Here is a 576,716-nt window from a genome sequence, read left to right on the forward strand (position 1 = left end):
ACTTGAGCAGATCATTTGCCATGTCGGTCCATCAAAAGAATTACTATCGGACCGTGGAACTCACTTTCTAAAAAAGGTGATAAAAGCTTGACTGAAGCATGGAAAATTAAGCATAACAAGACAATTGCCTATAATCCGCAAGCAAATGGACAAGTTGAAAGTACCAATAAGCAACTTGTGGGTATCCTGTCCAAGGTAGTCTCTAAAAAGAAATGAGACTGGGAAAAGAAATTGTATGTGACAGTGTGGACGTATAACACGACATTTAAACAAGCCACTGGCCACAACCCACTCAAATTAGTTTATGGGAAGGAGTGTGTCTTGCCCTTAGAAATTGAGTTTTCGACCATAAGATTTGCAATCAATCATTCTTTGGGTGATGAGGATGCCCTATTTGAGCGTTTTACGACTCTAGCCCACTTGGGTGAGCTCAAATTGTAGAGTTTGCTACACCAAGAGGTAGCTAAGTGTCAGATGAAGTGGCTCGATGATTTAAAAGCGAAGAAATATACCTTTAAAAAAGGGCAATTAGTTCTGTATTATGATGCGTGTGGGGAGATCTTTCTAGGGAAGCTGGAATCGAGATGGGATGGCCCTTACAAGGTAGTTAGGATAGGTAAAAATAAGTCCATGACTTTATTAGATGATCTATGGGGAGTGGAATTTAAAAATAAGGTTAATCCTAATAAGATTAGACCTTATTATTTTTTAATATGCTAATGCAATAAATGCATTGCAGGTCCATGCTGGGGTTGATCTGAGACCTGTAAAAGAGCTTAAACTGGTTGTTGATGGGGTAGTTAATTCCCTATTTGGAACACCCATACTTAGAGGAAAGATATCATTAGGGGAAGCTTATCTAGTGGAGCAAAGGATTCAAAGTGATTGAGCAAGAAGACGGAACATTTGTGTGGAAAATCAAAGTTTTCTACCATCACTGTTTACAAATTCTGACAAGCATCCATGTTGAGTTTAATGAAGAAGGTGGGATGGAGCTGTCAGTTCATCCTCTAAGCATATTGAATTTTGACTATTATAATTACAAATAGAGGAGTTCTTGATGGTTGGCTGTGTAAACCCATTGTGGACATATACATTATACTTTGATGGAGCGTCCATGGGCCCTAATAAAAAAGGAAGTATTGGAGTAGTTATCTGAGATCCCCGACATAGAATTACAATGAAATTAGCTGTTTACCTTAGGGTAGGATTCACTAACAGCATGGCGGAGTATAAAGCCTTGATTATGGGACTGAATAGTGCCAAGAAAGGTGGTATTCGGTGGTTGTTAGTAAAAGGGGATTCCCAACTGATCTTAAATCAACTAAATGAGACATACACAGTCCGGAATCCTATCCTTTGCATGTATCATCAAACTACTATGACCCTACTTGATGAATTTGAGAGCATCTCTCTTTAGCTAATCCCATGGTCTTGAATTAGTTTGTGGATTCATTAGCCAATTTTGCTTATGAAGAGGATTTCTTCTTCAACTGTGGTCCTAGTCCGGATGTTGCTATTGATAATGAGAAAAGACTTGGTCGTTTGTGGGAAATTTTATCAAACCATGCGTTATATGGTAGGCGATGGTTGATATGGGTAATGTGAAGAGTGGTCGAGACACATCTACCACTATTATCTTGGACCCATAGGTTGGTTCGAAGTCATGTTATGCGTATGCCTCTTGCTATATATGTAAGAGGGATGGGTCACAATTTGATGCATTTAGTTTAGGGCAGGAGCCCTATTTCCTCCTTGGGCTGTTGGAGCATCTGGTTGCCTATTTATAACATATTCCAAGGAGGGCTATATATAAGCTAGTTTTCTTGATTTATTTAGGCCAAAAGGATCAGTTGCTTTAAGAGTTTTAGTGCTTGATTTCTTTAGGCCAAGAGGGCCAGTTAGGTTTGTAGTTACATGATCTATTTCATTAGGCCAAGAGGGCCAGTTAGTTTGCAATAAAATGTGCTATTCCTTTAGGCCAAGAGGGCCATATGCATGTTTGGTGGAGATAAGTTTAATAGTTTTCCATTTTAGTGATTGCATCATACAGGCTGACGAAGTCATTGGAGGGAGCCTTTGTTGCGGAGGAGCTTCTTGTGGCCATTCCAGGTGGTTTCATTCCCCTTTCCGAGTATTTTTCCCCTAAGTAAAAAAATGATCTATGTGTATGTAAGGGTAACTCTCTTTTCATTTGTTGGGGACCAGCAATCAAGGCATGAAGTCCCAAGTTTAGGTTAGATATGTCTGGGGGAGGTTTGGTTAGCCATTACCTCTTGCAAAGGTATTGTCAAGCCCTAAAAGACCTATTTTAGAAGGTAGTCCTAGTGACCTTATTCTACTGACCTGCTAGGCGGAGTCCTCACCTAGAAGGAGCTCCTAGCTGAGTTGTCCTTAGTTAGGATGGTAGTTCAAACCGCCACTTAGGGCGACCTCTTTGATAGTTCTTTTTGGCTTGGCCCTGTTGGAACAGTCGGTTAATGACTAGCTTTGGGCTTTCTGTCAGATTATGCTAGGCCTACTTCTCATGGATTTCATGCCTTGGTTTTGACAGGGGGTGGGTGAGAGTTGTGATGTGTTTTGTTGAGTATTTTTTGTATCAGCTTGATGCTCTATGCGGTTGTGTTGATGTGCATATTTGTTCATGGGATTCGACGAGCTGAGTCACCCTATCCCCTCATCACTAATGAGAGCTAAGTTTTGAGGCCTCAGATGTGTCAAAAAATTGCCCAAAAACCCAAATTTTGGGGGAAATTTGGACCCTACTGAAGGCGACAGCTATAGTTAGTTCGATTTTAAGCAGCAAGTCAGAGATAGGTTTTGGAAGCGCTTCAAGATACACCAACTGATGGTTGCAGATTTTTCATAATTTTTTCAACTACCGGATTGGATCTTGGGAGGTGCTAGGCAGTGCAGGACCCCAAGATGGACTGCCAGAAATTTACGGACTTTGAATTGGACACCGGATGTGGGAGATAGGCCGAAAAAAAGGGCCTATAGGGAGAACTAAAAGGGTGTGACCCTTGGGGGGACCTCTTTGGCCCCAAAATTTGACGAATGGGGGGGAGGGGGGTGTTTTTTCAATTGCATGGAAGAAAAACGAATGCCATTGTTGCAGGCGACGGATTTTGGAGAGGGGGGCTATGCCACCTCAATGTACCCATATCATCTGAACTTGGCAATAAGATACTAAAGATTTTCACTCTCCATTGCCGCCCTTTGCTCCTCCAATGGCTGCCCAAATCAGAAGATAAAAAATTAGTCTTTCTCTCTCCTCCCTCTCTCTCCCCTAAGAGGCAGTTCATGTGGAAGAAGCCCAATTGATGAATGCTCATCCAGTGGTGCATTGGATTGCTTCCAAATCCAGTGGGGCTGAAGATGGATTAGTGGAGAAGGATTGATCATCAATGTTGGACTATTTTTCTATCCTGAGTCAAATTTTAAAAACCTGCAACATGCGTATAAGCGGTATGACTCATTTTTACAAAGGAAATTTACTTTTTTTTAATGTTTGATGGTTTAAATGAAATTTATATGGAACAAAAATTTGTTTGGATTTTTTTTGCATCATGATTGAGGGATGTGCATAAAAGAAATGCAGAACTGTAATAATAAATAGTCACAATAATTAAATTACAACCCGAAAAGTGCATTTTTAGAGTAAAAACGAAGATTTTGTTGGTTTCGGGTGGGGAGAAGAGATGCGCATGGGATAAAACTATGATTAAAATCATTTATCAGCTGTCATAATCATTCACTAATCACAAATTGAAAAAACCTATTTTTATGCACAAATAAATAGAGAAAAATAGCTAAAAATGGGAGAAAATAAGATTTTCGTGTTACAAAAGTCTAGAAAACTATGATTCATGGTTGTGGCTATATAACAAAGCTGAGGCATGAAGTTTGGCTTCAATTTGGATTTGTTTATGTATCATAGTTCATGGGTTTTTCTTCTTTATGAGAAAAATACATATGAAATCAGGCATTATACCTATGCAACACAGCACAACCTAAACGTTACAAGGAAAGGGTGAGGTTAAGAGATGTAATGTGTCCACCTGTCCACTTGTAGGACACGTCTTAGCAGCTCATCGGGAAGAGAGTCCAAAAAGCGCCACCCGGCACTCCCACGGAATGTCACGGGGTTTGCAATCTAGGTCTTTCCGAGTTTGCCACAAAGCGGAAGCATTCCGGCCATTCCCACTTAGGACCGACCTAAATCAGGGTTTTCCTAGTGGTCAAATTCCTAGAATGGTAGCTAGCGTCGAGCCCCAGGTGAACTACTTTACCCAAAAATGTCAGGGTTGAAGCGGATTTATACTGCACTTGGTTCAAGGAGAATGGAAAACAAGAGGGATGCGAACCTCGACCTCTCTGCCCGCAAGGCATAGTCACATTCCGTTCCCCTAAAACATCATAAATCAGGACTCTAGCTTCCTAGATTCTAGTCATCGTTACCTTGCTGTCAATTCCGTTGAGAAAAGTTCCCGGCCAACTGGGACCACCCTTCCATAGGACGGACCCATGGTCACATCCACCGCACTTTCCTCGGGTTGCTTTAGTTATCTAATTACCTACCACATTTAGTTTGATAAGAAAAAATAACTTCCTTAATTAGCCAATAAATCACCTATTCCTCCACGTAACTTAAGCACTGACATAGAAAAAACCATGTCAAGCAAGTTCCTTTTCAATAATTGATCTTATTTATCAGACTTTGGAATACATCATATAATCCAGCCCGAAGGCTATTCCATAATCAGCCCAAAGGCAATTCCATCAATCCTCAGGGATCGCTATTCCAAGTTTCCACCCGTAGACTAGTATGCGGGCCTCGACATCCCATCTCGAGTCACGTCTTCCTCTTGTGTAGGACCCGGAGGCAAGGGATTTACGGCCAGAGCCCCCTTGGCACCCAAGCGTCCTCCTGTTCCAAGTAGCACCCACGGAGAGACCTCTCGTGGTGGGTTCGGTCCATGTACCCGGCGCGGCTAATAACCCCCTTGGATACGGTTAGGCAGACAGTCAAGGGTAACTGATGTTGCCTCTCCCTCCAGGCTTTCAACCTAAAGCATTAGTTATTTTTCAGCATTAGTTCCTTAAGCAAAGAAGAACAAACAGTGCTCCTAAGTGTATAAACACAAGCACTCCAATGGTCGTTTATACGGCCAACTGCTAAGGTGTGAATCCTTCTCTTCGAATACATCTAGCATTCGATCCAGGATCAATTGCGACTTGGCAAGATCCCAAGGGTCTCGTAAGCTAAGTTGCTTATTTACCCTTTATCCTTGGGTTAGGGTTTATACCTGTTAATCCAAATTGTCAATACCTTAGGTTTCCTTATATTAAGGTCAACACATCCTGGAAAACCCCATTGTCCTCACTTGATTGGTCAATTGCTTGCTAGGCAATTTATAATTTCCCTAACTTGGCAAATCAGCCCCAAGGAAGGGTGATGTAGCAGGATGACTACTCATCCTCTAGAAATTTAGACTTATACTAGAACTTGCCAACCTTGTTCTAAGGAGTGGCAATACTACTTTGTGATTTAGACACAAATCATGCGACATTGCAACTTGTTGCACGAGATAGGTGTCGCATCTAACTTGTGGGATTAATTCTCCCATCACACGGTATTCCTTGGCCAAGAATACCTTTGACCAAGATATAGGGTTTGGGAGTCCTCTTGATCCAATCCAACCCTAACCTTACTAGGTCGATAATGTTTTGGCTCTAGGGTTCCTAATTTCCTTGCGGAAATCTAGCATTTGGTCATCCGATCATTAGGGTAAGAACCCTAGATCAATCTTGCACGTGCGTTTAGCCAACCCTAACATTCCGTGAATGTGGGTAGGGTCTTTGGAATAGGAAATATTAGGTCGGCAAACCAAGTGCGATACTAGGCAGAATTTTAGCGTAGCTTAACCCTACCTAGCACTTAGAGGTGATCGTCATACGCTAACTAATCATACCTTTATGATTGTCATGTAAGTATTCAACTATACACGAATTACTTAGTAGATCCAACCAACCACAATTTAAGATGATTTTTACTTTTAAAGATGCAAATACTTCATTCCAAACTTGCAAGTACTTTCCCCTAAAAGATGTAGGTAAACTAGGTGAGATGCATCATTCCATGTGAGTATGCAACTTCAACCCATAGACCTTCGGCTTTTATGCAACTTAGAGATCATTCTTTTCCTTGCCCTATACTATGTTGATGCAACGAAATCAAAGCTTTAATATTCTTAATGAAGATGCATTCAAACTTTGATAAAAAGAACTCCATGCATGGATGAAGATCATGAGTTCATCATTAAATTAATCCTTCCTTTAGCACTTAACCCGACTCAAAATGAACTACCATCGCATGCAATTTGCAAGGTACATAAATCCTTTCCATGCATTGCAACTATTCAGACATCACTTAATGTCCGTCTAGGATTACCTTAATCATGAGACACAACTAAGAATGTATTGCCTAAATACGTTATGTGTTATATTCCCTATCCTTCAAGATGCCACAAGGACACCTTCGCAGAATTTCTTCGTATAACTTATGCATCATTGATTGAAATTTGCAGCTACTCTTGACCACGGAGGTGCATGCAAATACAAGTGCTTAGCATGCCACTAAGCTTTGTAAATCGACTGAGTAAATGCATTTAATTTTCCCTAAAAACCAACATGCTTAGTGCATCCCTTTCAGGCGAGAATACAATCGGAACTTGGACATTAAGATTCGGGGTGTTGTCCACTCGCGTACTCAGGGTGGAAGCTCCCGCGTGTGCGCCTTGCGACTTTTGCCATCGATGACGTAGTGGACTTGGACTCCGCGAATTCTCCTTGCCCTTTTTCCTGACCTCCGAAACTGCCTATTAGACCGATATTTCTTTCCCCTCGCAAAAACTAGGGCTTACGAGACCGGTTTTAGAAATTGAGGAAGGCACGTGCAAACAAGGCTTATGGAAGCCTTTAGTGGAAGTTTCCAAAGAAGCTTCTAAGCTTTTGTAACAGGTTGAATGTCGTGGAGGAGGGGAGATGATTGGGAGATAATGACGATGAGGACGAAGATGATGATTGATGGTGGTAATGATGATGTAGAGGATGGCAAGGGGCGCGGCAGCCTGGCGGCAGCAGCCCATGATGTGGCGGTCCTGGCGATAATGGCAACAATAGCCTACATGATCCTTCCTCCCTAAGCTGGGGAGAGGGGGGGTTCATATAGGTAGAGGGCGGAGGGAATATCCACACTTGTGGCTAGTTGCATGCCTCCTCCTCCCCCCGTGCTCTCCTACTCCACACCCACTCCTCTCACACTCCCTCTCCCCCGCAATGCAACGGCTGAAGGGGAGGGGGTTATTATAAAAAAATTTACCAAAAATTTATCCATTATCTATTTTCTTTTCCCGTGAAGGGTGTTCCCATGTGGAACTACGGCTTTTGAGCCATGGAATTTTATGCACAATGCGGGCTGGAATTTGATGATGCACGTGGAGGGAGCACTTAGCCCATAATTTTATGGTTGTGGGAGATTACTTTAAGTTTCTCTTGCGCGGGATTTTGGGTCCAAGATCATTTATATTTTGTGTAGAAATATTACAAGAGATTAAGAGGGCTGAGAAGGTGTGAATATTTGAAATATTTGACTACGCATTTCATTTAGAATTGGGATATTTTAGTTTAAGGGGCTAATAGCACGAGAAATCGGTACTAGTCTCCATACATCAAAGCATACGTTTAGTGAAGATCATGAAAGGGCTATTTTTGCACATCACAAAATGTTGATTTGATAAATATTGTTTGTGTACTAGGATCATATGCACTATGCATGATACATGACATGGTATCAGTCCTGGACTGCATAGCAATTGTCTTCCTAGGACATGACTTATACGTGGAGTGAAAAGGAGACTAAGTTGTAGGTTAGTTGTATGGTTTCCTTGGGACTGTTTGGTGAGGATCTATATACTCCTGGATCGTACAAAACAAGAAAGAGTGGAGTTTGTGCATTATGTTTTATATGTTAGGCAACATATCTTGGGGCGAATCCCCTTGATGTAGAAGAGCTGTAGTGGAGCCGTGGCAATGTGCTGAGAGGAGCTTCCCTATGTTTGTGCTACGAGGTATTATGCATATATGCTATAGGATCTCCCTCTAAGGAGAAGGGAAGGTAAACGTTGGATTGTGTCCTGTTACAAATGAAAAATCAATATTAGAAGTTAGTGTAGTATGAGCCTTGGACGCTCCTCGCCACGAGGTAGTGTGAGGTGTCTTGTGTGTCTTAGATATCTAGCTAGTGCTAGAGAGCCAGTGTTGGGCCCATTTTAGGTCATGACAGGACCAAGACCCCAAAATCAATGTCAAGTATCAAGATTTTTTTATCAATGAGGGACTTGTCTATTTTAGGAAAATATTGTGCATACCCTCAAGTAGGAAACTCAAATAGAGAATACTTTGGAAAGCACATGATTCCCCCTTTTCAGGCCATTCTGAATATGTCAAAACCCTCAACATGGTCTAGAGGAGCTACTATTGGGAAAGGCTTAAGGGAGATGTGCGCAAATATGTCATGGAATGTTTGTCTTGTCAGCACATTAAGGCAGAACATGTCAAGATGCCTGGGAAGCTACAACCTCTTCACATTCCCCAAATGAAGTGGAAATTTATCAGCATGGACTTTGTTGTTGGGTTACCTTCAGTTCAAGGAGAGTATAAATCAAAAATGGCTATATTAGACATGCTCACTAAGGTTGCACACCTCATTCTAGTCAAGACAAACTATAAAGCTTCAGATATTGCGAGATTGTTCATCAAGGAGATATTCTGACTCCATGGACTACCTAGAAGAATCATTAGTGACTGTGATTCTCTCTTCACATCTCATTTCTAGAGAGGAATACTTGAGGCCATTGGGACTCAATTCTATTTCAGTACAACATCCTATCACCCTCAAACTGATGGCCGAACGGAGAGAGTCAACCAAGTCATTGAAGAAATTCTTAAGGCATATTGCTGTTGCAAACCCAAAAAATGGATCCAATATCTACCATTGGTAGAGTTTTCCTATAATGCTTCCTACCAGCAAAGCATTCAAATGACACATTTTCAAGCATTGTATGGGCATGGTTGCCATATTCCACTAAACTTTTCAGATCCTACCTTGAGGGTAGAATCTTCCAAGAAAATGCTTGAGGAGACGGAGGAGCAAGTCAAAGCTATCAGACAAGACATTAGAGCCACCAAGGATAGGTAGAAAGCCTATGTGGATCTAAATAGACAAGAGTGACTCTTCAAAGAAGTAGATATGGTTTTTATTCATGTATGACCCAAGAAGAGTTCCTTATCATTGCGAGAATTTAAGAAACTGAGTCCAAGGTATTGTGGACCCTACAAGATCCTCAAATGCCTAGGGCCCAGTTCCTATAAACTACAACTCCCTGAGAACGTAAAGGTTCACAATATATTTCATGTTAGCTTATTAAAGAAATATATATCCAATCCTAGCCATGTACTCAATAATCAACAAGTTGTAATGCCAAGTCAAGGAGTCCTTGAGCTTTGGCCAGATAAAATCCTAGAGAAAAGAGATTGAGGAGTAGAACCCTCAAAGAGTATCTCATCAGTGGAAGGACTATCTAGACGAGGATGCCACATGGATTGACGAGAGTAATCTCAACCAATAGTACCCCCAATTCCTTTCGAGATGAGGAAATCTCAATTACTTAAGGGGGGAAGGATATAATAATCCGTCGGCATCGGATTCCCCCCCCTCCCCCCCACCCAATTTCATTCTATCTTCATCGTAAATTCCCCCCCTTTTTAGTTCTGAAATAAAAACAAATTTTTAAAATTACATTTTCTCCCCTTATCAATGTTGTCAGTTTGATGGAGGGAGGGGAAGTTGAACCACAAGATGGAGGGGGAGTTGAACCGCAAAATGGAGGCAGAGTTGAACTACGAGATGGAGGGGGGAGTTGAACTCAGTATTGATGTGGCAAAGAAGACAATGATGGAAGGGGGGGGGGGTGGAAGCCAAAAGATGGCTGTGATGATGGGCCGCTTGAATGGAGGAGAGGGAAGGGGGCCGCGTGTCACACCCTCTCCTGATAATACCCTTCTCCCCTTCCCTATAAACCCCCCTCCCCCTTAGCAAGGGGTGATAATCCTCTTTCTTTCTTCGCCCTTAATCATCACCATCTTTCCTTATAAATCATTTTCCTCCTCTTTCCTTCAAGAGACCCATTATTTTTCTCTCCCCCCCCCTTTGCTACCAAAATTGTGAGAAAGGGAAGGAGAGGGAGAGGTAGTGAAGGAGAGAAAGAGAGAGAGAGGGGAGGGAAGGGAAATCTAAAATGAGAGAGAGAGAGAGAGAGAGAGAGAGAGAGAGAGAGAGAGAGAGAGAGAGAGAGAGAGAGAGAGAGAGAGAGAGAGAGAGAGAGAGAGAGGCCCAAGGGCAATTCCTTCCTTGGGTGAAGGCTCAAGTACCCTCTCTCCCCATTGACACTTCCCAAGACCTCTCCATCGACTACCCCAAATTAACAAGGAGACCACGAAAGTCGAGACAAGGTGTAGGGAACCCGGCACCAAGGAGTCCTTCGAGAGAAGTGAATGTCACTTTTCCAGTTGCGAAATGGCCCCAAAGCATAAAATCTCCCAAGTAATTGGAAAATCCGCGACTACGAGAGAAGGATTCAGACAAAGATGCCACTATCAACACGAATGAGTTATTAGGCATAAACACTAACTCGACACTCCAAAACCAAGTACCGCTACCGTGTCTAGAAATTGAAATCGAATATTTTAAGCATGGGCATTATTAGGAAGAAGTCATACCTCACATCAAGTAACTTGCATATTTTGAAAGGTAGTTGAAAAGACTTAATAACCATGAGTTGTTGTGGATAGATTAAGCATCTATGGGTTATTGCAAAAATTTAGTCAAGTATTAGGTTCAAACTTTTGCAAATGCATCATAGATTGCTGGTGTACATAAATGTTCAGTGCATAGATCAATGGCATCATGTAGACTATTGTAATGAATTAACTCGCTTTTACAATAAACTCATGCACACTCGCATCTAAATATTTAGGTCACGTCTCATGAGTTGCATGAATGCATTAGAATGAATTTTCATGAATGAAAATCCTGCATTGAATCGTCAACTCAGAAAAGACATCCATCTAGAATTGCATGGCATCATGAATAGCCTCAGTTGCATCCTATAATAGGGGATGCATCTAAAAAGCCAGATTTAAGTTGGGCATGTGAAATGTCAAGCTTAATTGAAAGGGATGGCTTGGAAATGAAATCGTGCATGATAAGTGAAGCTAATCGACTCAACTAGGACTCTAGTCACAAATAGGTCAAGTTGTCTTTATGACCATATTTTGACTTAGAGTCAACATACTCTTTTGATCTCTATCCCAATAACCAGTTGTGAAGGGTCCAAAATACTCTTGGAAATGTCAATTTCAAAATATGGTATATCTCTAAGCTAACACAAGAAAACTTGAATGTCTTATCCACAAGAAGAATGACTATTCGCCAAGTTACTTATGATGCTCGCAACTATTTCAAAATGGTAAATAGGCTTAGTTTACGCTTGACTTGCAAGAGAAGTGAGTACTAGTTCCTACTCTCTTGAGGAAAGGAAGACCTAGGGAAAACTTAGAAACCCGATTAAATTCTAAAGATGGGAAAAATGGTTACCAAAAACTGACCAAAATAGATCATATACTGAGATCTTAAGATAAGATCCAAAGGATAGTAACTAAGGGGAGCTATCATCCAAAACTATAGCATAATTTCTCACCCCTATTACATAGAAGAGAGGTCGGAAGGAGGGCATTCTCTATCCTTCGAAAGATGATGGAAAATGACGCCAAGGTAAGAAAGACCCAAGAAGGGCAACACTAAGCATTGAAGACGAGGACTCCACCTTAGCAGATGTTTGAGCACCCGCCTTCATTATTGTTTGTGCTTGTAAGACAAGATTCAATGTCTATGGAAATAATTTATGATCCAAACTCACAAAACAAATTTGAATAATGAATCAGGTTGAATTCATGGAGGTCCCGCCTAGCTACCCCCAATTGGCCACCAACCTTAGCTAAGGGGGTCCCAAATAACCGTGACGAGAACATGGACCAAACCCGCCACAAGAGGTCTCTCTGTGGGTTAGTTTGAATGTAGGAGGATGCTTGGATTCACTTCTTGAGGCTTAGACGGACTCCGTTAGTGAAAGGTTTGTTGGTAGGGATAGTCTCGGGTAGTAGGAAATGTGGGTGCCAGGGGGGGCTCTGGCTGTAAATCCTACATTGTTTCTAGAATCTCACGAGCTCCTTTATGACCCAGGATGGGATCCTGGAACCCTAAATACTAGTTACATGGGTGGAATCTTGGTGGGCAAAATACCCTCATGGAATTCTGTGTATCTTTCACAGGGCCAGAGCACACATTGGTATAGAATACAACGTAAGCTTAAGAAATAATTTGAGTATCAAACTCTAATATTAACGCTATATAGATTTCATAAAATTTAGCTTGGGAATTGTTGAAAATTTTCTAGAATTTTGCACCCATAATAATTCCCAACAAAGCCCAAGAGAAAAGGAATCTTTTGAAGAAAATCAAACCTCCAGAATTTTACAAGAAGGACGAGAATGCTGAAGTCGATGCAAAAATTTGGATCGAATCCATGGAAGATTATTTTACTGCTGTTGGAACTATCCCAACCACAACCAAGACATGATAGCTAAGCTAAAATTAATTGGTGAAGCTCGACTCTTTGGTGGAAGCAGTGGTGCCGAGATCAAGGTATCTCTGAAAATATCATTACTTGGGATTTTCTAAAAGAAGCTTTAAGAGGAAGATATTTACCTCTAGCTTATCGCACCCAGAAGATGAATGAGTTCTTTAATTTGAAGAAAATGGGACTGACCTTGGAAGCATATTACTCTAAGTTTGTTTCACTTCTTAAGTATGCACCCTCCATGGATACTGTTCAACAAGTGTCTAAGTTCTACAATGGGCTAAATTATCCTCTGAACACTCGTTTGGAATCAATGCACACAATAGACCTCCAAGATGCTTTGATTTGAGCTGCTCCTATTGTGTAAGAAATGGATACTTAGGAGCTTATGAATGTTTTGGCTGATTTCCAATGATGCTCATATCCAGATCAAGTCACATTTCAGGATTTGAACGGTGAAATAGCAACTATGCAAGGTGAAACAGGGAAACCTAAAGTTCAAAAAGAAAAATATTCTTAAATTGTGAAAGGCTTGAAGAAAGGATTAGATGTTTACTTGATCAAGCTTGACAAGGTAAATCAAGATGGTCAGATAGAAGAAGAACCATCCTGGTTAAAAGAGTAGATCAACATATTTCCTGAAGAGCTAACTAAGTTACCTCCACAAAGAGATGTTGATCATGAGATCAAACTTGTTCCAAGATCTGCTCTAGTAGCAAAGAGACCTTACAAAATGTCTATTCCTGAAGCCATCAAACTAAAATAGCAACTCAAACAACTACTAGAACAAGGGTATATTCGGCCAACTAGTTCACCATGGGGAGCCCCAGTATTATTCCAAATGGAACTCTCTTCCTTTGTATCAACTACCGAGGGCTAAACCACGTAACAATAAAGAATAAGTACCCTATCCCAAGGATATATGAGCTTCTTGATCATTTACAAGGAGCAAGGATCTTTTCTAAGATCAATCTTCGGTTAGGATATTACCAAATTAGAGTCAATAATGAAGATATTCCTAAAACGGCCTTCAACACAAGATACATTCATTTCAAATTCATTGTGATGTCATTTGGGTTGACAAATGCCCCAACTACCTTCAACAAGTTAATGCAGGACATTTTCAGACCTCATCTCGATGATTTTGTTCTTGTATTCTTTGATGACGTCCTAGCTTATTCTAAGGAGGAAGAAGATCATGAACCACATCTTCGCATTGTCCTGGAGACGATGAGAGCACACAAACTATATGACAAGAAGAACAAGTGTGCCTTCTTCAAAAGGAAGATTGAGTACTTGGGATTCATAGTGTCTGTTGAAGGTATATCAGTAGATCCTACCAAGGTCAAAGATGCTCAAGATTGGTCACCCCCAATCACTATCAAGGAAGTGAGAATTTTTCTAGGTCTGACAGGATGGTATAGGATATTAATTAGAAACTATGCCCAAATTGTGGCACCTCTTACAAATCTAGTCAAAAAGCAAGCTGCCATTAATTGGACGCCAATTTAACAGTCTAACTTTGAGCAACTAAAGCATAGTTTGGTAATTGCTCCTATCTTAAGACTACCTGACTTAAGAAGGGAATTTGAAGTTATTACAGATGGTAGCTCTCTTGCATTGGGATGCATGCTAATGCAAGAAGGTCATCGTGTAGCTTACTCTTTGAGAAAGTTGAAAGCCCATGAAAAGAGATATGCTACTCACGACCTGGAGTTGTTAGTTGTGATTCATGCTCTCAAATTATGAAGACATTACTTACTTGGAAATAAGTTTTCCTTAGATACGGATCATAAAAGTCTTAAGTGGATTTTTACTTAGCCCGATCTTAATATGAAGCAATGATGGTGGATCAAAATTCTACAGGAGTATAACTTTGAAATTAAGTTCAGACTTGGTAAATAAAATATAGTAGAAAATTCCCTTAGTCGTAAAGCCTTCCTTAATGCTCTTATCACCAAAGAACCATCTAGGGTAGAAAATCTAGCTACAATGGTATCAATGCCAACTAATCCTATCATCGAATTGACTAAGGATGAAGCAAATAAGGACCCAAACTATCAACAATTATTTTGGGAAGTTCAAAATAAGGAATCCCAAACTCAAGACTGAGTATCAAAAATTCTCTACAGATAAAGACAAAGGACTTGTTTATTTCAGAATGAGACTATGCATTCCTTCAAGTTAGTCTCTCAAGAGAAGGATACTTTGAGAAGCACATGACTCTCCTTTTTCATGACATCTCGGATATGGCAAAACTTTTAATACTGTCAGGAAAAGCTATTATTGGCAAAGACTCAAGGGCGATGTACCTATGTCTCTGGAATATCTAAATTGCCAAAAGGTAAAATCTAAACGTGTCAAGTTACCAGGAAAAATCCAACCACTTGGCATTCCCTAGATGAAATGGAAGTTTATTAGCATGGACTTTGTAGTTGGATTACCTTCTATGCAAGGAGGATATAACTCAATAATGGTAATAGTAGATGCAAGGAGGATATAACTCAATAATGGTAGTAGTAGACATGCTAACAAATGTTGCTCATCTTATTCCAACAAAAAACAATTACAAAGCTTCAGATATTGCAAGAATTTTTGTAAAAGAGATTTTTAGGTTACATGGGTTACCTAAAAGGATCATCAGTGATTGTGATTCTCTTTTCACATCGCATTTCTGGAAGAGTTTATTTGAAGTCATTGGAACCCAACTTTATTTCGGTACTACTTATCATCCACAAACTAATGGGCAGACGGAACGAGTTAATCAAGTAATTGAGGATATTCTGCATGCATATTGCAGCAAGGAACCTAAAAGGTGGATTCAATATCTATCCTTAGTGGAATTTTCTTATAATGCCTCCTATCATCGAAGTATTTAGATGACTCCATTTTAGGCACTATATGGTCAAAATTGCCATATGCCAATTAATTTTTCTGATCCTGCTCTAAGGGTAGAAGCTTCAAGAAAAATGTTAGAAGAAATGGATGATCAAATCAAGATTATCAGATAGGATATTCAAGCTGCCAAGGATCGACAAAAGGTGTATGCTAATCTAAAAAGGCAAGAACGAATCTTCAAAGAAGGAGACATAGTCTTCATCCATGTCCATCCAAAGAAGATTTTTGTATCTTTAGGAGAATTTAAGAAGCTATGTCCAATATATTGTGGACCCTATAAGGTTCCCAAGTGCTTAGGACCAAGCGCTTACAAGGTACAACTGCTTGAGAATATAAAAATCCACAATGTATTTCATGTTAGCTTACTGAAAGCATATGTAGCTAACACTAACCATATCATTGATGATCAACAAGTTGTAATACCTAACCAAGGAGTCCTTGAGCTACAACCTCATAGAGTAATCAATGTAAGAGAAAGAAAATTGAGAAGTAGAACCCTTAGAGAATACCTTGTTCAATGGAAGGATTATCCTAAAGAAGATGCTACATGGATAGATGAGAATGCTCTTCATCAACAATACCCATAGATTCTCTCGAGATGAGGACATCTCAATTTCTCTAAGGGAAGCAGAATGTAATATTGTCATGCAGTTAAAAGTCAGTTGGTTAATTCAAAAGTTAGTTAGTCAATTAAAAAGTTAGTAAGGTTACTAACTAAAGACTAACTAAAGTAAAAAATTTAACTAACATTAATAACTAGCTAATATTTAAAAATTTAAATAAATAAATAAATAAAACCAAGGATCGCAATCTGATATTTTTTTCCAAATTAAGGACTTTAGCCACCTATCACGGAAGTTACTATGTGAATAAGAGTTATGAGTCATATTAGTCACTAGTGTTAATGTATATGGATGGTCCAAAAATATTAGATTTTTGGACAAGGCTAGTATTATTTTAGATATTTTAGATATTATTTATTTTGAATATCCTAAAAAGATATGGAAGATTTCTAGAACACGATGTCATGTTTTTAAAAAAAACCAAGTAGTTTTTTCAGCTAGTTTTGAAGATTTAATGAAAAAAAAGAATGATTGGCAAAATCACGTGCATCGCGATCACAATTTATAGGCAGTAAACAATACTTCAAATATGGAGAAGGAGTGATTTGAAAGTTTACTAATCAAATGTCTTGGGGTTTTACTCCCCTTTCAGAGCCAACGAAACAATCAGATTTGTGATTTGAGCATCAGATTGCTGATTTTTCCAAGATCCCCTTGTTGGAGAATCAGAATTGTAGCATTGGAATGTGTGCACAAGAGGAAGGAGAGAGCTCAAAGTACAAGAACAATATCTTGTTTACTAAGTTGCTTACAAGTACAACTTGGGTACACTCTCCCACACTTGATAATGACCCATAGGCTGTTTATATAGCCTCAACCCCCTGCCCCTAAGGCTATTCACACCCATCTACCCTTATATGCACCCTTTCATACAGTGGGTTCCTATGCCTATCTTGTAACACCCCCCCTCAATGCTAGGGTGGCATTGGATTACAAGGCATGTAAGATGTCCCCCCCTTTAAACAACTAGGATGCCTTTATAAATCAGGCTACAAGAGTGTTTTTAGGTAGATGGTTTAAAGACTCAAAAAAGTCGATCTTCAAATTGGAGGCATAATTGGCCACCATTTCTTTGGGTACATCAGGAGTGTTTGGGACATTTACTAGTGATATGCCCTGTCTTCTTGCATTCGCTACATTTCATTTTCTCGGGATACTTCTTCCAACAATTGTTTACAAGATGTCATTTTTTCTTATAGAAAGAACATCTAGTGAGAGCTGTATGTACCAATACTTGATCACGAGAAGTTGAAGATGCCTAACTGTTGCTGCCTTCTTTGTGGTTCCTCTTTTCTTCATCCAAATAGGATTGGATGATACTTGCCAATGTAGGATCTGGAATGTTGGTAAGAGTGGTTACAAGAGTAGGAAACACTTGTTTTACAACTTTTAGGAGAATAGCTATAGCATCTTCTTCATGTATTGGAGCTTGTACTGAGGCAAGCTATGCCATAAGTCCCTTCATGTGAGAGATGAATTTTCCCAAGTCTTCTTCTGATCGATATTCCAAGCTAAAGAATTCAATTTTAAGGAAGATTTTAGTATTTTTACCAGTGGCTCCATAGAGCTTTTCAAGCTCATCCCATTTTTCTTTAGCAGTATTCAGTTGATCAACATGATGAATCAATGACTCATCTAAGTGTAACATAATGATTGCCTGGACATGTTGGTCATCCTCTATATCAACTAGATTTACAGAGTTAACAGCTCTAGTGCCTTGAATGAGAGGCCAATACCCTCTCTCCATCATTTTATACTTGATAAGTACTTGCCATGGGTGGAAATCTTTGCCATCAAATTTTTGAATTTGAGGATGGACGTCAGCATATGTTGTGGCCATTGGGAAGGTCTTACCACTTGCTAGAACAAGGGCAGTGTCTAGTCCCTTACAAGTTTGCCACTAAATGTGGAAGCAAATCAAACACTTGATATCAAAGTTGTAATGAGGAGAAAGGCTAAAAATCATACATATGTAATATTTCAAAATATGACTTTAGTGGTCCTTTCTTATGTGCAATCTTCTTCCGAGGTTTAATGGTCTTTTTAGGCTTCAATGACTTGAACCTAGACTGGACTTTGGGCTCCTCCTTCTGGTATGGCTCAGTGGATGACCCTTGTGTTGTGGACAAGGACCGTCTATGATTTCCATGCTTGTTGTTAATGATTCCGAGGAGAGTACAATGACACTCATTTCTCTAATTTCATTGATCAATGTACTTAAGAAAAAATCACTCAAGATATGCAATACAGTTCTAATGTATAATGGTCTATGTGTTTATAATTGTACACATGTAAAGTGGAGTTCACATATCTCAATATATGCCTAACTGCATCCAAATGAGACTTTCTAGGCATATGCATAAACTGACTCACAAGGCCAACAACATAGCTCAAGTCTGGCCTTGTGATAGTCATGTAAATCAAACTCCCTACTATCCTCTTGAACATAGTAGGGTCTTCTATCTCATCCCCAACGTTAGCACTCAACTTCACATTTTTCTCCAATGGTACTGAAAGAGGCTTACATGTTGTCATACCATACTTGGATAACATATCCAAGCCATATTGCCTTTGGGATAGCCATATACCATCATCATATCTGATCACCTCAATACCAAGAAAGTATATCAGCTCACCCAAATCTTTCATCTCAAACTTATTCTTCAGGAAGTCCTTAACTTTAGCAATCCCATTGTCATTGTCACTTGTAATAATCAAGTCATCCATATAGATGACTATGATGACCAAACCTGCATCTCCCCTTCTCACATAAAGTGAGTAATCAGCATTAGAAATACAAAATCCAATATTGACAAGATTCTCTCCAATCTTGTTAAACCATGCTCTAGGTACTTGCTTTAGCCCATAGAGCGCCTTCCTTAACTTGCACACATATGTGGGATGCTCTAAATCCTCATAACTTGCTGCCTGCTCCATATACACTTCTTCTTGCAATTCACCATGCAAGAAGGCATTCATAATATCCATTTGCTGCAAAATCCAACGTTTGTGTGCTGCCAAGGCAATCACACATCTAACAATTGCCATCCTAGCAAGTGGACTAAATGTCTCTTCATAATCTATGCCATATGTTTGAGCATAGTCTTTTGCAACTAGCCTAGCCTTATACCTGCTAACAGAACCATCTGCATTATGCTTGACTTTGTAAACCCACTTACATCCAATAGCTTTCTTACCCTTAGGTAAGGGTACCAAATCCCAAGTCTTATTGGCTTCTAATGTAGCCATCTTCTCATCCATTGCTATATCCCAATGAGCATGACCAACAACATCCTCAAACCAAGTGAGCTCAACATCCTCAACTAGTTTCACCATATAAGCATAATGGTGAGCTGCATAACCTTCAAAGCCAAATCTTTTAATAGCGTATCTGACCCTGCTAGATCTGCGTACCACTGGATCACTCAATGGATCCTTTACATTACTATGAGATCTTTGTACACCTGATGTCCTGATGATCGAAGGAATACCAAGCTCATCATCCAAACTCTCTGAACCACTGGAATCTCCGTCAAATCCCAAATGATTGGTAGATGCATCATTACCATCCAGCACTTTCTTCTTTCCTTTGTCCTTCCCTGCAACACTTATAGATCCACCTAAAGATGTGGGGCGACTCCTTAGTCTCCTAGACCAAGGGCTCACTGTAGGTATAGTACTAGATGATGTTTTTGGTCCACTAAGACTCCCTGATTCTTGTTTTTCTTTCTGCACATAACTGTCATGATCATTATCATCATCTAATACATCACCAGGAGGTGCATACCAACTGCCCATCTCATCAAAGATAACATCCCTGCTCACTCTGAACTCACCTATGACAGGGTTTTAACATCAATACCCTTTCTGCTCTAAATAGTACCCAATAAAAATACATTTTTTAGCCTTTGGATCAAGCTTCTTCCGTAGCTTATCTAACACATGAACATATGCAACACATCCAAATACCTTCAAGTGAGACACATTGGCCTTCTTGCCAGTAAAGCACTCTTCAAGAGTCATCCCATGAACTACAGTTGTGGGAGTTCTGTTCATAATGTAGACAGCAGTATGGACAGCCTCAGACCAAAAATGTTTGGGCATATTCTTTTCAGCCATTAATGCCCGTGCGACTTCTGCAATATGCCTATTTTTTCTTTCTGTAATCCCATTTTGCTGTGGGGTATACCTGCAAACAAGTAAATTGCCTCTTTATCCCATGATTCCTCAAGAAGCCAGTAAACTCATTAAAGAGGTACTCTCCCCCTCCATCTTATCTCAAGCACTTCACTTTTAAGCCTGTTTCTATTTCAACAGCTGCCTTAAACGATTTGAAGTGCTCAAACACATCACTCTTTTCATTCATGAAGTATACCCATAACTTCCTTGAACAGTCATCAATAAATGTGACAAAGTATTTGCTGCCACTAAGAGATACATTCTGTGTAGGCTCCCAAACATCTGTATGCACTACATCAAGTATTTTTCTACTCACTTCTCTATCATGCGAGAAGGGTTGTCTTGTCTGCTTATCAAACTGGCATGCTTCACAGACTTTATACAATTTTGCAGTTCTGAATGAAGGCAACCCTATAACCAATCCTCTGGACTGCATTAATTTCAGCCTTTGCACATTTGCATGTCCAATACGTGTATGCCATTTTTCAATGTCTGCAACTACTCCTTTTCCTTTAGCATACATAGCAGCATCCATTGCAGGAATTCCAACATCTAAAGTGAACATGTGGCCGACTCTACTTCCTTTTGCGACCAACCTGCACTTATAATTAAAGTCTTCTACAAAACAACCTTTTGCATTGAATCGGACCTGCAACCCCTGCTCTACCATTTGGCCAACAAACACTAGATTCTTTGTGATTGATGGCACATGTAATACATCTGTCAGACTCTTTGTCTGGCCATCATACAAGGACAAGGGAAGCTTTCCAATGTGTGAAATTGGGTAGCATGCCGTTTGCACATAACCTAGATTTTGTAAGTCCTGCATCTCTTCAATCTCTCCAAACCATTCAACATGACTGGTCATATGATTAGATGCACCTGAATCGACATACCATACATCATCATGTGTCCCCTTTCCTGTAACTGCATTCATCATATGCTGCATAACAAACAGACGCTCATTTTTGTCTCCATTCTGTCGTGAAGACGATGCATAGTTTCCTTGTTGCACTTTACCACTATGAATATCATCATTCTTAGCATAACAATTGGCTGCAATATAGCCTGTTTTGCCACAATAATGGCAAACAATAGCAGAATTTCTAGAACCTATATTTTTCCATCCACCTCTTTCTCTAGATCTCTCCCTGCCTCTAAAGTTTCCTCGGCCTCCTGAAACCTGCATTTCACCAAATTGCTGATTTAACCTATTTTGTTGGTTATCGCCAACATGTCCCATACCACGGCCTCTCGAAGAGGATCTACCACGTCCCCTTCCTGAACTTGAGTAAAATGCTTGAAACTATTCACCATTTTTTCAGATGAGTCACCTTGCATATTGATCTCTTCGGTAATCATGAGAGAGACAACTCATCAAAATCCGAAAATGGCTTCCGTACATATACTGAAGTAACAAATGATTTCCATGTCTTCTCATTGTTGAGGCCACTCAAAGTGGATGAAACCAAATCATCATCATCAGGCATTGCATCAATCGTTGCTAAAGCATTTGCAATGCTCCTCACCCTCAACACATACTCATTGACAGACATTTTTCCTTTCTTCAAGGTATTCAACTCTTGCTTGAGTTGAATCTTTCGTGCCTTTGTATTTACTAAAAACATGTTCTTAAAAATTGTCCAAGCTGCATGTGAAGTTTTTGCATTCTTGATATGTCCCATCATCGTATTATCAATGACTACAGATAACTAGTACATCACTTTTTTGTCTTTTGCATTCCATTATTTCCATGCTTTTAATTCATCTGCAGTCGGAGGGATACCCAGCTATGGCTCCTTTTCTTCACCTGAAACAAACTCATAAAGGCCCTTTCCAATGAGGAAGTTTGACACACGAAACTTCCATGAAGGGTAGTTGTTCTTGTCAAGCTTCTCAATAATGGGATTTCCACTATTCTCTACCATTATCATAAACAAGGATACAACACATCAAGCTAGTCTTCTGCAGTCTTTCACAACACGTGCACACCACTACATCAAGTAACCTTTTTCACTGATTGCTCAATAGTACATGTAATTTGCAACCTGTTTGTAGATAAACCTTATGTTTGCTTCCTGTAAACATCTCAAAAATTATAGATTCACAATCTGTAACCTGTGCATCCACTTTTGATCAATACAGCCGAAATCACAATGTACCCTAAAACTACTATCCGCTACCTTGGGGCTCTAAAACGGGGCCTGAAACGGCCTTAGATGCCCAAAATTACTGCGGGCATGGCCTAAAGGGCTTATCTGCAGAATATACAATGATTTGTTTGCACACCAAATCTCACAGCAATCTAAGATTTTTGCTCGATCCTGCTTCCAGTGCCTCTAGAGGCACTATCTAAGAAAGAGAGTGGAAGAATGGGAGAGCTTCTTACCCGTTGCTTGCTTGCTCAAACCTTTCTTCTTCTCCTTCACTTCAACCTTCAAAATCAGCCTCTCTCAGTGGCGCGGCTTTGATACCATGTCAAGAATCGTGTGATGGGGGGATATGCTTGAGCTGCTGGCACCAAACACGCACTGTATACACAAGAGGAAGCTCACTCAAGAACACAAGAAGAGAGATGGCGGCCAAAACGTTTTCTTGCTGATTTTTCTTCTTCTTTCACACACTATACAATATACACAAAGTATAGATAAGATACAATATAAAGGAAAGTGGCCTTCTAAGTCAAACAGTGCATAACCGACTATACTAATCGGCTGGTGCTATATCTTTGCCACCTACTGTAGGTAGGTGTAACAACCTAAATATAATAAGCGATAAGTCAATGGCCATGTGAGTGTCATAATGACCACCAATGTGCCAAGTGTAGATGTGCAAACCCATCTAGCCAGGCGGTCCATCATCAATGTCTGCATGTGTTGAGTTTGCCATCTCAACACTATAGCTCATGTTGCTAGAGATGGTAAATGTTGGTCTTGATAAGCTTGATGATGACTTCTCAAGTGCATTAACCTCTGAGATTAGGTTCATAAAATAGTTACATAAAATATTAGCTTCTATATTTTACACTTACACAAATTGATATTTTCATCTAGAAAGCATACTATTACATGCATAAACAATTAATCGCTATGATTTGTAGTTAGATTAAGTGAGATTCTAAATCATGGAATCATGATGGAAAGAGTTACAAGAGGTTATTGCACATATGACTTTATCGCACTCGAGTTTAGTAAAATAACTCGATATGATTATTATCAAACACAACAAGGTTAAGTGTCACTTAAAATGCTTCTTGAGGCTTAGACCGACTCCCTTAGCGAAAGGTTGGTCAGTAGGGATAGTCTCGGGTAGTAGGAAATGTGGGTGCCAGGGGGGCTCTGACTGTAAATCTTACATTATTCCTAGAATCTAACGAGACCCTTCATGACCTAGGATGGGATCCTGGAACCCTAAATACTAGTTATATGGGTGGAATCTTGGTGGGTAGAATTCCCTCGTGGAATTCTGTGTATCTTTTGCAGGGTCAGAAGGATGGAAATTGTAACAAGCTTCCAATATAGTAAAGAAGTTTGTTTTACTCAAGAATTGTTTGAGGTTATATATGTTCCAATAAATGTGCTGTAGGTAATTAAAAAACTAAAGATGATTCTGTCATCAAATGAAAGTGGGTGGGCATGACCCTCTACCGTCCGGTAGGGTGGTCTTGGTTAGCTGGGAGCTTTTCTAAATCAAAAATAGAAATACAAAGATGATAAATTGACCAACTAGTCGTTTGGTAGAATCGACTTGCATTGTTTTAGGGGGCCGAAATGGAATTTTTCCTAATGGGTAGGAGGGTTGATGTAGCGCACTCCCCTCCATCTCCCATTCTCTTTGAACCAAGTGTAATGGCAAGTCCGCTTCAGATCGAGTAATCCTGTAGAACTGGAAACTCCAAATTACTGACACTAGCTGGCTATTAAGGGACTTGTCTGATTTTAGGAACCTAAAAATTTAGGTCGATCAGAACTCTCCCGTTGCGAAGTAGACTCAATAGGGCCTAAGTGAAAAACCCCATGACATTCCAAGGGAGCACTATGTAGCATCATTTTTGGAAAACCTACTGATGGACTACTAAAAGGTGTGCCATGGATTGATACTGGCGGGCACCTCACAGCACATGAGGTTCAACACCAAGCAAAGTGCGGCCCTTTGTCCTACGAAGGGTCCTCCTTCGATTGGTGATGACCCTCATGGGGTTCATTGCACATGATAAACACTTCAATCAGCTCCACTATAATCAAAATGAACTAGTATTTCCACAATTATAGACACAAGCATTTTCCTCAAAAGAAAGGCAAATGTTTCATGGGGCTTTTGTACTCAAGAAAGACCACACCATCAAATAAATGTCAAAAAGTATAGCAATACATATGAGAACCTTTTCTTTTTTTTTCTTGTTGCATTTCCATTTTTATATACTAAGTGGTGAACAAGCACCAAAAAATTACAATGTAGAGGCCTTTGAAGGCTAGGTTCATGGGTCTCCTTAAGGGTAGGGGCCGAATCTTTGAGATTGGTCTTGAGATCAAGAGTGTGACCAGGTTTTCTGCAAGGGCAGCAAGGTTGTTCTCAGGATTGGCATTGGGATGGGGGGAAGGTTGTGGCTGGGGTTGGGAGGGTTGACATGCTTCCTCCATATTACACCAAAGGTCTTCCAATCTCTGCAGTCCCCTCTCCACCATTTGCGACCCGTTCTCTATAGCTTGTCTCAATTCAACCCATGAACTTCTTCCATGTCCTCCTCATGAGCTCATATTCATCTGGTGCCTCTTCTAGAGCCGTTGTGGCTGGGGTTGGGAGGGTTGACATGCTTCCTCCATATTACACCAAAGGTCTTCCAATCTCTGCAGTCCCCTCTCCACCATTTGCGACCCGTTCTCTATAGCTTGTCTCAATTCAACCCATGAACTTCTTCCATGTCCTCCTCATGAGCTCATATTCATCTGGTGCCTCTTCTAGAGCCCTTATCTGCTCTTATTCCTACTCGTGTCTCCTTTGCAATCTCTGTCTCACACTTCTTGAATTCAAACTTCGATTAGTTCCATATATCAGCATCATGTGCCAAATAAGAAATTACAAACTGCAAGCTTTGACCGGCAAAACAAGCTTGCATCATAAAAACCACTCACATTTGGAAGATCATATATAACCTTCAAAAGTAGAAATGGGTTTAGGCACGTCCTCCATCCACAACTGATGTCTCCCAGGCCCTACTGTGGGTTCCGCATAATCCTTCTATTTAGATTACATAAAAGGGTTGTTACAAAAAGAATGCCCTCCATGCAACCCATAGTTTTACACCCAACCTATATACATATGTGAAGTTAGTTTAGGGTCGACACCTAGAAAGAGTAGGAGCTAAATCTCAAAGGAAATATGTAGATACTTATGGTTGAGACTTCCATGGTAGCCCCTGCCAGTAGTATTTATAAAATAACAAATGTTGCACATCATACAATATCAAACTCTAATGAGGGATATTCAATCATCAAAGAAGATAAATCACCAAAACAAAGATAAAAGAACTAGGTCTACATAAACAAGCAATGCTATTGAATTAAGCAGTTACTTCTAGAGGAGGTTAACATGATGCGAATTGGGGTGGTGGGACAAGGCATGGAGGTGCTCGATGAGCCGATCGAGTATGTCTAGGTTCTAGCCACTTACTGGGCCACTGCTCTTACTCTCTATAAGTGCATGTCCCTCTCATGTAGGATGGGGGATCTCGGCCTATGGATCATCAATAGATGACAATAATTTCTTGCATGCACTGATGGCCTAAGATATCAAAGGATTTAGTAGTTTATCAAACTATAGACACAAGTGGCACAAGTTACTGAAATCTCTAGACATGATAGTAACCTTGTGAGCATGGGCTACAAGAAAATGTGCATCCTCACAAAACTTCATGAGGAATTCCTTTGTAATCTGCTAAAGAGATAGAATTGTAGATACGCTCCATCTCATGTCAATGCCCCATTCCACGTAGATTTTGCGAGCCAACCTTTGGAACTACATGTGTGGTATTGCATGCTAAATGCAATTTTCTATACTACATAGCTCTCCAAGCACTACCTTTGGTAAGCCTGGTATCTTATGCACATTGAGATCGAGATGGAGGCATCATGGAACCAAAGACCAAAGAGAGTCACTATCAAGTGAGAGAGGCTATTAACTTACAAACTACACACTTCTTGGTGTTGACTCTTGAAGACAATAAAATGGGATGAGGGCCACCACCAACAAGCAATATAGGCTTTCCCTTGCAATGGATAGCCATGCACAGCTTGATGGTTACCCTTAAAGACAATAACACTAGACAAGGGTCACCATTGAGAGATGGAGGCTTTCTTTGGCAGTGGATAGCCTCACACCGCCTGGTGGTGATGCTCGGGGATAATTACAAGAGACAAGGGCCACCAACATACCACAGAGACTTCCCCTCATGGATTGTGGCCATTGTTGAGATGGCAATCTCAATATGTGCAGACATTGAGGATGGACCACCTAGCTAGATGGGTGTGCATATCTACACTTAGCACATCGCTCGGGTAAGTTACTCATAAAAATATGTGTGCATCAATTGGGTTCAAAATAAGGTATTTTTAAAATACTATTTTTATACATTTTTTACATGTAGAAGGGTGTAATATAAATAATCCTATAAATAGATTATTTACAGATTGAATAGACAAGGGTTATGGTTTATTTAGGAAAACTTCACAGATAATGATATTTATAAATAGACCTTGAACAAAGGTGATGTAGAGGATATACATATAGTAACTTTCCCAAGGCACATCACTAGTCATTGTAATCCTCACATGGCCACTGACTTATCACTCATTATATTTAGTTTATTGCACCTATCTATAACTAGTATAGTTATAATACTAGTCGATTAGTATAGTCAATTATGGACGCTTTGACTTAATAGGCCACTTTTCTCTACGTCGCATCTTATCTATACTTCGTGTACATTGTATTGTTAGGAAAAGAAGAAGAAAAAACCGGTAAGTCTGTGTTTGGCATAGCAACTCAATCAAGTCCCCTCACCACACGATTCTTAACATGGTATCAAAGTGGTATGTCTAAGAGGGGTTGGTTTTAGAGGTTGAAGTGAGGGAGAAGAAGCAAGGATTCAAGCAAGCAATTGATAGGTAAGAAGCTCTCCTATTCTTCTACTCTTTCTCTTGGATAATGCTTGTGGAGGCATTGAAAGCAGGGCGGCAAAGTGAAAAACCTACTCTTGTGATATTTGCTATGCAAGCAGAGCACTATGTATTTTACAAGCAAGCCTTAAGGGCTTGTTCCTAGCTTTTTTGGGCTATTTGAGGCCGTTTTGGGCCCCATTTTAGAGTCATAAGGTTACGAACAACAGTTTCAAGGTATATGACAATTTTGATTGTGTTGACCAAAAGTGGATGCACAAGTTGCAGATTTGAAATTTGTAAGCTTTGAGGTATTACCAAGAAGAAAACATAAGTTTTATCTACAAATAGGTTGCATATTACATATACTATTGAGCAATCATTAAAACAAGTTGCTATATGTACTATTGCACTTGTTGTGAAAGGTTGCAGAATACTTGCTTACTATTTTGCATTATTTTTGTGATATTAGTAGAGAACACTAGAAACCCCATCATTGAAAAGCTAGACAAGAACAATTATCTATCATGAAAGTTTCATGTGACAAACTTTCGTATTGGAAAAGGCCTTTATGAGTTCATTTCAGGTGAAGAAAATGAGCTAGAGTTGAGTAACCTTTTGACTTTGTAGATGATTTAAAGGCATGGAAAGATTGGAATACAAAGGAAAAAAATTTTATGTATTGGCTATCTGTAGTCATTGTGATGGGACCTAAAACGGGCCGGCACTAGCTCATGCACTAGCCGAACCTCTATCATGCGCTCAACAACCCCACAGCCTCGCGGCCAGGAGCGTGGATGACACATACATCATCTTCCTAAACATCTTGTGTTTGTATCACGTCTCGTAGTCCAACTCTAATCCAATTAACACTCCTCAGAGGGAGTCCCAACACATTGCCAAATAGCACGAAGTACAAACGTAGGAGGTCCTCCCACGGCTGCTGCTACCTCACTGCGACTCTCCTACACCTTGGGGATTGGCCCCTCGATGCGTCGCTAAACATATATAACACTTCTCACATAGTTCTCTCAAGGTACCAATTATTTCGTTCCAGGATGTACCATACCTCACTTTCTTTCCCCTAGGACCCACGTTTACCTACAGCTTGGGATATCATGTATCTCACTCAACACGGGTCATGTTCCTCTAGAAAGCAATTGCCATGCATCCAGGAGGTATTGTCTCATACCTTTAAGTTTCTTTATGATTTATGCAAGTAATGAATGCCTATGTACTCAAACAATTAAGAAAACCAGCATTTGTGCACATGTGGAAAACATTTCCTTCAATGATTTTGACTATCGCTTGTATGCGGCATTGCATGAACCTAGCACTGAGAAACCCTCGTGCTACTAGGTCCTTATTCTTTTAATTATCGACCAACCTAAATGGTATGCATAAAAACCAGCAAGCTTTTCATCATTTCATTCAGCATTTAAACACATTTTATACACTCTACCCCCTCATCCGTTTAGGTTGTGCATTATTGATCGGTTCAGGGTTCATTTCCATGTTTTTTTGTTGTATAAAAACAATAAATACTCACTAAAACATAAAGGTAGGGCTGAACTGAGGCTAAACCTCATACTTCAGACCCCCCATACATACACGAACATGGTTCTTATTTTTCCTTAATTTTCGGCACTCAAAATCCATTTTTCCCTTATTTTTTTCCATTTTCCCTATTTTCCTTGTGTTTTTTGCAATATTAAATAACTAAAAATACAAAATGAGTTGTGGGCTGTGGCCCTTAGGTTCATTTGCAGCAAAAACACAAATTTAGTTGGTGTGTCTTACTATATTTTCCCTTTATATATCAAAAACACCCAATTTTTCCATATTTCGTGTGTTTTACGGGTTTTACACCATTAATTTCAGTCACAACACTTATGATTTTCTGATTTTTTGAGCATAAACTGATCAAACTCATAGCAAGCAACATGATAATGCATAATCATCCCATGGGAATAAATATTCATGAAGCAAATTGCATAAAACATCAATTTCCTTTGTAAAAATGAAATTACCATTCTTTGCAGGTTGCGGGTTTTTATTTGCCATGTCTTGAGATTGATTTCCAACAGCCATTAATGTCCATGACAGTCCACAATCAGCAATCTTCATTCCTCTTGAACCACGGAGCAATCCGGTCTTCATTGGTGGACAAGCATTCGTCATCAATTCTTCTTCTTCTTCTTCACCACATGAATTTGCCCTTAGAGGAGAGAGAGGGAGGAGAGAGAAAGACTGATTTTCTCTCTTTCTCTACAGTCCACCATTCTTTGTGCGAGAGGAGGCGATGCGGAGCGGAGAAGGAGTGGACCTTGCCTTGCCATTGATATGGCTTACTTGTAGCAGAAAATTCCATCCATAGGGGGGGGGGGCGGGGAGGGGGGGGGGGGGGGGGAACCGTTTTTTTCGGCGTGCACTGATCAGCACGCCGCCCTCCTCCTTTCACGTTTTTTTTGGGGGTGGGGGGTACCAAGAGGCACCCCCTTTGGCCTCCTACTTGACCACCCCTTCATTCTTGGCCCTTTTTTGGGCACCCTCCCGGGTTTTCCCATATCTCCTGTGTCCGGCATCTGATTCGAGCCCCGAAAAATCCAACACGACCGTCTTGAGACCACAAACTGACTGGAAACTTCTGTCACTTGCACAGGCACACGGAAAAATTACTAAAAATCCGCAAGTGTTGCACGGGCGTCCTTAGAGCACTTTGACGCTTAAAATCGTCCTAGATCGAGCCACCGCCTTCAACGTTGAATATTTTTCCCTTGATATTCATAATTTTTAGCTATTTTTAAGCACTTCTCGGCATCAAAATTCCACTCTCACATTGATAATACTATGCTTGAACTTATCAGAAATGCAAAAACTTCACATGTAGCTTGGACAATTTTTGAGAATATGTTTTTAGTAAATACAAAAGTATGAAAGATTCAACTCAAGAAACAATTGAATACTTTGAAGAAAGAAAAAATATCTATCAATGAGTATGTTTTGAAGGTGAGGAGCAGTGTAGATGCTTTGGCAGCAATTGATGTAATGCTTGATGATGATGATATTGCTTTATCTACTTTGGGTGGTCTTAATAGTGAGAAGGCTTGGAAATAATTTGTCACTTTGGAGCCCCGAGAGGAACACCAAGGAAAAGGGGATTCTATTGCAAGAAAATCTATCTTGTAACATCAACAAGCTTTTATTTCATTCTTTTGATGACCAAAACAAAGAAAACAGCAAATCTTCACACAGCATCATAGTAGATATCTCCTACGGATTTGATAGAATCAACCATAATCTTCAACATCTTCATAGAATCCATCAATATAACAATGAACATAAAAGAATACACCATCTTCATAACATCTTCATAGAATCCATCAATATAACAATGAATATAAAAGAATACACCATCTTTGAATGGAAATCAATCACATAGTATTCATCTTTAATGTCTTCATGGTTCTCTTTCAATCTCTCATATACAGTTACACTGTTTTGATAGAATTTTCTATCTGTAGCTCTCTCTCTCTCTCTCTCTCTCTCTCTCTCTCTCTCTCAATAGTACATCATATCCTCACTACAATACTCTTAACCATAATCTTCAACATCTTCATAGAATCCATCAATATAACAATGAACATAAAAGAATATACCATCTTCATAACATCTTTATAGAATCCATCAATATAACAATGAACATAAAAGAATACACCATCTTTGAATGGAAATCAATCACATAGTATTCATCTTCAATGTCTTCATGGTTCTCTTTCAATCTCTCGTATACAGTTACACTGTTTTGATAGAATTTTCTATCTCTAGCTCTCTCTCTCTATATCTCTCTCAATAGTACATCATATCCTCACTACAATACTCTCATAATAACTCTCAACAATTATGGATGCACCTCCCAAGAGGTATGTCAGATATGAAGAGTCACCAGAGCCACTACAGTGTCTCTTCACAGCTCATTACTGTCACTGTCACTCAGTCTTCTCTTCAGTCTTCAGCAGCTGCTTCTTCCACTTGTTTTAGCTCTTTTGAACTTAGATTCATCCTTTCCAAAAGTTAGAAAACTTTCCCAAAGTCACACATACATTCTACAGAACACTTATAGAAGATCTACAGAACAGTTACAGTACAGCACCAGAGCAACTACAGTACAATTACAGTATAGAGAAAGAGCAGAGAGAGAGGCTCTACAGAAGGTCTACAGAGAGTTACAGAAGGTCATCAGAACCTTATAACTCATACTCAAACCATTCCAAACTATCAAAAACTATTCAATAAGATTCCAAAAGATCTCAATATTCATCAATTATCAATCCATGCTTCATACAGAAGAAAATCAGAACAAAATAGAAGCTATACAGAAGGTATACAGAACCAATCAGAACCTCAATAGAACCTCATAGAGCTTCATATCTTTACTAAGAATCATCACAAACTTCCAAAACATAATCAATATAATCCAAAGCACTCTCAAATACTTCCTTTATCAACCATACATCACTCTAAATCCATCAAAAATCAATCACTCAGTCCTAAAAAACAACAAAAATCAGTAAAAAATTCAGTCTTTTTCCACTCTCAACATATCCCCACACTTAGAAAGGAAGTGTCCTCGCGACCTAAGGAAAAGAAGAATATAAGTTCACTAAAGAGCTCAATTTTATCTTCCGTCAGATCTTCAATAGTCTTTCCAAACCACGACCCCAACTTATCACCTGTATCTGATAGAAAAATACTACTAACAGAAAACTTCGTTATTCATTAACTCATCTGATTAATCATTTAAAAGTCATAAAAAATTTGTAAAGGATATGAGAGGTTCTCTTCAACTTTTCACCATAGGCGTCCATCCCACATCAATAGTTTGAAAAGAGCTCTCGAATAAATTATTCTCAATAATCACGATCTCATCACATACAATTATTACAACACACACAAACACTAACACACCCATCTGAATGACACCTCCAAAAAGAGAGATATATATAATTAAGAATCATCCAAAATACATTGCAAAGGCATCAATGAAGGTGATCCCTTTTGAAGGCTTGGTGGTTTCGAAAACGATCCATAGAGAAGGATTCATCCACAAATGTCTTTGGAGGATTTTAAAAGAACTGCAGGCAGCACATCCTTTCTAGCAAAACATGGTATCTGCTAGGTAGATATAGGGAATGAAATACAGGACATCCAGCTGTTGGGAGTCAATGTTCACATTGACATTTATACAAAGTTTTGGAATGGCCTTTTGATCATTATGGGAATGCCTATGCATGTATGCTAGATACCAAGCAAAATGAGCTATCAATCTCACTCAAGGATCTAGAGATTGTGAATATTGATGAGCAAAATGAAGGTAGTTCTGGTATGCTTGACTAGTAGTTGTCCAATCCCCTGGAATTAATGGCCAATTTATCTAGGGTCCCGTAAGAGAATCAGTCGAGCTCCATCCTCTTCTTCTAGGAATTTGTTGATCAAATCCTTCGTATTCACTAACCAACTGAGGGGGTTGAGAAATAGAAGTGGTAGGAGATGGAAGTGGAATAAGTAAAAGAGGATGAGGAGATGGGTAGGCAAAATCATAAAAGGAGGAATAAGTTAAAGGAGTGGCTGAAAACTTAAGGGAATCAATTAAGAAAGGTGTTAATTAATAAACATGAAAAGTAGAAGGTATATGGATAGATGGAGAAGGGCAAGGTGAAGAAGGAGAAAAAACTCTATCTTTGATGAAAGAACAATAGGTAAATATAGGAATTTGAGGAAAAGATTGAGATTGGAAAAGAAGAGGTAAGATAGCTACTGAATTGGTTTGATAAAGGGAAAGATAGGTATCATAGCGATGAGCCATTTGTTGGTAGTATAGTAGGCTAGGAACAGAGGTACCTAAGACAGATCTTCTCTGATAGGCATAAAAAAAGGTTGAATCAAATAGATGGTTTTTTTAAAGATGAGCTAAGAGATCCACCCTCAGTTGGTTAGTGCTGTGTACATAGGGAGAAGCTGTGTTCTAACGTTGATTCAGGACCACAGAATCAATCATTGAGTACCAAGAATTGTCAGGGCAAGTAGCAACTTTTGAAGCATAACACTGAAACATGTCATCTATCCGCAACTCCAAATAGTTGACATACAAGACAGCTTGCAAAACCACGTCTCCCACATACCAGGCCATATCTACTTCATCTGGAATCAACAGATCACCTCGTAGATACATGTAAGACAGCAACATGGTATCTGTCATCACAGAATCTTCAAACACCATATTGACCACTTCTATCAGCAACTCAGAAGACCAAGCCCCACTCCAACCATCCTCTGGAAGAGGAAGATCCATCGTTGAAAGCTTCATGTAGAAAGCCAACTTTTGCAAGTGATAGTGGACAAAGAAAGAATGGTCCGGAGGAACATACTGTTGAAATTGCTCAAATGTTGACCATAACAAATCCATTCGGGACTGCAATCTTTCCACTTTATCTTGAAACAATGGACAGAATGTGGCCTATCTCTGGAGAACTGTCAAGTCCTGCTTAGAGATAGAAGGAATAATAGGAGCACTGGGGCTTGGAGGAACGGACCGTGACTATGTCTGTTGGTCTTGCAACTGCTTGATTTCGAAAGCTTGTGATTCCACTGTGTCATGAGCAGTCTGTAAGGCTGAGAGTTTTGCATCTAAAAAAGTCTGAAACTCTTGAGCTTCTTTGGACATTCTCTCCTTTTCCTCTGAGACTTTAGTGACCTCTGACTAAGCTTCTCTTAATTGAATCTTCAAAGAAGATATTTCTTCTCTTTGAGTCTCAATCATTTGGGTTTGTTGCTCCATCTGCTTAAATAGATCTGCAAGTGTGTCTTTAGTAGAGGCTAACTCTGATGTTGCCTTATACAACTGGTCTTTGGACTGCATCAATTCTTCATAGAAAGAAGCATACAGCTGTTGAATACAAGCTGTCACTGAGAATTCAATCGAACTCTCGATGTCATTACAAAGGAATGGAATAGTATCTCCTAACACTAAACTATTCAGTGAAGGGATTGATATTTCCAAAGAACCCTCTCTATGCGCCCTGAATAAATTGTTACATGTGAGGTAAGCAGGGAGGTCACTGCCAGATGTAGCAGGAACTGTGACTGAAGCAAGGACTAAGGGAGTTTTATCTGCCACACGCTTCAAGCGCTTCCGCTGAATGACCAATGGAGGAGAGGAATCAAGATCCTCTATGTCAATAGGTTTTGACTCTTCTGAAGGTGGTGGAAGAGGAACTGGATCAGATGGAGGAGGTGGTAGCACACCCTGCTTAAGGCCTGAGTATGTTAAGAAAGCATACAAGTAGGAACCATAGGTAACATTTGTGACATTTCCTCTGGTTACTTTGACAAAATGTTGATCCATCTTTGTAAGCAAGTACTCTAATCAATAGCCACCCCTTTTAACACCATCCTGGAAGCTGTGAATGTCAAGATTGTGGGAGAGAAGGAAGGAGTCTCACTTATAGCTTTCTTGCTTGCACAATGGGTGAATACACATAAAGGTGGAGGCTGAAAACTGTTTTCTTCTTCTTAGTTGTGTAAGCCAAAAAGAACTCTAGTACAAAGAAATAGAAGAACCCTATATATGGGTCTCAAACCAAACTCAACTAACTAAGGTGGAATACTAACTGAGCCACGAACTAGAGTAGATAAGGATAGCTGTCGTGTAGCTATTATTCATGGGCGGTGTACCAACCGCATCTGCAACTAACACGTCGGTGACATAAATGCACAACGGTCACCCTGGCATATCACGAGTGGAGCTCGATATCTCAACACTCCCCCTCGAGCTCAATCCCAATTCCTGCACACCAAGCAAGTCTCTGAACTTGTGCAGCTTCTCTGCACCCAATGCCTTCGTGAATATGTCAGCTACCTGATCCTCTGTGCTGACATAAACTAGATCAATAAGACCTAATAAAACCCTCTCGCGCACATAGTGATAATGCACCTCAATGTGCTTTGTTCTAGCATGATAGACTGGGTTATTTGCCAAGTGTATACTACTCATGTTGTCACAATAAATGAAAACTGGCCCATCTGTAGGATGCTGATGCATATCATAAAGTAGCTTATGCAACCAAGCTACCTCACATGCAGCCATTGCTGCGCCCCTATACTCAGCCTCTGTGCTGGATAAGGCAACTGTAGGCTGTTTCTTGCTGCTCCAAGTGACTGCAACACTCCTAAAAGAGAACACATATCCACTGGTAGATCGTCTATTAGAAATGCTACCAGCCCAATCAGCATCAGTGTATCCATGCAACTGTATCTGAACCCCAGTCTCATAAAATAGTCCATACTACAATGTGGACTTCACATACCTGAGTATGCGTCTAGCCGCATCCAAATGCAGTTTCCTTGGAGCCTGCATAAACTGACTTACCAATACAACAGCATAGCTCAAATCTGGCCTGGTAATAGTCATATAAATCAAGCATCCTACTATGCGTCTATACATAGTAGGGTCTTCCAGAAGCTCACCTGCATCTGCGCTCAACTTCACATTCTGCTCCAAAGGAACTGAAATAGGTTTACAGCCTGTCATCCCATATTTGGATAGCATGTCCAATCCATACTGCCTCTGCAAGAGCTGTATCCCACTTGGTGATCTAATCACATCAATGCCCAAGAAATAATGCAGCTCTCCCAAATCCTTCATCTCAAACTTCTGCTTCAATAGCATTTTCACATGAAGGATATCTTCATCACTGTCACCTATTATAATCAAATCATCAACATAAATGACAAGTAGCATAATACCTTTCTCTGTTTTTCTCACATAAAGTGAGAAGTCTGCCTTGGAAATCTGAAAGCCAATAGTGACAAGATATTGTCCTATCTTGTCAGACCATGCTCTAGGTGCTTGCTTCAAGCCATACAATGCTTTCTTCAACCTGCAAACAAACTCAGTATGAACAGCATGCACATAACCTGGTGGCTGCTCCATATAGACCTCTTCTTGCAAATCACCATGCAAGAAGGCATTCTTTACATCCATCTGATGTAAAGACCATTCCTTTGATGCAGCCATAGCAATGAGTGCTCTTACGGTTGCCATCCTTGCAACCGGACTGAATGTTTCTTCATAGTCAATGCTATATGTTTGTGCATACCCCTTGACTACTAATCTTGCCTTGTATCTGTTCACAAAACCATCTGCATTGTGCTTCACCTTATAAACCCACTTACAGCCAATTGCATTCTTACCTTTAGGCAAAGGTACCAATTCCCATGTAGCATTTGCTTCCAAGGCATCCATTTCTTCATCCATGGCTTTCTCCCATTTTTCTTTTCCCATGGCTTGCTCAAAAGAAGTGGGTTCTGGTTCCTATATCACTTTGATCATATATGTATAGTGAATGGCTGTAAATCCATCATATTTCAGCCTATCCACAGGATACCTAGCTCTCGTAGACCTACGCAAAATAGGTTCACTCCCAGGTGCTCTCAAAGCATCCTTGGTCTTCCTTACTCCAGGTGTAACAATAGAAGGAATACCCAACTCATCATCAATGCTCTATTCTGAGCCACTGGATTTACCATCCACATAAGAGTGACCTGCATTCACATCAAACATGGGCTGATTAACCTTCTCTTTTCCTTTTTGTGATACCTGCATACCACTATCTGCATTGCTTTGAGAAGATTCTCCTAATCTCAATCTGCCTGTCCTCCATGGCGAAGAATGTGAACCACTGCTAGAAGACGCTCCAGGTCCACTAATATCTTGTGATTGCTGTTGAGAATTCTGTGCAACATTACCGTTTTGTGCATCTACATCATCAATCACATTTACTGGTTTATACCAGCTACTCATCTCATAAAAAACAACATCTCTGCTCACTGTAAACTTGCGAGTAGAAGGGTTATAGCATCTATACCCTTTTTACTGTAGAGAGTAACCAATAAAGATGCACTTCTCAGCTTTTGGATCCAACTTGGATCTCAACTCATCTGGCACATGTACATAGGCAATGCAACCAAAAATTTTCAAATGAGAAATATCTGGTTTCCTACCAGTATACCTCTCCTCTGGAGTCATCCCATGTATTGCTGCAATGGGAGTCCTGTTCATTATGTAGACTGCTGTAGCAACTGCCTCAGCCCAATAAAAATCTGGCAGGTCTTTTTCATTGAGCATGGCACGAGATACCTCTCCAATATGCATGTTTTCCTTTCTGCAATTCCATTTTGTTGTGGGGTATGACTGCATGAATATTGTTGCTTTATGCCATGCTCCTGCAAGAACCTTGCAAACTCATTTGAGAGGTACTCTCCCCCTCCATCTGACCTTAGGCATTTTATTTGCAGGCCTATTTCTTTTTCAACCATAGCTTTAAGAGTTTTGAAATGCCCAAAAACTTCACTTTTCTTTTTCATAAAATACACCCAAACTTTTCTGCTATAGTCATCAATAAAAGTAACAAAATAATGATAGCCTCCAAGAGATGCAGCTTTAGTAGTCCACACATCAGAGTGGATTAATTCCAATGGCTTCTTACTCTCTTGAACATGTCTAGGAAATGGTTTCCTTGCCTGTTTTCCAAACTGACAGGATTCACATACCTTATGTATTTCTGCAACCTTGAATTTAGGCAATCCTGCAACAATGTTTTGGGCCTGCATTGATTTAAGTCGTTGTACTTTAACATGACCAATGTGTTTATGCCAGATATCAATATCTGCAACTAGACCGGTCCCATGTGCAAACATTGATGCACTCAATTCAGGCATGTCTGCATCCAATGTAAACATTCTGTCATTCTTCTTTCCTTTTGCTATCAAGCGACCTTTATTTTTCATATCCTCAACAAAGCATCCATGAGGATTAAATCTGACCTGCAAGCCCTGCTCAACCATTTGACCAACAGAAACCAGATTCTTGGTGATATTCGGGACATGAAATACATCGGATAGGTATTTCTTTTTCCCATCGTGCATAGACAAAGGAATTTTTCCAATCTACACAATAGGATGTGCAGTATCATCACCAGTCTCCATAAATCCTGGTTTTTCCATTTTCCTTGCATCCTCCATCCATTCTGCATGACCTGTCATGTGGTTTGATGCACCTGAGTCAACATACCATACATCGTTGCTTTCTTCTGCACTTATCACAGAATTGTTCAAGTGCTGCACCATAAACAAATGCTCATTTCTGTCATCACCCTGTCTACTAGAAGATGCATAATTCCCTTGTTGCAATTTTCCATTCATGATGTCATTCTGCTTTTTATAGCAGTCTTTAGCCATATGACCCATTTTACCACAGTAGTAGCATTCAACATTGTTGTTTGCATTTTGGCCTCTTTGCCATCCACCACGACCTCTTTGGCTCCCCCTACCTCTAGAGTTACCACGTCCTCCTCCATAGGACTGGTTTTCTTGAGTTTGCTGCATATTCTGATTTCTACCACGGCCTCCAAATCGGTCTCCTCTACCTCTGCCTCTACCTCTTCCAGCATTTGAGTAGAAGACAGCTTCTTTTGAAGTTCCTCCTGAAGAAGATGCACCACCATTTCTCTGCTCCTCAGAAATTAGAAGAGCAATCAACTCTTCAAAATCAGGAAATCTTTCACGGACAGAAATGGATGTTCGAAACAATGGATAATCCTTTCCTAAACCATTCAAGGTCACAGAAACTAAATCATCATCTTCCACTGGCGACCCAATGGAAGCAAGTGCATCTGCAATCTTCTTCACCTTCATGTGGTAGTCATTGATGCTCATATTTTCTCTTTGCACATTATGCAACTCAGCTTGAGCTGCATTTTCCTGGCTTGCGTATTTGTGCTATACATTTTTGACAAAGTATCCCATGCCTCCTTTGGCGTACTTGCATCCTGAATATGCACAATCATAGAGTCTGAAATACTGATAGACAGCCAGTACATAACTTTCCTGTCTCTCTCATGCCATGCTTTGAATGCCTGCATTTGCTGTTGATTGGGAACATCAGGAAGAACTAGTTCTTCTTCATTTCCTGCAACAAATTCCCAATATCCTTTTCCCATAAGGAAATTCATCATTCTAAACTTCCATGCTTGGAAGTTGTTCTTGTCAAGCTTTTCAGTGACAATATGTGAAAGAGAATCAGACGCCATTACAAAACACTGCAAAAAATTCTGTCACTGCAAAGAATACAACTTCAGCCTCACAAGGGCTAATCTGCAAAATTGACGAAAATGGTATTTGACCACACAATCACTTCCTAGTGACGATTTTGCATCAACAGGCAAGGGGGATGATTCTGTAACTCCCAATGTCTCTGCGCACAGGTATACGATGCAATTTCTACAGTAACTTTTCACCGACCTGTAGAACAGTGGCTGCACAGCATAAAACTGGGCCTTTTCCTAAGTGCGTGCAGAAAACTTCCGCCTCCAAAACAGGCCCCGAAATGGCCTCAAATCAAAAAAGCAGGGTTGCCAAGGGCTAAAGCCCTTGCCCGCAGCATATACTGCCCTCTTGCTTCACCGTGAAGGGCGTCTCAACCTGAGACAGTGCACTCTTGCAATTTCCAGCTGTGCTACCTGCAGAGATCTGCTCCCAAAACAAAAAAATGAAAGCAACACTGCTCCTCTTACCAGAACACCGTGAGCTTGGCTTGCTTTCTTGAGCTCCTTACCACGAACAAGGCTTTGATACCATGTCAAGATTGTGGGAGAGAAGGAAGGAGTCTCACTTGTAGCTTTCTTGCTTGCACAATGGGGGAATACACACAAAGGTGGAGGCTGAAAACTGTTTTCCTCTTCTTAGTTGTGTAAGCCAAAAAGAACTCTAGTACAAAGAAATAGAAGAATCCTATATATGGGTCTCAAACCAAACTCAACTAACTAAGGTGGCATACTAACTGAGCCACGAACTAGAGTAGATAAGGATAGCTGTCGTGTAGCTATTATTCATGGGCAGTGTACCAACCGCATCTTCAACTAACACGTCGGTGACATAAATGCACAACGGTCACCCTGGCATATCACGAGTAGAGCTCGATATCTCAACAGTGAAGAGCTCTTTGGACAAGTAATGGAATGGTGTCTTGGAAAAATTGGCAAACTAACTTCCAAAGAGGATCAGTGTGATCATGGAAAAAGATACGCCTGAAGTGTTTATCACTTTTTTGACATCCAGAATCTCTTTGGTCTGCTTCTGTAACAGCTTGAAAATCTCATCGTTGGAGAATAATTGTCTAGCTGTAACAAAGGGCTCTCCTTTGTAGGGATGAGATAAAGCCTTCCCTAACCCTCGGCAGGGTGTCAATATCATGGAAGCACCATGAACCAGGCCTGACTTCTTGCTGTATGATGCAAGGAACTCATCACACAAGGATATCTGGAATTAGTGAGAATGAAGCAGCCACGAAAGTCGTAAGTCCTACTTTTGCTATAGGCTCAAAAGCCAGTAAGGAAGAATAATCCCTACTGACCAGCGGGATATACTGGATAGGAGGAGAAGCGTGAGGCGCCATTCAGATGGAAAACACACACACCACAACACAGACAATCACAAAGAATGCCTGCAAAACAACCAAAGGGCTATCAAAAAGGAATCAATCAAAATAAGGACACACATACATAGACGTAACTAACCAATTTACCACCCCAAACAATACACATCCTAAAAAAAATTCGGCATGACCTCTACACATATGCGACCGAAAACTTCATGTGATGCAACAAACAGGCACCCAAAACCCCGTATCAGGCAAGAAAGAAAGAAAAAACTACAAACCGTACCTGTAATCGTAACACATAGACAAACCATAATACCATAAAAATGTACATCATGACCTAACCATAACCTTAACTATCAATTTCAACTAAGAGGACTTTATGCGCCCATCCCACGAAGCACGTTTATTAAAAAGGGAAAAAAGTGCAGTGAGGGGGAATTGTTTTAATGAAGGGTTCATTTTAAGAAATTATTAACAATGGGTGACATTTTATTAGGTTATAAACCTTAATAAGAAAACGATGGTTCCTTCTTAAAATTTTAATTACAATTTATTAGGGTGAAACAATGCTTTATCGAAACCCGAACTACGATTTCCAGACTGGGTCTCTAAATCCAAATTCATTAATTAAAAATTAATAGTGATGTGGAGCACTTTTTTGCTAGTGCGTGTTTTTTTGTGACGGTTGGTTCATTTTTATTAAAAATTAAGGTGCTTCTTAAGTGCACATAGTGCGTACAAAGTGAACGGCTGGTTGATTTTAAATTAAAAAATTGTGTGTTTAGCGCGAATGCACGTGAAAAAGGTGGGTGAAACTTTTTTTTATTTTAGCAATTAATTGTGGTTAACTGGTAATGAAAATAAATAAAGCTCACAAAATAAATACCTGGTAGGGGTGTGTATACAATGGACTAAAGGCATACGGAGTAGTCCCCCAAATGCAATGAATCCAGTCAAACAAAAACAAACACCATTGACTAAAAAAAATAAAGCACCTTAATGTTTTTGTTTTATTTAGATTTGATTTTTATTTTTTTATTTAAATTTTATTGATTGAATGTTTTTTTAAATTTGTATTTTAGGTTTGTTTTTATTTTGTATATTATTTGGTTTGGTTTATTTGTTTTGTTATTTTTATTTTTTTCTGTTGTTTTTTTTATAAATATAATTAAGTCAGAATATATAGCACATGAATATGTTATGAAGTGTAAGAGTGGGATTTCAGCCATCTAGCAAGTGTCAAGAATGTATGATAATTCATCCATGATTTTCAACTGATTTGTAGAATTTAAAATGAATTTTTATAAAGTGAAGTATTAAAATTAGGGGTTTTTTGCATCAAATAAATTTTTGCCTTTTATGAAAGCATTTTTACTTGAGAATTTAGTGGCAAAAGAGACAGGGGGATTTGTGGAGTTTTTTGGATTTTTTCTGAAATTTTACTAATTTTTTATGAGTTTTACTCATTTTACATGTAATTTTGAATGATTTTTCAAATTTTAAATTTTTTGCAATTTATTTTCTTAAATTTTCACCTTAAAAAGATTCCAAATTTTTTTAGCAATGTTGGTAAATTTTCAAAAAAAAAGTAATTTTTTCTAAATTTTAAATGAATTTTTGAAATTTTTAATGTGTTTTCTGTTTATTTTTATGTCTTTTTATGTATTTTGCGGGTTAGAAAATAAAAGGTGGTACCCAGGCTGCATGTGAACAGCGAAGGATGACTGCATGTGAATGGCTAACTGCAATACTCCACCACACGGACAAGTCGGAAGCGCGTCCTCGCACATGAACGCTCGCTAGCACACCCGTACACAGTAGGAAAATAATGGAAGAGAAAGGATAGGAATGGGGGCTAACTGAGTAGATTAAGTGAATTAGGTTAGCTTAGTCGGAAAAAGTTTATCAATTTAATTTAGTTGAGTAAATCAAGTAGGTTAATTAGGTTAGTCTGGTTAGTCAGGTGAAGTTTTGTAAATTAGGTTAGTAGGGTTAGTCAGGTTAAGTCTGGGAAGTTAGGTTAGTCTAGTTGGGTAGGTTAAGTCTGGTTAAGTTTGGTAAAGTCTGGTTAGGTTTAGTAAGTCTAACTAGGGTTAGGGGTCTAACTAAAGGTAAGTTAATCTAACTAGGGTTAGGGGGGCTAACTGTGGTTAAGTTAGACAAACTAGGGGTTAGTTAATCCAATTAGGGTTAGAGTCATCTAACTAGGGTTAGTGGGGGAATTAACTAGGCTTAGTTAGGAAACTAACTAGGGTTAGTTAACTAGGGTTAGTGGGGGAATTAACTAGGGTTAGTTAGGAAACTAACTAGGGTTAATGGGGGAATTAACTAGGGTTAGTTAGGACACTAACTAGGGTTAGTTAACTAGGGTTAGTGGGGGAATTAACTAGGGTTAGTTTAACCTAACTAATGTTGGTTTAACTATTAACTAAGGTTAGGTTAGTTGTTACTAGGGTTAGGTTAGGTGGTTACCAGTGGGTGGGAGGAGGAGGAGGAGGAGGAGGAGGAGGAGGAGGAAGAGGAGGAGGGAGAAGGAGGAGGAGGGAGAGGACGAGGGGAATGCCGGCGGCGTTCGCTCGGCGCTAGGGCGGTGGCAATAGGCGGCGTGGCGTCATGGCCGAAGGGCGGCGTTCCAGGCGAGGCGGCGGCAGCGGCGGCGATCCTCGGGAGACGATGACGGCGATCGGGAGGCTACGGCAGGAGCAAGGCGCTATCACGGCCGAGGGGGGGGAGAGAAGAAGGAGGAGAAGGAGAAGAAGAAGAAGGGAAAGGAGAGTAGAAGAAGGGCAAGAAAGAAGGAGGGGAGGAGGAAGAGGAAGGAGAAAGGGAGGAGGAAGAAGGAGGGAGGAAGGGGGGACGCGGGCATGACAACGGGCAAACATGTATGTGTTTTTTTTTTTCGTTTTGTCTTTCTTTTTTTTCTTTTTTTTTCTTTCTTCTTCTTTTTTTCTTTCTTTGCTTGCTTTTTGTGTTGCCTTTTTTTTTCTCTTTTGGTGTTGCTTTGTTGTTTCTTCTTTTAATTAACTAATTATTTATTTATTTATTATTATGATTATGTATCCGATTGTTTTTTTTTCCTTCTCCGTTTGGTGTCCTTGTTGTTTTTTTTGTTTTTTCATGTCGTTTTTTTTTCTTTTTTTGGGTGTTGTTGTTTTTTCTTTTTTTGCTATGTTTATTTTTTTAATGGAAAAAGAAAAAGAAAATTAAAAAATGAAAAATAGAGGGGCAAAAAACACACCCCCGTCCCATGCGCATGCGCGGGTAGGGGTAAAAAAATTTGCAGTGACAGGGTCAAACGAGGCAGGGACGGCGACGCACAAGCCACGGACTCCACGAGGGCGTCCCGAGGTGCGTAAAACCAAAAACAGGTGCGTTCATGCGCGACACAAGAAACACGGTCACACGGCAAAAAGGAATAAAAATTAATAAAATCCAAACCGTTCGTCGGATCAAAAAACCATAAGAAGGAAAAATGTGCCAAGAGACGAGGAGAAAATGATGGAAACATGCAACACCGGGTCCGAGGCAAAATCAGGGTGTTCACATAGGAAAAACTCAAAAAACAAACCCGAAGACACATATGGGTATTAAGATCGAAAAATCCGCGCATCAAAACGAAGTGCGGAAAGAAGGAAAATTGTGCAGAATAAGATGTCCAACAATTGTGTCATGATAAAACACAGTTTCGATCGAGATAGGACGCGTTCACGTGGGAAAAACCCAAAAAATGGGCCTGAAAATGGACTCGGAAATTAATACGGCAAGAACCATGCACTGGAATAGAGGAGAAGAAAAACAAAATGTCCGAAAGAAAGAAATTCCCAAGGTTGGCTCATCAAAACTCAGTTTGGGGGAAATTAGGAGGGGTTCACGTGGAAAAAACAAAAAAAATGTATTTGAAAACACTCGGAAAAATTAATAACTTAAAATCCGGCAGTCAAAAGAGGGGGAGAAAAAAGAAAAAAGTGGGGGAAAGACTGGCAGGACACGGCTGTTAAATTAAACTGGAATTTCGGTGAAAATAGGGCAGGTTCACATGGAAAAATGTGAAAAATAAGCACAAAAAAGGCCCGATAACCCGTAAAAATTAATAACGGATGAACCGTGCATCGAAAGGACATGGAGTAAAAATGAGAAATGTCAAGGGGAATGGGTAGGACAGGCTCTGAAGCAATAAAAATGCGTTCACATGGAAAACTGTCCAATTTATAGGAATTGCTTTAAAAATTAATAACTTGAGAACCGTCTGTCAGAACAGGGGTTGGTAAAAAGAAAAAATAGGTAGTTCAAAGGGACAAACATGGCTATAAGGTTGGATTGGGATTTCGGTGAATGTAGGGTGCATTCGCATGGACAAATCACAAAACAAAGAATAAAGAAAAACAAGCAAGAAACAACCCCGGGGACAAGGTAAAATAGAACGAAAGGGTGGGGAAGGGACCCCATCAGGGTAAAATGAAGTCATGGAATAGATGCATGATCATAGCAGGATATATGCCTGGAAGTATACATCATAGACGCACAGGGAAGCGTCTCCACACTTAAAACCTTAGTAGGAAGGGTAAACCAAACATCAAGGACCTGGTACCTCACCTCAGACCAACCACGAACATCCCCACACTTAAGACATAACCGTCATTGAGAAATAGAAGGTGTAGGGTTATAAAAACTTGGCCCATATTGCCAAGGAGGAATGTCGACTATTGAGGTTGCCTCTGGTGTCGTTGTGTCGGTTGGAGGAGGTAACAACCTTCGTGATTCGTGGCAGGGACCTCGCGGCAGCACCCAGGGAGGTAGCTGGTTGAAGGAATCGCTGCAAAATTCGGCGATGGCGAGGGATATTGCACTCAACTCATAATCACTCAAATGGATTGAAAGAGTAGTTACTCGCCCCATTACTAACGTCACTCAAAGAAAATAATGATGAAAACCCAAAGCTCACACTTGGTTTAGGAATCGACAAGGGGATGGTGCAGAGAGAGTATGCTAGGGTGCACAATTAATGGTGCAACTGTGCATCCCACCCCTCTGGCATAGGTGCAAGGAGAAAGGCCAGGGAGCCTTACAGTGCAGTGTACAGAACAGAATGACGTGTCCTGTGTTGATTGCAGTGACCCATCCCGTGGGTGCATAGGGAAATAGAAATGTATCTGACTTCAATGGTCGCAATGCCCCTCAATCCTCACCTCTCGATAATTGATTGAAGAACACCAGTCACACTCAGCCCACCCTCTATCTCACGCTCTGTTGAAAGATACAAAGGGTAGCCCATTCATGAAACCCATTGATGTAAGTCTCGTTGTCACTTGTGCAAAGGGCATATGCCTTGTGCGCAATTGATGGTGCAACTATGCATCCCGCCCTGTGCCAGCATACAATGCAAGAAGGAAGGCCATGGAGCCTTATGGTGCAGTGCACAGGAACAAATCATGCTTTGTGCATTGAGAGGCCCATCCCGTGCGTGCAACACTCCATTCACACATCTCACCTCTCTTTTGATTTGAAGGGAAAGACTGGTCACTTACCCCACCCTCAGTCTCACTCTCTGTTGAAAGATACAGAGGGTAGCCCATACTCACGTCCCCATCCTGTTGGGATGAAAGCTCACATCACTCAAGGGGTTGATGATGAAGATCATGTCGGCTGTTATTGTCATGAGGATCTTGAAGACGAGGCGTACCCAGGGAGGTAGCTTGCAAATCTGGTACTTCAATGATTTGTAAGAAGAGTCGTCTATTAAGAAGGGCAGATGGACTGATATTGTAGAGACAGCACACCAAGGGGGGTGGCTTCGAATTACTTGCTGAAGAGGCTCTGCTAGTGAGTCAGCTATCCTGAACTATAGGGTGTTACCACCTTTTCCATAGTCAGCTTCCCGCCCAAGGGTGTTTCCACCTTTTCTTGGAACGAGGCCTGTTATGACAGGGAATTTCTTCCTTTTCTCCCATATCAGTTTTGTTTGTTTTTTTCTCTCTCTTTTTCTTTTTTTTCTTCTTTTGTTTCTTTTTTTTTTCATTAAGAAAGAGAATGGTAGAAATACCATGTGTCAGGACCAACCTCGCCAGTGTTGTTGGATCAAACGAGAAGAGAACAAGGTCGGGTTGAGATGTTTCTGCGAGGGGTTAGTAGAACGAGACCGCCTCATGAGGAGAATCATAAGGGCTATCAGAAGCACAACAAGAAGGACAGTGCGCCACCCAAAAGGGAAAGGGTAGATCGACTGTGATTGTCAAGATCCCTAGGGAGGGAAGTACATCTTCACACGATAGCCATTGATCACAAAGGGAACATCAGAGGCATCAATGTTCTGCACCTGAACAGAGCCGTTAGGATTGACAGCAAGTACCTTGTATGGGCCCATCCACTGTTGTTGAAGCTTGCCAGGAAACTTGCCAAATCTCGAATCATAGGCCAGGACAACATCACCTTCTTTGAACTCCTTGTGCTTGATGAAACTGTCATGATAGGCCTTGCGTCGCGCTTGATTGGTTTCCATGCACTGTAGGGCCATCCGCCATATCTCATGCAAGCATTCCAAGTGTAGGAGACGGCGTTGTAGTGTCTCATCATCTCCCAAGCGTTCTTTAACTGCCACTCGCAAAGAGGGCAATCCCAGCTCAACAGGGAATATGGCTTCTGTACCATACACTAGCTGGAAAGGGGTCTGTCCTGTAATTGCCTTATGGGAGGTTCTGCATGCCCAGAGGGCCTCTGTAAGTCGATCATCCCAGTCACGACGATGTGGGGCAATCGTTCTGTTAGAGAGAGAACTAGGGAGAGAGAAAGAGGAGAGAGAATACTGCAGAAGAGAGAGAAAGACTGCAGGAAGAGAGAAGAAGAGTGACGAGGAGAGAGAAAGACTAGATTTAGAGAGAGAAAGACAGGAAAGAAGGGGATGCCACAGAAGCTGTGAACAAGAAGGGAGAGAAAGTCTGTAATTGTATTATTGTGTCAAAAAGATGTGAAAAATTACATCTCCTCTCCTTTTATACCAATGTTAGTGTGACATGGCATAATATCAATGTTATTACACTAATTTGTTCTTCCCAACTTCTTACAATCCATCCCTTCCTAAAAGTTTTTGTCCTAAAAAACAAACCTGATAACGTCTAGAAAAAGATGGATAGAACAAAGTACTACTCTTTTTTTACAGCTTTACAAATGGGAAATGAATGAAGTATTATCACTACATGAGCTAAAATTGAAGAACGGAAGTAAGCCCTAGCTATATACATGATTTGGAATACGTCAAAAGCAAATGGAGCCATAAAGTCTTCAACAAATAATCCCGAAACAAAGTAGACAACTTGCTGAGTAAACAAACCCTGCTAGACCAAATCTGCCATAACTTTTGATAGGAGTGTCCAATTGGGACGTACCATATATCAAAACGAAGCTCTTGAAGAGTACTTTAAGCCCATATAGATAGCTTAACTCTGAAAATTAGGCACAATAAAAACTGTTCTAAAACAGCCTGCTGTCCTGAACCAGTGTGCATCATTACTAGCTCCATAAGCAATAGGTTTCAGCCACCACCAATGTCTCCCTCAAGTATGGATACTCATCCAATATAGAATCAGGTCTCCAAGAAGCCTCTTCAGGTGGTAAACCTCTCCATTTGATCAAATATTTCACAATAGAACGTGATTAAAACTTCTTTTCATGCTGACCTATAACAGCCTCTGGGATGTACTGAATAAGACCATCTTCATCAATGGGTGGCAGCTCATCAACTATATCCACTAGGTCACCATAATAGGACTTGAGCTGACTAACGTGGAAGACGTTATGAATCTTTGTAGAAGAGGGAAGCTCTAGTTTGTATGCCAAATCTCCAATTCGCTTGAGGATCCGGTAAGGGCCATAAAACCTGTGGGCAAGCTTATTACTAGATCCATCTTTTAACGTAGAGTACTTGGATTTGGGCACCTTCAACAAAACCAGCTCTCCTTCTTGGAACTCTAAAGGCCTCCTCTTCTCATCAGCATACATCTTCATTTGATCTTGAGCCTTCCTTAGATTCACCTTGCATTACTGAAGAAGGGTTTGCATTCTTTCCAACTCCTCCTTCCCATGAGGATTGATCTTTTCATTAAAGATGATTGTGGGTAAGGGCACCTTGTAACCATACAAAGCCTCAAAGGGTGAAACTCCTATGCTCGCATGAGTGGAATTGTTATAAGCAAACTCAGCCAAGTGTAACCAAGAATCCCATGAGGTTTGGACATCATAGCAAAAATGGCGAAGATAAGTCTCCAACCATTTATTAACTCTCTTTGTCTATCCACCAGTTTGAGGATGATAAGCCGTAGATGGAGCCAATTTAGTGCCCATAGATGTAAATACCGCCTGCCAAAAGTTACTCATAAACTTTGAGTCTCTATCATGGACAATCACTTGCGGTAATCCATGTAGTCTAAAAATATGCTCCATAAACTGGTTGGCCACTTGAGAAGCAATAAATTGAATCTTGGTTGGAATAAAATGAGCTGCCTTGGTGAGTCTGTCTACCACCACATAAATACTATTCCATCCCTTCTTGGTAGTAGGTAAGCCAGTAATAAAATTCGTAGTAATATGAGTCCATTTACCCATAGGAATAGGCAATGGCTGTAACAAATCTCCTGGCTTATGGGTGCTATCCTTATTTTGCTGACAAGGCATACACTTCATAACAAAGTCCTTAACATCTTTCCACTGTCCTTTCCAATAAAAGCTTTTACTGATCCTGTCATAGGTCTTGAAAACTCCTAAGTGTCCAGCTAGAGGCGAAAAATGTAACTCCTCCATAATTTTCCGCTTAAAAGAAGAAGTATAGGGAATAACAATCTTGCCTTTCCACCAAATAAGACCATTTTCAAGCTGGTAATGCGAGTTTTCTTCCATAAGACCTTGCTGTAATTTCTGAAACATTTGGCTGAATTCCTCATCTAAAAGATAGGCCTCCTGTAGTTCTTCAATCCAGTCATTATGTAATTCTGTCATAGCCAAAACTTTGCAGGCCCACATACGAGAAAGAGAATCAGTCACTATGTTATCTTTGCTCCTTGTATGAGTGATGTCAAAATCATAATTCTGTAATGTAGCTACCCAACGACGTTGCTTTGGAGTGAGATTTGACTGAGTAAGGAAATACTTGAGTACCCTGTGATCACTATGTACTCTGAATCGGCTGCCATATAAGTAATAGTGCCACTTCCTGATCGCATGCAAGATAGCCAATATCTCCTGGTCATAAACATTACTGGCCATTTCCTTATCTGTAAGCTTACGGCTCTCAAATGCAATTACTTCATGCTCCTGAAGCAAAACAACCCCAATGCCATGGCCACTAGCATCACACTGTATAGTAAACTCTTTGGAGAAATCCGGGCATACTAAGGTAGGAGCAGAGGTAAGGAGTTCCTTTAACTGGTTGAAGCTGCTATCTGCAAGATCATCCCAAAAGAAAGCCTCCGTCTTCAACCTGTCAGTCAAAGGAGCTACAATTGCCGCATAATGCTTAATAAATCGGCGATAGAATGAAGATAAACCAAGGAATCCTCTAAGAGAGGTAGTAGTAGTAGGCGTTGGCCGCATTGCACCTTCTTGGGATCAGCCTGTATTCCTTTTTCACTTACAATATGTCCCAAGTATTCCACTTCAGCCTGCATGAAAGAGCACTTCTTCTCCTTAGAAAAAAGCCTATGATGTCTCAATACATCAAAAACCTTCCTCATATGTGCCAAGTGATCCTGTAAAGTCTTGCTATAGATCAAGATGTCATCAAAGAACACCAAGACAAACTGAAAGAGGAAAGGTTGTAAAATCTTATTCATCAGGATTTGGAAGGTAGCTAGAGCGCTTGTAAGCCCAAATGGCATCACTAAGAAATGATAAATCCCATTATCAGTCCTGAAAGCAGTCTTGACTTCATCACCCTCTCGGATGCGAATCTGATGATACCCTGACCTCAAATCAATCTTTGTAAAAAATCGAGCCCCCTTAAGCTCATCAAGATAATCATCAATCCTGGCTATAGGATACCTGTTCTTCACTGTGATCTTATTGAGATCCCTGTAGTCAATGCACATTCTGAAAGATCCACCTTTCTTTTTGACTAACAGGACTAGAGATGCGTAAGGTGAAGAACTTGGTTCAATGAATCCCATTTCAAGAAGTTCTTTGATTTGCTTGGCTACATCCTCTCGTTCACACTTTGATAATCTGTAAGATGGCTTATTGATTGTCTTTGAGTTGGGCTCCAAATCAATGGGGTGGTCCATTGCTCTCTTAGGAGACAATGAAGTAGGTACTTCAAACAAATCTCTATACTCCTCAAGAAGAGCTATCAAGACTGGATGGTTTACTGAATTATTGGGTTGATCCTGTGTTTCTTTATTCAAATGCAAAAAAAATATTTGTGAGCGCTTCTTGTACTCTCTTTTGAGTTGTTTGATGGTGATAAGCTGAAAATCTGATCTACTAGGAATCCCCTGTAAATGGATAAGCTGTCCATTGGAGATAAACTCCATATATAACTGTGAGAAATCCATAGTGATCCTACCTAATGTCATCAACCAATCACAACCGAGTACAATATCTATAGGTCCCATTTCTAGAGTGATGAGGTTTACCTTGGCTTCAAAATTTTCAGCCAATTGTAAAGAAACCTGTGGGCAAATCTGTGTGCTAATTGCTTCTTCACCATTAGCCACTTGAACTCTAATGGGCTGCTGTAAGTCTGTGGGAACACAATTTAGCTTGCCCATGATGGACTTATTCACAAAACTATGAGTACTGCCACTGTCTATCAGGATGAACACTAGCTTTCCACATATGCTTCCCTTCATACGAAGTGTATTAGGGCTCTTAGATCCCGTCCAAGCATCCATAGAGATAGAATAATTAGTGGTAGCAAGCGACCATCACAAGATCCACCAGGGTCAAACAGAATACTTCCACCTGGATCAAAAGGAAAAGAGTCGGCTGGATCATAAAAATACCCTGTCCAACTTCCTCCTCAAGATCTTCATTTTCAACATTAAATGCCACTGCATTAGCTTCATCTATGTCATCTTCAAAATCCTCAAAAACCAACATACTCTGAAGCTTAGGTTTGGCATTTTTGTATACACACTTTGAAGCATGATCAGGTGTATACTTTTCCCCGCACTTGAAACATAAGTCTTTGTCCTTCCTTTCTTTGATAAGATCCACAGGAATAGATTTGGGATTTGTATTAGTTGAAATGGACTTAGGCTTGTTGTCCCCTTGTTTGAAATCAACTTTTGGACTGTTTGCTGTCCTGAAATTACTTTGAGGCCTAGAAGCATTGAATGGGGGATAAGTTGGTACCCTTAAGCTCCCATTGGGCACATGATTACTGCCATAAGTGTTACCAACTTGTCCCTGCTTTAAAACAGTCCTTGGCTATCCAAAACCAGGCTGAAATGAAGATTCTTTTTGGGCACATGATTACTGCCATAAGTGTTACCAACTTGTCCCTGCTTTAAAACAGTCCTTGGCTGTCCAAAACCAGGATGAAATGAAGATTCTTTTCTATACTTCCTTCCATAGCGCTCCACAAGCTCAATAGCCTTAAAAAGTGAAGTAGGATTTTGTGCCATAAGATCAGCTGATAAAGATGGCTCCAGACCATACATAAACTTGTGAAGCTTAACCTCATCACTGATGCTTTCCACATACATGGTCAGGTTGAGGAGTTGGTTTGTATATTCTCTTACACTCAAGCCCCTTTGTTCCAAACCATACCATCTCCGTGTAACTTCTCTTTCTCAAGAGGTGAAACAAAGACTTCAGCCATAAGTGCCTTGAAAGCTTTCCAATTCTCTACAAGTATATTTTCTTTCTTGATATACCTCCACCAAGTATGGGCAAATCCCTCCAAATGCAAGGAAGCAAAGTGAATCTTCATGTCATCAGTTTTAGGGTATATATCAAAGTAGGACTCCATCTTAGAGGTCCATTTCTCTAAATCAGATGGTGAAGATGACTGACCATTAAATTTGGCTAAAATAATTTTGTCCTTAAACTCCCATTCATGAAAGGGTTGTTGTCCCAAAATTAGCTAATCAGGATTACCAAGTACGGAGCCTCCAAATTGAGACGAAAATCTTCCAATATGTGGCTGAGAATTACTCTGTAATCTTCCTGTTGGTAGAGCACCCCTGCAATTTTGAGTATGCAGTCCAAAAGCTTGAGTATTGGCCCCATTCAAACTACCCAAATAATCATCATGCTTCTGTGAAGCCTCTCCTACTTCATACTGACTATTTGGAATGCCTCTTCTTCCAATAATCCCATTTCCATGACCATTTTGGTTAGATGGTTGAAGTGGGGCTGAAGGGCCACTATTTGAATAAGCCTTCTCATTGGCTTCTCTTTATGCCATTTGCAACTGCATGAGCTGAGAAAATTGTGCCATAAGTTGAGCATTAGATTCCACCAATTTGTCAATAGAAGCCTGGGTTTGAGTAGTTGAATTCAGCAACTTATCAACGGAAGACTTCGTTTGATCAGTAGATAAAACCATCTGCTCCATTATTGACAAAAGGGCCTCATGTCATTCCCTATGTCTTTGTTCATGGGCACACAAAGTATTATTGAGTATACTAACTTCTCCTTGTTGTTGAAGCTCTTCAGGGCTCTCTTGAAGTGTACTATCCATCATGGAATCCCTAATTTTCTGAGCATAATCTTCCTTGACCTTATTTTTGCCTTTATGTCCTGCCATATTAGTGCAGTCCTGTAGTACCCCCTATCAGAAAAATGGCTATAACTTTTGCTAGGGAGCTTCGATTTCAGAAATTTTTAGTACAAATTGAAGCTAAGAATGCCCTCTTTGAGATTAGCTATAGAATGCTATAATAGGTTTAGGACAGAAAATTCTGTAGCTGGATTTTTGAGTCTGAACTGTCCAGTCCTGCACCCTGTCTAGACTTGTGAGTGCCCTGTTTTGACCCTGTAGTGCAAGAATAGTAACCCCAAATGGCTACCAAACCCTGCAAAAGGGTATATAGGAACTGTGGGTATCCTGTAGTACCTACATCTATGCTTCAATAATGAAGGGTGTACCTGTAACCACCTATAAGTACCCTGTAAATGCCCTGTAAATTCCTTGTTTTACCCTGTTTTGGTCCTGTAGGTACTTGAGCCCTTGAAAAGTCTTCAATCTTCAATTCTCCACTCGCTATACCTGTGTGAAGGATAAACGGCATGACAGGCTCCCTACACAGGCTCCGAATCACCGAGAGGTGGGCAAAGTTCCCCCCGGATCGGTTGGTTGCACCCCTTCGGGATCTTCGATAGTGAGGGAGGGTCACCTCTCTTTTGTCCCACTATCTCCCCCGGCATCCACCTTTTTTCCTCGGTGGGAATATCAACATGGTAGAGGCTAGTGTTCTAATCAATCAGCATGATATGCATTTCTGAAATATTCATTCAGCCTTTCATGAGATGCAATTGAATGCGATTTTGAAAATTTGGGATAGGAGAAGGGTCTTACCAATGCAATTCAGTGACTCACTGATTGCTAGTACTTACCCTTTTACAATATTTCAACTTGGGCAAAAGAAATTGAGCCAATCAATTGGATTAGAGTAAACAAGTTCATCAATCAATGAATTCAGCCAATGGGATTTAAGTGTTATGCTGGAATTTCAAATTGAAGCCTCTAATTCACTGATTGGAACTAGTATGCATAAAGCAAGCATTGCATTCATGAATAGATGGATTCAAGCAAAGGTTGGCTGAAAATTTAATGAATATTGTTCAATTCTTTAATCTCTCAATCAAATGGATTAAGCTCAACAATTGGATTAATGAGAGAGATTAAGAATTGAAGAAAAGTACCTTTGACATGGCTGATGATGACTTGATCAATCTCATATGCTTGATAGAACCTCTGGTTGTCCAATGTTGGTAAAATAATCCCCAATACTTGTTTATCCAGAACTTAGGAACAATATTGGAGCCTCAAATGCTTGAAATTGAAGCATTAGACCCATTTCCCCCAAATTTCTGCTCCATAGAAGCTCTTGATCTTCAACCTTTAACCATTTCGTGCTTAATCCTTGCAATTTGTTGAACAATCCTTGCTGAGATGATCCCACAAGCTAAAAAGATGAAGAATCTTCAAGAAATTGTTAAGAAATGAAAGCTTGGGCTGAAGCTTTCATGGCTGCCCATGGACTGTTCATGTAGGGTTTCAAGAGAGTGAAAAGATGAAGAATATAGCCCTATTTTGGAGTAAACACACCAGGAAGTTGAAGAAATCACTGCCAGGGATCATTTAGAAGCACCATAGCTAAAGATTGACTGAGAAATGATGAAGAGCAGGGCTGGAAAAATCAGCACAATTTTCAGGCTGCTGTCCAGTCCATGTGGCTGTTCATCCAGGCCATAAAATGGTACTCCACCTGTTGCATTTGATGTCTAGAGTGCCATTATGCAAGGATTGTTGATGGAGAGCAAGGATCAGTGAGTAAGGAAGAGATCTCAGCCAGAAAACTCCATGGAAGCTTGGGCAGATCTTGGAGAAAGAGGAAAGGAAGACCTCTTTTGAAAAGTAACTGTAGTTTAGTCTCTAATTAAGCCCGATTAATCATCCTTTACCCTAGTTACCTCCATTTTTGCATGAAGTTTGATGACGTCCTGACATTTAAGCCATTATCCGCCATATCTGACCTTGGATATCTCCAGATGTAGTCTCTTACTAACTGTAGATGATCTGCAGCACTCCACTAGTCACTGTCTTATACCATTTTTGTCTAAAATTGATTTTGAAATAGGAAAATGGGACTGAAAATGGAAGAAAAGAATGGATCAAAGACTCAATGTCTGATACCACTTGTCAGAGAGAGAACTAGGGAGAGAGAAAGAGGAGAGAGAATACTGTAGAAGAGAGAGAAAGACTGCAGAAAGAGAGAGAAGAAGAGTGATGAGGAGAGAGAAAGACTAGATTTAGAAAGAGAAAGACAGGAAAGAAGGGGAAGCCATAGAAGCTGTGAACAAGAAGGGAGAGAAAGATTATAATTGTATTATTGTGTCAAAAAGATGTGAAAAATTACATCTTCTCTCCTTTTATACCAATGTCAGTGTGACATGGCATAATATCAATGTTATTACACTAATTTGTTATTCCCGACTTTTTACACGTTCTTGTTAGGATTGAGCAAAGGATGCGATTGGTGAATTCAACTTGGCCGTTGGCTCTGGGGTAATAGGGAGTGGACTTACGATGGCAGATCTTATACAGCTCTGTCAACTCCTCCATGATTTTATAAAGGAAATGAGTACCTCTGTTACTTATCAGCTTGAGGGGACCGCCAAAATGGGTGATAATATTCTCGTACATGAATAGGGCTATGCTGTTACCATCATCCCACTTCAGGGCTTTAGCTTCACACCACTTTGTGACATAATCCATACATACTAAGATGTATCTGTTTTTCTTTCGTCTAGTAGGTGGATCAATGGGACCCAGAAATCAATCCCCCACTTCTCAAACAGCTTTAGGGGAAGAATGGGTTGCAGAGGCATGGCACTTGTTTTGGTGGGTTTCCCCATTAGCTGATAAGCATCACATCTCTTGCAGTAATCATGTGCATCCTTGTGGAGGGTCGGCCACCAATATCCTACTAACACAGCCTTCCTGGCTGTTGCTTCTCCTGCAAAGTGTCCACCACATGGTTTGTCATGGCATGCTTTCAATACTATGCCGATTTCATCCCCTGCAACACATCTCCGCAGCACTTTGTCTTTGCCTTTCTTATACAATGCACCGCCTAGCAAAGTGTAGGGGGCTGATTCTAACTGAAGCTTCTTCTTCTCACGCCTTGAGATGCCAAGATGATACTGTTGAGTTGCCAAGAGATTAGATATGTTTGCATACCAGGGAGTAACTATTTTAACTAGAAACAAAGAAGCATCAAGAAGGTTTGGATCATCCTGTTCCTCTTCTTCTATTTGAGGGATCCGTGATAGATGATCGACTAGGACATGGGAACGGCCAGGCTTAGTGACCACTCCAAAGTCAAACTTCTGGAATAGGAGCAACCATCTCATCAGTCATCCTTTAACATCTGCTTTGTTCATCAGGAACAACAAGGCTTCATGATCCACGTAGAACTTGAAATGTATTGACAATAGATAGTGTCAAATCTTCTCCAGTGCAAATACCATTGCTAAGCATTCAAGATTTGTCACTGTGTAGTTTTGTTCCCTATCAGTGACCTTCCGGCTTGTATAATATATTGATTGATCTAATTTAGAAGGACCCTTTTGACATAGGACAGCACCTAGCCCTTCAACTGATGCATCTGTGTGCACATGGAACTTCTTCGTCTAGTCAGCAGGCTGTAAGATAGGTGCTTGGATAAGGCATTGTTTGAGGGTATTAAAGGATCTTCACAGTCATCAATCCAAAGGAAATCCACATCTTTCCTTAGGAGCTTGTGCAGAGGGGCTACCTTGGTTGCAAAATGTGCAATAAATCTTCTGTAGTAGCCCACATGTCCAAGAAATCCTCTTAATTGCTTGAGGTTTGTTGGTGCTATTAAAGCGGCAATCTTCTCAATCTTCGCCGGGTCTCGGGTCTGTTGCAATCCCTTGTGCAGAGACAATATGGCCCAGAAGAACTCCTAATGAGATGCCAAAGACACATTTTTCGGGGTTGAGAGAAATCCCATACTCTTGGCATTTGTCAAAACATTGCTCTAGATGTCCCCAGTGCTCACGGATCAAACTATAGACACAAAAGTCATCAAGATACACCTCAATGAAATCATGCAGATGATTCTGGAAGGCAGCCATCATTACTCGTTGGAAGGTGGCAAGAGCATTACAGAGCCCAAATGGCATCACTCTATAGGCATAGGTCCCCCATTTTGTGGTGAAGGTTGTTTTAGATTGGTCCTCTTCTGCAATTTAGACTTGGTTATATTCGCTGAATCCATCCAAGAGGGAATACAGCTCATGGATCCATTGCCTTTTTGCGATCCATACACCTTTAACACTGCTTTGTTGGGTCCTCTACCTAGGGTTAGGGTTTCTTTAAACCAGTCCGTCCTGGCTCTTGCTTCAAAAAGCCAAGGTCTTCCCAATAGCAGAGGGTATGAGGTCCCATAAGAATTTGGTTTGACCACCAGATATGTCAGCCAATAGTCTCTTCCTGCAAGGGTTGTTTTTACATATGGAAGAATGCCCAACGGTTTAATTCTGCTTTGGTCTGCCAATCTGATAAGCCACTGTGTAGGTTGAATTCCTTGCAACCCTAAGTCCTTCATTGTCACATCGATCATTATGTTTACTGATGAGCCTCCATCAATCAATGCATTTGAAATTAATCATCCTTCGATCCACACACTAATCTCTAGAGTTCCAGGATCTAGGAAGGCATTAGCCACATCTACATCCTTTACAGGCTTTGGGGCCTTATTGGTCTTGGTCGCTATTGAAGGGGCGATCCTTAGTCCATGTCTTCTTGTCAAGATGCTTTTAAATTTCTTTCGGCAGCTGGAAGACAGCATCAGTAACTATTGGAATGTTAAGTTTGGTTTAAAAGTGTCTAGGTCTTTGACCAAGTCATAATCTTTGATAGGATCCACAGGCTTCTCTAGCTGGCTGGGGAATGGGGCTACACCCATTTTCATCTTTCCTTTTTCTTCTAATAATTGCAGCATCGGCACTTCTTCTATTTCCAGAGGTGCTTCTATCTCATTTATCTTCTGGACCTCTGGTCCTATCTCTGGGACAGTCTTTGTAACTCTCTGTGGCACTGCAATGCTCTGTACTGCACTGTTCTATTCTGCACTACTCTGTCCCTCTGTGGGTAGGTTGAACTTCACAGTCTTGACAGAAGAGTTATTTTCATTCTGAACAACTGGTTCCTTCTTCTTAGTGCTCGTGATAGCAACAACTTCCAACTCTGCCGAATTGGAGGCAGGCTCTTGTACCTTCTGTTGGCTATCAATGCCATCGGCCTTTACAGAGGGGCTGGGCTTGGACAGTCCTTTGCAGTGTGGCCTTCTCCTTTGCATCAATTGCATAAGGGCTTGTAATCCACAGATCATCTAGGGTTTGGACAATTCGGGGGGATATGACCCTTTTCTCCACACCTGTAACATTCCACCTCTGATCTTTGACCACCCCCTGTCGTCCTCTGTAACTTTGAGAGGGAAACCTCCTTGGACCGAAATTAGGACCAAATTCCCTAGGCTTTGGTCCAATATCCTGTGTTGTCATTTTGGATTCCAGCAAGTTGAATCTCGCATTTTCATCCTTCTTTCTTCGTTCATGCATCTCTTTCAGAGAGCAAATATCCTTCGTATGGTTCTTCTGCAAACAGTAAGAACAGAAGGCTCCAGGAATGGTGGATTTTCGGGTACATTCAGTGGCTAAATGTCCGCTTGATGACACTTTCTGCACCATGTATTAGAGCGCATCACATCTCTTCCAGCTCCCACAGGAGTGGATATATTGGTAGTATTCACCTTCACCATCTGTAGCTGCTCACATCCAAAAGCTCTTTATTCATACTTGCAACTGAGTTAGATAAGTAGTCCTTCAGATTTTCATCTCCTGAAGTGCTTGTAGTAGGGTATTGGGAAGCTTTTGTAATCACTGCATACACTGGTTGGATTCATCTAGAAGGTCCTCTATTCTGGCTCTGATTCAGAGCTCCTACTGAGACTTGGGGTTGTTGATTCCACTTGGTAGGGTTCCACTGTTGTTGAGTCGCCATTGGAGGAGCTGTTTGAGGCCACTGTTGTTGTGGTTGAACCATCATTTGAGGCACTATCGTCTGTGGTGACCACAGTGGGTTAGGTGCATTATACTGCAACATTGTTTGCATCTGGGGATAGGGGTAGGGAATTGTCCCTAGGACTGCATTTGGTGGGTATACCATTCCTAGCATGGAAGGAGGAAAGACTCCTCTTCCTGGAGTCATTGATAGCCTTGCTTCAACTTCATCATACAATCTTGCACCTTCCACACTGCAGCTTGCAGATTGACTAGTCTTCTCAATTCCACAAACTTGTGAACTTCTGGTTGTAGGCCTCTGAGAAACACTCCTTTCTGGATACCTTCGTCCAAGTTAGTCCATCTCTTCAGGATGGATTCCATTCGTGAGACATAAGCTTCTACTCTTTCTCCAGAGGACTGAATTAGGTTCATGAACTCCTCTCGCATCCGCTCTTTAAAACCTTCACGCCTGAATTTAGTGAGGAAGGCTAATTTCAGGTCGTCCCATGTGCCAAAAGTTCCTGCTACTTGTCTCTCATACCACTGAAACGCCGCGCCCTTGAAAGTGGCGGGGAATATTGCTAATCAATGCTCAGGGGTTCTGGCATTGTTAGCCACACATGCTACTATAAATTCTGCTACATGAAGATTAGGGTCTTCATTGTACTCTCCCTTAAAAACTGGAAATGGGACTATATTTGCTGGCTTGTCATCAATATTTACAGGACGAATTTGACTAGGAAGGGGACCTAGAGTTGCCATGGGGACTTCTGTAAAGAGTGCTTTTAGGGCGTCAAAGGAGGCTTCTGCTGCAAGCTCGTTCTCAGCTTTGATTTTTGCCTTCTCTCTTCTCACGTACCTCTGGACTCGTTCTAACACTTGCCTCTTTATTGCATCATTCATCAGGCGGTTGGCTCCAACCAGTTGGTCTGTACTCAACATGATAGTATCAGAGAGGACTTCAGTCTCCTGATGGATTCTCTGGACAACATCTCCTCTACTTCCTTCTTTTCAACATCTCTGAATTCAGCTTTCAAACCACTACAGAGGGGAAGATATTCTGTTCTGAAAGTATCAAAACTCATTCTTCTTAGAATCGTTGTTGTGTCATTATAATAATGCCAACTTCTGAGGGTTTTAACAGTGTATGTTGTGAAAAACACTCTGTCTACCAACTTCCAGTGGGTTGCTAATTAGACAAACAGAAGATTATCAGTGCACAAGCATCCCACGTATCTTGCTATTGAGCATCCATGAACAAATTCCAACTCTTTTCCTTCTTGATTTCGTGAACCTCCACAGACCACGACTCCTGAAGCTTCTTCACAATCTCCCACTTGATGATGTCGGAAAACTTCTCAATGAATGCCAAATCTTCCATGGATGGTCATTCTCTATGTTTCTGCTCTTCAGTTTGTTCCCAAACAGTTTGCCACCAAGATGTAAGTTTCTGCTGCTTCAACAAGAAGAGGAAACAGTCCGCCTCATGGAGCAAGCATCATGATGGTGATATGTTTCCGCCATTGTGGGATGAACTTCTTGTGGAAAGTAGCTTTGATAATAAGAATCTCCAACTCTTCAGTGGAAGAAGGAACTTTGCAAGCATCCATTGAATTTTCCTCTTCTTGACAATGCCATTGCCTTCATTTTTAGCCTCTTCTGATGCTTGTTGATGGCAAGTTTCCCCGGTTACATACCAAAAACATGGAGTGCCAAGAAGAACACCAAGGAAAAGGGGATTCTACTGCAAGAAAATCTAACTTGTAATATCAACAAGCTTTTATTTCATTCTTTTGATGACCAAAACAAAGAAAACAACAAATTTTCATGCAGCACCATAGTAGATATCTCCCACGGATTTGATAGAATCAACCATAATCTTCAACATCTTCATAGAATCCATCAATATAACAATGAACATAAAAGAATACACCATCTTTGAATGGAAATCAATCACATAGTATTCATCTTCAATGTCTTCATGGTTCTCTTTCAATCTCTCATATACAATTACACTGTTTTGATAGAATTTTCTATCTCTGGCTCTCTCTCTCTCTCTCTCTCTCTCAATAGTACATCATATCCTCACTACAATACTCTCTTAATAACTCTCAATAATTCTTCTTAGGTCGTGGATGCACCTCCCAAGAGGTATGTCTGATATGAAGAGTCACCAGAGCCACTACAGTGTCTCTTCACAGCTCACTACTGTCACTGTCACTCAGTCTTCTCTTCAGTCCTCAGCATCTACTTCTTCCACTTGTTTTAGCTCTTTTGAACTTAGATTCATCCTTTCCAAAAGTTAGAAAACTTTCCCAAAGTCACACATACATTCTACAGAACACTTATAGAAGATCTACAGAACATTTACAGTACAGTACCATAGCAGCTACAGTACAGTTACAGTATAGAGAAAGAGTAGAGAGAGAGGCTCTACTGAAGGTCTACAGAGGGTTACAGAAGGTCATCAGAACCTTATAACTTATACTCAAACCATTCCAAACTATCAAAAACTATTCAATAAGCTTCCAAAAGATCTCAATCTTCATCAATTATCAATCCATGCTTCATACAGAAGAAAATCAGAACAAAACAGAAGCTATACAAAAGGTATACAAAACCAATCAGAACCTCATAGAGCTTCATATCTTCACTAAGAATCATCATGAACTTCCAAAACATAATCAATATCATCCAAAACATTGTCTTATACTTCCTTTATCAACCATACATCACTCTAAATCCATCAAAAATCAATCACTCAGTCCTCAAAAACAATAAAAATCAGTCAAAAATTCAGTCTTTTTCCACTCTCAACACACTTCTCTATATATATGAAGCCATTTCTAGATTTTGATGGTACAAAGCAACATGTGGCAAATCTAGCAAATCAAACATCTCAACTATTAAATACAAACAACATTATAATACATAAGAGGATTTGAATAACTTAATAGAATGAGAAAGACAATATAAATATGCAGAGAAATATGCACGTTGGGCCCAACCTCCCCCATGGAAAAAGCCATGGCATGCCATTCTTAATTATATATTATAGTTTTACATGGATATTTGCATTTATATCTTACATATAATTACAAAGAAAGTACAAATATAAATTGAAATGCAGAGTTTTAAGAGTCAAGAGGTATCCTGTAACATGTTGCAATTGCTGTAGAAAATTCTGTGCTCTGAATCTTTATGTTTTGACATCACCATCACGTGCGGAGCGTGCCAAAACTCCCAAAATGACTCTTGAAGCTTTGAATTTTGATTCCGAATGAGGAATAAACAAAAAAAACTCAGTTTTTACCATATTCTCCTATTTTGCGTGCGATCCTGTTACTTTTATAAAGAAAGCTAAAAAAGCCTTTTAAACTTAACCACATTAAGAAAATAACAAGGTATTCCATAAACAAAGCTTATTTCAATAAAAGCATAGCTTAAGTCTTATATTTTAGGTTGACTACATGCACGATGCCTGAAGAGGATAATATTTTCAAGCTAGGATCTTCTAAACTAGATTATATTTTCATTTTGCAGAGCATTGCTGGAGGGTTCTAATAAGCTGCACATAGAAGTTGAGAAGGTTACATGAGTTGAGGGCATCTCTCTAATGAAAGAAGGAGAGCTTATTGAGGGTTGAGAGTTCCAATGCTATGGCTAAGAGAATTAAGGACAACATTACCATGTTTGAACAATGCCTAGAGGAGCTACACTGGCAAGGATTGCCTAATGCCAAAGAGCTAAATGAAGTGGATATTTATTTTAATGAGTCAAAGTTCATGCTCCATTGACTTGGATTGACTGAGGATTCATAGCTTCTTGCCCAAGAGGTGGAAGCTCAACACATACTTTTGCCTTACCTTTTGGAATCATTCTTTTCTTTTGGTAGCTACTATTCTTAGTTGGCCTAGTGTTGTATTTGTTTTGATGTCTTAAACCCGATGGTAGATCTTGGAATATTAGGCTTGGTGTCAACCCCCCTTTGTGCACTTAATGCCTTATGGGCCACCACCAAGTGAGGGGGACCCCTCATTATGGTGAAGGGCACCCACATCGCTTGGTGATGACCCTCACATGTGCATCAAACTCCCTACATGTCACAACTAAGCAAGGGAGGCCCCTCACTAGGGCAAGGGGGCCCCGTATTGCTTGATGGTGACCCTGATGTGCACCAATCATCATATGGGCCACCATCAAGCGAGGGGGGCCCTCACTACAGTGAAGGGCCCACCTATTGCTTGTTGTGGTGGTTACTTTCATGTGAATTTTTTTGAATGATCCCCCATTGCTTGGAGGACCCCTCCCCATTTCTTCTTAGCTTCAAGGTATTATTGGTGCTATTTGGTAGTTTTTATTTTTGAATATAAAATATTATTTGTGGTAGAACCCCATCGCTTGGTAGAGGGCCCCCCATCACTTGGTATGGTGACCCTCATGAGAACTTTTTCAGAGGATCCCCCGTCACTTGGAGGAGAGCCCCCCCATCACTTGGTACCTTAATAATATTTTTAATGCTATTTGGTACTTTTTATTTTTTAATATAAAATATTTTTTTATACTCTCCATCCCATACGTAGATTGTTGGGCTAATATGGCATACGTAGGTTGTTGTAGACAAGGACCCGAAGGGTCTTGGATTAACTTATTTTGTAGCCCTAAGAGCCTAATGGGCTCAAAGAGGATTCTACCATGAAAAGTAAGCTTCCAAGTGATGTTCCTGCAACCAAGGGCAAATTGATAATCATTGATCTCAATGCGGTGCTCTTGAAGGAATCAAAAGAACCTTTTAAATAGGACTGGTTGTTGGAGGGGTCCAAACTAGTTTGAATTGCTGAGGATTATTACTATATGGTGAGGCTTAGAGCCAAACAATTCCTATTGTCATCAGGGTACAAAGAAAGTGTATTGGTTTGGAGTTGTTGTAGCAAGCCAAAGATGATGTGGATTTTGTTTGCATGCTTCTTCTACACACTGGTAAATGATAAAATTCTTTCATGTAAAGCTACTTGAAGGCTATTGGTTATTTTGTGTCATTCTATATTCTTCCAATTTATTAAGTCTTACATTTTTGTTTTTTTTATGAGCAAATGTATTCTCTCAGGAAGATTGTGAAGTGTGGCAAAAGAGTTTCCGCCAAATCCCTCATGTTGATGGGCAACATTGGAAGAAGCTTGTGTTATTAAAAAGCTTATGAAAAGTATGGAAAAAACACCATCGCTTCGACACCAAAAACACCATTCCCTTGGAGGACTATACCTACAAGTCTCTAAAGAATAAATATGAAAATTTTTAAGTTGTCCGTTCCTATGTGTTAGAGGTTGAGCCCTATAGCAATATGTCATATGAGTACTATTGAGCCCTAGCTTCAAGGGTAGATCAAAGATATCTGTTCCACTAGCCTAGATTAGGAAATGTCCCATGTATTACATCGAAGATAACTTGTCTCTAGTGGTGACAAATTACCCCGGGGAGATCAATCATCATAAATATATGTATGTATCACGTGGATTCAACAAAATGGATTTTTAAAATACCATTTTTACACTTTGTTTACATACAGAAGGGTTCCATATAAAGGAGTCACTTATAGATTGAATAGAAAATGTATTTTTTATTAAGGAAAATTTTATAAATAAGAATATTTATAAATAGGCCTTGAACACATGTGATATAGAGGGTATACGTATAGTGAACTACCCAAGAAAATTACTTCATTTAGAAGGAGGGCTATTTGTATCGTCTCCTGAAACTTGGCCAAATGTATGAGTTGTTCTAGTTGGTTCTGAGGTCATTACTGTGAGATCTCTTCCTTAGTCAAAATTGGCAAAGGTGCTAATTGCCAATTGCAAACAGGTCTTTAGTTCATGTATATCCTCTACATTTCTAGAAGATACGCTATAGATAGCATATTAATAGAACTCTTGTTGTAGTAAAAGTGCTTGGTTGTATGCTGTTGCATGGGTTTAAGCCGACTTTCCTTGTGAAGTCAATCATTATAATATTTCCTCATATTCTTTTGGCTCCCTCCTCCATTCGATGGATTTTATTATTCAAACTTATCCCAATTGTATGGTAGTCCTGTGAAGGTTATCTTCATCTATGCTTAAGTCTTATGATTTGATATCCTTATCTTTTCCTTAACTAGCTAAACCATAAGATCTATTATCTGGGCACAGCTAATTTCATTCCTTTTTCTCATAACCTCAACTTCTTGCAACTTATGTGGGGATGTTAATGTGGTGATACTATGTTGTGCGTGGCGATACGAGGTGATATCTAAGATTTTATAAATGTCAATGTTGATTATGATACTGTAATATACACTATAAGAACTATCAAACATCATGAGATAATCAAAGAAATGCACAACGGTCACCTTGGCATATGCCTAGGGTGATATCAAACATAAATGCACAACGGTCACCCTGGCATATCGCGAGTGGAGCTCGATCTCTCAACACTCCCCCTCGAGCTCAATCCCAATTCCTGCACACCAAGCAGGTCTCTGAACTTGCGCAGCTTCTCTGCGCCCAATGCCTTCGTAAATATGTCAGCTACCTGATCCTCTGTGCTGACATAAACTAGATCAATAAGACCTAGTAAAACCCTCTCTCGCACATAGTGATAATGCACCTCAATGTGCTTTGTTCTAGCATGATAGACTGGGTTATTTGCCAAGTGTATACTACTCATGTTGTCACAATAAATGACAACTGGCCCATCTGTAGGCTGATGCATATCATAAAGTAGCTTATGCAACCAAGCTACCTCACATGCAGCCATTGCTGCACCCCTGTACTCGGCCTCTGTGCTCGACAAGGCAACTGTAGGCTGTTTCTTGCTGCTCCAAGTGACTGCAACACTCCCAAAAGAGAACACATATCCACTGGTAGATCGTCTATCAGAAATGCTACCAGCCCAATCAGCATCAGTGTATCCATGCAACTGTATCTGAACCCCAGTCTCATAAAATAGTCCATACTGCAATGTGGACTTCACATACCTGAGTATGCGTCTAGCTGCATCCAAATGCGGTTTCCTTGGAGCCTGCATAAAGTGACTTACCAACTCAACAGCATAGCTCAAATCTGGCCTGGTAATAGTCATATAAATCAAGCTTCCTACTATGCGTCTGTACATAGTGGGGTCTTCCAGAAGCTCACCTGCATCTGTGTTCAGCTTCACATTCTGCTCCAAAGGAACTGAAATAGGCTTACAGCCTGTCATCCCATATTTGGATAGCATGTCCAATCCATACTACCTCTGCAAGAGCTGTATCCCACTTGGTGATCTAATCACCTCAATGCCCAAGAAATAACGTAGCTCTCCCAAATCCTTCATCTCAAACTTCTGCTTCAATAGCATTTTCACATGAAGGATATCTTCATCACTATCACCTGTCATAATCAAATCATCAACATAAATGACAAGTAGCATAATACCTTTCTCTGTTTTTCTCACATAAAGTGAGAAATCTGCCTTGGAAATCTGAAAGCCAATAGTGACAAGATACTGTCCTATCTTGTCAGACCATACTCTAGGTGCTTGCTTCAAGCCATACAAAGCTTTCTTCAACCTGCAAACAAACTCAGGATGAACAGCATGCACATAACCTGGTGGCTGCTCCATATAGACCTCTTCTTGCAAGTCACCATGCAAGAAGGCATTCTTTACATCCATCTGATGTAAAGACCATCCCTTTGATGCAGCCATAGCAATGACTACTCTTACAGTTGCCATCCTTGCAACCGGACTGAATGTTTCTTCATAGTCAATGCCATATGTTTGTGCATACCCCTTGCCTACTAATCTTGCCTTGTATCTGTTCACAGAACCATCTGCCGAGCCACTGGATTCACCATCCACATAAGAGTGACCTGCATTCACATCAAACATGGGCTGATCTACCTTCTCTTTTCCTTTTCTTGATACCTGCATACCACTATTTGCACTGCCTTGAGAAGATTCTCCTGATCTCAATCTGCCTGTCCATGGCGAAGAATGTGAACCACTGCTAGAAGACGCTCCAGGTCCACTAATATCTTGTGATTGCTGTTGAGAATTCTGTGCAACATTACCGTTTTGTGCATCTACATCATCAATCACATTTACTGGTTTATACCAGCTACTCATCTCATCAAAAAAAACATCTCTGCTCACTGTAAACTTATGAGTAGAAGGCTTATAGCATCTATACCCTTTTTACTGCAGAGAGTAACCAATAAAGATGCACTTCTCAGCTTTTGGATCCAACTTGGATCTCAACTCATCTGGCACATGTACATAGGCAATGCAACCAAAAATTTTCAAATGAGAAATATATGGTTTCCTACCAGTATACCTCTCCTCTGGAGTCATCCATGTATTGCTGCAGTGGGAGTCCTGTTCATTATGTAGACTGTTGTAGCAACTGCTTTAGCCCAGTAAAAATCTGGCAAGTCTTTTTCATTAAGCATGGCACGAGATACCTCTCCAATATGCCTGTTTTTCCTTTTTGCAATTCCATTTTGCTGTGGGGTATGACTACATGAATATTGCTGCTTTATGCCATGCTCCTGCAGGAACCTTGCAAACTCATTTGAGAGGTACTCTCCCCCTCCATCTAACCTTAGGCATTTTATTTGCAGACCTGTTTCTTTTTCAACCATAGCTTTAAGAGTTTTGAAATGCCCAAAAACTTCACTTTTCTTTTTCATAAAATACACCCAAACTTTTCTGCTATAGTCATTAATAAAAGTGACAAAATAATGACAGCCTCCAAGAGATGCAGCTTTAGTAGTCCACACATCAGAGTAGATTAATTCCAATGGCTTCTCACTCTCTTGAACATGTCTAGGAAATGGTTTCCTTGCCTGTTTTCCAAATTGGCAGGCTTCACATACCTTATGCATTTCTGCAACCTTGAATTTAGGTAATCCTGCAACAATATTTTGGGCCTGCATTGATTTAAGTCGCTGTACATTAACATGACCAATGTGTTTATGCCAGATATCAATATCTGCAACTACACTGGTCCCATGTGCAAACATTGCTGCACTCAATTCAGACATGTCTGCATCCAACGTAAACATTCTGCCCTTCTTCTTTCCTTTTGCTATCAAGCGACCTTTATTTTTCATATCCTCAACAAAGCATCCATGAGGATTAAATCTGACCTGCAAGCCCTGTTCAACCATTTGACCAACAGAAACTAGATTCTTGGTGATATTCGGGACATGAAATACATCGGACAGGTATTTCTTTTTCCCATCCTGCATAGACAAAGGAATTTTTCCAATCTGCACAATAGGATGTGCAGTATCATCACCAGTCTCCACAAATCCTGGTTTTTCCATTTTCCTTGCATCCTCCATCCATTCTGCATGACCTGTCATATGGTTTGATGCACTTGAGTCAACATACCATACATCATTGCTTTCTTCTGCACTTGTCACAGAATTGTTCATGTGCTGCACCATAAACAAATGCTCATTTCTGTCATCACTCTGTCTACTAGAATATGCATAATTCCCTTGTTGCAATTTTCCATTCATGATGTCATTCTGCTTTTTATAGCAGTCTTTAGCCATATGACCCATTTTACCACAGTAGTAGCATTCAACATTGCTGTTTGCATTTTGGCCTCTTTGCCATCCACCACGACCTCTTTGGCTCCCCCTGCCTCTAGAGTTACCACGTCCTCCAGCAAGCTAGTCTTCTACAACCTTTCAGAGCAAATGCACAACAATATACCAAGCAACCTTTTTCACTGATTTCTCAATAGTACATGTAATCTGCAACTTGTTTGCAGATGAACCTTATGTTTGCTTCCTGGAAAACACCTTAAAAATTACAAATTTGAAATTCATAACATGTGCACCCACTTTCGGTCAATACAGCCAAAATCAAAGTGTACCCTAAAACTGTTGTCCACAACCTTGTGGCTCTAAAACGGGGCCTGAAATGGCCTCAAATGCCAAAAGGAACTATGGGAAAGCCTTGAAGGGATTACTTGTAAAATATATAGTGCTTTGCTTGCACACCAAATATCACAGCAATCTGAGATTTTCACTCTACCCTGCTTCCGGTGCCTCCACAGGCACTATCCAAGAGAGAGAGTGGAAGAATGGGAGAGCTTCTTCCCTGTTGCTTGCTTACTCAAACCTTGGCTTCTTCTCCTTCACTTCAGTCTTTAAAATCAGTCTCTCTCAGTGGCATGGCTTTGATACCATGTCAATAATTGCACAATGGGGGGACTTGCTTGAGCTGCTACGCCAAACACACACTATATACACAAGAGGAAGCTCACTCAAGAACACAAGAAGAGAGATGGAGGCCAAAACATTTTCTTGCTGATTTCTTCTTCTTCTTTCACACACTATACAATGTACACCAAGTATAGATAAGATACCACATAAAGGAAAGTGGCCCACTAAGTCAAACAATGCATAACAGACTACACTAATCGACTTGCACTATATCTTTGCCAGTGTAGGTAGGTGTAACAAACTAAATATAATAAGTGATAAGTCAATGTCCATGTGAGTATCATAATGACTACCAACGTGCTAAGTGTAGACGTGCGGACCCATCTAGCCAAGCAGTCCATCATCAATGTCTGCATGTGTTGAGCTTTCCATCTCAACAAAAAAAACCTCATGTGCATTATATCATTGCTAGCATTGTTGCACTAGTTATAGTTTGCAAGTATAGGGCTTATTACAATGACCACGAGAGCACTTCCTCCCTACCTCAAAAAATAACTCTGACAAGGTGCAATCACTTGGAGATTTTGCCACCGCACCAGCCATCTTTGGATTAGCATCTGCTTCCTTGACAACTCATCTAGTATCACCATCTAGGCTATCAATTGCACCCTAGGTTGTCCCTATGTTAGTACTTGCTCCCTCGGTAATAGTTTCACAAACCTTTGACTCCACAACCTCATCCATCAGCTTTTTGTGACTCTTAGGAACCATGCCCTCCATGGCATCTTTTTCCTTCTTATTACCCCCTTGTTCCCACCCTTTGGCCCATTAGTAGTCCCCCTCCCCACTTTTGGTATCAATAGCATATGAATCCCCCTCAACCCCAATGGCATGTGGCGCCATCTCATCAATAGAAGAGTCTTTTTGAGTCCTACCGCGCTTCACATCTAGCACCTCATCCTCAATGTTCTTAAGTTCACTAGTACCAACTCCTGGGTCTAGATCTCGTGGGACATCTCTCATCTTCTTTGTATTGTACGACTCCTCAAACATGAGACTGGAACAATAGATTTTTCTAGTCATGGCCCTATTGTCATATTTCATGTTATCTACATTCTTTCCATCTTCAACAACCTCAGCCACATGTTCCTCATGTGTGCAATAACCATAGGCAATCCCAAACACATAAGCACACTGAATCAGCATTGTAATCTGCAAGTAAAATAACCATCATGGATAATTATGCCAACTTACTCTTCACACTGTAGTCTGCAGTGATCCATGCCTTTACCATTGTAGGTACTTCAACATTGCACCCTTCTTTCACACAAAACCCACCGTTGTGCAGAACTATGCTGAAGCAAAGGCGATGGTATTGATGTTGTCATTTGAGCATGAAGTTGTCCATGACATGTGCCCCTTTTAGTGACTCTCCACAGTAACACAAATGACAAACACATGGATGATTGTCTACAATATGTGCCCTGGGGAAGAGGGTGAACATCTTCCCCTTCTTCACATTAGTGATCATCTGATTGACAAAGTCCATGTGGACTTTCCATTCCTTGCAAAAGACCTATAGCTTGTCACACCGTGACTTTCAAGTGAAATAAATAAAGAGGATTAAATTACCAAAAATATAAAATGCTACAAAAAGAATTAAGAGGAACTACCAAAAGGCACCAATTATACCAACGATCTGAATACCAGCAAAAAGCACCAATTACACCAAAGATTCAAAAAGAATGTACCAAGTTCTACCAAATGCTTCAAGTACCAAAGAGATTAAAATATACCAAAGAGTATAAGAACCACAAAATATTCCAAAAAGAGTATGAAGTAGTACAAATAAGCCTTTTAGTGATGAGAACAACCAAAGAGAGTACCAAGAAGCACCAAATGGTACTAAAAGGGTTTCAAGAGTACCGAATGTATCCAAAACAACCAAGTGCTCCAAAATGATTAAGAAGCAATAAAGTACTAATTCCACCAAAGCTTCAATAATCCTAGAGTATAAAAACCCACCAAATGCAACCTATATTTTCATGTGTACCAAGTGCAACCCCTAAACCTAATGTATCAGAGAGAACCAAATGTAGTAAACAAGACCAAATGTACCAAAGAGTACAAGAAATACCAAAATATACCAAAAAGAGCCAAAGTTTGTATCAATAATCTTTTTTAGTACAAGGAGCAGTAGATGGTACTGAAAGGGTTTCAAGAGTACTAAGTGCTCCCACAAGATTAAGAGGCAGTTCTAGGGGCAAATCAAGACAAAGTACATTGAGTATATTTGCTCAAGTTCAACCTCTTGTCCCAAACTTTTTATGTTTTCACTAATCCTTAGGCATTGTAACATTGATTAGCTCAATCCTAGCCTGTCTCCGCCTCCTTTATCTCTGCATCATTACATGCAATTTGTTATTAGAGCTCTTTGAGACATGCTTCATACACTTTAAGGTCGTCCTTTATACACTAGCCTGCTACATTCAACCCCTCATACCTGAGCAATGCCTCCTTCTTTTGCTAGATTGAAGCCTTCAGCTTTGATAGTCTATTTAGTGTACTCTTGGTCTTGCAAGGTATCCTCTCCAATAATGACTCCAAGTCAACAATGTAATTATAGACTGGCCCTTCATACCCAAGTCCAAAGTCTCACTTGCAAAATTTGCAAAGAAAGGCTTCTTTCCAAGAGAGACACTAGCCTCCTAAGAGGCACAATTCACCCTTCTCCATGTCTCAATCTTCTTTCCAACCCCCTAGCCTCCTCTTGCATATTTGAATCACACTTTTCCCAAATCTCACCCATGCCACTTTGTGGCTTGCGGGGTCTTCCATCGTCCCATCATGGCATCGCTCAAATGCATAGCACCTTGCAAAACTGGCTATGATCTCACTATCAAATGGAGGTGCTTGATAGACCTTGTGGAAAATCAACTTGCAATCTTCTACCAACAAGTGCACATGGTTTAGGTAGATCTTTGCACCTTTTTGGTGCTTGTGCTTGAAGATAGTCAACCACTAGTCTCCATGAAGGGGGACTTTTCCTAAGTCCTTTGGAAGCACCCCTTCCAGACTTGTATTCCTAGTGTAGCTCCTCTGCCATATAACAAAATTTTCTCAATTGTGGATACTCTTTTATTTTATTTTTCCTTGAGAGCTGTCCTCAAAGTTAGACATACCATGACCCTCTTTTGAAAGTAAAACAACACTTAATGTACATAAAATTTAGGACGATTCTAGACACACCTCCCTGGAATTATTATCACCTATTGCTCATCAATGAGGCTGATGGTAGTGGCAATTAGCTCATTTTCTTTATCAAAATTTGGTAAAGATGACCACTAGTCTAGTCAACTCTAGTTTCCACTATCTACAATCAAGTGTGCAAAGAACCTTAGACTCTTAAAACTTATCTAGAACTTGTGAACAAATGATTATAACACATTGTTTGTAGTGTTAGTTATAACACTACCCACTCTCTACAAGATAATTTGGAGTAGCAAAATGGCTAAAATACAAAACAAAAATAAAGAGTCAATTACAAACAAATATTTAGAAAATAAAGATGGATCTTTTATTTGATCAATACAACTTTGGGCAAATCTAAGGTGCAAATTAGCAAACTCAACATTAGTCCATTTGCACAAGAAGTTTTGCAAGCAGTCACACCACATTCTTATCTTCTTAATTAAAAGACTTTCTAGTGATTGATTGATCTAGTTTGAATCTCAAGGAACAAATTTTAATGTGCACTATATCAACCTTACTATAATTCCCTACTCCTCTGAAGGTGAACCTTGCAGTACTTGGTTCTTATAGAAACATTTTCCATGTTCAAAGATATGAACACAGTTAGCATCTTTGAACTTAATTTTTTGCTTCTCTATCAGATATACAAATGTTGTAACTCTATGCCAATGATTACAAACCAGGATATTTAGCATTGGTTTGTTGATCAAGGCATAGGCAATTTCAAACCAGAGAGTTGCAAATTGCTTTGGAAAGTCTACTAGCTTCTCATTGTGCCCACATAGCACATCCTTCTTCATGTCTTCAAATATATTTTGTGAAACTAGACCCAAGCTTAAAGAATAACCTTGCCATGACATATTTCCTATAAGATCTTGTAGCTTCTCATAAATCTATTTACTTTTTGGGTGCTTTTTGTTGGAGACTAAAAATAATTGAGTGTTTCCTTTGGCATCAATCCACCAACAACATCGTGGCTTCTTCCAAGCCTTATTTGCAACTTGTATGACTTCAATCTCTCGTGCATCATCTTGCATTCATGTTGCTACATAAATATTAGTGATGAAGATGTAGGCTAAAGAAACAATTTTATCTAGCTCAAGGATACAATCAAAACCCAGTCTCCTAAGCCTCCTGGCCAACTTGGCATGCATTGGGAAGAGCTGCAATTTGATTGCCATGCATATGCAAGGATGCAGACAAAGGAAGAGCAGCAGAGTGGAAAATTTCAACATTGGTTGAATCTCTAATCTATAGGCTTTTCTCATCTCCTGAATATAATTCCCACCCTCACCAGATATAGGGGTCATGACTATGCAATACGAGGGCCCTCCACCATTGAGATGGAGATCTCTCACTTGGTGCTGACCCATACGGGGTTCGCCATATAAAAGGGTCATCACCAAGCAATATGGTACTTTTTGCCCTTGGGAGGGGTCTTTCTTGCTTCGTAGTGACCCATTGTGGGTTTAAACCACGTGAGGGTTGTGACCAAGCAACAAGCTCTTAGGAATCGAAACAATGAGATTGACCATATGCGCCAGTATAGCAAATTACATGAAGTCCTAGCTAAATATGGAAAATTATAGAACAAACAAAGTGAATCCCAAATAAAGAAATACCATGGAAGCTCACCTCTAGGTTTCATCGAGGATTTATCTTCATCATTAAATTGGATTGATATTTTCTCAAACTACTTCATGGAGAGATTACCCTTACTTGTACCAGTGGTGGTTGGGGTCCCTATCTTCTTCAACACGAACTGCAATATCTTGTTGATGTTGCGAGGAGATTTTGTCCCCTCATTGCACTTTGTCAATGCGGTGGTTTTAATGGCCACATTTCTTGATGGAGTCTTCATGGCAATAGGAAAATAGGCAAATTGGGTGCAAAGCACCAAGAAGAGAGTTTGAGCAGCATAACAAAGAGCCTTTAGGGTGGCGTTGAGAGCATAATGGCTGGAGGGGGCTCGTGGTGTATTAGGGCATGGAACTTTAGCACACCTTCATGTGCCTTGTCAATTGGATGATGGTGATATTCATTTGTGGGATATGACATTTCTCATTATTTCAAACTCAATTTTACTTAACTGAAGTCCATCCATACATGATCATAATGACACCATACACATACATCATGTCTTGACATCATTTGGTGGGCTAGCGATGTGCTTGAAATTATCTACAACTCTAACTTTTCGTATCTAAGGATTTCCTTCTAAAATCCAAATTAAGAATTAATGGAAGCACCAACTAGGCACAAAAAAAATTGGTCCTTTTATTGTACCACCAAACCATACTCCTACCTAGTAAGGTCTAATTTTCCCTTGGATTGTGATTTTTTCTCCAATTGTGTGTTTTATAAATTGCATAACACTTTTTTTCTCCTCAATTTCTTACAGGACCAAAAATTGACCTCAAATATCCCCTAATGAAGATAAACAAGAAGAGGATAATGAAGAGGAAAATCAACATGAGAATAATAGGTGAAGAACCACATGGGTCACTTGTGGATGTAGATGGTTATGCTGAACGTGAAGATCTTAAAGCCTTTGAGAAATCTCATGATGGAGTGATTGAGGATATGTGTCAATTTACACTCAAACAAGGTCCATATCAACCAAGAGAAGAGTGGTATATTCCTTTGGATGTATGTGATTATGAGGACTTTGATAGTGGGTACTATGATTGGAATGCATATGATGTGGATGTACATGAAGATGATGCTGGCATTCTTCTTCCTTATGACCCTAGGGATTATGTATGTGATTATGGGGATACTCCTTTCTACTTTTCAACTTTTGATAATCATTATGTTGGAATATATCTCGATCTAGTAGGTTTAGGGATGGATTTTGGATCTTGTTAAGACAAGCATCCATTTTGGAGGGAAATTTTTTATCTTTCAAACACCCTACTAGTTAAAAAGTAGTCTATTATAGGTAGTTTCTAGAGAGCTTGCTATTTTAAAGTATTTTTAAATCTAATTTGCTTACAAAGAAGCATGATCTACATGGGATGAAATTATGTTAAATGTGATTTCTTTTGAACTATGGCATACTTGACTTGGATAATCCCATCAATAGATATTTGAGTTTTACTACAATAGGGTTTGTTGTAGATATCATGTAGTCTATTGTTTGCAAGTGCCTTTTCATGGAGTTATGGTGGCCAAGTTCTAAGATTTATCATCTTAAATGTATATATATATGATCTACTTGGTTTTCCACTAGAGATTCCATGGTTACATGATAAATCTTCAAAATTTTTCTACTTTTATAGCCATTGTAATAGAGTAGTACTTTGACCTTATTTACACTTTAGCCATTGTAGTAAGTCCTAAATTGGTTATTGAGGAAAAAAACTTCTTTTGAGTGGGGATGGAATGTAAGGGATGGAAAATAGGATAGGAAATAGTGATGAAGAATAAGGGGATGATACTCGTCACATGGGCAAGTATAAAATGGGTTAGGGATTTTCCATTTTAAAATATTTAACAATATTATGTCATGTTTCTCCTTTATCTTTCTCCTCTAGCTTTCATGGCTACCTTCTCCTTCCTTTTCCTGTGTTTTTCTCTATTCTCGTAGTGATTCTCTCACATTTTTCCTCTTTCTCTCTTCTTATATAGTATTCTCTCCTCTCAAGTCCCTTCATTACAAGGGATTGGATAATGCCAAAGTGCAATGATTATAGGTTGAGTGCGCAATGCAAAAGGTTAATGCATTGATTTTCCAATGCATTTCCTTCACCTATGATCCCCCTAGGTTACAATTTTCCCTCTCTTCAATGGAGATGCATTAAATGAGATACTCATGTGGGGCCCTTTTCATCAGTGCAAATATAGAAGTGTAAGATATTTAGAACATCTTATATGAAACCTCAAAAGGGAGATCAAGAGAGTACTCCTACTACTATCTACAAACTCTTTGAAACTTGCATTTAAACACTTTGATGTACAAAAATTGAATGAGAATCATTGAATGACAAGAAATACAACTTTTTGATTTTGTGTAAAGAGATGGCTTTCAAAATAAGTCAATCATGGGAAGTTGAAACAATAAATCATTCTTTCATAGTACAAGTTAAATGTGGCATTGCCAATTATTTCTATAAAAAACTTTAAATGTCTACAAATCAATCATTTATAGCATCTAAATCTTTTACATCAAGAAAAAAGGAGAGATGAAGCTTCTAGGCTAATCCATTATTGTGATGATGTTTGATCTTCATGAAATGTTCTTGGAATTGAGTCATTTGATGGGTAAGATGAACACCAATAGTAATTTTACTTGTAAAATGTGCTTGGGATCGAGTCATCCCATAGGCAAGATGAGCATCAATAGTGATTTTTCCTATTAGATGTGCTTGGAGTCAAGTGATTTGACAAGCAAGATGAGAATAATTACATCGCATTATATAGATGATTTCTTATAGTGCACCTCCTAATATTTGATAGTAAAGTATCCATACAAAAAAGAGAAATGCATACATACAAAATTATAACTACAGCAAAAGTATTGTCACAATAAAAATGTTTAAAATGTAGTGAAAGGCCTCAAGTCACATATCTAAAAATAGCAACATGACTCCTAAAATAAGATCTATCCCTACAAAGAAGAGGTCCACATGCGATCTTCGAAAGGCACTCCTAGCATAACTAGAGCCCCAAGAGGAACACCAAGGATAAGGGGATTCCACTGCAAGAAAATCTATCTTGTAACATCAACAAGCTTGTATTTCATTCTTTTGATCATCAAAACAAAGAAAACAACAAATCGTCACGCAGCATCATAGTAGATATCTCCCACGGATTTGATAGAATCAAACATAATATTTAACTTCTTCATAAAATCCTTCAATAGAACAATAAATACAAAAGAATATACCATTTTTTAATGGAAATCAATCACATATTATTCATCTTCAATGTCTTCATAGTTCTTTCTCTCAATCTCTCATATATATTTACACTGTTTTAATAGAAATTGACTATCTCTGACTCTCTCTCTCTCGCATATACATCATCTCCTCACTACAATACTCTCATAATGACTCTCAATAATCCTTATTAGGTCATGGATGCACCTCCCAAGAGGTATGTCTGATGTGAAGAAGTACCAGAGTCACTACAGTGTCTCTTCATAGCTCACTCTTATCACTGTCACTGAGTCTTCTCTTCAGTCTTCAACAGCTGCTTCTTCCATTTGTTTTAGCTCTTTTAAACTTAGATTCATCCTTTCCAAAAGTTAGAAAACTTTCCCAAAGTCACACTTAATTTCTACAGAACACTTGTAGAAGATCTACAGAACAGTACAGTACAATACAAGAGTAGATACAGAACAGTTACAGAGCAGAGACAGAGGGTCTACAGAAGGTCATCATAGAACATCAAATCCTCATAACTCATACTAAAACCATTCCAAACTATCAAAAACTATTCAATAAGCTCCCAAAATATTTCAATCTTCATCAATCATCAATCCATGCTTCATATAGAAGAAAATCAGAACAAAACAGAAGCTATACAGAAGATATATAGAACCAATCAGAACCTCAATAGAACCTATCAAAACATCATAGAGCTTCATATCTCCACTAAGAATCATCATGAACTTCCAAAACATAATCAATATCATCCAAAAAACTCTCAAACACTTCCATTAACAACCATACATCACTCTAAATCCATCAAAAATCAATCATTTAGTCCTTAAAAACAACAAAAATCAGTCAAAAATTCAGTCTTTTTCCACTCTCAACATATCCCCACACTTAGAAAGGAAGCGTCCTCGCGACCTAAGGAAAAGAAGAATATAAGTTCACTAAAGATCTCAATTTTATCATATGTAAGATCTTCAATAATCTCTCTTAACCACAACCCCAACTTATCACCTGTATCCGATAGAAAAATACTACTAAAGGAAAACTTCGTTATTCATTAACACATCTGATAAACAATTGAAAGCCATAACAAATTTGTAAAGGATATAAGAGGTTCTTCTTTAGCTTTCCACCATAGGCTTTCCATCCATCATCACCATCAATAGTTTGAAAAGAGCTCTCGAACAAATTATTCTCAATCAACACGAACTCATCACATACAATTATTACAACACACACAAACAATAAACTCAACCATCTAAATGACACCTCCAAAAAAAGATATATATCATTAAAAATCATCCAAAATACATTGCAAAGGCATCAATGAAGGTGATCCCTTTTGAAGGCTTGGTGGTTTCAAAAACGATCCATGGAGAAGGACTCATCTACAAATGTCTTTGGAGGATTTTGGAAGAACTGCAGGCAACATATCCTTTCTAGCAAAACAAGGTATCTGCTAGGTAGACATAGGGCATAATAATATTGGACATCCAACTATTGGGAATCAATGTTCACATTGACATTCATACAAAGCTTTTGAATGGCCTTTTGATCATTATGGGAATGCCTATGCATGTATACTAGATACCAAGCAAAATGAGCTATCAATCTCACTGAAGGATCTAGAGATTGTGAATATTGGTGAGCAAAATGAAGGTAATTCTAGTATGCTTGACTAGCAGTTGTCCAGTCCCCTGGAATTAATGGCCACTTAATCTATAGTCCTGTGAGAGAATCAGTCGAGCTCCATCCTCTTCTTCTGGGAATATGCTGATCAAATCCTTCGTACTCACTAACCAACTGAGGAGATTGAGAAATAGAAGTGGCAGGAGATAGAAGTGAAATAAGTAAAAGAGGATGAAGAGATGGGTAGGCAAAATCATAAAAGGAGGAATAAGCTAAAGAAGGAGTGGTTGAAAATTTAAGTGAATCAGTTAGCAAAGGTGTCAATTGATAAACAAGAAAAGTAGAAGGTATATGGATAGATGGAGAAGGGCATGGTGGAGAAGGGGAAAAAACTCGATCTTCGATGAAAGAACAATATGTAAATATAGGAATTTGAGGAAAACCCTGAGGTTGGAAAAGAAGAGGTAAGATAGCTGCTGAGTTGGTTTAATAAAGAGAAAGATAAGTATCATAGCAATGAGCCATTTGTTGATAGTATAATAGGCTAGGAACAGAGTGACCTAAAACAGATCGTCTCTGGTAGGCATCAAAGAAGGATGAATCAAATGGATGGTTTTTGGAAAGATAAGCTAGAAGATCCACCCTCAGTTGGTTAGTGCTCTGCACATAAGTAGAAGCTGTATTTTGACATTGATTTAGGACCACATAATCAATCATTGAATGCCTTGAATTTTTAGGGCAAGGAGCCACTTTTGAGGAATAACACTGGAACATGTCATCTCTCCGTAACTCCAAATAGTTGACATATAAAACAGCTTGCAAAACCACATAGCCTACATACCAAACCAAATCTACATCATCTGAAATCAACAGATCACCTCATAGATACATGTAAGACAACAACATGGTATCCGTTGTCACAGAATCTTCAAAAACCATACGGACCACTTCTGTTAGCAAATTAGAAGACCAAGCCCCACTCCAACCATCCTCTGGAAGAGGGAGATCCATCGTTGAAAGCTTCATATAGAAGGCCAACTTCTGCACTGATAGTGGACAAAGAAAAGGTCCGGAGGAATATACTCCTAAAAGTGCTCAAATGTAGACCATAACAAATCCATCCTGGACTGCAATCTTACCACTTTATCTTGAAATAATGGACACAATGTGGCCTGTTTCTGGAGAACTGCCAAGTCCTGCTGAGAGATAGAAGGGATAATAGGAACATTGGGGCTTGGAGGAATGGACCGTGACTGTGCCAGTTGGTCTTGCAACTGCTTAATCTGGGAAGCTTATAATTCCATTGTATTATGAGCAGTCTGTAAAGCTGACAGTTTTGCATCTAAAAGAGTCTTAAACTCTTGACTTCTTTGGACATTCTCTCTTTCTCCTTTGAGACTCTAGTGGCCTGTGGGAGCTTTCACTCAACCGCCAAGACCCACGGACTACTTATTGTTTCAAGCATTCCAAGTGAGCTCTAATGGCTATCTCTCACCTAGCCGACGTGCCATCGATCCTACAAGTGTAGTGAGCTTACCTTGATGCTTGATCAAGTACCCTCCTCTCCCTTGCACTCCGATAGCTCCACGATTCTTGATGCTAGCTCAAGCATCCTCAAGCCTCCTCCATCTCCAAGCTCCATCCTCCATAGCCGTGCACACAAGAGAAGAGAAGAGAAGAAGAGAAGAAGAGAGGAGGAGATGGTGAAGAGCTTCACCCTCTTGATCCCTAACTCTCACACACACTCACTCCCTCACACTCTCACACTCCCTCTCTCAAGAGCACACACAAGCAAGAAGGAGAGAAGAAGAGAGGAAGAAGGAGACTCTTTTTGCCACACACCAAAGAATGAGCTTCTCATTCACTTTTCAACTTTATATACAAATCCCTAAATCCTTTTTGGGCGGTCATCCCCTTTTCCCTCTTTTACATGGCCGGCCCTTTTTCCCATTTTCCACTATTTGATGTAGTCCACCACATCATTTCCGGTGTCCTCCGCAGGGTTAGTGGCTAGTGCTAGAAATGACTTCCGTTCATAGGAGGGCGTAAGGCCGACAGGCGGTTGAGGTTTGCTAGAACTAGAGGCTTTGACATTGCATAGTTGCGGTTGGGAGTCAGATAGGTTTGCGCAACTCTCTTGGGCCGAAGCGTAGATGAGTCAAATGGCTAGGGCTCTAGAGAGCACTGCAGCCTATGGTCTTGAGGTGTTGGGGGGCATGGGCTGATCAAGCTTGAGGGTGGCGTATGACTAGTGCCTTTGGCCGCGGGGGCCTTAGGGATCCACAGTGAGGCATTTCCCTCATAGTAGCCTTGCACACGCAAGAGGGTTTTAGGGACCCATATTTGCTTAATCACGCAGCACTTCCGGTGATTGCGTCTTGGCCTCCTAGGTTTAGAGTTCTGGGTCTTATGCGGATAGGTGCATCGACTTCTAGGCGGTTGTTGCGGCTATTTAGGCACCCATTGAAAGCGAGGCTGTGTTGAGATATCGAGCTCCACTCGTGATATGCGAGGGTGACCGTTGTGCATTTATGTCACCAACTTGTCAGTTGTAGATGCGGTTGGTACACCGCCCATGAATAATAGCTAGATGACAGCTATCCTTATCTACTCTAGTTCGTGGCTCAGTTAGTATGCCATCTTAGTTAGTTGAGTTTGGTTTGAGACCCATATATAGGGTTCTTCTATTTCTTTGTATGTGAGTTTTTTTTGGCTTACACAACTAAGAAGAGGAAAACTGTTTTCAGCCTCCATCTCTGTGTGTATTCCCCCATTGTGTAAGTAAGAAAGCTACAAGTGAGGCTCCTTCCTTCTCTCCCACAATCTTGACATGGTATCAGAGCCTTGTTCGTGGTAAGGAGCTCAAGAAAGCAAGCCAAGCTCACGGTGTTCTGGTAAGAGGAGCAGTGTTGCTTTCATTTTCTGTTTTGGGAGCAGATCTCTGCAGGTAGCACAGCCGGAAATTGCAAGAGTGCATTGTCTCAGGTTGAGATGCCCTTTGCGGTGAAGCAAGAGGGCAGTATATGCTGTGGGCAAGGGCTTTAGCCCTTGGTGACCCTGTTTTTTTTATTTGAGGCCATTTCGGGGCCTGTTTTGGAGGCGGAAGTTTTCTGCATGCACTCAAGAAAAGGCCCAGTTTTATGCTGTGCGACCACTGTTCTACAGGTCAGTGAAAAGTTACTATAGAAATTGCATCGTATGCTTGTGTGCAGAGACATTGGAAGTTACAGAATCATCCTTGTTGCCTGTTGATGCAAAATCGTCACTAGGAAGTGACTATGTGGTCAAATACCACTTTCATCACTTTTGCAGATTAGCCCTTGTGAGGCTGAAGCTGTGTTCTTTGCAGTGACAAAACTTTTTGCAGTGTTCTGTAATGGCGTCTGATTCTCTCTCACAGATTGTCACTAAAAAGCTTGACAAGAACAACTTCCAAGCATGGAAGTTTAGAATGACGAATTTCCTTATGGGAGAAGGATATTGGGAATTTGTTGCAGGAAATGAAGAAGAACCAGTTCTTCCTAATGTTTCCAATCAACAGCAAATGCAGGCATTCAAAGCATGCCATGAGAGAGCCAGGAAAGTTATGTACTGGCTGTCTATCAGTATTTCAAACTCTATGATTGTGCATATTCAGAATGCAAGTACACCAAAGGAGGGATGGGATACTTTGTCAAAAATGTATAGCACAAATACTCAAGCCAGGAAAATGCAGCTCAAGCAAGAGTTGCATAATGTGCAACGAGAAAATATGAGCATCAATGACTACCACATGAAGGTGAAGAAGATTGCAGATGCACTTGCTTCCATTGGGTCGCCAGTGGAAGATGATGATTTAGTTTCTGTGACCTTGAATGGTCTAGGAAAGGATTATGCACAGTTTTGGACATCCATTTCAGTTCGTGAAAGATTTCCTGATTTTGAGGAGTTGATTGCTCTTCTAATTTCTGAGGAGCAGAGAAATGGTGGTGCATCTTCTTCAGGAGGAACTTCAAAAGAAGTTGTCTTCTACTCAAATGCTGGAAGAGGTAGAGGCAGAGGTAGAGGAGGCCGATTTGGAGGCTGTGGTAGAAATCAGAATATGCAGCAAACTCAAGAAAACCAGTCCTATGGAGGAGGACGTGGTAACTCTAGAGGCAGGGGGAGCCAAAGAGGTCGTGGTGGATGGCAAAGAGGCCAAAATGCAAACAGCAATGTTGAATGCTACTACTGTGGTAAAATGGGTCATATGGCTAAAGACTGCTATAAAAAGCAGAATGACATCATGAATGGAAAACGGCAACAAGGGAATTATGCATCTTCTAGTAGATAGGGTGATGACAGAAATGAGTATTTGTTCATGGTGCAGCACATGAACAATTCTGTGACAAGTGCAGAAGAAAGCAATGATGTATGGTATGTTGACTCAGGTGCATCAAACCACATGACAGGTCATGCAGAATGGATGGAGGATGCAAGGAAAATGGAAAAACCAGGATTTGTGGAGACTGGTGATGATATTGCACATCCTATTGTGCAGATTGGAAAAATTCCTTTGTCTATACAGGATGGGAAAAAGAAATACATGTCCGATGTATTTCATGTCCCGAATATCACCAAGAATCTGGTTTCTGTTGGTCAAATGGTTGAGCAGGGCTTGCAGGTCAGATTTAATCCTCATGGATGCTTTGTTGAGGATATGAAAAATAAAGGTCGCTTGATAGCAAAAGGAAAGAAGAAGGGCAGAATGTTTACGTTGGATGCAGACATGTTTGAATTGAGTGCAACAATGTTTGCACATGGGACCGGTGTAGTTGCAGATATTGATATCTGGCATAAACGCATTGGTCATGTTAATGTACAGCGACTTAAATCAATGCAAGCCCAAAATATTGTTGCAGGATTGCCAAAATTCAAGGTTGCAGAAATGCATAAGGTATGTGAAGCCTGTCAGTTTGGAAAACAGGCAAGGAAACCATTTCCTAGACATGTTCAAGAAAGTAAAAATCCATTGGAATTAATCCACTCTGATGTGTGGACTACTAAAGCTACATCTCTTGGAGGCTGTCTGAAAGGTGAGAAGGATCGAAGCTTTCACGCGAGCTATGGCGGGAGAGCAAGAGCAAGAAAGAGAGAGACAAGAAATGGGAACTCCAACAGTCACAATGTGTGACCGGGCCTTCCTTTATTCAAACTGTCACTAAAAGAATAAAGAATAAAGTGACGTGACGGGCGCCCGCCACCTGCAGTGTGCAGTGGCGGGTACTGTCAGTGTAGTAATACACGGGGCGGCACGGCGGAGGCGCCTTTACCCCCAACAACCTCCCACTTAAAGGCGAATCTGCCCTAGTGAGAGAGAAAAGAAAAAGAAAAGACAGTACAAATGTACATAGGTACAAGGGATGAGGAAAGGTGACATCTCATCCAACGCCCATCAACCTCCTGAGGAAGGCAAAGCGCTCAGTAGTGAGGCTCTTCGTGAGCAAATCTGCAGGATTCTCGTCAGTGGAGATCTTGACAAGGTCAATAGACCTGTCCTCCACGACACCACGTATGAAGTGATACCTCACCTCAATGTGTTTCGTCTTCGCATGGAAGACCGGATTCTTAGCCAACTGAATGGCACTCATAGAATCCGAATGCAGTGTAGGTGTAGCATCAATCCCAAGGTCAGCAACTAGACGGCCTAACCATATGGCCTCCTTGCAAGCCTCAGTGGCTACAACATACTCGGCCTCAGTGGTAGACAAAGCCGTACACTTCTGAACCCTGGACATCCAAGAGATAGCCCCTCCAGCATAGGTGAATACATAGCCAGAAGTGGACTTCCTACTATCTGCATGTCCTGCATAATTGGAGTCAGTGTACCCCATGACCCCTGTATCCTGGCTGCCATAGCAAATACACATATCTGTTGTGCCCTTCAGGTACCTCATGATACCCTTCACGGCATCCCAATGTCTGCTGCCAGGTGTAGCCATATAGCGTGCCACAACACCAACTGCATGTGCAATATCTGGACGAGTGGCTATCATGGCATACATCAAACTGCCCACGGCTGATGCATAAGGGATCTTGGCCATCTCGGCCCTCTGCTCATCTGTCTGCGGACAATCGGCCTGTGATACCTTCACATAAGAAGGTAATGGACAGCCAATAGGCTTTACGTCCTGCATGCGGAAGCGCTCAAGGACTTTATGAATGTACTCCCGCTGTGAGACATACAAAAGTCCCTGATGCCTATCGCGCTTAATGCGCATCCCAAGTATATGTGAGGCCTGTCCCAAATCCTTCATCTCAAAGCTCTTCTTCAGCTGAGATTTAAGAGCATCTAGCTCATCATGAGCTTTCCCTACTATCAGCATATCATCAACATAGAGTACCAAGATAAGCAAACTGCCATCACGGGCTTTCTTCGTGTAAAGACACGGATCCATAGCACTCCTGCTGTAGCCCTGTGACTGCATAAAGGCATCAAACTTATGATACCATTCCCTAGGTGCCTGCTTCAAGCCATACAAGCTCTTCTTCAACTTGCACACTAGGTGCTCCCTGCCAGGTTCTGCAAAGCCCTTAGGCTGATCCATATAGATCTCATCATGCAAGTCCCCATGTAGAAAAGCCGTCTTGACATCCATCTGATATAGATCTAAGTCAAGCTGTGCAACCAAAGCCAAGACTAAGCGCAGGGTGGTCATCTTAACCACAGGAGAGAAGACCTCATCAAAGTCCACACCATGTTCCTGCTTAAAACCCTTTGCTACCAATCTAGCCTTGTATGCCGGCTTGGGGTGTCCAGGGGTACTTTTCAGCTTGTACACCCACTTGCATGGCAAAGCCTTCTTGCCCTTAGGCAAGGCAACCAAATCCCAAGTCTCATTCTTATCCAAGGAGTCTATCTCAGACTGCATAGCCCTCTCCCAGGAGTGACTGTCACCCCTGCGCATAGCCTCATCATAAGTGAAAGGCTCTCCTGCATCTGTAACCAAAACATAATGCATAGAGGGCTGAAATCTGTCAGGTGGACGTCTATCTCTAGCAGACCGTCTCACCGCAGGCTCTGCTGCCTGTCTAACTACCTGTCCAACATCCTGGCCCTGTGGAGGAACTGCTGCAGGCTGTACTACTGGCTGTGATGGAGCTTTAGGCTCCTCCTGAAAGATCACTCTGCGGATCTCAACCACCTTCTCAGGCTGCCTGTGCATCTTGTCTTCATGGAAGACGACATCATGGCTGCGTACTATTTTCCGCGCCTGCGGATCCCATAGGCGATAGCCCATCTCTCCTGACTCACCATAGCCAAGGAATATGCATTTAATGCTCTTTGGATCCAATTTACTCCTCTTGTCCTTGGGCACATGGCAGAATGCCTCACATCCAAAGACACGGAGATGCGCATAAGAGGGTGGCTTACCAGCCCAAACTTCCTCTGCAACCTGGAAATCCAATCCACTGGAAGGCGATCGGTTTATGACATGCACTGACGTACTAACTGCCTCAGCCCAAAAACTCGGGGGTAGGCTTGCATGGCTAAGCATAGAGCGCACACGCTCCTGAATAGTCCTGTTCATGCGCTCAGCCAAACCATTCTGGGGTGGGGTGTAAGGGGCGGTCAACTGACGCTTAATACCCCTGTCATCACAAAACTGCTCAAAAGCATGCGAGACATATTCTCCCCCATTATCTGTCCTAAGGCATTTCAGCCTATACCCAGTCTGGTTCTCAACAAGAGCAAGCCATCTCTGAAAAACTGCCAAGACATCGGACTTCTGCTTTATGGGATAAGCCCACACTTTCCTAGAAAAATCATCAATGAAGGTAACGAAGTACTTCGCGCCACCCATAGACATGCAAGGCATAGGCCCACAAACATCGGAATGCACCAATGCCAAGGGCTCACTCAAGCGTGGCCTACCCGATTTCTTATGCGTAGACCTATTCTGCTTACCATAAAGACAATGATCACACGAGTCAAAACATGCATAATCCAAAGGCGGAAGATACTGCAAACCAGATAACATTTTCATTCCTTTCAAAGACATATGCCCCAAACGGGCATGCCAAAGTGATACATGTGGGATAGAGCCCACTGCCAAAACATGGTCTACAGAAGACCCAGATACAACAAGAGGATAAAGGCTGCCAGCCTTGGCGCCTCTAGCAAGCACAAGTCTGCCTTTGGTAATCTTCCAGGCAGAATCCCCAAAACAGACATGAAATCCTGCATCATCCAACTGTCCTGCAGACATAAGACTACGCGTAAGCGCAGGTACATGACGTACATCCCTGAGCAAAAAGGAACTGCCAGTGGAAAACTGCAACTGAATATCTCCACAGCCCACAATATCAAGAGACCTGTCATCTCCAAGTCTGACTGATCCAGATACAGTACGGTAAGAGTGAAACCACTCACGGTAAGGCGTCACATGGAAGGACGCACCTGAATCCAATAACCAGCACTGTGCATACATACTAGGTGTCTCAGTCAAGTGTGAAGCATCAGAAGAACTAGCTGCAAGTATAAACTCATCACCACCATCGGACTCTTCAGTCTGCGTGACATTAATTTCCTCAATCTTGACGTTGGACTTCGTAGGTACTATGCTGCGATCAGAGGACTTCTCCTGCACTTTATCTTTCCCCTTATCCTTGCGCTTCTCATTGCGCAACTCATGACACTGTGGTCTAATATGGCCCTTTTTCCCACAATGATGACAAGTGACATTTGCATTGCGTCCACGCGACTTACTACGCGACTTGCCACCACGAGATTTAGACCGACCCTTCTGCGAGTCACGGCCTCGGCCATTACCACGGTCATACCTGTCATTCCTGCCTCTAACTGTCAAAGCATGACTACCACGAGAGGCATCCAAGTTTTTGCGATTCACCTCTTCCTGAAGAAGAGCACTCTCAACATCTGCCAATTTTAGAGTAGCACTAGAGGCACAAAGAGCAGTGCGGAATACATCCCATGACTCATTCAGAGTTCCAAGCAAGAAAAGAGGAGTTACTTCCTCTCCAAAGGTGATATCCTGCGAAGTCAGGTTCTTCAGTATAGCATGGAACTGGCTCAAGTGAGCAGACATAGTCGCATTATCCTTCATGCGCAGATCCATAAGCTGCTTCAACCAGTACATCTGACTCGCCGGACTTTTCTTATCATAAAGATTCTTGATCTTATTCCATAGATCCCATGCACTCTGTGCTTCCTCAAATACATTATAATGTACCTGTTCAGTGAGAGACAATACAATCGTGGACTTGCATAGCTCATCAAGTTCAAGCCAATCGTCAATGTCCATAGTTTCAGGCTGCTCCCCACTCAACCGAAGTGGCTTAATCTGAGATTTCTGCACCAAAACCTGCCATATTTGACTCTTCCAGTAAGAGTAGTTGGTACCATCCAACTTTGTAATGTTAAAGATGGCACTATCATGCGAAGATGACGCCATTATGCAGGCTGGAAATGCCCAAACAGTCCAAAACTGCTTGCTGTTTTACTGCAGAAACTGCCCAAAAATGACCAAAACGGGGTCCAAAGGGTGAGCAAAGTGTGCCAAAAGTTGCTGCCCACTTAGTACTAGGTGTGGTACACCAAATCAGGATATTTCAGCATGAAAAGTACACCTCAGTCCACCAATAACTGCTTGCTGTAATAAATTGCAGGTATGCAGTCTAGAGAGCAAACTGTCCCAAAATAGGATCCAATGTCAAGCAAACAATGCTAGGTCCAAAGCCGGCATGAAACGGACATAAGCAAGGCCAATGACAGTGAAAAGAACATGAGCTCAACACCAAGCATGTCAAAATAACATCTGCCAGTGAAAGGCACACCCCCAGACACTCTAGGCAAAGTGTTCCTGTAACTGCCAAAACCTGACACAAATAGGTATCTGCTCAAAGAGAAAGATCCAAATATGAGACTCAGCTCATAAGCATCCTGTGAACCAAGAGTACATCAATGCATATCCATAAAGATCGGAGTATGATCCCAAAGTCTCAATGTGTATGTAGCTGCTCAAGACATAAACTGCTCCAAATACATGTAAGTGCTCCAATAGCATGCAACTGTCAAAGGTCAAGAAAGCATGTAAAATGCTCCCACTGGCACAAAAGGCGTATAAAGCGAGCTCAGAAGCTCAAACAACCCAAGAGAAAGCACCAGTGATAAGTGACCCTGTCAATGCATCAAGCGCATCCGAGAGAGCATGACATACATGAAGCACCGGTCGTATTAACCATGAAGCAATACATAAGCCCAAATAAGCTCTCGGTCAACTCAATGACATCCAAATAGCAACCAAGATCAGTGATCAAGTAAGCCGGGAATGCTCAAATACATCCAAATCCAAGCTCCAAATGTCGGTATGGCATACACGAACCAAATAGCATATGTCACGAACCAAAGCATGTAATGCAAAAGCCTAACTGTCAAGCAGAGACATGAGGCATAGGCGGTCCACGAGCATGCCGAGTCGGTCCAAATGCCAGTGAAGACGGAGCTAATGCGAAGCTCAAAAGCATCCCATAATCTCATACATATGCTCCAAGTCGTCCCCAAATGTCAGAGATATCATGCCAAAGCTCAAAGCATACATCCGGTATCGGTAGGTAAGTGCCAAAGCATGTAAAGTACCTTCAGCCCACTGTTATTCCAGCATGTATTTACTGTTCTAAACAGTAGATTTCAGCCCCAAATTCAAGCCAAAATCATGGTCAAACCAAATGCATACATCCCCAATACATCCGGGTAGGAAGTAGACCGCATACGGGCATCAAACAAGGTAACCGGAGTAGAGTATAAGCATTAAATGCCAATGCCAAGTGTGGCTGCCCTGTTTCCAGCACTGTATAACAGTAAATAACAGTCCCAAATCAGCCAATATTTCAAGCCAAAATCATGGCATAATCATGTGCATACATTCCCAAGGCACTAGGCATCATGTAGACCGCATACGGGCATCAAATAGCACAACCGGAATGGAGTATAAGCAACAAATGCTAATGCCAATGGTGCTGCCCTGTTTTCAGCCTGTTATGACAGTTTATGACAGTCCCAAATCTGAAGAAATCAGCCCCGAAAGATCAAGACCAATACCCAAAGCTTGAATGACATCAAACATGAAGTCTATAGCCCTCTTGATCAAGGTAGAGAGCAAGAAGCAATGGCCAAGTGTGGAGCTGAAGTAGATGAGTGCTCACAGCCTGGAAAAAAATGATGCAATCTGCCCTGTTGGTGCTGAACTTGCTGTTGCTCCACATGGGCTGAAAAGGGGGTAATGGGGGGCTCAATGATGGCCCAAGGTAGGCACATACCAAGCCATGAAGGCCCAATGCAAAGGGGAGGGAAGATATGAGCTATGGAGCTCAAGAAGAGTGGCTGCCCTTTGTTCCTGCCCTGTTTCAATCTGAGAATACACTCAAATGCCTGCAAATGCTGAAGCAATACCTCAAGGGCAAGGCCCTGATGAAGCTCAAGAAGGCCAGGATGGAGCTCGGGAAGCCGGGGAGAGTCGGGAGCTCAAGAGGTCGGCTATGGCTGCCGGGATGGAGACCCAATGCGTGAAGCGAGTCGATGCGAAGGTCGGGAAGCACCGAGTCGAGCTCGAGCAAGAGAATGCCAAGCTCTGATACCAGTTGAAAGGTGAGAAGGATCGAAGCTTTCACGCGAGCTATGGCGGGAGAGCAAGAGCAAGAAAGAGAGAGACAAGAAATGGGAACTCCAACAGTCACAATGTGTGACCGGGCCTTCCTTTATTCAAACTGTCACTAAAAGAATAAAGAATAAAGTGACGTGACGGGCGCCCGCCACCTGCAGTGTGCAGTGGCGGGTACAGTCAGTGTAGTAATACACGGGGCGGCACGGCAGAGGCGCCTTTACCCCCAACACTGTCATTATTTTGTCACTTTTATTGATGAATATAGCAGAAAAGTTTGGGTGTATTTTATGAAAAAGAAAAGTGAAGTTTTTGGGCATTTCAAAACTCTTAAAGCTATGGTTGAAAAAGAAACAGGTTTGCAAATAAAATGCCTAAGGTCAGATGGAGGGGGAGAGTACCTCTCAAATGCGTTTGCAAGGTTCCTACAGGAGCATGGCATAAAGCAGCAATATTCATGCAGTCATACCCCACAACAAAATGGAATTGCAGAAAGGGAAAACAAGCATATTGGAGAGGTATCTCGTGCCATGCTCAATGAAAAAGACTTGCCAGATTTTTACTGGGCTGAAGCAATTGCTACAGCAGTCTACATAATGAACAGGACTCCCACTGCAGCAATACATGGGATGACTCCAGAGGAGAGGTATACTGGTAGGAAACCAGATATTTCTCATTTGAAAATTTTTGGTTGCATTGCCTATGTACATGTGCCAGATGAGTTGAGATCCAAGTTGGATCCAAAAGCTGAGAAGTGCATCTTTATTGGTTACTCTCTGCAGCAAAAAGGGTATAGATGCTATAACCCTTCTACTCGTAAGTTTACAGTGAGCAGAGATGTTGTTTTTTATGAGATGAGTAGCTGGTATAAACCAGTAAATGTGATTGATGATGTAGATGCACAAAACAGTAATGCTGCACAGAATTCACAACAGCAGTCACAAAATATTAGTGGACCTGGAGCGTCCTCTAGCAGTGGTTCACATTCTTCGCCATGGACAGGCAAATTGAGATCAGGAGAATCTTCTCAAGGCAGTGCAAATAGTGGTATGCAGGTGTCACGAAAAGGAAAAGAGAAGGTAGATCAGCCCATGTTTGATGTGAATGCAGATCACTCTTATGTGGATGGTGAATCCAGTGGCTCAGAACAGAGCATTGATGATGAGTTGGGTATTCCTTCTATTGTTACACCTGGAGTAAGGAAGACCAGGGATGTTTTGAGAGCACCTGGAAGTGAACCTACTTTGCGCAGGTCAACCAGAGTTAGGTATCCTATGGATAGGCTGAATATGATGGATTTACAGCCATTCACTATGCATATATGGTCAAAGTGATACAGGAACCAGAACCCACTTCTTTTGAGCAAGCCATGGGAAAAGATAAATGGGAGAAAGCCATGGATGAAGAAATGGATGCCTTGGAAGCAAATGCTACATGGGAATTGGTACCTTTGCCTAAAGGTAAGAATGCAATTGGCTGTAAGTGGGTTTATCAGGTGAAGCACAATGCAGATGGTTCTGTGAACAGATACAAGGCAAGATTAGTAGTCAAGGGGTATGCACAAACATATGGCATTGACTATGAAGAAACATTCAGTCCGGTTGCAAGGATGGAAATCGTAAGAGCAGTCATTGCTATGGCTGCATCAAAGGGATGGTCTTTACATCAGATGGATGTAAAGAATGCCTTCTTGCATGGTGATTTGCAAGAAGAGGTCTATATGGAGCAGCCACCAGGTTATGTGCATGCTGTTCATCCTGAGTTTGTTTGCAGGTTGAAGAAAGCCTTGTATGGCTTGAAGCAAGCACCTAGAGCATGGTCTGACAAGATAGGACAATATCTTGTCACTATTGGCTTTCAAATTTCCAAGGCAGATTTCTCACTTTATGTGAGAAAAACAGAGAAATGTATTATGCTACTTGTCATTTATGTTGATGATTTGATTATGACAGGTGACAGTGATGAAGATATCCTTCATGTGAAAATGCTATTGAAGCAGAAGTTTGAGATGAAGGATTTGGGAGAGCTGCGTTATTTCTTGGGCATTGAGGTGATTAGATCACCAAGTGGGATACAGCTCTTGCAGAGGCAGTATGGATTGGACATGCTGTCTAAATATGGGATGACAGGCTGTAAGCCTATTTCAGTTCCTTTGGAGCAGAATGTGAAGCTGAGCATAGATGTAGGTGAGCTTCTGGAAGACCCTACTATGTACAGACGCATAGTAGGAAGCTTGATTTATATGACTATTACCAGGCCAGATTTGAGCTATGTTGTTGGATTGGTGAGTCAGTTTATGCAGGCTCCAAGGAAACCGCATTTGGATACGGCTAGACGCATACTCATGTATGTGAAGTCCACATTGCAGTATGGACTATTTTATGAGACTGGGGTTCAGATACAGTTGCATGGATACACTGATGCTGATTGGGCTGGTAGTATTTCTGATAGACGATCTACCAGTGGATATGTGTTCTCTTTTGGGAGTGCTGCAGTCACTTGGAGCAGCAAGAAACAGCCTAAAGTTGCCTTGTCGAGCACAGAGGCTGAGTACAGGGGCGCAGCAATGGCTGCATGTGAGGTAGCTTGGTTGCATAAGCTACTTTATGATATGCATCAGCCTACAGATGGGCCAGTTGTCATTTATTGTGACAACATGAGCAGTATACACTTGGCAAATAACCCAGTCTATCATGCTAGAACAAAGCACATTGAGGTGCATTATCACTATGTGCGAGAGAGGGTTTTACTAGGTCTTATTGATCTAGTTTATGTCAGCACAGAGGATCAGGTAGCTGACATATTCACGAAGGCATTGGGCGTAGAGAAGCTGCACATGTTCAGAGACCTGCTTGGTGTGCAGGAATTGGGATTGAGCTCGAGGGGGAGTGTTGAGATATCGAGCTCCACTCGTGATATGCCAGGGTGACCGTTGTGCATTTATGTCACCGACTTGTCAGTTGTAGATGCGGTTGGTACACCGCCCATGAATAATAGCTAGATGAAAACTATCCTTATCTACTCTAGTTCGTGGCTTAATTAGTATGCCACCTTAGTTAGTTGAGTTTGGTTTGAGACCCATATATAGGGTTCTTCTATTTCTTTGTATGTGAGTTCTTTTTGTCTTACACAACTAAGAAGAGGAAAATAGTTTTCAGCCTCCACCTCTGTGTGTATTCCCCCATTGTGCAAGCAAGAAAGCTACAAGTGAGACTCCTTCCTTCTCTCCCACAATCTTGACAGGCTGTTGGGACCTTGCTTTGGTTGTTGTGGGCTACGGTTTATGGAAGTCAGGGAGCGGCGGACGTGCACTACCCCCTCCTTAATCTTTCCTACTAATGTTTCTATCGGTGGCCCTGCGCCAGACAGTGATGGTGTCATGCAGCCCTTGCTGAAAGCTGTGACAATGCGCACGTTGCTGATTGCTAGGTGGATGCGCTGTGACTCATAATCAACATTGCAGTGAGTATGCTTTTTGAAGGTTTACCCGAGCAGGGACTCCATGCTTGCATCTTTAGCACTGGGCAACACGTAAAACAGCATTGGAACAGTCTCAGACTCGATAGAAATAGTGACTCTGCACTTGCCGAGAAGTGCGTAAGATTGAGCCCCATATGGGCTTAATTTGGCAGTTGTGGGTTGAAGTAGTAGTTTGCCAAGTTGGATCCAATGCTTGTGTGTTAAGACATTGAAGTCTTCTCCCTCATCAATCAAGGCATTGAAAGCGCATGTTTGCTTGGCAATGACCGTGACACAGAGGTAGGCGGGTTCTATAGCTTCCTCATCATCTTTGTTGATTTCAGTGATTGTGGCTGCTCATATTTTGACCAGCGGTTCTAACATTGGTGGCTCATGCAAAGGATGAGTGGGAGGGAAGTACTTCTTGACACGACTGTCATTGAAGAAGCCTATTCCTTCACCGTCCAGGGTCTCAAGCTCGACATTACCAGTTCGGCTGATTGCCCGAACCTTGAAGGGTCCGAGACCTCTGAATTTCATCTTTTGGTTATGTCCTTTAACTGAGTAGAGGAGCACTAAGTCACTCTATTCAAACTCGCGTTGCTTGACATGCTTGTCAAACCAGCTCTTTTGTCAGGCTTTCTCACAGATAAGCGCATGGGTAGCTAGAAGACGAGTCTCTGATAGGCATTCCAACTCAACTAGGCATTGCATCCATGCTTCCTTCCCTTCCCATCATTCTTGGAGTGCTATTCTCAGGCTAGGGATGAAGAATTCTAATGGTAGAATTGCCTCAATTCCATAGATCAGCCTAAAGGGGGTTTGGCCGACGGCCGTTTTATAAGCTATGCGGTAGGCCCACAAGGCTGCCATCAACTTGTTGTCCCAGTTGCTTCGTGAGGCTGAGACTACTTTAGTCAGGACGTTGATAATAATGTTGTTAGTTGATTCTGCCTGGCCATTAGCCTAAGGGTAGTATGGTGAGGATTTGCGATGGATGATAAGAAAGGTGGATATGAGATGTGCTATCACTTCGTTGATAAAGTGTGTGCCTTGGTCACTAACCAGTTCGATGGGGAAACCGAAGCATGAGATCACTTGTTCCCATAAGAACTTGGCAGTCATCCTAGCATCGTTTTTTCGTGTGGCTCTTGCCTCTGCCCATTTCGTGAGATAATCCGTGGCTACCACAATGTACTTGGCTTGTGAGTACTGCGCCGCGGGGCTGATGGGTCCTATGAAGTTAATTCCCCATTTTTTGAAGGATTGGCGAGCAATAATTGGGGTTAACTCCATTTGATCCTTACGAATCGGGACTTTTGTCCGTTGGAACTCATAGAACCATTATCCTATCCCCTTTTTTGAATTTAGTGAAGCGTTTAGGGAGGTCCTGCGGCTTCTGCTGTTCTTCTGATCGTGTATCCCTGGGGTGCTTTGCCTTATCCTGCTTTAACCGTCTTCGCCTCAGGTGGACGGGTAAGTCCCCCTTGGTGCGTCGGCCTAGGGAACTCTGGGTCACTATCCGAAGTAACTTCCGCTTCAGAGTCAAACCCTCCATCTTCGCTAGAAGAGGTGGTCTCCCCTGGTGGCCGCAGTTCAGATGGCGATTCGGTTCTAAGTATTGATGTCATTCCTGGTTGGGCTAGGCCCACTTGCTCGAGGTCTATGGCTCCTATGCATTCCAACCAAGCACGATCACATTTTATGCGCATGACTCCTTGCTCCATTCTAAGGACCTGCCTTTTCAGCAATTTCTCGTCCTTCAGTGTCATATTCTATGGTATCCACTTCACCCTCGCTCTCATCACATTGAAGGATTGGCAGTCTTTGTATTCATCGCATGAATCTTTGTCATTAGACTGCTCGTCGTCTCCTAGGGCTTGGTATGCCTCATGTCGTTGGTCAAGAACCAGGGCCCAGTTATACATGAGGTTCAACTCATGCACCTTGGTCCATTGCCACTTGGAATCCTCTAAGAGATCCTGGAGTGGTTTGAAGTTGGCAGCTGGGTTGCCAGCTAGCTGGTCCGTTAGGTATTCCAGTACCCCCTGGAGTTCCCTTTTGTTGGATGGCACTTGGAAGGTAACAGGCTTAGGCTTTCCATGGAGGCTTGCTACCATCATGTAGACTGGTGTAGAGAGTGCTTCGTTGGTCTTTCCGATGATGGCCTGCTCATACGCCTCATGGTCTGAGAATGGCAGGTCAATTGTAGCAAGGACATGCATCCAATCCCGCTCATCCTCTGGGCATGGGATATACTTGGTCAAGGACCCATAGAGCTTCTTGACTTGAGTGTTTCCCTTGAGCATAGCAGAGATGGCGTCTAGGTCGACTGGTGAGGTCTTTCAAGTGTCCATCTCTATTCTTACGGTGTCAGTCTATTGCCAAGGAAGATCAAGCTGTTACCCTAATCTTCGATGACTCTAGCATTGCCCTCCAGGGTCGGCCTAATAGGACATCGTAGTCCACTCCCTTCATGACTATAAAGTCGACAGAGAACTGGACACCTGCAATCTTCACTGGCCAATTCTTCAGTACTCCGAATGGCTTCACTCTCATAGCATTTGCTAGCGTGACATTAAACCTAGTAGCTTTGACAGGCGGGTTTCCCCAAGTCTGAAGCACTGCATGGCTAAGCACACTAACCCCGGCTCCCATGTCTATGATTCCCTTCCTCGTTGTGTCACCCAGGGCTAGGACCAGCAGGACCGCGTGCATCTCAGAGCCTTCCCAAAAGGTGTTGATGTGCAAAGATTTAGGCACGGAGTGCAGCGTCAAACTTGGCAATTGTGTTTCTACATCGTGGTCTCGAGGGTCTGCCGTGACCTGCTCTTGTGATCCTTCGACCCACTGCTTAAGGTCTTGACATAGGGCAGGGTGCTGCTTAAGCAGATCTCCCAGGCTAAGTGTTACAGGGATGGTCACTAGCATGGTCAGGAGATCGTTAGATACTCGTTCTTCCTTTAGCCTAGACTGTCCGGGCCAATGGCTGATCTGCGGCTCTGTTGCAACTAGGCTTGGTCTCAGCAGCACCGCTTGTGGCATAGTTGCTTCGGCCGACTGAGGCGGTGATATTGGCGTGCTTATGCTGGAGAGATCATCGATCTCGTCCTCTATGATGCATTCAGCGTCTTTGAGATGTTGTTGAGCCTCCCTCACCCATTCCTTCACCTTTTCTATGGCCTCTAATTGTCGCTTCGGATGCGGGTATTCCCCTACCTTAGCGCTTCCCTTTTCAGCTGTCTTAGGGGCTGAAGTCTCTACCTCCGCGTCTGAGACTTTCTTCCCCATGGGTAGAGCCGTAGCACTCTCGGTCTTTAGTGCAACCTTAGCTTCCGATCTCTTCTTTTTCCGCCTGCGGCTTTTCTTTCCTATCGAGGTTGCGTCAAGATTGCTATGTCCTGAGCAGAGAGATGCCGGCCTGCTTCTTTTGGGCTCGGGTCATAACTCGCAAGGGAATAGGTGTGGCCTCCCCATCAGGGTTTTTGACACCAAACAACCCCAATGGGATGGATGGAAAATTGGTTGAGCTAGAGGACGACTTCCGCTTTGGGCAGTCTATGAAAAGATGGGTGATTCCGCACTCTGCGCACCTTTGGTCAGCCTTATCCTTGTTTTGCTACTCTCTTTTAGGGCAGCGTGATGAGACATGACCAAGGTGTCCGCAAGTCCAACAAGTGACTGGATCTTGTGGCTGCCCTCCTAGGCCTCTACCCCGTCCTCATCCTAACGCCATCACCGGCACGGGTCGATAATCCATGAGGATCGTGTTGCCCTTGTCGTCATGCGAGACATAAGGGTATATGTAGGTCTCTTCATCATTCGTCTCCTCCACGTAGTGTACTGGAGCATCGCTCGGTGGGTGGGTCACATAAGGACCAGGCGGTCTAGGAATGCCTGTAGGATTTATGTCCATTCTAGGGACAGCTGGTTTCATATCGTTAAGTGCGGGTAGAGCCAATGGGGCTCCCCTTATTAAGAATGGCTGCGGCCTGTTAGCTAGATAAGGCTGGCCGTAGGGTTGCAAGTATGGAAGTCTTCTTGGTAGTCTGCAATGTGCGATGTCGTGGCCGAACCTACCGCAGTTAGCACAAGGTCTTGACCTAGGGTCTTGACACTCGGCCGGCAAGTGGTTTCCGCCACAGTACATGCATTGGATGTGCGGTCACGTTGGTTGTCTCAACATGTCTTGTATCTTGGCTAATTCCATCTTGACCTCAGCCAAGCCTTGGTCTGTCTCGGTGGCCTTCCCCTTATCTTGGGATGATGGGATTGACTGCTCACTAGAGGCTGACGTTCTCTCTAAGCTTCCTGGGTTGGTCTCTTCTAAATTTGAGCTCCTAGAGCTCTGCTCTTTCAGCTGGTCATCGACTCTGATGGCTTCCTCAAAAACTCTAGCTACCACGTCCCGCTGCAAGCTTGAGTTGCCTGCCAATGCCTTATATAACTCCTCGTCTCGAATTCCGCTAATGAATACAGTTGAAACTGCTCTGTCAGTTGGTCGCTCGCCTAGAGGGATTCTCTTAAAGAGACTTCTCACATGGATCACGTAGTCGTGGATGTCCTCCTTCTCTTTCTGCTTGACATTCATCAAGCGTACTAGCAGGTTATCGGAGTATCTGGGCTCGGCGAACCTCTTGACGAAGAGATCCTTGAGATTATTGAAGTTGGCTCGTTCCACGGCATCCAGGCTTGTATACCACGTCCTACCCTTGTCGCCTAAGCAAAGCCCGAATGCTTGCAAACGTTGAGTCTGGTCGTTGAGGCTGTTGGCTTTGCAGACTTGCTCAAACTGCTCAACAAAGCTGTATGGATCGTCATGCGGTTGGTACTTATCGAGTTGCTTGGCAACAATCGGTATTTTGGCATGGCTCTTTGAGCCCTGGTTTGCCCCTAATCCTACAAGCAGAGACGTCGCTAGTGCGGTGGCACTTTGCTCTACGGGTGTGTTATCGAGCAGCCATTTCATAAGGAGCTCGCTCAACGTCAGGTCTCCTTCTAGCGCTCTCTCATGGTCTGTCCGGTTTCGGCCAGCCAAGTTCAGCACTCGCTGCACCTCATGCAGCTCCATGCTTTGCCTTTGGCTCCTAGCCTATTGATCCCTATTATAATCAGCTATGCCCTGCAATGCCTTGCAGGCTAGCCTTCTCTTCTCCTCTAGGTCTATAATGATTGCGTCTGCTGTTCTGCCGCAGTGCTCGTACCGGGCGTGCGCGTCGTAACTGCTCACCATCTGCTATATAGCATCTAGGAATACACTCAGATCGAGCTCCTCATTAGACCAATGGTCTGAGCTTTCTTCCGTCATGGTCAAATTCTTGCGCCCCGCTGCGCTGTCGATCAGGTTGAACAGTCTTGACAGATCCTCGTTGTTGGCGCTCCTTGCTTGGTCCTACACTACACTTCAATTGTTTGTCTATGTCTTGGGTCCTCTCCTATTGGTGGGTTCGTTGAGTGATTTATCTGAGTGAGTTCCTTTGATTATTGAATACAAACCTCAATTTATGGTCACTCGGTGTGTGTGTCATATCTCGTGCACTTGTGCCCAATCAGGCTTTCAGCTTTCTTAAGTGTACTTCAAGTGCGGAAATTCAATGTGAGTATCGCAAGCAATTCCTTGGCGTCTTACTCACTCTCGCTCGTTTCGGGCCTGATAGGCTTTGTTACTCAAGTCCTGGCCATTCTAGTGGGTTCTAGGGTCTGCGCCGCTTCTTACCGTTCTCTGGGGGGTCGATCACAGGTCCTCCAATTGGATTTCTGTTCCCAACGCGTTAGGTCGCTGGGGAGTGCTCCAGCACTATCCCTCTATCCCTTGGTCTTGACTCCTATGTCAAGAACTGCCTACAAGGCGTTCGCCATGTTGTCCTGGAGCAAGTTGCGCTTCCAATCGCTCGTGGGGGTCAAGTTTTTTTTTTTTTGCCTAAGGTGTGTCCAACTCTGGGAATCGGACGTCCAATTTACCAGTGGTCCGATTCTAGGAATCGGACCAGGTGGGTCCGAGTTTGAGCCATCTGAGTCTCAGAATCGGACGGGGGTTAGGTATCTGATTTTCAAAAATCGGACAAGTGGTCCAATCGGACCAGGCATGTGGTCCGATTGCAAACGCATCCTAATTTGTCAGATTGGACAGGGTTAGTCCGAGTGTCTGAGTGTCCGAGTCCGAGTGTTCGAGTCAAACGGGTTGGTCCGATCGAACAGTAGTCCGAGCGTCCGAGTCCGAGCGTCCGAGTTGAACGGGTTGGTCCGATTGGACGGTTGTCCGAGCCTTCGATTTTGAAAATCAAACACTGAATCGGGTGTCCAATTCCGTCGGCCCGATGCACTTTCGAGCACAAATTCGTCCAAAATCTCAAGACATCAATGATTATAGACTATCAAATTCACCAGGAGTGATGTTGGAGTGATGGGGGAGAGATCTATATACATGGGGATCGCCAATAGCAACGTCACTCTGTGCCCTGATCGATCAAACGGTCACCCACCGAACGGTCGCCCAAGCTCTCTCTCTCTCTCTCTCTCTCTCTCCCGGTTGCAAATGAGGATTCCCTTGCCCTTCCAGAACTTATAATCCTGCTAGTCATTCCTCGGATGCTACAGATCACTCTTCTAGAGATTCCTACACATTCAAATGCGCATTTCCTCCATTTTTCCCCTGTTTTCCTTGATTTTCTCCCTATTTTACAACAGCAAACCCTATGCCTCTCGGGTGTGATTTTCTACTGTTAACCTACTCTAAACACAACACAAATCAAAAGCAAAGTACTGAACTAATTTCTCCATGTTTTCCAATCATTAAACAACTAGAATATCCCAAAATACTTACCTATTTTGAAGATAAAAAACACCCAACTTCCTACCTATCTCAAGCTCTGTTTCGGGGATGAATACCCTACTTCAATGCTCGATATGAGGCACGCAAGTGCTCAAGCTTAAATCCGTTGGTCCTAGCAACGGAATCAAAATGTGGGAGCTTTCACTCAACCGCCAAGACCCACGGACCGCTTATTGTTTCAAGCGTTCCAAGCGAGCTCTAATGGCTATCTCTCACCTAGCCGATGTGCCGTCGATCCTACGAGTGTAGTGAGCTTATCTTGATGCTTGATCGAGTACCCTCCTCTCCCTTGCACACCGATAGCTCCACGATTCTTGATGCTAGCTCAAGCCTCCTCCATCTCCAAGCTCCATCCTCCATAGCCACGCGCGCAAGAGAAGAGAAGAGAAGAAGAGAAGAGGAGATGGTGAAGAGCTTCACCCTCTTGATCCCTCACTCTCACACACACTCACTCCCTCACACTCTCACACTCCCTTTCTCAAGAGCACACACAAGCAAGAAGGAGAGAAGAAGAGAGGAAGAATGAGACTCTTTTTGCCACACACCAAAGAATGAGCTTCTCATTTACTTTTCAACTTTATATACAAAGCCCTAAATCCTTTTTGGGCAGTCATCCCCTTTTCCCTCTTTTACATGGCCGGCTATAGCCTAGGCCTTTTTTCCCATTTCCCACCATTCTAATTTATCCTATTCCCAACTAATGCATACACTTTGCACAGGAGCGAGCCTGGCACTCTTTTACAAAGATTCGGGGGCAGTCCCACATTTTAATGGTACGCCCTTTTTCTCTTTTGTTGTCTCGGGCCGACATCGAGGCTTTCTGAGGGTCGTGCCCGAACATTTAAATTTTTTAGGGACTGGTTATCGATCAAGGCACATTTTTCTGCTTTTATCCTGCGCCTTTTTTGCTATTTCCATTTTTTTTCCATTTTCCGCTCCTCTATGCTGCGGGAAACACGGTAACATGACCTCTAACTGAGCTTCCATTAACTGAATCTTCAAAGAAGATGTTTCTTCTCTCTGGGTCTCAATCATTTGGGTCTGCTACTCCATCTGCTTAAACAGATCTGCACAAGTGTGTATTTAGCAGAGGCTAACTCTGTTGTTGCCTTATGCAACTGGTCTTTGGACTGCATGAGTTCTTCATAGAAAGAAGCATATAGCTGTTGAACACAAGCTGTGTCACTGAGATTTCAATCGAACTCTGGATGTCATTACAAAGGAATGGAATAGCATCTCCTGACACTAAACTATTCAGTGAAGGGATTGATATTTCCAAAGAACCCTCTCTATGCACCCTAAATAAATTGTTACATGTGAGGTAAGTAGGGAGGTCATTGCCAGATGTAGCAGGAACTGTGACTGAAGGAAGGACTAAGGGAGTTTTATCTATCACACGCTTCAAGCGCTTCCGCTGAATGACCAATGGAGAAGGGGAATCAAGATCCTCTATGTCAATAGGTTCTGACTCTTCTGAAGGTGATGGGAGAGGAACTGGATCAGATGGAGGAGGTGGTAGCACACCCTTCTTAAGGCCTGAGTATGTTAAGAAAGTATATAAGTAGGAACCATAGGTGACATTTGTGGCATTTCCTCTGGTTACTTTGACAAAATGTTGGTCCATCTTTGTAAGCAGATAAGTACTCCAATCAATGGCCACCCCTTTTAACACCATCCTGGAAGTTGTGAAGAGTTCTTTGGACAAATAATGGGATGGTGTTTTGGCAAGCATAAACATGTCTTGGAGGAACCGGCAGACTAACTTCCAAAGAGGATCAGTGATCATGGAAAAAGATACTCCTGAAGTGTTTATCACTTTCTTAACATCCAAAATCTATTTGGTCTGCTTTTGTAACAGCTTGAAAATCTCATCATTGGAGAATAATTGTCTGGCTGTAACAAAGGGCTCTCCTTTGTAGGGAAGAGACAAAGCCTTCCCTAACCCTCGAGGTGTCAACACCCTAGAAGCACCATGAACCATGCCCGACTTCTTACTGTATGATGCAAGAAACTCATCACACAAGGATGGATCATCTGGAATCAATGGGAATGAAGCAGCCACGAAAGTTGCAAGTCTTGCTTTCGCTATAGGCTCAAAAGCCAGTAGGGAAGAATAATCCCTACTGATCAACAAGACATACTAGATAGGAGGAGGAGTGTGAGATACCATTCAGATGGAAAACACACACACCACAAACACATACAATCACAAAGAATGCCTGCAAAACAACCAAAATAGCTATAAAAAAGAAATCAATCAAAAGAAGGACACACACATAGACGTAGCTAATCAATTTACCACCACAAACAACCCACATCCTAGAAAAAAATCGACATGACCTCTAAACATATGTGACCGAAAACTTCATGCGATGCAACAAGCAGGCACCCAAGACCCCGTAATCATAGCATATAAGCAAACCATAATACCAAAAAAATCTAATCATGACCTGACCATAGCTTTGACCAACAATTTCAGTTAAGAGGACTTTACGTGCCCATCCCATGAATCCTGTTTATTAAAAAGGGGAAAAAAGTGCAGTGAGGAAAAATGGTTTTAATGAAGGGTTCATTTTAAGAAATTATTAACAATGGGTGATATTTTATTAGGTGATAAACCTTAATAAGAAAATGGCGGTTCTTTCTTAAAATTTTAATTACAATTTATTAGGGTAAAACGGTGCTTTAACAAAACCCAGACTGCGATTCCCAGACTGGGGTCTCTAAATGCAAATTCATTAATTAGAAATTAATGGTGATATGGAGCGTTTTTTTGTCAGAGCGTGCTTTTTTGTGACGACTGGTTCATTTTTATTAAAAAACAAAGTGCCTCTGAAGCATACGTAGCACGTGCAAAGTGAACTGCAGGTTGATTTTTACGTTATTAGAAAATTGTGTGTTGAGTGCGAGTACGCGTGAAAAAGTGGGTGAATATAGTTCATTTAAGCAATTAATTGTGGTTAAGGGATGATGAAAATAAATAAAACTCAAAAAATAAATACCTGGTAGGGGTGTATATGCAAAAGACTAAAGGCACACTAAGTATTCCCAAATGCAAGGAATCCAATCAAAAAAGCAAAAACCACTAACTAGAAAAAAATAAAGCACCTTAGTGTTTTTGTGTTATTTTTATTTTTTATTTTATTTGTTTTTTTTTAATTGTATTTTAGGTGTGTTTGTATTGTGTATAGTGTTTGTTTGTTTTTTTAAATTTCTTTTTTTGTTTATTTTTTTTAATTCTTTACTATTTAAAACAGGATATAGGACACATAAATATGTTGTGAAGTGTAAGGGTGAAATTTCAATAATCCAATAAGTGTCAACAATATGCTTGAATTTATCCATGATTTTTCAACTGATTTTTGGAATTTTAAAATAAATATTCATGAGGTGAAGTCTTAAAATTTAGGATTTTGACTTCAAATAATATGTTGGCCATTTATGGAAGCATTTTCAATTGAGAAATTATTGGCAAAAGGGGCAAGGGGGTTTGTTGAATTTTCTAGATTTTTTTTGGAAATATTTCTGATTTTTTACCAATTTTTAATGGATTTTGCTCATTTTGCATGTATTTTTGAAAGAATTTTGAATTTTTGAAATTTTTGCAATCTATTTTCTTGAATTCCCACGAGGAAGGAGGGAACGGACAGGTACATCTGTTTGTTTTTTCTATTTTTTAAAAGCTTTTTCGTTTTGTTTTTCGTTGTGGGTTGTTTTTTTTTTTTAAATTGAATTTCCATTTTTTGGTTTTTGGTAATGATTAGGGTTTTTTTTTTTTGCTTTTTAAAGTTCCCTTTGTTTTTCTTTTTTCTTTTTTGTTTTTTTTAACTTTTTTTTTTCGTTGTGCTTGTGTTTTAGTTTTTGTGTTTGGGTGGTTGTGTGGGTGTTTTTATTTGTTGGTTTTTTCTTTTCTGTTTTTGTTTTTGCTTTTTTTTAAAAAAAATTGGTTATGGGTGTAAAAAATGAGCGCACCCCCGTCCTGCACGCATGCGCAGGGCGGGAGTAAAAAAATTTGCATCGGCGGGATCAAACGGGGCAGGGACGGTGATGCGTAAGGCACTGAGGCCACGGGGCATCCCAAGGCGCGTAAAACCAAAACAGGCGCGTTCACGCGAGACACGAGAAACACGGCTACACGGCACAAAGGAAAAAAATTTAATAAAACCCAAACTGTACATCGGATTGAAAAATCGTAAAAAGGAAAAATGTGCCAGGAGACGAGGGGAAGATGATAGAAAAATGTGCCAATGGCCCAAGGCAAAATCAAGGTGTTCACATGGAAAAAACGCAAGAAAGAAGCTCGAAAACACTTACATGTATTAATATCAAAAAATTCGCGCGTCGGAACGAAGTATGGAAAGAAGTAAAAATATGCAGAACAATGTATCCCACAACCTTATTATAGAAAAACACAATTTTGATCGAGACAGGATACGTTCACGTGGGAAAAACCCCAAAACGGACTCAAAAATTAATACAGGAAGAACCGTGCACCAGAATAGAGGATAGTAAAAAGGAAAAATGTCCGAAAGAAAGGGATTCATAGGGTTGGTGCATCAAAACTCAATTTGGGGGAAAGTAGGAGGGGTTCACATGGAAAAAACACAAAAAACACACCCGAAAAAAGTAATACCTAAAAATCCAGCAGTCGAAAGAGGGGGGAGGAAAAAGGAAAAAGTGGGGGAAAGGCTGGCAGGACACATTTGTCAAATTAAGCTAGAATTCTGATGAAAAGAGGGCATGTTCACATGGAAAAATGTGAAAAATAAGCACGAAAAGGGCCCGAAAACCCGCAAATTTTATTAACAGACCAACCGTGCATTGGAATGACATGGATTAGGAAGGAAAAATATCAGGGAAATGGGCAGGATAGGGCTAGCACATTAGATCAGGGTTTCAAAGCAATAAAGGTGCGTTCACATGGAAAACCGTCTAATTTACGGGAATTGCTTCAAAAATTAATAACTTTAGAACCGTTTGCTAGAGCAGGGGTTGGTGAAAAGGAAAAATGGGCAGTTCAAAGGGACAAACACGGCTATAAGGTTGGATGTGCGTCTTAGTGAAGGTAGGATACATTCACATTAAAAATCACAAAACAAAGGATAAAGGCAATCGGTCAAGGAACAGCTCCGGGGACAGGGTGAAATAGAAGGAAGAAGGGGGGAAGGGACCCTAGCAGGGTAAAATAAAGTCATGGTGTAGATGCATGATCATAGCAAGGTATATGCATAGGGGTATGCAACATAGACGCGTAGGGACGCATCCCCACACTTAAAACCTAGCAGGAAGAGTAAACCAAACATCAAGGACCGAGTACCATGCATCAGACCAACCACAAACATCCCCACACTTAAGACATGACCGTCACTGAGAAACAGAAGGTGTAGGGTTAGAAAACCTTGGCCCATATTGCCAAGGAGTAATGTCGACTATCGAGGTTGCGTCTTGTATCATTATAGGGACCATGTGGCAGCACCCAGGGAGGTAGCTGGTTGAAGGAATCGCAGGAAATTCATCGATGACAAGGGATATTGCACTCAACTCACGAGCGCTCAAATGGAATGTAAGAGCAGTCACTCGCCCCATTACTAACATCACTTCGAGGAAATAATGATGAAACCCATAGCTCACACCCAGTTTAGGAATCGACAAGGGGGTGGCGCTGCAAAGAGAGTATGCCAGGGTGCGTGCAGGGGTGACAATAAATCTTGGGAGAGGGCTATGCAGTCTGAGATGGACTCCCTACATAAGAATATGACTTGGGATTTGGTTGCATTGTCTAATGGCACGAAGGCTTTGCCATGCAAATGGGTGTACAAGTTGAATAGTACCCTTGGGCACCCCAAGCTCACATATAAGGCAAGACTTGTTGCTAAGGGTTTTAACTAGAAGCATGAATTTGACTTTGATTAAGTGTTTTCTCTTATGGTCAAGATGACCACCCTATGCTTGGTTTTGGCCTTAGTCACGCAGCTTGACTTGGACATATATCAGATGGATGTCAAGACTGCATTCTTGCATGGGGATTTGCATGATGAGATTTACATGGAATAGCCTAAGGGCTTTGCAGAACCTGGCAAGGAGCACCTAGTGTGCAAGTTGAAGAAAAGTCTTTATGGCTTGAAGCAGGCACCTAGGGAGTGGTATCATAAGTTTAATGCCTTTATGCAGTCACAAGGCTACAACAAGAGTGCTATGGATCCGTGTCTTTACAAAAGAAAGCCCATGATGGCTCATTACTTATTTTGGCACTTTATGTGGATGATATAATGATAGGAGGGAAAGAACATGACGAGTTGGATGCTCCTAAATCTTAGCTCCTGAAGAAGAACTTTGAGATGAAGCATTTGGGGCAGGCCTCTCACATTCTTGGTATACGTATTAAGCGCGACATGCATAAGAGACTACTCTACCTATCAAGGAACTACATTCATAAAGTCCTTGAGCGTTTTTGCATGTAGGACGTGAAGCCTATTGGCTGTCCATTACCTTTTTATGTGAAGGTTTCACAAGCCAATTGTCCACAGATAGATGAGCAGAGGACTGAGATGGCCAAGATCCCTTATGCATCAACTGTGGGCAGTTTGATGTATGCCATGATAACCACTCGACCAAATATTGCCTTTGCAGTTGGTGTTGTGGCACGCTATATGGCTACATCTGGTAAGAAAAATTGGGATGCCGTGAAGGGTATCATGAGATACTTGAAAAGCACAGTAGATATGTGTATTTGCTATGGTAGCTAGGATATAGGAGTTGTGGGATACACAGACTCCGATTATGCAGGACATGAAGATAGTAGGAAGTCCACTTATGGCTATGTATTTACCTATACTGGAGGTGCTATCACTTGGATGTCCATGGTTCAAAAGTGTACGGCTCTCTCTACCACTGAGGCCGAGTATGTTGCAACCTCTAAGGTTTGCAAGGAGGCCATATGGTTGGGCCGTTTGGTTCATGACCTTGGGATTGATTCTATACCTACGCTGCATTCGGATTCTATGAGTGCTATTCAGCTAGCCAAGAATCTAGTCTTCCATGTAAATATGAAAGACATTGAGGTAAGGTATCACTTCATACATGGGGTTTTGGAGGAAAAGTCTGTTGACCTTGTCAAGATCTCCATTAACGAAAATCCTGCCAATCTGTTTATGAATAGCCTCACTACTGAGCGCTTTGCCTTCCTCAGGAGATTGATGGGCATTGGATAAGATGACATTTTTCCTCATCCTATTGTACATGTGCAAATTGTACTATCTTTTCTTTTTCTTTTTCACTCCTCACTGGGGTAGATTTGCCTTTAAGTGGAAGGTTGTTGGGGTTAAAGGCACCTACAGTGTTAGTACTTGCCACTGCACATTGCAGGTGGCAGGTGCCTATTACTGTCACTTTATTCTTTATTATTTTAGTGGCAGTTTGAATAAAGGAAGGCCTGGTCACACGTTGTGACTATTGGAGTTTCCATTTGGTCTCTCTCTCTTTCTTACTCTTGCTCTCCCTCCATAGCCCTTCCAAGCAAGATTTGATCCTTCTCACCTTTCAAAAAGACCCAAGAATCATAACCTGACGATTGACAAGGACTATAGACACCCATCACGGAAGTTACCACGTGAATAAGAGTTATGGGCCATATTAGTCATTAGTGTGAATGTGTATAATATGGATGGTCTGGACAAGACTAGCATATTTTAGATATTATAGATATTAGTTATTGTAAATATCCTAAAAAGATATGGAAATTTTTAGAACAGGATATCATGTATTTTAAAAAAAGGTAAGTGGTTTTTTTCAGCCAGTTTTGGAGATTCAATACAAAAAAAGGGATTGGCAAAATCGTGCGCATCACGGTTGCAGTTTAGAGGTAGCAAATAACACTTCGAACAAGGAGAAGAAGAAGAAGTGATCTAGAAGATATCTAACCAAGTATCTTGTATCTTGGGGTTTTACCCTCCTTTCAAAGCCAACAAAACCATCAGATTTGTGATTTGAGCATCGGATTGCTGATTTTGCTAAGATCCCCTCCATAAAGAATTCTTCTTAGCCACAACCCTTTCTCTCTAATTTAGCCATAAATAAGAAACATGGGGAGCCATTGAGATTTCTATCTTTCTAGTATTTCTCTCTTCTCCTCACTCTTTCTCTCTCCTATTTTCTCTCTCTTTTGCTCTTATGATACTTACATGGCCACTGACTCATCAGTTATTATATTTAGTTTGTTACACCTACCTACAGCTAGCAAAAGATATAGCACCAATTGATTAGTGTAGTTTGTTATGCACTGTTTGACTTAGTAGGCCACTTTTCTTTATGTTGTATCTTATCTACACTTTGTGTACACTGTATAGTGTGTGGAAGAAGAAGAAGAAACTAGAAAGAAAATGTTTTGGCCTCCATCTCTCTTCTTGTGTTCTTGAGTGAGCTTCCTCTTGTGTATATAGTGTGTGTTTGGTGTAGCAGCTCAAGCAAGTCCCCCCACCACACGATTCTTGACATGGTATCAGAGCCGCACCACTGAGAGAGGCTGATTTTGAAGGTTGAAGTAAAGGAGAAGAATCAAGGTTTGAGCAAGCAAGCAACGGGTAAGAAACTCTCCCATTCTTCTACTCCTCTCTTGGATAGTGCTTGTGGAGGCATCGGAAGCAGGATGGAGTGAAAATCTTAGATTGCTGTGAGATTTGGTGTGCGAGTAGAGCACTGTATATTTTGCAGATCGGTCCTTTAGGAATCTCCCGTAGTTTGTTTTGGCATCTAAGGCCGTTTCAGGCCCCGTTTTAGAGCTGCAAGGTTGTGGACAGCGGGTTCAGGGTACACTGTGATTTTGGCTGTATTGACCGAAAGTGGGTGCACAGGTTACAGATCTTGAATCTGTAATTTTTGAGATGTTTGCTAGGAAGAAAATGTAAGGTTCATTTGCAAATAGGTTGCAGATTACATGTACTATTGAGAAACCAGTGAAAAAGGTTGCTTGGTGTATTGCTGTGCACTAGTTGTGAAAGGCTGCAGAAGACTAACTTGCTGTGTTGTATCCTTTTTTTATAATAATGGCAAAGAATAGTGGAAATCCCATTATTGAGAAGCTCAACAAGAACAACTATCCTTCATGGAAGTTTCATGTGACGAACTTCCTCATTGGAAAGGGCCTTTATGAGTTTGTCTCAGGTGAAGAAAAGGAGCTAGAGCTGGGTATCCCTCCCCCGACTGCAGATGAATTAAAAGCATGGAATGAATGGAATGCAAAAGACAAGAAGGTGATGTACTGGCTATCTACAGTCATTGATTTGATTGTACGATATTGGGACATATCAGGAATGCAAAAACTTCACATGCAGCTTGGACAATTTTTGAGAACATGTTTTCAATAAATACAAAGGCATGGAAGATTCAACTCAAGCAAGAGTTGAATACCTTGAAGAAAGGGAAAATGTATGTCAATGAGTATGTTTTGAAGGTGAGAAGAATTGCAGATGCTTTAGTAGCGATTGATGCAATGCCTGATGATGATGATTTGGTTTCTTCCACTTTGAGTGGCCTTAATAATGAGAAGGTATAGAAATCATTTGTTACTTCAGTATACGTATGGAAGCCATTTCCATATTTTGATGAGATGGTCTCTCTCAAGATTATCAAAGAGATCAATATGCAAGGTGACTCGTCTGAAAGAAATGGTGAACATGCCCAAGAATTTTACTCAAGTTCATGAACGAGACATGGTAGATCCTCTTCGAGAGACCCTTGGTGAGAGGATCTCATGCATCTGTAACTTAGACATAATGCATCGAAGGCTTAAATTGATCGGGTGGATGTCTAGCTCTAATAGATCATCTCACTACATGCTCTATTGCATGTCTAGCATCCTGTCCAACACCCTGGCCAGGTGTACCAACTGCTGCTGCAGACTGTCCAACTGGCTGTGCAAGAGCATGTGGCTCCTCCTGGAATATAACCATGTGGATCTCTATCATTTCTTAAGCTGCCTATGCATCTTGTCTTCATGGAAGACTGCATCATGGTTATGGATGACTTTTCACACCTGCGGATCCCAGAGGTGGTAACCCATTTCACCTACATCTCCATAGCCAAGGAAAATGCATATGACACTCTTAGGATCCAGCTTACTACACGTCCTTGGGCACATGGCAGAATGTCTCACAACCAAAGACACATAGATACGCATAAGACAGAGGTTTCCCAATCCATACCTCCTCTACAATTTGAAAATCCAAACCACTAGAAGGTGATCTATTGATGACATGCACAGCTGTACTGACTGCCTCATCCCAAAAGCTCTGTGATAGGCCTGTATGGCTAAGCATATTGCATATAGGCTCCTGGATGGTTCTATTCATCCACTTTGCCAAACCATTCTAGGGTGGGGTATAGGGGGCGGACAACTGATGCTTAATACCCTTTTCGTCACATAGCTTCTCAAAGGCACGTGACACATATTCTTCCCCATTGTCAGTCTTAAGGCATTTCAACGTATGCCTAGTATGGTTTTCAACCAATGCAAGCCATCTCTGAAACACAGTCAAGACATTTGACTTAAGCTTAATGGGGTAAGCCCAGACTTTATGTGAAAAATCATCAATAAACATCACAAAATACTTTGCACCACCCATAGACGCCCACAGACATTTGAATGTACCAATGCTAGGGGCTTACTCATGCATGTCCTACCAAACTTCTTATGTGTATTCCTAGTCTGTCTGCCATAAAGACAATGCTTACATGAATCAAAACATGCATAGCCAAGGAGCAATAAGTATTGCAAACCAGAAAGAATTTTCATTCCCTTCAAGGATGTATGGCTCAAATGGGCATGCCAAAGAGATACATGTGGGATGGAACTGACTGATAAAACATGTTCAACAGAAGACCCATCAACTAGAAGAGGATAGAGGCTACCAGCCTTGGCACCTCTAGCAAGAACGGGTCTACTATGGGTGATCTTTCAGGTAGAATCCCCAAATGAAGCATGAAATCTAGTATCATCAAGCTACCTTGTAGACATAAGACTGCGTGTAAGCACAGGTACATGACGTACATCCTGTAATAGAAAAGTACTGCCAGTAGAGAACTGTAGCCATACATCCCCAATGCCAATAATAGCAAGTGACCTGTCATCACCCAAGCGAACTGAACCTAGAGTCAAGGTGGTAGGAATGGAATAACTCATGGCATTGTGTAACATGAAAGGAAGCACCAAAATCCAAAAGCCAGCACTACGCATACATACTGCGCATACATAGAGTGAACCTTGATCAATGGCGTAGCATCACAAGAACTAACTGTAAGTATGTACTCCCCAAGCGGGCATAAATCAGCATGTGACAGTCACCCAAGCATGTCAAATGAATCCATTAATAAGCTGACACACCCCCTGTGTAATATAGCAAAGTGTACACAACACTAACAAGACCTTACACAAAGAGGTGTATGCTCAAGGAGTGCAAAGCCCAAATCAGCCCAAGTACATTTGTGAGGACCACCGCATATCAATCATGCAACATCTAAGTGAAGATCCCAGTCTCAAGTATCCAAATTCTCAAGTAGCATAAACTGACTGCTCAATGTCTGTCAAGTGTATCAAGACACTCCCAGTGGCACAAAATCCATAAATATCAAGCAAAGAATCTCAACAATGACAGATGATAGCACCAGTGCCAAAAGATCCAAGATCAAGCATCAATAAGACCTCATGAGCATATAGGCTGTGTAGCATCCGTACATAGCATCCATAGACATCAACTACATCCAAACTGTAACTCTGGCAAGCCAAGAAATAGCCGAAGTAAGCTCTGGGCAATCAAATTTCAAGCCAAAGCAAGGCTCACTAGCATCCAACTCCAAACAATGTAACAGGCATGTAGTAGTGGCATAGGCCAAGCATGTCAAGACTAGTCAGACATAAGCAAAGTACCATAAGTACATCAAAGATGAAGGTCCCAATGCTATGCAAAGAAAGCTCAAGCTCAACCAATGATTCAAGAGAAAATCCAAGCTCTATGTCGATCCCTGAGAGTCATTACATCAATGTATACATCCAAGACATAGCCCGAATCCAACAGGCATATCCAAACATAAGAAAATAAGCTTTAGCCCTAAATATTCAAGTAGCAAATAAAGTCCAAAACTAAGCAAACAATGGCTCAATCCAAGCTCAAAACCATAGACAAACCATAGGCATACTTTCCCATATGTATAGGCACCAACTGAGCATAATCGGCATCAAATGACTATGTAGCATGAGCATAAAGTGTAATGACAGGGGGCTGCCTTGTTTTGGGCTATGTGTGGACTATGTAAAACAATCAATGACTGAGAAAATTCAGCCCCAAAAGCATCTCATATCATAGGCATACATTCCCCTAGCATTCAAGGAGCATTTGGGACCCAACCGAGCAACCAATGTTAATGCCAACCAAGCATAAACTTAAAATGTTGATGTAACACTGTTTGTGGCTGCCTATGGACTGTGGAAAATAGCCCTAGATTGAGGTAAATCAGTCTACAAATCAATGCCATTGATAACCACTAATGTTGAGCATCAAGGGGGTGTTCCCAAGTGCCATATGACGTGTTTTCAAGCTACCAATGAGTGCCAAGGGAGGGCTGAAGTAAAAAACAAATTTTTTGTAGGTCTTCAAGCTGGCCAAAACTAATCTGGGGTCTAGGAAGGGTTGGGCAAGGTCAAGGCAAGGTTGGGGGAGTAGTCAAGGACCCCTAAGAGCTCCCTCTTGAAGGGCAAAGTCACCGGTAGAGAGTAGGCATCACAAGAAGCAAGAGGACATGGCTGCCCTACTTCACAAAACCTATGGATTGAAGTAAAATAATAAAAGAGAGATCCAATACCTCTGAAGGAATGCCCTGAGGGTGCCCAAATGGGCTAGATAGGTGCTCAGGAAGCGAGGAGTGAAGGGAGCTCGGGAGAGTTGGCTATGGCTATCGGGAAGGAGACCCAATGAGTGTAGGTAATCGATAGGAAGCTGAAGGAGTCATGAAACAAGTCGGCATGCTCGAGCAACCATGCTCTGATACCAGTTGAAAGGTGAGAAGGATCGAAGCTTGCTTGGAAGAGCTATGGCGGGAGAGCAAGAGCAAGAAAGAGAGAGAGACCAAATGGGAACTCCAATAGTCACAATGTGTGACCGGGCCTTCCTTTATTCAAAATGTCACTAAAAGAATAAAGAATAAAGTGACAGTGATGGGCGCCCACCACCTGCAGTGTGTAGTGGTGGGTACTATCAATGTAGTAATACACGAGCGCCTAGACAGAGGCACCTTTACCCCCAACACTTTTTGCTCGAGATCTTCTTTATTTAATGATTTTAAAGTTCATTTTGCAAGAATTTGGAAATTTTTTAAATTAAAGTCGGGATATCATAGGATGAGTGGTTAAAAGTGATAGGCTATAAATCTGTTGGAAACCCTTCTTTGCATATTGTCTCTCTTAATAATGTATTTGAATCTTCACTTTATCATTAAATGGATTTCTTCATTTAATAGGTGTTGGGTTGAGCCAATCAATAGATAAATTTTGGATGCTTAAATAACATTTTTTCAAAGGATTTTAAGCAAGCACATTGGGAACCATTTATTTTCAATCAAGGGTTCCTTTCCTCTATTTGAAGAGAAAAACAATAGTCAAAATGCAAACAAATAGCATCATGTACCAAAATCCATATAACCTATTCTTTTTACAAAATCTTCCAAGGAAATAAAAAATTTACTTCTAAATAATAAATGATAAATAGGAGGAGAAAATAAAATAATATATTAATTCAACTTCTATCACTAAAAAGATAAATGAAACCATCATAAAAGAAAGTAGCAAATTAGAGATGAAACAAATTGTAATAAGTGCAATTTCCTCATCGTTAAATAATTAAACAAAAAGAATAAAAATCCACAATAGTTAGCTCTAAAGAACTACAAATTCTAGGTTATATATCAAAAAGCTATTGTATGAAAGTATTAGGGGTCCATTGACTTGGTGTCAAAAGCACCATAGGATTGCATTTTCTTAAAGGATTGGTATTTTTCATAGATGTGTTTGCAAACCCTCATTGGTGGCACAAATTAAGTATTTTATATTCAGATCATCATGATTTGAATGATAGAGCTCATCAACTTGCATAAGGATTACACATCTTATGTTCTTGTTGAAGTGACAAATTAAGTATTTTATAATCAGATCATCATAATTTGAATGATAGGTTTCATCAACTTGCATAAGGATTACACATCTTATGTTCTTGTTGAAGTGACGTATTGAAGCATTCTAGAGTTCCCATGGGTATGCCTAGACCTAAAGACATGCTTATCCTTAATACACTTATGCTAGCTTCAAATAACCATCCAAGGGTATTCCTATTGAGAGATGTGATACATGTTTTTTAAAGCTTCATCAAAAACCTGGAAGAAATGCAACAAACTTAGATACTACTCTAGAGGAAAGCAAGAGAGGAGTCACTATGGTCTATTCCAATTATTTGAGACATGCAACTTCATCCTCTCATAAAGACATTTTCACTATTATCTTAAATGAACCACCCTAAAACATTAAACACAATATTAGTGAGTTTGGGAATCTCCAAAATCCCATTTTTTGAATACTAAAAAGGTGGCACCCGGATAACATACCCATAAGTTTCTCAAAACCATATGATATGACCTATCATTGGAAAGTGCTTGAAAAATGGAATCTATTGAGCTATAGAGCACTCGATTTGGAGATATAGTGTTCAAGTTATGCCAAATCCAAAGATTTGACCATGTGTCCCAAACTTATGGGAAATTCCCATATTCCCCAATATAGTGTTATTAGCAACAATGGAAAATAGAATTGAAGCCAAAGGACAATCTTGTCTTGTGGACCTTCACAAGGAAGTGTTAGCAATCACAGCATTCATTGCAACCCTAACACAATCAACAAAAAAAAAAACTCTTGTAAATGTAAACATATCTATTGGCTGGAGGTTGGTATGAAGTTTGGCCATTTTGCTCAATGAAGAGGTTAGAAGATTGATTTCACTCAAGTTTTGCAATTCGTCCTAGTGAAAGTAAAATTTAAAGAAGATGAAACCATGTTTACAATTTTCAGCATGGTCTATGTTGTCTCTTCCAAATAGAGATAATGCAATCTAAAATGTATCTACCCTTCAAGACAAGTGATGGGTCTCTAGTTGTTTTTCATCTCTTTTGTGAACAAGCTGCCCATTACAATCCTCTATTAATACTAATTCACTAGGCTCATGGACTCTTTCTACATAAGAAGGAGAAGTTGAACCATAAAATCTTGAAATTTTTAGATTAGCATATGTTCTTAGGCACTTGCATCTCTTCAAGAAGTCTACAGTGTATATTCCAAGCTAAAAAACATTGCAATCATTGTTTAGAAGAGCACCGGTGGGCTAAGGCCCTACCTTTTCCTTCGTCTAGCTACCATTGGCTTCAATATCAATTTTTCCTTGGGGCTTTGGGTAGGGAAAGTTTTAACGCTATTGGAGAAGTATGAAGCATTAGGGAATTGTTGGAGGGATTATACGTAGTGCAAGTGAATGTATGACATGGCTTCTCATAGGTAGACTATTGAGTTGGAAACTTATGGGCTTAGGATCAGTGTTTAGTCAAATCCGAATAATGCTTAGGTTGAAGATGTAATGTCCCGTCGCTCCCTCATACGACCCCCCCATTTTTATTTTAAAAAGGATAATTGAAAATAGTTTTCCTCTCCACCCTCCATGTTGTCATAACAATGGCACAGGGAGAGAAGAGAGAGACAACAAGGAGTCGATGCGGGCTGCGAGGGAGGGAGGACACGTGTCTTCCACTCCCCCTTCCCACCAACCAAGAACACCAGATGGTGGCTAGAAAACGGCCAAAGCAGGGTGACCGGATCAAATGGGAGGAGAAGAGCAGCTGATCAACACGAGGAGAGGGAGATGGAGTGACGGCCATGCAAGCTACCAAGCCACAACAAGTGTGTGGTGGGGGAAAGGAGGGTACCCCTCACCCTTCCCACTATAAAATTTAGCCTATTAGGTTAAGTATAAAAGGTTAAGTTGTAACTAGCCTTCAATATTTTTGCCATTTTACAACATTTTATATTTGAGGTCTCTACCTCCCACCATCTAAGAGGGTGCAAACTCTTGGCCACCATAGCTTGGGGTGCATACCATGTTGCAGCCTTTCATCACTTGATTCTCAGCCATTCATAGTAATATCGTTTCATGCCTAGCCACCTTGGCTATGGTTACTTTCTTTATATTTTTAGTTTAATGGTTACTTGTGGAAATTAGCTTCTTTACACATCCAAATATTATTAAGAATTGACTCCATGGCTTCCTCCTTCTTTCTCACCTCTTTTCTATACTTATCTCTCCTCTTCTAGTTTTTTCCTTCTTCTTCTTTCTCTCTTTCTCTCTCTTTAGCTCATTCTCCTCTCTCCTCTCAAGTTCATTCATTATAGTACCTTAGCATCTTGGAGGTTTCCTAAAAAAATCACCTTATGGGGTGAGAGTCTTATGCTCTTACAAAAGCTAGGTGCGTGTCATGTGCTTAAAGGTTGTGTTAATGAACCCTATGTTAGGGATCAATAAAATAAAATTATTTTTATATGTTCAAACAATGTAATAGCATCCCTTGCTTAATTAGATTACTAAAACAAACCCATGAAGGAAAGTGAGACATCTCAATCTCATCGATTAAGCATCGCACTCTCTTTGAACTAAGGGTGGTGCCAACCCACTCTCACCTTTGTTTGGCATAAAGTGACCCTTCTTAGGTAGGTATTAGACTAATGTTAGGAGTGACTATACCATGATTCCCCTTTGATGACTCTTATGGGTTTTAGAGAAGACACCTCATACCAAGCCTCAATATGAGACAAATGATATGGATAGAGAGTTCAAGAGTATGACTTCCAAACGAAGTACTACTTGAGATAAGATAATGTGGTGGATAATGTGCATAGTCATGAATGCGATCTCCATGCCTAACAATCCTATAATGCAACTAGTATATCAAGCTACCCCTCATGATAAAGTACATTAAGAGATACCATTTGTTTTACATTCATTGGATCCCTCCCAAAGTTTACATACTATCCTCTTCATGAGTATTGATTGCTATATTTCAATCCATCAACTACTAATTTCCAAGGATCTAGATCTAATAAATCTTAGTTTGTAAGAGGCCCACAATATCCTAGTAGCAATTCACCAAGCTATGCAAAGACCTTGAATGGGACAAGGAAGAGGACAGGGCTAAAGTAGTATGTACTCTACTATGTTAAAGAGTGCTTGTCATCTCAATATATTACATAACATAGATTAAGTGGGAGTATATTACCATGGAATGTGTTACTATCTTTCCCACTGTGCAAGGGGAGTATGATTCTATTCTAGTGGCAATAGATCTGCTTCAAAATATTAGCCATCTTATTTTACTAAGGAAAACCTGTAAGTCATTAGATATTTTCCATCTCTCTAATTAAAAAATTTGTAGATTACATGGCCTACCTTGGAGGATAGCTAATGATCATGATTACATATCCACCTCCAACTTTTAGAAGGGCCTATTTTAAGCTATAGGAGCACACTTATGTTTCAATATGTGCTACCACCCTCAAATTGATGGACAAAGAGAGCATGTAACTAAGTGATTAAAGATGTACTCAGAAGCTAATACAAAAGAAAACTACAAGGGTCGATTCAGTACTTACTCTTGGTCAAGTTTTCCTATAACAACTCTAGTCACTAAAGCATAAACATATGGTCACGACTGTTTATCCCCTCTAAACTTTTGTAAGTGTACCATTATGGTGGAGGCTTCTAAGGCAATGGTAAAATAACTAGAGAAATTTATCAAAGCCATTGCACAATATACTAGGACCAGCCACCCAAAGATCACTAACAGCACTATACTAATACACAGAAATCTGAAAGGGTTTTCAAGAAGGGGGATATGGTTTTCCTTTGAAATGGAAAATGGGAAGGAAATGTATAAATCCCAAAGCTTTATGTTATCACTGATGCTTTGGAACATATAGAAGAAAAACCAAAATGGAAAATAAGGAACATATAAAGCCTAAAGGCTTTAGTCAAGAAAGGTTCCCAGCTTGGGAAGTGCTGATAGAAATGTGTTTTGGTCTAGATCCAAACCACAAAGGAGAGTGGATGAGTGGTTAAAAGTGATAGACTATAAATCTGTTGGAAACCATTCTTTGCATCCCGCCTCTCTTAATAATGTATTTGAATCTTTGCTTTATCGTTGAATAGCTTTCTTCATTTAATAGGTGTTGGGATAGACCCAAGGACTAGATAAAATTTGGATGCTTAAATAAAAATTTTCCAAAGGATTTTAAGCAAGCTCATCAGGAACCATTTATTTTCAATCAAGAGTTCCTTTCCTCTATTTGAAGAGAAAAACAATAGTCAAAATGCAAACAAATAGCATCATGTACCAAAATCCATATAACCTATCATTTTTAAAATTTTCCAAGGAAATAAAAAATTTACTTCTAAATTATAAATGATAAATAGGAGGAGCAAATAAAATAATATATTAATTCAACTTCTATCAATAAAAAGATAAATGAAACCATCATTAAGATAAAAGAAAGTAGCAAACTAGAGATGAAACAAATTGTAATAAGTGCAATTTCCTCATCGTTAAATAATTAAATGAAAATGACAAAGTTCCACAATAGTTAGCTCTAAAGAACTACAAATGTCAAGTTATATATATAAAAGCTAGTGTATGCAAGTATTAGGGGTTTCTCTTAATTAATAAAGGAAATAATAGTTTGGCTTGTTGGGTTTCTCTTAATAAAGGCAATACCTTTTTTAGATGGGATCTACACCTCAACTCCATGAAGTATTGATTCTATTGAAATATTCCCATAAAGAGAGGAAACTAAAACCTAAAGTAGTGGGCCAAAATTTAGTACAATGAAAGTTTAGCATAAGGAATGAATCATGGTGTGCTAGATTTAATACATTCACACATTATACATATCATAATTCACAATGCCATCAAACATAATTCATGTGCATTACTAGTTTCAACATTTAAAAATCACATTAATGCAGCCATATGAGCGCGAATGTATTCGGGATAATTCTCCATAATATTAGTATACTTAGCACATATTGCAAAGCCAAGCACACATCTACATTTGACAATTGCTATTTTGCATTCTTTATACATCTGACTATGCAGTGAAGTGATTTAACTATGTAGGTTGAGATGCACCCAAGTCAAGGTCCTTTGATGCATTTGTGGCTACTTCCTTTATGAAAACATCAAAGCTTGTCAGAGTTGCTACATGTCTTTGCCCAAATCTTTCTTATCAAAACAATTGTGTAGAACCCATACTTTAACCATGACGTTATGGAGCCATGGACATCCTATCATCACCTCAGACCCAAAACGAATTAGTGAACTTGATAGATTGTATTCTAGGGTTAGTTATTACATTATGTAAAACAAGGCTACTCCCATGGTTGTAAGCTTACATCTTTGGGCAAATTAAGGCCCATTGACTTGGTGTCACAAGTACCATAGGATTGCATTTTCTGAAAGGATTGATATTTTTCATAGATATGTTTGCAAACCCTCGTTGGTGGCACAAATTAAGTATTTTATATTCAGATCATCATGATTTGAATGATAGGTCTCATCAACTTGCATAAGGATTACACATCTTATGTTCTTGTTGAAGTGACAAATTAAGTATTTTATATTCAGATCATCATGATTTGAATGATAAATCTCATCAACTTGCATAAGGATTACACATCTTATGTTCTTGTTGAAGTGACATATTAGAGTGCCCATGGGTATGCCTATACCTAAAGACATGCTTATCCTTAATACACTTATGGCTAGCTTCAAACACCCATCCAAGGGTATTCCTAATGAGAGATGTGATACATGTTTTTTAAAGCTTCATCACAAAGTTGGAAGAAATGCAATAAACTTAGATACTACTCTAGAGGGAAGCAAGAGAGGAGTCAATATGGTTGATTCCAATTATTTGAGACATGCAACTTCATCCTCTCATAGAGACATTTTCACTATTATCTTAAATGAACCACCATAAAGCATCAGCAAACGATGGAAAATAGGATTGAAGCCAAAGGACGATCTTGTCTTGTGGACCTTCTCAAGGAAGCGTTAGCAATCACAACATTTATTGCAACCCTAACGCAATCAATACAAAAAAAAAAAAAAAAAAACTCACTCTTGTAAATGTAAACATATCTATTGGCTGGAGGTTGGTATGAAGGCTGGCCATTTTGCTCAATGGAGAGGCTAGAAGATTGATTTCACTCAAGTTTTGCAATTAGGCCTAGTGAAAGTAAATTTTAAAGAAGATGAAATCATGTTTACAATTTTCAACATGGTCTATGTTGTCTCTCCCAAAGAGAGATAATGCAATCTAAAATGTATCTACCCTTGAAGACAAGTGATGGGTCTCTAGTTGTTTTTCATCTCTTTTGTGAACAAGCGGCATTACAATTCTCTATTAATACTAGTTCACTAGGCTCATGAACTCTTTCTACACAAGAAGGAGAAGTTGAACCATAAAATCTTGAAATTTTTAGATAAGCATATGTTCCTAGGCGCTTGCCTCTCTTCAAGAAGTCTATGGTGTATATTGCAAGCTCAAAAACATTGCAATCCTTGTTTAGAAGAGCACCGGTGGACTAAGGCCCTACCTTTTCCTTCGTGTAGCTACCGTTCGCTGCAGCATCAAATTTTCATTGGGGCTTTGGGTAGGGGAAGTTTTAACGCTATTGGAGAAGTATGAAGCATTAAGGAATTGTTGGAGGGATTATAGGTAGTGCAAGTGAATGTATGACATGGCTTCTCATAGGTAGACTATTGAGTTGGAAACTTATGGGCTTAGGATCAGTGTTTAGTCAAATCCGCATAATGCTTAGGCTGAAGATATGGAGCATAAGTGAATTGTTGGACGGTCACACATGCAGTGCTAGTGAGTGTACGACGTGGTTTCTCGTAGGTATGACATGGCTTCTTGCATGTAGTTCTGTCTTTTGCAACTAGCTATTGAGGGTTTGCCAATCCAAGTGGAAACATCAATAGTGGCAGCGTTCATCCACACTTCAGTGAGCTTATGCAACTAGGTCTGCAAAGGAATGCTGTAAGCTTGACTTGGAAACAGACTCCTAGGTATTGGATGACTTGCTTGCAAGGCCATGTTTACAGACTTGGGAAATTGACATGGTGACCACTCCTCATCGTAATGGTGGCTACAATGGGGAACTAGCTTGAAGCCTTGTGTAGCTCCTGCCCTCAACCTTGGTGGGGGCACATATTGGTTTGCAAAGGAATTATAGTGCTAATCTTGCAATCTTACAATTCCTATAACAGAACACTGACTTGTTCTTCAAATTGAGCAATGCAATGACCTGCAATATTATCTTGTATGTTGGAAACATCAATATCCTGAGTGAATACATCCAAAGATGGTGTATTCCTATAGACAAAGATAGAAGGCTTTCAAAGAGAGCATCTAGGCGTAACGTGCAATGGGAGCATGAGGGGATCGTTGGGGTCGGTCTAGTAGAGTGGGTCGATGCATGATATGGCTTCTCACATGGACAACATGGCCTCTTGCATGTATCTCTAGTATTGGCATTGGTGTGCTAGCCACACGTGATCGAGTTGTTGTGAGAGCAAGCCTACGGCCTCTTGCATGTATCTCTAGTATTGGCATTGGTGTGCTAGCCACACATGTGATCGAGTTGTTGTGAGAGCAAGCCTACGATGTAGTCCACTACTTTGCATTGCATAGATGCCATGAGAACACACTCCTAGCCCATGGATGGCTTGTTTGCAAGGCCATGTTAACAGACTTGGACGATCGGGCCTACTAACCACTCCAAATCAATCGTAGAGCATATGAAGCCTCCCTCACAACCTCATCGAAAGTCTTAAACAACATAAAAGGGGGCTATGAGTAGGTGTACCATATATAACTTACAATACACAGGAGTCGAGCGTAACGCCGACAAAGGACCCTACCTTGCTCTGCAGAGGTACAGAGTCGTATCAGAGCCAGGTTTCGATCCTGGGACCTGTGGGTTATGGGCCCACCACGCTTCCGCTGCGCCACTCTGATCTTGTTGTCAGAGATTCAGCAGCTTCAGTTATTGAATATTATATTAGGCAAGTCAAAAGGCATCAACGGCCCGAGACATGCGCAAAAGGAAGGCAGGTTGGATGTCGTCAACCGCACACGATGCCATTTTTACCACCACACATTCAGAAAAGGCAGGTTCGGGAATCCTTGAGGCTTGAGGCTTGAACCGATCAGTCGTACCTTTCCGTGAGGGCTAGTGGCACACCGTCTCTGCCACGCACCCATCTTGAGTCTTGGACCCATTGAAGTGGTGGACGTATAGATTTAAAAAACCTTTGATTCAAATCCTATAAACTTGAAGAATACATTCATTCCGTTTAGTGGTAGGAGTCATTACATAAGATTGTGGACTTGTATGTGCTATCTCTTGGCTCTCTCATGTGTGCACGAAAGGGAATGGATCGAGAGGACTCGTGAAGAGTGTGCCACGGATGAGAGGCTATCTGAGCATCCTTCCACCCAATTCTTCTGCATGCATAGAAGATCTCATGTGTCTCTATCTCCTCATTGCATCCAAGCGAGACCTCTCACTTCTACATAAGTTGATTGACCAATTTGACTAAGGAGCTAAGATTTTTCCTAATAATAATCGAGTACATAATACAACATGCCACGTCGTAATATGTAAAAAATGTCACGCATGTTAGTGTCAACATTAGCCATAACCTTCAAGCTCTAAAGTTCTAATCAAGAGCTCTATCAACAGTCTTATAAATATAAGCTATGATCCTACACCGAACAACTTGTCCAAACCACAATATCTTTGCATCACCCTAGATCCTTGTGGTACCGCTAATACCCCCGGTGCTGCCTAAGGAAAGATTTTTACACTCAATTGCTTCATTTCACAATCTTCCTGCATGACCATCAAGCAACTCATCCACCACGTGGCCCTTAACTCGTATGATATTTTCCTTTTCTATTACCAACCGATCAACTCATCCATCTGACTCTTTATGATGGCATTGATACTGCATCCCTATGTGTAGTTTTCTTAGAAGAGACAATCTATTTTCTTACCACATATAGATGGGACACATGCACCATAATTTATGACTTCTCCTCCATCCATTTTCTCACCCCAAATTAGCCAATAGTTTTGCAACCATCGCCACCTCACATACGGCCAAAGTAGCACCTTTGTACATTGCCTTTGCACCTGATCGACATCATGTCCTTCCAATGCAAGCATGAAACCACTAGCATGTATTCTATCTATATACCATTACCATCTCATTTAACATACAGATAGCCGTCAACTTTATCTCATAGCCTTGTAGAAAACCCGTGATGTGTGATTGAATTAGCATACCGAAAATTGCATGGCCGCATCCAAGCATGGATTCCTTTGAGCTTGCATAAAATTGCCACATAGCACCACAAGGTATCTCAGGTCTACCCTACTAATTGCCATGCAAATCAAGCTCCCCACTATTTACTATTTGGCAATACATAAATTGTTTTGTACTAGTTCCCTTACACAAGCGTTCCACGTCACATTTTGCTCCAATGGGAGATCAATGGTATATAGACTCACCTTAAAATATGCCAGCCCATTGTCAGAAAATATTTTTGAGCCATGAGATCCATTTCCAAACCATATGTTCCTTGCATGAGCTATATCCCCTCACGACATCATGCGATTTCAATGCTCGAACCCCCCACCACGTACAAGCTCTTTGTTTTTACTACTTCAGCAACACTTTGATGTCATCAACATCATGATGCTAAAAAATAGTCATCATTCAATATCATGAACTGGACAATGGACTCATAGTCATACATAATTGTAAATAACAAGCATGTCATCATCAATGTATGCAATGTATGACTATAACCTATGCCCCCACTATCTCTTTTCCTGCACTATGAGTGGTCAACTTGTGAATAATGAAACTTAAATATGTTGGTGTACTCACCAATCTTTTTTGAACGTGCTCAAGATGCTAGGTGGCTTCAAGCAATATAATGATTTGTGTACTTTGCATAGATAAGTTATTCATGTAGAATGATCATGTAGAAATGCTTCTTGATACCCATATGGTGTAAGGATGATCCCTTTGTTGAATCTATATCAATCCTTGTTGATAGGGAGAGTGGAAATATCAGTAGAGTTGGTTAGACATATGCATGCTACTCTACAAAATGCTTAAATTGAGGTTCCTCTAGTACTACAATGCTTATAGTGAGTCCTCTTAGCTCTCGTCAACATGACTCACTAGACTCATCACTCTTGTATGCTATATAGAGATACCCTATCGACACACAACACCTCAGATGGTACATGTATTTTTCACTCCCTCTTGGTTGGTGCTTCACTTTAAGCTCAAGTTTGTTACAAGTCTTCTTGGCGGCTCATTTTATATCATCTTATGTGATTCCCATCATCATTGAGTTTGCTCTTATTTTGTCTCATTGCTCTTGTTCATGGTTTTTGTGTTACAAAAATGATGTTATAAATGTACACTCTCTCTTTCTCTTCCAACCTGTCTTGAGATAACCACAATCTCAACATGCTATCAAAGCATCAAGCTCTTGATTCCTAGCCTAGGTGAATTGGAGCAAATAGGTAGTGTGTTCTGCTTATCATCATCGCAAGTTTTTATGAGGTATTGTGTTTTGGTTCATCACATCTCTTGGTTCTTATGATTGTTCCCATATTTTTAGTTTTTGTGAGTGTTCATCATCTACTTGATTGTCAACCTTCATGTTTTGATATTGAAAACTTGCATCTTTTAGATCAATATTACACATATTATGTTGATCAACACTAGGTGCACTACTAGAGAAATGTGTGTTCATCATCTATTGACTGCCAACCTTCATGTTTTGATATTGAAAACTTGCATCTTTTGGATCAATATTACACATATTACGTTGATCAACACTAGGTGCACTACTAGAGAAATGTGTGTTTGAGAAAAGTTGTGGGCACTTCTATATTTTGTGGTGAACCAATGACTTTGCATGGGTGGGGGGCTCTTCTCTATCAACTAAAGCATTAGTTCAAGGGATTGAGAGTCAAAAGCATCTACACTAGGGTAAAGGGGCCATTATTGTGGTAGCTAACTTGCCTATTCTAATCTCAAAAAAAAAAAACAACCGTGTGGTACCTTACTTGACATCTTATGGTTTCATCACAATTAGTCAAATCTAATTCTCTTTCCTTGTGCAATGGTTGCTAACTTGATTTTTAGTGTTGTAAATAAATCTCATTGAAGAGATTCACACAGGAGCCTTTGTTAAAAAGTCATGTAAGGGGGAGTAGGTGAGAAGGTTTCGAGCTCAGGACATCCAATCTGAAGCCTTACTTATTCCCCCATAAACCATTTGGATAGCTACAAGTGTTTTGTTACTAGAGCCCGAATAACCGGAAAATGCACTATCATAGTGAGATGCAACTTTATCCACCACTCCCTTCCCCTAGTGTTCCTATCTCTAAGGCACATCCAACTTTTTCAAGATTGGGGCATCTATGGATCTAGCATTTTGTTGACTTTCTTGTATCATTATATCCTCTTGGTACTTGACATTATTGAGCATCAAGAGAGAGTGTTAGACATGTATATGCTAGTCTATTGAGTGCTTTTGGGGCTCCTTTATCGAGGTTTTCACTGTGAGTCCTCTTGGCTTTCATCCATGATGTCACTCTCTCCAATATCATCCCACTTGTAGCCTATGTAAAGGCTACCCTATTTGGCACCCCCCACATGTGATGATCCATACGTTGTTCACATTCTCTTGGTTGGCGCTTCACTCTTGAATTCATCTTATTATGGGTGTACTTGGTAGCTCATTTTAATTTAATTCTTGTGTGATCTTCATCATTATTGAGTTGCATTCCAATTGTCCTTTTTGTTTGCTTTCGATTTCTTTGCATTGTCTTATCACTAACCAAGCAAATTATCACATATTCTCTCTTTCTCTCTTGAGCTCTCTAGAGTTCACCGCACTTCCAATAGAGGCATGTTCAAAGACAATAGTGGCACAAGCCTAAAGTAAGGAAAGGAAAAACCATGAGGCACAAGCTTGAAATTGCTGGAGTAGTTGCTACTACATTTCAACCTAGGGGCCTTATGCATTGCATGTCGTGTAACTCTTAAAATAGGAAGCATGAGTAAAAACATGTGATACACCAATAGCCAACATTGAGGATATTTGAATAGTAGAACTATTAGCAAAATGGTCACCACATGTGGAGGTATGGCATTCCTCTAAGGTGAAGCAACCTCCTTGGGGTCGATACATGAATGATAAACCACTCCCCTTCCATATAAGATCCCAGCTATATCAAGGAAATCATCAAAACTTGCTTCTTAATCTTGCAATATCCAATCTTTGAAATATTAGAGCAAACTTTTCTCATCGATGAATAATTGGTGATTTCATACCATGATAAAATAAAAGACACACCAATCTTACATGATTCATCACAACCACTAGGATCAATGACAACCTCTTTAGAATCCCCAAAATCAACCAATCACTCCACAATACCTTGCAAATTTGATAGCTTACTAGAGCTTCGTTAATGGAGATCGATGGAGAGACCCCATTGTACTCCAAAATGATCAAATGTAAGGCCTCAATCCCACACAAGACCATTAGAGCTAAATTAGCATCATCCATACAAATTGTACCCATCCATCATGTTAAGTTAACAAGCTCAACATGAGTAGACATTGATGATGGATTGCTTGGTTTGATAGGTCTACATGTCTACTTTTAGCACATCAATAGTCATTATGATCCTCACATGGTCACTGACTTATCAATTGTCATATTTGGTTCATTACACCTACCTACGACGATTAATATAGTTATAGTGCATATCGATTAGTATAGTTAGTTATGCATTGTTTTGACTTAGTAGGCCACTTTCCTTTAGGTTGCATCTTATCTATGCTTTGTGTAAATTACATTGTGTGAGGAAGAAGGAAGAAAAACTAGCAAGAAAACGTTTTGTCTTCCATCCCTCTTCTTATATTCTTAAGTGAGCTTCCTCTTGTGTATAGTTTGTGTATTCGATACACTAGCTCAAGCAAGTCTCCCCACCATGCAATTCACGATATGGTATTAGAGGGAGGCACTAAGAGAGGCTAGTTTTGAAGACTAAAGTGAAGGAGAAGAAGTAATGACTCAAGCAAGCAAGCAAGAAATTGGTAAGAAGCTCTCCCATTCTCTCTCTCTTTGCCTTGGATAGTGCCTGTGGAGGCACTGAAAGCAAGGTGGAGCAAAAATCTTAGATTTTTGTGACATTTACTGAACAAATAGAATTGTGTGTATTCTACAAGTTATTCCTTTAGGACTTTCTCACTCTATGTTTGGCTAGCTGAGATCGTTTTGAGCCTCATTTTAGCTTTGTAGGATTGGACAACAATTTTAGGGTAGCACATTGTAATTTTGGCCATATCAACCATTCGTTTTTTTATTTATAAATTTTTATATATTTTTCAAGAAGAAAACACAAGGTCTATCTATAAACAGATTGAAATTTGTACGTGTATTATTAAGTAATCAATGTAAAAGGCTCCCCAATTTATTACTTCCTTATTGGAAAAGGCCTCTACGAGTTCATTTCATGTGAAGAAAAGGAACTGTAACTAAGTAATCATGCATAGAAGATAAATTAAACGCATGAAAAGAATGAAATGCAAATACAAAAATGTAATATATTGGTTATTTGCAGTCATTGTTGATAATGCTATAATGGGGCATATAAGAAATACATAAACTTCACATGCAACTTGGACAATCTTTGAGAATATATTTTCAATAAATACAAAGGCATAGAAGATTCAACTCAAACAAGAGTTGAATATCTTAAAGAAAGGAAATATATTTATGAACGTGCATGTTTTAAAGATGAGAAGCATCATAGATACCTTAACAGCTATTGATGATGATTTGGTCTCATCTACTTCAGGTGGCCTTAATAATAAGAAGGCTTGAAAATGTTTTATTACTTTTGTGTATGTACAAAAGCCATTTCTAAATTTTAATGAGTTGGTCTCTCTCATAATCACTGAAAAGCTTAACATGTAGGGTGAATCATCTGAAAGAAGTTGTAAACATATCCAAGCATTTTACTCAAGTTTAAGAAGGGGACATGGAAAATCCTCTTCAAGAGGTTGTGGTATGGGTTATGCTAATAGTAAGCAATAAAATAGATTAAGTCAACCATTTGGTGACATGCAAATTTCGAGAGGTTGTGGTAGTTCTAGAGGTAGGGAAGCACTAGAGGAAGTGGTGGGATGGTGAGGGGATGGCAAAACATAAGTTCTAGCAATTCTAGGATTTTTTGATCTCATAGATTATTCACATTGACACCTGTAATATCTATGTTAATATTGAAAATGATTTTAGAAAATTATTTGATCTAAAATGTAATGAACCATGAAACAAAATGTCTTTACTTACAGACGACTCAACTTGCACTTTAAGTTGCTTTTCTTTTACGAAAAGTGATGAAATACACCATCTAAGTTTTAGTGATTCAAGAGTAAGGAGTGTATCCTACTACTATGGAAGAACATGCCATATTGTAGCCCATTGTCTTCAAGATAGAATGATGACCAAAACGAGCATTTATTTGGCATGCAACATATGATGAACGTTATTATTAGAAATAAAGCATGTGATTATGTATAGTATGTTGATTCTGATACATCTAATCATATAACTAGCCACACTGAATGGTTTGGAGAGACTTGCATGATGGCCATTTAACAAAGGGTTTATCAAATGTTTTACATGTGCAACCCTTCACAAAGAAGTTGTATCTGTTAGTTAAATGATAAAGCAAGGGTTGGAGAGGTTAGATTTAATGTGAAAGGTTGTTTCATTGAAAACTTCTATAATAAGTGCAAGTTGATTACAAAAGAAAGTAGATTTGGCTACATGTTTATCTTGGATACTATAATTTTTGCTATAAATATTGTTATGTATGCTAGAGGTCAAGGTGTGGTGGTAGACATTGAAATATGGCACAAATTCATTAGACATGACAATCTCCAAAGGATGAAATTAATGCAATTGAAAGGGTTGGCTACAAGTTTTCATACATTCAAAGTTGTAGAACTACATGAAGTTTGTGAAGCATGTCAATTTGGAAAGCAAGCAAGGCAACTGTTTTTACATGACAGAGATGTCAGCAAGAATGTACTTGATCATTAAGGGATATTTGAGGTCTCAAAAATGCCTTGTAACAAATCCTAGAGAGAGAGAATATTGTAAAAAATAAAAAATATTTTAGAGTTTTTTTTAAAGTTTATATTTTGATAAATAAACATATCTAAAATTGTTAAAAGGTCATTCTCATAATATTCTTGTGGCTTGCATCAGACCTAGAAATATAGGCCATTGTAAAGATGATGATGATTGATTGATCCTACCTTGTCTTGATTGATGTAAAAGCAAATATTCAATTTGAATTTTTGTGACATTTCATTACCTCCCCCCATCCTCATTTTCTCTTTTCCTTCTTCTTCTCCTTGTTGGTTACTTATTCATTCTTTGACTTTTTTGACTTCACAAGGTATTCATATTTAGAGTTGTAAATCACATCTTTAGCTATGGATCAATCATCCAATAATTTGTTTAACATTGGTAAAAGAGCTCTCTATCACCTTCATGTTGAGCTAGAATGTAAGCATAAACTAATCAGAAAAGAACAAAACAACATAGCGTTTCTGATTCCATGAAACATGTGTTTCCATTTGAAGGGAAAAAAAAATCTTGATCTTAGGTTGGATGGAAGTTTATATCCCAACGATCTTATAAAAAACAATACTTCTCCTTTTTATTATAGTTCTTCACTAATGTGGTTTATTGATGATGGTTCTAATGGATTTTTGGGCTATACATTTAATATTATTATAGAGAATGATGTTCTTAAATTGGAGAATCACTTATGAATAAAACATATAGATGAGTTGTTGCAGAAACTACAGGATTGTTAATAGAATAATCATTCATTGGAGAAACACATCAAAGCATCGAAAAGAAAACAAAGTATTTTAGGCCTTGGAAATTAATAAAGATCTCTCAAGAATATTAAGCATCTCAAATGAGAAGGAGGTGGTTATAATAAAAGAATTCAAGTAACAAGGTTTACCTTTTTACTTAAGAAATGTTGAATATAACTTTTCTTTTAATAGTATTTGAGTTATGATATTGATCTTGTTTAGGTCTCTTCTTCAACCAAATGTAAGTGAGAGAGACGCTTCAAAGGCATCTCAATTTTATTATCATCTATTGCTCTCAACAATACTAAAGGATATGCTTGAGAATAAATTCAAAAAAGTAAAGAGACAATGCTTGGATTCTTTTATTAGGCATCATTCTTTGGTATTAGTCAAGATGCATATATGAAAATTTTCTAACTAATGCAATCAAATATGAAACATGTTCAAATACGAAATTATTTACTTCCAAGGCCATCTGCGGTGAATACTCTTAGACAAAGAGTTAATGACAAGGTGATGGAAGTTTTGAGTGAGCCTTTCCATATTAAGACCAACTTCAAGAGCAAGAAAAAAGAGATTGTATATAATGAATTTAATAACATTTTCCTTGATTTTCCTACCTTGTAATGTTTAATAATCAGATTCTATGATTTGTCTTTAGAAGAGGTACAAGGAGTAGCCATGTTTATGATTAAACTTGATGAAAGTGAGATTTTAAAGTGTACAAAATTAGAAAGAGTATGCATTACTTTGATGAATAGAGCACTTTAATCAAGTCATTGTTACACTTGTAACAAGCGGGATACACACCGACTAGGGGTTAGACACCCAGTTACATTGACCGGGGTATATAAGGGGTAAGAGTCCTAGATTAGGGCAACCGATTATTATCAAGAACATACTCTTCACCTTCATCTCAACTTCCATGGCTTCCTCCTTCCTTCTCTCCTCTTTTCTTTCTCTCTCCTCTTCTAATCTTCTTTTCTCTTCTTCTTGCTCTCTTTCTCTCTCTTCAACTCTTCTTCTCTCTCCTCTCAGTTCCATTCATTACAAGTGGTATCAAAGCTTTAGGATTTGGTCCTTTTCTCCTTTCCTCTCTTTGTTCCTTTTCAAATCCCAAAAACCCTAGTTAACTTCAGCTTTTTGGAGCAAGCATGAGTTGTGGCTGGAGACGCATACATATTTGGAGATAAAACGATTAAAATAGCAGCTCGTCACTTCTTTTCATGCAAATTTTTAGGGCTCAAGGCCAATTTTGGAGTCTCAGGGGTTAGAGAATGACAAAAACTTAGCTACTTTTTGCTTCAACCCCTTTCTCTCTCCTCCCAAGCAAGCTGCCATAGCCACACAATAGAGAAGAACTCTTCTTTTCCCCTGAAGGAGCCATGGGAGTGCCCATTTGAAGTCCTTGGAGCCTTCTCCACTTGCCCCTAACTTGCCATGAACATGCATTGAAGCTCCATCCCAACCCTTAGTTCATCCCACAACATTTGGAAGCTCGGCCTTCATGCAACCCTTTAATCCCTTTTACTTTCTCCTATCCAGTTTGAAGACATGGAGCTCAGCATGTAGAGATTTCTTATGGGCAGCCATGAGAGATTCACTTGAAGATTTCATTCTTTGAAGCTCAAGCTCGGGAATAAGCACGAGAATAAGGACGGGAGCCATCATCATCATTGGGAGCATTCGAATGTGCTGAAGTCTTCTTCCATGGAAATGCCCCAACCAAGTAGGCTTGATTGATAGAGCAAACGAGCATCATAATGAGCTATGATTCAATGGTCTCCCCAAGCATTGAAGACGTATGTCAATTTAATCTTAATCTCTCAAATTCGGCCACTTGTCGAGCTTAATCCCTTGTTGGAGAGATTAAAGATTGGATAGGCTTAGTAGCTCAATCCCCTTTGCATGCATGCATCATATCTAATCCTACAAATTCATTGTATTGGTTGAGGGAAGGTGATGCAGTGGACAATTTATTTTTAGCATACTTATTCTCAACATTAGAGCCAAATGCTGTCCCAAAAGTGCCCCAAAATGGAAGGAGGAATAGAAGTGCCTCAAAAACCACCTTTGTATGGGGCTGATCATGAAGGGATGCGAGGCTGTCCAGAACCTTGCTGAAAATGTTCATTCTTACATTACTTTCTTGCATATCTCTCAGCTAGCTCAATTGCATCAAACAGTGTGGTAGGTTTTCGGGCCATGATATCTACTGATAGACTTGGTTCCAACCTATAGATATACTTGGGTAATTTAGCATCATCGCTAATGCTCTCCACGTACATTGTCAAGTTCATGAATTGATTTGTGTCCTCACATACAGTGAGGTTACGTTGGTCAAGAGTGTACCATCATCTTGTCAATCGCTCTGTTTCCATAGGAGACACAAAAAATTGGACCATATGTATTTTAAAATCTTCCCAATCAATGAACTGATGATTCTCTCAATTGATATAGTGCCACCATGTGTGGGAAAATCCTTCCAAGTGGAGAGAAGAAAAAAGTATTTTCTAATCATCAGTTCGAGGGTAGATATTAAAGTAGGACTCCAACTTGGACGTCCATTTCTCTAAGTTAGATGGTGAGGGGGATTTCCCATTGTACTTTGTGAGGATGATCTTTTCACGCAATTCATTAGGGCCATGCTGCCTATGAAACCCTTGCTACCTATACATCTCGTGGTGGCCATACATGCCTTGATGTCCATACATCCCATGTGGTGCATTTATCCCATGTTGTCCATTACAGCTAGGCCTTCCATGATTGCCATGTTGACCATTGGTACATATTTTCCATGATGGGGCTGATTCATATGAGGTGCATGGGGGCTTCTAAGGAGAGCGGGGGAATTTCAACCAAGGGTGGGGGAGGGCCTCAGTAAGATGCTGGCTACATGGTGGACGGGGGAATTCAACAAAGGCTCATCCTATGCATGAGAGGGTTCACCAATGTCGTAGGTAGAAGGGAGGATTCCCTTAGCACCAAGTATACCCTGTGGACCATGCAATGGCTCTTGATATGGAGGACGTCTAGACTCATGCCTAGAGTCATTGACCTTCTCTTAGGGGTAAAGCAGTAGCTAATTGAGCAACAAGAGTAGTGAGCTACTCTAAGGTTTGTTGACTCCTTGAGTTTGAGAGGGCCATGTGCTCGATGGCTTCATCAAACTTGGACATCATTTTCGGTGGTTGGTAACCATGTCATTATGTCATTCCATGTGACAAAGCTCATACTGACATAGGGTGTGATTGAGCGTGGTGTATAGGTCCATTTCGGGCATTTCCTCATGTACATCACCATCGTAATCTTGTGTCGATCTTGATTCCTCATTCATGGAGGTCCGGGAGTCTCTAATCTCCCTTTGGAGGTCCTCTTGGGCCTTGCTTTTGCCTTTCTGGCCAGCCATCTAGATGCAGTCCACAATACCTACTGTCAATAAATGGGGTGTAACTTTTTGTAAACACCTTTGATTGATGAGATTTTTTATTCAGGTTGGAGGGGAAAAAGTTTCTTTCATATGAGCTATTAACCTTTGTAACAGAAAACGATCAGAATTTTTTGCAATGGAATTATTGTGTATGCACCCTGTCCACAGTGACCCTAGAGCACAAAAATGGGCATAACTTCCAAACCATAGCTCTGATTGGGGATATTTTTTATTCAAACTGGAGGGGAAAAATCCATCTTCGAGGTGAGATATAGGGTTCACTCCCAAATTCAAGATAGAAATTTTTGCAATAGGATCTTCTTGACTATCCTGCAGGACTATGACCAAAAACACTGCTTGCCTCTTATTTGCAAAAGCCTTATATGGATAGAGCATAGTTAGAGAGGCCTGATCATAAACATAAATAGCATCTTGAGCATACTAAGCATTATGCCAAGAATCATTTCATACCCATCTTCTATGCCATCAATGCATAAGTAAATTCACTGCCATACATCTCTTCTGATTGCATGCACTTTAAGTGTCATATATTGGTGCCATTAGCATTGAGGAGGTGTCCAAGGGGGATCATTGCATCAGGGAAAGTGGAGATCATGGGGAACTACCTGCACCTCCATATACAAGTATCGGGCTCGAGATCATTGGGAGGTGGGCAAAGTCCCCCCCAAGCCGGATTGTGCACCCCTTTAGGGTCTTAAGTGGTAAGGGAGGGCCATCTCTCCTTTATCTTACCACCTCACCTAGCATCGGCCTTTTTCCTCAGTCGATTTATACATGGCAGGAATTTTAATTAAGCAATCAACATGAGATGTATTGGAAAGGAGACATTGGGCCTTTTCATGAGATGCAAGGAATGAACAAGGGTTTGGATAGGGGTTACCTTGGCAATCCAATGCCTCATTGGCTACTACTTACCCAATTTACACTGGCTATTATTCACTTTGAGGCTTATCCAAGGTCACAAGACAAAATGGGGGTTGGTATCCAATAGCCAATGCTTCATTTCTCTGGATGTTGTGAAGAAATGGAAGGAAAAGGGGCTATGCTTTAAATGCAAAGATAAGTACACTATTGATTATGCGTCCAAATGCCCGTGTACAAGACAACTAAGGTCAAGGTTCATAGCATGTATGTCATGGAAGATTGGCACAATGATGAGGATGACATACCCACCGACCAGGCTGAGCCTATGGAGGATGTTGCTCATGAGCAGTTCTATGACCCAGAGGATGGGTTTCCCTTCGACCCGTGTGGTGATCCATCATGGATACTTGATTTGTACATCCCATCCACCTACCACTTCCCTTTGCTCTATCTCCTTGGATGCTTGGATGGGTTCTTGAAGCCCTGGCACCCTTCGCATTCAATGAAGTATCCATGGAAAGCATGTCTTCATCCTTGTGGACAATGGTAGCACTCACATTTTTTTCAATACATCAGCCCCATTGATTGGTTGAAATGCACCCCTATGGCATTACACCACCCCTTGAAGGTCCAAGTAGCAAACGGAGAAGAAGAAATCAGCACACATGTATGTCTCGCAATTCCCTTATGCTTGGCTAAAAATTATGTGCCACTAGTTGATCTAATTGCCCTAGATATGGGCCCCATTGATATTGTCTTGGGCTGTGATTGACTGAAACAATTGGGGAAAATTTCTATGGAATTATCTTAGCTCTACATGGAGTTTATGATGCATGGACATCCCATCCACCTAGAGGGAGTTCAAGATCATGCTGATTTCCAGCTCATTACAGCAAAGCAACTTAAAAGGGAATTTAAGAAATGCTCACAAACCTTTGTTTTGCAATTGAATAAGGACAATACAGGTCAGCCCTCTAAAGTATCTAATGATTCAGCCTTGCATGCCTGACTTGAGGAATATAGTATCCTATTTTAGATGCCTACAACCCTTCCTCCTAAGAGGCAAGTGGACCACCCACTTGATTTAGAGCCCCATTCCAAGCCAATAAAAAAGCCCCCTTATAGACTCTGCAAGTGTGAGAGTGAAGAGGTTGCAAAGAAAGTGGAGATGGGTTTCATTGAACCAAGTTCTTCCCCCTATGCATCCCCTATCCTGTTAGTCAAGAAGAAAGATGGCTCCTTTCTCATGTGCATTGACTACACAGACTTGAACAAAATCACAGTGAAGAACCGCTACCCCATCCCATGGATTAATGATTTGTTGGATGAGGTTAAAGGGGCATGCTTTTTCACTAATATCGATTTACACTCTAGCTACCATCAGATTCATATGAGGGAGGGAGATGAGGTCAATATGTCCTTCATGATAGATCATGGAATTTATCATTTTCTAGTGATGCCTTTTGGGTTGACTAACACCCCTGCCACATTTCAAAGCCTTATAAACAAAATACTACAACCCTTTTTGTTCAAGTTTGTGCTTGTTTTCATTGATGACATCCTCATTTATAGCAAGTCATCCAAGGAGCACTTGACACATGTCAGAAAGGTGTTTGACATATTGAGAGAGCATTGACTCTTTGCTAAGGAGAGCAAATGAACCTTCATGCAAACATATATGGAGTACTTGGGACACATTGTGAGCAAAAGTGGCATACAAGCTGACTCGAAGAAGGTGCAATGTGTTAGAGACTGGCCCACCCCTTCCACCGCCACTTCTTTGCTTGGCTTCCTTGGTCTCTCTTCATTCTATAGACGCTTCATTAAAAGCACTGTGCCACCATTGTAGCACCTTTGACTGATCACTTAAAAAAGGAGTCATTCTTTTGGGATGCCACTGCTGATCATAGCTTCAAATAGTTAAAGGACGTGCTTACTTTCGCCTCCATCCTTGTCTACCTGACTTCTCTAAGTTGTTTACCATTCATTGTGATGCTAATGGTAGGGGTATTGGTGCAGTATTGTTGCAAGAGCATGGTGTGATTTAATTTGAGAGCCGAAATCTTGATGAGAAGGATATGCAAATGAATGTATATGACCAAATGATACGATCAACCCTCAGAGTCAGACCGAGTTGGATTGCATACAAGCCTTACTTCAGCAATGTAAAGTGAACCTTCAAAAAGCCCAAACGCACATGAAACTCTATGTGATGAGAAAAGAAGGAATTTGGAATTCCAGGAAGGGGAATTGGTCCTTTTGAAAGTGCTTAAGTCCCACTACCCAACGCTCAAAGAGGGCAGCAGTAACAAGCTAGCCCACTGCTTCTATGGCCCATACCAGATTTTGAAGAGAGTTAGTGACTTGGCCTATCACTTAGAACTTCTCCCTGCCACCGAAATCCACAATGTGTTTCATGTCAGCCAGTTGAAACTGTTGCTAGGTGGCACCTACGCAAAGGGATGAGTGCCTTAAATGGTTCTCCTTTGTGTGTACGTTGGCAGGATGAGAGCCTTAAATGGTTCTCCGTCAATGCGAGGCACGTTCCTAAGAATTGTCTTAGGCGGAAGGTCGATGGGGATGCTTATCCTTTCCGGGCATCGATGCAAGTGTGAACGTGGGTGGTACCATTTTATCCACATGAGTATTAACCTTTTCGTGAATTAATTATTATATGGAATTCCAAATTAATTGATTTATGTGGCTAGCTACAATTATTCAGTTGATTATTATTCTAACATGATTTTTTGAATTTTTGGCAGCTGATGTGTAGAGCAAGGAGAATTGGAAAGGCATGCCACGCGCAAGCATTCTAAAGATTATTTCCTCAAGAATTTATTAGGCAATTATTAGATTATTGTATTAGACGCACCGCTATTTCTTATAAAGCATGCGCATAGCCTCTATGTAAATATTTATTAGCAAAATAGATTTTTAGAAGATATGTCCAATAAAATATTAATGGTTCTAGAGAGTTGTGGGATGCAAAACTGCTAGTATCCATTAATTCAGATTACTCTATCTCTTTTCCAGTTCACTCAAACTCTTTATGCAAAGAGTGATTGCAAGGGCCTAAATCTTGGGCAAAGAAGATTTCATAATATTATTATAAATACGGCATGAAGGGAGCTACCCACTTCATGTTAGGGGGAGATTGAACCCAATCTTGAGTCGCTTCATCTTACTTTACCTTCTCTTTTAGTCTATTTTCAATTTCTCATGAGTTGTATGCAATTTTATGAGTAAAAGAGAGAAAGAGGGAGCTTCTTCCATTTGCTACGCACAAACCACACATTCGTTGCTCGCAATAGTGGTATCAGAGCCTAGCCTACCTCTTGGGCTTCCAATCGCCTACCCTTTGGCATGAAGGTGAGGCCTCTGCTGCAAAGGGGCTCTACAGTCCGTCTCATTGCGAACTGACTACACGGTTGGATTCCCAAGCCTTCAAAACCCCAAACCCCTCTATCACAGTCAAGAAATTCTGTGATTTTTCCAGACATTGAAGAATATCCACTCCTACATCATGGCACCATATTTCGTGAGGAATTGAAGCTCTCAAGAGGTCAGTAAGCTTAATTAAAGCTTAAGTAAAAGCCCAATATAAGCTTAAGCAAGAGCTTAAGCTCTATTTTGAATTTGGGGGGGGGGGTGTGGTTGGATGCCACGGCAGCATCCATGACATATTCTTGTCCAAAAACGTCAAGTTTTTTTTTTTGGCTTAAAAGCCTTATCAAGCAAGTTACATTACTAACTTACTTGATCAACTTCAACCTCTCTTACTCTGTGTCATACATAGACTCTGCAAATCTTCACAAGTCACAATTGACTATCTCTCCCATAGAGGCAGTTCTTGTGCAGTTCTTTCCAGCTTCATAAATTTCACAAAATTTTCATAAAAATTTCCCACCTTTCTTGCCTACTTCCATCCATAATTTCTTGTCCAAAGATCATTTAAACTTTTGGTCTTACACGCCAAAATTCTTCAACGACAAGCAAGGCGTCTTTTCATTTGCAAGGCATCCTAAATCTCCGGATTTCTCCATCAAGCAATCATGGCCAATTTCGACTCTGCATCACCACTTCCTGAGCCAACCTTGGAGCAGCATATGGATTTAATATCCATGCAACTTGAAGAAGAGTGTCAACACCGCGTACAATTGGATCAAGAACTGAAGTCCCTCAAGCATCCTGCCACCCACTGAAATTTCTACCAACGACGACAACCTAGTTTGCGCCATCAACGCTACTCTAGATGTTCACGCTAGTCGAAAGGAGTCCAAGTTAATCAAGCGTACATTCAAATTTAATTCTTTTGATGGTCTTAAAGATGGTTGCAAAATTCTGTCATGGTTAAGTCAGTTCGAAGCTTATTTTGACAATGAGAAATACTCAAAAAGTGATAAAATCAAATGTGCATCTCATTATTTTATTGAGAAAACTGCATTATGGGGTGGGATGTCACACGTAAAGCATTGATCGTCCTCTCACATGGAATGACTTTCACAAGAAGGTTCTTGCAAATTTTCTCCCTGCACAATTCGAGCTCCACATGCAACAACAATGGGACCTATTCATGCAATAGGAACGTGAGTCTATCCCTCAATACACAGAAAGATTTTGGAGCACTCTTTTGCAGCTCCAAATGGTGGAGCCAGTGGCCGAATCTACCTTCAAGAGAAAGTATATATCCGGCTTAATTCCATCCATCCAAGCCGAAGTCAACATGTTCAAGCCTAATAACCTGGACGAAGCCATATCCCTACCTCACGACACTGAAAAGAAGCAGTCTAAAGACCGACGGCAATGTTCAGCATCCAATGGTAACAACATGGGTAACTTTCGTTTTAATTCTTTTTGTAACTTCAATTCTCAATATGGAAAGAATCATTTTAACTAACGGCCATGGATGCGAAATGTTCTTAATAATCATGGTCAATTAGTTTCCAATTTTAAACTTCCCAATCCACCTTCAAATTTGCCTAAATCTGGTGAACCTAAAAATATTAACCCAAGTGTCTCCAATGCCATTTCCAAAAATGTAAGTTGTTATAATTGTAAGCGTCCTGGTCATATTGCGAGTCGTTGTCCCATGGGCAACACCCATGATGGGAAGAAACCCACGGCGGATCTAAATTTTCTTGGAGATGAAGAATCCAATGAAGACCTTGAAGACTTCGATGAGGCTACACTTAATGGAGAAAATTCTAACGAACTTGAAGACCTTGCTGATAAAATTTCTATGCATGCCTTATTAAAGATGCGATATAAAATCAATAATAATGATATGATTGTTTTGCATGACGATGGTAGTACTCATGATTTTGTTTCAGAAAAAGTAGCTAGAAACTTACAACTTAAAACTATTCCATCTGCCTATAAAATTAAAGCTGCATTTCTAGGACAACGATATAATGGTACTAAAGAAGTTCATAATTTAGAAATTTGTATTGGATCTTATAAGGAAAAGAAAAATTTTTTAGTAGCACCTTTGCAATCTGCTAACGTAATTCTAGGAATGCCATGGCGTCACCAATTCAATCCCAATATAGATTACAACACACACTCAATACACATTGAGCACAAAGGTAAACAAATTTTACTCGAAGGTTTAACAAAAACCGAATTATTACCGATTATTAGTTATACAGAGGCGAAGCGAGCTTTGCGTAAACAATCAAAAGCTTTCTTAGTCTCGATTCATGAAGTTGATGTTACAAAAACTGAACTAACTCCAAAGCAGTAGCATTTTATTGCTAAATTTTCTGATTGCTTTTCTAATGATTTACCTTTACAACTTCCTCCATCACGACCTGAAGACCACCAAATTGATTTACTTCCTGGTAGTCAACCACCTTGCAAAGCTCCCTATCGCCATAACCAATTAGAATAGAAAGAGATTCAGAAGCAAATTGAAGAACTTCTAAGTAGAAAATTAATTCGTCCAAGTAGTTCGCCTTTTGGAGCTCCTGTATTATTAGTTAAAAAGAAAAATCAAACTTACTGCATGTGTATAGATTATAGAGCACTTAATAAAATAACAGTTAAAAATAGGTATCCAATACCTATAATAGACGACCTTCTAGATAAATTACAAGGAGCAACAGTGTTTAGTAAAAATGATTTAAAATCAGGATATCACCAAGTTCGTATGTCTACTTCTGACATTTTTAAGACAGATTTTCGTACACAATTTGGACATTATGAATTCTTGGTAATGCCCTTTGGAATTACCAATGCACCAGCTACATTTAGTAGAATGATGAATAGAATATTTTTGCATTTTTAGCATTGTGTAATAGTCTTTTTCGATGACATTCTTGTTTTCGGCAAAACTGAAAAAGAACACGAAGAACATTTATCTTTAGTGTTTAGTTTATTAAAACAAAACCATCTATATGCTAACCCTAACAAAAGTTCTTTCTTTCAATCTGAAATAGAATATTTAGGTAATATCATGTCTGCCAAAGGCATACACGTAGATCCACATAAAATTGAAGCAATTAAGTCTTGGCCAACACCTAAAAATATCCATGAAGTTTGTTCATTTCTAGGACTAGCTAGCTTTTATCGAAAATTTGTTAGAAACTTTTCATTGCTTGCTTTACCGTTAACTCTTTTGTTAAAGAAAGGTCTTGTTTATTGTTGGGGCGATAGCCAACAATGATTGTTTGAAATACTTAAGCATGCACTCACACACGCACCAGTTTTACAGTTACCTGATTTCAATAGACCATTCTTTCTTGTGGTTACTAATGCAAGTGGTTCTGGCATCGATGCAGTATTGATGCAAGACAATCACCCTATATCATACTCTAGTTGTAAACTGAAACTGTTTGAAGTTAAATATAGTACATATGACAAAGAATTATTAGCTGTAGTTCATGCATTGCGCATATGGAAGCATTATTTAATGGGTTCGTATTTAATGATTAAAACCGATCAGCAGAGTATTAAACATTTATTGTCACAACCACAAATATCTAATAGACACATACAGTGGGCATCATTTATTCAATCCTTTCATCCACTCATTCAATATTAACCAGGTAAGGAAAATGTAGTAGCCGATGCACTTAGCCGTAGGCCATCGTTAAACAATATTTCTATCATTTCTACTTCTTCATTAGACACAATGAAAAATACTTATCTTCAAGATTCCGATTTTCATGATGTTTGGGTAAATGTATCTAAGAATCAATGGATCTCTACTAATAACTTTTCTATTTCCGATGGTTTTTTGTTTTATGAAAAACGGTTATGTATTACTAAACCTTTTTGTCATTTCATTATGCAAGAAGTACACGAACCTCCTTACATGGGACATCATGGTATTATCTCCACACTTAGAAATTTACATGAAGATTTTTTCTGGCCAAATATGCAACATGATGTTTCTAATTTTGTTTCTGACTGCATTGTATGTCAACGCATAAAAAGACATCATGGTAAGTCATATGGTTTATTACTTCCATTACCTATCCCTAATTCACCTTGGGAGCAGATTTCTATGGAATTCACTACAGGTTTACCACAAGCTTCTTCACATAATAATATGATATGGACCATAGTTGATAGATTTAGTAAACAGGCTTACTTCATTGCTTGTAAAAATACCTCAAGTGTTGCACAAGCCACTGACTGATTTCTCAAGCATATTTTTGTGTACCATGGGTTGCCGAAAATTATTGCGTCTGACTAAGATCCTCGATTCTATAATAATTTTTGGATTACCTTGTTTACTAACTTAGGAACTAAGATTGATTTTAGCTCTGCATTTCATCCAGAGACTAACGGTGTAACATAGGCCACAAATAGCACAATTTTGGATCTAATCCGTGCTTACACAATTTCTTCTCCAACCACATGGGATAATCATTTGCACCTTCTACAGTTTGCTTACAACAATACCACTCACACTGCTACACAAAAGACACCTTTCACCAACTCCCACATTTCATCTAACTCAGAAAATACCTTCTGTTGACGATTGAATTCAAAATCATTCAAGTACTTATGAGCAAGTTAAACAAATACTATCAAAGGCCCAACAATCATATGTGAAACAAGCAAATAAAAAGAGGCAAGCTATGATTTATAAGGAAGGAGATTATGTTTGGTTACATGTTGAAAAACGTAGACTCCATAGTGTAGAAAAGAACCCAAATGTAAAATTAGCTCCTCGTTTCTATGGATCTTTTAAAATTCTCCATTGTATTAATCCCAATGCTTAAAAATTAGAGTTACCTCATCATTGGAAAATCCACAACACTTTTCACATTAGTCTTTTATGTCCCTTCAAAGGTTCTCTTCCTATTCACCCTGTTCATGAATCACCACCCTTGATTGCAGATGACTATGAAATCCTAATCCCTGAAACAATTATTGATGTTGACTATATGACCACTAGAATTGAAAATACTTATCCTTGTTATCTTGTCAAATTCCGCAATCATTTTGTTGAGGAAGCTCAATGGATGCATGCTCGTGATTTGTGACCTTTTTCCAATTTATTGTCTCCACATCTAGCCAATAGCAATTGAGGACGATTGCTATCCCACCCGGGGGGTATGTTGCCAGGTGGCACCTACGCAAAGGGATGAGCACCTTAAATGGTTCTCCTTTGTGTGTATGTTGGCCGGATGAGTGCCTCAAATGGTTCTGCGTCAATGTGGGGCACGTTCTTAAGAATTGTCTTAGGCAGAAGGTCGATGGGGATGCCTATCCTTTCTGGGCGTCGATGCAAGTGTGAACGTGGGTGGTAATTTTTATCCACATGAGCATTGATGTCTTCGTAAATTAATTATTATATGGAATTCCAAATTAATTGATTTATGTGGCTAGCTACAATTATTCAGTTGATTATTATTCTAACATGATTTTCTAAATTTTTGGCAGCTCATGTGTAGAGCAAGGAGAGTTGGAAAGGTGCGCCATGCGCAAGCATTCTAAAGATTATTTCCTCAAGAATTTATTAGGCAATTATTGGATTATTGTATTAGATGCACTGCTATTTCTTATAAAGCGCATAGCCTCTATGTAAATATTTATTAGCAAAATAGATTTTTAGAAGATATGTCCAATAAAATTTTCATGGTTCTAGAGAGTTGTGGGATGCACAACTGCTAGCATCCATTAATTCAGATTACTATATCTCTTTTCCAGTTCACTCAAACTCTTTATGCAAAGAGTGATTGTAAGGGCCTAAATCTTGGGCAAAGAAGATTTCATAATATTATTATAAATACGGCATGAAGGGAGCTGTCCACTTCATGTCAGGGGGATATTGAACCCAATCTTGAGTCGCTTCATCTTACTTTACCTTCTCTTTTAGTCTATTTTCAATTTCTCATGAGTCCTATGTAATTTTATGAGTAAAAGAGAGAAAGAGGGAGCTTCTTCCATTCACTACGCGCAAACCACGCATCCGTTGCTTGAAACAGAAACCCTTCATGGGCTCCTTAGTGGACTATGTTGAAGAACTTCCCCCCATAGATGAAGAGGCATCACTCAGTATATCCCTGAGGCAATAATTAGGCAACGAGATAAGCACTTAAGATCTCGATCCATTAAAGAATACCTCATCAAATGGCAAGGCCTACCCTTGGAAGAAGCCTATTGGCACCCGTAAACCATTGTCAATGAATTCCCCTACCTCCAAGAGGCCCCATGGCCTAAAGACTAGTTGGTCATGCCCCATTTGACCATCCCCTTTGCTTGCATACTGCACATTGTTTTAGAATAGTTTTGTACTTATCCAAATATTAGGCATGTGCATCCTATATAGGCTGAAAGTACTCATCATTAGCTCCATTTCCACATGTGGTATGCCCTATTTGGAGCAGCCTATCAAAAGTTATGACCTATGTACTTCACCAGGCTGGCGGTCCTGGACAACATGTTGTCCCTAGTCTTTACCCACCCAATTTTCATTGTAAAAGGGCTCATAGTAGTACTCTACAACCCTCCCTTAGCCCACCCATCACTCCCCTCTACTTCTCCTTGTTTTTGAGGGAAAAAGCCTTCAGGATGGGGATGGATTGTAACAAGCGGGATACACATCGACTAGGGGTTAGACACCCAGTCACATTGACTGGGGTATATAAGGTGTAAGAGTCCCAGATTAAGGCAACCAGTTCTTATCAAGAACATACTCTTCACCTTCATCTCAACTTCCATGGCTTCCTCCTTCCTTCTCTCCTCTTTTCTATCTTTCTCTCTCCTCTTCTAGTCTTCTTTTCTCTTATTCTTGCTCTCTTTCTCTCTCTTGAGCTCTTCTTCTCTCTCCTCTTAGCTCCATTCATTACAACAATGATTCAATGTCATTTATTATTTAATATAAACACAATATTTGGTGGTTGAGAGCTTTTGAAGTAGACAGAGGATTTAATATATTACATTGGATTTTCCATCAAACTTCAAGATTTGATGTGATTAAGAGCTAACAAGGGAGAGAAGAGCTAATTGTTGAGGGATTTGGAAACTACAAAGTTGAATTATATATAGTTGATGACTTAAAGACACTCAAATGCATGTACAATGTGTCTAAAGAAGCAAACTCTAGATATCCCTGCCTACATTGCATGTCCCCAACCACATAGTGATGAGCTTAAGCAACATGAATAGAGTCCCTTCCAAGCATATCAAAGACCCACAATTCAAGCCAATTTTCTATATTCCTTTGGCCAGTGCTCCTATATGTACACTTCATGCACTTCATAGAATAATTGAAAAGCTCGTTCATCTTTCCATAGGGTTTGCTTAGAAGCTAAAACCCTTATCAGCTAGACAATATGCTATAGTAAAGATCGAGCAAGTTTTATCTACAATGGTTTGCATGGAGGTAATGTTATTATTGAACCACATCTTTAAAAGTCCAAGGATCCCCAAAAAGCTATCTATTGTTAGAGTGAAGGCTAGAAGGTTCCTAGGCTTTCATGGAAACCTTGGCAAGCTTAACACTAGAAATGAGGATTCAACCATTAAATATAATCAATCAAAATGCCTACATAATGCAGTTATGGATCATGTTGTAATGGACAAGCTCGAAATAGAAAATCTAAAGTTTAGGAAACACTACATAAAATATTATTTTATTGTGATAAAATTGATTGGAATGATGATGATCTCAAAGACATCGATGACCAATTGAATCTTTTTAGAAAGGCAATGACAAAAGCTTGGGGTAATCACCACTTCACTCACTATATGGTAATAAGTTCTTATGTGTCTAGGGTAAGAATTTACTATGTTTCTTCATTGTCTAACTCATATAAGATTTTTGACTAACTCTCTTTTAAAAAAAATTTGTGGTATATATTTTATACAACCACGATCCATATTTTATTAAATAATATGGAAGTCTATCTATATGGTCAATCTGAGGCATGGAAAAATCACATTATTAAGAAAAAACAAAATACTTTAGGCACACAAGACATGGAGGAGGTGTCAATATTGTGGGAGAGAAGGAAGGAGTCTCACTTGTAGCCTTCTTGCTTGCATAATGGGGGAATACACACACAGGTGGAGGCTGAAAACAGTTTTCCTCTTCTTAGTTGTGTAAGCCAAAAGAACTCTAGTACAAAGAAATAGAAGAACCCTATATATGGGTCTCAAACCAAACTCAACTAACTAAGGTGGCATAGTAACTGAGCCACGAACTAGAGTAGATAAGGATAGCTGTCATCTAGCTATTATTCATGGGCGGTGTACTAACCGCATCTGCAGCTAACAAGTCGGTGACATAAATGCACAACGGTCACCCTGGCATATCACGAGTGGAGCTCGATATCTCAACAGGAGGAAAAGTCAAAGAAAACAATTTATTAGAAGTCTTTCAATGGTTTTACGGACAAATATGGTATAAATTCAAGCTTAAAGATATAGTCATATCATGTTATACATCATCTTTGGCAAAAACTATACAAATGGTTACACTGAAAAGGAAAGAGGGATATTGAAACTCTTGCACAAAGAAGAGGTGTTTAGAATGGTTACAAACTAAACCAAGAGAAGGCAAAATATGGGTTTCAAGAAACCCTTGATCCTTGGATTTATCCCACTCAATAAGACCTCTAGGAGCTAAGGACTCCAAAGTATCCATCTTTAGACCCACTGTAACCATGCATATATCCAAAAACCCTTATGACTTCTTCCTTCTCTACCAATTTTTTTTTCTCAACTCCTCTATTGAAGAATTCAGATCCAATGACTTTGCAAATAGCTTTTAAAGCCATCATTGGAAAACTTGGAGAGCTTGAGAATCTATTGTGATAAATTACAATATTTTAATAATTTAAGCTTCCAATATAGTGGATGAGTCCTTGAGCTTTAGTGCCCTAGAGCCCTTGGCTCTTTCAAGAAAGTTATAAAGATCTTCACTTTTAATCCACATAAGAAACAAAAAAGCTTTCCTTTTCAATTGATGAAAATGTTAGAGTTACTTATCTTTAATACCTACTATTAAGCCTAAAAAGATCTTGGAAATATATTTAGTGCCTTTTGGTTTTCATAATCTTCAAGAAGGTTCTCATCATAGAAATTTATTGAGTTATTTGGCTTCTCCTCTGATGGGTGCTTTAGTGTGTCTTCATATCCCATGCCCTCAATGTGCCAAGCCTCTTTTGCACTTTTAAGAACTCTTCTTCTGTTACTTCAAAGCAAAATCTTCAACAATCAGGTATATTTGCATATATAAGTCTATATTTTGGATTATTTTATAAAAAAATATAAAATTAAATTCTTCTTGATTGTTTACTTTTAGTGTTATGCTAAAATGTGACATTTAATTCCATATTAGACATAACATTAGTTACATTTCTTTTGATTCCATTGACCTAGAGTCACATTTCATTAGTTTTCTTCTTGGTCCCTATCCTTGGTTACTTGAAGCTTTATTGTATGAAACACAAACTTAGTTGTGGGGGTCATTATTTCATTTTTTTGTTTTTGAGTTTCATACGTTTTGTATTTAGTTTCTATTATTTATTGAATAAAATGTGACATATATGATCTCATGTTATTGGAGTGCATTTTATATATTTTTATTCAATTTTCTAGTTAGTAACTACTTATCTTATCATGTTGTTGCAATTCATTTTATTGAGATTGAGATATAGCTAGAACTACAACTACTACAAGAAAGGAGAATGTTGATCCTAGGAACATTGTTAAGAAGATCCATCAGTCCTCTAAGCCATCCAAGCCACGAGAGAAGCATAAAATAATATGTTCACAAGATGTAAGATGTCTTAGGGAAATTAGGAAGGCAATGAAAGCTCTTGATAATGTATTTTCAAAGCTGCCATTCTAGGGAGGAGATATGTGATAAACATAGTCTCATCGACAGCTTTAGGTGGACAAGGAGTGCCCTTATTTGCATCTAGGAGGCTACAAAGGATTTCTTGATTGAATTTTTCCATGATGCATACATTTGTGCTGTCCATGCACATGGGGTGACACTTATAGATAAGGATATTATTATCATATGAAGATTGAGATATAGATTCTCCAAGGTTTTGGAGCCAATTCCTCTTACAGATGAGAAGACATATAATATTCTTAATGTGGCACCATATAGGAAGAAGAAAGAGGACATAGGTCCTAAAGTGGAGGATGTCACACATGAGAAAGATACAAGATGGAATGAGGAGGAAAAGGCTACAGAGGAACAAGTAGAGAAATTGAGGGAGAATAAGAGGAAGAAAGTAGAAGAAAAAGAAGCAGAGCAATTATGATCTCCAGAGGATGAGCTTTTTGACATACTTGAGAGTGTCAACCCTATAGATTTTAGTATATATTGCTTCTTGCTTGGTGGGATAGGTAAGAGAAATATTTTTTTTTTGGACTTAGAATGTATGCAGATCCTGAAGGATAAGAGGAGAGAAGTAAATGAATTCATCCTTCTTGCTAGCTTAAGGTATAACATATCTACATTCGTTTGCTATTAAGAATGATGTTTTTCTATCAATAATATCTTTTTCTATATACTCACTATTTTATTAATTTTATTAGGTATATGATGCATCAACTCCCTTTTGATATACAACAAAACGTGAGGCTAAGTGAGCTTGAGGCAAATGCATTTAAACCATTGGCTCAAGAAAACTGATTTTGATACCTTGGAGCTTGTTATGATTCTGTATCATGAAAAGTAAGTTGTTTGGTCTTTTTTCTACTTTCAAAAGAGTCTACTGTATTCAATTATCGCCTTGGCGTCTAATGGCTATAGACTGTGTAGATAAGTAGTGTTTTTTAATCAATTCTTTGAAAGGAATACATGAAAATGCTAAGATGTAAGTTGAATTTTTCAAAGGCTTACTAATCATTTGAACCTTTATTTATTGTAAGTACTCTAAATTTTATTTATTTTTTATATAAAGCTACAAAAATGTTAATTGAAGTTCCACATGTTAATTGAAGATCTACAAGAAAAGCCTCCTATATCTTCTAATCTACTTGCACAAATGGAGTATAGACAAGTTATGGTAATATTTTATCAAGTACATCAAGATACTTGATTCCATAAACTACCACAAATAAGTTATATAGTTTTTCTTTGTATCGTTATTTGTAGAGTCATAATCAAGATGATAGTCATTCTTGTGACTAGAGGGTAATTGTAAATGCTAGAAGATTTGTCAAGTTTATTTGTCTTAATGATGTCAAATTTATTAAGGTAATGTAGAAGATGTTCAATTTTAAGATATTATTTCACTCAAAAGAAAGTGCATTGAAAAATTGCACTGAACCAACATTTTTTTCTTTCAAATGTGTAATAGTTTTCCAACGATTGTTACAATAGTGAGCACATTTGATATGTACAAGCAAAGATTTTAAAGTACATACTTGTTAATTGCATACAAGAAGAATAAGGAGACAAGGAGGTCATAGATAAGGAGGGGGTAGAGGAGGAGTTAGAGAGTGTGGAAATAGAGGAGAGACCTTTAACACCTAAGGTAACCAAAGCATTAAAAAAAGGAAAAAGAACTCCTAAAAATGATATTTTTCACAAAAGAAAATAGCCTTTGTGAATTGTCTTGTATAGCCTCATTTATGTAGATCACGAAGAAAGCAAATGCAAATTTGTTGCAATATTTGAACTTGTATTTATATTGAAAGTAAAGAGATATTTTTTTCAATGTCCTTTCATTGTATCTTTCTCTCTCTTCTCTTTGATATTTGTAAAAAAAATTAGCATAGATGTTACTATTCAAGAAGTGGAATCAAATATGTATATACTATATATGATTTGATGTATAAACTTACTTGTTTGTTGTTACGTTGGAATGTAAATAAACATGGCAATTTGATATCTTCATTCTGTAAATCCAACCTCACTTGATGTATTGTACATGATGATAATCTAATCTTATTGTAATAATATTATCATTGAGCCAAACATCAAGATCCACTATAGGATCTTTGCTAAAATCCTCAAGCTTTTGATCCAAAGAAACTAGACTACTACCAACATAATGCCATCTACTATACTTGAAATGGTTCATACAGATGTTTGGGGGCCCACTCAAAATGTATCCCTTGGCTAGTCTTGTGATAATCGGAATCTTTCTATTCAATAGCTCTAGTAAGTGCTTCACAAGATTGGGAATTGAGGTGATGCTATATTGCACCACTCCTTGCTCAATGTGAACAAATATGTAACAAAGCTAATGATCTATCTTGTCCTGCCTCTAACTATCATAGCACGCGACACACAAGAGGCATCCAAATTCTTACGGTTAACCTCTTCCTGCAGAAGAGCACTCTCAACATCAGATAATTTCAAGGTAACAGTAGAGGCACATAATGCAGTGCGAAATACATCCCATGACTCATTAAGAGTACCAAGCAAGAAAAGATGAGTGACATCCTCTGCAAATGTGATGTCCTTCGAAGTCAAGTTCTTGAGTATAGCATGGAACTGGCTCAAGTGAGTAGACATGGTCACATTCTCCTTCATGCGCAGATCCATAAGCTGCTTCAGCCAATACATCTGACTCGCTTGACTTTTCTTGTCATAGAGATTCTTGATTTTATCCCACAACTGCCACGCACTTTGTTTTTTCTCAAATACATTGTAATGAACATGTTTTGTGAGAGATAATACAATAGTGGACTTGCATAACTCATGAAGCTCAAACCATTCCTCATCTGGTATAGTTGCAGGTGGCTGTCCCGCTGAACCTCAATGGTTTGATCTGCGATTTCTACACCGATACCTGCCAAATTTGGCTCTTTCAATAAGAGTAATTCGTACCATCAAGCTTAGTGAAGTTGAAAATAGCATGATCAGTGGACGAACTCGCCATAATGCAGGCTGGAAGACTGTAGATAGTTCAAAATTGCTTTGTTGTTTAATGCAAAAAATGACAAAAAAAATCACCAAAATCCAGAGAAAATGGCAAGAAAAGTGTAACCAAAGCTGATACCCACCAAGTACTAGTGAAAGTACATCATTTCAAAATATTTCTGTGCACTCTATTCAATAGCTCTAGTATGTGCTTCACAAGATTGGGAATTAGGGTGATGCTACGTTGCACCACTCCTTGCTCAATGTGAACAAATATGTACCAAAGCTAATGATCTATCTTGTAGCTCGCCTTGTGAACGCATGGCAAGTGATTGATTGGGCCCCTTAACACATTTGTGTCAAGAGTGAGGCCACACCAATAACCATGCCAAATAAGATTTGTGGAGAACCTCAAAATTTCCAATTACAATAACAAGGAAATGAAGAAATGGGATGTTAGATGCTCACGTTGTTAGGAGAACCCTCTCTATATCCAGCATACTATCCATTTGAGCATAATCCACTTGAACCATTGAGGATGTATCTACACTGCCATCTATTTTTTATGATTCATGGGAATCTCATTCTTACCCTAGGAGGACCAGAATGAGGAGCTCATTAGTGTGTAAGGAGAGTTGGAGGCATCCACATATACCCAAAAGAAATATGACAAGATGATCAAGATTACACTTTTACCGGGTAGTGTGTGAACATACAAAAATTGAATAGGTTAACTTCTGATGGGACCTAAAATGGGCTGGCAATGGCTAATGCACTAGCTGGACCTCATGCCCTCAACAGACAACCCCACTACCACACGGCCTCGCGGCCCAGGAGCATCTGTCGAGGGATACACTATCCTAAACACTAATCACTGCGCATTTATAGTCTGTAATCCAACGAATGTTCCCTTCCCCCGTCTCCTTAGAGGGAGATTATACATATATCGGCAATAACTGCCACATATCACAGACATAAGGGTGCCCTACTTGGCTGATTGCCGTGGCCCTATTGCAGCTCTCCTACATCTTGGGGATTGGCCCCTCGATGCGGTGCTTCCACACATAGACACATTCGAAACAAACTCCCCTCTTAGTGCCAATATATTTAACGTTCCAAGAATGCACTTATCCTCACTTATCCATCCCCTTTGACCCACCGTCTAGACCTACAACTAGGTTGCTCACTCTCTCTACGTGGGTCAAGTCTTAAAGAAACCAAGTGTTATGCATCCCCTTTGACCCACCGTCTAGACCTACAACTAGGTTGCTCACTCTCTCTACATGGGTCAAGTCCTAAAGAAACCAAGTGTTATGCATCCAGGAGCTTGTAATTGATACCATTTAACGATGCTTGCTGCAAATGTGTATATGATTAAGTGCTCAAACAATTGAAAAATAGCCTCGTGCATTGTGCAAATCCATTCTTTTCATGTTTCCATACACTAACGCGTAATTGCTGCGATGAGAGAGGACATCGAGCCTTACACTCGTGCTGTACTTCCCTTTATTTAACTTAACGTCATCCTATATGAATAATGCAGCAAATACATCAGATTTTATATTATATTTCAACACTCAAACTTCCCTCCTCCCCTACCGTTTAAGGTTTTGCCTCGTTGCATAGGTAAAGGGGTAATTTCATGTGCATTTCGCACAAAATAAGCAGTAAATACTCACAAAAATACATAAATGGGGCTAACCTGAGGCAAACCCTCATGTTTTATCCTCATTATACACTCATAGACACATCCATAATTTTCCTCGTCTGTTCTCTATTTTTTTTCCTTTTAAAAAGTATTTTTCCTATTTTTCCTTATTTATTATCAATAAAAATGGAAGAAAATTAGCATTATTATAGAGTTGTGGCTCTTGAGTTCTTAAACAACAACCATGTAGATTTTATTGGTGTTTTGTTTCATGCTTTTCCCATTTTAAGCCCAAAAACCCTATTTTTACTCTAAAAACCATGCTTTTCAGGTTTTTTTCATTTATTTCCCACACTTTAAGTATATATTTTCTGAGTTTTTTATTATGAAAGACTAAAATCAGTAGCAAACAACATGTCCATCAATTTTCAGTCCATATGAACATTGCTAACCTCATCAAATGTGAAAAAAGAGCCATTTTATTTGTTAAAATGTCATTATCGTGTATCTTTTATTATTTCGGGTTTTGAAACTTGTTGTGGGTTTGCAAACCAGGGCCCGTTTGATGCTCAACCTACCTCCACATTGCCATCTTCATCCCACCTTCTGTTTGGAAGCAATCTGGTACCATGCCGGACGGCTTCATTCTTCTTCACACACAGGAACTGCCCCTTGAAGGAAAGAGAGGGAGGAGAGAGAAAAACTGAAATTTGATCTCCACAACCGGGCAGCCATTTGACGCGCGGTCTGGAGCGATGGGGAGCAAAGGTTGAATGTAGATCAAGCACATCTCCATTGAGGGTGTAAACAACCTCCGAATCAGGCTCTGACTGGATGGATGACTTCATAGCATCGAAATCTATCAATCTGGCCTTTGTTGCACTCTTTTTGTCTCTTAGATCCTATAGTTGCTTTATAATATGAAACCTTATAGGGATTAAATGGGGGATTAAATAAATTCTAATTGACAAACGGAGACTTGTATTGGGTTCCTGGCATTGAAATCTATCTAGGAAAACAATAGCTCATTAATCTATAGTTGTTTTATTTTTCACAAAAAATTGCTCTTTTATGTCTTCTTTTTGCACATTAAATTGGGCTCTAGAAATCTGCTCTCATTGGCGACCATGGGATAGGGTGAATCAACCCATCGAATCCACAAACTAATCTACACAAACAACAACCATAAAGAGTATCAAGTTGCCATAAAGCAAAATACTCAATAAAGCACAAGAACAGCTCTCATCCTACCCCTTGATCAAATTAAGACATGAAGATCCATAAGGGATAGGCCCAGCATAATTTGACAAAAATCTAAAGTGAGTTGCTAACCAACTGCTCCAACACAGACTGGCTAAAAAGAACCATAAAAAATGACATCCTAGGTGGTGGCGTGAACACTATCCAACTTAGGACAACTAGACTAGGAACTCCTACTAAGCGAGGACTCCTATAGCTTGGTCAGTATATATTTTCCTTTTATGATATTTTTCCTTCAAGCTTAGGACAACTAGACTAGGAACTCCTACTAAGCAAGGACTCCTATAGCCTGGTCAATATATATTTTCCTTTTATGATATTTTTCCTTCAAGTTTCCATACTCCAATGTGTAAAAAGAAGGGAACTGAGAGTAGTGATCCAAGGAGAACATGGCATCGGCCTCAGGTCCTGACTCGATACCTAAGAACCTACCAAGCCCTCACAAGGTGACACTTAAATCTTTTCTTTGTGCTCATTTTTACTTTCACTCCAACCTTCCTTAATATTTTTCTAGCCAGATGCCACCCCTAAAAAAACAAGGTATTAGCCCTAGGTTGACTCATCCCCACGAACCTATTAGGCCTTCGCAAGGTGATGATCAACTGCTCTTAAGATTTTTTTCTTTTCCTTTTCTATTTGAAGGGGTTGGAACCCCTTTTTACACTTTGTATTTTTATATTTCAAAGATATTCAAAATTTTCTTTTCTTTTTATTTTTATAGGCTTCTCTAATTGCCTCATACTAACAAAAGCTCCTAGAAACAGCTGCCTAGCAGGCTAACAGAACAGGGTCACTAGGACTACCTTGTAAAATAGTTCTTAGAATGCCTGACAATGTCTTTGAACAACTGTTCATACCTCCTTCAGACACACCTAACCTAATCCTGGGATTTCATGCCTTGATTGCCGATCCCCAACAAAAAGAAAATCCCCCACAAGTATATAAACACATATAACACAAAGAGAAAGTACTTGTAAAGGAAAATATCACCTGGACTTGGCCACAAGAAGCTTCTTGCAACCTGAGGCTCCCTCATGTTTCACTAAATCTGTATAGCACATCACTAAAACAAACCATTAATTGCACCCGCACTACCTAATGAGATGACTTACAAATCCTTTATTAAATAGAGTTAAGTTGATCCCATATGTTTGAGAAGTCAGAGTCAGTTGCATACATTTTGGGTAAATCCATGAACTCGTTATGGTAAACAGTTGTGATTACATTCACTTGAGATCGCCGTGATAGAGGATCTACAAGCACATTCTTAGTTTCAGATGTTATGAAGGATTTGAAAATGAAACATAGATAAGAAATTTTCTGAGCGCATCTGTTTCTCTCAAAGCTTCTTCTGAGTGAGGAAGTATCTTGGACTTTGGTGATCTATTTTAATAACCAAACTTGCACCAATTAAATAGTTGAGGCATTAGCTCTCAAATGCTACTACATGATCCTCTTGGTTAAGCGCAGCTCCAATGCAATCCCCAGGAGCATCACAATGAGCTTCAAAAAGTTTTTGAAGATCTAGAACTATGAGAACTGGTTCTCGAGTCACAACAAACTTAATTCTTTCAAAGGCTTGTAGTTGCCTTGATCCCCAACAAAAAGGCATTTGCTTCTTAGTAAGGTCACGTAGAGGAGATGCAACATATGCAAAACCTTGTATGAACCTCCTGTAGTATGAATATAGGCCCAAGAAACATCTAACTTCGTGTATAGAAGTAGGTGTAGGCCAATCAACAATGTCTCGAATCTTCTCAAGATCCATTCTCACCAGATTGTGAGAAACAATATGGCCAAAGTAATGAATTTTCAAAAGGAAGAATTCACTATTCTTAGCATTGACCTGTAGTCTATGCTTGCAAAGCTCTTGAAAAACAATGGATAGATGTTTTCTATGCTCTTCCTCAGACCGTGAAAATATTAGAATGTCATCAAAGAAGACAATTGTGAACTTTGAGTGAGGTCTAAAAATTCTATCCATCATTCGGTTGAATGTGGCGGGTGCATTAGTCAAACCAAATGGCATGACTAAAAACTCATATAGTCCAAATGTTGTACAAAAAGCTATCTTATGAACATCTTCAGGTGCTAGCCATATCTGTGATAGCCGCTCTTAAGAACAATGTGACTAAATATACTAGTCCCTTGCAACTTATCCAAGATATCATCTATCCTTGGGATAGGAAGATGATTCTTGATTGTGATCTTGTTCAAAGATTTGTAGTCTATGCACATACAGAAATAACCATCTTTCTTTTGAACAAGTAAGACTAGAGAGAAGTATGGAGAAGAGCTAGGTTGAACTAACCCTTTTTCCAACAGTTTGTTTACATGTTTTAGGATCTCCTCTTGCTGACTTGCACTTACTTGGTAAGGTGGTTGGTTAGGTGGTGAACTTCCTAGGATAAGATCAATTGTGTGATCTTTCGAGCGCTTAGGAGGTAACTCTCCTGGGAGTGAATCACTAAAACAATCTTCATATTATTTAACAAAATCATGTCTGGCTTGATCAATTGAAGAGAGGGGTCCTTTTAAAGTCTGAGACTTAGAAGTATTAGTTGGTATTGTGTGGTTCATTAGAGACATCAAGTGCCATTGAGTCATTAACTTCTTTTGACTCTCTCACAAAAATCATGTACGCAAAAATAGCTTTCTTAATTTCTTTAGAAATGCTAACATGACTAACCATTGATACATGCCAATCTCCAGCATAAGCAACGCATAGTATGTTTCGACCCTTGAATTGAAATGCAAGGGTCTTCTTAACAAAATCAGGAAGAGTTCTAATCTTGTAATGCCAAGGAATGCCTAAGATAACATTAGAGTTACCAATGGGTGCAAGTAGAAATGATTATTGGTCACGGTAATTCCCAATTCTAAGATTCAACTTCCCGTAGATAGGAGTAGAATGGGTTGTAAGTCCTTCAAATGCCAAACCTGATCCAATTTGTATTCCCAATCGATCCGGTGGAATTTGTAGTCTGTCAGCAGTATCTGGTGATACAAAATTATCTGTGGACCTTGAATCAAAGAGTATCAAAACTGGTTGATTATTGAGTGTCCTCCAACCCTTTAAGAGTTGTGTTTTCTTCTCATTTGAATGAGTGTTAGCTTACACATCTAGAATAGAATTTGAGGATGACGGAGGAGGATCTTTAACCACATTTACTTCCTTTCTTTTGTGAAGACAATCAGGCTTCATATACCCTAACTCGCCACCACAAAGAAAGCACTTTCCTTCCTCTTTATACTTTTGTATCTCAGAGGGTGAGAGATATTTGCGCTTCTTATTATCCTCTAGCTTTGAATATTGGTCATGGGTAAAGATAGGTCTTCTTTGATTAGTCCTGTCTCTTGGTTGATCATAGAGTTGCTCTTGTCTAGCTCTATAAGAACTCATCTCCAACTTTTGAGATGTACTAGGTGTATGAAAACTTTTAGCTATGATGGTAGACTCCATCATGTGAGATAAGGTTTCATGTGGATACACCTTCATGGTTCTGTGTAAATGAGGAAGTAGACTAGCTCCAAACTTCCTTTTCTTATCTTCATAGTTGATCTCCATGAAAGGAGTAACCTTGAGAAGAGTAGACAAAAACTTCACATAACTAGTGACCTTCTCATGCTCTTTCTGGCCTAGCGAATCCACTCCTTCTTGACATCATTCTCAAAAGCAGGAGGCAAGAACTGAGCATAAAACTTCTTCTTGAACTTTTCCCAAGTCGTAGGTTTCCTTCCCTCCAAAATGACAGTCAACCACCAATTTCTAGTGGTGTCTTTCAAGTACATGCCTACATGCCGGAGCTTGGATTTTTCTGAGAAATTACCATAAAAAAGGTAACTTCAAATTGCTTGACAAAGGCTAACGCCTTAGTAGGATCTCTCTTACTGGAGTAAGAGTTAAACTTTATGTCCTTATCCCCAGACTTGAAAGTCTTAGTCTTCTTAAGCTTGCTCCTCTTATGGTCCCTCTTTGTCCGTTCGTGTATTGCACGAGACATAGAACCAAGAGAGTAGAAACTAGAAGACAATGAGGAGGAGGAGGAACTTGAGTAATCAGGGGAGTAGCTAGTTGTTGAGGGAGACGACTCCCTCTTTATCTGCCTCACTCAAGGTGAGGTCTTTTTACTCTTCTTGACCTGGGAGTCCTTCTTCCTTCTAGGAAGCTTCTTTGCAATTAGATGCTTTGCACCTTCACCATCAATTGGTGCAATGGTGTTTCCTCCTGTATCACCATCTTTTGAAGGATTCGTTCCTTCATAAGTAGCTTCTTCCCTTGCCCTTAAGTTATCAATCAATTGACGTAGTTCAAAAATTTCCAACAAGCTACGATACTCTATAAATTTGAGCATGTAATTGCTCACTTGTAGGTGCTTCATCAGTTGCCATCTTTACCTTCTTCTTGCAAGGATCACCTTTACTTTGAGAAAAGAAAAGATACTGCTCTGATACCACTATTATAATATTTGAGATACACGCTCGACTTTCTTATATACTTAAAATATATATGGTGAATATTATGCTAGCACAGAGAGAGAACAGATGAGAGAAAAGAAAGATGCAGAGAGAGAGAGATATATATATATAGAGAAATTGACAACACACTAGGGATTGAAAGATGGGCCAGTCCCCCCCTTGTGGAGTTATATTATTGACTGGCAAGGAGCAAGCTCTTCCGTTACACATAAATGAGTTCTTGCTTGTAGATCTTGGAAACAAGATCATGGTTCCTTGCATTGTATACAATCGGCTAAGACTTGCACAACTTGGAAGTTGGCACCTTTCGATCCTTCTTGAGTCTCCTTCTCTCCTACACAATATGTGTAGGGCTCTCCCCTTGGAGCTTGATTTCAGCAGAGCTTTTGCAGCTCTTGCACCTTCTCTTATCCTCTTGGAACTTGATTTCTGTAGAGCTTTCACATCATTGATTTCAACAGGGCTTCCACAGCACTTTCACCTTCTCTCCTCCTCTTGGATGCATGCAAAGTGATGCTTCCTTCACCTCTCTCACACCCGAGGAGAGCCTCCTCTTTTATATGCTTTCAAGAGCTTCTCTTCTTGGAGAGAGACTTGAGGTGAACTTCATGCAAGATGTGGCTACTCCAAGAGCTTCTCTGCAGCACTAATTTTGCGATTTCTCTCTATGTATTGCTCGGATGAAAAAACGTCCAACACAAAAGTTGTAGATCTCGTTCTTTCCAATAACCCTAGCGAGCTATTTTTAGAGATCATCTTTCTATAGCGAGATATTTTAAAAATGGATTCACCATTACTTTTTTTAAAAAAATTCTCAAATTGTACTCTTAACTTGTGGTCCATGCAACCACCTTAAGGAGAGTTCATTAAATTGCCTTGGGCCTCAACCTTAAGATTGAGTTCCACACAAAAGCTTGTGTCATTTTAGTCCTTCGAAAGAGAAACTTACGTCTCTCCTCATCTCCAAAGGATCATGTCTTTTGTCTTTCTTAGTGAGAGAATTACCTCTCTCATCTTTCCTAATGAAACAAAAGACCTTAAACCTTGACTTGTAAGGGAGAGGATGACCCCAAATGAATGCAATGCTCATTACACACAAGTAAAAGTTCCCAGGCATCCCCGGATACACACATAAATAAGTATACACAATGCTAATGCACCTTCCTCTTCTTAGAACTTAATCCATCTTCATTTATGTGTGACTCTTTGGTTCTTGTGTACACTCTTACACTTGGCAGACACTTCTTTTCCCCTTTATAACTTGTACTGCCTGTACCAGATATCTCCGTCATAGTACTCTCTAATCACTCCATTAAGTGATGCACTATAAATACTAGTCTCTAAATGGTCTCATGGCCATGCTAGATCATCATCAACACTTAAAGAAAAGATATTAATTAATTTATTGGCATAAATTTTTTAAATAGAGAATGCATAATAAGCAATCAATTTAGTGACGTCCCTTTGGCTTCTAAATAGTTGACCTTAACTGTAGAGGGGGGACTTAGTACTTAAGAAGATCTGGAAAGTCTTGTAGTTCTCTCTCAGTCATAAACTCATCGTCTAATGGGGGATAAATCTTAAACTTAACCGGATACTTCTGTAATACATTATCTAACCTTAGAGTATTGTCCTAATGGTGTAAAATTCTGTCGGGCGCACAAGGAACTCTTCTGTTTCTTCTATGTCAAGTAAATCTTCCTTGATTGGTTCCATTGAAGGTTCTCAAATATAAGGATGTAGCAAACTTATATGGAAAGCATTATGAGTGTTCTAGTGACTTGGTAGATCCAAAAAAAAAGTCACATTGTTTATCTTATCTGTGATCTTGAAAGGGCCATAATAGCGATTAGAAAGCTTAACCACTTTACCCTTTTGACCTTTTTTCTTCTTCAAGAAAGCCTTTTCAAACTTTAAGAAGAACATACTATCCCAACTTGAGATCTAACTTACGACGATGCTTATCAGCTTCGTGTTTATGCTTCTCTTGTGTCCTTCGGATAGCAGCTTTTACTTCAGTGAAAGTTGTATCAATGTCTCTAAAAACTCATATCTTGCAAAGATCTTATCCTTCGTATGAAGAATGGGTGGTAAATGAGACTTACCATAGATGATCTCAAAGGGTGCCTTACTAGTACTAGAGTGCACCGTATTATTGTATGCAAACTCTACTAAAGGCAAATACTTTTCCCATTCTCTTTGATTATGAGAGACATAGAATTTCAAAAGGTCAAGAATAGTAGAATTAGCACTTTCACTCTACCCATCCATTTGAGGATGATAAGAGGATGAAAATTTTAACTTTGTCTCGAGGTTCTCAAAGAGAGCTTGCAAAAGAGGCTGGTCATGTGGGGATCTTAATCACTTATAATAGACTTAGGCATGACATGATGCTTGAAAATATGAGCAATGAATAACTTAGCCATATGATTGACTTTGATTGTCTTTTTCATAGGTATAAAGTGAGATTGCTTACTAAATCTATCAATGATAGTCTAGATTGCATTGTTGCCTGCTTTGGTGCGAGAAAGCTCCATGATAAAGTCCATGGCAATACTTTCCCAAGGCTCATTTGGAATAGGTAATGGATTTAGTAGACAAGGTGGTTTATGCCTATCATACTTTACTTTTTTGGCATATCTTGCACTTGCAGACATATCTTTCAATGTCAGCTCTAAGAGTGGGCCAAAAGAAATATCTTTCCAATGCTTGAGTAGTGGGTAGAATACCCTGATATCCAGCATATGGGGATGCATGTGCTTCATCCATCACCTTGTGTGACAATGGTAATGCTACAGAAATTGCTTGATGATGATACAAATAACCATCTCGAATTGAGTAAGGTGTAATCGACTGACCTGAGTTAAGCTGATCCCATATGGTTGAGAAATTAGAATCAGTTGCATACATTTTGGGTAAATCCATGAACTCATTATGGTAAATAGTTGTGATTACATTCACTCGAGGTCACCGTGATAGAGCATCTGCTACCACATTCTTAGTTCTAGATGTATGAAGGATTTGAAAATGAAACATGGATAAGAAATTATCCCAGCGCATCTGTTTCTCTCAGAGCTTCTTTTTGTGTGAGAAAGTATCTTAGACTTTGGTGATCTATTTTAATTACAAAATCTGCACCAATTAAATAGTGTTTTCATACTTGAAGAGCATGTACCATTGCCATAAGCTCATTCTCATATACTGGATCATGTAGCTCATGATCCTTGAGGCATCAGCTCTCAAATGCTACTGCATGATGCTCTTGGTTAAGCGCAGCTCCAGTGCCATCCCCAAGAGCATCACAATGAGCTTCAAAAGGTTTTTGAAGATCTAGAACTATGAGAACTAGTTCTTGAGTCACAACAAACTTAATTCTTTCAAAGGCTTGTAGTTTCCTTGATCCCCAACAAAAAGGAATTTGCTTCTTAGTAAGGTCACGTAGAGGAGATGCAACATATGCAAAACCTTGTATGAACCTCCTGTAGTATGAATATAGGCCCAAGAAACATCTAACTTTGTGTATAGAAGTAGGTATAGGCCAATCAACAATGTCTCAAATCTTCTCAGGATCCATTCTCACCAGATTGTGAGAAACAATATGGCCAAAGTAATGAATTTTCGAAAGGAAGAATTCACTATTCTTAGCATTGACCTATAGTTTATGCTTGCAAAGCTCTTGAAAAACAATGGATAGATGTTTTCTATGCTCTTCCTCAGACCGTGAAAATATTAGAATGTCATCAAAGAAGATACTTGTGAACTTTGAGTGAGGTCTAAAAATCCTCTCCATCATTCGTTTGAATGTGGTGGGTGCATTAGTCAAACCAAATGGCATGACTAAAATTTCATATAGTCCAAATGTTGTACGAAAAGCTATCTTATGAACATCTTAAGGTGCTAGTTGTATCTAGTGATAGCCGCTCTTGAGATCAATGTGACTAAAGATACTAGTGTCAAGATTGTGGGAGAGAAGGAAGGAGTCTCACTTGTAGCTTTCTTGCTTGCACAATGGGGGAATACACACAAAGGTGGAGGCTGAAAACAGTTTTCCTCTTCTTAGTTGTGTAAGCCAAAAAGAACTCAAGTACATAGAAATAGAAGAACCCTATATATGGGTCTCAAACCAAACTCAACTAACTAAGGTGGCATACTAAATGAGCCACGAACTAGAGTAGATAAGGATAGCTGTCATCTAGCTATTATTCATGGGCGGTATACCAACCGCATCTGCAACAACTGACAAGTCAGTGACATAAATGCACAACGGTCACCCTGGCATATCACGAGTGGAGCTCGATATCTCAACACTCCCCCTCGAGCTCAATCCCAATTCCTGCACACCAAGCAGGTCTCTGAACTTGCGCAACTTCTCTGCGCCCAATGCCTTCCTAAGTATGTCAACTACCTGATCCTCTGTGCTGACATAAACTAGATCAATAAGACCTAGTAAAACCCTCTTCTGCACATAGTGATAATGCACCTCAATGTGCTTTGTTCTAGCATGATAGACTGGGTTATTTGCCAAGTGTATACTACTCATGTTGTCACAATAAATGACAACTGGCCCATCTCTAGGCTGATGCATATCATAAAGTAGCTTATGCAACCAAGCTACCTCACATGCAGCCATTGCTGTGCCCCTGTACTCAGCCTCTGTGCTCGACAAGGCAACTGCAGGCTGTTTCTTGCTGCTCCAAGTGACTGCAGCACTCCCAAAAGAGAACACATATCCACTGGTAGATCGTCTATCAGAAATACTACCAGCCCAATCAGTATCAGTGTATCCATGCAACTGTATCTGAACCCTAGTCTCATAAAGTAGTCCATACTGCAATGTGGACTTCACATACCTGAGTATGCATCTAGCCACATCCAAATGCGGTTTCCTTGGAGCCTGCATAAATTTACTTACCAATCCAACATCATAGCTCAAATCTGGCCTGGTAATAGTCATATAAATCAAACTTCCTACTATGCGTCTGTATATGGTAGGGTCTTCCAGAAGCTCACCTGCATCTACGCTTAGCTTCACATTCTGCTCCAAAGGAACTAAAATAGGCTTACAGCCTGTCATCCCATATTTGGACAGCATGTCCAATCCATACTGCCTATGCAAGAGCTGTATCCCACTATCACCTCAATGCCCAAGAAATAACGCAGCTCTCCCAAATCCTTCATCTCAAACTTCTACTTCAATAGCATTTTCACATGAAGGATATCTTCACCACTATCACCTGTGATAATCAAATCATCAACATAAATGACAAGCAGCATAATACCTTTCTCTGTTTTTCTCACATAAAGTGAGAAATTTGCCTTGGAAATTTGAAAGCCAATAGTGACAAGATACTGTCCTATCTTGTCAAACCATGCTCTAGGTGCTTGCTTCAAGCCATACAAGGCTTTCTTCAACCTGTAAACAAACTCAGGATGAACATCATGCACATAACCTAGTGACTGCTCCATATAGACCTCTTCTTGCAAATCACCATGCAAGAAGGCATTCTTTACATCCATTTGATGTAAAGACCATCCCTTTGATGCAGCCATAGCAATGACTTACAGTTGCCATCCTTGCAATTGAACTGAATGTTTCTTCATAATCAATGCCATATGTTTGTGCATACCCCTTGACTACTAATCTTGCCTTGTATCTACTCACAGAACCATCTGTATTGTGTTTCACCTTATAAACCCACTTACAACCAATTGCATTCTTATCTTTAGGCAAAGATACCAATCCCCATGTAACATTTGCTTCCAAGGCATCCATTTTTTCATCCATGGCTTTCTCCCATTTTTCTTTTCCCATGGCTTGCTCAAAAGAAGTGGGTTCTGGTTCCTGTATCACCTTGACCATATATGCATAGTGAATGGCTGTAAATCCATCATATTTCAGCCTATCCATAGGATACCTAGCTCTGGTAGACCTGTGCAAAGTAGGTTCACTCCCAGGTGCTCTCAAAACATCCCTGGTCTTCCTTAATCAAGGTGTAACAATAGAAGGAATACCCAACTCATCATCAATGCTCTGTTCTGAGCCACTCGATTCACCATCCACATAAGAGTGACCTGCATTCACATCAAACATGGGCTGATCTACCTTCTCTTTTCCTTTTCGTGATACCTACATACCACTATCTGCATTGCTTTGAGAAGATTCTCCTGATCTCAATCTGCCTGTCCATGGCGAAGAATGTAAACCACTGCTAGAGGATGCTCCAGGTCCACTAATATCTTGTGACTGCTGCTGTGAATTCTGTGCAGCATTACGATTTTGTGCATCTACATTATCTATCACATTTACTGGTTTATACCAGCTACTCATCTCATCAAAAACAACATCTCTGCTCACTGTAAACTTACGAGTAGAAGGGTTATAACATCTATACCCTTTTTGCCTGCAGAAAATAACCAATAAAGATGCACTTCTCAGCTTTTGGATCCAACTTGGATCTCAACTCATCTAGCACATGAACATAGGCAATGCAACCAAAAATTTTCAAATGAGAAATATCTGGTTTCCTACCAGTATACCTCTCCTCTGGGGTCATGCCATGTATTGCTGCAGTGGGAATCCTATTCATTATGTAGACTGCTGTAGCAACTGCCTCAGTGGCAGGTCTTTTTCATTGAGAATGGCACGAGATACCTCTCCAATATGCCTATTTTTTCTTTCTGCAATTCCATTTTGTTGTGGGGTATGACTACATGAATATTGATGCTTTATGCCATGCTCCAGCAAGAACCTTGCAAACTCATTTGAGAGGTACTCTCCCCCTCCATCTAACCTTAGGCATTTTATTTGCAGGCCTGTTTCTTTTTCAACCATAGCTTTAAGAGTTTTGAAATGCTCAAAAACTTCACTTTTCTTTTTCATAAACTACACCCAAACGTTTTTGCTATAGTCATCAATAAAAGTGACAAAATAATGACAGCCTCCAAGAGATGCAGCTTTAGTAGTCCACACATTAGAGTGGATTAATTCCAATGGCTTCTTACTCTCTTGAATATGTCTAGGAAATGGTTTCCTTGCCTGTTTTCCAAATTGGCAGGCTTCACATACCTTATGCATTTCTGCAACCTTGAATTTAGGCAATCATGCAACAATATTTTGGGCTTGCATTGATTTAAGTCGCTATACATTAATATGACCAATGCGTTTATGCCAGATATCAATATCTGGAACAACTACACCGGTCCCATGTGCAAACATTGCTGCACTCAATTCAGGCATGTCTGCATCCAACGTAAACATTTTTCCCTTCTTCTTTCCTTTTGCTATCAAGCGACCTTTATTTTTCATATCCTCAACAAAGCATCCATGAGAATTAAATCTGACCTGCAAGCCCTGCTCAACCATTTGATCAACAGAAACTAGGTTCTTGGTGATATTCGGGACATGAAATACATCCGACAGGTATTTCTTTTTCCCATCCTACATAGACAAAGGAATTTTTCCAATCTGCACAATAGGATGTGCAATATCATCACCAGTCTCCACAAATCCTGGTTTTTCCATTTTCCTTGTATCCTGCATCCATTCTACATGACCTGTCATGTGGTTTGATGCACCTGAGTCAACATACCACACATCGTTGCTTTCTTCTGCACTTGTCACATAATTGGTCATGTGCTGCACCATAAACAAATGCTCATTTCTATCATCACCCTGTCTACTAGAAGATACATAATTTCCTTGTTGTAATTTTCCACTCATGATGTCATTCTGCTTTTTATAATAGCCTTTAGCCATATGACCCATTTTACCACAGTAGTAGCATTCAACATTGTTGTTTGCATTTTGGCCTCTTTGCCATCCACCACGACCTCTTTGGCTCCCCCTACCTCTAGAGTTACCACGTCCTCCTCCATAGGACTAGTTTTCTTGAGTTTGCTGCATATTCTGATTTCTACCACGGCCTCCAGATCGGTCTCCTCTACATCTGCCTCTACCTCTTCCAGCATTTGAGTAGAAGACAGCTTCTTTTGAAGTTCCTCCTGAAGAAGATGCACCACTATTTCTCTGCTCCTCAGAAATTAGAAGAGCAATCAACTCCTCAAAATCAGGAAATCTTTCACGGACGGAAATGGATGTTCAAAACTATGCATAATCCTTTCCTAGACCATTCAAGGTCACAAAAACTAAATCATCATCTTCCACTGGTGACCCAATGGAAGCAAGTGCATCTGCAATCTTCTTCACCTTCATGTGGTAGTCATTGATGCTCATACTTTCTCTTTGCACATTGTGCAACTCTTGCTTGAGCTGCATTTTCCTAGCTTGCGTATTTGTGCTATACATTTTTGACAAAGTATCCCATGCCTCCTTTGGCGTACTTGCATCCTGAATATGCACAATCATAGAGTTTGAAATGTTGATAGACAGCCAATACATAACTTTCCTGGCTCTCTCATGCCATGCTTTAAATGCCTGCATTTGCTGTTGATTGGAAACATCAGGAAGAACTGGTTCTTCTTCATTTCCTACAACGAATTCCCAATATCCTTTTCCCATAAGGAAATTCGTCATTCTGAACTTCCATGCTTGGAAGTTGTTCTTATCAAGCTTTTCAGTGACAATCTGTGAAAGAGAATCGGACGCCATTACAGAACACTGCAAAAAATTCTCTCACTACAAAGAACACAGCTTCAGCCTCACAAGGGCAAATCTGCAAAATTGACGAAAGTGGTATTTGACCACACAGTCACTTCCTAGTGACTATTTTGTATCAACAGGCAACAAGGATGATTCTGTAACTCCCAATGTCTCTGTGCACAGGCATACGATGCAATTTCTATAGTAACTTTTCACCGACCTATAGAACAGTGGTCGCACAGTATAAAACTGGGCGTTTTCCTGAGTGCGTGCAGAAAACTTTCGCCTCCAAAACAGGCCCCAAAATGGCCTCAAATAAATAAAACAGAGCAACCGTGGGCTAAAGCCCTTTCCCGCAGCATATACTGCCCTCTTGCTACACCGCAAGGGCGTCTCAATGTGAGACAATGCACTCTTGCACTTTTCGGCTGTGCTACCTGCAAAGACTTGCTCCCAAAACAGAAAAATGAAAGCAACACTGGTCCTCTTACCAGAACACTGCGAACTTGGTTTGCTTTCTTGAGCTCCTTACCACGAACAAGGCTCTGATACCATGTCAAGATTGTGGGAGAGAAGGAAGGAGTCTCACTTGTAGCTTTCTTGCTTGCACAATGGGGGAATACACACAAAGGTGGAGGCTGAAAACAGTTTTCCTCTTCTTAGTTGTGTAAGCCAAAAAGAACTCAAGTACATAGAAATAGAAGAACCCTATATATGGGTCTCAAACCAAACTCAACTAACTAAGGTGGCATACTAATTGAGCCACGAACTAGAGTAGATAAGGATAGCTGTCATCTAGCTATTATTCATGGGTGGTATACCAACCGCATCTGCAACAACTGACAAGTCGGTGACATAAATGCACAACGGTCACCCTAGCATATCACGAGTGGAGTTCGATATCTCAACAACTAGCCCCTTGCAACTTATCCAAGATATCATCTATCCTTGGGATAGGAAGACGATTCTTGATTGTGATCTTGTTCAAAGATATGTAGTCTATGCACATACGGAAAGAACCATCTTTCTTTTGAACAAGACTGGAGAGCAGTATGGAGAAGAGCTAGGTTTAACTAACCCTTTTTCCAAAAGTTTGTTTACTTGTTTTAGGATCTCCTCTTGTCGACTTGCACTTACTTGGTAAGGTGGTTGGTTAGGTGGTGAACTACCTGGGATAAGATCAATTGTGTGATCTTTCAAGCACTTAGGATGTAACTCTCCTGGAAGTGAATAACTAAATCAATCTTCATATTGTTTAACAAAATCATGTATGGCTTGATCAATTGAAGAGAGAGGTTTTGTTAAAGTTTGAGACTTAGAAGTATTAGTTGGTATTGTGTGTTCATTAGAGATATCAAGTGCACTTGAGTCATTAGCTTCTTTTGACTCTCTCACAAAAATCATGTACGCAAAAATAGCTTTATTCATTTCTTTAGAAACGCTAACATTCCCGGCACTCTTAGCAACCTTCTTGATCATTGTTGGACTCCCTGGCATTAGTTCTTGGCTCCTGGATTGATTCAAGGACTAACCATTGGCACATGCCAATCTCCAGCATTAGCAATGCATACTATGTTTCGACCCTTGAATTGAAATGCAAGGGTCTTCTTAACAAAATCGGGAACATGTCTAATCTTGTAATGCCAAGGCATGCCTAAGATAACATCACAGTTACCAATGGGTGCAAGTAGAAAAGATTCTTGGTCACGGTAATCCCCAATTCTAAGATTCAACTTTCCCTAGATAGGAGTAGAATGGGTTGTAAGTCCTTCAAATGTTGAACCTAATCCAATTGGTGTTCGCAATTGATCCAGTGGAATTTGTAGTCTTTCAACAGTATCTGGTGATACAAAATTATCTATGGACCTTGGATGAAAGAGTATCAAAACTGGTTGATTATTGAGTGTCCCCCAACCCTTTAAGAGTTGTCTTTTCTTCTCATTTGAATGAGTGTTAGCTTACATATCTAGAATAGAATTTGAGGATGGTGGAGGAGGATCTTTAACCACATTTGCTTCCTTTCTTTTGTGAGGACAATCAAGCTTCATATGCCCTAACTCACCACAAAGAAAGCATCTTCCTTCCTCTTTGTACTTTTTTATCTCAGAGGGTGAGAGATACTTGCGCTTCTTCTTGTTATCCTTCGGCTTTGAATATTAGTCATGGGTAAAGATAGGTCTTCTTTGATTAGTCATGTCTCTTGGTTGATCATAGAGTTGCTCTTGTCTAGCTCTATGAGAACTCATCTCCAACTTTTGAGATGTACCAGGTGTATGCAAACTTTTAGCTATGATGGTAGACTCCATCATGCAAGATAAGGTTTCATGTGGATACACCTTCATGGTTCTGTGTAAATGAGGGAGTAGGCCAGCATCAAACTTCCTTTTCTTCTCTTCATCATTGATCTCCATGAAATGAGTAACCTTTTGAAGAGTAGACCAAAACTTCACATAACTAGTGACCTTTTCATGCTCTTTCTAGCCTAGCCAATCCCACTCCTTGACATCATTCTCAAAAGCAGGAGGCAAGAACTGAGCATAAAACTTCTTCTTGAACTTTTCCCAAGTTATAGGTTTCCTTCCCTAAAAAATGACAGTCAACCACCAATTTCTAGCGGTATCTTTCAAGTACACACCTACATGCCCGGAGCTTGGATTTTTCTGAGAAATTACCATAAAAAAGGTAACTTCAAATTGCTTGACAAAGGCTAATGCCTTAGTAGGATCTCTCTTATTGGAGTAAGAGTTAAACTTTATGTCCTTATCCCCAGACTTGAAAGTCTTAGTCTTCTTAAGCTTGCTCCTCTTATGTTCCCTCTTTGTCCATTTCTGTATTGCACGAGACATAGAACCAAGAGAGTAGAAACTAGAAGACAATGAGGAGGAGGAACTTGAGTAATCAAGGAGTAGCTGGTTTTTGAGGGAGATGAATCCCTCTTTATGCACCTCACTCGAGGTGAGTTCTTTTTACTCTTCTTGATCGGAGAGTCCTTTTTCATTCTAGGAAGTTTCTTTGCAATTAGATGCTTTGCATATTCACCATCAATTGATGCAATGGTGTTTCCTTCAGTATCATCATCTTTTGGAGAATTCGGTCCTTCATAAGTAGCTTCCTCCCTTACCCTTAAGTTGTCAATCAATTGACCTACTTTGGAAATTTCCAACAAGCTATGTTACTCTATCAATTGAGCCTGTAATTGATCACTTGTAGGTGCTTCATTAGTTGCCATCTTTACCTTCTTCTTGCAAGGATCACCTTTACTTTGAGAAAAGAAAAGACGGTGCTCTGATACCACTATTATAATATCCTAGATAGACGCTCGACCTTCTTATATACTTTAAATATATATGGTGAATATACTAATGGAGAGAGAGAACAGAAATATGTAAGAGAGAGAGAGAGAGAGAGAGAGAGAGAGAGAGAGAGAGAGAGAGAGAGAGAGAGAGAGAGAGAGAGAGAGAGAGAGAGAGAGATTGACAACACACTAGGGACTAGAAGATGGGCCAGTCCCCCCCTTGTGGAGTTATATTATTGACAAGGAGCAAGCTCTTGCGTTACACATAAATGAGTTCTTACTTGTAGATTTTGGAAATAAGATCACGGTTCCTTACACTTTATACAACCGGCTAAGACTTGCACAACTTGGAAGTTGGCACCTTTCGATCCTTCTTGAGTATCCTTCTCTCCTATCAAATATGTGTAGGGATCTCCCCTTGGAGCTTGATTTCAGTAGAGCTTCTGCAGCTCTTGTACCTTCTCTTCTCCTATTGGAACTTGATTTCTGTAGAGCTTTCATAGCACTTGATTTCAATAGGGCTTCCGTAGCACTTGCACCTTCTCTCCTCTTCTTGGATGCATGCAAAGTGATGCTTCCTTCACCTCTCTCACACCCAAGGAGAGCCTCCTCTTTTATAGGCTTTCAAGAGCTTCTCTTCTTGGAGAGAGAGAGGTGATCTTCATGCAAGATCTGGCTGTTCTAGGAGCTACTCTGCAGCACCAATTTCGAAATTTCTCTCTGTGTGTTGCTCGAATGAAAAAACGTCTAACACAAAAGTTGTAGATCTTGTTCTTTTCGATAACCCTCGTGGGCCATTTTTAGAGATTGTCTTTCTATCATGAGATATGTTAAAAATGGATTCACCATGTCTTTAAAAAAAAAACTTCTCAAACTGTACTCTTAACTTGTGGTCCATGCAACTACCTTAAGGAGAGTTCATTAAATTTCCTTGGGCCTCAACCTTAAGATTGACTTCCACACAAAAGCTTGTGTCATTTTAAACCTTAGAAAGAGAAAATCACTTCTCTCCTCACTTCTAGAGGATCATGTCTCTCGTCTTTTTTATTGAGAGAATTACCTCTCTCATCTTTCTTAATGAAATAGAAGACCTTAAACCTTAACTTGTAAGGGAGAGGATGATCCCAAATGAATGCAATGCTCATTATACACAAGTAGAAGTTCCCAGACATCCCTGGATGCACACATAAATACATATACACAATGCTAATGCACCTTCTTCTTCTTAGAACTTAATCCATCTTCATTTATGTGTAACACCTTCGTTCTTGTGTACACTCGTATACTTGGAAGACACTTTTTTTCCCCTTCATAACTTGTACTGCCTGTACCAGATATCCCCGTCATAGTGCTCTCTGATCACCTCATTAAGTGATGCACTAGAAATACTAGTCTCTAAATGGTCTCATGGCCATGCTAGATCATCATCAACACTAAAAGAAAAGTGTTTCATTAATTTATTGGCATAAATTTATTAAATAGAGAATGTGTAATAAGCAATCAATTTAGTGACATCCCTCTGGCTTCTAAACAGTTGACCTCAACTATAGAGGGGATACATAGTCCTTAAGAAGATCTAGAAAGTCTTGTAGTTTGCTCCCTATCATCATAAACTCAACATGCAATGGGGGATAATTCTTAAACTTAACTAGATACTTCCGTAATACCTTATTTGAGCTTAGAGTATAGTCCTAATGGTGTAATATTATTTCAGGCACAAGGAACTCTTATGTTTCTTCTATGTTAGGTAAATCTTCCTTGATTGGTTCCATTGGAGGTTCTCCAATATAGGGACATAGCAAACTTATATGGAAAACATTATGAAAGTTCCAATGACTTTGTAGATCCAAACAAAAAGTCGCATTGTTTATCTTATCTGTGATCTTGAAAGGGCCATAATAGCAATTTAGAAAGCTTAACCACTTTATCCTTTTTACCTTTTTGCTTCTTCAAGCAAGCCTTCTGAAACTTTAAGAAGAACATACTATCCCAACTTGAGATCTAACTTACGACGATGCTTATTAGCTTCATGTTTATGCTTCTCTTGTGTCCTTTGGATAGCGGCTTTTATTTGAGTGAAAGTTGTATCAATGTGTTTAACAAACTCATTTGTTGCAAATATATTATCCTTCGTAAGAAGAATGGGTGGTACATGAGACTTACCATAGATGATCTCAAAGGGTGCCTTACTAGTACTATAGTGCATCGTATTATTGTATGAAAACTCTACTAAAGGCAAATACATTTCCCATTCTCTTTGATTATAAAGAGACATAGGATTTCAAAAGGTCAAGAATAGTATAATTAGCACTTCACTCTACCTATCGATTTGAGGATGATAAGAGGATGAAAATTTTAACTTTGTCTTGAGGTTCTCAAAGAGAGCTTACCAAAAGAGGCTAGTCATGCAGGGATCTCGATCACTTATAATGGACTTAGGCATGCCATGATGCTTGAAAATATGAGCAATGAAAAGCTTATGATCGACTTTGATTGTCTTTTGCATAGGTATAAAGTGAGCTTGCTTACTAAATCTATCAATGATAGTCTAGATTGCTTTGCTGCCTGCTTGTGTGTGAGGAAGATCCATGATAAAGTCCATGGTAATACTTTCCCAAGGCTCATTGGGAATAGGTAATGGATTCAATAGACAAGGTGGTTTATGCCTGTCATACTTTACTTTTTGGGAAATCTTGCACTCGCAGACATATCTTTCAATGTTAGCTCTAAGAGTGGGCCAAAAGAAATATCTTTCCAATGCTTGAGTAGTGGGTAGAACACCCCTATATCTAGCATATGGGGATGCAGTTGCTTCATCCATTACCTTGTGTCGCAATGGTAATGGTACGTGAATTGCTTGATGATGATACAAATAACCATCTCGAATTGAGTAAGGTGTAATCGACTGACTTGAGTTAAGCTGATCCCATATGGTTGAGAAGTCAGAATCAATTGCATACATTTTGGGTAAATCCATGAACTCGTTATGGTAAACAGTTGTGATTACATTCACTCGAGGTCGCCGTGATAGAGCATCTACTACCACATTCTTACTTCCAGATGTATGAAGGATTTGAAAATGAAACATAGATAAGAAATTTTCCTAGCGCATTTGTTTCTATGAGAGCTTATCTTGAGTGAGGAAATATCTTTGACTTTGGTGATCTATTTTAATAACAAAATTTGCACCAAGTAAATAATGTTTCCATACTTGAAGAGCATGTACCACTTCCATAAGCTCTTTCTGATATTCTAGAGCATGTAGCTCATGATCCTTGAGGCGTTAGCTCTCAAATGCTACTGCATGATGCTCTTGGTTAAGCACAGCTCCAATGCAAACCCCACGAGAATCGCAATGAGCTTCAAAATGTTTTTGAAGATCTAGAACTATGAGAACTGGTTCTTAAGTCACAACAAACTGAATTCTTTCAAAGGCTTGTAGTTGCCTTGATCGCCAAGAAAAATGCATTCACTTCTTAGTAAGGTCATATAGAGGAGATGCAACATATGCAAAACCTCGTATGAACCTTTTGTAGTATAAACCAACAAACTTCTAACTTCTTGTATAGAAGTACGTGTAGGCCAATCAACAATGTCTCGAATCTTCTCAAGATCCATTCCCACCAAATTGTGAGAAACAATATGGCAAAAGTAATGAATTTTTGAAAGGAAGAATTCACTATTCTTAGCATTGACCTGTAGTCTATGCTTGCAAAGCTCTTGAAAAACAATGGATAGATGTTTTCTATGCTCTTCCTCAGACCGTGAAAATATTAGAATGTCATCAAAGAAGACACTTGTGAACTTTGAGTGAGGTCCAAAAATTCTCTCCATCATTCGGTTGAATGTGGTGGGTGCATTAGTCAAACCAAATGGCATGACTAAAAACTCATATAAATCAAATGTTGTACGAAAAGCTATCTTATGACCATCTTCATGTGCTAGCCATATCTGGTGATAGCTACTCATGAGATTAATGTGACTAAAGATACTAGCCCCTTGCAACTTATCTAAGATATCATCTATCATTGGGATATGAAGATGATTCTTGATTGTGATCTTGTTCAAAGATATGTAATCTATGCACATACGGAAAGAACTATCTTTCTTTTGAACAAGTAAGACTAGAGAGGAGTATGGAGAAGATCTAGGTTGAACTAACCCTTTTTTCAATAGTTTGTTTACTTGTTTTAGGAGGCAATTGGTTAGGTGGTGAACTTCCTGGGATAAGATCAATTGTGTGATCTTTCGAGCGCTTAGGAGGTAACTCTCCTAGGAGTGAATCACTAAAACAATCTTGATATTGTTTAACAAAATCATGTATGGCTTGATCAATTGAAGAGAGGGGTTCTTTCAAAGTCTGAGACTTAGAAGTATTAGTTGGTGTTGTGTGTTCATTAGAGACATCAAGTGCCCTTGGGTCATTAGCTTCTCAATCAATTGACGTACTTCAGGAATTTCCAACAAGCTACGGTACTCTATCAATTGAGCCTGTAATTGCGCATTTGTAGGTGCTTCATCAATTGTCATCTTTACCTTATTCTTGCAAGGATCACCTTTACTTTGAGAAAAGAAAAGAGACGTGCTATGATACCACTATTATAATATCTGAGATACACAGTCGACTTTCTTATATACTTATAATATATATGGTGAATATTATACTAGCACAAAGAGAGAACAGATGAGAGAAAAGAAAGATGTAGAGAGAGAGAGAGAGAGAGAGAGAGAGAGAGAGAGAGAGAGAGAGAGAGAGAGAGAGAGAGATTGACAACACACTAGGGACTGGAAGATGGGACTAGTCCTCCCCTTGTGGAGTTGTTTGTTATAGATCTTGGAGACAAGATCATCATTCCTTGCATGGTATACAACTGTCTAAGACTTGCACAACTTGGAAGTTGGCACCTTTCAATCCTTCTTGAGTCTCCTCTCCTACACAATATGTGTAGGGCTCTCCTCTTGGAGCTTGATTTTAGCAGAGCTTCCATAGCTCTTGCACCTTCTCTTCTCCTCTTGGAACTTGATTTCAGTAGATCTTTCACAGCATTTGATTTCAAAAAAAGGCTTCCGCAGCACTTGCACCTTCTCTCCTCCTCTTGGACACATGCAAAGTGATGCTTCCTTCACCTCTCTTACACCCAAGGAGAGCCTCCTCTTTTATAGGCTTTCAAGAGCTTCTCTTCTTGGAGAGAGAATTGAGGTGATTTTCATGAAAGATCTGGCTGTTCCAGGAGCTACTCTGCAGCACCAATTTTGCAATTTCTCTCTGTGTGTTGCTCGGATGGAAAAATGTCCAACACGAAAGTTGTAGATATCATTGTTTCCGATAACCCCAATGAGCCATTTTTAGAGATTGTCTTTGTATTGCGAGATATGTTAAAAATAGATTCACCATGTCTTTTTAAAAAAAAAGCTTCTCAAAAGGTACTCTTAACTTGTGGTCCATGCAACCACCTTAAGGAGAGTTCATTAAATTACCTTGGGCCTCAACCTTAACTCTACTCATGTAATAGCTGTATCAATGTCAGAAAGTGAACACTACTCAAATTTCACTTGGATGTTAAAGTCCAAACCATATAAAAAGTATTGCAGCTAAGCAGTAGCATAACTAGAATGGGAATATAATTCTACAATATACAAAATTCTTCCTTCAGTTTCTTGGCATCTACTCGAACATTCTCGTGAGGTTATTGATGTGTTACATTAAGAACATGTAGCCAATATAGAAATCCCTTTCAGGGGGAAAACTCTCTTCGAAATGCCACAAAAAATAGATCAATCGTAGTTATGGTTCTAGCCTCTAGACTATGGTATGATACTGCAGCTTTTCCTTTTAGAGTCATATTAAAGAACATCATCAAGTATCCTTCATCTTGGATTCCGACAGTTGAACATTAACTTTTGGAACTCATTAATATGAAGTTTTGCATCTTCCTATGCTAACCCATTAAAAATGGGTAGAGGAAGTCCTAAGGTTGGCAAGTTTGGCATTCCTAGTTGGGATTGCAATGGGTTATGCCCTGATGATCAGATTCACTAAGGGTCCTTGAACTATGGGAACTATAACCCCACTCGAAGTGGGCTGACCGACTAGGAGAGGGGAAGTACTAGAACTTCCTCCTCCTCCTAACGAACTATTCATGGAACTAGGGTTGCTAAGAACCATCCCTTGTAGGGATATCAAACCACTCCATTGAGGAGAATATCTCTTAATAATTTTGGCCTGTTGTCTAGCCCATTTAACTCTTTCTTGCTTCTAAAGCTCTACTTGATGGTCTTTTGGGTCTATTTCACTACCTTTTGGCATACACTAATAAACTAGCCCCTATCGATCGAGATTCAGACACTGCTACTTATTAAGACTCCTAGAAAATATGCACCACTTGTTGAGATCTAAAACCATCCCGATATAGGCTCTAAGGCTCTAGTTGGGCCTTTATGCTCAACCAAAACATGTCACGGCTTGGCGGCCAAGAGTGTCTGGAGGCTACACACAAATATAACCTCTAATTTAAATATTTATGTTTGTATGGCTTGTAGTCCAATGGATAATTCTTCCCAAATTCCTCATAGGGAGCCCCTACACATATTGGTGTTATACACCACCTAAACCAGACACAAGGAGCACCCCTCAGCTAATTGTCGTGTCCCCTCTACTACAACTCTCCTACACCTTAAGGATTGATCCTAAGACGTGGTCACATAAAGCACACACAATACATAATTATCTATTTTAAACAATCATTCCAAGAGGTAAAAGATAATCCTCACTGAACACTCCCCAAATGAAATGAATATCTAGCCCTATGGCTTGGGATACCTCATTCTCAACGTGGGTCAATGTTTCTGAAGACAATTTCCATGCATCCAAGATGATAACATGTGTTGAATGCAATGCAACTATGAATGATTCATAGTGCTCAACTTTTGGTATCATCCAATTGCATTTATTAGTCGTGAATTGGGGATATCTGAAGTCACTTATACTTATATGGAGAAATTGTGCCTTGGAATTATTTTTGCACAGAAATTTAGGCACTATATTCTTTATGAGAAGGTGGTATTTTTAACGAAGGCAAAGGAACTTTGGCTATTGATGAATAAATTGTAGCCACCTAATCATCTAGCAAAGTGGTTAATCACTCTGCAAGAGTTTGATTATGAGATTAGAAGTAAGCCACCAAAGCTGTAGGGTATTGTGGAATGTCTAGTGGATTTCAGGGATCTAAAGGAAATTATGGCTGAAGTGATATCAAATGTTTATTCAAAGTCGATGCACCTTCCATCCCTTCCTCGTATACAGATATAACACATTATCTATCTATAGGGGGATTTGGGGCTGCTCCATCAAAGTCTAAGAAGAGAAAGATTAAGCAACAAGAACTATGCTTTTTGATTATAGTGGGTGTCTTAAATCGGAAAGGTGTGGATGAGATTTATAGCCGGTGAGTAGCACCTGATGAAGTACCATTCATTCTTGATGAAGAATGCCATGATTCAGCATGTGGAGGACATTTTGCTGGATGGCTTACCACCTAACAAGCTCTCCCTGCTGGATATTGGTGGCCATCCAGAATGTGGGGACATTTTTCTAGATGGCTTACCACCTAAAAATCTCTCCCTACTAGATATTGGTGGCCGTCGACCTTCTAGGACGCTTTCAATTATGTTAAGTGTTGTGATTTCTGCCAAAGACACAATGCTAGAGAGAATTATAAGTGGTCATTGAATCCTATTTTAGTTACGTTACCCTTCAAAAAATGGAATATCGATTTTGTTGAACCAATATACCATTCATTGATTATGTGGAAGTGTTATATTATTGTAGTAATGGACTACTTTGCAAAGTGATCTGAAGCTCAAGCAACGACGAAGGGTAATGCTAAGAAGATGGCCAATTTTATTATGGAGCAGATTGTTTGCCGATTTGGTCCACCTAAGGAGAAGTATTTGATCAAGGGACATACTTCTTGAATAAGGTCATAGTAGCCTTGATGGAAGCTTTGAAGATTAAACACATTAAAACTACCCCGTATAATCCATAAGCAAATGGTCAAGTTGTGTATGAATAAACAACTTGCAGAGATCTTATCCAAGATAGTGTTTGAAAGTAAGTAAGATTGGGATAAGAAGTTGTATGTGGTATTTTGAGCTTACAATAAGACATTCAAGAGAGCTATAGGCCACACCCTTTTCAAGTTGGTGTATGGGGAAGAGTGTGACTTACCATTGGAAATAGAGCTACCCACTATGCATTTTCCTCTTGATCATTTGTTGGGTGAGACAGAAGCATTGCAGGAAAGATTTATTTCTCTTATGCATCTTGATGAATTTCATTTGTAGGCTTTTTATTACATCAAGAGGTAGGGAAAAAGAGAATGAAAGACCTTCATAACCTTTGGGCTAAGAAATATAAATTTGTGAGAGGTCAATTGGTGTTGTACTATGATGCTCGTCGTGAGCTATTTCCTGGTAAACTAGAACCCAAATGGGATGGGCCATATAAAATTGTACATATAGGAAAGAATGGCTCTACAACCCTTTTTGCAGACTTGCAGGGGGTAGATTTTAAAAACAAAGTTAACTTTAATAAGCTGAAGTCTTACTATGTGTAAGGGCTGACGTCGGACTTGGTGCTTGTACAGGTCCTTGATGATTCAACTTTAACTTGCAATAGGTACCAAGATGATCGGATGGGAAGAATCATTCCTTATCTTGAGCATCCGTATTTAGAGAAACGTTGCTACCAAAGGTCGAGTGATCTAGTGGAGTAAAGATTATCAGGTTATTGAGTGGCAAGAGGATATTTCACGTGGGGTATTAAGGTCTACTACCACCATTGTCAAAGGATCCTTATGAGTATTCCTATCGAGTTCAACAAGGGGGGATTGTACATGTTATACATCCTCTCTCTCTCGGCTTGACTTTGAGTATCATAAGTATGAGTGGGCTGATTAGTATGGTGTGGCCTATCACTAAAGACTAGGTCTATACTTTGCATTTTGACAAAGCTTCTAGAGGAACCGCTAAACATGCGAGCGTTGGGGTGATCATTAAAGATCCCCGATGTAGGACTGTTATGAAAATGGGAGTATATTTAGGACACTCTTTTACTAATAATATGGTAGAATACAAGGCCTTGATTATGGGGCTTGAGGTAGCCTGATGTGGTGGTATCCATCGGTTATTGGTAAAAGGTGACTCACATTTAGTGATTAACTAGCTGAATAGGACCTATAGTGCGCATGATCTGTTAAGACTTCAAGCTCAGCTCTACTATCTTTAGATTGTGTGTACCCGACATTTAGCTTGTCCAGCTGTACCACATGTGAACATTAAATAAGTCTGTCTCTGTACTTGGTGTGAATGGCCTTACAAACCTTAGACCTTAGAGTGTTATTTTCACCTTAGTTATATGGATTATGGAAATGAAGAAAATAGTGAGATGAGCATACTGCTCTTTACTATTGTTCCAATCCTTCTCTCTGTCTCTCTCCTCTAACATGGTATCAGAGCCATGAATGGGCTCTGTGTTGGATAGCATTTGTGAAGCAAACTTGGAACTTGAAGATTCAAGGTTCTTGACAAGAGGGGACGACTGTCATTGTTCCTGTTGAAGGTATGCATTGCATCATTTAGTTTGCCATTGCTCAAGAGGTTGTCTATGACTTGTTTGAAGCATTTCGAGGCTTTAGTGACTATATTAAAGAGAGCACTAATCAATAGTGTGCTGAAGACTTGCTGAGTACACCCCCAGGTATCACATGATTGTGCCTGCTATCCAAACTGTTCCCCATGGCTGCTAATCAGTAAAAAAAATCACTAGTCAAGTGATCTAAAACTTTCATACACACTTTGAAAGGTACTTGAAGGTCCTGACATGGCAATGCATTGATCATATCTCAGTTTTAAGGTTATGCACAGGTACACAGATCTGAAATAGAGAATGAACTACTATAAATAGTGAATATATAGCATACACTAGATCTTAATGGAAGCATTGAAGCTATCTAACATGCATTCTTGGCTCCAGTGAAGTATAGATACATCCTAGAAGACATATGTATTGTGACTTATGCATTTGAGTTGCAATTTTTTGAAAAAAATACTCAGATCTGGAAGTATTTGACAAACTGAAATCTATCATGGAACTTCTAGCACCAAACAGGGCATCGTTTGATCCATACATGCCTTGGAATGATGGATATGACTATCTAGAATGCTATACCCATGTACACTTGGGCATGATTAAAAGGATTAAAAATTCAATTTTGGAATGCATTTACAAATCTAAAATTTACAAGCTAAAAATGGTCATAAAACTGTGGAGAGCAAGCATGGTCTTTGCCCTGAAGCACTACATGACATTGATTGGTCCTTATCAAATGTATGGCTTGGGATATGTCTAGGAATGTTTGGAGCATTAGAACAAGCATTGAATGCTACTGAAAATTGAAGTCTAGAGCTGAAAAAAATGCATTTAAAATGTCTTGGCTAGTTATAAGCAGGAAATGCAGTCCATGACATTGCTTCTTGAAGACAGAGTGTCTATGGTTGTATGAATGGTCATGTATTGATCCCGACACACTAAAGAAAATGTATGAACTGATTTGAAGAAATTTTGGAGCTCAATAAACCTTGCTTTGCTGAATATTTATTGACTACAATCTATGAACAAGAGTTTTGACACTTGTACTTGCTGATTATGCACTGATTTGTGCCTGTATGGTCATATTTGGACTGCTACATGTACTAACAGATGTCTATGAAGTTATGGGGCATGTATGATATGTATATATCTCAGTTTTAGTTGTGAATTAGTTGTTAGTCACTGATAGTTTACGTATTTCAGATTGCATGTATGTACTTTGACAGTAAGGTTGCATGAGACAGATTTAAAGCAATTACATGGTCTACGTATTGACTGATGTACCTATGGGTTATGCCACATGTTTGTGGATGGTTTTGAGATGTTGAAGGGCCAAAATAATCTGGTTTTAACAGTGAATTTGTTGCAAAAAAATTTCATAAATAGTGAAAGACTATAGTTAGTTAGTTAGACTTGTTGGTTTGCAGGAAATCAGGCAATGACTAGATATTGTCTGGTACAATATGGCCAATGCAGATAGGATCGACAACATAACCCAGATAGTGGGGGAAAAGCTTGATAGTAATAATTATGCCATATGGAAGTTTCACATGGAGAACTTCTTGATAGGTAAAGGATACTTGGAGTTGGTGATTGGAGCAGAAGCTGAACCCGAGCTCTCAGAGAGGCCTACAACTGATCAAAGATGAGCACACTGAGCTTGGATAGAAAGAGCTCATAGAGTTTTACATTGGTTGTCTCTATGTATCTCAGATGCTATGGTGATGCAGATCATGAACTGCAAGTCACCAAAAGATGCATGGAACATTCTGATTAGATATTATGGCACAAGTACAAGTGCCAGGAAGATACAATTAAAGCAAAAATGTAACAACATGGATAGAAAATGCAGATCTATACAGGATTATGTCACAAAGATTAAGACCATTGCAGATTAGCTAGCATCCATTAACACACTAGTTGCAGATGAAGACATGGTTGTAGTGACATTAAATGGTTTGGGATCTGAATATAAGTCATTTGATACTTCCATCTTTATGCGGGCTGAAATGCTAGATTTCAATGAGCTAGTTGGATTGCTCATTCATGAGGAGGTTAAACTTGGCTTGGCTACAGGTTCTGGCAGCTCCAAGAACAAGGATGTTGTCTTTTATTCAAATCAACATGGTCATGGTAGCTGTGGTAGAGGTTATGGTTCTAGCAGAGGAGGCTAGAAAAATGTATCTTATGGTCATAATAACAAGCAAGGTTTGAATGCATGAGGAGGTGGAAATTTCAGAGGTAGGGGGAGATCTAGCCCTAGAGGCAGAGGCTCCTGGGGTAGTAGCAGTGCTGATCTAACAATCCTAATAAGGATAAGGATTGTCACTAGTGGAAAGTATGATCATATTGCCAAGGATTGTTGAAAGAAGTAGGGAAATCAAAGGGGCAAATAGCATGGACCATTATGCATCATCCAATCATGCAAAAGATGCATCTAGAGATAGATTGTTTGCCATGACATATGTGAATGATAGGGCTGCTGAGAAGTCTCATGAGGATGTAGTTTGGTACATTGATTTAGGGGCATCCAATCATATGACACCTCGTAGTGTGACTGGTTTGTAGATATGGAGCTTGAGAAGAATGGCTATGTTGCACAAGGGATGACACGCAGCATAGTATGGAACATAAAGGCAAAGTACCTTTGGTAATCCATGATGGCAGCAAGAAGAACTTACATGATGTATTGCATGTCGCGCTAATTATTAAAAATCTATTGTCTGTGGGTCAGATGACTAAGCAAAATTTGCAGGTCCAATTTAACAAGCATGGATGCTTCATTGAGGAGTTTGGTAATGGCTGCAAATTGATTGCTCGGGGTCATAGGAATGGCAGGATGTTTACTCTTGATGCCACTTTGCCACAACTGAAATCAGCAATGTTTGCCCATGGCTCTGGCATAGTTAGAGACTTGGAAATATGGCATAAGAGAGTGGGACATGTTAATCTTCAGCGGCTGCAAATGATGCAAAAGAAATAGCTTGTGATACGTTTACCCAAGTTTCAGTATACAGATATTGGTCATGTCTATGATGCTTACCAGTTTGGTAAATAATTGAGGTTGCCATTTGTCAGGCATGTAAGAAATAGTATGCAACCGTTGTAGTTAGTTCACTTTGATGTGTGGATGCCAATCCATAATGCATCCATGGGAGGCTCCAAGTATTATGTGACATGTATTGATGATTACAATCACTATACTTGGGTTTATATCTTGAAAACAAAGGACAAGGTGTTTGCTATTTTTCAGTGGTTTAAAAGGAGATTAAAAAGGTTTTTGATTGCTATATATCTTGTTTGATATGTGACAGTGGTGGGGAGTATGTGTCAAATGAATTTGATAGTTTTTTGGTTGAAAATGGCATACGTAGCAAGCTTTCCTACTGCACCTACACTCTTCAATAGAATGGGGTAGTAGAACTAAAGAATAGGGTATTGATGGAAGCTGCTCATGCAATGATGAATGATAAGAGTATGCCGCTACATTATTGGGTTGAGGCTATTATGACAGCCATGTATATCTTGAACATGACTCCCACTGCAGGTATTCATGAGATGACGCCATTTGAGAAACTATATGGCTACAAGCCTAATGTCAATCACATGAAAGTATTTGGTTGTCTTGCTTATGTGCACATACCTGATGAGAAAAGGAAAAAGCTAGATCCAAAAGCACATAAGTGTGTCTTTATTGGATATTTGCAAGAGAAGAAGGCATACAAATGCTATGATCCCTCTACTCGAGATACATTAATGAGCATAGATGTCCTCTTTGATGAGATGGCCTCTTGGTATGCATCACTGGCTGCAGTTCCATCGGATATGCCTTCTACACATGTATCTACAATTGATTCTCAATAGAGTACTACATTGGTAGGCCCTAGTGTTATGACGGTATCTCCATGGGCAGGGAGATTGCGGAGCTCTGGCTCACCGTCCACTGACACCAATATGTCAGTGAGGGGGAGATATGATGTGATGGATAGCAAAGGGAAATAAAAAGTCCTTGAGGATGCATCTGGTATGATGAAACCTGGTAGGATGACCTCAAGTTATGACTTATTGACAGTCTAGATAGTGAACTTGGTATTCTAAGTGTGTATATGCTTGGCATTAGGCACAACATGTACATTCTCGCTCATGAGAGAGGGGAATCGAGTAGTACACCATAGCTTAGATTATCGCAGTGAGTCGGGTACCCTATGGATAGGCTGACTTACAATGGTTTTTTTGCGAAGCATTTTTCTTATATGACAAAGTTAATAGAGGTCAAAGAGCCTACTACATTTGCTAAAGCAGTGATGGATAAAAATTGGTGCATAGCTATGGATGAGGAGATAGATGCTTTGGCTAAAAATAGTACTTGGGATCTTGTGCCACTGCCAGAAGGAAAGAAGACCATTGGTTGCAAATGGATCTATAAGATTAAATACAAGTCGGATGGTAGTGTAGAGAGGTAAAAAGCCAAGCTGGTCACAAAGGGATATGCCCAGCAGTATGGGTTAGACTATGAGGAAACATTCAGCCCTGTTGCCAAGATGGCAACCATATGAATAATGATAGGATTGGCTACTATTAAAGGTTGAAAATTGCAGCAGATGAACATGAAAAATGCTTTCCTCAATGGTGACTTGGAAGAGGATGTTTATATGGATAAGACTAAAGGGTATATACACCTTGATTTTTAGCATTATGTATGTAAACTAAAAAAATCATTGTATGGGCTGAAGCTGGCTCTGAGAGCTTGGCATGCAAGGATCAATAGTTACTTGTAGAGTTTGGGATTTACTATTGGCAGCGCTGATCATAGTCTGTTTGCAAAAAAGACAGGTAGTGTTGGTTTTCTATGTTGATGATTTGATAATCACAGGTGATGATGACTTTGGGATACATCATATTATTCAGATACTGAAATTTGAATTTGACATGAAAGACTTAGGTGAACTACTGAAGTATTTCTTGGGTATTGAGGTGATCAAGGCTGAAAATGGTTTATGGCTAATGTAGAAACACTATGCCATGGAAATGCTAAAAAAATATGGCATGGCTGAATGTAAACCAATGGATACACCTCTTGATTAGAATGTCAAGTTGGACATTATCACTGGAGCTGAAATTGATGATGTGACTATGTATAAGCAGATGGTTGGAAGCTTGATCTACTTAATCATCACCAAGCCTAACTTGAGTTATGCTATTGGGCTCATAAGTCAATTCATGCAAAAGCCCGAAAAGCCACATTTGGATGCTACTAGATAGATTATGTGGTCCACTGTAGATCATGGGTTGTTCTATGAGAAGGATAAGGTCATGAAATTCATTGGTTACATAGATGCAAATTGGGCAAGATGCTCATATGATCATAGATCTACAAGTGGTCATGCCTTTGGATTTAGAAGAGGAATGATCAGTTGGAGCAGCAAGAAGCAACCAATGATTGCATTGTCTAGCACTGAGGTAGAGTACAGGGGCGTTGCATTGGCAGCATGTGAGATTGCATGGCTACTCAAGCTTATGGTTGATTTGGACATACAAGTGGATGTTCTAGTGACTTTGTTATGTGACAATCTCAGTAGTGTACTCGTGGCAACAAATCTAGTGTATCATGCTAGGACAAACACATTGAGGTACACTACCATTTTATCAGAGAGATGGTTATTGCAGGAAAAGTAGACTTTATGCATGTGAAGATGCATGAGAAGGTTGTAGATATCTTTACCAATTCTTTGGGTCAAGATAAGTTCAGTGTTTTTAGATAGCTACTTGGTGTACAAATGTATCTTGAGCTTGAAGCAGTGTTAAGACTTCAAGCTCAGTTCTACTATCTTTAGGTTGTGTGTACCTTAGACCTTAGAGTGTTATTTTCACTCTAAGGTCTAATTGGACAAGCTTGTCCAATTGTACCACATGCGGACATTAAATAAGTCGGTCTATACTTGATGTGAATGGCCTTACAAACCTTAGACCTTAGAGTGTTATTTTCACCTTAGTTATATGGATTATGGAATATGAAGAAAAACAGTTAGATGAGCATACGACTCTTTACTATTGCTCCAATCCTTCTCTCTGTCTCTCTCTTCTAACACGATCCCATCTTATGGATGTACCATCATGCAACCTTGGATATGTTGCATATTTTTAAGATAGTGACTTGTTAACACCCTTGACAATGGAATCACTTTGCAGATTCCCTGACCAATTATGCTTTTATAGAATATGTATTTTTCAATTGTGGTCCAAGGGAGCTATTACAATTACCTTCTAAAATTAGCCCAAGACTACTTTGGGGTCTTCTTACTAACATGTCCTATTTTGGCCGTCGATGGCTAGTTTGGGTTATAAATCAGGTAGCAATGGAGCATGTTTCTATTTTGTCATGGATGAGTAGGATCGTTTATCATCATATTCATTGGATACCCCTTGCTATTTATGTAGGGAGGTTAGCCAATAACCTGATGCATTTAATGTAGGGCCAGATGATCCCTTATCCTTGGCCAGTCTTGTGCTATAGTTGAGTTATGTCATGACCAAGGATTTGTTTCAGTAGTAGTATGCTATTGAATGGTCATTTTGTGAATTATTTTGTTAGTTCAATAGGGCCAATCATTCTATTGTGAAATGTCACATCTTGTTAGGCCAAGAGGGCCATGTGTTGGTTTACTATGGATGCGGTTGATGGTTTTATTTAATGCAGTGCTAGACATATTTAGCGCAACCTGGAGGGAGCCGCTTGCTGCACGGAAGCATCTTGTGGTCAAGTCCAGGTGATGTTCTTCCTTTATGAGTACTTCTCTTTTCTACTATAAGTATTTATGTACTTGGGGAGAATTGTTCTTTTGTTGGGCACCAGTCAAGGCATGAAGCCCTAGGGTTAGGTTAGGTATATCTGGGGGAGGTTTTGTCAAGATTGTGGGAGAGAAGGAAGGAGTCTCACTTGTAGCTTTCTTGCTTGCACAATGGGGGAATACACACAAGGGTGGAGGCTGAAAACAGTTTTCCTCTTCTTAGTTGTGTAAGCCAAAAAGAACTCTAGTACATAGAAATAGAAGAACCCTATATATGGGTCTCAAACCAAACTCAACTAACTAAGGTGGCATACTAATTGAGCCATGAACTAGAGTAGATAAGGATAGCTGTCATCTAGCTATTATTCATGGGCGGTGTACCAACCGCATCTGCAACTGACAAGTCGGTGACATAAATGCACAACGGTCACCTTGGCATATCATGAGTGGAGCTCAATATCTCAATACTCCCCCTCGAGCTCAATCCCAATTCCTACACACCAAGCGGGTCTCTGAACTTGCGCAGCTTCTCTGAGCCCAATGCCTTCGTGAATATGTCAGCTACCTGATCCTCTGTGCTGATATAAACTAGATCAATAAGACCTAGTAAAACCCTCTCCCGCACATAGTGATAATGCACCTCAATGTGCTTTGTTCTAGCATGATAGACTGGGTTATTTGCCAAGTGTATACTACTCATGTTGTCACAATAAATGACAACTGGCCCATCTGTAGGAGGCTGATGCATATCATAAAGTAGCTTATGCAACCAAGCTACCTCACATGTAGCCATTGCTGTACCCCTGTACTCAGCCTCTGTGATCGACAAGGCAACTGTAGGCTGTTTCTTGCTGCTCCAAGTGACTGCAGCACTCCCAAAAGAGAACACATATCCACTGGTAGATCGTCTATCAGAAATACTACCAGCCCAATCAGCATCAGTGTATCCATGCAACTGTATCTGAACCCCAGTATCATAAAATAGTCCATACTGCAATGTGGACTTCACATATCTGAGTATGCGTCTAGTCGCATCCAAATGTGATTTCCTTGGAGCTTGCATAAACTGACTTACCAATCCAACAGTGAAGGATGGATTTTAGGCCCCGGAACATGCCTAAAAATAGGAGAAAAATATGGAAATGCGGGGGAAAATCCTCAACCACGAAGGCGGCAGCTCGAGCGAGCACGATTTTAAGCGTCAAGTACTTGACGGGCGCCCGTATGACACTCCGAGAATTTTCATAATTTTTTCGTGCGCCCATGCCAGTCAGTGAAGCTGCAGGCCTGTCCGGAATGTTGAGACGAGCTCACAGAAATTTTCAGAACGCAGTTCGGAGTTCGCACGCGAGAGTTGGCCCGAAACCGGCCGGGGTGCCCAAGAGGGGGCCCAAAATTGAAATTTTAAAAGGTGCAAGTGGGGGGGGGTGACCTTTGGCACCCCCCCACAAGAAAAAACGTGGATATGGAGGGGGGGCGGCGGCTGAAAACAGCCGCCGAAAAAACGCGACCCCCCCCCCCCACAATCGATTGCTGGCTCACAAAGAAGCCATGGTTATGGACCTGCAGGCCTGGTAAGAGCATCATGCCGATCAATTCGCCAGTCTCCGCTCCCGCAATGGTGGACTGGTTGGAGAGAGAGAAAACCAGTCTTTCTCTCTCCTCTCTCTCTCTCCTCTTAGCCCCCGTTCGTGCTTGAAGGAATAGGATGAAGATGGACGGCCGGATGGATGCCGATTCTTGACGGGATGAAAGAGCAATGCAAAACCATTGTAGATTGCTGATTCCAAGCAGAATTCATGGCTGGAAATCAATCGTGGGACGTGCCAAATTTAATGGAAAAACCCGCAAGACACGGTAATAATTGTTTTTTCAAGGAAAATGGTCTTTTGATGCAAATTTGGTTGATAAAAATGTGTTCATATGGATTGAGTTTTGAGTATGTCGTGCTTTGAGTTGGTTTCTAGCTGTTCATCATTTAAAAATCAGGAAAACATGTGTGGGATAGCAGAAAATAGGGAATCGAGACACGAAAAACCATAAAAATAAAGGAAAACAAGGGTTTTGGGCATATAAATGGGGAAAACCGTCGATACACATCAACTAATCTTTCAATTTTGTTGCAAATGAACTAAGGGCCACAGCCCACAAACTGGTTTTCATTTTCAGCCATTTAAAAATTACAAGAAAATGAAGAAAATGGGGAAAAATGATAAAAAACACCATGAAAAATAGGGGAAAAATACATTTGGGGCTACGAAAAATATAGAAAAATAGGATTTATGTTTGTTGATGTATAGCAAGGTTGGGGCATGAAGTTATGCTTCAGTTCAGCCTTGTTTATATGTTTTGGTGCGTGTTTCATTCCTTTCTCCACATAAAATGACAAGGAAACCCTAAAAGAAATGAATATAATGATGCACTATCAACGGGGAAGGGTAGAGTTGTGGAAAAAAATGGTTAAATGACACTGAGCATGAGGAATAATTTGCTGATTTTATATGCATCGCATCTAGGACGGAATAATAATGATAAAAATTAAAACCTAGTAGCACGAAGATCACTTCGGTGCTAGGTGTTGCAGCGAAGCACAAAGCGGTTAGAAAGAAAAGCATGAAAGAGATGTTTTGCACTTGCACGCTGCTGGTTTTTAAGATGTTTGAGCACTAGGCATCCACCTCTTTGCATGATCATGTAGAGGAAATTAAAAGTATCAGAGTTAGCTCCTGGATATGCATAGCAATTGTTTTCAGCAGGCCTGTGACCCACCGTTGAGAGCGTGAGGTTCCTATGCTGTAGGATAGACGAGGGTTAAAGGGGAAGTCAAGTGAGGAAATGGTACATTCCTGGATACGTTTATTTGGTACCTTGAGCGACGTTTGTGCGAAATGTCTAAATGTTGAGCGACGCATCGAGGGGCCAATCCCCAAGGTGTAGGAGAGTCGCAGAGGGTTGACGGCATTCAGCCGTAGGAGGAACCCCATGTGTATGTGATTCGAGCCTTTTGGCTATGAGAAAGGGACTCCCTCTGAGGAGTGATATTGAGTTAGGATCAGTTGGACTACAACGTATTACAAACGCAATGTTTAGGAAGGCAGAGATTTTGATAGACGCTCCTGGCCGCGAGGCCGAGGGGGTTGTCTTGCGCATAGTGACGAGGTCCGGCTAGTGCATGAGCCAGTGCCGGCCCGTTTTTAGGTCCATCAGTGGTGCGTCTGCCGGGAGCTGCTTAAAAGTGGCGGTTCTCGAATCCTGGTTTTCTAGGGACCAACTAGCAGTTTATGCCAAAGGATACTGAGATCGACCCGTTATTTATTGATAAGCATCGTCTAGCAGAAATCCAAAAGCAAGAAAGAGACGAGAGAGCTAGGCGACGTGCTGAAATCTTTAGGAGATATTCCCCTAAGCGGAGCGGTGCTGAACCCTTACGAGGGAGTGGATCTAGTGGTCTTAGGACCCCAAGCAGTAAGTTAGGAGAAGGTGGAAGCTCTAGTGCTCCCCTTCCTTCCTTAAGCCAGTCCACGTCAATTGCGGGAGGTGTAACCCCACCGTTCCCTATTCCTAGTGCAAACCCAATCCGCGTCATGGCGCAGCCTATTGCAATTCCAGCAGGAACGACGGATTTGCCGGCTCTAGGTTACCCGCTACCCATTTTTAATGGGTTAGTTGAGGAAGATGCGGAACTCCACATTAGGGAGTTTCAAAAGCTGATGTTTAACTGTCGCATTCAAGAAGAAGGGCATTTAATGATGTTCTTCAATATGACTCTCAAAGGAAGAGCCGCTATATGGTATCATGGTTTAGAAGCCGGAACTATATTGAACATTGATGCATTTTATGGAGCTTTTCGAAGGGAGTTTGCCCCTGAAAGGGGTGGGCAATATTGGTTGCGTGTACTCAACGTGACCCGCCAAGATCCACATGAGGATATTCGTGCTTATGCGAAGAAGATAAAAGAGGTCTTCCGTAAGTTGGACACCTCTATTCCTATCCCCGCAGCTGCCCAATTACAATATTTTCTACATGGGTTGGACTTCAATATCCAATTGCAGTTGAGTAGTGTCCCCTTGGGGGATATAGACACTGCCATTACACGAGCACAAGAGGTGGAATCCCGACTACAAGCAGCTTATGCTTCTCGAGGCAATTCGAATATGGGTTTAGTATTGGGAAACAATATGGCGATAGCCAATGGCAGTAGTGGCCAAGGGATAGCGATGGCTAACCCTAATGGGAGAGGGAACATGATGCAGAATGTGCCTTTATTACCAGCTCCCCCTAGCATGTCGATGCCTACGGGCAGTCAAATGGCTCCAAATAGTGGAGGCCAGGCGGTCAATTCTAATCCCATGCCTGTGGTTCAACAACCAGTGCCTAATCGAATTGTTAGGCCGATGGAGCGACATGGTAATGACCAAGGCTATGAGTCGAGTTCTTCCAATGTTCTTGGCGAGGTTAAGGACATGATGAAGCATTATACCGACATGATTACGGAGCAGTATCGACAAATAGCTGTTGATGTCAACTTCCTTAAAAAACAACAAAATTTGATAGGAAGTAGATACCCGGAGGAGGGTGCACCGTCGAGGTTTAGTTGCAAATGGTGTGGCGGGCAGCACTATCCAAGAAATTGCCCAAATGTTAAGTGCGACATTTGTGGAAAATCCGGCCATCTAGCAGCTACTTGCTGGAGTAAGATCAGTTCCCTCCAGCGTGGCAGTCGGCAACCAGGGCCTGTTAATCATCGTGCTCAAGGAAATGATTCCCAGCCAGAAAATGGGCCTAAACAAATACTTCAACGACCAAAGACTACAGTGGAAGAATTACCAAGTGGTAGTGGGGTTAGTTTGATTGAGGCTGTACGCGTTAATGATGCTGAAACCTCTAATCTACGAGCTGTCCTTACAAGAGGTAAAAAGGGTAGAGAAGCCGACATGGATAACCCTGTCGACGGAAACCCTAAACAAGGCGACAAAGGAACGCAAGTTTTGGATCCTGCCCTAGAAGGGGGACCTTTGAAGCCCGTAGAGAGTAAAGCCGATAAGGAAGCACCAAAGAAGAAGGTGAAAGTTAAGAAAGAGGCAATGAAGCCAGTTCAGCGACCTAAAGAGCGGATGGTTTGGCGTGAAAAGCGAGCTCTATCGAACTATCATGAATTCGATTTGGCGGGCTCTCTTTGCGAAGTCAAGCCGGATGTGAACCTCTTACAGCTTATTAAGCTTTCCCCAGGAGTACGTAAGGAATTTAGAAAGATCCTGCGTACCGGGTATATCGTAGAACCTTTGGGTATTGCGCGAGTTGGTGATGACTGGTTCGAGCATGCTGAGAAGCATTGCCCAAGGGTTGCAGCCTATGTCGATGGGATATTAGTAGATTATGCCATTGTCGACACAGGATCATCTGTTAACATTATGAGTTCTGAACTGATGGAAAGGTTGGGTCTTGCGATTCAGAAAGATACTTCCACAATTCTCAGAATGGCAGATGACAGTTTGAGACAGCCGGAAGGCTGCATTACTAAGGTCCATGTCACTGTTGCAAATGTAGAATGCCTGTTGGACTTTAGGGTGATTCGTTTTGCAGGGCGGCCAAGTTACCAAGTATTACTTGGACGACCTTGGATCTTGCAAGCGGATTGCCAAGTGGATATACCCGCCGGTCGATTGTTATTCGGCAGAGGTGCCCAGCGTGTGGTGCTTGATGCTTATCCTGAGTCCCCGCAGAGTGAGAGAGCTCCTCTATCTTCTACAGAATTGGAGACATTAGAAGATTTATCTGCTAGTGAGACATCATCGAGTGATGAGTCCAAAGAGGGATCCACCACGGAGGACATCTATCAGATCACTTTGAACGAGCCGATAGAGGCCCAAGATCGTATAAGAGATGCAGATGTTATCGAGCTAGACCTTGGTACGCTTGATGATTCGCGGCCAATCAAATTAGGCTCTATGCTCAGCTCAGCAGAAAGGGAGGACTATGTGGCCTTGATCCAGGAATTCCGTGATATCTTTGCCTGGAGTTATGATGAGTTGAGAGGCATCCCTCCCAGTCTTGCTGTTCATACAATTCCGTTGAAAGAGGGCAGTCGTCCTGTACGGCAGAAAGTAAGGCGTATGCCTTTCGAATTGAGGGACGGGCTGTTTGAAGAGTTAGAGAAGCTTCGAAAAGCGGGTTTGATTTTTCCTGTGCAACACACGGAATGGTGTTCGCCAGTTGTGATTGGAAAGAAGAAGAATAATCAGATCCGTTTATGTGTAGACTTTAGGGAGCTGAATAAGCAGACAGTTAAGGACTACTACCCATTGCCATTTATTGACCAGATTTTGGATCAATTAGCGGGTAGGGAGATATATTCGTTTATGGATTGCTTTGCAGGATACAACCAAATGGCAATTGCAGAAGAGGACAAGTTGAAAACAACTTTCATTACCGTATTTGGTACTTTTGCGTACCATGTGATGGCCTTTGGTTTATGCAATGCGCCTGGTTCGTGGCAACGAACAGCCGATAAGACATTCGGTGACATATCCCCTGACGAGTTGAGGGTGTTTATTGATGACTTAGGGGCCGCCACCGTGAGGGAAAGGCAGTTGATCATTTTGAGAAAATTCTTTGAGCGCTGTAGACAATTTTGCATTGCCCTAAACCCACGGAAGTGTGCTTTTGGAGTACCTTATGGGCTATTGCTGGGCCATGTGGTCAGTTCGGTAGGAATTGCGACAGACCCCGAGAAGGTGAAAGTTATAGTTGCCATGGGTCCACCACGCACTCCGAAAGAAGTTCATAGCTTTCTGTCTTCGGTTGGTTACTACCGTAGATTCATTAACGCCTTAGCAGAAAGAACGTTGCCACTTACAAATTTATTGTCCTTTAGCTGTTCGTTTGTATGGGGTGACCCTTGTAAGGTAGCATTTGAGGATGTGAAACAAGAGCTAGCCAGAGCGCCCGTTTTAAAAGCACCTAAAAGAGGTGAGGTGTTTTATATATTCTCAGCAGCCACCATGTATAGTATCAGCTGCTGTTTAGCCCAAATTTGGGAAGAGAAGTGGTACCACCCGATTGCTTTTGCTAGTCGGAAGCTGGGGGTATCCGAAGTCAATTACACCTACATGGAGAAGCTGTGTCTAGCGATGGTCTTTGGGGCCAAGAAATTCAGGCATTACATTCTCTATGAGAAAGTCGTACTTTATACGAAGGCGGAGGGACTTCGACTATTGATGAATAAGTTACAGCCGCCTGATCGTTTAGCGAAGTGGTTGATCACTTTGCAGGAATTTGATTATGAAATCAAGAGTAAGCCACCAAGGTTGCAAGGCATCGTGGAATGTCTAGTGGACTTTGGGGAGCCGAAAGAATCTGTGGCTGAAGGTAGTGACATGGAGATGATATTTAAAATAGATACGGCATCTATTCCCTCCTGGTATGCTGCAATAACGCATTATTTATCAACAGGAGAGGCGGGATCCGAATTATCTAAGGCTGAGAAAAGGAAAATTAAGCAGCAAGCGTTAAAGTTTGCTTTGATCGCAGGTACATTATATCGGCAAGGGGTTGATGATATCTATCGCCGATGTGTGATGCCTGACGAGGTGCCATTCATTTTGGAGGAGTGCCATGATTCTGCTTGCGGTGGCCATTTTGCTGGACGGCTTACAGCACAAAAGGCTTTAAGAGCAGGTTATTGGTGGCCTGCCATCTTCCAGGATGCGTTTGCGTATGTTAAGCGATGCGATATTTGCCAACGACATGATAGTCGAGAGAATAGGAAACGACCACTCACCCCTATTATGGCGATACTTCCATTTGAGAAGTGGGGAATAGACTTTGTGGGTCCTATTACTCCGTCATCGACTACGCAAAAGCGGTACATCATTGTAGCAACTGACTACTTCACAAAGTGGTCAGAAGCACGTGCAACAAGGAAAGATGATGCGAAAGAAACTGCTAGTTTCCTTTTAGAGCAGATAATATGCCGGTTTGGTCCACCGAAAGAATTAGTGTCGGACCGCGGAACTCATTTCCTGAATAAGGTGATTAAAGGTTTGACAGAGTTGTGGAACATCAAGCATAACAAGACAACCCCATATAATCCGCAAGCCAATGGTCAGGTTGAAAGCACCAACAAGCAGCTTGTGGGCATCCTGTCCAAAACTGTGTCGGAAAAGAAACGGGATTGGGATAAAAAGTTATACGTGGCAGTGTGGGCCTATAATACGACTTTCAAACGAGCCACTGGCCATACCCCGTTCAAGTTAGTATATGGGGAGGAGTGTGTCTTGCCTTTAGAGATTGAGCTGCCGACTATTCGGTTTGCCATCAATCATTCTTTGAGCGATGAAGACGCTCTTTTTGAGCGCTTGACGACATTGGCACATTTAGATGAGCTTAAGTTGCAGAGCTTGTTGCACCAAGAAGTGGCGAAACGCCGAATGAAGAAGCTACACGACCTTAAAGCCAAGAAGTACACCTTCAAGAAAGGACAGCTTGTTCTGTATTATGATGCACGACGTGAATTATTCCCAGGCAAGCTAGAACCCAAATGGGATGGGCCCTATAAGATCGTTAGGATAGGAAAGAATAAATCTACAGTGTTGTTAGCTGACCTTGAGGGGATAGAATTTAAAAATAAGGTTAATCTTAATAAGATTAAACCTTATTACTTCTGATTGCACTAATGCTATGACTGCCTTGCAGGTCTAGGAAAGATCGATCAAACATCTGCAAGGAAATCGTGATAGAGGTTGATGGGTCGTCTGATCCCTTATTTAGAACACCCATATTTGGAACAAAGATATCATCAGGGAAAGCTCATTTGGTGGAGCAAAGGATACAAGGTGATTGAGCAAGAAGGCGGGACATTCATTTGGGAAATTAAGGTCTTCTGCCATCACTGCCTACAACTTTTTACGAGCATCCCTGTTGAATTCAATGATGATGGAGGGATGGAGCCTACAGTCCACCCGTTGAATATGCTGAATTTCGATTACCATAATTACGAGTAGAGTTCAGGATGGCAGAATATGTAAACCCTTTATGGACGTACACCTTGTACTTTGATGGGGCGTCCAGGGGTGCATGCAAAAAAGGAAGTGTAGGAGTTGTCATCCGCGACCCCCGACGACGCATTGTCATGAAGTTAGCTGCTTATCTCGGGGCGAATTTTACCAATAATATGGCAGAATACAAAGCCCTGATTATGGGTTTGAATATTGCAAAGAAGGGTGGTATCCGCCAGTTGTTGATAAAAGGGGACTCTCAGTTGGTTTTAAATCAACTCAATGGGACGTACATGGTGCGGAACCCGATCCTTTGTATGTACCATCATACTGCCATAGCCCTGCTAGACGAATTCGATAGAGTGTCTTTTCAGCTGATTCCACGGAATTGGAATCAGTTTGCCGATTCATTGGCTAATCTTGCGTATGAAGAGGACCTCTTCTTTAATTGTGGCCCTTGTCCCGATATATCTATTGATGGTGAGACAGGACCTGGTCGTTTGTGGGGTATGCTTTCTGAACATGCCCTCTTTGGCAGACGATGGTTGATTTGGGTGATGCAGAGGGTAAGCGAGACTCATCTACCTTTATTATCGGGGACCCATAGACTGATTCGACGCCATGTGATGCGAACACCTCTTGCGATATACGCAGGGGGGATAGGTCATAATTTAATGCACCTAGTTTAGGGCTACGAGCCTTTGTTCCCCTGGGAATGGTATGCTTTGATGTCTATCATGGTTGTTTCCAGGTGGATGTTCTGCATAGTATTGGTTTATTTCATTAGGCCAAGAGGGCCGATTCAGTTTTGTAGCAAAGACATGTCTGATTTCATTAGGCCAAGAGGGCCATTTTCCTGTCTAGTGCGGGTGCGTTTAATTGGGTTTTTGTTGAGTGTTGTGCTGGACAGGTTTCGTGGTTCGTGGAACTTGGTGGAGCCTGGAGGAGCCTTTGCTGCGATGGAAGCTTCTTCTGGCCACTCCAGGTGATATTTCTCCTTTACGAGTACCTTTCTTTCCTGTTATATGTGTATTTGTACTTGTTGAGGGGATACTTTTTGTTGGGGACCGGCGACCAAGGCATGAAGTCCCAAGTTTAGGCTAAGTATGTTTGAGGGAGGTTGGAGTAGTCATTACCTCCTGTAAAGACATTGTTAGACATTAAAAGACCTGTTTGAGAAGGAAGTCCTAGTGACCCTGTTCTGCCAGCCTGCTAGGCAGCCGTTCTAGGAGTTCTTGTTAGTAGTGAGGCAGTTAGAGAAGCCTGCCAGAAGATAATAATGATGATGCCCAGAAACTTTGTATATCCTAAAAGATGACTATAAATACGAAGGTGTGTAAAAAGGGGTTCTAACGCCTATCAAAGAAAAGAAATGAAAGGAAAATATATAAGCAGTTGCTCATTGCCTTGCGAGGGCCTGGTAGGTTCTTGGGGACGAATCAGACCCGGGGCCGATACCTTGTCTTCCTAGGGGTGGCTTCTTGCTGGAAAAATAATATCGAAACAAGGAAGGTTGGAGCGAAAATAAAAGTGAGCGTTAGAAAAGGATTAAGTGTCGCCTTGCGAGGGCTTGGTAGGTTCTTGGGTGCCGAGACAGGTCCTGAGACCGATGCCCTGTTCTCCTTGGGTCACTACGCTCAGCTCCCTCCTTTTTACATGCCCAAGTATGTTCATCCAATAAAAACCCTAAAAGAAGACATGTACTGAAAGAAAATATTCTTTGCTCAGGCTATAGGAGTCCTCGCCTTGTAGGAGCTCCTAGTGGTGTTGTCTTTAGTTGGTAAGTAGTTCAGACTACCATTTAGGGCAACCTCTTTGACAGTTCTTTTAGTTTGGCTGTGTTGGAGCAGCTGGTTAGTGATTCACTTCGGATCTTCTGTTAAGTGATGCTAGGCCTACTCCTTGTGGATGTCATGCCTTGGTTCTGTCTAGGGGTAGGGGGAGCATTGTGCTGAGTTTTAGGATGATAATTGTTTTGTATCAGTGTGATGCTTCTTTGGTTGTTTATGCGCAGATATGTTCGTGGGTTCGACGGACTGAGTCGTCCTATCCCGTGGTCGCCAATGAAGGATGGATTTTAGGCCCCGGAACATGCCTAAAAATAGGAGAAAAATATGGAAATGCGGGGGAAAATCCTCAACCACGAAGGCGGCAGCTCGAGCGAGCACGATTTTAAGCGTCAAGTACTTGACGGGCGCCCGTATGACACTCCGAGAATTTTCATAATTTTTTCGTGCGCCCATGCCAGTCAGTGAAGCTGCAGGCCTGTCCGGAATGTTGAGACGAGCTCACAGAAATTTTCAGAACGCAGTTCGGAGTTCGCACGCGAGAGTTGGCCCGAAACCGGCCGGGGTGCCCAAGAGGGGGCCCAAAATTGAAATTTTAAAAGGTGCAAGTGGGGGGGGGTGACCTTTGGCACCCCCCCACAAGGAAAAAACGTGGATATGGAGGGGGGGCGGCGGCTGAAAACAGCCGCCGAAAAAACGCGACCCCCCCCCCACAATCGATTGCTGGCTCACAAAGAAGCCATGGTTATGGACCTGCAGGCCTGGTAAGAGCATCATGCCGATCAATTCGCCAGTCTCCGCTCCCGCAATGGTGGACTGGTTGGAGAGAGAGAAAACCAGTCTTTCTCTCTCCTCTCTCTCTCTCCTCTTAGCCCCCGTTCGTGCTTGAAGGAATAGGATGAAGATGGACGGCCGGATGGATGCCGATTCTTGACGGGATGAAAGAGCAATGCAAAACCATTGTAGATTGCTGATTCCAAGCAGAATTCATGGCTGGAAATCAATCGTGGGACGTGCCAAATTTAATGGAAAAACCCGCAAGACACGGTAATAATTGTTTTTTCAAGGAAAATGGTCTTTTGATGCAAATTTGGTTGATAAAAATGTGTTCATATGGATTGAGTTTTGAGTATGTCGTGCTTTGAGTTGGTTTCTAGCTGTTCATCATTTAAAAATCAGGAAAACATGTGTGGGATAGCAGAAAATAGGGAATCGAGACACGAAAAACCATAAAAATAAAGGAAAACAAGGGTTTTGGGCATATAAATGGGGAAAACCGTCGATACACATCAACTAATCTTTCAATTTTGTTGCAAATGAACTAAGGGCCACAGCCCACAAACTGGTTTTCATTTTCAGCCATTTAAAAATTACAAGAAAATGAAGAAAATGGGGAAAAATGATAAAAAACACCATGAAAAATAGGGGAAAAATACATTTGGGGCTACGAAAAATATAGAAAAATAGGATTTATGTTTGTTGATGTATAGCAAGGTTGGGGCATGAAGTTATGCTTCAGTTCAGCCTTGTTTATATGTTTTGGTGCGTGTTTCATTCCTTTCTCCACATAAAATGACAAGGAAACCCTAAAAGAAATGAATATAATGATGCACTATCAACGGGGAAGGGTAGAGTTGTGGAAAAAAATGGTTAAATGACACTGAGCATGAGGAATAATTTGCTGATTTTATATGCATCGCATCTAGGACGGAATAATAATGATAAAAATTAAAACCTAGTAGCACGAAGATCACTTCGGTGCTAGGTGTTGCAGCGAAGCACAAAGCGGTTAGAAAGAAAAGCATGAAAGAGATGTTTTGCACTTGCACGCTGCTGGTTTTTAAGATGTTTGAGCACTAGGCATCCACCTCTTTGCATGATCATGTAGAGGAAATTAAAAGTATCAGAGTTAGCTCCTGGATATGCATAGCAATTGTTTTCAGCAGGCCTGTGACCCACCGTTGAGAGCGTGAGGTTCCTATGCTGTAGGATAGACGAGGGTTAAAGGGGAAGTCAAGTGAGGAAATGGTACATTCCTGGATACGTTTATTTGGTACCTTGAGCGACGTTTGTGCGAAATGTCTAAATGTTGAGCGACGCATCGAGGGGCCAATCCCCAAGGTGTAGGAGAGTCGCAGAGGGTTGACGGCATTCAGCCGTAGGAGGAACCCCATGTGTATGTGATTCGAGACTTTTGGCTATGAGAAAGGGACTCCCTCTGAGGAGTGATATTGAGTTAGGATCAGTTGGACTACAACGTATTACAAACGCAATGTTTAGGAAGGCAGAGATTTTGATAGACGCTCCTGGCCGCGAGGCCGAGGGGGTTGTCTTGCGCATAGTGACGAGGTCCGGCTAGTGCATGAGCCAGTGCCGGCCCGTTTTTAGGTCCATCAAACAGCATAGCTCAAATCTGGCCTGGTAATAGTCATATAAATCAAACTTCCTACTATGCGTCTGTAGGGTCTTCAAGAAGCTCACCTGCATCTGCGCGGCTCAACTTCACATTTGCTCCAAAGGAACTGAAATAGGCTTACAGCCTATCATCCCATATTTGGACAGCATGTCCAATCCATACTGCCTCTGCAAGAGCCGTATCCCACTTGGTGATCTAATCACCTCAATGCCCAAGAAATAATGCAGCTCTCCCAAATCCTTCATCTCAAACTTCTGCTTCAATAGCATTTTCACATGAAGGATATCTTCATCACTGTCACATGTCATAATCAAATCATCAACATAAATGACAAGTAGCATAATACCTTTCTCTGTTTTTCTCACATAAAGTGAGAAATCTGCCTTGGAAATCTGAAAGCCAATAGTGACAAGATACTGTCCTATCTTGTCAGACCATGCTCTAGGTGCTTGCTTCAAGCCATACAAGGCTTTCTTCAACCTGCAAACAAACTCAGGATGAACATCATGCACATAACCTGGTGACTGCTCCATATAGACCTCTTCTTGCAAATCACCATGCAAGAAGGCATTCTTTACATCCATCTGATGTAAAGACCATCCCTTTGATGCAGCCATAGCAATGATTGCTCTTACAGTTGCCATCCTTGCAACCGGACTGAATGTTCCTTCATAATCAATGCCATATGTTTGTGCATACCCCTTGACTACTAATCTTGCCTTATATCTATTCACAGAATCATCTGCATTGTGTTTCACCTTATAAACCCACTTACAACCAATTGCATTCTTATCTTTAGGCAAAGGTACCAATTCCCATGTAGCATTTGCTTCCCATGCCTCCATTTCTTCATCCATGGCTTTCTCCCATTTTTGTTTTCCCATGGCTTGCTCAAAAGAAGTGGGTTCTGGTTCCTGTATCACTTTGACCATATATGCATAGTGAATGGCTGTAAATCCATCATATTTCAGCCTATCCATAGGATACCTAGCTCTGGTAGACCTGTGCAAAGTAGGTTCACTCCCAGGTGCTCTCAAAACATCCCTGGTCTTCCTTAATCAAGGTGTAACAATAGAAGGAATACCCAACTCATCATCAATGCTCTGTTCTGAGCCACTCGATTCACCATCCACATAAGAGTGACCTGCATTCACATCAAACATGGGCTGATCAACCTTCTCTTTTCCTTTTCGTGATACCTACATACCACTATCTGCATTGCTTTGAGAAGATTCTCCTGATCTCAATCTGCCTGTCCATGGCGAAGAATGTAAACCACTGCTAGAGGATGCTCCAGGTCCACTAATATCTTGTGACTGCTGCTGTGAATTCTGTGCAGCATTATCATTTTGTGCATCTACATTATCAATCACATTTACTAGTTTATACCAGCTACTCATCTCATCAAAAACAACATCTCTGCTCACTGTAAACTTACGAGTAGAAGGGTTATAACATCTATACCCTTTTTGCCTGCAGAAAATAACCAATAAAGATGCACTTCTCAGCTTTTGGATCCAACTTGGATCTCAACTCATCTAGCACATGAACATAGGCAATGCAACCAAAAATTTGCAAATGAGAAATATCTGGTTTCCTACCAGTATACCTCTCCTCTGGAGTCATGCCATGTATTGCTGCAGTGGGAGTCCTGTTCATTATGTAGACTGTTGTAGCAACTGCCTCAGCCCAGTAAAAGTCTCTGGCATGTCTTTTTCATTGAGCATGGCACGAGATACCTCTCCAATATGCCTGTTTTTCCTTTCTCCAATTCCATTTTGCTGTGGGGTATGACTGCATGAATATTGCTGCTTTATGCCATGCTCCTGCAAGAACCTTGCAAACTCATTTGAGAGGTACTCTCCCTCTCCATTTGACCTTAGGTATTTTATTTGCAGGCCTATTTCTTTTTCAACCACAGCTTTAAGATTTTTGAAATGCCCAAAAACTTCACTTTTCTTTTTTATAAAATACACCCAAACTTTTCTACTATAGTCATCAATAAAAGTGACAAAATAATGACAGCCTCCAAGAGATGCAGCTTTAGTAGTCCACACATCAGAGTGGATTAATTCCAATGGCTTCTTACTCTCTTGAACATGTCTAGGAAATGGTTTCCTTGTCTGTTTTCCAAACTGACAGGCTTCACATACCTTATGCATTTCTGCAACCTTGAATTTAGGCAATCCTGCAACAATATTTTGGGCCTGCATTGATTTAAGTCGCTGTACATTACCATGACCAATGCGTTTATGCCAGATATCAATATCTGCAACAACTACACCGGTCCCATGTGCAAACATTGCTGCACTCAATTCAAGCATGTCTGCATCCAATGTAAACATTCTGCCCTTCTTCTTTCCTTTTGCTATCAATCGACCTTTATTTTTCATATCCTCAACAAAGCATCCATGGGAGTTAAATCTGACCTGCAAGCCTTGCTCAACCATTTGATCAACTGAAACCAGATTCTTGATGATATTCGGGACATGAAATACATCGGACATGTATTTCTTTTTCCCATCCTGCATAGACAAATGAATATTTCCAATCTGCACAATAGGATGTGCAGTATCATCACCAGTCTCCACAAATCCTGGTTTTTCCATTTTCCTTGCATCCTGGATCCATTCTGCATGACCTGTCATGTGGTTTGATGCACCTGAGTCAACATACCACACATCGTTACTTTCTTCTGCACTTGTCACAGAATTGGTCATGTGCTGCATCATAAACAAATACTGATTTCTGTCATCACCCTGTCTATTAGAAGATGCATAATTCCCTTGTTGCAGTTTTCCATTCATGATGTCATTCTGCTTTTTATAGCAGTCTTTAGCCATATGACCCATTTTACCACAGTAGTAGCATTCGACATTGCTGTTTAAATTTTGCCCTCTTTGCCATCCACCACGACCTCTTTGGCTCCCCCTGCCTCTAAAATTACCATGTCCTCCTCCATAGGACTAGTTTTCTTGAGTTTGCTGCATATTCTAATTTCTACCACGGCCTCCAAATCGGCCTCCTCTACCTCTGCCTCTACCTCTTCCAGCATTTGAGTAGAAGACAGCTTCTTTTGAAGTTCCTCCTGAAGAAGATGCACCACCATTTCTTTGCTCCTCAGAAATTAGAAGAGCAATCAACTCCTCAAAATTAGGAAATCTTTCACGGATGGAAATGGATGTTCAAAATTGTGCATAATCCTTTCCTAGACCATTCAAGGTCACAGAAACTAAATCATCATCTTCCACTGGTGACCCAATGGAAGCAAGTGCATCTGCAATCTTCTTTACCTTCATGTGGTAGTCATTGATGCTCATACTTTCTCTTTGCACATTGTGCAACTCTTGCTTGAGCTGCATTTTCCTGGCTTGCGTATTTGTGCTATACATTTTTGACAAAGTATCCCATGCCTCCTTTGGCGTACTTGCATCCTGAATATGCACAATCATAGAGTTTGAAATGCTGATAGACAGCCAATACATAACTTTTCTGGCTCTCTCATGCCATGCTTTAAATGCCTGCATTTGCTGTTGATTGGGAACATCAGGAAGAACTGGTTCTTCTTCATTTCCTGCAACAAATTCCCAATATCCTTTTCCCATAAGGAAATTCGTCATTCTAAACTTCCATGCTTGGAAGTTGTTCTTGTCAAGCTTTTCAGTTACAATCTGTGAAAGAGAATCAGACGCCATTACAGAACACTGTAAAAAATTCTGTCACTGCAAAAAACACAGCTTCACCCTCACAAGGGCAAATCTGCAAAACTAGCGAAAGTGACATTTGACCACACCGTCACTTCCTAGTGAGGATTTTGCATAAACAGGAACCAAGGATGATTCTGTAACTCCCAATGTCTCTGCACACAAGCATACGATGCAATTTCTATGGTAACTTTTCACCGACCTGTAGAACAGTGGTCGCACAGCATAAAACAGGGCCTTTTCTTGAGTGCGTGCAGAAAACTTCCGCCTCCAAAATAGGCCCCGAAATGGCCTCAAATTAAAAAAACAGAGGAACCAAGGGCTAAAGCACTCCCCCGCAGCATATACTGCCCTCTTGCCACACCGTGAAGGGCGTCTCAATCTAAGACAATGCACTCTTGCACTTTCCGGCTGTGCTACCTGCAGAGACGTGCTCCCAAAACAGAAAAATGAAAGCAACACTGGTCCTCTTACCAGAACACCGCGAACTTGGTTTGCTTTCTTGAGCTCCTTACCACGCAAAAGGCTCTGATACCATGTCAAGATTGTGGGAGAGAAGGAAGGAGTCTCACTTGTAGCTTTCTTGCTTGCACAATGGCGGAATACACACAGAGGTGGAGGCTGAAAACAGTTTTTCTCTTCTTAGTTGTGTAAGCCAAAAGAACTCAAGTACAAAGAAATAGAAGAACCCTATATATGGGTCTCAAACCAAACTCAACTAACTAAGGTGGCATACTAACTGAGCCACGAACTAGAGTAGATAAGGATAGCTATCATGTAGCTATTATTCATGGGCGGTGTACCAACTGCGTCTGCAACTGACAAGTCGGTGACATAAATACACAACGGTCACCCTGGCGTATCACGAGTGGAGCTCGATATCTCAACAGGTTTGAGTAGTTGTCTATCTCGTATAAAGACATTGTCTGGCATTGAACTTAGGGAAGTTACTCATGAATATATATGTGCATCACGTGGATTCAAAATAAGGCATTTTTAAAATACTATTTATACATATATATATTCCATATAAAAGGGTGTAATATAAGGGGTTTCTTTATAGATTGAAAAGAAAATGATTATGTTTTATCAAGGAAAAATTCATAGATAAGGATATCTATAAATAGGCCTTGAACACACATGATGTAGAGGATATACATATAATAACTTCCCTGAGGCATTGAAAGACTTGGGTCAGAAGGCAGCAGTTCTAGTGACCTTGTTCTACTAGCCTGCTAGTAGGTAGTTGCTCTAGGAGTCTCTGCTAGTGTGAGGCAGTTTAGAGAAGCCTGCCGAAATAAAACGAAGAAACAAGTATGAATACACTTGCAACATAAAAATACAAAGGTGTGTAAAAAGGGGTTCTAACCCCTAAAATAGGAAAGAAAAGGAAGAAAAATCCTAAAATTGGTTGATTATCAACTTGTGAAGGTATGTTAGGTTTCTAGGGCCCAGTCAGACCTGATGCCTTGTCTTCCTAGGAATGGCATCTAGTTGGAAAAGAATTATTAAGGAAGGTTGGATTGAAAACAAAAGTGAGCATAAAAGAAAAAGATTGAAGTGTCAGCTTGTAAGAGCTTGGTAGGTTCTTGGGTATCGAATCAAGACTTGAGGCCAATGCCCTGTTCTCCTTAGGTCACTCTACACTCAACTCCATCCTTTTTATTTACCTGAGTATGGAAACCTTCAAAGAAAAATATGTTAAAATAAAACATATGGTGACTAAGCTATAGGAGTCCTTGCCTAGTAGGAGGTCTTAGTCTAGTTGTCGTAAGTTAGGTAGGGAGCTCAAGCCACCACTAGGATAACTTCTTTGATGGTTCTTTTTAGCCAATCTATGTTAGAGCAGTTGATCAGACTATGTTGGGCCTATCCCTTGGGGATTTTCATGCCTTGCTTTTGTCAGGGGATAGAGTGAAAGTTGTGCTTGTGCTTTTTTGAGTATTCTATTTTTTGGTAGCTTGATGCTTTTTATGGTTGTTGTTTGTGTAGATTAGTTCATGGGATTTGACGAGCTGAGTTGCCCTATCACATGGTCTCCAATGAAAGCTAGATTTTGGGACACATTTTTTAAAGCAAAAAAGTGTGCCAAGAGGCATAAAAGACCAATTTTTAATGCAAAATGAAATGGTTGCAGATCGATGAGTTGGAGTTTTCCTAGATAGATTTCAATGCCATGAACCCAATGCAAAGGCTCAATTCATCGATCGGAGTCCATTTGACCCCCCATTTAATCCTCGCAAGGTTTGGTATTCTAAAGCAACTACGTGATCTAGGAGTCGAAAAGTGCATGATAGAGGCTAGGTTTATAGATTTCGATGCCACAGAGCACCTGGCTAGAAAAATCTCAAATTTGAGTTTGTTTGCCTTGCCAAAATGCAAAAATCCACTTACATGACAGTGCAAAAACCCAAAGGATGAACTAGTTATTTTGAGTGGTTAATCTTAGTAGCCTAAAAGACTAACTCAAAAAACATGAATCGTGGGGGTGGAGGGGGGACGTTTTTTTTAATGCCCCCTACTTGAATAAAAATTTGATTTTTGTGCCCCTTGGACATCAAGGGGATGGAAGAGGGCAGTAAGATGCTGAATTTTGATGCTCTCCAATGCTTCAATCCGTTCGAAAAATGATTCATTCTATCAAGAGATCAATTTTTAGTCTTCCTCTCTCCTCTCTCCTCTTGTTGTGTGTTTCCATGGTTGATTCTATGAGAGAAAGGGGTGGGTTGAGATGAAAGAATTTGATTGTGGGATGATGTTGGAGCATAGATCAAGGTTGGAAGGATCATCGACAACGGTTGTTGGAAAGCTTCAGCATGCCTCTACTCACAAGACACGTACGTCATAAGGCATGATTCTATGTGTAAGCAGTAGATTTAATTGTCTTATGATGAATTTTGGTTAGAAATGGTTGGAAACGGTGGCATTTGGTTGCCAATTTGATGCTTAGATGCTACGTTCACCATACTTGCTAAAAGCTATGACCGATTAGACTTAGGTCTTTTAGATGAGCCTTTTGTAACTAAAGTGCACATGCTACCTTACTCCTGGGAGGAATCTGAATTTGTATTTGTCAAGGATCCCATGATAGATGAAGATTTAATCAACAATGATATCTCTTGTGAGAAAGCATGCAAAAAATCAATCATCACATCTTATGACATACACATGATCTCTACCACGACCCAAGAAATTAAAGCATTAAAAGCCCTAACCCCCACCAAGTCTACATTCTTGCAAAAATGGTATGCTCTCCGACTCCAAAGGGAACACAAGGGCTACCCCATCATGACTAACACCGAGCAAAGATGTGCAATCAAAACCTTAGAGTATGATCCAACTTATGTGGCTCCTACCTCATTCAAAGTCTTAGTCATCACTCATTGTCGGACTTTAGATGACCACAAACTTGCCCATCCCTACCTAGACTGTGCCCTATCTAAGAAATTACATATTGCCAGCTGAATCACCTCTAGTGACTTTCTAACAAATGCTGTGACCTACATAACGTGTGTCGGCATTTGACCTTTCGAGATGGACTGCCACACCCACTTGGAATACAACCCACACTTCTATACTTGGCTTATGTAAAAGTAAAACACCGCAAATGCATGCTGACTACCCTTAACCCTTCGTCCTCTAATCCTAGGAAGGATTTTTTTTTCAATTTCAAGGGAGGAGGGGGTAGGGTGGGAAAACATAAATTAAGGTGGAGAAATTGTTGAGATATCGAGCTCCACTCGTGATATGCCAGGGTGACCGTTGTGTATTTATGTCACCGACTTGTCAGTTGCAGACGCAGTTGGTATACCGCCCATGAATAATAGCTACATGATAGCTATCCTTATCTACTCTAGTTCGTGGCTCAGTTAGTATGCCACCTTAGTTAGTTGAGTTTGGTTTGAGACCCATATATAGGGTTCTTCTATTTCTTTGTACTTGAGTTCTTTTGGCTTACACAACTAAGAAGAGAAAAACTGTTTTCAGCCTCCACCTCTGTGTGTATTCCGCCATTGTGCAAGCAAGAAAGCTACAAGTGAGACTCCTTCCTTCTCTCCCACAATCTTGACATGGTATCAGAGCCTTGTTCGTGGTAAGGAGCTCAAGGAAGCAAGCCAAGCTCGCGGTGTTCTGGTAAGAGGAGCAGTGTTGCTTTCATTTTCTGTTTTGGGAGCAGATCTCTGCAGGTAGCACAACCAGAAAGTGCAGGAGTGCATTGTCTCAGGTTGAGATGCCCTTTGCGGTGAAGGAAGAGGGCAGTATATGTTGCGGGTAAGGGCTTTAGCCCTTGGCGACCTTGTTTTTTTTATTTGAGGCCATTTCGGGGCCTGTTTTGGAGGTGGAAGTTTTCTGCATGCACTCAGGAAAAGGCCCAGTTTTATGCTGTGCAGCCACTGTTCTACAGGTCGGTGAAAAGTTACTGTAGAAATTGCATCGTATACTTGTGCACAGAGACATTGGGAGTTACAGAATCATCCCTGTTGCCTATTGATGCAAAATCGTCACTAGGAAGTGACTGTGTGGTCAAATACCACTTTCGTCAGTTTTGCAGATTTGCCTTTGTGAGGCTGAAGCTGTGTTCTTTACAGTGACAGAATTTTTTGCAGTGTTCTGTAATGGCATCTGATTCTCTCTCACAGATTGTCACTGAAAAGCTTGACAAGAACAACTTCCAAGCATGGAAGTTTAGAATGACGAATTTCCTTATGGGAAAAGGATATTGGAAATTGTTGCAGGAAATGAAGAAGAACCAGTTCTTCCTGATGTTCCCAATCAACAGCAAATGCAGGCATTTAAAGCATGGCATGAGAGAGCCAAGAAAGTTATGTACTGCTGTCTATCAGCATTTCAGACTCTATGATTGTGCATATTCACGATGCAAGTACGCCAAAGGAGGCATGGGATACTTTGTCAAAAATGTATAGCACAAATATGCAAGCCAGGAAAATGCAGCTCAAGCAAGAGTTGCACAATGTGCAAAGAGAAAGTATGAGCATCAATGAGACTACCACATGAAGGTGAAGAAGATTTGCAGATGCACTTGCTTCCATCGGGTCGCCAGTGGAAGATGATGATTTAGTTTCTGTGACCTTGAATGGTCTAGGAAAGGATTATGCACAGTTTCGGACATCCATTTCAGTTCATGAAAGATTTCCTGATTTTGAGGAGCTGATTGCTCTTCTAATTTCTGAGGAGCAAAGAAATGGTGGTGCATCTTCTTCAGGAGGAACTTCAAAAGAAGCTGTCTTCTACTCAAATGCTGGAAGAGGTAGAGACAGAGGTAGAGGAGGCCGATATGGAGGCCGTGGTAGAAATCAGAATATGCAGCAAACTCAAGAAAACCAGTCCTATGGAGGAGGACGTGGTAACTCTAGAGGCAGGGGGAGCCAAAGAGGTCGTGGTGGATGGCAAAGAGGCCAAAATGCAAATAGTAATGTTGAATGCTACTACTATAGTAAAATGGGTCATATGGCTAAAGACTGCTATAAAAAGAAAAATGACATCATGAATGAAAAACTGCAACAAGGGAATTATGCATCTTCTAGTAGACAGGGTGATGACAGAAATGAGCATTTGTTTGTGGTGCAGCACATGAACAATTTTGTGACAAGTGCAGAAGAAAGCAATGATGTATGGTATGTTGACTCAGGTGCATCAAACCACATGACAGGTCATGCAGAATGGATGGAGGATGCAAGGAAAATGGAAAAACTGGGATTTGTGGAGACTGGTGATGATACTGCACATCCTATTGTGCAGATTGGAAAATTTCCTTTGTCTATGCAGGATGGGAAAAAGAAATACCTGTCCGATGTATTTCATGTCCCGAATATCACCAAGAATCTGGTTTCTGTTGGTCAAATGGTTGAGCAGGGCTTGCAGGTCAGATTTAATCCTCATGGATGCTTTGTTGAGGATATGAAAAATAAAGGTCGCTTGATAGCAAAAGGAAAGAAGAAGGGCAGAATGTTAACATTGGATGCAGACATGTCTGAATTGAGTGCAGCAATGTTTGCACATGGGACCGGTGTAGTTGCAGATATTGATATCTGGCATAAACGCATTGATCATGGTAATGTACAGCGACTTAAATCAATGCAGGCCCAAAATATTGTTGCAGGTTTGCCTAAATTCAAGGTTGCAGAAATGCATAAGGTATGTGAAGCCTGTCAGTTTGGAAAACAGGCAAGGAAACCATTTCCTAGACATGTTCAAGAGAGTGAGAAGCCATTGGAATTAATCCACTCTGATGTGTGGACTACTAAAGCTGCATCTCTTGGAGGCTATCATTATTTTGTCACTTTTATTGATGACTATAGCAGAAAAATTTGGGTGTATTTTATGAAAAAGAAAAGTGAAGTTTTTGGGCATTTCAAAACCCTTAAAGCTATGGTTGAAAAAGAAACAGGCCTGCAAATAAAATGTCTAAGGTCAGATGGAGGGGGAGAGTACCTCTCAAATGAGTTTGCAAGGTTCCTGCAGGAGCATGGCATAAAGCAGCAATATTCATGTAGTCATACCCCACAACAAAATGGAATTGCAGAAAGGAAAAACAGGCATATTGGAGAGGTATCTCGTGCCATGCTCAATGAAAAAGACTTGCCAGATTTTTATTGGGCTGAAGCAGTTGCTACAGCAGTCTACATAATGAACAAGACTCCCACTGCAGCAATACATGGAATGACTCCAGAGAAGTGGTATACTGGTAGGAAACCAGATATTTCTCATTTGAAAATTTTTGGTTGCATTGCCTATGTACATGTGCCAGATGAGTTGAGATCCAAGTTGGATCCAAAAACTGAGAAGTGCATCTTTATTGGTTACTCTCTGCAGCAAAAAGGGTATAGATGCTATAACCCTTCTACTCGTAAGTTTACAGTGAGCAGAGATGTTGTTTTTGATGAGATGAGTAGCTGGTATAAACCAGTAAATGTGATTGATGATGTAGATGCACAAAATGGTAATGCTGCACAGAATTCACAGCAGCAGTCACAAAATATTAGTGGACCTGGAGCGTCCTCTAGCAGTGGTTCACATTCTTCACCATGGACAGGCAGATTGAGATCAGGAGAATCTTCTCAAAGTAATGCAGATAGTGGTATGCAGGTATCACGAAAAGGAAAAGAGAAGGTTGATCAGCCCATGTTGATGTGAATGCAGGTCACTCTTATGTGGATGGTGAATCGAGTGGCTCAGAACAGAGCATTGATGATGAGTTGGGTATTCCTTCTATTGTTACACCTGGAGTAAGGAAGACCAAGGATGTTTTGAGAGCACCTGGGAGTGAACCTACTTTGCGCAGGTCTACGAGAGCTAGGTATCCTGTGGATAGGCTGAAATATGATGGATTTACAGCCATTCACTATGCATATATGGTTAAAGTGATACTTGCAGGAACCAGAACCCACTTCTTTTGAGGAAGCCATGGAAAAAGAAAAATGGGAGAAAGCCATGGATGAAGAAATGGATGCCTTGGAAGCAAATGCTACATGGAAATTGGTACCTTTGCCTAAAGATAAGAATGCAATTGGTTGTAAGGGGGTTTATAAGGTGAAACACAATGCAGATGATTCTGTGAATAGATATAAGGCAAGATTAGTAGTCAAGGGGTAGGCACAAACATATGGCATTGATTATGAAGAAACATTCAGTCCGGTTGCAAGGATGGCAACCGTAAGAGCAGTCATTGCTATGGCTGCATCAAAGGGATGATCTTTACATCAAATGGATGTAAAGAATGCCTTCTTGCATGGTGATTTGCAAGAAGAGGTCTATATGGAGCAGCCACCAGGTTATGTGCATGCTGTTCATCCTGAGTTTGTTTGCAAGTTGAAGAAAGCCTTGTATGGCTTGAAGCAAGCATCTAGAGCATGGTCTGACAAGATAGGACAGTATCTTGTCACTATTGGCTTTTAGATTTCCAAGGCAGATTTCTCACTTTATGTGAGAAAAACAGAGAAAGGTATTATGCTACTTGTCATTTATGTTGATGATTTGATTATGACAAGTGATAGTGATGAAGATATCCTTCATGTGAAAATGCTATTGAAGCAGAAGTTTGAGATGAAGGATTTGGGAGAGCTGCGTTATTTCTTGGGCATTGAGGTGATTAGATCACCAAGTGGGATATAGCTCTTGCAGAGGCAGTATGGATTGGACATGCTATCCAAATATGGGATGACAGGCTGTAAGCTTATTTCAATTCCTTTGGAGTAGAATGTGAAGTTGAGCACAGATGCAGGTGAGCTTCTAGAAGACCCTACTATGTACAGACGCATAGTAGGAAGCTTGATTTATATGACTATTACCAGGCCAGATTTGAGCTATGTTGTTGGATTGGTAAGTCAGTTTATGCAGGCTCCAAGGAAACCGCATTTGGATGCGGCTAGACGCATACTCAGGTATGTGAAGTCCACATTGCAGTATGGACTATTTTATGAGACTAGGGTTCAGATACAATTGCATGGATATACTGATGCTGATTGGGCTTGTAGCATTTCTGATCGATGATCTACCAGTGGATATGTGTTCTCTTTTGGGAGTGCTGCAGTCACTTGGAGCAGCAAGAAACAACCTACAGTTGCCTTGTCCAGCATAGAGGCTGAGTACAGGGGTGCAACAATGGTTGCATGTGAGGTAGCTTGGTTGCATAAGCTACTTTATGATATGCATCAATCTACAGATGGGCCAGTTGTCATTTATTGTGACAACATGAGTAGTATACACTTGGCAAATAACCCAGTCTATCATGCTAGAACAAAGCACATTGAGGTGCATTATCACTATGTGCGAGAGAGGGTTTTACTAGGTCTTATTGATCTAGTTTATGTCAGCACAGAGGATCAGGTAGCTGACATATTCATGAAGGCATTGGGCGCAGAGAAGCTGCGCAAGTTCAGAGACCTGCTTGGTGTGCAGGAATTGGGATTGAGCTCGAGGGGGAGTGTTGAGATATCGAGCTCCACTCGTGATACGCCAGGGTAGTATGCCACCTTAGTTAGTTGAGTTTGGTTTGAGACCCATATATAGGGTTCTTCTATTTCTTTGTACTTGAGTTCTTTTGGCTTACACAATTAAGAAGAGAAAAACTGTTTTCAGCCTCCACCTCTGTGTGTATTCCCCCATTGTGCAAGCAAGAAAGCTACAAGTGAGACTCCTTCCTTCTCTCCCACAATCTTGACAGAAACATACTTTAAGAAAATTTTCATGGACATTTATTGGATTGTGCATACTACTTGAAGAAAAATTCTCTTTCTGTACTTAAGCATTTCATATTCCTATCAAAGCACAATCATTCTCTACTCATCCTCTTGAAAAACAACAAGGAATCATTTAAGAAAACTAATGGTGAGCTATGGCATTATGATAGGGACATACAATGGTAGATAAGGAGAAAAGCAACAAAATTCCATTCTTGGAAGAGGAACAAGCTAAGTATGGCTTGTTAGTGGAGACAAGGGCCTTCAACCAGTTCAGGTTCAGGCATGTCCAGAACTTGGAGGATGTGGCCATGCAAGAACAAGCCGTAAAAAAGATAATGAAGCAATGCAAGCTGCAGAAGAAAAGTACCTAGAGAAAGGGGCAAGCCGTGGATTATGAAAAGTGCATGAAATTCCTCTTAACCTTCAACAGGGACCATGGCATCGTAAATTGTGCAACAAGAAGAGGAAACCTGCCAAGTGCTAAGATGGTGGAGAGAGCATTAGGCCTAGCCAACAAGGTCGAGAGACAGCCTAGAAGGGATGTATATAATATGCTAGGAATGGACAAGATTCTTGTCCACACCAATGACAACATCAGCCTTGCCGACATCCAAGATTTATATGTCCAATTTGCAAGTGAAGATGGTGCACGTCTTGTTTTCCAATCATAGGTATAATGCACTAATGAGCCGGATCAATGTACCTATGTTGGAAAGCATTGCATCCAAATCCTTGGATAAAGTAAACCTAAATGGCTTCATGCAAAATACGATAGAAACTTTAGCAAAACCACTGACCACAAGTGGAAGACCAGCAAGAGGAGAGTCTCCAACCTCCAAGGCAAGGAAGAAGTCATCCTCCAAGGCCTCAACTATAGGATTTGGTGGGGTGTTGATGGCCATAATCCAGGAGGCAATATGAGAGGTGCGAACCAAAGAGCAAGTTGTGGGGAGACACCCAACAGGTCACCTTTCTACGAGCAAGCACAATTTAGTGAGAGAACGGTGAGTGAGGAAGGAGAGCATATAGAACAATCTAGTGAAGGAGGGGCTAAGAAGAAGAAAGAGATGACCCCCCAAAAGATGGCAGAAGAAGAGATAATGAAGAAAGAAAAGGCCAATTTTCTCAAGATGCAAAGAGAGTCCAAGAAGGCCAAAGAGGAGAGAAAGATAAAGGAAAATGAAGAGGCTAAGGAGCTTAGAAGAAGAGAACATAGCCATGGCATCTACATGTCAGTAGAGCAGCCCTCTAGGGAGGAGGAGTTGGCTGCCATGAGCCCTCTTATAGAGAAAAACACCCAGGAACTAGTGCATCTACATGTCAGTAGAGCAACCCTCTAGGGAGGAGGAGTTGGCTGCCATGAGCCCTCTTAGAGAAGAACACCCAGGAACTAGTGCCCAAGTGCCAGACAACATGCTACCCTCGGTAGCAAAAGGCAAGGGAAATGGCTTACTTCACCAAATCTCCCCTACATTCATGCCGCCTACCCTAGCTACCTCAACCACCTAGAGAACAATGCCCAAAGTAGATGCCAACAATCTCATGGCTTGGATGTAGTTCCTGGTGGACATGGCATAGGAGACAACCCCATATGTAAGCAGAGGAACCCTAAGAGGAAAAAGATAGAGGCCTCCACCACTTCCATCCCCACCACCGTGCCACCTTCTATAGGCTACGACAAATACACTAAATAGCTTCTCTCGCACTGGAGAAAGCAAAGGAGGATAAGAATATAGCAGTAGCCGAGTTGGAGGCTGAGAGGAGACACTAGCAACCTATCAACTTGAGAAAATATGGCAAGTGGCAATCTATCAAAAAGAAATAAGTGAGCTAAAAGCATAACTCAAGGCTAAGGAAGGAGAAGAAGACAAGTGGTGGAAGGGGCTTGAAGAGGAGCATTAGGAGCTGATTGGCCTACAAAGGTAATATAAAATCATAGTGTAGAATGAAGAACTGATAGGGAAAATGGACAAAATTCAAGAAGCCATGGATCGGCTCATAGCAAAAGAAGCAGCGAAAGCTCTAGAAGGAGAGGAGCATAAAATACAAATGGATGAAATTATAGGCCAGCTGATGATGGAAATGGAAGAGAAAGGGAGATTAGAGAGAGAGATCAAATACTTGAAGAATGGAAAAGGAGATAATAACAACAAAGTGGAAAGAACAAGAACCAACCATAGTAGCCCTAGCGCATGGAGGAGATGAAACAAAAAGCTGACGAATGGGTGACAAAGAATGAGAGACGAGTTAAAGACCTGGCGAGCCACCTAGCCCTTGTAGAAGGAAATAGAGTGTTAGTAGAGAAGAGGGCAGAGGTTGCATCGACAAGACTAGAAGCCCAACACCATGCCTTCCTCAATACTATATTGAATGTAACCCAATCATGGGAGGAGGAGGCCATTGAATCACTTAAGAAAAAGTTGTAGATCGCTTGCAAAGCCATAAGGCATAGGTGGTGTGCTCAACTAGAAGGAGAAGGGACCAACCTAAGCTAACAAGCTCAAAGATATTATTTGCTAAGGGTACAGCTAACGGGCGAAGAGGTGGACCTACTAGGCTTCCAAGAAGGAGATCCACAAGAGCCCAAGAGCAAAGCTGAAATGCATAGGCCACTTCTAAGAGCAAGATTGGAATTTGAAATGGGACAGCCAGATGAGGAACTAGTACTACTAGTACTGCAACCTCCCTCTCCACTACCTAAAATGTAACAAGAGGTGGACACCACTACCAAGAGAAAAGCTGAACTCAAGAAAAAAAGGGTGAGAATGTTGGAGCAGGCAAGGAGAAGGTTAAAAGACCTACCAACAGTAGCCCTAGAACCACCCATTCCACCATGGGAAGATTGCTTCCTAGTGGATTGGAATGCGGAACTCATAGTATGGGAGCAAAAAGAAAACGTTTGCCAACCCTTCGACTTCTCTTTTGAATTTCCCTCCACCCTATGCAAAGTGCTATCGACCAAAGTGGTGGAGGAGGTGATAAGCATGGGAGGAAGGCCCGGCAACAACATGTGGAAATATGAGAGGGAGAAGAATCTGACATGATGGGGAGCGGAAGCACCCAAATACTAGGAAAACAAAGTCATGGAGGTGCCTAGGACAATGTAAGGCTACAAGTCCCAACCAATGTGGAGAAGAAGAATTCGGGACCACAACATGGACACATGGATGTCATTTTGCAACACACTATCTTTCAAGAGAAGTGACCCTACATATATGCCATATCCAAGAAGGGTAGGGGCGGACTTCAACCATAACATCCACGATAGATATGATTTTTTGAAGAGATATATAACGTAAAAACCACCAAGCCAAAGGATGCCTTGCAAACGTGACCTTTGGGACTCAATTTTCCATTTTCTCAATGAGTCCACATTTTTCCCAAATCTTACCTTTATCACTACTTGTAATTATCTTAGATTACTTAGGGTACTATTAGACAAGATCATATGCCACAGGAGTACCACGTCTTGCCCCTGTTTTTTGATCTCAATGCTAGCATAGATAGTTGTGCCATGGCCAAGTTGATGATATGAGCTGCTCTCTTACCATCTTTTTGCAATTTATTCTATACTCTAATGCATTAAATTTGTGAGAAGCTCTTGGCTTACTGAGACCATCTTTCCTTAGGGCGCATTCATCGAAAATCACACCCTCTCTCTTCCCTTGTTGGATAGTTTTAGTTTTCTATTTACTTAACACAATTCAGTTGTATACATGGAATTGGCTTCCTTAATTAATCCTTTTAATCATAGTGTTCATTCATATAATTTAAAATCACAATACACAAACAATGAAAGCAACCATTTTGAAAGATAGCTTCTTTATTTAATAGAAAATTCTTATACAAGTGTTCATCTTCTACCCATATGGAAGAACGGCACAAAGGCCTTTAATTCTCCAAGATTCCCATCCTTAACTAGTAATAGGGCCTCAAGAAATCCATCTTGAGTCATGCAGGAGCTTGGACAACTGCTCTTAGAGGACATGAACAATAGCCACTTCACTAAGTGCAACCACCCATTTTTATCCACAACTCCTCTCTAAGTTAGAATGAACCTAAAGGGATATATACAGGAAAAAGCCTTCCTTAACAAGTCCCTTAGGCCCCCAACTTCTTCTCATGACCATGATGATGAAGATTAGTCTTCGTTCTTTCCCAAAAAAAGAGAGAGGAAATAAGAGAGTAATAAAACAAAGAAGAGAATCACAAGAGAAAGCACGAGACTCACTATATGAGCACCACAATCACTGCACCTAGGGGTCCTCAAGTTAGGTGCGCTCAGTGGCCTTGGTTGGTCGGCTCTGTCGCTAACCCCCTAGCCCCTTTTTGATCCCCCACTCCATGCTTAGGACACATTAAGGGCAGGACATACCTAGGGAGATCACAACGTGTCTCCCTAAGCTTCACATATAGAACCACCCTTATACACGAACTAGATCCTCAAGAGTGGAAAAACACCTAGACTCACCTGACCTAGCTTCTAGTTCCACTAGCATGAGCACATTACACCACATGATAAGGTAGACATACCCCTTAGGCAGTGCACTTCTCTTTTCCTTTTAGGTACAGATGAAGGTGACCAACCACTGATCTTGGAGGCTTGTCATCCACTCAGCATACCCTCACCCTACACCACCTTAATTATTTGATAAGCTTCTCTTCTATGGCTGATCCCTGCAAGGCCCCATCAGTGACACAAGAGACAACCCTTCAACTCATCGATCCCTTATCAACAACAAAGAACTACAAGTACCATGGGCCTGGCACTCGACTAGGAGGGGGTAATGTTAACCCCAATGCAGGACAAGAAAAAAGAAAAGTAAAAATAAACCCAAGAAAATTCCAAAATGCGGACCCAATGAAGTCAACAAGAAGGAAAAAAGGAAAAAGGCGCAAAAGCAATCTCAGAAAAATGCAAAAGAGGGAAGGCGCAAGTTTAAATGAAAGATGCACCTAAAATTTGTAAGGGCTCCCTCCTGTGCAAATTGTAAAATCTAGACGGGCATAGGAGAAGGGATAAGTTAAAGGGAAGGGAATAGGAAAGGAGGACCTTGGCAAGAAGCCGATCATGCAAAAAAGGGGATGGGTGTCCAAGAGATTTAGGACTTGTATATAAACTCAAAAAGTGAATGAGAAGCTCATTCTTGGTGTATGGCAAAAGTAGCTCTCTTCTCCTTCCCTTGCTTGTGCTTGTGCTTGTGCTTGAGAGAGGGAGTGTGAGTGTGTGAGTGTGTGAGGGTGAGGGACCGTGGTGGAGAAGCTCTCCAGCAACAAACTTGCAACACCCCCTCGAATCTACTACCTCATCCTTGACCCCTTCTTTGCACCCTTTTATAGGCACGTCATCAAGAAAAGGCATAGTAACCTATAGTATGAAGTCACAAAGGACTTTGTTCATCCCATTCATCATATGTGTAACTAAGTTGGTTGCTCCCTGAGGTAAGGTACACATCCTTTCTAAACCCAAAGGTGTCCTCATAGTTGTTAGATCCTTAATATCCACATCCAATTGAATTTGATCATATCTAGAGTAGAGATCTCCCATAGAGTAAATCACTCTTCCTACAAAAGTTTCTACAAAGTCGTCCACAATTGGACTTGTACCAACATCCTTGATAGTCACTTTGTTCATCAGTTGCATATCCTATATAAACCTCAAAGCTCCATTCTTGTTTGGCATGATGAACCACCTGTTTAAATATGGAGCACAAGAGGGCTCCAAAATACCCATCATAATCTTTTTATTCAACAACTCAATCAACTTTGGTATTGAGCCTTAGGATTAATAATAGGTCTCAAGTTCCAAGGCACATGAGGCATAGTAAAAATAACCATTGGACCAACAACACTAGGATCCCCACATCCAATTTCATGTGGTTAAAAATAAAAGGCATTATCATGTTTTGATAGCATCTCTTGGAAGCACTTTTTCTCCTCTGGTGTAAGAAATCCCTCACATCCAATCTTTGATTCCTTTAAAGTCTTTGGCATAAATATATGCCCAATTATTTGTGGATCTCGTAGATTTGGTTGTTGAGAGGCTTGATTCATCTTCTCTTTACTATTAGAAGATAAAGGTTGAGCAATAAGTTTTACCTTTTTGGTGACACTTTTGTACTTGGTCTCCACATCCACTTCTGGTCCTCACTAACTTTGGAACACATGTCTTCTTTGAAGCCTTCAATCACTTTGTACATATCCAATGAACATACTTTGACAACTTCATTGCCTTCCTCTAGATTTGAGTCAGCTATTGCTGCAAGCTCTCTAATGGTATCAACAAAAGAAACTTCTTTAAAAACTCCTAAAATCCCTTCATCATCTTCAATCACACCACTTCCCTTCAAGCTCTTTTGAACATTACCAACATTTTTCCATTCCTTCCTTTGCAAGTCTTGAAAGTTTCTAAAACATATAGAACCTTCTGTTGTTAGCCATATAAATCTTATAGAAAAAGCTTTCTTACCTTCTAAATTAGGCAATAACATTTTTCTTTGTGTACCATCATAGTCCCACTTTACAATGATACATTTAGAAAACCCATCATATCTCGAGACTCTTTGAACTCCTTGCTAATATTTGGTAAAGGATGCTCACAAAGTCTTTATTGATTCCTCTCATGATCCACACATATGGTCAAGAACTGAAAAGCATGTTGCCGATCACGTCTTCTTATTCTAGCATAAGTAGAACCATCATCCATCATCTTAGTCTCCATACGGATTGCAGTAATATATGGTTGTACTTCATTACTGGTTTACCTACTACAAAAAGGGAATGGAATAGTATCTATGTGGTGGTGGATAGACTCATTAAGGCAACCCACTAAGAATCAAAGGGTAAGAAGACATATCATGTACAAAGAAATTCTATTCATCTCAAACATCTCCAATAGTCACTTTCACATTAGGACGAGTATCATATAAATCACTTGATGAGTTGTTTGTAGCCCAGATTCTCCACCCATGATCCATTTCAATTGGCCACTTTTCTTTGGATTAGAGATTCTTTGACATAAGATTAATTTTTGAACCATAATCTATGAGTGCAACACATGGCTCATCAAGGTCACCACCCTTAACTAGAGTCTTTGTTGTAGCCCTCGCCCAATGATTCCTTGAATAATGGCATCTGTGAAAGACTTCAAATTCCTCATAATACTCAAATTTAACTTGCTTTATTTATCTTGAAAACTTATTACAGTCCACCATGCTTCTTGAATCTTCATCTTCATCTGCATGTGTCCCATCTACCTCCTGTATACCTTGTATCCCTTGGAACTTTAAGGATTCTTCATCTCCTTCTAAGTGAGGATTGGATCTCCCAAAACTTGTCACTTCCTCTTGATGATATCAATGATCTCCTCATGAAACTCACATTTCGCAATTCCAAGTACCTCTCCCAAAGTAAACTCCACCTTGTTATTGAGCATTCTTTCTTCCAACACTTTCTTCACATCTATAGCCAATTCAATGTCAAATTACAATTTGTAAGTTGGAGTTTTAGATTTACCTTTGCTTTGCTCGTGCTTTTTCTCCCTTGATGCATCATCCATAGGTACTTTGGGTAGAGGAACACCATGTGGAGTTGTATCACAAGGTAACTCTATCTCTTTTCTTCCACTTCCCCTTGTTGCTCTCATTGATGTACCTTCATTGCCTTCTTCTCATTTGCACTTTTTTGTTGATAAATATGACATATCCTAAGTCATATCCTATGGTTGTATGTATCTAAAGTACAACCTTATGCAAAGTGTCCTTAAGTTTGGGGTATTTATCTTTTGAAGATATCACTTGTGGTAGTGGGCTTTTTAGAGAGATAGAGAAGAATGAATGAAGAAGAAGAATATGAACGTGAAGAACGCTTGAGCTCCATATCCCATGCCACTCTCCGTTGTTGCGAATCTCTCCCCCTATCTTTTCATTTGGTATCAGAGCATAACTATTTTGATACACTCTCATACTCAGAGGAGGACAATGAAGAATATTGAGCAGGATGTTAGCTGCAAGTTTGAGTCCATTACTGCTCCAACTGCAGATGATGTGTTGAAAGCATCATGTGATCAAGCTCATGAAGCCTTAAACAAGCCTCCTGCTTCTCCAGGAACATGTGATATGGTCCGGGAGATTACTGCCATAATAGCGCCCCCTGCATTTCCTGTCTCACAAGCCAGCGAGAAGTAATAACAGCAGATTAGCCGGCTCCAACTGTCGTCGGCTAAATGGAGAAGGTCGATACGAAACAGTTTGCAAGATTGGTGAAACTAGTGGCAAGAGCATTTTATGATGATGATGTGAATGGCAAGGGCGCCAACAAGCCGAAGCCTGACAAGTCGAATTTTCGTGGAATTGCTGTTGTCGTTCTTGATGCGTTGACAAAGCACGAATGGGTTAAAGAGGATGATCTGGCAATAGAGTAGAAATGAGCCAGGGCTGGATGGAGAGGGGAAGCGGCAGAGGATATGTTGATCCCTCAAGTACAAACAAGATGACGAGACAGGAAATGTACTTGAGTTCATGAGAATCCTATTGTTGAACACCTCTGGCCTAAACTTTGGACAGAAACCTGATATGAAGAGAGAGAGAGAGGATTGATTTAGGTACTTTTGCTTGTGCCCTCCAAAATGCCCAGACAAATAATCAGTTCACCAACAGAATTAGTTGCCTCCTGGTTCGTGTGCTGTCCTTTGCCATCTACATTACTTGTTGCACAGATGCCAACTGCAGTCAACTGTCCTTTGCCATTGTTATGACCGTTACCAGTGCATGCATGGATATAGCATGAATACTGACAGCTAGGCAAAAGGTGGGCTAGATCACAGCTAAACTACCTTGCATCAGGCAGGTAGCAGAAACATGAGGGCTGGATATTGAAGTACTTGATCAACTGCAGCAGCATATGAACAAAAACAATGTGAAGAAGGAATACCAGCAGGAGAAGCAAGTGACAAAAAGCTGAGATCAAATCACAGACTTTCTAGAGGTTGTGGTAGTCAGGGAAGCTTGAGAGACACCGCATAGATGAGGATTGATGATCTTAGAGTTTATTTGAAACCCTGATTCAAACTTTAACAATGAAATGAAAACACAATATGCTAGCGCATATATATATATATATATATATATATATATATATATATATATATATATATATAGAGAGAGAGAGAGAGAGAGAGAGAGAGAGAGAGAGAGGATCACTTGGGGCAGATTTTTGATTGTTCCCTAGACACATATTGGACCATTGATGTTCCGGATTGGGGCATACTATTGAATACCATTTCTGGACAGCTTGTATTGTTCTTTTTTTTGAATTTGTAGTAGTCATAATGTCTGACACGGCACAGATCACTCAGATTGTGGGAGACAATTTACCAATGACAACTATAGTGTTTGGTGTTACAACAGGATGGAGAATTTTTTAATGGGTAGAGGTCTATGGGACCTCATAACATGTGATGATGAATGTCCAGAAGTTCTTGAACATCCAAGTGAAGAGCAAAAGAAAGCGTACAAGGATTGGACAGGGAAGAATAGGAAAGTTTTGCATTGGATCTCCATATGTATTTCAGAAACATGGATTCTTCATATAAAAAAGGCAAGTACTTGTAAGGAGGCATGGGAAATCATAGAAAAAATGTATGGAACATGTACAGAGACTCGTAAGATACAACTCAAGCAGAGATTACATGGTGCATGGAGAGGCAATCACAGTATCAGTGACTATGTGGCAGAAATCAAGCAAATTGCAGAAGACCTTGCACCTATTGATGATGATGATTTAGTGTCAGTGACACTAAATGGACTTGGACCAGCTTTCAAATCGTTGGATACCTCTATTTCAGTTAGAGGAGGCTCTATGCCTGACTTTGAGGAGTTTATTGGATTGCTACTTACAGAAGAAATCAAGTTGGGATTGAATGCATCTAGCAGTGGCAAAAATGCAGGTGGAGACAGTGTTTTCTATCACTAGAGAGATCATGGCAGCTCATCTAGAGCTAGAGGCTCTTCAGTTGGTCGTAGTAATTATGGTTTTGCTCATGGAAGAGGTAACTTTGGTCATGGTGACTTTATGCATAGAGGCAGGGGGAGATCTTTCCCTAGAGGTAGAGGACGGTCTAGTCCTTCTTCACAAAGAGATGGCACTTGTCATTATTGTGGGCAGTTTGGTCACTTTGAGAGGGATTGTTATTAGAAACAGAATACCATGTCTAGGGGTCGTGGAAGGACCCAATATGGCCACTATGCAGGCACTTATGGTAGTACAGGTTATGGACCTAGAGGTGGATCTCCTAGAGGTCACCTATTTGCTATGGAGCATGTGCTTGGGTGCATGACTCGCCCTCTTCGTGAGAATGACTAGTTTTTGGATTCAGGAGCTACAAACCACACGACTCATCATGCTGAGTGGTTTGATAGTAAGGAGTAAATGCAGAATGATGAATATGTTGCCACTGATAATGATACTTTACATAAAATTACTCATATTGGTATTGTGCCACTTGTTACTAATGATGGGATTGAGAACAAGCTTGGTGATGTACTTTATGTGCCCACAATAACTAAGAACTTAGCATCGGTTGGTCCAATGTGACAGATCAAGGATCGCACGTGAGATTCAATAAGTTTGGATGTTTCATTGAAGAGTTCCATAATGGGAAAACTGGCAGAATGATTGCTCATGGTAGAAAGAAAGGGAGATTATTTGCTTTGGATGCAAGTAGTCTAGTGATTCAAAACTCTATGTATGTTGAGAGAGGACATGGGCAAGATAAGGATGTGGAATTATGGCATAGAAGGATTGGTCATGTTAATTTGCAAAGATTGAAGCAAATGCAATCGAAACAGATAGTCCATGGTCTACCGCATTTTGGATATGTGAATTTTGATCATGTATGTGAGGCTTGTCAATTTGGCAAGCAGTCCAAATTGCCATTTCCAAAGAGGGGGAGAATAAGCAGCTATCCTTTGGAAATAATATACTCAAATATTTGGGACCCATTTGAGAATGTTTTCATGAGCGGAAGATGTAGATTCTATATCACTTTCATTGATGATTTTAGCAGAATGACTTGGATGTACTTTATGCAGCATAAAAGTGAAGCATTTGAAAAGTTGTTGGAATTTAAATCTATGACTGAAAAGCAGTTTGGATGCTACATAAAATGTTTGAGGTCAGGTAATGGTGGAGAGTACATGTCGTATGAGTTTTGTGACTTCTTGAGAGATCATGGTATCAAAAGGCAATTGACATGTAGGTACACACCTCAGCAAAATGGTGTGGCTGAAAGGAAGAATCGAATTATTGCAGAGATTGCAAAGGCAATGATGAACGAAATGAACATGCCATTTTCATATCGGGCAGAAGCAGTGCATACTACAGTTCACATTATGAATAGAACACCTACAGCCTTGACTCATAATATATCACCATATGAGAGAATGTATGGTAGGACACTGTTCATGTTTGTGAAAAATGCATTTTTTAATGGAAACTTAGAAGAGGAAGTGTACATGGATCAACCAGAGGGCTATGTGAATCCAAAATGCCCACATTATGTAAGCAGGTTGAAGAAGGCTTTATATGGACTGAAGCAAGCACCAAGAGCATGGTGTGATAGAATCAACAAATTCTTATGCAGTATGGGATTTCAGCAGAGCAAAGCTGATTATTCACTTTATGTGAGGCATATAGAAGATGGTATGGTTGTTGTGGTTATCTACGTTGATGATCTCATTATTACAGGTACACTTGAGAAGGAGATTATTGAAGTCAAGCATGGGTTACATAAAGAGTTTGATATAAAGGACCTTGGTTTGTTGAGATACTTCTTGGGTATTGAGATTATTGACACACCTCATGGTATATGGCTGATACAAAGGCAATATGCATTGGAGATGTTGGAAAAATATGGCATGACAGATGCAAACCGATTGATACACCATTGGATCAAAACGTTAAGTTGATGGATGATGGATCTTATGTTAAGGATGTCACTATGTTCAGAAAGATGGTTGGTAGTCTTATCTACTTGACCATTACAAGACCGGACTTGAGTTATGATGTTGGATTGATAAGTCAGTTTATGCAAAAACCATGCAAATCACATTTGGATGTAGTGAGAAGAGTTCTTAGATATATGAAGAAGACAGATGGATTTGGCTTGTTTTATGAAAAAGGAATCAAGCCTACATTGTTTGGATACTCAGATGCAGAATGGGCAGGTAGCTCTATGGATAGAAGATCTACTAGTGGCTATGCATTCTCATTTGGATCAGCCATGGTAAGTTGGAGTAGTAAGAAGCAACCTACAGTTGCTCTATCAAGCACTGAAGCAGAGTATAGAGGCATTGCATTGGCAGCATGTGAGCAGACATGGCTGAGATTGATCTTATATGACATGGGGATAGAGATTGATGGTGGAGTCATTATGTTAGTAGCATTATGTTGGCAAAGAACCCAGTATACCATGCAAGGACAAAATACATAGAAGTGCACTATCATTTCATTAGAGAAAAATTCATTGATGGAGAGATTGACTTGGTCCAAGTGAAAACAAATGACCAAGTTACTGATATCTTTACCAAAGCATTAGGTAAAGATAAGTTTGAGTTCTTCAAGAGTGCACTTGGAGTCTTATGTGTGTAAGCTCATTCTGAGCTTGAGAGGGAGTGTTGATAAATATGACATATCCTAAGTCATATCCTATGGTTGTATATATCTAAAGTACAACCATATGTAAAGTGTCCTTAAGATTGGGGTATCTATCTTTTGAAGATACCACTTGTGGTAGTGGACTTTTTAGAGAGATAGAGAAGAAAGAATGAAGAAGATGATGAACATGAAGAATGCTTGAGCTCCATATCCCATGCCACTCTCCATTGCAGATCTCTCCCCCTCTTTTTTCATCTTTTTTATTCAACAATAGCTTCATTGTTTTAGCTCCTAGCAATGTATGCATACACTAACAAAGAGTCTATAGGATCATCCCAACCTATCCTTTGTCTATTGTCTTTACTGCAAAGGCCAAAGCTCATAAACATGTTCAGACTTCTCATTCATTTTAGCCTCTTTCTTTGATACACATTCCACCTTCAAACCATATGTAGCACCTTCCATAATGGCTAAAGCATGTCTGACTAACATATCATCCACAAGTTTTCCATACTATCTTTTCCAAAGTTGGTGCCAAAGAGGTAAACCTATCTCTTGCAAATGAATTTTACCATCTTTAAAATAGACAACACCTTTACCTAGTGCATCTTTGAATGAAACAAAATCTGTTTGAAAGTGATTAGTACTATCACACCATATGTATCTCGAAACAGAACACCACGAGTTTGAGTTCTTTGCTCAAAAGTTTGTCCTTTTTCTTCAAGTCTTGAAAACTTCAATTGCAACTCTCGCATACCTTTCACCAACTCACATCCAAAACTAAGTCTTCAACTTTGGGACTTACATTTATTGGCTTGGTTACTTGCTTGATTAAAGTAGAAGGTGGAACAATACTAGCCACAACCATCTTGTCCCTTCATTTTTGTCTTTGAGAGCGGATTTTAAAGACCTTTTTTGAAGCATAAAAGAGCTTTATGAAACAATTGCAAATGGATGAGCTCGAATTTTCCTAGATGGAGTTCGATGCCAAAAAACTAATGCAAGTCTCAATTTGACGATCAGAGGTTGTTTGACCCCCCATTTAATCCTTGTAAGGTTTCGCATTTTGAAACAACTACATGATTCAGGAGCCGAAAAGTGCATCACGGGTCCTAGGTCTATAGATTTTGACGTCACAAAGACATCTGGCCAGAATCTGAGCTCATTTGCCCCTATGAAAGCAAAAAATCCACTTTGATTGCAGTGTGAACATGAAAAGATGAACTAGATATTTTAAAATCTTAAGCTTGATTAAAGAGGAAAAAACCCAAAAATTTGATGAGTAGTGAGGGGGTGCAAATTTTTTTGCGCCCCATTTTTTTGGAGATTTGTACCTCTCCGATGTGCTAAGGTTGAGGAAGGATTACTCCTTGAGGCCTCCATTTTGGGTGTAAATGCTTATTTTCATGAAGGGAAGCAAAAATCTGATTTTAGTATTTCTCTCTCCTCTCTCCTCTTGCTACCTATTCACATGTGTGATTTTATAAGAGAAGGAGGTGGAGTTTGGTGGATGTTTTTTATGGAATGATGGTACTAGAGCAAATGAGATCATAGATTGGGCTGTGAGAGAGCGTCAACGACCAAGAACAAGCGTCAGTGGCCTCCCAACAATGAAATACGCATCTCCAAAAGTGTGATTATATGCGTAAGTAATAGATTTATTTGTTTCATGATAGATGTTTGATGAAATTGGTTGTAAATGGTTGCCTTTGATTGATAATGTTGAAATCTATCATAAATCTTGAAAAAAACAAGAAAAATTAGTCATATAATAATTTATAACAAAACCCACAATTATGCGATTTTCATGAAAATGATAAATTTTAGGGATTTGTTATGATTTTGGGGTTCATATAGATTAGAAATTAATATAAAATCAATGTTTAGTAATTGAGATAACTCCCAATCCATAAATAAAAAATATTTAATTTATTTAAATAAATAAATAAATAAAAATAGTGGAAAAATAAAAAATAAGTTTTTGTATTAAAAAATTAAGAAAATATATGATTTATGTTCGTCGATGTATGACATGGCTGGAGCATGAGGGATAAGCCTTAGTTCAGCATTGTCTCTATGTTACAGTATAGTTTTTACTGCTTTTACAAGAAAAACACATGGAAAAAAATGTCTTTTACACCTACTAACCCATACATAACCTCAATGATAGGGGGCAAGAAGGATTTTGATGTTGATTAGTTGCTGATAACATTTGAAATTATGATCTATTTGCTTGTTCGTACCATATAGGACGTTGTTAACCCTCAGATAAACAAGGTGGAAAATCGAGAAAATCTAAAGCAAAAGATAAGGCCAAGGCAAAAGTAAAATCGGAGACAAAGGCGCACCAATAAAAATATGGAAACACAAAAAGTGCACAAAAGTCCTAAATCAATGAGAAAGGTGCACAAGAAAAAGCACAAGTCAATGCTTTTGTAAAAGAGCGCAAGGCGCACCATGATTTATTTTAAGAGTATGATGCTCTCATCCATGTAAATTGTAAAGGTAGATGGGCGGTAGGAAGGAAGCTAGAAAGATAGGAGGACAATGGAAAAAATGGCCGGCCATAGCTAGCCATGTAAAAAGGGGATGACCACCCAAATGGGATTTAGGGCTTTATATATACAGTTTAAAAGATGAATGAGAGCTCATTCTTTGGTATGTGGCAAAGTGGACTCTCTCTTCTCTTCTTCTTTTCTTCTCTTGCTTGCTTGTGAGTGAGTGAGTGAGGGAGTATGTGAGGGTGAGGGATTTTGGAGGCGAAGCCCTCCTCCATCCTTTCTCTTCTTCTTCTCTTCTCTTCTCACATTTGGTGCACGGCTATGGAGGATGGAGCTTGGAGATGGAGGTTTGAGGATGCTTGAGCTTGCATCAAGAATCATAGAGCTATCAGAGTGCTTGAGAGAGAAAGCAATGCGATCGGGCATCAAGGTAAGCTCACTACACTCATAGAGAGGGATAGCACGTCAGCTATGTGAGAGGTAACCATTAGTGCTCGCTTGAAACACTTGAAAAGTAAGCGGTCCATGGGTCTTGGGGGTTGAGCTTACACTCGCCTCTACATTTTGGTTCCATTGCCGAGACCAACGTATTCAAGCTTGAGCACTTGTGCATTTCAAATTGAGCATCGAAGTAAGGGTTTCATCCTCGAACCAGAACTTGAGATAGATAGAAGGTTTTGGGTTTTAATCCATGCAACAAGTAAGTATTTCTGGTTTTTGATGATTGGTTGAGTAGGAGAAATCCATTTAGTACCCTGCTTTTGATTTTTGTGGCATTTAGAGTAGGACAGGTGGGAGAAATCAGAGAGGGAAGCTTGAAGTTCATTGCTATAAAACAGTCCTAAACAGGGAAATAATAGGGAAAAATGAAAACAAAAGAGTGCTCAGATGTCTTGGAGTCAAAGGTCGAGTGATTGGGAAGGCTAAGGTGTAGGCTAGTGAGGGCTTAAGGTCCTAGGTGACCAGGGAAAACCTCATTTACAGTTCTAGCTTTGTGAGAGAGAGAGAGAGAGAGAGAGAGAGAGAGAGAAAGAGAGAGCTTGCAGGTCCAGATCTACATCAGATCGATCGAAGCGAGACTTTCAGAGAGATTCAAGTATGGAACACGCTTGGCCTATACTCCTCCTTTATTCTTGGAAGTTTTGGTAGCTACTAGAAACATCTATATTTAGATTTTTGGCAAATAAGTGATCGATACGTGTTTCAATCGACGGAATTGGACACCTCCCATAGTGTTCGATTCCCAGAATCGGACCAAATGAATCATCCAATTCCCAGAATTGGACCACTTGGACAAACCCACTTGTTCTGATCAATCAAACACCCTATCCAATTTTGAAAATCGGACAACCCATAATTGGACCACTCGGACTTGGACCGTCCGATCAGCCGATCGGACCAACTCCAATTAGACACACAACCTGTCTCGACCCGTCCGATCGCAACGATTGGACCACAGAATTTGACCAATAGCCTTGTCTGATCAGACATACCCCAATCGTACCATCCATAATCGAATACTCGAAAATCAAACCGCCAAAATTGGACCAACTCTAGTTGTCCAATCGAACACACACCTACCCGATTGTGACAATTAGACCCGAACCTGTCCATTCCCCAAAATCAGACATCGGTAAATCGGACGTCCAATTTTCAAAATCGGACACTAGTAAATCGGACACAACCTAAGAAGGAAAACTTGGGAATCTGATGAACCCCGACTAACAAGAAGCATGACTTGCGCTGGAAGAACCCACCAAACACCTCACATGCAGTTACAAACCTAGAGATTGTGGTCAAATAGTCTGAAAGAGTGTTTGGTGTTGTGGATTGATTGCAAGACCCCAACTCAACCCGGACCGAGCCAAATGAGATAGCGGAACAAAAAAACCTAGAAGATGGTGGGAAAAATTAGGAACCAAACACACGACCTTGTCAAGCCAACCCATAGACAAGAGCATCAGAGCTACACACACTTTGTTTTTTTTCACTCACTCTGATTTTCATCACTCAAGGTTCAATTAAGGAAAGCTAAAGGCCTAATTTTTCACAGTGCACAAAAAAGAGCACACACACGTACCCACACATAAACCCAAAGACATAGAAGGGATTTCAAATCCCCAAACGTAGAACCAAGAGGAGAACATGGCCAAAAATCAGAATGCAACAAGGACAGACATTATCACGAAATTGGATCTGCCCGGCCTTATCAACTTGATCAACAACTTGGTAGAACAAGAGGTCCTAAACATGGAAGAAGGTTGCTCATCAGGTCATAGAAGTGACGATGAGCTTAACCTAGGAAACTTTCCTAAGGTTGTCCAATAGTTAGTGTACAAATACGACACTCAAACCCAGCTAAAACATCGCAGCATACCGGTCAAGGACATCATGGCAGACCTAGAGGAGGAAAGAAAATTGGCTCGTATAGCCCTACAAGGCCTCACTGCGTACAAGCAGGATCAGCAAACTAGGAACTTACACCAGAGCTTAGATGCAGAGAGTGCTAGCCTTAGCGGGCAAGAATCAGTCAGAGAGCGAGAGAGCACTAGAAGGAACTTACACTAGAGCTTAGAAATGCAAGAGATCCAGAGAGTGCTAGCCTTAGCAGGCAAGAATCAATCAGAGAGTGAGAGTGCTACCCTTAGCGGGCAAGAATCAGTCAGAGAGTGAGAGAGCACTAGAAGGAGAGCTCACGCTGAGTGAGCTCCTCACAAAGAAGCTACTAGATAACACGACCGTAGAACAAAGCATTGCGGAATTGGCAACATCGCTACTGACAGGGTTGGCAAGGCTCTAAAAGTCAATCAAAAATCCATGTGGTAGCAAAGCAGCTAGACAAATACTAAGCTATCGACAACCCATACAGCTTCATGGACCAGTTTGAGCAAGTTTGCGAGGCTAACTACCTCATTAATCCTACTCAATGCTCCCAAGCCTTCAAATTGTGCTTAGGCAACATGGTACACAAGTCTAGATGTTGCGAAGTGTGCCAATTTCAATGGCTTGAAAAATCTCTTCATTAAGAGATTCTCTAAATCGGGATACTCGGATTTATGAATGTCAAGAAGAAAGAGAGAGAGGAGATTCGAGATTATGTGACCCATGTGAGGAGCCTCTTCAAGAGAATTCCCATGGGTGAGAGACCAACCAAAAGGGCAGTATCCACGGTATTCATCAACAAAATATGAAGCAAGGATTTCTACAAAGCCTTGGCCAGCAACTCAATCTTGTAGCGAGATGTACTGGCAAGGGTCTTTGAAGCTATTAGAGTGGATGACTAGCTCAAGGAAAGAGGCTCCAAAGGCTTGAATTAGGAAGAGTTCGGTGCCAGGAGTTTCGAGAGAACCTCAACGTCGAGTGGGAGAGTAGACCCAAGCACTCAAGACAAGTGCTAGCAGAGATTAGGATAGACATAGCCAAACTACACAAGATGATGAGAGGACCAATGTTCCCACACATCCAATGTGTGCATTGTAGCGGGAACCACTTGCCAGCTGAGTGTCACGACCCTAGGCCACGACCTTGTGCTAATTGTGGTAGGTTCGGCCATGACACCATGCATTGTCGATTACCTCACAGGCTCCCATACCCACAATCTTATGGTCAACTCCACCTTGCGAACAGGCTACCAAATTTCTTTGAAAGGGGAGCCCTGTTGGCATAGGGCTTGGAGCTGGTAGAGGATCAAAAGGACTTTGTGTATGGTGCTTCTTTTGAATGATTCTGGTAGAGGGGATACATCTGCTAGATCTGAAGTGACATCCATAGGAGGAGAAGGAAGATGTGGAGGAGACTATTGCAGAAATGGAACAGGATCGGGCACAGGAATGCCACTTGGGGGAGGTGCCAAGTGAATGATTTTCTTTAGAAAAATCCCATAGGACACAGTATTGAGTTGACCTTTCCTAACTCACTAAAAATGTTGATCCATTTTTTCCAATGAAAAGGTTGTCCTACGGGTATGCCTAGACTGCTACTTGGACCCTATGTGACCCATCCATCGAGTGATACTCCAATCCACTATGTGGGCGAGCCTAGCAATGATGAGCCTTATGTAAACCCATACATGTCATACGATGAAGAAGGCATTGCTATCCTCATGGACTATCGACCAGTGTCGATGATGGCATTGGGTAGAGGCAGAGGCAGAGGCCTAGGAGGGCAAGCCCAATAGCCAATCGTGGGACTTGTGGTCACCCATGACATATTTCTTCGCATTGCCCCAAGAGGGAGCAAGTGAATAGAGATAAGGTTGAATTGAGATGCACTAAGTGTGGAATCACTCATCTCTTTGTTGATTGCCCTAGACGAAGGCCATCCTCTAGTTCAATGAACGATCCATTAGTTCCATTGGAGTTGTTTGGTGTCGAGACACTCGATGGGGAGGCAACACCTATCCCATTATAGGTCATGATCCATGCACAGATGAAGCAAGCTGGCATATCATTGCCAGGGCCTAGCAACCTTAACGCAACCTCAGTTGGAAAGAAGAGCCGGAGGTGAAGGAATAAAATACCAAATGCTAAGGTCACCCTCAAAACCGAAAGTGCCACAACACTATCGGTGGAAGAAAAGTCATTGACACTGAGGAAGAAACATCGGCTCCACGGATGGCTAAGAAGGGAAGTGCTAAGTTCAACGAGTACCCCAATCCAAAGTGCCAACTTGAAGCCATCAAGAAGGTGAAGGAGTGGATGAAGGAGGCCCAGTAACACTTAAAGGATGTTGAACCCATACTAGAGGACAAGATTGATGACCTCTCAAGCATAAGCGCACCAATCTCTCTCCCACAACCAAGTTTAAGGGAGGCAAGGGCACCACAAGCTGGGTCACCTAGACAAAGCCTAGATATGCCAGACTAGCAAGGCAATCAAGGCCAGTGGCCAAGAACCGTAGACATAGGAGAGAGGCAAGTGACTAGCAACCTCCTTAATACACTGGTGACCACCCTAATTACTCTGAGCTTAGGTGACCTGCTTAGGCAGCACCCAATGCTATGGCTAGCGCTAAAGCAGTGGGTTGAAGAACCAAACGAGCCAATTGCCACAGACTTGCCTGAGCATGATATAGAAACCCAAATACCGAGTCTAACATTGCACTCCATACCTAAATCCCTGTACGTCAATGCCTTTTGGGAAGGCACAGAAATGCATGCAATCCTACCAGTCCTAGCACTGGGAGACACCACCAGAAAGGGGATCGTAGACACAGGGGCAAAAATGAGTGTACTAAGCCATGTGGTACTCCAAACTTGATGTAACCCACTAGTCGAGACTGCTAGGTTTAACATCACACTGGAAAATGGAATGAAGGTGAAGCCATTCGGAGTGTTGAAAATGTGGCCAGTAAAGATCGCAGGGATCCACTTCTCTATTGACTTCATAGTCATGAAGGGAGTGGACTACGACATCCTACTAGGCCGACCTTGGATGCACAACATGAGAGTCGTAGAAGACTGGGGAAATGGTCTTATCTTCTTAGGCAATTGAATAGAAGCTTTGAGAGTAGAGATGGACACGTGGAAGACTATGTCAGTCGACCTCGACTCCATCTCCACCATGCTGAAGGGTGACGAACAGACTAGGGGACCCTATGGGGCTCTTACCAAGTATATTCCATGTCCTGAGAGGACGAACGAGACTAGATGCACATTCTTGCTACCATTGACTTACCATTCTCAGATGTTGAGGAGTACGAACAAGCCATCAAGGCAACCAATAAGTTCAAGGACACACCTTCAGTACGAGTCTGCATGATGACCAAGAGTCTACATGAAAGACCCAATCATGTTGCATTCCGAGCCCCAAACAATAGACATGAACTCAAGGATAATGGACTCACCTTCTGAGCTACGACCGCGAGGGGAGATCCCCTCTTCTAGTAAAGACGGAGAGTTTGATTCTAAATCAAAATTCAGCTCAGATAGTGATTCTGAAATATCTCAACCTCCCAAGGCTAGACGCACCAAGGCGATCTACCCGTCCACCTAAGATGCAACAATTGAGGGAGGAACGACGGAAGCTACCTAAAGAGATGCAGACAGAAGAACATCGAAAACCCCAAGAACTGCCAAAATGATTCACAAATTTCAAAAAGGGAGATAGGGTGGTGGTCTTGATGGGAGCCAAATGATAGGGGCAAGCAAGGGAACCAATTGAGGGACCCGCCCAGGTCAAGGAGGTCGATTTGGCCAGGGAAGGGGAGACCCCACGACCTATCTTTATAGTCGGTGACTTGGCTAAGCAAGATGAAGCAAGTCTCATCACTCTCGGTCAAGGAACAACCATATCCCATGAATCCAAATCATACCCATGCCATCAAGGAAGAAATTGATAAGCTAATGAGATAGGATTCATCTATGAAATTGAACACACGGACTGGGTTTCTCCCATAGTCATCGTATTAAAGGAAAATGGGAAGATTTGAGTGTTTTTCAATTACAAGAAGGTAAACGCACCTACAAAGAGAGATAATTACCCACTGCCATACACCAAGCATATACTAGAGAGAGTGGCTGGCAAAGAAGCCTATAAGTTTTTGGATGGGTTCTCTGGATACAATCAGATGCAAATGCATCCTAACGATAGGCATAAGACAACGTTCGCCACTGAATGGGGAGTCTTTGCCTACATTGTCATGCTTTTTGGATTGATTAACACACCAGCCACTTTTCAGCAACTGATGTGTACAATATTCAAAGACATGCTAAGGAAGGAGTTAGAAGTCTTCATGAACAACTTGTGCATTCACTTTGCTTAGCAAGAACACTTAGGCAGAGACTCTGAGCTGTCTTTGAACGATGTTGACTATACCATCTCTCATTGACCCCCTTAAAATACCAGTTCTGGGTGAAGCATGAATGTATCCTAAGACATGTGGTGTCAAAGAATGGCATTTCAATAGATTCCTTGAAGATCAAGGTCATTTTTTATCTTCCACCCCTAGCTAATTACAAGGGTGTTTAATGCTTCTTAGGAAATATTGGGTACTATTGATGATTTGTGTTAAACTATGCATTGATTTCTAAACCTCTATACACGCTATTGATTGTATTCAAATGGACAGTGGAATGCCAACACACATATGAGAGGAACTAAAAAAGTCTCTAACCACCACACTGATACTACGAGCCCTAGACTAGACACTCACATTCCACGTGCACATTGATGCTTCGAAATTTGTAGTAGGATCTGTGTTGTGCCAACCTAGGGAACACAACTTGGATTATCTAGTGAGCTTTGCTAGTAGACAACTCACTAAGAAAGAAATGAATTACTCAACAACAAACAGGGAGAGCTTGGTCATGGTGTTTGCTGTAAAGAAATTCTGACATTATCTTTTGCCTACGCCTTTTACTTTCTTTGTTGACCATCAAGCCTTGTTGTATGTTGTTAACAAACCGTGCGCTATAGGACACATTGCTAGATGGATTCTTCTGCTTTTGGAGTTTGACTTCTCAGTGGTAGTGCGCAAAGGGAAGCATCATTACATGGCTAACCATCTGTCTCATGTCCCCATGGGAGAAGCGGTTGAACAAGGCATTATGGATGAGCTACCAAATACGCATCTATTCTGCTTATCTAGAGAAGAAGATTTGTTTAAAGCTGATTTGATGTTGTATTGGGCAGACGACATAGTTCAAGTCCTTCAACATGGACTACTAAAACAACTGATAGAAAAATCTCTACTTAGGCAGCTCATCCTGAAGATCCAACCCTACCAACTTATAGCAGGCCAAATTTACAGGCCGGGTCAAGTCGGGTTGCTGTGTATATGCATGTGTGAGCATGAGATGCATGACATATTGACAAAGGCACACGGTGAAATCATAGGAGGACATTTCAGTGGAGATACGATAGCCCACAAGGTGCTACAATCCCAGCTATGGTGGCCTACCCTCTTCTGAGATGCAACACAATTTGTGAAGCATTGTGATGAGTGTCAATGGACTAAAGTCCCGATTTGTAAGGATCACATGGAGCTAACCCCAATTATCTCATGAAAACCCTTTGAGAAATGGAGGATTGACTTCATCGGGCCCATTAGTCCTGCGGCACAGTATTCACAAGCCAAATACATCATTGTAGCCACCATTGACTATCTCACAAAATGGGCAGTAGCATGAGCCACGAGAAATATTGACGCTAGGACTACTACTAAGTTCCTATGGGAGCAAGTGATCTCACAATTCTAGCTACCTCATCCAACTAGTTAGTGACCAAGGCACCCACTTCATCAATGAAGTGATAGCTCACCTCATGTCCTCCTTTCTAATCATCCATTGGAAATCCTCACCTTATTACCCACAAGCAAACGGTCAAGCTGAATCAATGAATAAAATCCTAATAAACGTCCTAACTAAGGTCATCTCAGCTTCATGTTATGATTGGGATAACAAATTAATGGCGGCCTTATGGGCCTACCACACGACTTACAAGACGGATGTAGGACAAACCCCCTTTAGATTGACATATGGTACAGAGGTGATCCTTCCCTTGGAATTCCTCGTACCAAGCCTCAAAATCGCACTTCAAGAAAGATAGGATGGGAAGGGGGCATGGATGGAATGCCTGATCGAACTCGACAAACGCTTAACAAAAACCTGGCTTCTCACCACCCACACGCTAATATGCAAAAAGGCAAGACGCAAAAGCCAGTTTGACATGTATATCAAGTGGTGCAACTTCAAACAGGGTGACTTAGTAATACTGTACTCGATCAAAGGACATAACCAAAAACTGAAGTTTTGAGGCCTAGGACCTTTTAAGGTCTAAACCATCAATTGGAGAGAAAATGTAGAACTCGAAACCCTAGAGGGTGAGGGCATAGGCTTCTTCAATGGCAGCCGCATAAAAAAGTACTTTCCTCCCACACACCCATCACATGAGCCCCCAATGCCAGCATCCCCTGTCCGTGTGTGAGTAGCCACCATCACTATGATGGACAATGAGGATGAGGAAGTAGTAGAACCAGCCTACCTCAACATGACGGTCACCGCTAAGCACACATGCACCATCAATGCACTAATTGATAAGGGACCTGATTTTAATATCTTAACCCATGACCATTGGACCCAAATTGGCAAACCGCTATTGCAGCCCACTAATGCCAGTCTCACCCCTTATGGAGACCAACCCTACAAAGTTCTGGGAAAGTGCAAGGTTGCAGTTTCTATCAAGTGTGAGAGAATGCCGACACTTTTCTATGTGTTTCCCAACACTAAGGATGCATGCAGAGAATCACTGCTAGAACGAACTTTCAAGAAGCAAGCTCATTGCAATGTCAACTATGAGTCACAACACATCCACCTAGCAATGGGTAACGTCCGCATTGTTACATCTTTCAACAAGGGCAATGTGAATCCTTCCACGTCCACAAAGCCACTGGTAGAGAATCCCACCAAGTCTCAGGAGGGGATCATGACTTGTTAGAGCCTACCCACCCTCGAGGCCAGCAAATAGCTAGAACCAACACTGAAGGCCATGAACCCTAGTTCAAATGGGTACCTAAACAGGGAGCATCACCTAGGAATGGAAACCCATGGCCTCGCAAGGCTAACCATCCGCACCCAATACCTAGGAAGCCAGGCCAGAACCACAAACATCGATGCACAGTCAAGTCGGGATGGATCCCCAAGACCTTATTGCAAGTGCAAGGCTACTATGCAGGTAACGCCTGGATTTGGTGACTTAAAGCCCAAACATCCAAGGGCCCTACTCAAACGCCATCTTCATGCTTGACCACACGAAAAGTCCTGCCAAAACCACTCAAACCACAAAAGACTCAAGCTGCTAAATCCATTGAACCTCTAAAGCCTAGCTTAGTAGGGCATAAGCCAATATATCACCCAAAACCACAACCTTTTACTAACAAACCAACCACATCTAGTCCCGCTAATACCCCTCCTCGAGTAGCACGTCAACCGCAGCCACAAGCATGCCCATCGAACATAAGTCCAAGCTACAGCCTTAGATGCAAACCAAGCGACAAACATTAACTGTTGATCTTGCTAGTGCAGTCAAACCCCAACCCTAACCACCCGCCGGACTTAGACCCTCTTATGAGCGGTGCTCAATTCTAACCTTAACCATGGATTTAGCGAAAAATATTGGAGATGACTTGGTTGCTTGCCTCCAACGCTTGGATGCTACTTTCATGACATTGGCTAAAAGCTACAATCGACTAGATCTAAGACTCTTGGAAGAACCTATAGTGACAGAAGTATGAACACTCCCTTGCTCTTGGGAGGAGTCAAAATTTGTATTCGTTAAATATTCCAAAGTAGCTGCGAAGTTAATTGCAACCGAGATATCCAAGGAACAAGTAGTCAAATAGTGTCTCATCACATCGTAGCAAGAATATGATCATGGCCACAAACCAAGAAATTGAGAAGTTGCAACGGCTTTCCGACAACAATTCCTCCTTCTTGCAGAAATGATATGCTCTACAATTGCAATGGGAGCTAGAGGGATGTGGAATAATGACCAATGTTGAACAGCGACAAAGCACAATCAAAGCATCTGAATATGACCCAACCTATGTCGCTCCAACTTCATATAAGGTGTTGACTACTCTCCGTAATCGACCCATGGAAGACCACATTAAAGAAAACCCTTATTTAGATCACATTCTCACTGAGGAGGAGATGCACGTTGCTAGCAGAGTGGCCTCTGGTGACTTCTAACTTGATGTTTTCACTTACATTACACATGTGGGCATCCGCCCTTTCGATATGGATAGCTATGCTCAATTAGAATATAATCCGAGCTTCTACACCTGGCTCATGAAAAAGTAAAATATTAAGATTGTGTGCTAAAGGCCCTTCACCCTCTAACCCTCTCATCCTAGGAAGGATCCTTTTCATTGCCAGAGGGGGAAGGGGTGAGATGAATCAAACCAAACACATAAACAAAACAATAAAGGAAAATCACACATTGCAAGGGTAAAATGCAACAAATTATGATTAAGAAAAAGGTCAATAAAAGTTAAAATCAATAGACTACTGGGAGGAAAAAGTCCACTTTTGCATGCAAGCATTTCAGTTCAACAAGCATGTAGTCGTTTCCTATTGCTTGCAATTATTCTGAAAGCAACTAATGTCGAATATGGCTTCATGACAAGCACCCATCATGGTAGGCCAAGAAAAGGCTAGCAATTTGCCTTTTTCAAAGGAAGAACAAGCAAAATATGGACTTTCGGTGGAAATACGAGCCTTCAACCAGTTCAAATTTCGGCATATCTTCAACCTAGATGATGTGGCCATTGAAGAATGGGTGGTGAGGCAGATCATTGAGCAATGCAATCTGCAGAAATACGTGGAAGCAGTGAGCCCGAGGGTGGACTACTTCCACTGTGCAGAGTTTTTGAGGACTTTCCACAAAAATTGAGGCACCATAACTATGCATGAGGGAGAGGAAACTCCTCAAGTGCAGATTGAATTGACCTCGGAGCTGGTGGAAAAGGCATTGGGCCTGGCAAACAAAGTAGAAAGGAAGCCAAAAAGAGACGTATATGCCTTACTAGGGATGGACAAGGTAAAATTCCACACCAATGATGGCATCAGCTTGGCAAATATTCCTGATCCTGAAATCCAACTCCAAGCCAAGATGGTGCACGTGCTATTTTCTAGCCAAAGATACAACTCCATAATGAGCCACATCAATGTCCCCCTGCTAGAGAGTGTCACAGCAAGGTCACTGGATGAAGTCAACCTCAACAGGCTCATGAGGAAGACCATTCAGACCTCAGCAAAAGCCTTGGCCACGAGAGGGCAGCCTGCTAGAGGAGAATCTCCCGCCACCGAGGCTAAAAGAAAAGCTTTTTCTTCAAAGGCTACAACCATCCGATTCAATGGAGTCCTCACTGCGATCATCAGGGAAGCCTTGGGACAAGAGCAAGAAGAAGGAGAAGAAGGGGTGGACAAAACACCAAGCAGGTCGCCACCCCTCTAGGATCGGGAGGCACAATCTAGTGAAAGGACGTTGAGTGAAGAAGAAGAAGGCAAGGAACAAGAAGAGAAAACTAGTCGGGGAGAGGCTAGGAAGACAAAGAAGAAAACTGCACAAGAACAATAGGAGGAGGAAAGGAGGAAACAAGAAAAGGTGGACTTGCAAAGGTTCCGGAGTCCAAACAAGCCGAGGAGGAGAGAAAGAAAAATCAAGAAGAGGAGGAGGAGGAGGTGAGGAAAAAAGAGGAGGAAGACATGGCCCTCGCCATGCGCAAGTCCATTGAGCAGTAGTCCAAGTACGATGAGCTAGAACCCGCAAGCCCCATCAGAAATGAAGGGTTGAGCTCAAGTGCCTATGTGCCTGAGTTTGTGCCACCTACAGTGCAAGAAGGCAAGGGCAAGGCTCCGATCACCCCCATCCCTACCCTCCTGATGCCCGCTACCACCACAGCCATCTCCACTCCTAGTTCTATGACCCAGGTGGACACCAATTTGAGCAAGCACTAATGGCTTGGGTCCACAGTACTTTGTGAATAAAGAAATGGGCCAAGGAGCAGGAGAAGGAACCTCCTTGGTAGGGACCAAAAGACTGACTGCAACAGACACTAAGTCGAGGCGAGACCCTAAGAAGCAAAAGGTGGCAGGCTCTACAACCTCCGTAGTCCCAGCAACAGAGAGGCCCCCCAAAGAATATGATGAATACATCAAGAAGCTCCTGACATATGATTTTTTATGCCAAGAAGTACTTAAAAATAACAAAAAAATATGAATTTCAGGGAAAAAAATAGACTTCATTGAAGGCGGTAGCTACAATCAGTACAATTTTAAGCGGCAAAGTCCCAAAAGTGCTTTAAAGTCCCACCGAGCGATGGTTGGGGAGTTTATATAATTTGTCGGCATGCCAAATGAGACTCCTGATAGTGGGGGACTCCAAGACGGACTCCCACTGACTGATACAAGCTTGGAATCATAAGAGCCATAATTCATCATTCACAAATCCAAAAGCAGTCATAACCATAAAACATTTTTAACACAATTGTCAATGTATATGATGCATACAACCTATCCCTCTCATCAATTTTGTGTACTTTCCTAAAAAGCAATTGATAAAACTAACATGCTTTTGTAAGTTTAAGTAAGTTCTAACTAATTGTAATCATTTTCTTATGTACTAACTTGATTTTCTCCGTTCGGCCATCCATCGTGATTATAGTTTATGACCACAACCTCAGTTTGTTGTGGAATAGCTGATCCTTCGAGTTGAATGGATTCAGGAGTAACTTCCACTTGCATGTCAACTTCATGTTGAGTTCCCACAGCAACGACTACTTCCTCACGTTGGGGAGCTTTCCTAGCATGACCTTGCTCAGCATCTTGATGTCTCTTGGGAGCCATGGAAGAAGCTTGATGGATTTAAGCAGTGCTTCCGTGTAGGTATGGGGAGAGAGAGAGAGAGAGATTGCAACAGAGCTTTGTCATGTCAATAGTAGAGAGACTTTTGCATGGGTTGTTGTTGTTTTTTACATGACACTCTACCCCTATTTATATAGTAATGGGGTGGATAAAGAGAGGATGTTTGCTTTTTAGCATTTTTGATGACATCATCGATGATGACAAAGAGAGAATGCTTTCTTTTTGTGCTTTTGATGATATCATTGATGATGTCAAAGAGGGGGCTCCATTTTTAAGTGCATCACTCCAAGGCGGCAATCAAGGCATAGACCTTGGCATAATTAGCAATGGGCTATGAAGGCTTCATTTGGTGTTGTTGGTTGCGCATGAGAAGATCCTACTAGCTTGTAGGAAAATATTCTTGAGAGGTCACCCATCCTCGCAGTGTCGTCACCCAAGTGCACTTAACTACCAAATGACTATCCACTAGGCTAGTTCTTTTTGTTGTTCTATACTATAAACATAGTTTTAATAAGCTAATCTTGGGAGGATTTCCCAAGTCTTTCTTCCATGAGCTGGCATATAATATCTCATTAATAATAACAATTATCTTCAAATTTAGAGCTAGTTTTAAAAATGTACAATTTTATTTTCAATAAATCAATTTTTGGAAAGTATACACACATTGTCTATTAAAATAAACCAAGTAATGGGTACATTACAATGTTAGGGATGCTAGAGGTGCAAATGGCATGTATATTAGGGAGAATCCTGGCATTAACTATAAAGACCCTAAGGCCCAGGGACCCTGGCATCCTAGCGTAGCCAATCCCATGTTCCAAAGCCATGAGGTAGATAGAAATGGGTGTAGACCTAATAGGGGAAGCAGAGCAGTTAAGCAACCCCTGAGTGGCCTAAGTTTGAAACAAAATCATGTCAATGAGATGACGCCCCAAAACATATCTGATATATGCTACCATGTGGAAGTTGTCTCAACCATTGAGAACCAGGGTAATATGGAACTTGGGATTTACAATGGTAAAGATCCACCTAGAGTTGAATCTAGTAGAAAAATTTGCTTCAAGGGAAGTGATAGGCAGCAAGTGAGCTGAGATGATGGATCGGTCATCATGAAAGAATATCAAAATAGGAGTGGTGCCAGCCAATCAAGCCATGCAAAGATTAGAAAGAGATGGGTTTGGAGGCCCAAAATCTCTAAAAGTGTGGCTAGTGTGCTGGATCACAAGCAAAGAGTTCCAGGTGGATATACTTTGGTTAATTCCCAAGTGGATGAGACTAGAGGCCATAACAATATATCTAGCAATGTGCACCGCCTGGGATGCATCGTTGTGATAGGCCTAGGATTTAATTTCCTAGTTTGGGTTGTAACAATGACACATTAAAAATCCAACTACGAAAGGTTCAAATGAGCCCAAATCCATGAATCTCTTTGCAAGAGAGGTTTTTGGAAAGCTAGAACAACCCGTCGATTTGGATGATAAGCCATTTGAGCCAAAGGAGGTCATTCATTTAGCTAATAGCACACAAAGAGGAATAGCCCATACTGAGGTTATATCAATAGGAAGGCTTGAACTTGGGACTTTGGTTTAGCTTGGTTACTTTGATAAGATACAATTTACATGCTAAGTATACCATATTTGGTTCGAACAAAATGATTTACGTTAGGCCAAGAGGGCCATATGTCTATTTAGTGTAGGTACGTTTAATGGTTTTTTGTTTTAATGATTGCATTACACAAGTTGGATGAAGTGCCTGGAGGGAGCCTTTGCTGTGGAGGAGCTTCTTGTGGCCATTCCAGGTGGTGTCATCGCCTTTCTGAGTTTTCCTCTTAAGCTGATAGTGTTCTATGTATATGTGGGGGTTATTTTCTTTTTGTTTGGGGGACCCGTAATCAAGGCATGAAGCCCTAGGGTTTGGTTAGGTATATCTAAGGGAGATTTGAGTAGTCATCTACCTCATGTTAGGACATTGTCAGGCATTAAAGACCTATGATAGAGAGTAGTCCTTGTGACCCTGTCCTTTTTGCTTGCTAGATAGTTGTCTTAGGAGTCTCTGCTAGTGGGAGGCAGTTAGAGGAGCCTGTCGAAATAGCACAGAAGAGCAAGTTTTGAATATATCTAAATATAAAAATTACAGATTGTGTAAAAAGGGTTTCTAACCCCTCAATTAGAAAATAAAAAGGAAGAAAATTCCTACAAGCAATTGATTATCGCCTTGTGGAGGCCTGGTAGGTTCCTGGGGATGAGATGCCTTGTCTTCCTAGGGGTAGCAGCTTGTCAAAAAAAAAGGGAAGGTTGGATCAAAAATAAAAGTGAGAGAATACAAAAAAGGATTAAGTGTCACCTTGCAAGAGCTTGGTAGGTTCTTAGGTACCGAGTTAGGACCCAATGTCGATGCCCATTTCTCCTTGGATCACTCTATGCTCAACTCCCTCCTTTTTACATGCCGCTCGAGTATGGAAACCTTGAAAGCAAAATGTGTTACAAGAAAAATCTGATGACCAGGCTATAGGAGTCCTCACCTTGTAAGAGGTCTTGGTCTAGTTCTCCTAAGTTAGATAGGTAGTTGAGACCACCACTAGGATGACCTCTCTGATAGGTTTTTTTGCTAGTCCATGTTAGAGTAGTTGGTTAGCGACTTGCTTTGGATTTCTATCAAATTATGTTGTGCCTATCCCTTGTGGATTCTCATGCCTTGATTCTGTCAAGGGGTAAGGTGAGAGCTATTCTTGTACTTTGTTGAGTATATTTTTTGTGGCAACTTGATACTTTCTTTGGTTGTTGTTTGTGCAGATCATTTCATGGGATTTGACGGGTTGAGTTGCCCTATCCCATGGTCACCAACGAGAGTGGATTTTAAAGACATTTTTTGAAGCGAAAAAGAGCCCGAGAGGTCATTAAAGATCAAATTTTCATGCACAATGAAACGTATGCGAATCGATGAGCTGGAGTTTTCCTAGATGGAGTTTGATGCCAAGAACCCAATGCAAGTATCGGTTCATCGATCGGAGGTTGTTTGACCCCCCATTTAATCCCCACGCAAGGTTTCGTGTTATGAAGTAGAAAAATGATTCAAGAGCCGAAAAGTGTGTCATGGGTCCTAAGTCCCAAGTCTATAGATCTAAATAAATAAATGTGAAAAATAGATCTATTTGCTTGTGCATACAATATAAGACATTTATGGTTTAAGTTTAAGAGGGTCTAGCAGCACGAGAATGCTCGGTGTTGACCCTTAGCAATGCATCATCACGTGTGGACTGAATGAGCAGTGGGATTTTGCCCCAAAAAAGTGCTCAAAATTGGTGGATTTTTGCCAAAAAACATAAATTTCAAGGGAAAATCCCAAGGGGCTATAAGCCATACCCTAGGGTCAATATACCCCTATGAACTAATCCCAGCAGTGAAATCCCTGATATTCTCGCTCTCCATCGCCATTCTTGCCTTCGGAATTGGTTGTTTGGTTGCTCAGATCCAGATCTAGTTTTTCTCTCTCCTCTCTTTCTCTCTTCCAAGTGGTAGTTCATGTAGATGGAATCAAGAAGGGGTCAATATACCCCTATGAACTAATCCCAGCTGTGAAATCCCTGATATTCTCGCTCTCCATCACCACTCTTGCCTTTGGAATCAGCTATCCAATTGCTGAGATCCAGGTCTAGTCTTTCTCTCTCCTCCCTCTCTCTCTTCCAAGTGGTAGTTCATGCGGATGGAATCAAGAAGAAGAGGGACTCAAGGATGCTTGTCCGACGGTGATCGGATTGCTCCAAGATCAAGAGGAGGCGGAGAGAAGGTGTTCAGCACTGAAGAATGATCATTGGTTGTCCGTATTAATTATCAAAAAACCCACAACATGCAAATAAGTGGTATGCCTCTTTTTTATAAAGAAAATTTACTTCTTTTTTATTATTGATGCTCTAAATGAAATTCATATGGAACAAAAATTTGTTTGGATCTTGTTTGCATCATGATTGAGGGCTGTGCATAAAAGAAATGCAGAACCGTAATGATACATGGTTGTAATAATTAAATTATAATCCAAAAAGCCCCTTTTTAAAGTAAAAATGAAGATTTTGTTGGTTTTGGGTGGGGAAAAGAGATTCATATGGGATAAAAATTATGATAAAAATCATATTTTAGCTTTCATAACCAATCAATAAGCATAGATCATAAAATAACCTATTTTTATGAATAAATAAATAGGAAAAATAAGAGAAAATGAGATAAATTGAGTTTTTGTGCTTTAAAAATTAAGGAAAAATATGATTAATGTTCATGAATGTTTAGCAAGGTTGAGGCATGAGGTATAGCCTCAAGTCATCCTTGTTTATATGTCTTATTGCACTTTTATTGCTTTGTACATTAGAAATGACAAAAAAAACAAAACCGTACACCTATACAATGATGCAACACATAAACGGTAGGGGGAAAAAAAGGGTTGTGGAAGCGTTTAAGTGTTGAAAATGAAGTAAAGTCTGATTTTTTATTCATGCACGTCATATATGGCGATAATCATTTAAGTTTAAAGAGACTAGTAGCATGAGGAAACTTAGTGCTAGCCTCTACCAATGCAACAACAAGGTACAGATTGGAAATCATTGAAGGACTCATTTTTCCACTCCACTTTGCTGATTTGTTTTAGAATAAAATGTATGTGCACAATCGGCATCCATATTTGCATTTTGCATTTTGCATGGTATAAAATCCTAGATGCATGCACCTGTATGCCAAACATTGACCAACACTGAGAGTGGGAGGAAGTCCTTGCTATAGGATAGACGAGCGGTTCCTTGGGATAAGTTCAGTGAGGAAATATCAACTCCTGGATCTTTCGATAAATCAAAGAGTGGGGCTTGTATGCTTGTTCTTTATGTTGAAGCAGCACATCTTAGGGCCAATCCTCAAGATGTAGGAGAGCTGTAGTGAGGCCGCGATGTTTTAGCCTAGAGGTTGCCTCCTATATATGTGATACGAGGTATTATACCTATATGTTATGGGATCTCCCTCTAAGGAGTAGGGGAAGGCAAACATTGGATTGTATCCTATTACAAATGCAAAATTGATATCAGAGTTTAGTGTAGTGTGAGCCTTAGATAATCTTGGCCGCGGGGCCGTGTTGAGTGTCTTGTGTGTCTTACAGGTCCGATTAGTGCTAAAGAGCCAGTGTCAGGTCGGTTTTTGGTTGCAATACTAAAATCATCGAAAGAAATGTCTTTGTAGTTCACAATGTTGATTTCTAAATCATAAAATATTTGAGCACTATGGTCATTCACAGTTGCATTGCACACAACTCATGGTGTCATTCCTAGATGTATTGCAATTGTTTTCTTATACTTATGACCTACATTGAGTTGCGAGATACCTAAACTGTAGGTTTAAATAATCCGGTTCCTTGGGGAATTGTTAAGTGAGGAAATATATTATCTCTTGGAATGTTTTAAAACAACAATGGAGTTTGTGATGTATGTGCTATTTGTGTTAGTGCCGCATCGAGGGGCCAATCCCCGAGGTGTAGGAGAGCCGCAAAGGGGCTATGGCATTCAGTCGAGGGGTGCCTCCTTCTATCTATGTTTACAAGGTGCTTTTACACCAATATATATGTAGGGACTCCCTTTGAGGAGTGTGGGGAAGGCTTAACTATTGGACTACAATCCAAAACAAACGTGAAATTTATGATAGAAATTAGGGTAGTGTGTTCCTTAGATGCTCCTACCTGTGAGGCCGAGGGGGTGTATTCTTTGAGTGTAGAGAGGCCTAGCTAGTGCTTAGAGCCAATGTCGTGCCCATTTTAGATCTTGATAGTCTCTTTGCAAGCAAGGAAACAAAATCTTACATCTCTTTCCAATCACTTTTTAGTCCATGTTTAGAATCCCTGTCTTCCAAAAGTACTTCAAGACTTTTTTGAAGTGTAGGATTAGCAGTCTGCAAGAAAAGTTTAGTCTTTTCAACCTCAAGAGATTCTTGTTCCCTGTTTGATAATTAAGAATATTTACACTCAAACTCTTATAGCAATTCTATTAGGGATAGCAACCCACTTCGAGAAAGTCCTCTTGGTTACTCGCTCTAGATCTTCCATAAAGTATTTATTCTTGAGCACCTCCTTGAAATTATCCCAATTGTTAGCATGTGCTTGTTGCATCTCTCTAATCCTTATTTTTATCTCCATAACAACAACCGGCTCAAAATTTGCTATCATTTGTTGCTCTAAGATCATGTTCAACTCCATCTCCATTAGATATGTTTTGAGATACTTAGACACATCACAACCTTCAAATTGATCTACCTTTTTTACCACATATTGAAGTGTCTTTGTTATAGATTCTGCATTCTCTCTATGTTTTTTTGTTGTCACATATACATTGTAAACTCCTTAAACATCTACAACATGTCTTCTTTCCACACAACACCTTCACGAGCAGAGCTGGACTCGTCATAACTTTAAACTCCCTCCCCGATTGTTTCACATCAAATTTCCTAAAAGATGTTAAGATAATCTGTGTGTATGCTAGGAAGACACTGGGTCTCTGGCTAATGGAAGTAAATAAGAGTAGTAATGGATAGATAGATGTATATAACGCTAGAAATTTTCTTAAGTGCGGATTAACGGTAGTAAGAGATTAGGCAGATTCTTGTATGAGAGCAAAGATGATAATAGAGATTACAGAGAGTAGAGACCAATGATAGATGAAACAACATAAATGCAAGAGATCAAATGCTAAAGGTATCCCAAAACCAATTGATTAAGAAAACTTGTTTACAATGAGTCTCCCCTTCATAGTGTCTTGTTTCACCTTGTTATATCCAAAAACTTGCACCAAATACTAGCTTCTACTCTACTGTTTAGATGGAAAATCCGATTGTTTTGTTAGCTTTGAAGGGAGGGAAAAACCTAGGACACCTAGTTAGAATTCTCCCAGATCCCGACTTCTCCCTCCTCACCATTCAGAGTACTATTTGTTGCCAAAAAACTGCAATCACATGCGACTGAATTCGGAAGCTCTTCTTTTCCAATGAGATCTCCAAAATTAATTGAAAAGTAACTTGCTTTATGACATCTTGTTTTAGAAGTTTTCTATAGCTTTTGAGGATATTTACAAGAAATAATGTTCAAATTATAAAATATAAGCTACAATTGTCCAAAAATCCCGTAAGTTTGAACCCTCCAACTATGGACATTAACACTAATGACTAATATGTCATGACTTTCTAGATTAATAAGAAAGCTGGATGATGATACACTCGAGGGTTTTCACACAGCAGTGTTTGCATAGTGGTACGACACTGTTCCTATAATAGGTATCGCAATTAGTTGTGGCATCATGACAATCGGGTTTGCTCTAGGGGTTTGTATTGAGGGGTTACACTCCCACTCAAAGTAGACTAACTTTTTGGGAAAAGGAGAACACTAGATCTTCCTCCTCCCCTTGATGGACTAATTGGGATATTAATCGGTCAATAAGACCTCTTAATGATCTTTACTCTCTGTCTAGCCCTTTCAACTCTTCTTCTCATTGAATATTGGCTTGATGATTTCTATCAAGATATATTGGCCATACATTTTGGTATACACTAACTAATGTCAGGATTGTGGGAGAGAAGGAAGGAGTCTCACTTGTAGCTTTCTTGCTTGCACAATGGGGGAATACACACAAGGGTGGAGGCTGAAAACAGTTTTTCTCTTCTTAGTTGTGTAAGCCAAAAAGAAGTCTCATACAAAGAAATAGAAGAACCCTATATATGGGTCTCAAACCAAACTCAACTAACTAAGGTGGCATACTAACTGAGCCACGAACTAGAGTAGATAAGGATCAGTGACATACAACTAACAAGTCGGTGACATAAATGCACAATGGTCACCCTAGCATATCACGAGTGGAGCTCGATATCTCAACACTCCCCCTCGAGCTCAATCCCAATTCCTGCACACCAAGCAGGTCTCTGAACTTGTGCAGCTTCTCTGCGCCCAATGCCTTCATAAATATGTCAGCTACCTGATCCTCTGTGCTGACATAAACTAGATCAATAAGACCTAGTAAAACCCTCTCCTGCACATAGTGATAATACACCTCAATGTGCTTTGTTCTAGCATGATAGACTGGGTTATTTGCCAAGTGTATACTGCTCATGTTGTCACAATAAATGACAACTGGCCCGTCTGTAGAGGCTGATGCATATCATAAAGTAGCTTATGCAACCAAGCTACCTCACATGCAGCCATTGTTGCACCCCTATACTCGGCCTCTGTGCTCGACAAGGCAATTATAGGCTGTTTCTTGCTGCTCCAAGTGACTGCAGCACTCCCAAAAGAGAACACATATCCACTGATAGATCATCTAACAGAAATACTACCAGCCCAATCAGCATCAGTGTATCCATGTAGCTATATCTCAACCCCAGTCTCATAAAATAGTCCATACTGCAATGTGGACTTCACATACCTGAGTATGCGCCTAGCCGCATCCAAATGCGATTTCCTTGGAGCCTGCATAAACTGACTTACCAGTCCAACAACATGGCTCAAATCTGGCCTGGTAATAGTCATATAAATCAATCTTCCTACTATGCATCTGTACATAGTAGGGTCTTCCAGAAGCTCACCTGCATCTGCGCGCTCAGCTTCACATTCTGCTCCAAAGGAACTGAAATAGGCTTACAGCCTGTCATCCCATATTTGGACAACATGTTCAATCCATACTGCCTCTGCAAGAGCTGTATCCCACTTGGTAATCTAATCACCTCAATGCCCAAGAAATAATGCAGCTCTCCCAAATCCTTCATCTCAAACTTCTGCTTCAATAGCATTTTCACATGAAGGATATCTTCATCACTGTCACCTGTCATAATCAAATCATCAACATAAATGACAAGTAGCATAATACATTTCTCTATTTTTCTCACATAAAGTGAGAAATCTGCCTTGGAAATCTAAAAACCAATAGTGACAAGATACTATCCTATCTTGTCAGACCATGCTCTAGGTGCTTGCTTCAAGCCATACAAGGCTTTCCTCAACCTGCAAACAAACTCAAGATGAACAACATGCTAATAACCTGGTGGCTGCTCCATATAGACCTCTTCTTGCAAATCACCATGCAAGAAGGCATTCTTTACATCCATCTGATGTAAAGACCATTCCTTTGATGCAGCCATAGCAATGACTGCTCTTACGGTTGCCATCCTTGCAACTGGACTGAATGTTTCTTCATAATCAATGCCATATGTTTGTGCATACCCCTTGACTACTAATCTTGCCTTGTATCTGTTCACAGAACCATCTGCATTATGTTTCATCTTATAAACCCACTTACAGCCAATTGCATTCTTACCTTTAGGCAAAGGTACCAATTCCCATGTAGCATTTGCTTCCAAGGCATCCATTTCTTCATCCATGGCTTTCTCCCATTTTTCTTTTCCCATGGCTTGCTCAAAAGAATTGGGTTCTGGTTCCTATATCACTTTGACCATATATGCATAGTGAATGGCTGTAAATCCATCATATTTCAGCCTATCCATAGGATACCTAGCTCTGGTAGACCTGCACAAAGTAGGTTCACTCCCAGGTGCTCTCAAAACATCCCTGGACTTCCTTACTCCAGGTGTAACAATAGAAGGAATACCCAACTCATCATCAATGCTCTGTTCTGAGCCACTGGATTCACCATCCACATAAGAGTGACCTGCATTCACATCAAACATGGGCTGATGTACCTTCTCTTTTCCTTTTCATGATACCTGCATACCACTATCTGCATTGCTTTGAGAAGATTCTCATGATCTCAATCTGCCTGTCCATGGCGAAGAATGTGAACCACTGCTAGAGGATGCTCCAGGTCCACTAATATCTTGTGACTGCTGCTGTGAATTCTGTGCAGCATTACCATTTTGTGCATCTACATTATCAATCACATTTACTGGTTTATACCAGCTACTCATCTCATCAAAAACAACATCTCTGCTCACTGTAAACTTACGAGTAAAAGGGTTATAGCATCTATACCCTTTCTGCTCTGCAGAGAGTAACCAATAAAGATGCACTTCTCAGCTTTTGGATCCAACTTGGATCTCAACTCATCTGGCACATGAACATAGGCAATGCAGCCAAAAATCTTCAAATGAGAAATATCTAGTTTCCTACCAGTATACCTCTCCTCTGGAGTCATCCCATGTATTGCTACAGTGGGAGTCCTGTTCATTATGTAGACTGCTGTAGCAACTACTTCAGCCCAGTAAAAATCTGGCAAGTCTTTTTCGTTAAGCATAGCACAAGATACCTCTCCAATATGCCTGTTTTTCCTTTTTGCAATTCCATTTTGTTGTGGGGTATGACTGCATGAATATTGCTGCTTTATGCCATGCTCATGCAAGAACCTTGCAAACTCATTTGAGAGGTACTTTCTCCCTCCATCTGACCTTAGGCATTTTATTTGCATTCCTGTTTCTTTTTCAACCATAGCCTTAAGAGTTTTGAAATGCCCAAAAACTTCACTTTTCTTTTTCATAAAATACACACAAACTTTTCTGCTATAGTCATCAATAAAAGTGACAAAATAATGACAGCCTCCAAGAGATGCAGCTTTAGTAGTCCACACATCAGAGTGGATTAATTCCAATGGCTTCTCACTCTCTTGAACATGTCTAGGAAATGGTTTCCTTGCCTGTTTTCCAAATTGACAGGCTTCACATACCTTATGCATTTCTGCAACCTTGAATTTAGGCAATCCTGCAACAATATTTTGGGCCTGCATTGATTTAAGTCACTGTACATTAACATGACCAATGCATTTATGCCAGATATCAATATCTGCAACTACACCGGTCCCATGTGCAAACATTGCTCCACTCAATTGAGGCATGTCTACATCCAACGTAAACATTCTGCCCTTCTTCCTTCCTTTTGCTATCAAGCGACCTTTATTTTTCATATCCTCAACAAAGCATCCATGAGGATTAAATCTGACCTGCAAGCCCCGCTCAACCATTTGACCAACAGAAACCAGATTCTTGGTGATATTCGGGACATGAAATACATCAGACAAGTATTTCTTTTTCCCATCCTGCATAGACAAAGGGCAATATCATCACCAGTCTCCACAAATCCTGGTTTTTCCATTTTCCTTGCATCCTGGATCCATTCTGCATGACCTGTCATGTGGTTTGATGCACCTGAGTCAACATACCACACATCGTTGCTTTCTTCTGCACTTGTCACAGAATTGTTCATGTGCTGCACCATAAACAAATGCTCATTTCTATCATCACCCTGTCTACTAGAAGATGCATAATTCCCTTGTTGCAATTTTCCATTCATGATGTCATTCTGCTTTTTATAGCAGTCTTTAGCCATATGACCCATTTTACCACAGTAGTAGCATTCAACATTGTTGTTTGCATTTTGGTCTCTTTGCCATCCACGACGACCTCTTTGGCTCCCCCTGCCTCTAGAGTTACCACATTCTCCTCCATAGGACTGGTTTTCTTGAGTTTGTTGCATATTTTGATTTCTACCACGGCCTCCTCTACCTCTGCCTCTACCTCTTCCAACATTTGAGTAGAAGACAGCTTCTTTTAAAGTTCCTCCTGAAGAAGATGCACCACCATTTCTCTGCTCCTCAAAAATTAGAAGAGCAATCAACTCCTCAAAATCAGGAAATCTTTCACAGACGGAAATGGATATTCAAAACTGTGCATAATCCTTTCCTAGACCATTCAAGGTCACAGAAACTAAATCATCATCTTCCATTGGCGACCCAATGGAAGTAAGTGCATCTGCAATCTTCTTCACCTTCATGTGGTAGTCATTGATGCTCATATTTTCTCTTTGCACATTATGCAACTCTTGCTTGAGCTGCATTTTCCTGGCTTGCATATTTGTGCTATACATTTTTGACAAAGTATCCCATGCCTCCTTTGGCGTACTTGCATCCTGAATACGCACAATCATAGAGTCTAAAATACTGATAGACAGCCAATACATAACTTTCCTAGCTCTCTCATGCCATTCTTTGAATGCCTGCATTTGCTGTTGATTGGGAACATCAGGAAGAACTGGTTCTTCTTCATTTCCTGCAACGAATTCCCAATATCCTTTTCCCATAAGAAAATTCGTCATTCTAAACTTCCATGCTTGGAAGTTGTTCTTGTCAAGCTTTTCAGTGACAATCCGTGAAAGAGAATCAGACGCCATTACAGAACACTGCAAGAAATTCTGTCACTGCAAAGAACACAGCTTCAGCCTCACAAGGGCAAATCTGCAAAACTGACAAAAGTGGTATTTGACCACACAGTCACTTTCTAGTGACGATTTTGCATCAACAGGCAACAAGGATGATTCTGTAACTCCCAATGTCTCTGCGCACAGGCATACGATGCAATTTCTACAGTAACATTTCACCGACCTGTAGAACAGTGGTTGCACAGCATAAAACTGGGCCTTTTCCTGAGTGCGTGCAGAAAACTTCTGCCTCCAAAACAGGCCCCGAAATGGCCTCAAATTAAAAAAACAGGGTTGCCAGGGGCTAAAGCCATCTCTCGCAGCATATATTGCCCTCTTGCTTCACCGCGAAGGGCGTCTCAACCTGAGACAATGCACTGTTGCAATTTCCAGCTGTGCTATCTGCAGAGATCTGCTCCCAAAATAGAAAATGAAAGCAACACTGCTCCTCTTACCAGAACACCGTGAACTTGGTTTGCTTTCTTGAGCTCCTTACCACGAACAAGGCTCTGATACCATGTCAGGATTGTGGGAGAGAAGGAAGGAGTCTCACTTGTAGCTTTCTTGCTTGCACAATGAGGGAATACACACAAGGGTGGAGGCTGAAAACAGTTTTTCTCTTCTTAGTTGTGTAAGCCAAAAAGAAGTTTCATACAAAGAAATAGAAGAACCCTATATATGGGTCTCAAACCAAACTCAACTAACTAAGGTGGCATACTAACTGAGCCACGAACTAGAGTAGATAAGGATAGCTGTCATCTAGCTATTATTCATGGGCGGTGTACCAACCGCATCTACAACTAATAAGTCGGTGACATAAATGCACAACGGTCACCCTGGCATATCACGAGTGGAGCTCGATATCTCAACAACTAACTGGGTCCCTATTAGCTGAGGTTCAAAAACCGCCATTTTTGAGACCTAAATGGGCCCGACACTAGCTCTAAGGCTATAGCTAGCCTCTATGCTCAATCAAAATATCCCATGGCCTCGTAACTAGAAGTGTTCAGAGGCTACACATTGATCTAAACAAATAGGCATTCGTATGGCTTGTAGTTTAATGGATAAGCCTTCCCAAACTCCTCACAGGGAGCCCCTACACATGTTACTATTATACACCACGTAAAACAGACACAGCGAGCACCCCTTAGCTAACTTTCGTGGCCCCTCTACATCTCTCCTACACCTCATGGATTGGCCCCAAGATGCACCATGAACACATACGGCACATACAATACATACTCCTCTCTTTTGAACAATTATTCCAAAAAGCTAAAAGGTAATCCTCACTAAACACTCCCCAAAGGAAACGAACCACTAATCCTAGAGCTTAGGATACCTCACTCTCAGCATAGGTCAATGTTTATAAAGGCAATTGCTATACATCCACGATGATACCATGTGTTGAATGTAATGAAAATTATGAATGATTTGTAGTGCTCAACCATTTTTATTCCTTTAAGACAACATTGTGACAATGCAAAACCTTTTTTTTTTCATGCCTTCATTCTAAACGTAATTGCTACATTACATAGGGTCAGCACCGAGCATGCTCGTGCTACTAAACCCTTTAATTCTCAAAATACATGTATCCTATATGCAAAGTGTATCAAAAAAATCAGATTTAGCATTTAATTAGCACTTATTACCCCCTCCTCTCCCTACCGTTTAAATTTATGCATTCGACGATAGGTTTGGAGAGCAGTTTTATGTATTTTTCTCCATTAGAAAAAATGATAAATACTCACTTTAACATAAAGATAGGGCTAAGCTAAGGCTAAATCTCATACCCCATCCCCACCATACATCCACAAATACATATATTATTTTTTCCTATTTTTGAAGTGTGACAAATCTATTTTTCTAGTTTTTCCATTTATTGATCAATAAATAGCGACATTACCTATTATTTTATGTGACTTCATTAGACTTGTTGAGAATTATTTTTATCCCTCATTTCATCCCATACAAACACCATTAACATATCAAAATCCATGATTTGCCTTAAAACTACAATTTATGGATTTTGCATGTTCATAAAAAATTTAATAAATGACTAATCCTTGCTTTTTTTCTTAATATTTCTCATAAATCATATCATTGACAATAAAAAACAACCGTTTCCAACTAGTTGCAACCAATATTTTTCGTAAAACGATGAAATTTATCACTTACTCATTAAACAACACTTTATTTCACATGCATCTCACATTTGAAAAGCTGTTAACGCTTATTTAGAGCCGACAACGCTCCTCCAAATATTGATCTATGCTCTATCGTGTCTCAACATCATCTCCCAATCAAAATCTCTCAAATCAACCCACCCCCTTCTCACATAGATTGATTCATAAAAACAAGCACTAAGAGGAGAGAGAGGGAGGAGAGAGAAAGGCTGATTTTTGAAATTTATATTTGGGTAGCCATTTTGCGTGATACAACCAACAATTGGAAGCAAAAAATTCAAAGATTCGATAGTGATGATATGTTGGGTGGCTTCTTTTTAGCCTCTTCACCCCCCTTTCCACAAATCGACATGATAGGGGGGACGGCACCTAATCACACCATTTGAAAAAATGGCCCCCTCCCCACATAAAAAATTTGGGGCCTTTAGGCCCCCAAAAGGCCCATGGTCCATACCCTTTGCAATCTTGGCCAAATTTTGGCCCTTTGGATGTCCACGGCACTCGATTGTGATGATCCTAAAAATCCTACATGTCTGGCGTGATGTCCCAAATGGCTAAGAAGTCATCTTACTTTGATTTGGCAGTTAGATAAATTACAAAAAATCTGCAACCACCTCAAAGGTTGAAATTTGCACTCCCATCTTCCACAGTCACTTAAAATCATCGAATCTGCATCTTCCACTTTCATCAAGCTTTGAATTCCACATATTGGGGAGTTATAAACATGAGTTTTGATCCAAATATCTAGAGTAAATGCAGGCTGCAGACAATGGATAGCAAGCTATTTACTACAGGACCTTGCTGTAGTGAATCTATCATAACTTTCTGTGGGAGGCTCCGAACGGAGTGTGCTATACATCAAAACTGAGCTCTTGAGAAGTACTTTCAGTCCATGTATGGTGTGCATTGTTGTCCATAGTACAGAATAAAATCTGCTTTTAAAAAATGTGTTGGGAGAAAACAAGGCCATAGTTAGCTAGATTTCAGCCAAATCTTCTTCTAAAAGGTATGGAAACTCTTCCAAAACTGAAGCTCGCCTCCAAGAAGCTTCCTCGAGTGGTAAACCTTGGCATTTAATCAAGTATTCCATGATCGAGCAAGAGCGGAGCCTCTTTTCCCTTTGTCCCATGACTTTTTAACACAATATTAGTGAGTTTGGGAATCTCTTGATTCCCATTTTTTGAATACTAAAAAGGTGGCACCCAGATAACATGCCCATAAGTTTCTCAAAACCATATGATGTGACCTATCATTGGAAAGCACTTGAAAATTTGAATCTATTGAGCTATAGAGCGCTCGATTTGGAGTTATAGTGTTCAAGTTATGACAAATCCAAAGATTTGACCACGTGTCCCAAACTTATGGGAAATTCCCATGTTCCCCAATATGGTGTTTTTTCGGGTATGTATTGAATGATGCCTTCTTCATCTATCGGTGGGAGTTCCTCAACATAGTCCACTACTGAGCCAATGAAGGGCTTCAAGTGACTCACATGGAAGACATTATGGATCTTTGTAGATGGGGGTAATGCCAATCGATATGCCAAGTCTCCCACTCTCTTGATAATCCGATATGGTCCATAGAACCTGTGTGCCAACTTATTGCTGGACCCATCTTTAAGGGAGGCATATCTAGACTTAGGCACTTTCAAGAGCACCAAATCCCCTTTATGGGTGATAAGAATGGTTGACATTCTACTGCCACTATTTGTACTATCTCCTTGGATGCTTGGATAGGATCTAAGAGCCCCAACACTCTTCAAGGCAAGAGTCACTGGAAAGATGTATTTGTCTTGGTAGATAGTGGTAGCACACATAGTTTCATAAATAGAGCAGTCATGGACAGATTGAAATGTTTTGTCTCTGATTTACAGCAACCAATGAGGGTGCAAGTGGCCAATGGGAGTGAGGAAATTAGTACTCATGTATGCCCAGCTGTACCTATTAAGCTTGCTGAAAATTATCAGCAGAAAGTGGATTTGATTGCACTCAATATGGGGCCGATAGAAATTGTGTTGGGCTATGTTTGGCTGAAAACTTTGGGCACCATTTCCATGGATTTTTCATTGCTGTATATGTAGTTTTTCAGGGTTGGACAGCTTGTTCACGTGCATAGAATTAAAAATAGCAGTGAATTTCAGCTTATTACAGCCAAACAGCTCAAGAAAGAGTTCAAGAAATTCTCCGAGATTTTTGTGTTGCAATTAAACAAGGAAAATGTAGATCAATCCCGAAAAATGCATGATAATTCAGTCCTTAAGGATCTATTTGCGGAGTATGGTGACTTGTTTCAGTTACCTACATCATTACCTCCCAAGAGTGTGGTTGATCATCCCATTGATTTGGAGCCCACTCCAAGCCGATCAATAAACCCCCTTATAGGTTGTCCAAATGTGAAAGAGAATAAGTGGCCAAGTAGGTCAAGGATTTAGTAGATATGGGATTCATTGAGCCTAGCTCATCCCCTTTTGCATCACCTGTCTTGTTGGTCAAAAAGAAAGATGGCACTTTCAGGATGTGCATAGATTACAGAGATCTGAATAAGATCACTATCAAGATTAGATACCCTATTCCTAGGGTGGACGACCTATTAGATGAGTTGAAGGGAGCTAAGTATTTCACAAAGATTGATTTGAGATCCAGCTACCATCAGATACGCATGCATGAAGGGGATGAGATAAAAACTACATTCAGGACTAATCGTGGGCTCTATCACTTCTTGGTCATGCCCTTTGGCTTGATTAATGCACCAGCCACGTTTCAGAGCCTCATGAACAAAATACTTCAGCCTTATTTATTCAAATTTGTATTGGTATTTTTCGATGACATCCTCATTTATAGTCACTCGAAGGAAGCTCACCTTATGCACATGAGGTAGATATTTGATATATTTAGACAGCATAGACTCTTTGCTAAGGAGAGAAAGTGTTCGTTCATGTAGACTAAGGTTGAGTACTTGGGACACATTGTGAGTGAGGCAGGCATTAGAGCTGACCCAAAGAAAGTGCAGTGTGTCAGAGATTGGCCCACACCTGCAAATACTACCTCTTTGAGAGGATTCTTGGGTCTCTCCTCATTTTACCGCAGAATCATTCGACATTATGCCACTATTGCAGCCCCTCTCATTGATAGGCTCAAGAAAGAAGCATTTTTCTAGGATGCATTGGCAAATAGAAGCTTTAATCTGCTGAAAGATTTGCTTACTTCAGCCCCTACCTTGGTATGCCATGATTTTTCTAGGGAATTCACCATTCAGTGTGATGCTAGTGGGAGAGGAATTGGTGCAGTCTTACTACAAGAATATGGGGTCATAGCTTTTGAGAGCCGAAAGTTGGCTGAAAATGAGACGGTTATGAATGTCTATGATCAGGAAATGCTGGCCATCCTTCATGCCATCAAGAAATGGCATCATTATTTGTATGGCAACCAGTTTAGAGTGAAAAGGGACCATAGAGTGCTCAAGTAATTCTTGTCTCAGTCAAATCTGACTCTGAAGTAGAGGAGATGGGTAACCACCTTACACAACTATGACTTTGACATCACCCACACTCGTGGGAAGGACAATGTAGTGGTTGATTCCCTGTCTAGGATGTGGGCATGTAAAGTCTCTGCTATCATGGAGTTACACAGTGATTGGATACATGAGCTTCAGGAGGCTTACCTGTTAGACGCTGATTTCAGCAATGTATTTCAGAAATTACAACAAGGACAATGTGTGGAAAACTCTTCGCATTAGCTAAAAAATGGGCTTTTATGGTATAATGGCCAAATTGACATCCCTCATGCTTTCCCATTCAAGCAGAAAATCATGCAGGAGATGCATTCAACCCCTATAGCTAGTCATTTGGGAGTCTTTAAGACCTACCATAAAATTGCTAAAAGATTTTACTGGAAGGGCCTTTGGAGAGATGTAAAAGACTTTGTCTTGGGCTGCATGCCTTGTTAGCAAAACAAGGACAACACCTCAAAACCAGCTGGTTTACTTTAGCCATTGCCTATGCCTGAAGGCAAGTGGACACACATCACTATGAACTTCATTATTGGCCTACCGGTGACCAAGAAAGGTTGTGACAACATCTATGTAGTTGTGGATAGACTCACAAAGGCAGCCCATTTCATTCCCACAAAGACTCAGTATAATGATTCTCAAGTAGCCAGCCAATTCATGGAATATGTTTTCAAATTACATGGCTTACCACAGGTCATTGTGCATGACTGAGATGCTAAGTTCATGAGTAACTTTTGGCGGGCAGATTTCAGCTCTATGGGCACTCAGTTAGCCCCTTCCATTGCTTACCATCCACAGACAGATGGTCTGACAGAAAGGGTTAACAAATGGCTGAAAACTTACTTGAGGCATTTCTGTCATGATGTGCAGCATGCTTGGGACTCATGGTTGCATTTGGCTGAGTTTGCCTATAATAACTCTACACATGCTAGCATTGGAGTTTCACCTTTTGAGGCCCTGTATTGCTACAAGGTGCCCCTTCCTGTGGTTATCTTCAATGATAAAATAAATCCACAAAGAAAGGAAGAATTGGATAGAATGCAGGCCTTACTTCAGCAGTGTAAAGCTAACTTGAAAAGAGCTCAAGATCAAATGAAGTTTTATGCTGATGACAAAAGACGGGACGTGGAGTTCTTTACATCTACATGACCACCAGGGTCAAATGGAAAGGTGTCAACTGGGTCAAAGAATTCTTCTTGCCCACATTCCTCTTCAACCTCATCATTTTTGGCAGTGATTGCAAAGTCACTTGCATCCTCATGATCCTCATCAGATTCATCAAAGACTAACATGCTATGTACCCTTGCTTTTTCATTCCTATAAGCACATTTAATTTCATGCTCGGCTGTATAATTTTCCCCATTTAAAGCAAAGTCCTTTTTATTTCCTCTCTTTATAGAGGTCCATCAAGATAGAGCATTGACCACCAAAAGCTGAAGCATTTTTACTCCTGCTGTCCCCTTGTCTATTTTCAGCTCTTCCTTGATTTGCAGTCCTGAAATTATTGTTTTGCCTAGAGGCATTAAAGGTGGGGTATGTGGGGATCTTCAGGGTGCTAAAGGGCATATTTCCACCACCATAACCTACCCCAAACTGCCCGAGCCTTATAGCACTTCTTTGCTACCCAAAATGTGACTGCATAGGTCCTCTTTACTGCCCAAACAGTGGCTGAGACGCCCCTCTTTGATGTCCATGCTGAAATGAAGCATCTCGGTGGTACTTATGAGAGTACCTCTCAGCCAACTCAATAGCTTTGAGCAAATTTAATGGACTTTGGGTTGAAACATCAGCCGAGAGTTGGGGATCCAAACCATAAATTTACTTGTGAAGCTTTGCATCGTCACTAATGGACTCAACATACATTGTGAGATTGACGAATTGGTTTGTGTAGTCACGCACCGTCATCCCACGTTGCTCTAATCCATACCATTGCCTTGCAAGCTTCTCCTTCTCAACCAAAGATACAAAGACTTTAATCATAAGAGCTTTGAATGCATCCCAAGTGTCAACAAGCTGCTGATTTTCCCTCTTTATGTACCGCCACCATGTGTGGGAAAAGCCTCTAAGTGTATCGTGGCAAAGTGTATCTTTTGATCGTCATTTCTTGGCATTATGTCAAAGTAGTCTTCAAGCTTCGAGAGCCATTCTTCTAATTTAGTCACGGAGGACAACTGGCCATTGAGTGAGAAAATGATTTTGTCTCTCAACTCCCTTTCATGGTTGGGGAGTTGTCCCATATACCCAAAGTGGGGCTAATCCATTGGGCTGCCAAGAAATGACCCATTGTTTGAGTGATTCCTTCCAAAAGACGGCTGAACACCCATAGGTGGCATGGGCGCAGGTGGTGGCTAAAAGTTACTCCTCATCCCATTGTTTATGGGCTCCTCATGCCTTTGTGAGGGCTCTCCTTGCTCAAAGCTGATGTTGGGAATGCCCGTTCTTCCCAAAATACCTTGGGCACTTGCATAGGCTGCATTCACGGATGGGATGGTCACTCTTTCAGCTTGCATGCTTGGTCTATCCTCTTTTTCCTTGCCTTTCATTTGGGAATCCATCCATATTGAGAAATTGGTTCAAAGTGCTTCCATGGTAGAGGTCATTTGGCGCATCTCCGTCACCATTTGAGCTTGACCTTCCATTACTTTCCTATGCCTCTCCACATGTCTAGTCTCGTGTGAACTGAGGGTATGATTGAGTGCACTAAGACTTCCCATGGTGTGAGAGAGGTCTTCCTCTTCAACCTCAAAGTTGGTTTCATCCCTCGGAGTGTGCTCATCCCTTATCTGTTGCTGAACATCTTCATTTGCTTTGTTTTTGCCCCTGTTACCCGCCATGTCTAGGTGTAGTCCCTGAGACCACCTATCACTGTTTTGGCTATAACTAGAGCTAGACAACTTCGATTGACCTAATTTTTGGTTCAAAACGGAGGCAGCAATGCCATCTTAGATATGAGCATAGGCAAGTGTTCCTAGGTTTTATACAAAAAAATCTGTAATAAAAAATGTGGGACTGTTCTGTGCAGTCCAGCACCCTGTCGACACCTAGGAAAGGCTTGTTTTGGGCTATAGGTATTTGGTACGCTCCAAGTGGGTATCCAAAACTAAGCAGGGTTCTTGGCAAGGCCTGAGGGTACTCTCCAAGGTCAGCACCTCAATTCTTGGGAGTGGCAACATCTCTGCAAATGCAAGTAATTTCTCTGCAGCACAATCACAAGAGGGCTGAAATTGGGTTCCCCTTCTATTGCACTGTGGGATTCACTGTTTGCTTGGCATCATACATCACTTTAGCATCCCTTAGCATGTCTGGCATCACTTCAGCATTACTGAGCATAAAAGTAAGCATTCCCATGACCATATCCAACAAGATAGGCTCTCATACATGCATAACCACTGCCCTTACTACATATATGACTGCATAGGTGTATCCCATGATACATATATCCATCTTCGATCCAAGTGAAGCAATACATTCCCATAAATCACTACATACATAGTTGCATGTGTATCTAAAGATACATTTGCTGATACATTTGCTGAAGTACAATCATACATCCCATGCACACAAGAGTGTGTCATGCCATAGTCATCAAAATTTTCATCATGCCAAGTCAATTTCTCAATTTTCCAAGAAATACCTGCACCTGCAAACGAGTTTTGGGCTCCGGATCACCGGGAGGTGGGCAAAGTTTCCCCTGGGCCAGGTTGTGCACCCCTTCAAGGTCATAATCGGAAGGGGGTTTCAGGGTACCCTCTTTTACTTCCAACTTGCTTGGCTCTTGAACATGGCAGACATTTATTATTAAATACCCAGCATGAGATACATTTTAGGAATGGAAATTTTGGCTTTTCATGAAGTGCATGGAATTGGAATTGGGAATGGGGATAGAGAGCTTGCTGGCAGTGACTCATTACCAACTCACCCTTGTACAATGTATTTATTAATCAATTCTTGGCTCAGCCAATTCACAAGAAGCCAAACGGGTTATGGGTAAGAATCTCAATGAAGCTTCACTATGAATAAAATCCATTCCAATGCCATAGGATCAAATGAGAATGACTGAGATTAATATTCAGCATGCATACAATGTTTGGGACTCCTATTACCTACTTGGACTCATGCATCCTCTCAAACAAGTGGATAGGATTCAACAAGAGGCTTAATGGGAGAGAATAAGATCCAAGAATCGGTTACCTTGTGTTGTTTGATGAAGATTGTAGCCATTAATGCCACTTCAGTCCTTCATGAGAGCTCCAATTTGATCCCGCATGCTCCATAGCTCCAAAATGGTTGTGCTCCTTCAAGAAGAGATGAATTCAAGCTTGGGGGAGAAGGATTCTTCAATGGGGGGAGGGCATTGCTTGCATAGACCGATCAAGAGAAGGATTCCTTCCAAATGAGCACTCCATAATGCCTTCTTGCTTCCAAGAAGCCTTCAAAACTTGAGAATGGGCTCCAATGTGGCTGTAGCTTGGAGATAGGATGGCTCAGGACCTTCCCATGAAGAGCTCTTGATGAAAAGGAGGGGAGAGGAGGTATCGCACAACACTTCCACTACTTGCCCTGTAGCTCAAAGGCTTAAGGAACCCCTGGAAAGGAAGGCAAACTCCATGGAAGAGGAAGAGCAAAGTTTGGGGCTGATTACCTCCATGGGAGCTTGTAAGAAGCTTGAGAAAGGGGGAGAGAGAAGAGTCTCCCTAAAAAGTAACCCAACTAGACTTTCTTCTAACTCCTGTGACCACAGTTACTAAGAGTTTACCTTCAAAATGGGCCAAAAATGACCAATGAGCTATCAAAGTCGGTCTTCCTTCCTCCAAACTTGGTCCAAGCTGCCATTAATGCTCCTGCCTGCAGTCCTTGTGGTCCAAAAATCTTAGGGAACTCCCCTACTACTCCCTGTACCTGTGTACCTATGACTCAAAATTCCATGTGACTAGAAAGTTGTAACTGGGTAAAATGAAGGACTAACTGGGACCAAGAACCTAAGCTCTGATACTAATTGTCAAGGAGAGGGACTGGGAGAGAGAAAGAAGAGAGAGAAGACTGCAGAGAAGAAGAAGAAGAAGAGTAGAAGAGAGAGAAAGACAGGCACGAGGAGAGAGAAAGACTAGAAATGGAGAGAGAAAGACAGGAAGAGAGAGAGGGAAGACATGGAAGCTTGGAGAGCAAGGTGAAGGAGAAAGAAGACTTGTATTATTTATCTGATAATAAAAAATTTAGTCTCTCTCACCTTATATACCAGCCAGTGTAGCTAGTATTTCCCCATTATTAAGTCCCCCTCTATTACATAAGTCCGCTTTGAGTCCATTACACCAATGTGGAAAAATGGGGTAGTCTAAGCATATGAAAAGGAATATGAGATGGGTTTGGAGACCCAAAATTTCTAAATGTATGGTTGGTGTGTCAGATGAAGGGCTAGGAATTACATGTGGACATGCTTTGATGGATTTCCACGTAGGTGTGATAAAATGCCATAATGCTACATATGACAATAGCGACTGCCCTGAGATGCATCTATGTGATGGGTCTAGGCTTGAAGCTCTACCTAGTTTGGGTTGTACCATTGATACATGTAATGATCCAAATACGGAACGGATGAATGAACATAAATCCTACCTAGGAGGATTTTTTGGAAAGTTGGGATGACCGATCTGTTTGAATGACAACCAAGGAAATGAGATATATAAGCCCAATGAGGTCATTTATTCAGCTCATAGTACCCAAGAAGAGATGGCCATTATTACTGAGATATCAGTAGAAAGGCTTGGGCTAGTGGATCTACAAAGGGCGTAGATCAAGCTTTTAGCTAACTCGCATGAGTAGCATGAGGCTAGTCCTCATATTTTATGCTATCTTTGATATCTTGGCTAGTTTGATAGGATGTGGTGTATATGCCAAGAAGACCATGTATTGCATGGATTAGAACGACCTATCCATTTTTGGCCAAGAGGGCCAGTTAGTTTGCAATACAAATGTGCTATTCCTTTAGGCCAAGAGGGCCCTATGTCTGTTTGGTGCAGGTACGTTTAATGGTTTGTTATTTTAGTGATTGCATCATACACGTTGATGAAGTCGCTAGAGGGAGCCTTTGCTACAGAGGAGCTTCTTGTGGCCATTCCAGGAACTTTCATCCCCTTTCTGAGTTTTTTTTTTGCCTTAAGCAAATAACGATACATATGTGAGGGTGCTTCCTTCTTATTTGATTGGGGACCGGCGATCAAGGCATGAAGTCCCAAGTTAAGGTCGGTATGTCTGTGGGAGGTCTGAGTAGTCATTGCCTCCTGCAAAGGCATTGTCAGGCACTGAAAGATCTGTTTTCAATGGGAATTCTAGTGACCCTGTTTTGCTGACCTGCGAGGCAGCTGATCTAGGAGGTCTTGTTGTGTGAGGCAATTAGAGAAGCCTACTAAAAATAACCAAAAGGAAAAACCCTAAATATCTGAAAGAAAATATATGAATATACAAAGGTGTGTAAAAAAGGGTTCTAACCTCTAAAACAAAACAATCGAGAGGCGTTAAGGAGCCAATTTTCATGAAAAATCAAACGATGGCCGAGCTAGAGTTTCCCTAGATGCATTTCGACATCAGGAATCCAACACAAGTCTTGGTTCGTCAATTGGAGGTCGTTTGACCCTCCATTTAATCCCTGCAAGGTTCAGCGTTATAAAGTAGCTACCAAATCGAGAAGCCGTAAAGTACGTGGGAGAGGACAAGTTGATGGAGTTTGATACCACGAAGCCGCTGTCCAGTCAGATTGCAAATCGGAGTTTGTTTGGGCCTTCAAAATTGAAAAATCCACATACGAGACAATGTGAACACAAAAAGATGAACCGGTTACTTTAATGGTTTAAACCTTAGGCTTAATAAAAGCCTTGAAACTAATGCAAAAACTGTCGAATAGAGGGAAATGTCAATGCGTCTCCTCATTTTTGCTGGATGCCTCTCCGATTCAAACCTGTTTGAAGAGAGAGAGGGAGATTCTCGATCAGGGCAGTGAGAGGAATAGGAAGGCTGCAAGCTTGCCCATTTTAATGGAGGATTTAAAAATCTCATTTTTTAGTCTTTCTCTCTCCTCCCTCTCTCTTCTCTTAAGAGGCAATTCATGCCTAGAAGAAGAATGAAGACCGATTGAAGAATGTTTGTCCGGCATGGTACCAGATCACTCCCAGGTCAATGGAGGGCTAGAGTTAGATGTTCGGAGGTGAGCTAAGCCTTGAATGAGGGCTGATCTCTGCAGTCCCACATCAGATTTTAAAACCCGCAACGAAGGAAAAAACCATTAATTCTATTTTACAAATGAAAATTTCTTGTTTTCAATATTGATTAAGGCAATGTTGCTCTTATGGAATGAAAATTCATAGACATGTTGTTTACTGTTTGTTCTATGCTTGCATGATAAAAAAATCAGAAAATATGAAGTCAAAATGCTAGAAATAATTTTTAGAAACCCGTAAAACACAATTTTTATGAGGAAAATGGGGTTTTTGGTGTTTTCGAGTGGGATAAACCAATACACATGGGATAAAATGCTAATAAAATCTATATTTCTATTGTTCTAAGAATCAAGAGCCACATTTTTGAAAATATATCAATATTTTTATTAGAAAAATAGAGAAAATGGAGGAAAATAAGAGAAAAAACAGGAATATATCTTAGAAAAATATGAAAAAATATAATAAGTGGTTGTGGATTTATGGTGGGGCAAAGCATGAGGTTTGGCCTCAGTTTGTCCTATTTTTTTATCATAGTTTGTGATTTATTGTTTTTTATACACTAAATCATGACAAAAAAACCTTTATACACCTATGCAACGAAGCAAAACTTAAACGGTGAGGGGGAGGAGGATTTTGTGCAATAGTTTGAGGACTGAAATAATACAAATTTTGATTTTTTTCTATGCATAGAATTTAGGAAATGGCCTATTTGAAAATTAGGGATCTAGTAGTACAAGGTTTGCCTTGGTGCTAGATTCTTGCAATGAAGCATATACGTATTAGTTGGAATTCATGGAAAGACTGTTTGCGTACTAGCACACAGACTACTTTCAAAACATAACTGTTTGTGCATAATGAGACATCCACTATTGCATTGATCATACACGTGGTATCAACTCCTAGAAATGCATAGCAATTGTTTGAATTATAGTTGACCCATGCTTGAGAAGGTGAGATTCCCCTTGACGTAGGTTAGCCATTTGTTTCTTGAGGGAGGTTATTAGTGAGGAAACATGGTATCTCCTGGATCACACTGACAAAGAGAGGAGTCTTGTGCGAATGTGTTTATATGTAAAAGCAACGCATCGAGGGGCCAATCCCCAAGATGTAAGAGAGCTATAGTGGGGTCACAGCAATCAGCTGATGGGGTGCCTCCTGTGTCTGTGATACGTGACATTGCCAATATGTGTGGGATACCCCGTTTGAGGGGTTTTGGGGAAGGTGCCATTGGACTCTTATTTATCTACAAACACAATATTAGATGTATCTAGTGTGCATTTAGTTATTATAGATGCTCCTAGCCCGCGAGGCCGGTGGTGGTGGAGTTATCAGTTGTGTGCATGAGGTCCGACTAGTGCCATAGCCGATTTCAGCCCATTTTTTATCCCATCAAATTCCTATGTGTATTTTCATCCAATCTACTTGAATATGAGGCAAAGGAGATTAATAATGAAACTACAAGATTCTTATTTTGAAATCAAATATGGACTAAGAAAGGACAATGCAGACCTCACACTCTCCAAATCTGATTAGCAAGATGAGCGTAGCTCAAAGTCGGGTATACAAGGCTTATATATTTTGTTTGGCTTTTATGGTCTTTCTCTTTTGCAATTGGGGCATTCGTTGTCTTCATAGAAGTTGCATATAATCTTCGTATGACCTGCGTATGACCTTCTTCGTTTGCTGAAACTGGTTCAGCAAGTTTGCAAATAGGAACAGGGTCTTCCAGAGAGCAATATTGTAATTCTGTGCTTCTGCATGTGAACAGCCTTTATGGGAGTGGTTGGAGTTGACTTGATTGACCTTTGTGACTTGTAGGAATTACAAGACTTGGAGGACTTGGGAGACTAGGAAGCTTTAAGCTTCTTGATCTGTCATGGATTTTTAGGACATGAATATGTCCTCAGCCGATTTGACGCCGCCCAGAACGTCTTCTTGCCGCCGTTCGTGAATTCATTAATTTGAAGCTTTTTATAAGCTTCTTATAAAGCTTATTACTAAGCTTTAATTCAAAGCTTTAAAACTTTTGAGATATGGAGCTTACTGTCTCTAGTTCAAAATGACTTGAAGAAGGAGATGTCTACGTGGTCCTCCGCCTCCACAGGCTGGTCCTTCGCAATCAGAGGATGCAGATAGGGGTTCTTGACCGCCAGGAACACACCCGTATTGACCGTTTGCGATAAAACTGACTGTAGAGCTTGATTGTTCCAGGAGCTCCGCCTTCGCGCAAGATGGTAAGCGATTGGAACTGTTAAAGACTACTACCTGTTGCCATTTATTGACCAAAATTTGAATCAATTAGCGGATAGGGAAATATATTCGTTCGTGGATTGCTTTGCGGGGTATAACCAAATGGCGATTGCTAAGAATGACAAGCTGAAAACGAAATTTATTACTACCTTTGATATCTTTGTGTACCACGTGATGTCATTTGGTTTATGTAATGCACTTGGTTCATGGTAACGAATAGCCAACAAAACCTTTGGTGATGTCTCCCCCCAAAGGATTTGAAAGTATTCAATGATGATCTAGGGGTAGCCACCATAAGAGAAAGGGAGTTGATTATTTTGTGGAAGTGTTTTAAGTGTTGTAGACAATTTTGCATAGTTCTTAACCCACAGAAGTGCGTCTTTGGGGTACCTTATGGGCTATTGTTAGGCCATGTGGTTAGTTCAATAGGGATCGCGATTGACCTTGAAAAGATCAAGGTCATAGTTGCCATGAGTCCGTCACATACTCCAAAGGAAGTACATAGCTTTCTATCATCATCAGTAGGGTATTATCAAAGGTTTATAAATGCCCTGGGCAGAAAGAACATTGCCATTGATGAACCTATTGTCCTTTAAATATCTATTTGTATGGAGTGATGCTTGCAAAGTATCTTTTGATGATGTGAAGCAGGAGCTTGCCAAAGAACCTATTTTGAAAGCACCTAAAAGGAGCAAAGTATTCTATATATTTTCAGCAGCAACAATGCATAGTATTAGCTCCTACTTATCCCAAATCTGGGAGGAAAAATGGTGCCATCTAATTGCTTTTGCTAGTCGGAAGTTGGGCGTATCAGAAATTAACTACACCTATATGGAGAAGTTGTGCCTTGCGATGGTATTTGCGACCAAAAAGTTTAGGCACTACATTCTCTATGAGAAGGTGGTTCTTTATACGAAGGCGGAAGGACTTAGAATGTTGTTGAACAAGTTACAACCACCTGATCATTTAGCAAAGTGGTTAATCATTTTGTAGGAATTTGATTATGAGATTAAGAGCAAGAGACCGAATCTATAGGGCATTGTAGAATGTTTCATGGATTTCGGAGAGCCAAAGGAGGTCTTGGATAAAGGAAGTGACATGGAAGCACTGTTTAAGATTGATATGGTGTCTGTTCCCTCTTGGTATGTTGCTATAATGCACTATCTATCTACAGGAGAGAGTGGAGCTACTCAATTCAAATCTAAGAATATGAAAATTAAACATTAGGCATTGAAATTTTCCTTGATCGCAGGAACACTATATCGGTAGGGTGTTGATTATATCTATCACCGATGTGTGATGCCTGATCAGGTTCCATTTATCTTGGAGAAGTGCCATGACTCTGCTTGTGGGGAGCACTTTGTTGGGCGGTTGATGGCACAAAAGGCTTTAAGATCTAGATATTTGTGGCCTTACATATTCCAAGATTAATTTGAGTATGTTAAGAGATGCAATACATATCAAAGACATGACAATAGAGAGAATAGGAAGCGTCCACTTACGCCTATTATGGATATCCTTCCATTTGAGAAGTGGGGCATTGACTTTGTGGGTCCTATTACCCCATCGTCTACTACTCACAAGAGATATATTATAGTAGCGACTGACTACTTCACAAAGTGGTCAGAGGCATTGGTGACAAGGCAGGACAATGCAAAAGAGACTACAGGTTTCCTACTTGAGCAAATCATCTGCCATTTCGGTCTGTCAAAAGAATTACTATCGGACCGTGGAACTCACTTTCTAAAAAATGTGATAAAAGCTTGACTGAAGCATGGAAAATTAAGCATAACAAGACAATTTCCTATAATCCATAAGAAAATGGACAAGTTGAAAGTACCAATAAGCAGCTTGTGGGTATCTTGTCCAAGATAGTCTCTGAAAAGAAACGGGACTGGAATGAGAAATCGTATGTGACAGTGTGGGTGTATAACACGATGTTTAAATGAGCCACTTGCCACAACCCATTCAAATTAGTTTATGGGAAGGAGTGTATCTTACCCTTAGAAATTGAGTTGTCGACCATAAGATTCACAATCAATCATTCTTTGGGTGACGAGGATGCCCTATTCGAGCGTTTTACGACTCTAGCCCATTTGAATGAGCTCAAATTGTAGAGTTTGCTACACCAAGAGGTAGCTAAGCATCGGATGAAGTGGCTGCATGATTTAAAAGCAAAGAAATATAACTTTAAAAAAGGGCAATTAGTTCTATATTATGATACGCATAGGGAGCTCTTTCTAGGGAAGCGAGAATCTAGATGGGATGGCCCTTACAAGGTAGTTAGGATAGGTAAAAATAAGTCCATGACTTTATTAGATTATCTATAGAGAGTGGAATTTAAAAATAAGGTTAATCTTAATAAGATTAAACCTTGTTATTTCTGAATATGCTAACACGATAAATGCATTGTAGGTCCATGATGGGGTTGATCTAAGACCTGCAAAAGAGCTTAAACTGGTGATGGGGTAGTTAATTCCCTATTTGGAACACCCATACTTGGAGCAAAGATATGATCAGGGGAAGCTTATCTAGTGGAGCAAAGGATACAAAGTGATTGAGCAAGAAGACGGAACCTTTGTGTGGGAAATCAAAGTTTTCTGCCATTACTATTTACAAATTCTGACAAGCATCCCTGTTGAGTTTAATGAAGAAGGTGGGATGGAGCTGTCAATTCATCCCATAAGCATGTTGAATTTTGACTATCATAATTACGAATAGAGGAGTTCTTGATGGCTGACTATGTAAACCCATTGTGGACATACACATTATACTTTGATGGAGCATCCAAGGGCCCTAATAAAAAAGGGAGTGTTGAAGTAGTTATCTGAGATCCCACACGTAGAGTTATAATGAAATTAGATGTTTATCTCACGGTAGGATTCACTAACAACGTGGCGGAGTATAAAGCCTTGATTATGGGACTGAATATGCCAAGAAAGGTGGTATTCGGTGGTTGTTAGTAAAAGGGGATTCCCAGCTTAAATCAACTAAATGAGACATACACACTCTGGAATCCTATCATTTGCATGTATCATCGAACTACGATGATCCTACTTGATGAATTTGAGAGCGTCTCTCTTTAGCTAATCCCACAGTCTTGGAACCAGTTTGCGGATTCATTAGCCAACTTTGCTTATGAAGAGGATTTCTTCTTCAACTGTGGTCCTAGAACGGATGTTGCTATTGATAATGAGATAGGACCTCGTCATTTGTGGGGAATTTTATCAAACCACGCATTATATGGTAGGAGATGGTTGATATGGATAATGCGAAGAGTGGTCAAGACCCATCTACCACTATTATCTTGGATTCATAGATTGGTTCGATGACATGTTATGCGTACGCCTCTAGCTATATATGCAGGAGGGATGGGTCACAATTTGATGCACCTGCTAACCAAGCTATGCTCGCCAAACTTAAGCTTACAGGCAAAGCAAGACTTTGGTGGAAACAATGGTGCAGAGACCAAGCAATCTTGAAAGGGACAGTCACTTGGGAGAAGCTTAAGGAAGCTGTGCGAGGGAGGTATCTGCCACCTGCCTACCGCACATAGAAGATAAATGAGTTCTATGAATTGAAGTAGCTCGGACTATCCCTTGATGCGTATTATTCAAAGTTCGTCTCCCTCTTAAATTATGCGCCACAAATGGATATGACACAACAGGTGTCAAAGTTTTGTTCTAGATTAAATCCACCCATAAACACCCGCTTAGAATCAATGCACCCAATGGACCTACAAGTCGCACTCATTCGAGCTACACCAATTATACAGGAGGTGCATACCAAGCCAAGGAACAACATGACTTGGCCTTACACGGATCAGAACAAGGAAATGTATAGGGCTCAAGCTAAGAGAGCGCAGGGTCAAAATCAGGGACAAAGGAAGAAAGCTAGGACCAATGTTGTCAACAACTTTGCTCCTACACAAGGTAATGGCCCAATCTCTGTTGCTTCCATTGCAATGAGTTGGACACTTCAAGAGGCAGTGTCCCAAGCTTAGCAGAGGACAATGCCAAGGGCCATTCCAAGGAGCCGCCCATGGCCAAGGAGCCACCGTCATGGCCAGAGGGAGAACCTCCAGTGTTGCCAATAAGGAGCTGGGCGATGAAGAAGATCCATCCATGGATGCTGACATTGAGAGGGCAACGGTTCACGCTGCTCTTTACAAGAAGGGTCCGAATCGCCAATTTTCGGTGATCCAATCTCCATCGGATTATGAAGGTAAAAGCTTCAAAACCCTAATCGATTGTGGCAGTACACATTCCTTCATTTCATCGATCTGTGCAAAAAGGCTAGGGATAGCCACAATAGACGCTCTTACTTTTCTTGTGGAATTGGCAAATGGTTGTGAGGTCTCTTGTACTAGGCAAACTTAAGGTGGAAATTCCTACTGGGTGGGAAGCCGGCTTTGGTGAAATTCAGGGTAATGAACCTAGGTGTCCACGAATGTTTGCTCGGAATGGATTGGCTAATACCCAATGATGCCCACATCCACTATGGAAAGGACTAAGTCTCCTTCCAAAATTCTGAAGGGGAACTAGTTACAACTCAAGGAGAGGTTGGTAAGCCAAAAATACAGTTGGCAAAAGCAACACGGATAATAAAAGGAGTTAGAAAGGGTCTATCTGATCAAACTGAATAAGCTAGATTAGAATCAGGAATCTCGAGAAAAACCCTCATGGTTAAAGGAATACGCAGATGTATTTCCTGAAGAGCTGGCAGAACTTCCTCCTCAAAGGGAAGTCGACCACGAAATCAAGTTGGTGCCAGGAGCTGCACCTGTCCTCGCAAAGAGACTGTATAGGATGTCCATCCTAAAAGCTACTGAACTGAAAGAGCAACTCAAGCAACTGTTAGTCCAAGGCTACATCCATCCTAGTAGTTCACCATGGGGAACTCCAGTGTTGTTCCAAAGGAAGAAAGATGGAACGCTTCGGCTATGCATTGACTACAGAGGGTTGAATCAATCGACCATCAAAAATAAATACCCCATTCCAAGAATAGGTGAATTACTTGATCGTCTTCAAGGTGCGAAGATCTTCTCTAAGATAGATCTCAGATCTGGATATTATCAAATAAGTATCAAGGAAGAGGATATCCCGAAGACTACATTCAGCACAAGGTATGGACACTTTGAGTTCCTAGTGATGTCATTCGGGCTGACAAATGCTCTTGCTACCTTCAACAGGTTAATGCAAGATATCTTTAGGCCCTATCTTGATGACTTTGTACTTGTCTTCTTTGACGATACCCTAGTCTACTCTAAACAGGAAAAAGATCATGAACCCCAACTTCACATTTTTCTTGAAACAATGAGAGCACACAAGCTTTATGCCAAGAAGAAGAAGTGTGCATTCTTCAAGCGACAGATTGAATATCTGGGACTCATTGTATCAGTGGAAGGAATTTCAGTGGATCCAGCGAAGGTCAGAGACGTTCTGGAATGGCCAACACCAACTTTTGTCAAAGAAATACGCAGCTTTCTTGGATTGATAGGATGGTATAGGATATTCATCAAAGATTATGCTTTGATTGCAGCGCCTCTGACTGATCTACTAAAGAAGCAAGTAGCAATTGTATGGGCACCTGCCAAGCAGACTAGCTTTGACAAGCTAAAGCAAAGCTTAGTATCAGCACCCATCCTGAAACTTCTTGATCTTAGTAAGGAGTTCAAAGTGGTAACTAATGCTAGCATACTTGTCTTAGGATGTGTGCTTATGCAAGAAGGTCATCCCGTAGCATATTCTTCAAGGAAATTGAAGAGCCATGAAAAGAATTATGCTATCCACGATCTGGAGCTACTGCCTGTCATCCATGTTCTCAAACTTTGGAGACATTACTTGTTAGGTAATAAACTTTCCTTAGTGACAGACCACAAGAGTCTTAAATGGATCTTCACCCAGAATGAGCTCAACATGAGGCAACGTCGATGGATCGAAGTGCTGGAAGAATATGATTTTGAAATCAAATATAGGCCTGGAAAAGAGAATGTAGTTGCCGATGCACTCAGTCTCGCAAGGCTCTAAATTCTCTTATTTTGCAAGATCCATCAATAGCAAGATCTCTAGCCACAAAGGTATCAATGCCAAACAACCCAATCCTTGAGCTAGCTAGAGAAGAGGCATGTCATGACCCAATCTACCAAAAGTTGCTAAGGGAGATCCCCATCAAGGATCAAGACCCAAAGCTTAAGATGAAGTATCAAGAATTCTCTGTCAATAGTGGACTTGTCTACTTTAGGACAAGATTATGTATCCCTACAAGTCAATCTCTCAAGCAGAAGATACTTTGGAAAGTCCATGACTCCCCTTTCTCAAGACATCCTGGCTATGCCAAGACCCTTAATGCGGTCAAGAAGAGCTATTATTGGGATGGGCTCAAAGGTGGCGTTCTCAAATATGTCACAGAATGTTTGTCTTGTCAATGCATTAAGGCAAAGCATGTCAAAATGCTAGGGAAATTGCAACCACTTGACATTCCCCAAATGAAATGGGAATTCATTAGTATGGACTTTGTTGTTGGCCTACCCCAAGTTCAAGGAGGATACAACTCTATTATGGTTGTAGTAGATATGCTCACCAAGGTTGCACATCTCATCCCTATCAAGATAAACTATAAAGCCTCAGACATCGCAAGATTATTCATCAAGGAAATATTCAAACTACATGGGTTACCCAGAAGAATCATTAGTGACCGTGACTCTCTCTTCACATCACACTTCTGGAGGGCTATCTTCGAGGCCATTGGGACTCAAGTCTATTTCAGTACAGCTTACCATCCCCAAACCAATGGTCAAACGAAACGAGTCAACCAAGTCATTGAAGATATGCTTAGGGCATACTGTTTTCGCGAACCCAAAAACTGGATTCAATATTTTCCACTGGTTGAGTTTGCCTACAATGCTTCTTACCAACAAAGTATTCAAATGACCCCTTTTCAAGCATTGTATGGGCACAATTGTCATACTCCTTTGAGCTTCTCGGATCCAAGCTTGAGGGTAGAAGCTTCAAGGTAGATGCTGGAAGACATGGATGACCAAATCAGATCAATAAGACAAGACATCCAAGCCCCCAAGGATAGAAAGAAGGCTTACACGGACTTGAAACAGCAAAACAAATCCTTCTTTGAAGGTGATATGGTCATCATCCGCGTATGCCCTAAAAAGAGTTCACTATCCTTGGGAGAGTACAAGAAGCTAAATCTAAGGTATTATGGACCTTATAAGATCACTAAGTGCCTAGGACCTAATGCTTACAGACTACAGCTGCCCGCAAACCTAAAGGTTCATAATGTATTCCATGTTAGCCTATTGAAAAAGTATCTACCTAATCCAAATTATATACTTGATGATCAACAAGTTGTATCTAGGACATCTAGTACATCTAGCATAGAGTCCTGGATGTACTTGATGATCAGGTACTTGATGATAGAGTCCTAGATGTCAGGAAGAGGTATTTGAGGTATCTTCATCTAGTGGAAAGATTATCCCAAAGAGAATGCCACCTGGATGGACGAAGATACTCTCAACCAACAATACCCCTAGGTCCTCTCGAGATGAGGACATCTCAATTCCTCTAAGGGGGAGAGAATGTAATGGGCCATAGGAACCCTCCCCTAAAAATTTTAAAAGAAAAAGAAAAAGAAATTAACTAGTTTAATTTTTTTTTACTCCCCCCTCTCTCCCCGCCGACAGAGCAGTTGGGGGGGAGAGAGAGTGGGAGTGGTGGATGATGGGGGGAGGCATGCAACCTCCAGGTGGAGGGGTGGCCATACCACCTACCTCCTCCCCTCCCCTATTTAAGGGAAGGCTTCTCCCCTCCCTAGGGAGAGAGAGAGGAGGATACAGAGAGGTTATGTCCCTTTTGAGACATCGCCAACCTTCCCCCCAACTGCTGCACAGGGCCCTTGGGCCTTTGTTAAAGGTCGTTTCCCCCTCCCGTCAGTGACTGCACCACCCCCTGGGCTCTCGGTTGTAGCCACCCCCACCACCTGGACAATAGACATTGCACCACCTCCCTGGGTCCTTCCTAATGAAGTCTCTCCCCCCTGTGACCTGCTCTGGTCCGACGGCTGCTCCACCACCCAGCCTCCCTTACGTCCCCCCTCTCCTCATTGGTGGCACTGCTAGGCCTCCGACTGGGTGTTTTCCCTCCCCATCTGTGCTGTTGATCAGCCTTGGGCCTTTGACTTTAGGCACCACCCCCTCTGGTTACCCGCTCGCTGCTGAAACATCTGGGCTACATCCATAACCACCCTCCCCCTGATCACCAACTGTGGGGGGGCTCGTGAGGAGGAGTCATAAGAAGAGGTAGAGGGAGAGAGGATTGAAGTAGTAAAAAAAGAGAAGAAGAAGAGAAAGAGAGGGAAGGAGGGAAAAAGAGGTGGGAGAAGAAGAGAAGGAGTGAGAGAGAGTGGAGGAACAAGAGAGAAGGAGAAGGAGAGAAGAGAAAGAAGGAAGAGAGAGAAAAAGAAGAAGAGGAGAGAGAAAGAGAGTAACTACTACAAGTCACCTGAACCACTCTCTTGGCAACGAACCCCATCCAACGGTCTTTCCCAACCGAACGTATCAACCCAAATCTGTTAAGGTCCGGATTTCCCAATCTCCGCGAAGCAAATGGCTCCCAAGAAGAAAGTCATGGGAAGCGTAGGCGTCCAAGGCACCGGCAATGCTGGAGGGGCGAGCAGAATAACCTACGCATCACACACAATTCAAGCCTAGGTTCTAAGCGTTAAAATTTAGTTTAGGAATTATTTCTCATGGAAGGGATGAAAGGATTGATGTCATGCATAGGGTTTTGTTTACTCTAAGAACTAAGTTGTATGTGCGAAACAGTAGAGGTTGGAATTCGCATAAGATTTTATGCATAAAATGATAAGGTTATCGCCTTACCTCACATGAAATGATAGCTTTTACCCACATAAAATAATAAGGTTATCGCCTTACCTCACATGAAATGATAGCTTTTACTCACATAAAATGATAAGGTTATCGCCTTACCTCACATAAAATGAGAGCTTTTTAACCAGTTCAGTGCATGAACAGCCATTTAGAATTCATGTTTCGCAATCATGGTTAAAAGAAACACATGAAATGTTATTTTCTGTCCATGAGATATACTTGCATCATTAGACAAAACCCGAAACTTTCATATACGCAAATCACATGTGATCCGATGCATTAGAACTAAGTACTTGTTGCCAGGAATAAAGAGAGATAAAAGTCATTTAGGAGGTACAACTATACTAACCGCACAATGTGCATGATGGATAAGGTTGATTGGGAAATCCTGCATAGAACCGCACTAAGAGAATTGAAAGGATCGCATGAATCTAGGCTGCATCTTGGAAGTCTGAATGAAGAATCATGTGTTGCCATGTGTGTTAACTGAGCTTGGTTGGAATTAGAGATTAAAAGACCCTTGGTCGGGTTGCGAATAATCCATGTTTGTTGCCTTGACTGACCAGTCAATGCGTGAGTTAGGGATTAAGATACCCTAAGGTAAAACCCAAGGGAAAAAGGCAAGTCAAAATTAAGTTATCTTACCAAGGCCATTTGCTTACGAAATTTTGTTTTGGAATTATTGGGATCTCGCCAAGACATGGAAAATACCCAAGATCAGATGCTGGGAGCATCCGAAGAAAAAAGGAGTCACACCTTAGCAGTCGGTCATACAATTGACCTCTGAAATGTTCATGCTTGTACTTAGGTACATTACTTGATCTCTTTGCTCAAGGAACTAATTCAAGGAAAACACTTAATGCTTTAGGTTGAAAGAGAGGCAGGAACAATTACCTCTCTGACTGTCTGCCTGGCCCTATCCAAGGGGGTTGTTAGCCGCACTGGGTATATGGACCTAACCCGCTGTGAGAGGTCTCTCTGTGGGTGCTACTTGGAGCGGGAGGACGCTTGGGTGCCAGGGGAGGATCTTGATATAAATCCCTTGCCTCCAGATCCCATACAAGAGGCCGATGTGACTCGAGATGGGATCTTGAGGCCCGTGTACTAGTCTATGGGCGAAACTTGAAGTAGCAATCCTATAGATTGCTGGGATAGCCTTTAGGCATGATATTGGATGTATTCCGGAATTATGATAAATAAAGAACAAATACTTGAGAAAAAGGAACTTGCTTGACATTGTTTTTGTGTTAGTGCCTAAGTTATGTGAAGGAATCCGTGATTAATTTGTTTAATTAAGGAAGCTGATTTTGCATGTCAAAACGTAATGTGTTAGGTAATTAGATAACTAAAGCAAACTGAGGAAAGTGTGGTGGACGTGACTTAGGTCCATCCTACGGAAGGGTGGTCCCAATTAGTTGGGAACTTTTCTCAAATGATGAGATAATAAGACAATGAAGACCTAGTGTCAGTAGATGTAGAATTTCTGGATTATTCTGTTTTAGGGAAAATGAATGGGGCTATGCCGTACGATAGAGAGGTTGAGCTTCTCATCCCTCTCGTTTCCCATTTTCCATGAACTAAGTGCAGCTTGAAACCGCTTCGTCTCTGTTGTTTGTACGAAATGTGGTACAACTGGAGCTCGACGCTAGCTCCTTCCTAAAGACTTTACTGATAGGAAAGGAACCCTGACCTCAGGTTGATCCCAAGTGGGAACGACTGGACACTTCCGCTCGGGGTAGACTCGGGAAGACCTAGATTGCAAACCCTGTGTCATTCCCTGCAAGTGCCAAGCGGAGCCTTCTAGACCCTCCTCCTAATGGGCTGCTAAGACATGTCCCACAAGCGGACAAGTGGGCACATTACAGGGGGGTTTCTATGGGGGGAGGCACGGGGCACACGGGGGGGGAGGGGGAGGGAGAAGGGAATGTTACATCCTCTCCCCCTTAGAGGAATCGAGATATCCTCATCTCGAAAAAACCTAGGGGAGACAAGCACTATTGGGCCTTAGAGCCTATGGGGGGATAGGGCCCATCACGCTTTCAATGCGCTACTTTGATTACTCAAATTCTTAACTTAAAATAACAACTTGTCACAACTCATAGGATTCAATAGGATTTATTCCAAAACTTATTACCTCAAGAAGATCTTTCCAGGATATCTAGTCATCCTCAAAGGTTACAACAGGCTCCAAGTCTTCATCATCATATGGTTCATAATATGAGCCAAAAGTAGAGTTTAAACGGCTTCGTTTGGCTGCATGTTCCTAATTCTCAGGGTCCAACTCAGGACAATCTGTTTGGATGTGTCCTAGTTCATTGCAGTGGAAACATCGGCGGTTGGGGTATCTCTTACGGATGTGTCCTATCTTAGTGCACTTGTGGAACCTCTTGTCTTGATTGTGTGAGTCATCTTCATCATAGTTGCTTGATTTAAGTTCTTGGATGATTGGATTCACTTGGAGTAATGCGTCTTGCAAGTCCGTTGGGCGCATCGATTCCAATCAAGTGTTTATGGGTGGATTCAACCCAGCACAGAATTTTGACACTTGTTGTGTCATATCCATTGGCAGTTCATACTTTAGGAGTGAAACGAACTTTGAATAATATGCTTCAAGGGATAATCCTAGCTACTTCAAGTCGTAGAATTCATTCATCTTTTGTGTGCGGTAGGCAAGTGGAAGATACTTCCCTCGCACAGCTTCCTTAAGCCTATTCCAAGTGACTGTCCCCTCCGAGATTGCTTGGTATCTACACCATTGTTTCCACCAAAGTCTCGCTTCGCCTGTAAGCTTAAGTTTGATGAGCATGGCTTGGTTAGCATGTGCAGTTTTCCTACTGCCTTAAAATAGTCCTCCATGGACTCAATCCAAATCTTGGCATCAGCTTGAACAATCCTTCCCTTGCCATCAAACTCAGGTGGCTTAATTTGCTTGAGAAGGAACTTATTCTCTTGCATGTCAGCATACATGGGTGCAGAAGGTGCCTGACAATTAAGCCATATCACTTAGGTTATTTTTGTTTAGGATATGTCCATGAACCAAACATTAATCAATCATGTATCATTACGAATTTTTTCTCTGATACCAACTGTAATGTGCCCGCTCCTCAAATCGTGGGACACGTCTTAGCAGTCCATCGAGAGATATATCTAGAAGATACCGCCCGGCACTTGTAAGGAATGACAAGGGGTTTTCCAACTAGGGTCTCTTGAGTCTGCCCCGCAACAGAACTTATCCGGCCGTTCCCATTAGGATCGACTTGAAGTCTGACTTTTCCTAACATTTCCTTTGAGGAAAGCTCTCGGCTAACTGAGACCACCCTTCCGTAGGATAGACCCATCGGTCCATCCACCACGCTTCCCTCGGGGGTTGTTGTAGTTACCTAATTACCTAGCACATTATGTTTGACATATAAAGGCAGCTTCCTTAATTAACCTGTTAATCATAGGTTCCTTTACATAATTTAGGCCACAGACATGAAGACAAGATCAAACACTTCCTTAACTTATCTTCGGATTAATGTGTGTCTCCAGCCCATACAAGAGAATTAAGTGCTCCTTTATACCTCTGCAGAAAAATCCTTCTGTCTCCTGGCAACAACCCCGAAGGTTTTATCCTACCAAGATTTCTCCTTGAAACTAGTATCAAGGCCTTGAGATCCCATCTCGAGTCACGTAGAACACTTGTGTAGGGCCTAGAGGCATTGGGATTTATGGCCAGAGCCCCCACTGGCACCCAAACGTCCTCCTACGCCAAGTAATTTCCACAGAGAGACCTCTTGCGGCGGGTTCAGTCCACATTCTTAGCGCAGATTCACAACCCCCTTGGTTAGGGTTTTGCAGTTCGCAGGGGGTAGCTAGCACCATCGTTTCTTAATTATCCCTTTAGGAAATCAACCACAACTGAAGCAACCATCTTAAAAACAATTACTAGGGAAAACATCCCTTTTATTTCCATGGCAATCAGTCACCTTAGACCCGACCATGCAATCATCAATCACAAACAACTTGGATTAGCATCCAAAACCACATCAACAAACAGTTGAATGCACAACCTCTTACTTCAAGGCATCGCAATCCCATTGCATGCACAACCAGAATTTAACTTGGATGTATCAAAACACTTTTACAACCTTTCCAAACAACCAAGCATAACTTGGGTCAACAATCCATCTTTAACAAGACCAACCTTCGTTAAAACCATTTCAACAGTTCCGAGCAACATTCTTAGCATGAATCAACTACCCTAAATTTCGCTCTTCTCCTTGGGTTAGGGTTTCACAGGGTCGATTTAGCAAGTTCCTTCTAGGTCCTTTGTCTTGCGCGGCTCTCGACGATTGCGACTTACTTGACAATCTATCTAGTTCATTGAGTTTCACAACCATAGAGCCTTTGATGGACAACCCTTTGTTGGAAAAGAAATGACTAAGTCCTTGGAGTTGGGTTCTTAAGTTTTGAAGGTATGGCAATAAACCCTCCTTTTTTATTATCAGTTGGACATCAACTTTAAGTAAATGCAACATCTTCTAACCTTCTATCTTTAAGTGTGATACTATGTAGAATTTTTCTAGTCAAATTCACTCCTCATGCGCTTGGAGCATACCAATGCAATAGCCACTCTTATCACCTTTCCACTCTATTAGCCCCATTAAAGTGATATGCAATGAGAAGTTCATGCATTGATAACCTCTAGACCCTAGTGTGTCCACCTTTGTGCGGGTGTTTGCAAAGGTAAACATATATCACAACAACTATTGTGTCATAGGAAATTTCTTAAGTATGTATTAGATTCCTAAATGGATACATCATAGTGTAGGATAGCTTAGATGTTTAAGAGAGTAGCTTTGATATTGATTATAAACTTATTTAGGATGCAATCTATGTCATAACCTCAACTGAACATTATATGACTCGTACTAAGCCTTAATAACTTTGCATCCTATGCGGGAATAGATTAGAAATTCCTTTCATTTCATGTGATAAATCATGTTTATAGATTAAATTATGCGTACAATGGAAGACAAAAGTTCCTTTTGAGTTTTATGGGTCACCTGGATGTGGAGAGAGGGTGATGAGATGTTACGGTTGGTTGCAACTCCACTAGCATTTCTATCTTCGACCGTGGCTTTCGCACTAGTACTCTTAGTAAGCTTTCTCTTTGGAGACATCTTGCGTACACGATCCTTCACCCTGGGTCCTTGATGTGGTGGCTTTGTTCAAGGGCAGCTCGCAAGTGGTCACGAAACCGATGAGGGATATGAAAGTCCGATAGTGTTCATGACTTTGAAAATCGCATTGGCTGGAGATAATCTCTAACTTTCACCCCCCTCTCTCTCTCTCTCTCTCTCTCTCTCTCTCTCTCTCTCTCTCTCTCTCTCTCTCTCTCTCTCTCTCTCTCTCTCTCTCTCTCTCTCTCTCTCTCTCTCTCTCTCTCTCTCTCTCTCTATCAGCATGATGGTCTGATTCTATCTCCCACTAACTATATCTCCCTTCCCCTATCATAGTAATCTCTCACTCTCTCCCTCTTCTCCTCCTTCTTCCTCTCCTTCTCTTTCCCTCTTCTCTCTCTTCTTTTTCTCCTCTCCTTCTTCTTCTTCTTCTCCCTTCTCTCTCTCTCCTTCTCTTCTTCTCCTCCTTCTTTACAACGATCACAGGGGGGGCATCGTTTGTCACTGAAGGGGACCCGTGGACGCTAGAGGGGGGGGCATTGGACAGGAAGACGGCCAGGGGGTGGCACAAATGGGGGGGAACCTGTGCGTGAGGAGGAGGAGGGGTGGTCTTTATAAGGGGAGGGGGCGCAGCTATTTGCCGCCACCTAGGCTGCATGCTCCCCCTTTCCCCACTTCACTCCCTCTCTCTCTCTCCCCGATGTACTGTCGGGGGGAGGGAGAGGGATTTTGTTTTTTGAAAAAAACAAAAAGGGGGGTTTCTATGGGGGGAGGCACGGGCACACGGGAGGGGGGGGTTGGGGGGGGATGTTACAGGACCTAATTAGAAAACTAAAGCTACTAAGGGAAGCGGGTGGACGGAATCCCCGATGGATCTGTCCTACGGCAGGGTTGTCCCAAATAACTAGGAGGCTTCTCACAAGAATTTATCACCATTCGACTATAGATATTGTTAAGTTAGAACCCGATTCATGCCGTTTTAGGGGATCAGAATGGGACTATGCCCTACAGGCAGAGAGGTTGAGCGACGCATCCCTCTTGTTTCCCATTCTCTTTGAACCAAGTGCGGTATGGATCTGCTTCGGATTGGGTGTCTCTGCATAAAGTAGGATGTCCGAAACCCGACACTAGAATGTTGTTAGGAGACCTTGGCCCTAGGAACCCAGATTTTAGATTGATCCTCGTGGGTTTGACTGTGAACGTTCCATTGCAAGGCAGACTCGGGAAACCTAGGTGACAAACCCCGAAACATTCCCTCGGAGTGCTGAGTGACGATGCTTGGATTGGTTTCTCAATGGACCGCTAAAATGTGCTTCGACAGCCAATAGGCAGGCACGTTATAACTGCTGTGAGCCCAATGTTTGGAGGTGTTGGAAGATCCTATTCTAGATACTGGATGGAAATTTTGGTGCCATGTGATTTGGATCGGGTACTTTTGTTGGACAGAAGGGATACATAATTCTCCTATATGGGCAGGAGACAAAGATTAACTTGAGATAACTTAAGGAACTTGTTTGAACTTGTTTGTCAAAGGAATACTTGTTCTATATTCTTGTCTATGACGTAACTAATGCAAATGAACCCTATTCCCTAAAAGGTTTAATTAAGGAAGTTGATTTTGAATGTCACACATAAGTGTGATACACCCAAATTAGAAAACTAAAGCTATAAAGGAAAGCGGGTGGGTGGAACCCCTGACGAGTCCATCTTACACAAGGGTGGTCCCAGAGAACTGGGCGGCTTCTCACAAGGTTCAATAGTCATATGACCCTTAGTTAATATTATGTTAGAACCCGATTTATGCCATTTTAGGAGATTGGAATGGGACTATGCCCTATAGGTAGAGAAGTTGAGTAGCGCATCCCTCTCATTTTCCATTCTCCTTGAACCAAGTGCAGCATGGGTTTGCTTTGGATTGGGTATCTCTACGTAAAGTAGGATGTCTAGAATCTGACGCTAGAATACTGTCAGGAGACCTTGACCCCTAGGGACTCAAGTTTCAGGTTGATCCTAGTGGGTTCGGTCGCGAACATTACGTTGCAAGGCGGACTCAGGAAGACCTAGGTGCAACAAAGCTCGGAACATTCCATGTGAGTGTCGGGCGGTGATGCTTAGATTTGTTTCTTGATGGACTGCTAAATTGTGCTTGGATAGGCATATTACAGTTGGTATCAGAGTGAAGCTTCGTAATGTTGCGTGACTGATTAATGTATGGTACATAGACATATCCTAAACAGAATAACCTAAGTGGTATGGCTTGATTGTCAGGCACCTTCCGTACCCACGAATGTTGACATGCAAGAGAAGAAATCCCTTCTCAAGCAAATTAAGGCACCCGAATTTAATGGAGAAGGGTTAAACGTCACAAGAGAGGTGGATATATGGATTGAGTCGATGGATGATTATTTCTATGCTTCGAGAACTGCTTCTGCCAATCAAGTAATGATAGCCAAACTTAAGTTAGTTGGCCAAGCTCGGATATGGTGGAAGCAATGCTGCAAGGATCAAGGTGTTTCTGGAGCCACTATCACTTAGGCTCAGGTGAAAGATGATGTATGTGGACGATACCTTCCACCAACCTACCCGACTTTGAGGATGAATGAATTATTCAAGCTCAAGCAACTAGAATTAACCTTGGAAGCCTACTATTCAAAGTTTGTGACCCTACTAACATATGCACCATCCATGGATATTATGTAGCAAGTATCCAAGTTTTCCATGGCCTAAAAACTCCTTTGAGCCACCCTCTTGAAGAAATGCATCCAACAGACTTGCAAGATGCATTACTTTGAGCATAGCCAATCGTCCAAGAACTTAACTCAAGCAATTGTAATAAAGATGATTTTCGAGATCAGAGCAAGATATGACACATGTGCGGAGAGATAGAGCACATCCGTAGAGATGTCCCTATCATCAATGCTTCCACTGCAATGGGCTAGGACACGTCTAAGCAGACTGCCGTAACTTAAGTCTGGAAGACATTGAACCCCCAAGGAAACAAAGCTACACAAGTGCAGTCTATGGATATATAGAGGAGTCAGATGAAGACAAAAACCTAGAACCTACTACACCTCTTCAGGATGATTAGAAATCCTAGAAATTTTGTTTTCATGAAATACAACTTGTATTGGAATAAACTTTACTCTTGTAACTATAGTTACCCTGAGTAATACGAGTCACATGAAATACAACTTGTATTGGAATAAACTTTACTCTTGTAACTACAGTTAACCTGAGTAATACGAGTCGCATCTATTTTAAGCCTAGAACTTGCAATGAATTTTCCTCAAGTGTTCTTCTTGACTAATATAGATTGGGTCTTGCTAGAAAGATGAAGTTTGGGAGTACTCTTTAATACTACAAGAAAAATCGATTGACCATGGACCTCAGTCCAGGTCTTAAAAGAGGACAATTCGGAAACAAAGTTTTTGGGATAAAGGACCACTTCAGTCTACTAAAAGGATCCTGGGACGATTTGGTCTAAAGAAGAAAATCCTGCCAATGAAAACATTGGACATAACTATGTCAATTGTCCCAACTGGACTTGAGGAGAACTTGAACTTACAAGGAATGAAATTATACAAGCTCTAATGATCTAGAATATACCAGATACCTAGGAAAAACCTAGAGGATATCCATGAGATATATCCACAATAAGCTCTTCACTTGTAATCCAAACTCGGATAGATCTAATATAATAAGAAGTTTTTTCAAAAGACCACATGTTTATGAGTGATCAGAGTAGCACATCGGGTGCATGGTGGGTCCTAACCCACAGGCCTTGAGCCCCATTAGTACTTGTCTTCCCTAGTTTCGAGATGAGGACAACTCAAGTTCTCTAAGGTAGAGAGGATGTAACGTCCCACCATGGACATAGGAGCCCCCCCCCCCCCCAAATTTTTTTGATTAATTGAATTTTTTTAAACTTTCCCCCTATTGTCGCCGCGATGATAGGTGGCAAGGGGGGTAAGGGAAGGGACGACGTTGACAGTAGCTGCAATCGACATGGAGAAGATGGAGATGACAATGACTGAGGGAGAGGTGATGCAGATGGTGGAACTACAGAAGAGGGCCACGTGGCCTGCATTCCTTCCCCTCTCTGACTCGTGCTGAGTCCACCATGCGTGCGGACAAGTGGTGGATGGGAAGAAGATGCCACCACCACCACCACCACTTCACTTTGTCACCCCCCCCAAAAAAAAATACCACTCCCTCTCCTATAAACCCCCCCCCCCCCCTCCCATCATCAAGGGAAGGAGGAGGAGGACCTTGGAGGGCTCGATGCTGAATAGGTAGGGAGATAATACACCACCCCTCCTTCCTAAAACCCCCCCTCATTAAGAGACTAGAGGGAGGCCACCTTGTTCTTCCCCCTTGGGTGAAGGAGGGCCTTACCACCCTTTCCCTTGGCTACCGTGGGAGAGAGGGAGAGAGAGAGGAGAAGAAGAAGAGAGGAATAAGAAGAGCAGGGAGAGAGAGAGAGAGGAGAAGAAGAGGAGTAGGAGAAGAAGAGAAGAAGAAGAAGAGGGACAGAGACAGGAGAGGAAGAGAAGAAGAAGAAGAAGAAGAGAAGAAGAAGAAGAGGGAGAGAGAGAGAGGAGAAGAAGAGGAGGAGGAGAAAAAGAGAAGAAGAAGAGGGAGAGAGACATGAGAGGAAGAGAAGAAGAAGAAGAAGAGAAGAAGAGAGGGAGAGAGAGAGGAGAAGAAGAAGGAGAAGGAGCCTTTCCCCTCCGTAGAGGTGTCCACATGCATACCTTCTCTCTCGTTGGCCACAAACCAATACCCCGTTTTCGTATGATTATCCCTCGACCACAAGCTCATCTTGCTCCCCAATTGGCCCTTGCTAATTGAATACAAGATGCGGAGGTCTTGTGTAAAGAACCTCTAAAGGAGAAGAGATTAGGGATGGCACCCAAGCGAAAGCTGTCACACCCAGATGGCAATCTCGCAACGAAAGCCCCAAGCAAGGATATCACTGCCCATCCAACCTTGGTACCTATCGTAAGTAACATATTTGTAGTTTGATAAATATTTTTGAGTCCCCTATGAAATGCATTAGATCCGTACGAGGATAGGACATTAAGAAGGATAAATTGCATCACAAGTACTCAACAGACTGAATTCCCCAAAACGTGCGTATGAAGAGAAGACCATTGTATTTAAATGTCATACAATGAATTCATAAATATATAAGACTCAAGCATTGTCAGCTTCCCATCCTTGCAATAGTAGGTGCAATTTTCATCATTTCAAAGGTATATGTTGCAACTCACATGTCTAATAGATTGCATGGCAAGCAACTTATTTTGGAAGAGAATCATTTTTGAAGCTCTAGACTTTGACCAAACTCTCGCTAGTAGCTCATGCCGTTAGATTGGGAATCTTGACGTTGTACTTAACCAGTACAAAAAATGATCATAAGGATTAGAAGCTAAGTTGCCTTGGGATCCACCTAATAACACTATGTTTATCAATCCAAATTTGGGAATTTGGCTAGATATAGACAACTCCCGGCCTCAAAGCTAAGTAGAGAGCTCAAGGGGTTAGGGAAACCTAAGACAAAGGATAAGCCAATGCTTTCAAATTCGCTAAGAAGAGGGTTAGGTTATTGATAAATTGCTCAATAGAATTTACATTCTCGCATAGTTGTATAAGACCTTGGCATGTGTCTTAGCCAAAGTGTTAAGTAGATTTGGCATGAAATCACTTAGACTCCAAGGGGGAGAGCAAGTATGCGATGGAAGGTTATCGCGAGTGTTCCTACAATGTTGGAAAATGTTATCATTGTTTTTGTTGAATTGATCTAACATTATATTGAAAATTATTTTGCATTAAACTGATTGTGGAATGTGAATTGGATGATTATTCCAAGTGCTTGTGTTTGATGGTAAATACATGGCAGGGCTCATTAATGACAAGTTGCCATGGGAATTAAAAAATGTCATTCTTGGAAGATGGTATTCACCTGATTGCTTTGATTATGCTTGGTTCTTAGCTGGATTAATTAAAGAAGGATATTTTGCGCAAGTGGATCATCTCTAAGGTCACACAGTGTACTACTCGATTCATGAGCCAAAGGTCGAGTGGTGAAAAGGCCAACCAAAGAAGATGTGTCTCACTCCTAGGTCGCTTGGGGTCTGTGAAGCTTTGGACACCCCTTGCCGGGTCTGGAACAGAGCTGTAGATTGTCATGAGCCCAATGTCTGGAGGCATTGGAAGATCCTATTTTGGATACTAGTTGAACATTTTGGTGCCATGTGATTTGGACCAGGTACTTCTGTTGGACAGAAGAGATACATAATTCTCTTGTATGGACAAGAGACAAATATTAACTTGAGATAACTTAAGGAACTTGTTTGTCAAAGGACTGCTTGTTCTGTATTCTCGTATGTGGCGTAACTTAGGTGAATAAACCCTGTTCCCTAAAAGGTTTAATTAAGGAAGCTGATTTTGAATGTCACACATAAATGTGATATGACCTAATTAAAAAACTAAAGCTATCAAGGGAGCCGGTGGGCGGAACCCTTGACGGGTCCGTCCTACAAAAGGGTGGTCCTAGAGAACTGGGAGGCTTCTCACAAGGTTCAATAGTCATACAACCCTTAGGTAATATTAGGTTAGAACCCGATTCATGACCTTTTAGGAGACCAAAATGGGACTATGTCGTAGGGGCAGAGAAGTTGAGCAGTGCATCCCTCTCGTTTCCCATTCTCCTAGAACCAAGTGCAGCATGGGTCTCCTTCAAATTGGGTATCTCTATGTAAAGTAGGATGTCTAGATTTTGATACTAGAATACTGTCAGGAGACCTTGATCCATAGGGAGTCAAGTTTCAAGTTGATCCTAGTGGGTTCAGCCACAAACGTTCCGTTGTAAGGGGGACTCGAGAAAACCTAGGCAACAAACCTTGGAACATTCCATGGGAGAGTTGGGCAGCAATGCTGCTAAAATATGCTTGGACAGCCGATAGGCAGGCACATTACACTGACAAGACCATTTGATGTTAATAGACATGTATCCATCAAGCATCTAGAGTGGCAACTACTAGTAGAATGTGTAGTAAATATTCTAGATGTTATCCATGGCTCTATTGGCAAAGAGCTTTACAAGGGGATGATCAAAAGTGGCACTAGTTAAGAGGGGCATATTCTTTTACGACCATTTCTACATGCCAACTTTCTCCAATGGGCAATGGAGAGCCTTGTCAACCTTTTGCTTTCACATTTCAAGAGTAGGAAGTGGTTGTTACGAGATTTTCCTCTAAGGGGGAGAGAATGTAATAGGACCCCCCATGAGAACCCCCCCTTTTTTTTCAAATTTTTTTTAAATTTTTTTACTCTCTCCCCCTTCCGACTGCATGGCGGGGAGAGAGAGAGAGAGAGGGAGGGAGCAAGTAAAAGAAAAGGAAGTAAGTAAAAGAAAAGAGACAGACTAGGACCACAATTAAAGAAGAGGTCTTCTTCATAAGCAAGATTTGCTAATGAATCCGCAAAGTGATTCCAGTAACGTGGAATCAGCTGAAAAGACACTCTCTCAAACTCCTCTAGTAGGGTCATCGCAGTCCGATGATACATACAGAGAATGGGATTCCGCACTGTGTATGTCCCATCTAGCTGATTCAGGATCAATTGGGAATCCCCTTTTACTAACAATCGACGAATACCACCTTGTTTGGCAATATACAGTCCCATAATCAAGGCTTTATACTCTGCCATGTTGTTAGTAAATCCTACCCCGAGATAAGCAGCTAACTTCGTAACTCTACGTCGGGGATCTCGGATTACTACTCCAACACTCCCTTTTTTATTAGGGCCCCTAGACGCTCCGTCAAAACATAATGTATACGTCCACAATGGGTTTACACAGCTGGCCATCACGAACTCCTCTACTCGTAATTATGGTAGTCAAAGTTTAGCATGTTGAGAGGATGAACAGACAGCTACATTCCACCTTCCTCATTGAACTCAACAAGGATACTCGTCAACAGTCGTAAACAGTGATGGCAGAAGACTTTGATCTCCCATACAAAAGTTTCGTCTTCTTGCTCAATCACTTTATATCCTTTGCTCCACCAGATGATTTTCCCCTAATGGTATATTTGCCCCAGATATGGGTGCTCCAAATAAGGGATTAACCGACCCATTAACCGACTTTTAAGCTCTTTTCTCGCAGGTCTCAGATCATCCCCAGCATGGACCTGCAATGCATTTCTCTATATATTAGCATACTTAGAAATAATAAGGTTTAATCTTATTAAGATTAACCTTATTCTTAAACTCTACTCCCTGTAAATCAGCTAATAGGGCTGTAGACATGTTCTTCCCTAACCTAACAATCTTGTAGGGACCATCCCATTTAGGTTCCAAATTTCCTGGAAACGGCTCCCTATGCGCATCGTAATACAAAACCAGTTGTCCTTTCTTAAAGGTATATTTCTTCGCTTTCAGGTCATGCAACTGTTTCATGCGACGTTTAGCCACCTCCTGGTGTAATAGGCTTTGCAGCTTAATTTCGTCGAGGTGCGCTAAGGTCGTAAATCACTCTAATAGGGCGTCCTCATTACCCAAAGAATGGTTTATTGCGAATCTAATGGTCGGCAACTCAATTTCTAAGGGTAAAACGCACTCTTCACCATAAACTAGTTTGAACGGCGTGTGGCCAGTGGCTCGCTTGAACGTGGTATTATATGCCCATACTGCCACATACAGCTTCTTGTCCCAGTCTCGTTTCTTCTCAGAGACTATCTTGGACAAGATACCCACAAGCTGCTTGTTGGTACTTTCAACCTGCCCATTTGCCTACGGATTATAAGGAGTCGTTTTATTGTGCTTGATTTGCCAAGCCTCTGTCAAGCTTTTGATAACCTTGTTCAGGAAATGGGTTCCACGGTCCGACACTAATTCTTTCGATGGACCACAACGGCTTATTATCTGCTCTAAAAGGAAACTAGCAGTTTCTTTAGCATCATCTTTCCTTGTTGCACGTGCTTCTGACCATTTTGTGAAGTAGTCAGTTGCTACAATAATATACCTCTTTTGTGTAGTCGACGACGGAGTAATAGGACCCACAAAATCTATTCCCCACTTCTCAAATGGAAGTATTGTCATAATAGGGGTAAGTGTTATTTTCCTATTCTCTCGACTATCATGTCGTTGACAAATATCGCATCTCTTAACATACACAAACGCATCCTGGAAGATGGCAGGCCACCAGTAACCTGCTCTTAAAGCCTTTTGTGATGTAAGGCGTCCAGCAAAATGACCTCCGCAAGCGGAATCATGGCACTCTTCCAAAATGAATGGCACCTCGTCAGGCATCACACATCGGTGATAGATGTCATCAACCCCTTGTCGATATAATGTACCTGCGATCATGGCAAACTTTAATGCTTGCTGCTTAATTTTCCTTCTCTCAGCTTTAGATAGTTCGGATCCAGCCTCTCCTGTCGATAAATAATGCGTTATTGCAGCATACCAGGAGGGAATAGATGTCGTATCTATCTTAAATAACGACTCCATGTCACTACCTTCAGCCACAGATTCTTTCAAAAACACCCAATTTTCCCATATTTCGCGTGTTTTACGGGTTTTACACTATTAATTTCATCCACAACACTTATGATTTTCTGATTTTCTGATTTCAAACAGTTGGAAGACATTGCAAACAACATTATAATGCATAATCATCCCATGGGAACAAGTATCCATGAAGCAACTTGCATAAAACATCAATTTCCTTTGTAAAAATGAGATTACCGTTCTTTGCGGGTTGCGGGTTTTTATTTGCCATATCTCGGGACTGATTTCCAGCCACCATTAATGCTCATGACAATCCACAATCAGCAATCTTCCTTCCTCTTCCACCACGGAGCAATCCGGTCTTCATTGGACAAGCATCCGTCATCCATTCTTCTTCTTCTTATTCACCACATGAATCTGCCTTTAGAGGAGAGAGAGGGAGGAGAGAGAAAGACTGAAATCAGAATTCTTCATAGAGACCCCCATTGGAGGAGCAAAGCACGGCGAAATGATTGGCATCCAGGGGGGATTGAAGCCCCATGATCAATTGCCATGGTTGTTTGCAGGCTGCATAATGCCTCTCCATCCAAGAAGCGCAAATTTCGGGCGCCATCTTCCTCCACGCCTCCTCCACATTTTTCTCTCCCTAATTCATGAAAAATTTCATGCTACATTTAAATTTTGGGCTCCCAAGGGTCACTTGCCCATTTTGGCCAAATTTTGTCCACCTCTTCGCATCTTGACCGGTTTCTTGGCCATTTCCCCGTCCGGACTCCGAATTGAGCTCTGAAAAATCTTGGGCATCCAGCTTGACATCCCGCATTGGCTGGTAACTCTTGTCAACCTGCATGACAGTCTAAAAAATTATGAAAAATCAACAAGTGTCGCTCGGGCACCTTTAAAGCACTTTGACGCTTAAAATCGTCCTAGATCGAGCCGCCGCCTTCGACGTTGAATATTTTTTCCTTGATATTCGTAATTTTTAGCTATTTTTAAGCACTTCTCAGCACCAAAATTATGCTCTCAAGATGGCATCGCAACCGCGAACGGTTCATCAGGCATCAATACCATTGGAATCAAGAAATCACTCCAAACCCAGGTATGAACTTAGTTGCGATGTATATAACAAGCAATATAATTTCCATTGTAAGATGACATCATAGTAGGTGAAATTGATTGGATAGTTGCATCATGAATTACCAAAAACGTCTTGCAAGAGTTCCTGCGTAAAGTGCGTTGCTCCTTGCACAAGTTCTTGCTTAAAATGCATTTCAGAGGACATTGAAAGAAACAAAGTGTATCTCCATATTGCAAGATGGATTCTAAGCTACATGTAATAATATGCAGAAAAGATTAAAGTGCAGCTAGACTCATACAATGATCACATAAAGTTAGATTATTCAAGAAGATTATAGATTGTGTAAATAATTACATAGAGGATAATGTTAAGATTGCATGCATAGAAAGTACCTTCGCATGTGTGGCATAAAATAACGTATGGATTATATCAAAATTGTAAGCATTGAAATGAAGGCATGGCATTACATTGCGTGCATTAAAGTTATTGGGAAAATTCAATGTTTTTTGTAATCTACCAAATGGGACTGAGATCCAGGAGTCCCATGTCAAAGTCCTTGGTGACTTCACGAGGGATAGGTAAAAGCTTAATGCATGTGAGCATTATTAAGAGGGCTTAAGAAGATTATACTTAAGACGGAGTAGGACTGTTCTAAACAGAACCATCTTGACCAACCATGGTTAAGGGGATAGACAATCTTGATCAATTAAGATCAAAGGTACATAGGTACTTCAAGGGATCTAGGAGATAACCAACAAGCTGACCAACCCAGGACGACAGGGTTGTCCATGATCTACTTTACAAGGAGACCTAAGGTAAGGATAATTAGGGTCGGCAGGCTACAAACCCTAACCCGAAGATAAAGGGAAAACAAGAAACCTAGCTTGCCAAGCCCTTGGAATCTCGCCAAGTCGCGAACGACCCAGGACCAAATGCTGGGAGCATTCGAGAAGAAGGAATCACACCTTAGCAGTTGGTTATACGAACAACCACTGAAATGATCGTGATTGTACACTTAGATACATTGTTTGAACTTCTTTGCTCAAGGAACTAATTCAAGGAAAAACACTTAATCCTTCAGGTTAAAAGCCTGGAGGGAGAGGCAGGTTCAATTACCTTCGACTGTCTGCCTGGCCCTATCCAAGGGGGTTGTTAGCCGTGCCGGGTATATGGACCGAACCCGCCACGAGAGGTCTCTCAGTGGGTGCTGCTTGGAGCGGGAGGACGCTTGGGTGCCAAGGGAGGCTTTGGTTGTAAATTCCTTGCCTCTGGATCCCACACAAGAGGCTGACATGACTCAAGATGGAATCTCGAGGCCCGAGTACTAGTCTACGGGCAGAACTTGGAGCAGCAATCTTGTTGATTGCTGAGATAGCCTTTGGGCATGATACTTGATGTATTCCGGGACTATGATAAATAAAGATCAGATATTTGAAAAATGAACTTTCTTGACATTGTTTTTTGTGTCGGTGCCTAAGTTATGTGAAGGAACCTGTGTTTAAATTGGTTAATTAAGGAAGCTGCTTTTGCATGTCAAACATAATGTGGTAGGTAATTAGATAACTAAGCAAACCGAGGAAAGTGCGGTGGACGTGACTTGGGTCTGTCATACGGAAGGGTGGTCCCGGTTAGCCGGGAACTTTTCTCAAAAGACGTGAAAACGATACTGTGAAGACCCTAGAGTTAGTAGAGTTAGAACCCTGATTTATGCTGTTTTAGGGGAGCGGAATGGGACTATGCCTTATGGGCAAAGAGGTCGAGCTTTGCATCCCTCTCATTTCCCATTCTCCATGAACCAAGTGCAGCATAAATCCACTTCAACTATGTTGTTCCTACTCAAAGTGGGTCACCTGGAGCTCGACGCTAGCTACTTCCTAGAGACTTTGCTGATAGAAAAGAAACCCTGACTTCAGGTCGATCCTAAGTGGGAACGGCCAGATACTTCCGCTCGGGGAAGACTCGGGAAGACCTAGATCAAAAAACCAGTGACATTCCTTACGAGTGTCAGGTGGCGCTTTCTAGACTCTCTTTCCAATGGGCTACTAAGACATATCCCACAGGTGGACGAGTAGACACGTTACAAGATGAAAAATCTGGGACACATGAGGGACTCCTCTACTTGTCACAGTGGGAGTACATTCATAAAGTCCTTGAGCACTTCCGCATGGAGGATGTAAAGCCTATTGGCTGTCCATTACCTTATTATGTGAAGGTATCACAGGCTGATTATCCGCAAACAGATGAGCATAGGGCCGAGATGGCCAAGATTCCCTATGCATTTGCAGTGGGCAGTCTTATGTATGCCATGATAGCCACTCATCCAGATATTGCCTTTGCAGTTGGTGTTGTGGCATGCTATATGGCTACACCTGGCAAGAAGCATTGGGATGCTGTGAAGGGTATCATGAGGTACCTAAAGGGCATTGCAGATATGTGCATATGCTATGGTAGCCAGGATACAGGAGTCATGGGATACACTGACTCTAATTATGCAGAACATGCAGATAATAGGAAGTCCACTTCCGGCTATGTATTCACCTATGCTGGAGGTTCTATTTCTTGGATGTCCAGGGTGCAGAAATGCAATGCCCTTTCTACTAGAGAGGTCGAGTATGTTGCAGTCACCACTGAGGCTTGTAAGGAGGCCATTTGGTTGGGTACTACTAAAAGGTGTGACATGGATTGATACTGGTGGACACCTCACAGCACATGAGGCTCAACACCAAGCAAAGTGGGGCCCTTTGTCCTAGGAAGGGGCCTCCTTCGCTTGGTGATGACCATCATGGGGTTCATTGCACATGATAAACACTTCAATCAGCTCCACTATAATCAAAATGAACTAGTATTTCCGCAATTATAGGCACAAGCATTTTCCTCAAAAGAAAGGCAAATGTTTCATGGGGCTTTTGTACTCAAGAAAGTCCATATCATCAAATAAATGTCAACAAGTATAGCAATACATATGAGAACCTTTTCTTTTTTTTTTCTTGTTGCATTTCCATTTTTATATACTAAGGGGTGAACAAGCACGAAAAAATTATAATGTAGAGGCCTTTGAAGGCTAGGTTCAAGGGTCTCCTTAAGGGTAGGGGCCGAATCTTCGAGAGTGGACTCGAGATTAGGAGTTTGGCTAGGTTTTCCACAAGGGCGGCAAGTTTGTTCTCAGGATTGGCATTGGGATGGGGGGAAGGTTGTGGCTGGGGTTGGGATGGTTGACATGCTTCCTCCACATTACACCGAAGATCTTCCAATCTCTACCACTCTCCACCATTTGCGACCCGTTCTCTATAGCTTGTCTTAATTCAACCCACGAACTTCTTCCATGTCCTCCTCATGAGCTCATTTTCATCTGGTGCCTCTTCCAGAGCCCTTATCTGCTCTTATTCCTACTCGTGTCTCCTTTGCAATCTCTCTCTCACAAACTCATCTCTCTTCAATACATCCTCCTTGTGGTGCTCAACAAAAATCGTAGATGAAAAAAGTTGAATGGCGATGACTTTGAATTTCTTGAATTCAAACTTCGAGTAGTTCCATATATCAACATCATGTGCCAAAGAAGAAATTACAAACTGCAAGCTTTGACTGGCAAAACAAGCTTGCATCATAAAAACCACTCACATTTGGAAGATCGTATATAACCTTCAGAAGTAGAAACGGGTTGAGGCACGTCCTCCATCCACAACTGATGTCTCCAAGGCCTTGTTGTGGGTTGCGCATAATCCTTCTATTATATTACATAAAAGGGTTGTTACAAAAAGGATAAAACCCATAATTTTACACCCAGCCTAGAGACATATGTGAAGTTAGTTTAGGGTCGACACCTAGAAAGAGTAGGAGCCAAATCTCAAAGGAAATATGTAGATACTTATGTTGGGCACTTCCATGGTAGCCCCTGCCAATAGTAATTATAAAATAAAAAATGTTGCACATCGTACAATATCAAACTCTAATGAGGGATATTGAATCAAGCACTTACTTCTAGAGAAGGTCTACATAAACAAGCAATGATATTGAATCAAGCACTTACTTCTAGAGAAGGTTAACATGATGCGAATTGGGTGGTGGGACAAGGCATGGAGGTGCTTGATGAGCTAATCGAGTATGTCTAGTTTCTAGGCACTTACTGGGCCACTGCTCTTACTCTCTATAACTGCATGTCCCTCTCATGTAGGATGGGGGATCTCGGCCTATGGATCATCAACATACGACAATAATTTCTTGCATGCACTGATGGCCTAAGATATCAAATGATTTAGTAGTTTATCATACTATAGCTGCAAGTGGCACAAGCTACTAAAATCTCTCGACATGATAGTCACCCTGCGAGCATGGGCTACAAGAAAATGTGCGTCCTCAAAAAACTCCATGAGGAATTCCTTTGTAATGGCTGAAGAGATAGAATTGTAGATATGCTCCATCTCATGTCAATGCCCCATTCCACATAGATTTTTCCAGCCAACCTTTGGAACTACATGTGTGGTATTGCATGCTAAATGCAATTTTCTATACTACATAGCTCTCCAAGCACTGCCTGGTAAGCCTAGTATCTTATGCACATTCAGATCGAGATGGAGGTATGGTGGAACCAAAGACCAAAGAAAGTCACTATTAAGTGAGAGAGGTCTACCTCTCTCTCTCTACCTCTCTCAGTACCTCTCTCTCGCAGCCTCTCAAGGTCTCCTTATGCTTTTCTAACTTCTCCCCATGCCCCATATTTATAGTTAAGCAAGAGAAGAAGGGTTGTGGCTAAGAAGAAGAGCTCTTTGTGGAGGGGATCTTGGAAAAATCAGCAATTTGATGCTCAAACCACAAATCTGATAGTTCTGTTGGCTCCGAAAGGGGGATAAAACCCTAAGACACTTTATTAGAAATCTTCCAGATCACTCCTTCTTCTTCTCTATGTTTGAAGTATTGTTAACTGCATGTAAACTGTGATTGCGACGTGCACGATTTCGCCAATCATTCTTTTTTTTTCATTAAATCTTCAAAACTAGCTGAAAAAACTACTTGCTTTTTTTAAAAAAACATGGCATCATGTTCTAGAAATCTTCCATATCTTTTTAAGATGTTCACAAAAAATAATATCTAAAATATCTAAAATAATGCTAGTCTTGTCCAAAAATCTAATATTTTTGGACCATCCATACTATATACATTAACACTAGTGACTAATATGACTCATAACTCTTATTCATGTGGTAACTTCTATGATAGGTGGCTAAAGTCCTCGTTAATTTGGAAAAAAATATCGAGTTGCAATCCTTGGTTTTATTTATTTATTTTTTTAAATATTAGTTAGTTATTAACGTTAGTTAGATTTTTTACTTTAGTTAGTCTTTAGTTAGTAACCTTACCAACTTATTAATTGACTAACTAACTTTTGAACTAACAACTGACTTTTAATTGCGTGAAAATATTACATTCTCCTCCCCTTAGAGAAATCGAGATGTCCTCATCTCGAGAGAAACTGTGGGTATTGTTGATGAAGAGCATTCTCATCTATCCATGTAACGTCTTTTTCAAGATAATCCTTCCATTGAACAAGGTATTCTCTAAGGGTTCTACTTCTCAATTTTCTTTCTCTTACATCGATTATTTTATCAAGTTGTAGCTCAAGGAATCCTTGGTTAGGTATTACAACTTGTTGATCATCAAGGATATGGTTAGTGTTAGCTACGTACGCTTTCAATAAGATAACATGAAATACATTGTGGATTTTTATATCCTCAAGGAGTTGTATCTTGTAAGCACTTGGTCCTAAGCACTTGGGAACCTTATAGGGTCCACAATATATTGGACTTAGCTTCTTAAATTCTCCTAAAGATTAAAAAATATTCTTTGGATGGACACGGATGAAGACCATGTCTCCTTCTTTGAAGATTCATTCTTGCCTTTTTAGATTAGCATACGCCTTTTGTCGGTCCTTGGCAGCTTGAATATCATGTCTGATAATCTTGATTTGATCATCCATTTCTTCTAACATTTTTCTTGAAGCTTCTATCCTTAGAGTAGGATCGGAAAAATTATTTGGCATACAGCAATTTTTTGAGCATATAGTGCCTAAAATGGAGTCATCTGAATACTTCGATGATAGGCATTATAAGAAAATTCCACTAAGGATAGATATTGAATCCACCTTTTAGGTTCCTTTGTGCAATATGCACGCAGAATATCCTCAATTACTTGATTAACTCGTTCCATCTGCACATTAGTTTGTGGATGATAAGTAGCACTAAAACAAAGTTGGATTCCAATGGCTTCAAATAAACTCTTCCAGAAATGTGATGTGAAAGGAGAATCACGATCACTTATGATCCTTTTAGGTAACCCATGTAACCTAAAAATCTCTTTTACAAAAAATCTTGCAATATTTGAAGCTTTGTAATTGTTTTTTGTTGGAATAAGTTGAGCGACATTTGTTAGCATGTCTACTACTACCATTATTGAGTTATATCCTCCTTGCATAGAAGGTAATCCAACTACAAAGTCCATGCTAATAAACTCCCATTTCATCTTGGGAATGTCAAGTGGCTGGATTTTTCCTGGTAACTTGACACGTTTAGATTTTACCCTTTGGAAATTTAGATATTCTAGAGACATAGGTACATCACCCTTGAGTCTTTGCCAATAAAAGCTTTTCTTGACAGTATTAAAAGTTTTTGCATATCCGGGGTGTCATGAAAAAGGAGAGTCATGTGCTTCTCAAAGTATCCTTCTCTTGAGAGACCGACTTGAAGGAATGCATAGTCTCATTCTAAAATAAACAAGTCCTTCATCTTTATCTGTAGATAATTTTTGATACTCAATCTTGAGTTTGGGATCTTGTTCCTTATTTTGAACTTCCCAAAACAATTGTTGATAGTCTGGGTCCTTATTTGCTTCATCCTTAGTCAATTCAATGATAGGATTAGTTGGCATTGATACCATTGTAGCTAGATTTTTTGCCCTAGATGGTTCTTCGGTGATAAGAGCATTAAGGAAGGCTTTACGACTAAGGAAATTTGCTACTACATTTTCTTTACCAAGTCTGAACTTAATTTCAAAGTTATACTCCTGTAGAATTTTGATCCACCATCATTGCCTCATATTAAGATCGGGCTGAGTAAAAATCCACTTAAGACTTTTATGATCTGTAACTAAGGAAAACTTATTTCCAAGCAAGTAATGTCTCCATAATTTGAGAGCATGAATCACAGCTAACAACTCCAGGTCGTGAGTAGCATATCTCTTTTCATGAGCTGGCTTTCAACTTTCTCAAAGAGTAAGCTATATGATGACCTTCCTGCATTAGCATGCATCCCAATGCAAGAGAGGTAGCATCTGTGACAACTTCAAATTCCCTTCTTAAGTCAGGTAGTCTTAAGATAGGAGTAGTTACCAAACTATGATTTAGTTGCTCAAAGCTAGAGTGTTAAATTGGCGTCCAATTAATGGCAACTTTCTTTTTTACTAGATCTGTAAGAGGTGCTAAAATTTGGATATAGTTTTTAATTAATATCCTATACCATCCTGTTAGACCTAGAAAACTTCTCACTTCCTTGATAGTGGTTGAGGGTGACCAATCTTGAACATCTTTGACCTTGGCAGGATCTACTGATATAGCTTCAACAGACACTATGAATCCTAAGTACTCAATCTTCCTTTTGAAGAAGGCACACTTCTTCTTCTTGGCATACAGTTTGTGTGCTCTCATCATCTCCAGGACAATGCAAAGATGTGGTTCATGATCTTCTTCCTCCTTAGAATAAGTTAGGACATCATCAAAGAATACAAGAACAAAATCATTGAGATGAGGTCTAAAAATGTCATGCATTAACTTGTTGAAAGTAGTTGGGATATTTGTCAACCCAAATGACATCACAATGAATTCGAAATGAATGTATCTTATGTTGAAGTCGGTTTTAGGAATATCTTCATTCTTGACTCTGATTTGGTAATATCATGACTGAAGATTGATCTTAGAAAAGATCCTTGCTCCTTGTAAACAATCAAGAAGCTCGTCTATCCTTGGGATAGGGTATTTATTCTTTATTGTTACCTAGTTTAGCCCTCGGTAATCGATACAAAGGCAAAGAGTTCCATCTTTCTCCTTTTGGAATAATATTGGGGCTCCCTATGGTAAACTACTTGACCGAATATACCCTTGTTCTAGTAGTTATTTGAGTTGCTCTTATAGTTCAATGGCTTCAGGAATAGACATTTTGTAAGGTCTCTTTGCCACTGGAGCGGCTCTTGGAACAAGTTTGATCTCATGATCAACTTCTCTTTGTGGAGGTAACTTAGTTAGCTCTTCAGGAAATATGTCGATCTACTCTTTTGACCAGGATGGTTCTTCTTCTGTTTGACCATCTTGATTTACATTGTCAAGCTTGATCAAGTAAACAGTTAATCCTTTCTTCAAGCCTTTCACAATTTAAGAATCTTTTGCCAAGTGAACTTTAGGTTTTCTTGTTTCACCTTGCATAGTTGCTATTTCACCATTCAAATCATGAAATGTGACTTGGCATTTTTCACAATGGATATGAGCATCATTGGGAATCGGCCAATCCATTCCCAACAAACATTCATAAGTTCCTAAGTATCCATTTCTCGCACAATAGGAGCAGCTCAAATCAAAGCATCTTGGAGGTCTATTGGGTGCATTGATTCCAAACGAGTGTTTAGAGGATAATTTAGCCCATTGCACAACTTAGACACTTGCTGAACAGTATCCATGGAGGGTACATACTTAAGAAGTGAAACAAACTTAGAGTAATACGCTTCCAAGGTTAGTCCCATTTTCTTCAAATTAAAGAACTCATTCGTCTTCTCGGTGCAATAAGCTGGAGGTAAATATCTTCCTCTTATAGCTTCTTTTAGAAAATCCCAAGTAATGGTATTTTCAAGGATACCTTGATCTTGGCACCATTGCTTCCACCAGAGAGTCGAGCTTCACCAATTAATTTTAGCTTAGCTATCATGTCTTGGTTGTGGCTAGGATAGTTCCAACCGCAGTAAAATAATCTTCCATGGATTCGATCCAAACTTTTGCATCGGCTTCCACATTCTTGTCCTTCTTGTAAAATTCTAGAGGTTTGATTTTCTTCAAAAGATTCCTTTTCTCTTAGGCTTTGTTGGGAATTATTATGGTGCAAAATTTTGGAAAGTTTTCAACAATTCCCAAGCTAAATTTTATGAAATCTATATAACGTTAATATTAGATTTTGATACTCAAATTATTTATTAAGCTTATGTTGTATTCTATACCAACGTGTGCTCTGATACCAACTATGAGGTGTCCGCCAATATCAATCCACGGCATACCTTTTAGTAGTCCATTAATAGGTTTTTCAAAAATGATGCCGTCCAGTACTCCCTTGGAATGTTATGGGGTTTGTCACTTAAGCCCTACTAAGTCTACTTTGAAAACGGGAGAGTTCTGGCCACAAACCCATTGGGATCGACCTAATTAAAATTTCAAGTTCCTAAAATCAGATGAGTCTCCTAACAACCAACTAGCATAAGTAATTTTGAGTTCCCACTTCTACACGATTACTTGATCTGAAGTGGACTTACCATTGCACTTCTTTCAAAGAGAATGGGAGATGGAGTGGAGTGCAGTACATCAACCCTCTTTCCCATAAGGCAAAATCCCATTCCGACCCCCTAAGACAATGCAATCAGTTCTAGCTAATGACTAATTTGTCAATTTATTGTCTTCCTATTTCCATTTCTGATTTTCGAGCTAACTAGGACCACCCTATTATTGGATGGACCATCAGGGGTCACGCCCATCTGCTTTCCTTTGATGACAGAATCATCTTTAGTTTTTTAATTACCTATAACACATTTTTTGGAACATATACAACTAGCTTTCTTAATTAGCTTGTTAAATCAAATGTTCCTTTATGTAATTTATCTCACGCACATGCATACAATTCAAACAATCCTTAAATAAAACAAATTTCTTTATTATATTGGAATCTTATTATAATTTCCATCTTTTTTAACCCTGCAAAAGATACACAAAATTCCACGAGGGTATTTTTCCCACCAAGATTCCACCCATGTAACAAGTATTTAGGGTTCCAGGATCCCATCCTGGGTCACAAAGGAGCTCATCAAATTCTAGGAACAATGTAGTATTTACAGCCATAGCCCCCCTGGCACCCACATTTCCTACTACCTAAGACTATCCCTAGTGATAGACCTTTTGCTAAAATGGAGCCAATCTAAGCCTCACAAAGCGATAACTATAACCCCTTGGAGTAGGGTCTTGTAGCTAGCTTGAGGGTAGCTTAGCGCAATCCTTCTTTTTATCCTCTTTGTTAATATTTTCAATCAAAGATCTAGATTCTAGCAAACACAAACAGTCCTTTCAAATGTATATCAAATGATGCAATGACAATCACACCATAGTGCAATTCACAGCTTCCATAGCCAAGGTAAACCTTATCCTAAGGTAACCTTACATTATAATGAGAACTCTCTTTCCCATAAAGAAGTGTTGAGTACATCTCTTACCTCCTATTAAGCAAGGCATGAATTTCCCATTTGGGCTATCTTACCCAACATAAGCGAAATTCCTTAAAGAAATATACTATGCCAATAACTTAATGAGATTACTTAAAGATTCTTTAAATAGGTTTTCACCTTTTAAGCAACACTTAACCTTATCGCATTTGATAATAATTATATCGAGTTATTTTACTAAACTCGAGTGCGGATAAAGTCATATGTGCAATAACCTCTTGTAACTCTTTCCATCATGATTTCATGATTTAGAATCTCACTTAATTACAAATCATAGTGATTAATTGTTTATGCGTGTACTAGTCTGCTTTCTAGATGAAACTGTCAATTCGTGTGAGTGTAAAATATAAAAGCTAATATTTTATGTAACTATTTTATGTGGTGAAATAATAACCTAGTAGTGAATAACTTGGTTTGGCACGACAACATTGGAAATTTCGTATTTTCTCGCATTCACATTCGCCACACCTAATGTTCCATTGGTAGTGGAAATTCCAACAACTTCGAGCACTCTAGTATATCCGGCAATACTCATTCTTTGAACGGTTGCAATGGTTCTTATAGTCATTCCACCTCGTCACTTTGGAGCCATTGTCCACAAGTGGATTCGAGAGATAAAGAAGGAGGAATGAATTTGAGATAGGAGAGTGTAAGAGAAGATGGCTTAGTCAAAGACTAAGATAAGGGGGAATTGAGCTAACTCTCTCCCTCGCACTCTCTAGGGGTAACTCCTCTCTCTCTCTCTCTCTCTCTCTCTCTCTCTCTCTCTCTCTCTCTCTCTCTCTCTCTCTCTCTCTCGCTCCTTCTCATAGCCTCTTGGAGGGGTATTCTTCTACCTCTCTCTCACAACCTCTCAGGGTCTCCTTATGCTTTTCTAACTGCTCCCCATGCCTCATATTTATAGCTAAATAAGAGAAGAAGGATTGTTGATTGAGAAGAAGAGCTCTTTGTGGAGGGAATCTTGGAAAAATCAACAATCTGATGCTCAAATCACAAATCTGATAGTTCTATTGGTTCCAAAAGGGTGGTAAAACCACAAGACACTTAGTTAAAAATCTTCTAGATCACTCCTTCTTCTCCATGTTTGAAGTGATGTCTATTGCCTGTAAATTGCAATCGTGATGTGCACAATTTTGCCAATCATTCTTTTTTTTAATTAAATCTTCAAAACTAGCTGGAAAAAACTACTTGCTTTTTTTAAAACATGGCATCCTATTCTAGAAATCTTCCATATCCTTTTAGGATATTCACAATAAATAATATCTAAAATAATGCTAGTCTTGTCCAAAAATCTAATATTTGTGGACCATCCGTACTATACATATTAACTCTAGTGACTAATATGGCTCATAACTCTTATTCATGTGGTAACTCCATGATGGGTGGCTACAGTCCTTTTTAATTCAAAAAATATATTGGGTTACGATCCTCGATTTTATTTATTTATTTATTTTCAATGTTAGTTAGTTATTAATGTTAGTTATTTTTTTAATTTTAGTTAGTAACCTTACTAACTTATTAATTGACTAACTAACTTTTGAACTAACCAACTAACTTTTAATTGCGTGAAAATATTACATGTGCAGCACTGAATGCTATTTGGGTCACCACCAACAAGAAAGAGAGGCATCTCCTTGGGGTGAGGGCCCCCATATCCCTAGGTGGTGACCTTCCAAGTGTAGGCTGTTAAAATTTGGTATCATTCTCAATGACAATTAGCTCTAGTGTGATTTTCTCAGGGCCCAAAATAAACCAATACACATTGATACGAGAGATTACTCAAATAAGACACAAGGAACTTGCACTTATGAACCTATTTATCATGTACAGAAAATACACAGATGTCACCAAAAGGTATTGTGGGACTACCAAATTTGGTACTCAGAAGTACTAAGACTACCAATAATGGTACAATGACACAAACATTAATGGTACTAAGAAAGTACCAAAACTTACCAATTTTGGTATCCTAGGGTAGAGAAAACCACAATAAAGATAGTCGTGGAAAAAAGTATGAAATGATTCTAGATACAAAATGAGAGAGGAGTTTTGAGCCCGAGATGTGCCTAAAATTTGCCAAAAAATCCAAAATTTAGGGGAAAAATATTCAACATCGAAGGCGACGGCTGCAGCTAGGACGATTTTAAGCACCAAGTGAATGACGGCTTTTAAAAGGTGCCAGAGCGACACTTGTGGATTTTTTATCATTTTTTCAACTGGCATACGGTTTTTCAGGAGCTGCAAGCCAGTGCGGGATGCCGAGATGGACGCGCATGATTTTTCAGAGGCTGAAACAGAGCCCGGACGCGGAAGAGGCCAAAAATTGGCCAAGATTTGAAAAGGTGGACAAAATTTTAGACCAAAGGGGGGTGCCCTTTGGGACCCTTGACCCCCCCTCTCTCATTTTTCACGAGATATGGGGGCATCTTCACCTCGTGATCAGGGTGCCGATTTTTTCTCCATCCCTCCCCCCCCCCCCCCCCCCCCCCAAAATCGAATTATGGGGCTACAAAGAACCCATGCAACCGACAATGGCCATCAACTTCTCCCTCTTGGCTGACTCTATTACTAGTCTTCGGGTGGGATATGGCTGTCTGAATGAAGAGATCAGAATCTAGTCTTTCTCTCTCCTCCCTCTCTCTCCCCTCTATGGGATGTTCATGTGCACCATCTTGAAGAAGGAATCGGGAAGGAGAATGAAGAAAATGGTGATGGAGATTGATGGAGATGCTGAAGAGTGATGTGCAACATTGGATTGAGAGCAATGGAGGCTCCATCTGCTGATTATGCAGTCATTCAAAGCATCTCGGGTTACGTAAAAACACGATATGACCATTTTTATGAAGAAAATGAAGAATTTTTTATGGTTTACGATAATAATTATGTTCTTATTGGATGAAAATTTGTTTGTGTGCTGGTTGCATCATGATTAATTGCTGTTTATCAAAAAATCTTGATTTTGCAATGATTTACATGCTTTATTTAATTCCCGTAAACCCGAAATGCAGTTTTTAAGCGGTAAAATGGTAGTTTTTCCATTTCGGGTAGGTAAAAGGTGTTCCCATGGGGAAAAAATGGAAAATATATTGAATGGTAGTATGCTTAAGTGATTGGAACAAGAAAAATCAAAAAAAAAATATTTTATTGCCAAATAAATCAAGAAAATGGGGAAAATAAGGAAAAAAATGGAAATACGTCTTGGAAAAATAAGGAAAAATATAATGATTGTTTGTGGATGTATGGTAGTGACAAAGCATGAGGTTTAGCCTCAGTTTGCCCTATCTCCTCGTCAAAGTTTGTGATTTACTGCTTTTTATACATCAAAACATGACAAAATAAACCTCTATACCTATGCAACGAAACCAATACCTAAACGTAGAGGGTTGGGATGTTTGAATGGTGTGATTTGTATGCTGATTGTTGCTGATTTTCTGATGCATATCATAACATAGAGTTTGTTTTATTTTAATTAAGAGGATGGTAGCACGGGTGTTGTCTCGGTGCTATCCTTGGATCGCCGCAATGAGTTAGTGAATGAGCATTGGAAAGCTTGGTTGTGCACAACACGTTCATCATTGAAAATTATGTTTGAGCACTTTAGGATCATTCACTTTGCATGTGCATGTCAACCATGGTATCGGAATAAAAAGGACTAGATGCATAGCACATGCTTTCAATTATGATGACCCACGCTTGAGTGTGGAAAGGCATCCTAAGCAGTAGGATAGTCGTTCGTTTCTTGGGGGATTATTTAGTAAGGACACATGGTATCTTTTGGAGTACTTTCAAAATGAAGAGTGGAGTTTGTTTGTTTGTTCTATATATTGAGCAGCGTATCAAGGGGCTAATCCCCTGCGATGTAGGAGAGCTGCAGTGGGGCCGCGGTGTTTCCACCAAGAGGTTGCCTCCCATGTATGTGATTATCGTGGTATTTATTGCCAATGTGTAAGGGTTCTCCCTCTGAGGAGTTTATAGAAAGGGAAACGTTGGACTACAAAGCTATTAACGCATAGATTAGGCTTTAGGATAGTTCATCCTTTAGCAGCAGATTGACACTCCTGGCCCGCAAGGCTGTGAGGGTGTGGTTGTCTGTTATGAGCATGAGGTCCGGTTAGTGCCATAGCCAGTGCATGCCCATTTGAGGTCCCATGAATGGTGCGTCTACCAAGAGCTGCCAACAAGTGGTGGTTCTCGAATCTAGGGTTGTTAGGGACCAAAAAGTTGGTTTATGTCCTTTGACAAGGACCGTCAAGCCAAAATACAAAAAGCAGAACATGTTGAGAGGGCTAGACGGCAGTTGGAGATTGTAAGTCGCTATTATCCTCAAAGGAATAGCCCGATACGCATAAGAGGCAGTGGTCTTAGTAACCCAACTGCTGCACATAGTCTTTTAGGTGCAGGAGGAAGCGTAAGTTCTTCCTCTCTTCCACCAAGTCAACCCACTTCAAGTGGGGGTGTGATTCCATCAGTTCAAACTCCTATTGTCAATCCAATTATTGTCATAGCACAACCCATTGCAATTCCTGCAGGGACGCCAGATCTACCAGCTTTAGGAGTTTCTTTGCCCATTTTTAATGGGTTAGCTGAAGAAGATGCGGAGTTTCACATTTGTGAATTCCAGAGACTAATGTTTAATTACCGCATCCAAGATGAGGGACATCTTATGATTTTCTTTAACATGACATTAAAAGGAAGGGCTGTAGTATGGTATCATAGCATAGAGACTGGAACCATCACTACAATTGACCAATTTTATGCAGCTTTCCGAGGAGAATATGCCCCTGAAAGAGGTGGCCAATACTAGTTGCGTGTTTTGAATGTAATACGCCAAGACCCCCATGAGAATGTGAAAGCCTATGCCAAGAAGCTTAACGAAGTGTTTCGTAATTTACAAACTTACATTCCCAGTCTGCCAGCTGCCGAATTGCAATATTTCTTACATGGATTGGATTTCAATATTCAGGTACATGCTCAATACAAGTGCATCCTAGCTTCCAACCATTTCTACAAGGAAACAACTCACTTGTTGATACCAAGGTAGCCTATGAGGGAAACCTTGGTAGCCAAAATCTCCAAGTAGAAAATGGCAATAGTAGGGATAATATACCCCATGGAGATAAAAAGATTCTAAGCCCAGTAATTCCCATCAAGGCTTGCAATGCTCCCATGAGAGGTAGTTGCCATTGATAGGACCATAGAGCCTATGAGTATGGATAAGTGTGCTGAGTGGTTCTAGTTGTGCAGCTAGTAAGGCTCTTGAGAAGCCTTTTCAATTTAGTGATGAATCAGACTTTTGAGTAGATGCTATTCTTTTTAGTAAAAGCATGGTTCCTATGGCTGAGCAATTGCAGAGTGGACAAAGGAAAGGGAAGACATCTCATATGAAGAAGATGCAATATGCCCAAGGTCCACCTGTGCTCGATGGAAGTCATAATAGCAATAAGTTGTCAAGGAGAGGGACTGGGAGAGAGAAAGAAGAAAGAGAAGACTATAGAGAAGAAGAAGAAGAAGAGCATAAGAGAGAGAAAGATAGGTACGAGGAGAGAGAAATACTAGAAATGGAGAGACAAATACAAGAAGAGAGAGAGAGAAGACATGGAAGCTTGGAGAGCAAGGTGAAGGAGAAACAAGACTTGTATTAATTATCTGATAATGAAAAATTAAGTCTCTCTCACATTATATACCAGCCAGTGTAGCTAGTATTTCCCCATTATTAAGTCCCCCTCTTACATTCTATCCCCACCTGAAGGTTTTTGCCCTCAAAAACAATTTGGGCACATGTGGTAACCGGGAGGGGCCAATCAGAGTACTACTCTGTTGCATTATTACAAGGGTATACTAATGAATGAAGAGGTATTATTGTGTATGATAGGTCATGGGGTATGTACGATACATGGGCCTTATTGGGGAGTTATAAACATGAGTTTTGACCCAAATATCTAGAGAAAATGTGGGCTGCAGATAGTGGACAGCAAGTTGTTTACTACAGGACCCTGCTGTAGTGAATCTGTCATAACATTCTGTGGGAGGCTCCGAACGGGGTGTGCTATACATCAAAACAGAGCTCTTGAGAAGTACTTTCAGGCATGCATGGTGTGCATTGTTATCCATAGTACAGAATAGAATATGCTTTAAAACAGAATGCTGTCTGTAGTGAGTCTAGGAGAAAACAGGGCCATAGTTAGCTAGATTTTAGCCAAATCTTCTTCTAAAAGGTATGGAAACAAAACTGAAGTTGGCCTCCAAGAAGCTTCCTCGAGTGGTAAACCTTACCACTTAATCAAGTATTCCATGATCGAGCAAGAGCAAAGCCTATTTTCCCTTTGTCCTATGACTTTTTTGGGTATGTATTGAATGATGCATTTTTCATCTATCGGTGGGAGTTCCTCAACATAGTCCAGTGGTGAGCCAATGAAGGGCTTCAACTGATTCACATGGAAGACATTATGGATCTTCATAGGTGGGGGTAATGCCAATCGATATGCCAAGTCTCCCACTCTCTTGATAATCCAGTATGATCCATAGAACCTATGTGCCAACTTATTGCTAAACCCATCTTTAAGGGAGGCATATCTAGACTTAGGCACTTTCAAGAGCACCAAATCCCCTTCTTGGAACTCCACATCCCATCTTTTGTCATCAGCATAAAGCTTCGTTTGATCTTGAGCTCTCTTCAAGTTAGCTTTACACTGCTGAAGTAAGGCCTGCATTCTATCCAATTCTTTCTTGCTTTGTGAATTTATTTTATCATTGAAGATAACCACAGGAAGGGGCACCTTGTAGCCATACAGGGCCTCAAAAGGTGAAACTCCAATGCTAGCATGTGTAGAGTTATTATAGGCAAACTTAGCCAAATGCAACCATGAGTCCCAAGCATACTGCACATCATGATAGAAATGCCTCAAGTAAGTTTCCAGCCATTTGTTAACCCTTTCTGTCAGACCATTTGTCTGTGGATGGTAAGCAATGGAAGGGGCTAACTGAGTGCCCATAGAGCTGAAAATTGCCCGCCAAAAGTTACTCATAAACTTAGCATCTCGGTCATGCACAATGACATGTGGTAAGCCATGTAATTTGAAAACATATTCCATGAATTGGCTGGCTACTTGAGAAGCATTATACTGAGTCTTTGTGGGAATGAAATGGGCTGCCTTTGTGAGTCTGTCCACAACTACATAGATGTTGTCCCAACCTTTCTTGGTCACCAGTAGGCCGGTAATGAAGTCCATAGTGATGTGTGTCCACTTGCCTTCAGGCATAGGCAATGGCTGAAGTAAACCAGCTGGTTTTAAGGTGCAATCCTTGTTTTGCTGACAAGGCATGCAGCCCAAGACAAAGTCTTTCACGTCTCTCCAAAGGCCCTTCCAGTAAAATCTTTTAGCAATTTTGTGATAGGTCTTAAAGACTCCCAAATGACCAGCTATAGGGGCTGAATGCATCTCTTGCATGATTTTCTACTTGAATGGGAAAGCATGAGGGATGGCAATTCGGCCATTATACCATAAAAGCCCATTTCTCAGCTGATACGAAGAGTTTTTCACACATTGTCCTTGCTATAATTTCTAAAATACATTGCTGAAATCAACGTCTAATAGGTAAGCCTCCTGAAGCTCATGTATCCAATCACTAGACTTTACATGCCCACATCCTAGACAGGGAATCAGCCACTACATTGTCCCTCCCACAAGTGTGGGTGATGTCAAAGTCATAGTTCTGTAAGGTGGCTAACCATCTCCTCTGCTTCAGAGTCAGATTTGACTGAGACAAGAAGTACTTGAGTACTCTATGGTCGCTTTTCACTCTAAATTGGCTGCCATACAAATAATGATGCCATTTCTTGATGGCATGAAGGATGGCCAACATTTCTTGATCATAGACATTCATAACCCTCTCATTTTCAGCCAACTTTCGGCTCTCAAAAGCTATGACCCCATGTTCTTGCAGCAAGACTGCACCAATTCCTCTCCCACTGGCATCACATTGAATGGTGAATTCTCTAAAAAAATCAGGGCATACCAAGGTAGGGGCTGAAGTAAGCAAATCTTTTAGCTGATTAAAGCTTCTATCTGCCAATGCATCCCAGAAAAATGCTTCTTTCTTCATCCTATTAGTGAGAGGGGCTGCAATAGTGGCATAGTGCCAAATGAATCTGCGATAAAATGAGGAGAGACCCAAGAATCCTCTCAAAGAGGTAGTATTTACAGGTGTGGGCCAATATCTGACACACTGCACTTTCTTTGGGTCAACTCTAATGCCTGCCTCACTGACAATATGTCCCAAGTACTCAACCTCAGTCTGCATGAACGAACAGTTTCTCTCCTTAGCAAAGAGTCTATGCTGTCTAAGTATATCAAATATCTGCCTCATGTGCATAAGGTGAGCTTCCTTTGAGCGACTATAAATGAGGACGTCATCAAAAAATACCAATACAAATTTGAATAAGTAAGGTTGAAGTATTTTGTTCATGAGGCTCTAAAACATGACTGGTGCATTAGTCAAGCCAAAGGGCATGACCAATAAGTGATAGAGCCCACAATTAATCCTGAATGCAGTCTTTATCTCATCCCCTTCACGCATGTGTATCTGATGGTAGTTGGATCTCAAATTAATCTTTGTGAAATACTTAACTCCCTTCAACTCATCTAACAGGTCGTCCACCCTAGGAATAGGGTATCTATTCTTGATAGTGATCTTATTCAAATCTCTGTAATCTATGCACATCCTAAAAGTGCCATCTTTCTTTTTGACCAACAAGATAGGTGATGCAAAAGGGGATGAGCTAGGCTCAATGAATCCCATATCTACTAAATCCTTGACCTGCTTGGCCACTTCTTCTCTTTCACATTTGGACAACCTGGAAGGGGTTTTATTGACCGGCTTGGAGTAGGGCTCCAAATCAATGGGATGATCAACCGCTCTCTTGGGAGGTAATGATGTAGGTAACTAAAACAAGTCACCATACTCTGCAAGTAGAGCCTTAAGGGTTGAATTATCATGCATTTTTTGGGAATGATCTGCATTTTCCTTGTTTAATTGCAACACAAAAATCTGGGAGCATTTCTTGAACTCTTTCTTGAGCTGTTTGGCTGTAATAAGCTCAAATTCACTGCTGTTTTTAATTCTATGTAGGTAAACAAGTTGTCCAACCCTGAAAAACTGCATATACAGCAATGAAAAATCCATGGAAATGGTGCCAAAAGTTTTCAGCCAATCACAGCCCAACACAATGTCTATCGGCCCCATATTGAGTGCAATCAAATCCACTTTCTGCTCATAATTTTCAGCAAGCTTAATAGGTATAGCTAGGCATACATGAGTACTAATTTCCTCACTCCCATTGGCCACTTGCACCCTCATTGGTTGCTGTAAATCAGAGACAAAACATTTCAACCTGTCCATGACTGCTCTATTTATGAAACTGTGTGTGCTACCACTATCTACCAAGACAAATACATCTTTCCCGTGAATCTTGCCTTGAAGATGAAGAGTGTTGGGGCTCTTAGATCCTATCCAAGCATCCAAGGAGATAGTACAAACAGTGGCAGCAGCATGTGAACCATTCTTATCACCCATATTTACATCTACATGACCACCAGGGTCAAATGGAAAGGTGTCAATCGGGTCAAAGAATTCTTATTGCCCACATTCCTCTTCAACCTCATCATTTTTAGCAGTGATTGCAAAGGCACTTGCATCCTCATGATCCTCATCAGATTCATCAAAGACTAACATGCTATGAAACCTTGCTTTTGCATTCCTATAAGCACATTTAGATGCATGCTTGGCTATATAATTTTCCCCATTTAAAGCAAAGTCCTTTTTCTTTCCTCTCTTTGTAGAGGTCCATCAGGATAGAGCGTTGACCACCAAAAACTGAAGCATTTTTACCCCTGCTGTCCCCTTGTCTATTTTCAACTCTTCCTTGATTAGTAGTCCTGAAATTATTGTTTTCCTAGAGGCATTAAAGGTGGGGTATGTGGGGATCTTCACGGTGTTGAATGGCATATTTCCACCACCATAACTTGCCCCAAACTTCCCGGGCCTTACAACACTTCTTTGCTGCCCAAAATGTGACTGCATATGTCCTCTTTGCTGCCCAAAAAGTGGTTGAGATGCCCCTCTTTGTTGTCCATGCTGAAATGAAGCATCTCGGCGGTACTTACGAGAGTACCTCTCAGCCAACTCAATAGCTTTGAACAAATCTGATGGAATTTGGGTTGAAACATCAACTAAGAGTTGGGGATCCAAACCATAAATGTACTTGTGAAGCTTTGCATCGTCACTAATGGACTCAACATACATTGTGAGATTGGCGAATTGGTTTGTGTAGTCACGCACCATCATCCCACATTGCTCTAAGCCATACCATTGCCTTGCAAGCTTCTCCTTCTCAACCGAAGATACAAAGACTTGAATCATAAGAGCTTTGAATGCATCCCAAGTGTCAATAAGCTGCTAATTTTCCCTCTTTATGTACCGCCACCACGTGTGGGCAAAGCCCTCTAAGTATATCATGGCAAAGTGTATCTTTTGATCGTCATTTCTTGGCATTATATCAAAGTAGTCTTCAAGCTTCGAGAGCCATTCTTCTAATTCGGTCGGAGAGGACAATTGGCCATTGAACTTTGAGAAAATGATTTTTTCTCTCAACTCCCTTTCATGGTTAGGGGTTGTCCCATATACTCAAAGTGGGACTGATCCATTGGGCTGCCAAGAAATGACCCATTGTTTGAGTGATTCCTTCCAAAAGACGGCTGAGCATGCATAGGTGGCATGGGTGCGGGTGGTGGCTGAAAGTTACTCCTCATCCCATTGTTTATGGGCTCCTCATGCCTTTGTGAGGGCTCTCCTTGCTCAAAGCTAATGTTGGGAATGCCCGTTCTTCCCAAAATACCTTGGGTACTTGCATAGGCTGCATTCACGGATGGGATGGTCACTCTTTCAGCTTGCATGCTTAGTCTATCCTCTTTTTCCTTGCCTTTCATTTGGGAATCCATCCACATTGAGAACCTGGTTGCAAGTGCTTCCATGGTAGACATCATTTGGCACATCTCCATCACCATTTGAGCTTGACCTTCCATTACTTCCCTATGCCTCTCCGCATGTCTAGTATCATGTGAACTGAGGGTATGATTGAGTGCACTAAGACTTCCCATGGCATGAGAGAGGTCTTCCTATTCAATCTCAAAGCTGGTGTCATCCCTCGGGGTGTGCGCATCCCTTATCTGTTGTGCTGAAGATCTTCATTTGCTTTGTTTTTCCCCCTGTTACCCACCATGTCTAGGTGCAGTCCCGTGAGATCACCTGTCACTGTTTTGGCTATAACTAGAGATAGACAACTCCAATTGACCTACTTTTTGGTAAAAATGGAGGCAGCAATGGCCTCTTAGAGATGAGCATAGGCACGTGTTCCCAAGTTTTATACAAAAAATTCTGTAATCAGAAATGTGGGACTGTTTTATACAGTCCAGCACCCTATCTACACCTAGGAAAGGTCTGTTTTGGGTTGTAGGTATTTGGTATGCTCCAAGTGGGTATCCAAAACTAAGCGGGGTTCTTGGAAAGTCCTGAGGGTACTCTCCAAGGTCAGCACCTCAATTCCTGGGAATGGCAACACCTCTGCAAATGCAAGTAATTTCTCTACAGCACCTTGAAACAGTCACAAGAGGGCTGAAATTGGGTTCCCCTTCTATTGCACTGTGGGATTCACTGTTTGCTTGTCATCTTACATCACTTTAGCATCCCTTAGCATGTTTGCCATCACTTTAGCATTACTGAGCAAAAGAGTAAGCATTCCCATGACCATATCCAACAATATAGGCTCTCATACATGCATAACCACTACCCTTACTAGATATATGACTGCATAGGTGTATCCCATGATACATATATCCATCTTCAATCCAAGTAAAGCAATACATTCCCATAAATCACTGCATACATAGTTGCATGTGTATCTAAAGATACATTTGCTTCATTTGCTGAAGTACAATCATACATCCCATGCACACAAGAGTGTGTCATGCCATAGTCATCAAAATTTCCCTCATGCCAAGTCAATTTCTCAATTTCCCAAGAAATACCTGCACCTGCAAACGAGTTTTGGGCTCCAGATCACCGGGAGGTGGGAAAATTTTCCCCCAGGCCGGGTTGTGCACCCCTTCAAGGTCATAATTGGAAGAGGTTTTTAGGGTACCCTCTTTTGCTTCCGACTCACTTGGCTTTTGAACATGGCAGACATTTATTATTAAACACCCAGCATGAGATGCATTTTAGGAATGGAAATTTTGTCTTTTCATGAAGTCCATGGAATTGGAATTGGGAATAGGGATAGAGAGCTTACCGGCAGTGACTCACTGCCAACTCACCCTTATACAATGGATTTATTAATCAATTCTTGGCTCAGTCAATTCACACGGGTTATGGATAAGCAAAAGTATAATTTGTGGCAGGGTAGGGGCCATACAAAATAGTTTTAGCACTGTGTACAATGCTCATGTAAATAAAGACAAAGTGCACTTAAATCATAACACTGATACATGAAATAAATACATCATCACATAATGAGAGCGACTGGTACAATCATGGCAAGATATCACTACTACATAGAAAATGTCTACATAGATCATGTGACCAAAAAAGAAGGGTGTGTGAGCTGCAGGGATCCAAGGGCGAGCTATAGATCATCGCCATCCGAAAGCTCGTCCCGCCCCAAAGGAGCATCGAATGGACTCTACAAAAAAAGAAACAACTACACATCAGTCCACCATACAATAATGCATTGTAATTAAACATGGTAACTACAGACAAGAAAGATGAGTGACTTACAGGGCCACTGCGTCCATACAATCAGTTAATCAATGCAGTGAGACCGTGCCTCTCTGCATATAGAGTCTCAAGGTCGGTCGGATCGCAATTTGTAATGGAGTGCTGCAAAGGAAACAAAATACTAACAGTTAGAAACAGATTGTCAGTACAAAGGATATTGCAAAAAAATAAGCAAGCAAAACAAAAGAAAAACTTACAAAGTCCTCCAGATATGTCATGTGGCCACCACTCCCAAGATGATGGACCACTCCGGCCTCTAGTCGTGCCCTCGCCTCCTCGCGCTGCTGTCCCCAACGTCCTGGAGAATATTTAGCCTCCTCCCTCAGTCGCGGCACCAATCATCCGTGTCTAGCCACTCGAGCTTTGCAGCCCCACTCTTGAGTGCCTTGTGTGCGTCCAATCGTCTATGTGATATATATGCACGTATGCACTCCATCATCCAACCCATAGAAATCTATCGCGGCTGGTACCGGAAACTCCTCATGCAAGGATGCTACTATGTAGTCCTTACTCCCCTCCAGTATGTTTTTCCAATGATCCAAGACGTTGTGCCAAAAAACTTGTTGGCACAACTCTCTCATGCGAGCCATCACCCTCCTCCCCTCATCATTAATGATGATGGCTCTTGACCTATCATCTACAAGGTAGGCATACCCCTCTAGGGTATGCCTAAGATGGGTCCTCTCCCACCTGCGACCACACTCCTGGGCATATCCAAGAGACCCCTATACATCTAGTGTATCGACCGGGGTAGTATCTATCAGAGTAGCACCCATAGGGGTGCCACCTGTGGACGACTAAGAGCAAAAGTCGAAGTGACTGGAGTAGACTTCCCCACAAGTGTGACAAATCCCAGAGGTGATGCAACTCTAGTAGAACGACGAGATGGAGACATCACATCTGTGTCTCCACAGCAACCACCTGAGCCACACTCTCTGGAACTGCCACGAGAGCAAGGAGTAGCACACCTGTATCCTGAGCCGACCGCGGGCTCACTGCATTCAGATTTGTGCAGCATCCCCTTGACCTTGAAGCACTCCCTCCGTCTGGCCCAAGTCTGGAGCATCGACCTCGTCTGCTCGAAACTGAAGCATCTGATTGTATTGAAATAGATATAATAGATGATGGTCGAGACAGCTCCTGGTCTGCCATGTCTCCGAATCTCGCCATTTGATCTGGAGACATATGTGTGAAGATATCCTGTAACTCCTCATTGCTCATCCCTCGACTCATCCTGATGATCTAAGTATCCACAAAGGTCACCTGCACAGACAAAAAATGATGTTAGCATAATCAATTCAAATTATACAAAGCATGGTAATATAAATCTTTTAAAAATGATCTTACGTAAAATGCATATCTTATGTACCCTTATAAGTGATTAGTCAACGAATTGAGTAAGTGGATGCTCCAAGTATGAAGTATCCTATCTATACTTTGAGAAAAAAATTGGATGGCATCAATTTTTATTTAGCTTTATTTGAAAGTGGTCAACATTCATTGTGCAAGCATGAATTATGCATGTGTCTTGACTCCTAATGCAAAGTTAATCATTTTTTATCCCTTGATACAATACGTCATAGTAAACTCTCTAAAATGTAATATCATTGTGGAAAATTATCAAGTTGATTGCCATTTTTCCAAAATCTACATCATTATTAAACATTGCAACCTTTTGTTTGCCCTGGAACACCCGCCAATATCAAAATGTGCTTGTTCACAAACACACAGAACAAACAGAATAGGGAGGGAGGTGTTTATTGTAAGCTTGATGGATTGGCTAGCACTAGAGGTTAGATGGGAAACTCATAAGTGTTATTAGAGTTGGAGAAGAATTCCACCACCGTGGCTCAGAAACGTATTCAGTCTATTTATGTGAGTGGAATGGGCATTCTCAGGGGAAGTTGTGGCAAGCTTGGAGGGGCCAGGGTGGCGATTAGATTGGGAGAATAATTCATAGCCTGAAAAGGATAATAATTTGCATATACCATGCTCAAGACATGCCCTCTCTTTTGTATGGGAGCAAGGAACATGGTTCCCAGCTTATGTATTTACAAGGTTCTTTCTCAATCCTTTTTCTATGACTTTTTGCATATTTGGACCTTTGAAAGAAATGGCATGGTTCGTTATGTAAAATGCAGTAATTGTTTCTATAAAATGGTCTTCAAATATTCAAAGCCTACATCATCATTTATGAAACAGAGTGAGAGCGTGAGGGGAGGGAGGGAGGCATAATCACTTGCTTTCTCCCTCATTGTAGGGCAAGAAGATTCCTATGGCAAGAGAAGTTGAACACTCGTTTAAAATATCCAAGAGTATTCAAATAACTAGACATGTTGGACCCTCACAAGGTATCTGTAGCAAAATATACTGGGCAGATGAAAGAGCCCTTAAGCTATGGTACAGTTACTTGGGCCTTAAAACAAAGATCAGCATTACTCCTACTCTAGACTTGGATGAGAGTGCCAGTGAAGACTCGAGTGTTTTATGGCTCGAGACTTAATCTATGAATGGGAAAACATCACCTCCACATCTAGGTTCTATCCCACCCTTCAAGTTCAAAAAGGGCATGGGGTTTGGAATTCTTGGCTTTTTTAAAGGCAGGCCAAAACCATTGAATAGTTTGATGGAAGGCCCTCCCTTTTTCTATTTTGAAAATGTTGAGAATGTTCGCAATTCAGAGTGGGAGACCATCAAATGACATTTTAATGGCATAGATCTAGAGTTCACAGACTCTAGATATTTTTCAGCATGCTTTAGGCCTTGTGGTTATGTTCATAACCTTCCAGTAGATGGACGAAGGTTGATCCTTCCCCCTGCTCCCATGACAATCTTTGAGGTGCTTCTGGAAAAAAAGAAGTATTGGCCCCCATGGGATCCGAGAGAGAAGTTGAATTGCATAAACACACGGCGTGCCCCTAGCACTCTATGTGGACTGCTCAGAAAAATATTTTCTTCCCACAAAGAAAGCGAGATACCTTCTTATCTTCAACAGGAGATTGTCCTAGCATGCAAAAGATGGAACTTGGCTTGGGTTAGCCTACGCCAAGCTGCCCCACTTGAACCCCATGAGATTGAGCTGGTGCTTGGATATGACCGTGACCACACTTGAGGTTGCTCTACCCTTTCAGATCGGTATGATGCATTGGGCAACTCATTTCAGTTCAATATTGTTGCGTACCATCTTTCACCACTGAAAGAATTATATCCTCAAGGTTTAACAGTTCTGTCCTTATTCTTGAGCCTTGGTGGGGCAGAAGTGGCATTGCACAAATTGGGTATAATTTTGAAGGCTCTTGTTATTGTGGAGATCAATGATAAATGTGAAAACATAATAGCCAACTGGTGGAACAAAACAGGCCAAACAGGCCGATCTCAAATGGAGGATGATGTTAGAGATCTTACTAATGATAAGTTGGCTAAGATTGTGGATGCAGTGGGAAAGATTGACCTCATAATTGGGGGAAGCCCCTGCAACAATCTCTCAGGCAACAATAGAGTAAGCAGGGTAGGCTTCGGTGGCAAAGAATCCTGTCTTTTCTTTGAATTTCCCAGGATTCTAAATAGTTTAAAACATATCATGCAAGCAAGAGGTTACCTTTGAATAGTTTAAAACATATCATGCAAGCAAGGGGTTACTTTTGAGCTTTTCAAAACTGCACCAGCATGCAGAAAAGAAAAGGAGGTGTAATCTGTATGAGATCCGAATTAGTTTTGGTCCTTGGTATCCCTGTAGGCAACCTTCTTGAATACTAATAGTGGCTTGCCTTTGACAAACATCCTATTTTTTGCATATGTCCTTTGTTATTGCTGTTAAATTTACGGGACCCAAACTCTCAAATCAACCTTCTGTTGGCAACGATTGTACATGATCTCATGGGGGCGTTAAAAACCTTTCATGTAACTTGCAGCATTCCCAATAGAAGTCATCATATAGGCCTTTTCTGGTGTTTGTGAGTCCTACAATTTCTACGATATCTGAGTCTTCCTTGGTCACTGTGTTTTGTTCAATGCAAGTTGTGAGAAATATCTGAGTCTTCCTTGGTCTTTATATAGAGAAACTTCTACAATATTTGAGTCTTCCTTGGTCTTTATATAGAGAAATTTCTCTCGTTCTTAAGGTGCATAAGACATTGGTTCCCTTCTTAGCTTCTAGCGAACTCCACCATAAATGAGGTGCACATGTTACTTTTATTGCTTGATCATCTCTATCCATTTACTCATGGTGTTGCTTGATCATCTCCACCCACCCACCCACCCACAAATTAACGTATGTCGGAGTGTTTCCGGTCTCGTGTGTTGCACTGGACCTCACCGGACCTTGCTACCACTCTCTCTTTGCTTTTTATCCATTCATTATCTCCTCTCCTTCCATCTCTCTCTTTTTCTCTTTCTTTATTATGCTGTATGTTTATTCCCTCTCTCTCGTTCCTTCTTCCTTTTTCTCTTCCTCCCCCTCTCTCATTTTCTTTAACAAAACATATCTCGTTTTCTTTAACAAAACTATTACTACTACTACAACAATAACAAACAAGAAAACCACTACTACTACTACAACCATGACTACGATGACTACAACTACGACCACGACTATGACTACGACTACGACTACGACTACGACCATGGCCACGACTATGACTACGACAATGACTACGACAATGACTACAACTATGACTACCACTACCACTACCACTATAATAAACAAGAAAAGAAGAAAAAACAACAACAACCACAACAACAACTACTACAATAACAATAAACAAGAAAAGAAGAAAAAACTACTACTACTACTACTACTACTACTACAAAAAACAAGAAAACTAAACAACAATAAACAAGAAAAGAAAAAAAACTACTACTACTACTACAACAACAAACAAGAAAACAACAAGGTCTCCCTCCTTCTCTCTCTCCCTCTCTCTCCCTCTCCCTCTCTTTCTCTCTTTCCCTATTATGTTTAATATTTTCTCCCTCTCTCTCTCTCATTCTTTCTTTCGTTTTCTCTCTTCCTCTCCCTCTCTCATTTCCTCTCCCTCCCTCACCCTCTCTTTCTTTCTTTCCCTATTATGTTTAATGTTTTTTCTCTCTCCTCTCCCTCTCTCATTTCCTTTTCTCTGTTCCTCTCCCTCTCTCATTTCTTCTCCCTTCCTCTCTCTCTCCCTCTCCCTCTCTTTCTCTCTTTCCCTATTATGTTTAATGTTTTCTCCCTCTCTCTCTCGTTCTTTCTTTCCTTTTCTCTCTCCCTCTCCCTCTCTCATTTCCTCTCCCTCCCTCACCCTCACCCTCACCCTCTCTTTCTCTCTTTCCCTGTTATGTTTGATGTTTTTTCTCTCTCTTCTTCCTCTCTCATTTCCTTTTCTCTCTTCCTCCCCCTCTCTCATTTCCTCTCCCTCCCTCTCCCTCTCCCTCCCCCTCTCCCTCTCCCTTTCCCTCTCTTTCTCTCTTTCCCTATTATGTTTAATGGTTTTTTCCCTCTCTCTCTCATTCCTTCTTTCCTTTTCTCTCTTCCTCTCCCTCTCTCATTTCCTCTCCCTCCCTCACCCTCACCCTCTCTTTCTCTCTTTCCCTATTATGTTTAATGTTTTTTCTCTCTTCCTCTCCCTCTCTCTTTCCCTATTATGTTTAATGTTTCCCTCTCTCTTCTCTCCCTCTCTTTCCTCTCCCTCTCTCATTTCCTCTCCCTCTCTTTCTCTCTTTCCCTAAACCGGTTTAATGTTTTTTCTCTCCTCTCCCTCTCTCATTTCCTTTTCTCTCTTCCTCTTCCTCTCCCTCTCTCATTTACTCTCCCTGCCTCACCCTCTCTTTCTCTCTTTCCCTATTATGTTTAATATTTTTTCTCTCTCCTCTCCCTTACTCATTTTCTTTTCTTTCTCCCTCTCCCTCTCCCTCTCTTTCTCTCTTTCCCTATTATGTTTAATGTTTTTTTCCTCTCTCTCTCGTTCCTTCTTTCCTTTTCTCTCTTCCTCTCCCTCCCTCACCCTCACCCTCACCCTCTCTTTCTCTCTTTCCCTATTATGTTTAATGTTTTTTCTCTCTTTCTCTCCCTCTCTCTTTCCCTATTATGTTTAATGTTTCCCTCTCTTTCCTCTCCCTTCCTCTCCCTCTTCCTCTCCCTCTCTCATTTCCTCTCCCTCCCTCACCCTCACCCTCTCTTTCTCTCTTTCCCTATTATGTTTAATGTTTTTTCTATCTCCTCTCCCTATCTCATTTCCTTTTCTCTCTTCCTCTCCCTCTCCCTCTCTTTCTCTCTTTCCCTATTATGTTTAATGTTTTTTCCCTCTTTCTCTTGTTCCTTCTATCCTTTTCTCTCTTCCTCTCCCTCTCTCATTTCCTCTCTCTCTCTTTCTCCCTTTTCCTATTATGTTTAATATTTTTTCCTTCTCTCTCTCATTTCTTCTTTCCTTTTCTCTCTTCCTCTCCCTCTCTCATTTTCTCTCCCTCCCTTTCTCTCTTTCTCTATTATGTTTAATGTTTCCCTCTTTTTCCTCTCCCTCCCTGTCCCTCTCCCTCTTCCTCTTCCTCTCCCTCTCCCTCTCTTTCTCTCTTTCCCTATTATGTTTAATGTTTCCCTCTCTTCCTCCCTCTCCCTCTCCCTCTCCCTCTCTTTCCCTATTATGTTTAATGTTTCCCTCTCTTTCCTCTCCCTCTCCCTCTCCCTCTCCCTCTCTCATTTCCTCTCCCTCCCTCTCCCTCTCCCTCTGTTTCTCTCTCATTTCCTCTCCCTCTCTCAATACACATGAATTTTAACAAAAATAAGTAAAAGAGAAAGATAAAACACAAAAACAAAGCAAGAAGGAATAATTCACTCACCGTAAAGACTCGAAGATGGATTCAGTGGCTCCTCTTCGCGATGGCAGCTCCTCTTTGCCCTCCATACACTTCCTCCTCTTATTCGCGAATGGTGGCAGTGACGGTGAGAAGATTTCCTTCTCCCTCTTTCTCTCTTTTGCTTCCTCTCCCTCTCAAATGTAAGATGTTCGCTCTTCCTTTTGCTCTCCCTTTCACTCTCTCTTTCGTGTATGTGCGCAAAATAAAGTGCTCGGGTTTCGGCCTGCATTTTTTTCATTTGGGCACCGTCACTATTTGCGTCACTATAATAGCGACGCCGCTATTTTGCGTCAGAAACTGCCGTCGCTATACCTCCATATCCTTGTAGTGCATCAACTACACGGAAGCATTATATCATTGTGGTGATAGACTATTTCATGAAGTGGTTTAAAGCTCGTGCTAGGATGAAGGATAATACCAAGGAAACTGCTAGTCTTATCCTAGAATAGATTGTTTGTCATTTTGGTCCACCTAAAGAGTTTATGATAGATTGTAGGACACCTTTTTTAAATAAAGTGATTAAGGCTTCGATTGAAACTCTAAAGATTAAACATAATAAGACCACACCTTATACCCTCAAAGCTAATGGGAAAGTAGAGAGTATTAATAAGCAGCTTGTGGGGATCTTATTTAAGATTGTATTTGAAGGTAAGCATGATTGGGATAAGAGGTTGTATGTGGCTATTTGGGCTTATAACACGACATTCAAAAGAGCCACATGCCACACCCCTTTTAAATTACTATATGGGGAAGATTGTGTTTTACCATTGGAGCTTGAGCTTCCTAAAATAAGGTTCGGTCTAAACCATTCTTTGGGTTCATTTCCCTTGCGCTTCTTGATGAGATTCAGTTACAAGCCTTATTACATCACAAAGTAGGAAAGAAGCGGATGAAACTGTTTCATGATCTTCAAGCTAAGACATATAAATTTGCTAATTGGTACTATATTATGATGCCCATTGTGAGCTCTTCCCAGGCAATTTGCAACCCAAATGGGATGGTCCTTATAAGATCATTTGTATAGGAAACAATGACTCTATAATATCCCTTTTAGTGGATTTGCAAGGAGTAGAGTTCAAAACTAAAGTAAATTTCAATCAATAAAAGTCCAATTATGTATAGGGATTGACATTGGACTTGGTGCCTTTGTAGGTCCTTTAGGATCCAACTTAAACTTGTAGATTGTACCAAGACTGTTGGATGGGAAAAGTCATTCCTTATCTTGAGCATCCATATTTAGAGCAATATTACCACTAAGGCAAAGTGATTTGGTGAAGTAAGGGTTATAACATTATTGAGTGGAAAGACGGATCTTTCATATGGGATATTAAGGTCTATTGCCACCACTATCATAGGGTTCTTACTAGCATCCCTATTGATCTCAATGAGGAAGGAGAAATTATACATGTCTTACACCCTCTCTCTCTATTAGAGTTTGATTATCATAAGTACAAGTAGGTTGATCATTATGGCAGGGTTCATTAATGAAGCCTGGGTTTATACATTATATTTTGATGATGCTTCTCAAGGACCTGCTAAGCATGCGAGTGTAAGGGTTTTCATTAAAGATCCCTGATGTCGAGTGGTTTTAAAAATAAGAGTGTATTTAAACATTGCTTTTACAAATAATATGGCGGAATATAAGGCCTTACTCATGGGGTTAAATCTAGCTAGATGTGGTGGTATTTGCTAGTTATTGGTGAAAGGAAACTCACAATTTGTGATCAACCAATTGAATGGGGCCTATAGTGTGAGGGATCCCATTCTAAGGATGGTACCATCGTGCAACCTTGAACACCCTTGAGATCTTTGAGGTAGTGAATTGCTAGCTAATTTCCTGATAGTGGAATCACTTTGTGGATTCCCTAGCCAATTATGCATTTGTTAAAAGTGTCTTTCTTAACTATGGTGGTATTCGCCAATTATTTTTAGTGAAAGGAGACTCATAGTTTTTGATCAACCAATTGAATGGGACCTATAGTGTGAGGGATCCCATTCTAAGGATGTACCATCATGCAACCTTGGACACCCTTGAGATCTTTGAGGTAGTGACTTGCCAGCTTGATTCCTCGATAGTGAAATCGCTTTGCTGATTTCCTGGCCAATTATGCCTTTGTTGAATGTGTATTTCTTAACTTTAGTCCTAGGGGGCTTTTACAATTGCCTCCTAATGTTAGTCAGGGCTACTGTGGAGAGTGCTTGCTAACATGTCCTACTTTGGTCATCGATGGTTAGTATGGGTTATGAGCTAGGTAGCAATTGACCATCTTCCTATTCTGTCATCACATGGACACATCAAATCGTTCAATGGCATTTTAATAGGACACCCTTAGCTAATAATTTGATGCATTTAGTATAGGGCTTGAGCAACCCATCCCCTTAGTCTAATTTTGTGCTTCACTATGGTTTATGCGGGGACCAAGGGTTTATTTGAATAGTAGGTGTTGAGTGTGAAATATGTTGGTTTTTGGGCTGATTTTTTGTTGTTTTTAATGATAAATGTTGTTTATTTTGAAGTGTTTGGAAAGGTTTGGATAAGTTTGAAGGGTTTTTTATGGTTTTTGATGAGAATGTTTGGTTCTGTAAGGTTTGATTTTCTTCTGTTTTGTTCTGTTTTGGTAGTAGAGATGGTTGAATAAATGTTTTGAGAGATGATTGAAGTTGTGTGAAGAGGTTTATGAAAGATTGAATTGGTTTTGTTTTGGTTTTTATGGTTTTTATGGGTTCTGTTGATCTTCTATGAAGTTCTGTAAGCTTCTATAGCTCTATTGTTCTGTACTTCTGTTGCTCTGTGGTTCTGTTCTGTTGTTTCTGTTGAGTGTTATGATGGATGTGTGGATATTTTGGGAAGTTTTTTTGTCTTAGGAAAGGATGAATGGAATCTCTATCCAAGCTAATTGAAGTGAAGAAGTAACTGCTGAAGATTTATAGAAGATTTATAGAAGGTTACATAAGACAGTGACAGAAGACAGATTTCACAGGACACTATGAAGTCTCTGGTGACCTTTCATACCAGACAAGGGGATGAAAACACCTGGAATGGCCACACGAAGCTCCGCAGCAAAGGCTTCCTCCAGCGACTTCATCAACGTGTATGATGCAATCACTAAAATAGTAAGGCTAGGCCTAGGTGTGTCTTACTTAAAGAAGTTAGTGTATTGGTGATGCTTCCTTACATTTTTGAGGCTACAAGTGGTCTTGCATCCTTGTGCTATTATTACACCTTAAGATCTTCAAGACATTTCCCTTTTTCAAATGTCTTCTTCAAATTCGATCTGTCGCCACTTGCCACCCCTTGCTAATTTTCATTTTCTTGATAAAGCCTTGAGATAAGTATGCAATTGGCTCTGGTTCAAACAAATTGAAAATTTGGACCACAATCCAACCTTCTTGTTGCTTTATCTTGTACTATAGCTTGCATCTTTCCACACATTATAAATAAAACAATACTTTTGTGCATTACAAGGTGAGACTCTTGTGGTATACATGGATTTTTGAAAATTATTTATACACAAATATAATGGTTTGTTAATTTATATAAAAGTGAAATATGATGGGCTATAGCACATTGACACTTGGCCTTGGAATAAGTCATTCATAAAAATGTGGATTGTATTGGAAGGATGCGCATGCCATCAAGAAGGTGTGGTAGAATGGCAAGATTTATATGTTGATGATTACATCTATGATCACATCCTCTTAGCCTATTCTACTAACAACATGCATCTCTTCCTTCAAGAGGTGTTTGTCAAGAAGAGGGCATTCCAAGAGTTGTTAAGGTAATGGAAAATATCACACACTCCCAACACTCACACGAAAGTACGAGATGTATTACTCATGGGATTCCAGAAATATCATTCCCTTTTAAGAAAACTTTGTTCTTTTTCTTTTTCCTCCATTTCGTGTACCTCCTTCAATATATTTTTGCAATCCTTAGTATAAAAGAAGGAATGAAGTGGCACTTCTTGAAGATAGCTTTAGGGCTCCACAAGCTCTCCTACAATCAATGGGTAACTTGTGCACAAGTATTCTTGCTCTTCCCATGTCATGGGTAGTTCTTGGAACTTTTTATTCTCTTTAACTATAATGTTGATTTTGGCTTGATGATAGACATGAGTAAGTAATGACATCATATTTTTGGTTTCTTTGAGGCTTTAAAGAAGCTAATTCCCATCGCAAACTAAAATACTAAAAATATAAGAAATATACAATAATGCCAAGAAAACCATTGCCAAGGTAGCTAGGCTGCCATGAATCAGGTTACCAATTGATATAATGGCTTAGAATAATCAATGAGAGAGTGTAGCATGATATCCTCCTCATGCTATGGAGGGGCATGGTATCCACCCCAATGCCATGGTAACCAAAGAATATGCACTCACAATGGATGGTGGGAGGTGGAAACCTCAAACAAGAAATTTTTAGAATTGGCAGAAGATGCTTGGAAAGTTGCAACTTAGCCTTTTATACCTAACCCTATGCCTAAGGTTAAATATTGGCAAAGGTGTTATTTTTCTTTATTATAAGCCATCCCGGTGTAAAAGAGCTTTGACTTCAAAGCTGAAATTAGGACAAGACACAATGAAGATTACAAGGATAGCTTGAAACATAAGGATCCATGTTGAAATAAAACTTCAAGTTGAAAAAGTCCATATAAGTCGATGAAGGAGAAGTATATATGCTGAAGAAACTACTATAGGCTATCCAAAACATGCTGCAATATAATTTTGGCCATAACTCGAAGTAGAAGTGTCCAATTTCCATGTGCAAAAATGTAGAGGACAATAGGTAGTATCTAGCTATGTCGTCAAAAGCCAAATTTTATGAAGATAAAGCAATTAATTTCTTCACAAAAATTTAATACAACAAGTTGTTTACTCCTCAATGAGTGAAGTATCCTCTTAAAGAAGCCATGGAAATTGTTCCAAATACGAAGCATGCTACCAAGAAGACTCTTGCATAGGCAAACCCTTCCACTTAGTGAGATAATTTGCAAGAATTCAGATCCTTAGAACCTTCTCTCGCTTGCCAACAATCTTTTCAGGTTTGTAAATGATCAAACCATCTTCATCAAGGGAGAGGTAGTTCTTCAAGAATTTGAATTTTAGGGCCAAAAACGCTTCAAAAAATGCACTTTTGTTAATCAGTGGATTAAGGAAAGGGTCAAAGAGATTTCACAACATGGACAAAAATATGATATTCTTGTCTCCTCTGCTTTTGAGATAGTAGAGTCCATTTTGTGGTTTTCCCTCCTATTTAGCCAAATTCTTCAAATCCTGACAAGTTTTGGTAGTCCCAAAGGCCCTATTAACTAATAAAAGCTGACAAAACATCTAACAAAGACATGACAGAGTTAAGTTACAGAGTTAAGTTAATTCATACCATTTTGAAAATTGGAAGAATTTTCAAATATCTTCTTGGCACTTGTAGTATTTTTAATTTGTCTCCTTGAGTTCCGCCCTTAGATCCTTGACCTCTCTCTTTAGGTTTCTTTCTCTGCACATTGTCTACATACTCATTGTCTTTTACATGGCATCCTTTCATTCTATAAACTCTTGCACCATCTATAGCAAAAGTGCAAATGGAGAATGGGAGGCCAAAACATTTACTATAAATGATTGGGTTACAATGCTACCATCTTGTAGGGGCTCTCATAAGGTGAAAAGAATGAAATGGAAGGATATTAAATATCAGTGGAAGGGGTGCATAATTTCTTTCAAAACTACGCCTCAAGGATGTTTACTTTGGTGCAACATGTTTACATGGCTAGAGATATGTACTAGGCTCCATGGGAATGTTTTTCTCAACAATCACACGGTAAGTTTGAGTTGCAAAATATATGTGAATATATTGTTTTGTTTGAAGCAAATGCTAAATAGTGGATTATTGGTTGTAGATATCTTTCCATCGACAAGTTTTGAGTGGCAACCTACTATAGAGAGCCTCAGTGGAACATTACATGCCTTTCATAAATAATTTGTAGACATTATTTATGGTGATCAAACTGCAAGTTTTTTTTATGAAAGTAGAATTTTTGTGTATTATGCACAGTATGTGGTTCCCTCAAGAGCAGGTGTGTATGGATAGCTTGAAGATTTGCAGTTACCAAATCTCTCACCTTTGGATTGGGAGATGCCCGCCAACAACAATGGAGAGTTTTAAACTCAAAATTGCTCAAGATATTCAAAAGGCTATGACTCCTGGAAGGATCTCGAGAAGAGTACGCTTATCATGGTTTTTACCCTTGCATGTTTTTGTATCTTGCTTCAAAACAACATGTTTACAAAGGACGAAGGCTTCATGGCTAAACAAAAACTTTTCAGAGGAAGATTTGGACAAAATTTTAGGTCTGTCTTAGAAAGCCAAGGAATCTGACCACAAAAGTGACTTTATAAGATGCAATGTATGCCCTCAGTCATTGGGTTTATCCTATAATAAATCTCGACAATCCCTTGTCATAGGTTTTGATTACAGAAGATACAAACTTAGAATGGGTGCCTGGGTTCCTTTAGATTCAGAGATTGATTGTAAGACATTGAAACTTACAGTGCAAGCTACTGCACAAGAAGTAAAGGAGGTGAACATTACTTCAAAGTGGAGTCTTAAGGATGTAAGAGACACCTTGGAGTTTCTAAACAATGTTACTTCTAGATATAAGTTCAAGGTAAATTGTGCTATAATTGGAAAAAGAGTTGAGCACTCTTTATCATGTATCAGCTGTTTGCCTCCTAGTGGTGTGACTTTTGGACCATGAATATGCACGTATAGATATTTTTGAATTTTTCATTTTCTCATAGATATTGTTGCCAGAAACATGGAATTATACATACTGATAAGTATTATAAAGCAACTCTTGGTATAAACTTTGCAGTGATTCTATAAATAACAAATCATCTGTCATGGAACAAAATGATTCTATTATATCATGGGTTACAAAATTGGAGTATACAGGAACCACTTGGCATGAACTTTACAATTCTCTATGATTCTATGAACAAAAATTCATCTTACATGGGTAAGACTAAAACGAGTTTTCATTACATCATGGGTTAGAATATTGTACTACAAATATACAAGGAAAATTTATGATGTACGAACAGAAAAATGAGCTATTCTTTAGCTTCTCTTTGATCTTCAGCTTCTCCACCCTCAAGCTGTTCTTTGGCTTCTTGTTCTACAGTTTCTCCATCCTTAGGCTGAGCTTCTCTCTAATCTTCAACTTCTCCACCCTCAAGACTTTTCTCCTTCTTTGGAATAGTTGCTCCATCTTCATCACTTTCATTCATCATCACTAGTTTCCTCTTAGTAGGTGCTGCCTTTGGTTGCTCAAAGAACTTGATTTTCTTGGGCACTCTTTTCTCCTAGGGCTTTAGAGGAAATGGATTAAATTTCAATGGAGAAAGCTCAAGCATCCCCTTCTCTTTGGACCCCTTCCTTTTTGACCCCGAGGGCTTCTTCTTTTGGGTGGTTGCCTTTTTCTTGCCTTTGCCCTTCGTTGTTGCCTGTTCCTTGGAAGTTTTAGGTGGGAGAGGGGAATCAGGGTCCACTAGAGTAATTTTCCTATCCAAAACTAGTTTAATACACCTCTCCTATATCCACCACATATATGACTCAAGGTAGTCTCTGCATTGCAAAAAAGTATATAAGCTATTTGAATTAGAAGAGACTTTCAAAATAAAAAAGACAAGATATAGGAGGCTTACATCCACCCCCTCTACATTCAATAACTTTGAATCTATTGTCCTTGAAGCATTTGAAATCCACCCACAACTATATATGTCATTTTGCAATGGGACCTCTTGAAGGAGAAACTTGAAAGGCCTTTGAGGATCAACAATGTTTTCAAAGTTGGTGTCCAAGTAGGTAGTAACAAGTTTAGCAGCACTGTAAATATTAACTTATTAGCAAATAGTATAACTTTAACCAATAAAATTTAAAATAAAGAGTGTCCAATCGACAATACATCTTTGATTGGCCGTGAATTCCTAAAAGAGAATTCATAAAGATGACCTCTCTTGTGAGAATGTCGATATAGATTAAGTTCTAGTGCTCTCTAGGAACCAAAATACTAGTGAGCAAACACCCTAAAGGCAAATCATCAAGAGATAGAACGTTGAAGGGATGTACCTTTTAACATATGAAAAAAATATATGATGGTTTGTGACACTATTAAAGTGCTTAAATTTTTTTATAATATTTGAATTGGATATTGAAAACAAAGCCACAAAAAGAAGTGGATCAACAACAAATATACTATTAGCAATATCATTGCTAAGAGAAGCAATATATGACCTATATACAAAGAAAGAACGAATAAGAGAATGAACGCAATGTAAGGACCCTTGAAAAAATTCAGTATAAATAAAGAGAAGCAAAAGACCTTACCTCAAACAACATAAAACTACTAAATCTATTAGTTGACAATCATTTTCCTTGAATAGGGCCTTATCTTCAGGAGATATGCTAATGTACTCTTCTTTTTCAGGATTAATAGAAACATTTACGACCATTTGGCCATACACTTTGCCCATCCTCTCATAGTTCACAGGGCTAAGAGACTCGATCTTTCTTTGCCAGATCACATCTTTGTTCTCTATTATCTCTTTCCTCTTCTCCTCCAAAGATAGCCTCCCGCTCACTTACAACCCTTGTAGGATACAAGTGAGTAACATCCTCAACCTTGGGCACCGGTGGCTCCTTCCATTTTATAGACACCTTGGGTGGAATATTGAGGATTTCAAATGCCTTTTGATCAATAGTTGGTAGAGGCTTCAAAACTTTGTCAAACCTATACCTAAGTCTATTAACCATACTAAAGTCCTTATTCATCAATGTAATTAGATGTGCATGAGTAGCTACAATGTATGCATCATTCAAAAAATCAATTAAAAAATCCTCCGCTGCCTCCTGTAAGCAAAGTAGGCATACAAATACCATTTCTTATTGAGGCCCTCCACAGAAGCAACTGAAGACAACTTGTCAAATATCTCCTTGACCCCTCTGAAAAAAGAGCCTTAGGAATGAGATGGCCAATGGTCTTTTGAGCTTTCTTGATCTCTTTAAAACATCTCTATTTGTAGAACCATCTAGACTTTCTCTTTCTCTTTAAAGGGGCTTATTGGGCAGGATTAAGAAGGGAACTTGAAGGTTAAACCTCATCAGCTGACTTGGAGTTCTCTAAGGATTCACCATCACCTCTAACACTAGCAAGGGTAGTAGGCCAAACAATATCTTCACATGTCTCCTCGATTGTTTCCTCTTCACCTTCCCTTGAAGGTTTCTTTAAGTAAATCTTCCTTGCAGTTTGCTTTGTCCTAGCCATCATTTGCGCATTCCAAGCCTTAGGAGTACCTGGCATAGATTTGACAATATGGCACGATTAGATGAGAACCTTGATCCCTAATAACTAAAACTATCGCATCGTATCAGAAAAATTCAAGAACAAGGTGGATTGAAACCCATGCCTCGTAACAGCATGATAAGATCATGATGTTGATGAAGAAATAGCACAATTACTCCGTATCAAAAGGATGCTAATACGGCGCGATGACATGATGCTCCTCATGCATAAATCCCAAAATCATGCCGTATCACAAAAATTACCTATACCACGTGATAAGGGCAATGAGAAGAACTCCGTTGTGCATCAATCACATCGTATGTGTGCTTGTTGAGGCGATATGGTGTGAGTGGTTACATTGGAGGATTTTGCAGGGCTACTATTCATGTTGTATAAGCTCTATTGGAGAGGCCGAAATTTGTGAGCATGTCGAATGTCCCCAACATGAATGACGGACGGAATCAGCAAGAGTGTTGTACATACAACAGGGAAGATGGAAAGTGTGAAACGATCTTGCCACAAGATGGGGGCCTTATATATGTGCAGGAGTTTTTGACACGTGTCATTTTGCTATTCATTCTCCAGTTATGGTTTCCCAACGGTTCGAGATTGTTCCATGCGACCTATATAATGAATCAAGCTCTCACTTTGCGCTCTTTTCGTGATTTTCTACCATCATTTTTCAACCTCCCTGTCCTTCTCCCATCTTCTCCCGTCGTCCTCATTGCCGTATCTACCTCCCGTTCACATCATCTTCCTGTCATCACAATCTTCTCCCATCATCGCCTATGCTTGTCCACCTATGGTCCTCTCCATCAATAGCGTTGTCCTTCGACCTATTCGTGCTCCTTTGTGTTTATATGCAGTAGCTTCTGATATGGTGTGATATCATGATGCCGTGTTTTTCGCATGTGACGATAGCATTGTTTTGAGGTTGGTCTGATATGGTGCGATACGAATACGTTCCAGGTCCTGCCAGAATCCCTTCGCATTGTATCAGCTTTGTAATTGTACTAGTTCAAAATGTCAAGTGAGAACCCACCCATGTCACCCTCCACAGTTGGGAAAGGTAAAAAAAGGCTTAAATCCACATTGTCCAGGGAGTCAGTTGCCTTAGAAGTTTCAACTGCATCTCATGTGTCAATGACAAGTGCTATGACTACAAAGAAGGCTTCAAAAAAGGGAAAATCTTCTGTGAGGACCCCAGCCCTCACTCGGATTACAGAGGTCAGGGCCTCATAGAGACTTCTAGATTTCCTTATTGAAAACAATATTGACTTGTCCTTCTTTGCAATAGCTAGGGAGATTTTCAATCCAGAGCAGGATCTTAATCAGGTTGTGAACTACTCAAAAGACTTTTGCAGGAAAGACTTTATAGAGTTTTAAGACTTGGCATATCCTATTGTTCAATTGGATTCCAAGGATTATGTTCACACTCCTATTGGGAGGTCAGTCATTGAGAAGTCTTCCTTCACCAAGAAATGTGGTTATCATTCTCTTGGTAGATTCTATGCATCTAAGTTATGCTCTTTACCCCCAAAAAAATGCAAGCTTATGCTTAAGTCTACTACATTTATTGTATTTTCTCTTGGGAAGTACCCCATCAAATCTTATGAAAAGATTAAGGAAACCTCAAAATTGTCCAACTATTGTCTTCTTAAAGAGTTAGCAGATGATGTGGATGTTGAGGAGCAACTAGACCCACAAGTGGAAGCATCAATTGCAAAAGACCTAGATGTTGCTCAATTTAAAGCATAGACAATAATTGAAGAGAGTAATGCAGAGGTTGATGAAGAATTTGATGCCTCTTCCAACCTCATTGTTCTATCCTTGCCAACTTTCCCAATTAAAGACAAAGAGTACATATTATTGCCTAATCTACAATTCCTTTTCAATTTGAGGGAGGATTATTGCTTGGCAGTTATTGCAGAGGCATCTGCAGATGTAGAAGGCATAGTGGATGTTGAGAATGAATCCAAGGAGGACTTACTAAAATTAGATACTCAAGTGTCAGAGATGATAAGTTTATAGATGTGTCAGATGCATTTTCCCTATGTTTAAGCAAGGTAAGAGATGTTGAGAGAGAGTTATAGGCTACTGACAATGAGTTTGACCAATGGAATCTCCAATTTTGGAAGGGAGGAGTCAGAATATGTTAAGGAACTCAAGGATATTAAGGAGACATGAATTAGTTTATGGAATCCAAGAAAACTTGAGAGTGATGAAAATCAAATGGTAATGCTTTCTTTTGTTTTTGTGAAACCATATACATATTTTCATTTTTTTCATTCTTACTTCTGGTTTTATAGTTGGAGATTGCAGATGAGGACAATTTCGACAATAATTGGATAATTTTATGCTTAATCAAATGGTTTATAGTCCGGAGATATATGCTTGCTATAATTTATGACAACAGTGTACAATGAGAGCTGATTGTAGAAAAAACCCAATATTCAAAGTCAATCACAGATTGTCAATGCAAAACCAACATAAAGTGGGCATAAACAAGCATGTAATAGTCAAATTGACATGAGCCAACACCCAAGCATGTTAGACAAAGTTTGTTAGTAAAGTCCGTACACCCCCAATCAACATGGCAAAATGTATATACCATTGCCAAGACCTGACACAAGTTTGTGTCTACTCAATGAATACAAAGCCGAATTATCCCAAGTACATCTACGTGAACCAAGGTATATCAACCATATATCATCCACGAGGAGATCCCGATCTCGAAGATCCAAAGCTCAATATGCATAATCCGCACTACTGCTCAATGTCTAATAAGCATACAAAGATGCTCCCACTGGCACAAAATTTGTAAGTATCAAGCAAATAAGATCAAACAAAGCATGTAAGAGCACCAGTGATGGAGTATCCAAGATCATACATTAGTAAGACATCCAGAGCATATGAGCGGTCAAGTATCCAATGATAGCATCCAATGTCATGAAGAAAATCCCAATCAATCTCTAACGAGCCAAAGAAATACCAAAATAAGCTCCAGAATATCCAAAGTCAATCCCAAACAAAACTTCAGTAGCATTCAAGTCCAAACAATGTAACTAGCATGTGTAGGTAACATAAGGATCATGCATGTACCAAGGGGTCATACATAGACCATAGGTATAGCCTTTGTCACAAAGCATGCCAATTAGACCAATGTCAAGTAAATGCCAACCAATACGGAGCTCAAACAAGGTCAAAATACATTCCGGAACCATCCAAAGCATTTGCCAACCTTCATTTGCATCCCAATAGTCATATGAAACAGCTGAGAAGCACCCTGATGACCAATAGGCAAAGTATGAAGTGACTAAATAAGTTTCAGTCCTGGAGTGCAAAACAATGATTTACTATGTAAAACTGAGTATTTCAGGCCACTAAATCAGCTCCAAATGATGGCCAATCAATAGGCATACATTCCCCCAACATTCGGGGACCAATCGGGACCAAACCGGCATCAAATGTCAATGCCAACCAAGTATAAATATAAAGTACTGATGTAACACTATTTGTGGTTGCCTGTGGACTGTGGAAAATAGTCCTGGACTAAGGTAAATCAGTCCACAAATCAATGCCAATGATAACCACCAATGCCGCGAGCATCAAGAGGGTGTTCCCAAGTGCCAAATGAAGTGTTTTCAAGCTACCAACGAGTGCCAAGGGAGGGCTAAAGTAAAAAAAACAAAAAAAATTCAGGTCTTCAAGTTGGCCCAAACTAATCTAGGGCCTGTAGAAGGGCTGGCAAGGTTGGGGGAGTAGTCAAGGACCCCCAAGAGCTCCCTCTCTCGAAGGGCAAAGTCACTGGTAGAGTGCAGGCATCACAAGAAGCAAGAGGACATGGCTGCCCTACTTCATAAAACCTATGGACTGAAGTAAAATAACAAAAGAGAGCTCCAATACCTCTGAAGGAATGCCCTCAGGGTGCCCAAATGGGCCAAGTACGTACTCAGAAAGCCGCGGAGCTCGAAGGAGTCAGATATGGCTACCAAGACTGAGAACCAATGGTATAGGGATTCGAATGAATACTGAACGAGTCACAGACCAAGCTCGAATGCTCAAGCAACCATGCTCTGATACTAGTTGAAAGGTGAGAAGGATCAAATCTTGCACGGGAGAGCTATGGTGGGAGAGCAAGAGCAAGAGAGAGAGAGACTCATAATGTGGGAACTCCAACAGTCACAATGTGTGATCAGCCTTCCCTTTATTCATCTATCACTAAAAGAATAAAGAATAAAGTAACGGTGATGGGTGCTCACCGCTTGCAATGTGCATGCGTGGGTACTGTCAGTGTAGTAATACATGGGTGGCTAGGCAGAGGCGCCTTTACCTCCAACAAAGACAAAGGATCAAGAATTGGTGGTAGTTCCCTAAAGGATGTTACACTTGGGCATTTCATATCAAGGATTGATCCCAATGTTCTATTGGTTTTGCATAGCACTTTCTCATAGGAGGCCTCATGGCCAATTTTTTTGTCAAAGCACTTACAAGGCTCCTTGGGTATTCAGGTTTGCACTACAATGCACATAAAGTCATGTTCCTAGAAAAGACAGCCACCATTCCAATATTTCGTTATGGTCCCGGCTTCTCTGCCTCCAGGGCTAGATACTTCCTAGCATTCTCATCTTATGCTTTAGCAGCAAATATAACAAATATCAAGTCCATAGCTAAATACAAGAGAAGAAAGTTTTTACGTCATAGAGAAAAAATGTCTGTGGAGGATGAGGATGTAAAGGCTCTTCAAAGCTAGCCATGTATAAATTATTTTAAAAATAGTATGGGTATTCTAGATTCCATTGCAATTTGTTGTGTTCTTCAGTATTTGAAGTTGTCTTCGAATAAACCAATTGAATAACTCCTCAAGGGCATTGGTTTCAATTAATCCTTCTCCACGTCTAGTGCTCCAAAAGAAACACATACGTGCTTGGTAGTGAGATTTCTCCATACCTTGGCTACTGTAAGTTGCTAAGGGCCCTTGCTCTTCCACAAAATAAGGTCTGTGAACAAGAAGAATATGTTATGACAACCCATAAAAGCAAAAATTAGTTTGAACCATTAAACCTTTTTTTCAAAGCACAAAGACTCAAATTTATGTCTATCTTACCAAGTAGAAAGTAACATCCTTTTCTCTCCAAGCTTCCTTGATTGCCTGAACAAGATTTACAATTGAACATTTGTACTCTTCCGAATAATTGGATGTTATCTTTTGTTCCCTGAGTACTTTTAAAAATATGTCAAGATGTCTCCAAATCTCCATTCGTAGGAATGCCACTCATGGTGTACTAGGCACATTTGTTGTGATTGCACACAACTCTCTCCAACACTCCCACAATGCACTCATTTGTTTACCTGTATGATTTCCTAGAAATCATCTAGCTTTTGCACCCCCCATAGAGATGTTTGCTAAGACATCTCTTGTTTTCCCTGAGGCTATTGGATCCTTTCTTAGGTGAACCTGACCTCCATGAAAACCCATTTTTGAGAGCAAAGCCTCACATTTATCAATGCAATCATTTGACAAAGATGCTAGTTTTATTGAATATGCATAGTCAAGATGCAACCTAAGCAACTTATCAATTATTCTAATCTCTGCGTGCAATGTACAAATATAAATGTTCCTTAAAGATATTGAAAGAATAGGATTCCATAAGCCATCCACATTTTTGAACTTGCTCAAATCTATGGAGTTCCTAGTCGGGGCTCTTGTTGCTACTCACAAAGTACATTCTTTGGATCCCAAACTCTCCATGCAATAAATACAAGGATATTTTGCATTGGCCCCATTACTATTAACATTTCCCCTTCACTTTGAGACTTTATAATATCAAGAATACATCTATGAGGGAACAACCATTTCAGGATTTCATGACTTTCAATTTCAGCTCAAAAATAGTTTTTTGTGTTGATGTTAATGATTTCTTCATTTCATGTATCAATGCATGAGATGTAGAATATAACCTCATACAATAGCCAAGCATCCCATCACAACCATCTCCAACATACCTTATGAATTTGTGAATATTGTAAAAAGGAGGATGTTTACCTATAGAAGGGTCTGGTGATAAATATTTTCATCCACCCATAAGTCTACATGCTTCGTTCCTTGTAATCGTAACCTGTTTTTAGCTTCATCCTTGTCTAACAATACTAGATGGTGTATACTCCTCCACAATGAATAAACAAGATCTAGTTGAATAGTAAGTTTACACTTGCATGGTGGGGCTGTGCTTGTGTTGCTAGAAGAGGTATGTGTAAACATTTTGGTGGAGAACTCTTAACGAGGCAACAATGTCGCAGAGAGAAGAAAAAATAATAGAGGTGCAAAAAATGAATGTCGAGAAACAAACGAGTGTCTTTTGGTGCGAAAATTAAAAAATACAAAATTTTGCACTTTCCAAGAGAATAAGACTGAAAAGGTGACCCTTAGCGTCCATTAAAGATTGAAAATATTTAATGGCTGACCTCTTCAATGAATCATATGTTCTCTCATTAATCACATCTAGGTAGCCAAATTTGGAGGGTTTTTTCTTTGAAAACGTCCTTTAATTAGCAACTTAATCATTTTCTTACAAGTGCTTTTTTTGAAGCATTTTTGGCTCTAATATGATACTTCTTTAGTTGAGATACATGAAAGACATTATGGATACGAGTAGTTGAAGGTAAATCAAGTTTATAGGCAAGATCCCCAACTTGCTTTATTATTTGTATGGACCATAAAATTGATGGGAAAGTTTTTTATGTCCTCCTTTAAGAGAAGCATAATGGGATTTTGGAACCTTCAAGAAAACCCATTCACCTTTGTGAAATTCCACATGCCTTTGTTTCTCATCCACATAGGATTTCATTATCTCTTGAGCTTTTCTAATATTGTCCTTGCATTGCTTCATAAGAGCCTCCATCTTCTCTAACTCTTCACAAGCATGAGGATTCACATCATCATGAAACAACACGAAAGGCACTTGAACTTTATAACCATACAAGGCTTTGAAAGGAGACATGCCAATACTCATGTGATGAGTATTATTATACCAAAATTCCACAAGATGAAGCTAATGATCCCATGCATTTTGTGTATCATGGTTGGCAAAATTGTCACGAATAGACCTCTAGCCATTTATTAACCCTTTGGGTTTCGGCCATTCCTTTGTGGATGATAAGCCATGCTAGGAGTCAAAACAGTCCCCATAAAAGAGAATAAACTCTTCCAAAAGTTGTCCATAAATTTAGTGTCACGATTAGACACAATCTTCATTGGCATCCTATGAAGTTTGAAGACACTTTCCATAAACTGATCAGCCACTTACTTTGTTGTAAATTGAACCTTTGTTGGGATGAAACGGGTTGATTTAGTCAACCAATCTACAACCACATAAATGCTATTCCACCCATGATTTTGTTATAGGCAATCCTGTAATTAAATCCATGCTAATGTTAGTCCAATTTCCATGAGAAATAGGTAGTGGCTGAAGTAATCCACCAGGTCGAAGCATCGAATCCTTGTTTTGTTCACGGAAGACATCTCATGACATAATCTTTAACATCCCTCCAAAGTCCTTTCCAATAAAAGCTCTTATAGATATTATCAAATGTCTAAACAAACATGATGACCTGCTAAAGGTGAAGAGTGCATCCCTTGCAAAATATAGTCTTTGAAAGATGAATGAGGAGTCAAAAAGGCCCATCCACGATACCAAAGAAGACCATTGTGCCACTTATAATCCGAATACTCTTCTCCTGTCCATGATACCAAAGAAGGCCATTATGCCACATATAATTTGGATACTCTTCTCCTTTGCCTTGCTGAAATTCCTTCATCATTTTGGATACTTGCTCATCGAGTAAGTACTCTTCTTGAATGTCATGGATCCAATCTTTATGCACAATGGAAATAGTGGAAACGGAACATGCCCAAATTCTTGACAAGGCATCTGCTACTACATTATCTTTTCCAACCATGTTTGAAAGTTTTGAAGCTTACTTGGAGTTGCAAAGATGCAATTGAACTTGAGAGGGGGTATTGAGACAACGAACTTAACATGTGCAGACATTAGATAGGTCTACATGTCTATACTTAACACATTGGTGGTCATTATGATTGTTGCATGGCCATTAACTTATCATTTATTATATTTGATTTTGTTAAACCTATCTATAGCTAGTGTAGTTATAGCACTCATCAATTAGTATAGTCTAGTATGCATTTTTTGACTTAGCATGCCACTTTTCATATTGTATCTTATCTATACTTTTTATACATTAAAAATTGTGTGAAGGAAGAAGAAAAAAACTGGCAATAAAATTTTTTGGCCTCCATCTCTTTTCTTGTATTCTTGAGTGAGTTTCCTCTTGTGTGTATGGTGTGTTGTTTGGTGCGATAGCTCAAACCACATTATTTGTGACAAGAATCACGATGTTTGTAGATACGAGGAGTAGGATGACACATGTTGCAATCTTTTCATAGTGGAATTGGTGATGCTCTACATCGTTCGAAGTTGTAAGGTCTTGTTGTTGTGTATGTTGGCCAAAGTAGAGTAGTTTGGCTGTAGAGTTGCCAAGGTTTGAGGATTGAGCATGTAGAGATACATACAAAGCATGGAAGAAGTTGGGGAGAATCAATGTTTCCAAAGTTGCTTTAGATGGTAATTCATCCTGCACTACTTTGATCCATTCCTTGACCATATCTATAGTGGCCAATTGCTAAGAGTAGGGTACTCGTCTAATTTGTTGCAGTAGCCTTAGTTTGAAGTGCACTTTTTGTACTCAAACAAGAGCAATGCCTTGTAAAGTAGTTAATTGTATAATGCAATGCCTTGAGTACTTGTTTTAGCCCATATAGGGCCTTACAAGGCTTGAATACATAATCTAAATAATATTCATCCACATAGCTAGGTGGCTACTCAACATAAACTTCTTCTTGCAACTCCCCATGTAAGAAGGCATTTTTGACATCCATCGGATGCATGATCACTCATCCACATAACAAAGTGGCTACTCAACATAAACTTCTTCCTACAACTCCCCATGTAAGAAGGCATTTTTGACATCCATTGGATGCATGATCACTCATCCACATAACCAAGTGGCTACTCAACATAAACTTCTTCCTACAACTCCCCATGTAAGAAGGTATTTTTAACATTCATATGATGCATGATCCAAGCCTTTAATGCAACTACTACTATGATAGTCCTCAAAATAGCCATTTTAGCCATGGGAGCACAGTAAAGGCATTAAATCCCATGTGTCATTTGCCTTAAGTGCAACTATTTCTTCACCCATAGCATTATCCCAATGCTGATTACCCACAACATCCTCAAAACTATTGGGCTCTATATCCTACACAACCTTAGCCATGTATGCATAGTGACACATTAGTCATAATAGGTGAGTCCCAACCTTCTCCTTACCTTTCCTTGATACATGTGATGTACTTGGTGGAGAAACATATGACCCTAATCTAGTGACACATTAGTCATAATAGGTGAGTCCCAACCTTCTCCTTGCCTTTCCTTGATACATGTGATCTACTTGGTGGAGAAACCTATGACCCTAATCTACCACTCCAAGGTCTATCAACATACTTATGACTAGGAAACTTTTATTATCTACTCAATGTCTATGATTGCTAACATGTTTTCTACATAGCCACACTCTCATGCACATTAGTCCCAACTGTATCCTACACATTACTATACCAGCTACTCATTTCATCAAAGACAATATCCTCACTAACTCTCAACTCATGTGTAATAAGGTTATAACATCTATATCTCTTTTGTTCAAGAGAATATCCCACAAATACACATTTGTTGATTTGGGTTCCAATTTACTACACAACTCATAACATGGTTTCCCCTCTAATTGTTACAATCACATTAGTGCGAAGGCCATCAAAGAGAAAAAGATTTTAGCTTTAACTCGTGAATCCTTCAAAATATTTTGAGATCGGCAGTGAGGTTAACAACCATATTAACATTAATATGAAAGTAGTGGTTCACAACCCTTCATGGAATAACCTTAGATGATCCTCTTTGGATATGATAGTAGTCAAGATCAATCATGCCCTTTAGGATTTCCATCATAGCTCATAAACTTCCCTATCCAAAGTTTGACATGTAGTTTGATATATGGTCTTAAAGATCATGAAGTTCTTGTATGGTCCTCTCCCTCCTACTAGGCATACATGATTATCCATGTTAAGTAATTGATATACATCCATGGAATTTTTTTAAAAATAGAACTCTAGTTTATTCATAGAAAATAAAGAGTACATGAGCTTAGGTAAGGAAAAAAATTTGTGATTAGTATAAAATCTTTAATACATCTTGTGATGATAATCCTTAGTAGGGATATCAATAAGTTCATGCAGGCTAGAGAAGGTATTTGCAAGCATAATGAGATATCATTTCCCTTCTTGACACAATTACCCCATCTGCAAGCAAGACCTTGATAACCTACTAGTACAGTTAGGTGCTCTCTGAATAAATTTGTCCATTTATACTAGTTATGGTTTGGAAGAATGCCTCCAAAATATATATACATGCACAAGGTATAGCTCCTCAAATCATCTAAGAATTTTTAGATTGAGTTTCATGTATTCAATCTATCCTGCATTAATGTAGAAATAGGCACTTGAGTGGTACCACATTGTGGATGAAAACCAACTCCAACTCAGATAGTGCATGTGAGAGAGATATACCTTATCCATTACTCTCATCCTCATTTTTGTAAAACCATAGCTAGAAGAGAAGAAAGCATTTCCATGTATGATTAAGAACACCAACAAATTTTTATACTTAATATTCAAATCACCTAGGTAGTGCAAACAGTTGCAAACATTTTCAATATCATTTTCAATTTTTCCCATCCCCTAATTTTCTTAGTAGCCAATTGAATTCATGAGACTAACCATTTATCATCATTATCCATCTTGCATTCATAGAATGATTTAGGAAGATTGGGGAATCAAGCTTCCCCAAAAATGGGATTAATTCTAAAAAAACTGTTGAAATGTTTCACAATCTTAAGTGGAAAAGCTAATTTATTGATTATCTTTCCCCTAAATGGGCTCAAATCTAAAAAACTATTGAAATATTTTACAAGCTTAAATGGAATAGCTAATCAATTGATTGGGTCAAATCATTCAAAAGATGGAGTTGGGACCTCCATCCTTTAACTTTTCACCCATAAACTCAAAAATCTTTATTTAGTTACTACCATGTTGTTTTTATTGAATAGGGCTCTAGTGATCACACAACTTATCCTCGATAGCCATCCTATTGAAAACTTGTGCCCCTCTCTAGTTGTGCAAGAAAAATGAGGGTTAATATTAAGAATAATAACAAAAAATATGTCATCTCAACTTAATCATACTACCAAAAGCTGCGATGCATTTCTTTGTTAAATGAAACCACCCATTTCCAATGATAAATTAAATAGAAGTGAACTTGGGCTATGATGATTTTGGGGAATGGGTATTTGATGTTGTTAAATAGAAGTGTATTTTCCATCTCTCCATATGGATTTATATCTACCACATTAGTCCTATCTAGATGAATGATAAGGATAGTGGTCATATTGGTGATTGTGGCAATCAAATGGCAATGTGGGGCCATGAATTCATTGGTTGATAATCTTGATGCATTAGTGTTGTGGTGAGAGAGAAAGGCTCCTTTCTCAAGAAGTGTCTTGACTAGGGAGGTAGGCAATGAGTGTGACAAGGTAAGATGCGTTAGCTCCTTAATTCACCTCTTTGCTAGAGTATCCTTGTCTCTCGCTCTCCTCTCATGGCCACTACTCTCATGTTGGTTCACGTGCACCTCTCTCTCTCTCTCTCTATCAAAGGGGAGATGGTTGTGTATTTTGTGGGGAAAATACCTTTATAATATGTTTTTAGAGAGGGAGAGTTTGTGTGCAAGGAATTCCTGTATAATCCTTTTCTAATGCAAAACCTTAGATTAGTAGACATCTTGCAATGACTAATTCTATGGCATCTCAAACTTTTGCCTCCATCAATGGTTCATGAGGTTGTATTTCTTTGAAGTTTGTGGATCAAGATTATGGGGAGGCCTAGATTTGAACCCCCCCACCCCCAAACTTTTGCAGTGGTCAATGACATCAAGGATTAGCTTTTGCTAATTTAGTGAATAAAATCATTTTGTTCAATCTTGATGGCCTTGAATAAAAGCTATAGATTTTAGTGGGCAAAAGCAACGACATAATCTAAGACAACAACAACATTTTTGGATTTTGTGAATATGGACGATGCCATCTTTTCTCCCTTCACCTCCAAAGCACATCATTTTTAATTTAGTTTAAAGTAAGCTTTATTGTTTAGGCTAAAATCTCTTTATCTTGAGGAGAGTTCATAGGATGGATTTACCCAAACCATTCTTTGAGCATTGAGGGTTTAACACTTGATGCACAGCATGATATGGATGGGTGTTAAATTTAATAAACACATTTGAGGTGAAAATATCATGATTGAAAAAAAATGGGGTTATTAGTATCACAATTAGTGGAAGAGAAAGGGGCATTACAAATGAACCTTCAAAAACTAAGAGAAAATTAGCCAAAAGCTCTACTACATGCTTAGGGCTACTATACGAGTGATCATAACATATGGTTAAGTAAACCATCTACACAAGTGCCTCCATTAACCATTGCTAAAGCCTTGTCAAAAGCATAGAACAAGAGAGCTACACCTAACTGCAAAGCAATGTACATGCCAAGTCAATTGAATCAACAAAACCAACTAGGCCAATAGCCAAAAAGCCAATCCTTCTCTATCAAAGTAAGAGATTTGAGCCTACAATTATCAAAGTGTAATATCATGTGGTAGTTTTCTAGTGAATCAAGTGTGTCCAAGAAGCCACCAACCTAGAAATAGGAAACAAATTATCCATAGCCCTATGTTGCCTCTCAAAACTAAAAGTGTAGATACAAAAGAAAAATGATAGAACCATCCATCATAGACAAGCAATAGGCTACAATCGTGAACATAGCCAAACCCCTAAAAGCATCAAAATCTAAAGAACCTATCTCACCACAATGGAAATTAGAAATGCAACAATGACAACCATCTACCACTACTCAAACTAAGAAACTAGACCCGATGTCATAGCGCGTAGGGTTGAAGGTCACCAGAGGGGTTTGACAAGAGAAGAATGTATGGGGGTTCAAGAGCTTAGACTCCAGAGATGGTAGAGATAAGAGAAGGGTTGAAGGTTTCAAGCCAAGTTCTTGAAGATAAGTGACAACAGGGTGAAGGTAGATTCAAGGAGAGGAGTAGACGGAAGAGAAGGGGTTCGAAGAGATTGAAGATGTAGAAGAATACTTCAAAAAAGATTTTTTAAAAATATAGAAGAATACTAATAGAGATGAAGCTTGTCAGTTTCTTTCAACATTATGAGAAAATATAACTCTAATAGACAAAAACGTGTACAAAATAATACATTCCTCTATCCTGCTCAGATCGCCAATCTAATCCTTCCAATGGCTCCGAAAGGGGGGTTAAATACCAAGACACCTGACCAAAATCCTGCCAGATCACTCCTTCTTTATCTCCCACTTTCGGAGTGTTGTTCACTGCCTGAAAATAGTGATCGCACATTGCACGATTTCGCTAATCTCTCTTTTTACATAAAATCTCAAAATAGTTGAAATCTACATGCTTTCTTTTACATGTCATCCTAATCTGGAAGTTGTCTATAGTTTTGTAGATTTTTTTTTACAAGAGATCATATCTAGAATATTAAAAATTGACTAAAATCTAATATTTTTGAGCCATGAACACTAACACTAATGTCTAAAATGGCATTAGCTCTCTAAATCTAAAAGGAAGCCACACTGTAGATTTTTTTACACAGTGTGTGTGTAGCGTCATGACATCCACCCCCTCCTTACCTGCACATCCTCTGGCATGTGCCAAAGTCTTACGAATTTGCAGTGTCAGAAGAAGTATATTCTACCATGTCAATGTCTTCATCTTCTGCCTCTTCTTCTTCCTCTATGTCTTCATGCTCTTGAATTATATTCAAGTCTTCTAGCTTATATGTTGAACTTTCTCTTCGTTTGAAGAGCTTGATTCTTTTTCCAGCTATGGGTATCTTCATGCTTGTTCCATCCAATTTAGCCAATGAATATGTGGCATTGTCATAAATGACCTTTACCACATATGGGCCAAACCAACACTTCACCATCTTCCTAGAAGCACTGTATTGATTGTCTAAGCTACTGTCATAGACAAGCACCTAGTCATTTTCTTGAATTGCTCTTGGCTGAAGTCGATGTCGCTTATCAAATCTTCTTTTGTTCTTTAGTCTTGCTGTCTTTAGCTTCTCAATAGCTGCTTGAACATCTTCAAGCCTTCTTTCTAGCTGCCATATGCGCAAAGTCAGCAACTCTTCTCTACTGATGCCGTCCTCCCAAGGTAGAAGACTCCATGTGAGAATAGATTTTTCAATTGGCATAATTGGTTGTTCTCCATGCATAAGTTCAGCTGGCATATAGCTAGTCACTGAACTGTGAGTAGTCTGGTCAGCCCATAATGCAAAAGGTAGCATTTTAGGCCATTCTTTGATCTTTCCTATACAAGACTTTGCTAGAGCTTTGAGAATAGGTTGATGACCTCTCTCACTTTTTCCATTTCCTTCAGGGTTATAGGTTGATGTTAAAGCCAACTTGATACCCAATTGAGCAAAGAAGTTGCATGCCTCATCAGTATCCAACTCTCCTCTATCTGTAGTTACTTTACCCACACAACCATATCTACAAAACACTTCTTCAAGCAAAAAACAACAAACAGCTTGAGTGGATTTGGTTGTTAAGGCTTTGCCTTCAACTTGATTGGTTAGATCCTCTCTTCAAGCACTAAATACTGCATATTCCATATTCATATAGGCATGGTTACAAGATCAATAACCCATCTATAATGTATAGACAAGGGAGAAGTCGGTTGTAACCCATCTCGATGCTTAACCATAGAATACATTTGACACACATAACAGGTTTCAACAAAATGTACTATGTCCCGATACATGTTTTGCCACCAATATTTTTCTTTGACTTTACTAAAGGTTCCCCATATGCCTCTATGGCCAGCCCATAGGCTTTCATGAAATTCCTTCATTACCTGTTGTTGCAATCTTTTGTTACCTAAAACTCGGACAGGAGCTCCTTTCTTCTTCTTTTCATGCTTCCATAGATGTCCTTCTTTAAGAATAAATCCATAAGCTTTCCTCTTGATATGCTTGAACTCCTCATCAGTCCAAGTCTCCTTCTTCTTCATTGTGCTCAAATATTGGTGGATCTTCAGCCAATCTTCTTCATAATCTTCTTCAAGGAAATGAACTAGAACTTGAGCAATGCAATGAGCATGTTGGCTTCTAGTTGACCATCCTGTTGTTTTCAGCTTTGGACCAGTATATGCAGTAACTGAAAATGTATTTTCAACAGCCATGAAATGAAATTTAGCAAGTATAGATTCTTCAACTTCATCTTCTTCCATCAGCTCTTCCTCATTGCCATATCTTGCACGTGATAGCATGTCAGTAATTGGATTCGCCTTTCCTACAATATGCTTTAATTTGGGGTTGAGAGATTTAATATATGCAATCCATCTTAGCATAGCAATGTCGGGTGTAGAGTAGTTGGCAATCATGCCCAAGAGTGGAAGACAATTAGCTTCTACCACTATGGAAGCACCTATAAAGTATTCACAATCACACTTTAATGCTGTTACAACTCCCCACAATTCTCTTTTTACTTGTGCATACCTTCTTTGATGTTCATTGAGAACTTTTGCTCCAAAAAAAATTGCATACCTGTTACCTTCAAGATCCTCTTGGCCAACAGCCCATCCTATCCTAATGGGACTTGTATCCACAGTAAGGATGATGGGTTGACCATTTGAATAATCAGCCCTTTTGAGAGTGGAGGCTGAAATTAACAGCTTCTTTAATTTACGCATAGTGAGAGTATGCTCATTACCCCAAGAGAATCTTTGATCTTTTCTTAATAATTGATAAAGATTTTCGGCTACATGAGCAAAATGTGGTATCCATATGAGATAGAATACACATGCGCCAAGAAATCTTCTCACCTCTGAAACATTTGTGCATTTTTCTTGCATTCTACTGATGGCATCTATCTTGATTGGAGAAGGTTTGCATCCATAGCGGCCACATAGATGACCGACCACTAGGACTTCTTCTACTCCAAAAATCGACTTAGCTCCAGAAAGGGTAAGATGTACCTCTTCTAGCCTTGTCAAAATCCTATCACAATCATGAATATGGTTAACTACAAATGTCCTGCAGCCATCTTCATCAAGCTCCTCATTCTTTTCATTGACTTCACATTCCTTGATAGGTACATCATCAAGAAATGGAAGAGTAAGTTGTGGAATAAAGTCCCTTAAGACTTTGTGCATGGCATTCATCATATGGGCTACAGAGTTTGTTGCACCTTGTGGTAGAGTGCACATGTGGACCAATCTAAGAGGTGTCTTCATTGTGGTAATGTCTCGGCTTTCTAATGAAAGTTGAAATTGGTCATATCCTGAATATAGGTCGCCCATAGAATAAATTGCTCTACCTGCAAAAGCTTTAGTAAACTCATCAACAATTGGACCTGAACCAACATTTCAGATTGTGACATGATTAACAGGCTATAGATCTTGAATGAATCATAAAGATCCATTTTTCTTGGGCACGGTAAACCATCGGTTTAAGTAGGGTGCTGAAGAAGGTTCTAAAATCTTCATTCTGATCTTTTCATTTAGAAGTTCTAGTAATTTGGGCATTTGCGCCCTTGGAATAGGAATAGGCTTGAGGTTCCAATGCACATGTGGGACCGTAAAAATGACCATAGGAGCCACAATATTTGGATCCACACATCCTATTTCACTTGGTTGAAATGCAAAAGCTTTTCCATGTTTCATTAGCATTTGCATAAAAGAGTGTTTTTCAGCCGGTGAAAGGAAAGAATTTTCACCTATTTTGAGCTCTTTTATACTTTTAGATGTGAACTTGTAACCAATGTTGGAAGGATCACGAAGACTTGGCTGATTTGCTACCCTATCATCAGCCAGCCCTTCACTTTCAGGAGGCAGTGGGACAAGTTTGACTTTCTTATCCACCGTCTTGTATTTTGTCTCCACTTGTGCTTCAACCTTGTTGAGTAAACTAATGTCTTTCTGCTCAACAAATTCTTGAATTGTTTGATACAAATCCAATGTACATACTTCTATGGACTAATTTTTTGCCTGATTTTCTGCATGAGCAGCTGCATATATTTCAGCCAATGTGTCAGTAATTAGTCCAAAAAAAATGCCCGAAATATCTTCATTTTCAGCCATCATGTCATAAGTTTTTAGCTCCCTTTTTACATGACATAAATATTTTCTTTCATTCTTAGTCATGGCCGGAAGAGAGTTATAACAGCCCATACTATTGACTGTACATATATACAAATTTGCTAGAGACACAGTTTCTATTACATAAGGAGGTTCAATCTTTTTACATGACGCAATACCATAGCCTCCTTTTATAGTAATGCAGCCAAAAAACCCTTGAATTCTCGGGCATTAGGAGGCACATGATAATCATGCAGTTGGTCTCTATTTCGATGATGGTTAACACACACAATAAGAAATTGGACAGCTTGTTCATTATCCTTGCTTCGGATTCAAGAATAGGAAGAACCATCATCAAGAGCTTTTGTTTCCAAGTGGGCTTCAGAAATGTAAGGTTGCCCAAGAATGATAGGTAACTACAATAGTCTTGAACAAAGAAGTGAAAATTGTCTTTTATGTCTCCAATAGTTACCTACACATTTAGGACATGCAACATATAACTCTCCAGAAGAGTTGTTTGTAGCTCTCATTCACCATCGTGGATCAACATCTATAGGCCATCCGCCACTTTCATAGAGACTCCTTGCCATGACGTTTATCTCCGAGCCATGGTCTAAGAGTGCAATACATGGTATTTCTTTTTCTCCAATTTTGATGACTGTCTCTGTTGTTGCTCTTGCCCAATGCGTACGGGAGTAGTGACTACTTGGAATGAACCAAGCCTCTTCCTCCTCATGCACGTGCTATAGATGGCCTTCTTTTTGAGAGGTGGACTACCCAACTGGTTTGGACCAGCCGACCATTACATTTTCAGCTTTCACTTCTTTACATTATGAGAAAATATAACTCTAATAGACAAAAACGTGTACAAAATAATACCTTCCTCTATGTTGCTCAGTTCGCCAATTTGATCCTTCCAATGGCTCTGAAAGGGGGGTTAAATACTAGGACACCTGGCCAGAATCTTGCTAGATCACTCCTTCTTCATCTCCCACTTTCGGAGTGTTGTTCACTGCCTGAAAACAGCATTCACACGTCGCGCAATTTTGCTAAACTCTCTTTTTACATAAAATCCTCTCAAAATAGTTGAAAGCTACATGCTTTCTTTTACATGTCATCCTAATATAGAAGTTGTCTATAGTTTTGTAGTTTTTTTAAACAAGAGATAATATCTAGAATATTAAAAATGGACTAAAATCTAATACTTTTGAACCATGGACACTAATACTAATGTCTAAAATGGCATTGGCTCTCTAAATCTAAAAGGAAGCCACACTCTAGATTTTTTTACATGGTGTGCGCGTAGCGGCACGACACCAGAAGAGAAAGAAAAGAAAACGAGAAAGGTTTGAAACTTCCATTTGAGAGTGCTAGCAAATCCACATCAAAGATCTCTAAGGAGATACTTGCTTCTAATCAATCCAAGGATTTGAGCATGTAGTCCTCTTTGACTACTAACAATGTCAAACCCACTAAACCTATAGCTAATTGCTTCCAAGATGAAAGTGGAATCCAAATCATCCTCATAGTCCTTAACTGTGACTAAACCTATCAACTTAACCAAGGAACAAGAACTTGGTGCCAAAAAAGAGGGGGGAAAATCCTAGTCTAGGAGTGCAATCGATATAGCAACTTCATACATAAGCTTTTCTCAATTAAACCCTCCATTAGGTTAAAGGCCTAAATTAACTATCAAATCCCTAAGGAGATGACAAAGAAATAGCTTGATTGGAGAACTTCTTGGTAACAAAGTGCCTTTGTAATAAAGCAAAATAATACATTAGCCAATATTTATCCTTAGGTCTAAGGTTAGACATAAAAGGCTAAGTTGTAACTTGCCAAGGATCGTTTGCCAATTCTAAAAAAAAAATTGTTTAAGGTTTCCACCTCCTGCCATCCATTGAGGAGGATGCATACTCTTTGGCCACCATGGCATTGGGATGGATACCGTGCCCCTCCATAGCATGAGGAGGATATCATGTTGTAGCCTCTCATTGATGGTTCTCAGCCGTTATATCAATTAGTAATATGATTCATGGTAGCCTAGCTACCTTGGCTATGGTTTTCTTGGCATTATTGTGTATTTCTTGTATTCTTAGTGTTTTAATTTATTGTAGGAATTAGCTTCTTTACAATGGTGGAGCAACAAGTCAAGGAGTTGCTACAAATGGGCTTAATTTAGCCAACTCGATCATCGTTTGCCTCTCCCGTACTCTTGGTCAAGAAGAAGGATGGATCATTTCTCATGTGCATTGTTTATAGGGATTTGAACAAGTCAATAGTTAAGAATATGTATCCTATTCCTTGCATTGATGATCTCTTGGATGAACTTAAGGATGCAAATGTCTTCACCAAAATAGATCTTCATTTAGGTTACCATAAAATTTGGATGAAGGAAGGAGATGATTTCAAAACAGCATTTTGGACTGAAAGGGGATTATATCACTTCTTGGTTATGCCATTTGGGCTTTCTAATGCACCCGCCCTTCTAAACAAATATTGCAGCCTTTCTTGTTCAAAATAGCCATTGTATTCTTCGATGACATCCTTATCTGTAGCAAGTCCAAGGAAGAGCATTTGAGGCATGTATAGGAGATCTTTGACACCCTAAGAAGACACACACTCTTTGCCAAGATGACGAAGTATTCTTTCATGGAAGATGAAGTGGAATACTTAGGTCATATTGTGGGAAAGCAAGGAATTAGAGTGGATCCAAACAAGGTGAAATGTGTCAAAGAATGGCCTATCCCTATGAATTTGACATCTTTGAGAGGATTCCTTGAATTATCTTCTTTTTATATTAGGTTCATCAAGAATTATGCTCATGTCGTGGCTCCATTGACGGATAGGATTAAAAAAGAAGTCTTATTTTGGGACTCCATAGCCAATAAAAGCTTTAATGAGGTGAAATCTCTTTTGATTTTAGCATCTATAATTGCATGCCCGGAATTCTCTAAGGAGTTTATCATATGTGTGGATACTTGTGGAAGAGGAGTATGGGCTATTTTATTCAAAATCATGGAGTCATAGCTTATGAGAGCTGATGACAAGGAACGCCAACTATATGTTTACGAGCAAGAGATGTTATCAATATTGCATGCTATTAAAAAGTGGCATCACTATATCTATGGTAGTCATTTCAAAGTCAAAAGTGATCATCGTGTGGCAAAATACTTTGTTTTTGTGGCCAAATTTGTCTCCCAAGCAACAAAAGTTATAAATACATGTATATTCTTACCTGCCTCATAAAAAAATCCATAATGCAAAGTGGACCTCACATACCTCAATATACCTCTAATTGCATCCAAATGAGGCTTTCTAGGCATTTGCATGCACTGACTAACAAGGCCAATAGCATAGATCAAGTTTGGCCTTGTGATAGTCATGTAAATCAAACTCCCTACTATCCTCATGAACATAGGGGGGTCTTTTATCTCATCCCCAACATCAACATTCAACTTCACATTTTGCTCCAATGGTATTGAAAGAGACTTACACACTATCATACCATACTTGGACAACATATTAAAGCCATATAGCCGTTGGGATAGCCATATACCATCATTGCATCATCTAATCACCTTAATACCAAGAAAATACATGAGCTCACCCAAGTCCTTAATCTCAAACTTCTTCTTCAAAAGGTCATTGACTCAATAATCCCATTGTCACTATCACCTATAATAATCGTCATCCACATGGATGACTATGATGATCAAACCTACATCTCTCTTTCTCACATAAAGTAAGTGATCAGCATTAGAAACATAAAAGTCAATGTTGACAATATACTCTCTGATCTTGTCAGACCATGCTCTAGGTGCTTGCTTCAGCCCATAGAGTACCTTCTTTAATGTATACACATATGTGGGATATTCTAAATCCTCATAACCTACTAGTTTCTCCATATACACCTCTTCTTGTAACTCACTATGCAAGAAGGCATTCTTTACATCCATTTGCTGCAAACTCCAACCTTTAGCTACTACCAAAGCAATCACACATCTAACGGTTTCCATCCTAGCAACCATACTAAATGTCTTTTCATAATCTATGCCATATGTTTGAGCATAGCCTTTTGTAACTAACCTATCCTTAAACCTGCTAATAGAACCATATGCATTATGTTAAATTTTGTAGACCCACTTACAATCAATAGCCTTCTTTCCCTTAGACAATGATACTAGATCCCAAGTCTTGTTGGCTCTAATGTAGCCATCCCCTCATCCATTGCGGCATCCCAATGAGCATAACCAGTAGCATCCTCAAAACAAGTGCTCTTAATATCCTCAACTACCTTTATCATATAAGAATAATGGTGAGTTGCATGACCTTCAAAACCAAATATTTTAACAAGGCATCTGACCTTGCTAGACTTGTGTACCACTAGATCAATGAATGGAGCCTTTACATTATCATGTGCTCTCTCTACACCTAGTGTCTTGACTGAAGGAATACCAATTTCATCATCCAAACTCTCTGAACTACTGAAATCTCCATCAAACCCTAAATGACTAGATGAATTATTACCATTTGACACTTTCTTATTCCCTTTGTCTTTACCTACAAAACTAATAGATGCACCTGAAAATGTGGGACTACTCCTTAGTCTCCCGAACCAATGATTAATTGTAGATCTAGTACCAAATGATGTTTTTGGTCCACTAAGGCTCAATGATTCTTATTCTTCTTTATGTATATGACTATCATGATCATGATCATCATCTAATGCACCACCGCTAGATGCATAGCAATTGTTCATCTCATAAAAAATAACATCCCTACTCACTTAGAACTCACTTGTAATAGGGTCATAACAATGATACCCTTTTTGCTCTAAAGAGCACCCAATAAAAATATAATTCTCAGTCTTTGGATCAAGCTTCTTTTGTAGCTCATCTCGCACATGAATATATGCAATACAACCAAATGCTTTCAAGTGTGACACGTTAGGCTTCTTACTTGTAAAGTATTCTTTAGGGAGTCATCCCATGAATTGCAGTTGTGGGGTTCTATTCATAATATAGATAGCAATATGAATAGCTTTAGACCTTTTTTTTTTGTAAATTCTTTTCAACCCCACCATCAATATTTATGTAACTTATGCAATATGCCTATTTTTTCCTTTTTGGAATCCCATTTTATTATGGGTATACTTGCAATTAAATTATCTCTTTATCCCAAGATACTCAAGAAGTTACTTAACTCATTAGAAAGGTACTCTCCCCCTCTATATTACCTTAAGCACATAACTTTCAAGTCTGTTTCTATTTCAACAGTGGCCTTAAAAGTTTTGAAGTGCTCAAATACATTAGTCTTTCTTCATGAAATACACCCATAACTTTTTTGATTTTTCCAATGTGTGAAATTCGGTTGTATGAATCATCATATATTTGTACATAACATGGATTTTGTAAATCTTACATCTCTTTAAACCATTTAGCATGGTTGGTAACATGATTAGATGCACGTGAATCAACATACCATACATAATTATGTGTCCCCTTTCCTGCAATAGAATTCATCATATGCTATATAATAAATAGATGCTCATTTTTATCTTCATTCTGTTGTGAGGACGATGCATAGTTTTCTTGCTATAATTTATCAATGTAGATATCATTCTTCTTAGCATAACAATGGGCTACAAGATGATCTATTTTGCCACAATAATGACAAATATTACCACAATTGCTAGAACCTCTATTCTGCCATCTTTTTCTTCCTCTAGAGCTCCCCTTGCCTCTAAAGTTGCTATGGTCTCTTGAAACTTGCATATCACCATCTATTCTGCCATCTATCTCTTCCTCTAGAGCTCCCCTTGCCTCTAAAGTTGCTATGGTCTCTTGAACCTCTATTCTGCCATCTATCTCTTCCTCTAGAGCTCCCCTTGCCTCTAAAGTTGCTATGGTCTCTTGAAACTTGCATATCACCAAATCGCTGATTGAACTTATTTTGTTGGTTATCAACCATACGTTGTCGTCGCGTTAAGAGTTGAAGGTCTACCACCGGGGCTTTTAGTACAGAAGAAGAGTTTAGGATTCAAGATTCAGAAAGGAAAAATGGATTGGGTTTTAATAAGATTCGGAGTTTAAAAATAATTTAGGTACAGAAGTGGAATTCAAGCCTTCTCACTTTGTACTTAGCATACATGAACAGAAGGAATAAGACTAAGTTGATTACATCAAATGCTTCAGGATACATATATCATTTCATAAAGGATATTTTCAAAATTCCAATTCATTTATGAATGTCAAATGCAAGCTCTAATGGCATTTATTTCATGTACATAGATGGATTTCAATCCTTTGGGTCAAGTATATTGTTGATAGAATCAAATGCATTCAAGATTTGGGCCAAAGATACATGAAATGAATGGGAAAAGAATAATTTTAGCTTCAGCCCTGTTTTAAAACAGAAAATTCCAGCCCATAATCAAGTTCAAAATGAGTGCATAAACTCAAGAAGAAGCACTTTTGATCATCTATGAACAATGTCCTGAAGGAAAGAGATCATTTTCCTCCATTACAACCATAAAAAACCCATGTTTGCTCATAAAAATAGATCAAAATAGTGGGCTCCCCTGTTTATGACTGGTTATTTCAGCCGATAGCAGTCCATAAGTCTTCAATATCCTCACCCTTTGCTTGCCCCAAAGTCACTCAAGTACTTGGGTACAAGTCGGGCTTCATTGGACCAAGAATAAGGTAAACAAGATGAGAGAAGTCGTGCATAAGAGCAGGCTGAATACTCTTCTCTTAGATTTTCCCTCTTTTATAGACAGTTTCAGCATGCATTTTCATTAGACCAAAGAGGCAGAGAAGTGGAGCTCTTACCATGTTTACATCTTCAGTAGTTGGGCCTGTTAATCTTCAGTTTGCATGCTCCATTTCATGCATCTCAGCTCCAGCTTTCTTCCAGTTTCCCTCAGACAGTGCAGCCCGCATTTTGTGCCGAAAAACGCGGGCTGCTCTCTGCTCAATCCCTGGTCACTTTTTGACCAGCCTAGGTCACTTGCTGGTCACCTAAGTCAGTTACTTTTGGTCCCATGTGGACCTAGTGGACTTTTGACAGTTTTTGGCAACATTTTTGGGTTTTGACCATATTTTTGTACCTGAATTAATGTGATTTATCCAGCAAACTGTCAATTACTTCCAGATGTCCAAGTTATAGGTTCCCATAGACTTATTTTTCATAAATTTACATGGTATAACTGTAAATTATATGCTAAATACAAAAGAACTTGTATAACTAAGGTGGTTATTGGATAATAATGCCTAAATTTTGTATGCAAATATCTCATATAACTTCCAGTGAAACTCTTCTGAGTTCATAAGAATCCCATGATTTATATCATAAATAGTAAACTCTTTGACAACGTCCCATACCATGACCTCTTGATTGAAGAGGACCTACCACGTCCCCTTCTTCTTGAATTGGAGTAGAATGCTTGGACATGTTCACCACTTTTTTCTGATGATTCACCTTGTATGTTGACCTCTTCACTGATCTTGAGAGAGAGACTAACTCATTAAAATATGAATATGCCTTCCATACATACACAGAAGTAACAAATGATTTCAAGCCTTCTCATTATTAAGGCAACCCAAAGTAGAAGAAACCAAATCATCAACATTAGGCATTCCATCAATAGTTTCTAAGGTATCTACAATGCTTCTCACCTTCAAAACATACTCATTTACAAACATCTTCCCTTTCTTCAAGGTATTCAACTCTTGCTTGAGTTGAATCTTTCGTGCCTTTGTATTGGCTGAAAATATATTCTCGAAGATTGTCCAAGTTGCATATGAAGTTTCTACATTTCTGATATACCTAAAGCATAGTATTATCAATCATGACTATAGATAGCCAATACACTACCTTTTTGTCTTTTACATTGCATTATTTCCATGCCTTTAATTCTTCTATAGTCATAAGATTACTTAGCTTTGGTTCCTTTTCTTCACTTGAAACAAAACCAAAGAGGCCTTTTCCAATAAGGAAGTTCGTTACATGGAACTTTCATGATGGATAGTTGTTATTGTCCATCTTCTCAATGATGGGGTTTCCACTGTTCTTTGCCATTATCGCAAAATTGATATAAAATAGCAAGCAAGTCTTTTGTAACCTTTTACAACAAGTGTATAGTAACACAGCAAATAGCCTTTTCACTGATTGCTCAATAGTACATGTAATCTACAACTTGTTCATTGATAAAACTCATGTTTACTTCCTATGATAAACACCTCAAAGCTTACAAATTTAAAATATATAACTTGTGCACCCACTTTTAGTTGACACAACTGAAATCGTAGTATATCTTGAAATTTCTACTTGCAGTCTTATGGGTCTTAAATGGGGCTAAAACGGTTGCAGATGGCTAAAAAAGAAATGGATAAGTCCTAAAGGGCATGCCTACAAAATATACAATGCTTTGCTCACACACAAAATATCATAGCAATATGAGATTTTTTCTTTGCTATGTTTTCGGTGCTTCGCTAGAGGGAGAATGGGAGAACTTTCTACCCATTTCATGCTTGCTCGAATCCTTGCTTTTTCTCCTTCACTTTAGCCTCCAAAACTAGCATCTATCAATGGTGTAGCTTTGATACTATGTCACAAATCACATAGTGAGGGGACATGCTTGAGGTGTTGCGCTAAACATACATCATACTCATAAGAGGAAGTTCACTCAAGAAGAGAAATGGAGGCCAAAGATTTTTCTCGCTAGTTTCTTCTTCTTCTTTTACACAGTTTTCAATGTACACACAAAATACAGATAAGGTACAACATAAAGGAAAGTGGCCTACTAAGTTAAATAGTCAATACATACTATACTAATTGATCGGTGCTATAACTGTGCTAGCTATAGATAAGCGTAATAAACTAAATACAACAAGTGATAAGTCAGTGGCCATGCAAGAGTCATAATGACCATTGATGTGCTAAGTGTAGACATGCAAACCCATCTAACTAGGCGGTCCATAATCAATGTCTACATGTGTTGAGCTTGGCATCGCAACAATTCTACTGGGAGTCTTGATGAAACGAAACCTCACCATATGATAGGTTATTAAGAATTGGATGGAATGAACTAATCTTGCACCATTAACATGCAATTTGAAATCTAGCCTCTTAGGTACACCAAGTCTAAGAGTCTTGGGGGTCAATACCTTTTGGGAAGGGGTAGAGCATTACACCATAGAATACAAGCTTCTGAGCTTGTGATCTCGAGCTTAGTATACGTGGAGTTTTTTGAGTCTTTTGTTAGTCAACAACCTCAATTTTATCAATATATATATTAAGGCTAGTTTTATTTATGTACAATAGGAGCATTGAGTGTCCAATGAATTGGTTGAACCATAAGGATGCACAAATAGGATGTAAGGTCGCTAAGCAATGAGGGTCCTTTAAAGTAACTAGCAATTTGGAGCTCCTCTTCAACCATGAATTTGTTCAATAATGGGTGATCTCTTGGGCTCTTAGTAGCCTTTCTTTCTTAAAGAAAAATGATGTAATTTGTTAAAACATGATATCTATTATAGGGTCAACAAAGTTTGTTAGGTGGAACAATTAATTGTTTCTCATCTAACACGTGTGGATATGAGCTCTATTTAATATTGTAAAATGAGAGATCCAATTTTATGAAAATGTAATAATTTTCAAATTTGAAATTAGAAGATCCACAACCATTCTAGAGGTTGTAGGTAGGGTGTATTCACTTTACGAAGTTCATGTCCACAAGTCCACAATGGGTATACCGCAAGCCAAAGTGTAATGTAAAAGAGTGCAAGATTGGTCACTTGAGAGAAAGGGTTAAGGATGCCCAACAAAAAGCAAACCCTATGTATATAGTATGTAAAATTGAAAAGAGATATCATTCTTCTATGTACAAACTTTTGAGTGCCTCTTTTTCTCTATCTCTATCTTCTTGCTTACTTCGTCATAGCTTGAGAGTGAGAGAGTGAAAGAGGTAAAGAGGTGAAACTGCTCATCATTCTTTCTCGTTCTCTTCTTCTTCTTCTTCTTCTCTCTATCTTGATGAAACCATGAGAGTGAGGGATTGAGTTAGAGAGTGAGAGAGATGAAGTGAGGAACCAGTGGGGTGAAGCTCCATTCCCCATCATCATCATCGTCATCATCATCATCATCTCCTTATTCCTCCTCCTCCTCTTTTCCTCTTAGAAATGAAGTAATGCTGGTAGATAGATTGAGGGAGAAGTAGTGATAGTAGATGGATTTAGGGAGAAGTAGTGATGGATCAAGAGGAGCCATGTTTGGATCGTGGAATTTATTTGAAACCATACAACATATTTGCCTACAATAAGTGCTTCATAGTTCTACTTTTCCCCCCCCTCTTCATGGGATTGAATACACTTTCTAAAGGACAAGATACTAGACTTGATATACAAGCTTGAGTGTGGGGTGTAGACACCTCATTAGATTGCATCTCAAAGTTGGAGTTGAGGATTGCATTCAAGAATATATTTGTTCATAGTTTAGCTTGGGCCTAGAGTGTGACTCAAGTTTGAAGCTTCAGTGCTCTAGAGAATCAATCTTCAAGATGACCTCTTGGAACATGCTTCCTAGAAGATTGAGACACGATGGAGCATGCCCTAATCCCGAGGTAGAGTCCAAGGTTTGATTTGATCTTGAATCTTCAAATCTTGAGCATAGGTCGAAGCTCAATGATGAAGATTGAGGATGCCAGAGTGAGGATGGAGAGGACAGAGGTTGGAAAGGGAGCGGGGGTGGAAGTGGGAGTGAGAAAGTGCCCAAGGATGATAACTCATATCGATAATAACACTAAAACAATACTTGCCCCTTCCTGAACTGAACGTATATTTCTTAGCCCAAATGTCATGGAGCACCTTCATGCACATCATTTGCAACCTCCTAGTGTGAGGCTTGAAATTTTATCTCATCAAGGTGTGCGAATGAGATCAGCCTCTTTGCTAAAGCTTTCTCCTCCCCTAGATCGTGATCAATGCAAAACAAATGTTGGGCACTTAATCTCTAGGGGTCAAGCGTAATTACCCCGAAGGTTAAGGCAGCTCATGACTTGTGCTTGTTTTAGGATTGAAAAATATCGGAGTCATTTGGGAGGTTCACGTTGAATGGCTATGGAGGTTCAGGTTGAATGGTTTCTGCAATGAGGTGGAATTGGTGAACTGCTCCCTGAGAACGAGCAAGCTTCCTGCAATCTCATGAGAGTTAAGGGACTGACTTGATCTCCCATGGATTTGCACTGTGACATGAGAAGACCGAGTTCCTGGGTTCCCCCGTGTGAGCTTTCTAAATGATTATCAAGTAATGATCAGAGATTGGGCACATAAAAGGGGAATTGCAATCCTGAGCCTTGCCTTCCGAGCCAAGGTGATGATACTGGCAGACATCAAACGTGTTGCCTTCAAAGTCCCCTAATTGCTTGCTCAGGGACTATTTCTGGGATGGCCACTCCATTGCTCACAGTAGAAGCACCTCATTATCAGTTAAGTTTCTGCACCGATGCCTGCCTTGATGAAACTCAAAAGCTCAAAGGGCTCAATCTTGTTGTCAGACAGGAGCTGCCTTTGCATTTTTCTGAATTACAGCTTTTACAAGAATCAAGGGGTCAGGACTCAGTACTCCATCAGCAGTTTGTCTGTGCCAAACCAATAATTCATGATGCACTGATCCACAGACATGTCGCCTCTGATACAGACAATGCTGCAGAGCTTCCTCATGTGGAAGACTTCTTGTGCATTTTACAAGACTGCAAGAAACAGAGGAATCTTGCTCTTGCAAGGCAAGTGTATGTGCATGCTTGCCATATGGGGCTTCAGCTCCTCAGTGTCCTTGGGAACTATATCCTTCAAATGTTTGCAGACTGCATGAGTATATGTGATGCTGAGAAACTGTTCAACCAACTGATGGACTCCAATGAGTACTCTTGGGCATCTCTAATGCGGGCACATATTGAGTGCGGCAATTCCCAATGCGCCTTCTATCTGTACCAGAAAATGCAAGAGGATCATCTCCCAGTGAGTGGTGTCACCTATGTCTTTCTCCTCAGGGCTTGTGGTAGGATTAAGGACCTTGAAAGTGGCAAAAGGTTACATACTGAGATTGCTAAAGATGGTTATGAAGTAGATACTAGCATCGGCAGTGCTTTGGTGGCTATGTATGCCAAATGTGGGTCATTTGCAGAAGGATGGGAGTTGTTCAACGAGCTACAAGAACAAGATGTAGTAGCATGGAATGCATTACTTTTAGGTTACACTGAAAATGAGCTATATAGGGAGACTTTGAATTGTGTAGAGCAGATGCAAGTCAGGGGGGTACCTCCAGATCCTGTCACATTTGTCTGCTCTTTAAAAGCATGTGGCAGCATAGGGGCTGCAGATAAGGGTCAACAATTTTGTGCCGAGATATTCAAGGAAGGGTATGAATCTGACTTCTATATTATAAGCTCTATCCTGGATATGCTTGCCAAACTGGGGTCATTAAAAGAAGCACAGGAGTTGTTTGATGAACTTCCATCACATGACGTCGTTTTATGGAATGCCCTGATAACAGGCTATACTGATTCAGGATGTTATGAAGAGGTACTAAAATGTGTGGGTCAAATGCGGCAAGAAGGTGTTTATGAAAATGCCATCACATTGGTCTGCTGTTTGAAAGCTTGTGCTGGCCTAGGATCTGTATGCCAGGGCAGGGCAATACATGCTGGTATTATCAAGGATGAATTGGACAGGGATAATTTTATATGCAACACACTGGTGGATATGTACATTAAATTTGGCTTATTTGCAGATGCTGACGATGTTTTTGGTGAGTTACCAACTCAGGATGTGATATCATGGACTGCACTTATTTCTGGATATGCTGAGCATGGTTTTGGTGAGCAAGCACTTGAATGTTTGGAGCACATGCAACGAGAAGGTGTCTCTCCAAATGCAGCAACCTTTGTTTGTGCTTTAAAAGCTTGTGCTGGTGTCAAAGATGTCCTTCAAGGCCAAGAATTACACTTTGAAATTGTCAAAGCAGGATGTGAAAGAAACTACAATATTGGTAATACCCTAGTTGATATGTATGGCAAATGTGCTTTGTTTGAAGATGCTTATGAAGTGTTTCTTAAGTTGAGAGTTCAAGATGTCGTTGCATGGACTGCCCTGATTACAGGATACATTGAGCATGGCCTTGGGCAGGTAGCATTGAACTGTTTTAAACAAATGCGAGCAACTGGTGTACAGCCCAATGCTGTTACTTACCTATGCTGTTTAAAGGCTTGTGCCAGCACGGCATCTTTAGATACTGGCCAAGATATATATGCTGAGATTTGTAAAGAAGGTTTCGAAGAAGAAAACTCAATTGTGAACACTTTGGTAGACATGTATGCTAAATGTGGATTGCTTGAAGAAGCAGAGGAATGTTTTGACCAGTTGACAAAACAAGATGTTGTTTCTTGGAACATACTAGTTACAGGTTATGCTGATCATGGGTATAATGAAAAAGTGTTAAACTGTTTTCAAATGATGCACTTGCAGCGTGTGACTCCATATGCTGCCACATACCTCTGCAGCTTGAAAGCTTGTGGCATTCTAGGAGCTATTGATGGTGGCCGAGAAATACATGCTGAAGTCGTCAAAAGGGAAGATTTATTCAGTGCTAACACCACAACAGGTCTCAACCAGCCTGCAGATTTGACTTTGGCAATTGCTCTCATTGACATGTATGGTAAATGTGGGAGCATGATTGAAGCTCAGAACGTCTTTGAATCTGCACCCAAAAGACTGGCCGTGACTTTCAATGCATTGATCACAGGCTATGTCTGCCAAGGAGAGTGTGAAATTGTGTTCAATCTGCTTGAAACAATGAGAGTGGAAGGTGTACAACCAGATGATGTTACATTACTTAATATTCTGAATGTGTGCAGTCATGTGGGTTTGCTAGATGAGGCCAGGGAGTACTTTAACTCTTTGGTCAAAGATTATGACATTATTTCAACAGTCAAACATCACACTTGTATAGTTGATCTTCTTGGTCGTGCAGGCCGAGTGGATGAGGCTGTGGCATTAGTAAATAAGATGAGCTTGCAGCCTGACTTTGTGGTGTGGAGTACACTGCTAGGTGCTTGTCGAAAGTGGGGTAATGTAGAGCTTGCAAAACAGGCCTTTGCAAGTGCAGTGCAGCTGGAAGATGAGGAGACTGCAAAATTTGTATTAATGTCCAACCTTTATGCAGAGACAATCTCCAGTGGGTGAATAAATTGTTTGTGCTCACTAAAAGTAGGGAGTATGTGGTTTGTGCTTGCTAAAAGTGCAATGTGACTGATGAGCAGACTGCAAATTGTGAATTAACGTCCAACCTGGATGCAGAGACGACCTCTAGTGAGTGAGGATATGGTTTGTGCTGTGGAGAACGATGTTAGTTGCTTGTTGAAATTGGGTTACCGTAGAGCTTGGAAACAGGCCTTCCCAAGAGCAGTTTTACTGGAAGATGAGGAGACTGCAATATTTGTGCTGATGTCCAATCTTTATGCACATACAATCTTCAGTGAGTGAGTATATTGTTTGTGTGGCTAAAAGTGGCACATTTGAAAACAAGCCTTTGCAAGTGCAGCAAGACAGTTTGTAAAGATGTCCAACCTTTGTGCAGAGGCAATCAGTGAGTATACTATCTTTGTTGAGAGCTGGGTGATTGCTGGAAGCAGGTTATACAGTGCCTGGAAATCACACCGTTAGATGTGCAGTGAACTGTAAGACAAAAAGACTGGACAAGTTGTTATCGCATCCAACATCAGCGCAGAATCAAACATCAGTGAGTCTACCTACGTGGACAGATAATAATGAGTGATACCGAAATTCCTTAGCTATGAGCAACACCGAATTTGCAAAGAGGGCCCAGTCAGAACCACATTCTGCAAGTTGTTCGCTTGATTCGAACACAAATATTTATATCAACATAGTGCCTTTGACACTGAGATGGCAGTGGTGTTCATGCTGCTGTTTACTGGTCAGAGAAAGCTGTTTACAGAATGCATTCATCTTCGATTCAGCCCCCGGGGTTCAAAGTCATATTGCTAAGCTCAAGGGACTTCTCCATTGGCAGTTGGATCTTATTCAGCATGCTCGCCTTCTCCCTAGGGAGGATTTAGTTGCATGGCATATGGCAGTTTCTTCTTCTTCTCTGCTGTGACTCTTTTATTTCTCATGTGATTCATATAAAAAATTACTGCAAAAAAAGAAAGTAAGCTATTTACTGGTTGAGACAATGCAAGAATATCTCTTGATACATTTTTGGCATAAAAGTGGGTACATTAAGATGTGTAACACAGCTATCCATCGTACATGCAAGGTTCTGATTGACTGCATAAAAGGGAAAACATTACACGTGGAATCCATGACCAATCTAAGTCACATCAACAACTCAGGTGTGACATGTGGAGGGAAGGTGTGGTCACTTTTCAAGGCTTGACACTTCTGCTCGTGGTTGCAACAAACGTTAGGGATGAAATGAAGGGTAACACTTGACACCAATGCATCATACAACAGCAGCAGACCTATCTCAGCCATAGAAAGCTACTCAAAGCGACTGCTTAACCACAGTGGAACATTGTATGGTTGAGAAGTGATTACTGATTTGAGAGAGGGAGACTAATGTGTATAATACTGAATAGGATTTCAGATAATCCTCAGCTCAAAAGATAGGCTGTGGATTGTGGACAGGATTTCAGCATAACTTTCAGCTCAAAAGATTTGGCAGTGGATTGTGAGCAAGTTGCGTGCTCCTCAGGATGTTACTGTTATATGTACTGAGTTTACAACTTGGAACTTAAATAATAAGAACCAAACTAATATAATTGCACAACAACTACATGGATCAGGATATATGATATAGATTCATGCCAGGACTGCACAGAAAATAGAGTTCGAGAGATGAGGATATTATGTATATGTTGGCAATGCCAAAATATATGAGATGCAGTCTTCTTGCATGCCTGACACCAAAGATAGTTAGCTGTGATAATCCTGCTTCCAGCAGCTGTGTGATGGAATGATACTACGTATACTTCATAAGAAAAGTCTCTCTTTTAGGGGCAACTTGCAGGTCCATATTTTTATAACTTTACTGAATTGGATTGGCATGGTTCACAATGCAAGGTTCAGACTATAATAAAGCTATACATTCTCCTCCTAATTTATCATGGAGATCAATGTTTTTGTCTGTCTAACTATTTTGCAACCAAGGGAAATTTTGCTTGGTCTCTAGCACCTAGAGTATTTTCCATTTCACCTAGAATGATTTGTGTGATGTAGGTCTCTACTTACATCATATCAGAGCAGTCAAACAGGGTATTCTTTGCACAAGAATCAAGAGGGAATCCTGTGATGAGGCTGTTGCACCTGCATTCAACAAACTGTGGGAGTGTGCGAGAAGACAAGAGAATGCTAAAGGACTGTTTGTTTGTATTCCATAAAAGTACTCATGTACATGAGGTTTAAGGAAGTTTAGGTGAAATATTGAAAATGATTGATGGATGGATAAGTAAGACCTAAGTATGAAAACTCGGACAAATTTGAAGCTTGTTGCAACAAATCTTTCCATTGTTCTAAGTTTTTGGGATATTGTACCATTGACTTTCTTAGAGGGGTCTATTTTGAGCCTGAAAATCTGCTAATGATGAGTCTAGAGAGAATCCAGCAGATTTATCCTTCTACATCATGGTGATGGTATAAAGGAAGGCAGAGAATGGCTTTTGGTACTAAGTGCATTGGCAACCAAAGGAAAGGGTGATAAATGTGGAGGAAGAACAGGTATGTGGGGCAAGTGTTAGAGGGCAGAGAAGTGATGAATGATAATCGTCATCACAACAAAATTGGCCACAAGATTCTATTTTTAAATTACAAGATTGATAGACAAGACTGAAGGTCTTGCCCAAGACCCCTATTTATAAGAGTTCATAGGGGCTTCTAGATAGGTGTTAACATAAGCTGATGTAAGTGCTAACACAAGTGATACAAGAATTGATATAAGCTTATACAAGCACCGAAAAAGATAACTTTTTGGTAACTTCTAAGGGATCATTTAGAAGTTTGTAGGCAAGGTTTTTTTTTTTTTTTGGGAATTTACATTTTCTTGCATGTGACATTGCTTGCTCGTATAGAGGGGTTCACACACTCTGAATCAAGTGCGGCAATGGGTCGTCTTTAGGCATGATAGCAATGCAATCACCTTAGAAGGCGACACTAGATGGCTAATAGGAGACTATAGCATTTAAATTAGGTTCTCGTTTTTAGGTCGATCCTTGTGGGGATGAGATGGAGCTTTCCCCTTTGAGGGTTACGAATGTTTGGTTATTCTAATGAGTTCAAAATGGTAGTAATCTTGATTATTTCAAGTGGGCTACTAACATACATGCTATTGATGTTCATTTAGATAGGCATTTTACACTCGGTATCAGAGCTGAAAATAAAATTTGGAATGAATATAGATAGTTATAAACTATTAAAATTAACCAAGAGTCAGAGGTGAGAATAAATTCTTTATGCCACTAATGCTTAATAAATTTGGATAAGATGATGAAGGGTGACAAATATTCTTAGTATTTCATGCTAGGTTCATGTACTCCAAGAAGACAAAGGAGACTAAGAAGATCAAGGACACCATGAAAAGTAATGTGAAGATGATCAAAAAATGTCAAAAGTCCAATAAAGGAAGCTAGAAGAGAAAAGGTGGAGCCCAAGCTAAGGAGAAGAAGATCAAAAGAGGAGACAACCAAGACTAAGGAGTTAGAAACCACAAGCACATAATATGAAAAAGGAAAACTATAATGTCTACTATTGGCACCAATGATATAGCCAAGGGTACCAAAAGAATCCAAAAATTTGAGCTGTATTGCCTACACCACTGACATTGCATGATCTAGAGGCCTTGCATGTGTTTAGTGGGGGAACCCACATCCTTATGTGTAGTTATCTAGAGGATAAGCTAGCACCAAGGGGGGGGGGGGGGGGGGTGGTTAAAAGTATATTGTTAGAGGTAGTGCATGTGTTTAGTGGGGGAACCCACGTCCTTATGTGCAGTTATCTAGAGGATAAGCTAACACCAAACAAGAGGGGGGGTGTTAAAAGTATATTGTGAGAGGTAGCGCTAGAGGCATAAACAAATTATGGTTCAAAAGTGACCAAGTCCTATAGGCATAAAGCATGTATCCTATAGGCAAAGAGAAGGAAGTGTGGCACAATTGAAAAGCTCTAAAACAATGTGCTTGCTTCACTATTAAATCAATCAAGTCTATTTCATATCATTATAATTCCTTACTTGTTCTTCTTCTTTCCCCCATAGCTCATCTTATTTTATTTCCCAAACCATGTTTTATAACATTGATAATGGTGATAGCTTCTACAAGAGAGACTACTAGCCACATTTACTGAGAATGGCGTGGCAAATACCACTTCTTGATATGGTATCTATCACTTTTGGGTGTTCTTGCCACCATTGTAAGGTTAGCTATTGTATTGGTAGCGATTGTTACGCTATTTTGGTAGTGATGTGCCTGAACACACTTACAATTGCTAGGGCACATTTTTCCCTCTTTAGGAGGTCTTTTTCCCTAGCCTTATATATATGTGCATATTCACTTTCGAGCATACCTAGTCTTGTAAATCTTCTTCTTGTTTGATGATAAAAGGCAATCCAAATGCTTTGTCATTTGATGAGTTGGTTTATGTTTTGATGCAAGAAGAGCAATCTAGGAAAAACAAGTCCATTATGCATGTTGCAGATCAAGCTTTTGTGGCTAGTCAGAAAGGTAAAGGAAAAGCTTCATTTTCTACTAGTAAGAAAAAATCTACAAATGCTATTCAGACAAAGAAGGCTAATAAGGATGAGAAGAAAAAAGAGAGTCACATGTTTTATAAGTAGTGTGAGGCAAAAGACCATGTCATTAAGGACTGTCCTAAATTGGCTATAAAAGAGGCTAAGAATACAAAGGCTAGTATGGCTGTTGTGGATACATCTCCTTCTGAGTTTGAATTTGCAAATGTTGCGCAAGATATGTTTGAAGAAGGGGGTGAAGTAGAGACAAAGAGGTGAAATAGAAAAGCAGAGAGCTATGAGTTCTCATCTTCTTCATTTTATTCTTCCACACTGACTCATTTTTCCAAGTCTACAATAGTGTAAAGATAAGATAGGTGTAACAACTTCCCATAGTTAACTAACTAGAGTTAACCTACCCGACTTATTTATGAAGTCACATATGGCTAGTGACAGCTAGCCTACATCTGTCAATGTTGGGATAAGTTGAGCTAGACTTTCAACACTCCCCCCTCAAGCTCAGGAAAGAGAGTGTACCCTAAGTAGCTCTCTAAAATGACTGAACTTATCTTTACTTAGTGACTTGGTAAAGATATTAGCCACTTGGTTTCAGTTCTAGGGGATCTATTTGCCTTGCAAGTACCATCTCTTGTACAAATTGATAGTGTACCTCTATGTGTTTAGTTCTTCCCAACTTCTCACAAAATGGACTTGAAGAACTCTAAAATCATTAAATAGAGAAGATCTCGAGTTAAAAAAAAACCCAAGGATCGTAACCTGTCATTTTTTCTGGATTGAGAGGGACTGTAGCCACCTGTCACAAAAGTTACCACGTGAACGAGAGTTATGAGCCATATTAGCCATTATTTAGTGTCAGTGTCTATAGTATGGATGGTCCAAAAATACTAGATTTTTGGATAAAACTAGCATATTTTTAATATTTTGGATATTATTTATTGTAAATATCCTAAAAAGCTATGGAAACTTCTAGAATAGGGTGTCATGTAAAAAAAGAAAGTGGGAATTTCAGCCAGTTTTGGAGATTTAATGCAAAAAGAAGGATTGACAAATTCTCGAGCATCGTGATTGCAGTTTATAAGTAGCAAACAACACTCTGAATGGGGAGAAAAAGGAGTGATTTGGAAGATTTCTGACCAGGTGTCCTGGTGTTTTTCATGTTTATCCCCCTTTTGGACCCAATGAAACCATCAGATTGCATCTTGGAAGCTTCAGATTGTTGATTTTGCCAAGATCCCCTCCATCAAGAGCTCTTCTTCTTAGCCACAACCCTTCTTCTCTAATTTAGCAAGAGGGAGGTAGAGGGATATCTTTCCCCCCCTCCCCCTCGAGAGGCTGTGAGAGGGAGCTAGAGAGGGGGAGAATTGGAAAGAGAGAGAGAGGGAAGAAGATCCTGAGAGGTTGCAAGAGAGGGAATTAGAGAGGGGGTTAGAGAGGAAATGAATTAACTCAACCTCCCCCTATCTCGGTCTTCAACTTGGCAAGCTACTCTCACGCCCTGCCAAGGTCAAAGATGTTCAAGATTGGCCACCCCCAACCACTATCAAGGAAGTGAGAAGTTTTCTAGGTCTAACTGGATGATATAGGATATTCATCAGAAACTATGCCCAAATTGCAGCACCTCTTACTAGACCTACTCAAAAAGCAAGTTGCCATTATCTGGATGCCAATTGAACTATCTAACTTTGAGTAACTAAAGCATAGTTTGATAATTGCTTCTATCTTAAGGCTACTTGACTTAAGCAAGGAATTTGAAGTTGTCAAAGATGTTAGCTCTCTTGCATTGGGATGTGTACTAATGCAGGAAGGTCATCCTGTAGCTTACACTTCGAGAAAATTGAAAGCCCATGAAAAGAGACATGCTACTCAAGACCTACAGTTGTTAGCTGTGATTCACTCTCTCAAATTATGGAGACATTACTTGCTTGGAAATAAGTTTTCCTTAGTCACATATCATAAAAGTCTTAAGTGGATTTTTACTCAGCCTGATTTTAATATGAGGCAATGACGATGGATCAAAATTCTCCAGGAGTATGGCTTTGAAATTAAGTTCAGATGACCTGGTAAAGAAAATGTAGTAGTAGATGCCCTTAGTCATTAGTCGTAAAGCCTTCCTTAATGCTCTTATCATTAAAGAACCATCTAGGGCAGAAACTAAGGCTACAATGGTATCAATGCCAACTAATCCTATCATCGAGTTGAATAAGGATGAAGAAAATAAGGACCCAGACGATCAACAATTGTTTTGGGAAGTTCAGAATAAGAAACAAAATCCCAAATTCAAGAATAAGTACCAAGAATTCTCTATAGATGAAAACAAAGGACTTGTTTATTTCAGAATGAGACTATGCATTCCTTAAAGTCAAACTCTCAAGAGAAGGATACTTTGGGAAGCACATGACTCTCCTTTTTCAGGATACCTGGGGTATGCAAAAACTCTAAATGTTGTCAACAAAATCTATTACTGGTAAAGACTCGAGGGTGATGTACTTAAGTATGTCACTAAATGTCTAAATTTCCAAAGGGTAAAATCTGAATGTGTCAAGTTACTAGGAAAAATCTAGCCACTTGACATTCCCCAAATGGAATGGGAGTTTATTAGCATGGACTTGTAGTTGGGTTAGCTTTTGTGCAAGGAGGATATAGCTCAATAATGGTAATAGTAGACATGTTAACAAAGGTCGCTCATCTTATTCTAACAAAAACCAATTACAAAGCTTCAGATATTGCAAGAATTTTTGTAAAAGAGATTTTTAGGTTACATGGGTTACCTAAAAGGATTATCACTGATTGTGATTCTCTTTTCACATCACATTTCTGAAAGAGTTTATTTGAAGCCATTGGAACCCAACTTTGTTTTAACACTTCTTATCAACCACAAAAAACTGATGGGCAGACAAAACGAGTTAATCAAGTGATTGAGGATATTCTACATGCATATTGCAATAAGGAACCTAAAAGGTGGATTCAGTATCTACCCTTAGTGGAATTTGCTTATAATGCCTCCTATCATCAAAGTATTCAGGTGACTCAATTTCAAGCACTATATGGTCAAGATTTCCATATGCTATTTAATTTTTCTGATCCTACTCTAAGGATAGAAGCATAGTTTTTGATATCTTGAATATTATTTATTATAAATATCCAAAAAATATATGGAAACTTCTAAAATAGGGTATCATGTAAAAAAAACAAGTGGTTTTTTAAGTCAGTTTTGGAGATTTAATGCAAAAAGAAGGATTGGTGAAATCGCACACATCGCGATCGAAGTAGTTTACAGGCAGTAAACAACACTCTGAACAAGGAGAAGAAGAAGGAGTGATTTGTAAAATTTTTGATTAAGTGTCCTGTGTTTTATTACCTTTCGATAGCCAACAAAACCATAAAATTTATGATTTGAGCATCGGATTGCATCTTGGAAGCTTCAGATTCCTAATTTTGCCAAGATTCCCTCCATAAAGAGCTCTTCTTCTTAGCCACAACCCTTCTTCTCTAATTTAGCAATAAATAAGAGGCATGGGAAGTAGTTGAGAGAGGTCCAAACAAGAGGGGGAGAGGCCCTTCTCAGGAGTATAGAGCAAGAGGGAGGAAAAGAGAAGAAGGTAGAGGGATAACCCCCCTCCCAAGAGGCTACAAGAGGGAGTTAGAGAGGGGGAGAATTAGAAAGAGAGAGAGAGGGAAGAAGATCTTGAGAGGCTGCGAGAGAGGGAATTAGATATTCTCCCTTGGAACCTTTGAAATTGCAGTTTAACTTTAGAAATGGGAAAAGAGTTTTACTTGAAATTATTTCAATAAATTAAGCGAGAAATAATTTGAGTATCAAACTCTAATATTAATGCTATATAATTTTGCAAAGTTTAACTTGGAAATTGTTGAAAATTTCCCAAAATTTTGCACCCACAATAATTCCCAATGAAGCCCAAGAGAAGATGAATCTTTTGAAGCAAGTCAAACCTTCGAAATTTGATAGGGGAAAGGCGAGAATGTGGAAGCGGATGCAAAAATTTGGATCAAATCCATGGAAGATTATTTTACTATTGTTGGAACTATCGCACCCACCCAAGCCATGATAGCTAAGTTAAAATTAATTGGCGAAGCTCAACTTTGGTGGAAGAAGTGGTGCTGAGATCAAGGTGTCCGTGAAAATACCATTACTTGGGATTTGCTGAAAGAAGCTGTAAGAGAAAGATATTTACCCCTAGCTTATCACACCCAAAAGATGAATGCGTTCTCTAATTTGAAGCAAATGGGACCCTGGAGGAACAAAATGCTTTAGATACACAAGACATGGAGGTGGAAGATACAAAGCAAATAGTTTACTAGAGATCTTCCAGTGGTTCTTCAGATAAATTTGGCACAAATTTAGGCTCAAAGATACAACTCCATCATGTAATGCATCATCTTTAGCAAGGACTATACAAACTGTCACCCAAATAAGAAAAGAGGGATATTTAAACTCTTGTGCAAAGCAAAGATTTTCAGAATGGTTACAAACTAGACAAAGAGATGGAAAAAGATGGGTTTCAAGAAACCCTTGACATCTTTTAGTCCGAATCTGTTTGCAGAAGAGTCTCTAGTTTCAAGCAATTCACTAGGTCCTCTAGAGGAATCTTTTGTTTCATCCCACTCAATGAGACCTCTACATTTTAGGAAATCTTGTTTCCTATAGCCTGGAAGGAACTTCAAATTCTTGGCATCTCCTATATGGGAGAGTAAATAAGAGCCAAGAACTCCAAAGTATCCTGCCCTAGATCCACTATATCTAGGCATGAAGCCAAAAACTCTTACAACTTCTTCCTTCTCCACCAAAATTATCTTATCTAATCCTCTATTGAAAACTTGGGATCCAATCAACTTGGAGATAGCTTTCAAAGCCATCATTGGCAGGCTTGGAGAGCTTGACAACCTACTATGATAAATTGCAATTGTTTGATTATTTAAGCTTCTAATATAATGACCAAGGCCTTGACTTTTGCCAAGCTACAATGGCCTTGAGCCCTTGGCTCTTCCAAGAAAGTTGTCTACATCTTCATTTTTTATCTACAAAATAAACCACAATAGTGTAAGATGTCAATAGATAAATATCCAATAGTATTTGTCTATAATGCATAACATACTCTAATATAAACCACAATGGATATCTTAGAATTATCTTCCATACCTTAGGGTTTTCATCTTCTTTAAGAAGACTATCATCATAAAGATTTATTGAACTTTTTGGTTTCTCCTCTAATGGGAGACTTAAGTTTCTCTTCATACCCCATGTCATCAATACTAAGTCTTTGTTGAATTTGTAAGAACTCTTCCTCTATAGGTAGCCCCTTCTTTTCATATTCCACGATATGATTAATATATGAATGCAAGGCTATAGAGCTGTCTTGAAAATTCACTTGCTAGCAATTCCTATTCATAACCTATAAAATTCTTATCATTTTGACCCCATGTTGTAAGGATTACCAAGCAGTAATATTCTCTGAGATTAAAAAGGTGTTGGATATCATTTAGCAATATATATCTCTTTTTGTTGATGAGGTAACTAGAAAATGTTAGGACACATTCAAGAGGACATGTTTCAATCTTTGCACTTAACTCTATCTCATTTTCTTCTACTTTTGTAATGTTATCACTTTTAAATAAAGTAACATCAAATCCTTGCACTAATTGGTTCTCAACATCCTCCTGAAATATTTCCCCTTTCTCTTCAACCTCTCTATCTTTGCTTGCAATATCCTCTATCTTCTTCTCTTGTATTGTGTCTAAAGAACAACTATCCATATATTGAAGATATACAAGAAATCCAACATCCTTCTATACAAGAAGACATTGATATTGATTCCGATGAAAAAGGCAATCTACTTCCCACTTCTTGAATTCCTCATCAATAAGGCTAACCCTTGTTTGCAAAGTTGTTCTAATAACATTGGTAGCTTCCACTACATCATTGCAATGGACAAATACCTCAATCTCTAGGCCTTTAGCATGTCTATCATAAAAACCCCTTTAATCCTTTAGTTTGTCTTCAAGATCCTTCAAGAACTCTTGCAAATCAAAAGGAACATTAAGCATATCTCTAATGTAAACAAATTTGGATGAATTTCTAGTTGCATGGAGGAAATCAAAGAGCTTCTCATCATAGGTATCCTCCAAATCCTCTTCCTCCATTCCCTCTAGAGAAAACTTCCTTTTAGTCATCCTGATTACTCACAGATCCAAGTCATGAAAACAACAACACAAGTTTAGAGAAACAATATACAAATTCACATTTACTCACATCCAAAAAATGTTTATGTTATGTATGACATGCTCACTAAGAAAACTTGAGTAAGACATCAGTATGAAACTAGAACAATTAGCCACAATGACAATTTGTTTCATTCATTTTGGATGTCTAAATACATATATCATACTCCACATTTGCAAATGTTTGGATAACATAGTAGACATGTTAAATTGTACAAAACAAAACAACAATGCCTTATGAAAGGCGAATTGACGCCTTGGGTAGTAGAGCATGCATAACATTTTTCGTTTCATCGGGCAGACATTATTTTAGTTAGAGGATTTATGAAACACGACAATGGGTTTCCGAAACCCTCTACAAGTTGACAATTTCACATTTCATACGATAATTAATCATTTCAAATGAAAAATAATAATTTTAATGATTTTTGATTCCTCAAAATACTCATTGAACTATTTCCAAAGATTGCAAAAAAATAGTGATAATATAAGTTTGTTACCCAAAAATTAAATTGCTTCCTCAATATAAATGGGCCTTGTTGAGAATACACTTACTTTCAGTTTGCGATGCCTTGTTGAGGATATGGTTGTGGATGAGAAATCAAATTGTTTGGAAGCAAAATTTGCATAAAGACGAGCCCGAGTTCTTATATATATGTGTCAATGGCTACCATGCATTTTTTCAGAAAAGTACCACACACTCCTTCAAAAGAGTTGTATTTAAAGTGAAAATGAAAAGGCTAAAAATTCTCTTTTACACCTGAAAAGTGGTGCCATAACACCATCATGTCTAAAAATGTCAGTGACATGTGGCATAAGTTTCGAGTCAGCAACAGTCTGTGCGGCACACATGTCAAGCTAATTGCGTATTATAATAGCCACGCGTGTGAACAAAGGTCATTTTAAAACCAATTTTTGGACCACAAAAGTGTTGTTTCAAAGACCAAGCCCTTTCCCTGCTCTGAAACACCAGTATGAGGTGACTTTGTCACATCCAAAAACTCTTTAGCACCCTCCAGATAGGGTAAGATTACATCACCTCGCACAAAACATGCTAAAGCCTTAGAAATGCAATTAAAAATAATAAATCTTAGTAAGCTCAATAGCAATGTTTTTTTGTCAAATTTTCCTTCGAAACCTTCTTCGAACTTGTCCAAATTTTCTTCAAAAAATTTTGACGAGTGAAACATGATAAGGCATAGCTCTCCCCCATGCAGAGTAGCCATCTTGCCTTTTATACATTGAAAAGGGCTCCACAACTAATCAAAATATCCCAATCTTATGTTAAGATTGGTTTGAGTAACTAAATGTATTGATTACTATGCTTTTGTGTTCGAGAAATGAGAAATTTAAAATATCTTAACAAGTCCAATAGCAAAATCATATTATACTTACTTATGGACTTATTTTTCAATTTTTTTTTGAATTTGACCCAAATTTTTACAAAAAAAAAGGTGACATATGAAAAGCGAAAAGGCATACATCTCCCTTATGTAGAAGTCTCAGGTCATGTTTCATACATTAGAGGGCTGTATTGTTCAATAGAAATTCAAGCGGGAAGGTTAGCAGAACTTTGATGAATTATTAAAGTTTAATTTTATCATTTGATAAAATAAGTTATTGTCAAAGTGTGAATATATGATTGGCTTGGGATTGAAATTATTTAAGTAGTGTTTGTTTACCACTAAGTGATTGCAAATGATATTATATTAGATTTTGGGGATCTTTCCTAATTTTGAGTTGTTTTTTGTTTAATCTAGAGATTTCAAATGGCTAGAACTAAGGCTGCTACAAGAAAGTAAAAAGTTGATCCTAGAGGTCTTGCTTCAAAGATCCATCAGTCCTACAAGCCTTACAAACTTACAAGGAAATCAAAGCCAAGGAGAAAGTTTTCACAGCAGGTTAGATGTCTAAAGGAGATTAAAAGTGCAATGAAGGCTCTGGAAATTTGTAACAAGCATAGTCTTGATGGTTTTAGATGGACAAGGGCAGCTCTCAATTGCATTTAGGAGGTTGTAGAAGATTTTTTGATTGAGTTTTTTCAAGATTCCTATATATGTGCTACTCATGCACATAGGCTTATACTTATGGACAAAGACATGATAATTCTTAGGAGGTTGAGATACAGGTTTTCAAAGGTCCTTGAGCCAATCCCTCTTTATGATGTGAAGGCTTTCAATATTTTAAATGTGCCTCCATATAGAAAAAATAAAGGTGATCCAGGTCCTAAGGTTGAAGATGTCACCCATGAAAAAGACATAAGACTACATGAGAAAGAGGAAAAGGCCATAGAGAAGAGTAGACTAATAAATGGTGGGAGTATAAAAGAAAGAAGGAAGAAGAAAAGGAAGCAGAGCAGCTCCTATCTTTTAAAGAAGAGCTATCTACCCTTCTTGAAAGGGTTAACCCTAAGGGCTTCAATCTCTGTTGCTTTTTACCTGGTGATATTAACAAAATATATAATATGATATTTTTTTGACTCTAAATGTATTCAAATCCTCAAGAATAAAATGAGAGAAGTAAATGACTCTATTCTTCTTGCTAGGATGAGGTATAATCTATCAAAATTTGTTTTTACTCACTATATTTTTCTAGTAATAGGCTTTCATGTTGATGCTCACTATGATATTCATTCCTTTGCTGGGTGTGTAATGCATGAGCTCCCCTTTGATATACAACAAAAATTTAAGGTTCTTGATCCATTTATCTCATACTATATGAGGAGTGAGCTTGATGCAAATGCATTTGATCATTGGTGTAATCCAATTGAATTTGAAACTTTGGAGGTTCTTCTGATTCCATACAATGAAAAGTAATTAATTTGATATTTTGTTAGATCTTATGAGATTTTTTTTTGCTAAATTATTGAAATATAATTGTTTTCAGTTCTCATTGGAGCCTAATTGGGAATAGAATATGTGGAGAGGCAATATTTCCTCATCAACTCTATGAAAGGAAGCCATGGAAATGCCAAGTTGTAAGTTATATGTAATGTGCCCTCTTCAGCTACCTAAACATGCTTTAGCGGTTTTTCAAGAAATGAATATAAGCATCATCGACCGGCACTCCCATGGAATGTTCCAGGGTTTGTTGCTTAGGGTCTCCCGAGTCCGCCTTGCAATGGAATGTTCGCGGCCGAACCCACTAGGATCAACATAAAATCTAGGTTCTTAGGGGTTAAGGTCTCGTGACTGCATTCTAGCGTCGGGTCCTGGACATCCTACTTTACACAGGAATACCCAAACCGAAGCAGATCCATACCACACTTGGTTCAAAGATAATGGGAAACCAGAGGGATGCACTACTCAACCTCTTTGCCCATAAGGCATAGTCCCATTCCGGTCCCCTAAAACGGCATGAATTGGGTTCTAATCTAATATAACCTAAATTTCATTTGTTTATAGAATCTTGTGAGAAGCCTCCCAGCTCTTTGGGACCACCCTTCCATAGGATGGACCCATCAAGGGTTCCGCCCACCTGCTTCCCTCAATGGGCGTTCTTTAGTTACCTAATTAGGTCCTATCACATTTATGTGGGACATTTAAAAACAACTTCCTTAATTAAGCCTTTTAGAAAATATGGTTCATTTGCTAACTTATGGCACTGACACAAAAATAGTTTAGATAAGTTCTTTAGAAGTAAACTTTATATTATCATCTTAACTGAAATATAAGTCTTGTCCAAAAAGGGACGGATTCTGCAATCTGTGAGGATGCATCTTATTTCCTCCAAGTATTCGCCCTTGCACTAGTAACAGGGCCTCGAGATTCTATCTCGAGCCACGTAGATTGTTTGAGTAGGACCCATAGGCAGGGAATTTACAGCCAGAGCCCCCTGGCATCCAAGCGTCCTCCTACATTTAAACTAACCTACGGAGAGACCTCTCGTGGCAGGTTTGGTCCACGTTCCCGTCATGGTTATTTGGAACCCCCTTGGCTAGGGTTGGCGGCTCACTGGGGGTAGCTTGGCCCATCCTCCTTGAATTCAACCCGATTCAATTTACCGTTGTGAGCTTGGGTCATTCATTCCTTTCACAAACATTGAACCTAGATTTACAAGCACAAACAAACAATGAAGGCGAGTGCTCTCAAGACATCTGCTAAGGTGGAGTCCTCATGTTTGACGCTAACATTGTCTTTCTTGATGATTCCTGCCTTGGCATCACTTTCCATTGTTTCCCAAGGGATGGGGAATACCTTCTGCTTGACCTCACTTCTATGTATTGGAGTAGAGCAATTTCACTATAGTTTTAAATGATGGCTTCCCTGGGTTACTATCCTTTGATCCCCCTATCTTAAGATCTTGGTCTAGGGTTTTGCTGGGTCAATTGGTAATCATATTTTCCTATCTTAGAACTCTATCGGGTTCTAGGTTCACCCTAGGGTCTCCTCGTCTTCAAGATAATGGATACTTATATTTACTCTTTTTGCAAGACAACATAAACCAAGTCTACTTACCATTCTGAGATAGCTACGAGCATCGAATGTAGCTTGGCGAGTAGTCATTCTCCTTGTGGGTACTACATTTGAGCTTCCTTGTGTTAGTTTTAGGATGTTTCATATTCTAGAAATGATATACCTAAGCATTTTTTGGGCTCATCGCGGTTGGCTATTGGGGTAGAGACCAACAAGCATGCTGACTTCAAGTCAAAATATGGTCGTAAAAGGACAAGTCGATTTATTTTGTGACTAAGGTCCTAGGTGGGTCGAGATAAACCTTGGCTTTGCTCATCAGCTAGGACCTTATTTACCAAACTATTCCTTTCAAACAAGCTCAACAATTCACGTGCGCATCCTAATCTACCTGTTTAGATGCATACCCCATTATGTGGTGTAATTGAAGTTATTCAATGCAAGTCTCCCCTAAGTTGTCAATGCGATGTGAGGTCCCTATTCATAGAAATCCCTTCCAGTACATTTATGCAACTCAAAAGGCATGACTTAATTACTCAAATGTGAGTGTACATGCATCCATTGAAAATGCAAGTTAATTCTCTACGATGGTCTATGGAGTGCAATTGACCTAGACGGAATATTTATGTACCCTGACAATCTACGATGCATCTGCGGAAGTTAGATCTTATTTCTTGACTTGTTTTCGCTAGACCTGTAGATACTCAATCTATTTTTGACATCCCATGATTATTAAACCCCTTTTCGGCTACCTTTCAAAATATGCAAACTACCCGATGCGAGGCATGAATTTATTTCTAATAACACTTATGCTTAAATATTCGATTTCGGTTTTCTAACATGGTAGCGGTACCTAGTTTTGGAAAGTCAAGTTAGCATTTCCACCTGATAAACCGTTCATGTTGATAGTGGTGTCTTTTCTCGACCCTTCCTTTGTAGTCAGTCTTCTGGGAGAGCTTATGCTTTGGGACCATTGTAGAGTTGGAGATGGCCTTCACTTCCTTCGAAGAACTCCTTGGTGTCGGAGTTACCTACACCTTGTCTTGCCTTTCACGGTCTCCTTGTCAACTTGAGGCAATCGATGGAGAGGTTATGAGGCTCGTGATGGGGGAAAGACGGGACTCAAGCCTTTGCCCAAGGAATGGGTTTGTTCTTGAGCCTCTTCTCCCTCTCTCTCTTATTCTCTCCCTCTCTCTCTTACTCTCTCCCTCTCTCTCTCTCTCTTACTCTCCTTCACTACCTCTCCCTCTTTTCTCATTCTCACAAGATGGCCGCAAGGGAAGGGGAAGAGTAGTGTATCCGTGGTAGGGAAGGGGGAGATTTACAGGGAAAGAAGGGCAATAGGTAGGGAGGAAAGGAAGAGAGGAAATTGTCCGCCCTCTCAGGGAGGGGGGGTTTTATAAGGGTGAGGTGGGTAAAGATTGGGGGGGGGGGGTTCTTGTTAACATCGTCCGGTGTGGTGATCGTCGGCCTCCTCTACTACCACGTAACTTATTGTGATCTCCTCCTCTACCCTCGTCGAATGCCAGTCATCTCTACTCTCACCTTCGTTATTTCCAAGATCGTCCCCTTCCTTGTGTTATCATCAATACGGCCTCCTGCCTCATCAACCTCAGATTGACTCTCCCCTTCATCTTGTAGTTTAACTCACCCTCCCGCCACCCACTGACGGCAGTGATAGGGGGGAGAAAAGTTAGTAAAAAATATATTTATTTTTATTTAGTAAATAAATGGGGGGAAATGACATCGATGACAGCAAGATAAAAGGGGGGGGCAACATCATCACTGTGGCATATTACATTATATAATCTAAGGTCTCATTGATATTTTGATCTTTCTTTTTGTAATTAGTCTAAATTTTATTGTCTTTCTAGTATAGAGCTATAAAAAGATTGATTGAAGTGCTAGAGAAAAAGCCTCCCATGCCTTGTGATTTACTTGCAACAATGCAATATATACAAGTTGCAAAAAGTTCTTGATTTGAATGGTTGGAACATAATAAGAAAATTTATTCTATAAACTACCATAGACAAGTTTCATAGTTTTACGTTATATTGTTGATTGTAGTACCCTCATTAGGATGATAGTCACTCTTGTGCGGCTGGAGAGTAATTGCAAATGCTAGAATATTGGTTAGGTTTATTTATCTCAATGAAGATAAACTTATAAAGGTAATGTGAAAGATACTAAACTTTAAGCTTGAGGTTTGTTGCAAAATAGTCAATTGATGATAATAATATAGTCCATTGTAAAAAATAACAATGAACTAAAAATCTTTTCTTACAAATGTATGACAGTTTACAAGGGATTGCTATACAAGTGAGCGTGTTTGGTAAGAGCAAAGGTTATGAAGTACATAATGGTCAATTGTATGCAACCGACAAGAATGGACAATAGTGGGGCCTTGGACATTGAAGGAGAGGAGGTGCATGTAACTGCAGCATGTGAAGCTATGCCTTCAACACCCAAGGCAACCAAGGCATCAAAGAAAGGCAAAAGGACTCCTAAAACGGATGTGTCTTCTCCTAAGAAAAGTTCTTAAAAAAAGAAGTAGCTTTGCCTTATTGCTTGTAAGCAAGCCCTTGTGTGTATAAGTCATGGGGATGGCTAATAAAATTTGCCACAAAATTTGTACATGTATTTTTTATTGATAGTAAAGAGATCTTTTTTTCAATATCCTTGCATTGTATATTCTTCTCTCTCGTTACATAGATTACGATCAGTTAGAACATACTTAAAATTACAAAAAAACATGTAAGTATTATCAATTACTTTTAGGAAGGAACATGAGAATTGATGGAGGGGATAGATTCCATGCATCGCATAGATTGACAAGTGTGTTGAAAATGTCTTATGGTTATGACTGCTTTTGGATTTGTGAATGATGAATTATGGCTCTTATGATTATGTGCTTGCACAGATGGATGAATTGTGGATTATGATGGTTTAGGACATTGGGTTCCCCAACCCAATGCTCCTTAACACTTTGCGGAGTGTGGAAAAACTCACATGCGGGTGGGGGTTCTATGTTCTCGAGGGAGGTAGGTGTTTTTGATTTTGATCACTTGAGCACATGAGAGGGCAAAGGGCCAAGTGGTAAGTGCCCTTGTTATAATGCAGGATGGCTCCTGAGGCTCAGGGAAGCTTAGAGGGGATTTGAGCCAGTAAATTCCCTATTGACGGCGGATGGAGTGCAATCACATACAGCCCAATCCCGAGGGATTGAAAGGTCCTAGGCTAGACGGTGTCTTTCTGAGGAAAGATGATTTTGTACCACTTTGTGGAGTTATCGTTCTGGATGTTAACGAACCCAGTTTAACGAAATAATAAAAGGAAGCTAATTTTATATGTCCAAATAGTGTGGTAGTATGCTTTGCTAATTAGAAAACTAAGCAAACCCCATCAAGGAAAGTGGGAGGCTTTGATCCTGACAAATGCCTATGGTTGGGTGGACCCGATAATTCGGGTAACTTTCCAATATCAGATAGAGCTGATTAAATCGTGACCCTCCCAATATCAGTAGGATTAGTTACCAAGTTTAACACCAGTTTAGGGGGCCGGAGCTAAGATTTTACCTTATGGGTAGGGGGATCGAGTTACACTCTCCCCCATCTCTCACTCTCTTTGAACCAAGTGCAGTGTTAACCTCACTCCTACCTTTGATTGATTACAAAGTGGTCTTTCTTAGATGGGCATTAGATTGCTGTTAGGGGTGACTTGTCCACGCTTCCCTTGTGAAGTAGAACTGAGATTCCCATGCTCAACTAAGTCCAAGGTTTCCCATGGGGAGACGGGATGGTGATGTCCATGGATATGAATTTTAGTCGACTACTAGTGGACTCCTCTGGATTTGTTGAAGGAGGCACCTCACATGTGGTATCGGAGCCTAGGTTCCAAAAGAGCCTTTAGTGTAAGGTTAAGTTGTTAACATATTAAAATAATTAATAAAATACAAAAATTGTTTGAAGAAAATTGTTGCTGAATATCTTACACTAACACTAGCATACATATTGTGCTCATAGGAACTTAGCGATGAGGAAGCTACACATTTGTGGGATATTTTTCCCATCATATATCAAGTTGCCTTAGGGTCAAATAATTTCTCATTCCGTGAGACTATATTTGAGATAATGGAAATGATCTTTATTCCTCCAATTATATTGCAACCTCATCTTAACTCATGGTACATGAGAGATTTCTGGCCAAGGAATAGGCCACATATGGGGATATATTGTGGGCGTAACATCCTTCTTCATTACGAACTATGGAGGATTCAATGGGCTGAAAAACTAAGGATAGTTAAGATATATCTTTTGTTCAGTGCCTTTGTTGAATGGTTACTAAACATTGGGGATGAGCTTGTATCTGAAACCTTGTGGGTATATTGGAAAGTGTTAAAAATAGTACCACTTGAGAGAGTTGTTGTGAATACTAAGAAGGCATTACTTTGATACGGGATGTTTTGGTTATCCCCAAGAGCCACCACATTATGTTGTTTGCCATGTATATGAGAATCTCCCAAGATATGAGAATATAGACCCTGATACTTTTCATGAGGAAAGGATCCATGAGATGATGTATGGATAGATCATAGTATGATCAATACATCTTTGTAAATACTTTTCATAAATATAAAGTCTCATTATTATTTTTGAAGAGCGTGAGCTATGAGCTGATGAGATGATAGTTGAGCTGCTTTGACAAGCTAATGATGAAGTACACTGTATGCGAGTGATTTTTGAGATCATGTACTCCACTGCTTGCCAGTCAGACATATTGGAATTAAGAGAAAGTGTAATGACTATCTTAGAGAAGACTCATCTATGGAGTTGTTTAAGATTATGAAGGGCTAAAGCTGGAGCCCAAATCTGGAAAAGGGGCCACCCTTACTTTTACTTAGAATCAACTCTGTACGAAGATGTGAAAGTCCATCCCAAGTTATTGAGATGGCTTGAAGAACTAAAACTAGTTCAATGTTCTTATTTGAAGGATAGAAGATTAATGATATTGTGACAATTAATAGGGAGACAATGACCCTACATCGTTGGGTGTATGACCAATATACAAAGGTTAATTCTTTCGATAGGATTGCCCTTACCGAGAATGTAAAGTCAAAAAAATTATGAACTTTCAGAGTATCCCAATCTCCCAAAATCTTATCGATTCCTAGAGATGAAGGCCAAACCACCTTGTTTTGTAACAAAGAAGTTACAGAGATAATCAGGATTGCCAACTAGTGCGAATTGATGAAACATACAAGGGACTCCAAGAGAGGAAGTTTCTTCTCAAGCAGACACCAACACCTAGGTTTAGCGGTGAAGGACCCAAGGTGGAGCAAGATGCAGAAGCTTGGATTGAGGCTATGGATGACTAATTCCTAGCTGTTGAAAACTATTGTTGCAAATCAGTCCATGACTACTCGTCTTTATCTTATTGGTGAAGCTAAGCTTTGGTAGAAACAATTTTGCCAAGATAGAGGGGTAACAGAAGCTTCCCAAACTTGAGAGTAGATCAAAGAAGCTGTGAAAGGGCATTATCTTCCCCCATCTTTTGAATAAATCAACATGAATGAATTCTACAACTTACGACAATTAAGCCTAACCTTGGAAGGATACTAATCCAAGTTTGTGAGTTTGTGCAAATATGCACCCCCAATGAAAATGTCTCAACAGATTGCAAGGTCCTACCAAGGACTAAATTCACCTTTGGACACTCACCTTGAATCAATGAGACCAATGACTCTCAAAGATGCTCTTATGCAAGAAAAAAATGTGGCCAGGGAAATCGCTCGAAATGGCCAAAGGAACCGCCCAATAAAAAACTATGGAAGGGGCTACCCAAACCATGGTATCCACATGCCCAATTCCAGAGGAAATGGTAGATCTAATGTGATCACCCAAGGACCAAATGGGATAGGAATTAAGCAATGCTACCAGTGCAGAAGGATTGGACAACTAAGGGCAAATTATCCTAACCATCCTCAAAATCCTAGCCCAAACCTAGTTGATGGAAGAGGCTGAGGAAATGACAACAATAACCCAGGCCATGGACATGGAAGAATAGCTGATGCTCGGGTAAATACCATGATTGGACAACCCGATGAATGCACGTTAGATAAAGAATTTGAAAGAGGATCCATTCATGTTTCCGTAGAAAAGAAAGGAGTGGACCAACAATGTTCAGTAATTCAATCTCCAACTACTTACAAGGGTACGTCGTTTATGATCTTAATTGATTGTGGTAGCATGCATTTATTTTTTGTACCCAAGATAGTTAAAAGATTGCATCTAGAATCCAAGGGGACAAGGAAAGTGATAGTAGAATTGGCTAGTGGGAAGGAAATCTCCTCAACCGAAACTATAGGGAAACTTCAATTTGAGTTAGACAACCATATAACTGAAATAAAATTTTGAATCCTACCACTAGGATGCTACAATTGCATTCTGGGAATGGATTGGCTCAAGAAGAACAAAGCCCAGATTCTATGTGCCTCAAGAGAATAATCTTTCAAGACTTGGAAGGAGAAACCGTAAAGGCATATGGGAAAGCTGGAAGAACTAGAGTCCAACTAGCTAAGGCAAGTTGACTCAGGAAGGGATTGAAGAAAGGTCAACCAATCTACATGATCCGGTTGAATAAGGTCAAAAAGACTAATGAAGGCACTCTACCTTCCTGGATCTACGACTTCAAGAATGTCTTCCCAGAAGAATTGACTCAACTGCCTCCAAAGTGTGAGGTTGATCATGAAATAAAATTGATTCCTAGAGCCAACCGTACAAAATGTCTACTCCTAAAGCTATTGAGCTTAAGGAACAACTGAGGCAACTAATAGAGCAAGGATTTATCCTCCTAAGTAATTCACCTTGGGGAGTGCCTATCCTCTTCCAGAAAAAGAAGGACAGAACACTTAGACTTTGCATTGACTTCAGAGGACTCAATGAGATTACGGTAAAAAACAAGTAGCCCATACCCAGCATAGATGAACTTTTAGATCGCCTACATGGAGCCAAGGTTTTTTCCAAGATTGATCTAAGGTCCGAGTACTATCAAATTTGAATCAAGGAACAAGATATCCCAAGGATTGCCTTCAACATTAGGTATGGTCATTTAAACACAATATTAGTGAGTTTGGGAATCTCCCAATTCCCATTTTTTGAATGCTAAAAAGGAGGCACCTAGATAACATGCCCATAAGTTTCTCAAAACCATATGATGTGACCTATCATTGGAAATCACTTGAAAAATGGAATCTATTGAGCTATAGAGCGCTCGATTTGGAGTTATAGTATTCAAGTTATGACAAATCCAAAGATTTGACCACGTGTCCTAAACTTATGGAAAATTCCCATATTCCCCAATATGGTGAATTTTTAGTCATGCCATTCAGATTGACTAATGCCCCAACTACATTCAATCATCTAATGCAAGACATCTTTCGACCATATCTAGATGATTTTGTACTAGAATTCTTTGACAATATACTAGTATACTCAAAATCAATAGAGGAACATGAAGGTCACTTAAAAATTGCCCTAGTAACACTTTGTGAAAATCAGCTCTATGCCAAGATGAGTAAATGTGTATTTCTCACTAACAAGATTGAATATCTTGGATACATTGTTTCCGTTAATGAAATCTTTGTAGACCCTACCTAGAATGGACAATACCTAAGACAGTAAAAGAAATTTTAGGATTTTTGGGACCGACAAGATGGTACTGAACCTTCATCAAGGATTATTCCCTCATTGCTGCATCCTTGACAAATCTTTTGAAGAAAATATAGTAATCATTTGGACCATTGACCATCAAGAAAGCTTTGATAAGTTTAAAGAGGTTGTAACCACTACACTTGTATGAAAACTCCTTGACTTCAATCAACCATTCGAAGTGATCACTGATGCAAGTGGACTTGCAATCTGTGGGGTGCTAGTACAAGAAGGAAGACCAGCGGCCTATACTTCTAGAAAATTGAAACCCTACGAGTCCAACTATGCTACTTATGACCTTGAGTTACTCGTAGTAATCCATGCCTTGAAATTGTGGAGACACTATCTATTGGGAAGTGAATTCACTTTAGTAACAGATCATAAAAGTCTTAATTGGATCTTCACCCAAGCTGACCTAAACATGAGGCAAAGAAGATGGATAGATATATTGCAAGAGTTTGATTTTAAAATAAAATATCATCTAGGGAAGAACAACTTTGTTGCAAATGCATTAAGCCGAAAAAGACTTTATTAACAACGTTGTAGAAATTTGAAGCTTAAGAACTATATCCATACTTGATAACCTTGTACTTGAGCTTGTACGGCAAGCTATTTCTCAGGATAAGGAATATGAAGGACTCATGGCTAAGGTAATTCAAGGAGAAAGCTCTGACAAACAAAGGTCTAAGATTAAGGATTATCGTGCTAGGAATGGCTATGTATATTACCATGATTGCCTTTGTGTCCTAAAAGGACCACAAAAGTGAAGATCAAGATCTTATGGGAAGCACATGACAGCCCCATTGTAGGACATCCGGGTATGCCAAGACACTCAATGCGGTTCGTAAGAGCTATCACTGACCAGGATTAAAGAGGGATGTATTAAGGTGCGTAACTCAGTGCTTGACTTGTCAAAGAGTCAAGGCAGAAAGTATCAAGATGCCTGGAGAGTTACAACCCTTGGACATTCCACAAATGAAATGGGAGTCAATAAGTATGGACTTTGTTGTTGGATTACCTATTGCTATTGGTGGATATGATTCCATCATGGTAGTGGTTGATAGATTGACAAAAGTTGCACACTTGATCCCAGTCATCAAAACAACCTATAAGTCATCTGACATTGCTCGAGTCTTTATCAAATAATTATTTAGGTTACATGGATTGCCAAAGAGCATAATCAATGACCAAGACTCTAGATTCACCTCTAAGTTTTGGACTTTCTTATTCCAAGAAATTCGAATGAAGCTATGCTTCAGTATTGCTTATCATTCTCAAACTGATGGCCAAACTGAGAGGGTGAATGAGACCATTTAATATATTCTAAGGTCTTATTGTGGCAAATAATCAAAACGGTGGATTGAACATTTACCTTTGGTGGATTTCGCTTATAAAACTGCCTTTCAACAAACAATCAAGATGTTGCCGTTTCAAGCATTGTATGGGCAAGAATGTAGTACATCTCTAAACTTCTCAGATCCCACTCTCAAAGTAGAGGCTTCTAAGGCTATGCTTGAAGAGATGGACCAACAAATCCAATTGATCCAACATGACATCCAAGCTGCTCAAGATCGGCATAAATCCTATGCAGATCTTGAAAGATCCATAAGAACATTCAAGGAAGGTGACATGGTGTTTCTAAGGGTAAGACTTGAAAAGAGCTCATTATCCTTGGGGAAATACAAAAAGCTTCGTCCAAGGTACTGTGGATGAGAGCGGAGTTTTGAGCCCGGGATGTGTCTAAAATTTTTCAAAAAATCCAGAATTTAGGGGAAAAATATTTAACATCGAAGGCGGCGGTTGGAGCTAGGATTATTTTAAGCACCAAGTGAAAGACGGCTTTTAAAAGGCGCCCGAGTGACACTTGTGGATTTTTGATAATTTTTTCGACTACTGTGCGGGATGTCAGGAGTTGCCAATCAGTGCGGAATGTAAAGCCGGACGCCCAAGATTTTTCAGAGCTCGACTAGACGAGGAAGTGGCCACAAGATGGGCAAGATTTGAAAAGGTGGACAACTTTGAGGACCAAAGGGGGGGGGTGCCCTTTCGAGCCTTGACCCCCCCTAAAATTTTATGTAACATAGGATGAGAAAAAAACGTGGAACCGTGGAGCATGGTGTGGTGCAGATGGCGCCGAAATTTGCGCCTCCTCCCATCATGATGAAGCATGGAGGCTGTGAAGAACCCATCTGACAGACCTTACCCCTCAATTTCTCCCTATGGGCTGATGCTATCATTGGTCTTTGTGCGAGGAATGGCTGTCCAGATGAAGAGAATAGATTCTAGTCTTTCTCTCTCCTCCCTCTCTCTCTTCTCTATGGGCTGTTCATTTGTACCATCTTGAAGGAGGAATCGGGGAAGGAGAATGAAGGAAGTGATGATGAAGATCAATGGAGATGCTGAAGATTGAAGTGCAGCATTGGATTGGGAGCAATGGAGGCTCCGTTTTCTGGTTATGCATTCATTCAAAGCATCTTGGGTTACGTAAAAACACGGTATGACCATTTTTATGAAGAAAATGAAGGATTTTTGATAGTTTATGATGACAATTATGTTCTTATTGGATGAAAATTTGTGTGAGTGCTGTTTGCATTATGAAATTGTTGTGTATCAGAAAATTTTGATTTTGCAATGATTTATATGCTTTATTTAATTCCCGTAAACTCGAAATGCGAGTTTTAAGTGGCAAAATGGTAGTTTTTCTGTTTCGAGTGGGGAAAAGGTGTTCCCATGGGGGAAATATGGAAGATAAATTGAATGATAGTATGCTGAAGTGATTGGAATAAGAAAAATCAGAAAATAGCATATTTTATTGCCAAATAAATCAAGAAAATGAAAAAAATAAGGAAAAAAATAGAAATACGTCTTGGAAAAATAAGGAAAAATATAATAATTGTTTGTGAATGTGTGGTAGTGGCAGAGCATGAGGTTTGGCCTCAGTTTTCCCTATCTCTTTGTCAAAGTTTGTGATTTATCGCTTTTTATACATCAAAATATGCTAAAATGAACCTCTACACCTATGCAATGAAAGCAATACCTAAACGTAGGGGGTTGGGATGTTTGAATGGTGTGATTTGCATGCTGATTGTTGATGATTTTCTGATGCAGATCATGATATAGAATCCATGGTATATTAATTGAGAGGATTGTAGCACGAGTGTGGTCTCGGTGCTATCCTTTCATCATTGCAACGGGTTAAGGAATAAGCATTAGAAAAGCCTGATTGTGCACAAGCCCGTTGCTGATTTTAAAATGATGTTTGAGCACTTTAGAATCATTCACCTTTGCATGTGCATGACGATCATGGTATCGGAATAAAGAAAGCCTGGATGCATAGCACTTGTTTTCAATGACAATGACCTACGTTGAGTGTGGAGAGGCATCCTAAGCCGTAGGATAGATTTTCGTTTCTTGTGGGGTTATTTGGAAGGGAACATGGTATCTCTTGGATTCGAAATGAAGAGTGGAGTTTTCTCGTTTGTTTTATATGTTGAGTAGCGCATCAAGGGGCTAATCCCTACGATGTAGGAGAGTTGCAGTGGGGCCGCGGTGTTTCTACGGAGAGGTTGCCTCCCATGGATGTGATTATCGTGTCATTGCCAATATGTATGGGTTCTCCCTCTGAGGAGGTTATAGAAAGGGAAACGTTGGGCTGCAAAGCTATAAAACTATAAATGCATAGATTAGGCTTTAGGGCAGTTTGTCTTTTAGCAGTGGATAGACGCTCCTGGTCCGCGAGACCGTGAGGGTGTGTTTGTCTATTATGAGCATGAGGTCCAGCTAGTGCTATAGCTAGTGGCGGCCCATGTGAGGTCCCATCAGTGGTACGTCTGCCGGGAGCTAGCAACAAGTGGTGGTTCTGGAATCTAGGGTTTTTAGGGACCAAAAAGTTGGTTTATGTCCTCTGACAAGGACCGTCAAGCCGAAATACAAAAAGCAGAACGTGCTGAGAGGGCTAGACGGCGGTTGGAGATTGTAAGTCGCTATTCTCCTCAAAGGAGTAGCCCGGTACACATAAGAGGTAGTGGTCTTAGTAACCCAACTACTACATATAGTCCTTTAGGTGCAGGAGGAAGCGCAAGTTCTTTCTCTCTTCCACCAACTCAACCCACTTCAAGTGGGGGTGTGATCCCATCAGTTCAAACTCCTATTGTTAATCCGATTGTCGCCATGGCACAACCCATTGCAATTCCTGCAAGGATGCCGGATCTGCCAGCTTTAGGAGTGCCTTTGCCCATTTTTAATGGGTTAGCCGAAGAAGATGCTGAGTTTCACATTTGTGAATTCCAAAGATTAATGTTTAATTACCGTATCCAAGATGAGGGACATCTTATGATGTTCTTTAACATGACGTTAAAAGGAAGGGCTGCGGTATGGTATCATAGCATAGAGACTGGAACCATAACCACAATTGACCAATTTTATGCAGCTTTCCAAGGAGAATATGCCCCTAAAAGAGGTGGCCAATATTGGTTGCATGTTTTGAATGTAACACGCCAAGACCCCCATGAGAATGTGAAAGCCTATGCCAAGAAGCTTAAGGAAGTGTTTCGTAAGTTATGAACTTACATTCCTATTCCGTCGGCTACCCAATTGCAATACTTCTTGCATGGATTGGATTTCAATATTCAGGTACAATTGAGCAGTGTGGCTTTGGCTGATATAGACATCGCCATCGCGTAGACAGAAGGAGTAGAGTCACGTTTACAAACGGCCTACTCCTCTCGAATAAATCTTAATGCAAGTTTAGTACCTGGAGGCAATTTACCATTGATAAATGGAAGTCAAGGGATGCCTATGAATAACCCTAATGGGAGAGGAAGTATGGTTCAAAATGTACCTTTGCTGCCAGCTCCCCCCAATGTGACTATGCCTATGGCTAGTCAGTTGGCTCCACCAAATGTTGGAGGCCAAGTTTTGAACCCTAATGTTGTTCCTGTGAGTCAACAACCAATGCCCAATTAAATTGTTAGGCCAATGGAACGACGGATAGACGATCAAGGCTATGAGTCGAGTGCCTCTAATGTCCTTGGGAAAGTTAAGGATATGATGAAGCATTACACTGACATGATTTCTGAACAATATCGGAAAATAGCTGTTGAAGTCAATTTTTTGAAGAAGTAGCAGAATCTGATAGGGAGTCGATGCCCTGAAGAGGGTGGTCCCTCAAGATTCAGCTATAAGTGGTGTGGCAAACAACATTTCCCTAGAAACTGTCCAAATGTTAAGTGTGATATTTGTGGGAAGTCGGGCCATTTAGCCGCTACCTCTTGGAGTAAGATTAGTTTCCTCCAACAAGGGAGTAAACAGCCAGGTCCAGTTAATCATAGAGCGCAAGGTAATAACCTGCAGCAAAATGATGGACCAAGACAAATATTGCAAAGGGGAAAAACCACTATAGAAGAGTTGCCACAAGGCAATGGAGTTAGCCTTATCGAGGCTGTATGCGTCAATGCCGCTGAAACCTCTAACCTACGAGCCATGACAAAAGGCCAAAAGGCTAAAGAGGTTGACAAAGATAATACCAAACCGGTCGAGGGAAACCCTAAGCAAGGGGATAAGGGGATGCAAGTCCTGAATCCTGGCATGGAAGGTGGACCTCTAAGGCTTATTGATAAAAAAGTTGATCCTAAGAAGGATGAGGAAGTGCCATGAAAGAAGGCAAGAGCTAAAAAAAAAGCACCAAAGCCGGTCCCGAGACCAAAAGAAAGGATGGTTTGGCGAGAAAAGAGAGCTTTGGCTACCTATCATGATTTTGATTTAGCAAGTTCTCTTTGTGAAGTCAAACCAGATGTAAACCTCTTACAATTTATTAAATTATCTCCAGGAGTACACAAGGAATTCAAGAAGATCCTACGTATTGGGTATATTGTAGAACCTTTGGGCATAGCACGAGTAGGGGAAGATTGGTTTGATCATGCTGAAAAAAATTACCCTAGGGTTCTAGCATATGTGGATGGAATATTAGTGGAGCATACTATTGTAGACACTGGGTCCTTCGTTAATATCATGAGTTCAGAGTTGATGGAGAGGTTGGGTCTAAGCATCCAAAAAGATAGCTCCACCCTTCTTAAAATGGCTGATGATAGTCTAAGGCAACTAGAAGGTTGCGTTACTAAAGTCCATGTTACAGTTGCAAGGGTAGAATGTTTCTTGGACTTTAGGGTAATAAGATTTGCAGGACGTCCTAGCTATCGAGTCTTGCTAGGTAGGCCTTAGATTTACGAATAGATTGTCAAGTCGATATACCCGCCGGTCGAGTGGTTCTAGGTAGAGGTGCTAATCGAGTAATAGTTGATGCTTACCCTGAGTCTCCTCAAAGTGAGAGAGCTCCTTTATCCTCTAGTGAATTAGAAACAGCAAATGATCCATCTGGTAGTGAGACATCATCCAGTGATGAATCTAGAGAGGGGTCCACTACAGAGGATATTTATCAGATAACTCTAAATGAGCCGATAGAGCCGCAAGATAGGATAAGAGATGCGGATGTGATTGAGTTAGACCTTGGCACGCCGAATGATTCGCGGCCAATTAAAGTAGGTTCCATGCTCAGTTCAGCAAAAAGGGAGGACTATGTGTCCTTGATTCAGGAATTCCGCGATATCTTTGCTTGGAGTTATGATGAGCTGAGAGGCATTCCTCCCAACCTGGCTATTCATACTATTCCTGTAAAAGAAGGCAGTCGTCCTGTGCATTAGAAAGTAAGGCGTATGCCTCTTGAATTGAGGGATGGGTTGTTTGAGGAGTTACAGAAGTTAAGGAAAGCTGGTTTAATCTTCCCTGTACAGCACACAGAATGGTGTTCACTAGTTGTTATTAGGAAGAAGAAAAACAACCAGATCCGACTATGTGTAGATTTTAGAGAGCTGAATAAGCAGACGGTTAAGGATTACTACCCATTGCCATTTATTGACCAGATTTTGGATCAATTAGCGGGTAGGGAAATATATTCGTTTATGGACTACTTTGCAGGATACAACCAGGTGGCAATTGCAGAAGAGGACACGTTGAAAACAACTTTCATTACTGTCTTTGGTACTTTTGCGTACCATGTGATGGCCTTTGGTTTGTGCAATGCACTTGGATCATGGCAACGAACAACAGACAAGACCTTTGGTGACATCTCCCTAGATGAGTTGAAAGTATTTATCGATGACCTGGGGGCAGCCACTATAAGGGAAAGGATGTTGATTATTTTAAGAAAGTACTTTGAGCGCTGCAGACAATTTTGTATTGCTCTTAATCCACGGAAGTATGTCTTTGGAGTGCCTTATGGGCTATTGCTAGGCCATGTGGTCAGTTCAATAGGGATCGCAATTGACCTTGAAAAGATCAAGGTTATAGTCGCTATGAGTCCACCACGCACTCCAAAAGAGGTACATAGCTTTCTGTCATCGATAGGGTACTATCGGAGGTTTATAAATGCCTTGGCAGAAAGGACGTTGCCATTAACGAACTTATCTTTTAGCTATCTATTTGTATGGAGCGACCCTTGTAAGGTAGCTTTCGAGGATGTGAAACAGGAGCTAGTAAAAGCACCTAAAAGAGGCGAGATATTTTACATATTTTCAGCAGCCACCATGCATAGTATCAGCTGCTGTTTAGCCCAAATCTGGGAGAAAAAGTGGTATCATTCGATAGCTTTTGCTAGTCGAAAATTAGGCATATCAGAAATTAACTTCATCTATATGGAGAAGTTGTGCCTTGCGATGGTCTTTGCGACAAAAAAATTCAGGCACTACATCCTCTACGAGAAGGTAGTTTTCTATACGAAGGCGGAAGGGCTTAGATTGCTTATGAACAAGCTGGAACCACCTGATAGTTTGGCAACGTGGTTAATCACTTTGCAGGAGTTTGATTATGAGATTAAGAGTAAGCCACCGAGGTTGCAGGGTATTGTGGAATGCCTTGTGGATTTCGGGGAGCTGAAAGAGATTTTGGCTGAAGGAAGTGATATTGATGAAATGTTTAAAATTGATATAGCTTCTATCCCATCTTGGTATACTGCTATCACGCATTATCTATCAACGGGAGAGACTGGAGTTGGTTTATCAAAATCAGAAAATAGGAAAATCAGACAATAGGCTTTGAAGTTTTCCTTGATCGCAGGAACACTATATCGGCAAGGTGTTGATGATATCTATCGCCGATGTGTGATGCCTAATGAGGTTCCTTTCATCTTGGAAGAGTGCCATGACTCTGCATGTGGAGGGCACTTTGCTGGACGGTTGACGGCACAGAAAGCTTTAAGAGCTGGATATTGGTGGCTGTCCATCTTCCAAGATTCCTTTGAGTATGTTAAGAGATGTGATACCTGTCAAAGACATGACAACAGAGAGAATAGGAAACGCCCACTTACACCTATTATGGTTATCCTTCCATTTGAGAAGTGGGGCATTAACTTTGTGGGTCCTATCACCCCGTCGTCTACTATTCAGAAGAGGTACACTATAGTAGCAACTGATTATTTTACAAAATGGTCAGAAGTGCGGGCGATGAGGCATGACAATGCAAAAGAGACTACAAGTTTCCTTTTAGAGCAGATTATCTGCCGTTTCGGTCCACCGAAGGAACTAGTTCAGACCATGGAACCCACTTTTTGAATAAGGTAATCAAAAGGCTGACTGAAGCTTGGCAAATCAAGCACAATAAAACGACTCCTTATAATCCACAAGCCAACGGGCAAGTCGAAAGTACTAATAAGCAGCTTGTGGATATCTTGTCTAAAATAATCTCTGAGAAGAAACGAGACTGGGATAGGAAGTTGTATGTGGCAGTATGGGCGTGCAATACAACGTTCAAGCGATCTACCGGCCATACTCCATTTAAATTAGTTTATGGGGAAGAGTGTGTACTACCCCTCGAAATCGAGTTGCCAACCATACGGTTTGCAATTAACCATTCTTTGGGAGATGAGGATTCACTCTTTGAACATTTCATGACCATAGGCCACTTGGATGAACTAAAATTGCAGAGCTTATTACATCAGGAGGTAGCTAAACGTCGGATGAAGCAGTTGCATGACCTTAAAGCAAAGAAGTATACCTTTAAAAAAGGGCAATTAGTTCTGTACTACGATACGCGTAAGGAGCTGTTTCCAGGGAAGTTGGAACCTAGATGGGAGATTGTTAGGATAGGGAAAAATAGGTCTACGGCTCTACTAGCTGATCTGCAGGGAGTAGAATTTAAAAATAAGGTTAATCTTAATAAGATTAAACCTTATTATTTCTAACTATGCTAACACGGAAAAATGCATTGTAGGTCCATGCTGGGGCTGATTTGAGACTTGCAAAAGAGCTTAAAGCCGGTTGATGGGGTGGTTAATTTTTTATTTGGAGCACCCATATCTGGAGCAGAGATACCATCAGGGAAAACTTATCTGGTGGAGCAAAGGATAAAAAGTTATTGAGCAAGAAGACGGAACCTTTGTGTGGGAGATCAAAGTCTTCTGCCATCACTGCTTACGAATATTGACAAGTATCCCTGTTGAGTTTAATGAAGAAGGTGGGATGGAGCCGTCAGTTCATCCTCTAAATATGCTAAATTTTGACTATCATAATTACAAATAGAGGAGTTCGTGATGGCAGGCTGTGTAAACCCATTGTGGACGTATACATTATATATTGACAGAGCGTCCAGGGGCCCTAATAAAAAAGGGAGTGTTGGAGTAGTAATCTGAGATCCCCGACATAGAATTACAATGAAGTTAGCTGCTTATCTCAGGGTAGGATTCACTAACCATATGGCGGAGTATAAAGCCTTGATTATGGGACTGCATATTGCCAAACAAGGTGGTATTTGGCGGTTGTTAGTGAAAGGGGATTCCCAGTTGATCTTGAATCAGCTAGATGGGACATACATGGTGCGGAATCCCATCCTTTGTATGTATCATCGAATTGCCATGACCCTACTTGAGGAGTTTGAGAGAGTGTCTTTTCAGCTGATTCCACATTATTGGAATCAGTTTTGCAAATTCCTTGGCAAACCTTGCTTATGAAGAAGACCTTTTCTTCAACTGTGGTCCTAGTTTGGATATTACTATCTATAATGAAATAGGACCCGGTCACTTGTGGGGAATGTTATCAGAGCATGCAATATATGGCAGGCGATGGTTGATATGGGTGATGCAAAGAGTAGCCGAGACCAATCTACCATTGTTATCCTAGACCCATAGGTTGATTAGACAACATGTTATGCGTATACCCCTTGCTATATATGCAGGAGGGATGGGTCATAATCTTATGCATTTAGTTTAGGGCTGCGAGTCCTATTTTTTCTCCTTGGAAAGGAGCATATTATTGTATATCTATATTATTTCGGGGAGGGATGTGTAGGTGCTATGTTGTTTTATTTCATTAGGCCACGAGGGCCGATCAGTTTTTTCAGAGGAATGTTTTATTTCATTAGGCCAAGAGGGCCAGTTGTCTGTTTAATACAGGTGCAGTTAATGGTTTCTTGTTTTAGTTCTGTGTTAGACAGGTTTAAAGAAGAGCTTGGAAGGAGCCTTTGTCGTGCAGGAAGCTTCTCATGGCCCTATCCAGGTGATATCTCTCCTTTATGAGTAACGTGTCAAGATTGTGGGAGAGAAAGAAGGAGTCTCGCTTGAAGCTTTCTTGCTTGCACAATGGGGGAAGACACACAAGGGTGGAGGCTGAAAACAGTTTTCCTCTTCTTAGTTGTGTAAGCCAAAAAGAACTCACTTACAAAGAAATAGAAGAACCCTAAATATGGGTCTCAAACCAAACTCAACTAACTAAGGTGGCATACTAACTGAGCCACGAACTAGAGTAGATAAGGATAGCTATCATGTAGCTATTATTCATGGGCGGTGTACCAACCGCGTCTGCAACTGACAAGTCGGTGACATAAATACACAACGGTCACCCTGGCGTATCACGAGTGGAGCTCGATATCTCAACACTCCCCCTCGAGCTCAATCCCAATTCCTGCACACCAAGTAGGTCTCTGAACTTGCGCAGCTTCTCTGCGCCCAATGCCTTCGTGAATATGTCAGCTACCTGATCCTCTGTGCTGACATAAACTAGATCAATAAGACCTAGTAAAACCCTCTCTCGCACATAGTGATAGTGCACCTCAATGTGCTTTGTTCTAGCATGATAGACTGGGTTATTTGCCAAGTGTATACTACTCATGTTGTCACAATAAATGACAATTGGCCCATCTGTAGACTGATGCATATCATAAAGTAGCTTATGCAACCAAGCTACCTCACATGCAGCCATTGCTGCACCCCTGTACTCAGCCTTTGTGCTCGACAAGGCAACTGTAGGCTGTTTCTTGCTGCTCCAAGTGACTGCAGCACTCCCAAAAGAGAACACATATCCACTGGTAGATCGTCTATCAGAAATACTACCAGCCCAATCAGCATCAGTGTATCCATGCAACTGTATCTGAACCCCAGTCTCATAAAATAGTCCATACTGCAATGTGGACTTCACATACCTGAGTATGCGTCTAGCCGCATCCAAATGTGGTTTACTTGGAGCCTGCATAAACTGACTTACCAATCCAACAGCATAGCTCAAATCTGGCCTGGTAATAGTCATATAAATCAAACTTCCTACTATGCGTCTATACATAGTAGGGTCTTCTAGAAGCTCACCTGCATCTGTGCTCAGCTTCACATTCTGCTCCAAAGGAACTGAAATAGGCTTACAGCCTGTCATCCCATATTTAGACAACATGTCCAATCCATACTACCTCTGCAAGAGCTGTATCCCACTTGGTGATCTAATCACCTCAATGCCCAAGAAATAACGCAGCTCTCCCAAATCCTTCATCTCAAACTTCTGCTTCAATAGCATTTTCACATGAAGGATATCTTCATCACTGTCACCTGTCATAATCAAATCATCAACATAAATGACAAGTAGCATAATACCTTTCTCTGTTTTTCTCACATAAAGTGAGAAATCTGCCTTGGAAATCTGAAAGCCAATAGTGACAAGATACTGTCCTATCTTGTCAGACCATGCTCTAGGTGCTTGCTTCAAGCCATACAAGGCTTTCTTCAACCTGCAAACAAACTCAGGATGAACAGCATGCACATAACCTGGTGGCTGCTCCATATAGACCTCTTCTTGCAAATCACCATGCAAGAAGGCATTCTTTACATCCATCTGATGTAAAGACCATCCCTTTGATGCAGCCATAGCAATGACTGCTCTTACGGTTGCCATCCTTGCAACCGGACTGAATGTTTCTTCATAGTCAATGCCATATGTTTGTGCATACCCCTTGACTACTAATCTTGCCTTGTATCTGTTCACAGAACCATCTGCATTGTGCTTCACCTTATAAACCCACTTACAGCCAATTGCATTTTTACCTTTAGGCAAAGGTACCAATTCCCATGTAGCATTTGCTTCCAAGGCATCCATTTCTTCATCCATGGCTTTCTCCCATTTTTCTTTTCCCATGGCTTGCTCAAAAGAAGTGGGTTCTGGTTCCTGTATCACTTTGACCATATATGCATAGTGAATGGCTGTAAATCCATCATATTTCAGCCTATCCACAGGATACCTAGCTCTCGTAGACCTGCGCAAAGTAGGTTCACTCCAGGTGCTCTCAAAACATCCCTGGTCTTCCTTACTCCAGGTGTAACAATAGAAGGAATACCCAACTCATCATCAATGCTCTGTTCTGAGCCACTGGATTCACCATCCACATAAGAGTGACCTGCATTCACATCAAACATGGGCTGATCAACCTTCTCTTTTCCTTTTCGTGATACCTACATACCACTATCTGCATTACTTTGAGAAGATTCTCCTGATCTCAATCTGCCTGTCCATGGCGAAGAATGTGAACCACTGCTAGAGGACGCTCCAGGTCCACTAATATTTTGTGACTGCTACTGTGAATTTTGTGCAGCATTACCATTTTGTGCATCTACATCATCAATCACATTTACTGGTTTATACCAGCTACTCATCTCATAAAAAACAACATCTCTGCTCACTGTAAACTTACGAGTAGAAGGGTTATAGCATCTATACCCTTTTTGCTGCAGAGAATAACCAATAAAGATGCACTTCTCAGCTTTTGGATCCAACTTGGATCTCAGCTCATCTGGCACATGTACATAGGCAATGCAACCAAAAATTTTCAAATGAGAAATATCTGGTTTCCTACCAGTATACCTATCCTCTGGAGTCATTCCATGTATTGCTGCAGTGGGAGTCCTGTTCATTATGTAGACTGCTGTAGCAACTGCTTCAGCCCAATAAAAATCTGGCAAGTCTTTTTCATTGAGCATGACACGAGATACCTCTCCAATATGCCTGTTTTTCCTTTCTGCAATTCCATTTTGTTGTGGGGTATAACTGCATGAATATTGCTGCTTTATGCCATGCTCCTGCAAGAACTTTGCAAACTCATTTGAGCGGTACTCTCCCCCTCCATCTGACCTTAGGCATTTTATTTGCAGACCTGTTTCTTTTTCAGCCATAGCTTTAAGGGTTTTGAAATGCCCAAAAACTTCACTTTTCTTTTTCATAAAATACACCCAAACTTTTCTGCTACAGTCATCAATAAAAGTGACAAAATAATGACAGCCTCCAAGAGATGCAGCTTTAGTAGTCCACACATCAGAGTGGATTAATTCCAATGGCTTTTCACTCTCTTGAACATGTCTAGGAAATGGTTTCCTTGCCTGTTTTCCAAATTGACAGGCTTCACATACCTTATGCATTTCTGCAACCTTGAATTTCGGCAAACCTGCAACAATATTTTGGGCCTGCATTGATTTAAGTCGCTGTATATTAACATGACCAATGCGTTTATGCCAGATATCAATATCTGCAACTACACCGGTCCCATGTGCAAACATTGCTGCACTCAATTCAGACATGTCTGCATCCAATGTAAACATTCTGCCCTTCTTCTTTCCTTTTGCTATCAAGCGACCTTTATTTTTCATATCCTCAACAAAGCATCCATGAGGATTAAATCTGACCTGCAAGCCCTGTTCAACCATTTGACCAACAGAAACCAGATTCTTGGTGATATTCGGGACATGAAATACATCGGACAGGTATTTCTTTTTCCCATCCTGCATAGACAAGGGAATTTTTCCAATCTGCACAATAGGATGTGCAGTATCATCACCGGTCTCCACAAATCCTGGTTTTTCCATTTTCCTTGCATCCTCCATCCATTCTGCATGACCTGTCATGTGGTTTGATGCACCTGAGTCAACATACCATACATCATTGCTTTCTTCTACACTTGTCACAGAATTGTTCATGTGCTGCACCATAAACAAGTGCTCATTTCTGTCATCACCCTGTCTACTAGAAGATGCATAATTCCCTTGTTGCAGTTTTCCATTCATGATGTCATTCTGCTTTTTATAGCAGTCTTTAGCCATATGACCCATTTTACCACAGTAGTAGCATTCAACATTACTGTTTGCATTTTGGCCTCTTTGCCATCCACCACGACCTCTTTGGCTCCCCCTGCCTCTAGAGTTACCACGTCCTCCTCCATAGGACTGGTTTTCTTGAGTCTGCTGCATATTCTGATTTCTGCCACGGCCTCCAAATCGGACTCCTCTACCTCTGCCTCTACCTCTTCCAGCATTTGAGTAGAAGACAGCTTCTTTTGAAGTTCCTCCTGAAGAAGATGCACCACCATTTCTCTGTTCCTCAGAAATTAGAAGAGCAATCAACTCCTCAAAATCAGGAAATCTTTCACGAACTGAAATGGATGTCCGAAACTGTGCATAATCCTTTCCTAGACCATTCAAGGTCACAGAAACTAAATCATCATCTTCCACTGGCGACCCAATGGAAGCAAGTGCATCTGCAATCTTCTTCACCTTCATGTGGTAGTCATTGATGCTCATATATTCTCTTTGCACATTGTGCAACTCTTGCTTGAGCTGCATTTTCCTGGCTTGCGTATTTGTGCTATACATCTTTGACAGAGTATCCCATGCCTCCTTTGGCGTACTTGTATCCTGAATATGCACAATCATAGAGTCTGAAATGCTGATAGACAGCCAGTACATAACTTTCCTGGCTCTCTCATGCCATGCTTTGAATGCCTGCATTTGCTGTTGATTGGGAACATCAGGAAGAACTGGTTCTTCTTCATTTCCTGCAACGAATTCCCAATATCCTTTTCCCATAAGGAAATTCGTCATTCTAAACTTCCATGCCTGGAAGTTGTTCTTGTCAAGCTTTTCAGTGACAATCTGTGAAAGAGAATCAGACACCATTACAGAATACTGCAAGAAATTCTGTCACTGCAAAAAAACACAGCTTCAACCTCACAAGGGCAAATCTGCAAAACTGGCGAAAGTGGTATTTGACCACACAGTCACTTCCTAGTGACGATTTTGCATAAACAAGAACCAAGGATGATTTTGAAACTCCCAATGTCTCTGCGCACAAGCATACGATGCAATTTCTACAGTAACTTTTCACCGACCTGTAGAACAGTGGCTGCACAGCATAAAACTGAGCCTTTTCCTGAGTGCGTGCAGAAAACTTCCGTCTGCGAAACAGGCCCCGAAATGCCCTCAAATAAAAAAAACAAGGTCGCCATGGGCTAAAGCCCTCTCCCGTAGCATATACTGCCCTCTTGCTTCACCGCGAAGGGCGTCTCAACCTGAGACAATGCACTCCTGCAATTTCCGGCTGTGCTACCTGCAGAGATCTGCTCCCAAAATAGAAAATGAAAGCAACACTGCTCCTCTTACCAGAACACCGCGAGCTTGGCTTGCTTTCTTGAGCTCCTTACCACGAACAAGGCTCTGATACCATGTCAAGATTGTGGGAGAGAAGGAAGGAGTCTCGCTTGAAGCTTTCTTGCTTGCACAATGGGGGAAGACACACAAGGGTGGAGGCTGAAAACAGTTTTCCTCTTCTTAGTTGTGTAAGCCAAAAAGAACTCACTTACAAAGAAATAGAAGAACCCTAAATATGGGTCTCAAACCAAACTCAACTAACTAAGGTGGCATACTAACGGAGCCACGAACTAGAGTAGATAAGGATAGCTATCATGTAGCTATTATTCATGGGCGGTGTACCAACCGCGTTTGCAACTGACAAGTCGGTGACATAAATACACAACGGTCACCCTGGCGTATCACGAGTGGAGCTCGATATCTCAACATAACGTGTTTTTATGCTATATGTGTCTGTGTACTTATAGGGGATTTTCTTTTCTTGTTGGGGACCAGTGTCCAAGGCATGAAGTCCTAGGTTTAGGTTAGGTATGTCTGAGGGAGGTCTTAGTAGTCGTTGCCTCCTGTAAAGACATTGCCAGGCATTGAAAGACCTGTTTCAGAAGGCAGTTCTAGTGACCCTGTTCTGCTAGCCTGCTAGGTAGCCATTCTAGGAGTTCTGGTTAGTTGTGAGGCAGTTAGAGAAGCCTGCCGAAGAAGAAAATGATGATAAAGAGGAATAACCCTGAATATATCAAAGAAAATAAATATATACAAAGGTGTGTAAAAAGGGGTTCTAACCTCTATAAAAATAGAAAAGGAAAAGAAAGGAAAATTTAGAAGCAGTCGATCATCCCCTTGCGAAGGCCTGGTAGGTTCATGGGGATGAGTCAGACCCGGGGTCGATGCCTTGTCTTCCTAGGGGTGGCATCTCGCTGGAAAAGAAGAAAGTAAGGAAGGTTGGAGCGAAAATAAAAGTGAGCGTCAGAAAAGGATTAAGTGTCATCTTGCGAGGGCTTGGTAGGTTCTTGGGTACCGAGATAGGACCTGAGGCCGATGCCCTGTTCTCCTTGGGTCACTACGCTCAGCTCCCTCCGTTTTACATGCCCAAGAATGGAAAAATAAAAACCTAAAAGAAGAAATGTGCTAAAAGAAAATACTTCTTGATCAGGCTATAGGAGTTCTCTCCTAGTAGGAGCTCCTGGTTGTGTTGTCCTTAGTTAGGAAGGTAGTTCAGACCACCACTTAGGGTGACCTCTTTGATAGTTCTTTTTAGTTTGGCCGTGTTGGAGCAGTCGGTTAGTGACTAGCTTGGGATCTTCTATCAGATTAGGCTTGGCCTACTCCTTGTGGATTTTCATGCCTTGGTTTTGTCAGGAGGTAGGGTGAGCAGTGTGCTGTGTTTTAATATGTGTCTATTTTGTATAAGCTTGATGCTTCCTTAGGTTGTTTTTGTGCAAATCTGTTGTGGGATTCGACGGGCTGAGTCGCCCTATCCCATGGTTGCCAATGAGAGCGGAGTTTTGAGCCCGGGATGTGCCTAAAATTTGCCAAAAAATCCACAATTTAGGGAAAAAATATTTAACATCGAAGGCAGCGGCTGCAGCTAGGACGATTTTAAGCACCAAGTGAAAGACGACTTTTAAAAGACGCCCCAGCGACATTTGTGGATTTTTGATAATTTTTCCGACTACCATGTGGGATGTCAGGAGTTGCTAGTCAATGCGGGATGTAAAGCCGGACGCCCAAGATTTTTCAGAGCTCGAATCGGAGTGCGGACGAGGAAGTGGCCACAAGATGGGCAAGATTTGAAAAGGTGGACAACTTTGAGGACCAAAGGGGGGGGTGCCCTTTCGAGCCTTGACCCCCCCTAAAATTTTATGTAACATAGGATGAGAAAAAAACGTGGAACCGTGGAGCATGGTGTGGTGCAGATGGCGCCGAAATTTGCGCCTCCTCCCATCATGATGAAGCATGGAGGCTGTGAAGAACCCATCTGACAGACCTTACCCCTCAATTTCTCCCTATGGGCTGATGCTATCATTGGTCTTTGTGCGAGGAATGGCTGTCCAGATGAAGAGAATAGATTCTAGTCTTTCTCTCTCCTCCCTCTCTCTCTTCTCTATGGGCTGTTCATGTGTACCATCTTGAAGGAGGAATCGGGGAAGGAGAATGAAGGAAGTGATGATGAAGATCAATGAAGATGCTGAAGATTGAAGTGCAGCATTGGATTGGGAGCAATGGAGGCTCCGTCTGCTGGTTATCCAGTCATTCAAAGCGTGTCAGGTTACGTAAAAACACGGTATGACCATTTTTATGAAGAAAATAAAGGATTTTTGATAGTTTATGATGATAATTATGTTCTTATTGGATGAAAATTTGTGCGAGTGCTGTTTGCATCATGATTTATTATTGTGTATCAGAAAATTTTGATTTTGCAATGATTTACATACTTTATTTAATTCCCATAAACCCGAAATGCGGTTTTTAATTGGCAAAATGGTAGTTTTTAATTCCTGTAAACCCGAAATGCTGTTTTTAAGTGGCAAAATGGTAGTTTTTCTGTTTCGGGTGGGGGAAAGGTATTCCCATGGGGGAAATATGGAAGATAAATTGAATGACATTATGCTAAAGTGATTGGAATAAGAAAAGTCAAAAAATAGCATATTTTATTGCCAAATAAATCAAGAAAATGAAAAAAATAAGGGAAAAAATAGAAATACGTCTTGGAAAAATATAATAATTGTTTGTGAATGTGTGGTAGTGGCAGAGCATGATTTTTGACCTCAGTTTGCCCTATCTCTTTGTCAAATTTTTTGATTTATCACTTTTTATACATCAAAATATGCTAAAATGAACCTCTACATCTATGCAACGAAAGCAATACTACCTAAATGTAGGGGGTTGGGATGTTTGAATGGTGTGATTTGCGTGCTGATTGTTTCTGATTTTCGGATGCACATCATGACATAGAACCTGTGGTATGTTAATTAAGAGGATAGTAGCACGAGTGTAGTCTCGGTGCTATCCTTTCATCGCTGCAACGGGTTAAGGAATAAGCATTAGAAAAGCCTGATTGTGCACAAGCCCATTGCTGATTTTAAAATGATGTTTGAGCACTTTAGAATCATTCACCTTTGCATGTGCATGACGATCATGGTATCGTTATAAAGAAAGCCTGGATGCATAGCACTTGTTTTCAATGACAATGACCTACGTTGAGTGTGGAGAGGCATCCTAAGCCATAGGATAGATGTTCATTTCTTGTGGGGTTATTTGGAAAGGGAACATGGTATCTCCTCAATTCGAAATGAAGAGTGGAGTTTGTTCATTTGTTTTATATGTTGAGTAGCGCATCAAGGGGCTAATCCCTGCGATGTAGGAGAGCTGCAGTGGGGCTGCAATGTTTCTAAGGAGAGGTTGCCTCCCATGGATGTGATTATCGTGTCATTGCCAATATGTATGGGTTCTCCCTCTGAGGAGGTTATAGAAAGGTGGGCTACAAAGCTATAAAACTATAAACGCATAGATTAGGCTTTAGGGCAGCTTGTCCTTTAGCAGTGGATAGACACTCCTGGTCCGCAAGGCCGTGAGGGTGTGTTTTCTGTTATGAGAGTATAAGGTCCAGCTAGTGCCATAGCTAGTGCCGGCCCATTTGAGGTCCAATCAGTGGACCGTATGAAGTAATCAAAGTAATGGGAAGGCAAGCGTACAAGCTTAAATTGCCACCCCATCTGAAGATTCACAATGTATTTTATGTAAGCCTATTGAAACCTTATGTACCAAACCCCGATCATGTGCTTAATGATGAACAAATAGTCATGCCTGCCCAAGGAATTCTGGAAATGCAACCCAAGAAGATTCTAGATATAAGGGAGAAACCTCTAAGAAGCTGAATTCTAAGAGAACACCTAGTACAATGGAAGGATTATCCTAAAGAAGATGCCACTTAGGTCGATGAGGCAACCCTTATGAAAGAATACCCCCAATTTCTCTCGAGATGAGGACATCTTGATTTCTCTAAGGAGGGAAGAATTTAATGTCCCCATTACTTAGTTTATTTTAATAAATAATATGCGTATACATTCCAAAGAAAATCGATTTATGCTGCGCATTTTAAAAAAATGTATGAAACTGGCTCTACTTATGAAGATAATTGTTATTATTAATAAGGTATTATATGCTAGTTCATAGAAGAAAGACTTGGGAAACCCTCCCAAGACTAGCTTATTAAATCTATGTTTGTAGTATAGAACAACAAGAAGAACTAGCCTAGTGGATAGGCACTTGGTAGTTAAGTGCACTTGGGTGATGACACTACCAAGATGGGTGACCTCTTGGGAAGATTTTCCTATAAGCTAGTGGGAGCTTCTCATGTGCAACCAACAGCACAAACAAAGCCTTTGTAGCCCGTTGCTAAGTATGCCAAGTATGCCAAGGCCAAGATGCCAAGGTGTATACCTTGTTTGCTGCCTTAGTCACCACCTTAGTCGTGTGCCTTGGAGTGACGCCTGCCCGGCCACGTGGCCCGCAGTGCATTCTCGCCCATATATTTGTCAATTTTTATCTTCGCACTATAAATATGAAGCCCCTCCCTGACATCATCAATGATGTTGTAAAAAATACTAAAAGAAAGCGTTCTCTCTTTGTCATCAATGAAATCATAAAAAACACTAAAAAGCAGGTGCCCTCTCTTTTACCCCCCCTCATTACTATATAAACAACGGTAGAGCGTCACGTCAAGGACACAAAACGATCCATACATAAGTCTCTCTGCTGCTATTGATGCGACGAAGCTCTGCTGCAATCACTCTCTCTCTCTCTCTCTCTCTCTCCACCCCTATGCAGAAGTGCTACTCGAACCCATCAAGCTTCTTTCATGGCTCCCAAAAGACATCGAGGTGCTGAGCAAGGTCATGCTCAGAGGGCTCCCGAATGTGAGGAAATGGCCGCTGCTGCTGTTGAGGAAATTCAACATGATGCTGAAGCACAAGTGAAAGTTAACCTCAAACCCATTCAAACTAAAGAATCGGCCATCCCACAAGAAATCGAGGTTGCGGCCATAAATCGTAATCACAATGGATGGCCAACGGAGATACTCAGGTTTAGTACATAATAAAATGATCAATTTTCTATTAATTCTACAATTTTCTAATAAGAGATAAGCTAGTCCATTACATAGATTACGATAAGTTAGAACATACTTAAACTTATAAAAAAACATGTAAGTATTATCAATTACTTTTAGGAAGGAACACGACAATTGATGGAGGGGATAGATTCCATGCATCGCATACATTGCCAAGTGTGTTAAAAATGTCGTATGGTTATGACTCCTTTTGGATTTGTGAATGATGAATTATGGCTCTTATGATTCCATGCTTGCACAGATGGACAAATTGTGGATTATGATGGTTCAGGATGTTGGGGTCCCCAACCCAATGCTCCTTAATACTCTGCAGAGTGTGGAAAATATCACCTGCGGGTGGGGCTCCTGTGCTCCCGAGGGAGGTAGGTGTTTTTGATTTTGATCACTCGAGCACATGAGAGGGCAAAGGGCCGAGTGGTAAGTGCCCTTGTTATGTAGGATGGCTGCTGCTGAGGCTCAGGAATACTTAGAGGGGCTTTGAGCCAATAAATTATGTGTTGATTGTGGACAAAGTGCGATCACATACAACCCAATCCCAAGGGATTGGAAGGTCTTATCCTAGGCTTGACAGTGTCCTTTTGTGGAAAGATGGTTTTGTACCACTCTTCAGAGTGATCGTTCCGGATGTTACTATAAAATAAAGTATCTGATTTTTTAAATTATTATTATGTGCTAAAGATTGATTTTAACAAACCTAGTTTAATGGAGTAATAAAAGGAAGCTAAATTTATATGTCCAAATAGTGTGGTAGTATGCTTTGCTAATTAGAAAACTAAGCAAACCCCATCAAGGAAAGTGGGAGGATTCGATCCTGACGATTAGATGCCTATGGCTGGGTGGACCCGATAAGTCGGGTAACTTTTCAACATTAGAAAGAGTTGATTAAATCGTGACCCTCCTAATATCAATAAGATTAGTTACTAGGTTTAACACCATTTTAGAGGGCCGGGAGCTGACATTTTACCTTATGGGTAGGGGGATCAAGTTATACTCTCCCCTGTCTGATGCCAGGAGGCATATTCTACGGTGGATTCCGTGAGATTTTACGGTGGATTCCATAAACTGTGTTGACCGGGGCTCATACACAAAGTGGATTCTTTGTGCGAGAAGTTGATGGGGACGCCTATCCTTTTCGGGCGTTTCATTAATTTAGTGTGTACATGGGTGATTCCATAGCGGGTGATTCCGCAAAATACATATTAAATTAATAAACATTTATGAGTTTAGAGTGCGCACTCGTGATAAATTAAGGTTAGGATTGATTTCTAACTAGTTGATTTATTTATATAGCTGAAGACTGCTAGGTATTCACTTTTGTCAGTTTAATTGTATTATTTTACTAACCATTGTGAATGCTTTAGTTGATGTGTAGAGATAGCAGCAGTGGCGGAGGAAAGCATTGGAGGATAGCGTATATTCGAGTTGTCACTTATATTTTGATGGGTGCATACCCTAGGCATGGCGCCCATATTTTGTCACACCTATTTATTGAGGCGTTGGATATTTATTTATTATTTTGTATGCGCATGGGCGCACGATTATGATATTTGTATTTGAACATTGTATTAGGTATGCCTGACTCTTTGAGCGCCTGCCCATTAGCTTTATTTCTATTTTGTGCTAAAGCAAACTCAAAAGCCAAAAGCGTGCTATTTTGTAATTTGGGCTATTATTTGAGCTTGAAGATGATTAATACATAAAATACGTGCTTTGTGGAGCGCTCACAGAAGGCATGGGAGAAGATTGCACCCAATTGTCTCTTGTTCATGTTGTGCATGCTTTCTACCTTGAGTTTTCTGCAAAAAGTAGAGTTCTTTTGTTCTTGGGGACCTTCCGACATTCACTACGCGAGCATACAGCATCCGATCTGCGCACCAGTGGTATCAGAGTGAAGTTGAGATCGAGAGCTTCCAATCGCTACCCATTTGGTGCAAAGGCGAAGCTCCTAGAACGATTGAGCTCTACGGTTAGTCTCATCGCGAATGGTCGATATAGATGGATTCCTGGCGGTCAAGAACCTCTGTTTATAGCCTCTGATCTCGCGAAGGACCGGCTTGTAACGGCGGAGGACCACTCCTACATCTTCTCCAACAAGTCGTTTTTTTTTTTGAGTTACAGTAAGCTCCATATCTTCACAAGCTTAAAAGCTTAAGTCAAAAGCTTAGAGAGCTTAATAAGAAGCTTTATAAGCTTCAAATTTTTAAAAAGGCGGTAGGGCAGCATGTATCCGTGAAAATCGACATAGAAAACGCCCCCCCCAAAAAATCGTCGTTTGTTGGCAGACTAGCCATAAGCTAAGTTACCCAAGTTTCAAATCACACAAGGCTTCAAAGTTCATAAAGTTTCGTAATTTTGCAACTGTGCAAGTCAGTCAAGTCACCAGAAGTCAGAACTGACTTGTGCCCAAAACTCCCATAAGGACTGTTCCTGCACAGAAGCACCGAATTGCAAAGTTGTTCCCTGGAAGGCTTTGTTCGCATACACAGACTTGTTGAACCAGTTTCAGCACATGCAGAAGGTCAAAAAGCAGATTTTACAAAGGTTTCAAATCTCGCAATTGCCAAAGATGAAGACGTGAAAGCCAAACAAATATATATAAGCCTTGTACACCCGACTTTGAGCTACGCTCATCCCGCTAATTGGATTTTGAGAGTGTGAGGTCTTTTGAAGTTTTGTAGGATGACGGAACAAAATATGGATGATTTAATGGCTGAAGGCGATCTTCCTGAACCTACGGTGGAACAAAAGTTGGATTTAATTATGATGCAGTTGGACGAAGAATGAAGAGCCCGGCAAGCATTGCAAGTTCAATTGGCCAATTTACAAAGATCGACTACCGACAAAGATGGACCACAACCTGAAGATCTTATCCGACGAACCATTGATGCGACTCTCGAAGCTCAATCCATTCACAAAGAAACAAAGATAAGTAAAAGAAATTTCAAATTCCGTACTTTCAATGGCACTCGAGATGGAAAATCTGTTCTTGCATTCATCAGTCAGTTTGATGATTACTTTCATGAAGAGACATACGCTGAAAAAGATAAAATCAAGTGTGTCACTAATCATTTAGTGGATAGAGCATCACTTTGGTAGACCGTGGTTCGTAAAAGTATAGATTGTCCCACTACTTGGGAGAGTTTCAAGAAGAAGTTTATGCAGAATTTCCTTCCTCCACAATTCCATGAAAAAGCCATAAAGCAATGGGACCTTCTTCAGCAAAGAAATCGTGAGCCTATTTCTCAGTGCACTGAACGCTTTTAGAATGCCTTACTCCAGTTACGCATGCTTGAAGATGTACCTGAAGCGACTCACAAGCGCAAGTATATGTCTGGATTACTTGGGCATTACTACGCTAAAGTCAATATGTTCAAGCCTGCAACTCTTGAAGATGCAATTTCTTTAGCTCATGACACTGAAGACAAGATTCGAGGAAGAGACAAGCGTCCACAACAATTTCAAGCAAATGGTAACTATGGTTCTAAGCAATTCAATTCAAATTTTAGAAGATTCAACCAAAGTCGATTTCCTTCATCATCTTTCCGTAAGTCTTGGACAAAACCACCCGCTTTGCCATCAAATACCAATCAAAACACTAAGCCATCTTCACAGCCAAATCCTAATATTCCTAGACTTCCTGCCATTGCAAACAATGCATCTAAAGCCAAACCTATAGTGTGTTACAAATGCCATCAACCTGGACATCTAGCAGCCAATTGCCATTCGAAGAAGCCACCTGTCTATATCAACTATCTTGGAGCAATGGAAGATGAAGAACATGAGGAAATGCCCGACTTTACGGAAGATGAGGACGACATTACTACTCCTTCGGATACTTTACTAGGTATGCCAACTCCACATTCTTTGTTGACAATGAAATGTTTAGTGCATGGAAAAGAAAAGATTATTTTGCATGATGATGGTAGTACACATGATTTTATTTCTGCAAAGTTAGTGAAAGAATTGAAATTACAAACTGTTCCTACGCATTATCGCATTAAAGTAGCATTTTTAGGTACAAGGTATAATGGAACACAAGAGGTGCATGATTTAGAAATTCAAATTGGTGAATATACTGAAAGAAGGAATTTTCTAGTTGTACCATTACAGTCCAGTGATATTATTTTAGGTATGCCTTGGCGTCATCAGCATAATCCTGACATAGATTATTCCACGCATTCAATTAATATTCATTTTCAAGGACAACACATTACATTGTATGGTATGCACGCATCTAATGCTTTTCCATTGCTTACTCATACTCAAGCTAAACGTGCATTACGTAAAAGTAGTAAATGTTATCTAATTTGGGTGAATGAACTGCAAGCTAAAGAAAAACATATGCACCCTAGGCATAAAGAATTCCTTGCACAATTTAAAGATTGTTTTGCTGAAGATCTACCACCTAGATTACCTCCTTCACATCTTGAAGACCACAAAATAGATTTAATTTCTGGTACACAACCACCTTGTAAAGCACCATATAGGCATAACTAGATAGAGCAAAAAGAAATTCAAACTCAAGTTGAGGAATTATTAAATAGAGGATTGATTAGACCTAGTAGTTCTCCATTTGGTGTACCTGTTTTGTTGGTAAAGAAGAAGAATAATACTTATCGTATGTGCATTGATTATGGTGCCCTAAATAAGATTACTGTAAAGAATAGATATTCAATTCCTAGGGTCAATGATCTTATGGATAAACTACAAGGTTCTGCCATATTTAGTAAAATAGATCTTAAATCTGGTTATCATCAGGTGAGATTAGATAAATCTGACATATTCAAGACTGCATTTAGAACACAATTTGGTCATTATGAATTTTTAGTGATGCCTTTTGGATTGACTAATGCACCTGCTACATTTAGTAGAATGATGAATCACATATTTTTGAAATATCAGCATTGTGTTATAGCATTTTTTGATGATATCTTGGTATTCAATAAAAATGAGAAAGAGCATTATGAACGTCTGTCTTTGGTTTTCAAGTTGTTGAAAGATAATCAATTGTATGCTAATCCGGAAAAGAGTGAGTTCTTTCAAACAAAAATTGATATCTAGGTCATATTGTGTCATCAGAAGGTATTAAGGTTGACCCTAAGAAGATAGAAGCAATATTAAACTGGCCAACACCTAAAAATGTGCATGAGTTACGTTCTTTTCTAGGTCTTGCTAGTTTTTACACGAAATTTGTGCGAAATTTTTCATTACTTGCTTTGCCTTTAACTAAACTTTTAAAGAAAGGTATTGTTTATCATTGGTCTAATAATCAACAGAAATATTTTGATTTATTGAAACATGCGTTAACCCACACTCCTGTATTACAACTACCTGATTTTGATAGATCATTCTTTTTAGTAGTTACTGATGCTAGCGGATCTGGAATAGGAGCCGTACTTATGCAAGATAATCATTCCATAGCCTATTCTAGCTGTAAACTGAAATCCTCCGAACTTAAATATTCCACATATGATAAAGAATTATTAGCTGTTGTACAAGCTTTAAGACAATGGAAACATTACTTAATGGGTTCTGAGTTTATGATTAAGACTGATCAACAAAGTATTAGACATTTACTTAGTCAATCCCAAATATTTGACCGACATATCAAATGGGCAGCTTTTATTCAGAGTTTTCATCCCCTTATCCAATATCAACCAGGTAAAGAAAATGTAGTGGCCGATGCATTAAGTAGAAGACCGACCATTCTTGAATATCTCTGTTATATCATTTGATTCTTTAACCCCTATGAAAGATACTTATCATCAGGACATTACTTTTCATGCTGAATGGAATAAATTAGTTGGAAATAACTGGATTCCTATTGATTCACTGTCTTATAATGATGGATTCATGTTTTATGAAAAGAGATTATGTGTTACAGTTCCATTTAAATCTTTTGTTTTGAATGAGATTCATTGTCCTCCGTATCAAGGTCATAGAGGTATTATATCTACTTTACGTACATTGACTGAAGATTTTTATTTGCCACATATGGACACTGATGTATCTAACTTTGTTTCTGAATTTTTGGTTTGTCAAAGAGTTAAGAGACATCATGGTAAACAGTATGGATTACTTATGCCTTTATCTATTCCATCAAGACCATGGGAACAGATTTCTATGGATTTTATTACTGGTTTACCTAATACTAAAGCTAACCATGATATGATTTGGACTGTAGTAGACAGGTTTAGTAAACAAGCATATTTCATTCCATGTAAGAAAATTTTAACAGCATCTCAGGCAGCACAATTGTTTTTGAAAATTGTTTTCACTAATCATGGATTACCAAAATTCATTATTTCTGACCGTGATTCCCGATTTTGTAACAACTTTTGGATTACTTTGTTTGCTAACCTAGGAACAAATATTGATTTTTCATCTGCATTTCATCCTGAAACTAATGGACAAACAGAAGCCACTAACAGTACTATTTTAGATCTTTTACGTGCTTACACTATTTCTAAACCACAGACATGGGACACACATTTGCATTTACTGCAGTTTGCATATAACAATACACCACACATATCTACAAAGAAAGCGCCGTTTGAAGTGATTTATGGTTATAGATTGTCTACACCTGTTGCATCTTTATCAAATAGAATTTAGAGTGCTGATGATATTGCTAATATGCACGCTACTATTTTTGATGAGGTTAAAGAGATGATTGCCAAAGCCCAGCAATCGTATACAAAACAAGCCAATAAGAAAAGACAGGCCATGAATTTCAAAGTTGACGACTATGTTTGGTTGAGAATAGAAAAACGTAGATTACAAAGTGTAGATAAGCACCCAGTTGTGAAATTAGCACCTAGATTCTATGGACCATTTAAGATCATTCACAAAATCAATGACAATGCATTCAAGTTAGAACTACTACCTCATTGGAAAATTCACAACACATTTCACATTAGTTTATTACGACCCTTTAGAGGCCAATTACCTGTACACCCTATTTATGAAAACCCACCTTTGTTAGATGAAGAGATTGAAATACTTGAACCTGAAGCTATCATAGATACTGACTTTATGACTACTAGAACTGGTCGTAGATATTCTAGATATTTGGTCAAGTTTAAAAACCATCCTGTCGAAGAGGCTCAATGGATGCACGCTAGAGACTTAAATGCTTTCCCCACTCTATTAGCTCCACATTGAGCTAATAGCAATTGAGGACAATTGCTATCCTACCTCGGGGGTATGATGCCAGGAGGCATATTCCACGGTGGATTCTATGAGATTTTACGGTGGATTCCGTAAACTGTGTTAACCGGGGCTCATACACAAAGTGGATTCTTTGTGTGAGAAGTTGATGGGGACGCCTATCCTTTTTGGGTGTTGCATTAATTTAGTGTGTACATGGGTGATTCCATAGCAGGTGATTTCACAAAATACATATTAAATTAATAAATGTTTATGAGTTTAGAGTGCGCACTCGTGATAAATTAAGGTTAGGATTGATTTCTAACCAGTTGATTTATTTATGTAGCTGAAGACTGCTAGGTATTCACTTTTGTCGGTTTAATTGTATTATTTTACTAACGATTGTGAATGCTTCAGTTGATGTGTAGAGATAGCAGCAGTGGCGGAGGCAAGCATTGGAGGATAGCGTGTATTCAAGTTGTCACTTATATTTTGATGGGCGCATACCTTAGGCATGGCGCCTATATTTTGTCGTGCCTATTTATTGAGGCGTTGTATATTTATTTATTATTTGTATGCGCATGGGCGCACAATTATGATATTTGTATTTGGACATTGTATTGGGTATGCCTGACTCTTTGGGTGCCCACCCATTAGCTTTATTTCTATTTTGTGCTAAAGCAAACTCAAAAGCCAAAAGCATGCTATTTTGTAATTTGGGCTATTATTTGAGCTTGAAGATGATTAATACATAAAATACATGCTTTGTGGAGCGCTCACACAAGGCATAGGGGGAGATTGCACTCAATTGGTCTCTTGTTCATATCGTGCATGCTTTTTACCTTGAGTTTTGTGCAAAAAGTAGAGCTCTTTTATTATTGGGGACCTTCCGGCGTTCACTACGCGAGCATACAGCATCCGATCTGTGCACCACCGTCTCTCACTCTCTTTGAACTAATTGTGGCGTTAACCTCACTCCTGCCTTTGATTGATTACAAAGTGGTCTTTCTTAGGTGGGCATTAGATTGCTGTGAGGGGTGACTTGTCCATGCTTTCTCTTTGAAGTAGAACTGAGATTCACATGCTCAACTAAGTCCAAGGTTTTCCATGGGGAGACGGGATGGTGATGTCCATGGATATGAATTTTAGTCGACTACTAGAGGACTCCTCCGGGTTTGTTGGAGGAGGCACCTCACAATAAACTCAACCCTATATACTAGGGACAAGAAGATCAAACTAAACCCGTATATCTATGAGGAAGTTACAAAGATCCTTCTAGTTAACAGAATAAAAGTTGTAGGTTGCTCTAGGATGGATTTCCTAAAATCCCTAAAAAATATACATTCCTAGATATTTACTCTCAGAATCCAAGTTACTTCATAAAATATGTATTAGAGTGTCATGCTTAGATTGTAGTAGGGAATCCTTTTCTAAAAAAAAAAAGATGAACATGTGAGCTATCTGAATCATGTATTTCTTTCCCATTTGATTACCTTGTATATCTGTTGTAATAAAGATTGATTGATACTTTATCCAGTAGAGAAATAATGGAACCTTATTCTCCCTTGGAACCTTTGAAATTGCAATTTAACTTTAGTTATGGAAAAAGAGTTTTATTTAAAATTATTTCAATAAATTAAGTGAGAAATAATTTCAATATCAAACTCTAATATTAACGCTATGTAATTTTGTAAAGTTTAACTTGGAAATTAGTGAAGATTTTCCAAAATTTTGCACCCATAATAATTCCCAACGAATTCCAAGAGAAAAGGAATATTTTAAATCATCAAACCTCTGAAATTTGACGGGAAAGTCGAGAATGTGGAAGCTAATGCAAAAATTTGGATTGAATCCATGGAAGATTATTTTACTGCTGTTGGAACTATCCCAGCCAATCGAGCCATGATTTTTGTGATCCACTTATAGGAGGACATGAAGCTACTACCTACACTAAAGAGAAATCAATGTATTCATTTGAAGAACTTGAAGACATGCCTACTACCTTAGAGCTATATAGTGCAAGAGATTGAAGTCATTTCTACTGCCTCAAAGATCATGATATCTTTGCTTGAGGGGGACATGAACATGAAGACTAATGCAACTAATGCAAGCAAAGTCAAAGAAGAAGACGACCAGAAAAACCTAGAAGAAGAACACCAAAAGATCAAAGCAGTGGACACACTGAAACTGCAAGTAAAGTGAAGAACAAGTACAAGATCAAAAAGAGCAAGCTGGAGTACACTGACAAGAAGACCTATAATAAATTGAAGATCTATGCGAAAAGAAATACTCAAAACTGCAAGGGCATGCTAGTCCTTGACCCATTTTTTTTCTAGACATTTTTAGCCTTGTAATACCTAGCCCTAATGCTTCTGACATAAGATTGTAAACTCCTCATGTAGCCTTGTACTACAGCCTCTGTACACTTTGTGAGGGCCCTGTTATAGCCTCTAGATATCCACCATGTTTGTGGTACCCACACTTAGCCTTTTCTGCGATAGCCTCTAGTGTTTTGCCATGTTCATGGTGTGCCCACACTTTGTAGGTGTTCCTTTCACTAAAGCCTCTACTTTGTATGTCTAGTTGTGATTGAGGAGGGTGTTGAGATTTGCAATCGCATCCATACTGCCTCTTTGTAAGAGTAGATGGGCTGAAGACATGCAGGATACATGAATCCCATATACATAGAGAGAAAAATTGGCACGACCCATCTCTATATAACATTATACTTGGATGTCACTTTAATATATGATGAATACAATATCATGATGCTTTTCCATCTCAGTTAGTGTCTTGGTCATTGTCAGTCTCATACTCAAGATTGTATTTATGAGTCCAAGCTTTTATCTTGGAACCTAATTCACTTGAGTAACAGTTGGTTTCTTCAGTCTATGTCATCATGAACATTCTCTTTGTGTTCCATCTGCCATAGCCATGCTCTAGATCCTGCGTCTTTTCACAATACGGGAATGCCCAAGGTTTCCAAAATTGCCACTACCAATGGAACATCGGGTGTGGCAAATGCAAGTGCAAGAAAATATGAAATTCCCAATGACATCGTGCCAAACCAGGTTGTTCACAACTCAAAAATAGGCTACTATTTTCATATCGCCACATAAAATAAAAAGATTTTTTCCAAAATTAAGAACATAAAATGTTAGCTTTTGCATTTACACTTACACAAGATGCCAGTTTCAATGGTTAATTGCTACCTATGATTTGTAGATAGATTAATCGAGATTATAATTCGTAGTAGAATCATGATGGAAATAGTTACAAGCGGTTATTGCACGAAATGAGTAAAGGATGTTAAGTGCACTCAAGATTAGTAAAATAACTGGATATGTTTATTTTCAAACATGACAATGGTTAGGAGTTGATTAACACTTAAAAAGTGAAAGTCTATTTAAAGAATCTTGTAAATCATCTCGATAAATTATTATCACAATATTTGCCTAAGTACCAACTAAAGGAAATTCTCTTAAGTTGGGTAAGTTAGCTATACATGGGAAATTCATTTATTGCTTAACAACGTAGCCAACCAAGCCATGATAGCTAAGCTAAAATTAATTGGCAAAGCTCGACTCTGGTGGAAGTAGTAGTGCTGAGATCAAGGTGTCCCTAAAAATATTATTACTTTGGATTTGTTGAAAGAAACTGTAAGAGGAAGATATTTGTCTACAGCTTATCTCACCCAGAAGATGAATGAGTTCTTTAATTTAAACCAAATGGGACTGACCCTAGAGGCATATTACTCCAAGTTTGTTGCACTTCTTAAATATGCACCCTCCATGGATACTGTTCAACAAGTGTCCAAGTTTTGCAATGGGCTAAATTCTCCTTTGAACACTTGTTTGGAATCAATGCGCCCAATAGATGTCCAAGATGCTTTCATTCGAGCTACTCCAATAATAATAAGTTATGGAGCTACAATAACTAGAACAAAGGAGGATTCAAAGGTCAAGCAAAAAGAACCCAATTTCACCAAGGTCAAAAGAAAAAGGCAAAATCCAATGCAATTGGAAAAAATTTTCCTACCCAGGGAAATATGGATGATCTTAGGTGCTTTCATTGTAATGAGCCAAGACATTTCATGAGAGATTGTTGGAAGCTTGGTGGAAACCATCGCCAAGGTCAATTTCAAGGTCAAGGTAGAGCTGCCCAAGGCCGTGGTCAAGTCACTATGGCAAGAGGAAGAACATCAAATATTACCCTTAAAGAGATTAATAAGGACAAAAACCTACTATGAAGGAAGATATTGAGAAAGCAACTGTTCATGCTGCATTCCACAAGAAGGGTCCAAATCGTCAATATTCGATAATACAGACACCGGCTAGTCACCGAGGTAAATCATTTAAATTTTTGATTGACTGTGGAAGTACACACTCATTTATTTCTCCCAAGTATCCTAAGAAGTTAGGAATAGATATAGTAAATGCATCAAAATTGCTTGTGAAATTAGCAAATGGAAAGAAAGTACTTTCTACGCAACAAACTACCAAGGTAGAGTTTAACCTAGGAGGAAACCTTTCAAGAATGAGATTTAGAGTAATGAACTTAGGAGCTTATGAATGTTTACTAGGAATGGATTGGATGATTCCCAATGATGCTCATATCCATTGTGGAAAAGGTGAAGTCACATTTTAGGATTTGAGCGGTGAAATAGCAACTACACAAGGTGAAACAAGGAAACCTAATGTTCAATTAGCAAAAGCTTCTCGAATTGTGAAAGGCCTGAAGAAAAGATTACGAATTTACTTGATCAAGATTAACAAGGTAAATCAAGATGGTCAAAGACAGAAGAAGAACCATCCTGGTTAAAAGAATACGCCGATGTATTTCTTGAAGAGCTAATTGAGTTACCTCCCTGAAAGAGAAGCCATTCATGAGATCAAACTTGTTCCAGGAGACACTCTAGTGGCAAAAAGACCTTACAAAATGTCTATTCCCAAACCCATCAAACTAAAAGAGAAACTCAAACAACTACTAGAACAAGGGTATATTCGGCCAAGTAGTTCACCATGGGGAGCCCCATTATTATTCCAAAAGAAGAAAGATGGAACTCTTTGTCTTTGTATTGACTACCAAGGGCTAAACCAAGTAACAATGAAGAATAAGTACTTGATCTCGAGGATTGTCTACAAGGAGCAAGGATCTTTTCTAAGATCAATTTTCAGTCATGATATTATCATATCAAAATCAAGAATGAAGATATTCCTAAAACCGCCTTCAAGACACAATCATTTTGAATTCATCGTGATGTCATTTGGGTTGACAAAAGCCCCAGCTACCTTCAACAGATTAATGTAAGACATTTTCAAGCCTCATCTTGATGATTTTGTTATTGTATTCTTTGATGACTTCCTAACTTATTCTAAGGAGGAAGAAGAACATGAACCAGATCTTTGCATTATCGTGGAGATGATGAGAACACACAAATTGTATGCCAAGAAGAAGAAGTGTGCCTTTTTCAAAAGGAAGATTGAGTGGGATTCATAGTGTTTTAGATATTTATATCTTAATTATTATACTAGAGAAATGTTCTTTTAAATTTTTGAGAAAAGAACTTATCTATCCTTTGTGATCTCCATAGCAACTTGCTGCACTAAATGAGATAAGGTTGTGGTGGAATCGAAGGAGTAAGATAATATTCAAGGGGGGAAGGGATGTATAAGAGGGGAAAATGAGGGACATGTATATGAATAACGTGTTGTGAAAGGGGTTTATTGAATTAAAGGAAAATAGAATTTCCTATGCTTGCAAGTATCATGTGAGAATGCTAAAGTGGACAAGGGAGAGGGAAGGGATGGGGTAGGAGGTATAGAAGAGGCTTGTGGGACAAAGGCAATGGATCGAGGAGAAGGATGGGTCTATGGAAATTAGGAAGAATGCCTCTCTCACTTTATTTTACCTCATGTTGGGATTCATATTTTTCTCTTATTTTTCTTTGATAAAAACTAAGAATGAGAATCCATTCCTAGCCTACATTCAACCACCTTTCCTTCTCTTCAAATATGCTCCTCTATATCTGCCTCATGGGACTTTGGGGACTTGACTAGGACCAAGATCTAGTGTGTCTCCTCTTCAAAGATGGGGACTTGGAATATTTGCTATGCTTCGGAGAGTCCCCCATGGAATGGCCATCTCTCCGTAAAGAAAAAAGGGTAGTTGTGTTTCCCATTTTTAACTCAAAAATAGATTTTTTTTTAAATTTGCACAACTGAAATGCTCAACAGAACGAACCAGGAAGCAAAATCTATGCTTACGCTAAGCATCATCATCGAGAAAGAAGATAGGAATCATCATTTACGTCCTCACTTTCTTCATCACATGAGACTTCCATATTTGCGAGAGAGAGAGAGAGAGAGAGAGAGAGAGAGAGAGAGAGAGAGAGATTTGAACGTGAAAAGGTGTGTATGATGGGATGCGCATCGAGGGTGAAGAAGAGGAAGAGGAGATGCCATAAGACACACCCCTTCACCCCACGACCCACAACCCTATTTTTATTTTCTTAAAAGTGTAAAGTTACATCCATTAAGGTCTAAACCTTTCTACGAAACACATGGCTTTATAGTCTTAGCCAATTATATAATTTTGCAAAGGTTGAGCTAACAAATACATTATTGAGAGAGGTTTGGTCGAGGTAGAGGGAGAATCTTGTGCTTGTGTTTTGCTTTATTTCTTGGTTTATCATCTCGCCCACATTGAAGAGTGAAGCGTCCCCGCAAACAAAGTTGAAGAAGAGCCACCATCAGCACATAATCTCTTTGGAATTGGTAATGGGAAAAAACTTGGTGATGAAGAAAAACTTGATGAAGCCAAGCCACGACCACTTGTAACTAAACTAGGGAAGGGACCCCTGCTTCATCTCATACATACCAAAAACTTTGCATAGTCTTCTTGGTTTATCATCTCGCCCACATTGAAGAGTGAAGCGTCCCCGCAAACAAAGTTGAAGAAGAGCCACCATCAGCACATAATCTCTTTGGAATTGGTAATGGGAAAAAACTTGGTGATGAAGAAAAACTTGATGAAGCCAAGCCACGACCACTTGTAACTAAACTAGGGAAGGGACCCCTGCTTCATCTCATACATACCAAAAACTTTGCATAGTCTTCAAAAAGTAGGGCTCTATCTTTAATCTTGATATGGATAATACTTCACACTGTTGTTGGGAGAAATGCTACCATGAAGCATCGGCATGTGAATGGGATGCTAGAGATAAGTGAATATTTTTATTTTTGTATAATGCTTTAAATAAATTAGAGAAAAGTGGGCCGTTGAGATCACGTGGATGAGATCGCGCAGACTGAGACAAGAAGGCAACCATCAGTGGGGAACACGAGAACGCATAGGTAGAACCAATGCTGTCGACGGGGGAGGTCGCCGTGTGGAAGATGAGCCGAAGCAGAAGGAGAACATGGGATGAGCATGGCAGGGAGGAAGACGATACTGGGAGGGGAGGTGGAGAAGAAGGGAAGACAGTGGTAGAAGGTGAGAACATAGGCCTGCCACCCGTGAGGCAGATGCACCAAGCTATGGCAGCACATTATCTTGCCCGCACAGCCAATCGTCCCACCGCTAAAGTCAACAAGCCTGCCGATAGCATTCTCTGGTACTCTGATAGAGATCGCATATTGTCTGCCCGCCGGCCCATAAAGGTCCTTTGAAAGATTTGATAATTTGAGTAGTCGATGATGCCTGGTTCTCACAATGCCCCCCACGTGAAATGCTCAAGAGAACAAACCAGGAAGCAAAATCTATGCTTACGCTAAGCATCATCATCAAGAAAGAAGATAGGAATCATCATTTACGTCCTCACTTTCTTCATCACATGAGACTTCCATATTTGCAAGAGAGAGAGAGAGAGAGAGAGAAATTTGAACGTGAAAAGGTGTGTATGATGGGATGTGCATCGAGGGTGAAGAAGAGGAAGAGGAGATGCCATAAGACACACCCCTTCACCCCACGACCCACAACCCTATTTTTATTTTCTTAAAAGTGTAAAGTTACATCCATTAAGGTCTAAACCTTTCTACGAAACACATGGCTTTATAGTCTTAGCCAATTACATAATTTTGCAAAGGTTGAGCTAACAAATACATTATTGAGAGAGGTTTGGTCGAGGTAGAGGGAGAATCTTGTGCTTGTGTTTTGCCTTATTTCTTGGTTTATCAACAATGCTAAAGCATCTTGATTCTAGTCCGAGTGGGGATTTTCCTCACCCCTAAGAGGAGATAGGAGGATGCAAATGTTCCTCCTCCTCCTCCTCCTCCTCCTCTTCAACCCTACTCTTCTTTTTACCATGTCTTTCTTCTTCCATTTTACACGTTTTCAAGGATTATGGTGGGGAAGAGGCATTGTGCTATCCCAAATTTTCCCTTCACAAGACATGCCATGGCAGTCTTCTTGTTACAGGAGAATCCTCCACCCCATCTTTTTTTGCCTCCCCAACCCACTCAACTTTGCATCTTGCACTAGGGTAAGGTAGCTAAATTTATGACAGCTATTGGCCCCCGCTAAAATCTTTATGGTGAGAGGTGGTGTATTGCTATTTTGCTTGTAAATTCACTCTTGCAAGCTTGAATATTCCTTGTGAAATTATTTAAAGATGATTTCAAACACATTCTAATCTCATGATGGCTGCCAAATGAGTTTTGTGTGTTGTGAAAAAAGCCCATAGATTTGTGACATGAAGAGGCCTTGAAAAAACAATGGGGAAGAGCCAGTAATATGATGATTTTAGCACATATTCTTCCAATCAATGTAGGACACATCTACTTTTTTGTAGTTAGAAGAGTCTTGTTATGTGCTTAAATTGTCCTCCTCTTGCAACAAAGAAATATCACTAATTAGAGGGCCACCATTCGACTTGCTTACCCTACATGCATGGACTTTGTTCATGATGGCCACAAGCATCCATGGCTATTGTTACTCCACCTTGATCTTGCCGTGCACTCAAAATTTGGGTGATTGGAATGACTTACATGACTACCTTGATGGTAGGTAGGAGCAAGGTTTTTGTCATCAGCTTCTTTGCTTCCCACCATCTCCTATCTAGTCACCTTGTTGAATGATTTGAACCATGGCATCTTCTTCTCCTATTATTTCATCTTTATGCCCTATCCTAGTAATAGGCCTCTTGGAAGGATAGATGATGGCTCCAAACTCTCGATTGAGTGTAATCTTTCACATGTCCCTAAGATGTCCTAGTTTTAGAGTCCTAGGAGGACGACATCGATGTACTACTAATAGGGTTTTGTTTCTTCCTCTTCTCCATTATCATCTTCTTTTTCTTTCTTTTACAAATGGAATAAATCTGATTGGATTGCTACTTTGAATGAGAGGGGTGGCCCCTTGGGTGAGCTCAGGGTAAGAAGGATAGCTATAGAAAATCATGCTAGCTTGCTATGAAATCAAGAGACTCTATAGATAAATGAGTGCAAAACGGAGCCTAATCATCTTCTTCTCAAATTTCTCAATGCCCTTTGCTACTCATCTTCTATCTTCTGTATTGTTTGCATGAATGTATGCATCCACTCTTGTAAAAACACTTTTCTTTGTTTTCTTTTTGGTGGCGATCTTTGGTCTTTGATGATGACAACATTGACATCCTCCCTTTCTCCATTGTTATGAGTGAGCTGGTGTGGTATATTGTAAAGCATTTGATGAGTAGATTTTGAGAAGGACTATGGGTGTGTCAATGAAGCACATGAATATAAATATCTTCTTCACTTTCTTCTTCTAATACATCTCCAAGCTACAAATTTATTATTTCCATTCCACTTCTTGTCGTCTTTCTTTGCCTTTTCGTATGCTCTTTCTTACAATGTCTCCAGGAAGAGTCATTGCTTGTCACTATAGCATCTAGACCTTCTATGCTAAAGTTTATCCTCCATAGAAAACAATATCCCCTTCTTAGACCTTTCTTTGTCAGAGCTTTCTCCTTGAAGTACCTTAGCCATGAGTCCTTCATATTCCTTATCCTAAGAAATAGCTTGGTGTACAAGGTTATCAGGTATGGATTTGAACTTCTACAACGTTGTTTTAAGAAAGGCTTTTTGGCTTAATGCATCTACAACAACTTTGTCCTTCCCTGGATGATATTTGATTTTAAAATCAAACTCTTATAGTATCTCTATCCATCTTCTTTGCCTCATGTTTAGGTCTCTTTGGGTGAAGATCCACTTAAGACTTTTATGATCTGTTACTAAAGTGAATCCCCTTCCCAATAGATAGTGTCTCCACAGTTTCAAGGCATGGATTACTACGAGTAACTCAAGGTAATGAGTAGCATAGTTTGACTCATAGGGTTTCAAATTTCTAGAAGTATAGGCCACTGGTCTTCCTTCTTATACTAGCACCCCATCGATTGCAAGTCCACTTGCATCAGTGTTTGATCACTTCAAATGGTTGATTGAAGTCAAAGAGTTTTAATACAGGTGTAGTGGTTATAGCTTCTTTAAGCTTATCAAAGCTTTCTTGATACTCATGGTCCAAATGATTACTATATTTTTCTTCAAAAGATTTGTTAAGGGTATAGCAATGAGGGCATAATCCTTGATGAAGATTTGTGTAACGTGTCCACCTGTTATCTTCAGGACACGTCTTAGCAGTCCATCGAAAAGGATGTCTAGAAAGCTCCGCCCGGCACTCCCATGGAATGTCACAGGGTTTGCGATCTAGGACTTTCCGTGTCTGCCATGTAGCGGAAGTATTCTGGCCATTCCCACTTAGGACTGACCTGAATTAGGGTTTTCCCTATTGGTCATTTCCTAACGGCAACTAGCATCGAACCCGAGTAAACTACTTTACACAAAAACACTAGGTTCGAAGCAGATTCATGCTGCACTTGGTTCAAGGAGAATGGGAAACGAGAGGGATCCGAAGCTCAACCTCTCTGCCATAAGGCATAGTCCCATTCCGTTCCCCTAAAACAACGTAAATCGGGATCATATGTATCTTAGACTCTAGGTCAACGCTCTTGCTGTTCGTATTCTCTGAATGATCTTTTGGCTGTCCATCATGATTGAGAAAAGTTCCCGGCCAACCGGGATCACCCATCCACCATAGAACGGACCTATGGCCACATCCATCGCAATTTCCTCAGGTTGTTTTATTTATTTAATTACCTAACAAATTTAGTTGGACATGTATCAATCAACTTCCTTAATTAGCCCGTTAGGCACTGGTTCCTTCACGTAATTATAGCACTTGACATAAAAAAGCAATGTCAAACAAGTTCCTTTTTAACAGGTTATCATATTTATCTTTGAAATACGTAAAGTCCAGCCCGTAGGCTTATCCACAATCCGCCCGAAGGCTATCCAGTAATCCACAAGGATCACTAATCCAAGATTCCACCCGTAGACTAGTATGGGGGCCTCGAGATCCAATCCCGAGTCACGTTAGCCTCTTGTGCAGAGCCCGGAAGGCGAGAGATTTACGGCCACAGCCCCCTGGCACCCAAGCGTCCTCCTGCTCCAAGTAGCGCTTAACGGAAAGAGACCTCTTGCGGCGGGTTCGGTCCATCTTCCTGGCATGGTTAACAACCCCCTTGGTTAGGGTCAGACAGGCAGTCGGGGGTAATTGAAGCTACCTCTCCCTTCAGGCCTTCAACCTTAAGCATTAGATATCCATTTATCCTTTAATTCTTTGATTAAACAAAGCAAAACAGTGCTCCTAAATCTGTAACAAGCACAATCATTTCCATTGGTCATTATTGTTGGCCAATTGCTAAGGAGTGAATCCTTCTTTCCAAATGCATGCAGCACTCGATCCGAGAACTTCTGAATTGGCAAGATCCCCTATATCCTGGGATTAGGGCCGTAGCCTATTAACTCGACTTGGTCAATACCTTAAGTTCATATATTATCCCAATTTATTGGTTGGTCTTTTGCTTCAAGCAATCATCTTTACCCAAGAAAGATACTATGTTAGGATGATTATTCATCCTCTTGCAAGATAACTTTCGTAAGAATCTACCAACCTCATTCCGAGGAATTTGGCCATTTCCTTACGATCAATTCACAAGATCGTGCGACTCTACTATTTGTTGCATAAGTGTCGCATCAAGATATGGGACTATTTACCCTTCGAATGGAGTCACGAAACAATCTGTTCCTGATTACATTAGGCTGACATTGTCAGTCCTAAGGCTCCAAGTTCCATCTTTTTAGCGAAAGATTCTTAGGGACAAACCCTAGATCACTTCTCAAGTATGTTCCAATATCCCTACATTCCATGAATGTGGGCAAGTCTTTAGGGTATAGGAGTTCCAGCCTTGGCAATACGAGCGGCTAGGTCACGTGTTAAATCCTACTTAGTTCTTTGGAATTGAATTAACTCTTCCTAAACGAGTCCCTTCGCGGTTTTTAGGTGTTTAGGTTTAAGTCAACTTGTTTAATTCTTGAAGATAATTATGCTATCATTTCCATAAACACATGACTCATTGTCTACGCGTAAGTTGATTTTCAACCCTAACTTTTCGATTTAAGATCAAGCATAGGTTAGGTTATAGCCCAATTCCAATTAATCATCCTATAACTTGCGAACAAGATTCATGCTAAAGCATGTAGCCTTTTACTAATAATTATGCAGTTGAAAAACGATATTTATACCAATTGACTAGAGTTATGCAACTTAAGAATCATTTCATGCCTTGCTATTTCCTATGGATTATTAGCACTTTCCTTAATGATTCATTGCAAAGAAGATATGTGACATGCAATTTATACTCCCATGCCTAAACGGAGTGCACTATCTTGATTTTGTTTTGTAAATATGGACATTAATCTAAGTTCAATTCATTGAAATGCACAAAAACTACTCGCTAGAAATGCATATCAATCTCCTACTCACTTTATTTTGTTCGTATTAAAAATACTAATGACTAAACTCTTCCGTCGTGAGCTAGTTTTTCTAAATTAACTAAAGTATTTAAGACGAAAAATGCATCCTATCTCCAAAAATCATCTAAGCCCAATTGGATTATAACGACGTAAAATGAAAATTAGGAAGAAAAACCTGGACTTGTGGTGAGATGTCCACATGGATGCTAGGAGACAATCCTCCTGCGGTTGCGCCTTCGGCTTTCGTAGGAGCCATCGCGAATGTAGCCTTTTTGCCTTGGGCGCGGAGTTACGATCTTGTCCGTCTCCTTCATACACAAACACCCTTAGTGAATTGGCTTTAGAAGGCCTTAAAACTGGTTAGGAGAGGAAAAATCCACAAGAAGGCTTTAAGAACTTGTGGGAAACCTTACGAGAAGGGATTTAGGTGGAATGGTATGAAAGGGGCACATGAAGGGGCTTTGGATTCCCGGGGCAGGGGGTGTTTTAGTAAGCCCACATGACCAGGGCTAGGAGGAAGCCCGAAAGAAGAATTCGTGGGGGGGTTTAAAGTCTTTCGATGGTAAGGCTTCTTTAAAGCCACGGAAAGGAGCTTTTCTAGAATCCCGAGGGGGGGGGGAACAAAATGTATGAAAGGGCCTTAGGAGGAATTATTGTATGGGGGAAAAAGAAAGGCTTAAGGACCACATGAAGGCCCTTCAAGGGGAAAATTTGGGGGGAAATAGGGGCTTTAAGGAGTCCATATGAGGGGGGGCTTCTTAGGAAGCTTTTAGAAGCTTCCTAAGAAGCTTCTGAGCTTCAGAATGGAAACGTGGAAGCCCCACGTGGTGTAAAGGCAGCAGATGGCGAACGTCGGCTAAATGGTGGTGGAATGGCGGCAGACGGATGGCAGCACCCTCCTGGCTCACGGCGACAATCCGTACGTCTCCTCTCCACTCCTCCTCTCCCTCTCACGGCTAGTTGGATGGTGTTCTCTCCCTCACAGCTATTGTCCCTCAGCCCTAGTGTAGCAATCTTCTCCCTCTCAGCAGTCTGGCGATGCCCCCAATCCTCCCACCATACTCGATTTAAATAGGTGAGGGGAGGGGATCCTCCCTCCCCTGCGTGGCATCTTGCATAGTTCTCCCCCCCAGGAAGCTCCAGCAAGGAGCTTAGTGGCCTTGCTAAACCCTTCTCCTCCAGCACGACAGTCGACTGGAGGAGAGAGGGATTATTTTAAAAAAATTTGCTATTATCCTAACCTAAGAGGGCATTCATATGCAAAATGCGTAGTTAGATTGGAGAATATTACAATTTGGTACCATCTTGTTAGTCCCAAAAATTCTCGGATTTCTTTTACTGTCTTAGGTATTGGCCATTCTAAGATATCTTTTATATTGGCAGGGTCTATAGAGATTCCATTAATGGAAATAATGTATCCAAGATATTCAATCATGTCAGTGAGAAATACGCATTTACTCATCTTGGCATAGAGATGATTTTCACAAAGTGTTACTAGGGAAATCTTTAAGTGACCTTCATGTTCCTCTATTGATTTGGAGTATACTAGTATATTGTGAAAGAATACTAGTACAAAATATGTTTGAAAGATGTCTTGCATTAGATGATTGAATGTAGGTGGGGCATTAGTCAATCCGAATGGCATGACTAAAAATTCATAATGACCATACCTAGTGCTAAAGGCCGTCTTTGGGATATCTTGTTCCTTGATTCGAATTTGATAGTATTCAGACCTTAGATCAATCTTGGGAAAAAACTTGGCTCCATGTAGGCGATCTAAAAGTCCGTCTATCCTGGGTATGGGGTACTTGTTTTTTACCATAACTTGATTAAGTCCTCTGAAGTCAATGCAGAGTCTAAGTGTTCCGTCTTTTTTTTTTGGAAGAGGATAGGCGATCCCCAAGGTGAACTACTTGGGTGGATAAATCCTTGCTCTACCAGTTGCCTCAGTTTTTCCTTAAGCTCAATAGCTTCAGGAATAGACATTTTGTATGATCATTTTGACACTGGCTCAACTCTAGGAATCAATTTTATTTCATGATCAACCTCATGCTTTGGAGGCAGTTGAGTCAATTCTTTTAGGAAGACATCCTCAAAGTTGTTGATCTAGGAAGGTAGAGTGCCTTCATTAGTCTTTTCAACCTTATTCAACTGGATCATGTAGATTAGTTGACCTTTCTTCAATCCCTTCCTAAGACGACTTGCCTTGGCTAGTTGGACTCATTGTAGTTCTTCCTACTTTCCCATATGCCTTTACAGTTTCTCCCTCCAAGTCTTGAAATATTATTTCCTCTTCAACACATAGAATCTGGGTTTTGTTCTTCTTGAGCCAATCCATTCCCAAAATGCAATCGTAGCATCCTAGTGGTATGATTTGAAATTTTGTTTCAGTTATAGGGATGTCTAACTCAAATTGAAGTTTCCCTACAGTTTCGGTTTAGGCAATTTCATTCCCACTCAATTCTACTATCATTTTCCTTGTTCCCTTGGATTCTAGATGCAATCTTTTAATTGTCTTGGATGCAAGAAAGGAATGCGTGCTACCACAATCAATTAAGATAATAATGATGTACCCTTGTAAGTAGCTGGAGATTGAATTACTAAACATTGGTGGTCCACTCCTTTCTTTTCTACGGTAGCATGAATGGATCCTCTTTCAAATTCTTCACCTAATGTGCATTCCTCGGGCTATCCAATCATGGTATTTACCTGGGCATCAGCTATTCTTTCATGTCCACAGCCTGGGTTGTTGTTGCCGTTCCCTTGGCCTCTTCAACCAACTGGGTTTGGGCTAGGATTTTGAGGATGGTTAGGACAATTTTCCCTTACGTATCCAGTCCTTCCGCATTGGTGGCATTGCATGATTCCTATCCCATTTGGCCCTTGGTGATTGCATTAGCTCTACCATTTCCTCTGGCATTGGTCATGTCCATACCACAATTTGGGTAGCCCCTTCCATAGTTTTTTATTGGACGGTTTCTTTGGCCATTTCGAGTGATTTCCTTGGCCATAGGTTTTTCTCGCATAAGAGTATCTTCGGAAGTCGTTGGTCTCATTGATTCAAGGTGAGTCTCCAAAGGTGGATTTAGTCCTTGGTACAACCTTGCAATCTGTTGAGATGTCATTAGGGGTGCATATTTGTGCAGACTCACACACTTGGAATAGTATCCTTCCAAGGTTAGGCTTAATTTGCGTAAGTTGTAGAATTCATTCATCTTGATTGATTCAAAAGATGGGGGAAGATAACGTCCTTTCACAACTTCTTTGATCTCCTTCCAAGTTTGGGAAGCTTCTGTTAACCCTTTATCTCGACAAAACTATTTCCATCAAAGCTTAGCCTCGCCAGTAAGACGAAGATGAGCCTTCATGGATTGATTTGCAATAGTAGTTTCAGCTGCTAGGAAATAGTCGTCCAAGGCCTCAATTCACGCTTCTGCATCTTGCTCCATCTTGGTTCCTTCACCACTAAACCTAGATGTTGGTGTTTGCTTGAGAAGAAACTTCTTCTCTTGGAGTTCCTTGTATGTTTCATCAATTTGCACTAGTTGGCGATTCTGATTATCACACAAGCTAAATGTTAGATTTGATTTTCCAAGAGTTTAAATACATACTCTTTCCAAGTGAGAGACGGGGGAGAGTGTAACTCAATCCCCCTACCCATAAGGTAAAATCTCAAGTCTAGCCCCCTAAAATGGTGTTAAACCTGGTAACTAATCCTACCGATATTGGGACGGTCACGATTTAATCAGCTCTAACTAATGTTGGAAAGTTACTCGACTTATTGGGTCCACCCATCCATAGGCATCCAATCATTTGGATCAAAGCCTCCTACTTTCCTCAATGGGATTTGCTTAGTTTTCTAATTAGTAAAGCATACTACCACACCGTTTGGACATATAAAATCAACTTTCTTTTATTACTCTGTTAAACTAGATTCGTTAAACTCGATCTTTAGCACATTAAAAAAATTTTAAAAATGAGATACTTTATTTCACCATCACTTCGTAGAGTGGTACAAAACTGTCTTTCCACAGAAAGACACTGTCCAGCCTAGGATAGGACCTCCCAATCCCTCGCGATTGGGCTATATGTGATCGCACTCCATCCACGTGTAATGAAGGAGACCTAACTGTCCTAACTAAGGGGAAAGAGAGAGAGAAGGATTGCAGAAGAAGAGGGAGAGGAGAGAGAAAGGCAAGAAAAAGAGAGAGAAAGAGGGAGAGAGGAAGAAGAAGAGGAAGCCATGGAAGCTTGAGAAGGTGAAAAGAGAGTTCTTGATAATTTCTGTGATACCTCAAAATACCCTTTTACACCTTATATACCGTCAGTGTGACTGGTATGTTCCCATGCCATATTCCCGTGATCCCTGTTCATTACAAACCATCCTGTCTCATAAAGTTTTTGTCCTAAAAAACAAGGGATGTAGTCATGGACTGTAAGGGTGGACTGTAGAAAATCAGCCATAACTTTGTGTGGGAAACTCCGAATGGGACAATTGAGGTGTCATTACGGAGCCCATGAGATGTACTTTCAGCCATGTGGGTGAGGTGGGGCTGCAATCAGGTTAGGACCAAAACTGGTACAAAATAAAGGGCTGTCCAGGAATTTCTAGTGTGCAGTCCTAGGTGGTATGGCTGGAGAAAAACAGCCATAACTTCCACTAGGGAACTCCGATTGGGGCAAATAAGGTGTTGGCACGGAGCCCTCGAGGTGTACTTTCAACCCATGTATGGAAGATGGGGCTGAGAATGGACCAAGAACAAATCTAGTACAAAACAGGTGGCTTTCCAGATGCAGACTGCAGCCCAAAACAGGGGTCATGGTGAAGTGCCAGCCCAACACAGCCTCCTTGAGATGTGGAAATTCATCCAATATAGATGCTGGGCCCCAAGAGGCTTCCTCTATTGGTAGGCCTTGCCATTTGATCAGGTATTCATGTATGGAACGGGTGCGGAGTTGCTTTTCACGTTGCCCAATGACCGCTGCCGGAATGTACTGAATAAGGCCCTCCTCATCTATGGGTGGGAGCTCCTCTACATGATCTTTGGGGGTGCCAATGAAAGGTTTCAATTGGCTCACGTAGAAGACATCATGGATCTTAGTGGTGGGGAGGGAGTTGGAGACGATAAGCCAAGTCCCCAACCTTCTTAATGATCTTGTAGGGCCCATAGTAACAGTGTGCCAACTTGTTGCAAGAGCCATCCTTTAAAACGGGACTTGGGAACCTTGAGGAGTACCATTTCACCCTCTTGAAAGTCAAGGGGTCTTCTTTTTGCATCAGCATGGAGCTTCATGTGCTCTTGAGCCCTTTTGAGGTTTACCTTGCATTGTTGAAGTAGAGCTTGCATGCGGTCCAACTCCTTTTTTCCCAAGGGGTTGAGCTTTTCATTGAAAATCACGGTAGGAAGGGGCACCCGATAACCATACAATGCTTCGAAGGGAGAGACTCCAATGCTTGAACGAGTGGAGTTGTTGTAAGAAAATTCAGCCAAGTGCAGCCATATATCCCAAGAATTCTGCACATCATGACAAAAATGTCACCAATAAGTTTCAAGCCACTTATTGACTCTTTCGGCCTGCCCATCCATTTGGGGATGATAGGCTGTCGACGGAGCCAATTTGGTCCCCATGGAGCTGAAAATGGTATGCCAAAACTGACTCATAAATTTGGTGTCCCGGTCATGTACTATGGCTTGGGGCAAGCCATGCAACTTAAAAACATGCTCCATAAATTGAGTGGCAACTTGGGATGCTGTAAACTAGGATTTTGTAGGGATGAAATGGGCTGCTTTAGTGAGTCGGTCAACTACCACGTATATGCAATGCCAACCCTTCTTGGTTGTAGGTAAACCAATGATGAAATCCATGGTAATGTGGGTCCATTTTCCTTCGGGAATAGGTAAAGGCTGCAACAAGCCATCCAGTTTAAGAGAGCTATCTTTATTTTGTTGGCAAGGTACACATCTAGACACAAAGTCTTTTACATCCTGCCATAGGCCTTTCTAATGGAAGCTTTTTGAAGCTCGATCATATGTTTTGAAGACCCCTAAGTGGCCAGCAATCGGTGAAGAATGCATCTCTTCAAGGATCCTTTGGGTGAAGGGAGAGGCATGGGGAATCACAATACGGCCATGGATCCAAATGAGGCCATTATGGAGCTGATATTGGAAATTTTCATCCATGACACCTTGCTGTAATTTCTGGAAAAGAGGGCTAAATTCAGCATCAAGCAAGTATGCCTCTTGGAGCTCTTCAATCCAATCATGGTGGAGTTCAGTGATGGATGAGACCTTGCATGCCCACATGCGAGAGAGTGCATCAGCCACTACATTGTCCTTGCCATGGGTGTGGGTAATCTCAAAGTCATAGTTTTGTAGTGTCGCCACCCATCTACGTTGTTTGGGAGTGAGGTTGGGCTGAGTCAAGAAATATTTGAGCACACGGTGGTCACTTTTCACCTTAAATCTGCTTCCATACAAGTAGTGATGCCACTTTTTGATAGCATGAATGACTGCCAACATCTCCTGATCATAGACATGCAACTCTCTCTCTTTATCATCCAAATTTCGACTTTCAAAAGCTATTACCCCGTGTTCCTGCAGCAAAACTGCACCAATACCCCATCCACTAGCATCACACTGGATGGTAAAATCCTTTGAAAAGTCGGGGTATACGAGGATGGGGGCTGAAATGAGCAAGTCTCTGCTGAAAACTGCGGGCAGCCAATTCATCCCATAGGAAAGCCTCTTTTTTCAGCTTGTCTGTTAACGAGGCTGCAATTGTGGCATAATGGTGAATAAATCTCCTATAAAAGGAGGAGAGACCAAGAAAAGCATGCAAGGAGGTAGTGATAGTGGGGTTGGGCCACTCCCGGACACATTGCACTTTTTTTGGATAAGCTTGGATGCCTTTTTCACTAACGATGTGTCCTAAGTACTCAACCTCTGTTTGCATAAAGACACACTTGCTTTCTTTGGCAAAGAGGCGGTGCTATCTCAGTACTTCAAAAATTTGCCTAACATGCTTCAAGTGCTCATGCATTAACTTGTTGTAAATGAGTATATCATCAAAGAATACCAACACAAACTGGAAAAGCCATGGCTACAATATCTTGTTCATTAAGCTCTGAAATGTGGCGGGTGCATTTGTGAGCCCAAATGGCATGACAAGGAAATGGTACAAGCCACGGTCAGTCCGAAAGGCTGTTTTGACTTCATCACCCACCCTCATTCTGATTTGGTGGTAACCGGATCGCAAATCAATCTTAGTGAAGTAGCGTGCTCCCTTGAGTTCATCAAGCAAGTCATCAATTCGGGGGATGGGGTATCTATTTTTGACAGTGATCTTATTGAGATCACGGTAGTCAATGCACAACCGGAAAGATCCGTCCTTTTTCTTAACCAATAGAACCGGGGAGGCATAAGGGGAAGAGCTAGGCTCTATGAATCCCATCTCAGTGAGCTCCTTGAATTGCTTTGCTACTTCCTCTCTCTCACATTTAGAGAGTCTATATGGGGGTTTATTGATGGGCTTGGCATGGGGCTCCAAGTCAATCGGGTGATCCACCAATCTTTGAGGGGGAAGGGTAGTGGGGGGCTGAAATAGGTCCTCATATTCAGCCAAAAGTGCTTTTAGTACTGCATTTTTCTTCCCCAAGGTGTGTTGTCCTCATTATCCTTATGCAAATGCAAGACAAAGATTTGGGATCGTTTCTTGAATTCCTTTTTGAGTTGTCTTGCTATTATAAGCTGAAAATCTACATTTTCTTTGATTCCCTCCAAGTGTACAAGCTACCCATGCATTACAAACTCCATATACAGCTGAGAGAAGTCCATAGAGATTTTTCCCAATTGTTGAAGCCAATCACATCCCAATAAAACATCCACGGGGCCCATATCAAGGGTAATCAAGTCCACCTTTGCTGTGTAGTTTTCAGCCAGCATAAGAGACACTTGTGTGCATACATGGGAGCTCACTTCCTCATTTCCATTGGCCACTTGCGAAGAGGTTGCTGTAATTCAGTGGGAACACATGTCAAATGGCCAAGAGTTGATTTATTTACAAAGCTGTGTGTGCTGCCACTATCTATGAGGATGTATACACTCTTGCCATCAATGTTACCATGCACCCGTAAGGTGTTCGGACTCCTAGAGCTGGTCCATGCATCCATGGAGATTGAACAGGCTGATATAGCGGTGAATGAGGGGTGCCAAGGGTCGTTCCCAAGCATGTCATCAATGGGGCAGGCATCGGGGTCAAAAGGGAACCAGTCCGGTGAGTCATAAAACTAATCGGGATCAAAATCCTCCTCATATTCAGCATTTTCAACAAGTGTCATTATTTGAGAGCTGTCATGCATGTCCTCTTCCAGCTTGTCATTATCTTCCAGCACATACATGCTATTAAACTTGACGGTGGCATTCTTAAAGGGGCATTTGGATGCATGATCAGTTGTGTACTTATCCCCGCATTTAAAACACAAGCCTTTGGCTTTTCTATCCTTGACAACTTTAGGAGGAATGAATTTTTGACCGTTGGGACCGAAGCCATTCCTGGCCTTATTTTCAGTATACTTTGGGTCACTTTTGGAGGGTGGTGCTGTCCCAAAACTGCCATATTTCCTTTCGGCATTAAAAGTGGGGTAAGTAGGGATTTTGGGGGTGCCATTCCGTGCATTGTTGCTGCGATAATTATTAGCATATGGGGGTTGCCTAATAGGGTATCTTTGCTATCTTGCAATGGGCTGCATGCTCTCATTGCGGTGGTACTTTCGACCATAGCGTTCGGCCAATTCTATGGCTGCAAACAGGGTGGTTGGCTTTTGAGCCACTACATCAGCTGAGAGATGCGCATCCAGCCCATAAATATATTTATGCAATTTGGCCTCATCACTAACTGCCTCAACATACATGGATAGGTTCATAAACTGGTTGGTGTACTCCCTCACGGTGAGATTTTGCTGATCAAACTGATACCATTGCCTAGCCAAGCGTTCTTTTTCCACCGGGGAAACAAAAACTTGGATCATATGCATCTTGAACTCTTCCCAATCACGAAACTACTAGTTTTCTCGTTGAACAAATCTCCACCATGTGTGGGTAAAACCTTCTAAGTGAAGGGAGGCAAAAATGACCTTTGCTTCATCGGTACGGGGGTAGATGAGAAAATAGGCTTCCAATTTAGAGGTCCATTCCTCTAGTTTAGCTGGGGATGAGGATTGCCCATTGAATTTTATAAACACAATCTTGTCACGCAGCTCATTTGGACCTGGCTGCCCATGAATACCATGTGCTACATGCTGCCCATACATGCCTTGCTGTCCAAAATTCCCATGGGGGCCATGCTGCCTGTGCATTACATGAGGACCAAATTGCCCATTAGGACCTTGCTGTCCAAAATGTCCATGCTGCCCATTACCATATACATGCTGCCCATTGCCATATGCATGCTGCCCATTGCCATATGCATGATGTCCATTGCCATGTGCATGCTGCCCATTGCCATATGCATGCTGCCCATTGCCATATGCATGCTGCCCATGCACTTCATGCATTGCATGCTGCCCAAGATTTGCACTGGAGCCATTCCCTTGAGTGTGCAAGTAGCTTCCGTTTACGGGGGAGTTGGGGTGCCAATGATGGGCTGGAAGGATTCGTAACGGGGGAGGGAAGGGGGGGCTCATCATGTTGAGTGGAGGGCTCACCTATCTCATAAGTGCTATGGGGAATGCCATGGGTACCACCAAGACCTTGTGGGCTGCGCCCGGTCTCCAGGGGGGAGGGCGGTTAGCCTCACGGGGAGGGACATACTCCTTGGGTCGATCCGAGGGGGGGCAATGACGGGGATGAGGGCACCCATGCGCTCTATGAGTAAGTCCATCTTGGCCATCATCTCGGAATGATGATGATCTTGGCGGGTTTCCATCTCCCTGTGGCGTTGGTCCATCTCTCGATGTCGTTCAGCATGACGGGTCTTATGTTGGCATAGGGTTTGGTTGAGCAGAGACAAGCGATCTATCTCGGGGGCACCTTCTTCAAAAAAGTCCTCACAATCCTCTTGGGCTGAGCTAGGATTGTTCATTGAGGCACAGGAGTCCCTTATTTCACACTGAAATTCCTCCTGGGCCTTTGCTTTACCCTTGTGGCCTGCCATCCCAAGTGTAGTCCACCAGACCCCTTGTTACAGAAATGAGGATAACTCGAGCTAAGGAACTCCGATTGCCAAACTTTCTAATTCAAATGAAAGCCCTCGATCCCCTCTATGAGGCTATGTAAAAATATATCTGATAGTAAATGATCAGGGCTTTGCTGTAATCACTTTTTGTGGGCTGACTGTGTAGGATTGCTGCCTGTTTTTGTGGTCTCCCTGATTAGACTAATCTATTTGCCTACCGTAGGCAGTGGGGGAGGTTAGCTTGATGTCGGGGAAGTCCCTCTTTTGAGATCTAGAGTCTAAGGTCCATGTAAGATCACACCAGAGTGTTATTCTCGGGCATTGTGGATCTTTTTGCGGGGGGGCGGGTATCTTCACGCTAACTACTTGTCCACAATGCCTCTCACCGACAGCTGGTCTCTCTTCCAACTGCTGAGGGAGGGTGGCGGAGGCTGTCTTCACTCAAGTAGAAGGGGAAGATTCACTCTTCGAATCAAGCTATAGAGCTTGCACTCAATCTCAAGAAGGCTTTCCTGTAATCAGTTCTTGTGGGATGACTATGTGGGACTAGCTGTCTGCAGTATCCTGCAAAGACTCCCTCAAGGAGCATACTTTATCCCAATGGTGAGGGTCTTATCCCAGACATCCAGGGACTCAATGGTGGCTCTCAATTCCCCATAAAGCCATACATTCTTTACATCCGTAGCTCATTGCTAAGACCAATTCCACATTGCATACCCTGCCCTTCTTGCATTGCATCCACCATAAATTACCAAGCGGTTCATGACATTACCAATGCATGTAGGGGTTTGTAGGCTCAAGTGATCAGGGTTCAGGCTATTCCATCAAATATACCTGCACCTGCAATAATTCTTTGGGCTCCGGATCACCGGGAGGTGGGCAAAGTTCCCCCCGGGCCGGGTTGTGCACCCCTTCAGGGTCTTTGATGGCAAGGGGAGGTCACCCCTCTTTTGTCTTGCCATCTCGCTTGGCATCGGGCTTTTCCTCACCCAAAATATACATGGCAGACATTTATTAATTAAACAACCAACATGAGATGCATTTCAAAAAATTTTGGGCTTTTCATGAAGTGCATGGAATTGGAATGGGGAATAGGGATAGGGAGCTTACCGGCAGTGACTCACTGCCTACTCACCCTTATACAATGGATTTTTAATCACTTCTTGGCTCAGCCAATTCACAAGAAACCAAACGGGTTATGGGTAAGCAAAATATAATCACAATGAAGCTTCAGCATAAGTAGAATCCATTTTAGTACTATAAGATCAAAGGGAAATGACTAGGACTAATAATCAGCATGCATTCAAGGTCTGGGCCTCCTATTATCTACTTGGACTCATACGTTCTCTCAAACAAATGGATGGGATTCAACAAGAGGCTTAAACGGAGAGAATGAGAGCCAAGAATCGGTTACCTTGAGTCCTTTGGAGAAGAAGGCAACCACTAATGCCACCTCAGTCCTTCATGAGAGCTCCATTTGATCCCGAATGCTCCATGGCTCCAAAATGGGTGTGCTCTGTCAAGAAAGGGTGAAGTCAAGCTTGGGGTAGGATAGTTCAGGACCTTCCCATGAAGAGTTTTTGCTAAAATTGAGGTCCTACTCCATAGCCATGGCTGCCCACAAGTGCATGCCTTCAAATTTTGCTTGTAATCTTCTTCCCATTCTTCTTGATGGCTGAAATCTTGAGCTATGTTGAAGAGGGACTCCTGGGGACCAAGGAGAGACCAAAATCTTCAAGATTTCTGAGCTTGATGCCAAGGTTCCATGGCTGCCATGGACTGCACCAAACCAAGGTTTCTTGAGTGCAAAAGGGAAGTCCAAGGGCTGAGGAAGATGTCTCTGATGCTGCCCAAGAAAGTTGCCAAGGGCCAGGAGTGAAGCCAGGAAGGAGGGGAGGGCTGCCCTGCAGGCCAGGAAGTAGCCCATTTTTTGTGCCACAAATTTCGGGCTGCTCTTGAGGGGCCACAAGCAGGGGAAAGGCAAGGTTGCTACTGCTCAATGTGCTGCTCCAACTGAGAGGAAGACCTTGGGACAAGCCAATCTTGCTGAGGAAAAGGAGGGGGAGCAAGATTTCTGAGTTTCTTGGGTTGGAGCTTCCATGGCAGCTTGGGGAAAAGAGGAGAGAGAAGGTCTTCTTGAAAAGTAACTGAGTTTTTGGCCTTCTCTAACTGTGCTACCCTCCTTTTTGCCTGAGACCCTAAAAAACTTGCATGAAAATTAGTGACGACCTGTCAAATTTGTCTGCTCGCCTCCAGATTTGTCCATGGTTCTTGGGGGAGCTCCAAGAAAGGCTGCCATAGTCTTCAAGAGGGCCGACAGCCTGCCTGAGTACTCCTGTGTACCTATGAAAGAGATGTAACTGGAGCTTTCTAACTATGGAAAACTGTGAGAGTCCTAAATCTATGGGGAAAGAGAAGGATCAAGGACAAAGCTCTGATACCACTTGTAATGAAGGAGACCTAACTGTCCTAACTAAGGGGAAAGAGAGAGAGAAGGACTGCAGAAGAAGAGGGAGAGGAGAGAGAAAGGCAAGAAGAAGAGAGAGAAAGAGGGAGAGAGGAAGAAGAGGAGGAAGGCATGGAAGCTTGAGAAGGTGAAAAGAGAGTTTCTTGATAATTTCTGTGATTCCTCAAAATACCCTTTTACACCTTATATACAGTCAGTGTGACTAGTATGTTCCCATGCAATATTCCCATGATCCCCGTTCATTACACCACGGTCAACAGGGAACTTACTAGCTCATAGCCCCTCTAAGCTTCCCTGAGCCTTCGGAGCCATCCTACATAAAAGGGGCACTTACCATCGGCCCTTTTCCCTCTCAGGTGCTCAAGTGATCAAAATCAAAAACACCTACCTTCCTCGAGAGCATAGGACCCCCACCCGCATGTGAAATTTTCCACACTCTGCAGAGTATTAAGGAGCATTGGGTTGGGGGTCCCAATGTCCTAAACCACCACAATCCACAACTCATCCATTTGTGCAAGCACGAAATCATAAGAGCCATAACTCATCATTCACAAGTCCAAAAGTAGTCATAACCATAAGACATTTTAACACAGTCTTCAATGTGATGCATATAATCTATCCCCTTTATCAATATATGTGTTTCTTCCTAAAGAGAAATTGATAATACTAACATTTTTTTACAAGTCTAAGTAAGTTCTAACTAATCGTGATCCTTTTCTTATATACTAACTTGATTATCTCCGTTTGGCCATCCATTGTGATCATAGGTTATAGCCGCAACCTCAATTTGTTGTGGGATGACTGGTTCTTTAGTTTCAATGGGTTCGGGGTTAATTCTGCTTGTGCTTTAGCATCATATTGAGTTCCCTCAGCAATAGTAGCGATCACTTCCTTGTGTTGGGGAGCTTTCTAAGCGTGACCTCCCTTAGCATTAATCAATTTTCTTTGGAATGTATAGGCACATTGTTTATTAAAATAAACTAAGTAATGGGGACATTACAAAAAATTTACTAGACATTGTGTGAACTATAACTTTAAAATGATGTGTCTTATTATCTTGCTTTAACTTGAGGTTATCCCCAATTTCAACAAGTTAGTGCCCAGGATGCCAATACTAGTGCAATTGATATGTTCCCCCTTAGTACCTCCATCTTAGATTCCTCCATATGCATCATGAATTCCCCACCTTAGATTCCCCCACCCTAGATTCTCACATATGCATCCTAGATTTCTCAATCTTGAAATTCACTATATACATCTCAACCCCCATCTCCGATTCCCCCATGTACACATTGGATTCCCCAGAAAGCATCCTAGATCCCCCCCACATGTGAAAAGTCTAACTAAGGTTATGATATGGAATATAATGGCCTTCTATACTAGAAATACTATCTTTCATACTTTTCAATACAAAATACCAATTGTATCCTTAAAAATACTTTAATTGCAAAACCTTGTGGGAGTAATTTAAAAAAATATTTTTATCATTAAATGTTTTTTTCCTATTAATACGAGAGTGGTCAATGCAAAAGCACTCCTACTCTATCCCCACATTCTAAACTGGTTAATGCAAAAGCTCTTCCATTAAACTAGACTCTACATGCATTTTTCTGTTTTCCTACTCTCACATTGGCTTGGTTCTATATTCTACCTCTCACCCATTATAATTGAGTCTAAGTCCAAGTTGTGGTTATCAATGTGATGGGACTACACCCACTCTATTGGATTGTAGAGTCCTAACATACTCAGACTCAACATAAAGATATGCTATGACTACAGTCGCATCACTCATAGCATAGACTAGAACCTATCTAAATAGAAAATCATGGGTAAAATGATAGTAAACAAATTGCTCATATATTCTAGTAGTTTGGTTTACATAGCCCATACAATGCACCATGGCCTCTGTGGAGGACACCAATAAGAAAGAAAAGGCTCAAACCAATGAACACATACAAGGGTTGACTACTTGAAAATACAAAGCATAAGCTAAATAACCATGGCTATAATAGATGTGTGACAATAGAGTTAACTTTGTCTGTGTGTATGTCCATCTGTGCATTGTGTGGAGCCCTCATCACTTTCTCTTCTCCTTATAGCCCTTTTTCTTGCAATGCCTGGAAGTCATTTTGTTGCTATCCTTGACTGGATCACCACTTTTCATTACTACATTGTTGTTGTCATCTTTAATTGGCACTTTATCCACCATCAATCTGCACTATCCTATGCCTAACACACGTATGCATGGTGGACTCAAACCCATAACAATTATTCTATGATGGGTCTTGCATCTTCCAAGGTGGGCACATCCTAGGATGCTATTGGTTGTGTTGATGTAGGGGGCTGTTGGGTAGAGCCATAAGTGGTGGATTTTGAGGAGGCAGAGTAGGATGAGAATGAAGTGAGGGCTAGGCAAGGATTTGGAGGTGCTAGTGGTAGGGGTGGGAGCCAATTATAGTTCATATAGTGCTACTAGAGCCAAAGATCCATGTGGTTCTAGTGTGGAGGTTGGGGGATGTTGTGGAAGAAAAGTTTAGTAGCTAGGATTTTGAGGTAGTAGGCACCCACCCAAATGGCTTGCTCAAGTTGATTCTGCTCCACTCTTACAAGTGCAAGCTATTGCTCAAGATGTTCAATGATGTCACTTTGGGGTTAGCAATGTCCTTAAGAGACTGAATATACATGACACACTTAGAATATAGAGCCTCCACCTACATCAACCTATCTCTAAGTTGCTCCACCTTGGATCATATCTTGATATCAAAGTGAGGTGATGCATCTTGGGATGTTGCTAGTCTTTATGATCCTTATTGTCCTTCTTCTACATTGTAGCTTTAGTAGAGGATGCTTGAGCTCTAGTGCAAGGATCTCTTGGTATGGGAGGATGAGATCTAGTCCCAAAGATATTTTTCTTCCACCTCTGCATTTACAAAAAGTTGGCGAGGTCATTTTGAAGCATCTCAACTCGCTTTAGGGTAGCATCCCACTATTGCTTAAGAACTTGACAATATTCCATGAACATAAGCCATTTGGAATCCTCATAGGAAGTGCTGATTAAGTTAAAGAAGTCTTAGGTAGGGGGTATTTGTGGTGCTTCATTGTCACTAAGGGGAGTGGGCTTCTCTTTCCCCACTTCTATCCCTTTACCTGACAATGTGGGCATCGAGGTTGTGCCTTCTTATGCCTTATCTATTCACAAGTTGTGCTCTTTCTCCTCTTGAGTTTGATCTCCATGGATCAAGTTAGAGTTTAGGCCCACCCTACCACAAGTTGCAATATCTGTGGTAACCAAAATAGCTATCAGGGTTGTTTTTGCCTTGCCAAGATTTGTAGGCATAGCTTGGGGAACATTTTGGTGGGGATCTTAGCCTCCCATTAGAGGGTCACCATCGAACCTATTGAAAAAGGAGAGTTGACAAGGGGCCAAAGAAGAGGGAGCACCTACCCAAAGAGTAGTGGCTAGCAGGGAAGAAGTAACCTACATCAGATACATCAGAGGCTAGGAATGCACATCCACATCTAGATCATCATCTTGAGATGGTAGAGGCAACAATTGGGAATATGGATCCACTAGTACATCTCAGAATCATTGCTTTATTTTGTCCCAAGCTTCACACATCTCCACCTAGAAGGAGTTCTTGTAGCTCCTGCAAGATGCTAAAAGAGATGGGTATAGATCCATTGGCATTAGTGGGCCGTTGTTGCTACTTGTCCATGTAAGAAAATGGACCCCATTGGCACCTATTGGAGCTAGTTGTGGATGAAGTATGTAAAGTTCAATTGAGCCTCTTAATGGGCTAAAAGGCATTGTTGTTGCTCTTGGAGTTTTTCCTATTGCTACCAAACTTTGGCCCACCATCGGAGGGCTACATTCTCTTGTCGCACTACTCCATTTTCATCGAAACCATGTGAGCCTATTATTGAATTTATTGGTGCCAGTATATTTTTTCCAACACATAAGCAAGGCAACATTGGGCAACTTAGGGGTAGAATTTTGCTACAATGTGAGCATTGGTGGAAAAGGTAGGGATTGTGGTATGGGAAAATTTGAATGGTAGTCCAAATAATAGTGGTAACAAACTAACTTGCCATTTGCAACACTTCCTCCTTGCTATGTCTTTGGCCATGGGAGGTCTAGATCAACAAAGCATAGTGTGACTTGAAGTTGATCTTGCTTTGATCAGAGTGGGAGGGCTTTGCTTCAGAGGTGGGTTGAGGGATGGCTTGAGTTGCTTCCAAGGCTGTAGACTTGTCCTCATTGGTGTCATTTTTGGAATGTCTAGCAAAATGAGCCATATCTACAAGCTCTTGTATTGCATTGAGCTATTCATTCACCTTGGCCCATGTAGTATCATGTGGTGGAGAAGCAATAGGGTTGTCAACATCAACGGTGGAAATTGAGCAGTTAGGATCCACAATGGTAGCAAGGGGAAAGAGGAAGGTGCTGGCCACACATGATCCTTAAGAACTTCACATCCAAAGGGTAGGTCACCATGCACTTGCACTCCACTTGTAGTCTATCTAGAAATACCTCTGCTACTTAAGCCACAACTAGAGTGTTGGGTAGGAAGAACATAGGGACAACCCTACAAGAGATGTTGAAGGCCTTGACCTAAAAATATAGTGCTTCCAAGAAAAACATAAGTACCTCATATTTTGATTTGTGGGTGGCCACAATGTTGCTAAGAGGATACTCATTCTTGGTGGTAGGCCTAAAGATAGCTTCTATGTCAAGATTGGGGAGTAGAGAAATAGTCTTTAGCATGCCATCCATGGGGAGACGTAGCTACTCTTACACAAGTTGGGGGTGGGGCTGTAAAGGGATGCCTCACTACTTCAACTTGGGAGACCTAGGAGTTTTAATGCAATTATTGGAGGATGGATTCTATCTTGGGGTGGAAAAGGGTGGTCTCCCATGGCAATGCGAGGAAGGCATCAAGGTGTAGGTGGTGCACCCAAGGCTTGGCAGGCTCCTTGCACAAGGGAGCACGTTGTCGAAGGGATTTTTTTCGAAAGGTCATATCCATTGGTGATCAAAGATAGAAGGAAGTAGAGGATAGGAGATGGAAGAGAAGAAAAATAATAGAAAAGAGGTAAACATGATAAAGACGAAGCATAATGAATCAAATCACTATGTATTGATAGATTTGTCTGGCACTACTCAAAAGTAATCTCCAATCATTAGATCTCTTGGAGCTCCTTCATAGACCAAAAACGTGCATCAAACATTAACTTATTCTCTACTACTTGGAAACCAAGTTTGACGGTTTCATTGGCTATAAAAGGGGGATAAAACCTCAGGAGACCTAATCAAAAATATCATAGATCACTCCTTCTTCTTCTCCCAGTTCAGAGTAATATTTACTGCCTGTTAACTGCGATCGCGTGACCCGCACGATTTCACCCATCTTTCTTTTTCATGAAAAATCTAAAATTGGTTGAAAAAAAACTTGTTTTTTGCATGCCACCCTAATATAGAAGTTTTTTAAGCTTTTTAGGATATTTACAAAAAATAATATCCAACATATCAAAAATATGCTAAAATTGTCCAAAAATCTAGTATTTTTGAACCATCCATGCCATGGACACTAGCAGCAATGACTATGATGACATTGACTCTCTAGATCAATAAGAAAGTTGAATGACAATGCACTCTAGAAATTTTCACAGCGTGTCTGCGTAGTGGCATGACATCCACCCCCTCTGAACCTGCACATCCTCTAGTATGTGCCACCGATGCACCACCCGGGTCAAACACCCATAGCGTCAACTTGTCGCTTATCATGCATATAAGAAGGCATCCCCTTGGATCATAGATTAAAATACTTAGCACATCTGCATAACTCTTGAGTCATACCTAGTACCTCCTCTAGGGTCAAAAGAAGGCGTTGGGTGTGCATCACACACTAGAGATTGTTGAATCTCCATATACATGCCAGCAATAAACCCATCAACAAATACATAGCAACATGCATGCTCTTTCCAAGTCCAGCGCATAGAAATCCACTTATACGGATAATTGTGTACCTCATCAAACATAAACTAAGCCTCACTTGCATACAACACATGCTGATCATTACCAAAAAATAGTGAAGCAATCCATATCTTGAAGCATCTTAGAGTTGCCTATCAAGGCCTCTAACAAAGCATTCAAAACATTCTCCATTTGTGGAGAATCATATCTAACATCCTCTAAAGGCATAACCTCAATCTCATGAACTGTCTCAGAAATGATAACTATATCCTGCAAATCATGTGCATCCAACAAGTCACCAATCTCCCTTTAAGTCCCTGCATCGAGTAAAACATGATCTTTGTAAACCTCTTTGATGCATTAAGAAAATCTATAGATACAATGGTTGACTCTTCCACTACAGGATCTTCCAAGGCATTCATGGTTGTCTCAATATTAGACTGTAGCGTATACCCTAGCTGCATGCCCTCTCTTGCTACTTGCTATCCTGTTTTTGCTCTTGCCCAACCTCTTCCATAACATACTCAAGAGGTGACTGATTTGCAACTTTAGGTTGATCCACACTTCTTCTTGTCACTCTTTTAGATGTCCCTACATTGTCTTCATCTCTCTTTCATTTCTCTTCCACATCAAGTGCATCTGTGTTTTGTCATTTTTATGACTATGCATCCACTAAATATGCATCTATTGGTGATTCCCGGCTAGTTATGTCACAATTTTTTTTCCTTGCATGAGACATTTCACTATCAGTAACTTTCCTATTTTTAGGTGCATGCAAAGCATGTGTCCATATTGCAGCCTTTGGACTTAGACTAAGCATTTTATCCAAATATAGACCAAAAGTAGAAGCATATATAGCCACATAAGCATTTTGAACAATCGAGTCTTTCAACAACTTTTCCATACCTCCTCTTCCAAAATTGATGGGACCTGAAATGGGCCAGGACTGGCTATAGCACTAGCCGGACCTCATGCTCATGATACACAAACACCCTCACGGCCTCGCGGACCAGGAGCGTCAATCTAATGCCAAAGGACAAACTGCCCTAAAGCTTAATCTATGCGTTTATAGTTTATAGTCGAACGGTTCCCTTAAGATCCTCAAAGGGAGAACCCATACACATTGGCAATGCCACGATCACACACATATGGAGGTAACCTCTGGGTAAAACACCGCGGCCCCACTACAACTCTCCTACATCGCAGGGATTGGCCCTTTGATGCGCTGCTAAACATATAACACAAACGAACACAAACTCCTCTCTTTTATATTTCTCGTATCCAGGAGATATACCATGCTTCCTCACTTCACAGTCCCTTAGAAAACCGACCCTCTACCCTACGGCAAGGGATAACCTCACACTCTCAATCGTAGGTCAAAGTCCTAAGAAAACAATTGCTATGCAGTCCAGGAGCTTTTCCTTTGATACCATGAACCATGCATAGTGCATAATGTGAATGGTTTAGTGCACAAACAGAAGAAAATCAGCATTGTGCATCGTGCGAAACCAATCTTTTCATGATCTCCATGCTAATGTTTATGTATTGAAACGAGGAGAGACACCGAGCCTTACGCTCATGCTGCCTTTTCCTTTATTTTAAAACAACGGCCTATAGGCATGATGCAACACATAAATCAGATTTAACATTATATTTTGACGCTCAAACTCCCCTCCCACCCTACCGTTTAATGTTTTGCATTCGTTGATAGGTGTAAGAGTCATTTTATGTGTATTTCTTTACAAAGAAAGCGATAAACACTGAAAAAAATATAGAAACGAGGGTAAATCAAGTCCAACCTCATGCTCTACCTTCATTATACATTGCACAAACACTTATGTAATTTTTTGGAATTTTCTTTTTATCGTTCCCTAATTTTCTTCCATTTAAAACCCATTTTTCACCATTTTTTGGTATTTTTCCTCTATTTTTTCAATAAAAAAGACTAAAAATGAATATTGATTGTGGGTTTTGTCCCTTAGGTTGCTTGACAGTAAAATTTCAGGTTTTATTGATGTTATATCTCATATTTTCCCTTTATTTTGTAAAAAACTCTCATTTTACCCCTTAAACGCATGTTTTACGGGTTTTATGACATTAATTTCAGCCATATCACTTATGATTTTCTGATTTTCAGAGCATAAATTGATCAAACTCATAGAAAACAACATCATAATGCATAATCAGCCCATGGGAACAATATTTCATCAACCAAATAGCATAAACACTCATTTTTTCTTCATAAAAATTGAATTACCGCTTAGGCTTTGTATTTCGGGATCTTGGTTTTGCTACAGGACTGTGGGTCAGCCCTCATTCAATATCTAGCATCCTCAAAATCAGCAATCTTCATGTCTTCATTGATCAGGAAGCAATCCGGTCTCAACTGGACAAGCTTTCCTTCACCATTCTTCATTTTTCTCTTGCACACAAGAACAGCCCCTTAGGGGAGAGAGAGGGAGGAGAGAGAAAGACTAGAATCAGAATTCTCCATCCAGGTCATCATTGGACGGGCAAAGCATGGCGATAAGATCAGCAGCAGACAGAGGGCAATCAAGGGCCAATGCCTACTCTATGGGTTGCATGCAACCCCCATGCCTCATCATCAACATAGAGGGCGCAAAAATCGGCGCCAGACAGGCCACGCTTCTTCATCCCATATCACGTTTTTTTTCCTATGCTACATGTCAAGTGGCATAAAATGCCCAACTCCCCAATGGTCATGCCCATTTGGCCAAAAATAAGTCCACCTTTTCAAATCTTGCCCTTCTTGTGGCCATTTCCCCGTCCGGGCTCCAAATCGAGCTCTGAAAAATCTTGAGCATCGGGCTTGATTCCGCATTGGCTAGCAACTCCTGACAACCCGCACGGAAGTTTGAAAAATTATAAAAAATCAACAAGTGTCGCTCGGACGCCTTTTAAGAGTCGTATTTCACTTGGTGCTTAAAATCTTCCTAGCTGGAGCCGCCGCCTTCGATGTTGAATATTTTTCCCCTAAATTCCAGATTTTTTTGGAAAATTTTAGGCACATCCCGAGCTCAAAAATCTGCTCTCATTGGCAACCACGGGATAGGGCGACTCAGCCCGTTGAATCCCACAACAGATCTGCACAAAACAACCAAAGGAAGCATCAAGCTGATACAAAATAGATACATACTTAAAACACAGCACAATGCTCACCCTACCCCCTGACAAAAACCAAGGCATGACATCCACAAGGAGTAGGCCTAGCATAATCTGATAGAAGGTCCGAAGCTAGTCACTAACCAACTGCTCCAACACAGCCAGACTAAAAAGAACTATCAAAGAGGTTGCCCTAAGTGGTGGTCTGAACTACCTACCTAACTAAGGACAACACAACCAGGAGCTCCTACTAGGCGAGGACTCCTATAGCCTGATCAAGTAGTATTTTCTATTAGCACATTTATTCTTTTAGGGTTTTTATGTTTCCATAGGCGGACATGTAAAAAGGAGGGAGCTGAGCGTAGTGACCCAAGGAGAACAGGGCATTGGCCTCAGGTCCTGTCTCGGTACCCAAGAACCTACCAAGCCCTCGCAAGGCGACACTTAATCCTTTTCTAATGCTCACTTTTATTTTCGCTCCAACCTTCCTTAATTTCTTCTTTTCTAGTAAGAAGCCACCCCTAGGAAGACAAGGCATTGGCCCCGGGTTTGACTCGTCCCCAGGAACCTGCCAGGCCTCCGCAAGGCAATGATCAACTGCTTATAAATTTTCCTTTCTTTTCTTTTCTATTTTGATAGGGGGTTAGAACCCCTTTTTACACACCTTTGTATATATTTATTTCCTTTAAGATATTCAGGGTTTCTCTTCATCAACATTATTTTTCTTCTGGCAGGCTTCTCTAACTGCCTCAGAACTAATAAGAACTCCTAGAACGGCTGCCTAGCAGGCTAGTAGAATAGGGTCACTAGAACAGCCTTCTAAAAAAGGTCTTTCGATGTCTGGCAATGTCTTTACAAGAGGCAACAACTACTCAGACCTCCCTCAGCCATACCTAACCTAAACCTGGGACTTCATGCCTTGGACGCCGGTCCCCAGCAAGAAAAGAAAATCCCCTACAAGCACACAGACACAAATAGCATAAAAACACGGTACTCATAAAGGAGAGATATCACCTGGATAGGGCCACGAGAAGCTCCCGCGCAACAAAAGGCTTCTTCCAAGCTCTTCTTTGAACCTGTCTAGCACAGAACTAAAACAAGAAACCATCAACCGCACCTGTACTAAACAGAAAACTGGCCCTCTTGGCCTAATGAAATTAAGCATTTCACTACAAAAACTAATCGGCCCTCCTGGCCTAACGAAATAAATCATTTCACTACAAAAATTGATTGGCCCTCTTGGCCTAAGGAAACAAAACATTCAAAACCTCGCAAAATGGGCCCTCTTGGCCTAACGAGATCAAATAGAATAGCACCTACACATCCCTCCCCGAAAGAGTACAGATATACAATAATAGGCTCCTTTCCAAGGAGGAGAAATAGGCTCCCAGCCCTAAACTAAATACATAAGGTTATGACCCATCCCTCCTGCATATATAGCAAGAGGCGTATGCATAACATGTTGTCTAATCAACCTATGGGTCCAGGATAATAACGGTAGATTGGTTTCGGCTACTCTTTGCATCACCCATATCAACCATCGTCTGCCATATATTGCATGCTTTGATAACATACCCCACAAGCGACCGAGTCCTGTTTCATCATTGATCACAATATCCAAACTAGGACCACAGTTGAAGAAGAGGTCTTCTTCATAAGCAAGATTTTCCAGCGAATCCACAAATTGATTCCAATAACGTGGAATCAGCTGAAAAGATACTCTCTCAAACTCCTCAAGTAGGGTCATCGTAGTTCGATGATACATACAAAGGATGAGATTCCGCACTGTGTATGTCCCATCTAGCTGATTCAGGATCAACTGGGAATCCCCTTTTACTAACAACCGATGAATACCACCTTGCTTGGAAATATGCAGTCCCATAATCAAGGCTTTATACTCCGCCATATTGTTAGTGAATCCTACCCCGAGATAAGCAACTAACTTCATCATAATTCTATGTCGGGGATCTCGGATTACTACTCCAACACTTCCCTTTTTATTAGGGCCCCTAGACACTCTGTCAAAATATAATGTGTACGTCCATAATGGGTTTACACAGCCCACCATCACGAACTCCTCTATCCGTAATTATGGTAATCAAAGTTTAGCATGTTGAGAGGGTGAACTGACAGCTCCATCCCACCTTCTTCATTAAACTCAACAGGGATACTTGTCAACAGTCGTAAGCAGTGATGGTAGAAGACTTTGATCTCTTCCGTCTTCTTGCTCAATCACTTTGTATCCTTTGCTCCACCAGATAAGTTTTCCCTGATGGTATCTCTGCTCCAGATATGGGTGCTCCAAATAAGGAATTAACTGCCCCATCAACCAGCTTTAAGCTCTTTTGCAAGTCTCAAATCATCCCCAGCATGAACCTGTAATGCATTTTCCTTTATTAGCCAACTTAGAAATAATAAGGCTTAATCTTATTAAGATTAACCTTATTTTTAAACTCTACTCCCTGCAAATCAGCTAATAGAGTCGTAGATCTATTCTTCCCTATCCTAACAATCTTGTAGGGGCCATCCCATCTAGGTTCCAGCTTCCCTGGAAACAGCTCCCTACGCACATCATAGTATAGGACTAATTGCCCTTTTTTAAAGGTATACTTCTTTGTTTTAAGGTCGTGCAACTGCTTCATCCGACGTTTAGCCACCTCCTGGTGTAATAAGCTCTGCAACTTCAGTTCATCCAGGTGGGCTATGGTCGTGAAACGTTCAAAGAGGGAATCCTCGTCTCCCAAAGAGTGGTTAATTGCGAACCGTATGGTTGGCAACTCAATTTCAAGGGATAACACACACTCTTTCCCATAAAATAATTTAAATGGAGTATGGCCGGTAGCTCGCTTGAACGTTGTATTATACGCCCATACTGCCACATACAACTTCCTGTCCCAGTCTCGTTTCTTCTCAGAGACTATTTTAGACAAGATACCTACAAGCTGCTTATTAGTACTTTTGACTTGCCCATTTGCTTGCAGATTATAGGGGGTCGTTTTATTATGCTTGATTTGCCAAGCTTCAGTCAAGCTTTTAATCATTTTATTCAAAAAATGGGTTCCACGGTCCGACACTAATCCCTTCGGTGGACCGACACGGCAGATAATCTGCTCTAAAAGAAAACTTGCAGTCTCTTTTGCATTGTCATGTCTTGTCGCCCGTGCCTCTGACCATTTTGTAAAATAATCAGTTGCTACTATAATGTATCTCTTCTGAGTAGTAGACGACGGGGTGATAGGACCCACAAAATCAATGCGCCACTTCTCAAATGGAAGGATAGCCATGATAGGCATAAAATGGCATTTCCTATTCTCTCTACTGTCATGTCTTTGACAGGTGTCACATCTCTTAACATACTCAAAATAATCTTGGAAGATGGACGGCCACCAATATCCAGCTCTTAAAGGTTTCTGCGTCGTCAACCATCCCGCAAAGTGCCCTCCACATGCAGAGTCATGGCACTCTTTTAAGATAAAAGGAACCTCGTCAGGCATCACACATCGGCGATAGATATCATCAACACCGTGCCGATATAGTGTCCTTGCAATCAAGGAAAACTTCAAAGCTTGCTGTTTGATTTTCCTCTTTTCTAACTTTGATAGACCAGCTCCTGTCTCTCCCGTTGATAGATAATGCGTGATAGAAGCATACCAAGATGGAATAGAAGCTGTATCAATTTTAAACATTTCTTCAATATCACTTCCTTCAGCCAAAATCTCTTTCGCCCCCCCGAAATCCACAAGGAATTCCACAATCCCCTGCAACCTCGGTGGCTTACTCTTAATCTCATAATCGAACTCCTGCAAAGTGATTAACCACTTTGCCAAATGATCAGGCGGTTGCAGCTTGTTCATAAGCAATCTAAGCCCTTCCGCCTTCGTATAGAAAACTACCTTCTCATAGAGGATATAGTGCCTAAATTTCTTAGTCCCAAAGACCATCGCAAGGCACAACTTCTTGATGGACCTAAAAACGGGCCGGCACTGGCTCATGCACTAGCCGGGCCTCGTCATTGCGCACAAGACAACCCCTTGGCCTCGCGGCCAGAAGCGTCTATCAAAATCTCTGCCTTCCTAAACATTGCGTTTGTAATACGTTGTAGTCCAACTGATCCTAACCCAATATTACTCCTCAGAGGGAGTCCCTTTCACATAGCCAAAAGGCTCGAATCACATACACATGGGGTTCCTCCTATGGCTGAATGCCGTCAACCCTCTGCGACTCTCCTACACCTTGGGGATTGGCCCCTCAGTGCGTCGCTCAACATATAGACATTTCGCACAAAAGTCGCTCAAGGTACCAAATAAGCGTGTCCAGGAATGTACCATTGTCCTTACTTCTCTGTCCCCTAGACCCCACGACTAGCCTACAGCATGGGTACCTCACTGCCTCTCATCGTAGGTCATGTCCTCATAAACCAATTGCAATGCATGTCCAGGAGTTGGTCACTGATACTTTTAAATCTTTTTCATGCTCTATGCATTTGGTGGATGCCTAGTGCTCAACCATTTAGCAAAACAGTATTGTGCACAAGTGCAAAAACATCCCTTACATGGTTTCCAACTACCGTTCGTGCTTCGTTGCATGGGCCTAGCACCGAGGTGATCCTCGTGCTACTAAGCTCTTAATTTTAATTATCATCCGTCCTAAATGCTATGCATAGAAATCAGCAACTTTCCCATCATTTCACACGGCATTTAGACATATTTCAACTCCTCTACCCTTCCCCGTTTAAATAGTGCATCGTTGGATAGGTTTATAGGGTATTTTGACATCATTTTATGTGAAAAAACCGGAAAAAAACCACACTAGAACAAGAAAGTGGGGTTGAACTGAGGCAAATCCTCATGCTTCAGTCCCCACAAACACTCACAAACATTGCTCTTATTTATCCTTATTTTTCAAAACCCAAAATGTATTTTTCCCTTATTTTTTAGGGTTTTTCCACCATTTTCTTGCATTTTCCCTTATCTTTCTGCATTATTTAATTACTAAAAATTCAAAACAGGTTATGGGCTGTGGCCCTTAGTTCCTTCTTGCAGAAAAATGAAAGTTTAGTCGATGTTCCTATTTACTTCCCCATTTTTATGCCAAAAACCCTCATTTTCCCTTGTTTTTTCATGTTTTACGTGTTTTAGCATATTATTTTGAACCACAAAATGCATATTTTTCTGATTTTTTGATTATGACCAGTAAGAACTCATAGAAAACAGTAACATGAACAGTTTTTGTCCCACATGAACAACATTTTATCCATCAAAAGCCAAAAAACCTCAAATTTCCTTTGAAAAGTTTAAATTACCGCTTATTTGCGTGTTTCGGGTTTCATGTCCATGGCTGTAGATTTGGAAATCAGCAGCAGTTCATGTCCAGCACAATCACCAATCACCATTTCCAGCCCGTGGAGCAATCCGATCCGTGTCGGACAAGCCTCCACCATTCTTCCTTCTTCCTTCTTCTTCCCACATGAATTCCCCCTTAGAAGAGAGAGAGGGAGGAGAGAGAAATACTGAATTTCTCTCTCCCTCTACAGGCCACCATTCCCTGCGTGGATTGAAGCGACATAGAGCATATGATAGAGGTAGAAGCCTTGCATAATGCACTCCATAGCTTGTTTGTCAAGCATGATCATGATTGGGGGGGGGGGCGCGTTTTTTTCGCGCCGTTGCCTGCACGGCACTTCCTTTCCCCCCACGAAAAATTTAGGGGGGTGGAGGGGCCAAAGGGCACCCCCCACTAATCACACCCCTTCAAATTTCAAATTTGGTCCCCTTTGTGGGCACCCCGGCCGGTTTCGGGCCATCTTCCGCATACGGACTCCGATCGTCAGTCTGAAAATTTCTGTGAGCTCGTCTCGACATCCCGCACTGACTGGAAGCTCCAGTGACTCGCACAGGCACACAGAAAAATTATGAAAATTCTCGGAGTGTCGTACGGGCGCCCGTCAAGCACTTGACGCTTAAAATCGTCCTAGGTCGAGCCGCCGCCTTCGTGGTTGAGCATTTTTCCCCGCATTTCCACATTTTTCTCCTATTTTTAGGCACATTCCGGGGCCTAAAATCCATCCTTCATTGGCGACCACGGGATAGGACGACTCAGTCCGTCGAACCCACAAACATATCTGCACATAAACAACCAAAGGAGCATCAAACTGCTACAAAACAAATATGCAATAAAACACAGCACAATGCTCACCCTACCCCTGACAAAACCAAGGCATGAAATCCACGAGGAGTAGGCCCAGCATAATCTGCCAGAAAGCCTGAAGCTAGTTACTAACCGACTGCTTCAACACGGCCAGACTAAAAGAATTGTCAAAGAGGTTGCCCTAAGTGGTGGTCTGAACTACCTACCTAACTAAGGACAACTGAGGACTCCTATAGCCTGAATTTTATTTCATCATATTTTCTTTTTAGGGTCTCATTTTCCATACTCGGGCATGTAAAAAGGAGGGAGCTGAGCGTAGTGACCCAAGGAGGACAGGGCATCGGCCTCGAGTCCTGTCTCGGTACCCAAGAACCTACCAAGCCCTCGCGAGGCGACACTTAATCCTTTTCTGACGCTCACTTTTGTTTTCGCTCCAACCTTCCTGATTTTCTTTTTTTTTTTTTCTGGCAAGATGTCACCCCAAGGAAAGGCAAGGCATCGGCCCCGGGTCTGATTCGTCCCCAGGAACCTACCAGGCCCTCGCAAGGCGATGATCAGCTGCTTCTAAGATTTTTCTTTTCTTTTCTTCTTTTAGGGGTTAGAACCCCTTTTTACACACCTCCGTATTTATATTTTTCTCTTTAGGCGTTCAGGGTTTTTTCCCTTTTTATCATCATCATTTTTTTTTCCTCTGGCAGGCTTCTCTATCGGCCTCACAACTAATAGGGACTCCTAGAATGGCTGCCTAGCAAGTCAGCAGAACAGGGTCACTAGAACTGCCTTCTAGGACAGATCTTTCAACGTCTGGCAATACCTTCACAGGAGGCAACAACTAGTCAGACCTCCTTCAGATATACCCAACCTAAACCTGGGACTTCATGCCTTGGTTGCCGGTCCCCAACAAAAATGGATCCCCTCGACAAGTACAAATACACCTATAACAGGAAAGAAAGGTACTCGTAAAGGAGAAATATCACCTGGATTGACCACAAGAAGCTTCCATCGCAGCAAAGGCTCCTCCAGGCTCCACCAAATTCCACGAAACACAAAACCTGTCCAGCACAACACTTAAACAAAACCCAATTAAACGCACCCGCACTAGGCAAGGAAATGGCCCTCTTGGCCTAATGAAATCAAACACTCTACTACAAAACTGCATCGGCCCTCTTGGCCTAATGAAATAAAACAATACTATGTAGAACATCCACCTGGAAACAACCATGATAGACATCAAAGCATACTATTCCCAGGGGAACAAAGGCGCGTAGCCCTAAACTAGGTGCATTAAATTATGACCTATCCCTCCTGCGTATATCGCAAGAGGTGTTCGCATCACATGTCGTCTAATCAGTCTATGCGTCCCAGATAATAAAGGCAGATGAGTCTCGCTTACCCTCTGCATCACCCAAATCAACCATCGTCTGTCAAAGAGGGCATGTTCAGAAAGCATACCCCACAAACGACCAGGTCGTGTCTCACCATCAATAGATATATCGGGACAAGGGCCACAATTAAAGAAGAGGTCCTCTTCATACACAAGATTAGCCAAAGAATCGGCAAACTGATTCCAATTCCGTGGAATCAGCTGAAAAGACACTCTATCGAATTCGTCTAGCAGGGCTATGGCAGTATGATGGTACATACAAAGGATGGGATTCCGTACCATGTATGTCCCATTGAGTTGATTTAAAACCAACTGAGAGTCTCCTTTCACCAACAACTGGTGGATACCACCCTTCTTCGCAATATTCAAACCCATAATCAGGGCTTTGTATTCTGCCATATTATTGGTAAAATTCACCCCGAGATAAGCAGCTAACTTCATAACAATGCGTCGTCAGGGGTCTCGGATGACAACTCCTACACTTCCTTTTTTGCATGGACCCCTGGACGCCCCATCAAAGTACAAGGTGTATGTCCATAAAGGGTTTACATATCCCGCCATCCGGAACTCTACTCGTAATTATGGTAATCGAAATTCAGCATATTCAACGGGTGGACTGTAGGTTCCATCCCTCCATCGTCATTGAATTCAACAGGGATGCTCGTCAAAATTTGTAGGCAGTGATGGCAGAGGACCTTGATCTCCCAAATAAATGTCCCGCCTTCTTGCTCAATCACCTTGTATCCTTTGCTCCACCAAATTAGCTTTCCCTGATGATACCTCTGTTCTAAATATGGTTGTTCTAAATAAGGGATCAGACGACCCATCAACCTCTATCACGATTTTCTTGCAGATGCTTGATCGATCTCTCCTAGACCTGCAAGGCAGTCATAGCATTAGTGCAATCAGAAGTAATAAGGTTTAATCTTATTAAGATTAACCTTATTTTTAAATTCTATCCCCTCAAGGTCAGCTAACAAGACTGTGGATTTATTCTTTCCTATCCTAACGATCCTATAGGGCCCATCCCATTTGGGCTCTAACTTGCCTGGAAATAATTCACGCCGTGCATCATAATATAGAACAAGCTGTCCTTTCTTGAAGGTGTATTTCTTGGCTTTGAGATCGTGTAGCTGCTTCATTCGGCACTTCGCCACTTCTTGGTGCAATAAACTCTGCAACTTAAGCTCATCTAAATGTGCCAATGTCGTCAAGCGCTCAAAAAGTGCGTCTTCATGACTCAAAGAATGATTGATGGCAAACCGAATAGTCGGCAGCTCAATTTCTAAAGGCAAGACACACTCCTCCCCATATACTAACTTAAACGGGGTATGGCCAGTGGCTCATTTGAAAGTCATATTGTAGGCCCACACTGCCACGTATAACTTTTTATCCCAATCCCGTTTCTTTTCCGACACAATTTTGGACAGGATGCCCACAAGCTGCTTGTTGGTGCTTTCAACTTGCCCATTGGCTTGCGGATTATATGGGGTTGTCTTGTTATGCTTGATTTGCCACATCTCTGTCAAACCTTTGATCACCTTATTTAGGAAATGGGTTCCGCGGTCCGACACGAATTCTTTCGGTGGACCAAATCGGCATATTATCTGCTCTAAAAGGAAACTAGCAGTTTCTTTAGCATCATCTTTCCTTGTTGCACGTGCTTCTGACCACTTTGTGAAGTAGTCAGTTGCGACAATGATGTACCTCTTTTGCGTAGTCGACGACGGAGTAATAGGACCCACAAAGTCTATTCCCCACTTCTCAAATGGAAGTATCGCCATAATAGGGGTGAGTGGTCATTTCCTATTCTCTCGACTATCATGTCGTTGGCAAATATCGCATCGCTTAACATACGCAAACGCATCCTGGAAGATGGTAGGCCACCAATAACCTGCTCTTAAAGCCTTTTGTGCTGTAAGCCGTCCAGCAAAATGGCCACCGCAAGCAGAATCATGGCATTCTTCCAAAATAAATGGGACCTCGTCAGGCATCACACATCGGCGATAGATGTCATCAACCCCTTGCCGATATAATGTACCTGCGATCAAAGCAAACTTTAACGCTTGTTGCTTAATTTTCCTTCTCTCAGTTTTAGATAGTTCGGATCCCGCCTCTCCCGTTGATAAATAATGCGTTATTGCAGCATACCAGGAGGGAATAGATGCCGTATCTATTTTAAATAACATCTCCATGTCACTACCTTCAGCCACAGATTCTTTCGGCTCCCCAAAGTCCACAAGACATTCCACGATGCCTTGCAACCTTGGTGGCTTACTCTTGATTTCATAATCAAATTCCTGCAAAGTGATCAACCACTTTGCTAGACGATCAGGCGGCTGTAACTTATTCATCAATAATCGAAGCCCCTCCATCTTCATATAAAGCACGACTTTCTCATAGAGAATGTAATGCCTGAATTTCTTGGTCCCAAAGACCATCGCTAGACACAATTTCTCCATGTAAGTATAGTTGATTTCGGATACCCCCAGCTTCCGACTAGCAAATGCAATCGGGTGGTACCACTTCTCTTCCCAAATTTGGGCTAAACAGCAGCTGATACTATACATGGTGGCTGCTGAGAATATATAGAACACCTCACCTCTTTTAGGTGCTTTTAAAACGGGCGCTCTCGCTAGCTCTTGTTTCACATCCTCGAATGCTACCTTACAAGGGTCACCCCATACAAACGAACAGCTAAAGGACAATAAATTTGTAAGCGGCAACATTTTTTCTGCTAAGGCGTTGATGAATCTACGGTAGTAACCAACCGAAGACAGAAAGCTATGAACTTCCTTCGGAGTGCGTGGTGGACCCATGGCAACTATAACTTTGACCTTATCGGGGTCTGTCGCAATTCCCACCGAACTGACCACATGACCCAACAACAGCCCATAAGGTACTCCAAAAACACACTTCCGTGGGTTTAGGGCGATGCAGAATTGTCTACAGCGCTCGAAGCATTTTCTTAAAATGATCAACTGCCTCACTCTCACGGTGGCGGCCCCTAAGTCATCAATAAACACCTTCAACTATTCAGGGGATATGTCACCAAATGTCTTATCTGCTGTTCGTTGCCACGAACCAGGCGCATTGCATAAACCAAAGGCCATCACATGGTACGCAAAAGTACCAAATACAGTGATAAAAGTTGTTTTCAACTTATCCTCTTCTGCAATTGCCATTTGGTTGTATCCTGCAAAGCAATCCATGAACGAATATATCTCCCGACCCGCTAATTGATCCAAAATCTGGTCAATAAATGGCAACGGGTAGTAGTCCTTAACTGTCTGCTTATTCAGCTCTTTAAAGTCTACACATAATCGGATTTGATTATTCTTCTTCTTTCTTATCACAACCAGCGAACACCATTCCGTGTGTTGCACAGGAAAAATCAAACCCGCTTTTCGAAGCTTCTGTAACTCTTCAAACAGCCCGTCCCTCAATTCGAAAGGCATACGCCTTACTTTCTGCCGTACAAGACGACTGCCCTCTTTCAACGGAATTGTATGAACAGCAAGACTAGGAGGAATGCCTCTCAACTCATCATAACTCCAGGCAAAGATATCACGGAATTCCTGGATCAAGGCCACATAGTCCTCCCTTTCTGCTGAGCTGAGCATAGAACCTAATTTGATTGGCCACGAATCATCAGGCGTACCAAGGTCTAGCTCGATAACATCTGCATCTCTTATACGATCTTGGCCCTCTATCGGCTCATTCAAAGTGATCTGATAGATGTCCTCCGTGGTGGATCCCTCTTTGGACTCATCACTCGATGATGTCTCACTGGCAGATAAGTCTTCTAATGTCTCCAATTCTGTAGAAGATAGAGGAGCTCTCTCACTCTGCGGGGACTCAGGATAAGCATCAACCACCACATGCTAGGCACCTCTGCCGAATATCAGTTGACCAGCGGGTATATCTACTTGGCAGTCCGCTTGCAAGATCCAAGGTCGTCCGAGTAATACTTGGTAACTTGGCCGCCCTGCAAAACGAATCACCCTAAAGTCCAACAGGCATTCTACATTTGCAACAGTGACATGGACCTTAGTAATGCAGCCTTCAGGCTGTCTTAAACTATCATCTGCCATTCTGAGAATTGTGGAGGTATCTTTCTGAATCGCAAGGCCCAACCTTTCCATCAGTTCAGGACTCATAATGTTAACAGATGATCCCGTGTCGACAATGGCATAATCTACTAATATCCCATCGACATAGGCTGCAACCCTTGGGCAATGCTTCTCAGCATGCTCAAACCAGTCATCACCAACTCGCGCAATTCCCAAAGGTTCCACGATATACCCGGTACGCAGGATCTTTCTAAATTCCTTGCGTACTCCTGGGGAAAGCTTAATAAGCTGTAACAAATTCACATCCGGCTTGACTTTGCAAAGAGAGCTCGCCAAATCGAATTCATGATAGTTTGATAGAGCTCGCTTTTCACGCCAAACCATCCGCTCTTTAGGTCGCTGAATCGGCTTTATTGCCTCCTTTTTAACTTTCACCTTCTTCTTTGGTGGTTCCTTATCGGCTTTACTTTCCACGGGCTTCAAAGGTCCCCCTTCCATGGCAGGATCCAAAACTTGCGTTCCTTTGTCGCCTTGTTTAGGGTTTCCGTCGACAGGCTTATCCTTGTCGACCTCTCTACCCTTTTGACCTCTTATAAGGACAGCTCGCAGATTAGAGGTTTCAGCATCATTAACGCGTACAGCCTCAATCAAACTAACCCCACTACCACTTGGTAGCTCCTCCACTGTAGTCTTGGGTCGTTGAAGTATTTGTTTAGGCCCATGTTCTCACTGGGAATCACTTCCTTGGGCACGATGATTAACAGGCCCTGGTTGCCGACTTCCTCGCTGGAGGGAACTGATCTTACTCCAGCAAGTAGCTGCTAAATGGCCGGATTTTCCACAAATATTGGTCTTAACATTTGGGCAATTTCTTGGATAGTGCTGCCCACCACACCATTTGCAACTAAACCTCGATGGTGCGTCCTCCTCTGGGTATCTAATTCCTATTAAATTTTGTTGTTTTTTAAGGAAGTTGACATCAACGGCTATTTGTCGATACTGCTCCGTAATCATGTCGGTATAATGCTTCATCATGTCCTTAACCTCGCCAAGAACATTTGAAGAACTCGACTCATAGCCTTGGTCATTACCATGTCGTTCCATCGGCCTAACAATTCGATTAGGCACTGGTTGTTGAACCACAGGCATGGTGTTAGAATTGACCGCCTGGCCTCCACCACTTGGAGCTATTTGACTGCCCGTAGGCATCGATATGCTAGGGGGAGCTGGTAATAAAGGCACATTCTGCATCATGTTCCCTCTCCCATTAGGGTTAGCCATCGTTATCCCTTGACCACTACTGCCATTGGCCATTGCCATATTGTTTCCCAATACTAAACCCATATTCGAATTTCCTCGAGAGGCATAGGCTGCTTGTAGTCGGGATTCCACCTCTTGTGCTCGTGTAATGGCAGTATCTATATCCCCCAAGGGGACACTACTCAACTGCAATTGGATATTAAAGTCCAAACCATGTAGGAAATATTGCAATTGGGCAGCTGCGGGGATAGGAATAGAGGTGTCCAACTTACGGAAAACCTCTTTTATCTTCTTCGCATAAGCACGAATATCCTCGTGTGGTTCTTGGCGGGTCACGTTGAGTACACGCAACCAATATTGCCCACCCCTTTCAGGGGCAAACTCCCTTCGAAAAGCTCCATAAAATGCATCAACGTTCAATATGGTTCCGGCTTCTAAACCATGATACCATATAGCGGCTCTTCCTTTGAGAGTCATGTTGAAGAACATCATTAAATGTCCTTCTTCTTGGATGCGACAGTTAAACATCAGCTTTTGAAACTCCTTAATGTGGAGTTCTGCATCTTCCTCAACTAGCCCATTAAAAATGGGTAGCGGGTAACCTAGAGCAGGCAAATCCGTCGTTCCTGCTAGAATTGCAATAGGCTGCGCCATGACAAGGATTGGATTTGCACTAGGAATAGGGGACGGTGGGGTTACACCTCCCGTACTTGACGTGGACTGGCTTATAGAAGGAAGGGGAGCACTAGAGCTTCCACCTTCTCCTAACTTATTGCTTGTGGTACTAAGACCACTAGATCCACTCCCTCGTAAGGGTTCAGCACTGCTACGCTTAGGGGAATATCTCCTAAAAATTTCAGCACGTCGCCTAGCTCTTTCGTCTCTTTCTTGCTTTTGGATTTCTGCTAGACGATGCTTATCAATAAATAACGGATCAATCTCACTATCCTTTGGCATAAACTGTTAGTTGGTCCCTAAACAACCAGGATTCGAGAACCGCCACTTTTAAGCGGCTCCCGACAGACGCACCACTGATGGACCTAAAAACGGGCCGGCACTGGCTCATGCACTAGCCGGGCCTCATCACTACGCACAAGACAACCCCTCGGCCTCGCGGCCAGGAGCGTCTATCAAAATCTCTGCCTTCCTAAACATTGCGTTTGTAATACGTTGTAGTCCAACTGATCCTAACCCAATATTACTCCTCAGAGGGAGTCCCTTTCACATAGCCAAAAGGCTCGAATCACATACACATGGGGTTCGTCCTACGGCTAAATGCCGTCAACCCTCTGCGACTCTCCTACACCTTGGGGATTGGCCCCTCAGTGCGTCGCTCAACATATAGACATTTCGCACAAAAGTCGCTCAAGGTACCAAATAAGCGTGTCCAAGAATGTACCATTGTCCTTACTTCTCTGTCCCCTAGACCCCACGACTAGCCTACAGCATGGGTACCTCACTGCCTCTCATCGTAGGTCATGTCCTCATAAACCAATTGCAATGCATGTCCAGGAGTTGGTCACTGATACTTTTAAATCTTTTTCATGCTCTATGCATTTGGTGGATGCCTAGTGCTCAACCATTTAGCAAAACAGTATTGTGCACAAGTGCAAAAACATCCCTTACATGGTTTCCAACTACCGTTCGTGCTTCGTTGCATGGGCCTAGCACCGAGGTGATCCTCGTGCTACTAAGCTCTTAATTTTAATTATCATCCGTCCTAAATGCTATGCATAGAAATCAGCAACTTTCCCATCATTTCACACGGCATTTAGACATATTTCAACTCCTCTACCCTTCCCCGTTTAAATAGTGCATCGTTGGATAGGTTTATAGGGTATTTTGACATCATTTTATGTGAAAAAACAAAAAAAAAACCACACTAGAACAAGAAAGTGGGGTTGAACTGAGGCAAATCCTCATGCTTCAGTCCCCACAAACACTCACAAACATTGCTCTTATTTATCCTTATTTTTCGAAACCCAAAATGTATTTTCCCCTATTTTTAAGGGTTTTTCCACCATTTTCTTGCATTTTCCCTTATCTTCCTGCATTATTTAATTACTAAAAATTCAAAACAGGTTATGGGCTGTGGCCCTTAGTTCCTTCTTGCAGAAAAATGAAAGTTTAGTCGATGTTCCTATTTACTTCCCCATTTTTATGCCAAAAACCCTCATTTTCCCTTGTTTTTTCATGTTTTACGTGTTTTAGCATATTATTTTGAACCACAAAATGCATATTTTTCTGATTTTTTGATTATGACCAGAAAGAACTCATAGAAAACAGTAACATGAATAGCTTTTGTCCCACATGAATAACATTTTATCCATCAAAAGCCAAAAAACCTCAAATTTCCTTTGAAAATTTTAAATTACCGCTTATTTGCGTGTTTTGGGTTTCATGTCCATGGCTGTAGATTTGGAAATCAGCAGCAGTTCATGTCCAGCACAATCACCAATCACCATTTCCAGCCCGTGGAGCAATCCGATCCGTGCCGGACAAGCCTCCACCATTCTTCCTTCTTCCTTCTTCTTCCCACATGAATTCCCCCTTAGAAGAGAGAGAGGGAGGAGAGAGAAAGACTGATTTTCTCTCTCCCTCTACAGGCCACCATTCCCTGCGTGGATTGAAGCGACATAGAGCATATGATAGAGGTAGAAGCCTTGCATAATGCACTCCATAGCTTGTTTGTCAAGCATGATCATGATTGGGGGGGGGGGGGGGGGGGGGGCGCGTTTTTTTCGCGCCGTTGCCTGCACGGCACTTCCTTCCCCCCCACGAAAAATTTAGGGGGGTGGAGGGGCCAAAGGGCACCCCCCACTAATCACACCCCTTCAAATTTCAAATTTGGTCCCCTTTGTGGGCACCCCGGCCGGTTTCGGGCCATCTTCCGCATACGGACTCCGATCGTCAGTCTGAAAATTTCTGTGAGCTCGTCTCGACATCCCGCACTGAATGGCAGCTCCACTGACTAGCACAGGTGCGTGGAAAAATTATGAAAATTCTCGGAGTGTCGTACGGGCGCCCGTCAAGCACTTGACTCTTAAAATCATCCTAGGTCGAGCCGCCGCCTTCGTGGTTGAGCATTTTTCCCCGCATTTCCACATTTTTCTCCTATTTTTAGGCACGTTCCGGGGCCTAAAATCCATCCTTCACTTCTCCATGTATGTGTAGTTAATTTCTGATATGCCCAATTTCTGATTAGCAAAAGCTATCGGATGATACCACTTTTCCTCCCAAATTTGGGCTAAACAGCAGCTGATACTATGCATGGTGGCTACTGAAAATATATAGAATACCTCACTCCTTTTAGGTGCTTTTAAAATCGGTGCTTTTACTAACTCCTGTTTCACATCCTCGAAAGCTATCTTACAAGGGTCGCTCCATTCAAATAGACAGCTAAAGGATAATAAATTGGTTAATGGCAGCGTCCTTTCTGCCAAGGCATTTATAAACCTCCGATAGTTACCTATCGATGACAGAAAGCTATGTACCTCTTTCGGAGTGCGTGGTGGACTCATAGTGACTATAACCTTGATCTTTTCAGGGTCAGTTGCGATCCCTATTGAACTGACCACATGACCTAGCAATAGCCCATAAGGTACTCCAAAGACACACTTATGTGGGTTAAGAGCAATACAAAATTTTAGGCAACGCTCAAAGCATTTTCTTAAGATAATCAACATTCTTTCCCTTACAGTGGCTGTCCCCAGGTCATCAATAAATACTTTCAACTCATTTGGGGAGATGTCACAAAAGGTCTTTTCTGCTGTTCGTTGCCATGATCCAGGTGCATTGCACAAACCAAAGGCCATCACATGGTACACAAAAGTACAAAAAACAGTAATAAAAGTTGTTTTCAACTTGTCCTCTTCTGCAATTGCCATCTGGTTGTATTCTGCAAAGCAATCCATGAATGAATATATTTCCCTACCCACTAATTGATCCAAAATCTGGTCAATAAATGGCAGCGGGTAGTAATCCTTGACGGTCTTCTTATTTAGCTCTCTAAAATCTACACATAATCGGATTTGGTTGTTTTTCTTCTTTCTGATAACAACTGGTGAACACCATTCTGTGTGTTGTACAGGGAAGATTAACCCGGCTTTCCTTAACTTCTGTAACTCCTCAAATAGCCCATCGTCCCTCAATTCAAAAGGCATGCGCCTTACTTTCTGACGCATAGGACGACTGCCTTCTTTTACAGGAATAGTATGAACAGCTAGGCTGGGAGGAATACCTCTTAGCTCATCATAACTCCAAGCAAAGATATCACGAAATTCTTGAATCAAGGACACATAGTCCTCCCTTTCTGCTGAACTGAGCATGGAACCTAATTTAATTGGCCGCGAATCATTTGGCGTGCCAAGGTCTAACTCAATCACATCCGCATCTCTTATCCTATCTTGCGGCTCTATTGGCTCATTTAGAGTTATCTGATAAATATCCTCTGTAGTGGACCCCTCTTTAGATTCATCGCTGGATGATGTCTCACTACCAGATGGATCATCTACTGTCTCTAATTCAGTAGAAGATAAAGGAGCTCTCTCACTCTGAGGAGACTCAGGGTAAGCATCGACTATTACTCGATTAGCACCTCTACCTAGAACCACTCGACCGGCGGGTATATCGACTTGACAATTTGTTCGTAAGATCCAAGGCCTACCTAGCAAAACTCGATAGCTAGGATGTCCTACAAATCTTATCACCCTAAAGTCTATTCTACACTTGCAACTATAACATGGACCTTAGAAACGCAACCTTCTGGTTGTCTTAGACTATCATCAGCCATTCTAAGAAGGGTGGAGCTGTCCTTTTGGATGCCTAGACCCAGCCTCTCCATCAACTCTGAACTCATGATATTGACGGAGGATCCAGTGTCTACTATAGCATGCTCCACCAATATTCCACCATCCACATAAGCTGGAATCCTAGGGTAATTCTTTTCAGCATGGTCAAACCAATCTTCCCCTACCCGTGCTATGCCCAAAGGTTCTACAATATACCCAATACGCAGGATCTTCTTCTATTCCTTACGTACTCCTGGAGATAATTTGATCAACTGCAAGAGGTTCACATTTGGTTTAACTTCGCAAAGAGAACTTGCTAAATCAAAGTCATGATAGGTAGCCAAAGCTCTCTTTTCTCACCAAACCATCCTCTCTTTTGGTCTTTGAACCGGCTTTGGTGCTTCTTTCTTAGCTCTTGCCTTCTTTCTTGGCACTTCCTCATCCTTCTTAGGATCGACTTTCTTGTCAACCGGTCTTAGCGGTCCACCTTCCATGCTAGGAATCTGGACTTGCATCCCCTTATCCCCTTGTTTAGGGTTTCCCTCAACCGGCCTTTTCTTATCTTTGTCAACGTCTTTAGCCTTTTGGCCTCTTGTCACGGCTCTTAGATTAGAGGTTTCAGCATCATTGACTCATACAGCCTCAATAAGGCTGACTCCATTTCCTTGTAGCAACTCTTCTATAGTAGTGTTTCCCCTTTGCAAAATTTGTCTTGGTACATCATTTTGCTGAAGGTTATTTCCTTGTGCTCTATGATTAATGGGACCTGGCTATTTACTTCCTTGTTGGAGGGAACTAATCTTACTCCAACAGGTAGCAGCTAAGTGGCTCGACTTCCCACAAATATCACATTTAACATTTGGACAGTTTCTAGGGAAATGTTGTCCACCACACCACTTACAGCTTAATCTTGAGGGTCCACCCTCTTCAGGGCACCTACTCCCTATCAGATCCTTCTGCTTCTTCAAGAAATTAACGTCAACAGCTATTTGTCGATATTGTTTGGAAATCATGTCGGTTTAATGCTTCATCATATCCTTAACTTCGCCAAGGACATTAGATGCACTCGACTCGTAGCCTCGATCGTCTACCCGTCATTCCATTGGCCTAACAATCTGATTTGGCATTGGTTGTTGACCCACAGGAACAACATTAGAATTCGAAACTCAGCCTCCAACATTTGGTGGAGCCAACTGACTTGCCATAGGCATAGTCACACTGGGAGGAGGTGGCAGCAAGGGTACATTCTGAACCATACTTCTTCTCCCATTAGGGTTAGTCATAGGCATCCCTTGACTTCCATTCGTCAATGGTAGATTGCCTCCAGGTACTAAACCTGCATTAACATTCATTCGCGAGGAGTAGGCCATTTGTAATCGTGCTTCTACTCCTTTTGCCCGCGTAATAGCGGTGTCTGTATCTGCCAAAGCCACACTGCTCAATTGCACTTGAATATTAAAATCCAATCCATGCAAGAAGTATTGCAATTGTGCAGTCGACGGAATGGGAATGTAAGTTTGTAACTTACGAAATACTTCCTTAAGCTTCTTGGCATAGGCTTTCACATTTCATGGGGGTCTTGGCGCATTACATTCAAGACACGCAACCAATATTGGCCACCTCTTTCAGGGGCATATTCTCCTCGAAAATCTGCATAAAATTGATCAATTGTGGTTATGGTTCCAGACTCTATGCTGTGATACCATACCGCAGCCCTTCCTTTTAACGTCATATTAAAGAACATCATGAGATGTCCCTCATCTTGGATGCGATAATTAAACATTAATCTTTGGAATTCACAAATGTGAAATTCCGCATCCCATTAAAAATGGGCAAGGGAACTCCTAAAGCTGGCAAATCCAACGTCCCTGCAGAAATTACAATGGGTTGTGCCATGGTGACAATCAGATTAACAATAGGAGCTTGAACTGATGGATTCACACCCCCACTTGAAGTGGGCAGACTTGGTGGAAGAGAGGAAGAGCTTGCGCTTCCTCCTGCACCTAACAGACTATTTGCAGCAGTTGGGTCACTAAGACCACTGCCTCTTATGTGTATGCGGCTACTCCTTTGAGGAGAATACCGACTTACGATCTCTAACCGCCATCTAGCCCTCTCAGCACGTTCTGCTTTTTGTATTTCAGCTTGACGGTCCTTTGTTAGAGGACATAAACCAACTTTCTTTTGGTCCCTAGAAACCCTAGATTCGAGAACCACCACTTATTCGCGGCTCCCGGCAGACGCACCACTGATGGGACCTAAAATGGGCCGGCACTGGCTATAGCATTAGTCGGACCTCATGCTCATGACACACAAACACCCTCACGGCCTCGCGGACTAGGAGCGTCAATCTAATGCCAAAGGACAAATTGCCCTAAAGCTTAATCTATGCGTTTATAGTTTATAGTCCAACGGTTCCCTTAAGCTCCTCAAAGGGAGAACCCATACACATTGGCAATGCCACGTTCACACACATATGGAGGCAACCTCTCTATAAAACACCGCAGCCCCACTGCAGATCTCCTACATCGCAGGGATTAGCCTTACGCTCATGCTGCCTTTTCCTTTATTTTAAAACAATGGCCTATAGGCATGATGCAACACATAAATCAGATTTAACATTATATTTTGACGCTCAAACTCCCCTCCCACCCTACCGTTTAATGTTTTGCATTCGTTGATAGGTGTAAGAGTCATTTTATATGTATTTCTTTATAAAGAAAGCGATGAACACTGACGAAAATATAGAAACGAGGGTAAACCAAGGCCAACCTCATGCTCTACCTTCATTATACATTGCACAAACACTTATGTAATTTTTTGGAAATTTCTTTTTATCGTTCCCTAAATTTCTTCCATTTAAAACCCATTTTTCACTATTTTTGGTATTTTTCCTCTATTTTTCAATTAAAAATGACTAAAAATGAAGATTGATTGTGGGTTGTGTCCCTTAGGTTGCTTGACAGCAAAATTTGAGGTTTTATTGATGTTATATCTCATATTTCCCCTTTATTTTGCAAAAAACCCCCATTTTATCCCTTAAACGCATGTTTTACGGGTTTTATGACATTAATTTCAGCCATATCACTTATGATTTTCTGATTTTCAGAGCATAAACTGATCAAACTCATAGCAAACAACATCATAATGCATAATCAACCCATGGGAACAATATTTCATCAACCAAATAGCATAAAAACTCATTTTTTCTTCATAAAAATTGAATTACCGCTTAGGCTTTGTATCTCGGGATCTCGGTTTTGCTACGGGACTGCGGGTCAGCCCTCATTCAATGTCCATCATCTTCAAAATCAGCAATCTTCATGTCTTCATTGATCCAGAAGCAATCCGGTCTCAACCGGAGGAGCTTTCCTTTACCATTCTTCATTTTCCTCTTGCACACAAGAACAGCCCCTTAGGGGAGAGAGAGGGAGGAGAGAGAAAGACTAGAATCGGAATTCTCCATCTAGGCCATCATTGGATGGGCGAAGCACGGCTATAAGATCAGCACAGACAGAGGGCAATCAAGGGCCAATGCCTGCTCTATGGGTTGCATACAACCCCCATGCCTCATCATCAACATAGAGGGTGCAAAAATCGATGCCAGACAGGCCACGCTTCTTCATCCCATATCACGTTTTTTTTCCTATGCTACATGTCAAGTGGCATAAAATACCCAACTCCCCAAGGGTCATGCCCATTTGGCCAAAAACAAGTCCACCTTTTCAAATCTTGCCCTTCTTGTGGCCATTTCCCCGTCCGGGCTCCAAATCGAGCTCTAAAAAATCCTGGGTGTCCAGCTTGACATCCCGCATTGGCTAGCAACTCCTGACAACCCGCACGGTAGTTTGAAAAATTATCAAAAATCAACAAGTGTCGCTCGGGTGCCTTTTAAGAGTCGTATTTCACTTGGTGCTTAAAATCGTCCTAGCTGGAGCCGCCGCCTTCGATGTTGAATATTTTTTCCCTAAATTCCAGATTTTTTGGGAAATTTTAGGCACATCCCGGGCTCAAAAATCCGCTCTCAAAAATTCAAAGCAAGAGGCAAATCTCATTTATTGTGCATGGATCTTGCCATCTTTCCAAAAGATGAGTTGTCGTACTAAAGCCTACTGATTACCAACACAATCCTTCTTTTCATGCTACAAACTATCACACCACATACATCTTTTCCTTGGTTTATGGACCATCCCCTTTCCTCTTGTCCTTTCTCATCCAATTTTGTGACCTTCAACTGAAGATCATGCATGCCTTTGACCAATTCATCTAATACAACTTTCTCCCTAACATTGGGAACAGTAGGTACAACCATAGGTTTAGCCACAAAAGTGGGTGGCTTATTGGATACATTAATTGTTTTGCCCATAACAGTGGACAAGCTAGAGACATGCAATCTTTCTCTTCTTCTATGCTTTTTCACCAGTGCAACAATAGCTTCCTTAGCATATCTCCACTCTGTTTTAAGCCATGTCTCTGTAGTCTGATCCTCTAACAAATCATCAAGATTCTCTTGAAGCTCATGATTTGGCGCTTCTTGTAGAAACAATTCAATTTTTTCACTTTCAAGAGCTTGATGTTCTACAAGATCTAACAGCTCAAACTGAATTTCAAATTCTCTTAGTAACTCTATAGCCACAAGACCCTTATTGGGTCGTAGAACCCACTCCTGGAAAGTCTTGATGCGGGTAATCAAATAGGTGTCTTCAATGTAAAATTCTTCCTTGAGTGTCTTCTTGAAAGCTACCCAATCAGCATCATGCATGTATAATTCAATAATTTGTGCTTTCAATTCATGTATAGTAACCCGTACAAAATACCGGCTCCATGCAAGTTGAGCCACTCCAAAGAATTCCATCTTTTGAGCATAGGTATGTACATATGCAGATACATTCTTGCCATTGAACAACTTCATCTCATGCTCAACTACTTGCAGAGCATTCATCACAATAGTTTTTGTTTGAGCAGAAGTGTGTGTCACCTATTGTAATTGTTGTACTTGCATAAGCATGTTCATATTCTACACTAACTCCTACAAAACATAACTGGAAATTGTGCTCAAAGGTTCTCCCATCTTGTCTTTCCTTCTGAGTGATGACCTTTCATGTTGGGTTCACCAATGTGGGAGGGGTTTTTGTCGAAAGGTCGTATATCCATCGGGGATCAGAGATAGAAGGAAGTAGAGGATAGGAGACAGAAGAAAAAAAAAGAATAGACAAGAGGTAAACATGATAAAGACAAAGCACAATGAATCAAATCACTATGTATTGATAGAACCTGTAATTCCTTGTCTGGCACTACTCAAAAGAAATCTCCAAGCATTAGATCTCGTGGAGCTCCCTCGTAGACCAAAAATGTGCATCAAACATTAACTTCTTCTTTGCTGCTCGGAACCCAAATCTGATGGTTTCGTTGGTTCTGAAAGGGGGGTAAAACACCAGGAAACTTGCTCATAAATCTTGTAGATCACTTCTTTCAGAGTGTTATTTACTGCTACCTGTTAACTACGATCGCGACCCGCACGATTTCACCCATCTTTCTTTTTCATGAAAAAGCTAAAACTGACTGAAAAATCAACATGATTTTTTCATGCCACCCTAATCTATAAGTTTCCTTAGCTTTTTAAAGGATATTTACAATAAATAATACCCAAAATATCCAAAATAGGCTAAATTTGTCCAAAAATCTAGTATTTTTGAACCATCCATGCCATGGACACTAGCACTAATGACTATGATGACATTGACTCTCTAGATCAATAAGAAAGTTGGATGACAATGCACTCTTAGAGTTTTTCACATTGTGTCTACGTAGTGGTATGACAACATGTTACCCTATCAAGGCAAAGGTGAGATGTAAGCATGGGTGACAATCATGGGAAGCTTACAATGAAAGAGAAGGAAAGACACACAAAGTGTATCGAGAATACAAAATGGTGATGGTAAGAATAGAAGACACAATGAGGAGAAAGGTAATAAGAAAGTTGCTTTTGATGAGCCTTGATGCATGGAGGTTTAGGTGTTTGAACATGGCCAATGCATAGGTGACACATAAACAATTGTGACCAAACGGGAAATCATGAGTGATGTGCACTTTTTGATATGTTGTACCACCACCAGTAAGACCAACCAAGCTAGAATATTATGAAAAACATTTAAGAGGGTCCACATCACCATATTTTGTGGATTCAAGATCAAATTCAATCTCAACTATGGTAATCATTGGATTTCTAGGATCAAACTAGGAATAATTTGAATTGAGTGTGGAAAGATCCCCTTCTAAACTTGAGGGCACTCTAAGTGATAAAAAAAGGACACACCAGTCTATTCAGATAGTACTTTTGCAATTAGAATCCATTGATTAGCCCTTTTTCCCATGGTGCCTTGAAGTCATTTCACTCCTATCCTTAGCTAGACCACTACCTTTCATTATTGCACCATTGCCATCATCTTTAATCAACACTTAATTCACCACCAATCTACACTGTCATGCACCTAACATCTAGTCAATTCTCACACTCTCCATTGATCCCACTTCTAGAAGAAGCATATCTTTGACCAAGCCAACACTATGAGTTTTCTCCAAAAGAAGTGACTTTGTAACAATAGCATCAATCCCATTGTGACCTATTCGTTTGGTAAATAATTTTTTTATTTCCAAAAAATCCCCAACCATTGCATGTATGTTTTGTTTCCAAAAAATCCTTGATTATTGCATGTTTAGTGTTCTTATCTTCAAGACTATCCATTGCTATGGGGTAGTCTCTATCACTTCTGTAAACCTCATCTGGTGTTCTTGTCTTTAAGGATTGCCACCAACTAATTCATGGAAACCCATTATCATGAGGTATCCTCTATCACTTGGTGGTGACCTCTACTTAGTGTTCTTATCCTTGAGGGTCATGACCAAGTATTTTGTGGCAAAGCATTGCCCAAGGGAAACCTTTATTGCTTAATGTTGACCCCCATTGTGTGATGCCCCAAGTAGCGTATAAATAAGGGCTTACAAGGGGAAGTACAAATATTTATTAACCTTTTAAAAATGAAGAAAAAAAGAACACAACATGAGATAAACTACCGTAGTAAGCCACCACCTCCCCATCTCAGAATCACAATTTAATTCAATCATTGATAGTACCATCTTGATTAGATCTAGCCCCTCATCACCATTCAACTTTTTGCTAGTGTAGATCCAGACGCCATGCACACCATAGTCTAAAAAATATGACAAAGTAAATGAGGAAGAATGAAGGACTAATAAGCCTTTACAAGGCTATTTAAACCTTAGTCATTGGGCTTCAGCCCAGGTGGGCATGCTGCTAGAGAGAGAGAGAGAGAGAGAGAGAGAGAGAGAGAGAGAGAGAGAGAGAGTGTGTGTGTGTGTGTGTGTGTTGAGTGTTGAAATGACTTGTTTTTTGGCTGATTTTTGTTGTTTTTGAGAGCTGAATGGTTGATTTTATGAGATGATTGATTGGTTTGGAAGTGGTTTGAGAGTGTTTTGGATGATGATGATGGTGTTTTGGAAGTTCATGATGTTTGTTAGTGGTTCTGTGATGTTCTGATAGGTTCTGATAGGTTCTATATACCTTCTGTTTTGCTCTGTTTTGGTCTGTTTTGTTCTAATTGTCTTCTGTAGGGAGGGATGGAGTATTGATTGATGAAGATTGAGATCTTGTGAAAGCTTATTGAATGGTTTGTGAGAGTTTGGAATGGTTTGAGTATGAGTTATGTGGTTTTGATAACCTTCTGTAACCTTCTGTAGGTCTTCTGTAAAGCTTCTGTCTCTGTTCTGTTATGTTTTGTTCTGTACTGTCTCTGTTCTGGTGCTGTACTATGACTGTTCTGTATGCTTCTGTATGTGTTCTGATGGATGAGAGTGTAGCTTGGGAAAGTTTTCTAGCCTTGGAAAGAGGTGAATACAAGTGCAAAAGAGTTGGAAGAAGTAGCTGCTAAAGACTCAAGAGAAGACTAGAGTGAAGTGACAGTAGTGAGCTATGAAAGGACACTGTAGTGGCTCTGGTAACTTTTCATATTAGACATACCTCTTGGGAGGGGTATCCACGACCTAAAAGGGATTATTGAGAGTGATTTTAAAAAATTGTAGTGAGGATATGATGTATTCTTGATGAAGTGAGAGAGAGAGAGTCAGAGATAGTCAATTCTACTGAAACAGAGTGATTGTATATGAGAGATTGAGAGAAGACTATGAAGATATTGAAGATGAATACTATGTGATGTATTTCCATTCAAAGATGGTGTATTCCTTTGCTTTCTTTGTTCTATTGATGGATTTTGTGAAGATGTTGAAGAATATGGTTGATTCTATCAAATCCATGGGAGATCTACATGATGCTGCATGAAGATTTGTTGTGCCTGGTGTTCTTTTCTTCATTGTGATCATATGAAACATGATAAACAAGCTTTTTGATGTTACAAGATAGATTTTCTTGCAAGAGAATTCCCTTTTCCTTGGTGTTCCTCTTGGGGCTCCATGTTTTTGGTGCGCAGCCGGGGAAACTTGCCATCAACAAGCACCAGAAGAGGCTGAAAATGAAGGAAATGGCATTGCCAAGAAGAGAAGAATTCAATGGATGTTTGTAAAGTCCCTTCTTCCACTGAAGAGCCACTTTCCACAAGAAGTTCATCCCACAATGGCGGAAACACATCACCATCATGATGCATGCTCTATGTAGTGGACAGTTTCCTCTTCCTATTGAAGCAGCAGAAACTTGCATCTTGGTAGCAAACTGTTTGGGAACAAACTGAAGAGCAGAAACAGAGAGAATGACCATCCATGGAAGATTTGACATTCATTGAGAAGTTTCTAGACAACATCAAGTGGGAGATTGTGAAGAAGCTTCAGGAGTCTTGGTCTGTAGAGGTTCACAAAGACAAGAAGGAAAAAAGTTGGAATTTGTTCATGGACGCTCAACAGCAAGATACATGGGATGCTTGGTGTACTGATAATCTTCTGTTTGTTCAATTAGCAACCCACTGGAAGTTGGTAGACAGAGTGCTTTTCACAACATACACTGTTGAAACCATCAGAAGCTGGCATTACTATGATGATGGCACCACCACAATGCTCAGACGTATGCATTTTGACACCTTCCGAATCGAATACCTTCCCCTGTGTAGTGGCATGAAAGCAGAATTCAGGGACGTTGAAAAGAAAGAAGTAGAAGAAATGTTGGCAAGAGAGTTCTCCAGAGACTGAAGTCTTCTGTTAACCCTCTGTGGAGCACTAATAACCTAGTGGAGCCACACCCCTGATGAATGACGCAATAAAGAGGCAAGCGTTAGAACGAGTCCAGAGGTACGTGAGAATAGAGAAAGAAAAAATCAAGGCTGAGAACGAGCTAGCAGTAGAAGCCGCCTTTGATGCCCTTGCGGAACTCTTTAAAGAAGTCCCAATGGCACATCAAGCCCTTCCTCCTCCTGCTCGAGGTCCACTTCCAAGCCAGATTCATCCTGGAAATATTGATGACAGGCCAGCGAATGTAGTCCCATTGCCAGTTTTTAAGGGAGAGTACAATGAAGACCCCGATCTTCATGTAGCAGAGTTTATGGTAGCATGTGTGGCTAGCAATGCCAGAACCCCTGAGCATTGGTTAGCAATATTCCCCGCCACTTTCAAGGGCGCAGCGTTTCAGTGGTATGAGAGACAAGCAGCAGGAACTTTTGGCACATGGGACGACCTGAAGTTGGCCTTCCTCACTAAATTTAGGCGTAAAGGTTTTGAAGAGCGGATGAGAGAGGAGTTTATGAACCTAAGTCAATCCTCTAGAGAAAGAGTAGAAGCTTATGTCTCACGAATGGAATCCATCTTGAAGAGATGGACTAACCACAATCTAGATGATGGCATTCAGAAGGGGGTGTTTCTCAGAGGATTACAACCAGAAGTCCGTAAGTTTGTGGAGCTACAAAGACCAGCCACCCTGCAAGCTGCAACAGAAGGTGCAAGACTATACGATGAAGTGGAAGCTCGATTAGCGATGAATACAGGAAGAGGAGTCCTACCTCCTCAGATGCCAGGAATGATGTATCCACCAAATGCAGTTCCAGGGACTGTTTCCTACCCTTACCAACAGATGCCCCCGGTATCACAGTACAGTGCACCAAATCCACAGTGGCCACAATCCATGCCTCAAATGATGGTTCAGCCACAACAACAATGGTCCCAACTAATTTCCTCAATGCCAAATCAGCAGCAACAGTGGAATCCTACCAACTGGAGCCAACAACCAACAGTTCAAACAGGAGCTCTGAATCAGAACCAGAATAGAGATCCCTCTGTACCAGCCCAACCCATTTATGCAGTGATTACAGAGACTCCTCAAAACCCTCCTGCCAGTGCCTTAGGAGGAGAAAGCTTGAAGGACTACTTATCCAACTCAGTTGCAAACATCAAAAAGGAGTTGATGGATGTGATTACAGAGCAGCTACAGACGTTGAAAGTGAATACCGCGAGCATATCCAACGTTGCAGGAGCAGGAAGAGATGTGATGCGGTCAAATACTTGGTGTGGTAAGTGTCATCAAGCAGGCCATTTAGCCACTGAATGTACACGAAAACCAACCATCCCTAGAGCCTTCTGTTCCTACTGTTTGCGGAAGAACCATACAGAGGACATTTGCTCTCTGAAGGAGATGCATGATAGGAGAAGAAAGGAAGAAGATGCAAGATTCAACTTGCTGGAATCCAAAATGACAACACAGGATATTGGACCCAAGCCTAGAGAGTTTGGTCCTAATTTTGGACCCAGAAGATTTCCCTCTCAAAGTTACAGAGGAAGACAGTCTGGCGGTGGTCAGAGATCAGAAGTGGAATGTTACAGATGCGGAGAAAAGGGACACATCTCACCAAATTGTCCAAATCCTCAAAGGTCAGTGGATTACAAGCCCTTATGCAGTCGATGCAAAGGAGAAGGCCACACTGCAAAAGACTGTCCAAGCCCAGTCCCAGTGAAAAACATTGCTACTAATAGTCCGACCAAGGCCCAAGAGCCTACCTCTAATTTAGTGGAATTGGAAGTTGCTGCCATCACTCATGCAAAGCAGAAGGAACCACCTATCCAGAAAGAAAGTAACCCTCCTGCCATAACAGTGAAGTTCAATCTTCCACCAGAAGAACAGAACAGAACAGAGCTTGACAGTGCCATACAGAGCCCTACAGTGCCACAGAGAGTTACAGAGACAGTTACAGAGACAGGACCAGAGGTCCAAGAGACAGAAGAGGAGGAAGTGCCACAAATGAAAGAAGAAGTTCCTGTAATTCCTCTGTTGGAAGAAAGAGGGAAAATGAAAATGGGTGTTGCCCCATTCCCTAATCGGTTAGAGAAGCCAATGGATCCTATTAAGGAATACGATCTAGTCAGAGATCTAGATACCTTTAAACCAAACCTCACATTCCGACAATTATTGATGTTGTCTCCCAGTTGCCGGAAAAGGTTCAAAAGTATACTCACAAAAAGACGTGGTTTAAGGATTGCTCCCTCAACAGCAACAAAGTCCAACAAGGCTCCAGAGCCTATCAAAGAAGTTGACGTGGCTAACGCCTTCCTAGATCCGGGTACTCCAGAGACTGGCGTATGGATAGAAGGTTGCTTTATTTCAAATGCACTGATTGATGGTGGTTCATCAGTGAACATTATGACGGATGTTACAATGAAGGATCTAGGCTTACAAGGTGTGCAACCAACCCAATGGCTCATCAGACTGGCGGATCAGAGTAGAATCAAGCCTTTGGGCATTCTCCCATATGTGAAGACTACAGTGGTTGGAAAAGATTATTGGCTAACCTATTTGGTGGTGAAGCCAAACTCTTATGGTACATCCTATCCTCTGTTACTGGGTAGACCATGGCTTTTTGAAGCCCGAGCAAGGACGGATTGGTTCAAAGGAACCTTGACCTTGGGTAGAGGACCCAATAAAGTGGTGCTGAAACTGTATGGTTCTCAAAAAGAACATGGATCCACCTCCTTGGAATTATCTTCTGACTCCCCTGATGAGGCTACGGATGGAACATCAGCAGAGGGAGATGCTGTCAAACAGATCCTTCCCAAGAAAACAGTGGCACATTCCTTAACAGTGGATACTGTAAGCCGACTTCCAAAAGATGCAAAGCCATTATCAATGGGTGAATACTTCCTGCCTGAACCAGGAATGACTTCTGAAATCACTTCTGATAGTGAGATAGAAGCATGGATGTACTGCTCTCCCTGTTACATGGCCATAGCAGAGACAGAGGCAGGAGAGGAAACAGAGAATCTGTTCTTCTGTTACAGAGCACCTACAGAAACAGAAGCAGAATCAGAGATAGAAACAGACGCAGAGACTGAAGCAGAAGTAGAAGCAGAGACAGAGACAGAAGAGGATGGATATGATATGGACGAAGAAGATTATGAAAGTGAGACGGAAGAGTCTATCCCACCTGAAGAGGATACATTTGAAGAAGAAGTTCCAGAAGCATCAGAAACAGACAAGCTCATGCTATGGGACAGAATGGTGATGGTACCATTTGGTCTGGTAAATGGATCTTCTCATATACAAAATCTTTATAAGAAATGGATTAAGAAGAACAAGCCGTCTTTTAGCAGTGGCTCATGCCGTCCTAACCCATCCTTGCCAAAGAAAGATGATGATGATACACCGTGCCAACAAGCACCAATCCCACCAACCCAACAGGCATCAGAGGGTCCCTGTTATGTGACGTTCTTGGATGTGTCATCTTCAGAAGAGGAGTCTTCAAGACAAGAGGTAATTAATCTTGAAACCAAACCCAAAACGGCTCTAATCCCATTTCAACATCTTAAGGAGCAACCTAAGTCTCCACCAAAAGAAGAAGTTGGTTCTAGTGGGACATCAGAAGAGGACACCACTCCCTTGAAGGAGTTGGATCTGTATCCAGAAGCAGTCCATGGGACCTTCATCCGTGAAGTAGAAGGGGAAAGGCAGTTAACTTTTGTGGATGCAGAAGGCACTGAACGCCACTTGAAGGTGGGTAGCAGCCTCCCAGAAGAGGAGTTGTCAACCTTGTACAACTTGTTGAAAGAGAATTTGGACGTGTTTGCATGGTCCTATAAAGACTTAAAAGGGATTGATCCCACAATATGTCAACATCATATTGACTTGGAGCCTGATGTCAAGTCCGTACGGCAACGACAGAGGCGAATGAACCCGAATTATTCCACATTGGTGAAAGCGGAGCTGCTGAAGCTTCTGGAAGCCGAGTTCATCTATCCAGTGGCAAATAGTGAATGGGTTTCACCCATCGTGGTTGTACCCAAGAAGAATGGAAAATTGCGAATATGTGTGGATTTCCGTAAGCTTAATTCCAAGACGAAGAAGGATCACTTTCCTATCCCTTTTACAGACCAACTGTTGGACACAGTGGCAGGTCATGAACTTTATTCCCTTCTGGATGGATTCAGTGGATACAACCAAGTCCAAATAGCAGAAGAGGACCAATCCAAAACAACCTTCACCACAGAATGGGGGACCTACGCTTACCGAGTGATGCCATTTGGACTCTGCACTGCCCTTGCTACTTTCCAGCAAGTCATGATGGCCGCATTTCAAAATCATCTGCACGACTTTATTGAGGTATATTTGGATGACTTCTGTGTCTATAGTTTGATCCATGAACACTGGGAATACCTGGAACAATGCTTTGACTGATGCCGGGAGTATGGGATTTCCCTCAACCCCGACAAATGCATCTTTGGGGTTTCTTCTGGAGTTCTGTTGGGCCACATTGTCTCTGCACAAGGGATATCAACAGACCCTGCAAAGATTGAAAAGATCGCAGCTCTGACAGCACCCACCAACCTCAAACAGTTGAGGGGATTCCTAGGCCATGTGGGTTACTACAGAAGGTTTATAGCCCATTTTGCGACAAAGGCAACTTCCTTGCACAAGCTTCTAAGGAAAGATGCAGAGTTTACTTGGATGGAAGAATGTGACAAAGCCTTCCACACTCTGAAGCAGTGTCTGATTGAGGCACCCATTCTGCAACCTCCTAATTGGACGAAAGAGTTCCATGTACACACTGATGCATCAATTGAAGGCTTAGGTGCTGTCCTATGCCAAAAGGGCTCCTCAAAGTTGGATCAACCAATCTATTACGCAAGCTGAAAAGTCACTGATAGGGAACAGAACTATACAGTGACAGAGCTGGAGTGCTTGGCAATGGTGTTTGCCTTGGAAAAGTTTCGCCATTACCTCCTATCTACCCACTTTAAATTTTATGTGGATCATGAGGCCCTGTCCTTCCTGATGAACAAAGCAGATGTGAAAGGATGAATGATGAGATGGCTCCTTTTATTCCAAGAGTTCGACTTTGAGGTGATTACTAAGCCTGGTCGTTCCCATGTTCTGGCTGATCATCTGTCGCGTATCCCACAAACTGCAGACGAGGAGCAGGATGATCCAGACCTCCCTAATGCTTCCCTATTTTTGGTAGAAACTGTAACTCCCTGGTATGCAGACATTGCCAATCTGCTGGCAACCCAACAGTACCCTCCTGGTATCTCTAGTCGGGAAAGGAAGAAGCTTATGCTGGAATCAGCCCCCTACACCCTGCTAGGTGGCGCACTGTACAAGAAAGGCAAAGATGAAGTGCTCAGAAGGTGTGTTGCAGGAAATGAAATTGGGATTGTTCTGAAGGCTTGCCATGACGAGCCATGTGGAGGCCACTTTGCAGGAGAAGTTATAGCCAGGAAGGCTCTGCTAGCAGGATATTGGTGGCCTACCATTCATAAGGATGCCTATGATTACTGTAAAAGATGTGATGCTTGTCAAAGAATGGGGAAACCCACCAAGACAAGTGCCATGCCACTGCAACCTATCCTTCCCTTGAAGCCTTTTGAAAAGTGGGGCATCGACTTCGTAGGTCCGATCGATCCTCCCACCAGAAGGAAACAGAACCGATACATCCTCGTATGTACGGATTATGTTACAAAGTGGTGTGAAGCTAAAGCCCTAAAGCGGGACGATGGTAACAGCGTGGCCCTGTTCATGTACGAGAATATCATCACCCGTTTTGGCAGTCCCTTAGAGCTGGTAAGTGATAGAGGCACTCATTTCCTTAATGAAGTCATGGAAGAGTTGACAGAGTTGTATAAGATCCGCCATCGCAAGTCCACTCCTTATTATCCCAGAGCCAACGGCCAAGTCGAAGTCACCAATCGCACCCTCTGCTCGATTCTGACAAGAACAATCGCCACCCATCATCGTGATTGGGACGATCGACTTATAGAGGCCCTCTGGGCGTACAGAACCTCCCATAAAGCAGCAACATGACATACACCCTTCCAGCTGGTGTATGGTACAGAAGCTGTTTTTCCTGTTGAATTGGAACTACCCTCTTTGAGAGTGGCCATCAAAGAGCGTTTGGGGGATGATGATTCACTGCAACGCCGTCTTCTACACTTGGAATGTTTGGACGAAATTCGTAGGATGGCTCTATAGTGCATGGAAGCCACGCAAGTTCGACGCAAGGCTTACCATGATAGCTTCATCAAGCACAAGGAGTTCAAAGAAGGTGATTTGGTCCTAGCCTATGATTCATGATTTGGCAAGCTTCCTGGCAAGCTCCAACAGCGGTGGATGGGCCCCTATAAGGTACTTGCCGTCAACCCTAATGGCTCTGTCCAAGTACAGACCGTTGATGCCTCTAATGATCCCTTTCTGATCAATGGATATCGCCTGAAGAAGTACTTCCCTCCTTGGGGATCTTGACAATTACGGTCAGTTGATCCTTTCCCTCGTTGGCGCGGCACTATACTTCTTATGATGCTACTTCTGATAGCCGTTCTTCAGTCACTCCTGATGAAGTGGACACAACCCTCTGTCCCCTCAACCCTACCTTCCAGCCTTGATCTCTTATCCTCTTTTTTCCACCAGCGAGGACAGTGGCGAGGTTGGTTCTAACAAATGGTAGTTCTACCATTCCCTTGCTTAATTCGAAAAAAGAAAAAGAAAAATATACATATCGGTCATGGGAGAAAAGGACTTAGGTCCCTGTCATGCCGACCTATTCTTCGAGAAAAGGTGGAAACACCCTCGGGAATAGGGGAAAACAAGAAAAAGAAAAGAAAAGAAAAAAAAATGAATCTGTTATGAGAGAAAAGGAAGCAATTCCCTGTCATAGCAGGCCTCGTTCCAAGAAAAGGTGGCAAACACCCTTGGGCGAGAAGCTGGCTATGGAAAAGGTGGCAACACCCAGCAGTCCAGAAAGTGGATTTATTAATTGATATCCCTAGGATCCAATTCCGAAGCTGCCTCCCTTGGTACGCTGTGTCCTAGGTCTTTCTGCGGAGCGTCTAACTGTCCTCTAGCAGATGACATGTTCCTGTCCAACACAACATTCGATTTAATGGCTACCTCCCTGGGTATGCCTCTTCAACAACTGATGACGCGATCTTCATCGACAAAAAATCAAGTGACGTGAGCTTTCATCCTAACCGGATGGGGAAGTGAGTATGGTTGCCCTCTATAACTATCAACAGAGAGTGAGACAGAGGGTGGGGCGAGAGACCAGTCTTTTCCTTTCAAATCAAATGAGAGGTGAGAAGTGTGAATGAAGTGTTGCACGCACAAGATGGGCCTCTCAATGCACAAAGCACAATTTGTTTCTGTGCACTGCACCATAAGGCTCCCTGGCCTTCCTTCTCGCACCATATGCCGGCACAAGGCGGGATGCACCGTTACACCATCAAATGCACACAAGGCATACAATCTTTGCATAAGTGACCGTGAGGATTACATCAACGGGTTTCAGGAAAGGCTGCCCTCTTGTATCTCTCAACAGAGCGTGAGACATAGGGGGTGGGCTGAGTGTGACTAGAGTTTCTTCAATCAATTACCGAGAGGTGAGATTGAGGGACGTTACGACACTTGGAGTCAGGTATGTTCCAGTTTTCCTGTGCACCCACGGGATGGGTCTTTTCCGTCATCACAAGACACGTCACCCTGTTCTGTACACTGCACTGTAAGGCTCCCTTGCCTTCCTCCTTGCACTTATGCCAGACAGGTTGGATGCACTAATGCACCATCAAATATGCACCCTGGCATACTCCTTCTGCACCATTCCCCCTTGTTGATTCCTCAATCGGGTATGAGATATGGGTTTCAATCATTCTTCCTCGAGTGATATTAGTCATGGGGCGAGTGACTGTTCTTTCATTTCAATTGAGTGACTACGAGTTGAGTGTAGTATCCCTCATCGACAACGCAATTCCTGTGATTCCTTCAACCAGCTACCTCCCTGGGTACTGCTGCGTGGTCCCTGCCATGAAGGACGTGTGCTGTAAAGATGCCTTGGTACCTCCTGCAGTCAACAACAACCCTGGACGTGTCATCGATACTCAACCTTGCTTCTTGACGAAACGGGCCAAGTTTTTCTAACCCTACACCTTTTGTTTCTTCGTGACAGTCATGTTTTAAGTGTGGGGAAGTTAGCGGATGGTCTGTGGCGTGGTCCTAGGTCCCTATTGCTTGGTTAACCCTATCCGTTAAGGTCTTAAGTGTGGGGACGCGTCCCTGCGCGTCTATATTGCATACCCCTCTGCATATGCCTTAACCTGTTCATGCATGTATGCCATGATTTGCTGTTATCTTGATGGGGTCCCTTCCCACCCGACCGTTCATTTTCCACCCACCCTTGGGACTGTTCCCTTGCAGTTTTCCTTCATTCCTTGATTTTGAGGTCCCACTATGTGAATGCATCCTACATTCACCAAAGTCCCAATCCCACCTTATAGCCATGTTCCTCCCTTTGCGCTGACCATTTTTCCTTTTTACCTACCCTTGTTCCGGTGCACGGTTTTTGAGTTATTAATTTTTGAAGCATTTTGCGCAATTTAGCCGGTTTTCTATGTGAACATGCTTTTCTTGTTTCAGAACCATGCTCTGCTGTCATAGCCCTGACAACCACTTTTCCCCTGACATTTTTCCTTTTTACGCCGTGTCATTCCGATACACGGTTTGTCCATTATTCATTTTCCGGTTTTTTAACACCTTTTTCGTGCGTATTTTTGACATTTTTCCATGTGAACCTGCCCTGTTTGCATCGGACTTCCAATTTGATCTGACAGCCGTATCCTGTGTGCCTTCCCCCACCTTTTTCCTTTTTCCTCCACCCTTTTTTGACTTTCGGATTTTTACTTATTAATTTTTCAATGAGTTTCAGGCGTATTTTTGGAGTTTTTTGCATGTGAACCCCTCCTACTTCCACCGGAACTGCGGTTTAACATGATATCCCGGTGCAACCCCTTCCTACAGATATTTTTCCTTCTTATTGCATGTTATTCCGGCGAATGGTTCGTCCGATATTAATTTCTGATTTCATTTTCGAGTTTGTTTTTTGGGTTTTTTCCATGTGAACGCGTCTTATCTCAGTTGGAATTATGTTTTGATGTGATAGGATTGTCGGGCACATCTTTTTGCACAGTTTTCCTTTTTTTTGCACCTCATTCTGATGCACGGATTTTTCGATATTAATTTTTAATTGCGTTTTTGTTCGTTTTTTTCTGTTTCTTGCACGTGACCGCCCTTTCTCCCCCTTGAAACTTTCGTCATATATTTTCCTTGTTTTCCCCCATCGTCCTGCCCACTTTTTGTTTTCACGCTATTTCGTTTTGATGATCCGATTGGGAGATATTAATTTTTCTTTAATTTTACGTGTTTTCGTGCGACTCGTCCCGCGCGTGAACACGTCCGTTTTTTATTTTACGCATCTTAACGCGCCTCTGTCGCCTCCACGTGCCCCGTCGCGACATTCCGGTGCCTTTTCCATCCCGTCACGGCAAATTTTTTTACCTCGCTCTGCGCACGCGCGCGAGACGAGGGGGTACGCCCTTGCATGGGCCCCTGCCCATTAACCTTTCCCTCTTCCCCTTGGGCACCCACCCCCTATACCCTCCCCACCCCTCCCCCTACCCTTTCCCTTGGGCACCCCCCTACCCACCCCACCACACCCTAATCCCCCCCACCCTTCTCTCTCCTCCCCCTCTCTCTCTCTCTCTCCCCGTAACCCCCTCCCTTCTCCCCCCATCACCTTCTCCTCCTGCTCCCTCCCTCCTCCTCCTCGTTCCTCCATTCCCTCCACCTTTCTTCTCCTCCCCTACTCCCCCGTTTCCTTCTCCTTCCCGCCACCAACTCCCTTCTCTCCCCTCCTCCTGCTACCTCCCGCCTCCATCCCTCCCTCTCCCTTCTCCTCCCTGGCGCCCGCCCGTCCTGGTGCGCCTCCCCCCTGGCACCTCCCTCCCTGGCGACGTCCTGCCTGCCTGCGCCAGCCGCCTTGCCTTCCGTCGCCAAGCACTGGTCTCGGCGGCTGCCCTCTCAACGGCCGTCCCCGCGCTACCTCCTGCCCTGGACGCTGTCGGCCGTCGCAGCGGCCACCGCCTCCCGCCCGAGCAGCCGTCGCCGCCTCCCGCCGAGTCGCCGTTGATCGCCTGCCCTCGTCGAACACCCGTCGCCGCCACCTCCTCGCCTATCGCGCAGCCTCCTGCGTTGGCCGCCGTTACGGTCGCCTGCCCTTGCTGACGTCAGCGCCGCCGCCGCCGCTCCCCGGCCGCGCCATCCTCCTCCTCCTCCTCCTCCTCCTCTAACTGTCAGGTTAGTTAGCTTTAACTAACCTAATTAACCCTAATTAATTTAGTTAATTTTAGTTAGGTTAAACTAACCCAACTGTAGTTAGTTTAACCCCCCCAGTCAACTAACCCTAGCCTAGTTGCCCTCACCCTAGTTAGGTTACTCTAACCCTAAGTTAGTTACACTAACCCTACCCTAGTTACACTAACCCCCCTTAGGTTAGTCCCCACAGACCTAACTTAGTCTACTAACCTAACTTAGCCTACCCCAGACTAACCTGACTTGCCTTGCCTTAGTCTATCTACCTGACTTTGACTAACCTAGACTAACCTAATTCCTTCTGACTAACCTGCCTTGACTTCATGTGACTTACATGACTTACCCAGACTAACCAGACTTAACTGACTTACTTTTAACTTACTTATCAGATTAACATGATTTACCTGATTTAATTAATTTCTAAATTAATTTTCCCATCACAATAATTCAGAAAAATTTCTAAAAATTACATTTGCTTTTTTGCCAATTTTTGGGAATTTTTCCGCTGGAAATTTCCAACCCCAAAATTTCTGAAAATTAAATATTTCCCAATTTATCCCCCAAATTGCCAACAAATGTAGAAAATTCATTTAAAAATAGTAAAAATTTCTTTAAAAAATTATTTAAAAAATTCCAAAAAATTCCCCTCACCCCCCTTGACCATTTTTCATTTATTTTTCACTTTAAAAAAATATCCTACATGGTACCCCTATTGTTTAAAAAAAAAAACAAACAAACTACAAAAAAAAAACCACCCACATCCCCAAAACATAATAACCTCTCATACACAAACCAACCATAAATAATCCCCAATTACAAAAATTAAAAAAAAAAACCAACAAAAAACAAATCAACCCATCCACTAAGGTGTTGTCTTTGTTGTTCGTCAGTGATCTTTACTTTTCCTTTACTGGATTTACTTCTTTTGGGGGACTCTTCCGTGCGTATTTCTGCATTACATACACACCCCTTCCAGGTATTTATTTTATGTGCTTTATTTCTTTTCATTTCCCCCTTAATCACATATTAATTGTTAAAATGAACTCTTTATTCACCCACAGTTTCCACGCGCATTCGCGCTAAACACACACATACTTTTTAATTAAAATAAACCCGTCGTTCACTTAGCACGTGCTACGTGCGCTACAGAGGCACTTTAATTTTTATTTAAAATAAACCAGCCGTCACATGAGCACGCGCTGGCAAAAAAGCGCTCCACATCACTCTAATTTGTAATCAATGAACTTGCATTTAGGAACCCAATCGGGTATCGAAGTCAGGGATTCGAATAAAAGCACCGTTTTCACCTAATAATTGGTAATTAAATTTATAATAAGGAACCGCCATTTTCTTGCTAAGGTTTATCACCTAATAAAATTTCATCTATTCTTAATAATTTATTAAAATCAACCATTCATTAAATTAATTCCCCCTCACTGCACTTAATACCCCTTTTTAATGAACCGTTTCGTGGGATGGGTATGCGCAGTCATTAGAGTTATTTCCATGGTCAAACACTGGTTTATCGATGATGTAGTCTTGATATGTGTCGGATATGGTATTGTTTTAGTTTACTGTCTTTGTTACGATTATGGGTATAGTATGTAGTTTTTTTTTTCTTGCCTGATACGGGGTTCAGGGTGTTTGTTTGATGCATCGCATGAAGCTTTCGGTTGCATATGTCTCAAGGTCATGTCAAATTTTTTCTAGGATGTGGTTTGCTTGGGGTTAGTTGGTCGAGTCACGTTTTCTTGTTTAGTTATTCTCTTATCCTTGGTTTTTTGTATGTTGCTTTGCAGGCATTCTCCTTGATTGTCTGTGTTTGTGGTGTGTGTGTAACCATCTGAATGGTGCCTTCTCATGCTCCTCCCCCTATCCAGTACATCCCACTAGTTAGTAGGGATTACTCTTCCCTACTTACTTTTGAGCCTCTCACGAAGGCGGGACTTGCTGCTTTTGTGGCTACTTCTTTTCCCCTGCTTCCAGCGGATCCGTCGTTATGTGATGAGTTTCTGGCCTCTTACAGCAAGAAGACAGGACTAGTCCAGGGCATTTCTATGACTTTGACACCTCGCGGCTTAGGGAAGGCTCTGTCTCTTCCCTCCAAAGGTGAACCTTTTGTGACCACTCGTCAGCTTTTCTCTAATGAAGAGATTCTAAAGCTGTTGCAAAAGCAGACAAGGGAAATCCTCGATGTTAAGAAGGTGATAAACTCTTGAGGAGTTTCCTTTTCTATGATCACTGATCCCGTATGGAAGAGATCTATCAGTTTCTCCAAGACAGGTTTATGCGTGCCAAAACGCCATCCCAGTACTTATCCAAAGAGCTTTTTACAGCTTCCAGGATGGTGTTGAAAGGAGTTGCTATTGATTGGAGCACTTACCTCCTCACTAAAATGGATCAGCATTTCGTTAAAGTCACCAGGGGTAATGTTACCAATGTTACATATGGATCATATTTGTCTGCCTTCTTGACCTATTCAGGTTTACCGAAGACTGTGCCTCCACCTCCTCCATCAGATCCGGTACCTCCTCCTCCACCTTCCGATGAGTCAGAACCTATTGACATAGAGGATTATGATTCTCCGCCTCCCCTGGTCATACAGCGCAAACGCTTGAAGAGGGTAGCGGATAAAGCTCCTTCCGCACTTCCTTCAGTGCCCATTCCTGCTACCTCTGGCAGTGATCTCCTTGGGTATCTCACTTGTACTAACCTGTTCCGAGCACATCGAGAAGGATCATTGGACATATCAGTTCCCTCCCTGCACAGTCTAGTCTTGGGAGATGCCATTCCTTTCCTCTGCAAAGATATTCAGAGTTCCATTGAATTAGCCGTGACAGCCTGTGTTCAACAGCTGTATGCGTCTTTTTATGAAGAACTCATGCAGTCTAAGGACTAGTTGCATAAGACAACATCTGAGTTAGCTTCTGTTAAGGATACCCTCGCAGATTTATTTAAGCAAATGGAACAACAAACCCAACTGGTTGCCACCCAAAGCGATGAGATCTCTTCTTTGAAGACCCAGTTACTCGAGGCTCAATCCCAGGTTACTAGCCTTTCAAAGGAGAAGGAGAGGATGTCCAGAGAAGCACAGGAGTTCCAAGCTATCTTAGATGACAAACTTTCAGCTTTACAGATGACTAATGACACAGTGGCCAACCAAGCCTCCCAAATCAAGCAATTGCAAGATCAACTTGCAAAGTCCCGCTCTGTTCCTCCAAGCCCTAATGTTCCCTTGATTCCTTCTCTTTCCCAGCAGGACTTGGCTGCTCTTCAGAGACAGGCTACTTTGTGCCCTCTATTCCAAGATAAAGTGGAAAGATTACAGTCCAGAATGGACTTGTTATGGTCTACATTTGAATAGTTTCAGGAATATGTCTCCCCAGACCATTCTTTCTTTGTCCACTACCACTTATAGAAGTTGGTCTTCTACATGAAGCTTTCCACGATGGATTTACCTTTTCCAGAGGATGGATGGAGTGGGGCTTGGTCTGCTGAGTTGTTGACATAGGTAGTCAGAATGGTCTTTGAAGATTCTGTCACGCCAGATACCATGTTGATGTCGTACATGTATCTACGAGGAGACTTGTTAATTCCAGATGAGGTGGATATGGCATGGTATGTGGGAGATGTGGTATTACAAGCTGTTTTGTATGTCAATCATTTGGAGTTGTGCATAGCTGACATGTTCCAGAGTTATTCCTCCAAAGTGGCTGATTGTCATGATAATTCCTGGCATCCCATGATTGATTCTGTGGTCCTAAATCAACGACAAAACACAGCTCCTACCTTTGCCCAGAGTACTAATCAACTGAGGATGGATCTCTTAGCCTATCTTTCAAAGCATAATCCATTTGATACTACCTTCTTTGATGCCTATCATAGACGATCTCTCTTAGGACCTTCTGTTCCTACCCTCCTCTATTACCAACAAATGGCTCACCGCTATGCTATATATCTTTCCCTTTGTCAATCTAATTCCACAACTATTTTACCCCTTCTTTTCCAACCTTCATCTTTCCCTCAAATTCCCATTTTTACATACTGCTCCTTTATTGAGGATAGGGTATTTTCCCCTTCTCCACCTTGTTCTTCTCCCTCCATTAATGTATCCTCTACATTTCCTATTTATCAGTTAATACCCTTCCTTAGTGATTCCCTCCAAATTTCTGCCACTCCTTCTTTAACTTTTTCTTCCTTTTATGATTTTTCCTATCCCTCACTTCATCCACTTTTCCTTATTCCATTACCCTCTCCTAACACTTCTATATCTCAACCACCTCAGTTGGTTAGTGACTATGACGGGTTTGATAATCAGATTTCTAGAAGAAGGGGATGGAGTTTGGATGATTGCCTTACAGGACCGCAGATCAATTGGCCAGTCATTCCAGGAGAATGGAGAGCTTCCAGTCAAGCTTATCAGAACTATGTTCATTTTGCTCAGCAGTATTCACAGTCTGCAGATCCTTCAGTGAGATTAACTGCTCACTTTGCTTGGTACTTGGCGTATATGCATAGGCACTCTCATAATGATTCCAAGCCTATTCCAAAGTTGTGCATGAATGTCAATGTAAGCATTGATTCCCAGCAGCTGGATATATTGTATTTTCATGCCCTTTGTTTGCCTAGCAGATACTTGGTCTTGTTGGAAAGGATGTGCTGTCTCCAGTTTTTTCAAAATCCTCCTAAAACCTTTGTCGATGAATCCTTGTCTATGGATCGTTTCCGACAACATCAATCTTTTAAGAGGGATCATCTTCATTGATACCTTTCCAATGTATGGTGGATGCTTTTTAATGAAAATCTCTCTTTTTGAAGGAGTCATTCAGATGGTTGTGTGTAGTGTTTGTGTTGTGAGTTCCTTTATGTAAAACGAATGTGGTGGTTTTCTATTGGATTGGTGGTCGCGTATAAGCTACATTTTGGAGAATTGTGGTGATGGGGTCGTGGTTGGAGAATTGAAGTTGATGCTGATGAAGAAGAAGAAAACTCTTATATCCTTTACAAATTTGTTGTGATTTTCTTGTTGGATCAGAAGTGTTAATGAATAAAGGGTTTTCCTTTCTTTGTATTTTTATATCAGAAACAGGTTATAAGTTGGGGTCGTGGTGGGTGGATTCTTTTTGAAGCGATCTTGACGCTCCACGTTGTGCTTTTAAATGAACTTGTATTCCCTTTTTCCTGGGTTGCGAGGACGCTTCCTTATTAAGTGTGGGGATATGTTGAGTGTTGAAATGACTTGTTTTTTGGCCGATTTTTGTTGTTTTTGAGAGCTGAATGGTTGATTTTATGAGATGATTGATTGGTTTGGAAGTGGTTTGAGAGTGTTTTGGATGATAATGATGGTGTTTTGGAAGTTCATGATGTTTGTTAGTGGTTCTGTGATGTTATGATAGGTTCTGATAGGTTCTGTATACCTTCTGTTTTGCTCTGTTTTGGTCTGTTTTGTTCTGATTGTCTTCTGTAGGGAGGGATGGAGTATTGATTGATGAAGATTGAGATCTTGTGAAAGCTTATTGAATGGTTTGTGAGAGTTTGGAATGGTTTGAGTATGAGTTATGTGGTTTTGATAACCTTCTGTAGGTCTTCTGTAAAGCTTCTGTCTTTGTTCTGTTTTGTTATGTTCTGTTCTGTTCTGTTCTGTACTGTCTCTGTTCTGGTGCTGTATTGTGACTGTTCTGTATGCTTCTGTATGTGTTCTGATGGATGAGAGTGTAGCTTGGGAAAGTTTTCTAGCCTTGGAAAGAGGTGAATACAAGTGCAAAAGAGTTGGAAGAAGTAGCTGCTGAAGACTCAAGAGAAGACTAGAGTGAAGTGACAGTAGTGAGCTATGAAAGGACACTGTAGTGGCTCTGGTGACTTTTCATATCAGACATACCTCTTGGGAGGGGTATCCACGACCTAAAAGGGATTATTGAGTGTGATTTTAAAAAATTGTAGTGAGGATATGATGTATTCTTGATGGAGTGAGAGAGAGAGAGTCAGAGATAGTCAATTCTACTGAAACAGAGTGATTGTATATGAGAGATTGAGAGAAGACTATGAAGATATTGAAGATGAATACTATGTGATGTATTTCCATTCAAAGATGGTGTATTCCTTTGCTTTCTTTGTTCTATTGATGGATTTTGTGAAGATGTTGAAGAATATGGTTGATTCTATCAAATCCGTGGGAGATCTACATGATGCTGCATGAAGATTTGTTGTGCCTGGTGTTCTTTTCTTCATTGTGATCATATGAAACATGATAAACAAGCTTGTTGATGTTACAAGATAGATTTTCTTGCAAGAGAATTCCCTTTTCCTTGGTGTTCCTCTTGGGGCTCCAGAGAGAGAGAGAGAGAGAGAGAGAGAGAGAGAGAGAGAGAGAGAGAGAGAGAGAGAGAGAGAGAGAGAGAGAGAGAGAGAGAGAGAGAGAGAGAGAGAGAGAGAAGTAAACGGAGAGAGGGAGAGAGGGGATAGAAGAAAAAGGTAGGGTAGAAGAAGTAGAAGAAGAGAAGAAGGAGATAAAAGAGAAGAGAAAGAGTGAAGGGAAGTAGAGGAAGAGAATGATAGGAGGAAGAAGATGAACCAGGAGGGAAGAAGGGGAAGAAGAGAAGAGGAGAAGAGAGAGGCAAGGAGAAAGAAGTAGAGAATAGGGAAAAGAAGGGAAGAAGGAAGGGAAGATGAGAGAGGGAGAATTATAAAGAGCAGGAAGGAAGGAGGAGAAGTGAACATAGAGAAGAATAGAGATATGAAGAATGATAGAGAGACTCGGGGAAGTTACTATATGTATATCCTCTACATCACATGCGTTCAAGGGCTATTTATAAATATCCTTATCTGTGATTTTTTTTGGAATAAAACATAACCATTTTCTATTCAATCTATAAATAACCCCTTTATATTACACCCTTCTATATGTAAAAAATGTATAAAAATGGTATTTTAAAAATACATTATTTTGAACCTACGTGATGCACACATATATTCATGAGTAACTTACCCAAGTAGAGAGAAAGACAAACTTTAAATTTACTTTAAAGCACTCAAGACCAATGGCCAAGAATCAAAGCTTCAAACAACAGGAGTAGTGGGCCCCAGCTAGAGGAGCATGTTAGGTCCAAAGCATCCAACTCCAAAGGAAAATAATTTCTTTCTTGTAACACAAGCCCATATGCCCCCCCCTTTTACTTTTCATTACTTTTAGTTGGTTATAAAATTGATTTGAGATTATGATGTCACAAGGTCCTAGTCTAAGAACTTCTTATCTTAGAAATCACAACTTTAATATCTAGACCACTTTGATTGCATAGCAACAAATGTTGTTCATGGAGTTGAAATGCAAAGAGTTGTACATGGAATTTCCTTGAGAAGTAGCAACCCATATTTCCAAGTAATACTCAAATAAGTCATGTTGTAGAGAATCTTAGTAACTTAGTTGGAATATAGAAACAAAGGTAGATGTCACTTAATACAATGATGAAATGATTATGCATAATAAAATGTTGAATCATTTAAAGGAAAGTTGGTGATGTAAAAAGAGCTTACAAGTGTGTTATCTTGACTTGAATCAAATAAGAATAGTTTAGACCAATGGTATTGGAAGGTCATTGGAAAGGGGAAACCAACACATGAAGCTAAGGTAAATTTACAAATAGGAACTTGTGGGTGAATAATCTTCAAGTGTCAATAAACTATTGAGTTTTGTGTCCTTAAGGAGGGACATGTTGTGAGGTGTAGCATCCCTTGAGAAATACTCCAAGGGATTGTTTAGTTGTTGTTATGTCTTAAAGTGTTCATATATTGGAAACCCAAGGAAAATCCCAAGGAAAATCCCAAGGAAAAGAGCAAAATAAAGGAAAATTGAATATTGCACCTATTTTGCAAATTGTTTTAAGGATATTGTTTTGGGTTGTTGGAGTGGCTACTTTAAGATAAGGTTTGTTGTTATAGAAAATAGATGGTTTTCCTAACCAAGATAAGTTAGTTTATTTGTATGGAATATTCAAAATGGTTGTTTGCATTGATGCTACAAAAAGGAATGTTTTCCTAGCTAATGATGATAGCTTGATTGCTTGATTGTGTATTTATACAAATTTTTTGTGCCCAACCAGATTTATAGTTACGTACTAAATCTTCCCCAAGGTTAGTAGTGGGAGCCCTTCACTAAGGGGTTGTCTAACCAACTCAAGGCTAGGACCAGCCCCAAGTCTGAGAAGTCTCTCCATAGGGAGGATGTTAGACTAAGAGGCGACAAGCATGCATGGAGGGCTTTGGTCGTAAATCCCTTGGGTTTGTCAAGGGCTAATCTAACTCTTGCAAACCCATGATGGCCTTCTAGGAAGGCCTTGATGCTAGATAAGGGCACATTAATAGATTGTATACCTAAGATTTGGACACGAATCCCAAATTAAGGCCTTGATGCTAGATAAGGTAGATTTCACCTTGGAGAAGGTGCATGTGGGAGCTTTCACTCAACCGCCAAGACCCACAGACCGCTTATTGTTTCAAGCGTTTCAAGTGAGCTCTAATGGCTATCTCTCACCTAGCCGATGCGCCATCGATCCTACAAGTGTAGTGAGCTTACCTTGATGCTTGATCGAGTACCCTCCTCTCTCTTGCACTCCGGTAGCTCCACGATTCTTGATGCTAGCTCAAGCATCCTCAAGCCTCCTCCATCTCCAAGCTCCATCCTCCATAGCTGCGCGCGCAAGAGAAGAGAAGAAGAGAAGAGGAGATGGTGAAGAGCTTCACCCTCTTGATCCCTTACTCCCACACACACGCACTCCCTCACACTCTCACACTCCCTCTCTCAAGAGCACACACAAGCAAGAAGGAGAGAAGAAGAGAGGAAGAAGAAGACTCTTTTTGCTACACACCAAAGAACGAGCTTCTCATTCACTTTTCAACTTTATATACAAAGCCCTAAATCCTTTGTGGGCGGTCATCCCCTTTTTCCTCTTTTACATGGCCGACCGTAGCCTAGGCCCTTTTTCCCATTTCCCACCATTCTAATTTATCCTATTCCCAACTAATGCATACACTTTGCACAGGAGTGAGCCTCACACTCTTTTACAAAGATTCGGGGGCGCTCCCACATTTTAATGGTGCGCCCTTTTTCTCTTTTGTTGTCTTGGGCCGACACCGAGGCTTTCTGAGGGTTGTGCCCGAACATTTAATTTTTCAGGGACTGGTTATCGGTCAAGGCGCCTTTTCTACTTTTATCCTGCGCCTTTTTTGCTATTTCCCTTTTTTTCCATTTTTCTACTTTTATCGGTCGTTTCTCTTAGAAGGGAGGGTATTGCAAAATGCCATCCACGCGTCAAGGTTGACGTCAAAAATGAGTCTTCTCCAGGTGGGTTGGCAATTATAGCCTTCCATAGATCTAGGCACCTGGAGGACTTTATCTTGCCAAAATTCGCGGTCCTCGGCTCCCCAAGCAGTTGGGTAGGCCTCTCGCTCCGCTAACCACTTGGCCTTGAGCCTTGCACCCATAGAGATTATGTCATTTACAAGTTGAATGGGCAGTACTCTATTCAAGGTAGCGGGAAACTCAAAGCTCAATTCGAAGGGGTCGTGGTTATATTCCTACTGTTCCCAAATAATCAATTCGGCATGGAATTTAGCAGGGGGATCTTGAGGGCGCAGTAGGAGAGGGGCAGGCTGTATTGGAATAGGTCTCACATTCAGCTTTTTCCTTGTCTTCTCTACCATTTCTTTCTTGCGGTTAGCCTGGGCTACTTTTCTCTCAGCAGACGTATCAGGGGACTGCACTTCCGCTTGTTGTGGCTGAGGGGGTGGTGGGACGAATTCCTCCTCCTGAGGTCCCAGATCGAACTTCGGTTCACCCCCTTCTGCTTGCACGTCTTCTTGTGCCTTCCCCTTTGTGAAACAGAGTTCATCTATTTCCTGCGCCGTCAGGCCTACCTGGGCAAGATATCTTCTTTGCTCCTTTAGGCTCTACGGCGGGCCTCCTAGCTGCAGTGGCACGTGCCGGCCTGCTGTTAGAGCTTTGCATGCAATGGTTAGCTTCTTCTTCTAGCTGATTATTGGCTTCATTTCCTTCCGATTTGGTGGAGTGGAGCAGTGTATTGAGGAAGATGTGCTACTGGGCTATCATGGAGAGCTGGGCCACCTCTGCCTGATTCTCAGCCAACACCCTATCTCCTTCGGCTTTGGCTAGCCAGCGTGCCAAGTCCCGTATTCTCCCCTCATTATGATCAACCCATTCTTTTGGTCTTTTTTCCATATCTTCCAGGCTCTCCCCCTGATGGAGGGTCATAGCCATGAGTTGTTGCTGCTGGGCCTCGAGCTCACGGTGCAGGCGGGACTGCTCCTGGCGTTCATCGATGATCTGTGCATTGAGCTGGTCCAGCTTTACCTCCATCCTTCACACCTGCTCTTCCCTTAGCTGGTCCAGCTCTGCAGCCTCCTATCTGATCTTGTCAAGCTGGCTTTGTGCTTCCAGATTGACTGCAGATAGCTGATCATTCTTGTGCCGCAGGTGAGCATTGGTCTCCCTCTCCTCGTTGAGATGCTCCATCAAGATTTTTCTCCTTCCTTCCCACGCAGCGTCACATTCCTTCAGGGCCTTTAATTCCTCTGCATCCTTATTGCTGGCTCCCTCCCTGAGCGCAGCGATCTCCCTTTGGTATTCTGTTATCTACTTTGTTCTCTCCAGCTGGAGAGCGGCTCATGATTCTCGTTCTGCTACCAACTCCTCCACGGCTATCCTCCTTTCTTCCTTGGCCCTTTCTAACTGCGAGAGCATCTCCTTAACATATTCATCGTATTGGCCTGCTGGAGGTAGGGGGTGGGGCATGGTGGTGGTGGTGGTGACAACGTCTTCTGTTTTCTGCCTCTTCAACTCTGGCCGTGGCTCCAGTTCAGCCATGGCTGCCCTTTTGAATCCTGATGCTGGGGTGGCCACGACCGCTTCTCTTGCCAGCTCCCGTTCCACCAAGAATTGTAGCCAAGTGACCACGTTGCTCTCATCGACTTTTGGGGTGGGACCTTGGGTGGCGGTGGCAGTGGGTGTCATCATGATAAGAGTGGCTGGCATGGAAGGTATGAAGAGGGGGAGAGTTGGCATCATCGAATCTTTCCCTTTTCCTTCTGCTGGGCAGGGGTGCGATTTTCGGCACACTGGTACTGGAACCAGGTGCCTCCGTTCGGTGTGGGCTCTCTGTGCCTTCCTCGTCTCTTTTGTGCTGCTCCTCGATGGAGAGACGGGTGGCCAGCTCTATTTCTTCCTCTTCCTTCCTTCTCAGCTCCTCTTTGGTCTTCTTTTTCCTCTCCTCCTCATCCTTGACTGTCTCCCTTCGAGCCCTCTCCAGATCTTCCTTTTCTTTCTTCTTTCGCTCCTCTTCCCTTTTTCCATGCAGGGCTTTGGTTCATTGTTCCGCGTGCCTCTGTGGGGTGCTCTGGGATTCTCCCTCTTCGTCAGCGTCTGTCTCCGTTTCATCTGATGACCTTCGTTGCTCTTCTGTGTGAGGTGGGGATTGTGACGGTGATTCGTCACTTCCTTCGTCGCCTCCCTTCTTGTCTCCTCCTTCTCGTCCCTGCCCTAGTGCTTCTTGGATGATGGCTGTAAGGACACCTCCAAACCCTATGGTTGCCGCTTTGGAGGATGATGCCTTGCGGGTTAATCGGGACGACGGGGACTCCCCTCCAACGGCTCTTCCTCCTGTTGCCAGGGCCTTAGCTGAAGCCTCTATTGTTTTCCTCACAAACCCATTAAGGTTCACCTCGTCCAGCGATTGCGCCGCAATGCTGTCGAGCAAAGGTACATTGATTTGGCTCATTATGTTGTTGTACCTCTGGCTTGAGAACAAGGCATCCACCATCTTTGCCTGTAGCTGGATTTTTGGGTTGGGGATGTCCGCCAGGCTAATCCCATCATTGGTATGGACCTTCACCTTGTCTATTCCCAACATGGCGTAGATGTCTCTTTTCGGCTTTCTTTCCACCTTATTCGGCAGCCCTAGTGCCCTTTCCACCAACTCGGGGGTCAGCTTGATCTGCACCTGTTTGGTGGCTTCATTGTCGTGCACCGTGATGGTGCCTCTGTTCCTATTGAAGGTGTGCAAGAAGTCAGCACACTGGATGTAGTCCACCCTCCGGCCCACTGCATCCAGGTACTTTTGTAGGTGGCACTGATCTATGATTTGGCGTACTGTCAGCTCTTCGATGGCCACGTCTTCAAGGTTGAAGATGTGACAGAACTTCAACTGGTTGAAGGCTCTCGTCTCCACCGTAAGGCCGTACTTTGCTTACTCCTCCTCCGAGAAGGGGAGCTTGCCCGCTTTGTCATGGCTTGCCATGATCGCTACCTGCAAGTTCAGCCATTTCCACTTTTAGTGCTTTTTGACAACTAATTTGTTGGAGGAATAAAAGCGTGGCAGATTTTATTGAACATAGCCTTAACTTTTCTTTTCAGACATTTACCATCACATCTTACCTTTGCATTTCAAATTTAACTGACATTTCATACTTGGTTTACTTTTTAGATTTCCCTTGTTTGTTTTTTACGTTCCACCTTATTACCCCCTTCCCCCTTTGGAACGAGAAGAATCCATCCTAGGATTGGAGGTTGACAGGCCAAGGGCGTTCAGCATAAAGGGCGTTGGTCTATTTGTGCAGGAGCCAGGTGTAGAAGTTGGGGTTATACTCTAGCTGAGCTTCACTGTCTAATTCGAATGGGCGGATATCGACATGCATGATGTATGTCAGAACATCAGTTAGGAGATTGCCAGAATCGACCCTACTTGCAATGTGGAGCTCTTCCTCTGTTAGGAAACGGTCAAGGTAGGGGTGCCCCTTGATGTGCTCGTCCATGGGTTGCCCACGGAGAGTGGTTAACACTCTATACGAGGTAGGCGCGACATAAGTGGGATCATACTTAGTTGTTTTGATGGCTCGGCGTTGCTCGGCGTTGGTCATTATGCGACATCCGTCAACCTCCCATTGTAACCTAAGAGCATACCACTGCCTCAAGAAGGGTGATCCAGTATCAGCAAGGTGGAATAACCTTGCGATCTCTTGGTCAGTGATAGCAGAAGTGGTCTGTGGGTCTTGGCAGTTGAGCGAAAGCTCCCACATTTTGGTTCCGTTGTCAGGACCAACGGATTCAAGCTTGAGCACTTGCGCGCCTCATATCGAGCATCGAAGTAGGGTATTCATCCCCAAAACAGAGCTTGAGATAGGTAGGAAGTTGGGTGTTTTTGATCTTCAAAATAGGTAAGTATTTTGGGATATTCTGGTTGTTTGATGATTGGAAAACAGGGAGAAATTAGTTCAATATTTTGCTTTCAATTTGTGTTGTGTTTAGAGTAGGTTAACAGTAGGAAATCACACCCGAGAGGCATAGGGTTTGCTGCTGTAAAACAGGGAGAAAATCGACGAAAACAGGGGAAAAATGGAGGAAATGCGCATTTGAAGGTGTAGCAATCGCTAGGAGAGTGATCTGTAGCATCCAGGGAATGACCAGCAGGGTTATAAGTTCTAGAAGGGCAAGGGAATCCTCATTTGCAACCAGCTGAGAGTGAGAGTGAGAGAGAGAGAGAGAGCTTGGTCGATCGATCAGGGCAAGGAGTGACGTTGCTATCGACGATCCCTAGGTATATAGATCTCTCCCCCATCACTCCAACATCACTCCTGGTGAATTTTGTAGTCTATAATCATCGATGTCTTGAGATTTTGGACGAATTTGTGCTCGAAAGTGCGTCGGGTCGATGGAATCGGACATCCAATTCGATGTCCGATTTTCAGAATTGGACGCTCAGACTCGGATGCTCAGACTACCGTCTGATCAAGACCAACCAGTCGAACTCGGACACTCGGACCAACCCTGTCCAATCGGACTACTTGTCCGATTGTCCGATCGAGGAAATCAGACTCACGAATTAGGACACGTCAGCAATCGGACCACATGCCTGGTCCGATCAGACCACTTGTTTGATTTTCGAAAATCAAACAACTAACCCCCGTCCGATTCTGAGACTTGGACAGCTCAAACTCGGACCCACCTGGTCCGATTACTAGAATCGGACCACTGGTAAATCGGACATCCGATTCCCAGAATCGGACACACATTTAAAATAATTTAATTTTTTTAAAAAAGGGGAAAAACATCAAAACTTGACCCCCACGAGCGACTAGAAGCGCAACGCGCTCCAGGACAGCATGGCGAACGCCTTGTAGGCAGTTCCCGACATAGGAGTCAAGACCAAGGGATAAGGGGACAGTACTGAAGCACTCCCCAGCGACCTAACGCATTGAGAATGGAAATCCAATCAGAGGACCTGTGATCAACCCCCCTAGTGAACGGTAAGAAGAAGCGTAGACCCTAGAACCCACTAGAACGGCCAGGACTTGAGCAACAAAGCCTATCAGGCCCGAAACGAGTGAGAGTGAGTAAGACGCCGAGGAATTGCTTGCGGCACTCACATTGAATTTCTGCACTTGAAGTACACTTAAGAAAGATGAAAGCCGGATTGGGCACAAGTGCACGAGAAACGACATACTCACCGAGTGACCATAAATTGAGGTTTGTATTCAATAATCAAAGGAACTCACTCAGATAAATCACTCAAGGGACCCACCAATAGGAGAGGACCCAAGACATAGACAAACAATTGAAGCGCAGGGTAGGACCAAGCAAGGAGCGCCAACGACGAGGATCTGTCAAGACTATTCAACATGATCGACAGCGTAGCGGGGCGCAAGAATTCGACCATGACGGAAGAAAGCTCGGACCATCGGTCTAATGAGGAGCTCGATTTGAGTGTATTCCCAGATGCTATACAGCAGATGGTGAGCAGTTACGACGCGCACGCCCGGTACGAGCACCGGTAGGACAGCAGACGCAATCATTGCAGACCTAGAGGAGGAGAGAAGGCTAGCCCGCAAGGCATTGCAGGGCATAGCTGATTATAATAGGGATCAACATGCTAGGAGCCAAAGGCAAAGCATGGAGCTGCATGAGGTGCAGCGCATGAGAGCGCTAGAAGGAGACCTGACATTGAGCGAGCTCCTCATGAAACGACTGCTCAATAACACCCCAGTAGAGCAGAGTGCCACCGCACTAGCGACGTCTCTGCTTGCAGGATTAGGGGCAAACCAGGGCTCAAAGAGCGGGCCAAAATACCGATTATTGCCAGGCAACTCGATAAGTACCAACCGCATGACAATCCATACAACTTTGTTGAGCAGTTTGAGCAAGTCTGCGAAGCCAACGGCCTCAATGACCAGACTCAACGTTTGCAAGCATTCGGGCTTTGCTTAGGTGACAAGGGTAGGATGTGGTATACAAGCCTGGATGCTGTGGAATGAGCCAACTTCAATAATCTCAAGGATCTCTTCATCAAGAGGTTCGCCGAGCTCGGATACTCCGATAACCTGCTAGTATGCTTGATGAATGTCAAGCAGAAAGAGAAGGAGGGCATCCGCAACTACGTGACCCATGTGAGAAGTCTCTTTAAGAGAATCCCTCTAGGCGAGCGACCGATTAATAGAGCAGTTTCAACTATATTCATTAGCGGAATTCGAGACGAGGAGTTATACAAGGCATTGGCAGGCAACTCAAGCTTGCAGCGGGACGTGGTGGCTAGAGTTTTTGAGGAAGCCATCAGAGTCGATGACCAGCTGAAAGAGCAGAGCTCTAGGAGCTCAAATCTAGAAGAGACCAACCCGCAAAGCTCAGAGAGAACGTCAGCCTCTAGTGAGCGGTCAATCCCATCATCCCAAGATAAGGGGAAGGCCACCAAGACAAACCAAGGCTTGGCTGAGGTCAAGATGGAATTAGCCAAGATACAAGACATGTTGAGATGACCAACGCGCATGCACATCCAATGCATGTACTGTAGCGGAAACCACCGGGGCTGAGTGTTAAGACCCTAGGTCAAGACCTTGTGCTAACTGCGGTAGGTTCGCCCACGATATCGCACATTGCAGACTACCAAGAAGACTTCCATACTCGCAACCCTACGGCCAGCCTTATCTAGCTAACAGGCTTGAAAGGGGAGTCCCATTGGCTCTACCCGTGCCTAATGATATGAAACCAGCCATCCCTAGAATGGACATAAATCCTACAGGCATTCCTAGACCTCCTGGTCCTTATGTGACCCACCCATCGAGCGACGCTCGAGTACACTACATGGAGGAGCCAAATGATGAAGAGACCTACATATACCCTTATGTTTCGCATGACGACGAGGGCAATGCCTTCCTCATGGATTATCAACCCGTGCCGGTGATGGCGTTAGGACAAGGACGGGGTAGAGGCCTAGGAGGGCAGCCACCACAGGATCCAGTCACTTGTTGGACTTGCGGACACCCCGGTCATGTCTCATCATGCTACCCTGAAAGAGAGCAGCAAAACAGGGACAAGGCTGACCAAAGGTGCGCAGAGTGCGGAATCACCCATCTTTTCATAGACTGCCCAAAGCGGAAGCCGTCCTCTAGCTCAGCCAATTTACCATCCGTCCCATTGGGGCTGTTTGGTGTCGAAAACCTCGATGGGGAGGCCACACCTATTCCCTTGCGAGTTATGACCCGAGCCCAAATGAAGCAGGCCGGCATCTCTCTGCCAGAACCTAGCAATCTTGACACAACCTCGATAGGAAAGAAAAGCCGTAGGCGGAAAAAGAAGAGATCGGAAGCTAAGGTTGCACTAAAGACCGAGAGTGCTACGACTCTACCCACGGGGAAGAAAGTCTCAAACGCGGAGGCAGAGACTTCAGCCCCTAAGACAGCTGAAAAGGGAAGCGCTAAGGTAGGGGAATACCCGCATTCGAAGCGACAATTAGAGGCCATAGAAAAGGTGAAGGAATGGGTGAGAGAGGCTCAACAGCATCTCAAAGACGCTGAACCCATCATAGAGGACGAGATCAATGATCTCTCCAATATAAGCACGCCAATATCACTGCCTCAACCAATCCTAGACGCAACAGAGCCGCAGATCAGCCCCGCGGCGGCCATTGGCCCGAACAGTCTAGGCTAAAGGAAGAATGAGTATCTAATGAACTCCTGACCACGCTAGTGACCACCCCTGTAACACTTAGCCTGGGAGATCTGCTTAAGCAGCACCTTGCCCTATGGCAAGACCTTAAGCAGTGGGTCAAAGAATCACAAGAGCAGGTCACGGTAGACCCTCGAGACCAGGATGCAGAAACACAATTGCCAAGTTTGACGCTGCACTCCGTGCCTAAATCTTTGCACATCAACGCCTTTTGGGAAGGCTCTAAGATGCAAGCGGTCCTACCGGTCCTAGCCCTAGGTGACACAACAAGGAAGGGAATCGTAGACATGGGAGCCGGGGTTAGTGTGCTTAGCCATGCAGTGCTTCAGACTTGGGGAAACCCGCCTATCAAAGCTGCTAGGTTTAACATCACGCTCGCAAACGGTATGAGAGTGAAGCCATTCAGGGTACTGAAGAATTGGCCAGTGAAGATCGCAGGTGTCCAGTTCTCTGTCGACTTTATAGTCATGAAGGGAGTGGACTACGATGTCCTATTAGGCCGACCCTAGATGCACAATGCTAGAGTCATCAAATATTGGGGTAACAGCTTGATCTTCCTTGGCAATAGAACGAACGCCGTAAGAATAGAGATGGACACTTAAAAGACCTCACCAGTCGACCTAGACGCCATCTCTGCTATGCTCAAGGGGAACACTCAGGTCAAGTATCCCTATGGGTCCTTGACCAAGTATATCCCATGCCCAGAGGATGAGCGGGATTGGATGCACGTCCTCGCTACAATTGACCTGCCATTCTCAAACCATGAGGCATATGAGCAGACCATCAAAACGATCGGCAAGACCAACAAAGCACTCTCTACACCAGTCTACATGATGGCAGCAAGCCTCCATGGAAAGCCTAAGCCTGTCACCTTCCAAGTGCCATCCAACAAAAGGGAACTCCAGGGGGTACTGGAATACCTAACGGACTAGCTAGCTGGCAACCCAGCTACCAACTTCAAACCACTCCAGGATCTCTTAGAGGATTCCAAGTGGCAATGGACCAAGGTGCACAAGTTGAACCTCATGTATAACTGGGCCTTGGTTCTTGACCAACGATACGAGGCATACCAAGCCCTAGGAGACGACGAGCAGTCGAATGACAAAGATTCCTGCGATGAATACGAAGACTGCCAATCCTTCAGTGATAAGAGCGAGGGTGAAGTGGATACCATAGAATACGACACTGAAGGACGAGAAATTGAGCAGATACAAGCAAACGCCAAGCCGCAGAAAAGGCAGGGCCTTAGAATGGAGCAAGGAGTCATGCGCATGAATTGTGATCGTGCTTGGTTGGAATGCATAGGAGCCATAGACCTTGAGCAAGCAGGCCTAACACAACCAGGAATGACATCAATACTTAGAACCGAATCTCCATCTGAAATGCGGCCACTAGGGGAGACCACCTCTTCTAGCGAAGGTGGAGGGTTTAACTCTGAATCGGAAGTTACTTCGGATAGTGACCCAGAGATCCCTAGGCCACCCATGACCAGATGCACCAAGGGGGACTTACTCGTCCACCTGAGGTGCAGATGGTTAAGGCAGGATAAGGCAAAGCACCCTAGGGATACACGATTAGAAGAATAGCGGAAACCGCAGGACCTCCCTAAATGCTTCACTGAATTCAAAAAAGGGGATAGGGTAGTGGTTTTGTTAGGTGCCAAGCGTCAAGGGTAGACAAGCGAACCAATCGAAGGACCAACCAAGGTCAAGGAGGTAAACCTAGCCCTAGAAGGGGAGACACCCCAACCAGTGTTCATTGCCGATGACTTGACTGGTAAAGAAGAGCTGAGTCTTGTCACTCTCTTGCGGAAGTACATAGACGTATTTGCTTGGTCCTTAGAAGAGCTACGGGGGGTAGATCTGAGTGTTGTGACTCACAACATACCCATGACGTCGGATGCAAACCGGTCAAGCAGCGACCGTACCCCAAGAATCCAAAACACGCTCATGTTGTCAAAGAGGAAATTGACAAGCTGATGAGAGCTAGATTCATTTACAAAATTAAGCACACAGACTGGGTATCACCCATAGTCATTGTGATGAAGAAGAACGGCAAAATTCGAGTGTGCATCAATTACAAGAAGGTGAACGCTGCTACGAAGAGAGACAACTATCCCTTGCCGTACACCAAGCACATGCTTGAGAGGGTGGCAGGCAAGGAAGCCTACAATTTTCTGGATGGCTTCTCAAGGTACAACCAGGTGCAAGTGCATCCTGCAGACACAGGGACAAGACCGCCTTTGCCACTGAGTGGGGCATCTTTGCATACATAGTCATGCCCTTAAGGTTGACCAATGCCCCTGCCACTTTCCAACGCCTCATGTGCACCATCTTTAAGGACATGCTTTGCAAGGAGTTAGAGGACTTTGTCGACGATCTGTGTGTCCATTCGACCTGGATCGAGCACTTAGACAAACTCCACGCAGTCTTTGAACGGTGCTGCTTATATCGTCTCTCCTTGAACCCCTTGAAGTGTCAGTTTTGGGTGAAGCACAGATGCATCTTAGGACACGTGGTGTCGAAGAACGGCATTGCCACTGACTTCTCGAAGGTCAAGGTTATTGTTGACCTTCCACCCCCAATCAATTACAAGGGAGTTCAATGCTTCTTAGGTCACACAAGATACTATCGGCGGTTTGTGCTGAACTACGTGCTAATCGCCAGGCCATTGTACAAGCTACTGATTGTCTTCGAGTGGACCGAGGCATGCCAATGGGCATACGAAGAATTGAAAAAGGCTCTAACAACAGCACCAATTCTATGAGCCCCAGATTGGACCATTACCTTCCACGTACACATCGATGCTTCTAAGTTTGCCGTGGGGACAGTGTTGTGCCAACCTGGTGAGCATAACTTAGATTACCCAGTGAGCTTTGCTAGCAGACAACTCACTGAGACGGAGATGAATTATTCAACAATAGAAAGGGAGGGATTAGCCATGGTGTTCGCCGTGAAGAAATTCCGGCATTATCTATTGGCCACACCTTTCATCTTCTTCGTGGACCATCAAGCCCTGCTCTATTTAGTGAACAAACCTTGTGCTATAGGACGCATAGCTTGATGGCTCCTCCTGCTCCTAGAGTTCGATTTCTCCATGGTGGTACGAAAGGGAAAACAGCATTACATGGCTGATCACATGTCCCGTATACCCACAGGAGAAGCCGTTGGTGGACAAGGCATCATTGACGAGTTACCTGACGCCCACTTAATCCACCTGTCCAGTGAGAGAGATCTATTTAAGGCTGATCTGATGCCATACTGGGTAGACGACATAGTCCAAGTGCTCGAGCACAGACTACCTGAGCGACCAATAGAAAAGGCATGACTTAGACGCTTGATCCTGAAGATCCAGCCCTACCAGCTGATTGCAGGCCAACTCTATAGGCTGGGGCAAGACGGATTGCTGCGTAGGTACATGTGTGAGCATGAGATGCACGATGTGCTCTCAGAGGCGCATAGCGGCATTGCAGGAGGACACTTTAGCGGAGACACGACAGCACGGAAGGTGCTGCAGTCCCAACTATGGTGGCCCACACTTTTCCGTGACGCCAAGCAATTCATCAAGCATTGTGACGAGTGCCAACGGACAAAAGTCCCGATTCATAAGGATCAAATGGAGTTAACCCCAATTATTGCTCGCCAACCCTTCGAAAAATGGGGAATTGACTTCATAGGGCCCATCAGTCCCGCGGCGCAGTACTCACAAGCCAAGTATATCATGGTGGCCACGGATTACCTCACAAAATGGGCAGAGGCAAGAGCCACACGAAAAAACGACGCTAGGATGACTGCCAAGTTCTTATGGGAGCAAGTGATCTCACACTTCGGTTGCCCCATCGAACTGGTTAGCGACCAAGGCACACACTTCATCAACGAAGTGATAGCACATCTCCTATCCACCTTTCTTATCATCCATCACAAATCCTCACCATACTACCCTCAGGCTAATGGCCAGGCAAAATCAACTAACAAAATTCTTATCAACGTCCTGACTAAAGTAGTCTCAACCTCACAAAGCGACTGGGACAACAAGTTGATGGCAGCCTTGTGGGCCTACCGCACAGCTTATAAAACAGCCGTCGGCCAAACCCCCTTTAGGCTGACCTATGGAATTGAGGTAATTCTACCATTAGAATTCTTCGTCCCTAGCCTGAGAATAGCACTCTAAGAACGATGGGAAGGGAAGGAATCATATTCTTGTTCTTGCTTGCTTGAAGCTTGTGCTTGAGAGAGGGAGTGCGAGAGTGTGAGGGAGTGAGTGTGTGAGGGTGAGGGACCGAGGAGGAGAAGCTCTCCATTGTCTCCTCTCTTCTTCTCTTCTCTTCTCTTCTCTTGTCTTGCTCGCGGCAATGGAGCTTGGAGCGTGGAGCTTGAGGATGGAGCTTGCTTGAAGCTTGCACTTGGATCATGGAGCTACCGGAGTGTGCGGGAGAGGAGGTAACTCGAACGGCATGGAGGTAAGCTCACTACACCCGTAGATATGAATGGCACGTCGGCTATGTGAGAGGTAGCCATTAGTGCTCGACTTGGAACACTTGAACAATATCCAATACCTTTGTGAAAATGGCAATTATCTGATCCTATATCATCCTAACATATACCAAGTCAATCTCTCTTATAAGCACCTTCTCTCTCAATTTAAATGGTAATACACCTCAATGTGTTTTGTCCTAGTTGGGAATACTAGGTTTCTTGCTAACTCTTTGCCACTCATGTTATCATAGTGAATGACAACTAGATCATCTCCCTATACATTCAAATACCCAAATAACTTTTGTAGCCATACCACCTCACATTGACAAGCATTTTTTTGAAAACTAATAACCCCTAGTCAAATTGTAGTTAGGTTTGATTTTTGCTAGCTTAGTTGTTTATGTTACTGTTTGTTTTGTTGTTTTGTAGTTGGATTTTTTGTGTTTGTCTAGTTTAGGATTTGTTTGGATTTTTGAGTGTGGGAACTTGATAGCCTTGGTTGAGTTTAGTATTTTTTAGACAATTTGGAGTTAAAGTTTACAAGTAGCCGTCGCTGAGCATTATGGTATAGGTATGTTTGCTTGTCAAGACTCTTCCACATCACATGGATAATGGGTTCATGAGCACTTCATGTTGCATTTGTTGGTACACTACACTCCTTTGGATTTATGCATATTTAGCACAATCGTTGAGCACTAGCACGGCATGAGGCCTGCTGCAACTATATGCAATAAATCTTAGTTTCATGGATACTTGAGAGAGCACCTTCAATGACCACGCACTGTTTACTTGCACACATGAGATTTGGGATGCTCATTACCAAATTAGGAACCTCAAGCTGAGTGGGAAAGGAGGTTGGATGAGTTTGAGGGTTGTGAAAGGACATCACCAGTTGTGAGATTAGTTGTTTTCTTGGTCAATATCTTGAGGACCATCAGTTTTTTGAGTGATAGTGAGATTATGGGTGGATGAAGTGGAATACAATGACATTTTCTTGCTAAGTGTTGAGAGGAGAGGTTAAGGATTAATACTACTATAGCCGGGTTGCTCACTCTCTCTACGTGGGTCAAGTCCTAAAGAAACCAAGTGCTATGCATCCAGGAGCTTGTAATTGATACCATTTAACGATGCTTGATGCAAATGTATATATGATTAAGTGCTCAAACAATTGAAAAACAGCCTTGTGCATTGTGCAAATCCATTCTTTTCATGTTTCCATACACTAACGCGTAATTGCTGTAATGAGAGAAGACACCGAGCCTTACACTCGTACTGTACTTCCTTTTATTTAACTTAACGTCATCCTATATGAACAATGTAGTAAATACATCAGATTTTATATCATATTTCAACGCTCAAACTCCCCTCTCTCCCTACCGTTTAAAGTTTTGCTTGCGGTGATAGGTAAAAGGGTAATTTCATGTGTATTTCGCACAAAATAAGCAGTAAATACTCACAAAAACATACAAATGGAGATAACCTGAGGCAAACCCTCATGCTTTATCCTCATTATACACTCACAGACACATCCATAATTTTCCTCGTCCGTTTCCTATTTTTTCCCCTTTTAAAGAGTAATTTTTCTCATTTTTTCTTATTTTTCTCTATTTATTATCAATAAAAATAAAATAAAATTAGAATTATTTCAGAGTTGTGGCTTGTGAGTCCTTAAAAAGCAACCATGTAGATTTTATTGGTGTTTTGTTTTATGCTTATCCGATTTTAAGCCCAAAAAATCCCATTTTTACTCTAAAAACCATGCTTTTCGGGTTTTTTCCATTTATTTCCCACACTTTAAGTGTATATTTTTTGAGTTTTTTGTTATGAAAGACTAAAACCAACATCAAACAATATGTCCATCAATTTTCAGCCCATATGAACATTGCTAACCTCATCAAATGCGAAAAAAGAGCAATTTTCTTTGTAAAAATGTCATTACCGTGTATCTTTTATTATTTTGGGTTTTGAAACTTGTTGCGGGTCTACAAAACAGGGCCCGTTTGATGCTCAGCCCTCCTCCACACTGTAATCTTCAGCCCACCTTCAACTTGGAAGCAATCTGGTACCACGCTGGTGGATGAGCATTCATCAACCGGGCTTCATTCTTCTTCACATGCAGGAACTGCCCCTTGCAAGAGAGAGAGGGAGGAGAGAGAAATAGTGAAATCTGATCTCCACAACTGGGTAGCCATTCGAGGAGTGGACTGGAGCGATGGAGAGAGAAGATAAGAAGAAGATTATGCATAAGATCAGTTGGAGGGGTTGCTTTCAGGCTCTCCAACCCCCCCTCCTCAAAACGTGGATATGGCGCCATCTCTGATGTAGGTGGTGAAAAAAATTCCCCCCTCCCCCCTTCACACGAAAATTTTGTGGGGGTGGCCCCAAAGGTCACACCGCCTATTATCCCCCTTAAGGCCCATTCACACTACCTTTGGACCTTGGACTCCCAGGCATTACCTCTGTGTTCAGTGTCTGAATTACGATCTGAAAATTTCTAGGCACTCGTCTTGAAGTCCCCCACTGCCAGGCATCTCCTAGGGTCTCATTTGACATGCCAAATAATTATGAAAATTCATCAACTATTGTTAAGTGGGTCTTTTAAGCCTTTTATGGGCATTGCCGCTTAAATCATATTGATTGCCACTGCCGCCATTGACGAAGTCTATTTTTCCCCTGAAATTCGTAGTTTTTGGCTATTTTTAAGCACTTCTCGATATCAAAAATCATGTGTCACAATGCTTAAAGACTTAAGTGTTATTTAAATACAATTAAATTCTCTCGATACATAGTACATTTGAGAACTCAATTCTTCAAATAATCGAGACGAAGTTTATCTTTTTGATGGAACTATTCTCACATGGTATAGTTCGGGTCTAATGTATCTCATGTGGGAATCAAAGCAAGCATATGTCAATTTGGAAATACATTACTTACGACCAATACCGCAATTGGGCTAGCAGTGATGTCCTTGCCCGAGGCTTCATTGCGGATTGTGGAATTTCCACCTGCACCCGATATTCTTTGCTTGGGGGCCATTCACGAATATCCCTTTCTTCCATGCGCAATTACCACGAGATTTTTAGCAACCTCCTTCTCAAATAGCGGGGCCAATCGTTAAGCTACAGGTGGAGAATAGTCTCATGAAAAAGGGAAAAAGATGGGTGCATGCGGCCATCCTCTTAGGAGGGAAAAAGGAGGCCCTTGGAATGTTCCTTCTCCCTCTCTCTCTCTCTCACTTTCTCTCTCACTCTCTCTCTCTCAACTCGTGCAGTGACTTGGCCTCCTTGTGATGGGAAAGAGAGGAAGAAGGGACCCAATTGCAGCGCCTGAGGGGGCAGGGGGGCACATGGGGAAAAGGTGGAGTAATGGTGGCTGTGACCACTATCCATTTTGCATGGCAGCAGGGGTAGATTGGGCTGTAGGGTCTGGTTGAGATGACTAGTGGAGGGGTGGTAGGCCAATGGCATCCCCCTCGGGATTGCCATCATCGTCATCATCAATGTCCTAATCATGATCATGGCCTTCTTCTGCAACTCTGTCATCTGGATCTCGTGCTTCATCTCCCCCTTAGTCCGCTAGCTGGCAGCATCGATAGGGGGAGAGAGAGTAATTTTTTTTTCAAATTATTTTAATTATTGGGAAGGGGGGAGTCCCTACGCGAAGCGCTGGCGTGGTATTACATCCTCTCCCCCTTAGAGAACTCAAGATGTCCTCATCTCGAAGGAACTGGGGAAGATAGCATTAATAGAGCTTAAGGCCTGTGGATCGGGACCCACCATGCATCCATTGCGCTACTCTTAATGAATCAACTAGTGCAACTCATATTATTGCAATTAATCGTAGGTACAAGAGTAGGATTTATTCTCAATATAAGTTGTATTACATGTTGATAAAACTTTTAGGATTTCTAATCATCCTGAAGAGGTATAGTAGGTTCTAGGTCTTCGTCCTCATCTGATTCCTCTATATATCCAGAGAGTGCGCTTGTATAGCTTTGTTTTCTTAGAGGCTCAATATATTCTAGACTTAAGTCAAGGCCGTTGGCTTGGACGTGTCCTAGCTCATTGTTGTGGAAGCATTGATGGTAGGGACATCGCCTACGGATGTGCCCTATCTCTACACATGTGTGGGATCTCTTATCCTGATCTCGGGAATCATATTTGTCACAATTGCCCAAATTCAGTTCTTGGACAATTGGCTTTGCTCAAAGTAATGCATCTTGCAAGTCTGCTGGATGCATTGCTTTAAGATGATGGTTCAGAGGAGTGTTCAGGCCATGAAAAAGCTTGGATACTTCGTAATATCCAAAGGTGGTGGGTATTTTAGTAGGGTTACAAACTTTGAGTAGTAGGATTCTAAGGTTAATTCCAACTACCTTAGATTGAAGAATTTATTCATCCTCAAAGTCTGGTAGGTTGGTAGGAGGTATCATCCGCGTGTAGCATCATTGAGTTGAGCCCAAGTGACAGCAGCTTCAAAAATACTTTAATCTTTGCACCATTTCTTTCACCATATCCGAGCCTGGCCAAGTAACTTAAGTTTGGCTATCATTGCTTGATTGGTAGAGGCATTTACCAAAGCACAGAAATGATAATCCATCCACTCAATCTATATCTCTGCCTCCGCTGCAACATCTATTCCTTTTCCACCAAACTCAGGTGCCTTCATCTGCTTGAGAAGGAATTTCTTCTCTTGCATGTCAATATATGTGGGTGCAGAAGGTGCTTGACAATCAAGCCATACCACTTAGATTATTCTATTTAGGACATGTCTACAAACCATACATTAATCAATCATGTATTATTCTGAAGTTTTGGTTTGATACCAACTGTAACGTCCCTAGCTCATTGCACTGGGACGCATCAATGGTTGGGACATCTCTTATGGATGTGCCCTATCTCTCCACACATGTGACATCTCTTCTTCTAATCTCAAGAATCATCTTTATTACAATTGCCCGATTTAAGTTCTTGGATAATTGGCTTTGCTCAAAGTAATGCATCTTGCAAGTCTTTTGGAAGCATTGCTTCAAGACGTGGTTCAGAGGAGTGTTCAGGCCATGGCAAAACTTGGATACTTGCTACACAATATCCATAGGTGGCGTGTATTTTAGTAGGGTTACAAAATTTGAGTAGTAAGCTTCTAGGTTTAATTTCAGCTGCTTGAGCTTGAAGAATTCATTCATCCTCAAAATCTGGTAGCTTGGCGGAAGGTATCATCCGTGCACAGCATCTTTTTGCTGAGCCCAAGTGATAGTGGCTTTAGAAATATCTTGATCTTTGCACCATTGCTTCCATCATATTCTAGCCTAGCCAAATAACTTAAGTTTAGCTATCATTTCTTGATTGGTAGAAGCAATTCCTGCGATAGAGAAATAATCATTCATCAACTTAATCCATATCTCTGCCTCCATTGCGACATCTATTCATTTTCCACCAAACTCAGGTGCCTAAATCTGCTTGAGAATGAATTTTTTCTCTTGCATGTCAATATGCGTGGGTGCAGAAGGTGCTTGACAATCAAGCCATACCACTTAGGTTATTCTATTTAGGATATGTCTACGAACCACACATTAATCAATCATGTATCATTACGATGTTTTGGTTTGATACCAATTGTAATGTGCCCGTCTATTGGGCTGTCCAGTCACAATTTAGAGGTCCATCAAGAAACAAATCAAAGCATCGATGCTGCCCAACACTCCCATGGAATGTTACGAGGTTTGTCACCAAGGGTTTCCTAAGTCCGCCTCGCAATGGAACACCCAATAAGATCAACTTGAAATTTGGGTCCCTAGGGGTCAAGGTCTCCTACTTTACGTAGACATTCTAGCATCGGGTCTAAGACATCCTACTTTACGTAGACATACCCAAGCTGAAGTAGATCCATATTGCACTTGGTTCAAAAAGAATGGGAAACAGTAGGGATGCACTGCTCAACCTCTCTGCGCGTAGTGCATAGTCCCATTTTGGTCCCTTAAAATGGCATGAATCTGATTCTAACCTATCAATACCTAAAGGTTGAACAACGTAAAAACTTGTGAGAAGCCTCCTAGTTCTCTTGGACCACCCTGTAGCCCATCCACTTCCCTCAATGGGTGTTCTTTAGTTGTTTAATTAGGTTCTATTACATTTATGTGTGACATTTAAAATCAACTTCATTAATTAAGCCTTTTAGGGAATAGGGTTCATTCCCGTAATTTACAGCACAAACATGAATATAGAGCAAGCAATCCTTTGACAAACAAGTTCAAACAAATTCCTTATTAACTTATCTTCACATTAATCTTTGTCTCCTGTCCATACATGAGAAATTATGTATCCCTTCTATCCAATTGAAGTACCTGGTCCAAATCACATGGCACCATAATTTCCATCCATTATTTAGAATAGGATCTTCCAATGCCACAAACATTTGGCTCATGACAGTCTTCAACTTTGTTCCATACTAGGCAAGGGGTGTCCAGAGCTCCATCTGACCCCAACCAACCTAGGAGTAAGACAAAACTTCCATGGTTAGCCTTTTCACCACTCGACCCTTGGTCTGTGAATTGAGTAGTGCCCTCTCGGTTTGAAGCACAATGTGACCTTGGAGATGATCCACCAGCACAAAATATACTTCCTTAATTAATCCAATTAAGAATCAAGCACAATCAAGGCAATCAGCCTAATATCATCTTCCAAGAAAATATTCCTTTTTTTCCCCATGGCAACTTGTCATCACTGACCCTTGCCATGCATTTACCATCAAACACAAGTGAAGAGCACCTTGCCATGGCACCATGAGAACCACAAACCGGCTAAGTAGAGGCTCCAAATACATTTGCTGGCCACAAAAAACCTGCAAGAAAACTCTCCTTCTTCTCACCAAGAACCATGCTCTCCAAACACACAAGAGAAAGGCACACAAGAAATTGGAAAATTCTTCCATCCTCACTCTCTTCCTCTTCCTCACTCTCCATTAGATCTAACAAAGAAAGCACAAGAGAAAGAGACAAGAACAAGAAGGAAAGTGTTGTGCCAAAATGAGAGAGGGAGAAATGAACCGTGAGAGAAGAAGATAAAGGAAGAGAGAGGGTGTAACCACCTCAACTTCCCACCTCCCCAAATCCCACAGCTGCAACCACCCTTTTCCTTTTCTTGCATTATAAAATTCAAATTTGCATACATGGACTAGGTCTAAGGACCTTTCAATTTTTGGAATGAGACAAAAAGGTTTTTGACCTTTCCTTTCCTTTCAACATTTTTTTTAATGTGAGCCTTTTGGACTACACATTTTACATTGCTTCATATTTGATTTTTGACAAAGGGGTACATTTGCAAAGTATCAATTTACAAAAAGTTGTTTCCATGTTAACACATTTTTGGTGCCTATATTTGAACCGATTTCCTGGTTATCAACAAGCACTTGGAATAATCATCCAAATCACATCCTAACAATTAGTTTAATGCAAAAGCATTTAAGATGTTGCTTGATCAATCAACAAAAACAATGGTATCCTTTTCCAAACATTGCATGAATAGTCACGATAACCTTTCCATCATGTATTTGCTCTCCTCCTTGGGATCAGGAGTAGTTCTATGTAAAATTTACTTAACATATCCTTCTTTTGGTTAAGGCATATGTTAGGGGTTTTAACAATGTACGCGATGTATGTTCTATAGGTCACGTACATTATTTGATAACCTAGCTTTCTTCTCAACAAGTAGAAAATCATCGGTCTTTCCTTTGATTTACGGTTTCCTAATCCTTGAGCTCTTCATTTTCCTTGGAGTTTTTTTTTGCATCTCGCCAAACCCCGAATAGTATTGATAACATAGTAGATATCGGACGGGTCTCAAGGCATCTTAGCTTTAATCCTTATGCTTGTTGTTTGTGTTAACTATGCACATCACCAAGATCCCAATGAACTAGTAGTTCGTGATATTCGCAAGAGCTTGGGTAAAGATCTTAGAGTTTCGAGATTCAATTTTCCTTAGGCTAGATCGCTTACCATGCTATCCATCAAGTGTGCATCTACAACATACCTTTGGTGTGGTAAAAACACACCTACTATTGTGAGGATGGGAAGAGGACAATGCTTAAAGTCTTAAATGTTGTTTAAATACAATTAACTTCTCTCGATACATACATTTGAGAACTCAATTCTTCAAATAATTGAGACAAATTTTATATTTTTTATCAAGCTATTCTCACGTGGGATAGTTTGGGTCTAATGTATCTCATGCGGGAATCAAAGAAAGCATATGTCAATTTGGAAATACATTACTTATGACTAGTACCATAGTTGGGCTGGCAGTGATGTCCTTGCGCGAGGCTTCATTACGAATTGTAGAATTCCCACCTGCACCCAATATTCTTTTCTTGGGGGCCATTCACGAATGTCCCTTTCTTCCAGGTGCAATTTCCATGGGATTTTCAGCAATCTCCTTCTCAAATAGTAGGGCCAATCATTAATCTATGGGTGGAGAATAGTCTCGCGAAAAAGGAAAAAAGATGGGTGCGTGCGGCCACACTCTTAGGAGGGAAAAAGGAAGACCTTGGAATATTCTCTCTCTCTCTCTCTCTCTCTCTCTCTCTCAGCTCATTTAGGGACCTGGCCTCCTTGCGATGGGGAAGAGAGGAAGAAGGGGCCCAATTTTAGCCCCAAGGGGGGAGGGGAGGGGGTTTTATAGTGGGAAGAGGGGGTATTATTGGGGGGGACGTGGGAAAAAGGTGGAGTGGTGGTGGCCATCACCTATGTCTATTTTTCATGGCGGTGATGGCTAATTGGGCTGTAGGGTCTGGTCGAGATGGCTAGTGGAGGGGTGATAGGCCTGTGGCCTTCCCTCATGATTGTCATATCGTCATCATCAACATCTTCATCATGATCATGGCCTTCTTCTGCAGCTCCGTCTTGTGCGTCTCGTGTTTCATCTCCCCCTTATTCCACCAGCTTAGCGGCGTTGATAGGGGGAGAGAGAGTAAAAAAAATTTCAAATTATTTTAATTATTGAAAAGGAGGAAATTCTTATGTGAAGCGCGGGTGTGGTATTACATCCTCTCCCCCTTAGAAAACTCGAGATGTCCTCATCTCAAAAGAACTAGGAAAGACAAGCATTAATAGGGCTTAAGGCCTGTGGATTAGGACCAACCATGCATCCACTGTGCTACTCTTAATGACTCAAGTAGTGCAACTCATATTATTGCAATCAACCATAGGTACAGGAGTAGGATTTATTCCCAATATAAGTGTAGGATTTATTCCCAATATAAGTTGTATTAAATGTTGATAAAACTTCTAGGATTTCTAAGCATCCTGAAGAGATGTGGTAGGTTCTAGTCTTTGTCCTCGTCTGATTCCTCTATATATCCACATACTGTGCTTGTATAGCTTCATTTTCTTGGAGGCTCAATATCTTCTGGACTTGATTTGTCGGCTTGGAGATCATTGCATTGAAAGCATTGACGGTAACGACATCTCCTACGAAAGTGCCCTATCTCTCTGCGCATGTGGCATCTCTTATCCTGGTCTCGGGAATAATCTTTGTCACAATTGCCCAAATTAAGTTCTTGGACGATTGTCTTTGCTCATACATCAAGGGATAGACCAAACTGCTTAAGTTCGTAGAATTTGTTCATCTTCTATGTGCGATAGGCAGGTGGTAGATATCTCCCTCACATAGCTTTCTTAATCTTTTTTCAAGTAACTGGCTCTTCCGAGATCCCTTGGTCTCTGCACCATTGTTTCCATCAAAGCCTTGCTTCGCCGGTAAGCTTCAGTTTGGTGAGCATAGACTGGTTAGCGGGTGCAGTACCTGCTGCTTCAAAATAATTCTCCATGGATTCGATCCAGATCTCAGCATCAGTTTGGACGGTTATTAGGGCCCCTGGACGCTCCGTCAAAATATAATGTGTATGTCCACAATGGGTTTACATAGCCTGCCATCACGAACTCCTCTATTCGTAATTATGGTAATCAAAGTTTAGCATGTTTAGAGGGTGAACTGACGGCTCCATCCCACCTTCTTCATTGAACTCAATAGGGATACTCGTCGATAGTCGTAAGCAGTGATGGCAGAAGACTTTGATCTCCCACACAAAGGTTCCGTCTTCTTGCTCAATCACTTTATATCCTTTGCTCCACCAGATGAGTTTCCCTTGATGGTATCTCTGCTCTAGATATGGGTGCTCCAAATAAGGAATTAATCGATCCATCAACCGGCTTTAAAGCTCTTTTTGCAGGTCTCAAATCATCCCCAGCATGGACCTGCAATGCATTTTCTTTGTATTAGCATCCTTAGAAATAATATGGTTTAATCTTATTAAGATTAACCTTGTTTTTAAACTCTACTCCCTGTAAATCAGCTAATAGAGCAGTAGACCTATTTTTCCCGAGCCTCACAATCTTGTAGGGACCATCCCATTAAGGTTCCAGCTTCCCTGGAAATAGCTCCCTACACGCATCATAATAGAGGACTAATTGCCCTTTTTTAAAGGTATATTTCTTTGCTCTAAGGTCATGCAACTGCTTCATCTGATGCTTGGCTACCTCCTGGTGTAATAAGCTCTGCAACTTTAGCTCATCCAGGTGGGCTATGGTCGTGAAACGTTCAAAAAGGGAATCCTCATCTCCCAAAGAGTGGTTAATTGCAAACCGTATGGTTGGCAACTCGATTTCAAGGGGTAACAGACACTCTTCCCCATAAACCAATTTAAATGGAGTATGGCCGGTAGCTCGCTTGAACATTGTATTGTACGCCCATATTTCCACATACAACTTCATGTTCCAGTCTCGTTTCTTCTCAGAGACTATTTTAGACAAGATCCCCACAAGCTGTTTATTAGTACTTTCAACTTGCCCATTTGCTTGTGGATTATAAGGAGTCGTTTTATTGTGCTTGATTTGCCAAGCCTCAGTCAAGCTTTTAATCACTTTATTCAAAAAATGGGTTCCACGGTCTGACACTAATTCTTTTGGGGGATCGAAACGGCAGATAATCTTCTCTAAAAGGAAACTTGCAGTCTCTTTTGCATTGTCTTGCCTCGTCGCCCGCGCTTCTAACCATTTTGTAAAATAATCAGTTGCTACTATAATATACCTCTTCTGAGTAGTAGATGACGGGGTGATAGGACCCACAAAGTCAATGCCCCACTTCTCAAATGGAAGGATAGCCATTATAGATATAAGTGGGTGTTTCCTATTCTCTCTGCTGTCATGTCTCTGACAGGTATCACACCTCTTCACATACTCAAAGGAATCTTGGAAGATGGATGGCCACCAATATCCAGCTCGTAAAGCTTTCTGCGTCGTCAACCGTCCAGCGAAGTGCCCTCCACGTGCAGAGTCATGGCACTCTTCCAAGATAAAAGGAACCTCGTCAGGCATCACACATTGGCAGTAGATATCATCAACACCTTGCCGATATAGTGTTCCTGCGATCAAGGAAAACTTCAAGGCCTGTTGTTTGATTTTCCTCTTTTTAGCTTTTGATAGACCAGCTCCCGTCTCTCCTGTTGATAGATAATGCGTAATAGCAGCATACCAAGATGGGATAGAAGCTATATCAATTTTAAACATTTCCTCAATATCACTCCCTTCAGCCAAAATCTCTTTTGGCTCCCCGAAATCCACAAGGCATTCCACAATACCCTGCAACCTCGGTGGCTTACTCTTAATCTCATAATCAAACTCCTGCAAAGTGATTAACCACTTTGCCAAACGATCAGGCGGTTGCAATTTGTTCATAAGCAATCGAAGCCCTTCCGCCTTCGTATAGAACACTACCTTTTCATAGAGGATGTAGTGCCTGAATTTCTTAGTTCCAAAGACCATCGCAAGACACAACTTCTCCATGTAGGTATAATTGATCTCTGAAATGCCCAATTTTTGACTAGCAAAAGCTATCAGATGATACCACTTTTTCTCCCAGATTTGGGCTAAACAGGGCTGATACTATGCATGGTGGCTTGCTGAAAATATGTAGAACACCTCGCCTCTTTTAGGTGCTTTTAAAATGGGTGCTTTTACTAGCTCCTGCTTCACATCCTCGAAATCTACCTTACAAGGGTCGCTCCACTCAAATGAACAGCTAAAGGATAATAAGTTCGTTAATGGCAACGTTCTTTCTGCCAATGCATTTATAAACCTCTGATAGTATCCTATCGACGAGACAGAAAGCTATGCATCTCTTTCGGAGTGCATGGTAGACTCATAGCAACCATAACCTTGATCTTTTCAGGGTCAGTTGCTATCCCTACTGAACTGATCACATGGCCCAGCAATAGCCCATAAGGTACTCCAAAGACACACTTTCGTGGGTTAAGAGCGATACAAAATTATCTGCAGTGCTCAAAGCACTTTCTCAAAATAATCAACATCCTTTCCCTTACAGTGGCTGCCCCCAAGTCATCAATAAATACTTTCAACTCATCTAGGGAGATGTCACCAAAGTTTTGTCTTCTGTTCATTGCCACGATCCAGGTGCATTGCATAAACCAAAGGCCATCACATGGTACACAAAAGTACCAAAGACCGTAATAAAAGTTATTTTCAACTTGTCCTCTTCTGCAATTGCCATCTGGTTGTATCCTGCAAAGCAATCCATGAACGAATATATTTCCCTACCCGCTAATCTGGTCAATAAAAGGCAACGGGTAGTAATCTTTAACTGTCTGCTTATTCAGCTCTCTAAAATCCACACATAATCGGACCTGGTTGTTTTTCTTCTTCCTGATAACAACTGGTGAACACCATTCTGTGTGTTGTACAGGGAAAATTAACCCAGCTTTCCTTAACTTCTGCAACTCCTCAAACAGCCCATCCCTCAATTCAAAAGGCATACGCCTTACCTTCTGACGCACAGGACGATTGCCTTCTTTTACAGGAATAGTAGGATCAAATTTCTTGTCAACCGGCCTTAGCGGTCCCCCTTCTATACTAGGATTCTGTACTTGCGTCCCCTTATCCCCTTGTTTAGGGTTTCCCTCAACCGGTTTTGCATTATCTTTGTCAACCTCTTTAGCCTTTTGGCCTCTTGTCACGGCTCTTAAGTTAGAGGTTTCAATATCATTGACTCATACAGCCTCAATAAGGCTGACTCCATTGCCTTGTGGCAACTCTTCTATAGTTTTTTTTCCCCTCTGCAATATTTGCCTAGGTGCATCATTCTGTTGCAAGTTATTTCCTTACACTCTATGATTCACTGGGCCCGACTGTTTACTCCCTTGTTGGAGAGAACTAATTTTACTCCAACAGGTAGTAGCTAAATGGCCCGACTTCCCACAAATGTCACATTTCACATTTGGACAGTTTCTGGGGAAGTGCTGTCCACCACACCATTTACAACTGAATCTAGAGGATCCACCCTCTTCAGGGCGTCGACTCCCTATCAGATTTTGTTGCTTCTTCAAGAAATTAACGTCGACAGCTATTTGTCGATATTGTTTGGAAATCATATAAGTATAATGCTTCATCATATTCTTGACTTCGCCAAGGACATTAGATGCACTCGACTCATAGCCTCGATCGTCAACCTGTCGTTCCATTGGCCTAACAATCTGATTTGGTATTGGCTGTTGACCCACATGAACAACATTAGAATTTGAAACTTGGCCTCCAATATTTGGTGGAGCCAACTGACTTTCCATAGGCATAGTCACATTGGGAGGAGCTAGCAGCAAAGGTACATTCTGAACCACGCTCCCTCTCCCATTAGGGTTAGTCATAAGCATCCCTTGACTTCCATTCGTCAATGATGGATTGCCGCCAGGTACTAAACCCCCATTAACATTCATTTGAGAGGAGTAGGCTGTTTGTAATCGTGCTTCTACTCCCTCTACCCGCGTAATAGCAGTGTCTATATCTGCCAAGGCCACATTGCTCAATTGTACTTGGATATTAAAATCCAACCCATGCAAAAAGTATTGCAATTGGGCAGCCGGCGGAATGGGAATGTAATTTTGTAACTTACGGAATACTTCTTTCAGCTTCTTGGCATATGCTTTCACATTCTCATGAGGGTCTTGGCGCGTTACATTCAAGACCCGCAACCAATATTGGCCACCTCTTTCAGGGGCATATTCCGCTCCAAAAGCTGCATAGAATTGATCAATTGTGGTTATGGTCCCAGACTCTATGCTGTGATACCATACCGCAACCCTTCCTTTTAACATCATATTGAAGAACATCATGAGATGTCCCTCGTCTTGGATGTGATAATTGAACATCAATCTTTGAAATTCACAAATATGAAATTCTGCATCCTTTTCCGCTAACCCATTAAAAATGGGTAAGGGAACTCCTAAGGCTGGTAAATTTGGCGTCCCTGCAGGAATTGCAATAGGTTGTGCCATGGTGAAAATCGAATTAGCAGTAGGAGCTTGAACTGACAGATTCACATCCCCACTTGAAGTGGGTAAACTTGGTGGAGGGGAGGAAGAACTACGCTTCCTCCTGCACCTAACGGAATACGTGGAGCAGTTGGGTGACTAAAACCACTGCTTCTTATACGTACTGGGCTACTTCTTTGAGGAGAGTAACGACTTACTAACTCTAACCACCGCCTAGCCCTCTCAACACATTCTGCTTTTTGGATTTCGGCTTGACGGTCCTTATCAAAGGACATAAACCAACTTCCTTTTGGTCCCTAGAAACCCTAGATCCGAAAACCACCACTTACAGGTGGCTCCCAGCAGACGCACCACTGATGGGACCTGAAATGGGTTGGCACTGGCTATGGCATTAGCCGGACCTCATGCTCATGACACACAAACACCCTCACGGCCTCGCGGACCAGGAGCGTCAATCTAATGCTAAAGGACAAACTTCCCTAAAGCTTAATTCCTGCGTTTATAGTTTATAGTCCAACGTTTCTCTTAAACTCCTCAGAGGGAGATCCCAAAGTACTTAGGCATAATGCCTCGTCACACACATATAGGAGGCACTCCATCGACTAATAGTTGGAGCCCCACTGCAACTCTCCTACATCACAGGGATTGGCCCTTTGATGCGTTGCTAGACATATAACACAAACGAGCACAAACTCCTCTCAAGGTACCAATATTTTTACATTCCAGGATATACCATTCCTCACTACAACTTTCCCCTTAGGACCCAACGACTAACCAACAGCTTAGAACATCCTCTCACGCTCATCGTTGGTCACAACCTAAGGAAGACAGGTGCCATGCATCCAGGAGGTTTTTTTCTGATACCTTTTAATTATTATGCTTAATGCAAATCGTATATGGCTATGTGCTCAGACAAAAGAAAAATCAGCATCGTGCATGGTACATAAAGCATTCTTTCCATGAATTTCACTAACGCGTGCTGCATTGAAAGGAGGCACCGAGCCATGTGTTCATGCTACCATCCTCTTTATTTAAACCGTTTCCTATTTGCCAAGTGTAATGCATAAATCAAATTTTTTCTTATCTTTCAATGTTTCAGCCCCTTTTCATCCAACTCTTAGCATTTTGTATCATCGATCGGTTAGATAGGGTTTTTATGCATTTTTCCCTTTTAAAAGAACGATAAATACGCACAAAACATAGAAACAAGGACAAACCGAGGCCAACCTCATGTTTTGCCATCGTTATACATTGCACAAACATAGATATAATTTTTCTCAGCCCATTTTTCATTTTTTCCTAATTTTAAATCTATTTTTCCCCATTTTTGGGCATTTTTCTCTATTTTTCTTTAATAAATAATGACTGAGAATGAAATTTGATTGTGGGCTATGGCCCTTAGGTTCATTGACAGCAAAAACTCAGATTTAGTTGGTGTGACATATCATATTTCTCATTTATATAGCAAAAAATCCAAATTTACCCTTAAAACACGTGTTTTTCATGCATTTTGACACTAATTCTAGCCATGTAGCCTTATATTTTCTGATTTTCAGGTTGCAAACAGTTAAAACTCATGGAAAACAATGTCATAATGAACTTTCATCCCATATGAACAAGATTTCATAAAGCAAATAGCATAAAAAGATCATTTTTTATTTATAAAAAATAGCATTACCGCTTATTTTCAGATCTGAGTTTCTTGGTCTTGATTACAGGACTGATTTTCAGCATGCATTTAATGCTCAGCATCTTCAAGAACAGCATCTTCATGTCTTTATCCATCCGGAAGCAATCCGGTCTCATCCGAACAAGCTTTCCTCCATCATTCTTCATTGTCTTCTTCCACACAAGAACAACCCCTTAAGGGAGAGAGAGGGAGGAGAGAGAAATACTAGAATTGGCTCTCTTCATTCAGGCCACCATTGGACGGGCGAAGACAGGCGATAAGATCGGCCAAGAGGGAGAAGATCAGCCCCAAGATCGATTGTGTGGGGTACTCAGAGCCTGACATTCATGATGAGAGAGGAGGAGGCGAAAAATGCGCCATGCGTGCTCACGCCATGTCTCTCCTTCTCTCTCCGTGCTTTTTCATGCTTCTTGATCAAAAATTTGAAGGGGGGGTTAAAATGTCCCAAAGGGCACCCCTTTTGGTCTTCTCCAATGTCCACCTTTTCATATCTTGACCATTTTGCCATTTCCCCGTCTGGGCTCCAAATCGAGTGCTGTAAATTTTTGTGCATCCGGCTTGACATCCCGCATCGACTGGCAACTGCTGACAACCCGCACAACAGTCTGAAAATTTATCAAAAATCAACAAGTGTCGCTCGGGCACCTTTAAAGCACTTGACGCTTAAAATCGTCCTAGCTAGAGCCCCGCCTTCGACATTGAATATTTTTCCCTTGATATTCGTAATTTTTAGCTATTTTTAAGCACTTCTCGGCATCAAAACTCCGCTCTCATTTCCCACGCGTGAACTACTTCTATAAGAAATAGGGATATTTTTTTTAAAATAAAGGCAAAATTTTCTTTCCTCTCCTCCATCCGACTGTCAAGCTGGAGAAAGAGGGGAGTAGAATGCGAAGAAAGCTCCTTGCTGGAGCTTGCTTACACTCTGAGGTATGGGGCTCAATGCGTGGGGGAGGGAGGATCTTATCCCCTCCCCCCTATTTAAACTGTGGCCTTGGAAGAGAAGGGGAGGGAGGCGCTGGCCTTAATGCCATAGGAGGAGGCTCTGTAGCATCCTGAAGGGAGAGAGAGATCGAGGTCGGTGAGTCGCTACCGCCGCTGCCGTGAGTGGAGAGGAAGCGCTGCAGAGGCCGTTGTAGTTCCGTAGCAGACTGATTTCCGCCGCTGTCCATCGAGGGCCTCCAAACCCCCCCACGTGGAGATCTAAACCTTCCCCCCCTCCACCCCCCCCCCCCCCCCTCGCCCCCCACGTGGTCGTCGTGAGGCCTCCGGAAGCCTTGGAAGATTCCAAGTGTGGCCTCTTAAGCCCCCTTCCTGTGGCCTTTGAAAGTACCCCCCCTAAAATTCCCCCCTTAGTCTTCATAAGCCCCCCTTTCCCTCCAAAAGAAGTCTGATTTTAAAGGTATTATTATCCCCCCCCCCCCCCCCCCCCCCCCGTGTCTTTAAAAAACCTTCCTTAGGCCCCCTTCCTAGGGCCTCTTGAAACCCCCCCTTTAAAATTCCTCTCTAAGGCTCCCTTAGGGCCTTTCCCCCCCATAAAAGGTTACCCCAAAAGGGCCTTTTCCTCCCCCGTGTTTTTTAAAATCCCCCTAAGGCCCCTTTCCCATAGCCTTTAAGGCTACCCTTTTTTTTTCCCCCCCCCTTGGAATTTCTCCCTTAGGACCTTATAAAACCCTTTTTTCCCCCAAGAAATGATTTTTTCCAAAAATCCCTTGAGAGGCCTTAAGTGGTCTTTAAGGCTTTGTCCCCGTATAGTAAATCCCCCCTAAGGGCCCCCATTAGGCCCCTTTTTTCCCGTGTAAAAATGAGCCTTACTCGCGGAAGGGTTTCACAATACCCCCTTTCCGAATTTTAAGCCCTTTCCGTGGTTCCTCCCTCCTACACACACCCATCCCTTCAAAGAGTTTCTACGAAGGGAAGCAAAAGAAACTCGTAAAGGACGGTGGAATTTACAAAGGAAGTTCACAAAGCCGCATCTATGACGGAAAGGCTGCATTCGCAATGCCTCCTAAGAAAGGCCAAGGCGCAACCGCAGGAGGATCGTCTCCTAGCATCCACGTGGACATCTCACCCCAAGTCTAGGTTTTCATTCCTAATTTTTATTTGATATTGCTATAATTCAATCATGCAAAGGATAATTGTTGGAAATAGGATGCATTCTTTGTCTTAAATGCTTTAAAAAATTTAGCTCACAATGGAGGAATTTAGTCATTAATATTTTCAATAAAATAAGCAAAATAAAGGGCTCATAAATGCATTTCCAGCAAATAGCTTTATGCATTGCAGTGAATTAAAATTAGATTAATGTCCATTGTTAGAAAACGGAATTAAAATAGTATACTTTGTTTAAACATGGAAGTATAAACTGCATATCGCATTATTAAGCCATATCCTCTTCACAATGAATCATCAGGGGAAGTGCTAGGAATCCTTAGGAAAGTGCAAGGCATGAAATGATTCTTACGATGCATAACTCTAGGCAATTATCGTTTGGCAGCTGCATGAATTATCAAGTAAAAGGTTGCTTGTTTAGCATGAATTTTGTTCGCAAGTTACAGGAAGATTAGGGAATTAACCTAATCTATGCCTAACCTTAAATCGATAAGTTAGGGTTGAAAAATCAATTTATGCGTAGACAACGAGTCATGTGTTTATGAAATGATACCGTACCTATCTTCAAGAGTTAAATAAATTGGCATAAACCTAAACACCTAACCCCAGAGTACTTGTTTAGAATGAATTAAATTCCAAGAAATTCACTAGGAATTAATACATGACCTAATTGTACATATTGCTAAAATTGAAACTCCTATACCTTAAATACTTGCCCACATTCACCGAATGTAGGGACAGTGAAACATAATTGGGAAGTGATCTAGGGTTTGTCCCTAAGAATCTTACGAGATGGAACTTGGTGTCAAGATTGTGGGAGAGAAGGAAGGAGTCTCACTTGTAGCTTTCTTGCTTGCACAATGGGGGAATACACACAAGGGTGGAGGCTGAAAACAGTTTTCCTCTTCTTAGTTTGTGTAAGCCAAAAGAACTCTTGTACAAAGAAATAGAAGAACCCTCTATATGGGTCTCAAACCAAACTCAACTAACTAAGGTGGCATACTAACTGAGCCACGAACTAGAGTAGATAAGGATAGCTATCATGTAGCTATTATTCATGGGCGGTGTACCAACCGCGTCTGCAACTGACAAGTCGGTGACATAAATACACAACGGTCACCCTGGCGTATCACGAGTGGAGCTCGATATCTCAACACTCCCCCTCGAGCTCAATCCCAATTCCTGCACACCAAGCAGGTCTCTGAACTTGCGCAGCTTCTCTGCGCCCAATGCCTTCGTGAATATGTCAGCTACCTGATCCTCTGTACTGACATAAACTAGATAAATAAGACCTAGTAAAACCCTCTCTCGCACATAGTGATAATGCACCTCAATGTGCTTTGTTCTAGCATGATAGACTGGGTTATTTGCCAAGTGTATACTACTCATGTTGTCACAATAAATGACAACTGGCCTATCTGTAGACTGATGCATATCATAAAGTAGCTTATGCAACCAAGCTACCTCACATGCAGCCATTGCTGTGCCCCTGTACTCAGCCTCTGTGCTGGATAAGGCAACTGTAGGCTGTTTCTTGCTGCTCCAAGTGACTGCAGCACTCCCAAAAGAGAACACATATCCACTGGTAGATCGTCTATCAGATATACTACCAGCCCAATCAGCATCAGTGTATCCATGCAACTGTATCTGAACCCTAGTCTCATAAAATAATCCATACTGCAATGTGGACTTCACATACCTGAGTATGTGTCTAGCCGCATCCAAATGTGGTTTCCTTGGAGCCTGCATAAACTGACTTACCAATCCAACAGCATAGCTCAAATCTGGCCTGGTAATAGTCATATAAATCAAACTTCCTACTATGCGTCTATACATAGTAGGGTCTTCTAAAAGCTCACATGCATCTGTGCTTAGCTTCACATTCTGCTCCAAAGGAACTGAAATAGGCTTACAGCTTGTCATCCCATATTTGGACAGCATGTCCAATCCATACTGCCTCTGCAAGAGCTGTATCCCACTTGGTGATCTAATCACCTCAATGCCCAAGAAATAACGCAGCTCTCCCAAATCCTTCATCTCAAACTTCTGCTTCAATAGCATTTTCACATGAAGGATATCTTCATCACTGTCACCTGTCATAATCAAATCATCAACATAAATGACAAGTAGCATAATACCTTTCTCTGTTTTTCTCACATAAAGTGAGAAATCTGCCTTGGAAATCTGAAAACCAATAGTGACAAGATACTGTCCTATCTTGTCAGACCATGCTCTAGGTGCTTGCTTCAAGCCATACAAGGCTTTCTTCAACCTGCAAACAAACTCAGGATGAACAGCATGCACATAACCTGGTGGCTGCTCCATATAGACCTCTTCTTGCAAATCACCATGCAAGAAGGCATTCTTTACATCCATCTGATGTAAAGACCATCCCTTTGATGCAGCCATAGCAATGACCGCTCTTACGGTTGCCATCCTTGCAACCGGACTGAATGTTTCTTCATAGTCAATACCATATGTTTGTGCATACCCCTTGACTACTAATCTTGCCTTGTATCTGTTCACAGAACCATCTGCATTGTGCTTCACCTTATAAACCCACTTACAGCCAATTGCATTCTTACCTTTAGGCAAAGGTACTAACTCCCATGTAGCATTTGCTTCCAAGGCATCCATTTCTTCATCCATGGCTTTCTCCCATTTTTCTTTTCCCATGGCTTGCTCAAAAGATGTGGGTTCTGGTTCGTGTATCACTTTGACCATATATGCATAGTGAATGGCTGTAAATCCATCATATTTCAGCCTATCCACAGGATACCTAACTCTGGTAGACCTGCGCAAAGTGGGTTCACTCCCAGGTACTCTCAAAACATCCCTGGTCTTCCTTACTCTAGGTGTAACAATAGAAGGAATACCCAACTCATCATCAATGCTCTGTTCTGAGCCACTGGATTCACCATCCACATAAGAGTGACCTGCATTCACATCAAACATGGGCTGATCAACCTTCTCTTTTCCTTTTCGTGATACCTGCATACCACTATTTGCGCTGCCTTCAGAAGATTCTCCTGATCTCAATCTGCCTGTCCATGGCGAAGAATGTGAACCACTGCTAGAGGACGCTCCAGGTCCACTAATATCTTGTGACTGCTGCTGAGAATTCTGTGCAACATTACCATTTTGTGCATCTACATTATCAATCACATTTACTGGTTTATACCAGCTACTCATCTCATCAAAAACAACATCTCTGCTCACTGTAAACTTACGAGTAGAAGGGTTATAGCATCTATACCCTTTTTGCTGCAGAGAGTAACCAATAAAGATGCACTTCTCAGCTTTTGGATCCAACTTGGATCTCAGCTCATCTGGCACATGTACATAGGCAATGCAACCAAAAATTTTCAAATGAGAAATATCTGGTTTCCTACCAGTATACCTCTCCTCTGGAGTCATTCCATGTATTGCTGCAGTGGGAGTCCTGTTCATTATGTAGACTGCTGTAGCAACTGCTTCAGCCCAATAAAAATCTGGCAAGTCTTTTTCATTGAGCATGGCACGAGATACCTCTCCAATATGTCTGTTTTTTCTTTCTGCAATTCCATTTTGCTGTGGGGTATGACTGCATGAATATTGCTGCTTTATGCCATGCTCCTGCAGGAACCTTGCAAACTCATTTGAGAGGTACTCTCCCCCTCCATCTGACCTTAGGCATTTTACTTGCAGGCCTGTTTCTTTTTCAACCATAGCTTTAAGAGTTTTGAAATGCCCAAAAACTTCACTTTTCTTTTTCATAAAATACACCCAAACTTTTCTGCTATAGTCATCAATAAAACTGACAAAATAATGACAGCCTCCAAGAGATGCAGCTTTAGTAGTCCACACATCAGAGTGGATTAATTCCAATGGCTTTTTACTCTCTTGAACATGTCTAGGAAATGGTTTCCTTGCCTGTTTTCCAAACTGACAGGCTTCACATACCTTATGCATTTCTGCAACCTTGAATTTTGGCAATCCTGCAACAATATTTTGGGCCTGCATTGATTTAAGTCGCTGTACATTAACATGACCAATGCGTTTATGCCATATATCAATATCTGCAACTACACCGGTCCCATGTGCAAACATTGCTGCACTCAATTCAGACATGTCTGCATCCAATGTAAACATTCTGCCCTTCTTCTTTCCTTTTGCTATCAAGCGACCTTTATTTTTCATATCCTCAACAAAGCATCCATGAGGATTAAATCTGACCTGCAAGCCCTGCTCAACCATTTGACCAACAGAAACCAGATTCTTGGTGATATTCGGAACATGAAATACATCGGAGAGGTATTTCTTTTTCCCATCCTGCATAGACAAAGGAATTTTTCCAATCTGCACAATAGGATGTGCAGTATCATCACCAGTCTCCACAAATCCTGGTTTTTCCATTTTCCTTGTATCCTCCATCCATTCTGCATGACCTGTCATGTGGTTTGACGCACCTGAGTCAACATACCATACATCGTTGCTTTCTTCTGCACTTGTCACAGAATTGTTCATGTGCTGCACCATAAACAGATGCTCATTTATGTCATCACCCTGTCTGCTAGAAGATGCATAATTCCCTTGTTGCAGTTTTTCATTCATGATGTCATTCTGCTTTTTATAGCAGTCTTTAGCCATATGACCCATTTTACCACAATAGTAGCATTCAACATTACTGTTTGCATTTTGACCTCTTTGCCATCCACCACGACCTCTTTGGCTCCCCCTGCCTCTAGAGTTACCACGTCCTCCTCCATAGGACTGGTTTTCTTGAGTTTGCTGCATATTCTGATTTCTGCCACGGCCTCCAAATCGGCCTCCTCTACCTCTGCGTCTACCTCTTCCAGCATTTGAGTAGAAGACAGCTTCTTTTGAAGTTCCTCCTGAAGAAGATGCACCACCATTTCTTTGCTCCTCAGAAATTAGAAGAGCAATCAGCTCCTCAAAATCAGGAAATCTTTCACGAACTGAAATGGATGTCCGAAACTGTGCATAATCCTTTCCTAGACCATTCAAGGTCACAGAAACTAAATCATCATCTTCCAGTGGTGACCCAATGGAAGCAAGTGCATCTGCAATCTTCTTCACCTTCATGTGGTAGTCGTTGATGCTCATATTTTCTCTTTGCACATTGTGCAACTCTTGCTTGAGCTGCATTTTCCTGGCTTGCGTATTTGTGCTATACATTTTTGACAGAGTATCCCATGCCTCCTTTGGCGTACTTGCATCCTGAATATGCACAATCATAGAGTCTGAAATACTGATAGACAGCCAATACATAACTTTCCTGGCTCTCTCATGCCATGCTTTGAATGCCTGCATTTGCTGTTGATTGGGAACATCAGGAAGAACTGGTTCTTCTTCATTTCCTGCAACAAATTCCCAATATCCTTTTTCCATAAGGAAATTCGTCATTCTAAACTTCCATGCTTGGAAGTTGTTCTTGTCAAGCTTTTCAGTGACAATCTGTGAAAGAGAATTAGACGCCATTACAGAATACTGCAAAAAATTCTGTCACTGCAAAAAACACAGCTTCACCCTCACAAGGGCAAATCTGCAAAACTGGCGAAAGTGGTATTTGACCACACAGTCACTTCCTAGTGACGATTTTGCATCAACAGACAACAGGGATGATTCTGTAACTCCCAATGTCTCTGCGCACAAGCATACGATGCAATTTTTACAGTAACTATTCACCGACCTGTAGAATAGTGGCTGCACAGCATAAAACTGGGCCTTTTCTTGAGTGCGTGCAGAAAACTTCCGTCTCCAAAACAGGCCCCGAAATGGCCTCAAATTAAAAAAAAAGGTCGCCAAGGGCTAAAGCCCTTACCCGCAGCATATACTGCCCTCTTGCTTCACCGCGAAGGGCGTCTCAACCTGAGACAATGCACTCCTGCACTTTCCGGCTGTGCTACCTGCAGAGATCTGCTCCCAAAACAGAAAATGAAAGCAACACTGCTCCTCTTACCAGAACACCGTGAGCTTGGCTTGCTTTCTTGAGCTCCTTACCACGAACAAGGCTCTGATACCATGTCAAGATTATGGTAGAGAAGGAAGGAGTCTCACTTGTAGCTTTCTTGCTTGCACAATGGGGGAATACACACAAGGGTGGAGGCTGAAAACAGTTTTCCTCTTCTTAGTTTGTGTAAGCCAAAAGAACTCTTGTACAAAGAAATAGAAGAACCCTCTATATGGGTCTCAAACCAAACTCAACTAACTAAGGTGGCATACTAACTGAGCCACGAACTAGAGTAGATAAGGATAGCTATCATGTAGCTATTATTCATGGGCGGTGTACCAACCGTGTCTGCAACTGACAAGTCGGTGACATAAATACACAACGGTCACCCTGGCGTATCACGAGTGGAGCTCGATATCTCAACACTTGGAACCCTAGGACTGACGATGTCAACCTAATGTAATGAGGAATAGATTGTTTCGTGACTCCATTCGATGAGTAGAATAGTCTCATAGTTCGATGCGACACTTGTGCAACAAGTGCGGAGTTGTATGATCTTGTGATTGGATCACAAGGGAATGGCCAATTCTCGCAATGAGGTTGGCAGGTTCTTATGCAAGTTATCTTGCAAGAGGATGAATAATAATCCTAATTTAGTATCTTTCTTGAGTAAAGATAATTGCTTCGAGCAAAGGAAAAACCAATAAATTGGTATAACATATGAACTTAAGGTATTGACCAAGTTGGGTTAATAGGGTATGCCCTAACCCAGGATATAGGGGATCTTGCCAAGTTGCAAGTCATCCCAGATCGAGTGCTGGACGCATTCGAAAGGAAGGATTCATTCCTTAGTAGTTTGCCAACAAAAACGACCAATGGAAATGTTTGTGCTTGTTACAAACTTAAGAGCATTGTTTGGTTTTGTTTGATCAATGAATTAAAAGATAAATGGATATCTAATACTTCAGGTTGAAGGCTTGAAGGGAGTGGCAGCTTTAGTTACCCCCGACTACCTGCCTGACCCTAACCAAGGGGATTGTTAACCGCGCCGGAAAAGTGGACCAAACCCACTGCGAGAGATATCTTCGTTGAGCGCTACTTGGAGCAGGAGGACGCTTGGGTGCCAGGGGGGCTCTAGCCGTAAATCCCTCGCCTTCCGAGCCTTGCACAAAAGGCTAACGTGACTCGGGATTGGATCTCGAGGCCCGCATACTAGTCTATGGGCGGAAACTTGGATTGATAATCCCTGTGGATTGCTGGATAGCCTTCGGGCAGATTGTGGATAAGCCTACGGGCTGGACTTTTTGTATTTCAAAGATAAATATGACAACCCGTTAATAAGGAACTTGTTTGACATTGTTTTTCTATGTCAAGTGATATGATTACGTGAAAGAACCAGTGCCTAACGGGCTAATTAAAGAAGCTGATTGTTACATGTCCAACTAAATGTGCTAGGTAATTAAATAACTAAAACAACCCGAGGAAAGTGTGGAGGATGGGCCATAGGTCCATCCTATGGATGTGTGGTCCCGATTGGCCAGGAACTTTTCTCAAATCACGATGGATAGCAGGAAGATCGTCAAAGAACATGAACAACAAAAGCATTGACCTAGAGTTATGATTGATCCCGATTTACCCTGTTTTAGGGGAACGGAATGGGACTATGCCTTATGGCAGAGAGGTTGAGCTTTGCATCCCTCTCATTTCCCATTCTCCTTGAACCAAGTGCAGCATGAATCCGCTTCGGACCTGGCATTTCTGCGTAAAGTAGTTCGCTTGGGTTCGACGCTAGTTGCTGTTAGGAAATGACCAATAGGGAAAACCCTAATTTAGGTCAGTTCTAAGTGGGAGTGGCCAGAATACTTCTACTACGTGGTAGACGTGGAAATTCCTAGATCGCAAACCCCGTAACATTCCAAGGGAGTGCCGAGCGGAGCTTTCTAGACATCCTTTCTGATGGACTGCTAAGACATGTCCCGAAGGTACAAGTGGACACGTTACACCATACTCTTTTAAGTGCAACATTGGATCCTCATCTAATAGCCCATAAAACATTAGGAGATCCCTATAACAAGGGCATTTAGTCATCCTCTTTGGGTTCAACAATGGGTCCTCCATATCTTTGTACTCACCTTGACCTAATCCTAATGTCTTAGGGCCTCTAATCTCTTCCATTTCCATGTTTACTAGTGCAAGAAGGTTAATATTTTCATTTACATACCTTTTGGACAACTCATAGAGTGGTCTAGGGAGTCCTATGCTATGCAATAGGGAGTCTACCCCATCCCCTATTGGTGGTACTTTAGCAAGTCTATTCTCATTTGCCACCATTTTCCTAGAACCAAAGATAGGTCCCAATAGAACCTTCCTCTTTAACAATGGTTTCCCACATACATAGATATCATCCAATGCTTTATGGATCTTAAAAATTGCACTTCGGCACCAGCATTGGATGTATCTTTACTCTGATAATTGATATCACAATCTTTTCCTCTAAAAAGTTATCACTATCAAGGATCATAGATGGCTATGCCATCCTTGCATCACTTTTTCTTCCTAATCTTGCCTTTAACTTCCATGGATTATCACTCACGAAGGCCACTCCATGGCTACTTCCCCATAGTAGCCCAAACTCGAGCGTGGTGTCACTTTCAAGGCAAAGGATAATATAGTCGGCCACATGGCTGGCGACATGACTATCCCACTAAACCATTCAAGATGGACAAAGTAGTTTTCAATGCTGACTTGCCTTTAAATGCATTTAAAAGAGTATGGCCTTTAAATGCATGGCAAGATTCTTTGGACTAATTGTCATGCTAATGTCTCAAGTTTTAATTAGCCTAATTCAACATCCACCACTTCAAGGCGGCACTCAATAAGACACTAGAAATAATAGGTCCCTTATAGCCAAGGTTTTGAAACCACCACTTATATAACAACTCCTGAAAAATGCACCACCTGTCAGGACCAAAAATAGGCTCAACATTGGCTCTAGGGATCTAGTCGAGCCTCCTATACTCACCTAAACAACCCCACAGCCTTGCAACCAAGTGCATAATAGATGGTACAAAATAATTTATCAAAAGAATGTGTTTGTAGATAGAATAACCTCTAGATTGTAGTCCAACCTGATGCCCTTCTCAACTCAAAGGATGAGGATTTTCTAAGCATCCTGAAACTGGATTTTTTGGTATTTTTTCTTATTTTATTTATATAAAGTGCTATATTTTTTATTTAATAAATTAATTCATACTTTAATCCATCACCACATTTAATTTCATCCCATATGAACATGATTTGATCACCTAAAACAAAAAAACTTCATTTTTTAACTTAAAACACGTATTCAGGGTTTCAAAAATTAATAGTTCATACACACGGACACAAGTTCTATATTTTATGATTCATGACCCTCAAACACATCACAATCAAAGCTTCAAACAAATTTTCATCACATATGAACATAATTTGCACCATGAAATATGAAAGAGAATCAAAATTTCCATTAAAAAAGAGGCTTATTGCCATTTCTCATGTTTCAAGTCTCAAGAATTGATTTTACGGATAGCGGTTGGTCTCCAAATAGTATTGGTCATAACTCCTTAGTGTCAGCATGATCCCACATCAATCCGACTCAGGCTAGACAACCGATCTCCATCTCGATCTTCTCTAACTAATTCCAACATGAGTTGCCCATTAGAGGAGAGGGAGGGAGGAGAGAGAAGGAATGATTTTGCATCTCAATGATTAGTGCGCCATTTTCAAAATCAAGACTAGTGATGTGAGGTGAAAAATTCAAGGAAGAGACTAATCAGATCAGATTATATGAGTATGTTGTACCTTCTTAGCCCCCCTCCCCTCCATCTAATACACAATGCAGCCATGGTGTCAACTTTTTTTTTTGTTTTAAAAAAAAATGCCCCCTCCCCCCCTTCCCATTACATCAGTTTTTGGGGGCCAGGGGAGGCCTTTAATGTCACACCCCTTCCCATTAAGTTACTTTCACATTTCTCTTTGGTCTTTTTGACCCTCTTTTGCTCGAGTAGAGCTCTATCACGTGTCCGGCAATCCAAGTCTAGAAATCCCACTCTCATCACTATATACACCTTAGTGCAGATTTCTATTCTTTGAGCCAAGTCTATTATTCTTATTCAACCTATTGATCTTTCCTTCTTCCATTCCCACTTTTTGTAAGGCTATAAGCCAAGTTATCCAAGCTAGTTATTATTCAAGAAAAGAGTGAAAAGAGGGAAAAAAGAAAGTAATAGAAGGGAAAAATGGGAAAAAATGATGAAGAAGAAAAAAGAATGAGTCAAAAAAGAGAGAAAAAAACGAAAGAGAAATATGCACTCATATACATTGCACTACATTTAGGTGTCCTCAAGTTGCATCCAATGGCTTCATCATTTGGCTCTATCTCCAACTCTCTAGCCCTTTTCCCAACATCCCCTACATTTACTCAAGGCACATCAAGGTTAGGATATACCTAGCAAGTCTCGACTCCCCTTGGTTAGATTGGTCTCCTTGAGTCACTTACACTTTTTTCATTTTGACTTCAATCATCCTAGGGCCAGCAAATCAATTTCAAAGCAAGAAGAAAAAGGTACTTCCAACATAAAGAACCCTCGGGGAAGTTACTATATGCATATCTTCTACATCACGTGCGTTCAAGGCCTATTTATAAATATCTTTATATGTGAATTTTTCATGAATAAAACATAACCCTTTTCTATTCAATCTATAAATAGCCCCTTTATATTATTCCCTTCTGTATGTAAAAAATGTATCAAAATGGTGATTTAAAAATACCTTATTTTGAACCCACGTGATGCACACATATATTCATGAGTAACTTACCTAAGAAAGAACCCAATTGCATCAAGTATCATATATATTTGACCTAGTAGAGAACCATGTGCTTCAAGAGCTTCTTGGATTGTACTCTACTTTTTGTCTATCTCACTAACAATGTCTCTCTGACATCTTCTTCAGCAACTCACTTTTTCCTGAGTGATAAAATTATTTCCATCTTCATTAATTCAAGCTATTTTACTTCATTAGCCATCATCAATAGAAGAATCCATGGAGCAAGATTCTAACTAGGTATTAGCCTTAGTAAGCACATGCACTCACATAGTATTTGTACCAGTCCTCAAGTGTGGGACAAAACTTCAAGTTTTCTTGGAGTTTGACCCATCTCCCAAACCAACAACATCATATGTCATGTGCAAATATAGAAGACTAGCACTCTTTCCTTGGAAGTGAATGCACGTGAGGTTTTATTTTGTAGGTATAAAAGTTCATGGAGACAATTGGAGCCATTATTTCTATTTCAATACCAAATCTCCCATCTTCGAAGTCATCACTTTTATTTTAACACCAAATCTCTTGTTTGTTTCAAGAATATCATTTGTACCATCCATAGGATATCATTATCCTCAATTTCAGTTATTCACATACAACACCAAATATTACTCCATCAGGACCATAGAGCTACTTCATTGACTATCTTTAACATTCCATGTATACTTTTGATGTGAGTGCCATGGGTCTAGTACTCATCTTAGTGCGGCGGATAATGTTAATATTAAATATAGAAGGCTGCAATCCAAAAGTAATATCAAAGAAAGTCAAAGACAATCAAAGCACAAGTGCTAACATTATTTTTGGAAGGATATTATTTTTGAAGTACTTCATTATATTATTTTTGGAAACTTGTATTATTTTTGTACTTCATGAATACATTATTATTACGGTTGTATTATTTTGTAAGAACCAAGCTCATTACTCTTGTGCATATTGTATTTGTTATCCACAATTATATTTGTCAAAACCATAACTATTATATGAGTTGTACACATGGAATTATGATTATCATAGTGTAGACTAGGCCTATTTAGGTTAAGGTGCAAGCATACTTCAAGGAAAGACTGGCCTAGATCCTAGAAAGTAGGTAAGCCACCCGAGCGAGGGTGCAAACCCTAACTCACAATTATGAAAACCCTAAAATTCAAAAGGGGGACAAGCCCTAAAATGCAAATGAGAAACCAATTTAGAGAAGTAGCCTAATCCTAACCCTAATCTTGGTCTATATAAGGCTGGGAGATCTCAATCATATTTATCCTTTTGGTGCATCCATGCTATGAAAGCTTTGTTAGTGCAACAATTGAAGATTTCTATTCTATTATCTCATCTCCATTATTGAGATTGAGAAAGAGAGAGTGTGTGAGGTATTTTAAGTGAGGGACTAAGAGAAGATGAAACTCTAAGTCATCTTCTTGATTTTCTTCTTCTTTTCTATCAACTTCTTGATTCATGCATATGCTTGGTGGTGGGTATGAAGGAGATGGCATTGGATTGTATTATTTGGGTCATGGAACTATCTTCAAGCCTTCAAGATTTTGAACTACAATGTAGGAGGGTAAGATAGGTGAGTTTACTACACCTCAAAGCTATTCTTGTGTTCTTGCTTTCCTAGGTTGAAGATAAGGATGCATTGTTAGTTAGAGTAGAGTGTCAAGAAGACAAGGTGTGAGATTGTCACCAAAGCAAGTTGCAAGTCCTGACTATTGTATGTTTATTCCAACACGATAACACTAATGGGGAGGGTCATTACTTCAAGATACACAACACAAGGGTAGCAACAATCAAGAGGATCTACGGGACAAGAGAAAGAGAAAGAAAAGGAGCAAATAGAACAAGCTAGGATAAGGCAAAGGGAGCAAGAGGAATAGGAAAGAAGAACTCAAATATCTAGCATGGGATAAAGTAATCAAGGAGGGAAGAAGAGGAGTGGAGAAAAGAGTGAGGAGAGTTTATCCACCATGAATTCTAATGAAGGAGAAGCATTGAAGAACAAATAGTAGCTCATGCTGACAAACACAGGAGTAATAAGAAAGAAAAAAGAATGGAAGCTAAGATAAAAGATCACACTAAGAACATCCAAAGGGCTCTCTTATAGTCAACAAAATCAAGAAATGAGGCACATCCTTGTTTAGGAAATTCAAGTAATCATGATAGAGAAGGAGGAATATAGCTCAAGTAAACATAAAGAAAAAGCTATTGAGAGCTCATAAAATCTTGATCCTCTCTAGTAGCTAATGGCATAGATACAAAGCTTATAGAACAAAACCATTGGTTGGAGAAGGTAAAACCTACAGAAGATGTCATAACCACTTTGTAAGGTGAGAGGCAATGCCATGTGCTCATAAGGATGTGGTTTGGCACTAAGCATAACAAGGAGTCTAGATTCCCTCGAGCTACTATATGATGAACTCTATAGGGATAAAATGGAAGCGCTTCAAGGTAAACAAGAACTCTATATTAGAGAAAGTGATATCAAGGAGACCTGCATGAGGTTTATAGTTCAAACCAATCATTAATTTTTGTGAGACCTTCAAGCATGATAAAAGGAAAGAGAGGCATCACTAAAAGCAAAAGATAGGGGATTGGGAGAGCTACAAAAGGAGACAAGAAGAGGTGCAAGCTCAAGAGATACACCTAAGAATCTAGTTAGATTAGGAGAAAGCTGAAATGGCTCTACATGAAAGAGAAATCCAAGAGAGTAAGCAAGATGGAGATTAGATTAAGATGTCTTGCCCTAGTCTACAATATGTCAAGAATCGTGTGGTGGGGGGATTCGCTTGAGCTGCTGCACCAAACACACATTGTATACACAAGAGGAAGCTCACTCAAGAACACAAGAAGAGAGATGGAGGCCAAAACGTTTTCTTGCTGGTTTCTTCTTCTTCTTCCACACACTATACAATGTACACAAAGTATAGATAAGATACAACATAAAGGAAAGTGGCCTTCTAAGTCAAACTGTGCGTAACTGACTACACTAATCAACTCGTGCTATATCTTTGCCAGCTATAGGTAGGTGTAACAAACTAAATATAATAAGTGATGAGTCAATGGCTATGTGAGTATCATAATGACCACCAATGTGCTAAGTGTAGACGTGCGGACTCATCTAGCCAAGTGGTCCATCATCAATGTCCGCACGTGTTGAGCTTGCCATCTCAACACTCCCCCTCAAGCTCAACTCTATCTCTGCAACTCCAAGTAAGCTTCGAAACTTTCGAAGCTTCTCTGCACCCAATGCCTTTGTGAAAATGTCAGCTATCTGATTGTGTGTGCTGACATATACCAAGTCAATCTCTCTTGCAAGTACCTTCTCTCTCACAAAGTGGTAGTGCACCGCAATGTGTTTTGTCCTAGCATGGAACACTGGATTCTTAGCTAGTTGTATGCTGCTCATGTTGTCACAATGAATGACAACTGGACCATCTCCTTGCATGTCCAAATCACCTAAAAACTTTTGCAACCATACCACCTCACATGCTGCCATAGAAGCACCTCTGTACTCAGCCTCTGTACTCAATAAAGCAACTATTGAGTGTGAAATATGTTGGTTTTTGGGATGATTTTTTGTTGTTTTTGATCAATGGTTATTTATTTTGAAGTGTTTGTAAAGGTTTGGATAATTTTGAAGGGTTTTTTATGGTTTTTGATGAGGATGTTTGGTTTTGTAAGGTCTGATTTTCTTCTGTTTTCTTCTGTTTTGTTTTTATTTTGATAGTAGAGATGGTTGTATGAATGGTTTGAGAGATAATTGAAGTTGTGTGAAGAGGGTTATGAAAGATTGAATTGGTTTTGTTTTGGTTTTTATGATTTTTATGGGTTCTGTTGATCTTCTGTGAAGTTCTGTAAGCTTCTGTAGCTCTGTTGTTCTGTACTTCTGTTGCTCTGTGGTTATGTTCTGTTGTTTCTGTTGAGTGTTATGATGGATGTGTGGATATTTTGGGAAGTGTTTTTGTCTTAGGAAAGGATGAATGGAAGCTCTATCCAAGCTAATTGAAGTGAAGAAGTAATATGAAGACATTGAAGATGAATAATATGTGATTGATTTTCATTCAAATATGGTGTAGTCCTTTGTGTTCTTTGTTATTTTGATGGAGATTATGAAGATTATGAAGAATATGGTTGATTTTATCAAATCCGTGGGAGATCTACATGATGTTGCATGAAGATTTGTTGTGCCTGGTGTTCTTTTCTTCATTGTGATCATATAAAACCTAATAAAAAGCTTGTTGATGATGACAAGATAGATTTTCTTGCGTAGAAACCCTATTTCCTTGGTGTCTCTCTTGGGGCTCCATAATTTTGGTGCACAGCTGGGGAAAACTGCCATCAACAAGCACAAATAGAGGCTGAAAATGGAAGAGGTGGCACTGTGGGAAAATAAGTAAATCAATGGATAGTAGAGTTCCTGCCACTGTTGAAGAATTGCAAGCCTTCATTGCCAAGGCAACTTTCTACAAAAGATTCATTCCCCAATGGAGAAAATGCAATGCCATTCTCATGAAGTCCCTCTGTGAGACGGTCTATTTTCACTACCCTCTGAAGCTGTAGAAAGTTGCATCACAGTTGCAAAGTTCCTCCCACAAAACTAAAGAGTAGAACAGAGATAATGAGTATCAATGGAGAATTTGGCCTTCATTGAATAATTTCCAGATATCATCAAGTGGGAAATAGTCAAGAAGCTTTAGGAGTCATGGTCTGTGGAGGTTCACAAAAATAAGAAGGAACAGAGCTGGGACTTGTTCATAGATGCTCAACAGCAAGATACGTGGGATGCTTGGTGTTCTGACAATCTTTTGTTTGTCCAATTGGCAACCCATTGGAAGTTGGTAGACAGAGTGTTCTTTACAACATACACTATTGAAACCATCAGGAGCTGGCATTACTATGATGATGCCACCACCACAATGCTCAGACGTAGGCATTTTGACACCTTCAGAACCGAATACCTTCCTCTGTGCAGTGGCATGAAAGCGAAATTCAGAGACGTTGAAAAGGAAGAAGTAGAAGAAATATTGGCAAGAGAGTCCTCCAGAGACTGAAGCCTTTTGTTATCCCTCTGTGGAGCACTAACAACATAGTGGAGCCAACCCCCCACTTGAATGACGCCATCGGGAGACAAGCACTAGAATGACTTCAGAGGTACGTGAGAAGAGAGAAAGCAAGAATCAAAGCCGAGAACGAGCTAGCAGGAGAAGCCGCCTTTGACGCCCTTACAGAACTCTTTATAGAAGTCCCAAAGGCACATCAAGCCCTTCCTCCTCCTGCTCGAGGTCCACTTCCAAGCCAGATCCGTCCTGGAAATATTGATGACAGGCCAGCCAATGTAGTCCCGTTGCCAATTTTTAAGGGAGAGTACAATGAAGACCCCGATCTTCATGTAGCAGAGTTTATGGTAGCATGTGTGGCTAACAATGCCAGAACCCTTGAGCATTGGTTAGCAATATTCCTCGCCACTTTCAAGGGCGCGGTGTTTCAGTGGTATGAGAGACAAGCAGCAGGAAATTTTGGCACATGGGACGACCTGAAGTTGGCCTTCCTCACTAAATTTAGGCGTGAAGGTTTTGAAGAGCGAATGCGAGAGGAGTTCATGAATTTAAATTAATCCTCTGTAGAAAGAGTAGAAGCTTATGTCTCGCGAATGGAATCCTTCCTGAAGAGATGGACCAACCATAATCTAGATGATGGCATTCAGAAGGAAGTGTTTCTCAAAGGATTACAACTAGAAGTCCGTAAGTTTGTGGAGCTACAAAGACCAGCCACACTGCAAGCTGCAACAACAGAAGGTGCAAGACTGTACGATGAAGTGGAAACTAGACTGGCGATGAATCCAGGAAGAGGAGTCCCACCTCCTCTGATGCCAGGAATGATGTACCCACCAAATACAATCCTAGGGACTGTCCCCTACCCCTACCAACAGATGCTCCCACTATCACAGTACAGTGCACCAAATCCACAGTAGCCACAATCAATGCCTCAAATGATGGTTCAACCACAACAACAATGGTCCCAAACAATTCCCCCAATGCCAAATCAGCAGCAACAGTGGAACCCTACCAACTGGAGCCAACAGCCACCAACAGTTCAAACAGGAGCTCTGAATCAGAATCAGAACAGAGACCCCTCTACATCAGCCCAACCAGTTTATGTAGTAATTACAGAAGCTTCCCAAAACCCTACCACAAGCACTTCAGGAGGTGAAAATCTGAAGGACTACTTATCCAACTCAGTTGCAAGTATCAAGAAAGAGCTTCTAGATGTGATTACAGAGCAGTTCCATACACTGAAAGCGAATACCACTAGCATATCCAACGTTGCAGGAGCAGGAAGAGATGTGATGCGGTCAAATACTTGGTGTGGTAAGTGTCATCAAGTAGGCCATTTAGCCACTGAATGCACACGAAAACCAACCATTCCTGGAGCTTTCTGCTCCTACTGCCTTAGGAAGAACCACACAGAGGATATTTGCTCTCTGAAAGAGATGCATGAACAAAGAAGGAAGGAAGAAGACGCAAGATTCAAGCTGTTGGAATCCAAAATGACAACACAGGATATTGGACCCAAGCCTAGAGAGTTTGGTCCTAATTTCAGTCCAAGGAGGTTTCCCTCTCAAATTTACAGAGGACAACAGTCTGGCGGTGGTCAGAGATCAGAAGTGGAGTGTTACAGATGCGGAGAAAAGTGACACATTTCACCAAATTGTCAAAATCCCAGAAGGTCAGTGGATTACAAATCCTTATGCAGTCGATGCAAAGGAGAAGGCCACATTGCAAAAGACTATCCAAGCCCAGCCCGAGTGAAAAACAATGCTACTGATAATCCGTCCAAGGCCCAAGAGCCTACCTCCAATTCAATGGAATTGGAAGTTGCTGCCATCACGCGTGCAAAGAAGAAGGAACCACCTGTCCAAAAAGAAAATAATCCTCCTGCTATAATAGTGAAGTTCAATCTTCCAACAGAAGAACAGAACAGAACAGAGCTTGGTAGTGCTGTACAGAGCACTACAGTGCCACAGAGAGTCACAGAGATAGTTCCAAAGACAGGACCAGAGGTCCAGGAGATAGAAGAGGAGGAAGTGCCACAAGTGGCAGAAGAAGTCCCCATGATGCCCCTATTGGAAGAAAAAAGGAAAATGAAAATGGGTGTCGCCCCATTCCCTAATCGGTTGGAGAAGCCAGTGGATCCTATTAAGGAATACGATCTGGTCAGAGATCTAGATATCTTTAAACCAAACCTCCCATTCCGACAATTGTTGATGTTGTCTCCCAGTTGCCGAAAAAGGTTCAAAAGTATACTGACAAGAAGACATGGCTTAAGGATTGCTCCCTCAACAGCAACAAAGTCCAACAAAGCTCCAAAGCCTGTAAAAGAAGTGGATGTGGCTAACGCCTTCTTAGATCCTGGCACCCCAGAGACTGGCGTGTGGATAGAAGGCTGCTTTATTGCAAATGCACTGATTGATGGTGGCTCATCAGTGAACATTATGACAGATGTGACAATGAAGGATTTAGGCCTATAAGGTGTGCAACCAACTCAATGGCTCATCAGACTGGCGGATCAGAGTAGAATCAAGCCTTTGGGCATTCTCCCATATGTGAAGACTATAGTGGCTGGAAAATATTATTGGCTAACCTATCTGGTGGTGAAGCCAAACTCTTATGGTATATCCTACCCCTTGTTACTAGGCAGACCATGGCTTTTTGAAGTCAGAGCAAGGACGGATTGGTTCAAAGGAACCTTGACCTTGGGTAGAGGACACAATAAAGTGGTGCTGAAGCTATATGGTGCTAAAAAAGGACATGGATTCACCTCCTTGGAATTATCTTCTGACTCCCCCAATGAGGCTACAGATGGAACATCAGCAGAAGAAGATGCTATTAAACAGATCCTTCCCAAGAAAATAGAGGCGCATTCCCTAACAGTGGGTACTGTAAGCCAACTCCCAAAAGATGCAAAGCCATTATCAATGGGTTAATACTTCCTGCCTGAATCAAGAACGATTTCCAAAATCACTTCTGATAGTGAGATGGAAGCATGGATGTACTGCTCTCCCTGTTACATGGCCATAGCAGAGCCAGAGACAGAGGTAGAAGGCAAAGCAGAGGACCTGTTCTTCTCTTACAGAGTGCCTATAGAGGCAGAGCTGGAGTCTGAAGAGGATGATGATGAATCTGAAGAAGGAGACTTTGAAAGCGAGACAAAAGAAATCACTCCACCCACAGAAGGCATAGATGAGGAGGGAGTTCCAAAAGCTTTAGAAGCAGAAGACTCCATTCTGTGGGATAGAATGGCAATGGTACCCTTTGGATTGGTAAATGGATCGTTCCATAGGCAAAGCCTATATAAGAAGTGGATCAAGCAAAATAAGCTGTCTTTTATCAGTGGTTCTTGTCGCACCCATCCACACTTGTCAAGAAAGGATGATGATGATGCTCCTTGTCCACAAGTACCAGTCCCAAGGCCACAACAGAATTCCGAGAGCCCCTGTTATGTAACATTCCTGGATGCATCCTCTGAAGAGGAGTCCTCAAGCTCTAAGGTAATTAACATTCAAACCAAAACTGAGACAGCGCTGATCCCATTTTAGCATTTCAAGGAGCAACCTAAGTCCTTACTAAAAGAAGACGTTGGGTCTAGTGGGACATCAGAAGAGGACACCACCCCCTTGAAGGAGTCAGATCTGTACTCAGAAGCAATCCATGGGACCTTCATCCGTGAAGTAGAAGGTAAAAGGCAGTTAACCTTTGTGGATGCAGATGGCAATGAACGCCACTTGAAGGTGGGTAACAGCCTACCAAAAGAGGAGTTGTCAACCTTGTACAACTTGTTGAAAGAGAATTTGGACGTGTTTGCATGGTTCTACAAAGACCTAAAGGGGATTGATCCCACAATATGTCAGCATCATATTGACTTTGAGCCTGATGCCAAGCCAGTACGGCAACGACAGAGGTGAATGAACCCGAATTATTCCACACTGGTGAAAGCAGAGCTGTTGAAGCTTTTGGAAGCGGAGTTCATCTATCCAGTGGCCAACAGTGAATGGGTCTCACCCATCGTGGTTGTACCCAAGGAGAATGGCAAGCTTCGTATATGTGTGGATTTCTGCAAGTTGAATTCCAAGATGAAGAAGGATCACTTTCCTATCCCTTTTACAGACCAGCTACTAGACATAGTGGTAGGACATGAGCTTTACTCCTTGTTAGATGGCTTCAGTGGATACAACCAAGTGCAGATAGCAGAAGAAGATCGGTCTAAAACAACCTTCACCACAGAATGGGGGACCTACGCTTACCGAGTGATGCCGTTTGGGCTCTGCAATGCCCCTGCTACCTTCCAGCGAGTCATGATGACCGCATTCCAAAATCATCTGCACGACTTTATTGAGGTATATTTGGATGACTTCTGTGTTTACAGTCTGATTCTTGAACAGTGGGGACATTTGGAACAATGCTTTGACCGATGCCGGGAGTATGGGATCTCCCTTAACCGTGACAAATGCATCTGTGGAGTCTCTTCTGGAGTTCTGTTGGGCCACATTGTCTCTGCACAAGGGATATCAACAGACCCTGCAAAGATCAAGAAGATCGCAGCTCTGACAGCACCCACCAACCTCAAACAGTTGAGGGGATTCCTAGGCCATGTGGGTTACTACAGAAGGTTCATAGCCCATTTTGCAACAAAGGCAACCCCCTTGCATAAGCTTCTAAGGAAAGATGCAGAGTTTATTTGGACAGAAGAATGTGACAAAGCCTTCAATACTCTGAAGCAGTGTTTGATTGAGGCACCCATCGTGCAACCTCCTGATTGGACGAAGGAGTTTCATGTACACACTGATGCATCAATTGAAGGCTTAGGTGCGGTCCTATGCCAGAAAGGATCCTCAAAGTTGGAGCAGCCCATCTATTATGCAAGCCGAAAAGTCACTGATAGAGAGCGGAACTATACAATGACCGAGCTGGAGTGCTTGGCAATGGTGTTTGCCCTAGAGAAGTTTCGCCACTACCTACTATCTACCCACTTTAAATTTTATGTGGATCATGAGGCCCTGTCCTTCCTGATGAACAAAGCAGACGTGAAAGGACAAATGATGAGATGGCTCCTTCTATTCTAGGAGTTTGACTTTGAGGTAATTACCAAACCTGGTCATTCCCATGTTCTGGGCTGATCATCTGTTGCGTATCCCGCAGACTGTAGACGAGGAGTAGGATGATCCAGACCTCCCTGATGCTTCCCTATTCCTGGTAGAAACTGTAACCCCCTGGTATGCAGACATTGCCAATCTGCTGGCAACCCAACAGTACCCTCCTAGCATTTCTAGTCGGGGAAGGAAGAAGCTTATGTTAGAATCAGCCCCCTACACCCTGTTAGGCGGTGCACTGTACAAGAAAGGCAAAGATGAAGTGCTCAGAAGATGTGTTGCAGGAGATGAGATTGGGATTGTTTTGAAGGCTTGCCATGATGAGCCATGTGGAGGCCACTTTGCAGGAGAAGCTATAGCCATGAAGGATCTGCTAGTAGGTTACTGGTGGCCGACCATTCATAAGGACGCCTATGACTACTGTAAGCGATATGATGCCTGTCAGAGGATGGGGGAACCCACCAAGACCAGCGCTATGCCACTGCAACCTATCCTTCCTTTGAAGCTGTTCGAGAAGTGGGGCATTGACTTCGTCGGCCCAATCGATCCTCCCACCAAAAGAAAACAGAACAGATACATCCTAGTATGTACGGATTATGTTACTAAGTGGTGTGAAGCCAAAGCTCTGAAGCGGGACAATGGTAACAGTGTAGCCCTGTTCATGTACGAGAATATCATCACCCGTTTTGGCAGTCCCCTAGAGCTGGTAAGTGACAGAGGCACTTATTTCATTAATAAAGTCATGGAAGAGTTGACAGAGCTATATAAGATCCGCCATCGCAAGTCCACTCCTTACTACCCCAGAGCCAACGGCCAAGTCGAAGTCACCAATCGCATCCTCTGCTCGATCCTGACAAGGAAAATTGCCGCACATCATCATGATTGGGATAATCGACTTACAGAGGCCCTCTGGGCGTACAGAACCTCCCATAAGGCAACTATAGGACAGACCCCTTTCCAGTTGGTGTATGGTACATAAGCTATTTTCCCTGTTGAACTCGAATTTCCCTCTTTGCGAGTGGCTATCAAAGAGCGTTTGGGGGACGATTATTCACTGCAACGCCATCTCCTGCACTTGAAATGTTTGGACGAAACTCGCAGGATGGCTCTACAGTGCATGGAAGCCACTCAAACGCGACGTAAGGCCTACCATGACAGCTTCATCAAGCACAAGGCGTTCAAAGAAGGTGATTTGGTCCTAGCCTATGATTTACGATTTGGCAAGTTTCCTGGCAAGCTTCAATAGCGGTGGATGGGCCCATATAAGGTACTTGCTGTCAACCCTAAAAGCTCTGTCCAAGTGTAGACCGTTGATGCCTCTGATGATCCCTTCTTGATCAATGGCTATCGCTTGAAGAAGTACTTCCCTCCTTGGGGATCTTGATAATCACAGTCACGTGATCCTTTCCCCCGTTGGTGTGGCACTGTAACTCTTATGATGCTACTTTTGATAGCCGTTCTTCAGCCACTCTTGATGAGGTGGACACAACTCTCTATCCCCTCAGCCCAACCTCCCGCCCCTGATCTCTTATCCTCTATTATCCATCAGCGACAGTGGCGAGGATGGTTCTGACAAATGGTATTTCTACCATTCCCTTGCTTAATTCGAAAAAAAAAAAACATATCGGTCATGGGAGAAAATGACTTCGGTCCTTGTCATACTGACCTATTCTTCGAGAACAGGTGGAGACACCCTCGGGAATAGGAGAGAAAGAGAAAAGAGAAAAAAAACAAGAAAAAAGAAAAAAAAACTGTTATGGGAGAAAAGGAAGAAATTCCCTGTCATAGCAGGCCTCGTTCCAAGAAAAGGTGGTCAACACCCTTGGGCGAGAAGCTGGCTGTGGAAAAGGTGGCAACACCCAGCAGTCCAGAAAGTGGATTCATCAATTGACATCCCTAGGATCTAGTTCCGAAGCTGCCTCCCTTGGTACGCTATGTCCTGTGCCTTTCTGCAGAGCGTTTGACAGTCCTCTAGTAGACGCCATGTTCCTATCTAACACAACATTCGATCTAATGGCTACCTCCCTGGGTACGCCTCTTCAACAACTGATGACGTGATCTTCATCGACAAACAATCGAGGGATGCGAGCTTTCATCCTAACTGGATGGGGAAGTGAGTATGGTTACCCTCTGTAATAACTATCAAACGAGTGTGAGACAGAGGGTGGGGCGAGTGACCAGTCTTTTCCCTTTAAATCAAATGAGAGGTACGATGTGTGCATGGAGTGTTGCACACATGGGATGGGCCTCTCAATGCACAAAGCACGATATATTCCTGTGCACTGCACTATAAGGCTCCCTGGCCTTCCTTCTTGCACAGTATGCCGGCACAGGGTGGGATGCAGAGTTGCACCATCAAATGCGCATAAGGCATACAACCTCTACACAAGTGAGCATGAGGATTATATCAACGGGTTTCAGGACATGGCTGCCCTCCTGTATCTATCAACAGAGCGTGAGACAGAGGGTGGGCTGAATGTGACTGGAGTTTCTTCAATCGATTACCGAAAGGTGAGGATTGAGGGACGTTACGACCTTTGGCGCAAGGTATGTTCTCTTTTCCCTATGCACCCACGGGCTGGGTTTCTACCATCAAGACATGACACATTATTCTGTTCTGTACACTGCACTATAAGGCTCCCTTGCCTTCCTCCTTGCACCTATGCCAGACGGGTTTGACGCACTAATTCACCATCAACTGTGCACCTTGGTGTACTCCTCTGCACCATCCCCTTTGTCAATTCCTAAACCGGGTGTGAGATATGGGTTTCAATCATTATTCATCGAGTGATGTCCATAATGGGGCAAGTGATTGTTCTCTCATCCCATCTGAGTGCTGTAAGCTGAGTGACTCTCCTTCGTTAGTGCCACCGACTCAACGAGATTCATCCACCAGCTACCTCCCTGGGTGTTGCCACGTGGTCCCTGCCACGAAGGATGTGTGCTGTGAAGATACCTTGGTACCTCCTGTAGCCAACAACGATAGTGGATGTGCCATCGATAGTCAACCTTGATTCTCGACAACATGGGCCAAGTTTTTCTAACCCTACACTTTTTGTTGTCAGTGATGTTCATGTTTTAAGTGTGGGGACGTTAGCGGTTGGGTCTGTCATGTGGTATTAGGTCCTTGTTGCTCGGTCAACCCTATCCGTTAAGGTTTTAAGTGTGGGGACGCGTCCCTGCCCGTCTACATTGCATACCGCCCTGCATATGCCTCACTTTGATCATGCATGTACGCCATGACTTTCTTTTATCCTCCTGGGGTCCCCTCCCCACCCACTCGTCCACTGTCACCCCTCCCTTGGGGCTGTTCCTCCTCCATTTCTCTTTCTCCCTTATTTTGATGTGTTTCCATGTGAACGTACCCTACATTCAGCGGAATCCCCATCTGCCCTTACATCCTGTTCATCCCTTTGAACTGTCCAATTTTCCTTTTTACCCACCCCTGTTCCGATGCACCGTTTTTGAGTTATTAATTTTTGAAGTATTTTGCGTAGATTGGACAATTTTCCCTGTAAACATGCTTTTCTTGCTTTGGGACCGTGCTCTGATGTGGCAACCCTGACAATCACTTTTCCCCTGACATTTTTTGTTTTTACTCCGTGTCATTCCGATGCACGGTTTGTCCAATATTAATTTTTGCGGTTTCTCGAGACCTTTTTGTGCGTCTTTTTGACATTTATTCATGTGAACCTGCCTTGTTTGCATCGGAATTCTAGTTTGACTTGACAACCGTGTCCACCGCGCCTTTCCTTACATTTTTCCTTTTTTCTCCCCCTATTCTGACTTCAGGATTTTTTATTTTTAATTTTTAAAAGTGTTTTTGAGTGTCTTTTTGGTGTTTTTTGCATGTGAACGCCTCCTAACCCTATCGGATCTGCATTTTAACGTGACAACCCTGTGTCCCCCCTTCCCCTGAACATTCGTCGTTTTTGCTGCCCTCTGTTTCAGTGAACCAATTTAATTTTCGACCGTATTTGTGTATGTCCTTTTTATGTTTTTTCCATGTGAACGCATCCTATTTCAGTTGAAACTATGTTTTGACATGATAAGCTTGTCGGGTGCGTTCTTTTGCACATTTTTCCTTCTTTTCGCCCTGCATTTCGGTGAGCGGATTTTTTGACCGTATGTGTTTTCAAGGCCGTTTTTCGTGTTTTTTTGCATAAGCACGCCTTTATTCCCCCCGGAATCCCCGTTGACCTTTTCCCCTATCTACCCCCTGCCGTCTTGTACATTTTTCGTTTTTACACCATTTCGTTTCGACGATTGGATTGTGAGATATTAATTTTTCTTTATTTTGACATGTTTCGTGCGACTCGTCTTGTGCGTGAACGCACGCATTTTCGATTTTACGAGTCTTGTCACGCCCCGTCGCATAAGCGCACTCTGTGCCGACATCCCGACACCGTTCCGATCCCGCCACTGCAAATTTTTTTACCCCGCCCCGCGCACGTGCGCAGGACGGACGGGGGCATACCTTTCTTTTTATTAATTTATTTATTAATTTATTAATTAATTAATTTATTCATTTATTTCTTAATTTATTTATTAAACCCCCCCTCCCACGTCCGTTCTAACTCCCCCCCTTCCCTCTTCTCTCTCCTTCTTCTTCTTCTTCTTCTTCTTCTTTTTTGTTTCTCTCTCCTCCCCCTCCCTCTCTCTCCCCGTAACTTCTCCCTCCACCCTCCTCCTCTGCTCCCTCCCTTCCACCATCTCTCCTCGACATCCTCCTCCTCCTTCTCCCTCCCTCCTCTCCTCCCTCCACCCTCCCTTCTTCTGCCTTGCCGCCCGCCCTGCCCTGGGCGCTCTCACCGCCCCGTTTCGCCTGCGCTGGTCCTGGCCTTCCCTTGTCCGCCCGTTCGGCCGTTGCCGCCCTCCTGGAACCGCCGCCCGGCCGCCCTACCCTCTGTCGCCCGCCTGGTACGCCACCCGGCCGCCCTGCCTGCGCCGCTCGCCGCCTGGAGGCACCGCCCGCCTGCCCTGGGCACTCTCGCCGCCCCATTCTGCCCGCGTTGTCCGCCCTCACCCACCACTCCGCTCCTCTTCGCACTCCACCTCCCCCCAACACCCCCATTCACACCCACAATCCCCCCCCCCCCCCCCCCCCCTCCCCAGTCACACATAACCCCTCCCATTCCCACCAACCCCCCCAATTCCACATTTCCACCACCCCCCCTTAACACCGATTTCCACCCCCCGGTTTCCCCCACCACACCTTAACCCCTTCCTAAGCCCACCCCTCCTTACCCTAGCTCTTGTTCACCCCCTCCCGCAGCGAACAAATCAAACCCACCTCCACTTCGTGGTTTTCATAACGCAACCCGTGCGGTGATTTCTTATCGTGTCTCCTAGCGGCTGTTCGCGTGCGTGTACGCGGGAGCGTGTCTTTAGCGTCTGTTCACGCGGGGGATGCGCGTTTGGGCTTGTCAGTGAGGAGGTGCGTGCTGGTTCGTTCACACGCAGCTGTTAACATGTATCCGGGTATTCATTTTTGAAATCTCGAAAATCATTTTTTAATCACAAAATCCATTATACACATTTACAATTTGAAAAAAATCATTAAAAATTCAAAAAAATAAAAAAATTACCAAAATTTGCTGAAACCTTTTTCCACAATTTTATAAAAATTTTGCCTGAAAAATCCTATTAAAAAATTCCTAAAATTTCCAAATTTGCTGAAATTCTTTTAAATTGATGGAAATTGTTAAAAAAATTCAGAAAAATACATAAAAATAAAAAAATATTTAGAAACTTTTTTAGAAAATCACATTTATCATTTTTCCTATTTTGGACATTTTCTTGTAATTAAAAAAATATTCACATCATGTGGAAAATTTATCTTTTTGGAAACATCTCATGACAATGTATTTATTATAAACAAAAATTTTCGAAACTCCCCAACTTTAAATGGACATTTCCATCACATTGAAACAATATGAGTTTCCGTCCTTGTAGTGGAAAAATTTGGGTTCTTGGTTTTAATTTATTTTTAAAAAAACACACAAAACAAACAAAAAACACCACAAACCCCAAACAAAAACAAAAACAAATATCAAACCATTCACACTATACAAATCAACACATCCAAATAAATCCAAGACATACATTTTTTTTCTTCTTTTCTTTTGGTCATCCGTTTCATTGTTCTTTGTCGTGGTCACGGTGTTAGCTCGTTTTTGTTTTTCTATCCAACAGGATGACTCTTGGCAGTCGACTGTTTGACCATTTTGTGGATTTTTGTGGACTGGACATTCCACTTTTGGAGGTTGTGATTTCAGACTTCGCAGGCAGACCCACACAGTTATACCAGGTTCTTTTCTTTTTCCCCCTCTCAGTTGCACAATAACACACATTAATTGTAAATAAAATCAACCGAACATTGCACACACATAATTAACAGATTGCACCTCATAAATTGTAAATAAAATGAACCGGATGTTAATTGTAAAAAGAACCCCCGCCGTTGCACGTGCACCTTTGCACCCTAACCCACATAAGTTGCAAATTAAAATTAATTCACAAATACACACGCACACGCATTGCAGACACATTAATTTGTAATTAAAATCAAACCCCGAAGTCACGCATGCATGCATGCAAGTGCCATACATCATCTAATTATAACAAGGAACTGCATTAGTAGAGACCCAGTCAGTCAGTCCAGTCGTGTCAAAATCTGAGTGGGGCTGGGTTACGATGTCGACTCACCATGCATTAACGGGTTAATTTAATAACGAACGATGCTTAATTGTTTATATAATAAAAAATGAGTTGTTAGTTTCACTCACACACTCCGCCGCACTGTAGGACGTGAACATTACGTGGGAGTGGGAGTAGTAATGTGATATTGGTCAACATGGTATTTATTCTCGTTTTTAGTCAGAATATTTGATTGCATCATGATTTTTTTTTGAGTCTCTGTCTGGGCTACGGAATGTAGTTTTATTTTACTTTTTGCCTGATACGGGGTTATAGGGTATGTGTGCATAGCATGAAGCTTTCGGTCACACGTGTATAGAGGTCATGCCGATGTTTTTTTTCTAGGATGTGGTTTGCTTGGGGGTTGTTATGGTCCAGTCAGTTGTGTCACTTAGTCGGTTTCCTATTGATGGTCTCAGTCTTGGTTTTGTTTTTGGGTTTTGCAAGTTTTCTTTTTGTTTTCTTGGTGGTGTGTGTGGTTTTTTTTTTCCATAGTCTGAATGGCACCTCTTTCTACGCCTCCAATTGTGGTCCAGCATGTTCCTCTTGCGGTCCATGACTACTCTCTTCTGTTAGAGGCAGATTGTATTTGACGAGCTGGCCTTCGCTCATTTGTGGCTCTCATTTTACCACCTGTGGATGAGAAGCTGTGTTATTCTTTCCTTGCTTCTTACAAAACCCAGTCTGGCCTGGCTTACAACCGGACATTCTGTTTATCAGTAGCCAATATCACTGAAGCATTATGCTTGCCCTTATCTGCTTCCTTTGTGCCCAGTGGTAACCAGCTGACGGCTGAGGAGATAGTCACACTGATGAAGAAGGAAACTTCCACCCCCTTGCTCCTTAACCAGCTCATTAATAGCTCGCGGGTGTTTGTTGCCCACATTTCTTCTCCAGTCTGGAAGCAATTATGCCAGTTCCTACAGGACCGGTTCATGTCAGGAAAGAATGCATCCAAATACCTATCAAAAGAATTATTCACCGCTTCTGTGAAGATTCTGGAGGGAGCTAAATTCAACTGGGCAAGTTTCCTGTTATTTAAGATGGATCAGCATTTCCAGCGTGTCAGGAAGAGTCAAAATAGTATTGTTTCTTATGGTGCCTTCCTACAGAGGATCCTTACTTTTGCACCTCCGCCTGGTGGTGTTCAAGTGCCAGATCCAGCTCCTTTACCAGTGCAGCCTACAGTATCAGTTTCTTCTCCTAGGCCCATGTAGCTTAATTCAGAAGATGAGGAGTCGCATGTTATTTTTTCTAGAAAGAAACGCCTTCGCACAAAGGGACCTTCCAATCCTTCTGTCCAAGATCCATTGGTGCAAACATCCACTCCTGATGTGTCTGGCAGTGCCCTTCCTTCATTCCTGTCTTGTACCAATCTATTTGCCGCTCAAAAGGAAGGAAAATTAGATTCACAAATCCCTTCATCATTACAAACCATTTTAGCTGGACCCATGCTTACACAGATGGTTTCCAATGTCCAGTCTACTCTGGAGACTTCCCTTACTTCCTGTCTTCAGACACTGTACACCAGTGTTTACACTTCCATGCAAGACAAAGTGGATTCCCTCACTAGTCAATTGAGTAAGGCACTGGGGGATCTGTCTTCAAAAAGGGCTATCCTCAGTGATATCCACAATCAGATGACTACTACCACAGTCTTAATGGATTCACAGAAGGTCACTATTCAGGAGCTAGAAGCTAAGGTTGTTAAACTAGAGGATGAGAATGTATCTTTGATGCTTGAGAAGAATTCTGCCCTTGCAGAGATGGTCACTTTGGCTAGTAAGCTTGCTACCAGTGAGGGTCAGTTCCAGCAATCTCAGGACACTGTACAGTCCCAACAAAAACTCATTGAAGAACTTAATCAGAAGGTGGATGTTCTTTCTGTTTCCCCTCCTGCTCCTGTATCTTCTATTGTGTCATCCCAAGAGGAGCTTAATCAGTTGCAACATAAGGCTAAGCTCTGTGATGGGTTCTCAACTAAGGTTGATCGCCTTCAGTAGGCGGATGGATTGTGTGCAGAGTGATTTTATCCGTTATACTGAATTGGTGTCACCTCCTCCATCCTTTTGGGTGAAATATCATCAACAAAGGTTTGCCTTATATATCTCTTTGAGCAATGTGGATTTAGAGCCTCCAGAGGATGGATGGTCCAATCTCTGGCCTGCGGATCTCTTATGAGCTGTTTTTGAGAGATTTGTGGATGACTTGATTTCCCATGAGGTCCAGTTACTCTCTTTCATGTATCTTATAGGCTATCTATAGATCCCTGATGAGGAAGATTTAAACGTTTATGTGGGAGATGTCATCTTACAGACAATGATGTATGTACATTCAGTTGAGCTTCTGTTAGCAGAGAGTTTACGAACTTATCATGAGTAGACGTCTTGGTGCAAGGGATATGCTTGGCATCCACCTTTGGAGGATGTTGCTTTGGAACCTCGCCGCCTCAGAAGTGTCTTTCATAAATCAGATATCCAGCCTCTTCAATCTCAGTTGTTGAGTTTCATTGCTAATAACCCATTATTTACTGAGTCTTTCTTTCAGGATTTAAATTTTCGATGTTCTATTTATCCTTTAGATCCTGCTGATCCTTTATCATATTTCCTAATGTCTTATCGTTTCCCATTATATGTTTCTCTTCTTTCATCTAGTCCCGACAATATTCCTCTCTTATCATTTACCCCTTGAGGATTTCCTCACATTCCAGTGTTTACTACATGTCCTTTCATTGCTGATCCTATAGTATCTCCTACTCCTTCTGATATTCCACCTGTTGTTCCTCCTATTCCTTTAGTTTTTCCAACAGAATCCCTTCATACATTTTTGATGTATTCTCCATCTTTTCCACCTTCTTTATCCCTTCAATTACCCTCTTTTTATGATCTGTCCTATCCTCCATTACAATGCTCTCCTTTCATTCCATTACCCTCTTCGACAGATTATATTAACCTTCCTCCCCAAACAGTGCTGGATACCCCAAGGTATGATGGTGACATCCTTCGTAGAAGACAGTGGACATTACATGATTCAATGCAGGTCTAGTGTTTAATTGGCCTCTCATTCCAAGGTCCTAGGATACTTCTGCAGTGTGTTTCAATTCTTACCTCCACTTACAATTACACTGTTTTGATAGAATTGACTATCTCTGACCTCCACTTACAATTACACTTACTCTATCAAAACAACGTAATTGTATATGAGAGATTGAGAGAGAGAACTATGAAGACATTGAAGATGAATAATATGTAATTGATTTCCATTCAAAGATGGTGTATTCCTTTGTGTTATTTGTTATTTTGATGGAGATTATGAAGATTATGAAGAATATGGTTGATTTTATCAAATCCGTGGGAGATATACATGATGCTGCATGAAGATTTGTTGTGCCTGGTGTTCTTTTCTTCATTGTGATAATATAAAACCTAATAAAAAGCTTGTTGATGATGACAATATAGATTTTCTTGCAGTAGAAACCCTATTTCCTTGGTGTCTCTCTTGGGGCTCCAGCAACTATAGGTTGCTTTTTGCTGCTCCATGTAACTGCTGGACTACCAAGGGAAAACATGAATCCACTTGTAGATCTTCTGTCTGACATGCTACCAGCCCAATCTGCATCTGTGTATCCAAAGACCTGTACATCCTTACCTGCCTCATAAAAAAGTCCATAATGTAAAGTGGACTTCACGTACCTCAATATACATCTAACTCCATCCAAGTGAGGCTTCCTAGGCATCTGCATAAATTGACTGACAAACTCTCTACTATCCTCCTGAACATAGTAGGGTCTTCTATCTCATCCCCAACATTAGCACTCAGCTTCACATTTTGCTCCAATGGTACTGAAAGAGGCTTACATGCTGTCATACCATACTTGGATAACATATCCAAGCCATACTTCCTTTGGGATAGCCATATACCATCATCACATCTGATCACCTCAATACCAAGAAAGAGGCATACATTCCCCCAACATTCAAGGACCGTTCGAGACCAACCAGCATCAAATGTCAATGCCAACAAAGCATAAATATAAAGTGCTGATGTAACACTGTTTGTGGCTGCTTGTGGACTGTGTAAAATAGTCTTGGACTAAGGTAAATCAATCCACAAATCAATGCCAATGATAACCACCAATGCCCCGAGCATCAAGGGGGTGTTCCCAAGTGCCAAATGAAGTGTTTTCAAGCTACCAATGAGTGTCAAGGGAGGGCTGAAGTTTAAAAAATGAAAATTTTTTTAGGTCTTCAGGCTGGCCCAAACTAATCTAGGGCATGTGGAGGGGTTGGCAAGGTTGGGGGAGTAGTCAAGGACACCCATGAGCTCCCTCTCAAAGGGCAAAGTCACTGGTAGAGTTTAGGCATCACAAGAAGCAAGAGGACATGGATGCCCTGCCTCATAAAACCTATGGATTGAAGTAAAATAACAAAAGAGAGCTTCAATACCTTTGAAGGAATGCCCTAAAGGGTGCCCAAATGGGCCGGATAGGTACTCGGAAAGCCTCGAGGAGTGATCGGAGCTCAAAGGAGTCAGATATGGCTACCAAAAGTGAGAACCAATGGTGTAGGGATTCGAATGAATACTGAACGGGTCACAGACCAAGATTGAATGCTCAAGAAACCATGCTCTGATACCAGTTGAAAGGTGAGAAGGATCAAAGCTTGCACAGGAGAGCTATGGTGGGAGGGTAAGAGCAAGAGAGAGAGAGAGACTCATAATGTGGGAACTCCAACAGTCACAATGTGTGACAAGCCTTCCCTTTATTCATTGGTCACTAAAAGAATAAAGAATAAAGTGACGGTGACAGGTGCCCGCCGCCTACATTGTGCATGCGCAGGTACTGTCAGTGTAGTAATACATGGGTGGGTAGGCGCAGGCGCCTTTACCTCCAATAGAGGCAAAGGATCAAGAATTGGTGGTGGTTCCCTAAAGGATGTTGCACTTGGGCATTACATATCAAGGATTGATCCCAATTTTCTATTGGTTTTGCATAGCACTTTCTCGGAGGAGACCTCATGGCCAATTGTTTGTGTCAAAGCACTTTTAAGGCTCCTTGGGTACTCAGGTTTGCAGTACAGTGCACATAAAGTCATGTTCCTAGAAAAGACAATAGCCATTCAAATATTTGGTTATGGTCCTGGCTTCTTTGCATCCAGGGCTAGATACTTCCTAGCATTCTCATATTATGCTTTAGCAGCAAATAAAACAAATATCAAGTCCATAGCTAGATACAAGAGAAGAAAGTTTTTACATCATAGAGAAAAAATGCCTGTGGAGGATGAGGATGTAAAGGCTCTTCAAAGCTAGAGGCTCTTCAAAGCTAGCCATGTATAAATTATTTTTAAAATAGTATGGGTATTCTAGATTCCATTGCAATTTGTTGTGTTCTTCAGTCTTTGAAGTTGTCTTCGAATAAACCAGTTGAATAACTCCTCAAGGGCATAATCCTTCTACACGTGTAGTGCTCCAAAAGAAACACATACGTGCTTGGTAGTGAGATTTCTCCATACCTTGGCTACTTTAAGTTTCTAGGGGCCGTTGCTCTTCCACAAAATAAGGCATGTGAACAAGAAGAATATGTTGTGACAACCCATAAAAGCAAAAATTAGTTTGAATCATTAAACCTTGTTTTCAAAGCACAAAGACTCAAATTTATGTCTATCTTACCAAGTAGAAAGTAATATCCTTTTCTGCCCAAGCTTCCTTGATTGCCTAAACAAGATTTACAATTGAACGTTTGTACTCTTCCGAATAATTGGATATTATCTTTTGTTCCCTGAGTACTTTTAAAAATATATCAAGATGTCTCCAAATCTCCATTCGTAGGAATGCCACTCATGGTGTCCTAGCCACATTTGTTGTGATTGCACACAACTCTCTCCAACACTCCCATAATGCACTCATTTGTTTACCTATATGATTTCCTAGAAATCGTCTAGCTTTTGCACCCCCTATAGAGACGTTTGCTAAGACATCTCTTGTTTTCCCTGAGGCTATTGGATCCTTTCTCATGTGAACTTGACCTCCATGAAAACCCATTTTTGAGAGCAAAGCCTCACATTTATCAGTGCAATCATCTAACAAAGATACTAGTTTTATTGAATATGCATAGTCAAGATGCAACCTAGCAACTTATCAATTATTCTAATCTCTGCATGCAATGTACAAATATGAACATTCCTTAAAGAGATTGAAAGAATAGGATTCCATAAGCCATCCACATTTTTTAACTTGCTCAAATCTATGGAGTTCCTAGTCAGGACTCTTGTTGCTGGTCGCAAAGTACTCCATTCTTTGGATCCCAAACTCTCCATACAATAAATATAAGGATATTTTGCATTGGCCCCATTACTTACTCCAAGCATACATTTGATAGTTTTCAAGTCAGCACTTATATGCCACTCAACATTAAAACTACCAACACCATCGACTATTAACATTTTCCCTTCACTTCGAGACTTTATAATATCAGGAATACCTGTATGAGAGAACAACCATTTCAGGATTTCATGACTTTCAGTTGGTACTTGGGCCGCACCAATCCACCAAATTTTTATCTCAGATTGTATCTTAAATTGTTGTTCTTATCCCCTACCATTACTATAATCCAGTGCCCTGTTCATGATACAAATGCAGACTCTTTCTATCTTTTGTCCCTTTTGAATATATGCTTCATCCAATTTTAGTTCAAACTTCAAATTACCATCACATTCTTGAATAGTAAATTTATACATATGGATCATTGCAATTTGGACTCTTTTAAGATCAATCCAAATATTATTAAATGGGTTGTATTAAAAAAAAGCATTTGTTTTATGCTTTTCATAGGGCATAGATCATTCTATATGATCAATATACTCCCCAAAGACATCTAGAATCTTGTGATTCATAGCTATCCTAGAAATTGAAACTACAAAAGGCTGAGGCAAACCAAATGCACTTATCCTATAACATCTAAGATTTTGAGAGAGCATGATAACCTTTATGGCAACTAATACCCATACTGTCACATGTCTCCACTATTTCATTTGGTTTGACTGTTCCTTTCAATTCTTTCATCAACTTTTTCAGATTCTAGCTTCTCAAGTCTACATTTTAGGTGATTTTAGTGTAACATCCCCCGTGCCCCCGTGCCTTCCCCATGCGAACCACCTCTCCCCCTTTAAATTTTTAATTTTTTTCTCCCTCTCTCTCCCCCTGCCATGTGCATGGCGGGGAGAGAGAGAGTGTGTGTGTGAGTAAAGGGGGAGAAGGGGGCATGCAGCCCCCCCTAGATGGAGGGTGGCACCACCTCCCCCCACCTTATAAGAAGCCCTCCCCCCCGTCAGACAGAGTGCCCCCCCTCCGTGTCAACAGGCAGGTAGCTCCCCCTCGTCAATACGCCATCCTCCCCTTCCTCGTAAACCCCCCTGTGGAATCTAGCAGGCGCCGCCCCCTGACTATGATGACAGAAAGAGAGGGAGAGGAGAAGAAGAGAAGAAGAAGAAGAAGAAGAAAATGGAGAGAGAGAAGGAGAAGAAGAAAAAAAAGAAGAAGAGGGGGAGAGAGAGAGAGAGAGAGGGGAAGAAGAGAAGAAGAAGAAGAGGGAGAGAGAGAAGGAGAAGAAGAATAGGGAGAGAGAGAGAGAGAGAGGGGGGAAGAAGAGAAGAAGAAGAAGAGGGAGAGAGAGAAGGAGAAGAAGAGAAGAAGAAGAAGAGGGAGAGAGAGAGAGAGAGAGAGAGAGAGAGAGAGAGAGAGTTGGTGAGTAGAGAAGGTGTCGAGGCTGTGTTTGAGGAGCCGTGTTCGAGAAGCCACTTTCAACAGGACTCATCCATTGCCGCACCCACGAAGAGAGAGAGAGAGAGAGAGAGAGAGAGAGAGATGGTGAGTAGAGAAGGTGTCGAGGGCCGTGTTTAAGAAGCCACTTTCAACAGGACTCATCCATTGCCGCACCCACGAAGGGACCTCCTTTCAGCCACCCCCTCATCTGCGAAGGTCACCTTACTCACGGCCTTTCCTTTCCCAAGCCTATCATCTTGAAGATCCGTTAAGGTCAGGACTATCCAAATTCTGCATGGTGAATGGCTCCCAAAGGAGAGTAGTGAGAAGTGTAAGTGCTAGAGCTACCAATGGTACGGGTAATGCGGGAAAGGCGAGCGGAGTGACCAATGCAACAAATGTCCCTACGATCACGAATCAAACCCAGGTCCTTTTGATATCCAAGGCTTTATAATTAATTTTGGTTAAGCATATTCTGTATTATTTCAAGAAGAGGAAATAAAGAGGTAGTTACATGCATGGAACAAGAACGAGTCTTAGGATTTTTTAAAACTCCAAGTGATAGGTTGCATGCATGAAATGGTAGAGCATGGAGTTCGCATAAGTTTATATGCATAGAATGATAGCTTTTACACACATAGAATGATAAGGTTTTCACATTATTTCACATAAAATAATAGTTTTTAAACTAGTTTAGTGCATGAATAGTCATCTAGAATTCATACTTCGCAATCATGATTAAAATAAACACATGAAATGTTAGTTTCCGTTCATAGGATGCAATTGCACCGATGGATAGAAACCTAGACTTCCATATACGCAAGTCACATGAGATCTGGTGCATTAGGAATAAGTATTCGTTTCTAGGTATGAAGAGAGTTAAAGGTCGTTTAGGATATACTAATATATTACATGCACCATGTGCATGATGGGTAAGTTTGATTGGAAAATTTTGCATAGTACTGCACTAAGAGAGATGGAATGGACGCATGCATCTAGACTGTATCCTGAAGGCCTAGATGAAAATTCTTGCATTGCCAAGTGTGTTAATTGAACTTGGTTCGAGGGAGATGAGTAAAGAACTGGAAGAATAAAAGACCCTTGGTTGGGTTGCGAATAAGGCTTGTCCGTTGCCTTGGTTGACCAGTTAATGCTTTGAGTTAGGGTTAAGATACCATAAGGTAAAACCCAAGGGGAAGAGCAAGTCAAAATAAGTTAACTTACCAAGATCATTTTCTTGCATGATCTTGTTTGACATTATTGGGATCTCACCAAGTCGCGAATGATCGAGGATCGGATGCTGGGAGCATCCGGGAAAAAGGAATCACATCTTAGCAGTTGGTCGTACAAACGGCCTTCGAAATGATCGTGATTGTACACTTAGGTACATTGTTTGAACTTCTTTGCTCAAGGAACTAATTCAAGGCAAAAACACTTAATGCTTCATGTTAAAAGGCTGGAGGAAGAGGCAGGATCAGTTACCTCCGACTGTCTGCCTGGCCCTATTCAAGGGGGTTGTTAGCCACGCCGGGTATATGGACCTAACCCGCCATGAGAGGTCTCTCCGTGGGTGCTACTTGGAGTGGGAGGACGCTTGGGTGCCAGGGGAGGCTCTAGCTATAAGTTCCTTACCTCCGGATCCCGCACAAGAGGCCGACGTGACTCGATATTGGGATCTCGAGGCTCGTGTACTAGTCTACGCGCGGAACTTGAAGTAGCAATCTTGTAGATTGCTGGGATAGCCTTCGAGCATAATACTTGAGGTATTCCGGGATACGGAAGGATTATTTCTACGGAGGCAGAAAGGGACACTTAATTCTCCTGTATGGGCGGGAGACAAACATTAACATGAAGATAAGTTAAGGAAGTGTTTGATCTTGTTTTATCTTGTCTTTGTGTCCGTGCCCTAAATTATGTAAAGGAACTTGTGGTTAACGGGTTAATTAATGAAGCTGTTTTTATATGTCAAACATAATGTGATGTAGGTAATTAGATAACTAAAACAACCCCCGAGGAAAACGTGGTGGATGTGACCCCGATGGGCCTATCCTATGGAAGGGTGGTCTCGGTTAGCCGAGAGCTTTCCTCAAAGGAAATGTTAACGAGAAATGTTAGGAAAAGTCAGACGATGACCTTAGACAATGTTGGTTAGAACCCTTATTCATACCGTTTTAGGGGACCGGAATGGGACTATGCCCTACGGGCAGAGAGATCGAGCGATGCATCCCTCTCATTTCCCATTCTCTTTGGACCAAGTGCGGTATGAGTCTTCTTTGGTCTAGTTGTATCTGCGCAAAGTGGAGTAGTTGTAGACCGACGCTAAAAGGCTGTTAGGAAGACCCGACTACGAGGAACCCGGACTTCAGGTCGATCCTAGTGGGAACGGTCGGATACTTCCGCATGGGGCAGGCTCGGGAAGACCTAGATCGCAAACCCTATGACATTCCTTGCGAGTGACAGGCGGCGCTTTCTAGACTCTCTTCCCGATGGGCTGCTAAGATGTGTCCCACAAGCTGACGAGCGGACACGTTACATTTTAGAATCCTAAAAATGTCCTTCTTTGTCATGGTTTCTTTAATAAGCTTAATTCTCGCATCATTCTCTCGAATATTAATGCTTGAAATATTAGAGACACATCTCTTCACAAGATTTAGTCTCCTTTTTTTCACCCGACTACACAAGCCCATTATATTTTTAAGCGGTTTTTTTCTCTCTGTAAATCCTATTAGAGTTTCCTTCAAGCGTAGTAATTTTTCTTGCAATGACTTGTTAGAATTTTCCAGAACATCATTCTTGTTCGTCAGCTCAGAAATAGTTTTTTGTACCAATATTAATGATTTCTTCATTTCATGTATTTGTTCTCTTAATGCATGAGATGCAGAATATAACCTCATACAATAGCCAAGTAACCCATCACAACCATCTCCAACGTATCTTATGAAGTCATGAATATTATAAAAAGGAGGATGTTTACCTGTAGAAGGGTCCGGTGGATAAATATTTCCATCCACCCATAAGTCTACATGCTTCTTTCCTTGTAATCGTAACCTGTTTTTAGCTTTGTCCTTGTCTAACAATACTCGATGGTGTATACTCCTCCACAATGAATAAACAGGATCTAGTTGAATAGTAAGTTTATACTTGCGTGTTGGGGCTGCGCTTGTGTTACTAGAAGAGGTACTTGTAAACATTTTGGTGGAGAACCCTTAATAGGGCAACAATGTCGCAGAGAGAAGGAAAAATAATAGAGGTGCAAAAAATGAATGTCGAGGAACAAACGAGTGTCTTTTGGTGCGAAAATTCAAAAATACAAAATTTTGCAAGTTCCAAGAGAATAAGACTGAAAAGGTGACCCTTAATGTCCATTAAAGATTGAAGATATTTAATGGCGAACCTCTTTAATGAATCATATATTCTCTCATTAATCACATCTAGGTAGCTAAATTTGGAGGGTTTTTTCTTTCAAAACCTCCTCTAATTAACAACTTAATCATTTTCTTAGAAGTGCTTTTTTTGAAGCGTTTTTTCCTCTAATATGATACTTCTTTAGTTGAGATACATGAAAGACATTATGGATACGAGTAGTTGAAGGTAAATCAAGTTGATAGGCAAGATCCCCAACTTTCTTTATTATTTTGTATGGACCATAAAATTGATGGGCAAGTATGGGATTTTGGAACCTTCAAGAAAACCCATTCACCTTTGTGAAATTCCACATGCCTTCGTTTCTCATCCACATAGGATTTCATTATCTCTTGAGCTTTTCTAATATTGTCCTTGCATTGATTCATAAGAGCCTCCATCTTCTCTAAAGCATGAGGATTCACATCATCATGAAACAACACGAAAGGCACTTGAACTTTATAACCATACAATGCTTCGAAAGGAGACATGCCAATACTCATGTGATGAGTATTATTATACCAAAATTCCACAAGATGAAGCTAATGATCCCATGCGTTTTGTGTATCATGGTTGGCAAAATTGTCGCAAATAGACCTCTAGCCATTTATTAATGCTTTGGTTTTTGCCCATTCCTTTGTGGATGATAAGCCATGCTAGGAGTCAAAATAGTCCCCATAAAAGAGAATAAACTCTTCCAAAAGTTTCCCATAAATTTAGTGTCACGATGGGACACAATCTTCATTGGCATCCCATGAAGTTTGAAGATACTTTCCATAAACTGATCAGCCACTTACTTTGTTGTAAATTGAACCTTTGTTGGGATGAAATGGATTGATTTAGTCAACCAATCTACAACCGCATAAATGTTATTCCACCCACGATTTTGTTGTAGGCAATCCCGTAATTAAATCCATGCTAATGTTAGTCCACTTTCCATGAGATATAGGTAGTGACTGAAGTAATCCACCAGGTCGAAGCATCAAACCCTTGTTTTGTTCATAGAAGACATCTCATGACATAATCTTTAACATCCCTCAAAAGTCCATTCCAATAAAAGCTCTTATAGATATTATCAAATGTCTAAATAAACATGATGGCTTGCTAAAGGTGAAGAGTGCATCTCTTGCAAAATACGGTCTTTGAAAGTTGAATTAGGAGTCAAATAGACCCATCCATGATACCAAAGAAGACCATTGTGCCACTTATAATCCGAATACTCTTCTATTGTCCATGATGCCAAAGAAGACCATTGTGCCACTTATAATTTGGATACTCTTCTCCTTTGCCTTGTTGAAATTCCTTCATCATTTTGGATACTTGCTCATCAAATAAGTACTTTTTTTGAATGTCATGGATCCAATCTTTATGCACAATGGAAATGGTGGAAATGGAACATGCCCAAATTCTTGACAAGGCATCTACTACTAAATTATCTTTCCAACCATGTTTGATATCTCAAAGTCATATTCTTGAAGAGTGGCTATTTAGCACACATGATCACATAGTTGATATCTTCACAAAGGCATTGGGTAGAGAGAAGCTTTGAAAGTTTTGAAGCTTACTTGGAGTTACAAAGATGCAGTTGAACTTGAGAGGGGGTATTGAGACAACAAGCTTAACATGTGCAGACATTGATGATGGGCAGCCTGGTTAGATAGGTCCGCATGTCTATACTTAACACATTGGTGGTCATTATGACTATTGCATGGCCATTGACTTATAACTTATTATATTTGATTTTGTTAAACCTATCTATAGCTAGTGTAGTTATAGCACTCATAGATTAGTATAGTCTAATATGCACTATTTTACTTAGTATGCCACTTTTCATATTGTATCTTATCTATACTTTGTATACATTAAAATTTGAGTGAAAGAAGAATAAAAAAACTAGAAATAAATTTTTTTGGCCTCCATCTCTTTTCTTGTATTCTTGAGTGAGTTTCCTCTTGTGTGTATGGTGTGTTGTTTGGTGCAACAGCTCAAATCACGCTATTCGTGACAAGAATCATGATGTTTGTAGATATGAGGAGTAGGATGACACATGTTGCTATCTTTTCATAGTGGAATTGGTGATGCTCTACATCGTTCAAAGTTGTAAGCTCTCGCTGTTGTGTATGTTGGCCAAAGTAGAGTAGTTTGGTTGTAGAGTTGCCCAAGGTTCAATGATTGAGCATGTAGAGATACATGCAAAGCATGGAAGAACTTGGGGAGAATAAATGTCTCCAAATTTGTCTTGGATGGTAATTCCTCCTGCACTACTTTGATCCATTCCTTGACCATATCTATAGTGGCCAATTTCTCAGAGTAGGGTACTCGTCTACTTTTGTTGCAGTAGCCTTCTTAGTTTGGAGTGCACTTTTTGTACTCAAACAAGAGCAATGCCTTGTAAAGTAGTTAATTGTATAATGCAATTCCTTGAGTACTTGCTTTAGCCCATATAGGGCCTTACAAGGCTTGAATACATAATCCAAATAATATTCATTCACATAGCTAGGTGGCTACTCAACATAAACTTCTTCTTGCAACTCCCCATGTAAGAAGGCATTTTTGACATCCATCGAATGCATGATCACTCATCCACATAACCAAGTGGCTACTCAACATAAACTTCTTCCTACAACTCCCCATGTAAGAAGGTATTTTTTACATCCACTAGATGCATGATCACTCATCCACATAACCAAGTGGCTACTCAACATAAACTTCTTCCTACAACTCCCCATGTAAGAAGGCATTTTTAACATTCATATGATGCATGATCCAAGCCTTTAATGCAACCACTACTATGATAGTCCTCAAAATAGCCATTTTAGCCATGGGACCATAGTAAAAGCATTAAATCCCATGTGTCATTTTCCTTGAGTGCAAATATTTCTTCACCCATAGCATTATCCCAATGCTCATTACCCACAAAATCCTCAAAACTATTGGGCTCTATGTCCTACACAAGCTTAGCCATATATGCATAGTGATGTACTACATAGCTATCATATGTGATTGACTTGCATGGACTTGGATCATTACCAAGTGCCTTAGTATCCTCTTGTTCCCTCCTTGTACCTAATTTCTCAATAGTAGATGGAGTTCCAAACTATCCATCTAAGCTTTGTTTAGGAACATTTGAATCCACATCAACATTAGAGAAACCTAGTGACACATTAGTCATAATAGGTGAGTCCCAACCTTCTCCTTACCTTTCCTTGATACATGTGATGTACTTGGTGTGGAGAAACCTATGACCCTAATCTACCACTCCAAGGTTTATCAACATATGACTGGGAAAATTTTATTATCTACTCAATGTCTATGATTGCTAACATGTTTTCTACATAGCCACACTCTCATGCACATTAGCCCCAATTGTATCATACACATTACTATACCAGCTACTCATTTCATCAAAGACAATATCCTTTCTAACTCTCAACTCATGTGTAATAGGTTTATAACATCTATATCTCTTTTGTTCAAGAGAATATCCCACAAATACACATTTTTTGCTTTAGGTTCCAATTTACTACACAACTCATAACATGGTTTCCCCTCTAATTGTTATAGTCACATTAGTGCGAAGGCCATCAAAGAGAAAAAGCTTTTAGCTTTAACCCCTAAATCCTTCAAAATATTTTGAGATCAGTAGTGAGGTTAACAACCTTATTAACATTAATATGAAAGTAGTGGTTCAGAACCCTTCATGGACTAGATCCTCTTTGGATATGATACTAGTCAAGATCAATCATGTCCTTTAGGATTTCCATCATAGCTCATAAACTTCCCTATCCAAAGTTTGACATGTAGTTTGATATATGGTCTTAAAGACCATGAAGTTCTTGTATGGTCCTCTCCCTCCTACTAGGCATACATGATTTTCCATGTTAAGTAATTGAAATACATCCGTGGAATTTTTTAAAAATAGAACTTGAGTTTATTCATAGAAAATAAAGAGTACATGAGCTTAGGTAAGGGAAAAAATTTGTAATTAGTATAAAATATTTAATACATCTTGTGATTATAATCCTAAATAGGGATATCAATAAATTCATGCAAGCTAGAGAAGGTATTTGCAAGCATAATGACATATCTTTTCCCTTCTTGACACAATTACCCCATCTGTAAGAAAGACCTTGATAACCTACTAGTACAGTTAGGTGCTCTCTAAATAAATTTGTCCATTTATACTAGTTATGGTTTGGAAGAATGCCTCCAGAATATATATACATGCTCAAGGTATATCTCCTCAAATCATCTAAGAATTTTTAGATTGAGTTTCATGTATTCAATCTATCTTGCATTTATGTAGAAATAGGCACTTGAGTGGTACCACATTGTGGATGAAAACCAACTCCAACTCAAATAGTGCATGTGAGAGAGATATACCTTATCCATTAATCTCATCCTCATTTTTGTAAAACCATAGCTAGAAGAGAAGAAAGCATTTCCATGTATGATTAAGAACACCAACAAATTTTTATACTTAATATTCAAATCATGTAGGTAGTGCAAATAGTTGCAAACATTTTCAATATCATTTTCAGCTTTTCCCATCCCCTAATTTTCTTAGTAGCCAATTGAATTCATGAGACTAACCATTTATCATCATTATCCATCTTGCATTCATAGAATGATTGAGGAAGATTGGGGAATCAAGCTTCCCCAAAAATGGGATTAATTCTAAAAAAACTGTTGAAATGTTTCATAATCTTAAGTGGAATAGCTAATCTATTGATTATCGTTCCCCTAAATGGGCTCAATTCTAAAAAACTATTGAAATATTTTACAAGCTTAAGTGGAATAGCTAATCAATTGATTGGGTCAAATCATTCAAAGGATGGAGTTGGGACCTCCATCCTTTAACTTTTCACCCATAAACTCAAAAATATTTATTTAATTACTACCATGTTGTTTTTATTAAATAGGGCTCTAGTGACCGCACAACTTATCCTCGATAGCCATCCTACTAAAAACATGTGCCCCTCTCTAGTTGTGCAAGAAAAATGAGGGTTAATATTAAGAATAATAACAAAAAAAATATAATCTCAACTTAATCATACTACCCAAAGCTGCGATGCATTTCTTTGTTAAATGAAACCGCCCATTTCCAGTGATGAATGTATGTTTAATTAATACTTATCAAACATTAATGATGTGAACTTGGGCTATGATGATTTTGGGGAATGGGTATTTTATTGTTAAATAGAAGTGCATTTTCCATCTCTCCATATGGATTTATATCTACCACATTAGTCCTATCTAGATGAATGATAAGGATAGTGGTCATATTGGTTATTATGGCAATCAAATGGCAATGTGGAGCCATGAATTCATTGGTTGATAATCTTGATGCATTAGTGTTGTGGAGAGAGAGAAAGGATCCTTTCTCAAGAAGTGTCTTGACTAGGAAGGTAGGCAATGAGTGTGACAAGGTAAGATGTGTTAGCTCCTTAGTTCACCTCTTTGCTGGAGTATCCTTCTCCTCTCATGGCCACTACTCTCATGTTGCTTCACGCACACCTCTCTCTCTCTCTCTATCAAAGGGGAGATGGTTGTGTATTTTGTGGGGGAAATACCTTTATAATAGGTTTTTGGAGAGGGAGAGTTTGTGTGGAATTCCTGTATAATCCTTTTCTAATGCAAAACCTTAGATTAGTAGACATCTTGCAATGACTAATTTTGTGGCATCTCAAAATTTTGCCTCCATCAATGGTTCATGAGGTTGTATTTCTTTGAAGTTTGTGCATCAAGATTATGGGGAGGCCTAGATTTGAAACCCCCCCACCCCCGAACTTTTGCAATTGTCAATGACATCAAGGATTAGCTTTTGCTAATTTAGTGAATAAAATCATTTTGTTCAATCTTGGTGGCCTTGAATAAAGGCTATTGATTTTAGTAGGCAAAACCAAAGACATAATCTAAGACAGTGCAACAACTTTTTTGGATTTTGTGAATGTGGACGATGCCATCTTTTCTCCCTTCATCTCCAAAGCGCATCATTTTTAATTTAGTTTAAAGTAAGCTTATTGTTTAGGCTAAAATCTCTTAATTTTGAGGATAGTTCATAGGATGGATTTACCCAACCCATTCTTTGAGCCTTGGGAGTTTAACACTTGATACACAGCACGATATATGTAACATGCCCGCTCCTCAATTCGTGGGTCATGTCTTAGCAGTCCATCGAGAGATATAACTAGAAGACACCGCCCGGAACTCCCAAGGAATGACACGGGGTCTGCCAACTAGGGTCTCTCGAGTCTGCCCCGCAACGGAACTTATCTGGCGTTCCCACTAGGGTCGACTTGAAGTCTGACTTTTCCTAACGTTTCTCATTAACATTTCCTTTGAGGAAAGCTCTCGACTAACCGAGACCACCCTTCCGTAGGATAGACCCATTGGTCACATCCACCATGCTTCCCTCGAGGGTTGTTTTAGTTATCTAATTACCTACCACATTATGTTTGACATATAAAAGTAGCTTCCTTAATTAACCCGTTAATCATAGGTTCCTTTATGTAATTTGGGGCACTGACATGAAGACAGGATAAAACAAGATCAAACACTTCCTTAACTTATCCTCAAATTAATGTTTGTCTCCTGCCCATACAGGAGAATTAAGTGTTCCTTTCTGCCTCCGTAGAAAAAATCCTTATGTCTCCCCACAATAAAACTCTAAGGTTTATCCTACCAAGATTCCGCCTTGTAACTAGTATCAAGGCCTCGAGATCCCATCTCCAGTCACGTAGAATACTTGTATAGGGCCCGAAGGCATTGGGATTTCGGCCAGAGGCCCCATTGGCACCCAAGCGTCCTCCTACACCAAGTAATTTCCACGGAGAGACCTCTTGCAGCGGGTTTAGTCCACATTCCCGGCGCGGATTCACAACCCCCTTGGTTAGGGTTTGGCGGTTCGCGGGGGGTAGCTAGCGCCATCCTTCCTTAATTATCCCTTTAGGAAATCAACCACAGCTGAAGCACCCAACTTAAAAACAATCACTAGGGGATGCTCATATGATCGCAGATCTACGAATGGTTATGCTTTTGGCCTTGGAAGTGGCATGATCAGCTGGAGCAGCAAGAAGCAACCAATGGTTGCATTGTCTAGTATTGAGGCAGAGTACAGGGGTGCTGCATTGGCAACATGTGAGATTTCATGGCTGCTCAAGCTTATGGCTGATTTGGATATTCAGGTGGATGCTCCAGTGACCTTATTATGTGACAATCTCAGTAGTGTACTCCTGGCAACAAATCCAGTTTACCACGCCAGGACAAAACACATAGAGGTACACTACCATTTTATCAGAGAGATGGTTCTTGCAGGGAGAGTAGATCTTATGCATGTGAAGACTGATGAACAGGTTGCAGATATCTTTATCAAGTCTTTGGGTAAAGATAAGTTCAGTAGTTTTAGACAGCTACTTGGAGTTCATCAGATGATTTGAGCTTGAGGGGGAGTGTTAGAATATCAAGCTCATAGTATGTATGACCGACATTAACTGTGTCCAGCTGTATCAGCAAGTGTGGGACATTAAATAAGTCGGTGGTCTTAGACCCAGTGTGAATGGTCCTATGAACCTTAGTACTATTTTACACACTTATGTTATGTTAGAAGTCTATGAAAAAATGAAATATGACGAACGACCTGAATGTTAGGCAGCAGCTCCATTACGTTGTCTCTCCCCCTCTCTCTTCCAACAATAAATTCAATAGTTGTTTGGCATATTGGGTTTCTCTTAATAAAGGAGCTACCTTTTCTAGATGGGAATTATGCCTTGTGTCCATGAAGTATTCAATCATAATGAAAATTTTCCATGAAGAGAGAGAATTAAAACCTCAAATAGTGGGCCAAAATTTAGTACATGTCAAGTACAACATAAGGAACAAATTGTGTTGTGTTAGACTTAATAGCTTCACATATATCATAATTCACAATTCGATTTAACATAAGTAATATGTGTTACTAATTTCAACATTTTAAAATCACATGAATGCAACCATATGAACATAAATGTATCCAAGATAATTATCCATTACACTTAACATGTATTGCAAAGGCGAGGGCATATCTACTAATGGTTATTTCACATTCTTTCTATACCCGATTATGCGATGAAGTGTTTAACTATGTAGGTTGAGATGCACCCAAGTTAAGTTCCTTTGATGCATTTCTTGAAGCTTCTATCATGAAAACATCAAAGATTGTACAGTTGCTACATATCTTTGCCCAAAACTTTATTCTCAAAACAATGGTGTAGAATCCTTACTTTAACCGCCATGATGTTATTGAGACATGGATGACCTATCATCACTCTAGACCCAAAAATCAAATTAGTGAAACTTGATAGATTGTATTCTAGGGTTTTATGCTATGTGATGTAAAACAAGGCTACTCCCATCATTGTAAGCTTATAGCTTTGGGAAAATTAAGGCCCATTGACTTAGTTTCAAGCAACATCAAGATATGTTTTTCATATCTTTTTCATATATATGTTTGCAAACCCTCATTGGCAATGCATATTAAGTATTTGGATATTATGATCATCATGATTTGAATGATAGGCCTCATCAACTTGCATAAGTAGTTCACATTCTAAAAATCTAAAGTTTGAATGCATTTTCATTCTTTATGCAATTAGATGGAGTCTCGAATTGACAAATAAACACCCATCCCTTGTATTTAAGGGTAGTCAGTACATTCTAGATTCCATTATCTCTCTTCGGGAGGGCACAAACCATGTTGAAAATTGTAAGAAGGAGTTCATATTCTTCAAAATTTACATTCACAAGGCCTAATGTAAAACTTGAGAATCTTACCTAGAATAAGGCTTCTTACAAGATTTATGCATATGTGATCACACTCCTTGCACGATCATAAGGAAATTATGGGCTCAAAGCCCCACTAAGCTTCCACAAGGTCTAATGCAAAACTTGAGAATCCTACCTAGAATGGAACCCTATAACCTTGCTAGATTGAGTTGTATGTGATCACACTCCTTCCCATGATCATAAGGAAGTTATGAGATCAAAGCCCCACTAAGCTTTCTTGAGTCTCCAATGTCATCCTATAGAAATTTGTTGAGAGTGGAAAAAGACTGAATTTTCGACTGATTTTTTTTGTTTTTGAGGCCTGAATGGTTGATTTTTTATGGATTTTGAGTGATGATTAGTTATTTTGGAAATATTTGAAAGTGTTTTTGAATGATATTGATTATATTTTGGAAGCTCATGATGATTCTCAGTATAAATATGAAGCTTTGTGATGTTCTGGTAGGTTCTATTGAGGTTCTAATTGTTTCTGATACCTTGTGTTTAGCTTCTTTTTTGTTTTGATTTTCTTCTGTATTATGAAGCATGGATTGATGATTGATGAAGGTTGAAATCTTTTGAAATATTATTGAATAGTTTTTTATAGTTTGGAATGATTTTAGTATGAGTTATGAGGTTCTCTTGTTCTCTGTTGACCTTCTGTAACCCTCTATTGAGCTTTTGTAGAGCCTCTATCTCTGCTCTATTCCTGTTCTGTTCTGTTCTGT

The 576,716-nt window shown here is 41.0% G+C and overlaps 1 protein-coding gene and 1 pseudogene across 1 annotated transcript; both read left to right on the forward strand.

The window, feature by feature from the left end:
• The first annotated feature begins 320,761 nt into the window (after positions 1 to 320,761).
• Positions 320,762 to 321,796, forward strand: LOC148013659 (DNA (cytosine-5)-methyltransferase DRM2 pseudogene; annotated as a pseudogene).
• Positions 321,797 to 362,631: 40,835 nt separating this feature from the next.
• LOC148013660 (pentatricopeptide repeat-containing protein At2g03380, mitochondrial-like) lies at positions 362,632 to 365,981 on the forward strand. The gene has a single exon (XM_087667956.1). The coding sequence runs from the start codon at positions 363,170 to 363,172 to the stop codon at positions 365,963 to 365,965; it is 2,796 nt and encodes a 931-aa protein (XP_087524082.1). The 5' UTR covers positions 362,632 to 363,169; the 3' UTR covers positions 365,966 to 365,981.
• Positions 365,982 to 576,716: the final 210,735 nt, after the last annotated feature.

This window comes from Lygodium microphyllum, chromosome 26, assembly GCF_053477565.2.
Source record: "Lygodium microphyllum isolate KBCC chromosome 26, Lygodium_microphyllum_v1.1.10, whole genome shotgun sequence".
NCBI classification, from domain to species: Eukaryota; Viridiplantae; Streptophyta; class Polypodiopsida; order Schizaeales; family Lygodiaceae; genus Lygodium; species Lygodium microphyllum.

What these genes read in the sequence shown, in the direction of transcription:
- LOC148013660 (XM_087667956.1), top strand. Translation starts at nt 363,170, where the DNA reads ATGGCCACTCCATTGCTCACAGTAGAAGCACCTCATTATCAGTTAAGT.